Source organism: Pelodiscus sinensis, chromosome 7, assembly GCF_052426305.1.
Source record: "Pelodiscus sinensis isolate ZL-2025 chromosome 7, ASM5242630v1, whole genome shotgun sequence".
NCBI lineage: Eukaryota > Metazoa > Chordata > Testudines > Trionychidae > Pelodiscus > Pelodiscus sinensis.
This window is the reverse complement of record NC_143058.1, coordinates 2959800-3527344: the sequence shown is the minus strand read 5'-3', so window position 1 is coordinate 3527344 and position 567545 is coordinate 2959800. Positions and strand designations below refer to the sequence as shown.

Genomic DNA, 567545 nt, shown 5'->3' with positions numbered 1-567545 from the left:
TGGTGCTAGAATATGGACGTGGCTCACTCATGCGTACAGCCAACTCTCCAACTTCAGCAGTACGGAGCGCGGCTTCCAACGCCTTAGACTTGGACGGCATCCCAACGTGCTTTACAAACTATAGGCAAAACTTCCTACCGCAGCCTAATGGACTTGAAAGCCCCTCCCCTCCCCCCCAGTAAGGAATTTTCAGGATCCAGCTCTGTATCTAGGAATCAGTGCTGAGATGCAACTGTCTCTGGGGTGGAGCACAGCCGCTGTTTACTAATGCACAGCACACAAAATGAAGAGGAATGACCCATGCAAGTGGAATGGGAGAGGAAGCCCAGCAAGGGACTACGTATTTGTTTGTATTGGAATGTGTTCAGAATACAGGGGTTTACAGCTCTGCTTCACTAACAACATTGTGTTAGGGTCTTAGTGTCCATAGGACCCCTTCACGTTTCCATTTCCTCTGGCAGACACCGGATTGGCACCCCAATTCCAACCCCGCCGTGTGACATTGGTTCACTATTCCGACCAGCTCCATCTGCTGCACTTACCTAACTTGCCTCCTTGCAGCACCAATGTTTTCATTGGAGGTAGCCCATCCTGGCACCAGCCACAATGGAAACCAGATGCATTGGCTGGAGCTACACGACCATTTCTGGAGCCAGGCCCTTCGGATCTGCAGCGCAAATGCCATGAAAGCGGGGATGTCAGCTCACGGCCTCGGGCTGCGGGGCATGGTGCATGCGAGAGTTTAAGACGCTTGTGACTAATCTTCAGGGGCTGTGGATGAAGTCACATTCTGTGGAGTAGGCATGGCTGTTGGGCTTCCGAGACGCTCAGCTCAAAAGAACTGGTTGCCAAATGAAATGAATAAGTAGCAGGCTTAAAACAAACAAAAGGAAGTTTTTCTTCATGCAACGCACCGTCAACCTGTGGAACTCCTTGCCAGAGGATGTTGGGAAGACCAGGACTTTAACAGGGTACAGGAAAGAGCTAGATAAATCCATGGAAGTTAGGTCCATCAGTGGCTATTTGCCGGGATGGGTAGGAATGGTGTTCCTGGCCTCTGTTTGTCAGAGGCTAGAAATAGGCGACAGGGGAGGGATCACTTGATGATTCCCTCTTCTGTTCACTCCCTCTGGGGCGCCTGGCGCTGGCCACTGTGGGCAGACAGGGCACTGGTCTAGATGGACCTTTGGTCTGATCCTGTCTGGCCATTCTTATGTTCTTAACCTCCCACCAGTGTCTTCTTACTGGTAAGCGGGTCAGGCCTGTTATATTTAAAGTGTGTCCCCATCCACTTCTGATATAAAATGGACGTGGTTGGTTCTGCTATCACTGATGGTGCATGGGATTTTGGAGATAGGAGGGGTGCATTTTGCATGGTGCATATGAGATCACACTGGCGGGGTATTCATTACCTCCAAGCGGGGGTCCTGTGTTCTGGGGATGAGTCCGTGGCCATCTCATCTGCCAGCAGTGCAGCTAGTCCAAAACTTCCTCTGCAGTCAGTCTTTCTGATTTCAAAGGGGCCTGCCATGATGGTACCAAATGCTGGCCCCACAAAAGTGCCATCTCTGAAAGGCCAGGCCAGCCATGGACAGCGGCACACAATGCTGTTATTTATCGGCATGAGGATCAAGCATCCTGACCCGATCGTGCTAGGCGCTGTACAAACACAGAACAAAAAGTACTGACAACCTCAGGGATGCTATGTTCAAATGGGGCCATAGCAAGACAGCCCCCTACTTTCCAGAGGACCCCAGGGATGACCAGTAATATAGGCAAGAGAAGGCACAGTCTTCCAAAAACCGCCTACACCCCAGATCGCCGAAGGCTGGGGCCACCTCCGGGAAGGGTGGGGCCGTGGCGTGGCAGCCCCAGCCCTCCACGTGGGCAGGAAGAATCAGGCTGCGGTGGGCGGGGCTTGGTTCCAGGGGTGGGGCCTTGGGCAGAAGGGGCGGGGCTGGGGCTTGCCTTTCCCAATTGGGTTTTCACCTGTCACCCAGAGGTGACCCCCTGTATAAAAACTGTTCTGCCAAGTGACGCCACTGTTCATCCATTTGCACAAGAGGGATTACACACACACACGCACACACACACACAAAATTAGTAACACATAACCCTTTGCAATGCTGCAGGAAACTGTGTCTGATGCAGAGGCGTCTTCCCAGCACCACCATAATTTGGCCCTTCCTGGCTGTGTTTGAGTCCCGTTTATTTTGGTAGTTCCTTTGTAACATTGAAGGGGCACAGAGGTTGGTTTCTAACAAGTGGGCCATGTCGCAGGAATATCTCTTTGTGCCTTGGAACAAGTCAACCTGTTGTGGCGAAAAAGAAGAAAGACTCAATCGGTGAAAGAGGGGGAGAGAAGAAAGGACACTTCTCTTTGCCATTGGAAGTTTGTATGCTAAGATTTTTACGGGTTTGCTGACAACGTTACTTTGCAGCCGTCTCCATCAACACCCCACCCACTTCCCGGATCCCACAGCCAAGTTTTGAAGCAAAATTGTAATCTAGGGAAAATGCACAGTGTACACAAGGATGTAAACTGCACCTTGTGAAGTTTAATGCGGATTGATTTTGGAATAAAACTTAACGACATCAAAGAACCAACCTCCCCTTGTCAATTCCCTCTCACTCTCCCCGCCCAACCCCTCCCTCCTCTCCTCCCCCCAGCCCTTCTGATCACAGTGGAGAACAGAGAGGCATTTAAAGAAAAAAAAATGATCCCCATTAATTGATGCAGCTGCAGTTTAAACTGAGCCAGTTGCATAGAATGAGTCGTGTTGCAGCATATGGAAAACTGCTGTTCTACCTCCTTACCCAGCACATAGCGCAAAGACCAGCCACAAACGGCCTGACCGCAGAGGTGGAATTTACATGTTGATATGTTGGTGGCGAGTGTAGCAGAGGCGAAAAATGACACCCAGCTGTGAGGAGCTTATCACAAGCTCTTGCGACGCCGGGTGGGATGTACAGACTCCTTTCTGGATCACCTGCACAGGCTGTTGCCTGTGCACAAAGTGGGTGTTGGCTTGCATCACAGCTGTTCGGCGCCGGAATCCGCTGGCTGGTATTGTCTCTGATGGGCTGGTGGTTTTGATGCACCCGAGCAAGCAGAGCTGAAGATCATGTCAACACAGGGAGCAGGCCTGGAAGATTAACAACAAAAAATGATGAGGGGGCTGGAGCACATGACTTATGAGGAGAGGCCGAGAGATTTGGGCTTGTTTAGTCTGCAGAAGAGAAGAGTGAGGGGGGATTTGATTGTAACCTTCAACTTCCTGATGGGCAGTTCCAAAGAGGATGGAGAGAGGCTGTTCTCAGTAGTGATGGATGGCAGAACAAGGAGCCAATGGTCTCAAGTTGCAGTGGGGGAAGTCTAGGTTGGATATTAGGAAAAACGATTTCCCTAGAAGGGTGGGGAAGTGCTGGGATGGGTTCCCTAGGGACGGCGTGGAATCTCCATCCCTAGAGATGTTTCAGTCCCAGCTTGACAAAGCCCTGGCTGGGCTGATTGAGTTGGGGCTGGTCCTGCTTTGGGCGGGGGGTTGGACTCGATGACTCCCGAGGTCTCTGCCCCCCCTAGGATTCCATGATTAGATCTACAGGAGAATGTACAGTGGATGGGTTTCCTTGTAATAGATCAGGGACCCAATCAAGCAAGGGGCTGAGCATCGCTCCTGGAGTCCACGGGAGCTCAGCACCAAGCAAGAGACTCTGGGGTCCTTCATGAAGGCCCTGGGGTTGTATTACCCACCACCTCTCAGATGTAGGCCTCAAGGAGATAGTACACACCATTCATGTTAGGGTGCAATGCATGTAGTAATCCCCCAAGAGGGTCTTTTCTGGAGAACTTTGGAGACCCACCCACAGAAAGTAGAAGCACGAGAGCAGCTTTCAAGTACCTAAAAGGGCATTACAAGGAGGAGGGAGAAAAATTCTTCTCCTTGGCCTCTGAGGACAGGACAAGAAGCAATGGGCTTAAATTGCAGCAAGGGAGGCTGAGGTTAAACAGTAGAAAAAACTTCCTACCTATCAGTGTTGTTAAACACTGGAATAAATTGCCCAGGGAGGTTGTGGAATCTCCATCACTGGAGATATGGAAGAGCAGGTTGAACAGACACCTGTCAGGGATGATCTAGACGGTGCTTGGTCCTGCCGTGAGGGCAGGGGGCTGGACTTGATGATTCTCGATGTCTTTTCCAGTTCTAGTGCTCTATGATCCTATGAAAGCAGGACCAAACCCTTGGAAATCTCGCCCCTTTTCAGCATCTGCAGGGGCCGGGAGAAGCCTTTTTGGCGCCCTTGACTATTTTGACTGCTAAATGGGAGGGGCCGCGATTAATCCGTGATTATGTGACTCACCATAATTATGCCTTGTTGAAATTGAATTCATTGGAGCATGAATCACCCTGCCCAAAGTGGAGCCTAATTACTGCAGGGCTGGGACAGCTCATTAGAGTTCCAGGAGAGGTCATTCTGCTGCAGGCAGCCCCGCACGTTGGTGCAAGCAAAGAAGAGAGCCGTGCGACTTTCCAGAGGGGGGAAGGTGGTGCTAAAATGAAATTGTTTCCTTATGATCCCAGCTGATGCACCAGGAAATAAGCAGCCAGCCCGATCTCAGTCGGAATCTCTGGGCTGAAAAGTGGTATTCATGTTTGATTTTCCTTGGACAGCACTGTTTGGCTTTCCACAAAGCAGCTCTCAGTCCTTGCATATTTAATCTCTCCACTCAAAGGCAGACCTCCCACGGATGAGCTGTGTTATTTCTAGGGTTACGCTCACCAGAGTTGCAGCCTGCCTGCCACAAACCTGTCATTTAAATCAGTATGGCCACAGGAGGGAAACAAAGCAAACCTTGCGCGAGGCAGCTTTTCAAGCGGGCGCCTCGTGCGGAAGGCTTTGTCGATGGCTTTTGCAGGACACTGGGATACGGTGCAGCCTCGGACCGTACATCAGAGGCAGAAGGAATGCTTTGCAGGTTGCGGGGAATAAAGCGGGCTAGATGGCTCCGAAACAGAGCGGGGTAAATAACAGGCACCAAATAATGTCGCTCCTGATTCAGCCAAATGCTTAGTTTTAAGCATACGCTTAAATGCTTGGCTGAATTAATACTTGAGGGCTTTGGAGAGCAGTGTTCCCTGTAAGCCGTGCACTTATGCGGCCACTCAGGAGAGATCCACGTACCACCCAGCTGATTAGCAGAGTGCCCACAGCTAAGTTTTTGTTTCTCCTGGTGGTGCACATTCACATGTCTTAGTGCATGTGGAAAAATGTATTCCACACATGGCTGGAAAAAATTAGAGGGACCATTGGGGGAGAGGAAAGATGGCTGGGGTTCTGTGGCTCAGTTTCCCTCCGGATAACGGTCTGGCGCCTTGAATCCCAGAGCTGTTGACTGGATTTATTCATAGGTCTTGGAGAGGTTTTCACCAGACAGATGGTGGTTTCCTCAAAGAAGCTTTGGTTTCAATGTGAATTTCACGGCACATGGGAGTGTCGATATTCAGAGGTCAGAGAATCATGTTTTCCCGGTAACGAGGACACTCCAACATACTTAGGGTTTCTACTGTAAATCATTTTACATCTTCAAAGCACTGCTCAAGCCTCACCTAGTTTTTTCAAAAAGTTTTCTTGGAGTTGGAGACTACGGTATATTTACCAGCTGGCGTGAGAAAGCCGAGATCAGCAGTCCATAGCGATGTCCTGTGCTGAATCATTACTTGACATAATATACTACTATGCATGCTAATGATGAGGGGGCAGACCCAAGATCAGTCCAAGAGAGAGAGATTTTTACCCCCTTACTTACCCATTACAGTTACCAAGAGTTTTCAGGCACTCAGCGACAAGTCTGGTTTCTGAAGTTTTTATGGTTTCCAGAGGAGGGCGAAGGTGGTGTGTGTCATGGGAGGATAGTTGGGGCAGAATAAGAAATTTCTCTTGATAGTTTAGATCCTACAGCAGGGAGAGAGCACCAAAGTGAGGGGGGGCTGCTGGTTCTAATTAATCCTGCAGCTCTATTGGATTTACATGGGTACATCAAGCACCCGCAATACATGTGTCTTGTTTAAACTACTTCCCTGAAAACCAGATGCAGTTTCAAGTTAAAGGCCCTTTCCTCCCATCCATGCCTGCCACAGCCCTGTTCTCTTACCCTGCTGCTCAAGAAAAGGAAAGTGACTTAGGGTGTGTCTACACAGCAGCGTTATTTCGGAATAACGGACGTTATTTTGAAATAACCAAATGTGCGTTCACATCGCAAGCCGTTATTTTGAAATAGCAGCGAGCTGGAGGACTTCTTACTCCAACGCCAGTAACCCTCATTTCACAAGGAGTAAGGGAAGTCGAAGGAAGAGTGTCTGTCCTTCGACTTCCTGCAGTGTAGACAGTGCCAAAAGCCCAATTAAGCTATTTCGATTCGATTGACATAGCTAAAGTAATATAGCTTAGTTCGACTTTTGCCCTGCTATGTAGACGTACCCTTACAGGCCGAGAGAATGAGTTTGCTCTGCAGCCTTCACTGCCAAGCAGCTGGCTTTTAGCTCAAGCAATAGAGGGTCATGTGCTAAGTTCCAGAGGTCCCAGGTTCAATTCCACCTGTTGGCGTTACACGAGACAGGAAGAGAACTTTTTGACAGCGAATTAAAGGAAAGCTACAGCCTAGTTTTGCCCAGCAAAGATCCCCATAGACTCCTAACTGGGATTTTGGAACAAAGGAAGTAGACCCTCCTCTGAACCTTCTGTGACAGCAGTTTCTAATCAGCCCTCCAGGCCAGCTGGGTGCATGCAGTAAAGCTGTGGTATTGATCCTAGGTATATCCACGCTAAGCTCTCAGCAGCCTGACACAGGACACCACCGGGATCTTGTCTGTTCTATATTCAGATGGACACCTGGAGGATAGACACATGGCCGGTTATTTCACATGCCTCTTACCAGCTTATAAATCACTCCCACAATGGAAGCAAATATTAAACATACCAGAGCGGTGCTTTGATCCAACTAGAGGAAAGAAACGTCTCACTTTTGGGTGCCACAAAATAGTATCCCCCGGACTGGAGTGCAGCCAGCTACCATACCGAGTACCTCACTCTGAAAGGAAGTTGTTTAGTTGCCATTAATATTAATCTCTCGTGTAAAGACACACACAATTCCACAGACCACTTCATTTGGCCTCTGGGTTATTCCCCGGCGGTATCCCTAAAAAACTCCACCGCATCCAGGGAACGCACCTGCTCCTCCGAAAAAAATGTTGGTAGAGCAGACGCACTCTTTTGGACATCCACCATTGGCCACTGTCGGCAGACAGGATACTGGGCTAGATGGAGCTTTGGTTTAACCCAGTCTGGCCGTTCTTGTGTTCTTAATGACACGTGTGTGGGAAAAAAGTTTGTGTACAGGAAAGAGTAACTTACAGGGAGTGATATATATATAAGGATTGAAAGTCTGCTGCCTCTATCATGTTGTGTGTCTGTGTGTGACCTCTTTAAATTTCTGAAGGTCCTTTCTATTTGCAGATATGGTGGCCATTTTGTTCTCACCCTTGCTGCCACACAGGAGGGCTGTGTCTACACTGAGCCACTTATTCCGGAAAATCAGCCGTTTTTCTGGAATAAGCTGCGAGCTGTCTACACTGGCCCTTGAATTTCCGGAAAAGCAACGATGCTCTACTGTACAAAATCAGCCGCTATTCCGGAAAAACTATTCTGCTCCCGCTCGGGCATAAGTCTTTATTCCGGAACACTGTCCCAGGAAAAGGGCCAGTGTAGACAGCCCCGTAGTCTTTTCCGGAAAAAAGCCCCGATCGCGAAAATGGCAATCAGGGCTCTTTTCCGGAAAAGCGCGTCTACATTGGCCACAGATGCTTTTCCGGAAAAAGGGCTTTTCCAGAAAACAAACTGCCAATGTAGACGCTCCTTTTCCAGAAAAACTGAATACGGAATAGTATTCCGGTTTAAGCAGTTCCGGAAATTCATGCCAGTGTAGACACAGCCGAGATGTACAAACTGTGCTCTCCTACGGAGACTTTTCCTCTCTTCATTCCTGATATTTTCCTTACTATAAAGAGTCTTTTCAGATTATTTTTTTTTTCTTTCTGTGCATGATGTACCCATAGTCTTTGCCCAAAATGCACAGTGAACTTAAACTAAACGGTTCACCTATTATACTTGCTCAAAGCTCGTGCTGGTATCCCAGAGAGATGGTATTGGCTCGTGTTTTTCATTTTCACACACCTCCGCAATGCTTGGCTCCAGCAGGCTCTGTACACGCTGGAACACATCTAGGGATGTAATAGTGTAGTCAGTTAACCGATACGCCGAGTCTATTCCTGGACCATTAATGCTATAAACTACAGGCATTTCCTTCTCCCTCTTTCCCTGCTGGTAAATTTTTTAGCAGTCTGGGCAGCAGCCTGGCTCAGTCCTGGCTTGCAATGGGTCCAAGACCTACCCCTGCTGCAGCTCTGCATATAAAGTGTATTAGGAGATGGGCGGGCAGGCAGCCCGGCTCAGCCCTGGCTCACGCTGGGTCCGAGACCTATCCCCATTTCAGCTCTGCATTTCAAGTGTATTAAGAGCCTGCCAGAGGCAGCCCGGCTCAGTTCTGGGTCACAACGGGTCTGAGATCTCAGACCCTCCTCCCCCAGACAGGGGCTGCTGCCACCCCACGCTGCTGCCTCTGATACAATGGCTGCCGGCCCCGCCCCCAGGGACTATGGAATAGTCGACTAACCGATAACATTTCATGAGGTTGCTCAACAGTTCAATTAACTGATATTTAACATGCCTAGTCTATTCCTGAACCATTCCTACCCCTTTGCGTACCAAAGAGCTTGGATATTCCATCAGAAAACACCATTTTCAGAGGTTTGCCCATCGTACGAGGTGCTTTCTATAAAACGGTGACAACGTGAACTGATGCTGGATATAAAGCAGGAGAGAGCCGCTGAGGATGGGTTGGCAAAGAAATGAGTGATCAGATTATGCAGGTGTGTGCGGTCAATACACAAGGAACCTAACCTGTGGGACTGGACATAGCTGGACTCCCTGCACTGGGCGGTGTGAAGAAAGTGTACCCGGGGGACAGGGAAGATGCAAAATTCGGTGGGCCCTTATGCCTAGACCATTACTGCAATACAATCAACGCAGATGGAACATAGTCACGAGGCTTCAGCCAGGGTTCTACGTCCAATCAGTCATCCTTGATCGGCAGATGATGCCACTCTTTCCAGGCAAAGCCTGCGTTGATCGGCAGAGGATGTTTCAACCGTACGGATCCCACCAGCTGTAAGTCAGTGGCTGTGAATCATCTCGAACACCGCCAGCCACATCCTGCTTCGGTTACTGCCGCCTGATTCATGCTCACAAGAGCAGTCGCTTGCAGATGAAAAATGAGCTCCCTCGGCCAGCCTCCGAACACTTCCGAAGAAGAGGCTGTAGCCCGGGGCGCCTGACGTGGTGTGTGTCGCTGTGTACGCAAGCAGCGGGCAAGGCGGCTGGGGGGCAAGAGACGTGTGACCTTATATTTGTGGTTTCAAAAATATGTTGCAATTGAGTAGAGGAACATAACGCCGTGATTCCCCAGCCTTTGTATTCACGTCATTCCCAGCAGAGGCGTGGACTCGTTTCCACGGAGACTGCCTTCCTGGTTGGCTGTGCTGGAGCCCATGTGGCCTGGGCCAGGACCCTGATTGGTATGCCAGGGTGACCAATCACAGGCCCTGAAGAGCCTACATAGGGTTTGCCCATGGGTGCTGAGTAGGAGACACCAAATGTCCACCAGAGGAGACTGGAGGATGCTCTCCATGGCCGCAGGAGAGGTGGCCATTTTGAACCCCCACCCCGTCAGATCCCAGCGCTCCCGGCTCCACAGCAGAGAGTCAGCGCCCCAAGGCACTGCAGGAACCAGACAAAACTACCAGAGCGCAGGGCTCCTGACACATGGGGAACTCGGGGCTCCCACCGAGGACTCAGCCCGGCTCAGGTTATCAGCAGTGTAGCCCCTTGATGCGGGCAGCCGGGGCTCAATCTTTTTAGTAGGATCGTAGGGCTTGGGGTACATTCAGGCCCACCGGTAGGGGGCAAAGGGGGCAGTTCCCCCCCGTCTGGTGCTCCAAAAGGCTCCGGGCCCTTTCAATTGCTGCCAGACCACCACACAGCGCATTCTGGGCGGCTGTGAGAGCTGCTTGGGGGCGGGGGAGGGGGGTCACAGCAGAGAGTACTCTACTAGCACAGAGAGCTGACTGCCTGAGGTTCCCCCCCCCTTTTGCCCAAGGCCCCGCCCCCTTCCTGGAGTGGGCAGTTGGCCCCTCCCCACGCTTTGCCCACGGGCCAGGTGAGCCTGTCGGTCCCGCTGCGTACCTGCCTCTGTGTTAAAGACGGCCAGGTCAAAGCAAGGTGCCTTGCACTTGGAGAAGAAAGCTGTGGGTTTGAGATGGTCCTTAGCTCCTGAAGGAAGTCGTCCACCATCTGGGACAGGCCACTGGAAAAGTCCTGCCTCCTGCATGGACAGACTTTGCCGTCTGATGGAGTCCCGCTGAACCAAAGGCGCAAAGGTGCCAACCACAGGCTCCCCTGGTACCATTGGACCTCAGAGATCCAATGCACATCGGACTCAGTGTGCTATAGGGGAGGCGCACAGAGAGAGATTGTGAGGGGCTCCAGTTGCGAAGGAGACCTGCGGCAGCATCCCGTACAGCTTGGAATTCCCCACGTTCTGGAGGCTTCCTGCCCGGCTAGGTCGCACTGCCGCAGAGCATCCGAGACCAGACAAAGGCGGGACTAGCTGAGGCCAGGTCATCCTCCCCAGGATGAGACTTCTGCCAGGCTCCTGCGTCAACTGCCCTAGCAGCTAACGTGCTGAATATCTGGGGCCGGGAGTGTCTTTTGGTTCGGGGTTTGAGCGTCTCACAACACAATGGGGTCATGATCCATGACCCAATTACAAATAAATAATAACAGCAAGTAATGATGGGTGGCACCGTCCACCATTTCCCTGGTCCATCAGAGATGACATGGGGGGGGGGGTGCTCAGCATTAGGTACCATCAGGTCCAGCATCTTTCAGCTAGGAGGTTAGTGCCACTTGGGCTGGAGGTGGGGGGTTCTTATCCCAGTCATACAGCAATTCCCCCCACTGCGATAGGGGCAGTCCACACACACGCTGCCTGCCCCAGAGAGATTCCAACTAAGTAATCAGATGACACAGTGGCTGTGAACTCCTGCTGACAGTGATCCAAAAAAAGCCCACAAGTGTATATTTTGCTGGATGTCTGACATCCATAATGAATGCCCCATCTCAGACAGGAACCAGGCCTATATCCTTAGGTGTTGCTGTCTCCGCACAAATTGTATCATTAGGGAAAGAAAAGACAAGCAACTCCACTCCCCAAAATATCTCTCGAACGCGACGGAAGGAGAGGCATCACCTGGGTAGCACATACCCATGCTAAGGGAGAAAAATTGTTCTCCTTGGCCTCTGAGGATCAGACAAGAAGCAATGGGCTTAAACTGCAGCAAGGGAGGTTTAGGTTGGACATTAGGAAAAACTTCCTTCCTGTCAGGGTGGTGAAACACTGGAATAAGTTGCCCAGGGAGGTTGTGGAATCTCCATCTCTGGAGATATTTAAGAGCGGGTTAGACAGACACCTGTCAGGGATGATCTAGACGGTGCTTGGTCCTGCCGTGAGGGCAGGGACTGGACTCGATGACCTCGCGAGGTCCCTTCCAGTTCTAGTGTTCTAGGATTCTAAACCCAGATTACGTGCCATTCAGGTTTGATACTAGCAGCTCAAAGGAGCTTCCCTTTCCAAAGCCACCACCTTTCCAGGAGAGGAGAAAGCCAGGAGGGAGGTGATGGTGGAAAGGGTGTTCTCTTTGCAGATTGGGCTACCAAAGAACTTTCCACCCCAATTGTGGTTTCATGCTCAGCGCCTTGGGATTAAGCAATGCACGAAGGTCTGTCCATCTGTGAGTTGGGATCCATGCTATGAGGTGCACAATACAAGTTTGCTCCTGCATCTGTAGGAATTGGCTGAAGACAGACACTCCTTAGGTGGGGAATGTCATAGTGGATCAGACCAGCGGTCCATATATCCCACTGGCATTGGCTAGTACCAGTTGCTTCAAAGAAAGGTGCCAGAAACCCCATAAACAGCCATGTGGAAAATCCCAGAGACCTCCCCTAGTTTTCCTCCTGACCCACAATAGTTAGCTTTTGCCTCTGGAGAGTTTGTAGCCTTTCCAGAATCCTTGGGCTTTGGTGTCGGTGCCTAATAGTCAGTGCTGTAATGCTGAATGTTCTTCTTATCCATATCCATACCCTCTTGAATGGTGCTCAGCGGTGGGCCTTGACGATATCTTGTGGCAATGAGTTCCACAGGTAAATCGTGAGTGTATTTTTGGAAAAAGTGTCCTAGGGCAGGACTAGATATCCTTTTATGTATAACCTAAGAGAACAACCATAATGATGCTTTGCTTTTCTATAGAACATGTCGAAATGCCACGGGAAAGGAGGGTTCCCAGTAGTGGAATTCCCACAGTGGCTGCTTTGGGGGTAGATGGTTCCCATCTCCCAGCACCAGCGGGGAGGGCATTGCTCTTGATTCTCTCCTTGGTTCAGCTGTTGAGTCTGTTGGTGCAAGCCACACATGTTGCTGCTGGCGAAGTCCAGGGTCACCCTGGCATGTCAGTTTTGCCTCTCCATCCTCAGATGTCCTCAGAGCTAGACAGTATCCCGGAGACAGTGTCTGGAAGGAGCCTCAGCCCCCAATCCAGCGGGATGATAGGGACAGAGGCCACATGCCAGAGGATGCTGTGAAGACCAGGACTTTAACAGGGTGTAAAAAGGACTGGATACATTCATGGAGGTTAGGTCCATCAGTGGCTATTAGCCAGGATGGGTAGAAATGGTGTCCCTAGTCTTGGTCTGTAGATGGATGACAGGAGAAGGGCACCTGGCATTGGCCACTGTTGGAAGACAGGACACTGGGTTAGATGGACCTTTGGTCTGACCCCGTGTGGCTGTTCTGATGTCATGTTCACACAACTCTTGCATTGCATAGTCTACAGTGGAGGAAATGAGCAAAAGTCTCGGAATGCCTCCGCCTACAAAAGACATGGCCCCCATCATTGGTGTGGGATGAGCTTCCATGCAGACTAAGAACCTACTGATTGATGCTGGAGGTCTAGTCTCTTTCTCCTCCCTTCGAACAATACAAGACGTTCTCTCTCCATGCTGGGATGTCTGGCTGGTCCCTTCCAGCGGCTCCCAGGTGCCCGGAACAGGGGTTCCAAAGCAACATGCATTTAATGAGCCGTTCTGCAAGCTACCTAATGCCGTTGCTCTAATTGAGCGCAGCTGCGAGTCTCTAGGGTTGAACACCTGCAGAGCTCAGCACGACGCTGAGCGGCCTGGTGCATTTGGACCAAAGGGCTTTGTCCCCGGAGGGCTGAGTTATTCCGGTTCCTGATCTGTATAAATCCTCTGTATAAATCTATGGTACGCCCACATCTTGTCTACTGCGTGCAGATGTGGTTGCCTCATCTCAAAAAATAGATCTTGGCCTTGGAAAAAGTTCAGAAAAGGGCAACAAAAATGATTAAGCTTGGAAGGGGTCCCATATGAAGAGAGATTAATAAGACTGGGACTTTTCATCTTAGAAAAGAGGAGACTAAGGGGGGATATGATGGAGGATAGGATAGAGGAATATAAAATCATGACAGGTATAGAAAAAGTGAATGAGGAAAAGTTGTTTACTTGTTCCCATAACATAAGAACGAGGGTTTGCCAAATGAAATGCATAGGCAGCAGGCTTAAAACAAACCAAAGGAAGTTTTTCTTCATGCAGCGCACAGTCAACCTGTGGAACTCCTCGCCAGGGGATGTTGTGAAGAGCAGAACTTTAACAGCGTTCAAAAAGAGCTAGATAAATTCATGAGGATTAGGTCCATCAATGGCTGTTAGCCCGGATGGGCAGGGATACTGTCCCCTAGCCTCTCTTTGTCAGAGGCTGGGAATGGATGACAGAGGACAGATCACAGGGTGATTTCCTGTTCTGTTCACTCCCTCCGGGATGCCTAGCACTCATCACTGTCGGCAGACAGGACACTGGGCAAGATGGACCTTTGGTCTGACCCAGTCTGGCTGTTCTTATGTTCTGATCCTCACAAGAAGCTGGAATCCAAAACTGGAAAGATACAGGGGGGAAGTGGAATGACTCCGCTATGCAGAGATATAGACGAACACGCACACACCTATGCACACAAGTACACAGGCTCAGCGTGCAATTGTGCACACACGTGTGGGAACAGATTCACCTCACAACTCCACTGGAGGAGGGGTCTCAGGCAATGGAAAACCCATTAGGGACGGTGCCTGCCACATGCATCCCCCATGTGGCCCCGACCCCCAGGTGAGCAGCACTGGTTGGAAAGGAAGTGTTATGGGGGCAAATAGGACAGTGGCTGGTGTCAGACATTAATTTCCAGAGTTTCTGATCATCTAGTAGACACCCTAGGGCAGAGGTGGGCAAAAGCCGGCCCACGGGCCGAATCTGGCCCACCACACCTGTCTCTTTGGCACACTTCGCTGATTAGCTGCAGACTTACAGCCGGCAATGTGTTCAGCTGCCTCTCCCCCCACCTTGCTCCGTCCTGCAGCCGAGTCGCTCCCAGGATTCTCCTGCGAGCTGTGCAGAGGGGAGGCTGGAGGGGAGCGCTGAACTAAGGGTGTCCCCCTGCCCCTGTGCCCCATCTCTGGAGAGCAGGGGTCGGGGAGAAGGAGACACAGCAGAGCTGCTCCAATCTAAAGCATGAATGGTAAGTGACTCAGAGGAGTGCCTGTCTTAAGAGGCAATTGAGTGTGTGTGAGATCTCAACACACACACACACACACACACACACACACACACACACACACACACTGCCCCCCATGTCCCATCTCTGCAGAGTGGGGGAGGGAGAGACCGGAGCAGGACAGCTCCCTGTCGCTGTCACACACTCCACTCAGTCCCACACACACGGTCGCACACACTCTTCCGGCCTCTGTGCCACACACACACAATGGCTGTGTCTAGACTGGCCACTTATTCCGGAAAAGCAGCCGCTTTTCCGGAAAAACTTGCCAGCTGTCTACACTGGCCGCTTGAATTTCCGCAAAAGCACTGACGATCTCATGTAAGATTGTCAGTGCTTTTGCGGAAATACTATGCTGCTCCCATTCGGGCAAAAGTCTTTTTCCGAAAAACTTTTGCGCAAAAGGGCCAGTGTAGACAGCTGAGATTTGTTTTCCGCAAAAAAGCCCCGATTGAGAAAATGGCGATCGGGGCTTTTTTGTGGAAAAGCGCGTCTAGATTGGCCATGGACGCTTTTCCTCAAAAAGTGCTTTTGCGGAAAAGCGTCCTGCCAATCTAGACGCGCTTTTCCGAAAATCCTTTTAACAGAAAACTTTTCCATTAAAAGCATTTCCAGAAAATCATGCCAGTGTAGACGTAGCCAATCTGTGTCACAGAGTCTGTCTCCCACACACAGAATAGTGATAGAGATGCAGCCGTGTTAGCAGGGCTGGATTATCCAATAAGCAGACTAAACATGTGCTTAGGGCACCAGCAAAGCAGGGGCACCAAAAAAAAGAGATTTTTTTAAAAAAATTTGATATTTCAAAAAAAGCATTGAAACGGTCATCGTGGGAAAAGTCAGAACTCCGCAGAACACACTTTTTCTCAGCTGAAAAGAATATAAAACCCTCAGAGAACAACAATGTGTCAGGACAGACTCGATTCACTTTCCCTATTGTGTATGGAAGCGGATGTGCTTCGTCAAGTCAGCTTCGATGAACGTATCCGGAATTTTGCAATCAGAAAATCTAGAAACAAGCTATTTTAATTTCAGAAGACATGTCAGTTTTGTGTCATTTCGAAAAATACAATTTTATTTTACGGTATAGTATTGTTTTTATTTTGAATTACATTTGGGGGGCACCATCATCTTTTCAGTGCTTAGGGCCTCTAAAAGTCTTAATCCGGCCCTGCATGTTAGTCTGGTATAGCTGAAACAAAATACAGGACAATGCAGCACTGTAAAGACTAACACGATGGTTTATTAGGTGATGAGCTTTCGTGGGCCAGACCCACTTCCTCAGATCAATATGTGAAAGAAAATCAGCTGATCTGAGGAAGTGGGTCTGGCCCACAAAAGCTCATCACCTAATAAACCATCGTGTTAGTCTTTAAAGTGCTACATAGTCCTGTTTTTTGTTTCTTCCACACACAGAGCATCTCTCTTTCACTCTCACACTCTCTTTGGGTACATCTACACCGCGGTGCTATTTCCGGATACTTCTGGTATCCCGAAATAGCCATTCCACATCTTTTAAGCAAGCCCGTTATTTTGAAATATAACGGGCACACTATTCCAACGTCCCTGTGAATCTCGTACCACGAGGAGTAAGGGACATTTTAGAATAGCGGTTTATTTCGACATATGGCAGTTTTCATTTCTAGTCTTGGAGTCTATCATCTTCCCTCCAGGGTGGATTCTATGGACCAAGTTCTTTCAAAGCTCTACCAGTGCTGATAAGAATATAAGAATCACCGTATTGGGATAGACCGTTGGTCTATCTAGGGGTACGTCTAGACTACATGCCTCTGTCAGCAGAGGCATGTAGATTTGTTTGTTCAGCAAAGGCAAATGAAGCCGCGATTTAAATGATCGCGGCTTCATTTACATTTACATGGCTGCCGCGCTGAGCCGACAAACAGCTGATCAGCTGTTTGTCGGCTCACAGGGGGAACGTCCAGACTTGCGTGCGAGCCTGGACGTTCCCCCTGTCGACATCAAAGCCCTTTGTTGGCAGCCCCGGTAAACCTCATTCCACGAGGAATAACGGGGCTGCCGACAAAGGGCTTTGATGTCGACAGGGGGAACGTCAAGACTAGCGCGCGAGCCGACAAACAGCTGATCAGCTGTTTGTCGGCTCAGCGCAGCAGCCATGTAAATGTAAATGAAGCCGCGATCATTTAAATCGCGGCTTCATTTGCCTTTGCCTATCTGTCTAATCTACGTGCCTCTGCCGACAGAGGCATGTAGTCTAGACACAGCCTAGCTCCCTCTCCTATCCCAAACAATATTGGAGCTGTGGGGGGAAACAAGGGGTATAGGATAGGGTAATTATGGAGGTATCCATCCATGTCTTCCACTCCTGGCTTCTGGCAGTCAGAGATTTAGGATCACCTCAAGCATGAATTGGAATCCCTGCCCATCTAGGCTGATAGCCAGCGATGGGTTTCTCCTTCAGGAACTTACCTAACGTTATTTGAAACTTTTGGCCATCACAACATCCCACGGCAATTAGTTCCACTGGTTGACTGCACCTTGAGAAAAAGTAGTTCCTGTTTTCATCACTGAGTAGTATTTTCTAGTAACTTTTCTTTACTACAAAACCATCACAATGTATCTTTAAAGAAGGAAACAGTTGAGACAACTGGGAATTTAACCATGCCACTTTCTTCAGTGGAGGAATCGCCGCCAGGAACCAAAACAAAGGAGATTGAAGGACCAAGAGGAAGCATCAGAAGAGAGAACCAAGGATACACCAACATCTCTATGGATACGATCTTGGAATATGAGGTGCTCCGCCATTTTGAAGGCTGCTGTGGGGTCAGAAAAGGTAGAAAGTCTCTGTTGGCAGAAAGGGAGTGGATATCAATGACTTGGAAGAGCATGGCTTCCAAACATGACCAGGAGATTATTTCACTAGGGAAATTATTTCACTAGGGCCGTGTCCAGACTCAGGGGTTTTTTCGGGAAAAGTAGCCTTTTCCCGAAAAAACTTCCCCTGCGTCCAGACTCAAGCCGCGTTCTTTTGAAATTATTTTGAAAGAACGCGGCTTTTCTTTCGATGGCGGTAAACCTCATTTCACGAGGAAGAACGCCTTCTTTCGAAAGCTCCTCTTTCGAAAGAAGGCGTTCTTCAATGTAAAGAGGCCGTCTTCGAAAGAGAGCATCCAGACTCGCTGGGTGCTCTCTTTCGAAAAAGCGGATTTCTCTTTCGTAAGATCCGCCTGCAGTCTAGACGCGATCTTTCGAAAGAGGCTCTTTCGAAAGATGCTTTCGAAAGAGCCTCTTTCGAAAGAAGCCTGCAGTCTAGACATAGCCTAGGAGAGTGGTGAAGCACTGGAATGGGTTCCCTAGGGAAGTAGTGGAGTCTCCATCCCTAGAGGTGTTTAAGTCTCGGCTTGACAAAGCCCTGGCTGGGTTGATTGAGTTGGGATTGGTCCTGCCTAGAGCAGGGGGCTGGACTTGACGACCTTCTGAGGTCTCTTCCCGCTCTATGGTTCTATGGAAAGGAACTCAGATTGAAAATAGTCTAAGGTGGTCAGAGAGGTGAGAGACGGTGCTTTCTCAAGTATCGTCTTATAAAACAAAGGTTATAGGTGGGCCAGTGATTCTGTGTGTAGATCAGCATAGGCTTGGTCTAGTGGTCTCCCTAGACCTGGTTGGGAATTTTCCAGTGGAAAAACCCAATCTCTTTTTTTTCAGGAAATTTTCTCAGGATCAAGAACTAGAATTCCAAATGAGTAACCCCACTTTCCCAGTAGGTGGTAACTTGATAGTCCAGACGTTTACCTGAGATGGAAGGGATTCGGGTTCAAGCCCATATTCAGCCGGATTTGGATCCATCATCTCATCTCAAAAAATATATCATGATAGTCCAGACATTTACCTGAGATGGACTTGAGCCTGAATTTCCCACTTCTCAGCAGTGTGCCCTCACTGTTCTTCCTTGGGTTCCTCTTTTCTTTCCATAGGTCTGACTTTCAGCCTGATGCAGAACGGATGAAACGCTTTGACATCTCAAAACCTTTCAGTGGTTGAGAAAACCATTTTCCATCCTGCTCTAGCTAACATTGTGAAACCGGGAACCAGAGGTTAGATGCCTAATCTAGGAGCCATTTCTCCATAAACTGCTTATCTGGAAATATAATCCTTTTCTGGCCCAGAGTCAGAGATTTTACAAATAAATATGGTTCCCCAAATACACCTGGTTCTCATGGCACCACATCATCCGGTTTTATAGCAGCTGGGTCTCAACCATTTCCAAATTAGACTCCAAAGTCAATGTTAGTTTAAGAGAGAGAAAAAAACAAAAGTTTATTTTTAGCCTTTGGGAAAAAAAATCTAGCTTTTTCAGAGTATAAATCAAACGCTTATTTTGGAAAACAAGTCTTCTGCTACAGCTTGGTTCAAAAGGACATGCAAAAAATATCCTGGTATGTTTTATCTTTAAATAGCTAACACATTTTAATTGGTCACCTAGCGGGGCTGCATATCCTCTCCACTGGAGTTGAAGTGATGTTGAGGAAGAGTGGATTTCTAAGGCTTGCATATAATTTGCAATTTATTAGCCACAAGGGGGTCAATGCAAAGAATCTTGGTTCATTTGAGATACAGCCCAGCTTTATTGGTAGGAATCCATAAACCATTCAGGTGAATGACTCTGAAAAAGCTGTTTCATAGTAGCTGATTGTTTTGTGGAGCCAGGGACAAAGTGGACCAGGACTGCGGGAAAGGAGGAAGGGGTTTGATGGCCAAGGAAGTACAGCCTAGCTTGTTTCCTTTTCATGTGCAGTTGCTCCCCTAAATGGAGATTCCACCCTGTCATGATTATGAGGGTTAGCCAGCAGCCTGGGGATTAAGGGGTTAACTACACCTAGCCAGGTGGAGTGACCAGTAGGAATGTAGGTGGGACTTTCAAACTGGGACAAAGGAATTTGGGTTTTTTCTTTTCTCCCTTTTGTCTCTCTGGGGGTACGTCTACACTATAACGTTAATTCGAACTAACTTAGTTCGAATTAGTTAATTCGAACTAAGCTAATTCGAACTAACGGATCCAGACAAAAAACTAGTTCGAATTAGCATTTTGCTAATTCGAACTAGCATGTCCACACAGAGTGGACCCTGAAGCGGGCTTAAGGATGGCCGGAAGCAGTGCCGGCAGGGCATCAGAGGAGGACTTAGAGTGTGGAGATGCTGTCTCAGGCTAGCTGAGGGTTGTGCTAAAAGGGTCCTGACCCCCACCCCGGAGAGACAGTTCTCAGGGGTGCCCCGCTTGCAAAGCAGTCCTGGCTTGGAGTGCCCGGAGTACCCACACTGGGCACATCACAGCACTCGGCCATCAGCCCGGCTGCACTTGCCGCAGGCTGCCATCTGGGGAGAGGGGGCAATTGGGGGCCTGCAGGAGAGCTTCCACCCCCAGAAGCCTGCAGAGCCAGCCCAGTCCTCCCCATCGGGAGCTCGTGCCCCATTCCTCCCTCACCTCCTTCCACTTACCCTTTCCTAGCCCCTCTTCTTGATGTACAAAATAAAAATAACGTGTCTTCTAAAATGGAATCTGTCTTTATTGAACAAAACTGGGGGAGACTGGGAAAAGGAGGTGGGAGAGGGGAAGAGAGAGGCTGGGAGAGGGGAGGGCAACTACAATGATCAGGAGTTGGGAACAGTTCCCATATGAAGAGAGGCTAAAGAGACTGGGACTTTTCAGCTTAGAAAAGAGGAGACGGAGGAGGGACAGGATAGAGGTCTCTAAAAGCAGGAGTTGGGTGGAGACGGTGCATACAGAAAAGTTCTTCATTAGTTCCCATAAAGAAGGACTAGAGGACACCAAAGGAAAGGACTGGGTAGCAGGCTTCAAACTAGTAACAGAAAGTTGTTCTTCACAAAGCAAAGAGTCAACCTGTGGAACTCCTTGCTGCAGGAGGCTGTGAAGGCTAGAACTAGAACAGAGTTTAAAGGGAAGTGAGATCAAGTCATGGAGGTTGGGTCCATGGAGTGGTATTAGCCAGGGGGTAGGAGTGGTGTCCCTGCCCAAGGTTTGTGGAAGGCTGGAGAGGGATGGCACGAGACAAATGGCTTGGTCACTGTCTTCGGTCCATCCCCTCCAGGGTCCCTAGGGTTGGCCGCTGTCGGCAGACAGGCTACTGGGCTAGATGGACCTTTGGTCTGACCCAGGACGGCTATTGTAAGCTCAGGGCTCAGGGTCGGGGGTCTCAGTGGATCCCCTTGATTCTCTTGCACACCTGCTCGTGGGTGGCCAGGCTGGCAGCTCTCCTGCCCAAGCCGGCCACTTTCCTGTGCCTAGTGCGGAGATTGTGGACGAGGTCCACGATGTCCGCACTAGCCCAGGTGGGTGCCCGCCTCTTGCGGTCCCGGGCAAGCTCCCGGGAGCCGCCAGCCTGGTCCCGGGAAGAAGCGGAGGGCGGGGGGGGGGCATCGGATGGGTGGCTCGATCCGTGCCAGGTGCAGGGTCTGCTAGCTGGGTGCTGGCAGGCTTGCACCTGGCACGGGCACCGTAGCCAGCCCGTGCCCCTTTAAGAGGTCCGGGGCTGGGAGGGGAGCAGAAGAGTTTCCCTGGTGTTGGCCAGAGTGGCCACCAGGGAAACCTGGGGAGGGCTAGCCTCCCACTAGTTCGAATTAAGGGGCTACACAGCCCTTAATTCGAACTAGCTAGTTCAAACTAGGCTTAATCCTCGTAAAATGAGGTTTACCTAGTTCGAACTAAGCGCTCCGTTAGTTCGAATTAAATTCGAACTAACGGAGCGCTAGTGTAGCGCCTATGAAAGTTAGTTCGAACTAACGTCCATTAGTTTGAACTAACTTTGTAGTGTAGACATACCCTGGGGGAGTTCTCTGCAGCTACAGAGAGGGACAAGCATGTCTCTCTTTCTCTCCAAGACACCATTCCTCATTTTCTGTAAGTAGGGTAAAGTTTAGGTAGTTTCGTTAGGTTTTATTGTTTTATGGATTGGGTATGGGATCTGAGATCTGGCACTGTTTAAAAGATGTTTTGGCTTTTCTTTGTAACTAAGTTCTAGGCCCATGGAGTTTCTCCATGAGTATATTTTGTTAGCTTCCTATCTAGTCATTGGCTACGTCTACACTGGCCCCTTTTCCGGAAGGGGCATGTTAATTTCACCTATCGTAGTAGGGAAATCCGCGGGGGATTTAAATATCCCCCGCGGCATTTAAATAAAAATGTCCGCCGCTTTTTTCCGGCTTTTAAAAAAGCCGGAAAAGAGCGTCTACACTGGCCCCGATCCTCCGGAAAAAGCGCCCTTTTCCGGAGGCTCTTATTCCTACTTCAAAGGGCGCTTTTTCCGGAGGATCGGGGCCAGTGTAGACGCTCTTTTCCGGCTTTTTTAAAAGCCGGAAAAAAGCGGCGGACATTTTTATTTAAATGCCGCGGGGGATATTTAAATCCCCGCGGATTTCCCTACTACGATAGGTGAAATTAACATGCCCCTTCCGGAAAAGGGGCCAGTGTAGACGAGCCCATTATGTTTGCAACAGGAATATTGTGGTAATAATAAAAGTACTTTCTTTTCTTTTTATTAACCTGGCATTGGTTACTTGTGTGCCTTGATTTTTATTTTAGGGGTGAGATTTCCCAAATGATCTTTCCCCTGATTTCTTTAGCAACATTTGGGTGGTGGCAGCGGAAGTTTTATTCCCAAGATCTAGGTTTTTAAGATTTTGGGGGAAGTTTTATACCAAAGCCTGGTAGAGAAGGCTTTGGGGTACACTTGCTGGCCCCCACTTCTGCATTTATCATGCCAGAGTGGGGAAGGAGCCATGACACACCCCTCCCTAGGGAACCCATCCCAGTGCTTCCCCACCCTCCTAAGGAAATAGTTTTTCCTTACCCTTACTCGGCCTGCTTCATGAATTCAGCAAATGACTCCATTTGAGACTCAGACTGTGGCTTGAAGGGCAGATCTTAGAAACCTGGCTTTTGCATCTGCACATTTGTATGTGCAAATTAGTGTGCAAACCACACAAATGACGCTTCTCTAGGCTAACACAGTTTGCATGTGTATGGCCTGTTTTTGTTTGTCTGTGGTGTATCTACAAGGCTTATGGCCTTGGGAATAAGCACCTGCAATTATCTTGGGAACACCCAAGCAATAGTGCTAAAAAAAGTGCGTGCAAATGTTTGTGCGCATGCACGAATAGAGGCCAGTTAGAGACTCCTTTGGCAAGTCTCATTTTGGACAGACAAATGCAACATAAAAAGAAAATTGGACTCCTGGCATTAATTATAATGTATATAAGGTACTTTTTTAAAGATCATTAGCTGTAAGTAGCGGACTGCTACTGTAATGCCCGTATCACACAATTGAAATGCAATAGAATCATAGGAAGCTACAAGTATGACTGTCCAATGATGCTGAATAAGAGTGGGAGGAGAGGGAATGTATGGAGAAGTAGAGGTTTAAAAGCTGCGGGCACCACCTTTCAATTAGCCAAAGAACAGTTAAACCATATTTAGGAGTGAGCGGGGCTGTGTGTGGTTTTGATTGTCAAGAACTTTGTCAGCCAGGTTTGGGTTATGCACTTTCTCCACGGCTGTCATCTTGGCGCCACTTGTGAAAGTTCCTTTGCTTGAGACAACTTTCTGTTCTCAAGGCCACCGAGAAATGTATTTTATTTGTTTCGGTCAAAAATGTTGGTGGAATTTTGTGTTTTGTCAAAAAATTGAGAACCTGAAAACTGGCTTTTTTTTTCTTCCGTTTTTTGCAACCAAATCCTGAAAAGGGTTCAGGTTTTGTTTTTTTGATCAAGATGCAACAAATATTGATGAATGCAGAAAACGTCTCTCAAAACCTACTTTGCCCAAAAAGTTTTTCATAGAATCATAGAACTGGAAGGGACCTCATGAGGTCATCAAGTCCAGTCCCCTGCCCTCACGGCAGGACCAAGCACCATCTAGACCATCCCTGACAGGTGTTTGTCTAACCTGCTCTTCAATATCTCCAGGGATGGAGATTCCACAAACTCCCTGGGCAATTTACAGTAAAACTCCAATAGTCCGGCACTCCTGATAGTCCAGCATCAAAATGGCAAGAGCCTAGTGAGTGAGCTTCGGCAAAAAATGAGTCACAAGGTAACAGCGGCAGCAGCTGAACTGAGCAAAAAGGGTAAAAAAGGCTTAAACAAACTAAAACATTACAGTATACTGTATACAGTATGTACAATAAAAAGGGTTAAGAACACTTTATATATAGTATATAATGTATACAGTGTATATATAACCAGTTTATAGTACCTCCTGATAGTCCGGCATATCTGATAATCTGGCACCACCTAGGTCCCATAGGTTCTGGATTATCAGAAGTCTACTGTATTCCAGTGCTTCACCACCCTGACAGGAAGGAAGTTTTTCCTAATGTCCAACCTAAACCTCCCTTGCTGCAGTTTATGCAATTTGTTGTTGCTATGTTTTAGGAGGTTGGTTTGTGTTGTTTTAGGGGTTTGTTGGGGTGGGGCTTAGAGCTGGTAAAAAAGATGTTCGACAGCAAATTTCCACCTAGTTTCCAATTTCAACATTGACTTAACTTTGCTCCCTCTGCCTTCATCGGGAACAGAGTTAGAGCCACATGGAGCGCTTTTGAAAATGCTTTCCTAAAATCGAAGAAAGCCAAGATGCTGCGGTGAAAGAACCTCTCGTGGGACAAGGAGTGATGTGCAAAATAACTTAGCATAACAGATCTTTAATCTTTCTTTTCTATGACCCATCCATCAGAGCCCTGATCTGCTGCACAGGTGTGCAGACTGTGTTCTGGCATCAGAAGAACCCAAGAAAAATAGGAAGCTACAGCGAAAGGAAAACAGCTCAGAGTAATTCCACGCAGTTGCTATTTCATCCTGCTCTTGAACTGTCTCTGTTTTGTTACGTGGATATAGGAGAACACCAGGACTAGAAAATAAGCGATGGTCCCCACTGCAAACATTGTAAAACAAGCTAGCCGGGATATCCTGGAGAGATTAAGAAGGCTGAGCGGCTAATAAATTAATGTGACGTTCAAAGAAAATGTGCAACCAATGGTATCCTTTCTTCTGTTTTTTTTTTCTTTCAATCTATCTGCTGGGATTTCCAGCTGTGCTTTGTTCAAACAACCATATGCAGCAATGCAGAGAGGGTAGGGGGAAAGTTGAAGACCACCATGGAATCCACCCTACGAGACGTTTTTATTGTGAATTACAGTCCAACTGTCTAGTCTTCAAGGCTGCATGCAAGGAAAGCTGCTTTCAAACACTAGTTTTCCTTAAATACCTGTGGTGCTACTGGGCCCCTCTCCAGTTCGTCGAAACTGAAGATCACACATTGCTTTCAGCATTACAACACGCCAAGGTGTCAGTGGAAAGACCCCAATTTTGCAGGCAGAAACCATTGTGCCTCAGTTTCTCTGCCTTCCCAAACTTCCAGCTGTCAAATCAATGGCTCAGTTGGGATTAGAACTTTCGGCTGCACAATTCACTGCTGCCATCACGGGACCCTAACGGTCTCTCTTCCTCTGTAACGTGCAAAGAGAACACAAAGATTTGAGGCAGCACTAATTCCTGATGGTCACTGAAAGGGGCACCTGAGTTTTAGAGGGTGGCTGGTGAAGCAATAGGCTCCCACCTGCATTAGCAAGTGTGCATCGGCTCCCGAGATCCATTGCTTCAGATGATGGTCATTAGACACAGCTTTCCCAGCCACATGAGGGTGCAGTGTGGCCCACTGGGCAGAGCACAAGATTGGGTGTTTGGAGAGAAGTCTTCTACTCTCAGCTCTCACCTCTCTCGGCCTCATTTATAAGGGAAGCAGAGGGGTTATTACACTGATCTTCTTTGCAAAGTGCTTTGAGTTCTATGGGCGATACAAGAGCTAACTGATACTATTGGGCTTTGTCTACAGTACTATGACTTTTTCTGCAAAAGGCAATGCAAATGAAGCGCGGATTAGCATTTTCCCACGCTTCATTTGCATACTTTCTTTCATTCCATTTTTGCGCAAAAACAGGCCGTGTGGCCGTGGCCGCTTTGCGCAAAAACTCCTTTTTCCGCACAATCCTTATGCCTGTCCCGGCACAAACCTGACCTATGAGGGAAGACTGAAATAACTAGGTTTGGTTAGTTTGGAAAAGAGAAGACTGAGAGGGGACATGATGGCAGCTTTCAAGTATCCCAAAGGGTGTTACAAGGAGGAGGCCTCTGAGGACAGGACAAGAAGCAAAGGGCTTAAATTGCAGCAAGGGAGGTTTAGGTTGGACATTAGGAAAAACTTCCTAACTGACAGAGTGGTTTTAAACACTGGAATCAATTGCCTAGGGAGGTTGTGGAATCTCCATCACTGGAGATATTTAAGAGCAGGTTAGACAGACACCTGTCAGGGATGATATAGACTGTGCTTGGTCCTGCCATGAGGGGAGGGGACTGGACTTGATGGTCTGTCGTGGTCCCTTCCAGTTCTAATGTTCTATGATTCTATGAAACCCTAATGTTCATGGCTGAGACCTAGACTCCATTGTTCTAGCAATGTACAAACTCATTATATGGATGAGGCCCTGCTCCTAAGAGCTCACAATCTAGATAGACAAGAGGGATAAGACAGACAAATGGGCTACGTCTAGACTGGCATGATTTTCCGGAAATGCTTTTAACGGAAAAGTTTTCCGTTAAAAACATTTTCGGAAAAGCGCGCCTAGATTGGCAGGACACTTTTCCGCAAAAGCGGAAAAGCGTCCATGCCAATCTAGACGCGCTTTTCCGCAAAAAAGCCCCGATCATCATTTTCGCAATCAGGGCTTTTTTGTAGAAAACAAATCTCTGCTGTCTACAGCATGTAGTCAACCTGTGGAACTCCTTGCCAGAGGAGGCTGTGAAGGCTAGGACTATAACAGAGTTTAAAGAGAAGCTAGATAATTTCATGGATGTTAGGTCCATAAAAGGCTATTAGCCAGGGGGATAAAATGGTGTCCTTGGCCTCTGTTTGTCAGAGGCTGGAGAGGGATGGCAGGAGACAAATTGCTTGATCATTGTCTTCAGTCCACCCTCTCTGAGGCACCTGGTGTTGGCCACTGTCAGCAGACAGGATACTGGGCTAGATGGACCTTTGGTCTGACCCAGTACGGCCGTTCTTATGTACACTGGCCCTTTTGCACAAAAGTTTTTCAGAAAAAGACTTTTGCCCGAACGGGAGCAGCATAGTATTTCTGCAAAAGCACTGACAATCTTACATGAGATCGTCAGTGTTTTTGCGGAAATTCAAGCGGCCAGTGTAGACAGCTGGCAAGTTTTTCCGGAAAAGCGGCTGCTTTTCTGGAAAAAGTGGCCAGTCTAGACACAGCCATGGTGAAAAAAGAAACAGAGTCACCAAGAGGGGAAATGAATTACCCCATGGACTTACCCCCTGTCCTGCCTCCTGGTTTAACACTCCTCCCACCAGAACTCATGATCACATAGTCTCACACAACTTTTCTCAGATTTATTTTCCAATTACTCGGTTACGTGGGAAGCTATTCAATAACCCACTTGATTGCATTGTTAGTCAGCTAATGCATGTTAGGAGAACCGGTGCCAAACCTCCCGTGAGGTAGTTAGCATTATCCAGCTGACTAGTGTAATTTCTACGAAATTTCATTTAGTCAGAAATGTTCCAACCAGCTTGAAATTACACCGCAGTGTAAATCACAGCACATTTTTGGCTCCCACCGGAATGTGTTACCAAACGTATAAAATGTTGATGAATCAGCCGGGGCTGTAATAAAATGATCTACGGAACCTCAAACTGGTGTTGTCAACGGTCCTGACACAGATGTTCCCAAACTGTGATCCATGGACCACTGGAGTCCTGTAAAGATCTAGCTTCCCCCTGTGATATTAGTTCTTCTCCTTACCACCAGCTGCTCGATTTTATTTGAAGAAGCACACTCTCTGTCGAATGAAACTTCATCCCATAAGCTGACCGGTTCTAAAGGTGACGTCAAAAAAAAAAAGTCACCGCTTGGTTTTTCTTTTGTTTTCTCAACGCTGCGAGAAGGATAACACAGCTGTGTCTTCCTGGCTTCCAGCGGCACTCCGTAAACTTTGGAAAGAAATATGAATGGAGGGAATTGACACTGAGAAGATCCAATGACAGGTTAATGTTGCAGTGTTAAATGATTGCCATAAAATAGCCAACCTCCATAAAAGTTTATTGCAACGTGGCCTTTGCTCCAAAGGAAACTGAAACAAGTGCTTACCCAAAAAGTGGAATTCCTGCTGTAAATACATCAATTGGAGAAGCACGATCTGCACAGAGGTCCGTGGGGTTTTCCATCTTGGCTTGTTCCAGTCCCTTCTTCCTGCTTTTAGAATCTGTTCGTCTCCTTTGGCTCCTCCCCACAGCCGGGCCGAGCCTCCTTTTCATTGCGCAGCTTGCTGTAGCCTGAGCAAGATCTGCCCTCGTGTCTCTGCAGCGTAATTTCAGCCTCCAGTCTAGCTGTTCTTAGACCTTGCCAATGCAACGATCATCGGCACCAATGCGAGTTCCGTTTGAGATCACCTTCACACTTCATCCTGCAGAGGAGGGCCGGGAGTCGCTGCGCTAACTCCAGGCCTGAGAAGGGATGGTTTTACCAGAGGTGTTAACATTAAAGCGGTGCTTTCGGCTGTATGCATTGCCTCCGGGGTGACATCCTCTTAAGCCCAGAAGCTCCTAGTCTGAGGCTTCCATCCATGACTACAAAGTCAGAGTGGCACACGGAGCTACCCTGAAAGGAATCCGCAAGCTGTGAAAAGTCTGGGATGGAACATTTGTGCAAGAGGCATCTCTTCTTACAAAGAGGAGAGTGAAAAAATGTTCTTGGTCTTTGAGGACAGGACAAGAAGCAATGGGCTTAAACTGCAGCAAGGGAGGTTTAGGTTGGATGTTAGGAAAAACTTGCTACCTGTCGGGGGGTTAAACACTGGAATAAATTGCCTAGGGAGGTTGTGGAATCTCTATCATGGGCGATATTTAAGAGCAGGTTAGACAGACAATTGTCAGGGATGCTCTAAATGGTGCTTGGTTCTGCCATGAGGGCAGAGGACTGGACTCAGGCCCGGCCCTAGGGCAAGGCGAGTGAGGCAAATGCCTTAGTCCCCACGCATTCGGGGCCCCGTACTGCTGAGTATTCACCATTCATCGGCCAGGCCCAGGGTCCCACTTCCAGGAGCGTCCTGCCCTGAGCCCCACAAACCCTTTGGCTGGGCCTGACTGGACTAGATGATCTTTTGATTTAGCGGGTCTTTACCAGACCTGCTAAATCAAGCCCTGGAAGATTGATCGCCAGAGCATCGATCCTTCAGTAAGTGGAGACACGGCCTCAGGGTACGTCTGTATTGCAGCTGGACACGTGCAGCCGGCATGTTCATGGGGTTTGGCTGAGAGGCTGTGTAACTGCTGTGTAGCCCAGACTGTTGGACCCCACGAGCGTACCTCTACAGCGCACTGAAAAGCCTAGTGTCAGCTGGTACCAGCCAGCTGCAGGTGTCTCACCGCGTACTCTAGGAAGCTTGTGTGGTGGCTGCCGAAATGGGCATCACCGAAACCAAATGCTAGAAACTGTTGTCTTTCCCAGCGCAAGCCGGCCCTCACCACCGTTGTTAACCCCTGGCTGGCTGGTAAAGTGCTGCTAAGCCTCCAAAGGAGCCCAAGAATACAGCATATTCTGTTATCCTCATTGAAACAGCAGGAGGTGCAGGCATGATCCTAGAACACTAGAACGGGAAGGGACCTCGAGAGGTCACGGCAGGACCAAGCACCATCTAGATCAAGGGTGGGGAACCTTTTTGGTCGGGGGCTGGTGACTCTCAGAAGAATCAGTGGGGGGCTAGGGTGAGGCGGCAGGGAGATGAGGAGTAATGGTAGTTCGAACTAGGAAGCCTAGTTCGAACTACCTAGTTCGTGCCGCGTGTAGCCACACGGCACGGGGTTCGAACGAGCGGGGATTTAAAAATGGCGGCGCCCCGCTTATGCAAATGAAGCCCGGGAAATTCATTTGCAATTGCGGTATGCCTACATTACCCCGCTAGTTCGAACTAGCGGAGTAGTGTAGACATACCCTGATAGATGTCTATCTAACCTGCTCCTAAATATCTCCAGTGATGGAAATTCCACTGCCTCCCTCGGCAATTTATTCCAGTGTTTAATCACCCTGACAGGAATTTTTTCCTAATGTCCCGACTAAACCTGCCTTGCTGCAATTTAAGTCCATAGCTTCTTGTCCTGTCCTTTGAAGTCAAAGAGAACAATTTTTCTCCTTCCTCCTTCTAACACCCTTTTAGATACTTGAAAACTGCTATCACATCCCCTCTCAGTCTTCTCTTTTCCAAGCCAAACAAACCCAATTCTATTAGTCTTCCCTCATAGGTCAAGTCTTCTAGACCTTTAATCATTTGTGTGGCTCTTCTCTGGACTATCTCCCATTTCTCCACATCTTTCTTGAAACGTGATGCTCAGAACTGGACACAATCCTCCAATGGAGGCCTAATTTGCTCAGAGCAGAGCAGACGAATGACTCCTCGTGTTTCGCTCACAACACACCTTTAGTGCAGCCTAGAATCTCGTTTGGTTTTTTTGCAACAGTGTCATACTGTTGACTCCTATTTAGCTTGTGACCCACTCTGGCTCTTTGATCCCTTTCTGCCGTACTCCTTCCTAGACAGTCACTTCCCATTCTGTGTGTGTGAAATGGATTGTTCCTCCCTAAGTGGAGTCCTTTGCATTTGTCCTTATTAAACTTCATCCTGTTTACCTCAGGCCATTTCTCCAGTTTCCTGTGTCCCAGAAAAGCTGCTGGCCCCACAGTGGCTGCGTAGACACAGCTTCCAACTGGCGAAGCACCACTTAAAAACATCCTCTGATTTACTGCCCAGTGCTTATGGAACCTCCGTAAATCCTGGGAAGTGTCCGTCGGAGACTAGTATTATGATACCTTACGAACAACACAGCATTATGAAACACTCTTGACAGGTCTGACCCCATCCGCCTTAAATCACCCTTAATAGCTTTGGCCCCAGCCCCCTCTGAGTCCTCAACTAAAATTAAACCCGCTGTCATGTTTCTTTGCAGACACCCAGGCTGCACCTGAGCTGGTGAACACGGCGGGCTGAGGACGTGAGGAACCAATGAATGTTATCGCAGGGGGACCTTTAATGGCTTTTCCATCCTGGCCGTAAAGTGAAAGAAACAGGAACTTTTATGATTATCTCCCCCTGGCCTCCTGAAGGATGGAAAATAAAACACTTTTTTATGATGCCTCTTGAAAGACATCACCTTTTGTTTTCCACCGAAGAAACCCCACAGACGAGGGACTCGACAAGGGCTTTGCTTTCCAAAAAACAAGGAAACCTTTTGGGTGGTCAAAACCGGACATAAAAATACACGTGCAAAAGGCAGGCCATCTGCCCGGCCTTTCCCATCACTCTCCCAAGGTGTATTTGGGTCTGTAAGGAGCTAAGGAAACACTCCAGGAAATAGAGAATATCCCTTAAGCAGTCGAACTCTCCCTGTGGAAAGAGAACAGAAACATTTCCATCTCTATTGGAGACAAACGCCGTTGTAACCACCACCAGGCCGATTGGATGTGTTGGCAACTCCTTCTACTGTTATTCCATCTCTAGCGAGCTGGTCCATGGGACTTGGAACATGATGGAATGGTTTGGAGATTGGCTGGTGGAGAGTAAAGATTAGGCCCCGCCAAATTCCCTTGGAAATGACTGAAGAGGCGTTTGCAGTCTTGTTTTAGCCACATTGGTCCCAGATATCAGAGAGACATATTAAGAGGACCCAGAAGAAGAGTTCTGTGCAAGCTCGAAAGCTTGTGTCTCTCTCTTTCCAGCAGAAGTTGGTTTAATAAAAGATATTCCCGCTGCCGCCTTATCTCTTGGACTAGAAGTATGGAGGGTGCGAAGCCCCAAATTCAGCAGCCTGCAGCAGAGCACTGGAAATGGTGCCCCCAGAGTCTTCTAATGCTTTTGAGAAAGCCAGTGGCCTACAGAGGGAGGAGGGGAAATCCTTGGTATAGGAGACAAAGGATGGATAGCAACTTTCAAGTAAGTAAAAGGGTGTTAGAAGGAGGAGGGAGAAAAACTGTCCTCCTTGACCTCTGATCAAGACAAGAAGCAATGGGCTTAAATTGCAACATAAGAGGCTTAGGTTGGACATTAGGAAAAACTTCCTACCTGTCAGGGAGGTTACGCATGAGAATACATTGCCTAGGGAGGCTGTGGAATCTCCATCACTGGAGATATTTAAGAACAGGTTGGATAGACATCTCTCTGGCATGGTCTAGAGCAGCAGTTCCCAGCCTTTTCCAGATGGGGACCCATTTTGACAATTCAGGAAGACTTGGTGACCCAAGGCAATTCAAAAACAAGGGGAGTGGGGAGGCAGAGCCACTTGGGTAGACACTTGGCGACCATTTTGAAATGTAATGGTGACCCATATTTGGGAAAACCGGGTCTTGATAGTGCTTGGTCCTGCAGTCAACTACTCAAGGTCCCTTCCAGTTCAAGTGTTCTATGATTCTATGGGAAAGCAAAGTTCTTGATGCAAGAGCACACTGGGTTTTTTTTTTCAATTTTTAGGGTCTTGTCCGTGTAACAACAGAGAAATCTGCACAAATGATAATACCCCTACTCTTAGGGTCAGTCTGCATCAAGCTGATCGCAAAATCTCTCAGCCGAATCCCCAGAGATTTTAAAAACTCAGGATACAGAAAGCAAGAGGAGCACAGTTCTGTAGCTGAATATAAGCAGCCCCAGGGTAGACAGTGATGAATGTGACCAATAAGGTTGTTTAAGAGTCCTATAAGGCGGTTGCCTTAGTTGCATTCACAAAATTACATTGAGGGATAGCACAAAATCAAAGCACACCAGAATTCACAGCACCGATCAGATACTATGAGCAAGGTCTCCCGGGGAGCATCCAAGCAGGATTAACAAGGATGAGACAATTATGTATAATATAGGTGGGTATATTCATTATCCCACCAATGAATTTCAAACCAGTAAAACTGTTAGAGAAGGATGCTGAAGAAGAAGAGAGCTGTACAATGGCTAAGCGGAATTATTATCTGTTACGTCAGAGGGGCTCCCAAGGGGAGATTCTGGGATAGTTTTAGCTCATATCTTGGAGAGAGGGGTTTTTTTTTGGGGGGGGGGGGGAGGAATCTTTCTTTTAGCCATTCTAGAGTCTTTGTATTCCCAGCACATGCCCTGTGTCAGCAGTGTTGGTACATCCTTCAAGGTCATGACCGGCCCTACATGTCTATGGTTCTATTGTTGTACACTGTATACAAAACATTTGGTGGGATCGTTTCTTTCCTAATCCAAATTGCACAGCAAAACATAGTGAAGGATGCACTCAGCACATCCGGTTGTGTTTAGTCCCTTTTGATCATTCTGTCGCCTGTTTTCCATGCCGATCCAGCTCAGCATTTAAGCCTCGACTTCAGAGGGGCTGCTTCACATAAACACTTAAAATTAGACACCTGGTTAAGTGCCTTGTTGAAGCAGGACCAAAATGGGAGGAGGAGCAATAGTTAAGCGAAGTCAGCTCCGGAGCTGGGAGGTTGTGTTTGTTTTTCTAATATCAAAACGCCCCGTTTTCAGCTGCAAGAGGCGTTGCTGGCATCAGAAGCCAAAAAACTGGTTTGACGGGTCTAGGATGCTCCTTCCTGGAGATGTGCGTGCTTTGTATGTTACAAGATGCCCTCGAAGTGCTGTAGCAAAAGGACAGCTCTTGACGTTGGAAGAATGCGTATGTTGTCTTTCATGTCTCATCCTCAAAGAGAATAATATCTGGCCCACAAATGCGGAGGCTCAGTTGAGGAAAAATGGTTCCACAGCGAGGAAACCAAGACTACTTTGTTACATCTCGGGCCAAATTCTACTTCCGCAGAAGCATAAATCTGGTGTCACTTCAGTAGCATTGCCCCAAGTTGACATACTATATAACTCACAGCAAATTTTGGCCTTATAAAGTTGAGTTTATATAGAAATACAAGTGATCCGTGCTCTGCACCAAGCAATTTTGCCAAGAGCTACTGAGTTATTAAAATAGCGTATTTAAAATACTGAGCAAATATAGGGAATAAGTCTTCATCAGCAAGAATCTGCCTTGGGAGCCAGGGTGTGGTGTTTTTAATGTATCAGAAGAATGTACGTCTTTCTCTCGGCCGATCCACCAAAACCAGCCATGATTTTTATGACCTTCACATTCTTCTGTCAGTCTCTTACAGAGGGTTATGAACGAAAGTTCCCAATGATAACAACTGGAAAAGCTGCTGTGCGCATAAGCCTTTGCAAATATTTTAATCATCAAAATCAGTCCTGGGGTGGGGTTGCGGTCTGGATTGCTGGTTAGATTGCTGCCTTGTTTTGCTTGCAGAGACGTTACGTGGTGCACGCTCACCATTCATGGTGATGCAGTGGGATGGGTTCCCTAGGGAGAGGGTGGAATCTCCATCCCTAGAGGTTTCTAAGTCCCAGTTTGACCAAGCCCTGGCTGGGGTGATTGAGTTGGGGTTGGTCCTGCTTTGGGCAGGGAGCTGGACTCGTGATCTCCTGAGCTGTCTGCCAGCCCTGGGATTCTAGGATTCATTGGAAGTGTAGGTGCCAGACCCACCCTCCAGAACAGTTACAGCAGAGAGCGAGCCAGGGCAAACATTCAGTTCCCTGCTACCTCGCTAGTGTGACTTCATCAGATGAATTAGAATGGCAATAACAGTAACCAAGAACTACATCATAGCAGAAGTACCTGTGAATTATAGGACCTGTGTTAATGAGGCTAATTAAGTGGGTTGGATGTGTTCCATACAAAGCTGTTGATGTGGAAATGTGAATGTTAAAGGCAGGAGAAACTGGCTTTGTAATGTGCCAACCAGTTATTGTCTTTGTTCAACCCCAGGGTAACGGTACCAAATTTGTAGATTAATTCCAGTTCTTCAGTCTCTTTCTGTAGTTGATTGGTGAAATTCATTTGTAGAAAAACGGCTACCTTTCCATCCACGATCGAGTGCCCAGGCAGGTTAAAATGTTCCCCTATTGGTTTCTGTGTGTGACCATTTCTGGAGTCTGATCTGTGTCCATTTATCCTTTGGTGTAGAGACTGTCCCGTTTGGCCAATATAGCTCTTGTGGTTATTATAGGCCCCACAATACTCCTGCTCCAAGTCTAGCATAGGCTCCTGATGGTGAAAAGGAGCCTTAAACTGACCTTTCCTTCCTGGGCTGCCCCAGAAACTCACTCTCCACCTCCTCCACACCCTTGGGTGTTTCCACAACATTTGGTTCCACCGTGTCTAAACTCTGTAGCCCAGTGGGGCAGTGAAACTTAACGTTTTTGTATCCCAAAAAACCAAACCCCCAGCTCTGCATTGCTCAGTGAGTTGTCCAGATTGAATTCTACAGAAGAATCAAAACTTTGCCAAGTGTTAAACCAAGAGGGCTGTGTCTGCCTTGGAAAGCAACTCAATATTCAGAGGCTTTTTCTGGAGAGATAAAGCCCCTTTGAAGTAGAGAACTGTTTATAGAATCTGACTGATTTTGTGCAGGGTAACTAACGTGCCTGATTTCCGCGTGTGAAAGGAGCGAGCTCCTTGTCCAGTTTCATTGCTCACTGCCGGCTTCAGAGAGAGGTAATATGGGGGTGTCTCCAAAGACAGCACTTTTGTGATCCGTGAGCAGTGGCGTGAAGGACTCTGTAGGCGGGTTGATCCGGGGAAGAGATGGCGTCACTTGAGAGGAAAACTTCAGAGCCACTGCAGCTGAACCAACAACGCGGGAAGGGGTTACAATAAATCAATGTAGAGCAATGTTAAAAAAAAAGGGGTTCAAAATGACGGACCTGATTCCGCCGTTACCCATTCGGTGGACAGATTACTCCCCGGTGCAATCGAGGAGTAACGGTCGAGTTACACTGGTGTGTCACAGCTGTGAGAATCTTCATTAGTCTGGGAGTTCTTGATTCGAAGGCCAGATTCCACCACCAGGACCACCCTTTCTAACATTCATAGAGTCTACACTGCAGGCTTTTTGCGCAAGAACTGTTTTGTGCAAGAGTTCTTGTGCAAAAGGACTTGTGTAAGAGCACATCCACACAGCCATGTGCTTTTGCGCAAGAGGGCTTATTCCTCGTGGGGAGAGGAATAACTCTTGTGCAAGAAGCCCTCTGTTCCGATGCCTTACTGTAAATTTACTTGTGCAAGAATGCACGTGCAGTGTAGACGCGCCGCAAGTTTTTGCATAAGATTCTTGTGCAAAAAGCCTTCAGTGTAGACGTAGCCCTGCAGGAGTCCTCGAGTCCACCCCTCTGCCCAAGGCAGGACCAACCCCAACTAAATCAACCCAGTCAGGGCTTAGTCAAGCCGGGACTTAAAAACCTCTAGGGATGGAGATTCCACCCCCTCCCTAGGGAACCCAGCCCAGTGCTTCCCCACTCTCCTAGGGAAATAGTTTGACCTAATCTCCAACCTAGACCTCCCCCACTGCAACTTGAGACCATTGCACCTCGTTCTGTCATCTGCCACCACTGAGAACAGTCTCTCTCCAGCCTCTTTGGAACCCCCTTCAGGTAGTTGAAGGCTGCTATCAAATCCCCCCTCACTTTTCTCTTCTGGAGACTAAACTAGACCAAATCCCTCAGCCTCTCCTCGTAAGTCATTGCTTGTTCTTTGAGTAGTTCAAGGGGATTACTCACAGATTAAGGTATCAGTTACCATAAATAAAGAGGCAGAAGCTAGTTCCTGCTGTAATATTCTTTTATTAGGCTCCCTTCTAGCTCACCTTTGCTACGAAAGCAGTTAGCTTTATTTGCCAGTGGAAAACACAACAATATTTTAGCGCTTGAAAGAGGGTTTCTCTGCATTGGCTAATTTTTACGTTTGGGTAACTTATGTTTGCTGTAATCCAGATAACGTCTATGCAGTGTGGCACAAACGATATGTATATTTTCCCTTTCTAGTCTCAAAAATACTCGTTGAATGCTAGACGGGGAAGTAGTGGAGAGGACCTTTACATGACAGCATGACCGACTCCCAAATCCTTCTGCAAAGGTGACCTGTTCTGTTTTTATTCCAAACCAGCTGAGCTACGACGCTTTAATTTCCTCTGCATCCTGGACTGTATTCGTAGACTGCATGACTCACTGGCTTTGTAGAACATTTTCTCTGAGCTGTCGTGTTTATAGCTCTGCCCCTTGGCAAAGTATTTTATGCTTTTATTTCTTTGGAAAGTTTGCATGGACAAGCACAGCAGGTAGATGTCGTTTTTCAAACATCAGTAGCAAGCTAGCTTCGTGTATGTGCATGCACACGTGGAAAAGACCAGGAAATTGGTTCCTTCACTCTCCTGCCTCTGGTCTGAGTTCAGGATCCTGTGATTCCCCTGCAATAAATGTTTGGTGCATTTGCCTGCATTTCAAGGCACTGATTTTAGCAGTAAAAGATCTCAGCAATGGATACCAGGGAATTTTGAACTCAGTATTCGTCTCCAAGGTGAAGGTGGAGTTGATTGAAAGTTAGGACAGTCTTTTGTTAGGACATTAAACCATGACTCTAGAGACATGGGTTTTATTCCTGGATCTGTCATGTACATCATTTACTGGGCATAGTTAAGGTTATGCTATGCAGTTATATGAACAATACACACCCATTGGTATACTAATTGATTAAGACATTTAATTTCCTCTGAGGCCTGGACTTCATTCACACAGTGACTCAGTAGAAAATAGCATTTGAGTTGTCATGTTCCCTGCTGTGCATCTGGCAAAGCATTTTATATTTTGTTTTGCAAAGATAGCCCGGAGAACTAGCATGCATATAATATTACAAACTCTGCAGTCCCTCTTGAATCAATGAGAGCTGGACCCCATGGGCCAGCTCTAGATTTCCCAGGTTGTTAAAAGGCGGCAATTTGGAAAGGAGTCTAAAAAAGCTAAGCAGCCGGGGTAAAGTACAAAAATGCCTCGTTTGTTTAGGAACCTAAATCCTTCTGGCTCTCAGTGGAATGGAAGCGCGGATGGCCAGATTTTTAAATGGATTTAGGCACCCATCTTGCATCTTTAATGAGGACCTTTTGTAAATCTCAACCTACAATTATCAATTATATTTACAGCAAAGCATTAGTGCAGGGGTGGGCAAGATACGGCCCGTGGGCCATATATGGCCTGCCAAGCTGTTGGATCTGGCCCATGGCCTGCCCTGTCATGCCACTGTCCCCAGGCCAATCAAGACCCGGGACTGGAGGGGGTACACAAAGTCTGGTACCCCCCCACACCAAGGACACGCATTGCCAGAGGGAACCCCATGTGGTGCCTCAAGGGAACCGCTCCTTCCAGGGCTAGCCCATGACACCTACCAACATTGGTGACGTGGCCCCCTACAAAAAGTATTGCCCACCCCCGCGTTGGGCCTAGCTCCCTGAGCTCCTCATCGTCATTGGCAGGGCTCAACAAATCAGTTTATCTACTCACCCGTGGTGAATAGACTTCAGCCGGTCGCCCCATTCACCAGCGGTGCGCACATGCGCAGTGTGGGGCTGGCGCATGCGCGGTGCGGGGCTGGCGAGTGGATTTTGCCGCGGTTTGTCGAGCCCTCGTCATTGGGGAATGCGTCCTTATGGCACCCTATGGGAGGGAAAGAGTGTTATCCTCTTCTGAGAAAGTCACTTGTACAAGGTCACACAGGACGTCAGTGGCCCAAATGGGGAACTGATCAATTAACCGTAGCGCTTCTGACTTCTAATGCCACCGCCCTAAGCCAGCCGTTCACAAACTGTTTGGCTTCATGACTCCATTTGGACACTTTATTCATTCCCGTGACACCAAGCAACATAGAGGAATCCATTTTGTGGAGCAAAATGGCAACCTCCACCCATTCAAAATGGCCTCCTCCGCACACTCAAGAATGCTATCCTGTCGGATGGTGGCGTGGTCCCTCCCTTGGGGTCATGACCCATCGTTTGGGAAACGCTTTCTGTCAGTCAGTTCCTTCTTTGTTCACCTGCCAAACTCGGAGTTTCTGAGTTACTAAAGATTCCTAAAATACTTGGGGATGGGCTGTTTGGCCTTCAATGCCTGCTTGCAACTATTTTCCGGGATGGAGGGGGAGATAGAAGAAAAATCCATTGGTGGCTCCAGGCTGAGTGTGAATTTTGTAATAGTTCTAATTTGTTCCGAGTTCTTACCAGACCACTTTATCATGCTCTGCACTTCAAAGAGCTGCCCCAGATAAGCAAAGCAGAAACACAGATTAGCTGAGGCATCAACCGTCATTGGAGGAGGTCAATTAAAAGCCAAATGAAGCACTTGGGGATTTCAGCTGAGCGTCAAACAGGAAGAGGCACTTGACTTGTGCAGGCTGGAGATGAAAAGCATTCCAGAGGGTTGATATAACGCAGGGTGGGAATAAGAGGCTCTGTGTTGTTGTTAGGCAGGACAGAAGTTGCCGGGGGTCCCGCCATCTTTGTTTCAGGAGAAGGATACACAGGCTTAGTGCTCAAACGCCGTTTCTGTCGGATGCTGATTCAGCAGCTGGGGGAGAAGCTTTGGTGGCTCTTGAAAAGAGAGAGATGCTGCGCCCGGGATCGGATGATTGAGTGGCGGGGGGAACGTGTGAAACATGCAGCCGCGAGCCGTGTGGTCCGGCCGTGAGCCAGAGGCCTCTGCCAAGTGGATTCTGGGTTGTGTATCCCTCAGATGGGCTGCTGATTCACTGCATGACCCTGCCCGTCTAGTCATTTATTTTGCCTTCTTATTCCTCCGTCAAACCCAGCTTGGAACGTGGGTAGGAAGAGCAGGCGCTTAGCTGCCGAAGCTAGACTCCGCATCGAGGGCGAACTCCCGGGGGATAAATACCACTGTCCGTGACCTTGGAGGATGCGTGGCAGCTGTGGGTGACAGGGAATGAGCAACAGAGGCGACAATGCACTTTCACGGTAGCTAGCAAGAGAGGCCCAAACCGTTCCGAAGACCCCACTGCACGGAGCTCCGGCTCCTGACTTCGCGACAGAGAAAGGCTGGGACGGTGGGAGGTGGGGAATTGGATATTCAGGGAGTGTTTTACTATTTTAGTGGCCAAGCCTTTCCTTCCATTGCACCCCTGCTTCCTCTCCCCACTGACGTCCCCCTCCCCCTTCCTTGCTTGGTTGTATTGTTGTTTTTGGCCGTGGCATTTCAGTTTTCGCGTTAATGCATTTTGTTGCGAGTGTTCTAGATTCTCCTCCTCCTGACCAGTGAAAGGGTTAGTACTTTTCCCAAGGGACAGACAGATTGTGGCCACTCCATCCGACCTGGAAAGGTAGAAGGATCTTTCCCTTTTGATGCAGCTGTGCAGGGCATGGAGGACGAGGCTAGCAGGTAGATTTAAAGGGGGGCATTTGTATGGCACAGGCCTGGCTCCATGTCTTTTATGGTCTGGGTCTGCTACACCTCAGGTCAGGGTAGGTGATATTGATGCCATTTTAAAGGGGTCGTGCCTCTTCATAGAATCATAGAATAATAGGACTGGAAGGGACCTCGAGAGGTCATCGAGTGCAGCCCCCCACCCTCAAGGCAGGACCAAGCTCCGTCTACACCATCCCTGACAGATGTCTATCTAACCTGTTCTTAAATATCTCCAGAGAGGGAGATTCCACCGCCTCCCTTGGCAATTTATTCCAATATTTGACCACCCTGACAGTTAGGAATTTTTTCCTAATGTCCAATCTAAACCTCCCCTGCTGCACTTTAAGCCCATTACTCCTTGTCTTGTCCTCAGAAACCAAGAGGAACAAATTTTCGCCTTCCTCCTTGTGACACCCTTTTAGATATTTGAAAACCGCTATCATGTCCCCCCTTAATCTTCTTTTTTCCAAACTAAACAAGCCCAGTTCATGAAGCCTGGCTTCATAAGTCATGTTCTCTAGACATTTAATCATTCTTGTCGCTCTTCTCTGTCCCCTTTCCAATTTCTTCTCATAGAGTGATAGGGTTGGAAGAGACCTCAGGAGGGCATGGAGTCCAAGTCCCTTCCCAAAGTCAAACCGGGAATTAAAAACCTCTAGGGATAGAGATTCCACCCCCTCCCTAGGGAACCCAGCCCAGCGCTTCCCCACCTGCCTAGTGAAATAGTTTGTCCTAATATCCAATCTGGACCTCCCCCACTGCAACTTGAGCCCATTGCTCCTTGTTCTGCCATCTGCCCCCACTGAGACCAGCCTCTCTCCAGTCTCTTTGGAACCCCCTTCAGGAAGTTGAAGGCTGCTCTCAAATCCCCTCTCGCTCTTCTGTTCTGCAGACTAAATAAGCCCAAATCCCTCAGCCTCTCCTCGTAGGTCATGTGCCCCCTAATCATTTTGGTTGCGCTTCGCTGGTCTATCGCCAATGCATCCACATTCTTTCTGTAGTGGGGTCCCAGAACGGGACGCAATTCTCCAGACCCTAACCAGTGCCGAATAAAGGGGGATAATCACTTCCCTAGATCTGCTGGCAATGCCCCTCCAAATGTACCCCAATATGCCGTTAGCCTTCTTGGGTACAAGGGTACCCTGCTGACTCTTGTCTTACCCTCACAAACACTTCTGAAGGCTTGAGGTCTGGAAAAGGCACAGTGTGGACCAGCCCTTCCTCCATGGATGTGTCTCCTCCCCTTCCTTAGCACCATTCAACCATATGAGAGGCGAAATTAGCTGGTTGGGTGACACAGTGTTGTCTCCTGGGATGATTCATAGACGTTAAGGCCAGAAGGTACCATTGTGCTCTTCAAGTCTGACCTCCCACTTGACCCCATCCAGAGAACCTCACCCCATTAAGTCTTCCCCAAGCCTATCGCTTCTGTTGGAGCTCTCCCATCTTCTAGATGAGACCTCTAGCCTTGAGTGAAAGGCTGCATGTGATGCAGTGCCCTTGGCCTTGCTAGATAAATTACTCAGGTGGTTAATCACCCCGGCCATTCCACATGGTACCTTATCTCTAGCCTGAATTTGCCAGGTTTCAGCTCCCGGCCACTGGCTCTCCTCATGCTTTTTTCTGCAAGATTAAAGAGCCATCTACTGTCTTCCCTGGGTAGTGACTTGTGGACAGTGATCTTGTTATCTCTTCACCTTCTGTAGACTAAATCAACTAGATTAGACTTCTTTCATAGCTCCCTATGGGTGTGTCTAGACTACAGGGTTTTGTCAACAAAAGTGGACTTTTGTCGACAAAATTATACCTGCGTCTATACTGCTGCTGAGTTCTGTCGACATAACGTCGACAGAAATCAGCAGTTTTGTTGAAAGTGGTAAACCTCATTCTGCGAGGAATAACGCCTTTTGTTGACAGAGTTCTGTCGACAGAAGGCATTATTGCATCTACACTGTCCTTTGCGTCTACACTGTCATGTCGACAAAGCGGCTTGCTTTGTCGACAGAACTGGATGTAGTCTAGACACTCTTTGTCAACAGAAGCTTTGTCGACAGTATGGCTGTGTCTAGACTACATGCCTCTGTCGGCAGAGGCATGTAGATTAGACAGATCAGCAAAGGCAAATGAAGCCGCGATTTAAATGATCGCGGCTTCATTTACATTTACATGGCTGCCGCGCTGAGCCGATAAACAGCTGATCAGCTGTTTGTCGGCTCGCTGCTAGTCTGGACGTTCCCCCTGTCGACATCAAAGCCCTTTGTCGGCAGCCCCGTTATTCCTCGTGGAATGAGGTTTACCGGGGCTGCCGACAAAGGGCTTTGATGTCGACAGGGGGAACGTCCAGACTAGCGGCAAGCCGACAAACAGCTGATCAGCTGTTTGTCGGCTCAGCGCGGCACCCATGTAAATGTAAATGAAGCCGCGATCATTTAAATCGTGGCTTCATTTACCTTTGCTGAACAAACAAATCTACATGCCTCTGCCGACAGAGGCATGTAGTTTAGACGTACCCTATCTGTTGACAAAACTTCTGTCGACAAAAGCCTGTAGTCTAGACGTACCCTATGAGGCATGGTTTCAAGACCAGGTCTTTTGGGGACTCTTTCAGTTTTTCACCATCTTTTCTGAAGCATGGACCTCAGAACTGGACATCAGAATTGATTTAATTGGGGTTGGTCCTTCTATGGGGAGTGGGTTGGACTTGATGACTCCTGAGGTCTCTTCCAACCCTAGGATTCCATGACCCAGAACCACAAAAGTTCTCACTAATTCTGAGAACTTCTGAAAGTTCTCACCAATTCTGTATACAGATGTAACAATGCCTTCCTACTTCTACTTCATACGCCCCCTGCTTGTACATCCACATATCATATTTTTGCTTTTATCAGCAGCATAGTGCTGGGAGTTCATACTCCCTGGTTTTCCACCATGCCCCCTCAATTTTTTCAGACTCAGTTTTCCAGGGAGCAATCCCCAACTTGTGTGTGGGGCCAAATTCCTAGACTTGGTTGCATTACAGCATGTTTGTATGAACACACCTTACCAAGCGATGCTAGTCGGTTCGTCCCAATGACCAGTCTCCGTCATTTCTTACCGCTTCACCGGTATGCACCATCTGTTCATGATTTTAGATTTTTCTTCCAGATCATTTATAAAGATAATGAATTGCATTGGGTCAATGTGCGAAGTCCCCGGGGAACCCCCTTAGAAGCCCTCCTGCTAGACAGCAGCTCTCTCTTTGCAGTGACTTTTTGCAGTTGTGCCTGCAAACACAGATATAGGCTGGCTGCCATGTAATTAGCACAACATTTCATGAGCCGACATGCAGGCTAACATCTTTATCAGCACATTCAAGAGATTGATGCATTGAAATAGCATTTGGAAACAGCTGAAGCAAGTTAATTAGGGATTGCCTAACGCAATAAAGTTATTTTTGGAGGATAATTTATATCTGGTTACCTTTCTTTATGAGGAGCTCATGCAATGGGAGTTAATTCTTAACCAAAGGGAAGGGATCTCTTGGATACTGAAATTATTTCACTTTTAACTCTTTGGGGTTTTCTATACCTCCTGAGATTTTCATAATGAACTTAGGAGTCTTATTTTTTTTTTTTGAGTCCTGAATTTTCATTCCCCCCCCCCCCCAAGCTTTTCTGCCCCACTAAAGAGGCTAGAACTGATTTTTGTGAAAGTTGGGATTCTCAGCTAATCACCTAAATCAGGGACCTGGAGACTTAACAAAGCCTCCAAATATCATGAGATGTCATAGGTTCAGAGAATCAGGGTGGGAAGAGACCTCAGGCGGTCACTGAGTCCAATCCCAGGCTAAAACAGCAGGACCAATCTCAACTAAATCATCCCAGCCAGGGCTTTGTCAAGCTGGAATTACAAAACCTCTAGAGATGGAGATTCCACCCCCTCCCTAGAGAACCCAGCCCAGGGCTTCCCCACCCGCCTAGGGAAATAGTTTTCCTTAATCTCCAACCTAGGCATCCCCCACTGCGACTTGAGCCCATTGCTCCTTGTTCTGCCACCTGCCCCCACTGAGACCAGCCTCTCTCCAGCCTCTTTGGAACCCCCCTTCAGGTAGCTGAAGGCTGCTCTCAAATCCCCCCTCACTCTTCTCTTCTGCAGACTAAATAAGCCCAATAAGACCATCTCCTCGAAGGTCATGTGCTCCTAATCATTTTGGTTGCCCTCCGCTGGTCTTTCTCCAATTCGTCCACGTCTATTCTCTAGTGGGAGGCCCAGAACTGGACACAATACTCCAGATGTGGCCTCACCAGAGCCGAATAAAGGGGAATAATCACTTCCCTAGATCTGCTGGAAACGCTCCTCCTAATGCTCCCTAATATGCCATTAGCCTTCTTGGCTACAAGGGCACCCTGTTGACTCTTATCCAGCTTCTCATCCACTGGAATCCCCGGGTCCCTTTCTGCTAAACTGCTGCTTAGCCAGGCAGTCTCCAGCCTGTAACAATGCTTGGGATTCTTCCGTCCCAAGGGCAGGACTTTGTGCTTGTCTTTGTTGACTATATTGTTATGAGGTAAGTGATACCTTTTTTTATGGGACTGAAAGCGATAAGCATGAACTCACCCTTCTCTTAGCATGGGCTCCTCATAGCCTCCCCTTCCTGGCCTCAGGGCAGCTTTGCAAGTGGACCTTTGCCTCGGTTTCCCCTCTCAATTCCTCAAAGTCAGTACAGCCTTCAGAGTGTATAAATAGTCGTTTTTGTGGGTTAATTTACTACCAAACGTTCCATTACCATAAGCCAGACTTCCCCTTGCATAGTGTAGCCTATACAATTGTCCCAAAATTCCAGTACCATGTACATCTCCAGCGTCTCCCCACATATTTTAGCTCCCAGGTATGGCTCCTGCAACTCTCACTACAGGTCATCCCCGCCTCCTTAGCATGGATGTTTCTCCATCTTGTTTCCTTCCTAGGTGGAGTTCCAGCCTTTACCTGGCCCAGCAGGCTCATCTCTTCATCATTCCCCAGACTTCAGCTCTCTGACCCTCCAGCTTTGCTTCTCCTGCTCAGTTAACCAGCAGGCATCTCCCTCGGTCTTTCCCAGCCCTGGTGCTCTGGCTTGAGGAAGTTTGGTGGGGCTCCCAGATGCCCTTCCTTTTCCCCCACCCTGGTCTGGATGCACTGCTCAACCAGGGTGCTTTCATTGCTTTCAAGGGCATCCCATTCCTGAAGCTCTGAGATGAGCTGTCCTTCTACACACTCTCTCGGGAGTCTGGACTCACCTTCCTCATTACACTAAGCTAGGGAGTCTCTGGCCTGGAACAGGCGTGTGGAGCCCAATTTCACAGAATGGGCCAGCTACCCTGTGACAGGGAAGCCATAGGAGTCATCGGAAAGTAATGTATTGGGTCAGGATGAATTTGCCACTCTTCATCTTCACTGACTAGGCGATGCCCAACTTTAACTCCTGTAGTAAGGTGAGGGCCTGAAATGTAAGTCCAGGTATCCCAGGTCTGGCGTGAGGCCTGAGACCTAGACAGGCTGGGTATGAGACCTGAGGCCTAGGAGCAATAGTCAAGTCTTTGCTCAGATCAGACAAAGTCTAGTTGTGAGCCGGAAGCCAGCTTAGTTAATAAGACTAAGGATAAATAAGGTTGAGGGTATCAAACCATAGAGCAGTTTCACTGCTCCGGATGAGCCTCCCTGCTCCCGCAGCTTCCCCGCCGCGCTCCTGGCAGGTTCTCCCACCGCCGACGCTTCCCCACACCCCATCACAGCGCGAGTTCGGCCCTGCAGCATGTGCAGCCTGTCCTACCGCGGCCATCCTGCATTGTGACTCCAACTAGACGGGTGCACATAAATACCCTGGCGGGCGCCATGGCACCCACGGGCACCACGTTGGGGACCACTGCCATAGAGGGTGTCAGGGACAGGTTGTAAGAACATTTCGTGGCATGCTGACAGAACTCTTTATTGAGAGACACCTTGGTACCCACATCCTGCCCTCCATTCCAACCCATGTTCAGGATCGGGTCTAAACTGACAGCCTAGCAGTTGGTGATCAAACCCCCCTAGCACGAGGTAAGTGGAGGTAACTAAGCAACAGGAGGTGGACACCTGATATGCCAAGAGTGAAGTGTAACTTGTTTGTACCTGTGTGTAAAAGCGAACCCCAAAGAGTCGTCTTTGTCTGACCGAGCGGGTAATAGTGAAATCCACAGTATGGATTAAATCAGTCCATTGTTGACGGGTACATGTGCATAGTGGCCCAGCCGCGAGTTTGTCTGCTGACAACTATTACTGTACTTTGTCAGTAAACCTGGCCTGCTGCTTTCCATCCGTATCTGATTTGCGGTCTCTGGGGCGGTCTCTTGGAGTCTGTCGTGTTGACTCATTGTGCGTGGTCTACGTGGTAGACAGCAGAGCACACACATGCATGCAGCTGAAAGTTTATCATCAGTAATGGAGCAGAAGATGTGTCAGGGTAACACCAGTGAACACTGCTACAACTTCCACGCTCCTGGCCTCAATGTGACAGGAAGGTGCTTAAACACTAAGATGATGGACTTTGTAGAAAACCCTAAAAAAATAGGGGACAACATCTGTATTGCCTCTTGTATCCTTGTCTCCCCGTTGAGCTGAACCTGGTGTCCTATCTGCTTTGTATCCTTTCCTCTTTTTCTCACAGACCTCCCGTTCCCTCTCCAGGTCTGGCTGGGAATGGAAGCAGAAATATCTGAAATTTGGGGTGATGTAGATTGAAGTTGATTGACACTGGATTCGGGCCTTCCAGCCTAGGGTTCTGTGGAGTCAGGAGGTTCAGAGAGTTTGGCATAGGCTTTAGGGAAGCTTCCAAGCTTGACCTGAACCTCCAAGGATGCTCCTCACTCATTTTGTCCATGAGCGCAGTGGTAGAATGTGCCTCTCATCTTGGCTAAAGTCACAGTTGCTGCTCGGTTTCTAGGGTAGATAGAATAAATCCACTCAAAAGGGAAATAAAAACCAGATGGCTCTCTTTCCCCATCCCCCTCGCTTTTTGTTTAAATGCCAGCTAATAGGCCGGCCGAATTCTTCAAAGACTTCTGCAGATGTTCCAGTTGAACTTCTTGGTAGGGAAGCATGGTCGCCTAATTAGATTGTCAGTGCTTGGGAGTAAGACAAGAAAGAAGGAAGCTTTTCAACCACACAAATGACTCCAAACCTAAACTAAGGATTGGACGCTTCCAGCCCACTCAGCCTCATTAGCACCGGCACCACAATTGACCCGTACTTTTCCCCCCTCTCCCTTCTTTTTCTGTTATAACTTGTGAGGTTGCCCCTTTTTTCTCCACGCTGCTCATCTGAGGAAGTGGGTTGTGCCCACCAAAGTCTGTGATACTATATATGTGTTTTTGTTAGTCTCTAAGGGTACGTCTAGACTATAGGGTTTTGTTGACAGATACTGTCGACAAAGCTTCTGTCGACAAAGAGCGTCTAGACTACATCCAGTTCTGTCGACAAAGCGGCTTGCTTTGTCGACATAACAGTGTGGACACAAAGGACAGTGTAGCTGCAGTAATGCCTTCTATCAACAGAACTCTGTCGATAAAAGGCGTTATTCCTCGTAGAATGAGGTTTACATACCTCGACAAAACTGCTGAGTTTTGTCGACGTTATGTCGACATAACTCAAAGGTAGTGTGGACGCAGGTATCGTTTTGTTGACAAAAGTCCACTTTTGTCGACAAAGCCCTGTAGTCTAGACACACCCTAAGGGTATGTTTACACTGCCACCCTAGTTTGAACTAGGGTGGCTAATGTAGGCATTCAAAGTTGCAAATGAAGGTACAGTAACGGTAGTGCGAATTAGAGAGCCTAATTCAAACTACCTACTCTGTGCCGCGTGTAGCCGTGGGCGCGGAGTCCGCACTAAGGGGGATTTAAAAATGGCGGCGCCCGGCAAGATGCAAATGAAGCCCGGGATATTTAAATCCTGGGCTTCATTTGCAACTTTGAATGCCTAGATTAGCCACCCTAGTCCGAACTAGGGTGGCAGTGTAGACATACCCTCAGGTGCTACAGGATGACTCGATTTTTTTTAAAGTTACAGACTAACATGGCTACCCCTCTGAGCCTTTTAACATAAACTAGGTGCTGTTTCAATGGGGGTGAGGAGACCCAGAGGATGATGTGACCACTATAAAAAACACGTCCTTCATTTGCATACATCCAGCCATTGAAGTGATTTTTTTCTACATATAATTTTAGCTTTGTAACTATAGGGTGTTTAAATACAATATTCACTCAGGATTTTTCCTGCAAGAGGGGAGATGTCGGGTGGGGGAAGAGGGGCAACGAGAAGTTAGAGAAATGGCTGCACAAGGTTCTGTTACACCTATATTTTCCACTGGCATGGTCATGCATCCATGGTGTGATTTCAGGCTGCCCTCTGCAGATTTAACATGCACTGGGCTGGGGAGGCGGAAAATCCAGGAAGTATACCCGGCCCATGAAGAGCTTGGACTGAGGGGAGAAGGAAGAAGTCCCCAAAATCCTTAGATCTGATTCTGTTTGCTGGCAGAATCCATGGTACTGATTTGGGTTGCACACCAGTCTACATCACAACTAGTGCCCCTGGAATCATCCACTTGTACACCTGGGTGTGATGGGTGAGAGTAACACAAGAATCGGGACCCACAACTGTAGCAGCTGCCATATTGGAAAATAACGTAACGGAGTCATCGAGTAGCTTGCCCGGACGCATGAAGAATGATGGCCCTTGTAATTTTTATGCTATCTGGTGTAGCTGATGGATAGCGTTCTTATTGCTAGACATTAATCCTCCTTAATCTCTTACTACACCGTTTGCCCCAATTACATCAATAGGCAGCCAATTCCTTGGGTTAATTATATGTTGCCTGAATTTTTTTAAAAGCTCCTTTTTAGAACCAATCCTGGTGAAATGGAATTGAGTCTAGCATGCTGCCTCACCCTGAAGATCTGGATCTCTTTCTTACCTCTCTTGGGCTTAGTCTACACTGCAGGGCTACATCTACACTGGCACCCTTTAAACGGAACAGTTTTCCGTTGTAAGTATTTCCGGAAAAAGCGCGTCTACATTGGCACTTTTTCCGGAAAAGCGTCCGTGGCCAATCTAGACGCGCTGTTCTGTTCGTCATTTTCGCTATCGGGGCTTTTTTGCGGAAAAGAAATCTATGCTGTCTACACTGGCCCTTTTCCGGAACAGTTTTCCGGAAAAGGACTTTTGCCCGAACGGGAGCAGCATAGTTTTTCCAGAAAAGCACTGATGATTTTACAGTAGATCGTCAGTGCTTTTCCGGAAATTCAAGGGGCCAGTGTAGACAGCTGGCAAGTTATTCCGGAAAAGCGGCTGATTTTCCGGAATAAGTGGCCAGTGTAGACACAACCCAGGGTTTTTGTGCGAGAAGCCTTTTGTGGAAGAGTTCTTGCACAAAACCTTCTTGCGCAAAAGCAAATCCAGACCTCAAAGCACATTGCAAAAGCAATATTCTTTTGCTCAAGAAAGCGTCCACACTTCATGAATGCTCTTGCGCAAGAAAGCTCCGATGGCCATCAGAGCACCTGTGCTTTTTCCGATAGGGGTTTCTTGCACAAATACCCCTCCGGAGCATCCACACATGCCTTTGTGCGCAAGAACTGTAGCACAAAAAGGAGTTATTCCTCATGGGGAGAGGAGTAATTCTACCGGCAAAAGCCCTCTGTCCTGTCAATTTTCTTGCACAAAAATGCACTTGAGGTATGGACGTGCCGCCGGTTTTTGCGCAAAAACCTTGTAGTGTAGACATCGCCTTGGTGTCCCTCTCCTCTGTGCGAGGCATCTTCTGCAGATTAACGGTACTCAGGGTGTGATGGAACAAACTGAACAGTGCTTCGCAATAGCATCAAGCCATTCATGATAACGTAATAACCCAGTTGGAGAAATTGAGTCCCATGCTTCGGAACTGATTCTCATCTCTCTTATGATAGTTTCAGACTTAGAATCATGGAACTGTAGGACTGGAAGGGATACCAAGAGGTCATCTGGTCCAGCCCCCTGCTCTCATGGCAGGACTCAGTATCATCCAGACCAGTGGTGGTCAACCTGAGGCCTGCGGGCTACATGCAGCCCATCAGGGTAATCCACTGGTGGGCCGCAAGACATTTTGCTGATGTTGACCATCTGCAGGCGTGGCCCCTCCCCACAGCTCCCATTGACTGTGGTTTGCCATTCCCAGCCAATGGGAGCTGTAGCCACAGGAACATGTTGGCCACCACTTTTTACAGCGCCCTTTGGCTGGTAAGAGAGCTTCAGCCAATGGGAGTTGCAGGGGCTGTCCCTGGGGATGGTCAACATCAGCAAAATGTCTCACGGCCTGCCAGTGGGTTACCCTGATGGCCACCATTGACCAAGACCATCCCTGACAGGTGTCTGTCCAACCTGCTCTTAAATATCTCCAGAGATGGAGACTCCACAACCTCCCAAGGCAACTTATTCCAGTGTTTCACCACCCTGACAGGTAGGAAGTTTTTCCTAATGTCCAACCTCAACCTCCCTTGCTGCCATTCAAGCCCATTGCTTCTTCCCTGTCCTCAGAGGCCAAGGAGAACAATGTTTCTCCCTCCTCCTTGTTACATCCTCTTTGGCACTTGAAAGCTGCTCTCCTGTCCTCTCTTCTCCAAACTAAACAAACCCAATTCTTTCAGTCTTCCCTCAGAGGTCCTGTGTTTTAGACCTTTCATCACTCTTGTTGCTCTTCTCTGAATTTGGTTCAATGTGTCTGTGGACTCCAATAGGAGTTTACCCCTTTTACTCTTGAGTCCCTGCCCTGTACACAGCACAAGATTGTGAAGAAGCGAGATGCGCAGAGTTGGGTCGCAAACCAATTTATCTACTAAATATACCCAATCACAGAAGGCCTAGATGTATACATGCTACTGCTCCCCATGGTTTCTTGCAGCTTCTGAACCATAGAAACCAGTGAGCCCCTGTAGAGTGTTTGCACATTATTTAAAGGGATGCTAACCTGTTCCTAGTCCCTATCACACAGAGGTCAATAAGAGGAGAATATGACCTCACGCATATATTTTTTTCCAGCTTTTTGGATTACAAAACTTTTCAAGATTTTGATTTTTGGCTCCGATTCGGGAAGGGAACGTTCTTCATGATATCAGCATTCGTATTGGGGCAAGAAGAATGGTTCTTGCACTGCTCTAAGTGCCATTGCATGTTACTGCACATCTGCTGACTGAGATCCCCTTAACTCTGCCCAGTGCAAACCAGCTGGGAAGACAGGACAGTATCAATGTTCGGCTTCTCTTACTCTTTCCCCAAAGGTCATGGAAAATGATTATTTTAATAGGAAAAGCACCCCAGCCATGCGCTAGTTCTCAGTAACAGGTGAAGCTGTCTCTTTTCCAGCCCAACTCCTCCTAAAAGCCAAATCTTGGGCAGGAACCAATGTCACAGACACCAGTGGTCCTCCAGTGCTCTGCACACAGGAGGTGCACCCTTTCTAGTCATGGGCAGCATCATCCTCTCTCCCCCAAGTTGGTGCCCCTCTTTTATATATCCTTATGGGGATTTCCCTTCTTGTGCAGAATGAATTTTTCTATGTGCACCGGGGCATGTGCCGATGTGCACCAGCAGTAGAAACAAAAAAAAAACTAGCTGTGGGCGCTCTGCTAATCATCTGGGTGGCATCTGAATCTCTTCTGAGGGGCAGCACAAGTTCACAGATCACAGGGAACCCCAAAGTCTTTGGAATCGCAAGTGAACAAAGACAGTAGGCACGTGCCTTTAAATCCTTTGATCTCGGCCCTCCCTTCCCTGCTCGCCTCATGGCTCTGTTCCATTGGGATCGCTTTGGCTCTTGAGGTTTCAAATCTCCTTCCCAACCCCTGCCTTCATAGTCCCAGGGCTTGGAGAGCCGTGTGGATAAACATTCTCAGAACATCTTGGCACTGCATTCAAAAAACGATTCCTGTTGCCGTCGCTTTCGGGGCCCTGCACTGCCTCTTCCTAATCTGCAGCCCCACCTTTTGAAGAGATGCTATATTCCAGAAGCCCGGGCTTGCATCTGTAACCACCAGGAGCGGCTTTCCCACCCGGAACTAAAGCTAGTTGAAAAATCTTTGCCATACCCATTTCCCATGGGAAAAATGCCGCGATGTTCCACAGCCACATTTTGAAGAGATTCAAAATCAGAAGAGAGGCTTTTGTTTCCACTTTCTCCTCTCCTTTCCGTGTGATTCTGACATTTTATTGGATTCTAAGCTGTTCAGTGTCATATATTTCTTTCCATGCTGAATTTCCTATTTGACAGGTGTATTATAGCGAACAATTTGGCCGGTAACAATGCACCACTCTCAGATCAAAACCTTGTGACATTTGCAACATGGAAACTTTTTGTGGCAGGGAAAACACTGAAAAATGCCATGATTGAAAAAGTCTCGTTTCAACTTTTTTGCCCCAACACAAAAGACTTTGAAATGTCTGGATTCAGATCAGGGCAGAAATTCTGCTTTCTGATGAGTTCTACTCAGGAAGAATGTGAAGTGGGGCTAATCGACCCAGAAGTTCTCCCTCTGTTTTCTCAGTGTTTCCTAACCTAGCAAGAGACAGCCTGGCATGTCTGTAGCTAATAATGGATGTATAGAATATCTGACTCAAGCTTCAAAGCACTTCAGAGGGCACCAAATTAATATACACACAGGGATTGCGTCTCTTCATCTGCTGCTGGAATGCAGCCAATTCTGGGGAGGAACTTGGCAATACTGATAATGTTTTAGCAACTTGATAGGGCTTTTCTATGTACAGGGCAGGATAGTCGTTAACTGGTTAAGAGTCATACTGTCCTTGGGATGTAGGAAATGTACAAATGACTCACAGGGAATCATCTGGGACTATACTACAGAGGGAGTCAGGCTGAGCAGGAGTTAGGATCCGCCTAATCACCTGCCACCACCTACCTGTTTGGCATCACAAGCTCCTCCCCCAATCCTGGAAGTGAAGGATTCAGTGCCCAATTGAAGCCTTCCATAGGGAACATAAGTAGATCGAAAGCATCAATTATTATCTCAGTTGGAATATGGCCAAGACATTGGGGCTAACACCCCTTCACCTGGGCGGAGAGGCATGTTTTCTTCTGTGACCTTGACATGCTCTGGAGTGCCTCATCTAGAAGATGGTACCACAGCATCTGCTTAACTTATGCCCCTATCAACATAATACACAACTTTCCGAAAGTCTGCTAGCCTGGGCCCCCTTAGACATGGGGGCATTGTCATTTTCCTTCTCAGAGGGTACGTCTAGATGCAGAGTTTTACTGGGATACCCGAGGTAGTTTTTTTGGAAGAGCAGACGCGGTTTTTTGGAATCCCTGTTTTACGAGGAAGAAGGGATGTTCCGAAAAAGGGGGGTTCCCAACATTTGGCCAAGTGTAGCTGGGCCAAATGTCGGAAAAGCCTCTTCCGAAAAAAGAAGTGGAAAAAGATACGCAAATTGCAATTTGCAAATCTTTTTCCAGAAGAACTGTGCAGTCTAGACACAGCCTCAGTCGGGGGGGGATTTTGGTTTGGGGTTTTTTTGCTTCTCACTTTTGTGCAGCCCCCGACCCAAAAAAGGCTCCCCACCCCTTATGTAAACTAATACAAGAATTGTAGAAACTGACGGGTTGGTACATGACTGTTAAATGGCATCCTTACCACTTGAATAGCTCTTTCTCAGGTTCCGCTCACAGCTCTGGACAGCTCTCTCACTTTTAAGGAACCTGGACCCTCTCCAGAGGTCGGAGAGCAGGTAGAGGAAGAGACGAGGGTGGACATTAAGACCCAGCGGTGCCCCAAATCTTCGGGAGCCCTGTGTATTTTGCATGTGGGGAAGGCGGGCTGTGGTCAGGAGGAGGGAAGAACGGAACCGTCTCTTGGTTCTGTGTTTGTGCCGCTCCGAGCACAATGGGGCCTGTGTCGAGGGCTCGTCAGCACAACCGCAGTCTGAACAAACAATAATACGTACTGTGACCAGCTCAGGCCAGGGGGCTGCTACAGAGTGGGGAAAGGCAGCCCCCAAAGGGTCAAAAGCCTGCTAAGTCAGGGCCAAGGGCAGTTAGGAGCAGCTGGCAGGGAGCTGGCCCAGGCCAATTGGGGGCAGATGACTCCACTTCAGGCCTGCTGGAGGCCTTTAAAAGCCTCCCCGGTTAGAAGGTGGTGGGAGAGAGGACGGAAGGGGAGGTGGAGGAGAGAGCCGGACAGCAGCCTTTCAAATTCTGCTGCAGATCGGGGTGGAGGAGAGATTTGCCACTCAGCGGGACAGTGGGGGTAAGAGGCAATGCCTTTGCAAACTGGCCCCGCCCACACTCCGCCCCCAGCCCCGCCCCCATTTAGCACAGCTTCCCCAGTCTCCTGGGGCTGCCCTGCACTGCCAGCCCTCCCTATGCTCCAGGGCTGGGAAGGCTGGTGTGAGGAGGCGCCTGCCTGTCTACCTGTCCACTCTCCCCGTGGTCCGGAAGGTTCAGCCATGTCCCCCACTTCTCGCCCCACAGCAGTTTAACAACGATGCCCCAGACCCTCAGCTGGTGTAAAAGGGCCAAGCTATCACTCCAGATTTACACCCGCAGGTGTGAGCCTTGGACTCCTGCTTTGCTCTGAGTATCGATATTTCGGTAGCGCCCAGAGGCCCAGAGCCCAGCTGCGCTAGATGCTGTCTACAGAGGCGTGAGAGAGACACTCGGTGCCCAAAGAGCAGATCACACGAGGCAATTAGCCAGAACCTGCCCATTTCCGTAAGCAGGCGAGACAGACAGACGAAGGGTTATGATCTGCAAAGTAGAGACGGGGAACGGAGGCACGGAAAGATAAACTGACGTGCCCCCAAGGAGCCTGGGAGTTCAATGCAAGTCTTGCAAATCCTGTATTAGTTCCATACCCCCAGGTCAACCTGGCTGATTATCCACCTTCCTACTTACCTTCCCTGGGGGGGTTAATTCCTGGAGGCGCAGAGGGGAAAGGAAGCGGGTGGACCCTGGTGCGCAGCTCTGGCAGGAGCTGGCTGAGTGGCGGCAAAAGCTGGCAGGGAGCCATTGAATGAGCAGGCAGGGACCCGGGTTGCAATAGAACAGCTCCTGTCAGAAACAGTAAGGGTATGTCTACACTACAAAGTTAGTTCGAACTAACGGACGTTAGTTTGAACTAACTTTAATAGGTGCTACACTAGCGCTCCGCTAGTTCGAATTTGAATCGAATTAGCGGAGCGCTTAGTTCGAACTAGGTAAACCTCATTTTACGAGGACTAACGCCTAGTTCGAACTAGCTAGTTTGAACTAAGGGCTGTGTAGCCCTTTAGTTCGAACTAGTGGGAGGCTAGCCCTCCCCAGGTTTCCCTGGTGGCCACTCTGGCCAACACCAGGGAAACTCTATGCCCCCCTCCCGGCCCCGGACCCTTAAAGGGGCACGGGCTGGCTACGGTGCCCATGCCAGGTGCAAGCCTGCCAGCACCCAGCTAGCAGACCCTGCACCTGGCACGGCACAGAGCCACCCACCCGATGCCCCCCAGCCCACCCCCTCTTACCGGGACCAGGCTGGCGGCTCCCGGGAGCTTGCCCTGGACCGCAAGAGGCGGGCACCTTCCTGGGCTAGTGCGGACATCGTGGACCTCGTCCACGATCTCCGCACTAGGCACAGGAAAGTGGCCGTCTAGGGCAGGAGAGCTGCCAGCCTGGCCACCCAGGAGCAGGTGTGCATGAAAATCAAGGGGGTCCACTGAGACCCCCGACACTGAGCCCTGAGCTTACAATGGCCGTCCTGGGTCAGACCAAAGGTCCATCTATCCCAGTAGCCTGTCTGCCGACAGCGGCCAACCCTAGGGACCCTGGAGGGGATGGACCGAAGACAGTGACCAAGCCATTTGTCTCGTGCCGTCCCTCTCTAGCCTTCCACAAACTTTGGGCAGGGACACCACTCCTACCCCCTGGCTAAGACCACTCCATGGACCTGACCTCCATGACTTGATCTCACTTCCCTTTCAACTCTGTTCTAGTTGTAGCCTTCACAGCCTCCTGCAGCAAGGAGTTCCGCAGGTTAACTATTTGCTTTGTCAAGAAGAACAACTTTCTCTTACTAGTTTCAAGCCTGCTACCCATTCCTTTCCTTTGGTCTCCTCTAGTCCTTCTTTATGGGAACTCAGGAAGAACTTTTCTGAATGCACCATCTCCACCCAACCCCTGCTTTTAGAGACCTCTATCCTGTCCCCCCTCCGTCTCCTCTTTTCTAAGCTGAACAGTCCCAGTCTCTGTAGCCTTTCTTCATCTGGGACCTGTTCCCAACCCCTGATCATGTTAGTTGCCCTCCCTTCTCCCAGCCTTTCTCTTCCTCTCTCCCACCTCCTTTTCCCAGTCTCCCCCAGTTTTTTTCAATAAAGACAGAGTCAATGTTGGAAGAAACGTTATCTTTATTTTGTACATCAATAAGAAGGGGGGCTAGGGAAGGGTAAGTGGAAGGAGGTGAGGGAGGAATGGGGTACGAGCCCCCGATGGGGAGGACTGGGCTGGCTCTGCGGGCTTCTGGGGGTGGAAGCTCTCCTGCAGCCCCCCAATTACTCCCTCTCCCCAGATGGCAGCCTGCGGCAAGTGCAGCCGGGCTGATGGCCGAGTGGTGTGATGTGCCCAGTGTGGGTACTCCGGGCACTCCAAGCCAGAACTTCTTTTCAAGTGGGGCACCCCTTAGAACTGTCTGTCCGGGGTGGGGGTCGGGACCCTTTAAGCGCAGTCCTCGGCTAGCCTGAGACAGCATCTCCACGCTCTAAGTCCTCCTCTGATGCCCTGCCGGCACTGCTTCCGGCCATCCTTAAGCCCTGTTCAGAGTCCACTCAATGTGGACTTGCTAGTTCGAATTAGCAAAACGCTAATTCGAACTAGTTTTTAGTTCTAGACGCGTTAGTTCGAATTAGCTTAGTTCGAATTAACTAATTCGAACTAAGTTAGTTCGAACTAGCGCTGTAGTGTAGACGTACCCTAAGTTACTTTCACCCCTGGGCTGTGTCTAGACTACACCTTCTGCCGACAGAGAGATGTAGATTGGGTGCATCGAAAGTGCAAATGAAGCCAGGGTTTAAATATCCCGTGCTTCATTAACATCAAGATGGCTGCCGCTTTTTTTCAAAACAGGGATTTTTCTAAAAACACACGGCAGTCTAGAGGGGATCTTTTGAAAAATAAAGCCTTTTTCGAAAGATCCCTTCTTCCTCAAAAAATGAGGGTTGCAGGATCTTTTGAAAAAGGCTTTATTTTTCGAAAGAGCCCCTCTAGACTGCCATCTTTTTTTCGAAAAAGCCCGGTTTTGAAAAAAAGCGGCGGCCATCTTTATGCGAATGAAGCACGGGATATTTAAATCCCGGCTTCATTTGCACTTTTGAAGTGCTTGATTTGCATCCCTCTGTCGACAGAGGGATACAGTCTAGACAGAGCCCTGCTGAGCCGAGCAGAGTTTCCTCTTTCTCAAAGGATGACCCATTCGAAATAGTGGACCACAAGTTGAATATGAGTCAACAGTGTGACGCTGTTGCAAAAAAAGCAAATATGATTCTAGGTTCTATCAACAGGTGTGTTGTAAGCAAAACTCGTGAAGTCATTCTGCCGCTCTACTCTGCACTCGTTAGGCCTCAGCTGGAGTACTGTGTCCAGTTCTGGGCGCCACATTTCAAGAAAGATGTGGAGAAATTGGAAAGGGTACAGAGAAGAGCGACAAGAATGATTAAAGGTCTAGAGAACATGACCTATGAAGCCAGGCTTCATGAACTGGGCTTGTTTAGTTTGGAAAAAAGAAGATTAAGGGGGGACATGATAGCGGTTTTCAAATATCTAAAAGGGTGTCACAAGGAGGAAGGAGAAAATTTGTTCCTCTTGGTTTCTGAGGACAGGACAAGGAGTAATGGGCTTAAAGTGCAGCAGGGGAGGTTTAGATTGGACATTAGGAAAAAATTCCTAACTGTCAGGGTGGTCAAATATTGGAATAAATTGCCAAGGGAGGTGGTGGAATCTCCCTCTCTGGAGATATTTAAGAACAGGTTAGATAGACATCTGTCAGGGATGGTGTAGACGGAGCTTGGTCCTGCCTTGAGGGCGGGGGGCTGGACTCGATGACCTCTCGAGGTCCCTTCCAGTCCTAGGATTCTATGATTCTATGATTCTATGAACCCAAGCAATTCCACACCTCAGCTCACCTCTGAGCCCCGACTTCATGCACAGTATGACCTCAGTTTCTCCCTTCCTCTCCTCTCCCAGTAACAATAACAGCACTGAGTACACCCCTAGCAAAAGCCTCTGTTGAAATGTCTACCCTGCTCCAGCATACATTTAAGGTCTGTCTGCCAGAGCGAACGGATGAAAACACTTCATCGAAACCGTGATTCATCATCCCTCTTTATATTTTTCCTCTGTACACTTGTGTGGGGGAGTAAAATCAAGAGCCCGTGACAGCACCTTATTTCTTTCCCACTCCAATTAAATCATTAATTAGTTGTTGTGCTTGTTTTTTCAATACCTGGCTCCTTAGCACAAGGAAGTAAGATGGGGAAAACAAGAGAGCTACTCTAATAAATCACAGCAGTGGTTGTTAGTATTCAGCCCTTGGCCTGGGAGACGTTCTAGCAGGCAGAAAAGTCAGAACTAAAGAGACAAAATTTGGTCAGCGGACAGTCAAAGGAGCAGTGGAAACATACAGCGGTACTTGAAAGGTGTCAAACATCCCCAAAGGGAGGAACGGGAACACGGAGACCCGGGACACCACGTAGGAATAATCAAATTAAATACAGGAAAATGTTGGCTGTAAGTGCGCCCCACGTGCCTAATCGCAAGATCTATTAGACCACGGAGTAGCTCTTAAGGGTAATACCATGAAAATGAGCCTGGACAAAGCAATGAAGACTATACCGCTCAGAACAGTCCTGGCAAAGCCCGCTGGGATTGGAAGCTGGGGAGATGATCTAACAAGCCTTTATCCTTTTCCGTCTCTAATGCCTTTGATTTTTGCACCAGCTTTGAAGAACCGTTTTACGGCCCTTTGCATAAACAGCTGCCACATTCCGTAATGTATCCATTAGCAGCCATGCCTCCCACGATGTGTCAGCGGCTCGAAGGTATTGCACCGCAAGGAAAGGAGCGCATCTCGGTATACGTCGCACTCTGGTGGCTGGGGCACCTAAGATTATGAATCGACCCTGCTTGCAGCTCAAGGGCTGTAGTTTGAAAAGGGACTTCGGGTCCCTCTGCTTTTAGCACAGAAAGCCCCGGGTTCAAGCCCCCGCACTTGTCACAAGCCAGGCCGGTTACAGAAGTAGTGTCAACTGCGGTCCACCTCACAGGCTTGAGAGGAACTTCTTGAAGACCTTGTCATGCCTATCTGTGATTCTTTATTCCTGGCTGAGATCTACACATTGCATAATTCGGCACTGGCAAGGCCACATCTGTAGTATCACGTCCAGTTCTGGGCCCTCCATTGCAGAAAGGATGTGAACGCAGTAGAGAGGGTCCAGCGGAGGGCAACCAAAATGATTAAGGGACTGGAGCACGTGACCTACGAGGAGAGGCTGAGGGATTTGGGCTTATTTAGTCTGCAGAAGAGAAGAGTGAGGGGGGATTTGAGAGCAGCTTTCAATTCCCAGAAGGGAGGTTCCAGAGAGGAAAGAGAGAGGCTGTTCTCTGTGGGGGAAGATGGCAGAACAAGGAGCAATGGGCTCAAGTTGCAGTGGGGGAGGTCTAGGTTGGAGATTAGGAAAAACTATTTCACTCAAAGTGTGGGAAAGCACTGGGATGGGTTCCCTAGGGAGGGGGTGGAGTCTCCATCCCTAGAGGTGTTTTAAGTCTCGGCTTGACCAATCCCTGGCTGGGATGGTTTAAGTGGGGTTGGTCCTGCTTTGAGAAGGGGTTGGACTTGATGGCCTCTTGAGGTCTCTGCTCATCCTAGGATTCTACAATGACCCCTGGGCTTTGGGATGCGAGTTTGCTGCTGGTGCCGGTGGGATAGTGGTTATGGATTACGTCAGGTACAAATTTGGCCCTATTTGTGGTCATGAATCATTCTTCCACCCACTCTTCCAGTTTTCATTGTTCAGAAAGTTTCATAGAATCATAGAATACCAGGACTGGGAGGGACTTCGAGAGGTCATCGAGTCCAGTCCCCAAAGAGCTCAGCCAGGGTTTCCCAAAGTGTGCTCCGTGGAGCACACAATGGGTCCAGGGGCTCCGCGAGAAAATATGAATGGCCGTTGTATGATCCTATTATTTTGTTGCTAGTTTTCTGACAGTTTTCTTGGGGAAAAAGAATTTATAAGAAATAAGCAAGAAATAAAAATAGAATTCCAGAGCGTTATCTATTTCTTTGGGTGCCTACTGAATTAAAAATTACAAAATTCTAAGGGCTCCATCAAGTTTGCAGGACCCCAGTAGGGGCTCCGTGGCTTAAAAAGTTTGGGAAACTCTGGCTCAGAGGAATCATTTTCAGATTACAGGTAACCGTCATCCCTCAGTCAGTGCTAGGACTACCACAGGGGTAGCGGGAAGGGGGCATGGCACCTTATTCAGTGATCACTGGGGGGCCAGTTTCATTCCTAGGGCAGGTGAGGATAATTCCCAGGATGGCCATATCTTGTACCCCTGCTTTTACAAGGCTACTGCCAGGAGGTGGTCTCTCCATAGTGTCAAAAAAGCCAAGCCATGCAGCATATCCTGCCCCCAACCTGCCTTCCCCCAATTTGCCCTTCTGTGAGGGCATTCCCCAAGACAAAGGAACTTCCATCTTCCCCATGGCCCCGTTATGCCAGCCCTAGGTAGCCCCAGAATGGTCCATGGGGCACAGGTGAATTTGGTCTCCAAGTCATCCAGACACTGATCACATCAACACTTCACGACTGTTGGCGTGTGGCTGGTCATGTGCTATAGCTTCTTCTCTCTTGTAGGCCAAGTGAGAAAGGTTTGACCAAGAGAAATAATGCATAAGGAATAATGAATAAGAAATAATGAATAAGAAATATGTTTCCTGTCTGGGTGACTCATCAAAGGCACTGCGTGGAGGTTTCATCTACATATTTTGCTCCCAGTGGCCCTACGTTTGCTATTCCGGTCCTTTTTTGCATAATATCATCAAATCTGGCAAATCAGAAAAGACTTTCTGGGTCACCTTATCCGTCTCTCCCTACCCCACCAAGGATCCTTCCCATGCTTTCGCGTTTAGTCCACCTTTCCATGTTACAAATGAAAAATTCCTTACGTTCCATAATTTTTCCCTAAACAAACAAACAAAAACCCACTCACCAGTTTTTTTGTTCCTAAACCTCTGACATGGACAAGATTTAAATACATAAAAAGCCAATTATGAGATGTACCCAAAATATTTCAGCTGGGAAAAGGTTAATTGTAGAAAATCTAACAAACCAAACCGAACCAATAGGGCTATCTTGAGGGTTTTTTCTTGGAGATGGACGATAATGAGTCTCCCCAATAAGATCTGTAGCTGACATCTTTGTCTAATTATTGCATCTTTGCTGTGATTTCTCAATTGGCTGGCATTTGTGCATTTTTCACACACAAGCAATGCATTCCACTTGGGAAGGAACAATCCGTTTCACAAACACAGATGGGAAGCGACTGTCTAGGAAGGAGTCCTGCAGAAAGGGATCTAGGGATCATAGAGGACTACAAGCTAAATATGAGTCAACAGTGTGACACTGTTGCCAAAAAAGCAAACTTGATTCTGGGATGCACGTTCATAACAGGAGTGTTGTGAGCAAGACACGAGAAGTCATTCTTCTGCTCTACTCTGCGCTGATTAGGCCTCAGTTGGAGGATTGGGTCCAGTTCTGGGCACCGCATTTCAAGAGAGATATAGAGAAAATGGAGAGGCTCCAGAGAAGAGCAACAGAAATTATAATTATTAAAGCTCTAGAAAAAACGAGCTATGAAGGAAGACTGAAAGAAGAATTAGGCTTGTTTAGTTTAGAAAAGAAAAAACTGGGAGGACCATGATAGCAGCTTTCAAGTATCTAAAAGGGTGTTACAAGGAGGAGGGAGAAAAATTGTTCTCCTTGGCCTCTGATGATGGGACAAGAAGCAAGGGGCTTAAATTGCAGCAAAGGAGGTTGAGGTTGGACATTAGGAAAAACTTCCTACCTGTCAGGGTGGTGAAACACTGGAATAAATTGCCCAGGGAGGTTGTGGAATCTCCATCACTAGAGATCTTTAAGAGCAGGTTAGACAGACACCTGTCTGGGATGATCTAGGCAGCGTTTGGTCCTGCTGTGAGGGCAGGGGCCTGGACTCAATGACCTCTCAAGGTCCCTTCCAGTTCTAGTATTCTATGACTCTTTGAGTATGTCCAGACCGCATCCCTCTGTTGGCAGAAGGATGCAGATTAGGCAGGTCGACATTGCAAATGAGGCAGGGATTTAAATATGCCGTGCCTAATTTGCATAAAAATGGCCACCGTTTTTGCCAACTCAGCACTTTGTCGGCAAAAAGCGGCGGTCTAGAGGGGGATCTGTCGAGAAAGAAAGCCTTTTTCGACAGATCCCGTAAACATCCTTGCAGGATGCATAAGGGATCTGTCGAAAAAGGCTTTCTTTCTTGACAGATCCCCCTCTAGACTGCCGCTTGTTGCCGACAAAGTGCTGAGTTGGCAAAACGTGGCGGCCATTTTTATGCAAATTAGGCACGGGATATTTAAATCCCTGCCTCATTTGCAATGTTGACCTGCCTGATCTGCATCCCTCTGCCGACAGAGGGCTGCAGTCTAGACATACCCTTTGAGTCTCGGATTAAAACAGGAAGCTCTCCCAGGGTTGCACTCATTCTGTCCTCTGGGATTTTGATCGAGTGCAGCAAATTCCCAGCCTTTGCTGGAAACAGATTCCTCTTCTCTAGAAAACATTACGCCCCAATTTCAGCTGGGGCTGCCGGGACTTCTTCCCCATCATGTCACAGGCACCTGAATGTCCATCCTTCTAAGATGCCAACATGAGATGGGTCTGTGCTTCTCGCAGGTTTGCAATTGGACCTGGCAAATGGGGTCACCCCAGTGCCTTTAACACGAGCCAAACCAAAACTCTGGATCCAGTCCCCATCCCCACACCCGTGGGGCCAGTTTGAACTGTGTCTCATTCAGGCATGAGTTCCACGGAGCCTTTTCTATGTGTGAAAAAGAACTCCAAGGGAATACCCCCTGAAAACCAGCAGAGGACTGAACGGGTTATGTTGGTTGGAGTCATCTCTTTAATATGTATTCTTTGTATTGCAAATGTGTTTTTTTTAAATTTCCAGTCGTTATTGCCAAAAGCCATCAGTGAGCATACCATATTCTATATCCTAAAAAGCTGGAGTGCAATACAAATGCCATTGCATATCATCTACGTATTAAATAAGACACGATGGACCAAATTCAATGGAGTTACACCAAGAAGACTTAACTCGTGACTCTAACAAACCAGCTGCCAAGTATTCTCTTGAAAGCACACCCTCTGCGTTGAATTGGTGTGGCTGAAGTCAAACAATCCCACCACTTAAAATCCTTGTGGAATTTGGTCAAGTTTCCCCGGTTCTTGGATACCTTCCTCTCCCCTCCTTTTTTAGTTTAGTGAGAGATTGTCCCGACTTTCCAAGCAACGGGTAGGTTTTTACCCTCTTGACAATAACGCTGCCTTCCAAATGTTTATCACATCAAGTCACATTTTTCCATTCTCTTCTTGCTGGAGAACCTCCATCTTTCTGCGTGGTCGGTGATACTGATGAACATGGACAAAGTTTTCCATAGCTGCACTTCAGGGGATTGGCATTTGCAGTGTACGTTTAAGACAGTAAACACACATCTCGGTTACTCTCTATCATCAATATTTAGGGCAGCCCAGCTCAAGTCAATGGGTGGAAGAAAGAGCAGAATTTCGCCCTATAGCTATGTGAAATTGCACAGTTTAAGACAGAGGTTTATGACCGCCATGACCCCCCAACAATGCACAAACAAACTTCTCACTTTGCTGTACTAAATGAAAGTGGCACCCTGACTTCAGGCCTGGGTTGATAGGAGGAAGGGTCTTGGTACAATACAATTTTGAAAATCACTGGATGTAATACCTTCTGTGGGACTCCTCTGGAGCTTTGCCACCATTTTATTTCAGGTGGCCTGGTTCACCCCTGAGCTTCAGTGTGCATTTCAAAACAATCAATGCTCAATGCTCAATTCCAATCAATGCTCAAGTCACATGGTGCTAACCAAGTCACCTGGTGCTAATCTCACCCATGTAGCAGGTGGGATTAAATATCATCCCCTACTGAGTCCTGTGTGGTTATTGCTCAGATCCATAGATCAGCCCAGATTTTCCTGAAATGAGCCCCAGGCTTCCTCAGAACACAGCCCCCAAGATAATTGGAGATCATTGCAAAAAAGTAAATAAAATTATGACTGGTGTGGAGGAAGTGAATAAAGAAAAGTTATTTACTTGTTCCCGTAATAGAAGAACTAGGAGTCACCAAATGAAATTAATAGGTAGTGGGTTTAAGACAAACAAAAGGAAGTAATTCTTCACTCAGCGCACAACCAACCTGTGGAACTCCTTGCCAGAGGATGTTGTGAAGGCTAGGACTTTGACAGGGTTCAAAAAAGAACTAGATACATTTATGGAGGATAGGCCCATCAATCGCTTGACGTTGGATGGGGTCAGAGATGAGATAATTATTTTTCACCTTTTCTGCAGACCAGGAAACTCGCCACGTCTACTCCACTGAGTCCCACCCCTGGTATCCATAGCGGGTGCCCTGTGGCCATGTGTGTGGATTAAACAAATCTTTAGTTAGTGGTAGATGTGGCACCTCATGCAATTTGGTCACGTGCTTTGCTTCACTTCCATCTCTCTGAACTCTGGGTGGAGAACTGTTGCAGAGACCTGCCAACCAGGGGAAAAGAGCAGACTGAGGCGTGCCTGCAATCCTATGCCTCGTGGAATTAAGTTGTACTGCGATCGTGCTTGTGTGAGATGCGTGAGCCTGTATTGGCGTGCAGTACGGTGAACCAACCAGAAAGGGACAAGACCTTTCTCAAAGAGAACAGTTAGACAATGGCGTTTACCTTTTATGGTGGGGCCGCTGCCCCACACTGGCTGGAAGGGGTTAAAGCAGGCTGGGGGACTCCTGCACAGAGCCCCAGCCAATTGGGAAAGGGCTTGGAAGGAGCCAATCAGAGGGCCCTTGCTGGGGCTGCCCTGTATATAAGGAGTTGGCCAGCAGAGAGGGTCAGTTAGGTCATGACCAGCAAGAGGGAAGGACTCGCTCCCTGCAGTGAGGCAGAAGCACCTGGAGAGAGCAGGTCTAGGGGAGCAGAGAGAGACTCCAAGGGCCAAGAGGATGCAAAGGGTCACAGGGACAATGGCCCAGGAACTAGAGGCAGTGAAGGGGAGCACAGGAGGCAGGACAAGGCTGCTGCTGCCAGAGGGCTCCTGGGTCAGGACCCAGAGTAGTGGGTGGGCCTGGGTCCCCCCCTTTCCCCTTACACCTCGCCCTGCCCCCTAGGCATGGCCCATACAGACTGTGGCTTGCCCCTGAGGCAAAGAGGCTAGGCTTTAGGACCACAGGGGCAACGCAAGCATGGAGCGCGGAGACGCCAGATAGGAGGAGGCCCCCTGCTGGCGAAAGAGATGATTCCCTGGGGCTACCAGCAGGAGGCGTCACAGCGACTCACTCTTGCTCCAGCTAGGGAGCAGGAGGGACCTGGCTGCCGGGGAAGCTGGAGGCTTCCTGACTTGCTCTGGGGCAAGGAGGCAAAGCTGGGGGGCTCTGGCCTGACAACTCCCAGGTTGCAGGGCCTGAGACCAGGCCTGAGGAGAGTAGGGCAGGTCCACATCTCTTGCCAAGGATGAGCGGCCATTTTAGACAGCAGTTTGCCCCTGAGCTAAGGGGCTAGATGCCGACTGACAGTGAGTCACTGAGGCAAGGTGGGCGTAGAGGTTTGGGGGTTCTCAGAGAGGGGGGATCCCTTAATGCGGGGGCGCTGCCATGGGGCAGTACCTATAGGGAAGGGTGTCATGGCCTGGGAGGGACACAGGCACTAACACTAGGTGGTGGAAAGTAACAGGTGAGACACTATCTGGAAGGGGCCCTCCAGGGCTGACGAGATGATTCCTCGCGTGACCAGCAGGAGGCGCCATGCTGCTGAGGCACACCCTGTTACAAGTACAAAGGCGCATTTCAGAGTCTTACAACCCTTCCTGGCATGGAACTTGGGCTCCCCACGCCGCCTGCGTCCAAACTGGTTTTCCCTGGAAAACGGGGGGTTTGACTAAATTACAATATTTTTGGAAAGTGTCTGTTTCCCATGGAAATATTTGGTTTGGACAACCAAACCGAAAGTGAAAGGTTTCTAGCCAAAACATTTTCGTTGAGTTGAAATTTGCCATTGAAAATGTCAGTGAAAACCAAATTCTTTGTGTTTTCACTTTAATTCTCCATGTGATCTTCTCCCACCCTTCCCCTGTTTTCCCATCAGCCCTAGTATTTACAGAGGAGAGCAAATCATGTCACGCTAGAAGAGCCATGATAAGCTAATGACATTAAGTGCTGCCGACTTGGACTATATTTGAACTGGTAGAAAAGGTGAAAGAATGCATCTAACACAACAGTCCAATGAGCAATACCAATACAGTCGTGTCTGAAAGGAAGAATACAGCTGGTAAGAGCAGTGAAACATAAATAATAACGCAGCACCATAAATGCACACAGCGCCTCTCTACAATGAAGCAAATCAGTACCCCACTTTTGAACGTGCCAATACTTGAAATTTGTTTGACTTGTGGTATATGAAATCAGGACCTGAATTTCAGCTGTGCCTGTCTGTAGAAATTGATACGATACATGAGATACCAGTATAAATACAGGGCGGCTCAGTGTCTCTGGTATCACTGACATATTTACTTCCTTTACTAGCGCAAACAAGCCATCTTGTTGTTGGTTAATTTCGGAGATCAACCAAGCTTGTGAAAATATTCCGCTGTTTTCTTTCCGCTTGGCGTATCGTCAGTTGGAACGGAAGAAAGTTCACGAGTTCCGACGCTCTGAGTTAATTGGGTGAGAGGCTGTTGATGAAGACACCCCCCCACCACCACCAAAATAGGAATTTGATGCGAGATTAACATGCCTGTTACTCAGTGCACAAACAGGTGGAATGTTTCAAAGGTGGCCTATGTTGTGCCGAGATCTTGCAAGGAGAGGTTGTTCAGATTAGTGGGGTTTCCTCTATTGCTAATCCCAAGTGTTCTCAATGTGTGAGACAAATTTGGGGGGTTCTATTTGCTTTTGAGTGTTGTAGCCTCACGGAATGGGTCACATTTCCAAACTTTTCACCGCAAGCATGAAGTTTAGAAACTTAGCCCCACTTTTCTTGTTTAGCACAGATGAAATTTTCTCTTACTCATTGAATTCCAAGGGGCAAAAGAAACCCCCAATATTGTGAAAGTTGGAAGCCCCAGATCGTTAAGAGAAAGGGTTGAGAAATTCCATCTGCCACTGTCAGACAATCCCTACTGCTCCTGGATGGAAAAAGGTTCTGGAAATAAGAATATATCATAAGAACAGCCAGACTGGATCCATCTAGCCCAGTCTCCTGTCATCCAACAGTAGCCAATACCAGGTGTTTCAGAGGGAATGAACAGAAAAGGGAATGATCTACAGGTACCTCCTCTGTTACCCATTCCCAGTCTTGACAAACAGAGGTTAGGGATACCATCCCCGTCCATCCTGGCTAATAGTCATTGATGGACCAAACCTCCATGAATTTATCTAGCTTTTTTTGCAACCCTATTAAAGTCCTAGCTTACACAACATCCTCTGGCAAGGAGTTCCACAGGTTGTGCATTGTGTGAAGACATACTCCCTTTTGTTTACCTATTGATTTCATGTGGTGCTCCCTAGTTCTTGTGTTACGGGAAGAAGTAAACCACACTTCCTCATTTACTTTCTCCACACCAGTCCTAATGTTACTGACCTCCATCATATCCCTCCTTCGTCATCTCTTTGCCAAGGTGAAAAGTCCCAGCAGCAAGATAATGATTCACAACATTCTGTTCAGCGTTTTTGACTGCCACTGCACATTGGGTGGATGTTTTCAGAGAACTGTCCACAAAGACTCCAAGACCTTGAGTGGCAACAGCTCCCGTAGACCCCATCATCTTATCTGACTAGTTGGGATTAAGTTTTCCACTCTGCATGACTTCGCATTGATCAACGCTGAATTTCATCTGTCATTTTGTAGCCTATTCACCCCGTTTTGTAAGAAAGTTTTGAAGAGCTTCACAATCTGCCTTGGACTTAACGATCTTGAGCCATTTTGTATCATCTGCAGATGTTGCCACCTCACTGATCACCACTTTCTCCAGGTGACTTATGAATACGTTGAGTAGGGTCGGTCAGCCACTTTTTGGGTTTGGTTGGCTTCGTTTTTTTCCACTGGGAGGCATTAACGTCGGGAGAGAGCAATTCCCAAGTCACTTTGCAACCCAGATGTTTGTATTTTAGGAACCACTTGCTACCTCCTCTCTTTACGTACCAAAGACCTGCCTGGCAACCTCCTCCCGGTGTGCCGCATGTGAGTCAAACGTATCACGTCTCCTTATCGTAAAGCACCTTCCATGAGTCACAGTCAATTTCTGGTGTTGTGAGGCTGCTTTGCCTCACCCGCTGTCACTCCGCTTTGCCCGTTGGGACAGATCCAAAGAGGTGATTGGAGGAAGGGCGTTTGGCCTGTGAATTCTGCAAGCAGGGGTGAGTTGCATGCAGGTCTCTGAGAACCCCCCTGCAGACCTCACCTTCTTCTGTGAGGGGAGGGGACCGGACATGTTTTCCTGGCAGGGAAAACTCAAGAGCATTATCAGAATTTCCCTCCACATCTGAGGCTGTCACATTACTGGATTTTGAGGGGAGCAGCCAGATCACTACTGCACCCCTGGGGGGGTGTTGGCCCCAAAAATGGTATAAAAGGGGGCCATGTGGGGTGTTGAATAGAAGCTTACAGTCTGCTAATCCTATGTACACTAGTCAGGTGATTGTATAATGTCTGTGTGTGAAATTATAATAATGTACTTTGGATGGATACTGAATATTTCCCTGCATGTGGTTGAACATTGGGCAGAGCCCGGCCTGTGGACATGCTAATTAGCGAGGCCCTGTGGGACAATGGCACTCAATGGGCCAAGGACACACCTAAAGAATGAAGGCTGCCAGCAAGGAACACAGGGATAGGTCGCTGGCCACGTGACCTGCTGCAGCCAAGAAAAGACCAGGAAGGATGTATAAAGAGGCCATGTGGTCAACGCCATCTGGGGACTCAGCTCAGCATTTCATCCCAGAGGCAGCAATGCAGGGATCGAAGGGCCAGAAAGAACTGTGGACCCATCCTGATCTAGGATGTGCAACAAAAACTTTTAAACCAGCAGCTGTAACATCTCTGCTAGAGCCTGCATCGAGAACTGGGAGATTCGATGCATGTAATGTACGATTCTTTAGCAACCTTACTCTCATGCTTTTCTTTCTTGTGGTAATAAACCTTTAGATGTTAGATGCTAAAGGATTGGCTCAGCGTGATTTGTGCGTAAAATCCAGAGGGTAAATTGACCAGGGATCTATGGCTAGTTTCTTGGAACCGGACAAAACTTGTTCGGGTTAGGTGGGATTGGGTTCTAGATCCCTCACCGGTGTATGAGGCCCGGGGCCGTCTGGGGCACGGATATTGCTGGGTTGTCGGAGGGGTTTTGCTCGTGAGGCTTCAGGCAGGCAGCTGAAGCGCTCTGGGACTGGTTTGTGGCCTGTTTGGAGAGGTCACCAGTCTGGGGCTGTAAGGAGCCCTGAAGTTGAGCAATTCGCCCTGAGTGGACGCCCTCAGCGGTGCCCAGACACGGCCTGGTCCATCACAGTCTGGCAGGGAAAACTCAAGAGCATCATCAGAATTTCCCTCCATATCTGAGGCCAGTAACAATTCTATGGATATTATAGTTGCACCTCTAAAAACTGCAGCTCACTGGTCTGGCAACAGGCCCATGGATTTTCCAGGATCAGAGATTCCCAGTACACTGGGAGAGGGGGAGGTGAAAGCTCGGTGCGATGCAGGGAGAGCGTGCACGGCCCAGCTGGCCTACAGCGTGGGAGGAGGGGGCAGGAAGCCCAGTGCACGACCCAGCTAAACTGCCCAGGGGAGCCAGGAAGCCCAGTGTGGGGTGCCTGGTGGAAAGTGGCGCTAGCAGCACAGGTACCAGAAATGACCTCCCCAGGTCCTGCAAAATCCCTCATCCAGGACCAGTCAGGTCCCGAGGGCCCTTGACTAGGGAGGTCCAATCCGTACTATAAACTCCTGCTTTCTCCCATGCTGCCCCGTAGGCAGGAAATGCCCAGCCAATGCCACAAAGCCGTCTCACGTTCCTCGCTCCATGCCCGTCTGCCAGCTGAAATCTCTGCAGCGGTTAGGCAGCTGGTGAGCTAGGCCATGCTGCTGATCACTGACCAGCATCATCTCATTCTTCCCTAGGCTTGTCACTCTTGTGAAGCCACCGGGGATCTATGGAGTCTTCTCCTTGGCTTGTCAAGTGTCTGGCAACCGGGCGCAGCTCTCTGGGCTCTGCTAGGGTACAACAATAAATACATGATAACAATCATAATTGCCATTTAAAAAGCAGGGGAAAATGTATTCTAAATTAGCCTGAAGAAGAACATAAGAACGGCCAGGCTGGGTCAGACCAAAGGTCCATCCAGCCCAATCTCCTATCTGCCCACAGTGGCCAATGCCAGATGCCCAAGAGGGAGTGAACAGAACAGGAAATCATCAAGTGATCCCTCCCTGTCACCCATTCCCAGCCTCTGACAAACAGAGGCTAGGGACACCATTCCTGCTCATTGATGGGCCTCTCCTCTATGAATTTATTCAGTCCTTTTTTGAAACTTTGAAGAGTTTCACAAAAGTTCATGGAGTTTGACACTAGAACCAGGGAAACAATTTGTAGCAAATAATTTTGTCACTGAACTTTGTCTCTTTTCTCTCCTTCCTCTATCTGGGAATCATCTTTGATTGTTACAGAATCCTAGAATCCTAGAACTGGAAGGGACATCAAGTGGTCATCAAGTCCAGTCCCCTGCCCTCACGGCAGGACCAAGCACCATCCAGACCATCCCTGACTGGTGTCTGTTTAACCTGCTTTTAACTATCTCCAGTGATGGAGATTCCACAACCTCTCCAGGCAATTTATTCCTGTGTTTAACCACCCTAAGGCTGTGTCTACACTGGGCCACTTATTCCGGAAAATCAGCCACTTTTCTGGAATAAGCTGCAAGCTGTCTACACTGGCCCTTGAATTTCCGGAAAGCAACGACGCTCTAGTGTACAAAATCAGCCGCTATTCCGGAAAAACTATTCTGCTCCCGCTCGGGCATAAGTCCTTATTCCGAAACACTGTTCCGGAAAAGGGCCAGTGTAGACAGCCCAGTAGTCTTTTCCGGAAAAAAGCCCCGATCGCGAAAATGGCGATCGGGGCTCTTTTCCGGAAAAGCGCGTCTACATTGGCCACAGACGCTTTTTCGGAAAAAGGGATTTTCCGGAAAAGCAGCCTGCCAATGTAGACGCTCCTTTTCCGGAAAAACTGAAAACGGAAAAGTATTCCGTTTTAAGCATTTCCGGAAATTCATGCCAGTGTAGACACAGCCTAACAGGAAGTTTTCTTAATTTCCAACCTAAACCTCCCTTGCTGCAATTTAATCCCATTGCTTCATGTCCTGTCTTCGGAAGTCAAGGAGAACAATTTTTTCCTTCCTCCTTATAATACCATTTTAGATACTTGTGAATTTTCTCAAACGTCTTCCTCTTCAGAAGTTACTGGACAACCAGTCGTTACTACAGTTGGTCTAAAACATTCTGTTGAAGAAAATCCCAATGAAAACCAAAACGCAACCAATAACACCTTAATTCCCCCCGCACCCTGCCCCATTTTTGGCCCGTGCCAACTTCTATGAGTAATTCTGTGCCTGTCGGTTGTTTGCGAGCAGTTTGCTGTAAATATTCCAAATACAAAATCCTGCCTGGTTCAATTGGCCACGCAGACTAAATGCTTTCCCTTTCCAATGTTAAGTACTTAAATTAAAATAGCCTGATTTTCTGAGGTGCTTTCTATTCCAGTTCCTCTTCTGCAGCTGTCACCCTGGTCCACAAGGGCCCAACCTGTGAGCAGAGCACAGCTAATATCGGCTGGCTGTTACCCAGCTGTATTGACAAGCTGAGCCATGGTTCCAAAGTAGAATCATACACCTGTGGGGTAGAAGGGAACACAGGAGTCATCTTATCCAAGTCCTGCGAAGATGTAGAATTTGATGAGTCTAAACTATCTAGGAAGGATGGCTAGCAGGCCTCTTTCTGAGAACTTGCCAGGAAGAAGTTTCCATGACTTCTCTAGCTTTTCTGTTCTATTGTCCTGCTGTTCTTACAGTTGGGCGATTTTTCAACCTAAATCTGCCGTGCTGTTGTTTGAACCGACTGCCGCTGGTCCTGCCGTCTGTGTCAAGGGACAACAACTTTTCACCATCTTTTCTACGACCGCCTTTCAAGCATTTGAAGACTATTATGATGCCTCCCTCCCATGTCCTCTCTTCCAAGCTAAACAGACCGGCTGTGTCTACACTGGCATGAATTTCCGGAACTGCTTAAAACGGAATACTATTCCGTTTTCAGTTTTTCCGGAAAAGGAGCATCTACATTGGCAGGCTGCTTTTCCAGAAAAGCCCTTTTTCCGGAAAAGCGTCTGTGGCCAATGTAGACGCGCTTTTCCGGAAAAGAGCCCCGATCGCCATTTTCGCGATCGGGGCTTTTTTCCGGAAAAGACTACTGGGCTGTCTACACTGGCCCTTTTCCAGAACAGTGTTCCGGAATAAGGACTTATGCCCGAGCGGGAGCAGAATAGTTTTTCTGGAATAGCGGCTGATTTTGTACAGTAGAGCGTCCTTGCTTTTCCAGAAATTCACGGGCCAGTGTAGACAGCTCGCAGCTTATTCCGGAAAAGCGGCTGATTTTCCGGAATAAGTGGCCCAGTGTAGACACAGCCACCCAGTCCCTTCAGCCTTTGCTCATTTGGCTTTGGTCATCTTTGGGGATCCTTTCCAGTTTCTCTACAGCCTTTCTAGACATTGGTGGCCTAAGTAGGGATATGAAAGGGTTAACCAATTAAGTGTTAACCAGTGGGTGCTGGAACAACTGCTAGTTATCCTCACTTTGTATTTGTGCATTTGGATTTTCTTCCCTACAAGTAGCACCTTCTGTTGGTTTGGGTCGAATTGCAATTTGTTGCCTATAGTCCAGTTCTCCAGCTTGTCAAGTTCCCTCTGAATTTTAGCTCCGTCTGCCAAAGTGTTTGCAGCCCTGCCCAACTTTGTGTCATCTGTAGATTTCATCGCTTGGTTCCTGTTTGCACAGGAAACTCTCGCCCTTCGCAGTGGGTGTGTTCCTGCACCCACCACAAATGGCAAAATCCGCAAATATTGGGAGCTGCAGCTCCCGGCCCCCAAGGTGAGCTCCCCGTGGCTCCTAAATTCACCTTGGGGGGCTGGGAGCTGTAGGGAACCCACCACAGTTGACAGGAGACCCCATGAATACCTAGAACCATGAATAGTGATTCCACAAATCAAGAGGTTCTCCTGTACTGGGAACCTACATTTATAAATTTTTGTCCAAGAGTCCTGAGGGATACCTCTGTCAATGGACAGGAGATTATTTAAGATTATGGTTTTCCATACCATTACTCACACTTACCACCCCACAATTTCCTTTCCATAAATGTTTGTTGGTTCTAAATTCCCCATTCCCGGAAGCATTTATTGATCCTTACGCCAGCCAGTGAGTCTGGGAAGTGCTGTTTATCCCCATTTTACAGACCGGGTATGTCTGCACTGCAAAAAAAACCAACAGCCGCCTGTCTCTGCTCCTAGGAAAGTTGACTACAGGCCTTTGCCTCTCATCGGGTTTCAGAATCCAAACCTGAGGGGAATGTCTACTCTGCTATTTTTAGCCCTCACGCTGTGAGACGCACTGCCGGAGGGGGGGTTCAGTGTAGATATATCCTAAATGGCTTAAGGAGTCCACAGTAAAGCAGGGAATAGAAGTCCTTTGAGGCCTTTCCTCTTGGATCACCTACAGCCATTGGCTGGGAGATGCATGACGGTCACACCTGCCTACTACAGCATCCTTGCTGCTCCGGACCGCCGTTGCTTTCCGAATCCCAACCGACGTACCTCGCGCGCTTCATTGTGTGCCCTGCACCAACTAAATCGTCGTGCGTGTCCCCAGCCCACACCTTGGCTTGCATTTCCTCTGGAACTGACGCTCCAAATCCCCGTTGAGCCTTCCAGCCATCGGGAGGGCTGGGCGCACGCCAGCCCTTCAGAGGAAAAGAAGAATTGCCATATTTGGTGGGGGTGACCCATTCTTCCTCCCTTTAAATCTTTCCTATCAACTCCCCACCCCGCTTAGCCCTTGACGTGATGGTTAAACACTCCACGAGCCAGAGGGTTGTTTATTAACCCTTCAGTTCACTCCCGCTTCAGTTTCCCGCAGGAAGATGTGGGGGGGGCTGAGGATTACACAGAGGGAGGGAGTCCATTTATTGAATTCCTCCAGGCAGTGCCTTGGTGCCTGGTTAACCTCCCGACGCAGCTGGATAATACTAGAGCTGTCAGCCGGAACACAACTGTGTCTGTCTGTACTCCGGGCAGAGACAGAGGCTGGAGTCTGAGGAGAAATGTCCGTGCACGCAATCTCTTTACATTCACTGGCCCGCACTTCACTTAACCCCTTTGCGCCTGGTTTGCTCCGTGGAAATGCAAAAGTCATCCGGATCAATGAATCAACACCATAACTAATAACAATGCCTCCCTGGCACAGGATGCATTGATTTCTCAGTGTGCCCCGGGAACATTCATTCATTAGGGTGCTCTTAATGAGGGAATCTGCTTCGTTCGGGAAGTTTCCCTTTGAACCAAACTGAGCCTAAAAATTGGTACCCAGGAGGGCTCCTTGCTTGGGCCATCTGCAGGTGGTTTTCATGCAAGTGGAACTGGGAGATCTGGTTTCTCTGCTGATCACTGGCTGTCGAACCTTTATTTCCGTGGTGGGTAACTTGTGCTCCCGTGGGCCACATGCACCCCAACAGGGTTGCATGTGCGGTCCACACACCCCTTCTCTGCCCCTTTCGCGCACTGGGAGCCCTGCACTTAGCTAGTCCTCCCAAAGCGCCATGAATCAGCTGATCCGTGTCACTCCGAGTTCTGAGAGGGAGGGAGGGGAGAGGGCACAAATCAACCCATTCGTGGTGCTCTGGAAATGCTGGGCAGAGTAGCGGGGACTGGATGCACTTGGGAGAGGAGGTGGGAACGAGGTGGGAGCATGGATTTGAAAGTGTAAAGTGTAAACGCTTCTTTTTATTATGAGTTGAAGTTGACGGCTGATGGAGTTGATGTGCTGATTAGGTCTCAGCTGGAGAATTGTGTCCAGATCTGGGAAAGAGGTGGGGAAAGTGTAAAGCGTCCAGAGAAGAGCAACAAAAAGGATGAAAGGTCCAGAAGACATGACCAATGAGGGAAGACTGAAAGAACTGGGTTTGTTTAGTCTGGAAAAGAGAAGACAGAAAGGAGACATGGTAACAGTTCAAGTGGTATCAGAAGGAGAAGGAAGAAAAATTGTTCTCCTTGGCCTCTGAGGATAGCACAAGAAGCAATGGGCTTCAATTTCAGTAAGGGTACGTCTACACTAGCCCCCTAGATTGATCTAGGGAGGCTAATGAGGGCGACCAGAACTGCAAATCACGCCCGAGATTTAAATACACGCGGCAGTGAAACGGGATTCCAATTTAAAGCCCTAACTCGAATTAGCTGGTATTCCTCCTGCAATGAGGTTTATCAGCTAATTCGAATTAGGGCTTTAAATCGGAATCCCATTTCACTGCCGCATGTAGACGCGGGCAGTTACTTCGGGCTAGTCAGTTTCTAAAAATGGCACCAGACGGGAACATGCAAATCAGGCGTGGGATATTTAAATCCCGGGCTTGATTTGCAATTCCAGTCACCCTCATTAGCCTCCCTAGATCGATCTAGGGGGCTAGTGTAGACATACCCTAAGAGAGGTTTGGTTGGACATTAGGAAAAACTTCCAACCTGTCAGCGTGGTTAAACACTGGAATAAGTTGCCCTGGGAGGTTGTGGAATCTCCATCTCTGGAGATATTTAAGAGCAGGTTGGACAGACACCTGTCAGGGATGATCAATGGTGCTTGGTCCTGCCGTGAGGGTAGGGGGCTGGACTCGATGGCCTCTTGAGGTCCCTTCCAGCTCTAATGTTCTATGATTGTATGTTTTGACATCTCATGGAACTGAAAGTTTTGAACACTTTACATTCGGAAATATCGCAATGAAACATTTGGGTTTTTCTCTGTGTGACATTTAAATCAAAAGGTTTATTTTTTTTAAAAAACAATTTCCCTTTACAAATTTGGAAAATATATTGGGAATCCACATTTTTCTGGAGTATATTTACCTAGTGACAGGAAAAAGGCCCGGGTGAAAAATGTTACCCTGCTCTCATATCCGGGGAAACCTTGGAGTCTAATGGAGAAAGCTAACGTCTAGGTTTTGCAAGGTCCCTTGGATGTGCGGTGCAGTGTGTGGGGGGGCGGTTGGGGAGCAACTGGTCAAGTGCCTCTCTGTGCATGGCGATGGTCCATTTACCAGTGTTAGCCTTGGGTGAGTGAGCCCTATGGCTTCTCACCATTGCAGACCAAGGAGCAATTCATAGTCTCCAGCATGGCCCTTACCCATCATGATTCCAGGGGCTTGAGGTTCATAGCATTTGCGAGATGTCGTTGAAACAGCTGATGAGGAGGAAGAATGAGGCCTGCTTTGTGCTCTATCACCTTTCCTGGCTGCTTCTCAAATCTGGGTTTCTTTGGCGTCATCTGGGCCACGGATGTATTGTCTCTCTGCTGACCGGCCCTTCGCCCATTCTCCGGCCTTGCACTTGCTGTTCACACACAACTGGAGAGGCGTCTTGGGCACCGATTTTCATGCACACTTTGTGGGTCTCGTTTTTTGCTCAGAAGGGGGTGTATTTGTGTCGGAACAGCCCAAGTCCTATCTGCCCCAAGGCAGGGACTAGAGTTTTCCCTTCTCAAGCCTCTATGGTCCTTTGCAGAGAGGGAGAGGAGAAGACACCGATAGGGAGAAAAGGTAGAAATACAAGGGCCTTGTCACAGACAGAGGAAGAAGAGAAGGGACACTCCCACCCCGGACAGGAAGCGAGATGCTAGAGAAGTTCGTTGAATACACTGGTCTCCAGGCAGGCAAAGCCGAGAAACAACAAAGGGAGATGGACATGAAATAACAACTCCAAGAAAAGACAATGAATGGGAGCCTCCACGCGGGAAGACTGGGACAAGCTGATTGGCTGCCAGTGATGTCATTCCTCTCCGGCAACTGATTGGCTGCTGGTGATCTCACGCTCTTCCCCATAAAAATAAATCCATGGGACTCCTTTTTTTTTTTCTTCAAAACAATTCTGGTTTTTTTCCTTTCCCTTTTTTATTGAAAAATTAATTTCCTCATACAAGCAACCGCAGTCCCCTCCCGCCGGCCCATCCCTAGGGGGTGACGGCGGTTCTTGTGTGGCCCACGGCTGCTTCCTACAGAACAGGCAATAATCAGCCAGACATGCACAGCCTGTCGTGTCTTATTGCTTAATTATCCATCTCACCTCCTTTCAGCCCCCTTCTTACTGTACCTCGCACGATACTTTTTATTTCATTTCCCCCAAGCTCCCTCCCAACCCGCCATAAGATTACGGCAGACAAAAACACTGAGATTCCGTTCACCCCCTTGCTCTCACGTTCCCATTGCTCAGCCTCCGGCTTTTCCTACTAGGGATTAGCAACTCAGCGACTTGGGAGTTCTTTTCCGTCTGCACGCCTGGGGTTACCTCCCGCCTCGTGTCACTCGACTGCAGCCATTGGAGTTACACCTGCCGTTCATGTGCCTGGAGAGTCCTATGCCCATAAAATAAGTGTCCGTGGTGACCTAGTTCTCTTTAGCAACTAGATAGGGAATCGTGGTATCAAAGGGTTAGATGGGACCACAAAAGTCATCAACACGAACCCTCCTGCCCCAATGCAGGATTTGTGGTGTCCAACCCCATCTGGGGATGGGTTGCACACTCAGCAAGTTTGCAGATGACACTAAGCTAGGGGGAGAGGTAGATACGCTGGAGGGCAGGGGTAGGGTCCAGAGTGACCTGGACAGATTAAGAGGATTGGGCCAAAAGAAATCTGATGAGGTTCAACAAAGACAAGTGCAGAGTCCTGCCCGTGGGACGGAAGAATCCCAAGCATTGGTACAGGCTGGGGACCGACGGGCTAAGTGGCAGCTCTGCAGAAAAGGACCTGGGGGTGACAGTGGATGAGAAGGTGGATATGAGTCAATAGGATGCCCTTGTAGCCAAGAAGGCGAATGGCATATTGGGGTGCATTAGGAGGGGCATTGCCAGCAGATCCAGAGAAGTGATTATTCCCATTTATTCAGCTCTGGTGAGGCCACATCTGGAGTATTGTGTCCAGTTCTGGGGCCCTCATTACAGAAAGGATGTGGATGCACTGGAAAGGGTCCAGCAGAGGGCAACCAAAATGATTAGGGGAATGGAGCACATTCTCCAACCCCCCGCCCAAAGCAGGACCAACCCCAACTAAATCTTCCCAACCAGGGCTTGGTCAAGCCGGGACTCAAACACTCTAGGGGTGGAGATTCCACCCACTTCTTAGGGAACCGGGCGGTGTTTCTAGAAGATATATTCTAGTTCAACTGTAACCCATCCGCAAGCATGCATTACCAGGCCTCTGAGCATGCTCAGAGCATATGAACTGATGCACCCTCTAGATATATCGCTTTAACCCCAGCTCATGATTTGAGATTTAGGGGTCCCTGGTTCAGTTTGGCTGTACGGGCCCATGGGTTGGCTGTGGCCCAAATTAATGGTCTCCCCACGGGGTGAGGTTTTGTGTGCTGTGTCTGCAGGGGGTGAGATCAGAAACTCACAAAAGTCTCTTCAGACCTTAACACTCTGAAACCGGAGGAAGGACCCAGTGCGACCCTGCCTGTGTGGGCCTCTGGTCTTCACTGGACTACAAATATTAGTGTGGCCATTTTATTTCTGCCTGAAGGTTGGGGAGCTTTTATTCACATGAGTGTGGTTATAGAGGCACAAAGACACAGGGCCTTATCCTCAAAGTATTTCATAGAGTCACAGAACACTAGAACTGGAAGGGACCTCGAGAGGTCATCGAGTCCAGTCCCCTGCCCTCATGGCAGGACCAAGCACCGTCTAGATCATCCCTGACAGGTGTCTGTCCAACCTGCTCTTAAATATCTCCAGTGATGGAGACTCCACAACCTCCCTGGGCAATTTATTCCAATATTTGACCACCCTGACAGTTAGGAAGTTTTTCCTAATGTCCAACCTAAACCTCCCTTGCTGCAGTTTAAGCCCATTGCTTCTTGTTCCGTCCTCAGAGGCCAAGGAGACCTCTGATGTCTTTGGCCAAGATGTATATTTGCCAGATGGAAATGTGGGAATCGGAAACAGAAGGTAAATTCTGCTAGACTGCCACTAATGATGGCTTAACTCTAACTCCCTTTGCTCACCGAGGAAAGAATCGAGATATTGCTGAAAATGGGATCTGCATAGAACTATCACTAGCAGTGTCCTCTAGTGGCTGGAAGGGGGAACTACACCAGCACAAATGGAATTAGTCCGTTAGCTCAAGCCGCTAGCGATCGATTCTTTTAGCACCGAAGGTCTAAGGTTCAAAGCCAGCTGTTGGAGCAATATACGTGATCAGGTACATAGTTGGCTCTTTCTTGTGTGAAATGGGGCAAAGAAGCAAGTTCCAATGAATTTCTCCCGCTACCTCTCTCTCCCTTTGCGAGAGGATCTTAAAGCTTTCCTGGGGGCTGCTCCATTTTATAAAGGTCCCATCCTCCAACCAGGGAACAGAAACCATACCAGCTGATTTAGGTGGCCAATCAAAGAGGGCACACACAGGGCATCCAATACTGGAAGCAGCCATACCTCCAGACACTTTACAAAAACAACTTTACTCTAGGCGTGCAACATTTGCCCCACTTTTAAGATGACAATTGGGAGTTTCCATTGGGAGTTTTGCCACTGACTTCGGCGCGGCCAGGTTTTCACGTAGTCAAATGTTTGGGGGGAAATCATATTGGGTTTGCAGATGATTTGCAAAGGGAGGAGAGGAGGAGAGGCCCAAATCAACCTCTTCCATGTCAATGTTTCTCAACCAGTGGTACGAGTACTCTTAGGGGTACTCAAGAGAAATCTGGGGGGGGGTTCATCAGCACAACTGAAATTTGGAGGAAACTGAATTTTTGTTTTACGTTTTAAGGCATTTTATTATTGGTGAACTTTTTACACCCGAAAAGTTCATCGCCCACCTGGCTCTGATTAAATTGTTTAAACCAATGTGGAGAAAAAATGTTTGTGTGTCTGAAAACTGTGGGTACTTATCATTTTTTGAAAGGGGTATTTTATATAAAAAAAAGGTTGAGAAACACTTTTCCGTGTGAATATTGGGCCTTCTCTGCTTGTCACTTCATAATAAAACTCAGCCCGTGTACAAGGCCAGTGTCTGCTCTTATTGGTAAAACTCCCATGGATTCCAGCAGGGCAGGATTTCTGGAGCCTTCCAGTCCCCACGGAAGAAGTTTTCCATTTAATTTCCTCCTACCCCCTCGTTCTCTTGGCTAGTTCATGTTCCATTTGACTACAATTTAGGCTCATTAAAAAGGGCCTCTTTGATTATAATACAGTCGGAAGCCAGAGTGTGGTTTGTTTTCTGTACAAGGCGATCCGGTTGTCCTTAGAAAACGGATTCCTGCACTTCCTTTCGAGAGATCCCTTCAAGCTGGACAGAGCTTTGTCTGTGAGCCCGTTCAGAGGAAAGGAAGTTATAAAGGGCTCAGGACCCATGACAGTACCGTCAGGACAGAGAGGGGATGAATAGCTGGCTGATTCAAAGAACCAACCCAAGCTCTTTCTCTGGAGCTGATAAAAACCCAGCAATGTGTAAACAAAATGTCCCAGAGCCAAATGCTGATCAGTTTCTTCTCAGACTAAACTCTAACGTGCCCGGATGAAGACGGAGACGTCAAGACTTGCAGTATTGTGGGCTGTAAGTTAGGGGTGTTAATATATCAGTTCATTGAATAGTTGAGTTCTTAGAACATAAGAACGGCCGTACTGGGTCAGACCAAAGGTCCATCTAGCCCAGTATCCTGTCTGCCCACAGTGGCCAGCACCAGGTGCCCCAGAGAGGGTGGACCGAAGACAATGATCAAGCAATTTGTCTCCTGCCATCCCTCTCCTTCCTCTGACAAACAGAGGCCAGGGACACCATTTCTATCCCCTGGCTAATAGCCTTTTATGGACCTAACCTCCATGAAATTATCTAGCTTCTCTTTAAACTCTGTTATAGTCCTAGCCTTCACAGCCTCCTCTGGCAAGGAGTTCCACAGGTTGACTACATGCTGTGTGAAGAACTTTCTTTTATTAGTTTTAAACCTGCTACCTGACAACACAGGTATTGATCCTTGAGGCTTGGTGTCTTCCCATTGGTTGGGGGAAGGATTGTTTGGAAGTTGTTGTTAAATTATCTAGCTTCTTATCGGTTAGTCGACTATTCTATAGTCCCTGGGGCCAGGGCCAGCAGCCAGTGCGCTCCAGCCTTCCTCCCGAGGTGCCTCCTGCCACTCTGCGATGCTTCTTCTGTATCAGAGGCAGCAGTGTGGGGTGCCAGGCAGGAGCTGGTCCATGGGGGGACCTGTTTTAAAAACCAGCTCCCCTTGTGGACCAGCTGCCTGTTGCCCCCGGCTGCTGCTTCTGAGGAAGAGGCAGCAGCACAGAGTGGCAGCAGCCCTTGTCTAGAGGGTGGGTCTGAGCTCCCGGACCCAGTGTGAGCTGGAACTGAGTGGAGCTGCCTGCCTGCCTGGCTCCTAATACACTTTGAATGCAGAGCCGCAGCGGGGGTAAGTCCTGGGCCCAGCGTGAACCAGGCTGCTAAAAAATTTGCTGGTGGCGGGGGCAGGGAGGGGGGAAATGTGTGTACAGTAATTCCTCATTTAACACGTGCCTGCTTAGCACGATTTTTTTTTAGGGAACGTTTTTTGAATTATACGACTGTCCCCAGAATAACACGATTTCCCCAGCCGGCCCATCGCTGGCAGCTGCGCGGGGCTTCCCCCGCCTCCCTGCAAAGCGGTGGAGGGTTCGCCACTCGCCGTGCCGTTCCCCACTGACTCCCCCTTGCCAGATGCAGTGCAGGTCCCAACAGACTGGTCACAGGGGCATACTCCCAACCCAATCCCCTCTCCTCTCCTCCCCTTCCCTTCCCCAGAGCCAGACACCTCCCCTCTCTGCTGTAACCCAGTCCCCTTTCTCCCCCAGCCTTATGTCCTGGTCCCAACAGACACCCCCGCTTGAAATACAACCCCCACTTTTCCATTATTTTCAACAGGAAAATTGACCCCACAGAACATGTTTTCACTTCACACGCTCATTTTCTGAAACATCTCGATAGTGTTAAATGACGAATTACTGTCGTCTATAGCATTAACCTATAAGCTTTTGCTAATCGGTTAATCGACTACACTATTACACCTCTGCTACAAGTAGCTTAACGTTTAGGTGTGAGGATAACTGTAGTTAGTTTACTACTTGCTTAGCACCATGGGTGCGTGTAAGTCCTTCTAGGGCCATATCCCTGTTCTTTCGAGCTGTTTTGGGGTCTAAACAACACAATTAAGATCCTCGACCCAACATTTTCAAACCTAGAGTCCTAACATTTGATCCCGAGTTCCATATTTAAATATTTAAATCAAAGTGACCTCATTTTCTAAGGTGTTTGGCAGCCATCACTCTCAGAGAGCTCCCATGACAAGAGGGTGGAAAGGCCGGGATTGTTTACCTCAACGAAGAGAGGAATAAAAGAAGTACAGAAAATCATGATGGGTCCAGAGAAAGTCGATCTAAACCCATTGTCCATGCCCCTCAGTAACACAAGAATGAGAGGACAGTCAATGAAAATGAAAGGTTCATCACAGGACACATTTTATTTCCACCCATCATGTAATTAGACTGTGGAACTCACCGCCACAGGATGCCATGGAGGCCAAGGGCGTAGCAAAATTCAAAGAGATGTTGAACTTTTTTTATGGATAACACAAGAGTCAAGTTATAATAGCGAGTATTTTTTTTAGAGTTTATTTTTAAAATATGTTTAATTAACCCTCATGCTTCAGGGCTCACATCAGTCTCTGACTATTGAGCTAGGAAACTTACCCGAGGGCATATTTCCTCACATCCGCCTGCTGCAGGATTTACGGCACTTTTCTCTGAAGCACCTGTCACTGGCCACCATCAGAGACAAGATATGGATGTAGACGCACCACACACCTCACTTTTGAACCTGTCTGGCAATGCCTGTGCTCCACAGACTGGAATGGGACCCATGCACTCAAGGTGCGATGGACAAATGAACTGCGACATGCATTAGGCATTTTTATATGGAGGCACAAGAGTATGACAACAGCTGTGAGCAGGGCAAAAATACGTCTCTGTTTTCTAGCCGTCCCGAGACAGACAGTCATGCTCTAGTTAAGCTGCAGTGGAAGAGCTAGAACAAAACATGTAGGTTTTAAAGAGAGATTTAGAAGATAAGAAACACAAATCAGCACCAGAATGAATGGATGTTGACACACTAAATACCTCAACAGGCTTCGAGAAGCTACAATTCCAGCCTTTTTCCGGCTATTCTTTGGCCTCGAAACACTGATGAAAGATTTCCTGCAGATTCAAGGCCAGAAGGGACCCCTGTGATTACCCATGCCAACCTCCTGCGTAGCACGGACCACTGAATTTCACCCCGTTTAAACTGGTGCCGCTTCTTAAACCATCGCACGCCACTTTTATGAAATTAAACTGGTGGAGGGTATTAAGCCTTCTTAAATCTTCAAAGCCCATTGCCATATCCCACCCACTAGGTGACATGAAAATTCTGAAACCACCTTCATGCTTTTGAAGGAGCGAGGACTTGAATTGCCAACGTTCTAGCAACTGATGTGTCTTAAACTCTTGAACCACTTTTCAGATGTTAAGCCAAATTCTGCAGCACGGTTATTGTCCAGAGTCCTAGTTGGTAGTTGGTTAGAGTCCAGAGTTCCAACTTCATGGAATCATCTCTCACCTAGCAGTTTAACAGTCCTGAATGGCCGGGTTAACGAGTTCCCTGCTTCCATGCAACGTTTTAATCTGTGTCTGCTGACCTGAGCTTTGTCTAAACGATATTTAGAAGGGGGCGATGTAAACCCCTTATTTTCACCAGTACCACCCCACATCCTCTTTTATTCTGGGGGACGGGTGGCTTCTTTCGTTTAGTTTGTGACTTCAAAAGAGTTTCAGCACTAAATTTAACCATGTGCCCATGTAACTAGTGGTGAGTGTGCCGGTCCACAGAGGCTAGGAATTGTTCCTGCCCCCATGGACTCAGCCTGGATTTTTAGCTCGGGATGAGCAGCTCATGGTTTTTGATTCTGGATGTACCCAGTTTGGTGCACTGCCCCTCAAAACTGCTAGGACCATGCCACACCCCTGGCCAGAGCGTGGCACAGGGAAACTAAATAAAACAGAAGGTTCTGGCTGTCCTCTCTGGGGCTAAGCCAGGCCACTCAGGAGGTGAGAATCAGGGCATGTCTACACTACCCCTTGGCTACGTCTAGATTGGCATGATTTTCTGGAAATGCTTTTAACGGAAAACTTTTCCGTTAAAAGCATTTTCGGAAAAGAGCATCTAGATTGGCACGGACGCTTTTCTGCCAAAGCACTTTTTGCGGAAAAGCATCCATGGCCAATCTAGACGCGCTTTTGCGCAAAAAAGCCCCGATCGCCATTTTCGTGATCGGGGCTTTTTTGCGCAAAACAAATCTCAGCTGTCGACACTGGCCCTTTTGCGCAAAAGTTTTGCGCAAAAGGGACTTTTGCCCGAACGGGAGCAGCATCGTATTTCCTCAAAAAGCACTGATTTCTTACAGTAGGAAGTCAGTGTTCTTGCGGAAATTCAAGCGGCCAGTGTAGACAGCTGGCAAGTTTTTCCGCAAAAGTGGCTGATTTTCCGGAAAAACTGGCCAGTCTAAACACAGCCCCTTTTGTTAGGAGAACTTCTGTCACTCAGGGGGTATGAAAATACACCTTTGACCAACATAACTTTCACCAACTGAAGTAGGGTGATCATATTTCCCTGTTCTGAATATGGGACCCCTGGGGTACGTCTACACTGCAACGCTATTCCGAAATAACGTAGTCTGCGTCTCTACGGCCGGCAGTTATTTCAAAACACTGTCTAGTTGGAGGACTTCTTCTTCCGACTCCTGTAACCCTTATTGTCCGAGGCGTAAGAGACGTCGGAGGAAGAGTGCTCTATTTCGAAATAAGTGCTGTGCAGATGCTTCCAATTTCGTAATAAGCCACGCAATTGACGCAGCTCAATTTGTGTCGCTTATTTCGAGGTAAGGCCTGCAGGGCAGGCGCACCCCTGGTAAAATTACTCCTATTCGAGCGAGTTCAATGGTAATCAACCAGAACCATGCAGTACAAACTTGGACATTAACATCAAGTAGGCTGAGTCCCTGATAAATACTGCGGTAGCTGGAGCCTTTTTATTTACCTTCTGATCTTTAAGATTTGCATGGGGAGAGGAGACACACACACACATTCCCATACAGCTCTCTCACGTGGGAATGGGGGTGGCCAAGCGAGCTGACCCAACCCTCCTTGCCCGGTGCTGTTCACCCTCCATGCCTGGCTGAGGCGCTGGGACGGACCCGCCTCTCCTGGTACCTAGTGCCACGTTTTCTCCAGGCAATGTGCTGGGTACACAGGGTCACTGGCTACCATCCCCAGCTCTCTGTTGGGGCTCACACCGGAACGTGGAAAGCAGCAGCCTTTCAGCACTGTGCGAGAGGGAAGGGATGGGAGCTACATAAGAATGGCCAAAGGTCCATCTAGCCCAGTGTCCTGTCTTCCGACAGTGGCCAATGCCAGGTGCCCCGGAGGGAGTGAACAGAACAGGGAATCATCAAGTGATCCCTCCCCTGTCATCCATTTCCAGCCTCTGACAGACAGAGGCTGGGGACACCCTCCCTACCCATCCTAGCTAATAGCTACTGATGGACCTAACTTCCATGAATTGATCTAGTTCTTTTTTGAACCCTGTCACAATCCTGGTCTTCACAACATCCTCTGGCGAGGAGTTCCACAGATTGACCGTGCGCTGCGTGAAGTAGTACTTCCTTTGGTTTGTTTTAAACCTGCTAACTATTAAACCTCAGCTACTTCCAGCTGAAGGAGGGTGGGGGTAGGGATGACTAGGTGCATGTTTTTCCAGAAGCCATCTTTCCCATCCTCCTCACACACCCTTCCCGCTCTCCTATGCCTAGAAGCAGCTTGTCCCTGCCTGCCTGCACAGTGTAGAAAGGCTGCTAACACCTCCAGGCTGCTGTTGGCCACCAGTAACCCAGCCGCCTCCTGTCCTCTGGCTACAGTGAGGGCAGGAAGGGGTTAAGTCCTAAGGCTGCTGTGTGTACCAGGGGTGTCAGCCAACCTGGCTCAGCTGGGGAGGTGCCTGGGGGCTAGAGAAGCCCCAGGCTCCCTAGAGGCAGGACCTGGGGTGGGAGGCAGCTTGTGAAGAGGGTGCTAAGAGCCTCTGCCTGGGAACCTGCAGGGAAATAGCTTCCTCCTGTCACTCCAGAGCTTCGCTGAGGGGCGGGGAATCTCCCCGGGGCCAGTGCAGTGCGGGGCTTTGGCACATGCAGGGCGTGGCTCCTTCAGCCAGGGCTCCACTCCAGAGCTGTCCCTGGGGGCCGGCCCAGCCCGAGGCAGTGGGGGGAGGAAGGCGCCTGCCAGCCAGGCTGCAGGTGAGCTGAATGAGCCAACCAGGGGCTGGTCTCCGCCCTGCACCGGGAGCAGGATGCACCCCTCTGCGGGGGGTCTGGAGGAGCAGCAGGGCTGGGGGATGAAGGGGCACAGCAGGGAGAGGACCACGGGAGGGGAAGCATGTAAAGGGCAGCAGGGATGACACGTGACCAGCCGCCGCCTGCCCGCACTCCCCAGCCACCGCAGCAGGCAGCCAGTGCCAGCTGGAAACAGGACAGCGTGTGGGCAGGGGAGCAGCCTGTCCCCCACACTGCGGCTTTGCCCCATCATCAGCCTTGCACACTCACCCCCATCATCAGCCACGGGATCCCCGCACTCCGTGCAGGCAGGCAAGTAGCTGTCGAGCCAGGATCTGGTAACAGGACCTACCTGGCCTGATGGGAGAGGAGAGACAGGAAATATGGGACAATTTGCCCTTTTTTTTAAATAAAAAAGAAGGGACACATGCTGGAGGGCTTTGTTATGGGGCTGCCCCTTTCAAAACGGGACACGCGGTCACCCTGGACAGAGAACGTCTCCTGCCGACATAGCCACTGCGACCATGCAGGCAGGTGGTTTTATTATGTCGGCGGGAGAGCTCCTCCCGTCGGCACAGAGCGTCCAGAACACAAGCGATCTCACCGCAGCCTCCTCATGCAGACATGGCCTCCGTGACTTGCCTCAGCTGAGGCGATTCACATTTTTATTCCAGTGAACTTTTGACAGCCGCTTTTTCGCAGTGGTCGCCTGTTGCGCATGGAAAGTGACCGCGATAACGGTGCACCACGGGTGCCTCTCCGAGTGTATCAACAGAAAGAAACAGCCAAGAGATTTGCAAGCAGAGAGGAGAATGTTTTCATGCAACCAGCCTCATTAACTTGTGGAACTCACTGCTTCAGGATAGCACTGAGGCTAATAGTAAGAGTCAAGAGAAAGAACAGCTCATTTAGCGGGATATGAAAATCACCTGCAATTTATTGAGGTTAAACGTGACAATCTGCACAGAAAACATTCACCGGCTGGGGCCAAGAACAAACGTCACCTGCACAGAGGATAGGGCAGAGTACCAATAGTGGCATTCTGAAAGGGTTTGACACCTTGTGTGGGTGCATCCTACCTCCTGAGACAAGATACAGACTAAATTGGGGGACACAATGACAATCACACAGGGGCGGTTCACCAGGATTAGCTCCTGCCAGGCCACCGCTGCTATATTTACCAGCACAGCCGCAGGTATGGGTGACTGCTACTCTCATTGGCTGCGGAGCGCCATTCCCAGCCAATGAAAGCAGCGTGAAACGTTGTGGACTGGGACACCATTTCCCGCAGCTCCCATTGGCTGGGAATGGCGATCGGCAGCCAATGGGAGTGTATCGCAGCCGATTCATCAGGAGCTAATCCTGGTGAATCGGATCTGGCCCATGGACCAGTATTTGCCCACCCTGGACTAGAGGGATCCTTGTTCAGTCCTATGACCACATTTTATGGTATAAGAGCCAACCCCACAGCTGGAATAAATCATTGTAGCTCCACTGAAATCTATACTACACCCGTTGCTGATCTGGCTTTATATCTCCGCCTGTTCCCTGCTGAATTTTTCCATGTATTTGTTTAGCAAGAGGAGAGTTAAACCCAACCACAGTGAAAAGCAGCTTTGTTCTCTTGCCGTAACAGGTTAGCTATGCGCTCCCGATATCTCTTATCTTTTAGCCCTGGGAAGGCATGTAGCATCAAGAAGATATTGTCTTTCTGCTTGGCTTCTCTTTACATTTCAGCTCCGAGATATGCCGGCAACCTGCCACGGGCTGTAAAACCACAAACCCCAAAGCTCCGCGATCTGCGATGGGGACTGATAACGGCAAAGATATGAACACTTGAGTCCCTGCCAGGAGGCCGGGCCTGCCTTCTGGCATTTGAAAGCAGTCGCTCAGGCATGGGGAGAATTAACTTTTTAGACGTTGGGAAGGTTAAAGAAGAAGGAAAGAGAGAGACCAGGAGAGGCTGAGTAAAATCAGCATGATGAGATTAAGCAACCATGCTGGTATCATACTGGGTTTCTTCCAGTAGGGCAAAATCATTGCATTTTACAGATCCTAATTCATCCCCACCGCAGCTTCAGTGCATCGTTGTCTTCAGAGAATCAGAGAAACCTAGAACTGGCAGGGACCTCGCGAGGTCATCGAGTCCAGCCCCCTGCCCTCATGGCAGGACCAAGCACCGTCTATATCATCCCTGACAGGTGTCTGTCGAACCTGCTCTTAAATATCTCCAGTGATGGAGATTCCACAACCTCCCTAGGCAATTTATTCCAGTGTTTCACCACCCTGACAGGTAGGAAGTTTTTCCTAATGTCCAACCTAAACCTCCCTTGCTGCAGTTTAAGCCCATTGCTTCTTGTCCTGTCCTCAGAGGCCAAGGAGAACAATGTTTCTCCCTCCTCCTTGTGACATCCTTTTAGGTACTTTTAGGTATCTTTTCATGTTAAAGATGAACAGAATATGACACTACAGCTACGTCCAGACTGCATCCCTCTGTCGACAGAGAGATGTAGATTAGGCACATCGAAATTGCTAATAAAGCCGGGATTTAAATATCCCACGCCTCATTAGCATAAACATGGACGCCGCTTTTTAAACCTAAAATGAGGTTTACAGGATCTGTCGGAAAAGGGTTTATTTTCGACAGATCCGCGTCTAGACTGTCGCTTTTTGTCAACAAAGCTCCATGTCAAAAAAAAAAGCGGCAGCCATGTTTATGCTAATGAAGCGTGGGATATTTAAATCCCGGCTTCGTTAGTAATTTTGATGTGCCTAATCTGTATCCCTCTGTCGACAGAGAGATGCTGTCTAGACACACCCTACGAGGGGGCGTGTGTGAATCCACAACAGACCATCAAATGCAAGCCACGCCATCGGACTCCCTTCCTCTTGTGCTTGGGTTGCCAACCCAGCCTCCCTTCCCTTGGATAAGTGACGAGACGCTTTTATGCCCCTAACGTCCACGAGTATCCACATAGGAAATTGTGAGAGCACACAGCTGCCGATCGATTTGCCAGCTCAGCCCATCCGTGTGGTTTCAGGCCTTCTCCTCCTGCTTCCAAGTGGCTCCTCCCGGTCTCGTAATAGATACGTATCACAGGGTCGACTCACCACTGCGGGGCCACCTACTGGCAGCGCTGGGAATTAGCTCTGTCGTCAGCAGGGCGCCTCCCTCTGGCCAGGGTCTCACCCGTCGCTCCGCTCTGTCCATGCTCGGACTCAGGGTGCCCACCACCCTGGTTCCTCGCCCCCTTCCGGGGGTTATCAGCCGTCCTTAGCCTGGCACCTGCCACCGTGGCCAACGGCAGCCTCTGTCTAGCCCCTCACTTCAGGGCCCAGCCACGGTCCTTCCAGGCCACACGTCAATGGTGTTTAGACATGCTGCAAGGAGGGGAACAGGCCCGCCCATTACTCTGGGTCCTGACCCAGGGGCCCTCTGGCAGCAGCAGCCTTGTCCTGCCTCCTGTGCTCCCCTTTATTGGTTTCCTCAGCCACTTCCCTGTGCCCCTTTGCACCCTCCTGGCCCTTGTAGCAAGGCCTGCCGCCTGGCAGGTATCAGGTGGAAGCCTCCCTCCCTAACTCCCCCCCACCCCGAGTCTGCCCAGCACTGCCCTCCCAAAAGTGTTTCCCTGGGAACCATGTCCTGCACCTTCCTTGGTCAGGGCCTAACTGCCTACTCTCTGCTGAGCAGCTCCTTATATACAGGGCTGGCTCAGCAAGCTACGCCCTGATTGGCTCCTTTAAAGCCTTCCCTGATTGGCTGGGGCTCTGCGCAGGCTCCCTCTGGCCTCCTTTTACCGCTCTGTCACAGTGAGACTCAGGGAACGTCCCTTTCAGTAGTTTGCAAGCCCTCTAGTGGCACTCGCCGTGTTCCTCGTTGTAGAAGCCACCCAAAACCAGGCAGGGCAGGGCAGGTTATTTGGGACCCAGGCAGTGCAGAGGAGAGATGGACACTTGAGTCCCTGCCAGGAGGCCGGGCCTGCCTTCTGGCATTTGAAAGCAGTCGCTCAGGCATGGGGAGAATTAACTTTTTAGATGTTGGGAAGGTTAAAGAAGAAGGAAAGAAAGAGACCAGGAGAGGCTGAGTAAAATCAGCATGATGAGATTAAGCAACCATGCTGGTATCATACTGGGTTTCTTCCAGTAGGGCAAACTCATTGCATTTTACAGATCCTAATTCATCCCCACCGCAGCCTCAGTGCATCGTTGTCTTCAGAGAATCAGAGAAACCTAGAACTGGCAGGGACCTCGCGAGGTCATCGAGTCCAGCCCCCTGCCCTCATGGCAGGACCAAGCACCGTCTATATCATCCCTGACAGGTGTCTGTCGAACCTGCTCTTAAATATCTCCAGTGATGGAGATTCCACAACCTCCCTAGGCAATTTATTCCAGTGTTTCACCACCCTGACAGGTAGGAAGTTTTTCCTAATGTCCAACCTAAACCTCCCTTGCTGCAGTTTAAGCCCATTGCTTCTTGTCCTGTCCTCAGAGGCCAAGGAGAACAATGTTTCTCCCTCCTCCTTGTGACATCCTTTTAGGTACTTTTAGGTATCTTTTCATGTTAAAGATGAACAGAATATGACACTACAGCTACGTCCAGACTGCATCCCTCTGTCGACAGAGAGATGTAGATTAGGCACATCGAAATTGCTAATAAAGCCGGGATTTAAATATCCCACGCCTCATTAGCATAAACATGGACGCCGCTTTTTAAACCTAAAATGAGGTTTACAGGATCTGTCGGAAAAGGGTTTATTTTCGACAGATCCGCGTCTAGACTGTCGCTTTTTGTCAACAAAGCTCCATGTCAAAAAAAAAAGCGGCAGCCATGTTTATGCTAATGAAGCGTGGGATATTTAAATCCCGGCTTCGTTAGTAATTTTGATGTGCCTAATCTGTATCCCTCTGTCGACAGAGAGATGCTGTCTAGACACACCTTACGAGGGGGCGTGTGTGAATCCACAACAGACCATCAAATGCAAGCCACGCCATCGGACTCCCTTCCTCTTGTGCTTGGGTTGCCAACCCAGCCTCCCTTCCCTTGGATAAGTGACGAGACTCTTTTATGCCCCTAACGTCCACGAGTATCCACATAGGAAATTGTGAGAGCACACAGCTGCCGATCGATTTGCCAGCTCAGCCCATCCGTGTGGTTTCAGGCCTTCTCCTCCTGCTTCCAAGTGGCTCCTCCCAGTCTCGTAATAGATACGTATCACAGGGTCGACTCACCACTGCGGGGCCACCTACTGGCAGCGCTGGGAATTAGCTCTGTCGTCAGCAGGGCGCCTCCCTCTGGCCAGGGTCTCACCCGTCGCTCCGCTCTGTCCATGCTCGGACTCAGGGTGCCCACCACCCTGGTTCCTCGCCCCCTTCCGGGGGTTATCAGCCGTCCTTAGCCTGGCACCTGCCACCGTGGCCAACGGCAGCCTCTGTCTAGCCCCTCACTTCAGGGCCCAGCCACGGTCCTTCCAGGCCACACGTCAATGGTGTTTAGACATGCTGCAAGGAGGGGAACAGGCCCGCCCATTACTCTGGGTCCTGACCCAGGGGCCCTCTGGCAGCAGCAGCCTTGTCCTGCCTCCTGTGCTCCCCTTTATTGGTTTCCTCAGCCACTTCCCTGTGCCCCTTTGCACCCTCCTGGCCCTTGTAGCAAGGCCTGCCGCCGGGCAGGTATTAGGTGGAACCCTCCCTCCCTAACTCCCCCCCACCCCGAGTCTGCCCAGCACTGCCCTCCCAAAAGTGTTTCCCTGGGAACCATGTCCTGCACCTTCCTTGGTCAGGGCCTAACTGCCTACTCTCTGCTGAGCAGCTCCTTATATACAGGGCTGGCTCAGCAAGCTACGCCCTGATTGGCTCCTTTAAAGCTTTCCCTGATTGGCTGGGGCTCTGCACAGGCTCCCTCTGGCCTCCTTTTACCGCTCTGTCACAGTGAGACTCAGGGAGCGTCCCTTTCAGTAGTTTGCAAGCCCTCTAGTGGCACTCGCCGTGTTCCTTGTTGTAGAAGCCACCCAAAACCAGGCAGGGCAGGGCAGGTTATTTGGGACCCAGGCGGTGCAGAGGAGAGATGGTTGGGGGAGAACCCGGGGCCGCCTGCCACTTGAGCCTACATAACTGTCGGCTGTTCTCAGGGCAGAGCCTGTGAAACGCAGCTCAGCCATCTGGATGCCGGCCAAGAGATGGCAGCGGGCTAGCCCAGCCAGGCCAGGATCTCAGTAATGCCTCACCCGACTCTGCTTCCACCCGGGAGCATCCCCCGCCCTGCCCTGGGACGTCTGCAATTCTCTTTGGTTCGCCTTGTGCAAGGCCAGACCCGAGCTGCAAAGCCATTTAACCAAATGGGAAGCCAACAGGGGCTCTAAATGGCTTAGCAGATTCCAGGCAGAACCCATCTGCAGCCGAGAGATTTCCCCATCTGTGTAGCGGCGCTTGCATTGCGTTCTCAGTCTCAATCTCTTAAGAGTCTCTTAATCCCTCCCTCCTAGACTGTCAAGGGCAGCAAATCTGGCTAACGTGAGATAAGCTCCCCATGGGGGATTCTGAGCTTCCTCCCCCCCCCCCCCATGGGAAATCCTCCAACCCCCAGATACCTGTGTTTGGTTAAAGGGCCGGTATTGGAATTCATAGCCTTGCCTTGGCTGCAGGGTGAGCGATGCTGTTTTCAGACTCTATGCTGGTCACATGGATCAGCTGCTCAGATTTTAGGAAAGAATTTGGAAGATGCCTTGCACCCCCACAGCAGCATCCTTATGTCACCGCAAAGTCTGGCCCTTTGTACTTAGATGGGAAAGGTTGGTTCTGCCCTGGGGACAACTGGGATGGAGGTAGCCACAGGGCATGGGGGATAGGAGTTATGAAGCTTGACAAAGCATTAGGGAAGGGGAATATATGATAAGGCATCGTAGAATCATAGGGCTGGAAGAGACCTCAGGAGGTCACAGAGTTCAACCCCCAGGGTACGTCTAGGCTACAGGGTTTTGTCGACAGAAGTTTAGTCTGTCAACAGAAGCTTTGTCGACTGTATCTGTTCCAAACTGTATCAAAGAGTGTCTAGACTGCAGCCAGTTCTGTTGACAAAGCAAGCCGCTTTGTCGACATAACAGTGTGGACGCAAAGGACAGTGTAGCTGCAATAACGCCTTCTATCGACAGAACTCTGTCAACAAAAGGCGTTATTCCTCGTAGAATGAGGTTTACATACGTCGACAAAACTGCTGAGTTTTGTCGACGTTATGTCGACATAACTCGAAGGCAGTGTGGACGCAGGTATCGTTTTGTATAGTTTTGACAAAACCCTGTAGTCTAGACACACCCCCAATGGGGGATTGGAAATCAGGGTGGAGCGTAGACGCGGAAGGGGTCAGGACTGGAAAAACAGGTGATGTCAGAAGTCTCCTGTAGGCCATACTGCATCCACGCTTCTCCATCCACGCTTTTGTCTCCTGATGTCTCCTGCGATTCTGTATCATCTTCGGTAAGGAGGTGCCCTTCGTCAGCTGGAGAACGTCGGAAGATTTATTGTGCTAGACCAGGCCAGGACACTTCCAAAGGCTGTCATGTCGTGCCTAGCAATGCCTTTGTATTCTCAACAGAGAAAACCATGAAATGCCCAGCATTTCCCCTACCTCCAGAGAGAACGTGGACCGTTTTGCCACGTGCATGCCACTCCAAGAGAAGGGCTCGTCTCTTAAAGAAAGGAAACACCTCCATCTGCATTCGGTGGGCTTTTTCCTGCTGTAAAATAATCATCCCTGGGAAGGTGGTGGAAGATCCATCTAATGAGATGGTTATGAGAATATGCATAGGCAAGTCTGATTTATTTTCCCACCGTCACAAGTAACCAAGGTGGTGGGAGGGAAATTTAAGGTACTGGTGAAAATGAAAAGTTAGAAGAATAGAAACAACCCAGCCCTGAGTTTAAGGGACTGAACTGTGATTTGAGACATCTGGATCTGTTCCAGGGACTCCCTTTGGGACCTCAGATAAATTGTTTAATCTCTCGGGGTATGTCTACACTACCCCGCTAGTTCAAACTAGTGGGGTAGTGTAGACATACCCTCGGTGTCTTCGCTTCACCTCTGTCAATCAGGATAATCCTAAAGGTTGAATCTCTCTAGTCCAGCACCCTGGCAACCTGGCCGGTTCCGAACCAGAGAATTTTCTGGATCACAAGAGATCTAGCAGCATCACCAACACTTCTTTTGCTTGCTGGGCTCTGAGAACCATTTAGGGGTCAATTAGAGCTAAATAACAGCACAGAACACTGAAAGCAGGCCTGGTGACTGGAAACAAACTTTGAGACCTCAGGAAACTTGGTCACACCCATGAAAACTAGACATCTGGCTAATTCACATAATTCCAGATGATGGATATTTTCGGACCAGAGAGTGCCAAACTAGAAAGGTTCACCCTGTACTTCCTTTGTGTCTCTTGTCAAGTTAGACTGGGGCTCTTCCAGGCAGGGACTGGTTCTTACTGGTTGTGTGTTCAGAACCTGTCCCACTGTGATCCTCATCTCTGTGTTCTACAATAATCCTAATTCTATGCTTAATGTGAATGACAACGTTACATTGTCTGCTCCTATAAACCCCTCTCCCAGTAGGCTTCCGACGCACTTTCTATCATAATACATGATTTTCTTACGAACAGGACTTCAAATAAAGGCAAGTTCTGGATTCTCTTCATTCAGAGCAGCTCACAATTGTCCAAAAATGCAGAGCCATCTGTTTCTTTCTTGGCCATATTTTCCTTATTATAATTATTTTCCTGTTTTGGATTAGAGAGGACTTTATTTTTAGATCCCTGGGCAGGTAATTTAATTTGAAATGCATGTGGATTTCCTACTCACCTCCATATTTTTCCCCCTTGGAATTGAAGTCATCAGTTCCAGGGCTGGGTAGAGGTCTAGTTCTGGAAAGGTGATTATCCTATAAATATTCAGCCTGCTACTTGGATAATAATTATTTCTTTCTACCGGCTCCCTTTGAAGTATTGTTCAAAAAGGATAGCGGTCCAACTACATTAGCGTGTTGGTGGGAACGGGAGATCAAGGCTTGAATTGCATCTGAAATCCTTCTTCGCTTGCTCTGTCTGTGGATTGCAGGCTAGAGAAGCTATCTGTGAAGACACCTCTGCAAATGTAAGTCTGCAGCTTGGGAAATAGCACATCTGAGGGTTCATTTTTCTCTTGGCTTCCCTGGAATTGGAGGTGTGTAGTTAATGAATAAACTATGCAGCGTGTATTAAGGACTAATGACAGCCGGGGAACATGCCACCTTGCCACAAGTTCTAATTGATTTGATGAGCATATGAACAGAACCTCCTGTCCCAATAGAAACTGGGCCTTGCGTAAAACCTAATCTACAGTTACATGGCAAAACAGTTCCCTTTTGCTACAGACATGCATTTAACTTAGGACTCGGGAAGGGCCAGGATGTTAAAGCGAGGAAGGCTGATCGTAGGTGTAAGGGAGCCGAGGAGGACTCCAAAGATCTGTATTCAGTTCCCAGCTCTGCCCCGAGTGCCCTTGGTCATGTCACTTGATCTCTCGTTGCCTCAGTTCCCCACCTGTAGCATGAGGATAAGTTTCTCCCCCTGCTGGATCTCTCTTGTCCACTTACATTGCAAACTGCTTCATTCCGGGACTTCCTCTTGTGATGGATTTGTAGCCTAATGTAACATCACGTCTAACCTCTCAACGTTAAGTGAACCCGATTGGTGGGTTGCAGGTGACATGGCTGCTGAACAGCCAGAGATGCACGAAGACGCTAGCCCTTTGGCAACAGGCTGACTTCACACCTGGTGCAACTCCGCTACCCAGGGGTCAACTTGTTCCTTTGGGTCTGAGAGAGTTTGAGCGGCAAGAATTTTAACGAGGCTCTCCAGATGTGGCTAAGGAAACCCTGTTTATTTTAGTCTGAACTCCCTCTGTCCAAGAAACCCTGATTGTATTTCTTCTATGTAAACCATCGAAAGCACAGAGATGGAGTTTTTTTCCCCCAGCAGTCTGGTTCACCTGTTAAAAGCCCATTATGGTGCGGAGCCAGGGTATTCTCCACATAACACTGGGGGATGGGGAAGGCTGGTTCTGTTCAGAGTCTGGGAAAACGGATGTTTCCAAGCCCCCCGCCCCCCCACTTTTCTTTCCAGCGTGTTGAGCTCTTTCCAGGGGCAGCAGATGAGATGTCGTTTCGGCATCTGAAGTCATTTAAACCCTTGCATGCATACGCGCATTTTCCAGCGGCTGTAAACAAACCCCTTTACGTCTGCTGCAGCAGCGACCGCACCGTGCGGGAGAGGGCATCTCCTTTCACGGGCTTGGGACTGCGGAGTTGCAGAAAAGTCCAATCATTCCGAAATAATCCCCACCGTCAAGGAGAGCCCTTGTCATGGCTCCTTGGGGGGGTTTCCCTTTCCTGCCCCAAACAGCTGTGTTGGTATTTAGACACAGGATACCAGCTCAGCCCCGACTCATATCCTGCATGCTTTATAAGTTCCCAGATGGTCCATAACATTTATCCAGTAGTCAGCTGGGCAGCAGTGCTGCTTATCTGGTGTCTAACTCGTCGGAATGCATGTGCAGGGCGGGGAGAGGAGAAAAATGCCAGATCCTCTTCCCAGAACATTTCCTCTCTCTGTCCAGACAGAAACAAACCTTGGGAGAGAAATAGCCACGGTTACACTGCATTTGGCTTCACTGGCATGGCTCTTACGTTCACCGCTCTCCCGCATTTTTGGTGTGTGTTGACACGCCAGCACGGACACCTGCTCTGATTTGGGATGTTCTGCACCCGTTTAAAAGCAACGAGCAGTCCTGTGGCGCTTTTGAGATGAACAAAAATATATATAGTCCAGGTTGCACCTCTCTAGTCCAGCAGCCTTGGACCTGACCGGTTCCAAATGAGAGAATTTGCTGGACCACTGGAGGTCAATATTATTTAGCAGCATGACCAACACTTACACTGCTGCCTGGGCTGTTAGAGGACATGTAGGAGTTAATTAGTGCTAATGAACAGCCTAGAACACCCAGGCTGTGTCTACATTGGCATGATTTTGCACCAAAGCAGCCACTTTTGCGCAAAAACTTGCTGCCTGTCTACGCTGGCGGGAGTTCTTGCGCAAGAACACTGACGTTCTAATGTGTGAAATCAGGGCTTCTTGTGCAAGAACTATGATGCTCCCACTCAGGGATAAGCCCTCTTGTGCAACTGCTCTTCCGCAAGAGGCCAGCGTAGACAGGCAACATGAATTTCTTGCTCAAGAATGATGTCCACCTTCCAGCTCCCCTGTCTGCCCAGAACAGCTTCCTCCGCAGTGTTCTCTGTCTCCTCCACCTGTTCTAGGAAGACTACCACTGCCCTTAGTTCCCCTAGCATCTGCCTTCGGAGTGGACTGAAACATGCAGCTGAGTCACAAAGCAGGGGCTAAGTGCAGTTACAGGAAACCCTCGCCATTCGCGCTGGATGTGTTCCCACATCCCCCGCAAATGACGAAATTCACGAATGCTGGGAGTTGCGGCTTCCGGTCCCCGTGATGAACTCCCTGTGGCTCCCAAACTCAGCGAGAGAGCAGGGAGCCGTGGGGAACTTGCCGCAGCTGTCAGGTACCACGGGAAACTCAACACAGGGACTGGGCTCCAATCGCCCCCCTCCCATGCCGGGTCAGGAAACCCACAAATATGCTGAACGGCAAACAGCGATTCTGAGAATCGTGAGGGTCTCCTATATTTGGCAGCTGCCTACCTGCTCTGCAGCATCGCATATTGTCACGGGGCAACATAAATAATGAAAAGGACCATGAAAAAGGGAGGGGGACTTCTGTTCCGGAGTGAAGTGGAAATAAAGATAAACCTGAAAATCCAAGAACAATTGGTCCAACCTTTTCCTGTTCTCTCAGGGTGTGAATACACAGCACCCGAAACTCAAAATAAGCGAAGCAATTTGCGCTATGCAAAATAGCTAACAGGGCTATTTTGAAATAGGCTATTTTGAAATTTGGCACGGTCTACACAGTGCCAAGTTTCAAAATAAAGCACTATTTCGAGCCATCCCGTACTCCATGGCGAAATAGCGCGTCCACTATATTTTGAAATCGCGGACACGTTCAAAAGACACAGGGTAGCTATTCTGGGATGCCTCTGGTTTCCCAAAATAGCATTGCAGCGTAGTCATACCCTAAAAGAGTGGAGAGTGTGAGAGAGATCTTTATGGCATCTGCTTCCGGAAAGTACACAGCTCCCACACGTGGCTAGATGGACACGCGTGACATCTAAGGGTCTGTCTACACTGCAGTAAACGCCTCTCATTGGACCCTGGTTGCTTACGTGGGCTCAAGGGACACGGACTGGAAGCTACAAAACTGCATTGTAGACATCTGGACTCGGGCTGGAGCCAGGCTGGAGAGACGCTCTGCCCCGAGTCAACCCAGGAAGGCTCAAGCCCGATTACTTTGCAGTGTAGACGCAACCTGAATGGACTCAGGTTCTGGGACTCGAACCAAAAAAACTCACAATCTCACGGGCTGGCTTTCACTGTCACCTAGACGGTCAAGTTGGGTGGACAGTCCAGCTTTCCCCCACCGCATCGTGAACAAGGGCTAGAGAGGGCATCATTTGGGAGGGTGCCAGAAGTCTATGATATGAGTGCTCAGACTCCGGCCTGCAGAACGTAGTGTAGATGCTAGAGCCACAAACTGGCCCCCAGGAATCCACAATTCCTCAGCTAGGATTACAAACAGGGCCGGACGGAGGCATGGGCGAACTGGTCAGCTGCCGGGGGCACTTGATGGCAGCTGTAAGGGGCGTGCGGTGTCTCTTACAGCTGCCGTCAGGCGCCGCGCACCCGGCTCCCGCAGCACCGGCCTGCCCGCATCCCCGCGGCGCCGGCCAGCAACGCCCTTCCCCTCATGGCCCAGCGCGCACACCAGCAGCGACGGCCAGGCCGGATTGGGCTACGCTTGCTCCGTGTGCCCCAGGGGCAGGCCTCGGGCTGCGCGCCAGCGGCCGTAGCCAGGCCGTGCATCCGTGCCTGGGGCACCACAATGCCTCGGGCGAGCCCTGATTACAAAGGAGTGTGGACGCTCAAGCGGGTCTGCTACGTGGAGCTCTACTACCCCTGGACGTGCACTGGAATGTGGACACGCCCTAAGAGTACGTCTACATGACAATCAAACGCCCACAGCCAGCCTGAGCATCTTTCTCTCCCCCCTCCCCCCTTCCCTTCTCCTATTTATTTCGAGTTTTCTTATCCCATAGTCGTAACTCTGGTCATCTGAAGAAGTGGGCTGTGCCCACGAAAGCTCATGATCCCACGGACATGTTTTGTTAATCTATAAAGTGCTCCCAGACCATTTGCTTGCTGTTTTTTTCTGTAACAGACTAACTCGGCTACCCCCTGAAGCCCTTTTAAGGTAAGCTGTGCTGTTATCCTCAGCGTACAGGGGAAATCGAGGCATGCAGAGGCTAAGTAACTTGCCCAAGGCCACACCGGGAGTTGGTGGCAGGACAGGGAATTAAGCCCAGGTCTGCCAAATTCTAGGCTAAATGCTTTAACCACTGAGCCTTCCTTCCTCTCCCGGCAGTGTGCAAAAGGAGCGGGCGACTTGCCAAATCTCCCTGTGTGAAGGAGCAGCCTGGCTGAGGTTCGTCTGCATCCTCCTGCCATTCCTGGACAGCCGTCACTGGGCACATTCCCTCCCCGCTTCCTTGGAAAACATTCCCCATGCTCAACGCCTCCATGGGAAAAAAAAAAGCCAGGCAAAAGCATAACATTCGCGTTCCGAGGCCAAGTTCAGTAGCATGAATAAAAACCGTCTTAACCTCTGCAAGCAGGAGGTCTCCAGCTGGCTGAGGCACATTGCCACCAGCAGATTGCTGTGGGCTGGGGTGATGAATGCTAGTTAGTACCCGTGCATTTCAGAAGCACCTCAGCTGGGAAGAGACGGGGCATCCTGGAGCCGTGCCGACCACTTCGGGGCTGTGTTTTGTCTCGTCCTGTGTCTGTGGCTCTCTCTTTCTGCCCCCACAGATTTCCCAGTCTAGATAGCAACAGAGCAGGCACTTGTGGGAAAGTCCGTTAGCATATACCAGAGGGGAAGCGAACAGCATTGCGGGAGGGATTTAACAGGGCTCTAAGGATCTTGCTCTCACATCCTAGGGATTGTAACAGGGAGCAAAATCATAAGAACATAAGAACGGCCGTACTGGGTCAGACCAAAGGTCCATCTAGCCCAGTAGCCTGTCTGCCCACAGTGGCCAGCACCAGGTGCCCCAGAGGGGGTGGACCGAAGACAATGATCAAACGATTTGTCTCCTGCCATCCCTCTCCAGCCTCTGACAGACAGAGGCCAAGGACACCATTTTATCCCCTGGCTAATAGCCTCTTATGGACCTAACCTCCATGAAATTATCTAGCTTCTCTTTAAACTCTGTTATAGTCCTAGCCGTCACAGCCTCCTCTGGCAAGGAGTTCCACAGGTTGACTACACACTGTGTGAAGAAGAACTTTCTTTTATTAGTTTTAAACCTGCTCCCCATTAATTTCATTTGGTGTCCTCTAGTTCTTCTATTTAGGGAACTAATAAATAAGGGTATGTCTACACTACCCTCCTATTTCGAACTAGGAGGGTAATGTAGGCATACCACAATTGCAAATGAAGCCCGGGATTTGAATTTCCCGGGCTTCATTTGCATAAGCGGGGCTCCGCCATTTTTAAATCCCCGCTCGTTCGAACCCTGTGCCGCGCGGCTACACGCGGCACGAACTAGGTAGTTTGAACTAGGCTTCCTAGTTCGAACTACCGTTACTCCTCATTCCACGAGGAAGCCTAGTTCGAACTACTTAGTTCGTGCCGTGTGTAGCCGCGCGGCACAGGGTTCAAACGAGCGGGGATTTAAAAATGGCGGCTCCCCGCTTATGAAAATGAAACCCGGGAAATTCAAATCCCGGGCTTCATTTGCAAGTGCGGTATGCATACATTACCCCGCTAGTTCGAACTAGGAGGGTAGTGTAGACATACCCTTATAGTCCTAGCCTTCACAGCCTCCTCTGGCAAGGAGTTCCACAGGTTGACTACACACTGTGTGAAGAAGAACTTTCTTTTATTAGTTTTAAACCTGCTCCCCATTAATTTCATTTGGTGTCCTCTAGTTCTTCTATTTAGGGAACTAATAAATAACTTTTCTTTATCGGCCCTCTCCACACCACTCATGATTTTATAGACCTCTATCCTATTCCCCCCTCAGTCTCCTCTTATCCTGTTGATAAATGAAATTTTCAAAGCAGTTTAAGCCACGCAGGGTACAGATCCTGGCCTATTGCAACCCGCTTCCTTTCACCTCTGGCGTAGACACATCCAGAGTAGCGTTAACGTGGTTCCTTCGGGTTCCAGAGCAGTGAAACAGCACAGCGCATATGTCAGAGTGTGCTCCACCCACCCGCCCGGAACAAGAGAAAATTACTTGCAGGGCCAGGCCATGCTGCATAACCCAACGTGGCCACATCATCCCTTTGAGTGGCTTTTCTATCTGCTGGGCCCATCCTACTCACCAATCGCTCTATAGATTCATAGAACACTAGAACTGGAAGGGACCTCGAAGGTCATCGAGTCCAGTCCCCTGCCCGCATGGCACGACTAAGCACCATCTAGACCAGTGGTCCTCAACCATTAGAGGTTGCCGGGCACCAGGGGGCGTGGCCGTTCGCCCGCCAGGCGCCAGAGGGTGGGGACACTTGCACGCCTGGGGGCAGGGCCCGCCCATAGCCGCACGCCTGGGCCGGTGCCCCCCCTCCCCAAGCGCCACGCACCCGGGGCCGGCGCCCCTCCCCCCCAAGCACTGCGTGCCCGGGGCCGGCGCCCCCCGCCCGCCCACAAGCACCGCGTGCCCAGAGTGCAGGCGGCCAATCCACGGCGCTCCCGGGGCCGCCGCTCACCATGTTCCATGCACCCGGGGCCGGCTCCGGCACCAGGCATGCGCCACATGCCTGGGGCCAGGCCGGCCCCGAGCACTTGGCGGGCGCATACAATGGGGCTCGGTCCATCACTAAGCCCTACCACAAGACAAATAAGAAAAATAATAATGTCATCCATTAAAATTAATAGAGAATGTGTCTAAATCCACAAGGCTTCTCTAAAAATCTGGTCCTATAAGGGCTTGAAGGGGGTGGAGTTTGGACCGTATTGTAGAATTGTCTAGCAAGACTCTAATTCTCTACAAAATTTTGTGGGAGGCTTGAAAGATTGAGACCCTGTCATTAAATGGAATGGGATTTTCCCATCGGGGAAGGAGGTCCACTAGCATTTCAGACGGCATTTCCACTCGGCGCCCACGGGACATTCCCGTGTTCTCTGCCCGACGTTGATCTGTGGCATCCTCCAGGCTCACACAAACCGACAGCTGCTTAATGGAGATGCGTTGTAGACCAATGCTCATTGGAATCAGCAAAAAGTGACTCGTTTAGATTGATGTTCCATAGATGTAACCCTTCTTCCAGGTAGCACCCCCAGCAGCCAGGGCCAGGTTCAAAATTTAGGGGTTGCTGTCCATCCAGCCAACACAGAATTGGCTTGAGCCCCCACCCAGTAACCTGGGAAATTCACACACCACCCCTGGGTGCTTCTGGGAGGGCACTGGAGACTGGGGAATCTCAATTACAAGAGATATATAAAAGCAGGTTGGACAGACACCTGTCAGGGATGGTCTAGACGGTGCTTGGTCCTGCCATGAGGGCAGGGGACTGGACTCAATGACCTCTCGAGGTCCCTGCCAGTTCTATGGTTCTGTGAGTCCCCACTCGCAAGCACAGAGTCTGAGTGTGGAAGAGAAACTTTTAATAAAAGGGGAGAGAGGTAACGTGACATTAATTTGGGAAAACACCTCAGACAAAGTAATAGAGATGCAGCCGTGTTAGTCTGGTCTTCCTGAAACAAAAGACAGGACTATGCAGCATTTTAAAGACTAACAAGACGGTTTATTAGGTGATGAGCTTTCATGGGCCAGACCCACTTCCTCAGATCAAATGGTGGAAGAAAAATGGCATGACCCTATATACCAAAGGGATACAATCAAAAAAAAAAAAAGGGAACACATATAAAATTGACAAATCAGATTTTAGAACAGAGGGCGGGTGAGGGGGGGAGGTTAATGTCTATGAGATAATGATATTCGAGGTGATGAGTGGGGAAGCTATCTTTGTAATGGGTAAGATAATTAGCATCTTTGTTAAGGCCCATTCGTCAAGTGTCCAATTTCAGAACCAAACCCACGAGGAAACGTCCCAGCTCAAGTAGGTTGGCCGATGCCCTTTTCCTCTCAAGATCTCACGTCCAGCAATGTAAGGGTACGTCTAAACTACATGCCTCCATCGACGGAGGCATGTAGATTAGACAGACCGGCAGAGGGAAATGAAGCCGCGATTAAAATAATCGCGGCTTCATTTAAATTTAAATGGCTGCCCCGCTCTGCCGATCAGCTGTTTGTCGGCAGATCGGGGCAGTCTGGACGCGACGCGTCGACAAAGAAGCCTTTCTTGATCGGCACAGGTAAACCTGGTTTCACGAGGCATACCTGTGCCGATCAAGAAAGGCTTCTTTGTCGACGCGGCGCGTCCAGACTGCCCCGATCTGCCGACAAACAGCTGATCGGCAGAGCGGGGCAGCCATTTAAATTTAAATGAAGCCACGATTATTTTAATCGCGGCTTCATTTCCCTCTGCCGATCTGGCTAATCTACATGCCTCCGTCGATGGAGGCATGTAGTCTAGACACACCCTAAATGTCCCCTTCGCATGCAGCTGCAGAGTTCGCCTCCCCTCGTGAGTCGGGGGGTGGGAGCGGAGGAGGCGTCTCACGCCATCCACCTGCGCGCTGCTCTCTGGCGCCGCCCTGCTGGACGTTCGTCGCCCCCTCGCTGCTGCCGCTCTGCCCAGCTGCTCCTCGCGCCTCTCCATCGCCGCCCTACTGGCGGCTCGTTGCATCTTCCGCAGGCTTGTGGTGAATTTGGCTCTAGGCCTAACTTAGTGATTTCAGCTCTCAGGGTCTGTCTACACTACCCCCTAGTTCAAACTTGGGGGGTAATGTAGTCATACGGAGTTGCAAATGAAGCCCGGGATTTGAATTTCCCGGGCTTCATTTGCATGATCCCGGCCGGCGCCATTTTTAAATGCCGGCTAGTTCGGACTGCGTGCCGCGCAGCTACACGCGGCACGAACTAGCTAGTTCGGATTAGGCTTCCTAATCCAAACTAGCTGTACGCCTCATGGAACTAGGAAGCCTAGTCCGAACTAGCTAGTTCGGATTAGGCTTCCTAATCCAAACTAGCTGGCATTTAAAAATGGCGCCGGCCGGGATCATGCAAATGAAGCCCGGGAAATTCAGATCCCGGGCTTCATTTGCAACTCCGTATGACTACATTAACCACCCTAGTGCAAACTAGTGTGGCTAGTGTAGACATACCCTCAGTTCCTAGCCCAAACTACAGACCATCCACAAGAGATTCCAGTGTCCACTGGAGTAAATTTGCATACAAAAGAGACTTCTTATGGAGCCTTTCTTTAACTCTTGCCACTGAAACAGTGGGGAGAAACAGGTCGAACCAGTCTTACAGCTCATGCCTGGAGGGCATGCAGCCTTATGGACTCACCATCCTCTCTAGATTCATATCTAGGGCTCTGGAAGAGGTGCCTCTGTCCACCCAAGTGTGTTTACACTGACAGGGTCTCTCTTTTGAACTGAGTTAAACACAGTCTGACTTTTCTGTGTTCCCCCACTAACCGCAAGCATTGGTGATCAGAGCTTACATTCCCTGCATTAACACAGTTTGTGACCCCGCAACAGCCAAATTGGTTACAATGAGCAAAACGCCTTCAAACAGTTGAATATCTAGCAGGCCTAAGCAACGTGAGTGCACTGTATTTACAAAACCACACCCAGGATTTCTTTCCCATTCCAGTTAGCTGTAATGAAAGCACTGAGTCAGACCCTACTTACATATGTGTATCAGGGTTGTAATACGTGCAGGGGCTACTTCCATATCAGCGCATCTACGATCTCTTCTCAGTCCCATGTGCAAGACATGTGGTGTTGGCAAGCAAGCAGGAATGCCAAGGGAGCACTTCTAAAGTCCATTCCAGCTCCAAAGGAATTGCCCATTTTAGGGACAGGGAATAGCTCGGAAACTGGTCATGTCTTAAAGGACTCGAGCCGTTGGCCCACGGAAGCCAATGGAAAGACTCCTTCAGAGGGCACAGGATCAGAATGATCTTCCAGCCACTAGACCTGCCCAACGGGATCTACTTGTCCACCTCACCAGGGGATGTCCTGAGGGCCCTTTCATTCATTAACATTGGAGATCCCAGATGGAGAAGGTTCTGCCTACATTGGAAGCAAGTGTGGGACGCTTCCTCCGTAGTCCTGACGTTCAGCCGAAAGGTTTTCGGTCTATCACTCACACGGCACATTTATTGTTCAGGGGTGGGGGAAGACGGTCTAAGCTCCCCGGGAGCGGGGGGGAGTAGAGGTAATTAAGGCAGACGATTTATGTTTTCCTAAGCCAGCATTCCTAATAAACAGCTGTGTTTACACAACGCTTGAGCAGATACATGGACAGGATAACCGTCCTCAGAATGACATCATCTCAGCCTTCCCAGCTCACCGTGGGTCCCTGGGTTAAAAGAGTCAAGCACATTTCATTTCCACTCCCCGGTTCTAAAATAACGTGTAATATGTTTCACAGAAAAGGCCGTTTTTGTGGGGGCGGAATAATGTTCATCTTGAGGGAGGGATCTGGTATTTTGAAGCTCGTGTTCCTCTTGCAGCTAATCTCTTTAACAAACCCCTTTAACAAATGAAAGCTCTGACAGGAGGCAGAGTCATTAAAATGGATTAAAATGCATCCAGGATAGCTTAGTAATGAAGCCACTCGCCAGACAATGCTCCTTTTCTTCCCTACCTCAGCCACTAGGAAATATCCCAGCTCAGATTAGAGAAAGAAAAAAAAGCTTACAAGTATGAACACTGGCTCATAAAAGTTGTACCACATCCTATGCTCACTCCCCTTCCTGATCCCTCACCCCGCCACACACAAATGTCAGTAGGAGGTTTCATCTCTGATAGCCTTTTTAGTGTGTTTTCAAGTGTGACTTTGGTGGGTAAAGTTCTCATGGGTCTGTGAAGCTGATAGAATGAAAGTCATCAGCAGCTGGGAGCGAACCAGTGACCTGAAGGACTAAAGCCATGTGCTTCTATCACATAAGTGGAAAACCAGCTGGATTCTAGGGTAGACCACACACTCCCTCACCAGTGGTCTCACAGACCATAGCTTTGTCACAGACAATGTGCCTCTTCAACCTGACCCAGCTGCACCATGGGAAAGGGTCATAGGAGCACATGGTAAGGTCCATCGAGTAAGGACAGCAACAAGGAGCCTTGGCCATGGTGCCTGGTTTTCAGCGAATCATAGAACACTAAAACTGGAAGGAACCTTCCGAGGTCATCGAGTCCAGTCCCCTGCCCTCATGGCAGGACCAAGCACTGTCTTGATCCTCCCTGACAGGTGTCTGTCTAACCTGCTCTGAAATATCTCCAGTGATGGAGATTCCACAACCTCCCTGGGCAATTTATTCCAGTGTTTAACCACCCTGACACGTAAGAAGTTTTTCCTAATGTCCAACCTAAACTCCCTTACTGCAATTTAAGCCCCTTGCTCCTTGTCCTATCCTCAGAGGCCAAGATGAACAAGTTTTCTCCCTCCTCCTTGTGATGCCCTTTTAGATACTTGAAAACCACTATCATGTCCCCTCTCAGTCTTCTCTTTTCTAAACTGAACAAGCCCAGTTCTTTCAGTCGTCCCTAGAGGTCAGGTTTTCTCTAGACCTTCTCCAATTTCTCCACATCTTTCCTGAAAAGTGGCGCCAGAACTGGGCACAGGACTCCAGTTGAGAGGAGAAGGAAAGAATGGCTTCTCGTGTCCTGCTCACAACACTCCTATTTACGATGTGGAGACGGGCCCCTTGGCCTTTCCATCCTTTGCCTGAAGAGTTCTCTGGCCAAGCAAGAGGACCAATATGTCTTTCCAGTCCAGTTCAGTAGGGTGTTCGAAAAGCTAATTCCTCTCATTAGAACAACATTAAAAAAGCCATCGATACCGACTGTCTGCGAGCTTTCCGTCAGGTCTGGCACTCACCTTTACCTAGTGTAGATCATGGAGTCTACACCTTGAGGGGGCACCTGCAAAGGCCAGCTCCAGAAAATGCTACCTTACCTACCATGAGGGTTGTGGTAGCAACTAGCACCCCACTCATGAACCAAGACCTCATGGTGCTTGGCGCTGTACAAATACTGAACAAGATGGTATTCCCTCCTGAGACAAGACAACAAGTGGAGGAAATTCTCACTTCTAAATTTTTCCATGCTTTCCCTGTTGACATTTTTTAAGCATTCCATTAAAACTAATAAAAGAAAGTTCTTCACACAGCGTGTAGTCAACCTGTGGAACTCCTTGCCAGAGGAGGCTGTGAAGGCTAGGACTATAATAGAGTTTAAAGAGAAGCTAGATAATTTCATGGAGGTTAGGTCCATAAAAGGCTATTCGCCAGGGGATAAAATGGTGTCCTTGGCCTCTGTTTGTCAGAGGCTGGAGAGAGATGGCAGAAGACAAATCGCTTGATCATTGTCTTTGGTCCACCCTCTCTGGGGCACCTGGTGTTGGCCACTGTTGGCAGACAGGACACTGGGCTAGATGGACCTTTGGTCTGACCCAGTACGGCCGTTCTTATGTTCTTATGTTCCATCCCTTTACACACACTGTCTCTCTCTTTTCACACCCCTTTGACCTCCCTTTACAGTGGGAACAAAATGGGGGGATAACCCCCAATCAAAATGCAATCGTCTCCCTGCCATTTTCAGTCCCTGGAAACCTCAGCAGAATGGCCCAGGATGGCAAAACAAAAATGCCCCTTTCCTTTGGAAACGCACTTACGAAAGAAAACAGAACTCCGAGTGCTGTTTCATTTCAAATCGTAACGTTTCATGGGAGCTGTTCCAGTTTCCCAACCGGCTGACATCTTCAAGTTTTAATGGCAACCACCGTATTCCTGCCCAACGTTGCCGTTCCATGATGCCTGGAATTTAGACCGACTCCATCACAGTCAGTGGAGCCGCTGAGTTGTTCACTGCTTGTGTATCACACGCCACCCACGTGCAACTACCAAACAATTACAACCCTCACAGGATGACTGTTGTGGCAGAAACAGCAGGAGACACTAAGACACAACAACATCCAGCACCCCTGTAAATGACAAGGAACTGATGAAAGGCGATATACCCAACTCATCTGAGGATGTGCCCTATAGATTGTTGCTGATGGGGAAACAAGGCTGTGAACTGTGAGCAGGATAGATTTCACTTTCAATGAGCACAATTATGACAGCAAAACACTACCGGGGTTATGGAACGAATATTTAATGTTCAGTGAAATTCCTGGCTTCCTAAGCAGCAGAGAATCCTCATCTCTGTAATTAATCTCAGGCAAATAATCCAACCATTGTAGGCAAAAGCAGATGAAATGTATTAACGGAAAAATGTGTTTGGTGAGATATTTTTCAGTCTCACAGAATGACAAGTGACACGCAGCAGATGAATTCAGGACTGTGTGTGATTAGTACTTGTATCCCGTAAGGCTCTTTCGATGCGATGTTTTTTACTTTATCCAGGAGGCAAGTGAAGGGTTACAGGTGCATGACACAAGCTGATTGGCCATTGTTTTGCTCAGAGAATAAAACTGTGATTGTTTAATATTTGCCTTTTCTCCCACCCTTCTAGCAATCAGATTTAGTGCTGCATTTTGCATGCATCACAAATGCGGCAGTTTTTAAGGGTACGTCTACACGGCAGTGTTATTTCGGAATAACATAGTGTGTGTCTACACGGCAAGCCATTATTTCGAAACAATGGCAAGCTGGAGGACTTCTTATTCCAACTCCTGTAGCCTTCATTTTACAAGGAGTCAGGCAAGTCCAAGGAAGAGTATTCTCCCTTTGACTTCCTGCGCTATAGACAGCGCCAAAAGCCAAATTAAGCTGTTTCAATTTCAGCTATAAATTGACGTAGCTGAAGTTGCGAATTTTAATTCAACTTTTGCCTTACTGTGTAGACGATCCTAAGAGTCTAGCTCAAAAAACATACAGACACAAAGATGCATCATCAAATGAAACACATGTATCATAGAATCCCAGAGCTGGAAGAGCCCTCCGGAGTCATCGAGTCCAGCCCCCTGCCCAAAGAAGAACCAATCCCAACTCAATCATCCCAGCCAGGGCTTGGTTAAGCCGAGACTTAAAAACCTCTAGGGATGGAGATTCCACCCCCTCCCTAGGGAACTCATCCCAGGGCTTCCCCACCCTCCTAGGGAAATAGTGTTTCCTAATATCCACCCTAGACCTCCCCCACTGCAACTTGAGACCATTGCTTCTTGTTCTGCCATCTGCCACCACTGAGAACAGCCTCTCTCCATCCTCTGTGGAACCTCCCTTCAGGAAGTTGAAGGTTTCTACCAAATCCCCCCTCACTCTTCTCTTCTGCAGACTAAACAAGCCCAAATCCCTCAACCTCTCCTCGTAGGTCATGTGCTCCAGTCCCCGAATCATTTTGGTTGCCCTCCACTGGACCCTCTCCAATGCGCCCACATCCTTTCTGTAGTGGGGGGCCCAGAACTGGACACAATACTCCAGATGTGGCCTCACCAGTGCTAATAAATTCTCTAGACCGGCTCCTCCTAATGCACCCTAATATGCCATTAGCCTTCTTGGCTACAAGGGCGCCCTGTTGACTCATATCCAGCTTCTCTTCCACTATAATTCCCAGGTCCTTTTCTGTTGAACTGCTACTTAGCCAGTCAGTCCCCAGCCTGTAACAATGCTTGGGATTCTTCCATCCCAAGGGCAGGACTCTGCACTTATCCTTGTTGAACCCTGTTGGATTTCTTTTGGCCCAGTCCTCCAATTTGCCAAGGTCACTCTGGACCCTGTCCCTACCCTCCAACATTTCTACCTCTCTCCCTAGCTTAGTGTCATACGCAAACTTGTTGAGGGTGCAATCCATCCCCTCATCCAGGTCATCAATAAGATGTTGAACAAAACCAGCTCTAGAACTGATCCTTGGGGCACTCCACTTGAAACCGACTACCAAGCAGACATCGAGCCATTGATCACTACCCGTTGGGCCCAACAATCTCGCCAGCTTTTTAACCATCTTACTGTCCATTTATCCAATTCATACTTCCTTAACTTGCTGGCAAGAGTATTATGGGAGACCATATCAAAAGCTTTGCTAAAGTCAAGGTATATCACATCCACCACCTTCCCCATGTCCACAGAGCCTGTTACCTCGTCATAGGTAGCTCAGTCGATAACTTCAGCCTAAATTGTTTCCGCTATGTTGCCTGATCTGAGATTGCTTGTGAATTTCCTGGTGCCGCCTTTAGGGCTGACAGGTCCCCAGGATTAGGCCCAATATTTAATTATTCTGTGATTGGGAACCCGGGTATACGCAGTTGCGACATTCACACCACTAGTTACAAAGCTAGTTTATTAATACATTTAGTTCAGTCACAAACACCCCAACTTAACAAGATAGCTGGGGCACATCTAGACTACCCTGGGCTTCTGAAAGAAGATATGCAAATTAGGTGCAAATTAGGACTGGCCACTGTGTTATATCATAATTTGCCTTGTACCATCTCTGCTGTTTGAGGCAGCTAGCCGGGCATTTTTTGCTTTGTGAAAATTTTTAAGGAAAACCATTTTTTCCCCTTTCATCACAATATTCTTGGCTTTCATTGAAAGACATAAACCACGAAGCCACCCCCTAAAAATGTTTCAGGTTTGGCCACTGAAAACGGAAAAGTTGGGATTAACATTTTCAAGTTTTATTTGCCAAAAACGGAAGATTAAAACTCAACTTGGAGTGTGTAGATGAAAATTTCACATTTTGTTACAAAAATGGGGGAGGGGGGAATGTGAACAGATTGCCCAAAATGCTGTTTAATTTTTTATAATCAACAGACGTTATTTAACCAGCTCTGCTATTTGATCATTTTATTTGAATTTCCACTGGAAAAAAATAGATCCAGTGAGTTTTGCTTTCTGTTTATAGTCAGTTTCACTTCCTGGTTCATATAATAATATATAGCTCTTATGTAGCACATTTCATCAGTAGGTCTCAAAGCACTTCAAACTCTTACAATTAGCATTACCGTCTCCATTTTTACAAATGGGAAACTGAGGCAGGCAGCATCTAAAGGTGTCTCAATATAATGGGATTGTGACTCTGGACTTTTCGCTGCCACCCTTGATAGCTGGTGAGCCCTCCACGGTATTTTGGGTTGTTGCAGTGGGTGTAAGTACAGAAGAGATATTTCCAACCACCGTTTTGTCAGCACATGTGCATAACAACATAAGAACGGCCATACTGGATTAGACCAAATGTCCATCTAGCCCAGTGTCCTGTCTGCCGACAGTGGCTAATGTCAGATGCCCCAGAGGGAGGGAACACAACAGGTAATCCTCACGTGGTCCCTCCCCTGTTACCCATTTCCAGACAAACAGTGGCTAGGGACACCATCCTTACCCATCCTGGCTAATAGCCCTTGATGGACCTAACCTCCATGAATCTACCTAGCTCTTTTTTGAACCCTGTTAAAATCCTAGTCTTCACCACATCCTCTGGCAAGGAGTGGACAGAGTGCAGGACAATCACCCCTCCTATTCCCTGATAGACAGTGGGATGTTACTCACTTCCAAAAGATCTCTCTAGCCAAGACAGCCTGATTGGATCATCTGGATGGTTCATCTCAGCCCTTACATTTGACTGTAGATGTCCAGGGCGGAGTCCCTGAACCTCATTTCTCAAGAGCTCATGACATTGCCCATTTCTGTGCTTGCAAACAGAGCTCGCCGACTTTTGGGGGCTGTCGTGTCTTGCAAAGATCGCTCTTGGTTTAGCACTAACAGGACGTGTTGATATGTCTGGCAGATGAAGAACTTGCAGGAATAGGAAAAAGTAGTCCGCGAGGAGGGGGTATGAGCATCTGCCAAAGTCACAGATGTCTTCGGCTATCTTGTGCCATGGTAGATAAGGAATCTCAGGAGACCATAATGCTTTTGGCTCGGTTGGGTTGGCATAGTGCGCTCCTTCTATCAGTTGTTCAACGTGTTGAGTCATACCTGGCCAATACATTAACCACTGAGCTTTTGCTTTTCTTCTCTGAATGCTTTGGCATGATCTCACAAGCAATTCAGCCTTTCCTGCCTTGTGTTGCTAGGAAAAAATATCTTGTCACCAGCTATTAACAACCCCCGTTGCGATGATATACTCACGCACAGGATTGTAGATGGCTTGTATTACAGACTCTTTCTGAGTCTCCGCCTTCCATGTGCTGAGCAAGCCTGTGCTGAGTGTAGAGTGTGAGTCATCTGCACAGACGACCTTTTCATTGGCGATTTCATCATCTGGGTCTGCAGCATGCTTCCCTGCAGCTCTTGATAATGCGTCTGCAACTAGCCTGTCTTGACCAGGAGGATGTGCAACATTAAGTCTCTCAGTAGGCATTTCTCTACAACGCATTTTCACTAACCAATTACAGAGGGCTGGGGGGGAGTCTGCAGAACTAGAATTCATCTGCAAGTTGACATGGTTACCTTGAGTTTAAATAAAGATATTAACTGGTTGGCACGCTACAAAGCCAATTTCTCCTGCCTTTAACATCCACATTTTCGCATCAGAAGCTATGAATGGGATACATCCAGCCCATCTAATTGGCCTCATTAACACGGGTCCTACAATTGGCAGGTACTTCTTCTGCTGTTATATATATCTCTTGATTTCTGATATTTCCTCTCCAACTCATGATTCTTAGTCTCTAGGGGTGCATCTAGGTTACATGGCTCCATCGACGGAGCCATGTAAAGTAGTTTACTCGACATAAACGAGGTTTACAGGAGCGGTCAACAAAGGCTTCTCTTGTTGACCGCGCCGCATCTAGACTGCCGTGCTGTGCCGAATCAGCTGATTGTCGGCACAGCGCGGCGGCCATTTTTATTTTAATGAAGCGGGGATTATTTAAATCCCCGCTTCATTGGCTATGTTGAGTAAACTACTTTACATGGCTCCGTCGATGGAGCCATGTAGTCTAGACACACCCGAAGGTGCCAGAAGACCACTCATTCTCTTTGCAAGATTGATCCTAGACTGAGCATGCAGACTTTGAGTAAGACTGCATTATGTGAAAAATGAGTAGTCCTGTAAAAACTGTAAAAACCCACAAAAATATATGTATAGTATCACACGCTTTCATGGGCAAAGCCCACTTCTTCAGATGGGATGATCTTGAACCATCATGTTTGAGACCCCTTACACAGCGATGGTCCCTGGGGATGACATGCCTAATTCTAAAGAGTAGAAGTTGTGTTGGTCTTAGGAAGTGAGAACGACATGGTAAGCGAGGTCATATGTTTTACTGAACTAGCTTCTGCGGGAGAAAGATATAAGCTTTCGAGAGTGTATCGCAACAGACGATAGCTGGGAGTGAGACTTCTCAATGACATACATGGACATTTTCAAAAGCACCTATGTTCTCATGCATAACTTGCCACGTTCTACACTGGTGGGGAAAGACGCCCTCCTCTGAGACCGCCATGGATAAATTATGTGTTACAGATGTTAAACCAAGAAAGGGGAGTGCAGCAAGTGAGCTGGTCCAAAAACGCAGCGTTCCAAACCTGTTTCTCTTTGACATTTTGGTCAGTTGCTCCACAAATCTTCAGGGAAAATAGTTTCCCCTCATTTAGTATTTTTGGACTAATCCTCGCTTGCTTTTATCTTTAATTATTTGTTCTTTACTTTCACATCTGCACGTCTTTTGGAAGCGACCTCAAGAGCTTTGTTCTGCCTTTGCTTGGAGAAATGTTGTAACTTTAAATAGATTGGCCAGCTGTTTGCTGCAGTGAAGGGAGAGAAAGTGGTGTGTTTTTTCTATACCGTGTGGGGTTTTTTTTTTGAATGAAACGACTATTGTTAAAAAGAGCATGTGCTTTGCTGCTGAAAGCTACCACTGTGCAAGTACAAAGAATAACCAGTACAGGTCAAGACCCATTCGCCAATCAAATCCTTCCTTTGATAATGCTCATTTTGGGAAAGAAAAAAAGTAACAAAACCCAAAGTAACAGTAAACTTTAAGCCATACAGTTAGAGTGTGATCCATAGGCCAACAGGAGTCAACAGGAGTCTGCCCATTGAATAAAAGCACTGTAGATCAGCGTCACTGAAACTCACTCTGTATATGATGGGAAGTGAGATTTGCCCTAACACACAAGAAGAAGAATTCCTCCTACTGCATCTTAGGGAATCCTCTGATAGCTGGTTTTCCTAGGACATCATACTTCTGTCCCCATTTTTGGCACATCAGTTGGACCACTTTACTTCTTATACCCATTTTCTGACCAGTTTACGTATGATGTGTTACACTGTTTCACTTCCCCCGGCGAATCTGGCCAGATTCTAATCTTAGTTGCACCTTGCGAATTCAAACGTATCATCCAAATCATCCGATAGGAAAAATCCATGATTAAAACATGGTGAGATTGGACCATAATCATACTTCCTAATGGTCAAAGTGGTTAAGAACTAGAATAAATTGCCTAGGGAGATTGTGAAAGCTTCATCATTGGAGATATTTAAGAGCAGGTTGGACAGACACCTGTCCGGGATGGTCTAGAGCAGTGGTTCTCAACCATGGGCAATATGGCTCCCCAGGGGCCACGCCCTACCTCTAGGTGACTACATGGAAAAAACGGAACATTCGATAAATTATTTACCTTTTTTTCCAACTAACAGCAGCTATGAGGGGGGCTACAGAGGTAATAAATGAGGCTCAGAAGGGGGCCATGAGCAAAAAATAAGGTTGAGAAACACTGATCTAGAGGTTGCTTAGTCCTGCTATGAGTGCAAGGCACTGGACTTGATGACCTCTCGAGGTCCCTTCCAATTCTAATATTGTATGATTCCATAATTTGGTTAATCCAGGCATATAATGGTGAAATTGACATCAGAATCATGTGTTTCAATGGGGAGAAAGAAATCATATATTTATACTATTTTATTTTTGTGTACTTTATTTCTTTTGCTAACTCATTGTTGCAATGATTTCTCAATTTAATAGACCCTTTTCTAAATATAGGGACACGTTGAACCTCTCTAGTCCGGCATACTCTGGTCCAGCAACATTTGTGGTCTGGCATGATTTGAGTGAGCTGGATGTCCACTTTTCATGGAGGTGGCCAAGTTTCCAACGGTCCCATAAAGTTTGTTTATGGCCCCCAGTCCTGGCTCTCAGTGTTCTGTGCTGAGATTTAGCTCTAATTTACCTCTAAAACGTCTTCTCAGATCTCAGTAAGTAGTAGAAGTGTTGGCAATATTGATCTCCCATGGTCCGGCAAATTCTCTTGTTCGGCACCGGTCAGGTCCCGATGGTGCCAGCCTAGAGAAGTTCATCCTGTACATAAAAGTTGATTGCACACAGTCTTCTAAATCTCTTTGTTAAAACACCGGGGCTGTGTCTAGACTGCATCCCTTTTCCGTAAAAGGGATGCAAATTAGACACATGGCAATTGCAAATGAAGCGGGGATTTAAATCCCCCCGCTTCATTTGCATAAACATGGCTGCCGCTTTTTTCCGGCTCGGAGCTTTGCCAGAAAAGAGCACCAGTCTAGACGCGGATCTTTCAGAAAATAAAGCCCTTTCCGAAAGATCCCTTATTACTCTTAAAATAAGGAATAAGGGATCTTTGGGAAAAGGCTTTATTTTCCGAAAAATCCCTGTCTAGAGTGGCCCTTTTTTCCGGCAAAGCTCCGAGCTGGAAAAAAGCGGCAGCCATGTTTATGCAAATGTAGCAGGGGGGATTTAAATCCCCGCTTCATTTGCAATTGCCATGTGTCTAATTTGCATCCCTTTTACGGAAAAGGGATGCAGTCTAGACACAGCCCAGCTGTATAGACTGAGAGAGACAAGAACTTGATGCCTTACCACTGTATTCAGGGCGGGGGCATCGAAGTCAGTGCTCAGGACAGGTAGCTGTGAAACTGACATTTTTGGCCAGCTCACCAGGTTGTGGGACAGCATTCAGGCCTACGGAATAAGCCCTGTTTTGAAACGGAGCCAAAAAGCCAGACAACAAGACCACCCACCACTGGAAGTCAGTGCCTGGATTTTGCAGGAGGACGATGCTTTGGGGTGGGGTTTTCTTGGGGGTTTTTTTAATACTGAAAGACTTGGGAAAAGATTTGAGTCATTCCAAAAATGTAATTCTAGATCACAGTACATCTGTGCTGAGCCGGGCAGCTGGGGCTGGGGGAATTGGTAGATCAAGCTCTCAGATTAGGATTTAGGGAGCCCTTGGGTCAAATGTAATAAACAAAGACTTGTACCATGGGAATGCATGTATTTGTGACCCCACAGCCTCCTTCGTCGAGCTTTGTATCTGCTCCCCTATGGGAACTGCAGTTCCTATTGAGCATGCAGAGCTGCGTTCCTTGCTTTGGCTGGGGCAAATCAGAGATTTTAAGATGACCGTTATGCTTGTCTCATCTGATAATTTACAGCACGCAGGCCTGGGAATTTCACCCCGTGAAGAAGAGAGAACTTACCTAGGGTTCATATGTATACGGGTTATATCTATTTAAAACGGTGCTATATGGAGGAAGGAGAAAAATTGTTCTCCTTGGCCTCTGAGGACAGGACAAGAAGCAATGGGCGTAAGCTGCAGCAAGGGAGGTTTAGGTTGGACATTAGGAAAAACTTCCTACTGTCATGGTGGTGAAACACTGGAATCAATTGCCCAGGGTGGGTTGTGGAGTCTCCATCACTGGAGTCATTTCAGAGCAGGTTGGACAGACATCTCTCAGGGATGATCTGGATGGTGCCTGGTCCTGCCGTGAGGGCAGGGACTGGACTTTATGACCTCTTGAAGTCCCTTCCAGTTTTGGTGTTTTATGATTTAGCTCTCTCCTTTCCAACACACACAGAAAAGATCCCTTTTATTTACCTGGCCTACCTAACATTTCTTTTTTTTAAAAAAAAAACCTTAAACTTGTGTATTAATAAGATTTTGAAAGTTCCCTTCTCCCAACAATCAGAGCACTGCCGTTAATTGAATACCCATTAATGAATTGTGTAAAATCAATCCCACCCAAAGCCACTTGAAAGCAATGACCCACAAGGCAGATCCATTGTAGCGAGTGAGAAGGAGGCTTGGAGGATTTGGATCAAACAGAAGCTACCGCGGATGCTAAGTAAAGCAAAATCCAGCAAGAAGCTGGAGAGGCAATTAGTTGAAAGCACTGGCAGTGTTAGTAGCATAGAGAAGTGTGCCCATACACTGAAGATAAATCCACTCGTCAAGGTCAGGGTAGCACATGAGAGGAAGAGACGGTAGGGAAACAAAGTGACGTAAAAGGATCTATCAGCCTTGAGGCCAAATAGAAGATTAATAGGAAGGCACAAAGAATAATTAACTTGTTGAGAAGAATTCACAGTCCTGGAGTCTTCAAATTCCACTGGCTCACAGGCTGACGTCCACTAAATCGCACTGAGCTCCTGTCAAAATGTGTTAGTTTGAGAGTCGGGGACTGGACAGTGTTCCTAAGGTCTGTGGTAGGAGCCTACTCCATGCTTTAACCACTCAACCATCCTTCCCCCCAGCCTGCATGTGCACATGGGAATTTCATCCATGGTTCCCTCTTTTCAGTCGGACCATGGCTCAGGCCGCTTGACTGTCCCCCATCAAACTCCTGCCGTCTTCCCATCTTTGGACTGTCCTTCATGACCACTGTAGAAGCCAGGGAGGAAGAAGAACCAACGAGGCCACCTAACGCTTCCGTGTGTCATCAGGGATGGGCTAGAGGGTGCTTGGTCTTGCCGTGAAGGCAGGGGGCTGGACTTGATGACCTCTCGAGGTCCCTTCCAGTTCTAGTGTTTTACGATTGGCCCCTATTTTATACACATTCTTCAGTGCTTTGTCCACATTTCTTTGAAAGGACTTGAGCAACGGGATATGACTAATAGACCGAATTGTACGTGCCGTGTCTTTCGTTGCTCAGTTTATTCCCATTATTCCAAGTTCCACCCAACACCAGCTCCCTCCTTCCTTGACTTATGCCTTCCAAGCCCATCTAGGCAGTTGTCAAGAGCTGCCCCCCTTGGTAGGTCTTCACTATGCGAAGCACAGTGTGTTGCTTGGTGGAGATAAAGCAGAGCCGGGCTCGTGTTGTCTCCAGAAAGGGCAGCCATCCCTCCAGGGATCTTTTTCCATCATGCAAAATGAAACGTCTTCAGCATTTCCAGCCGCAGAAGGAGGAAGGGCTCCCAAATGAAAACACCAAACCTTTCCGCGAAATGCTCGATTGTGTGATACGACCCATTGGTGCACAGCTGCGTCCATTTAGTCATAGTGTGCGAGCAAGCAAAGAGCCCTTTGGATAACACATTTGCGCTGGAACATCCCTTCCAATAAGTGGTGTTAGCGCAGCTGGAGTCACATCAAAACCCAGTGCACCGCGTGGAAAGCAATTACCCGCTGGAAAAGAGAGGAATGAAAAGAACTCTTAGATATCCTCTTTCCTAATGGATCTGACCCAGATTCAACAAGGTTGGAGCCATGGGGTTTTTTTTTTCTTTTTTCTGTTGTTCAAGCTGTATCTAAATGATATAATACCAGAGACCGGTGAGGTCCAGCAGAGACAAACATTAGCAAGTTCCTCCTGGCTGCTCAGCTAAGATCTGTTCTACTCCTTACAGACCAGATGAGTTCTGATTAGAGTTGGGGTCACATTAATGGGGAGTTTATAGGCACCCCTATCAGTCTAGCCATGTGATATAGAGATGATTCTGCTAACCTGATGGCATTCACAGTGGTCCATCTGGTGGCTTGACACAACCCCGCTGCATATGAAGTTCCCGAGATCATGGTGGGATGGAACCAGAATGATTCTTGAAGCGTAACCTATTCAAAAAATGAAGGAATTAAATCTTAGAGGCTACATTTTGCAAATGAGGTAAAAGATATGAAAAAAAAATCCCAAGGAGCTAAGTGGTCAAAATACATTGTCATATCGCAAAGCAGGAATCCACTAATACATTTCCATGTAATGTGCTGGGCTGGCCACATCCCCACCCCACAGAAACCATAGAGAGGTCTTCCAAATAAGCAAGAGTGGCAGCGGAGGAACCAGCCAATCAGGGGCCAGGAAGGCCTACAAAGGGAGCTGCCTAGCAGTAGCTCAAGCAGAGCAGACCGTGAGGCCGGCTGACGGAGGAAGCTGTCTCCAGGAGGGGAAGTCCTGGAGGATCCCCTCTCTCCAAGCGGGAACAGACCAAGGGGAAACAAACCAAGAGACATAAGGAAGACTAGCAGAGGGTACCGGGATGGAAATTTTTTAACGTCGATTCTTTAAAATCTTTTTTGCGTGTGTGTGTGAAGCCTTGTGCTACATTACTGGCTGGTCACTATATATTCAGGATGGATAATCCATTGGTCAGTTTGCTGCTGCATTTGCTTCTTTGACCGTCCACAATATTTTAGTAAGGTAATTTATTAGCACCTTGGAGCCTTAGTCATCGACCGGGACCCCACCGTGGTAGGCCCTGCACAGACACAGAGCAATAACACCGTCCCTGACTCACAGACTACGTCTACACTGGCATGATTTTCCGAAAATGCCTTTAACGGAAAAGTTTTCCATTAAAAGCATTTTCGGAAAAGCGCGTCTAGATTGTCAGGATGCTTTTCTAGAAAAGCACTTTTTCCGGAAAAGCGTCCGTGGCCAATCTAGATGCGCTTTTCCGGAAAAAAGCCCCGATCGCCATTTTCGCGATCGGGGCTTTTTTGCGGAAAACAAATCTGATCTGTCTCCACTGGCCCTTTTCCGAAGCATAGTTTTTCCGGAAAAGCTCTGATGATTTTACATTAGATTGTCAGTGCTTTTCTGGAAATTCAAGCAGCCAGTGTAGACAGCTGGCAAGTTTTTCCAGAAAAGCAGCTGATTTTCCGGAAAAACTAGCCAGTGTAGACACAGCCAAAGAGTTGAGACTCTGTGTATAAGCCAAGAGACTGGCGAGGGAGACAAAGAAATAATACGCTGCGGTGAGAAGTCACAGGGCCAGAAAAGACTTCCTTGAGTCCTCCCGCATTGCTGCCTTTGTGTTCTGCAAGACTCCATCCCAGTGTACCACTTCACACCTACCCGTAGTATTATGTTTAATTGCTTCCGTGTGTTTGGCACAGAGGGAGAGGTGATCCCTGGCCTCCGGGTGTTTGCACGCAGCCATTGCAGGGGGGGACAAGGGATTCCAGCCCTGCACACGTGGCTGTAGTAGGCTTTCCAGATGCAGCTGGTGGGGCATGAAGGGACGTCCTGACCTAGAAAAGAGCGGGCGGGGGGAGGCACAGAAAACTCTGGTGAAGATCTGGGTGCTAAGTACTCTCCCATCCCCCTGACAGGAGTGAGGGCAGAGAGCCACGCCTCACGTCCCAGGGGTGCTCAGCAGCTGACAGGACCCCATCGTTTATGGGCCCTGTGCTCAGCTCCGCCCATGCTCCCCCCCTGAGACCCCGCCCCCTGCTCGCTCTCTTCCCCCCTCCCCTGCGGCCTCACCTGCCACTCGCATGGGGGAGGGAGCAGAAAGGAGCACAGTTGTGGGCGGGGCCTCAGAGGGACTAGGCCGGGAGGAGGCGGGGCCTTGGGGTGGAGCAGGGGGCGGGGCCATGGTCAGGGCACTCGGGCCCCTTCTGAGTGTGGGCCAGCCCCACGGCACCACTGGCTGGCGCTGACAGGACCGGAGCCCGGGGAAAAGAGAAGGAACCGAGAGTTCCAGTCTCCACAGCCAGATGCAGCTGGGCTCGCGCCGGCCCCACGGACATAAGGCAGGGTGGGAGAAAATGCGGGGGCCCGGAGAAAGCACAAGATGCCTTGAGGGGAGCCCAGGAAGCAGGGCGTGAATTAAGAGAGCAGCGAGGAAACTCTGAAATGCAGTGGGACCGAGGGGAAGCCGGAGAGGCCCTGTCAGCCGCCTCCTCAGCCGGACACCCCGCCGGAGGGAGCAGGCACAGGGCAGACCCGCCCATGGTCTGATGCTGGCAAGAAGGGGACGGGCAGGAAGGAAGCTGGATTTTCCCGAGTTCCAAGGAACAGCACGCACGAGAGAGCGAGAGCAGTCCTGGGCTGAGGTGCCATTCAGAGCCTGACGGGCAGGCGAAAGATGAATCGATTCTGCTCGCGCCCACTGCCCTGTGTCGGCGCCTGGGGATTTATCAGCTGTCAGGCCAGTGTGGACTAAGCTACACACAAAGCTTTCACAGCTCCCGTTCCTATTGCCCTGCCTTGCGGCACGCCAGGGCAATGGATGCTTCGCCTGCTTTTGTGTGTGCGTGCGTGTGCGCGCTACCGCTCCGGCATTTGCTTTGCGCTCGCTGGACAGCTGGAGGGCCGCCCAGCTGCTGCTGTTCTTGTGGCTAGTGCCAGAATGTGGGAGGGGAGAGTTGCCAGGTAGTTCACTAGGCCCCGGCCTATCCTAGGGCTTTATTTCGAAAAACCCCCCTTAGGTGGAATTTATAAGCAGCACGTCCACACGACCAAGCCGTTACGTCGAAATACGGGGCCAGTTAATTCGAAAGCTGTACTCATGCTTTTCCTCAGGAGTAAGGCTAATTCTGAAATCGTTATTTCGAAATAGCAGCAGTGTGGCTGCACCAGTGCTGCTATTTCCAAATAACGACTCCCCAGAGTCATTCAAATGAATGACTCCCCCATGTTTCCTGGGGCTCTAAGACAAGCTAGTGAATCCACAATAACAGAGCCTGCCTAGGACTCATTTCGAGGCTCCCCCATTGTGCGGACACGCTGGTTGCATTTTGTTAAATTGGGAGTCGAATGTAGTCATTTCAAAAGAGTTTCCTCGTGGAGACATGGCCTTGGTTTAAAAGAAACCAAAGGAAGTTTTTCTGCACTCAGAGCACAGTCGACTTGTGGAACTCCTTGCCAGAGGATGCAGTGAAAGCTAGGACTATAACAGAGTTTTAAAATGAGCTAGATACATTAATGGAAGGTAGGTCCATCAATGGTTATTAGCCAGGGTGGGTAGGAATGGTGTCCTCAGTCTCTGTTTGTCTGGAGGTGGGTGACAGGGGAGGAAAAACGTGAGGATTATCTGTTGTGTTCTCTCCTTCTGGGACACCTGGCATTGGCCACTGTTGGCAGACAGGATACTGGGCTAGATGGACTATTGGTCTAACTCATTGGCCGTTCTTATGTATGAGAGGGGTGCAGCAAGGGAACGGGTCAGGGGAAGGAACACAAGCAGTGCAGGTCTTTAAAGGCAACCCTACAGGTCCCTGTCTCCAGTTCCCGTCACCTTAGCTCCTCTTTTCCTTCGCTCTTACACGTCGACTCTCTGGGCTCTCTAAAAAATTAGCAGGCACTTAGCAGTCACTGGCCGCCAACCTCCCCTTTGCTTCCATCCACCAGGGCCCTGCCCCCCACCACCAATCAACTCCTCCTCCTCCCTCCCAATGCCTACAGCACGCTGCAGAAGAGAGGGCATGGGAGGAGCAAGGAGGAGGTGGGCTTCTCAATACTTGGGAGGTGGGCGTAGGATGGGAGCAGTAGACCCATGCATGGTCCAATCCTGCTTACACGCATTCTATGGGCTCCTAGGACAACGAGTCTCTTATCAATAGCTGGTCTGTTCCTCTAACACCTTCCTTTAAGGCCAGTCCCTTCCCCTTCGGAACCTGCAGCCTTCCCACTGTGAGCTGGTGCCATATGACCTCTCTCCTGCTCTGCAGGGTTGGATGGAGCAGTACGGGGCATAGGACACATGCTTCTCCCTGCATCAGAACTGCACCAGTCTCACGTTTGGCACACCAGGCTGCACGGTGGGGTGCGAGGGAGCAACGTCAAGGTGCTCTTGCCTCAGAGACTGAGCTGGTTCCCCCGTGGTCCCCAGTGGTGGTATGGGGCTCCTCCCTGCAGGGAGGCACATGGGTCATTCCATCGGTGCCCTAAGATGAGGCTCGCTGAGCTGTCTGTTTGAGGTAGGGATGGAAAGGGTTAACGGGTTACCCGGTAAGCACCACGTTGGAACAGCCTCCTGCCCGCGGGATCCCGGTTAACTTTTTAAATGGGATTTTTCATCCTTCATTACAAGGGGTCTACAAAGCCAAAAGCCTGGCCACGTGCAGTCAATACAACTCCTGAGGCATTTCTCAGTTTTGCCTACCTACCTTTCCCCTGCCCTTTCGCTTGGCCACCAGCATTAGACTACGGCGTCCCGGCCGGAATTGTTTTGTTTCTGTAACCTCCTCAAACAGCTGCTCTGTTCCGCCCCAGAGGTGACTGCATTCCGGGGGCAAGTCACCAAGATTCCTTCCATACGTGGAAACTGTGAAGCCCTTTGGGGGCCAGAGAGCTGAAAGGTGAGGTGTCAGCGGTTAGATAGTTATCACGGCGAATGTTATCTGAGCAAGACAGGAGAGGGTTCCCGGTGGACCTGTGTTTTATTATTTTCACATGCTCAACTTGGCCTTCGCGAACTCTTGGCATTCTATCCCACCCTGTCTGCGCTTCGCTCTTTCCAGACAATTCAGTCTTTGCCGCATCGTGTGGGTAAACTTTCCCCTGAATTGTTGGCTCCTGCCTTCTCCTGGACTGCCTCCCGGCCTCTCTGACTGCCTCCGAGAGGTCTGCCTGGAGAGACACCTGGGCCTGTACGCTGCCACGGCTCATGTTCAGCTTGTAGCCAACTCCTCTGTGTGCTAGCCATGCTCTGTGCTTCCAGGGGATCTCCCTGGATCTCACAGGGCACATCCCTGCCCTTGGGGCCTGTCTCCACTTGACAGTTAATTCAGAGTGAAGTAGCACCATCAGATGATACCAAGCTGGGAGGAGCTATTGGCTCTGTTTGTGACTAGCCAACAGGTGTGTGCCTCCTGCACACAGCCTGAAAGGACGATGCCCCCGTGGGTGTTGCGTGAGGTCCCTCAGCTCTGCCGCATGTTCACATCCAGCCTGCAGTGGGAAGCGTACACAGACGTCTCGGGAGGTGTCAGAAGGGGTCGGGTGCGTAGGACACGCCGTGCAATTAGAGCCAGGGCGGTAGGAGTGGTTGTTACCAGCAGGACACCCATGGGCCTGTCATGGCCGGGACTTAGACGGGTGCCCTACAGCCGCACGGACAGAGCAAGGTTTAACAAAGTTCAACATGCTCGACTTTGCCTGAATTCAGCTTTCCCCTTGGCTATTGGAATGACCCGCGCTGAGCTGCTAGGAAGCCCATCGGTCGCATGCTTCCCCCCGAGGCTTAACCCTACACCCCCATCCCGGCCGCTTAATTGCTCTGGAGAGGACATTGCGTTCCTAAGGCTTCTCCTTTGTTCCTCAGCTGGTCTGGGGGGGAGGGGAACCTGCTGTGCACGCTGGGGGCTGCTAAACAATGGAGCCATTGTTGTTCCCGTGATGGGAGAGAAATTCAGATCAAATTAAAAGGGAAAGATGGCTGGAGCGGCTCTCAGAGGCCGAGGTCAGGTTCTCAGCAAGACACGAGGACGTCCGACGGCTACACCGAGATGTAAACAGCCTCCACCCGTGAGCAGGGAGGAGGGCACAATCAGGCAGGCCAAGCAACCTGGGATCACAGAGCCAGGAATCTGCACGGACTGACAGAGCCGACGTCTGGTGCCTCAGGACAACAGCAGCACCCCACCGACCAGAGACTCTCTTCAAGTCTATTGAAATGGCGCGACCGTGTCTAGCAAGAGCTATTTTCTGAGGGGCGGCGGGGGGGCTTTCGGCTGATGAACAAACTCCTCTATTTACTACATTGCAAAATGCAGTCTTCTCTGAGGTGTTCCCATTGGCCAAAGAGTCTCACTTCACTTCTTTAGCGAAGATAACGCCTGGACAGACTCACCCCATGAGGCCATGTCTACACTAGGAAACTGTTGCGCAAACTAAAATGGATGTAATAACTCCTGTAATAACAAGATCGAACTAGTGTGTCTCCGCTACGGGGAAGCCTCGAAATGAGTCCGAGGCAGGTGCCATCAATATGGATGTGCTACCTCGACTTAAAGCCCCAGGAAACCCTGGGGAGTGATTCGTTCGAAATCAGCATTAATCCCTGAGGAAAGCAGGAGTACAGATTTTGAAATAAGCGGCCGGTTATTTCGAAATAACAGGCTTGGTGTTGTGGACGCTCCGCTTATTATTTCGAAATAAAGCTTGAGTGTAGACCAGGTTTTAGAAGCATCTACATGTCCTACGTGAAGGCTGCGTCTAGACTGGCAAGTTTTTCTGGAAAATCAGCCACTTTTGCGCAAAAACTTGCCAGCTGTCTACATTGGCCACTTGATTTTGCACAAAAGCACTGACTTTCTGCTGTCTGGAATCAGTGCTTCTTGCACAAATGCTTTGACGTTCCCGTTCAGGCAAAAGCCCTTTTCCGGAAATGTTTTTGCGCAAGAGGGCCAGTGTAGACAGCTCAAAACTGTTTTGCGCAAAAAAGCCCCGATGGCGAAAATGGCGATCGGGGTTTTCTTGCGCAAAACCGCGTCTAGATTGGCACGGACGCTTTTCCACAAAAAGTGCTTTTGCGGAAAAGCATCCGTGCCAATCTAGATGCTCTTTTCCACAACTGCTTTTAACGGAAAAACTTTTCCGTTAAAAGCATTTGCAGAAAATCCTGCCAGTCTAGACATAGCCAAAATGTTTCAGCCATATGATACTTATTACTGCCCCTCACAATCTTTAAATGAATTTATCCTCACAACTCCACACACACACACGGGGGAGGGGAACAAAGGATGGAGGGCCAAAATCCACAGAGACAGCTCGATAGCTTTAAAGCCACGATGACTGGCTCTAGAAGGCCTTGGACGTTGGTGGCTAAGCAGGTGACTGAACGCCTGTCTCTCAAGTTGCAGGTATAAGGCCCTAACTGATGGAGCAGTAGTAGGCTATTACCCTGTCAAACTCTACTACACTTGATGGCTATTGAACACCCATGTGAGATGAGCTGGTGGTCTCACCCCATCTTCCCTGGTGAACCCTGCTAGAAGGCCTCCGCAGAGATACTGAATCTCACCCATGAGCTAAGAAGCCTGAGAAGAAAACGTGCCTGGACACACAATCATGTTCAGTGCGAATGTGGTGGGAAATGAGATCAGAATGGATCCGAAATAATTGGAAGCTTTTTAAGGGCTAAAGGCCGGAGGGTTGGACGTGGTAGGCTAGATTAAAAGAATTAAACAACGTCCCGCTTGGCTAAGAGACGAGGTGGGGGAACACTTGGTAACCTTTTACAAGTAGCAGGCGCAAGGGGATGAAATGATTGCAGGTGCCAATTGGACTGGATGTCCATGGAAACTTCCCGACGGAGGAGTCGGTCGGCACAGTGGATTACTGATGGAAGCCGAAGTTCTCGAGCCATTTCAAACTTGACTGGACAAAGCCCTACAGGAATATACTGTCAGGAAACAGCACACCCTTGCCGGTGTGAGTGAAACAGAGGAGGTAACGGTGCTCTCTTTCCTCTCACTCTGCGACGGAGCTAGGCCGCGCTACCCCAGCGGAGGCTCTGGCGCTGTACATGTATGGAGAATGGGGAGGTGCTTCCCCAAAGCACAAAGAGGAGGTGTTGAGGAGAAGGGGAACTGTACGGGAATGTCTACATGACAGTTGGGAGGATTCCTCTCACAGTAGCGCCGCTCGAGCTCCAGGTAGAATCACAGAGCACTAGAACTGGAATTGATCTCCAGAAGCAATCAAGTCCAGTCCGCTGCCCTCACGGCAGGACCAAGCACCATCTAGATCATCCCTGATAGATGTCTGTCTAACCTGCTCTTAAATATCTCCAGGGATGGAGATTCCACAACCTCCCTGGGCAATTTATTCCAGTGTTTCACCACCCCGACAGGAAGTTTTTCCTAATGTCCAACTTAAACCTCCCTTGCTGCAATTTAAGCCCATTGCTGCTTGTCCTGTCCTCAGAGGCCAAGGCGAACAATTTTTCTCCCTCCTCCTTTTAGACACTTGAAGGTGGTCACTGCCGCATGGACTCGCCTCTCAAGTTGGGATGCAGGGGGGTAGGGCGGGTTGGCACTCGGGTGGCTAATCCCTGCACAATGTCCACGTTGCTACTTTTCACAGTTGAGCATGTGTGTGTCTACCGTGCCTGGAGGTCCTTTCCCAGCTGCAGTGTGGACGTACCCTACGGCTGTGTCTACACTGGCCACTTATTCCGGAAAATCAGCCACTTTTCCAGAATAACTTGCCAGCTGTCTACACTGGCCCCTTGAATTTTCGGAAAAGCACTGACAATCCAATGTAAAATCATCAGTGCTTTTCCAGAAAAACTATGCTGTTCCTGTTCGGGCAAAAGTCCTTTTCCGGAAAACTGTTCCGGAAAAGGGCCAGTGTAGACAGCACAGTAGTGTTTTCCACAAAAAAGCTCCGATCGTGAAAATGACGATCGGGGCTTTTTTGCCGAATAGCGCGTCTAGATTGGCCACAGACGCTTTTCCGGAAAAAGTGCTTTTCCGGAAAAGCATCCTGCCAATGTAGACGCGCTTTTTCCAAAAATGCTTATAACAGAAAACTTTTCCGTTATAAGCATTTCCAGAAAATCATGCCAGTGTAGACGTAGCCTGTGTGACTAAACGATGCCCCACGTCATTCTCTTCTTCAAGTAAGGCCAGCCACGACACAGAGAGGAGAAATGGGTGCAGCCCACAGTCCAAGGGCAGCCCTGGGAACTCCCGGTTGTGGGCTACACACTGCAGCGTGTTGGGAGAACTCCCAGCAGGGTCTCAGCACGGAGTGAGCTGGGAGCACGTAGGCTGCACGCAGAGAGGAGGCTGCAGGACTGGAATCCCGTTCTATGTTCTGGACAGAATAAAGCCCCTGCCTGCTGGTTTGCCGGAGCGGGGCTGGTCAGAGGCGCACGCACCCTGACACACCACGCAGAGCACACCAAGGAGCCTCTGGCCCAGTCTCCTAGAGTTGTGTAAAAAGTCACAAGGCTTCCCCTCGGTTGTGTAACCTCAGGCTGGGCTAGTGAACGAGAGAGGCTACCTATGGATACTCCCCGAAATGGTCAACCCTCCTGGCTTACTGTTCCCTTGGCCTGAGGGGAGTGAAACCCTCCTGCCAGTAGCAGCTGGCAAACAGAAGGGCCGGGGTCAGTATCCAGAGGTTCTTTCAATAATGTAACCAAACTGGGAAAATGTCAGTCTGCCCACTGGGCGCGTTCAGGGACAATTCTTCCCCTCTCGCAGCCACTGCTCCCTCCGGCCACTGCCAACGGCTCCTGCTCCCTCCAGCCACTGCCAACGGCTCCTGCTCCCGCCGGCCACTGCCAACGGCTCCTGTTCCCGCCGGCCACTGCCAATGGCTCCTGCTCCCGCCGGCCACTGCCAACGGCTCCTGCTCCCTCTGGCCAATGCCAACGGCTCCTGCTCCCGCCGGCCACTGCCAACGGCTCCTGCTCCCGCCGGCCACTGCCAACGGCTCCTGCTCCCTCTGGCCAATGCCAACGGCTCCTGCTCCTGCCGGCCACTGCCAATGGCTCCTGCTCCCTCCAGCCACTGCCAACGGCTCCTGCTCCTGCCGGCCACTGCCAACGGCTCCTGCACCCTCCGGCCACTGCCAACGGCTCCTGCTCCCGCCGGCCACTGCCAACAGCTCCTGCTCCCTCCGGCCACTGCCAACGGCTCCTGTTCCCGCCGGCCACTGCCAACGGCTCCTGCTCTCTCCGGCCACTGCTTCCTCCGGACACTGCTGCTAGCCACTGCTCCCTCTGGTCACTGCCACCAGCCGCTGCTCCCACCAACCGCTTGCCACTGCTCCCACCGGCTGCTGGCTCACCCAATGCTGCTCCCACTGGCCCCCATCCAACCTCTCGCTGCTTCTGCTGGTTTGAGGTGGATTTGGCTCTGGGCCACACCTAGTGATTTCAGCTCTCGGCCCGGAGCTCTGTCCAGCCATAAAAATACACCAGCATCCGCTGGAGTAAATTTAAAATAATAAAAGAGACTCCTTATGGAACAGCAGGGAGAACAGGTGGATCCAGGCTCACAGCTCAAGCCCGGAGGGTACGTAGCCTGCTGGTTCAGAGTCCTGCCCGCCCATGCTTAGCCTCACAGGGCCCTGGCAGTGCAGCATCTGTCCATCCAAGTGTCTTTACACTGACAGTGTCTCTCTCCTTCGGAACCGGGTTCAACACCGCCTGACTTTTCTGCATTCCCACAATAAGTGCAAGCCTTGGTGAGCAGATCTCATGACTCCTGCCTTTGGTGCGAACACAGTGTGTGACCCCACAACAGCCAAATTGGTTACAACGGGCAGAACACCATTGCAACAGCTGAATTACCTAGCCGATCTGAGCAAACAGAGGCAACCTATTTACACGCTTACACCCAGAATCTCATTCGTTACACCGAGAGGTTCAGCACAGACTTTCTTCTTTTGTGTTCCCACAATAATTACAGACCTTGCAATTAGTATGAACACAATGTGGGACCCAACACCAGCCAAGTCAATCGCAATGAGCACAACACCACTTCATCAGCTGAAAATCTAGCACATCTTAGCAGAGCAGGAGTATGCTGCATTTACATAGACACCCCGAGGGTTTCTATCCCCTTGCAGCTGGCTATAATGGAAGCATTCCTTCAGACCCTGCTTACATCTGGATCATGACTTCTGTCACTCAGGTCTCACTCAGCGCCAGGTGACACCTGCCACCTATAGCCCCTGGGTTTTGCAGTGTGGTTTTTGACTGAAAGGCGTCTAGGACTTTGTAACCCAACGGGAAAGCAATCCGTTATTTTCTACCATGTTCATTATTTCATAGATCTGTGAGTTTTGAGTATTATGTGCTGACCTCTTGTCTAGCACAAACCCGAGAATTTTTAGAGAGGCATTTCCCAATAGAACCTAGGCTTAGGGTGGGATGTTCAATTTCATCTAAGCCATTCTCTATACTACCGCAGGTGGTCAACCAAAGGTATGCAACTTCAGCTACGAGATTAATATAGTTGAAGCCGACGTACTTGGGTCTGCTCACCATGGTATCTTCGCAGCGGTAAGTCAACAGCTGACACTCTCCCGTCAACTTCACCTGCTCTTCTAGTTTGGGTGGATGGGAGTTGATGAGAGAGAGAGCTTGGCGGTCCATTTATCCTGTCTGTACTATACATGATTAATCAACCCCTGCTGGATAGATTGCTGCCTGTCAATACAGCGGGTACTGAAGACATGTCCTGAGTGACTTAGCAACACAAGTCTCATTGGAAGTCAGTACAGCTTGTGCTCCTAAACCCACTCGGTGCTTTTAAAATCCCACCCTAAAGAGGACACGCCATGCCTACCAGTTGTGCTGTATCCTTTCCAGTTGGAAAAGTACTCTGTGTTTTGATTGCCTGTGTGCAGTCAAACAAGGTTTCCCCTCCCTTTGGTTGGGAGGCACGCCATGGGAATTCAAAGGGGGGAAGTCGCTTGCTCTCGTGCTGATGTTTTCCATATTATGCACAGCGCTGCACGACCTTTGCCATCTCCAAGCCGGGTCGGGCTGATTAATGGGCTGTCGTCCCAGCTAAATGAGGTTCAGAGGGGTGTGGGGTGGCTGGAAGGGGTTTCTCCTAACTGCTTCTCCAGGAGGATAACTTCAGGTCGCTCTGCACCATTAAACGCAGAACCCGGGGCTCTTAATTTATCAGGTGGGAACAGAGGATAATTACTTTTCAGGCAGCTGATACACCCTAAGTGCACTCGCAGCGGAAACAAAGGAGGGAAATTTGGGAGCCTCGTTTACATTCCGGTGAAATGGGATCTGGGAATTGCAAGGCACAAGAAGGGGAGTGCGGGTGGGGAGAAGGACAGGCTGTTACGGAGCGACTGACATATTCATTGAGCAGTCTGGACTCTCATGTGCCCCAGGTGTTCAGCCCTGCTGTTGGGCAGGTCACGGCTGCAGAAAGTAAATTCAAAAGCTGCTAGTCAGTTGCATGTGTCCGTAAGGAATGATCTTGCTGGGAGCAATGTCAGATGGATGATGGTATACAGGGCCTCTTGCAAGGACTGCAAAGGTCAAGAGATGCTAATGTTAAGACTCTCTCCCTTCCTATCTCTGGTTTCTGAGTTGTGATTATCATCATGGTATTTAAGCATTGCACCAAATTAAGGTGCACCAGAAGAAAATGCCATTACCTGCTCTCTGTCTTCCTGGATAAAAGAGTGTGATTTATCCGGTGGGGTTTTTATTACTTATTATTAGTTCATTTGTAAGTGGATTGGCCTCAGAGGAGAGCATTGGCTAAAAGGGGTATATTACATCATAATCTGCCAGTTGGGTTCATCCCAAACGCTCCTGACGAAGCATTCTCAAGCCAGGAGCAAGAAGGCTTTATCGGCAGTGCCTGACAGTCGGATGCCGGTTCGCCCCAGCAGTATAATTCCTGTGGCATGCAGTGGGGGGGGGGGGGGGGGGAGAATTTTCAAGAATTTTTTGGGGAAAAAACTCCCGTCCAAAATAAGGACAAAATGTCAGAAATCTTGAAAATTCTCAAAAAGCGATGCACCCACAAAATTTTTGGTTGGGGGCGCCAATCAAAATAAGGAGATCTATGATGGGACAAGGCTAATGGTCCATCTAGCCCAGTTTCCTGTTTTTGACAGTGGCCAACTTCTGGCTGCTGGAGCATGGGATTACATGCCCTGATTACCTTGGCTAATGGCCTTTGATGGTCCTATCCTCCATCCACTTCTCCCATTCTTTCTTGCACTCATTTATGATTTTGACCTTCCCAACATCCTCTGGCAGTGAGTTCCCCAGGTTGACGGTGCATTGTGTGAAGAGTTAATTCCTCATGTTTGTTTTAAAGCTGTTGCCTATTAATTTCATGGGGTGGCCCGAAGTTTTTATATTAGGCGAAGAGATAAATAACACTTCCTGATTTACTTTCTCCACACCATGAAAAATGTTATAGATTTTTATCATAACCCCCTTTAGTTTTTCTTTCGTTCAATTTCAGAATGTTTTGTTTCAACGTCAACTTTTTAAAAAGCCTTTTTTTTTTCACTCTGAATTTACCAACATTTCGAAACAAAAATGGCTTTTGACTCAAAAAGCTGAAACGTTGGGGCTCAAAAATGTCAAACATTTCAAAACTTATTTTCATATAGAGCTTCAGTTTTGGCAAATCAGTGTTTGTGATCACAACAAGAAGTTTCCTGAACCTTCCTGACTGGATTACCTCCGATTTCATGTACAGGTGAAACCTCTCTAGTCCAATTCTCTGGTCTGGCAACATCCATGGTCCAGTATGATTTTAGTTGGCCGAATGTCTGCTTATCATGGATGTGGCCAAGTTTCCTGTGGTTCCATTATGTTTGTTTACAGCTACCAGTCCAGGCTTTCAGTGTTCTGTGCTGTTAGTTAGCTCTAATTTACCTGTTGGCTGTGTCTAGACTGGCCATTTTTTCCGGAAAAGCAGCCGCTGTCTACACTGGCCGTTTGAATTTCCGCAAAAGCACCGACGATCTCATGTAAGATTGTCAGTGTTTTTGCGGAAATACTATGCTGCTCCCGTTCGGGCAAAAGTCTTTTTCCGAAAAACTTTTGCGCAAAAGGGGCAGAGATTTGTTTTCCGCAAAAAAGCCCCGATGGCGAAAATGGCGATTGGGGCTTTTTTGCAGAAAAGCGCGTCTAGATTGGCCACGGATGCTTTTCTGCAAGAAGTGCTTTTGTGGAAAAGCATCCTGCCAATCTAGACGTGCTTTTCCGAAAATGCTTTTAACGGAAAACTTTTCCGTTAAAAGCATTTCTGGAAAATCATGCCAGTCTAGACGTAGCCTGACTGTCTTCTCAGAGCACAGTCAACAGTGGAGTGTTGGTAATGCTGCTAGACAATATTGACCTTCTGTGGTCTGGCAAATTCTGTCGTTCGGCTCCAGTCAGGTCCCGAGGGTGCCGGCCTAGAGAGGTTCAGTCTGTCGTCCCCTTCTTTTAACTTCTCTTCCCATCCTGTGATGATTTGCACATGTGGAGATCTAGGGCCGCCCTGACCCAAAAGCAGTAGATTAGGATCACTGAGGCGCCTCTGTATTTTACCTCTGTATTTGGCACTGATGCAGTTGCTGCTGGAATCCTGTGTCTTGTTCTGGTGCTCACAGTTCAAGCAGGATGGTGATACACTGAAGATAGGCCAGAAAAGAGTCATGGGAAAAATTAAAGGATTGGAGAACCTTTGAGTGGTGGACTCAAAGACCCTCCAAACACTGTGTAGAAGGGACGTGCCTCGGCCCCAGTTTGTAGATGTGGACCTGAGGCACAGAGAAATGAAAGGTCAATTTTTAAAAAGTGTTTTGGCACCTTTCTGTCCATGTAACATACCAATGCGGAGATTAAGAGGTGACTTGAGCAACTGTAAGTATCTACATGGGGGACAAGTGTCGAATGATGAACTCTTCAATCTAGCAGACACTGGTCTCACGTGAGCCAATGCCTGGAAGTTGATGTCAGACAAATTCAGACTGTAAATAAAATGTGAATTTGTAACAGTCAGGCCAATTAATCATCGTAAAAACGTATAGAATCCTAGGGTACGTCTAGACTACAGGCTTTTGTCATTAGAGGCTTTGTCGACAGATACTATCGACAAAGCTTCTGTCGACAAAGAGCGTCTAGACTAGATCCAGTTCTGTCGACAAAGCAAGCTGGTTTGTCGACATGAGAGTGGAGACGCAAAGGACAGTGTAGATGCAATAATGCCTTCTGTCGACAGAACTCTTTTGACAAAAGGCGTTATTCCTCGTAGAATGAGGTTTACCGCAGTCGACAAAACTGCCAAGATGTTATGTCGACAGAACTTGGTGGTAATGTAGACGCAGGTATAGTTTTGTCCACAAAAGTCCACTTTTGTCGACAAAATCCTGTAGTCTAGACACACCCCTAGAATGCTAGGGCTAGCAGAGACCTCAGGAGTCACTGAGTCCAACCCCCTGCCCAAAGTAGGACCAACCCCAACTCAATCATCCCAAAAGCTTCAGAGAAATAATCGAGTTAGGGTACGGCTAGACTGCGAAAATCTTTTTCCGATGCTTTTGTCGGATGAGGCTTTTCCGAAATTTGGCCTGTCTAGACGAGGCCACACTTTTGGAAAAAAAACATCTTTGAAAAGCTCCCTTCTTCCTACCGGAATGAGAAATACAGGGGCTTCTGAAAAACTGTTTGCTCCTCCACCAAAAAAAGCAAAAGAGCAAATGCATTCCCTGGACAGTATCCCGAAACCCGCCCGCAGTCTAGCTGTACCCTCTGTCTGTAACTGGAAAAACTTAAAAAACAACAAATAGTCTTGCAGCACCTTATGGTATGTCTACACTTGCACCCTAGTTCAAACTAGAGATGCAAATGCAGGCATTCAAAATAGTCAATGAAGCGGGGATTTAAATATCCTGCACTTCATTTGCATGAGCTCACCGGCATGTTACTCCACTCAACAGCTGTTTCAAAAGTGAAAGTGTGCGCCGGGACTCGTTAATTCAAACCAAACCCCTTGGTTCAAAAAATGAGGAGTAACATTAGTTCAAACCAAGGGGTTTGGTTCGAACTAACGCATCCCGGCGCGCTCTTCCTGGTTCGAATCAGCTGTGATTCGAACTAGCGCGCCAGCGAGATCATGCTAATGAAGCACGGGATATTCAAATCCCCGCTTCATTGACTATTTCAAATGCCTGCATTTGCATCCCTAGTTCAAACTAGGGTGCAAGTGTAGACATACCCTTAGAGACCAACCAAACATGTAGATGGTATCATGAGCATTCGTGGGCACAACCCACTTCTTCAGATGAATGGAGTATTTATTAAAGGTCCAGTTCCAAAACAAATAGCGGGCTATGGGGGGAAGGGGGAGAGAAGGAAGGGGGAAAGTGGGAAAAAAGGTCAGAGTGTTCCTGTTACATAAAGCTGATAGAGAAGGTGCAAATTGTTCTTAATTACCCATTGTTTCTTTCTTTAAGTCACGAGGCTGTGGAAGGTAGTGTGCTAGCCAGATAGTGTCTTTCTTCATACCTTTGTGGTGGGTCCCAGAACTGTAAATGAAGTTAAGTTCCATGGCTTCCCTATGTATTTGGCTTGTGGAATTGGCCTGAAACAAGTTGGTGACTTTGAGATCCATTAATGAGTGCCCGGGCAGGTTAAAGTGTTCTCCAACAGGCTTCCTGCCTGGCAGGGTGGTGAAACACTGGAATAAATTGTCTAGGGAGGTTATGGAGTCTCTATCACTGGAGATATTGAAGAGCAGGTTAGACAGACACCTGTCAGGGATGATCTAGATGGTGCTTGGCCCTACCGCGCGGGCGGGGGACTGGACTTGATGACCTCTCGAGATCCCTTGCCATTCTAGTGTTCTGTGATTCTATAAAATCACAAGATCAGCCCAACTCCCATTGTTCAGAGCATGGGGACATACTAACTATGGCTATGTCTAGACTGCAAGCCTCTTTCGCAAAAGAGCGTCTAGACTGCAAGCAGTACTTTCGAAAAAGCAAGCCGCTTTTTTGAAAGAAAGCAGCAAGTGAGTCTGGATGCTCTCTTTCTAAAAAGCCCTGTTGGCATTCAAGAACGCCTTTTTTCGAAAGAGCACTTTCGCGCAATGAGGTTCACCGCCGTCGAAAGAAAAGCCGTGTTCTTTCGATTTAATTTTGAAAGAATGCGGCTGCAGTCTAGACGCAGGTGAAGTTTTTTCGAAAAAACCCCTGAGTCTGGACACAGCCTAGGAGGGAAGATATGTGTACAGTTCTTTTTCAGCTGTAGTGGAAGGCAAGTAGAGGAAGAAAGGCAGAAGATCTACACTGAAGAAGAGAGAGTAAAACACTTTCAGGACAACACGTTTTCCTTATTCGACCAGAGACCCTTACTCAGTGTTAGAAGGAAGTGACTTTTTAGTATTTTTTACCATTATCACGTTTCTCCCATTACTTTCAAGCCAGGGCTCCTTGTCCTAACCATCATCTTAGCTCCCCAACAGACCCTCTTAATAAGCCCCATAGTCCAAATTCTCCCCAGGCGCCCTCCACGGGTTTGGGCCAGCCCTCTCCATCTGTCTGACAAATTCCACTTAATGCACACTCAGCATTGACTTTTTCAAACCACTGTGCAAAACGTAACCCATTTCTTTCTAGACTGTAAGATCTCTGGGGCCAGGACTGTCTTTATTCTGTGTTTGTTCAATGCCAAGCCCAATGTGGTTTCTAGTTCACAACTGGAGCGCCTCGGTACCACCGCAATGCAAATAGTCATAACAACCCACCTCATTGCCTCTGTTCTCTGCCTCGTGTCTGTATTATTGTGTGTGGGTGTTTCCATATCATTGCCAGACTTCAGGACTCAGTAGTTCATAATGCCTGGAGAACCACTGTTGCCCAGGGTTCCCTAATTCAACTAGAGTAGTGCTCAGAAATCCCTGGTCGAACCAAAGACAGGACTGGTGATCAGTCTGGACCACAATCCCGACCAATCATCGTCACCAAGTTTAAAGCTTAGATCAACTGGCATTGCTCCATGGACTGCAATGGACTTAGGTCGAGTTGCTCCATTGGCGGTTTTGGCCTAAAGATCGGCTCCAGCTTTCCAATTTATGCCCGGCCTTGTCATGACCATCTGTTCATCATTCAGTGGATTATGTGTCCAGATGTGGTAGCCTCGGTCCATTGCCAAGTGCATCGGTGCCCACATCAGACAACGCTTTCTCCTATCCCATCACCTGATGGGCACCGATTTCAATGGAGACAGTGTTGTCCTGAAAGTGTTTTACTCTCCTCCTCTTACATAGCCATAGCAGAGTAGTAAAACCTGTTTTATTTCTCACGCCATAGGCTGCCATTCGCAATGCATAGAAACATCAATATGTTGTGTCGGTCCTACAAAATCCAGAGACTAGGATGCACGCTTTTGAGCGCCACCTACGAGCACCTTATTTATGACATCTCTTTGAAGGGTTTGTCTCTGCTCTGCGGTGGATTGATGCTGCAGCAATCAATCCACCGGCTGTTGATTTATCACGACTGCTTAGATGCGATCAGTCGATCTCCGAGCACTCTCCCGTCAAACGCCAGTACTCCACCAGGCTGAGCAGAGTAGCCGGCTTCAACGGGAAAGCAGCCCCCACCGACAGCACCGCATACAAGACGCTGCAGTAAGTTAATTGACTTCAGCAACGCTACTTGCATAGCTGATGTAGATTAGATCAAGGGTAGGGATTAACGTGGATAAGGCCGAAAAAGCCTTCCTGTAACACCCCGAAGCTAAACCTCTTGACCCTCTAAAGCAACTAGAACAGCCAAGAGGCTAAAACCAGCAAAGAAAGGGACAGGGGGGTCAGATTCCATTCGATTCCCCCCGGAGAAAGGGTGGGTGAAAGCTAACTCCATCCTGAAGTGATGTCACCAGCTATCGATGCCCCGAGGGCCACAAAACAGCAAATATATATCTCAATATTTAATTTTTAAAATACACCCATATTGCAAATAAAAACATTCTTGCGTAAAGAGGGAGATGGACTGAAATGTGTTCCAACTTAGCTGGCGGTGCAAGGAATTCCAGCGAACGCCCACAATCACATCAGCCGGGACTACTCCAGCGCCAGACCCTTCCGCACGGCTTGATTCGATATTGCCAGCGACAAATCTGTTCTTCATCAATAGACTAATCCTAAAGGAAGCCCATTACATTTTTTTTTCCCTGCCATTGGAGCAAATCGCCTGCTGCCAATATCAGGACTGAACGCCCCCTTTTCTTTGCAAAACTTGCAGTCGGATTCTGGGGCAGTATATAATTGCAGTCACTGCTTTCAAGGCCAAAAGGGACCTCGGTGACGCTCTAGGGTGGCCCCCAGAAGACTGCCCACAATAATTCCTAGAGTAGATCTTTTAGAAAAACGTCTAACCTTGATTTAGAAAATGGTCAGTGAGGGATAATCCATCCGGACCCTGGGTTTCTTTCTCTGATGGTTAATTAATCTCACTCATACAAATCTATGCTTTATTCCTTGTCTGAACTTGTCTGGCTTCCATTCCCAGCTATTGGATCATGTTAGACCATGCTCTGCTAGACTGAAGAACCTGATATTATTTTTCCCTTTGTAGATACTTATAGACTGTGATCAAGTCATCCCTTAAATCTTAAGGCTTTAAATTGCAGCCAGGGAGGTTGAGGTTGGACATTAGGAAAAACTTCCTGCTTGTCAGGGTGGTTAAACACTGGAATAAATTGCCTTGGGAGGTTGTGGAATCTCCATCACTGGAGATATTTAAGAGCAGGTTGGACAGGGATCTATGGTGCTTGGTCCTGAGGGCAGAGAACTGGACTTGATGCCCTCTTGAGACCCTTTCCAGTTCTAGTGTTGTATGAGTCTATGATTCTCTTTGTGAAGCTAAATAGATTGAGTTCCTCAAGTCTATCTCTGCAAGAAGGTCCAGCGGAGAGCAACAAAAACGATGAGGGGGCTGGAGCACATGACTTACAAGGAGAGACTGAGGGATTTGGGTTTATTTAGTCTCCAGAAGGGAAGATTGAGGGGGGATTTGAGAGCAGCCTTCAGCTACCTGAAGGGGGGTCCCAGAGAGGATGGAGAGAGGCTGTTCTCAGTGGGGGCAGATGGCAGAACGAGGAGCAATGGGCTCAGGTTGCAGTGAGGGGAAGCCTAGGTGGGATATTAGCGAAAACTCTTTCCCTAGGCGCGTGGGGAAGCACTGGGATCGGTTCCCTAGGGAGGGGGTGGAATCTCCATCCCTAGAGGTGTTTAAGTCCTGGCTTGACCAAGCCCTGGCTGGGATGATTGAGTCGGGGTTGGTCCTGCTTTGGGCGCGGGGCTGGACTCGATGACTTCCTGAAATCTCTTCCAGCCCTAGGATTCTAGGATTCTATTGCACCGTCTTCGTTCTGGTGGAGAAACTTCACCCTTGAGCAGCAGCGCCAAAAGCCACTGTGGGCCACAGGGCAAGGTGTGGAGGGGCCGGCTCTGTGCTCCCGGAAGGGGTGGGACCTTGGGCAAATGCGTGGGGGCAGCCGTCAGCACCACTCCCCAGCCCTTAGCACTGCCGGATCGTGGCGTGTACCCCTCTGCAGGCCTCAGATCCATTAGCGGGCCTGCCCTGGGGTAGCGCTATTGAAGCAAGTGGATTTGCACCAGGGATGCGCTTGGCCCCTCTATTTCTAGTGGAGTCCGGGGAAACAGACGTATCCAGCTCCCCTTTCCCCTTTTCAAACCTGAGTACAACCCAGGTAAGACCCAGGCCGGGCCCACTGCTCCAACTGCCCTGATTCCACAACTATTTTTAACCCTCTAGCTCAAGCTGGGCTGTCATCTGTCTGCCCACAATAGGACCCAGCCTTGCAGCTGCCGTGTAGACACACCCTTAGAACGATGTCCCGTAGGGATTTCAAGCCTCCAAGTGATGCAGAATCTAATACGGACATTCCCACAGCTAATTCCTCTCTCTGCTAAAAATTGGATTTGGGTGACCCTCCTTCCCACTTCTCGCTGTTGGAGCCTGCTTTATCAAAGTGCCCCCTTCTCGCCTGGAAGTGCATAGTTCCGGAGGAAGGGTCCCCAAGCCAGCTAGCCACGAAGGGTTCCATCGCATACACAGCACTGCGGTGTCCGAGTGCCTTGCACACAGATGTATTGTCCCATTTTCCGACGCGTGCGCACCGGAACAAACGTTTCATTGGAAATCAATAGTGCTTCGGCTCCTAGAAACTGCATCCTGCCAGGGGCACAGAGAACATAAGAACAGCCATACTGAGTCAGACGAAAACTCCATCTAGCCCAGTATGACGTCTTCCAACAGTGGCCAATAACAGGTTCCCCAGAGGGAGTGAACAGAAACAGGTGATCCCTCTCCTGTCTTCCATTTCCAGACAAACAGAGGCTAAGAACACCCTTCCTACCCATTGGCTAATAAGTATGGATGAACCTAACCTCCATGAATTTATCTAGTTCTTTTTTGAAACCTGGTAAAGTCCTGCTCTTCACAACATCCTCTGGCGAGGAGTTCCACAGGTTGACTGTGTGCTGCCTGAAGAAAAACTTCCTTTGGTTTGTGTTAAACCTGCCACCTATTCATTTTTTTTCGTGGCCCCTAGTTCTTATGTTATCGGAACGAGTCAATAACTTTTCCTTCTTCACTTTCTCCACACCTGTCGTGATTTTATTGACCTCTGACAAATCAGAGACGAGTACAACAGCCCTGCACAATACATAGTAACACCAGAGTTGCAAAGTCCGAACTGTGCCTGGCTCTAAGAGCTGCATACACACATAGGGCATGACAATAGACAACCAACCAGGCTGTCTCTAAAAGGGCCTGGCTCATTGGTGGAAGATGCACGTTTTTTTCACGCTACTGGCCATTGACTGCCCTGTCTTTGGAACAGTTTCACATTTCTTTGTGCTCCCAGAGTTGATCCCCCACTGTCTCGGCTGGTTTCTGACCCTGAATTGTTTTCCCATGCATAGCAAAGGACTGGAATAGACTGTCAGGGCAGGAGCGTTATCTTTTATGGGCTCACAAAGCACTCTGCGTGCCCATTGCATCGGACACATAACAATAAACAATCATCAGAAGGGAATTTTCCGTTGATTTACATTCCACCCGCTTAGTGCTTGGCACGTGGTCAGACGCTGTCTCTGAAAAATGCAGTGCTGGGTTACCTAGAGTGTCTGGGATAGCCCAAGCCAAGTGTCTGCCATGCAGGCTGTAAGGCAAGGTAGCACAGGAACAAGACTCAGAGGGGTAGCCGGGTTAGTCTGTAATTTTAGAAACAATGGGTGGCCCTGTGGCACCTTAGTGACTAAGACAAATAGATAGAACCATGAGCTTTCATGGGTAAGGCCCACTTCATCAGATGAATTTGAGTGGAAATAACAAAAACCAAGAGATATATATAACAGCAGAAGAAGTACCTGTCAATTGTAGGACCCGTGTTAATTACATTAATTAAGCAGGGTGGGTGTGTCCCATTCATAGCTTTGGATGTGAAAATGCAGACATTAAAGGCAGAGGAAATTGGCTTTGTAGTGTGTTAACCAGTTAATGTCTTTATTCAAGTTCAGGGTGACAATGTCAAATCTGTAGGTATCAGAGGGGTAGCCGTGTTAGTCTGAATCTGCAAAAGCGGCGAGGAGTCCTATGGCACCTTATAGACTAACAGAAGTGTAGGAGCATAAGCTTTCGTGGGCAAAGACCCACTTCGTAGATGAATTCCAGTTCTGCAGTCTCTCTCTGTAATCGGGTGATAACATTCTTTTGTAGAAGAACGGCTACTTTTAAATCCATTAACGCGTGCCTACGCAGGTTAAAATGTTCCACTGCTGGTTTCTGTGTGTTACCATTTCTGGTGGCTGACTTGTGTCCTTTTATCCTTTGTCTCAGAGACTGTCCAGTTCGGCCTATGTCCATGGCAGAGGGACATGGCTGGCACTTGCTGGCATAGTTCACACTGGTGGATGTGCAGTTGTATGAGCCCCTGACGAGGTGGCTGATGTGGTTAGCTCCTGTGATGGTGTCGCTTGTGTAGATGTATGGACAGAGCTGGCATGACATGAACAAGGAAAAGACTTTGTCAGAAGACCACTGAGTGCAAGGATGCGCTAACAATGCCCAGAGATGTTATAGGAGGGCCTCTGCCATCCTTCAGATGAGATGCGAATGAAGGTTTTGATTCCTTATGGTCATGAAAGGCACCACAGAGCTTTTCAAGTGAGCGTTGGCATTAACCTCGGGCTCCCATTCAATGTCCTGCCAGGATCCTGCTCCTCCAAATTCCTCCTGCCGTTTTAAGTGGAAAAGCTACTCTTCCTATTCCTGTCCCAATCTCTTGGGGAGGGTTCTGGGGAGCTCTTACATAGCCACCGTGCCTCACCCCAGAGGTGGCTGCATTTCAGTGGTGAGTCACACGGGTCCCACAGCCAGCGATATCACTTGTGAAAGCGTTTGCAACATGGCCTGGGATCCTTCATAAAAAGGCACAATGAAAGTCACTCCCTGCCCTGTTAAGTAGACAAGCCAGACAAATGGTAGGAATGGAAACAAGGACCAAGAGATGGAATGACTCAGGCATTTCAGAGGATAATGGTCAAACTAGGATCTCCTGGCTTTCAGACCAGCGTCGTATCCATTAGAGCACGCTGCGATGTCATAGATCCATGGAGCGAAACCCTGACCCATTTCACGTCAATGGGAGTTTTGTCATTGACCTCCATGGATCCAGGATTCCACCTGTAGAGTTTGAGGCAAGAAAGGACCATTATGATCCTAGTCCGATCTCTTGCATAACCAAGCCGATAGAATTTCCGTTTCAAGGCAGTACAAGTGCATGTCAGTCCTGCGTTGAGCAGAGAGTTGGACAAGTTGAGCTCCTGAGGTCTCTTCCAACTCTAGTCTTCTATGAGTCTCTGAAAGCGCATAAGTTATGCGATGAATAATTCAGATGAAGGAAGCTAAGGTCGAAAGCTATGATCCGTTCACTGAATAACCTGGAGTGAATCATTTCAGATGAATGATTTCACCTGAAAAGCCTCTAAAGGTCTCCAATATTTCTGAGCACCTGCCCTGAATTTTAGCTAAGTTTCATGGCATCCTCTTTCTCATCCAACTAGCCCCCTGCCGCCTACAGATGGATTGATCTAATGTAATATTAACAAGTTAGGTTATCATACACAGCATGGTTTTAATCTTGATAGCTTTCCCTTCAAGTGTTGAATTCTGTGCTATGCTCAGGACCTAATTTTTCATTTGATCTTTTAAAAAATCTTTTTTTTTCTTTTACTTTCCTATTTGCAGCAAAACAGAGTAGATTCAACTCTGTGCTCCTGTTGCAGTACCAGTAGAGGATTAATAATAATATCTACCTCTTCCTTTTTGTATCAATAGATCTCAAAAGGAGCTTTAAAAGGAGCCGGTGTCATTACCCTCAAATGATACACTGTGGTTGTATCATACATCGGCCAAACTGGACAGTCCCTACGTAAAAGAATCAATGGACACAAATCAGATATTAGGAATGGCAACATACAAAAACCTGTAGGGGAACACTTCAATCTTCCTGGACACACAATTGCAGATCTAAAAGTAGCCATCCTGCAGCAAAAAAACTTCAGGACCAGACTTCAAAGAGAAACTGCTGAGCTATAGTTCATCTTCAAGTTTGACACAATCAACTCAGGATTAAACAAAGAGGCTATGTCTACACTGGCCACATAACCAGTAATAGCTATGGAAATGAGAGAAGTCAGAATAGGGAAATGCGCGGGGGATTTAAATATCCCCCACGGGATTTAAATAAACATGGCCGCCGCTTTTTCCGACTTGGGGAAAAGCCAGAAAAGAGCGTCCAGACTGGCGCGATCCTCCGGAATAAAGCCCTATTCCGGAGGATCTCTTATTCCTACTCTTATTCCTCCTTGATTGGATCCACCTCGTCATCTCTAGCCTGATTCTGGCCTGCATATTTATACCTGCCTCTGAAAATTTCCACTACATGCATCTGACGAAGTGGGTCTTTGCCCATGAAAGCTTATGCTCTTACACTTCAGTTAGTCTATAACAGTGGTCCCCAACCTTTACGGGCTCCCGGGCGCCCGGGGGCGGGGCCACACTCGCGCCGGGCACCCGGGGGCGGAGCCACACTCGCGCCGGGCGCCCGGGGGCGGAGCCACATTCGCGCCGGGCGCCCGGGGGCGGGGCCGCACGTCCTGGGGCACACCAGGGCCGGGGCCACCCGAGCCCCTTGTGCCGTGGGCCCGGGGCTGGCGCCGCCGCCCGAGCTGTGTGCCTGGGGCCGGCACTGGCGCTGCGCGCCCGCATGTGCCCCGGGGCTGGGGCCGCCTGAGCGCCGCGCACCAGGCGCCGGTGAGTGTCGCGTGCCTGGGGCCAGTGCCTCCAGTGCGCCGGGGGCGGGGCCAGCCCGGGTTGTCGGCAGGCGCCTAAAAATGCCCCGGCGGGCGCCATGGCGCCCGCGGGCACCGCGTTGGGGACCACTGGTCTATAAGGTACCACAGGACTCCTCGCCACTGTGGTTGAGTGTATTCTAGACTGTGAATTAAGGATCTGAATTTATGGCTACTTACAAGTCCAGAGTGGTCAAACTGGTGTAAATGTGGGCCAGATCCGGGCTCCTGAAATCCAGAATTTGCTTTAAATTGATGCTCCAATCCGTGATATCAAACTTCTCTCTGTTCTATTGTCTACCCGATTGCCTTGTCTGATACAACACCTCCTCCAGGGGCTTCCGGGAGGTCCATAGTTCCTAGTAACGTGATGGCCCCAGGTTGTCATCAGAGTCCCCCTGTACTGGGTTCTGCACAGACTCCTAGTAACCGAGTCGGCCATAAAAATGCTTACGAGAAAGGGGAATCATTATACCTCCTGATAGGATTGGGAATCTAACCCTAATCCTTAAAACAAAGGGGAATTATTATGCCCCGCGGTAGGATTGGGAAACTGAGGCACGGTGCGACAAAAGGGATTTCCCATAGATCATACACAGGGAATCAATGCCAGCACCCAGAATTCAACCTACCTCTCCCGAGTACAATCCACCCCTGGGCCACACGACCACCTCACTTACTCGCTGAATGTGGCTGGTTTTGGAGAGGATCAAACAACTTCAGAGTTCAAAATACTGCTTTGGGTGCACAGCGGGAAATCCATTTCTGTGCAGAGGGTCAGCCTCTGGTTGGGCACCACGAAGGGACAACATCAGTTCTTCTTCATACAGCATGTAGTCAACCTGTGGAACTCCTTGCCAGAGGAGGCTGTGAAGGCTAGGACTATAATAGAGTTTAAAGAGAAGCTAGATAATTTCATGGAGGTTAGGTCCATAAAAGGCTATTAGCCAGGGGATAAAATGGTGTCCTTGGCCTCTGTTTGTCAGAGGCTGGAGAGGGATGGCAGGAGACAAATCGCTTAATCATTGTCTTCGGTCCTCCCTTTCTGGGGCACTGTCGGCAGACAGGCTACTGGGCTAGATGGACCTTTGGTCTGACCCAGTACGGCCGTTCTTATGTTCTTATGCTGGCCCTCTTGTACAGGGGTGAATTTTATCATGTTATCCTAAGACTGAGCTTGCTGTGGGCTACCATGCATACGTCCACAGCCTCCTTGCTTGCTCTGCTCCTAGTTCACCAAAAAATCCGCTCAGGAAAGCGTTGTGTCTGCATTTGTGGTTGGAAAGGCTACTCCAGAGCGGCTGAAATAGCCCAATGCTCTGAATAGTAAACAAGCAGCATTTGATCTTCTCTGTGGCAACGTGGAGTTTCAGAAACCATCCTAACCTGCGCCTGAAAGAACACTCTGACCAGGAACTTATTTATTTCAAGCGAGGCTTGCCCCCTGATCTGGCTCCTTCCTTCTTGTGCAAGAACTTGGCTGACAACTGCTTGTGAGATTTATCTTTCTCCCCCCACCTAAGAGGGGAGAGACGGCTATTTGGCTCACAGGGCTATTAGGAAGAGGCTGGATTCAGTGATGCTTGTAAAGCCAGGGGAGAAAATGGGATGGGCGGCCAGCTGGTGTACCTGGCTTAGATTCAGTGAAGTCAGGGGATGGACAAAAGTTTACACCAGTTGAGGATCGCGGCCCAAAAGTGCTTCGGAGAGCAATGCTAAGCTCTTGCCAATCAAGCCAGTTTTCCCCTCTGTCCGTTTTATTCAGCTGAGCAGGTCAGGAAAGGATAAACAGAGCCACAAACAATTTGCCCAGGCTCAAAGTTTGAACCTAGGATGATCCTTAATCTCTTGGCCCATTGTGTTAATCACCCTGGACCACACACTATTCTCATGGGGCTGAAAGTTCCTTTGCTGCCACATTCCAGTTTATTCTTAGAAGCTTTTATGACTGCATTTATCATCCGGAGACAATTTAATCTTGGGTATCATCAAGTTTATGCGCTTGGATTGGCCCAATCCAGCCTTATTTTGCTATCTCTGTGGTTAATATTTTCCCCGCAGCGTTGCTGTTTTGTTGCAAGGCAACGGAACTTGAGGGCAGGTCAAAAAACCCAACTGCTGGCTCTGCAAATCTCATGGTTTAATCGTGCAGTTGGAGGTCAGATCTCGTCTCCTTACATGAGCCAACTAAGAGCTGGGCCAGAGTCATATTTGGACAAGAAACCAATGTACAAAACCCAAGGTATAGGCAACAGCGAGGGGATGGAATCTCCACCCCTAGAGGTTTTGAAGTCCCAGCTTGATAAAGCCCTGGCTGGGATGATTGAGTAGCCATTAATTCATCTTCCAATAATGCTCAAACTCAACAACACCCTTAAACACGGCCCCATTGTTGCATGTAGGGCTCAACATGAGAGATTCGTACCCCCCCCCCCCCAAAGCTGTGGTACGCAGATCTCTGGCAAGTTGTGAGCTTATACCATCGTCCCGAGGTACTTGTAAAGCATCTGTGGTGAAGGTCCAAAGGAGCTGCCCCCAGGAATTCCCAGTCAGATCTGAAGGGGCCTGGCTGAATTTGTGCTAACAAATGGGAGGGAAAAAACAAAAGGCTTGTCTCCGCGTACGGCACGAGAGCAGGGCAGTAAAGGCACCCGACAGGAGAAGTTCTCTAATCAGCATAGTCAACCCACCTCCCCAAGAGGTGGCAGCTATGTCGGACAGAGATGCTGTCACCTAGACATAGTACTGTCACACCCCTGGGAGACGCAGTTCTACCGCTGTAGGTCAGGGCTTGTTTTCACAACATGGAAGATCGCCGCTGTCATGATCAATCTTCCGGAGTTTGATTTAGTGAGTCTAGTTAAGACTTGCTAAATCAAACTCAGAGGGCATCCCTGCCGGCATCCGATACTCCTCCTTTTGTGAGGACTAAGGGAAGACAACGGGAACATGTAAGCCCACCGGCCTCCTAATGTGGGAACACCGCCAACCTCGGCTTAAGGTAAGCCGACTCCAGCTACATATCCTAGATAGCTGGAGTTGTGTACCTTAAGCAGAGCTGTCGGGTCTAGTGTAGACATGGCCTCAGCAGCATAGACGTTGCCCTACTCTGAAGGAGTGAAATATTTTGCTGCCCAATCTGCCCATAGTCCATTTTAACAACTGAGATAACCATTTCCAGTTGAAAACACAATGGAGTAGATGGCTTAAGCTAAATTAAGTGCTGTAACAAGGCTCTACCTCCAAGGCTAGAGTCTTAGCCCAACATGTCTAGGTCTTTGGCTCTAGACCTATCCAATTGGCTAGTTTGTTTTTCTGTGACGATTCTTTTCTGTCGGGGGTGGGGGGCGCATAGAAGGCAGCATAGCACCTCCAAAACTCAGGGCAGTCGCCCTCTCGGCGTGGTCTCTTCCATCGGTCCTCATGTCACACCCAGTTCTCACCTGGGGCTCGAAGCCGGGGTACGTGGAAGAGACCTCAGGAGCTCGTTGAGTCCAACCCCCTGCCCAAAGCAGGTGTAGCCTCAGCGGGTGGGCTAACCCAACTTCCAGGCAGCCATGAGAGGAAATGTCTATCCCCAGCCTGCTTTGGTGGATGGACAGTCAAGTCCTCTCCTTGCGACTGCCTCTTGGAGCAACTAGTCCACGGCAGTGACGCACGATGGGGGGACACGGTGGCACCAGGACACTTTTTGTAGTGGGGATTTTGCACACACACCCCTTGTCCCTGTTCATGACCCCCAACAGCTCTTGGAGCTGGGGCCCAGAGCTGGGCTGTGACTCCTGGAGGGGGGACACAGACAAGGGTAAGGGGGCTGAGGCTGGAGCCAAAGCTGGAGGGCCGGCAACCGGGACCCCAGGCATGGGGACAGCAGCAGAGCCCTGCATAAAACCTGGGGGTGCTGCCACATCCCTACTTACAGCGCCATGGGGCAGAGATGAACACTCGATGGTAGAGTCACGAACCTGCTGGCCGGTGACCTGGGACTCTGGTCATCCAGCCTTCAAGAATGTTCAGCAACACCCGCAGATGACCAAGCAGTCCCTTGTCAGGACAGCTGATCATGCTAGTAAGGGAAGAAGCTAGAAAAGGAGCCCTCAGCGCAGCCAGTCCTACGTCGAGCAGGCCAGCGGGCATACGTCCATGCAGCGGATATTCTGTAAGCAAAACAGGGTGACCTGGAACACACAGTCCCTAATGGAAAAGGGGCAACGCATCGGGGCTGAAAGACGGGCAGCCTCATTTGCAAGGGAACTTGCCAGTCCCAGCATTGCCACAGCTGCCCTTAGCAAAACCAGCCCTACCAAAGCAGACACCACAAGGTAAGTAGGAGGTGACACCAACTTCTCTTGGAAAGGGAAACCAAGAGAGGAAGACGGGATATAGGGCATTGGTTTGGCCAGGGAAAGTCACCTCATGAAATCACTGAGGGTATGTCTACACTACCACCCTAGTTCCAACTAGGGTGGTAGTGTAGACATACCCTGAAAGACTTACCTGTGGGCAAAAATGAATGCCCTTCCTGACTCTACAGCTTCCAATGGGAAAGTCAGGCTTGGCCTCTTTCACCGTGCACTACGCTGGACCAAAGAAGTAGCCGAACAGGTCTATTCTGATGTGGGTGACGTGATGTTCTATCGTTAGACCTGCATCCAGTGAGGAGAAACTCACACCTCTGGCCAGAGCTGGAAAAGACAGTGTGGGGAAGGTGCAGAGAGGCAGTCGGATTGGGGCGGAGCCTGCAGCAGAGGGGTTGCCCTGGGCCCCAATCGTGGGGCACTGGGGAGGGATTGCTCCAGGCTCCATGTCCCCCCTCCCCCAAGAAGGCCCTGAATACTGCCATCCTTAAACAAGCAAAAACACCAGGATTGAGGCAAAGATAATCGCAAACTCGGCGTAGACAGGCAATTTGTGGTATCAGAATGGGCAGTGAAAAGCTCCTGAAAAGAAGTCTTCTCCGGTGAGCTGAAATTTTGACTGCTCAGGAAGGCTGGTCAATGTAAACATTGCAAAGGGAGGCAGAATTGCAACTCGTGCTGTATAAATATGGATAATTTCCCAGGTACAGTCCAGAAGAGACCTGACTGGAGAGCCACTAATCAATAAAGGTTGTAAACGCTGAGAAACACAGACACAACAATCTGGTTGAAACAAAGGTCAAGCATCATGCCCGGACATCAGTGAAAGCCAACCCTTGCTTGTGGGACATTCCTTCATACCCGTGTGCCTCACATAATCGGAAAGTACAGCCACACACATCACCGCCGATTGCTGTCCATTTGCTGTGTCCAAGGGTGATGTCATACCATAGCTGCATGCCATGATGTCATTGTTGGATACAACGGAATTCAACTTTGGACGCGGTGGAAATTCAGGAATTCAAGCCACTGTTAGCTCTCGTTTCCTGTTCATCTCACAAGTAGGAAGTGCTAAGGCAACATCTATTGCAGGTTTCAGAAAGGGAGCCTTGTTAGTCTGTAACTACAAACAATAAGGAGTCCTGTGGCACCTAGGAAACTAACAAAAATACAGAGAGAGTATCATGAGCTTTCGTGGGCAAAACCCACTTCTTCAGATGAGCTGGAGAGCAATAACAGAAACCCAGAATTTATATCACAATAAGAAGGGGGAAAAAGGGAGTTGTTAAAATCTTCCTTTTGATACATAACATACCACAATATAGCTTATCCATTTCCATGCCATAGAACTTAGAAAAAATGCTCAGGAAGAGAACGGTCGTACTACAGCCAACCATACCTGGTTTGTCATGGAATTTCACTAGGTGAGTAGTGCATCGACCAGCAAATAAAGAAGAGAACAAAGAAAGGGAACTTGGATGATGTGCCAGAGTTGAAATGGAACTGGAAGTGTACACTGATGGAAGGGGCATTGCACCTTTAAGGAGACAATCGGAGACACTAATCTGCATAACCACACCCCCTTTCTCTTAGTGGTACTTTGCAACATGTTGCCCGAAAGTTGCACCGAAGAACATCCATCTTCAATGCTTCAAAGTAGAAGCTGAACATGGGCACGTCTATACTGCAGCATTATTTTGAAATAACTCACATTATTTCAAAATGACAGAGTTCACGTCTACCCAGCAAGCCCGTTATTTTGTAATAATTTCAAAATAACGGGTTTCTTATTCCGACTTATGTAACCCTCATTCCACGAGGACTAAGGGAAATCAAAGGAAGAGTGTTCTTCCTTCAACTTCCTGCAGTGTAAACAGTGGAAAATTCCTTCTCCACTGACTCTCACGGGGTACATCCACACTGCAACCTAATTCCGAGTTAAGCTACTTCGATTTCACCAACGCAATTAATAGCTGAAGTTGCGTATCTCATTCGACTTTAGCCTGCAGCATGGATGTACCCCGGGAGAGTCAATGGAGAAGGAATTTTCCCTTCACTCCACACTACTGTCCATTCCAAACCATGGCACATTCGCGAATAGTTTTGCCTTCTGATGGCAATCGTAGATTTGAGGGAATCATATGCGCCAAAAGAATTAGGACAGGGATGGGCAAAAGGGCCTCCGCAGGCCAGATTCGGCCCGCCAAGTGGGTTAATCCGGCCCATAGAGGCCCTGCTGCTCCCCCACTCCCAAGCCAATTAGAGACTGGAGGCAGGGAAGTGCGTGAAGCCTCTTCCTGCCCTGCCGGAGGCATGGGTGCCTAGTGGGAAGCGGGGGCACAGTGGCTCCTCCACCCCCAGGCCAATCACGGTCTGGGAATGAGGAAGCCCGGAAGCATCCTAGCCCCGCCCCTTCGGTTTAGGCCCCGCCCCTACTAGGGCGGCCCCTGGCCAAAAATTATTGGCCACCCCTGAGTTAGGAGATGCAACACTTCTCTGATAGCTTTCTTTGATAAGACAGCAAGTCTTGTGACTAAAGGAGAAGTGGCAGACGTGGGGATACCTAGACTTTAGTAAGGCATTTGATACGGTCTCGCATGATCTTCTTATCAATAAACTAGGGAAATACAACCTAGATGGGGCTACTATAAGGTGGGTGCATAAATGGCTGGAGAACCGTTCTCAGAGAGTAGTTATTAACCGTTCACAATCATGCTGGAAAGGCATAACAAGTGGGGTCCCGCAGGGGTCTGTTTTGGGGCCGGTTCTGTTCAATATCTTCATCGGTTATTTAGATGATGGCATAGAGAGTACGTTTATGAAGTTTGCAAATGATCCCAAGCTGGGAGGAGTTGCAACTGCCTTGGAGGATAGGGTGAAAACTCAAAGCCATCTGGACAAACTAGAGAAATGGTTTGAAGTAAACAGGATGAAGTTTAATAGGGACAAAAGCAAAGTGCTCCACTTAGGATGGAATAATCGCTTTCACACACACAGCATGGGAAGTGACTGTCTAGGAAGGAGTCCTGCAGAAAGGGATATAGGAGTCATAGTGGACCACAGGCTAAATAGGAGTCAACAATATGACACTTGCACAAAAAGCCAACATGATTCTGGGATGCATTAGCAGGAGTGTTGTGAGCAAGACTCGAGAAGTCATTCTTCCGCTCTACTCTGCACTAATTAGGCCTCAGTTGGAGGATTGTGTCCAGTTCTGGGCACCACATTTCAAGATGTGGAGAAATTGGAGAGAGTCCAGAGAAGAGCAGTGAAAATGATGAAAGCTCTAGAAAGTATGAGCTATGAGGGAATCATAGAATCATAGAATAGGACTGGAAGGGACCTCAAGAGGTCAAGTCCAGCCCCCCGCCCTCAAGGCAGGACCAAGCTACACCATCCCTGACAGATGTCTATCTAACCTGTTCTTAAATATCTCCAGAGAGGGAGATTCCACCACCTCCCTTGGCAATTTATTCCAATATTTGACCACTCTGACAGTTAGGAATTTTTTCCTAATGTCCAATCTAAACCTCCCCTGCTGCACTTTAAGCCCATTACTCCTTGTCCTGTCCTCAGAAACCAAGAGGAACAAATTTTCTCCTTCCTCCTTGTGACACCCTTTTAGATATTTGAAAACCGCTATCATGTCCCCCCTTAATCTTCTTTTTTCCAAACTAAACAAGCCCAGTTCATGAAGCCTGGCTTCATAGGTCATGTTCTCTAGACCTTTAATCATTCTTGTCGCTCTTCTCTGTACCCTCTCCAATTTCTCCACATCTTTCTTGAAATGTGGCACCCAGAACTGGACACAGTACTCCAGCTGAGGCCTAACTAGTGCAAAGTAGAGCGGCAGAATGACTTCATGAGTTTTGCTTACAACACACCTGTTGATACAACCTAGAATCATATTTGCTTTTTTTGCAACAGCGTCACACTGTTGACTCATATTCAACTTGTGGTCCACTATGACCCCTAGATCCCTTTCCGCCATGCTCCTTCCTAGACAGTCGCTTCCCATCTTGTATGTATGGAACTGATTGTTCCTTCCTAAGTGGAGCACTTTGCATTTCTCTTTATTAAACCTCATCCTGTTTACCTCTGACCATTTCTCTAACTTGCTAAGGTCATTTTGAATTATGTCCCTATCCTCCAAAGGCTGAAGGAATTGAGTTTGTTTAGATTGAGAGCAGACTGAGGGGACATGAGAGCAGTTTTCAAGTATCTAAAAGGTGTTACAAGGAAGAGGTAGAAAAATTGTTCTCCGTGGCCTCTGAGCATTGGACAAGAAGCAATGGGCTTAAATTGCAGCAGAGGAGGATTAGGTTGGACATCAGGAAAAATGTATTATGTGTCAGGGTGGTTAAACACCAGAATAAATTGCCTACAGGGGTTTTGGAATCTCCATCCCTGGAGATATTTCAGAGCTGGTTGGACAGACACCTGTCTGGGATGGTCTAGACGGTGCTTGGTCCTGCCGTGAGGGCAGGGGACTGGACTCAACGACCTCTCGAGGTCCCATCCAGTTCTAGTGTTCTATGATTCCACGATTCTCTGGATATTATTCCCCTAACTGGATCTGCCTTCTGACTTACACTGTTGAGAGTTACTCCTCACATGCTCATGTCTGTGGTCTGTCAGCCCTGCCCCAGAGACGGATCCTGGGAAAAGGAGCTGCAGAGACAGCTATCTGCCAAGTGTCCCGAGGTGCCGTGGGGACTGCTTGCCATTGAATACCCTGAGAAGAGGTGGTGACCAAGAGACGCCCACAAACACTTAGGGGTATGAGGTAGCCCAGGGAGTTTAAAAGTTATCTCTGATCCATGGAGGTTCTGTTTCTCTATTAGAAGGGTGTTTGGGGGAAAGCGAGATGTTTTGGTAATATCAAGGACTATTCTTGTATTTTTCTTTGTACACTAAAGATCTGATTTCCCAGCTAGATAGACGAGTTCTCCATGTGTAGGTCTATTTAGATGTAAAATAAGCAGTAACAAATTCCAGTTCAACATGCGCAGCTGGCTCCAACTGGGAATTAGGTTTTGAAATAGAAAAATGGATCTACTGGGGTTCTGGTTCCTGGAAGGACCCGTTTTCCAAACGAAACCAGCAGAGAGCAGTAGAAACCAGTAGAGATTCGCTGACGGATACGAATGAGTCCAGCTGGAATTTCTAGGAGAACATGCATAATGTCAAGGTTAGTAGGCCAACAATCCGCTGGGTAGGATTCAGTGTCGTCACGTGTCTGTTAGCGCATTCCTTTGTCCTGCGTTCTGTCTCCATTGTTTTCAGCACGCAGGACGCTGGAATAGAATGTTTGTAAAATGAACGTTTTGGGACCCATCCTCTTTAAGGAGAGAATTAGCCGAAGGATAGCACCGCAGGCAGGCTGGGGAAAGAGCCAAGGGAAACATCCTACCGGTGAGATCTACCAAGCTGTAGAAAAGTCTGCCAAGGGAAGTAATAGAAGCTCCATCCCTTTAAACACTCAGAACTAGACTAAACAAATAAGTAGGGAATATTCTAGCAACCAAATTCAAGTGGAAGGGAAGAGTGAGCTAATTGGTTAATAGGTTTGTTGCATTTCTGACCTCTGTGATTCTGTAAATCTACTCTCCATGGTATGTTGCTGGTCTTTAGGTTAGTGTTATTGCGTTCCAAAACCATGTTGAAAATTGACTCAAAACTACAGGTCTTCAGAGACAACCAAATGCCACAGAAGGCAACCCTCAATTTCAGAGGCTAACGGTGTACAGTAGAAATTAGCACCAGCTGAGTAATTCACAAGAAATAGTTTATTCCATAAATATTTGCGGGGGGATTCTCCCTCTTGCTTTCTGTTAATAAAGTATCCAGGAACTTGTCGGGGAAGCTCTCAAAACTATTCACTATGTGGAATTATTTGTGAATTTCTTTTGCGAATACTTCTTGTTCTGGAAATCGGGATCATCATGAGCTGCAGATTTTAAAATGGAGCCCAGAAGTCGGGGAAATCAGGAGACGCTTTTGACCACTTTGCTAACCCAAAAGCAGCACATGAGGAACAACAGGCAATGCATGTCTGGAAATGAACAGTTACACAAAAGAAAAAAGGATCACATTTCCGTAATCACTCAAAACTGGCCCAACGCTTCTCCCGTTGTGATTAGTAGGAGTTTTGCCATTCAGAACATAAGAACGGCCGTACTGGGTCAGACCAAAGGTCCATCTAGCCCAGTATCCTGTCTGCCGACAGTGGCCAGCACCAGGTGCCCCAGAGAGGGTGGACCGAAGACAATGATCAAGCGATTTGTCTCCTGCCATCCCTCTCCAGCCTCTGACAAACAGAGGCCAAGGACACCATTTTCTCCCCTGGCTAATAGCCTTTTATGGACCTAACCTCCATGAAATTATCTCGCTTCTCTTTAAACTCCCCTGCTAGCTACCAGCCCCCCAACTCCCAACCTTGTCTCCCAGAAGCCAACTTCACGTTTGCTGGCCCGGCTGGACTCCCAGTCCTGGAAGGGCTACCAACTCCTGCTGCCACCAGCCAGAGCCGCCTGGTCCACGAACATCCATCATCTTGCTGGACAATGGATGTTGCTGAGCCAGAGTCCCTGCTCATAGAGATTCAATTCTAGCCAACAGAGCATGTCCATAGTAAAAAACCTGGGGATGCCTTTTCTGGGCATGTCTTTTGAATGCCTATCAAAGTCGATCAGACATTTTCTGTCAATGTTTTTTAGGAAACAAAAATGATTGAGTTGGGGTTGATGCTGCTTTGGGCAGGGTGTTGGACTCCATAACCTCCTGAGATCTCTTTCAACCCTAGGGCTCTATGATTCTGAGATTCTATGAACCTTTCAGTCTTGCCTAAATGTTTCAATTTTCCATTGGGAAAAATCTGAATGAAATAATATTTCATGTCAGGGCAAGTTGACCCTGACTCGAAACATTTCAGATTTGTCAAGTCTTTTGCATCCGTTCGACCTTAGACAAGGGCTGCTGGCAGTTGTCGTTGGGGTGACTCATGCGTTCTCCTCTACGGGCTAGACCAAAATCTTCCCTGACGCCCGGAGGCAGCCAAACCAGATGGAGTTCAAAGTGGGGCCCAAAAATGTCGACATTCCTTTTCTGTGCAGAATGTGGCTATTGCGATGTCTCACCCCCAATATGATGGGGATAAACAGTGGAGTGGACAGTCTGAGTTTTGATCAGCTGTGATAAATAGGGGCAAGAATGGGCGATCTTCCGGTGTGCCTATGTTACCGCTTCCATGACAATATATGGAATATCATCTCATGTTGCTGGCTCCCGACCCTTTAACGTGGCAAGATACAAACCTGGCTTCCTCATGCTGCCCCATTGGTCTGGTACTTTTCATTCTTCTCCCCTGACGTCCCTGGCATTGGACATTGTGGATATGTCTACTCTACATGGCTCCGTCGATGGAGCCATGTAGATGAGCTTTGTACACATAGCAAAATGAAGCAGCGATTTAAATAATCGCCGCTTTATTTACATCAAAATGGCTGCCGCGCAGTGCCGATCAGCTGTTTGTCGGCACAGCGCGGTAGTCTGGATGCTCGGCAGTCGACATCAAAAGCCTTTGTCGACCGCCCCGGTAAACATCATCCCACGAGGCATTAATGGGAGAGTCGACAAAGGCTTTTGATGTCAACTGCCGAGCGTTCAGACTAGCGCGCTGAGCTGACAAACAGCTGATCGGCACAGCGCGGCAGCCATTTTGATGTAAATAAAGCGGCGATTATTTAAATCGCTGCTTCATTTTGCTATGTCTACAAAGCTCATCTACATGGCTCCATCAATGGAGCCATGCAGTGTAGACATACCCTGTTGCATGACAGATGTGGGGGTGAAATGGACCATTGGTTTGGCCTAGTGTGGCTACTCTTGTGTTGTTTCTGATCTTTTGCTTAGAGAAGTATTTCCCAATTCTATTTGGCCACAGTACCCCTTTTTAAAAAAAAAGCTGCTGAGCGAATTGGTCAACAAAAAAAAAAAAAAAAAAAAAGGAGAAAAACTGTCAAGGACAAAAAAATGCTGGCCCACCCCTAAGACTCCGGTAGCCCCTAGAAAATGGCGGCCCCAGGCGACCGCCCAGCTCGCATGCCCCTAAGACCACCTCTACGCCAGGGAGTGATTGGGTTCTCAAGTAATCCTTACTCTCACTTCGCGGAACCCTGGGTTCCACAGAGCACTATTTGGGAAACACTGGCTTAGAGCGCTAGTAACCAATTCTCTGTCCTCTGTTTGTACAGCACCTTGCACAGTGGAGCTCACTGTCCGTGACTGAGGCTCCTGGACTCTTAACGCCATACACGAGGTCAGTATGTGAGATGCTGTGAGACTCCAGTATTTATAGGAACACGGTCCTGGCAGGCACAACCACTTACGCCAGCAGGGGGCGCTGTTCCTCAAATTGATTTGAATAGTCCCACGACCGCTCCTCCTCGGGTGGAAGCCATGGACGTCGCTAGGTCTATGCTGATTTACTCCAGCTAAGAAACTGGATCTCGGCCTACAGGGTTAGCCTCCTGTTCTCTAGCGGCGGTGTATTGCCTTTGGAGCCAAACCTGGATCAAACTCCCCGCTGAAGTCAATGGGACTCCACTGTGAGCAAGGTCCCATAGCATGATGGGTGGCCGTTTAGCGGAGCGTGTGCCCAAGGTTGGTTGTGTGCGGTTTGCAGCGGTGCTTCGAGGGGACTGCAGTTCTTCCGTCCTGGGACTCCTAAAACTCAGGGTTAAGCTGAGAGAATCATAGATCCTAGGGCTGGAAGAGTCCTCAGGAGTCATCGTGTCCAGCCCCCTGCCCTAGGCAGGACCAACCCCAGCTCAGTCATCCCAGCCAGGGCTTGGTCAAGCTGGGCCTTAAAAACCTATGAGAGCTCTGGGTATAAAGTGCTAAGTCTCATTGGCTGTGTCTAGACTGGCCAGTTTTTCCGGAAAATCAGCCACTTTTCTGGAAAAACTTGCCAGCTGTCTACACTGGCTGCTTGAATTTCCGCAAAAGCACTGACTTCCTACTGTAAGAAATCAGTGCTTCTTGCGGAAATACTATGCTGCTCCCGTTCGGGCAAAAGTCCCCCCAGAGTTGTCTGGAGCCGGAGGCTCTGAATTAAAAACATAGCTCTCAGCCCCACCGCTACGGCGTTGCCTGGCAGCTGCCCAGGGTTGCTATGGCTATTTAAAGGGCTTGCGGTTCCAGCCCCTGCTGGGGTAGCACCGTGACCGGGAGCCATTTAAATAGGACCCTGTGTAGGGATAACATATTAATGTATTAAAAATGATTCCTCCAAATGGAAGTGACTCCCCATAATTTGTTCCCCACAATTTAGTGTTTAGATTTATTATTAATTCTTCTTATTATTATTATTATTTGTTAAGATTGTTAAATGTTTAGATTTATTATTATTATTGTCCCTTTAGAATATAATATATTAGGTCATGTAACTTAGAACTGTTAAGAATATAATCCTATGTAACCAGAAACAGCCCCCCCCCCCCCGTGCTCCAGGGCATGCTCAAGCTTGTGCAAGGGGCTGCTTGAAATTGACATTGCAGAGATACATTGTAACAATGCATTGTCAAGCCACTAAATCTGCTATGGGAGCCAAGCCCTGTAATTGTCTAAGGGCATTGTTAACTTTACTTAGCAGTCAGAGAATGTTTTAAGCAATACCACCCAGAAACTTTCTGTAACTACAACTTTTATTATTATACAAAATACTGTATGAATGTATGAGAGAGTGCTTGGATGATGAATGAATGGCTCTGAGAGGTGCCAGCCTGAGAATACAGCAACAAAGGGCTGAAGAAGGCGTCAGGTGCCAGTGCAACCAAAAGGTGTCAAGTGGAGAAACTGGAGGTCCACCCGATGAGATCACTGATGAGCACCTGGCAGCCACCCTGGAGACATCAGCATGATACAGCAATTTCCATAGACTGGCATAGGAAAAAATTCCTATAAGAACTGGACTAAAAAACTATGGAATCAGAGTCCAAGGTTCTGCTGCCAGCCTACCAGGAGCTTCAGATGCGCATCTGATCAGGACTTCGCTCCCCACTACCATCACTTGTGTACAGAGTACCTGGCCAGTATCCTGTCACAAGCAACTTCCAGGCTGGTAACTATACACAGAACTTGAATGAATGGATGTATGAATGAATGGTTTATATATATATATATATATATATATAAGTGTATAAGGGTTAAGTAGTGTTAGGAATAAGTAGTTAAACAACGTTGTTTGCTTCTATCTTTTCTTTATTTTTATTATTATCTTTACAATAAATGTGGCTTTTTGCCTTATCCCCCTCATAAGATCCTGCTTGCTTTTATTTGGTACAACACCTGCTGCCTGAAATTTGGTGCACAGGCAGCAGGATAGAACTAGAATTTTCCCAGATGCAGTCTGTGGGCCGGATCAAAGCCACCAGCTGGAAATTTGGTGGCATGAGCAGCAGGATAGAAATAGAAATTTGCCAGATTAACGTATTGGGGGGGGGGGGGGCTGGATTCAGCCCCCGGGCCGCATCTTGCCCAGCTCTGTTCTAGCTCATCCCTGACAGGTGTCTATCCAACCTGCTCTGAAATATCTCCAGGGATGGAGATTCTACAACCTCCTTGGGCAATGTATTCCAGTGTTTCACCACCCTGACAGGTAGGAAGTTTTTCCCAATGTCCAACCTAAACCTCCCTGGCTGCAGTTTAATCCTATAGCTCAGGGAAGGGCGATATTTTTTGATGGGGGGAAAGTGATCAAGGGCCGCATTTTTCCATGGTATTGATGGAGGTCGTGCAAGATCTGGGATGGAGCTGGGGCGCAGAAAGGAGCTCGGGGCGGAGGATTGGGGTTCAGGAGGTGCTGCGGGGTCAGAGTGGGAGTTTGGGTGAAGGAGGGAGTTGTGACCTGGGGCAGGGGATTGGGGTGCAGGGTCTGGGAGGGGAGGGGATACGGGTGCAAGAGAGGATTCTCATCTGGAGGAAAAGTACTTGAAAGCTGCTCTCATGTCCCCTCTCAATCTTCTCTTTTCTAAACTAAACAAGCCCAATTCTTTCAGTCTTCCCTCCTAGGTCCTGTTCTCCAGACCTTTCATCATTGTGTGGCTCTTCTCTGGCCCCTCTCCAATTTCTCCACATCTTTCCTGAGATGCGGGGCCCAGAACTGGACACAATCCTCCATCTGAGGCCTAATCAGCGCAGAGTAGAGCAGAAGAACGACTCCTCGTGTCTTGCTCACAACACTCCTGTCAATGCCTCCCTGAGTCATGTTGGCTTTTTTTGCCACAGGGTCACACGGCTGACTCCCTTTTAGCTTGTGGTCCACCCTGACCCCGGCATGATGCCTTCTGCAGAGTGAAAGGGAGAAAAAGGCATCAAAGGGTGAAATGAAATTTGAGGCTGCATCTCATCTTGTCAAACGTTACATTTATTGCTCTGTCTTGTGCGGTACATCAAGGGGAGGGTATAAAAGAACACGAAACCCAGGCTAACCATCTAGCCAATTACGTTCTTTCAATGGTGTTACAGAACAAGGTGTAATGCAGCCTGTATGCACTTAAAATACAGCAAGCCTGTTAGATCTTGGAAGGCAGAGGGGCTGAGGGCTGGGTTATTGCTTTGAGGAGATAGCTCAGTATTCGGTGCTGTTTCCCACAATTATATTTGGAAGCACAGCTGAGGCACAGTGCTAGAGTGTGCTGAAACACTCACCGTGCCATCATGTGGATGACACACATGATCCTCATGACTTGTGGCCATTCCGAATTTGTTTCCCTGGGTCTTCTTGGTGGAAACCCTCCTCCAGTAATTCAGTTCTGTCTCCTGATGCTCTCACCGTCGATGGGTCTCTTCCTCAGCCCTTTTGCTTAACTGGGCTGGCATCAGTCTTCCCTCCTAGCTCATGTTCTCTAGACTGTTCATCATTCTTGTTGCTCTTCTCTGGACCTTCTCCAATTTCCCAACATCTTTCTTGAAATGTGACGCCCAGAACTGGACACAATCCTCCAATTGAGACATATGGTACCAATGCCGTACAACTGATCATTTTTAGTGTGCCTTCCCGTAGTATTGAGTGGGAAATCCTCTCCAAATCACTGATAGGCATAAGCCCTGAAACGTGAGGTATGACAGCAGGTTGTCCCAGGTACTGCTGCTGTGACTTCAGTTCCTATAGGTGTATAACATTTCAGGTGCGAACTTCACCAAGGGATTTGCTTTGCTAGTATCCTGCACCAGGGAGTTACACAGGTTAATAATATTACTGCATATAAACGATTTCTTTTCAGCCCTCTTTTTTTTAAACATACTCCCTTTTCATTTTGCTGCCTTTCCGCTGGGGCTTGTGACACAAATATCATTAGAGAGGGAGCATTGAAAACAGCTGCAGTGAAGCGGCGCATGACTCTGTTGATATGAAGCTTCTATAGAATGTTTTGCACTTAAGAGATGCTTGGCGCAGAAGGGACCATACTGAGTATTTAGTCTGATCCCCTCTGTAACACCGGCCAGAAAACATCCCTGAATTAATTTCTAGTCGACTGGGAGCTCTTTAAGCAAAGCATCCCATCTTGATTTTGAAATGGCTGGTGATGGGGGATCCTCGGTGTCGTGGCTCCTTCCCCACTCTGGCGCGATAAATGCAGAAGTGGGGGCCAGCAAGTGTACCCCAAAGCCTTCTCTGCCAGGCTTTGGTATAAAACTTCCCCCAACATCTTAAAAACCTAGATCTTGGGAATTAAACTTCCGCTGCCACCACCCAAATGTTGCTAAAGAAACCAGGGAAGGATCATTTGGGAAATCTCACCCTAAAATAAAAATCAGGGCACACAATTAACCAATGCCAGGTTAATAAAACGAAAAGAAAGAACTTTTATTATTACAACAATATTCCTGTTGCAAGCATAATGACTAGATGGGAAGGTAACAAAATATACTCATGGAGAAACTCCATGGGCCTAGAACTTAGTTACAAAGAAAAGCCAAAACATCTTTTAAACCGTGCCAAATCTCAGATCCCATACCCAACCCTTAAAACAATAAAGCCTAACGAAACTACCTAAACTTTACCCTACTTACAGAAAACGAAGAATGGTGTCTTGGAGAGAGAGAGACATGCTTGTCCCTCTCTGTAGCTGCAGAGAACTCCCCCAGAGAGACAAAAGGGAGAAAGGAAAAAACCCAAATTCCTTTGTCCCAGTTTGAAAGTCCCACCTACATTCCACTAGTCACTCCACCTGGCTAGGTGTAGTTAACCCCTTAATCCCCAGGCTGCTGGCTAACCCTCATAATCATGACACTCGGCCAACGCTGGGAAATTGTTCCATAGATAACGGCCGTCCCTGTTAAAAATGCATGCCTCCTAGCTGTGACCTGTGCTCACAGAGGTGCTCCAAGGGGGTTAATGAGCACGACTTCCTGAGAAGTACTGTATATACTCGATCATAAGCCGAATTTGTTTTTGGGGGGGGGGTCAAAAAATCATGCTGTAAAGAGGGGGGTCGGCTTATGATCAGGTCACTGTGCTTCACATTTTTTCCCACTGCAGGGGGCAGTCGGCAAACTTCAGTTCCCAGCCCAGCAGAGCAAACCACTGGTGCTCCCGGATGTTTTAGGTGCCTGGAGTGACTGCAGGCACGGTGCCCCTCAGCTGCTGGTCGCCATTCTGGGTCTCATTTCCCATTGGCTGGGAATGGTGAACAGCAGCCAATTGGAGCAGAGAGACCCGGTGCCTGCAGCCAGCACCTCCCTTAGCCCGGGCTACTTCCCGCTGCTCCCATTGGCTGCGAACAACGAACAGCGGCCAATGGGAGCAGAGAGACCCGGTGCCTGCAGCCAGCACCTCCCTTAGCCCGGGCTACTTCCCGCTGCTCCCATTGGCTGCAAACAACGAACAGCGGCCAATGGGAGCAGAGAGACCCGGTGCCTGCAGCCAGCACCTCCCTTAGCCCGGGCTACTTCCCGCTGCTCCCATTGGCTGCGAACAACGAACAGCGGCCAATGGGAGCTGCCGGAAGCAGCGTGGGCCGAGCGACATGCTGGCTGCTGCTTCCCACCACGTCTGCTGGCCAGGAACAGTGAATCACAGACTCTGGAAGCCTGCGGATGCTCCAGACAAACAAAACGCCCCAACGCGCCAGCGACGCAGACGAGCTGGGACCGGAAGTTTGTACACCGCCCACATAGAGTCGGTTTATAAACCAACTTTTTCACAACTTTTCTCTGTAACTTGTGGGGGGGAGGGGTCATCTTGCGAACGAGCGGGATTATGTTTGAGTACATAGGGTAGGAAACGTCATTGTCTCCCCTGTGCCACCGTGGGAACTGAGGCACAAAACTGTCATCCCCAGCCTCACGACAGGACGCTGCAGCGGAGCGAGGGGGCGAAACCCCCTTCTGCGTTGATCCGCACCAGCACGCATCATGGGACTGGGAGAGCCAAGCGGCGAGGTTACACCCGTGCCACTGGCGCAAAACGGAGCAGGCTCCGGGCTGCTCTGACTTCCATGGGCCAGCAGCCCAGAACAGGGTGGAGCATAGCACACTGAGACAGGCCACACCCCGTCACATAGTGTCAAAGAACGCTAGAGCTGGAAGGGTCCTCCAGAGGTCATCGAGTCCAGTCCCCTGCCCTCACGGCAGGACCAAGCACCGTCTAGACCATCCCTGACAGGTGTCTGTCCAACCTGCTCTTCAATATCTCCAGAGATGGAGATTCCACAACCACCCTAGGCAATTTATTCCCGTTTTTCACCCCCCTGACAGGTGGAAAGTTTTTCCTAATGTCCAATGTTGCTCGCCTGCCATTCTCTATGCACTGCTCTGGGGAGGGGCGATATGAGAGTCATGCTGCAGCTTTGCTCTGCTTGGGGACTCCGTAAGTAGGGCCTGCTCCCCATGCGTGCTGTACGGGCAGAAAGCTGCCAAGGGACAATGTCTGATCAGCCCGGGGGCTTCTGGCCGCGGACATTAGCCACGGGGAGCCTCTCTGCTCCGCACGGATCTGCCCCCGGAACCCAGCAGCTGTGCGGCGACCGTCTCCCGTGTAGCTGTTGCCGGCCACATTTTTTGCAGCGACTAATAATTGCGATAATCAACCTCCTAGCCTCCCGGAGAGGCTCCGGGGAACCACCAGCCGGTGTGGCTCAGTCGTAAATCTGAGCCCGCTGCAGCACAGTGCGGGGGTGTCTCCCAGCGTCTCTGCACCGTTTATGTCTCCGTTCCAACCCCAAGTTCACAGAGAAACAGACTCACTTGTTTGCTTTTATTTAAAGCTGGCCTGGGGGAAGGGCATTGAGGGGGAAGGGAGGGAAGAGATGAGACAGCAGATATTCAAGCCCTTTCATTTTCAGACAGTGCGACAGCGCCCTCTACAGCTTCTTCGGACCATTGCTCCCGTTTGATCTCGACACACCGGAGAAAGGGTCTGAGGTCAACAGGATGAAGTTTAATAAGGACAAATGCAAAGTGCTCCACTTAGGGAGGAACAATCTGTGTCACACGCACAGAATGGGGAGCGACTGTCTAGGAGGGAAGGGATCCGAGTGGGCCACACGCTAAATAGGAGTCACCAGTGTGACACTGTTGCAAAAAAAAAAAAACAATCGTGATTTTGGGCTGCATGAACAGGAGTGTTGTGAGCAAGACACGAGGAGTTGTTCTTCCGCTCTGCTCTGTGCTGATTAGGCCTCAACTGGAGTATTGTGTCCAGTTCTGGGCAGCACATTTCAAGAAAGATGAGGAAGTAGGGAAGGTCCAGGGAAAAGCAACAAAAATGATGAAAGGCCTAGAAAACATGAGCTATGAGGGAAGACTGAAAGAACTGGGCTTGTTTAGTTTAGAAAAGAGAAGACTGAGAGGGACACGAGAGCAGTTTTCAAGTGGTTAAAAGGGTGTTACTAGGAGGAGGGAGAAAAATTGTTTCTCCCTAAAAGTCGTGGAGATCGGGAGAAATCCCGGATGATTGGAAAAAGGCAAATGTAGTGCCCATCTTCAAAAAAGGGAAGAAGGACGATCCAGGGAACTATAGGCCGGTCAGTCTTACCTCGGTTCCTGGAAAAATCATGGAAGGGATCCTTAAGGAATCCATATTGAGGCACTTGGATGAGAGGAAAGTGATTAGGAATAGTCAGCATGGATTCACAAAGGGCAAGTCGTGCCTGACCAATCCGATTAGCTTCTATGATGAGGTAATTGGCTCGGTGGACGTGGGAAAGTCAGTGGATGTGATGTACCTTGACTTTAACAGGTTAGATAGACATCTGTCAGGGATGGTGTAGACGGAGCTTGGTCCTGCCTTGAGGGCGGGGGGCTGGACTCGATGACCTCTCGAGGTCCCTTCCAGTCCTATTATTCTATGATTCTATGATTCTATGATTTTAGCAAGGCTTTTGATATGGTCTCCCAAAATATTCTTGCCAGCAAATTAAGGGAATGTAGATTGGATAAATGGATGGTAAGATGGATAGAAAGATGGCTAGAAGGCCGGGCCCAGCGGGTAGTGATCAATGGCTCGATATCAGGATGGCGGTCGGTTTCTAGCGGAGTGCCCCAAGGTTCGGTTCTAGGACCGGTTTTGTTCAATATCTTTATTAGTGACTTGGATGAGGTTGCACCCTCAGCAAGTTTGCAGATGACACTAAGCTGGGGGGAGAGGTAGATACGCTTGAGGGCAGAGATAGTGTCCAGAATAACTTAGACAAATTGGAGGATTGGGCCACAAGAAATCTGATGAGGTTCAACAAGGACAAGTGCAGAGTCCTGCCCTTGGGATGGAAGAATCCCAAGCATTGTTACAGGCTGGGGACCAACCGGTTAAGTAGCAGTTCTGCAGAAAAGGACCTGGGGGTTACAGTGGATGAGAAGCTGGATATGAGTCCACAGTGTGCCCTTGTAGCCAAGAAGGCGAATGGCATATTAGGTTGCATTAAGAGGAGCATTGCCAGCAGATCCAGAGATGTCATTATTCCCCTTTATTCAGCTTTGGTGAGGCCACATCTGGAGTATTGTGTCCAGTTCTGGGCCCCTCACTACAAAAATGATGTGGACGCATTGGAGAGGGTCCAGCGGAGGGCAACCAAAATGATTAGGGGGCTGGAGCATATGACTTATGAGGAAAGGCTGAGGGAGTTGGGTCTGTTTAGTCTGCAGAAGAGAAGAGTGAGGGGGGATTTGAGAGCAGCCTTCAACTTCCTGAAGGGAGGTTCCAAAGAGGCTGGAGAGAGGCTGTTCTCAGTAGTGACAGATCGCAGAACAAGGAGCAATGGGCTCAAGTTGTGGTGGGAGAGGTCCAGGTTGGATATTAGGAAAAACTATTTCCCTAGGAGGGTGGTGAAGCACTGGAATGGGTTCCCTAGGGAAGTAGTGGAGTCTCCATCCCTAGAGGTGTTTAAGTCTCGGCTTGACAAAGCCCTGGCCGGGTTGATTGAGTTGGGATTGGTCCTGCCTAGAGCAGGGGGCTGGACTTGACCTTCTGGGGTCTCTTCCAGCTCTATGGTTCTATGGTTCTATGATTCTGAGGACAGGACAAGAAGTAATGGGCTTAAATTGCATCCAGAGAGGTTGAGGTTGGACATTAGGAAAAACTTTCTGCCTGTCAGGGTGGTTAAACACTGCAATAAATTGGTTGTGAAAGCTCCAGCACTGGAGATATTTAAGTGCAAGTTAGACAGACACCTGTCAGGGATGGTCGAGATGGCACGTGGTCCTGCTGTGAGGGCAGGGGACTGGACTCAATGACCTCTTGAGGTCCCTTCCAGTTCTGGTGCTCTATGAGTCTATGGCTACGTCTACACTGTAGCCTTCTTGCAGAAAAGCTTATGCAAATAAAGCTCGGCATGGAATATCGCCGTGCTTCATTTGCATAATTAATTAGCAGCTGTTTTTGCACAAGAGGCTTTTGTGCAAAAAAGAGCAGTTTAAATGGCTCCTTTTTGTCCAAAAAAACCTCTTGCACAAGAGCCGTTCTTCCTCATTTTTTCGGGAAGAGCGGCTCTTGCACCAAGCCACCAGTGCTTTTTCCTCTTTCCTCTTCTTTCAAAAGAACTCCTTCTTCCCCATCCACACATGCCTTTTTCCAAAAGAGCTCTTTTGGATAAAGGCTTCTTCCTCGTAGAAAGAGGTTTACCGATGTCAGAAAAACACTTCTGTGCTTTCGATTTTTTTTTCAAAAGAACGTGATTGCAGTGTGGACATAAGTGAAGTTTTTCCGAAAAAAACTCTGCTGTGTAGACATACCCTTTAAGTTCCTCTTCTAGTGCTCTGTTCCTGACCCCCATAACCCTCTCATCTACACCCTCACCTCCCTCAACACGGCCCCTTTCGTTCTCGGCTCACTGAGCCAGGTTTGGCTGAGATGTGATTCTTCTCCCCAGAGAAAATATATATGTTCACAACTACCCAAGTACCCCGAACAACCAGCCAGCGGCCTCCCCAGCCTGTCCCCATGGCAGCCGTAGGAGGAAGAATGGGAAGGGTTAGCATGACTCCTTTATTTTTAAAAATATCGGGGAGAACTCAGATATATGAGAGAGAGAGACCAACAGATTTATTGGTCCAACAGTCAACCTGTGGAACTCCTTGCCAGAGGACGTTGTGAAGACCAGGACTTTAACAGGGTTCAAAAAAGACCTAGATAGACACATGGAGGTTAAGTCCATCAATGGCTATTCGCCAGGATGGGTAGGGAGGGTGTCCCCAGCCTCTATTTGTCAGAGGCTGCGAATGGGCAACAGGGGCGGGATTGCTTGATGATTCCCTGTTCTGTTCCCTCCCTCTGGGGCACCTGGTATTGGCCGCTGTCAGCAGACAGGACACTGGCCTAGATGGATCTTTTGTGAGACTCAGAATCATAGAACACTAGAACTGGAAGGGACCTCAAGAGGTCAAGTCAAGTCCCCTGCTCTCACGACAGGACCAAGCACCAAGATCATCCCCGACAGATGTCTGTCTAGCCTGCTCTTAAGTTCTTATGTTTTTATTAGGGCATAAGCTTTCGTGAGTAAAACCCACTTCATCAGCTGAATGGGAATGGAAGTTACAGAAGCAGGGGTCTATATAAGGAAAACGTTGCTTGTAGAAATGAAGCTCCTCAAGTCAGAGTGGAAATGGTTCCTCTGCAGCGTGTGGTGGAAATTGCCTTTGCAGTGTGTTCAATCCTACGCTGGTAGTGTTGAATTTGCAGGTGTATGCCAGTTTAACTGTGTTGCCTTGGTAATCGGGTTTTGAAATTCCTTTGATGAAGGACGGCTACATTCTGCGTCATTCCTCGGCTCGCTTCCATAGAATCCTAGGGCTGGAAGAGACCTCAGAGGTCATCAAGTCCAGCCCGCTTCCCAAAGCAGGACCAATCCCAACTAAATCAACAAAAGCCGGGGCTTTGTCAAGCCAGGACTTAAACCCCTCTAGGGATGGAGATTCCACCCCTCCCTAGGGAACCCATCCCAGTGCTTCCCCACCCTTTTAGTGAAATAGTTTTTCCTAATCTCCAACCTAGACCTCCCTGTGACGTAGTGGGGGTACTTGCTGGGCTGTGGTGACCTCTGCTGTCTGGAGCAAGACCCAGCAGGGAAAACCTCATTATGCAAAGGTGACGCCAAACCTGTTGAACCAGACACCCCCCGTAGAGAGGAACAAAGGAAGGTGGATGCTGCCCTGGCTGGGGGACAGGGCTGGAAGAGTGGGAGTTAGTTGCTGTCTGGGAGCATGGAGGAGACAGCCTAGGGAAAGGGGCTGGAGTTTAGGGGCCCAGTCTCCCCCATCTCAAGGGGGCCTGAGGCATCCTAGCCCAGCTCTGGGACCAGATTCCATCTGTGCTGTGCTGTATCCTGGAGAGGCAATAAACTTCCTCTATTTCACCGGCTGGTGCAGTTTGTTTGTGCCATTTCGGGGTGCAGGAGACGGGGGACCCCCAACGCGCCATCACACTCCCCCACTGCAACTAGAACCATTGCCCCTTGTTCTGCCATCTGCCCCCACTGAGAACAGCCTCTCCCCATCCTCTTTCGAACCTCCCTCCCTTCAGGAAGTTAAAGGCTGCTCTCAAATCCCTCCTCACTCTTCTCTTCTGCAGACTGAACACACCCAAATCCCTCAGCCGCTCCTCATAGGTCATGTGCTCCAGCCCCCGAATCATTTTGGTCGCCCTCCACTGGACCCTCTCCAATGCATCCACATCCCTTCTGTCGTGGGGGGGCCCAGAACTGGACACAATACTCCAGATGTGGCCTCACCAGAGCCAAATAGCAGGGAATAATCACGTCTCTAGATCACTTTCTTCCCATCCCCGGCTAAAAGACGAGTCTCTCTGGCAGAGGAACGTGCTAACAACTGACGTTGCACGAGCCAGGTTCTAGCCTGTGACGCCCTTTTATGGATTAGTCCCAACGCCCTGCAGTGAGGACCCGTGAGGTGAACCTCTCAGGGAAGCCCTGTTGTCGCCTTCCTCGGGAGCAGCCCAAATGGGAAGGGTAATCAGCCCGTTACCTTGAAATTCAGATCCCAGGGGCTCAGTGCTGAAATGCTCATGGAAACAGGCCCGGTCTGTCGAATCCAGATTACTGTGGGGATCACCTCTCCTGCAGACGGCAGGCCCCTGACAGGCAGGGGATTTCAGCAATTGATGGACTTGGCGTGCTCAGGGCATAAATCACAAGAGGATCCAGAAGTTTTCGTTTTCTATAAATACGAAAGGAAAGCCAGTGATAGATGGCAGGCAGGTGGCCCTGAACGGGAGACAATTTCAGCCATTCGTTCAGGGAGCTATCCGTGAAGATTGTATGTTGGTGTGCGTGTCGCCATGGTGTTGCTGGCTGGGCTGACGGCTCCTCCTGTTTGTGCATCGGTGTTCCTGCCTCTGGGATGCTTTTGAAGAACTGGTTGGGTTGTAAACCACAGTAGAGTTCCAGGCCTAGTCCCGGCCCGGCTCTTACAACAAAGCCCAGATGTTCAGCCTGTGTAAATTAGCCGTGCTCTGTTGACTTCAGGGGTGCTAGACCGATTGACACAGGCTGATCTGCTATGTTTTGCGGCCGTTAAAAGCCATGAGGAACCTGCCTGTGGCCCAGAACATGTGCGTATCCACCACCAGTGGAATCACTAATCACATTGGGGTGATAAGAACCTGGAGTCCCAGCCAAGGTTGGGGTTTTATTCTGGGTTTTGTAAAAAAAAAGACAAGACATTGTAGCCCCTGCTCTCCCTGGCCTAGTCTACACCGGAGAGGAAGGTTGGCCTAAGATACACTCCGGCTACGTTAGTTGGGTAACTGGAGTCGACTTATCTAAAATCACTGTTCACATACTGGGAGGTCAATGGGATCAAACACTCCTGTGAGCGTCCCTTACTCCTCACGAGGAGCAGGAGTACCGGCGCCAACAGGGGCACTCTCTGAGTTCGATTTAGCGGGTCTTCTCTAGATCTGCTAAATCAAACCCTGGAAGATCGACTGCAGCAGCATGGATCTTCCCCCTAATGTAGACTCTATGCCAGTGGGGGCAGGAGCCCAGCCGGTCCAGTGGGGAGAGCAGGGTAGTGAGGCCGTCAGCCAGGCCAGAGCTTGGAGGGCCAGTAGCAGGGGGACCAGAAATGAGCGTCCCTGGGCTGGCAAAATCCCTCATCTGGGACCAGTCAGGTCGTGCGGGTGCTGGACCAGAGAAGTCCAACTTGTACAGTCATATAATCTTTAATTCTGTGACCTCACTCATAGGTCACTAAACCCCAGAGATATTGGGTGTGATGTAAGCTCACCTCAGTGTTATCCCAGAGCATGGGTTATCATAGAGCTGGAAGAGACCTCAGGAGGTTATCGAGTCCAGCCCCCTGCCCAAGGCAGGACCAATCCCAACTCAATCATCCCAGCCAGGGCTTGGTCAAGCCAAGACTTAAACACCTCTAGGGATGGAGATTCCACTCCCTCCCTAGCTAAGGTAGGGTTCACACCACTCACCTGCCATGTAACCTCAGGGTGTTCAGTTCCCCCCTATTTCCCCTCCCCATCTTTCTCCATCTCACCTAATCAGTCGGTCAGCTCTCTGGGGCAAGAATTGTCTTTTTCTGCATGTACGTACAGCCAGTGGCATGATGGGGCCCTGATCTTGCTTAAGATTGCTATGTAGCATACTGATAATAATAATTTTCTCAGGGGCAAAGCACCGACAACTCCGGCGGATATTCACGAGAGCGACCGCCGCTTAGTGCCATTAAAAATCAATTCCGCGGGAATCGAGAAATCAGCCCGCGGAGCCTGAAGTCAGGCCCTGTGCGACCACTGCCCTGAAAAGCAGTGAGCACTTCTGAAAAGTTTGCATGCCCCAGAGTGGAAGAGTGAGGGTTATATATAGGCTCATTGTACTTTCCCTTACTTCTCCCAGTGTCCCTGTTCTGTGCAGCCCCTCCAGCTCCGATGTTATTATGACGTGGCGCCGGTCCAAAGGCCAGACCAATAATGATAGCCCACAGTTCAGCAGAGCATTTTCTTAATTGCCCCCGATGCTTGTGGTGGAGCGTAAACATTCCGACAAACGTGGAGATTAGTCGTGGAAAATGGCCCGCTTTGTGCTCCGACCTGTACGCCTGCCAAGGCGGGGAGCTCCTTCCGCAAGTTCCGTTCAGCCAGGTTTGTAAAAAAACAAACAAACACGTTTTCTGAAGCTTCCACGACTTTTTGTGCAGCATGACTGAGTAGCCGAGAGAGCACTGTGCCGAGACTTGGACGCCGCCCTCTGCTGGCTGGCCCAGGTGTATTGCTTTGTTTTTTCCCTGCCTTTGCCCACTTTGACCATCACCCCTTGTCCACAGAGCAGCCGGGGGCATGTCTTAGGCTTGTAAGAAGCACATGGGATCTTTCCGGGAGAAAAGGCAAGAAGCCGCGTGGATGGAGAATACAATGACAAAGCCGTTAGCATCTGCTTCCATAGACAGGCGGACACATACACGCTGTCCCACAAGTGGATGTTCTATTTACCAGTCCATGTTCCGTGGCCAACAAGACTGACCATGGATGCTCCAGTCTTGGCAGGACGTCCCCAAAAATTATAGCCATCAGTCCCTTTTTATAGCCGTTTTCCTTCGTTGGGGTCAGAAAGTTTTGCATCATCAGGCTGTTTTTCTGATGGATGTTTGTCATCTCCGATTGTTTCTCTTGCTCCTTCTCTCCTTTGTTCTGCCGTGCTAAGCCGGTTTTGATCACCAGTAGCTTGTCCCCATGGACAGGTGCTTGCCTTCTTTCAGAACCGTCCGTCTGCCCAGTGCTTACATCTTGATGGGGAGATACAGCAAACTCCGGCACCTTTACGTTTCTCCCTGGCTCCTCCATCTGCTCCGGTGGCCTTCACACTTATCTCTTAACACACACGTTCCTCATTCACACAAAACAGGGTTGATTTCTTTGGTACAGAGAAGCGACCTTTATTACGGAGAAACACCACAATCATCACACCCTTTTCCTCATATCACACTGCTAATTTTAACACTTACAACAAAATGATAGCAAAAGGAAAAACTATGTAGCACTTTAAAGACTAACAAGAGGAAGTGGGTATGGTCGACGAAACCTCATCACCTATTAAACCATCTTGTTAGTCTTTAAAGTGCTACATAGTTTTTCCTTTTGTTTTAGCAAGTTCAGAGTAACACGGCTACCTCTCTATTACTATTCAACAAAATTATAGGAATCTATTCCTGCCTTCGGATCAGCTGTAATGATCAAGCAATCTCTCTCCTGCCATCTATCTCCACCCTCTGACAAACAGAGGCTAGGGACACCTTTCCTTCCCCATCCTGGCTAATAGCCATTAATGGACTTAACCTCCATGAATTTATCTAGTTCTCTTTTAAACCCTGTTATAGTCCCAGCCCTCACAGCCTCCTCAGGCAAGGAGTTCCACAGGTTGTCTGTGCGCTGTGTGAAGAAGAACTTCCTTTTATTTGTTTTATACGTGCTCCCCATTAGTTTCATTTGATGGCCCCTAGTTCTTATATTATGGGAACAAGTAAATAAATTTTCCTTATTCACTTTCTCCACACCACTCATGATTTTATAGACTTCTGTCATATCCCCCCTCAGTCTCCTCTTTTCCAAGATGAAAAGTCCTACTCTCTTTGGGACCCGTTCCAAACCCCTAATCATATTAATTGCCCTTCTCTGAACCTTTTCTAATGCCAGTATATCTTTTTCGAGATGAGGAGACCACATCTGTACGCAGTATTCAAGAAGTGGGCGTACCATGGATTTATATAAGGGCAATAAGATATTCTCCGTCTTATTCTCTATCCCTTTTTTAATGATTCCTAACATCCTGTTTGCTTTTTTGACTGCCGCTGCCCACAGCATGGACGTCTTCAGCGAACTAGCCACGATGACTCCAAGATCCGTTTCCTGCTTAGTTGTAGCTAAATTAGCCCCCATCATATTATACGTATAGTTGGGGTTATTTTTTCCAATGTACATTATTTTACATTTATCCACATTAAATTTTATTTGCCATTTTGTTGCCCAATCACTTAGTTTGGGGAGATCTTTTTGAAGTTCTTCACAGTCTGCTTTGGTCTTAACTACCTTGAGCAGCTTAGTATCGACTGCAAACTTTGCCACCTCACTGTTTACCCCTTTCTTCACTTCAGAACGGGCTGCTGGCAGGGTACACTGAGGCACGTTACTTAGCATAACGCTACATTTTAGCCACATGGCTACGCATGCTTCCCAGACTAGTAGACAGACACACACTAGCTCTTTGCAAGCTAAAAATAGCCGGGTGGCCACGGGGGCGTGGTGAGCAGTTTTAGCTGGCCACCGGAGTATAAATCTGCCCGTGTCTGCCAATCTGGGCTGGGAAGCACCAGCTCAACGGCCATGTGGACGTAGCCTTCCAGCAGGCAGAAGACCGGACTCAATAACCTCTCAAGGTCCCTTCCAGTGCGAGTGTTCTGTGATTCTATGATTCTATGGAAACACAACAGCATATGCCGGAGACACACGAGGCACTAAAAACGCCTGAGAAATGCCATGCGTAACTTGACCCCGAAGAGTTCTCACAAAATAAAGATTTTCAGGGCCTGGTAAAGGTCTCTGGGCATTCTCCCTCTCGCTCTGGTTGTATTTAGGAGCCAAATGTAAGGGCTGCCCACTTCCCTCAAGCCTTTCCCATTTAGAAAGGCCCCTGGCAGGTAACCCATCAACCAGACGGCACACGTCCCCTGGCCTTGATTCCGCGAAACGTTCTCACATTCAGAGCATGGGAATCAGTTTAGCCGGCAGATCCCCTGAGTTCCCGGGGACGGAGTCTCTTGTGTTCTTCCACGCCTCTTGGGTTGTTGCCTGGTCGGGTGCCAACATTGTTGGAGAGCAAGCCGGCGCAGGACACGGATGGCTGTGTTTCCATCCCTGGAGATGGACGGAGCTGTAAATCCATGGCGTTGAGTCGGGGTGGGGAACGTGGCTCTCTCCTTTCACAGCAGGCCATGGGGAGAGGGGGGAAAGAGAACAAAACTGCCCTGCATCACACAGCATTGTCTACCAGTGCGGGTGCAAGCCGGCTGACTGACAGAGCCTCTTGCTGTGTGAATGCCTCTCCCGCATTGCCCCGGCCAGTACCCAGATAGTCCCGGATGGAGACTCCTATCAGGGTCTCCACGCTGTGCCACAGACTGCCAGTGTGACACTGGGCAAACCCCCCCCCCCCCCCACACACACACACACGGTACAAGGGAGCTGAGAAAATGTCCTTTCCCCCTGCCCTGAGTTGGCCTTATCGTCTTAGATTTGAATCGCTTTAGCACTGGGACTTTCTCTTACCGCGTGCGTGTCCAGCGCCGAGCGCAATCAGCGTCACATTCCGCTGCAACACAACGGAACGTCTCGCACGAGGAGGCGGAGTACGTGACCTGAAAACCATTCCAGCTTCCTTCTGGCCCTCAGCTTGGCCGTTATCTCAGGGGAGGAGAAGCAACTAAGAAGAGAGGGGACGGCAGTACAATGTAACTGGGTCGCCATCTTCCTTTGAGGCCTTACCGGCCCTGGGAGGAGCACCCCCCTCCCCGGGAGAGCCTGCTAGCTGTGTGTGTGGGGGGGGGTGTTTCAGTCCTTTTCTGCCCCCCTGTTGGCTGTCTGCTGTGTGTGGTAGCTCTTCAGTGGCTCTGCCCTCCCGCCAAGTCATGCAGTCAAAAAATAATGCCCCCCTAGGTATCATCTGTCAGCCCTCATCAAGGTCTTCAGCCTTTTAAATCCAGCTCTCTGATCTGGCTTCTAAACAAGCCTTGTTAGGGTTTGGGACACTTTCCCAGGGGGACTCTTGGCCTGCCCATCATTCCAGATCCCAACCCAGGGACCATATAAACAGCAGCCACGAATTGTGGTCTCCAGTTTGCTGCTGCTACTTTTCAACCAAGCAGCCCTTTTCTCTTTGCCCTAAGCTCGGGGATGAAGATCTCAGATCTTCTGCCTCCTCGCTGAATATCAGTGCCACCGCCTCTGGTCCCAGCCAGCTCACAACCTGCAGCCTTTTTTTTCTGAGCCTGCTGGGCTCTGATTGGCTGCTTCTTTGCATGCCTACAGGGCCTGCCTTCACTGCTTCTTCCCAGGGAGGGGTTATACCATGGGGCCTCCAGCAAGGGGCTTCCAAGGGCCAGGTATACCCCATCACAGCCCCTAGAAAATAAAAATTGAGCATCAAGAGAAGCTATCAGAAGCCATCAAGGGATGAGATCCCCAGGTTAAGGATCTATGCTGAAATGGGGATAACAAAAAGTAGGAAAAAGTCTTGACCCCTCTCTGAGGACTAAGATAACAAGCCCACATTGCCTCTTCTAGGCTACGTCTACACCAGTGGTCACCAACCAGTCGATCGGGATCGACTGGGAGATCTTGGAGCCTCTGGCAGGTGATCCTGACTGGTTTGGCCAGGAGGCCCTCAAGCCCAGCACGGCAGCTGCCCCTCCTCCCGCTGCTGCACATCTCCTGCCCTTTGCCTTGGGGCTGCCTCCCCCTGTCAGGAGCCTCCTGCTTGCTGTGCAGAGCAGAGAAGGGAAAGCAGGGGTGCTGGTGTCAGGGTGCCCCCCTTCCACCCTGTAGTCTATCTCCACGGAACGGAGGGAGGGCATGACAGGATGTGGGATGGAGGGAGTTTGCTGGCTGCGTTTGGGAGCGGTGCAGGGCTAGGGCAGGGATGAGCCTGACTTAGCCCCACTGCACCCACACTCAGGAGCCACCTGTGGTAAGCAGGGCCCAGCTATGTACCCCCTCTGACACCCCAGCCCTTGCCCTAGCCCTGAGCCCCCTGGACCCAAACTCCCTCCCAGATCCTGCACCCTGAACCTCCTCCTGCACCCCCATTCCCTGCCCCAGGCTCAGCTCAGAGCCCCGCAACCTCTCCAGATCCCTTAGCCCAAGACCAGATCCTGCGCCCCAACCCTCTGCCCCTGCCTGGTGGAAAGGAGGGAGGATGGGGGAGGGAGAGAGGATGGAGCGACTGAGGCAGGGCCTCGGAGAAGAGACATGAAGGAGGCGGGACCAGGGTATTTGGGTTGAGGTAGGTCCTGGATTCTCTTACATTAAAAAAGTGATCTCCTGCTTAAAAAGGTCGGAGACCCCTGGTCTACACTCGTCTTACACCTGCACGGCTCCATCAACAGCACCCACTATGGCAGCTGTAGCGTAGCGAGGGTTTGCTCAGGGTTAGATCCTACCATGACTGCTCTTTGGGGGCGCGCCTCCAGTGATGGCTTTTCCAAGTCTAGGCAAGACCCGATGGAGGATATTTGTTCTATCGTGGTAGATGTTGACTCTAATTTCCTCTCCGAGGTTAGATGAGGGTTTTTCCAAGGTCTCCATCAGAGTCTTGTGTATAGGTAGAGCTGTCGGGACATGTCATAGAATAGAATCATAGAACCATAGAGCTGGAAGAGACCTCAGAAGGTCATCGAGTCCAGCCCCCTGCTCTAGGCAGGACCAATCCCAACTAAATCAACCCGGCCAGGGCTTTGTCAAGCCGAGACTTAAACACCTCTAGGGATAGAGACTCCACTACTTCCCTAGGGAACCCATTCCAGTGCTTCACCACCCCCCTCGTGAAATAGTTTTTCCTAATATCCAACCTGGACCTCTCCCACCGCAACTTGAGACCATTGCTCCTTGTTCTGCCATCTGTCACCACTGAGAACAGCCTCTCTTCATCCTCTGTGGAACCCCCATTCAGGAAGTTGAAGGCTGCTATCAAATCCCCCCTCACTCTTCGCTTCTGCAGATTAACAGACCCAACTCCCTCAGCCTCTCCTCATAAGTCATGTGCTCCAGCCCCCTCATCATTGTGTTTCATCCTCCCCCAAGGCCAGACGGTGCCATTGAAAAGAAGGGGTCAATTATTACCTGTGCTTAGGAATTAAAGAATCAAAAATGTTCTCTTGGCCTGATGCGCAATGTAGTAAATTTGACCCTGAGAGATAACCGGGATGGAGAAATTCCATCAACCGAGTCATGTAACGTAGGGATCACAAGGCCCAACAGTGGGAAACTGATGCTGATCAAATTCAGACTGGCCATAAGATAACAAGCCCTAGTTGTTCAGACTGGCCATAAGAGGCGTGCTTTTAACCGTGAGGGTAAATCACCATGGAAATCACTTCCCAGGGGCTGTGGGCTTTTGGTTGAATGAAGAGACCAGCCAGCGGAGAAGGTCAGCTCTACTGGATCACCTTCCTCCCGCCTTCTACTGCAGGACAATGTTCCCGCGAAGGTGCGAGCCTGCACGGCCGCGCGCAAAGAATTCTGCCCCCGACCGCCTCCTCTGGAGAGATACACAGCAGCTCTTACGTGGCAGGCGGCTGCTCCGTCAGGCAGGCCGGCTGAGATCTGGGGCAGGAGGCCAGAACTTCCATGGCTGCATAACGGGGGGAAAAGGCCTGCTTCAGTGGTCAGGGCTGCCACCTGGCAGGGAGGCCTGGGGCCTGTTCTAGCGTCTTGAACTGAGAACGGGACGTGCCACATAAGGGGGGTGTCTGCACCAGCAGCTGGGAATGTGTGTGTGTTAATAAATTGGGTGCCATCCAAACCAGCACACATGACCTCAATATTGGGGCACAAGCCAAAACTCACTCCGCTCATGCTTGGAAGATCTTAGAGGGAACCCTGCTTCACGGGCAGGGAACTATTTTTATTCAAGGCCCAAATGTCTACGTCAAGGCCTAGTCTCCATCCAGACTCCGGAGAAAATCACGACAAATAACGACAATGACAAATAACAACATTAATGCCCATAATAAGTAAATAAAAGGATTTGGGGGTCCGTTCAAAAGTGTCCGTAAGCTGCACCACGGTCCCGCTATTGACGCCTGGTGCCCTTCAGTCTCCTGTGGGGTGGAGCGGCTCATGCAGAGCGTGGCCGTTTTCTCCGCCGTCTCTCTTCAAGGGGGAGTTCGATGTGGTTGCTTGGCTGGCCTGCTCCCACGCAACATTTCTGTGTGGGGTCAGGAACAAGAGGCCGACTTCGCACCGCCGGTAGAGGATGTGTAGGCAGGACTGCCCGTTTTGGCTGGCGGTTTCCTCATGGGACATAATTCCAGGAGATTCCAGAACAATCTTGGAGAATTGGTATCCCTAAATGGAGCCCCAAAGGGTCCGTGAGCCCAACCACCTCTCTGCCCCATAGAGCTGTGGGCACAGGGAGGTAGCCATGGCCTGGCTGTGCCCCGGACAGGGCTGGCCCACAATATTTTGGCACCTGAGGCGGGGAGCTCAAATGACGCCCCCATGCCGCCTCGCTTGGGCCAAAACTCGGAAAGGTCTCAATTCTGCCTCCTTCCTGTTCTACTCTTCTCATGGGACTGCAGAGAGAATACATCGGCACCAGCGCAGCACAATTTTCTACACTCTGGGTCCTAGTGGCACCCTCCACACACACACAGTCTGGCACCGGAGGCGGCCGCCTCAGTTCGCCTCATGGTAAGGCCAGCCCTGGCCCCGGACTCCTTTCCCCAAACACACGTCCTCGTTCCCTGCCCTGAAGGGGTTAAGCAGGGCCGAGCGGGCCTTGTAAACAGACTGAAAGTGTAACCTCTGCTTCTAAACCATGCGTTTGACTCCAGAACACTTTCATCCCGTAATTACACCCCGAGCTGGCTGCGTGCAGTGAAGGAAATACGAGCTGCCTTCCAAATGGCACCGGGGCTGACCCGAAATGATACGTTTGCTTGCCGAAATGGACTCTGCCGCGGAGCCCTCCGGCTTCCAGACCCCTCTCCCGGGGCTTTGGGGCGAGCGCACGCTGGGTTGTGTCCCCGGTGGTTTGGCTGACAGGAGAAAGCAAGGGGAGCGCGTGCAGCCAGAGCGTCCCACCGAGTGATTTATGGCCGTTTTGTTGACTCGTCGGGCTGCCCGTGCCCAAACCGAGGGGGAAGTCAGATCCCGAGAGGATGGCCAGTTGGTGCCAGCTCGGAAACATGCGTAGCCCCACGCTCCAACCCCAGTATTTCCATCAGAGTGAGACCCTCTGCAGGGAGAGACCTTCTGAGCTGAGCGTAGGTTAGTTGGTCCTATGTCCTTAGGTGGGGGGGAAGCACTGGGCTGGGTTCCCTAGGGTGGGGGTGGAATCTCCATCCCTAGAGGTGTTTAAGTCCTGGCTTGACCAAGCCCTGGCTGGGCTGATTGAGTTGGGGTTGGTCCTGCTTTGGGCAGGGGGCTGGAGTCGACTCCTGAGGTCTCTGCCAGCCCTGGGATTCTATGAAACGTTGGACCCCGTTTGACCCAGCAAATCTCTCGCTGGAGGTTGGAAGCCCTTTGAAAAGTCGCGATGCAGCCTTTGCAATTCTCCCCATGGCTCGTCTGTTCCGGAGGGAAGGAGTCCCCCCTCCTCAGGGTCTCCGGCTAAAAAAAGAGGGGGGATGGCTAGCGCTTAAAAGAGGGGGCCAGCAATATGGGCTGCAGGTTTCCATTCCCAGCTCGGCTTCCGATTCATCCCGGAACGCAGGGCAAGCAGCGGGTCATTTCTCCTTCCGGGTGTGTTGTGGGTGCCAGGCGACCCAAGGAACATGTTCTGGGACCTGTGTGTCAGCAATGACAAGACCCTCCTCGCATCCCAGCCGGCAACTGGAGAAACACACGCAAGGCCATGCGCGAGCTACGTCCTCGTGCTGCGCAGTCTGCTCCCCCTTGCGCATGGCTGTGGCGCTCGGTGTCCTTTTCCCAGCAACGCCGAAGCGGTGTGTCCCTCACCTACAGAAGTCGGTCCAATACACGTTATTCGCCCACCCGTCTCGTCTCTCTGATAGCCTGAGACTGACGTGGCGGAAATCTATGGTAATGATGCACTGTCACAGCTGAGCACATTACCACACCCCTAGGAGATAGGACGGCCTAGTCTTGCCACCTTACAGATGGGAAACTGAGGCACTGAGCAATTACTGATGGGAAACTGAGGCACCAAGAAATTAGCCCCAGGGCACATAGGGAGTCTGTAGCAGAGCTGTGCACTGAACCTGGCTCTACCAGGACCTGGAGTAGTGCACTAACTATTGGAGGAGCCTTCCTGTCCTACGCCCAGGGCAGACACTCATCCCAGGGTGCTAATAATGTCTCGCCAATAACCTGGGTCAATCGCCATGAGGCAGCATCTTACAAATGAGCGATTGCGCCTACCCCTTGGTTCCTGGCGTAATTCAGTTGCGGTCCTCAGATTTGCACCAGGGTGAATCTGACCTCCTCCCCTTACCTCTTCCCATGGATGTTTGACTCCTTTCCAAACCGCTCTTCTCTGGGAACGGCGTTTCTCGCTGCAGCACTTCTCCGGTTCAGTCGGAAGCACCCCAAGTCTGAGCCTTCTCGGGCAATTTCAGCGCTTCTGCTGATGAATGTGAGTGAAATCAGGGAATGCAGGGGAGCATGACAAATAACCCCCGTGGGGAATAGAACGACCCCACGTTTGTCCTCATATTAGTGAAGGTTTCCGTTTTGAATGAGAAGTTGGTACATTTTTCTCCTCTCCAAGCCTTGTTTCCTTCCTGGATATTCTGTCTGCCTTCTGCTGCCAGCCTCAGTGCAGGGAGTCCATAGGCCAGCCTTCTTAGAAAGGGAACAGCTGGCAGGATCCTTGAACACGCCGGGAGACCATATACGCTTCCTGCAAATGGGGATGGCTCAACTCTGTGATTCAACCAAGCCCATACTTGAGCATGGCTTCCAGGCACTGGAGATAGGTGGCAGGCAATGTTCCCTCTAGCTTTTTCCCTCCATGTGCGGATTTTTTCCCTCCGTGTGCAGAATAAGTTTTGTTATATGCACCAAGGTATGTGTGAATGTGCACCATCAGGAGAAATACAAACGTAGCAATGGGTGCTAATCAGCTGAGCAGCATTGGAATCTCTCCTGAGTGGCCGCACAAGCGCACAGCTTCCAGGGAACCCTGGTGACAGAGGAGGGATCACATGATGATTCTCTGCCCTGTTCACTCCCTCTGGGGCACCTGGAATTGGCCACCATCAGAAGACAGGCTACAGGGCTGGATGCACCTTTGGCCTGGCCGTGTTTATGTTTTTACTAGATTTACCCGGCATTCCTCAGGTCTTTAACACAATAACTTAAAAAAACATATAATGAAAATGTCCGGGCTTCATTTAAATCATTGCTCTGGGGTGGGGCTGGGGCGGAGGGTTCAGGATGCAGCCTGCTCTGGGGAGGGAGGACAACCCCAGCCCTCTCTCACCACTGCAGTTCATAGCCAGGTGAGAAGTACCTGTCTATGGCCGCTGCAACTCCAGCGGGCACAGCCAGGGGAGGGGTGTGTGTTCCCCGGCTCTTCCCCCTGCTTCTCCCCAGCCAGAGTGAGGAATGCAGCAACGTTTGCACTTTCCCCTGGCTCCCCGATGAAAGGGAACAACTAGCAATGTCCTCATACGAATTGGGGGGGGGGAGACGCTTCAGCCCTCCCCCTGCACTCCTTAAAGAGCCCTAGGAGATGGGTTAGGGTCAGGGCTGGGGCAGACCCAGAAAGGGGGGCGCCCCCAGCCAGCCCCTTTCACCTGCCTGGTAATTCTGTCACTTTTCGGTATGGTTTTCTGAGAACCAGTCCCATTCCAGGCACATCCCGTTGTCCTGGCGCAGCCAAACCCAGACCTTGTTTTAAGTTAGGAAAAGAGGAAGCTGCCTACCGAATTCGGTGGTCCTGGCTCTTACCATTTAGGAGTTCTTGGGCAGACAGACAGATGGACAGACAAACACTCTCAACTCTATGGTAGAAGTTCATGTTGGGGTGCTTGCTAGGTAATTAATAGGGTTATCCTGCCCCAGTGGACTCCTGAGCTCTCCTGGGGATCCTCTTTTCTGTTCCCTTCATGGCCATGACCCAGGAGGACAGGTCATTGTTAGCAATGGCTAGAGTGACCAGGTAGCAGCAGGGTTCATCGTGTCTTTCTACGTGCTCAGTTCTGGTGTCATCCATGCGCAAATACTCGTTGGCTAAGGTCATTGCTGGATGCTGCTTTCCCAGCCGAGTCCCTGCTGAGGGAAAACTCCCCCTCTATCGATTTCCTCTTTGCCAGGTGTGTCGATGTAGCCCTGCCAAGAGCACTATACTCCCAGGCTACGTCTAGACTGGCAAGATTTTCCGCAAATGCTTTTAACGGAATCCGTTAAAAGCATTTGCGGAAAAGAGCGTCTAGATTGGCACGGACGCTTTTCCGCAAAAGCAGGATAAACTTGCCAGTCTAGACACAGCCCCAGTGATACCAGAAACGACCCGTCGGCGCCCAAAATAAAAGAGCTGACTCAGTGGCACTGAAAAAGTTTATTTCTCATTTCCCCCTCCAAGCGCGGCAGTTGTGCATCATGCAAGCTGGTCGATGTAACTCAGTCCCTCCCAAAGAGAGTGCCGAGTGTCTCATTATCTGCTCCCCCTTTCCAAACTCCAACCATATATCCTTGGCGTTGGCTTTCCCAGAACTCTCTTGCTCAGCCTCGCTTTCACTGGAGGGTTTCCAGGCCCGATTCAAGGAACAAATCAGCATCTCCTCTAGCGACTGGTGGCTTTCGGAGAGTTTCTCAGCTCACACGCTCTCAGGTACAGTCTGAGTTGTGAAATCCAGGTTCTAACAGATCGATCACTCACCGTGTCATGGCATTTTCCCAACTCCAAAGGTGTTAACTTTGGCTTCGCAGCCAAAGGCGTTTGGATAGTTCCAATCTGACCTCTTGAATGTTTCCTCTAAAATTTCAGCTGGGGATGGCTGAAGACATGCTCTCTTCCTACCCAGTGGTGGGGTCTTGTGGTGGAGATGAGCAGTCAACCTGTGGAACTCCTTGCCAGAGGATGTGGTGAAGGCCAGAATTTGAACAGGGATCAGAAAAGAGCTAGATAGATTCATGGAGGTTATGTCCATCAGTGGCTATTAGCCAGGATGGGTAGGAATTGTGTCCCTCGCCTCTGTCTAGATGTGGGTGACAGGAGAGAGATCACATGAGGATTACCTGTTGTGTTCCCTCCCTCTGGGGCATCTGGCATTGGCCACTGTCTGACCCAGTCTGGCTGTTCCTATGTTCTTATGGTGTCCCTAGCCTCTAACAGGTGCATTAACAGGAGTGTTGTGAGCAAGACACGAGAAGTCATTCTTCTGCTCTACTCTGCGCTGGTTAGGCCTCAATTGGAGTATTGTGTCCAGTCCTGGGCACCGCATTTCAAGAAAGATGTGGAGAAATTGGAGAGGGGCCAGAGAAGAGCAACAAGAATGATGAAAGGTCTAGAGAACATGACCTATGAGGGAAGGCTGAAAGAATTGGGCTTGTTTAGTTTAGAAAAGAGAAGACTGAGGGGGGACATGAGAGCCGTTTTCAGGTATCTAAAAGGGTGTCATAAGGAGGAGGGAGAAAACTTGTTCATCTTGGCCTCTGGGGATAGAACAAGAAGCAATGGGCTTAAACTGCAGCAAGGGAGGTTTAGGTTGGACTTTAGGAAAAACTTCCTAACTGTCAGGGTGGTGAAACACTGGAATAAATTGCCCAGGGAGGTTGTGGAATCTCCATCTCTGGAGATATTTAAGAGTAGGTTGGATAAATGTCTATCAGGGATGGTCTAGACAGTGCTGGGTCCTGCCATGGGGGCAGGGGACTGGACTCAACGACTTCTCGAGGTCCCTTCCAGTCCTAGTATTCTATGATTCTATGATTGTCTTGTCAGCACCTGCCTTGGGATTTAGCATCAGTGCATCTGTTGTAGGCACGCACTGTAATATCAGAGCACCTCGCGGTCTGTAATGTCCATCCTCACACCTCACTGGGGGGAAGTAAGACAAGGCTATTATCCCCTCTTTGCAGATAGTCTTTCTGTGCCTCAGTTTCCCTCGGGGGCAGTTTTCATAGGTTTTTAGGTGCCTAACAATGCAAGTGGTCACTGAGTCAAATTTGCAAAAGCCCCTAGACAGGGTAGGCACCTGGTTCCTGTTAAAATCAACGGGAGTGTTGCAGAGCAGGCAAAAGCCTGAAGATCTGGGTCATCCTTCCACCCACCCACCCCCTTTACAGGCCCGTAATCAGTGTGGGAAGCTAGTGGAATATTCCATTGCTTCTAAGGGCCGAAAGGGCTATTGTGACCATCGACTGTGGTCTCCTCTGTAACCCAGTGACTAAAAACCCTGGTGCTAAAGGAATAAAAATAAATGCTCCTTGCAATGCTACTGAGCAGCATTTCCTGAAGGCTGGGAGAGTTCTCCTCAGGGGAGAAAATGTCAGATTTGCCTCTCAATTGTGCTCTTCACAATAAAAAACGAAATCCTCTCTAGCTGGCAAAGAAAACCTTGACAAACGTGACCCACACGTAACCGATGCATGTGCCGCCTGAATTGGCAGAGAGCCTGCATCAAGAGCTTGGACAGGTGAACAAGGGCTGCTCACCTGGATGCCACGGACACGACGCTCCACGTCCGCATTCTAAGCTATTTCCTCCCTCACCAAAACACGGAAGAAGCGAGAGGAAAGAGCCAGTAACGGAGGCCTGGAAGATGAAGATGGAAGATGAAGGAAAGATTCCCTTCGGGTCAGGCCCTTGGTTTTCACACAGCCTTGCAGTAGAAGGCGTTTGCTTCACTTTCACCCCCACACGAACCTTTTCCAGCTCACGGTTCGTCAACAACCAAGCATGTCTCGGGACACCGCGCCCACTGCTCGCGGCATTCGGCAGCTTGTCTAAACTTCTGGGCCATGCGCTAACTTTCAGTGCCCTTCTCACCCGCTTTTTGAGCTGCTCGGACACTGAGCAACGAGGCCCTTGGAAGAACCAAGGGAGATGAGCTAATTGGTATTTTCCATCTCTGGTTCCAACTCCTCCGCAACAAAGCGTCCAGTGTCAAGCCCATTCCCATAGTAACAGACAGTGAGATCACCGCACTCCAAGACCTTTCAGTGGGTTGGTGAATGAATCGACCACATTCCATGACGTCGCCCCGTGAGATGTTAGCGACTCTGGTTTACGGGCCCGGGAGCAGAAGCGGCCCGAGGCCGGCTGCAGCAGCTGGTGCCTCAGGCGGAACACACGATTGGCTCCCACGCCTGCAGGGCCGTCAATGGACTGACATCATCAGCGGTGCCCTACGTGGTGGCCGAGTCTGCCTATAGCCACGGGCCACCCCTGTGAACCAGCAGGAAGCAAGCCTGGCAAATCCAACGCACCGGTTGTGGGGAAGAGAGCAAGGAACTGCCCCGGCTTTGTTGCAAAGTCGCCTCCTGTTCTCGTTTGCTCACCTGCAACGAGCGCGGAAAGGGACCGTTTCACTGTCGCCATTTTAAAATGAAGTTACGGCCGGATCCAAATCCCAGCACATTCAATGACCTTCGACGTGCAACGGGTGTTGGTTCAGGACTGGAACCTCTTGTCCCGGCTCCCTGAATCTCTGCCAGCAGGTTCCACTTTCACTCGGTAGGATTGTGTTACACGCTGGCAAAGTGTGCGTCTCATTCCCTTCTAATGCCTACAGTATAAGAGCCCGCGACTGCTGTTAGCTAATGGAGTTCCTCCTTCCACTCCGAAGGCAAAGGTTGTGAACTCAAGCAAAGGGCGGCGGAAAGAACAGGGAGTGCTTTTTCAAGCTTTGGCGGTGTTGCCGGGTTAGTCTGTAGCTTTAAAAACAGCAAGTAGTCCCATGGCATCCAGGCCTTGGTCTACTCTAGGGACTTATTTTGAAAAAAAAAAACCTTATTTCGAAATAATAAGTGCAGTGTTCAGACTGCCTAGCCTGTTATTTTGAAACGAGCCAATGAGCCTGTCGTAAGATGGGATTTTCAGGTCTCTCCTCCACGTCAGTCTTCTCTGCTGCCTGTCTCTCTCTCTCTCCTCCTCCTCCTACTGCCTCCCCCTCTCTCTCTCAGCTCTCCTCCACCTCCTGCCTCTCTCTCTGTCTCTCTTTTTCTCTTCTCCTCCCCCTCCTGCCTCTCACTCAAACGGTCGCTTGTGCCACTTGCTCTCCTGCGGTGGCCCGGCTGAGTGGCACAGAAGTCAGCTGAGTGCCACGGCGGGAGGCAAAGGATGTGATTCAGGCAACAGCGCCGCCCAGAGGGAACAGCCAGGGAGGCAACAGCGCCGCCCAGAGGGAACAGCCAGGGAGGCAACAGCGCCACCCAGAAGGAACAGCCAGGGAGGCAACAGCGCCGCCCAGAGGGAACAGCCAGGGAGGCAACAGCGCCGCCCAGAGGGAACAGCCAGGGAGGCAACAGCGCTGCCCAGAGGGAACAGCCAGGGAGGCAACAGCGCCGCCCAGAGGGAACAGCCAGGGAGGCAACAGCGCCACCCAGAGGGAACAGCCAGGGAGGCAACAGCGCCGCCCAGAGGAAACAGCCAGCATTTCAGCGTTACAGACTCTCAGACATCAGGCTACTATATATATGATAACGGCTGGTTATTTCGCAATCTGTACTCCTGCTTTCCTCGGGGAACAACTCTTATTTCAAAATAGTTATTTCGGGAGTTATTATTTGCCACTGAGTTATTTCGAAATCATTTCCTAGTGTAGACGCCCTCAGAGACTAACAAATATAGAGATAGTCTCGTGAGCTTTCGTGGGCAAACCCCACTTCTTCAGGTGTGCTGGAGATGTACAACAAAGACCCAGAATTTATAAGAGAAAAAGAAGGGGGGGAAAGGTATTGGTCAATTAGAACCAGTGCTAATGAGGCTAATTAAGCAGGTGGGAAGTGTCTCAGACTTAGCTTTTGATGTACAAATGAGGTGTTAAAAGCAGAGAAGGGTGGCTTTATAATGCGACATTTTTCAAGCCTTCAACACTCTTTTTTCCTGCACATCTTTTGGCCACATGCATTGGGGTTTCTTGTTTAATGCTTACTATTGAGTTGGTCCTCAGTGTGGCTCGGATAAATCACATGGTTTTGTTTCAGACTCCTGATTGGCCGAGAGAGGATGTGTCTATGTCCTTGAGGCCAGATGGGCATTTTATCACAACATCCCCAGAGCTCCAGGATCTCGCTTGAATAGGCCCAAATGCCTCCCACGGTTCTTTGGGATTCTGTAGGTCCAAACTCTAGTATCTGCAAACCTGTCAAAAGTCAAGCATGTGGGTGGAACTGCAAACCTCTTTCCCCCAGCACTCCTGCCAGCGAAAATCAATCCAGGCAAAGTCCTCTGTCAAGAGCAGGACCGGAGACGGCTCGTTAAAAGCTTGTTTAAATATTCACCGACTTTTTCTTTGCAGGATTCCCCTTTCTCTAGCTTCACCACATCCATAATGAACAGCCAACTGTACTGCCAATTAAAGCTATGATCGAGAGGCACAGAGGAGCAAAACCAGTGACTCGGAACTGGTAGAGCGTTTGGGCTGAAATAATTCAGCAGGGGAGAGCCGAGGAAGGAAAAATCCCCAAGAACCGTGGGAGGCATTTGGGCCTATTTAAGAGAGATCCTGGAGCTCTGGGGATGTTGTGATAAAATGCCCATCTGGCCTCAAGGACATAGACACATCCTCTCTTGGCCAATCAGGAGTCTGAAACAAAACCATGTGATTTATCCAAGATAGAAACATTCCAGGCAGGGACAGAGCACTTGTACCACTGACAAACCACAGTTGTTGGTGGGCGGAATCGAACCGGGGACCTTCAGAGCTTAGCACATGAGCCTCTACTACCTGTGCAAAAGCCAACTGGCCCTCCTCTAAGGCTGTAGAGCGCACCCATTATTCTCTCTATATGTGGTCTCAATGCTGCTGCATGGGCCGTTGCATCACACCCACCAGTGTATGGGTTATACCCGTGGTCCCCAACACGGCGCCCGCGGGGGCATTTGTCTGCGCCCGCCAAGTGCTCAGGGCTGGCCTGGCCCCGGGCACGTGGCGCATGCACGGTGCCGGAGCCGGCCCCGGGTGCGTGGCGCACGGTGAGCGCCGGGCCCGGGGGCGCAGCGGATTGAACCCCCGTGGCGCATGGGGGAGGGGGGGCAGAGAGCGCCAGCGCCGGGCCCGGGTGCGCGACGCTTGAGAGAGAGCGCCAGCGCCGGCCCCGGGAATGCAGCTATGGGGGGGCCCCACTCGGGGGGGCCCCGCCCCCCCGGGCGCCCGGCGGGCGAACGGCCACGCCCCCTGGCGCTCGGCAACCCCAAATGGTTGGGGACCACTGGGTTATACACTCAGCCATCTGTTGTGGGAAGGGGAGGAATGTTTTAACATAAGAACAGCCAGACTGGATCAGATCAAAGGTCCATCTAGCCCAGTGTCCTGTCTGCCGATGGTGGCCAATGCCCGATGCCCTGGGGGAGTGAACAGAACAGGGAATCATCAAGTGATCTCTTTTCTGTCACCCAAACCCAGCTTCTGACAAACAGAGGTTAGGGACACCATCCCTGCCCATCCTGGCTAATAACCATTGATGGACCAAACCTCCATGAATTCATCTAGCTCTTTTTTGAAGTCCTGGCCTTCACCACATCCTCTGGCAAGGAGTTCCACAGGTTGACTCTGTCCTGGCCTTCCCAATCTATACTAACTGATCAAACAGAGCCCAGGGCTGTTAAAGATACCTCCAAGGAAAGGGAATCCCGTCCTTCTCTAAATCTGGAGGGCGATTTCAGCAGAGCTCACGGCAGGGACATCACGTGCGGGGGGGGGGGGTTGCAGCGCGTGCGAGGGAGTTCCACAGAAAGGGGTCAGCTCAACCTCGATGCACAAACTGGTGGAAAGTTGGCTGAGGAGCAAGACACATGGGATAATTGCAGATGGAATCCCTTTTTAAGCCGGAAGGAAGTTGGTTGTGGAGAACCACAAGGATTAGCATCGGGGCTGCCCAGCTTTTAATTATTCATATTGTATAAATCAGAGCTTGGGAGAGGTTGGAAAACCTCCTTCGTGTGCCAGCATCCCTCCCCTCTGCCTCCATCCTCTCTCTCTTTTGCTCCTTTCTTAGAATCACAGAATCCTAGGGTGGGCAGAGACCTCAGGAGTCATCAACTCCAGCCCCCTGCCCAAAGCAGAACCAACCCAACTCAATCAACCCAGCCAGGGCTTGGTCAAGCCGGGACTTAAACACCTCTAGGGATGGAGATTCCCCTCCCCTTTCTGTGGTCTTGCTTCTCCCTTCTTCACATCTCTCTGGGGTTCATTCTCTTTTGGTTTAATATATAAACTGTTACAAGTCCGGCAGTTAAAGACCAAGCTGCTAGCTGAAAGTGGAACTGGTCGTCTGAGTTTGCAGCCCAAAGGTTTGTTGGGTTTCTGTTGCTAATTATTATTTATATGGGTTGAGGCAGCTAGGGTATGTCTACACTACCACCCTTGTTTGAACTAGGGTGGTAGTGTAGACATACCCCTAGAGATCAGGGCCCCATTGTGCCAGGCATTGCTCGGGCACCTCGTGAGAGACAGTCTCTCCCCCAGAAAGCTGACAGTCTACATAGGCAGGGCAGTGAAAAGGAGAACCATGATCCATCCAGGCGAGGTACGTGTCTAGCCCCTATTATCAGAGGAGCAGAACAAGTCACAGAATGTAGCGTACTTGTCCTCCCGCTCCGCCGTGGAGGTCGGGAGGTGCTTGCTGCGGGGGAAACTGAGGCACAAAGCGATTATGTGACTTTCCCATGGCCACATAGGCAGTGTGTGGCAGAGTCAGGGTTCGCACCTAGCCCCCAATCACTGCACCCGGCTATTATCTGGGACATACTTTAGGTTCTGCTGGTCTGGGCTGGACTCAGACGAGCAGTGAGGATGGGTGATTTCATAGCTCCTGCTGGTGGTTAGAGGTCACAGAAGACTGTTTATGGGATGGTCCCCACAGCCTATACGTAATTCACGGTGACTGTTCTGGAAGGGGGATTAGTGCTTCTGGGCTCAAGTCAGTCTCTAGCTGTTCGAGACCCAAGACCGCTTACTCTACTGTGGGGTTCTCAGACCTTCTCCTGAAACCTCTGGTGCTGGCCACTGTCCAAGACAAATTACTGAGTGTGACGTAGTGGGGGTACCTTGCTGGTTGCTAGGCTGGGCAGTGGGCTGTGGGTGACCCCCACTGGCTGCTGGCTGCAGCACGGCCCAGCAGGACAGGGGATGAGTCACTAGGCAAGGGTCTCTCAACCTGTCTGACCAGCTACCCCCCAGGGAGAGAAACAAAGGAAGGTGGAATGCTACCCTTGGCTGGGGGGCAGGGCTGGAAGAGAGTTTAGTTTCTGTCTGGGAGCATGGAGGAGACAGCCTAGGGAAAGGGGCTGGGATTTAGGGGCCCAGTCTCCCCCGTCTCAAGGGGGGCTGAGCCATCCTAGGCCTGCCCTGGAACCAGATTCCATCTGTGCTGGGCTGTACCCTGGAGAAGCAATAAACTCCCTCTGTTCTACTGGCTGGGGGAGTCTGTCCGTGCTGTTACAGGTGTGCAGGAGACGGGAAAACCCCAACACACCGTCACACTGAGCTAGATGGGCTTTGTGTCCGATCTTGTCTGGTGACTCCAGTATTCCTGTGCTAGTGACGGGCACACTTCTCAGCTCTGCAGTTTGGGCTGGATCTCATGGAAGGACAGTGTGTATTCTCCAGCCACCCACGTCCATCCGCTTAGAAACACCAGAAGGAAAGCTCTCATTACAGTGTTTCCACTGCGAAGACCACCCTCTAGCCCCATGGACTCCATTGGGGCCAGGGTATGGGCTCTTCTTTCTGATGAAACCACAAAGGCACGGTAGCAGTTTCCAAATATTTAAAAGGGCATCCCAAGGAGGAGGGAGAAAAATTGTTCTCCTTGGCCTCTGAGGACCTCTTGAGTGTTCTGTGATTCAGTAGAGACTTTATTACAATAGAGACATTTCCAGCTATCAGGATCTGTGGCCACTGCATGTCATCTTTCATGGACAGACCCTGTGGGTAGCAAAACCAAGGCAAACTGTGGTTCCCGAGTTCGGGGGTAGCAGCAAGGGCTAAGAACACAGATGCTTCTCTGAATCTGATCTTTCCATCGTACAGTCCATGCTCAAGGAAAAGGTTGGCGCCTATAGGGTCCGGACTGCGGGATTTTCTGTATCCGATTGGTCCATCAAGCCTCATATGCTTCCACGTATTGGGGCCCAGTATCTGAGGCCAACAAACCGCTCTTACGCCCATGGCCGGTCTTGCATGGCTGGCTCTGGCGGCAGGCTGTCTCACTCACGCCAGAGAACAGGTGACATCTCTCTGGGCTGACGTGGCGACAGATGTGAGCAGGCAGGATATTTAACTTGCCCTCCCGAAGCCGTGGGTTCAGCAGATTGCATACGGCCACAAGAACGCTCATTTCCTTCCAGTTGTGCTAAACAGGGCTAGATTCTGACCTCGGCTCCCCCGTATGGCTCCAGAGTAATTTCAATGGAGTTCTTGCAGAGTTACACCAGTGGGTGCCAAATCGCAAGTAGATCCTGTCTCTCCAGGAGTCCACAGAGGCTCAGCTAACTTTAGCTACTAACATTCCTTCCCAAGCCTTACGGCAGGCAGGGATAGCTCAGCGCTTTAAGCATTGGGCTACTAAACCTAGGGTTGTAGGCTCAGCCTTCAAGGGGGCCATCAGGGGTACGTCTAGACTACAGGCTTTTGTCGACAGAAGTTTTGTCGACAGATACTGTCGACAAAACTTCTGTCGACAAAGAGCGTCTACACTACATTGAGTTCTGTCGACAAAGCAAGCTGCTCTGTCGACATGGTAGTGTGGACGCAAAGGACAGTTTACATGCAATAACACCTTCTGTCAACAGAAACTCTGTCGACAGAAGGCGTTATGCCTCGTAAAATGAGGTTTACCAGCGTCAACAAAACTGCTGAGTTCTGTCGACGTTATGTCGACAGAACTCAGCGGTAGTGTGGACGCAAATATAGTTTTGTCGACAAAAGTCCACTTTTGTCGACAAAACTCTGTAGTCTAGACACACCCCAGGGCTTGCACTTAATCTTGCTATGAGGACTGGACTCAAAGTCCCTGCCAGTTCTATAATATTGGAGCCTCCATGTTTACATAGGGCCTGATTCTACAGCCCCATACTGCTGTATGGAGTCCCCCTGAAGTCCAAGTAAGAGTCCTTGTGATCAGGCCTATAAAGAAGCTGGTTAGTCAGAGAGAGAGAGCTTCAAGCAGGCTGTTACCAACACTCTGTGAATACTTTCTCAATAGCTGTCAGCTGTATTCTGCCAGGTGCTTGAAACTTCTCTGCCTTATTCCAAGAACCCTCACTGTAACCATCTCATATGGGTACTTGCAGTGGATTTCATCGCTGCAGAGTCCAATCACCTCAGCTTAATGAATTTATCATCTCCTGGACAAATGGGGAAACTGAGGCACCAAACCCCCCTTTTTTTTTTTTTTTTGAATTGTGTGTGGTATTTCAATTATTTGCCTCAGATGGCACAGTGCCTGGGTCGGCACCAGGAACGGAACCCAGCTTTCCTTAGTATTCCCAGGCCAGCTTCGTAACCAACAGACCTTGCTTCTTCCTGTTTATACAAGTGTTGTACCAAAGCTGTCCCGAAAACCTGCCAGCGCTGTCTGCACAAAGTGTAACCATCTCAAAGCATTAAATATGTGCCGGTGGAAGTTTGCAAGCACACTCTGTCCCGGCTGTTCCACAGCGCAAGCCTTCGGTAAAGAAATTGTTACTGGCCGGCTGGGGCCAAAGTTTCTAAACAAAGTTATGCTGAGTAAGTTTGTGCAGAACCCACATACACCCGTGTGAGTCAGATCTTCGGTTCCCTCTTATTTCTGCTCAGTTCCATGCACAATGACAGCAAATTCTACTCGGCCCTCAGAGTACCAACCGTTACGATTACAAAGTCTCAGAATACGATCCCAGTTCTGACCCTGACTTCCTTCACTGCCTTGGGAATGTCACAGGTGTCAAACTTGGGTGCCTAGGCACCTAAACATATGGTCTGATTTTCTGTGGTGACCAGGTACAGGTTCAACCTCTCTAATCTGGCACTCTTTGGTCCAGCAACATCCATGGTCCGGCAAGATGTTAGTGATCAGGATATCCACTTACCATGGGTGTGGCCACGTTTCCTGTGGTCCCATAAAGTTTGTTTACAGCCACCTGTCCTGGCTCTCAGTGTTCTGTGCTGTGATTTAGTTCTAAGTTACCCCTCGATGTCTTCTCAGAGCCCAGGAAGCAGTGGAAGTGTTGGTCATGCTGCTAGACAATATTGGCCTCCCGTGGTCCAGCAAATTCTCTGGTTTGGCACCGGTCAGGTCCCAAAGATGCCAGACTAGAGAGATTCAACCTGGACTATGGGGCTAGATAGCTGCATCGTGGCAGTCGATGCAATTACACGTGATTTTCTGAGTTATTTTTCTTAGGGTGCGAGCAAGTGGTATCTCTTGGAGAGACATACCATGTGCAGGCTGTTTGCCCATCCCATTCCAACGGTGTGTGTGTATAAAGCAAGTGATGCACAATATATACCCAGACTCCCCACTGCTCATCGCCTCAATGCCCCCAGATACCTATGAGTCCCCTGCTGAAGGGTAAATTTAAAAAAAATCAAATTCTGTTTTGTAACAAAACAGCTTCAAAAATTTGAGGGGGGTGTTAATTTTGTAACAAAACTGAAGCCAAATATGAAAGAAAAGGTCAAAAGGAAAAGTCACAATGTTTTCAAAATAGACTTTTAGACTGTTGGGGAATGTTGTTTTTGTTTGGCTGTTCAACTGGAACAATTTCGCTAATTCAGGGCAAATCTGCAAAAGCTTTCTTTGGACCCAAATCTGTATTTTTGGGGCATGAGAAAAAGTTTCGTTTGAAAAACGTTGCCCAGCATTAACTGAAACAAAGCTTGCGGTTGCAGGGATGGGACCACGCTGTCCTTTGGTTTATAAGCAAGAGGTCAGGTAAGGGGTGAAAGATTCTTTGGATAGGTAGAGAAGGAATGAGGCCTTCAGAAAAATCCCCCGCAAAGCAACACAATGCCTCCTGTGAGGGTGTTGAACCTGCCCCTAGCTTTGTGGCATTTGGTCCTAGTGCTGAGTGAGATAAAGGGCCGGATTTGGAATGGCCTTTCTGGATGAGTCCAAATACACTGCAAGAGGCTAGAATTGGAAAACGTCTTTCAGCTGAACGCTAATTGCCCCCGTGAAACAATCCCGCTGCTGAATTCAAGGGGCGGAAATGTTTTCCGGGGGAGCAATACCGGAAAGGAAAAGTTGCTGCTGTCTCGGTATCAGCGGCTGCTCACAGAGGCTGTCATCCCAAGGGTTGCTCTTTGGAAACCGGACCGGGCCGAATTTGGAAGCGTTCTCCGCCCAGCCCTGCCCGCTCTCACGGCTTGCTCCATGTGTGACGGGCATGATTATTCTTGTCCTGGCCATTTCCTCGCTCACACTATCTTTAACTGTGGCGGGAGCAGCTGCCAATATGAAACCTCGGAAAGAAGGCTCAGCAAAGGGAAACCGAGTCGCGGCAGAGCACGGAGCAGAGCACGGAGCGGCTGTGAAATGTAAAGGAGGGCTGTTTAGACCCAGCAGCAGTGGGGAACCCCTATGTAAGTGGATAGGTAGATGGAGATACCAATTGCTGTTAGGGCAGAACCCGAAGATCCCATGCAGGGTCACAGCCCAGTTGCGCTAGGCGCTGTACACACATAATGATCTTAAAGCCACGGTAGTCTTGCCAGAGATTAGACAACTCTGTGACACGGCAGGCTAGCGGCTGAGCCAGGGAGACAGCCCAGGTATCCTGAGCCCTTGCCACTAGGCCACACTGCTTCTCCAATCCAGCCTCCACAGCAGCCTCTCACTGCCACTTCCCACTGCCCCGCTTTGGGATCTCTGTGGCCGTGGGAAAAAGCACTAGCTGGCTGGGAGACCATCTCCGGTAGGGGTCGGGATCCCAAGATTATGCCTCATTACCAGTGAACTCCCAGTTGTTCTCGTTGCTGCTTCGTGCGCTGATGCCTTTCTTTCCCCGTCAGGCCGAAGCTGCCGCATCCGCTCTCGGGCTGGGGTGTCACAAATTACTGGCTCCGTGTGCGTGCAGGAAATAAGATCATAAGAATGGCCGGACCAAAGGTCCACCATTCAGCCCTGGTTTGTGGAAAGGCTCGTCTGGATGCAGGCCCTACGCTGGCCCTGAAGTTGGAGAGACGGGCTGGGCTGGCAGGTGGCCTTGTGCTCTAGCAGGGAAGGTGCTGAGGTGGGTGTTGAAATATGTGGGTCCTAGGCCCGTCCCCGCTTTCAAGCTGCCGAGTGACCACAGCTGCTTGGCTTTCTCTCCTCCCACCCTGTGATAATAGCCATCGATGGACCCAACCTCCATGAATTTATCCAGCTCTTTTTTTGAACTCTGTTAAAGTCCTGACCTTCACCACATCCTCTGGCGAGGAGTTCCACAGGTTGACTGTGTGCTGCATGAAGAAAAACTTCCTTTTGTTTGTTTTAAACCAGCTGCCTATTCATTTCATTTGGTGACCCCTTGTTATTATATTGTGGGAATAAGTAAATCATTTTTCCTTATTCACTTTTTCTACACCAGTCCTGAATTTATAGACCTCTATCCTATCCCCTCTTAGTTTCTTCTTTTCTAAGCTGAAAAGTCCAACTCTTTTTAATTTCTCTTTAATCAGACCTTTGGTCTGACCAGTTCGATGTTCTTAAAGCACCTTCTACCTGATGAAGAATGCACCTCGTCATCTTTTACCCGAGCAGCGTTCAGGAGAGAGTGGTACTCAGCCATCCTCCCCTGGAGGGACGGGTCCCTGCACCGCACCGCCTTTCCAGTCCGAGATGAGCGGAGATGGTAGGGCAGAACTAAGCAGCACAGAAAAATGTCAAGTGGGCTAGGAAAAGCTACTGCACACTCACAGCTTGGCAGAAAGGGGGAAGCGAAGCCCAGTATCCTGCCATTTAAACAAACGCACCAGAGATCAGAACCTGCTGTGGTGCAAGAGCTGCTGAGCATCTGCTGGAAAAGCCATTACTTAAAAACACAGCTCAGATCGGCATGTTGGGAAGACAATTTCAACTCAGCCTCCCCATCTGTTCCCCGTTAGGCCCCTGGCTGTAACACAGCGGTATTATAAAGCCCTTTGCGTGCTCCACGTTTGCTTATCTTCCAGCATGGCCCAGAAGCAGTTGAACCCTGCTAGGAGTTCGAAACTGTACAGAGTTGTCTTTTCCACTACCTTTGTCTAGGGGGTGTGAGGAAACGAAGGAAACATCTCCTACGCTCCAATGAGCGCTCTGTTATTTACACCCGTGTTTCTCAACCTTTTTTTAGAAAGTGCCCCTTTTTCAAAAACAAAATTATAAGTGCCCCCTGTATCTACAGTTTTCAAAGACACACATTTTTTTTCTACTGTGGCAACACATTTGTTTAAACAACTTAATCGTAGTCCGGCAGGCGATACAATTTTGGGGTGTAAAAAGAACAAAAATAATAAAACGCTGTAAAACTTAAAACAAAAAATCAGTTTTCTCCAAATTTCAGTTGTATGGATGAACCCCCCAGACCTCTCTCAAGTACCCCTAACGGTACTCATACCACTGGTTGGGAAACACTGATTTACACGATCGCTTTCACTTGAGACATCTCGCTACGGCCATACATGCCCATCTCTCTGCCCTCTCCGAGATTGAAGTTTGGTACAACAATTCTAACAATAATCTAATATCCCGCCGATGGAAATTTTTTCACCGTTTTTTCTTTAATTTAAATAATAGCTTTATACCTTATGTTGTATTGAAATGCGTTTATTTAAATACTAGCTTTATATGTTAATTTGTATTTAAATGCATTTCTTGAAATAATAGCTTTGTGCATGATGCTTTATTTTAATGCCTTTATTTAAATAATAGCTTTTCACATGACGAAGAACAATAGATATCCTTAAAAAGCGACGAGGAGTCCTGTGGCACCTTATAGACTAACTGACGATGCAACTGACGAAGTGGGTCTTTGCCCACGAAAGCTTATGCTCCTACACTTCAGTTAGTCTATAAGGTGCCACAGGACTCCTCGTCGCTTTTGCAGATTCAGACTAACACGGCGACCCCTCTGATAATAGATATCCTTATCATCATTTTACCAAGGACGTACAGTGACGTTCAAAGTGCAAGTCAGTGAAAGGTCTATGAATTAACCCTAGCACTCTTGTTTTCTCTGTAGCTGTCTACCCACCCCCTCTGACTGCATCATCCCCCAAACCCAAGAAGCCTGCAAATTAATGTTTTTAAAAATTCCCTTCTATTTTACTAATATCACTCAGGTTACAATGACACTGCTGCTTTTTTTTTCTGAAAAAAGCTACTCAAAATGTGGTCAGCATTTTGCATAGCTTTTTTCAATCCTTTTGTCGAAAGAGGCTTTTCTGACATTTGGCCCATCTACACTGGGCCAAATGTCAGAAGAAAACCCCTCTTTTGAAAGCCTCCTTATTCCTCGTAGAACGAGGAATACAGGGGCTTCCGAAAAAGCGTGTTTGCTCTTCTGGAAAAAAACCCAAAAGAGCAAATGAGTCCCTGGACGCAGAAGAGTTTTTCCGGGATACCTCTGGTAACTTGTAGTCTAGCCATATCCTTAGTGTTGTCAAACAACACCGGGAAGGAACTTTTTAAAAATCTACCATAGCACTATGGGTTTTAGGACACTGCTTATTTTAACACTCAGGCTGTGTCTACACTGGGCCACTTATTCCGGAAAATCAGCCGCTTTTCCGGAATAAGCTGCGAGCTGCAAGCTGGCCCTTGAATTTCCGGAAAAGCAACGATGCTCTACTGTACAAAATCAGCCGCTATTCTGGAAAAACTATTCTGCTCCCACTCGGGCATAAGTCCTTATTCCGGAACACTGTTCCGGAAAAGGGCCAGTGTAGACAGCCCAGTAGTCTTTTCCGGAAAAAAGCCCCGATCGCGAAAATGATGACATGGTGCCGGGCTCCTTGTCACCGTGGTAATGTCAGGCGGCCATGAAGGGCTTTCCACCTATGACCCTGCCCCTTCCCGGTCCAGAGCCACCCCCCTTGCAAAGGATGCCTGTGGAGAGGATGACCAGGAAGTCTGAACCAATGTTTCTGCCGCACGTGGCTTCATCTCTGCTTGCACAAGGGCTACACTTGCCCCCCTCGGAGAAAAGTGAAGCGTAGGAGGGCAGGACGCTCCGGGCACGCGACCCGGCTGGCCCGGCAGGGCCTGATCAATGGACAGGTTATAGGGGCTCTCCCAGCCGGTGTCCTTTTGCATTTGCAGCACCAGGCTTGTCGCACCGGGCAGGAGAAATAGTTACCCACCTGGGGGCTTGAAAATGCCCACGTGCCAGTGGCACGCATGGTCCCTCCGGGGTTGCACACACAGCCGCAGTAATCGTGTGCAAACATGCCATCTTTGGCCATCCCTTTTGTCATTTTCACAGCCCCGCTGTCACTGGTGAGGACAGACAGACCTTCAGAGAAACCCAGGGCCCTGCAGGCATGCTCCAAGTACAATCCGAAATAGCGGGTTTGGCAGTGCAACAACAACACAACAATGCTCAGCTCAGTTCAGTTTCAGAGGATCTGTGGCCACGCAGAACACTTCGGGCGGGTTTTCTCTCGCCGCTCCAGGGAATAAGCAGGGATTTGGAGCTAGCTCTGAGTATATAATTTGACATAAGTGTTTATTGCAAAGATCTCCTGTCTGTGAATAGGAATAGGGTCTTTTTTCAGTGTAGGAGGCTTGTAAATGTGCAAACGCTGAGTATGTGGGGGCAGAAGTGTTTGTTTCTAGGTGTTTCTTTTTTCATAACGTTTTCTGCCCTGGAGAGCTCATGGAGGGAAGAATCCACAGAGTGTTTCCACTGGGACGTGACTTGTCTTGAAACGAATGTGATCTACGAATGGAAAGGTGACTCAAAAGGAGGCCATGCCATGTAGGCGTGCGGCTGGGCTTAGATAGTTCATGTCACCATTGCCAAGGGAGAAAAGTTGCTAGAGAAAACGCAAGTCCTCCGCTTCCTTCAAAATTCAGATACAATCTCGGCAAAAAATCGCCAGGAAACATTTCTGCTTTCTTTTGGCAGCCTGCTGGTTCCCCTAAGGTGTGTTTATCCCAGGGCATTTATTCCACGAGGGCCTGATCCCACTGGTGTCAATGGACAGGTTCCCATTGTAGGGCAAAAATGCCGCCAAATCCCCTAACCTCTGGGGAGAGGGGGTAAGGATTATACTAGAGCGGTGGGATCGGTCCAGGGGAAAATGCTTGGCTGTTGCAGAAAGGTACCTATGAGCCATAGACCCCCTTATTTGGAATGGTACCAGGCTTCCTAGGCACGTCAGATTAACCTCAGTGGCCACCTACCAATGCTTCCCACGTGCCCTACCTTCTCACCAGTATTTGTGGGATGCCTCACCATCCCCCAGGTGTCCACTGCCCTCTAGTGCACGTGCAAGGAGCAAACCACAAGAGAGCTCAGAGGATCAGGTACCCAATCTAGGGGAGGCCTGTTCCTGAGCTCTTAGGAAGTTGTCACAAAGGCAGAAGCACGGCGCGGTTCGCCGATTCCTCGCAGGGTTGAGTTTGCAGGCAGTAGACAGCTGAGTTGTCTAGTCCCTGGGTAACAGCTGACTCAGCCTTTCCCCATTCCCGAGTGGAGAATGACAGTGCGCCACGGTGGAAATCCTTTGAGTGAGACCAGACCCGCCGGTATCTTCCAACCTCCTCTCTGCGCGTCTTGTCAGAGGCACGTGAAAGAAGACAGATGTAGCCAGGCAGACGGATGATCCCATGGCTTTTCATAAGGCTCAGGGTTTGAACGAAGGCCAGCGCTTGGAGAGACGGGGACGTTTCGTGCAAAGTCAGACCACTTTCTGCTCTGGATTTGGCGCTGTCAGGGACATATGGAATCCCTCTCGCCCCTCCGCAGCTGCCTGTCCGAGGGCCAAGTTTCTATCCCACAGAGCAACCCAGGTAGTGCACGGGCGTGATAGACCCTGAACTTTGTCACTGTGCAACAATATTTTCGCATGCATAAGCAAGACGTGGACTTCATGCAGGAGGGGCGGGATCTGCTCATTAGCCACTTTGCTGTCAGTGTTTGAACACAGCTTGCAGCCTAGGTAAATGAACTCGTTAATGGCTTCCATGGTACTCCACCCTCCCCCTGCACCAGTGGTTCTAATGGCCCAGTTCTGAGGTTCTGATTCTTAGGTTTCTGCCATGAGAGGTTCAGTCCTAGAGGGTTGGCAGCACCTTGGAGAGCAGAGCTGAAATTCTCCGACTTCTCCACCTGCAAGGCACCATCGGTGGGGTAGCCCGGATCCACCAGCATTTCTGAGCCCCGCTGGATACTGACGCGGTTAGCAGCGAGTTCTAACGCTTCGGGGAATGGTGCCGAGAAGGCCTCCAGCCTCGCAAAGATCTGGCCTGGCTTCTGTCGCGGATGCTGCTCGGAAGCAGCTTTGCCTCCTCGTCAGCCACGTCGCCAGGAGGGACAAAAGCGCCCCAGAACACCGCGCTCTCAAGCTCCCCATGGGCGTGGGGAGGGAAGGAGCGCACAGCCTGACAGGAGGGTAAAACTGACTGAGGCACCCCATGGTTCAACTCCTGCACCCCCGTAGCAGCCAGAACAGACTCCGCCGGGCGTAGAATCGAGAGGGGTTGATTGTTCCTTCAGGATACAGCCCAGCTCATATGTGATGTGGCTACAGGGCCCAGGGCCAGGGGTGAGGGGCCCATCACCCCTAGGCCCCCAGCTTAGCTCTTCTCTCCATGCTTCCCCGACAGCAACTGAACCTCCCAGGCCTGCCCCCCAGCCAAGTGCTGGCTCCACCTTCCTCTCTTTGTCTCTCTCCCTGGGAGGCTGATCCTGGGTGTCTGGGTTAATCCACATTTGGGAGAGTCAGTGGGAATCTCCCATCCCAGCGCAGGGGGACCCCGGGTCACAGAGCAGACAGCCCCCCACTAGGCCACACGCAGGCAGGGCCACCCCAGGGATTTGTAGGATCGAGCCAGATCTGGAAACTTCATGCCACAACTCCTGGTGTAATGCCCTGGTTCACACCGACTGTAGTCCTTCATAGACTACACCTGTTTCATAGAATCCTAGAGCACTAGAACTGGGAGGGACCTCGCGAGGTCATCGAGTCCAGTCCCCGGCCTCACGGCAGGGCCAAGCACCGTCTAGACCACTGGTGTCCAATGCTCCTATAGCGAATAAGCCACAATTCTGAAAATGTAAATAATGCTGTGAGCCAGCTAGCCATGCTCAGCCGGCCAAATAGCCCCATGTGACTAGTGGCTAGCGTATTGGACACCGTGGATCTAGATTGTCTCTGATAGAGGTCTATCTAACCTGCTCTTCAATATCCCCAGGGATGGAGATTCCACAACCCCCCAGGCAATTTATTCCAGTGCTTAACCACCTGAGAGGTAGGAAGTTTTCCCTAATGTCCAATCTAAACCTCCCTTGTTGCAATTTAAGGCCATTGCTTCTTGTCCTACCATCAGAGGCCGAGGAGAACAATGTTTCTCCCTCCTCCTTGTCACACCCTTGTTGACTTAATAGTGATGAGTGTTTGAATAGGTTAATTCCCTTTCCCCACTACAAAGCATCATTCCTGTCTACTGTGGTTCTGTATGCACATAGCGACGGATCACTGTGAGACAAAAGGTGCTATCAAATAGATATGATGACCCAGAGATTGTGAAACCAGGGACTTTTAAGGTCTTGGGAAGGTAGAGCTTATTAAGATCATGCTAGGAAAGAGACCGAGGGAAAAAAATCCAGATGATTCCCAAACCCCAACGGCATGCTGCAGATTTGGACACATTGGTCTCATTTTTGAGTATTTTGTTTGCTTTGCATCCCACAAGCTGTAATATAAAGGAATCCGTTTGCTTAGCAAAACATGTACTTATACATTCAGGGCAATTTCCCTTGGAACAGAAAACAGTCATTAAAAAAAGAAATCTAAACAATGTCAAAAAAGGCTCTCAAAGGCAGGCGGCCGGCGACAGTAACGATGGCGCTTTGTGTCCTCATTATGACCGGACAATCTCACACGCACACACGGGATCCGTGTGAGAGGAAGAACAGAACTTGCTTCCCGGTTGGGCCAAACCAAGACACGGAGTGAGATCGCTCCCAAGCCGGTGGAAGAACTTTGGCGAGCGTTTGAGATTCCCTAAATCCCATAACGGTGCCCAATCCCTTCAATTTCCTTTCCTCTTGGACGTCCCAGGTGCAGGTGGAAAATAAATTAAGGGGACAAAGGAGACGTTTTAAGACCATGTTCAAGACCAGGCGGGTTTAGTGTTCGGATGGCTCATGGTCATTAAAATTCCTTCAGACAGAGGCAAATTTTGTTACAGTTTTCAGCACAGCTGGGGCCCAATCCTAATGGGGCATCTGGCTGTTGCCCCAATAAAATATCATCAGAAAGATTAACAAGGCCCACCAATGCTGCTACATTCTGCCTCCCAATATTCGGCAAAGATCTTTGGGGCTTTCAGACAGCTCTGAGTTAATCCATGGGATTAGAGCAGGACTGTTAACACAGGCCTAAAATCTGCACAAAGTAGCCTGACAGTAATCTACTATAGATTTGAGAGAGTTTGGGTCTGTCTGTCCGTCTATCCCTCTATCCATCTTGAATCTGTTTATTCAAGAACTCCGAAATGGTAAGAGGTAGGCCCACCAAATTTGGTAGGCAGCTCCATAGAATTCTAAGGTTTGGAGAGACCTCAGGAGTCATCCAGTCCAGCCCTCTGCCCAAGGCAGGACCAACCATAACTAAATCATCCCAGCCAGGGCTTTGTCATGCCGGGACTTAAAAACCTCTAGGGATGGAGATTCCACCCCCTCCCTAGGGAACCCAGCCCAGCGCTTCCCCACCCTTCTACGGAAATAGTTTTTCCTAATATCCAACCTACACCTCCCCCACTGAGCTTCCTCTTAAAACTTAAAGCAAGGTTGGTTCTGCTAGGACAATGGGATATGCCTGGAATGTGATTGTTTCTCATAAAACGGAAAGAGAGGGGTCAGCTAGCAGGGACAGTTATGCTGTATAATGACCACAGGGAGGCAGCAAGGGGTCAGAGATGGGCGCTGAGACAGCTTTAACCACACTGAGCCAACAGGGCGTAGGGGTGGAAAAAGGGATAGCTATCTACTGTATACATCAGAGAGTTTTTCTCTTTGTGCGTCTGTGTAATTGTCTGTCCCCCAGCTGAAGGACACGCACCCTTCCTCTGGCTGCACCCGCTGGAGCTGCAGTGGCCATGGAGAGGTGTTTCTCACCTGGCCCCAAGCTGCTGCAGTGAGAGAGGGCTGGGGAAAATGAAAAAAACAAGAACTATTTCCGTTCAACGCCAGGTAAATCTTGTCATTGCCGAAAAGGCAAAGATCAGAGTGGCATCAGCGCTCTACCGATAGCCCCGGTGCTCTAACGCCTGCTGAGGGAGAGAGCATCCCTCACTCCCATTCTGAGAGCTCATCCGAGCCCCCGAGTTCCACTGAGTCTCCACACCCTGCCTCCAACTATGGCCAGGCCCAGCTGCAACCGAGGAACGGCCACTGAGTTGTTCATTCATCTCGTCTGATTCAGGAGAGGTGTTTCCTGCTTGGCCATAGCAGTGTCCAGCTGGAATATGATAGGGAGAAACCTGGCATGAAGTCCTCTGCAATCACTCATCTCTTGCACAGTGTTGCCTCGATTGTCACTCCTTAATGCTCCTCGTTCAGCTTGGAAATTCCTTGTTGCTTTCTTGGCTTTGGTCCCTTTTGTGTCTCTCCCGTTCGGCACATGCGGGAGATGGGCCTGAGCCCTTTGTCAGCAAGGAGAGTGGGGGTGGCAGGGAGACCGGTTCTTATCCCTGGGCTGAACTAAAGCAATCAGCCCGGACCGCCAAACAGCAGCTGGCTTGAACTTCTCTAGCAGGCGGTGATAGATGAAGATCCGTGTTTATTTCATGCTTTCTAAAGGGAGACGGGTAATCGGAAGGGACCCCAGCTGAAAAAGATCTAAGGATCATAGTGGGCCACAAGTTAAACATGAGTCAACAATATGACACTGTGGCAAAAAAGCCAACGTGATTCTGGGCGGCATGAACAGGAGTGTTGTGAGCAAGACACGAGACGTCGTTCTTCCGCTCTACTCTGTGCTGGTTGGGCCTCAGTTGGAGGATTGTGTCCAGTGCTGGGCACCACATTTCATGAAAGACGTGGAGAAATTGAAGAAGGTCCAGAGAAAAACAACAAAAATGATGAAAGCTCTAGAGAACATGAGCTAGGAGGGACGATTGAAAGAACTGGGCTTGTTTAGTTTAGAAAAGAGAAGACTGAGAGGGGATATAACAGCAGTTTTCAGGTGTGACAATGAGGAAGGAGAAAAATTGTTCTCTTGGCCACTGAGGACAGGACAAGACGCAATGGGCTTAAATTGCATCCAGGGAAGCTTAGGTTGGACATTCAGAAAAACTTCCTGTCAGGATGGGTAAACACTGGTGCCTGAGACGGGGGTGGGGGGGATTTGGAATCTCCATCACTGGAGATATTTAAGAGCAGGTTGGACAGACACCTGTCAGGGTGGTTAAACATTGGAATAAATTGCCTAGGGAGGTTGTGGAATCTCCATCACTGGAGATATTTAAGAGCAGGTTGGACAGACACCTGTCAGGGACTCAATGCCCTCTCAAGGTCCCTTCCAGTTGTAGAATTCTAGTGTTCTATGATCCTCTCTCCAACCCCCGGGGCTTACCCTCACCGGGCCACAGAATGGGAAGAGCCTACAGCTGTGAATTGATGATCATTTATGACAAAGAACCTGCAGAGTGTCCCATCCACAGAAGACAAGGCCCCCTGAGAAAGAGTGTAGACCCAACGGGCCATGGTTACCCCCCGTGTATCTCAGCTGAGGTCAGTGGAGTTACCCGCAGCGTGAACACGGCCCCGTTGGCCCCGAGAATGGTCATTGTTGTGTTACAGGACGGAACAGTCAGTCGAAGTTAGCAGGGGGAGGCTTTGTGGAACGAGATGGTCTGGAAGGAACCGGGGCAAATGGCCGCCAGGGGCATGAGGAGTGACATGGAAGCCTACATGAAGAAGATGGGAGTGTGAGAAGAAGGATGGAGAAACGGGAAGACTGAGCCAAGGGGCATGGGCCAACCTATTAGCTGGTCCAAAGAAGCAATGTCATGGACACACCTTTTCCTCAAGGCTCTTGGGTTTTAGACCAGGTAGCCAAGCAGTGTGGGTTTTTCCTTGTTGACCAAAAAGGCCTCGTGGTTCACTTTTCCACACCCTGGGGACAGCGCCTGACAAACCCACAGGCTATCCTGATAGGGTTGCTCCTGCCTCGGAGTTGGTAGCAAAGGACACTGGACCCATACGCTTCATTCAAAGGATGGGGGAACGCTCGGGAACAGTTGGGCAGGGAGCTGTTCCCAACCTGAGAAGGCAACACCACAGTGGAGCGTTTGGGTCCAAGCCGTGTCTCTTGCCTTTGCGTAACCTCCGCAGATTTCTGCCAGGGCGTGTGGACTCTGGTGGAGTCAAAGATACCTCAGATAGCTTCGATTGGGCTTTTCGGCATGCGGGAGGCAAGATGGACCCCATGGTGGGTCTGCAGCCTAGCGGAGAATCCACAATCTACTCACCCTCTCCTCATAGCGCACTTAGTCCTAGAGGTGCCTGTCATGTCTCAGGGACTTGGGACATTCCCTCCACAGCCAAAAAATCATGCTGATTCTCTAGAGCTGCGATGGGCATCCCAGGCGAGTGAGTGGGCCCTCCTTCATCTTATGGGGCCGCAAGAAAATGTCTCATTGCTGTTTTCACCCCATTGTCTCCGTGACGACCGGTGCTTCCAGGAAAGTGGCCATAAAACCAGAGACACTCCTGCCCCAGAATGTCTTGCCTAACTGGGAGCAGGACGGGTCTCTCCTCAGTTGTGTGGGAGTGCCAGGCACCGCCGGGGCCCTGCAGTCCCTCCCCTGCTGTACAAATCTAGCGTCTCCATCAGGTTGGGTTGGAGCTGTCTCTCGAGCGTGTGCATTCGAGCCTTCAGAATCCCGCCTCGTCCCGGGCTAGGCCCAAAGTCAGGAAAATGCTCTTCTGGGCCATGTTGAGGGTTGACCAGCCTGAAACACAAGTGGCACATTCTAGAGATCAAAGGGTTGCGATGGTGTTAGTGACTTTAGCACGGGCCAACCCGGGACCCTGCAGGAAGAGCGGCCTGGTAGCCGTTGACCGAAATCCTCCTGCCAAGCAACACTCCCTGGGTTTGTTATTATGGCTGGCGCTTGCCTCGTCGTGTTCAGAGGCGGTTCCTCCAGAAACGGGCTCGGAGTTATAGAATCATAGAATCATAGGACTGGAAGGGACCTCGAGAGGTCATCGAGTCCAGCCCCCCGCCCTCAAGGCAGGACCAAGCTCCGTCTACACCATCCCTGACAGATGTCTATCTAATCTGTTCTTAAATATCTCCAGAGAGGGAGATTCCACCACCTCCCTTGGCAATTTATTCCAATATTTGACCACCCTGACAGTTAGAAATTTTTTCCTAATGTCCAATCTAAACCTCCCTTGCTGCACTTTAAGTTGCCAAAGCAGGTCTCTGCATCCCCCGCTTCTGCCTCCAATGCTGATGCAAAGGGATACATGCTAAAGTTAGCTGCTGGCTCCATTTAGCACCTGGATCGAGCAACCTAATTTCCCCTTCCCACCTGCTGCTGCTTGTCACCCGGTCAGCCGGCCGGCAGATCCTGTGAACGTCTGGAATGCCAGGCCTGTTCCTTTCACCCCGGCTTCCTTTCTCAGCTGGGTCAACTCTGGGAAACCTTTTCCTTTCTCGAAATCGTTCCAGGCCTCGGTGCAATTATACTGAGGATATTTGGTTTCGGAGGGGAGAGGTTGCATTGGTGAAAGGTTTCTGTGGTTACAGAAATCACAGCTCACCATCAATTTGCACTGCCCTCAGGAAAGTGTGACCGGACCGTGGCAATGCACATGGGAGCATGGATTGCTGTGGCTGACCAGCTAGGAATGGCGCACCTCCTATGTTCTCTGTCACCAGCCCTCCTAACCCAGCCCAGCCTCTTGTTGCCGAATCCACCCTCTGCAGCTTTAGATGGCAAACGTTTTGGGCAGGGGCTGTCGTTTCTCGTCCTGTCCCTGGGCATGCGTAGAGGACAGAAAATTGGACTGGGACTCAGCACAATCTGGATTCTGTCTCCCCAGTTCTGCCACGGGCCTTCTGGCTGACCTGAAGTCACTTCAGCCACATTCCGTGACTCAGTTTCCCAAGCTGTACCAGGGAGGCCATTCTACTGACCCCCCTCGCGAATGTGCTGTGAGATCCAGAGCGAAAAAGTCCTCCAAAAATGCTCGGGGTTATTATTATATGTTTGTACAATATTTAGCATGAAGAGGGCCAAACTAGCCATGACCTCTACAAGCTACCACCACATAAATGTTTAGTCTATTTGCATGATGTTTATTCTTCTGCATCCTCATTTATTATTTTTCTTTCAGTGAGGCTCTGTCAAATGACCCGAAATACTGTTAAAGAAAATTGTAGTCCAGTAAAAACATTTCTGATGCTTTTTTTTTTTTAGTCCAACAAAAACCGTTTTTGGAAAAAAAACAGATGCTCCCCTGCGTTGTTTGCCTCAAAAACCACGGAGCTGATACAGAGGTATTCAAAGGTACATTTCAGACAGCAAATATACCTTTGGGTACCTCTGTAGCAGCTGAGTGTTTTAAGACAGAGAATATCTTATTGCTTCTATATAAATCCTTGGTAAACCCGCATCTTGAATACTGCGTACAGATGTGGTCGCCGCATCTCAAGAAAGATATATTGGCATTGGAAAAGGTTCAGAAAATGGGGAGGTGATTGGGGTTTGGAACAGCTGCCGTATGAGGAGAAATGAATAAGACTGGGACTTTTCACCTTGGAAAGGGGATGACGAAGGGTACGTCTACACTAGCCACCTAGATCAATCTAAGGAAGCTAATGAGGGTGACCAGATATGCAAATCAAGCCTGGGATTTAAATATCCCATGCTTGATTTGCATGTTTTGATTTGCTGGTCGCCATTTTAGAAATTGACTAGCCCGAAGTAACTGCCCGCGTCTACACACGGCAGTGAAATGGGATCCCGGAATAAAGCCCTAAATCGAATTAGGTGGTATTCCTCGTGGAATGAGGTTTACCACTTCATTCGATTTAGGGGCTTTATTCTGGCATCCCGTTTCACTGCTGCGTGTAGACGCGGGCAGTTACTTCGGGCTAGTCAATTTCTAAAATGGCAACCGCCAGGAGCATGCAAATCAAGCGCGGGATATTTAAATCCCAGGCTTGATTTGCAATTCCGGTCCCCCTCGTTAGCCTCCCTAGATTGATCTAGGGGGCTAGTGTAGACGTACCCTAAGGGAGGATATAACAGAGGTCTATAAAATCATGACAGGTATGGAGAGAGTGAACAAGGAAAAGTTATTTACTTGTTCCGATAATGTAAGAATTAGGGGGTCACCAAAGGAGATGAATAGGTAGCAGGTTTAAAACAAACAGAAGGAAGTTTTTCTTCATGCAATGCACAGTTAGCCATTGTTGGACCATGAATTTATCTAGCTCTTTTTTGAAACCTAAAGTCCTGCTCTTCACAACATCCTCTGGCGAGGAGTTCCACAGGTTATTAGCCAGGATGGGCAGGGAGGGTAGCCCTGGCTTCTGTTTGTCAGAGGCTGGGGATGGCTAACAGGGGAGGGATCACTTGATGATTCCCTGTTGTGTTCACTCCCTCTGGGGTACCTGGCATTGGCCATTGTTGGCAGACGGGACAGACTAAAGGTCCATCTAGCCCAGTGTCCTATTATGGCCATTCTCCTGTTCTTATATCCAGGGAAGCCCCTGGCCTGGATTATGCAGAAGTTCACGCTAGACAATCATAGTGGTTCCTTCTGGCCGTGACGTCTCTGAGTTTATGAAAATGCTAACGTTAGTGGGGGTCACGCGGCCAGCGCTGCCAACTTAAAAGAGAGCCTCTTTGTTACAGCCTCGGCGTCTGGAGCCAAGTGACGGGGCTGAGAATTGTTTTCAGCCACAGCGAATAAATTTCTTGCCCTCAATCTTGCAGAGCAAAGCCTGGAAACAGGAGCCAAGCGCAACCCCAAAGCCTCAAAAAAAATCCCAGAAAGCAAAAGAAAACCTGAAATGTTTATTATTGTTGAAAATCTCCTGTTATTTAAGGCAGTTTCATAATTTTGGAGGGCCTGACTCATGGCTTTTGGATGCTGGCAGCTGGCAAGTCTGCTGCCTGCCTAGATAGACTGGCAGAACCTTTGCACGCCTTTCTAAAACATGTGCTCTCCTCTGACCGCAGGTTGCTCTCCTCGTGGCAGGGGTCACGGAAATTCTCCGGCCCTCTGTCATGCAGGAGGTCACATTATCGGCGTATCCTCAGGTGACTCGCCAATATGCCAACCTGTGAACGGGCCACCTTGAAGACACAGCAGCACAAAACCACGGATCCGCCTGAGATACAGCGATGGTATTTTCATCCTCCGGACAGACGCATTCAAGGAACCCACCGATCACCACACCTGCCTTCACAGCTCCAGTAACAACCCAAAGACATTAGAAAAACCTGTAATTTACAGCCAGGCATTCAGCTACCACAGAATAGGCTCCAAGAAGAAGCTCCCGGATACACACCGTAAAGCAAAGGAAACCTGCAACACACTTTTAAAAGACAAACTGGGAGCTTAAGTTCATCAGTTTTATTGAGCACGTAAAATTATGACTAGAGACACTGGATTGATATGTTACTCGCCACATGCTACTCGCTTGTGATGGAACTCCCAGGGTACAACCTGGAAGTGGGGTATCAGGGTGCCCAGCCTGGTCTGTCTCCCATCATGCAATGCTAGCGATACGCAGCCAACCCCTTGTTGGGGGGCAGCTGTCCCACTTTGTCTGGAAGGCATTCAAACAGGCCGAAGGGAGCCTGCACAGAGCTCTAACCAATCAGAGATGAGCTCTTAAAGAGCCAACCAGAGGGTGGCTTGCGGAGGCAGCCTGGTATATAAGGACCTGCTCAGCAGAGAGTCGGCAGTTAAGCCCTGACCAGGGAAGGTGCAGGACGGGTTCCCTCAGAGATGGCACCTTTGGGAGAGCTGGGCAGGCTCTGGGGCAGGGGTGCTCCAGCCTGATACCTGCCAGGCTGTGGCCTTGCTACAAGGCCCAGGAGGGTGCATATGGTCACAGGGGAAGTGGCCGGGGTGTGAGAGGCAGTGGAGGGAGAGTGACAAGGCTGCCAACAGAGGGTCCCTGGGTCGGGACCCAGCATAATGGGCGGATCTGGCTCCCCCCTTCCCCCTTGCACCACACCGTGCCACCAAGGCGTGGCCCATAGACTGTGGCTTGCCCCTGAGGAAAGGGGCTTGACATCCAGCGGTGAAACTGAGAATGGCCGATACCCGCCTGGGAGGAGGGCGTGGCCCATACAAATTGTGGCTTGCGCCTGAGACAGAGGGGCTGGGCTTGGAGGCCACCGCTGGCCACGGTGGCAGTAGAAACAGGACTGCCAATTTGGACGTGAGACCATTGGAGTGGCCACTGCTGTGGGCAGTGTCCTGAAGAGGACACCATGGTCTGGGAGTGATGCAGGCGTGGACAGAGCAAGCGTGGACAGAGCGGGAGACGCCCTGCTGACAACAGAGCTAACTCCCAGTGCTACCAGCAGGAGGCGCCGCAGTCGTGAGTCAACCTCTGACACCCCTCATGGCCCTGCAATCACTCAGCACAACCCTGCCCAAAGCCACTCACAAATCACACCAACCAGTTCCCCTCAGTTTCCCAGGCATGCACCTCAGAGCTGCACTCTCTAGTCCTGATCAGATGCCTGACCAGTGTAAGTTTATAACCCAGTCTGCCACCCCCTCAGTGTGGAAAGGACAATGCACCAACCAGCCTCGGAAAACGGCACACAACTGTTTTAGGTGAAATTTGAAACAGATCTGTTATCATCTCTGAAAATCGGTCTTTCTGTAGCTAAGTGGTAGGGATGAAAGGTCAGAGAGAGGTACCAAAAAATAAAAAGATAGGTGCACAGTCCAAATCTTAAACCTTATTACGCTCGGCAGTTTCTCACCCCACTGGATGTTACAGTTCTTAATACACGGGCTTCACTCTAGTCTGCTCCCAGCTGAAGTTTTGATCTTCTCCGTTTTCTTTTATTCCTTCCAGGGCAAGTGGGGAAAGAGAAAGGCCAAGGCACGATGCCACGGTTCCTTATTCAACACCCTCGCTCCACATGCCTAAGAACAAAAATCAAATGCACAAGTACAAAATGGAGACCTGCTCGCTAGGGGATTGTACTGCTGAGCAGGATCGGGAGATATCGGGGACCACACACTGAATATGAGTCAACAATGTGAGGCAATTGCAAACAAGACCTATAGTCTGTGGCATAGGAACAAAAACATTGCATGGAAGGCAGGGGGAGTAACCGTCTTGCTCTGCTCAGCACTGGGGGAGGTCCCGTTGGCAGCACTGTGCCCAGTTCGGGATTCCGGCTTTAGGAAAAATGTGGACAAACTCAGGAATGTCCAGAGGAGAACAACAAAGGGTTAGAATGAGCAAAGGGTTAGCCAACTTGCCCAAGGAGGAAAGGTCTAAAAAGGAGGCATTTTTAATCTCGAGAGGAGAAGATGGGGGAAGGAGCCATGTTAAGTCTTCACATAAGTTTAGGGCAGGTTCAAAGAGGGTGGCCATCAATTGTTCTCCATAGCCACTGAAAGTAGGATAAGAACAATAGGCTTAATTTAGGGGTAAGGAAAAGCTTTTAAAGATAAGGACCATTAACACTGGAAGAGGAGGCTTTGAGAGGAGGTTGTGGAAACCCTGTCACTGCAGGTGTTTAAGAGCAGGTTAAACAAACCCCAGACAGAATGGTCTAGAGTTACTTGGTCCTTCCTCGGCACAGGGGGATGGACTTGAAGGCTTTTTGAGATCCCTTCTAATTCTACATTTCTATGATCAGAACAGCCTTAATGGGTATGATGGATGGGAGGGGTACCGCCTGTAAAGGATTAAACCAGAGAATCCCTGATCAGGAAATCTTGGCAGGGAGCTAGGAGAGCCAATGGGAAGAAAGTGTTAAAATTTGAATTGAGAAAGAGGTTTTTCCTGTTTCCGTCTTTCGTGTGAGAGAAGCAACAGAGGCTGTGAGAGGGATGGAATGAGCCCAGGAAGCAGAAATGAAATTTACAGCAGTAACCATGTTTAGGAGAACAAAACCTTGAAGCAACAAATGTATGTAGACAGGGAATGTTTAGTTAGGCGTGATCAGGTTAATTTCTTTTATTTCCTGGCATGGAATTTCTCTGCGCTTGGAACATGATAGCCGTTTTCAAGTATCTAAAAGGGTGTCATAAGGAGGAGGGAGAAAACTTGTTCATCTTGGCCTCTGAGGATAGGACAAGAAGCAATGGGCTTAAACTGCAGCAAGGGAGGTTTAGGTTGGACATTAGGAAAAAGTTCCTAACTGTCAGGGTGGTCAAACACTGGAATAAACTGCCCAGGGAGGTTGTGGAATCCCCATCTCTGGAGATATTTAAAGGTAGGTTTCATAAATGTCTATCAGGGATGGTCTAGACAGAATTTGGTCCTGCCGTGAGGGCAGGGGACTAGACTCGATGACTCTCGAGGTCCCTTCCAGTCCTAGTGTTCTATGATTCTATGTGCTCCCCGATATACTGTAGCTGAAGTTGAATCCCAGAGAAGCATTTCTCTGTGCTTTAATGTGCTTATTTCTCAGTTGCTCTATAACACCTAGCGACCAAGTATAGCTTTTTGTTTTGTTAATAAAATGACTTTTGTTAAGAGTATGATTTGATTCTTGTGTCGTGGAAGGAATAGGAGGTGTGTGTAGGCATGCCTAGGCTGAGAGGTCAGCTATCGGAGATTAAGGACATAAGAATGGCCATAGTGGGTCAGCCTAAAGCTCCATCTAGCCCAGCATCCTGTCTTCTGACAGTGGCCAATGCCAGGAGTGAATAGAACAGGGAACCATCCAGTGATCCCTCCCCTGTCGCCCATTCCCAGCCCCTGACAAACAGAGGCCAGGGACACCCTCCCTACCCATCCTGGCTAATAGCCATTGATGGACCTAACCTCTATGAATCTATCTAACTCTTTTTTGAACCCTGTTAAAGTCCTTCTCTTTACAACATCCTCTGGCAAGGAGTTCCACAGGTTGACTGTCTGTTGCATAAAGAAAAACTTCCTTTTGTTTTTAAACCTATTAATTTCATTTGGTGACCCCCTAGTCCTTATGTTATGGGAACAAGTCAATCACTTTTCCTTATTCACTCTTTCCACATCAGTCATGCTTTTATAGACCTCTATCCTATCCCCTCTTTGTCCCTTCTTTTCTAAGCTGAAAAGTCCCAGGCTTTTTCATCTCTCTTCATATGGCAGCTATTCATATGGCAGCTATTCATTTTTGTTACCCTTTTCTGAACCTTTTCCAAGATTACAGTTTTTCTTTTGTCAAGCGCTCTTGTGGTAAAAGAGCTTGAGGTGCCCTGTAGGAAGAAGTTCCTAAGTGGGTTAAAAAAAGCAACGTTTTTTTTTCACTTGGGTGGTGTCAGCTTCCTCCCAAGACAGTCAACCTGGGGAACTCCTTGCCAGAGGATGTTATAAAGAGCAGGACTTTAGCAGGGTTAAAAAAAGAGCTGGATAAATTTATGGAGGTTAAGTCTGTCAATGGCTAGTAGCATCTGTGACCTTGGGGAGCTGTGAAGGAGAAGCCTATAGAGGAAAGATATTTTGAGGTCTGGGTGCAGAAGGTGGAGGCCTGCAAGAAAGTGCCAGAGTGGAGAACAGCCTTAACACTGGGTCCGACCAAAGGTCCAGCTAGCCCAGTATCCTGCCTTCTGGCAGTGGCCAGTGCCAGAGGGAATGGACGGAGCACATGACCCCGCCCCTGTCACCCATTCCCAGCACATGGAAGAGACTAGCCCAAGCGTGCCTGGGGAGCTTTGCAGAGTCACAGTTGAGCAGTTTCCATTGTGTGTTGCTTGCACAGTCGCCGTGGAATTGTAAACCCCTTTGCTGCAACTCCCCTGCTGATGAAGGGTCGTTTAATAGCCTGGGCGTGGTGCATCATCTATTCTCAAACATATGACATACAGCAGTGGTCCCCAACCTTTTGGGGCTGCCGGGTGCCCAGGGGCGGGGCCACTCACACGCCAGGCACCTGGGGGCAGGGCCACACATGCACCTGGGGGCGGGCCCACCCATGCGCCGCACTCCCAGGGCTGGTGCCGCAACTGTGCTGCACGCCCAGCGGTGGGGCCGCCCATATGCCTTGAACCCGGGGATGGAACATCCCATGTCCCGTGCACCCGTGGGCGGGGCCGCCACCTCCCATGCGCTGCGTGCCCAGAGCCGGCACCTGTGCCACGCATCCAGGAGCCGGCAGCGCCCATGCACTGCGTGCCCGGTGGCGGGGCCGCCCATGTGCTGCGTGCCCGGGGCTGGCGATGTCCCTATGCCGCACACCCGGGGCCGGCACAGACCTCGTGCCATGCACCCAGGGGTGGGGCCACCTAACAACCGCACACCCAGGGCCGGCACTGACCATGTGCTGCACACCCGGGGTCAGTGCTGCCCATGCGCCATTGGGCTGGCACCACCCATGCGCTGCGCGCCCGGGGGCGGGGGCAGTCCCGATCACTCGGTGGGCACACAGAAATGGCCCAGCGGGCACCATGGCACCCGCGGGCACCACGTTGGGGACCACTGACGTACAGCAAAATCCCGTAGCTTCATGCTCACTAACGAGATACGTACTTGGACAGAACAAGGGGTTTCCGCGGCGCATCACCTTCCAAATGATGTCTTACGCTTGTGTGAAATTAAGGGACAGGGTGGAGATGGGGGGGGCCAGGGTGCTGCTTTGAGGCTCAAAGCCCCCCTTCTTTTGAACTGTGTGTGCAGCAGTGTTAACAAGTCCCTCCATCTTGAATAGTTTCTGGTGCGCTCACTATTTATGCTAAACCCTCTGTTCCACCCCGCATGTTGCTAGGACACTCAGGCTGTGTCTTTACTTGCTTTTTGGCCTTGAAAAGGGTTCAGAAAAGGGCAGCTAAAATTATCAGAGGTTTGGAACAGGTCCCATATGAAGAGAGGCTAAAGCAACTGGGACTTTTCAACTTAAAAAAAAGGAGACTGAGGTGGGATTTGATAGAGGTCTATAAAATCATGAGTGGTGTGGAGAGGGTGAATAAAGAAAAGTTATTTACTAGTTCCCATAATAGAAGAACTAGAGGACACCAAATGAAATTAATGGGTAGCAGGTTTAAAACTAATAAAAGGAAGTTCTGCTTCACACAGCGCACAGTCAACCTGTGGAACTCCTTGCCAGAGGAGGCTGTGAAGGCTAGGACTATAACAGAGTTTAAAGAGAAACTAGATAATTTCATGGAGGTTAGGTCCATAAAGGCGATTAGAAATGGTGTCCCTGGCCTCTGTGTGTCAGAGGCTGGAGAGGGATAGCATGAGACAAATCGCTTGATCATTGTCTTTGGTCCACCCCCTCTGGGGCATTTGGCGCTGGCCACTGTCGGCAGACAGGATACTGGGTTAGATGGACCTTTGGTCTGACCCATTACGGACGTTCTTATGTTCTTATGTTCTTGCTGCACCGGAGATCGATCTTCTGGCATTTGATTTAGTGGATCTAGTTAAGACCCACTAAATCGAACACTGAGGACAGCTCATAAGGGAAGCCCACTCCATGCTCAGTTTAAGGGAAGTCGACTCCAGCGATGTATTTTACGTACCTGGAGTTGTGTCCCTTAACCCCAGCTTTCCAGGTCTAATGTAGACCTGGCCTCAGACTCTTTCCCTGACCTGAATAAGAGTTTTTTGTGGATCCAAAGCTTGTGTCTGTCACCAACAGAATCTGGGGCAATCAAAGATATTCCCTCCCCCCACCTCATCTCTCTAATATCCAAAGACAAAGATGGCTACAATCTTACCTGCCTATTTAGGTTTGGCAGCATTTTTTTATTCGAATTAATAATGCCAATGGATACTGCTGACTTTTATTTTGTAGCCTCATTTTCAATTTGTATCAAATTTAAATTTCCACAGTTACGTGAAATTCTGGGGTTTATGGGTTTGGGTTTTTTTCCAATTTTATCTATTTCACTGTTCATAGTTGCAGCCAAATGCAGGCAAAGGAGAATCCGACAATAATTTTGTAATGCTGATAAACACTGGGGCTATGTCTACACTGCAGGCTTCTTGCACAGGAACTTTTTGTGCAAGAGTTCTTGCACAAAAGCACGTCCACACTGCCATGTGATTTTGCACAAGAACGTCCATAGCAGTGTGGACACTCTTGCGCAAGAAAGCTCCGATGGCTATTTTAGCAAGATGGATTTCTTGTGCAAGAAACCCCTGTTCCCATCCACACTAGCCTTTTTGCACAAGAGTTCTTGCACAAAAAGACTTATTCCTCGTGGGGAGAGGGATAACTCTTGTGCAAAAAGCCTTCTCTTCTGACGATCTACTGTAAACTTTCTTGTGCAAGAACAGGCTTGTAGAGGAGACGCTCCGCAAGTTTTTGCGCAAGAACAGCCATTCTTGCTCAAGAAGCCTGCAGAGTAGACATAGCCTGGGCGTGTCTAGACAGCGGTGTTCTTTTGGGATGCTTCCGGTATCCCAAAGGGGCGTTTTCTGCCTCTTAAAGGATTAAGGGACTTGTCAGAAGAGCGGTCTGTTTTGGAATTTAGCGCTGTGTAGAGAGCGCCAAATTTCGAAACAAGCTATACTCGAAATAAGTTATGCAATTTGTGTAGCTCAAATAGCGGCGCTTATTTCAGGGTACGGGTGCAGTATAAATGCACCCTTGGAGAGTCAAAAAGACTCAAGAAGCGAAAGCTTCCGAACCAATAAAACACTGGTCAATATCACACGTCACACCCATTCTCGGGACGCCCTGACTGTCCGAAGCTGGGAGTGGACAGCAGGGGATGGCTCATTGACAATGACCTCTTCTGTCCATTCCTTCTAACGCCCATGGCACCAGCCAATGTCGGAAAACAGGATGCTGGGCTAGATGGACCATTGCTTGGACCATGCCTGGCCGTTCTGATGGTATTGAGACTGGTTCCAGAGAGTTCCCAAGGTCACCCAATGAGTCAGCACCAAGCTGCCGCTAGAACTAAGTGTAACATGGGTCACTGTCCCATGTGGAGGCATGTAGACCACTTAATGCAATGGATAAGAACAGGAGACCTCTACAGCCTAAACCAAGAGCCGGTGGCTTAATAGCTCAAGCAGGAGTGGTTCCTATCATAAGCTCCAGAGGTCCCAGGTTCAAACCGGCCTGGTGGTGCTTACAAAAGCAGCCCCTTTTGCAAAAGCAAAACGTGCAACCAGTCCTGCTGCAGGCTGGGACTTGTCTCTTCTTGGCGAGGCATTGCTAGATCGGGACTCGATGGACTCCGGAGCCTGCCCACTGGAGGGTAGGTCCAGGAGGCACCCTGAGGATTTTGCAGGCTGTGTTCTAAGGAGTGGGTTCCTCTCCTGCACGTGGTCCTCTGCAGCGTCCGAGGCTCTCCCAGCGGAGGACAACGCTGCCCCGGTTTCTAAGCTCCACCCAAGGCGGCTGTCCCAATCGGGACGATGGATCGTGCCCTTCCGTTCTCAAGCTCCATCCCCACCTGCCAGCCCCGCGCCCGGGGGCTACTCCTGGTGGCCACACTGAGAGGTTCGCCGGCCTCGTCCAATTCCCAGCAAGGCCGCAGGGCCGCCCTTTCCTTGACGCGGCGTCTCATCCCGCCGCAGGGCCGCCCTTTCCTTGACGCAGCGTCTCATCCCGCCGCAGGGCCGCCGCCTGCCAGCCCGTGACGCACAGGCAGCGGGAAAGGCAATGAAACAATCAATGAAACTCTTGGCATCTCCCCTCCCACATGGTCCCCATCAGTTTCGGATGGAGCCAGCAGCCCGACCAGCCTTGCCAGCCGCTGACGGGGCAGTTTCAACATCTGGAAGAACCCCGCTCCCTCTAGTCCCTCCCCGCCTCTGTTTTCTTAAAGGCGCCTGCTGCTGGAACACACATTCCCTGCCGAGGTACCTCTGTCTTCCCTTTCCTTTCCACAGCCAACAGCTTCTGATGGCCCCCTTGTCTGCAGCAGGGAAGGAAACGCCTCCTGGCCCATTTCCCTCTGGATCATCCATGGCGGACAGGGCTCCCAGGTAAAACACCAGAGACCAGGGGTAGTTCTACACCAGGAGCTTTCAATAAGAACGTAAGAGCGGCTGTACTGGGGCAGACCAAAGATCCATCTACCCAGCGTCCTGTCTGCCGACAGTGGCCAATGCCAGGGTGCCCAGAGGGAGGGAACAGAACAGGAAACCATCACGGGCTACCTCCCCCGGGAACCTGGAGCAGAGCGAGGGTTCAACCATCGGGCTCCCCGGTCAGCCTAATCTCGGCCACGTGGCAACCAGCAGCGTGTACGTCCCTCGCTTACGCAGACCCTGAATAGTTTGCCCCTCCCGTTGTCGCTCTGCTCCTCCCAGTCCTGCTCTGCCCCTGACCGCGTGGGCGTGGTGGTGGCTGGCAATGTCCCCGCTAACCTTTTCCTTCTGCGTGTGGAATAAGTTTTGTGCACCAAGTCATGTGGCGATGGGCACCACCAGTAGAAACGCAAAAGCTCACTGTGGGCACTTTGCGAATCAGCCAGGCAGCACCTGAAACTCTCCTGGGTGGCTGCCCAAGCGCTCAGCTTGCAGGAGATACTGGTGGCCGGGGGGTGCTTCAGAGACCCCGCTGGCCTGGGGAGAAGGGTGGCGAGAACGGGGGCTGGAGTCTGACGGTGCTAGGGCCCTGCTTAGGGGTTGCATTGCCTTCTCCGGGCCTGAATTACCAGCCCTTCTGAGGAAGGTGCAGAAACAGGAGCCTGGGCTGGAACAGGGACAGCATCCAGGCCTGTCGTTTGGTGCGTTGTCTGCGCCGGTTCCTCTCCCGAGTGGGCACAGCTGCTCCGCGGACCGGGGGAAACCGCGGAGCCTCCAACCGCAGGCTCGCTCAACCAAGCACCGGCCCCCCAGCCGATGGCCACGCGTCGGGCCCGGCTTTCCTACCTACAAAGCCAAGCCGGGGTGCGGGAGCTCCCAGCCTGCCCCCTCCCCTAGAGAGCTGGCTTTGCTTCCCCCAACCCCACCAGTAACCGGACACCCCAGCCACCTCGTCCCGGCCCGGGGACGGCTGCCAGGGCTCATTCCTGGCATCGCAGTCGACGGAAAGCGCCCGGCGATGAAAGTTCTTATGGGCCCAGCCAGCAGAACCCAAAGGACAAGGCCGCTGGGGCTGAACCGACAGCCCCCAGGTTTGTCGGGGATTCGCCCTCCTGCCTTTCATCACCAGCTTCTGTTCCCCTCCTTGCACCCTGGCCGACCTGCGGAAGGAGCATAAGAACAGCCAGGCTGGGTCAGACCAAAGGCCCATCTAGCCCAGTGTCCTGCCTGCCCACAGTGGCCAGTGCCAGGTGCCCCAGAAGGAGGAAACAGAACAGGGAATCCTCACGTGATCCCTCCCCTGTCACCCATTCCCACACAAACAGAGGCTAGGGACACCATTCCTACCCACCCTGGCTAATCGCCATTGATAGACCTACACTCCATGAATCTACCTAGCTCTTTTATGAACCCTGTTAAAAGTCCTGGTCTTCACCACATCCTCTGGCAAGGAGTTCCACAGGTTGACTGTGTGCCAAGTGAAAAAAAAACTGCCTTTGGTTTGTTTTAAAACTGCTGCCTCTTCATTTCATTGGGTGACCCCTCATTCTTGTGTTCTGGGAGCAAGTCAACAACTTTTCCTTATTCACTTTTTCCACACTTGTCATGATTTTATAGACCCTTCTCCTATCCCCCCCTAGTTTTCCTGTGTCAGGGTGATTGGTGGGGTCAGGACACGGAGCTGCGCATGAGCTACTGGCTGGTGGGCGCCAGAGCCTCAGAGCCACGGTGCTTTCAGAGGCCAGGATGGGAGCAGACCCGCCGTGAAGGAGTAGGCAGTAAATGCTTCCTACCATGCGCTGGTGACGCGCCCGCCACAGATGGCTCTGCCCTGCCCCCGAGAAACGCCCCTTCCTCCTGCAATCACAAGGTGGGATGCAGGGAGGTGACTCGCTCCCCGCCCATTCGGTTCATCCCACCCCCCCGCCCCCCGAGCACCCGGCGTTGACCACATCGGAGGATGGGATCCTGGGCTGGATGGACCATGGGGGTGCCCTAGGGTGGGCGTGCGTAAGTGAGTCTGCTGGCACTGCTGCTGCGCCTGCCTCAGATCAGGCCTTCGTGTGCCTCTACTGGAGGCTAAGCAGAGAGCCAACCCCCTGGTGTTACCCGCACAAATTTCTCTCTCCCTTCCACACTGTAGGGACACTCACCTTTCCCCAGTGCCTAGGGCTCACGGTGCAACCCTGTGAATTTACCCAATTCCTAGGGCTCAGAGCGCAGCTTCCTGAGGGTTTTGCAGGATCTTTAGCCGCTGAAAGAGCCTCACACAGTAATATCCTTCTCCTCTACTGATTGACAATTCCCAAACAAGCCGAATACACATGCTAAGCACATGGTGTCATGCTCACCAATCCTGATACAGGCAGGCAGACTTCCCGTGTTGGCCAGGCAAGGTCAGTCTCTCCGGCTCTTAGCTGCTGCCCATCTCGGTTGTGCAGGAAAGTCCTGGCAGCTCTTATCTGAGGCTGGATCGTGGAAGCGAGTCCTTCTTGGGGTTCCTTGTCTCCCTTTGCTCTTCTTCCAGCCTTTTGATTCCTTCTTCCACCTTCTTCACCTTCTTGGACCCCAGTTTATCTAATGAAACCTGAGTCTTGCTTAGCTAGACCGTAACCAATTATTTTAGTGTAATTTTACTACCCAATCATAACAAAATGACCTAACCAATTACCCCACCACCTTCCTTGATTTGCACCTAGCAAAATGAATTATCCAGCAGACAAAAGCATTTCCGGAAAATCATGCCAGTCTAGACGTAGCCTTTCTAATGGAAAAGTTTTCCGTTAAAAGCATTTTCGGAACAGAGCGTCTAGATTGGCACGGACGCTTCTCCGCAAAAGCGGGAGCAGCATAGTATTTCCGCAAGAACGCTGACAATCTTACGTGAGATCGTCAGTGCTTTTGCGGAACTTCAAGCGGCCAGTGTAGACAGCTGGCAAGTTTTTCCGGAAAAGCGGCTGATTTTCTGGAAAAACTGGCCAGTCTAGACACAGTCAAACAGTTACAAACCAGACAGAGATCACACAAAGAATAGGAAAGTGTAATGACAATGATCCACACCATCCTCCATGGGTAAGCAGTTTCTTGCCAGACAGAATGGTGTGACTTCAATTTTCTTTACCCATCTTGGGATCTGTGTCTTTATCTGGTGACAGTGGGGGAGCGATCCGGGCAAAGTCCCCTCCTCACAACCTGGGGTGACACTTTTTAATACAATTTAGATGGAACTGTGAGTATGTGACTCCAGGCCTTACAGTAACGGCTGCAGCTCTTCAGTCTGGTTGCAGAAGGCGGCTTTGGTTCAGCCTAGCACAGGCCTTCCAGCATGGCGACAGAAAAGCCATAGGCTACGTCTAGACTGGCATGATTTTCCAGAAATGCTTTTAACAGAAAAGTTTTCTGTTAAAAGCATTTTCGGAAAAGAGCATCTAGATTGGCATGGACGCTTTTCCGCAAAAGCTCTTTTTGCGGAAAATCGTCCGTGCCAATCTAGACGCGCTTTTCCGCAAAAAAGCCCCAATCGCCATTTTCGCGATCGGGGCTTTTTTGCGGAAAACAAATCTGAGCTGTCTACACTGGCCCTTTTGCGCAAAAGTTTTGCGCAGAAGGACTTTTGCCCGAACGGGAGCAGCATCGTATTTCCACAAGAAGCACTGACAATCTTACATGAGATCGTCAGTGCTTTTGTGGAAATTCAAGCGGCCAGTGTAGACAGCTGGCAAGTTTTTCCGGAAAAGCGGCTGATTTTCCGGAAAAACTGGCCAGTTTAGACACAGCCATACCGTTACACCAGGGCTCCACGCCTCATGGGAAATTCTTCATCCAGGTTAAGTGTCAAGGGAAACTTTGTAACAAGGCCAGCTAGACAATGGAGCGATCGTGCTTCTCGGTCATCTCCTGGAGACCTCATCTCATGGAAACTCGTCTCCAGGGCCCTGGCAAGAAGCTCAGAGCCACCCAGAAAAGGAAAGCGACTCCGGAGAACCCAGCCTGGTCATAACTCTGGTCATCTGAAGAAGTGGGCTGTGCCCACGAAAGCTCATGATCCCATCAACATGTTTGGTTACTCTATAAAGTGCTCCCAGACCATTTGCTTGCTGTTTTTTTCTGTAACAGACTAACTCGGCTACCCCCTGAAGCTCATAAAGCTCCTCGTTTGGCATTGAGTTCTGGTCCCTCCGTCTAACGTTGTCCTGTGCCCACGGTCACGGCCCTGAGATTCCTGAGCCAGGCCACTTGTGGGCATAGGCAGGGCCCTATGGGACTCTTTCAACCCAAAGCTCTCGGTAACTTTACTCTCTGCGAGGCGATGTCAGGAAATAACTCCAGGGAAACCCGGCCGGCCGGCCGATGGATGGATGATACCAACAGGACAACACAGGAGCCTTTTCACTTAAAGCGAGATTTTGCTTAGTCTCGAGCACTTCCACACGTCCACAACAGGTTAGGAAAACACCCCCGCCCGTGGTAATTACCCGAGTTGAGAGTGACACAGAGACAGGCTTCCGAGGGCCAATCTTCCGGCTGCTGGTGCCGATCGAAGATGTGTGCCGATGGAGAGTCCCTAGAAGGGTCTCCTAAGACCCAAACTTTCCTTCCCTATTTAGCCATTAGCCTGACAATAACATGGCACCAAAAAAAAAAAAAAGTTTGAAGCAAGCACTTTGTAAGGTTAGGCAAGAGGTTTTCTTCTGAGCCTCAATTAGCCAGATGTGGTTTTTCAGTCTGCATGCCCCTGACGGACACATGGGCACATGGATAGCTCTGCAATTTCAACCCAGAGCTGGCCCTGAGGAAGGACACGGGGTCAGGTTGCCCTCTCAACGGCACCTAAACCCCCTTCTCTGCTGCTCCCTGACTCGGTCATGCTAAAGCTACAGTCTAGGCCAGTGGTCTCCAACCTTTTGTGGCTGCCGGGCGTTCGGGGGCAGGGCTGCTCATGCACCATGCTTCCGGGGGTGGGGCCACGCATGCGCCGCGCAACCACGGCAGGGGCCACCGACACGCCCTGCACCCGGGGCTGGCATCGTGCATGTGCTGCGTGACCAGGGCAGGGGCCGCCCATGAACCACTTAGAATCATAGAATCATAGGACTGGAAGGGACCTCGCGAGGTCATCGAGTCCAGCCCCCCGCCCTCAAGGCAGGACCAAGCTCCGTCTACACCATCCCTGACAGATGTCTATCTAACCTGTTCTTAAATATCTCCAGAGAGGGAGATTCCACCACCTCCCTTGGCAATTTATTCCAATATTTGACCACCCTGACAGTTAGGAATTTTTTCCTAATGTCCAATCTAAACCTCCCCTGCTGCACTTTAAGCCCATTACTCCTTGTCCTGTCCTCAGAAACCAAGAGGAACAAATTTTCTCCTTCCTCCTTGTGACACCCTTTTAGATATTTGAAAACCGCTATCATGTCCCCGCTTAATCTTCTTTTTTCCAAACTAAACAAGCCCAGTTCATGAAGCCTGGCTTCATAGGTCATGTTCTCTAAGCCTTTAATCATTCTTGTCGCTCTTCTCTGTACCCTTTCCAATTTCTCCACATCTTTCTTGCCCAGGGCCGGCACCGTGCATGTACTGCGTGTCCAGGGCAGGGGCCGCCCACGCGCCCGGCACTGTGCACGTGCCGCGAGCTGGGGGCGGGGCCAGCCCAGATGTTTCGGCGGGCGCACATAAATTCCCCAGTGGGAGCCATGGCGCCTGCAGGCACCGCGTTGGGGACCACTGGTCTAGGCTTATTTGGGGCCCGCCAGCTTGGTTGCTATTAGCAGTAAGCAATAACAATTCAGGTGCTTTACTGGATGGACCGAAATCTCCCGAATCAACGGCAAGAGGCAGAGCAGACGAGCCCGGAGGAATCGCAGTTGTCTTTCTTAGAAGCAAACGTCACCTCCCTGACCCTCCGGCCAGCCCTAGCTGTGACCCCGGTGGGCAGGACTCGGTTACACTGACCAGAGAGGGTGGCGGGGGCTGAAGGAGGCTACTTTTGCCAGGTGTCGGGCAGCCATCAGAGCCCTGATGGATGAGGAAAGAAGAAGCCAGCTTCCCCTGGCTCCGGCACAGCCCGGCTTGCATCACGCAGCACAGCCTCTGCCGGGGTCGGTCGGAGCCCGCGCGCCGTCACGCCGCCGGTTATTTTTACAGCTGGAGGCGGGGAGCTCAGGGAGAAGGCATGAGGGCTGTCCAAGAAACCTCATGAAAGCGCCAACACCGGAGCTGGGGTCCGGGCTGCCACGTTTCCAAGATCAGCCGCTGCCAGGTGTGCTTTTGAAATCCCACATGGCATATTTGCCCAAGCGGTGCAGATGATCGGGACTAGAAAATGTCCCTGGGGTGAGGCAGGTCTCTGATTCCCCAAGCTGCCCGGCTGCCTCCCAGGATGGGTAAAATGCTGACGCAAACACGCAAGACCCACACATCTGTGACATGCTGGCGGATGGAGCTGCAGAAAACCCCAAAAGCAAGCCAGCATGGAGTGGGCACAAGCCAGCCCAGATCCCATGACCTGCTGAGCCTCAGACCTCGGCTGGCATTAAGTGCAGACGTCAGCACTTTGTTGATATTCATCCCCTGAGGATCTGCCCCCGAGCAAGGCATCGGGGCTGGGAATCAAACCTAGATTTCGGCTGTGACTAGACTGCAAGCCTCTTTCGAAAAAGAGCGTCGAGACAACAGGAAGATTTTTTCGAAAAAGCGACTCGATTTTTCGAAAGAGAGTCTAGACCAGTCGTCCCCAACCTTTACGGGCTCCCGGGCACCCGGGGGCGGGGCCACACTCACGCCAGGCGCCCGGGGGCGGGGCCACACTCGCGCCGGGCGCCCGGGGGCGGGGCCACACTCACGCCGGGCGCCCGGGGGCGGGGCCGCGCGTCCTGGGGCACACCAGGGCCGGGGCCACCCGAGCCCCTTGTGCCGTGGGCCCGGGGCTGGCACCGCCGCCCGAGCTGCGTGCCTGGGGCCGGCACTGGCGCTGCGCGCCCGCATGTGCCCCGGGGCTGGGGCCGCCCGAGCGCTGCGCACCAGGCGCCGGTGAGTGTCGTGCACCTGGGGCCGGCGCCTCCAGTGCGCCGGGGGCGGGGCCAGCCCGGGTTGTCGGCGGGCGCCTACAAATGCCCCGGCGGGCGCCATGGCGCCCACGGGCACCGCGTTGGGGACCACTGGTCTAGACGCTCTCTTTCTAAAAAGCCCTGTTTTCATGCAATAGCGCCTTTTTTTGAAAGATGGCTTTTGACAAAAGGCGTTATTCCTCGTAAAATGAGGTGTACCGCCGTCGACAAAGCCGCCGTGTTCTTTCAATTTCCTGTCGCCAGAACGCAGCGGCAGTCTAGACACAGGTACAGTTTTTTCGAAAAACCCCTGTAGTCTAGACACATTCTTAGGGCGTGGCGCAGTGACGGAGGCCGCTCCTCCATTGCTGTCCAGCTTCTTTGATAGCGGAACCTGTGCCGAGAACCGCTGACCCCCCCGTGTTGCAGATGGGTTTAATGCAAGCAAAGTGACACCGCTCCTGGATGGTACAGAAATCATACCAGCTGTAGGCAGAGGTTAGAAACCCGAATTGTTCTGCTCGTTGACACTGGAAAGGTCCATCCCTTTCCTTCCAAATTCCCTGGCTCCGTTTGCTGGATTCTTGCACGGATCCCCTCGTCCAATACTGCTTGTCAACAAAATCACCTTTTTCTGTAAAAAAAAAAAAAAAAGCCGTTTTGTTCTATAAACGTATTTAGCTTTTAAATGCCCCAAACTGAGTAGGGGGTGTTTGCACCCAGGCTGCGTCTACACTGGCGTGATCTTGCACAAAATCTCTTTAGCACAAGAATTCTTGTGCAAAAACTCTTCCAGAAGAGAGCGTCTACACTGGCATGTGTGTTTGCACAACAGATGTGCTTTTGCGCAAGAGCATCCATGCCAGTGTAGATGCTCTCTTGCACAAGAAATCTCTGATGGCCATTTTAACCATTGGGTTTTCTTGTGCAAGAAATTCATGTTGCCTGTCTACACTGGCCTCTTGCACAAGAACAGTTGTGCAAAAGAGCTTATTCTGGCGCAAGAAGCCCTGATGTCATACATTAGAACGTCAGTGTACTTGCGCAAGAACACGCGGCCAGAGTAGACAGGCGGCAAGTTTTTGCACAAGAGCGGCCGCTTTTGCACAAGATCATGCCAGTGTAGACACAATGTTTCCCAAACTCCAAACAAATTCTGATTTTTCTGCTGCCCTTTTCTGGGATGGAAAAGCAGAACTTTTGGACTAACCTGAAAACTTTGTGGTGTTTTCAAAGCCTATGGCTACCCGGGGGAAAAGAATGTTTTGGCAAAGACATTTTGACCAGCTGATTTTGAGGCCTCGGGCTGGGCTCCGTAACTTCAGAAGAAAGCAACTTGTTAAAATCACTCACATCCAATCCGTGGGGCATTGCCCACGTTTGGGGCACAGGACCGTAACGAGCGAACACTTCCACGAGCTGGTGCACACGTCCGGCCCTGCACCCCAGATTCCGTGAACCAACTGATTGCCCCCCAAGACCCACGTTAGAGGGAGGAGCTGCTGGAAATGTTTGTATTTATTTATTTTAGCTGGGTTGCAAAGGTTGCCAATAGCCATTTCCAAAAAACCTCTGACTTACTGCCCAGAAAACCAATGCAGTGTGCCTCCTCCCAACCTCTGTTTACAAAATTATAAGCTTTCTTTATCCCTGCCGTTCTCCTGTTACAATAATATTCTTCATCTAACATTTTTTTCCGGTGCATGGAAAATATGATTTCACTGCGAAAAGATTTCTTACGAATCAATATATCTAGGCAGCCTGTGCAAGAGAACATCAGGACATTTGCAGTAAATCACCCTTGAAGCAGAGACATCCAGAAAATGAATTACAAGAACAAGCAGATAATCCCATGTCATTTCCAGATGGAAAGAGGATATATTTTCCATCCCCTGGATCTGGTTTATGTGTCACAGAACGCACCGGTATTTATTTAAAGCCACCCTCCCCCCACTCCGCCTTGTACTGTAGGGTTAAGATTACATGAACCTAGTTTCAAAAACTGCAAAAACTGGCTGGCTTTAGGTAACAAATGGAAGAATTCAGACACTCAGGTTCCTAAAAGTTACCCCTGACCTGAGTTGAAATAAAGGTGAGCAAAGCATGTGCCGGCTGCTTTCCAACTGTGGCTCAGCTGTTGATTGCTTCTGTACTGAACCACTCTCTTGCATTTTGCGGTGTGGATTAAGAACATAAGAATGGCCAGATTGGGTCAGATCAAAAGTCTATCCAACCCAGTATCCTGTCCTCCAATAGTATCCAAGACCAGATGCCCCAAAGGGAAGGAACATGATCCCTCCCCTATCACCCATTCCCAGACACACACCGGCTAGGGACACCATTCCTACCCATCTTGGCTAATCACCATTGATGGACCTAACCTCCAGGAATCTATCTAGCTCTTTTTGAACCGTGTTAAAGTCCTGGGCTTCACCACATCCTCTGGCGAGGAGTTCCACAGGTTGACTGTGTGCTGAGTGAAGAAAAACTGCCTTTTGTTAGTTTTCAACCTTCTGCCTATTCATTTCATTGGGTGACCCCTAGTTCTTATATTGTGGGAATAAGTCAATAGCTTTTCCTTATTCCCTTTTCCCACACCAGTCATGATTTTAAAGACCTAGCCTATCCCCCCTTAGTCTCCTCTTTTCCAAACTGAAAAGATTCACCCAGTAGAGTTGCAAAACACGTCCATTTCTGAATGACGGAACCTCTTCACCCAGGAGCTTGGCTCCCCCCACTGGTAAGAAGCAAGATGACACAGTGGCCAGAGCCCTGAACTGGGGTCTAAGGGATCTGAGTTCTGGTGGGTGGATTGGGGGGAAGTTGCTTCCTGGATTTCTGCCTCAGTTTCCCCAGCTGGGACAGTTATATTTCTCTCCATTGTAAAGCGCTGTGGACGAGTGCTAGGTGGTAGTACTGGTCTGGATTCTGTCTCTGGAAAGAGCCCCAGGGCCCATCGTTTTCAGCGGGCGCTGCAGCACGCCGAAGGCATGCTGGCCTGGGCACACAATATAGGTGGCTACATGGGAGATGAGCTTGCCGGGAATGGCCTAGACTAAGGTCACAGGCCGAGCAGCGTCAGACAGCTGGGAGAGCCGGGCGGATTGCAGCACCGGAGGGGAAACGGTTCTCTTCCTGGTGTCTGTTCTGTCTCGACTGCTGAGCCATCCCCACGTGAGCAGGGGGGGGGCTCGGTCATATGGGAGACCCTCCCCCCCCCCCGAAAAATCTAGCAGGACCCCAGGGTGGGCTGTCCACAGAGGTAGGTCAAGATCACTAGACCGTTCCCCCATCATTCCCCCTCCCAGGTAACAAGGCGTTCTCCCCAAGAGCGCCCGCCGGTCAGCGGCCGCCAGTGAATGTCAAACCCCGTTTCTCTCTTTGACTCTAGCGCCCTCTCCTGGGCACGCCGAGGCCTCCCCTTGGCCTTTGCCCAAGGGGACATAAGAGCGGCCAGCCCGGATCAGACCAAAGGTCCATGCAGCCCAGTGTCCTGTCTGCCAATAGTGGCCAACACCAGGTGCCCGAGAGGGAGGGAACAGAACAGGGAATCATCACGTGATTCCTTCTCCTGTCACCCATTCCCAGCCCCTGACAGGCAGAGGCTAGGACATCCTTCCTACCCACCCTGGCGAATAGCCACTGATGGGCCTAACCTCCATGTGTCTATCTAGCTCTTTTTTGAACCCTGTTAAAGTCCTGGTCTTCACAACATCCTCTGGCGAGGAGTTCCACAGGTTGACTGTGCGCTAAGTGAAGAAAAACTTCCTTTGGTTTGTTTTGAACCTGCTGCCTGTTCATAGCATGTGGCACCCCCTAGGGAAGATGCCTAAGCTCTTCCGGACGGGCATGGTCTGTGCAATACGGCCCTGCAGGCTGCTGGGACCTCCAGGGTCCTGTCTGCACTGCCATGTAAGCCCATGTGAGAGTCCGGAATCAAGCCCTAACTTCCCTTGCGTCTGCAACTGCCCCCAGGGTCCCCAGACTCTGCAGAGCTGGGGGGCTGAGATCGAGTGAAGCCAGGACCCAGGTCTGAGCCCTGTTGCTTTGCAGGGTAGACGCAGCCGTGCTCGATGCAAGTCTGAAGCGGCCTCCCGTTTCCAGGGGAGAGTTTCCATCTGCAGTCTGCTCCAGTGAAAACGGAGCCGCTCCTCCTCTTTGGGACCGGCATTCCTGCATTCTCAGTGTGGACACTCAAACCCAGGTTCCCTAACCCGGCTCAGCCGGCTCGAGTCCCACTAAGCTTCCTCTGCCCCAGGTCACACAAGTGCCGAAAAGCCGGAGAGGGTGGGCAGCGATGGGGAAAGTGGGTACTGGCGCCCGAACTGGGCAGTGTAGGTCCAGGCGGCTCTCCATTAACCGCGCAGCCTGCCAGCTCCTGCAAGACGGAGGATTTCAACCTTCCAGATAAGATGGATCATCCAGGTCCGTGGGACCCCCTGCCCCTCTGCTCGGGCCGGAGCCAGCCACCCAGAGCTGTCCTTACCCAGATGCCGAATCCGCCTCTACTTAGGGCACCCAAAAATTTGGGGCACTGCTGGGTCTTAATGCCCACCGTCCCACTTCCTTCCTACCCTGGTTCTGCAGCTCCGTGTCCTCCAGGCTGGACCTGGCTAACTTAACCGTCACACAGCCTGCCAGAGCTATGAGCAAAACCCTGACCCTGCGAAAGAGCCGTTCCAGTGAACCCCAGGCGGATCCTGTCCCTTTCCGAACTGACGGTGTGAATCGACAGGACCGGAGTTTAAAATTGGCTTTCCGATGTTTCGGGAGCGTGAGTTGCTGAAGATCATCAAATCGCACCTGTAAAAAACCACCGTCCCGTCGTCTCTGCCGGGGCACCCGTCTCATCGGACAGCGAAGGGCCCCTAAGGACGGCCCCTGCAGACGTCCCGCAAACAAGAGGAACGGGATTGTTCACCCGGTGCCACCTCTGTGTCGGCTCTGTCTCCCGCTTGCCCCCTGGCTCCGCTGCGGAAGGGACACTCGCCCGGCTGCGTTTTCTTGCAGGAGTAGCTGGTACCCCGGCTATTTCGACTGCTCCTGCCCTTCCAGGCCCTGGCATCCTTCTGCCGTGCTCAGCGAGCTGATCTGTAATGGGGAACAGCGCCCCGGCTGGAAAGCTGGCCTGAGGCCAGTGGAATTGTCAGACTTAGAGGAAGTCTCTGTCACACACACACACACACACACACACACACACACACACACACACACACTGGTCCCTGGGCCAAGCTATGTCCAGGCAGGCCTGGCCTAGGGAACCCTTCCTCCCCATCTGTAGGGCGTGACTGACCCCTAGTGGCCAAACCCCAGAACCAACCAACCCCTTCCCAGGTGGCCAGGCGTGGGGTGCATAACAACCTGCCACTGGCCCGTGTCCGCTGACTTGGGCTGAGGGGGCGGAGCCGCTTAACCGGGGTGTCAGTGTTTGAGCTCAGGCTGGTACCCGGGTTCGGGGACCCGGCGAGGCGGGGCAGAAGCTGCCGTGGGTTGGCCGTACGTGCTAATTGCCCCGTAGACACACCCAGGGATAGTGCCAAGAAGCCGGGACATGGATCCCACCCCAGAGGTGGAGGGGATCGCTCCTGGGTCACCCTTCCCACTCCAGGCCCGCCAAGAGATGGCAGTGACAAGGCAAGACAAGGCCCACAAACTGCAGAGATTATGCAGGGTCTTGATGGACGACATCGGTAGGGCAGGTAAGAGAGACAGAGGGGCCTACTGCCGACTCCTGTGGACTGGGAGACAGCTGGGTGCTTTCCCCTGCTCCGCCACTGAGCTGCTGAGTGACCAGGGGGAGCCTTTTCCACAGCTATGCCTCAGTTTCCCCTCCTGGCCTTTGCCTCGTCTGTTACGCCTGGAAGCTCCTTGGGGCAGGGACGGTCCCACATACAGTACCAAGCACCCTGGGGCCGCACGCCGGCACTGTCCAACATCGGCAAGGCAGCCAGGTGGCGACATTAAAAGAGCTTGTTCCTATATAACACAGGCCAGCACTTGAAGATGAGCGGGGAGCAGATAGAGAGGAAAGAGAGGAACCGCTGAAGACGGGGTGATGTTAGGCAAGTCCCTGTAAGCTGCATCGGGCTTCAGCTGTCAAATGGAGGGGCCAGGCGTTGCCCGGCTTCCCGTGGTGGGAGCCGGCTGACGCGGCGGGTCGCCGGGGCCACGGAGATGCTTGGAAACGCAGGGCGTTGGCTGTCGGGGTCGGCGTCCCCGAGACGAGAGGCGGGGAGAGCCGCGGCCGGTCTGAGACAGGCCGGCGTGTCTCCGAAGGGCGGCTAGCAGGCGTGTAGTCCAGTCCCCGGGAGGGAGGTGGCCGGCAGGACCCACGGCGAAGGATGGCAGAGAGATCCTGGCGAGCAGAGCGCTGGCAGAGCGCCTTGCTGGGACAGGTGCCGCTTTCTGCACCTTCAGGCCGACGTCTTGGCCTGGGCTACTGCACAGGCCTGTCCAGCTGGTCTTTCTGCTCTTTCCAGCCTCCCCGGAGTCCTCCCCCCCAGGTCCAGGCCTTCAGATCCCCCCCACCGACAGCACCCCCTTCCCAGAGGGGACTTTCCAGTCCAAGCAGTGTCTTCAATGAGCCAGAAGCAGGTGCTGACAAGCGGCATGAAGGAATCTAAGACGTCCGGCGACCGGAGGAACGTGCTAGGCCCACCCCGGGGCAGAAATCCACCCCCAGACCTGGGGGATGGGGCATTAGCATTGCTAGCTGCATGCCCCCCTCCCACACCCCCAGCACGGCAGGTCAAGTACAGCTTGAATCCTGTCTGTGGAGCACCGCAGGGGTGGAACCAGGGAACGCCGCGGATTTCATGCCGGGTTCCCTTGCGCGTAGCCGTTCCAGCTGGATCCCGCAGGGATCAGCCGACGGGGCCCGTTTTATTTCACGTCTGAGCCCCGAGCTGCCTTCCTGCTTCTGCACCAGCCGGCGCAGCCTGTCACGTTACTGGATTTTGAGGGGAGCAGCCAGGTCACTGCTGCACCCATGGGGGGGTGTTGGCCCCAGAAGTGGCACAAAGGGGGGGCCATGTGAGGGGTCAAACAAAAGCTGACTTTCTTCTGATTCTGTATCTGCTCTTCATAGATCTGTACAATGTCTGTGTGTGGAGTTAGGAATCTGTAATCTGTGTGGAGACTGGAAGTCTCTCTGAATGTGGCTGAGCATTGGGCAGAGCCCAGCCTATGGACATGCTAATTAACGAGGCCCTGTGGGACAATAGCACTAAAGGGGCCAAGGACACACCTCGGGAATGGTGACCGACACCTAAGGGCTACCAGCAGGGGATACAGGGATAGGCCGCTGGCCAGGTGACCTGCTGCAGCCAAGAAGAGACCAGGAAGGAGGGATAAATAGGCCATGTGGCTGACTCCATCTTGGTACTCAGCTCAGCACTTCATCCCAGAGGCAGCAGTGCAGGGATCGAAGAGCCAGAAAGAACTGTGGACCCATCCTGATCTAGGATGCTCAACAAGGACTTATAGGCCAGCAGCTGTAACATCTCTGCTAGAGCCTGCATCGAGAACTGGGAGATTCGGTGCATGTAATGTAGGATACTTTAGCAACCTTACTCTCATGCTTTTCTTTCTTGTGGTAATAAACCTTAAGATGGTAGATGCTAAAGGATTGGCCCAGTGTGATTTGTGGGTAAGGTCCAGAGGGTAAATTGACCAGGGATCTGTGGCTGGTTTCTTGGAACCGGACAGAACTTGTTCAGGGTAGGTGGGATTGGGTGCTAAGACCCCCCACCTGTGTATGAGGCCCGGGGCCGTCTGGGGCACGGATATTGCTGGGATGTCGGAGGGGTTTTGCTCGGGAGGCTTCAGGCAGGCAGCTGAAGCGCTCTGTGGGACTGGTTTGTGGCCTGTTTGGAGAGGTCACCAGTCTGGGGGCTGCAAGGAGCCCCGAAGTTGAGCAATTCGCCCTGAGCGGACGCCCTCAGCTGTGCCCAGACACGGCCCGGTCCGTCACACAGCCCCGTTCATTTTAGCCGCCCCGGAGGCGTCCACAGGAGCCGGCCGGCACGCACGCTCTGTTCCTCTGGTCACGTGTGGCGGTGGTGTGGGTCCGAGTGAGGCGCCAGCGAGGGGTGTGAGACACAGGCCACCCCTGCCCAGAGGAGCTTGGGGGGCAAAGACGGACACAGAGATGGGAAACGCCAACCCTGAGGCGGGTGGTGATTCCAGGTACAAAACCAGCCCCAGACCCCAAACTTCAGCTGGTTTCCTGCCCCCACGTCACAGCTCCACCGGCCCCACGCTTGGGGCAGCCCCAGGAGGACCCTTCCAGCATGCCAGGCCCTCCGTGGGGCCTCGCTCCACCACTAGGGTTAGCCGCTCGGCTTCACCGCCTCCTTAGGTCGCACCTTGGCGCCTTCAGGCCTTGAGCTCCCTTCAGCGTGTCCAGCAGACGCCTGAGAGACACGGGCAGCGGGTGGAGACGCCCTCCCGGCCCCACACCTTCCCTCTGAGCCTCCACCGTGGCCCTAGGCCCCTCCCCAATGGCCAGAGCCCCACACCGCACAGCCAGGGGAGCCTGAGGCTGGCCAGAGCCCTCTCCCCCAAGCATGCCGGGCATGGCGCGTCCCTTCCGGAGACCGCAAGCCACCCCGTGGGAAAAGCGCGTCTCTTCCTGAAGAACCAGAGCGTTTCATGGGCCGGGCAGGCTGCGGGGCGGCTGAGGAGATGGCAAGTTCCTCCCTCGTCCCAGTGCAACCTCAAAGAGCCACTGAGGCCTGGTAGCACGTGGGATGAGCTCTGCCTGGCGGTCCTGGGGTGTCTGCACCGGTCCGTCTTCCTTTGGAGCAGAGGTGAGGCACCTCAGGCCCGGGGGCCGGATGCAGCCCCTGGCTCATCTCAATCTACTGCCACCATCCCAGCTCAGGGCCTCAATCCAGGGCCACGTCCGGAAGGGTTTGGGGGGGTTCGTCTTCTCGCTTGTGTACAGGCTCCCAGCTGACTCCCTCTGACCCAAAAAAGGTTCCCCAGCCCAGCTTCAGAGCCAAGTTGCGTTTGCCGGGCAGAGAGAGGGACCCTGGGGATAAAACCTAAGCAGCCAGGTGCCCCAAAGGGAGGGATCACAACAGCTAATCCTCACGTGATCCCTCTCCTATCACCAACCTCCATAGAAACAGAGGCTAGGGACACCATTCCTCCCCAACCTGGCTAATAGCCATTGATGGACCTAACCTCCATGCATCTATCTAGCTCTTTTTTGAACCCTGTTAAAGTTCTAGCCTTCACCGCATCCTCTGGCGAGGAGTTCCACAGATTGACTGTGCGCTGAGTGAAGAAAAACGTCCCTTTCTTTGTTTTGAACCTGCTGCCTCTTCATTTCATTCGGTGACCCCTAATTCTTATATTCTGGGGATAAGTAAATAACTCTTCCTTATTCATTTTTTCAATACCACTCATGATTTTATAGACTTCTATCCTGTCCCCCCTTAATCTCCTCCTTTCTATGCTGAAAAATCCCAGTCTTTTTAATCTCTCGTCACATGGGAACCTCTCCTCATTTTTGTTGCCCTTCTCTGAACCTTTTCCAATGGGTGGAGAGAGTCTGGTCTCAGTGGGGGCAGGTGGCAGAACAAGGAGCAATGGGCTCAAGTTGCAGTGGGGGAGGTCTAGGTTGGAGATTAGGAAAAACAGTTTCCCTAGGCGGGTGGGGAAGCGCTGGGCTGAGTTCCCTAGGGAGGGGGTGGAATCTCCGTCCCTAGAGGTGTTTAAGTCCTGGCTTGACCAAGCCCTGGCTGGGATAACATAAGAACATAAGAACGGCCGTATGGGTCAGACCAAAGGTCCTTCTAGCCCAGTATCCTGTCTGCCGACAGTGGCCAGTGCCAGGTGCCCCAGAGAGGGTGGACCGAAGACAATGATCAAGCGATTTGTCTCCTGCCATCCCTCTCCAGCTTCTGACAAACAGAGGCCAAGGACACCATTTTATCCCCTGGCTAATAGCCTTTTATGGACCCAACCTCCATGAAATTATCTAGCTTCTCATTAAACTCTATTATAGTCCTAGCCTTCACAGCCTCCTCTGGCAAGGAGTTCCACAGGTTGACTACACGCTGTGTGAAGAACTTTCTTTTATTAGTTTTAAACCTGCTCCCCATTAATTTCAGTTGGTGTCCTCTAGTTCTTCTATTTAGGGAACTAATAAATAACTTTTCTTTATCCGTCCTCTCCACATCACTCATGATTTTGTTGGGGCTGGTCCTGCTTTGGGCAGGGGACTGGATTCGATGACTTGAGGTCTTTGCTGGCCCCAGGATTCTGTGATTCTAAGAGTGGCCAGCCTGGGTCAGAGCAAAGGTTCCTCCAGCCCAGTGTCCTGTCTGCCGACAGCGGCCAAAACCAAGTGCCCCAGAGGGAGTGAACGCAACAGGCAGCCATCGTGCACTACAAGGGCCTCCGTGGGGAACAGCTGTTAAACAAAGGGCTCTTCTGGGCAGCAGAGACAGACCTAACACAACCCCACGGCAGGAAGGCGAAGCTAAACCAGTCCAGACCGGAAACTGGGTGTCATTAACCCCGGCACAATTTCTCCGAGGCACCGTGGATTCTCCATCGCGGACCGTTTCGAAATCAAGACTGGCTGCTTTCCCCAGAGGGACAGTTCTCCGGACGCTGTGTTGCAGGACATCAGAGTATAGGATCACCCTGGTTCCTTCCGGGCTTGGAATCGCTGAACACGCCGGTGGCTCCCTGCCCCATGCCGAGCATTTCCTGGCAGTCAGGCCTCGGCCCATCTCAACCCCTTCTGTTCTGGACAAAGTCGGGTAGGTCAGCCCTTCGATAAAAAAGGAGCCGACGCAGAGCATGAGAAACAGCTTGGCTACGTCTACACTGGCAGCTTCTTGCACAAGAACTCTTCCAGAAGAGAGTGTCTACACTGGCATGAGCTTTTGCACAAGAGCATCCGTGCCAGTGTAGATGCTCTCTTGCGCAAGAAAGCTCCGATGGCCATTTTAACCATCGGGCTTTCTTGTGCAAGAAATTTGTGTTGCCTGTCTACACTGGCCTCTTGCGCAAGAACAGTTGTGCAAAAAGGGCTTCTTCCTTAACAAGAGCATCATAGTTCTTGTGCAAGAAGCCCTGATTTTATACAGTAGAACGTCCGCTTACTTGTGCAAGAACACGGGGCCAGTGTAGACAGGCAGTACGTTTTTGCACAAGAGTGGCCGTTTTGGCGCGAGATCGCGCCAGTGTAGACACAGCCCTTGTGATTGTAGCTTCGCTTGAAGCTGCTGCACAATCTTCTTTTATTCCGTATCAAGGGCAGGCCCTATGATTCTACCCTGGGGCAGAGGGTTGATTCAGTATCTGCAATCACACGTCGTACACGCTGCCCGCGGCAGATTGTTTGGCTTTGGGAGCAAACAGTCCCCACATTTACAAAGTCTGCAGAAAGGCTCCCAGAGGGTCAACTTGCCCCATCACATTGACAGAAACCAGGAACCAGCTAGCAATTTCCTTAATCGGCTTTAATTTCCACTAATTAAATAAGCCCCCAACCTAATAAGCATTTGAGCTGTTCTTCAGTCAGCAGGTGCAACTGTAAGCCTTGGCGAGGCAGTAAAGCTGATGGTAAGTTTGTAAGAACCTCCCCTAAGGATAAATATTGCTGCGGCTAGATGCAGGTCCCTGCGTGTGTTTAGAGGGTTATCCCTCTATGTCCCAAAGCAGGCCGAGCCATCGGTACAGCCCCTAGATGAAACCGGAGCGCAATGCAAGCTAGGCGCTTTCCGAGAGAGAACAAGCAAAGCCCAGCACGTGAAAAGCGAGTGACGGGTGAGGGAAAACACACCCCAGAAACAGAGACTTGTCGTGAGACAACGGGGTGGCTGGGTGGTTTGAGGCGGCAGGGCAGGCCGGCTCCCCAGGGTGCAGGAAGGAATTTCAGGAAAGGCACGCCTGCCGGCGAGAAAAGCTCACCCCCATTTGGGCGCATGAGCTGGGAGGAGAGGGGCGTTTGCTTTCTTCGTCGTGTTCTCCTACAGCCTTCTGGAGAGGGGTATTGGGCGGGGGAGAGGAAAGAACTGCTCAGCCAGACACCGGCTTGTCGGGCGCCTCTGGCAGAGACAAGCCAGACCCCGCTGTAATGAATATAAATGGGCGTTCAGTCATGCGGTCAATGGATCCAAGACAGACGGTCCTTTTCTCTTTCACTAGCTGGCCAGCCTGTTCTTCCTGGTGTCACCCCGAGGTGGCGTGGAACAATGAAGGGACCACGCTGGATTTAAGGATGCATCTAAACCCCTGCATCCCCAGCTTGCCTACCCTGCTGCTAGGCCCTTCCATCTCACGTGCCCTCCCAAAACCGGAACCTGTTTTTTAAGCAACCCTGGCACCTTTGCAAAGAAAACCCAGGAGGTTCTCTTAGAAGCTCATTCCTGACTCGGCTGCTGATCATGACACACAGCATGAGAAAGCCATACGGACATAAGCGCCACAAGGGACAGCGCTCTCTGCTGCCCTCTAGTGACCGGCTAAGGAAATGCATGAATGGAGGCAGGCCTCATTTGCATTTCAGTTATGTGAAAGTTTGGGGCCTTTTAGTTCAAATACAGTGAAGTTTTGAGCTTGGACGCAGTCAAATGCTATTATCCATGTTCAGAAATGAAAGGGAAGGAGAGCTGCACCACCTGCACCTGAGGTGAGAAGTCACCCTGACCCGGACCATGGTTTCGTAGAGTTGGGACAGAGTGCAGCAGTTCCTAGGAAAGAATTGGAGGTAAGTTTGATTTTTGGAAGTTGTGTGTTTAGTAGTAAGGAATCTTTTGAAAGAGTTTGAGTTCATAGATATTTCTCTATTTTTCTACTGAAGGTACATCTAGACTATGAGCTGTCTACACTGGCCCTTTTGAGCAAAAGTTTTGTGCAAAAGGACTTTTGCCTGAACGGGAGCAGCATAGTATTTCCACAAGAACACTGACAATCTTACGTGAGATCGTCAGTGTTCTTGCGGAAATTCAAGCGGCCAGTGTAGACAGGTGGCAAGTTTTTCTGGAAAAGCGGCTGAACGCGAAAATGGCAATCGGGGTTTTTTTGCGCAAAAGCGTCCGTGCCAATCTAGACGCTCTGTTCCGAAAATGCTTTTAACGGAAAACTTTTCCGTTAAAAGCATTTCCGGAAAATCATGCCAGTTTAGACATAGCCACAGTGCGCGGGAGGGGTCCTGTACCTGCTCTCACCTGTTCCCATCTTCCTGCCCCCTCACGTACCCCCAGACACTGTGAACCGCCCCCCAACACCCGCTCGCGTTTCCTGCATCCCGGCGCATTGCCCACGGCAGGGCTCAGCCCCATCCCTGCCTGCCTGTCCGCCCCCCTACACACACACGATCACTGTCCCTAACCCCCAGGCTGACACCCCGCTCCCTTACAAACACCTCCCCCCCGGCAGGTCATCACGCACTCCGCTTCAGTGTGTACCCACCACCCTGCATCCCAGGCACCACTCAGCCGTTGCGTCCACTGAGCCGCTGCGTCCACCCTAACCCTAACCCTAACCCCAAGCTGTGAGGGGGGGCGGGGAGAGCGCAGCCACCTCCCCACCCACTAGGCATCACTGTCACCCCTCTCCGTGGGGATGAGCCCACGCCAGCCCTAGGCCCATCTCTGGCTTTCGCCAGCATGTAAGGCCGAAGGGTTTCCCCTCAGTTCTGCCCATCGCTTCAGCCCAGTTTCCCCCATTCCCCAGCCCCCACAGACCCTCCTCCCCCACCATGCTCCTGGCTCCCAGCTGCACCCCCTCCCCCCGTCCCAGCAAGCTGTGGTCTTTGCCAACGAGTCCATGTCCGGGGAGGGGTGACCCCCCCCAGGAAAGGCCGCCAGCGCCCCCGCAAGACACAGCTCCCCCATGTGTTTTTACAGCCACCTGTGTGCCTCTGACCCCCCCCTTTCCACCCCACACAGGTGTCTGCCCCCCCCCAGGGCCCATCCCATTCCCCACTCTGCCGCCTGACCCACGGCTCAGCCCCCACGCCCCTCTGCTCAGAGGCTGACCCTGAGGGCCTGGTCGCCCCTCCAGGCTGGGGGGGGGGGCTGACACCCATCTCCCCAAGCACAGCAAGCAAGCGTGCCCTGACCCCCCCCAGCCCCTTGTGGCGTGGAAGCGCCCCCTTGTGGTGACAGGGTGGGTCACAGCATCATAAGCTCCCGCTTTGTTGCCCTCCGCCCCAGGGGATTCCTGCCAAGCAGCTGGTGACGCCTGGAGCTGCCTCAGTTTCCCCGCCTCCCTCCAGCTGCCTGTGGCTCACGTGAAACGTCCTCAGGGCGTTGAGACAGCCCCAGGCGCTTTCCTCGCGGCCGCAGCGTCCCAGCCAGAGCCCAGCCCAGCCCTGCTGGCCCCTGGGGAGCCTGCAGCGCTGCCTGCACCGGGGCTGCCACCTGCTAATCACACAAAACCCAGCGGCCCTGCCCTGCCCCACCTTCCTGAGCCCCTGCCCCCTTGGCCAAGGCCCTGCCCCCTGTTCACGCCAGTCCCCCCTCCCGCCAGCACTCACTTTCACCAGCCTGTGGCAAGGAGTGTGGGGCTGAGAGGGGGTGAGCCCTTCAGCCAGGGGGGCTGGCTCCAGGGGTGAGGAACTTCGGTGCGGGGGGGGCTCAAGGCTGGGGGGTCTGGTGCAGATGGGGGCTTAGGGCTGGGGGAGGGGGAGGGGTTGGTGTGCAGAAGAGGGTCCAGGGGGGTTGGGTGCAGAAGGGGGCTTAAGGATGGGCAGGTGTTGGGGTGCAGGAGGGCTCAGGGCTGGGCGGGGGGTTGGGGTGCAGGAGGGCTCAGGGCTGGGCGGGGGTTGGGGTGCTGAGGGCTCAGGGATGGGCGGGGGTTTGGGGTGCAGGAGGGCTCAGGGCTGGGCGGAGGTTGGGGTGCAGGAGGGGCTCAGGGCTGGGCGGGGGGTTGGGGTGCAGGAGGGCTCAGGGCTGGGCGGGGGTTGGGGTGCTGAGGGCTCAGGGATGGGCGGGGGTTTGGGGTGCAGGAGGGCTCAGGCCTGGGCAGGGGGTTGTGGTGCTGAGGGCTCAGGGCTGGGTGGGGAGTTGGGGTGCAGGAGGGCTCAGGGCTGGGCGGGGATTGGGGTGCAGGAGGGCTCAGGGCTGGGCGGGGGCTGGGGTGAAGGAGGGCTCAGGGCTGGGCAGGGGTTGGGGTGCAGGGGTTGGGGTGCAGGAGGGCTCAGGGCTGGGCGGGGATTGGGGTGCAGGAGGGCTCAGGGCTGGGCAGGGGTTGGGGTGCAGGAGGGCTCAGGGCTGGGCGGGGGTGCAGGAGGGGTCAGGGCTCCGTGTCTGCCCTTGCTCCATGTGGCTGCCGGAAGTGGCGTGCACGTCTCTCTGCCTCCTAGCCAGGAGCTCTGCCCACTGCCCATGCCCAGAGGTGCCACCCCACAGCTCCCATTGGCTGCTGTTCCCAGCCAATGGGAGCTACGTGCTGGTGCTCAGGACAGGGGCAGCTCACATCACGACTGGGGCCGTCCCTGTGCTTAGGAGCCGTGTGTGTGGGGCGGGGGGGGGTGCAGTGGAGGGGTCTGGCAGCTCTGAGCAGGCCCTGCCCCAGTAGTGTCTCAAGTGGCTCCGTGTTCCTGGGAGCAGCCGGGTCCCTCAGACTTGCCAAGCAGCAGCCGCCCAGCGCGATGCGGGGCCCTTAGATGCTGCCATTACACGCCTGTGGCCGTGCCGTGCCGGCTGCTTCTGGCTCAGGGGCTGTTTCATTGCTGAGGACACTGCGCGGCCTCCCCTGCCTTGGCTAGTCCTACGGCCCTGGCCTGCCAGAGACGGTCTGGATGTGGCGGCTGCGTTCAGGCCCATCAGAAAGGCCTGGCCGTTGGGGCGCAAGTGGGAAAAGGCATTGCCCAACCTTGCTTAGTCTTGGTGCGCCCACGCCTTCCCTCAGGACACTGCCTTGCCGTGGCAGGGCCTCGCTGAGACCAAATAGCGCCACTACCCAGTGCCTAATTCTATCCTAAATTAGCAGGTTTAAAACAAACAAAAGGAAGTTTTTCTGCACTCAGTGGACACTCAACCTGTGGAACTCCTTGCTGGAGGATGTTGTGAAGACCAGGACTTTAACAGAGTTCAAAAAAGCACAAGATAAATTCCTGGAGGATAGGTCCCTCAGTGGCTATTAGCCAGGATGGGTAGGGATGGTGTTTGTCAGAAGGTGAGACTGGATGACAGGGGATGGTTCCCTGTTGTGTTCCCTCCCTCTGTGGCATCTGGCATTGGCCACCATTGGAAGACAGGACCCTGGGCTAGATGGACCTTTGGTCTGACCCACTATGGCCATTCGTGTGTGCTTATTTCCGTATGTAAGTCATTTGGCTCTCACCTGCCATGTTTCCATCCCTTCTGTGGCATGGAGGGGGTCCCCAAAACACCTCCCCCCACCCCATCCCGACCTCTGTCACTCCTGCCCGCCTCCTCAGACCCTGCCTCATGCAGCCTTCCTGCAAGCTGCACCATCGCGAGCCGGCCTTCTGGTGGGGTGAGCCAACCTTGACTCAGCCCAGGGCCTGCCCCAGCACGTGGCGACGCCGGGGAACTGTGTGTATTTACCCACCAGCAGACCCTGCGTATCCTCTTCTCTCCCGTGATAGTGTCGTGCTGGCCGGAGGTATTTTTAGCGCTCCCGGGGACGCTAAGTGCCTGGGCGCAGGAGCGCCGGCGCCAGGGGAGCAGACGGTGCGTTGGCTGACATTTATCTTATAATTAGCCTCGATCCACCATCTCCCTCAGCCATGCAGCACGCGGGCGGAAGCAGGGCCAGACGGCCCGGGGAGGAGGCAGCCGGCTGGCTGGGGGACCGCAGCTCTGTCGCCGTGGGGAGTGGAGCCGTGCGGAATGGCATTCGCCACGCAGGGAAGGGATCCGTGCAGGACGCTGCTAGCTACGGGCGACCCAATGCTCCGGCTGCGCTGTCCCCGGAACCGGGGAGCAATGCAACAGGGCCAACTCCTCAGAACCGGGGCTACTTACAGCCCAAGGGGGGGTCCCCCTCTATAAGGCTCCGAACCAGTCCCACCGAGCACGTCTGCTCAGCACGCTGGCAAGAAGTTACAGAAGCGAAACTCCTCAGACACCCCAGCGCTCCCTGTGCCCCCCCATCCCCTCCTCGCACAGGGGAGAGGTTAAAACCCATCCCCCACCTCCCCTCAGACACCCCAGTGCTCCCTGTGTCCCCCCCATCCCCTCCTCGCACAGGGGAGAGGTTAAAACCCATCCCCCACCTCCCCTCAGACACCCCAGTGCTCCCTGTGCCCCCCATCCCCTCCTCGCACAGGGGAGAGGTTAAAACCCATCCCCCACCTCCCCTCAGACACCCCAGTGCTCCCTGTGTCCCCCCATCCCCTCCTCACACAGGGGAGAGGTTATAACCCATCCCCCACCTCCCCTCAGGCACCCCAGTGCTCCCTGTGCCCCCCATCCCCTCCTCGCACAGGGGAGAGGTTATAACCCATCCCCCACCTCCCCTCAGGCACCCCAGTGCTCCCTGTGCCCCCCCATCCCCTCCTCACACAGGGGAGAGGTTAAAACCCATCCCCCACCTCCCCTCAGACACCCCAGTGCTCCCTGTGCCCCCCCATCCCCTCCTCGCACAGGGGAGAGGTTAAAACCCATCCCCCACCTTCCCTCAGGCACCCCAGCGCTCCCTGTGCCCCCCCCAGCCCCTCCCCGCACAGGGGAGAGGTTAAAACCCATCCCCCACCTCCCCTCAGGCACCCCAGCGCTCCCTGTGCCCCCCCATCCCCTCCTCACACAGGGGAGAGGTTAAAACCCATCCCCCACCTCCCCTCAGACACCCCAGTGCTCCCTGTGCCCCCCCATCCCCTCCTCACACAGGGGAGAGGTTAAAACCCATCCCCCACCTCCCCTCAGACACCCCAGTGCTCCCTGTGCCCCCCCATCCCCACCTCGCACAAGGGAGAGGTTATAACCCATCCCCCACCTCCCCTCAGGCACCCCAGCACTCCCTGTGCCCCCCCAGCCCCTCCCCGCACAGGGGAGAGGTTAAAACCCATCCCCCACCTCCCCTCAGGCACCCCAGTGCTCCCTGTGCCCCCCCATCCCCTCCTCACACAGGGGAGAGGTTAAAACCCATCCCCCACCTCCCCTCGGACATCCCAGTGCTCCCTGTGCCCCCCCAGCCCCTCCTCGCACAGGGGAGAGGTTAAAACCCATCCCCCACCTCCCCTCAGGCACCCCAGTGCTCCCTGTGCCCCCCCATCCCCACCTCGCACAAGGGAGAGGTTATAACCCATCCCCCACCTCCCCTCAGGCACCCCAGCGCTCCCTGTGCCCCCCCATCCCCTCCTCACACAGGGGAGAGGTTATGACCCATCCCCCACCTCCCCTCGGACACCCCAGTGCTCCCTGTGCCCCCCCATCCCCTCCTCACACAGGGGAGAGGTTATAACCCATCCCCCCACCTCCCCTCAGACACCCCAGTGCTCCCTGTGCCCCCCCATCCCCTCCTCACACAGGGGAGAGGTTATAACCCATCCCCCACCTCCCCTCAGACACCCCAGTGCTCCCTGTGCCCCCCCATCCCCTCCTCACACAGGGGAGAGGTGATAACCCATCCCCCACCTCCCCTCAGGCACCCCAGTGCTCCCTGTGCCCCCCAGCCCCCCCTTACACAGGGGAGAGGTTATAACCCATCCCCCACCTCCCCTCAGACACCCCAGTGCTCCCTGTGCCCCCCCAGCCCCTCCTCACACAGGGGAGAGGTGATAACCCATCCCCCACCTCCCCTCAGACACCCCAGTGCTCCCTGTGCCCCCCCATCCCCTCCTCACACAGGGGAGAGGTGATAACCCATCCCCCACCTCCCCTCAGGCACCCCAGTGCTCCCTGTGCCCCCCAGCCCCCCCTTACACAGGGGAGAGGTTATAACCCATCCCCCACCTCCCCTCAGATACCCCAGTGCTCCCTGTGCCCCCCAGCCCCTCTTAAACAGGGGAGAGGTTATAACCCATCCCCCACCTCCCCTCAGATACCCCAGTGCTCCCTGTGCCCCCCAGCTCCCCTCACACAGGGGAGAGGTTATAACCCATCTCACCAACTCTGTTCAGATTCTCCCAGTCCTGAAGGACCAGCCAGCATCCCAGGGCAATTTCTACCCCATATCTTACCCCAACGAGCACGCCCGGCCCGGCCGTTAGCATCGGCACTCTAAGGCTACGTCTAGACTGGCATGATTTTCCGGAAATGCTTTTAATGGAAAAGTTTTCCGTTAAAAGCATTTTCGGAACAGAGCGTCTAGAGTGGCACAGATATTTTTCCGCAAAAGCACTTTTGCTCCGTCGCACGGGGGGGGGTGAGCTTCCCACGGACAGAGGCTGCTCCGTTGCACGGGGGGGGGTGAGCTTCCCACGGACAGAGGCTGCTCCTTCGCACGGGGGGGTGAGCTTCCCACGGACAGAGGCTGCTCCGTCGCACGGGGGGGTGAGCTTCCCACGGACAGAGGCTGCTCCTTCGCACGGGGGGGTGAGCTTCCCACGGACAGAGGCTGCTCCGTCGCACGGGGGGGGGGTGAGCTTCCCACGGACAGAGGCTGCTCCTTCGCACGGGGGGGTGAGCTTCCCACGGACAGAGGCTGCTCCGTCGCACGGGGGGGGTGAGCGTCCCACGGACAGAGGCTGCTCCTTCGCACGGGGGGGTGAGCTTCCCACGGACAGAGGCTGCTCCGTCGCACGGGGGGGTGAGCGTCCCACGGACAGAGGCTGCTCCGTCGCACGGGGGGGGTGAGCGTCCCATGGACAGAGGCTGCTCCGTCGCACGGGGGGGGTGAGCGTCCCACGGACAGAGGCTGCTCCTTCACACGGGGGGGTGAGCGTCCCACGGACAAAGGCTGCTCCATCACACGGCGGGGGGGTGAGCTTCCCATGGACAGAGGCTGCTCCGTTGCACGGGAGGGGGGGTGAGCGTCCCACGGACAGAGGCTGCTCCGTCGCACGGGGGGGTGAGCGTCCCACGGACAGAGGCTGCTCCATCACACGGCGGGGGGGTGAGCGTCCCACGGACAGAGGCTGCTCCGTCGCACGGGGGGGTGAGCTTCCCACGGACAGAGGCTGCTCCGTCGCACGGGGGGGTGAGCGTCCCACGGACAGAGGCTGCTCCTTCGCACGGGGGGGGGTGAGCGTCCCACGGACAGAGGCTGCTCCGTCACACAGGGGGGGTGAGCGTCCCACGGACAGAGGCTGCTCCGTCGCACGGGGGGGGTGAGCATCCCACGGACAGAGGCTGCTCCGTCGCACGGGGGGGGGTGAGCGTCCCACGGACAGAGGCTGCTCCATCACACGGCGGGGGGGTGAGCTTCCCACAGACAGAGGCTGCTCCGTCGCACGGGGGGGTGAGCGTCCCACGGACAGAGGCTGCTCCTTCGCACGGGGGGGGTGAGCGTCCCACGGACAGAGGCTGCTCCGTCGCACGGGGGGGTGAGCGTCCCACGGACAGAGGCTGCTCCGTCGCACGGGGGGGTGAGCGTCCCACGGACAGAGGCTGCTCCGTCGCACGGGGGGGTGAGCGTCCCACGGACAGAGGCTGCTCCGTCGCACGGGGGGGTGAGCGTCCCACGGACAGAGGCTGCTCCTTCGCACGGGGGGGGGTGAGCGTCCCACGGACAGAGGCTGCTCCGTCGCACGGGGGGGGGTGAGCGTCCCACGGACAGAGGCTGCTCCATCACACGGCGGGGGGGTGAGCTTCCCACAGACAGAGGCTGCTCCGGCATCCCACGGAACAGCCTCTCTCCGTGGCAAACCTCAGCCCACCATAGACAGAGGCTGCTCTGTGGCAGCAGCCCCTGTCCGCAGGGGGGCCGGCCTGCCGTGTAACATCCCAGGAAGCTCTTCTCCGTGTTCTCAAGCGGGACTTTGGAGCACTGCCCCACCCTGCACCGTTTGCCTTGAGATCTAGCAGCTCTTAGGCAGGGGCTCACGGGGCTGCGACAGACCTTGTGCCAAGCGGGTTATCGTTATCGGAAGCGGCTAGTCCTTTCCCTTCACGTGTCCGTTCCAGTATAAGTTGTAGTTATTGTTAATGTGCTGGAAGAGTTTGAGTTGGGCTATAGGTTGCCTAATCTTCTAGAACTGGAAGGGACCTTGAAAGGTCATCGCGTCCAGCCCCCTGCCTTCACAGCAAGACCAAGTACCATCCCTGACAAGCGGGCTCTGTCTACACTGGCCACTTATTCCGGAAAATCAGCCGCTTTTCCGGAATAACTTGCCAGCTGTCTACACTGGCCCCTTGAATTTCCGGAAAAGCACTGACGATCTCATGTAAAATCGTCAGTGTTTTTCCGGAAAAACTATGCTGCTCCCGTTCGGGCAAAAGTCCTTTTCCGGAAAACTGTTCTGGAAAAGGGCCAGTGTAGACAGCAGAGATTTCTTTTCCGCCAAAAAGCCCCGATCAGAAAAATGACGATCGGGGCTTTTTTGCGGAAAAGCGCGTCTAGATTGGCCACGGATGCTTTTCCGGAAAAAGTGCTTTTCCGGAAAAGCATCCTGCCAATGTAGACGCGCTTTTTCCGAAAATGCTTATAACGGAAAAGTTTTCCGTTATAAGCATTTCTGAAAAAGGGTGCCAGTGTAGACGTAGACGTGGTGTCCTATTGTTGATTTTCTTGGGCCTATCTAGAAGTAGCTGGTTCTGGGTATTCATCTGGCCCTTTCAATCTGTTTTTTTACTTCTCCCAGTGGGTAATTGAATTTTACGAATGCTTGGAAGACATCTTGACGTTTTGGTCTCTGGAGCAGATGCGGTTGTATCTAAGGGCTTGTCTATAATGGTCATTCCATTTCACTTTCAGAATATGATCTGAAGAAGTGGGTCTGCCCCACAGAAGCTCATCACCTAATAAGCCATCTTGTTAGTTTTTAAAGTGCCACATGACTGCTTTTTTTGTTTTAGTAGTATTATGTTTACTTGCAATATATTATTTAGCCACTAGATGCCGCTGTGAGCTGCAGCGTTCCAGGCAGGGTGATGGCCCTGGTAAACAAAGCGAGACCATGCTGGAAGTCAAGCTATGGTTGACTGTTTGTTTCCATCTGCAGTTGTAGCCATTTTCTTTAAAAGACTTTGCCTGTGTAAGAGGGACGCTAGATCATGAATCACTGACCTTCCCGTACATCCACCCACGTGCAATCATCAAGCCCACGACACCAAGTTTCCACCAAGGAAGGGAGCAAACACAGTCACCATATAGATTTGCCTGTGCAAAAAGAACAGAGCATTTATTCCTGTACTCCTTTCGATTGCAAGATACAATTCCAGAGATCCAGCTATCAAGCTGGCATTCCAAGCAACAGTCTATTATACATCATCGAATCTCTTATCGCTTATAAAGCCATACAATGAACTGCAAAGAACTTTCTGTACATAGGCGGGGGGGGGGGGGAGGCAGTTGTAGTGCACATTCACACAAAGACAATGAAGAACACAGGTTGCCTTTCTGCAAGTGACAAAGTTATGGGCACAAAGATGAACAAGATGAAGCGTGTTTCCATCCACATAAATACACCGTAATGGGAAATTCTATTGTTCCTCTTTTGTGTGGCTGACATTTTTTTTTAAAAGGATGTGATGCCAACTGACACGATTTTAAACTGTCGGCTAACACTGATGAGCAACGACAATTGTAACGTTCCCCAAATCCACGACAATGGTAGCAACAGCAAATGAGACACAGAAACAACCCAAGTATCAGAGGGGGAGCCGTGTTAGTCTGGATCTGCAAAAGCGAGAAGGAGTCCTGTAGCACCTTATAGACTAACAGATGTATCGGAGCAGAAGCTTTCGTGGGCAAAGATCTACTTCGTCAGATGCATGCATCCGAGGAAGGGGTCTTTGCCCATGAAAGCTTATGCTCCAATACATCTGTTAGTCTATAAGGGTACGTCTAAACTACATGCCTCTGTCGGCAGAGGCATGTAGATTTGTTTGTTCAGCAAAGGTAAATGAAGCCACAATTTAAATGATAAATGATTTAAACGGTAAACCTCATTCCACGAGGAATAACGGGGCTGCCGACAAAGGGCTTTGATGTCGACAGGGGGAACGTCCAGACTAGCACGCGAGCCGACAAACAGCTGATCAGCTGTTTGTCGGCTCAGCGCGGCAGCCATGTAAATGTAAATGAAGCCGCGATCATTTAAATCGCAGCTTCATTTGTCTTTGCTGATCTGTCTTATCTACATGCCTCTGCCGACAGAGGCATGTAGTCTAGACACAGCCTAAGGTGCTACAGGACTCCTTCTCACTTTTGCAGAAACAACCCAACAAATTTGCAAAACAAAAATCATACCAGCCCGCTTTGCTGCATGATTTTCCTGTGGGTTTGATGGGCAGTTTTTTTGGTATCTCAATTCTTTATGAGATGGAGTGTTAAAAGAAAAAAACTCGGCACACCTGCCGTGCTGTTTAAAGAAAGCACTCAATGTGCTTTGCAAAACCTTAACCTCAAGGATTTTGGATCTGAACCAACAGATCCGGGGAGAGGGGAGAATTGCCTTTGATTTCAGAGAGAGCAAGATGAGCTGGTATCGGAGATGTTATGTCTGTACTGTAGATGGGAAAAATAAGGCAAGTCAAGTAAGTCACTCTAGTTCCCAGGATCCACATTTCTGAATTGGCTGTTCTCACTTGTAGTTTGGGGCAGCTCATTTCTACAGGGGGGTGTCATATATGGTCCCTCTATGTGGATTGGGGCGGGGCTTGCGTTATATTGATTTCTCTTGCTGTATGTGTGTCGTTCCTGTTTGCACTGCCAGATTCAGATGCAGGAAAGGAACCGAGTGGAAAGGCATTACCCAGGGAAGGGAAAATCTCTAACCTGGCTCCCAAAAGTTCTGTTACTTTGCTCAAGCCTCATTAAAACAGGCCCCGGGCCCCTCATAAGAAAGGGCTGTGCCAATGGGTTCTGGGCAACCCCACTAAAGTGCAGGGAGAAGAGCTTTTCTGTGGGCAGCGCCAATTCCAGGAAAGAGGCATGCATGCAAAGGCAGGAGGAGGACTCCTACATGGGAGAGACGGTTCTGTGTTTTCTAAAACTACTCAGACCCGGTTTGGTTCCAGGAAAGGATGCTGGCTCGACTAGATTCTGTTTTGATGTCAACTTCACCAGAGCGCCAGGTGAGATCCCAAGCCTAGATCTCCGGTTACTCGCGTCCGGTGTATTGATCAATGTAACAAAGGCCAATAACACCCCCCTGGACATAGGGCTAAAGTTGTCAGATGCTTGGGGAGGGGGGATTGGTTGGCTATCCCATTGATAAATACAGATCTAGGCAGTTTGGCTCCAATCCCACAAAGCTGCTTTCAGACCGAAGGATGACAATGCATTGTATTTGGAAGTCAAAGCTCGGAAGTCAACGGGCAGACGCCCATTCTATGTACCGGGTTTTAGAGCAAAACCCCAAATTCATTTCAATTTCCCTTTCTGGGGGCTGTGAGGAGGGAATGTAGCGAGCGGTAAGATACGGAGGGGACATGAACAGCAGTTTGTTTGGCACGCCACGGACACCAGCAATTACAACATGTTGCTTTGGCTCCGTGGTGATTTCACAAAAACGGGGCTTGAGAAGGGAAGGCAGCTCGACTGACCTGTTGTTGTCTTTCACTCAGTCTGCGGCTAAAGAAACCAGGATATCTTGTGTCAACTATTTTAAGAATCCCCGTCTCTACCGGGATATAGAGTTACATGAAATTAACATCAGCCGGCCGCTCCGGGAATCAGCATTTACTAATACACACAACAAAATCGACAGCAAAGAGCTTCTGGGGGAGGAGGGAGTAGAGGACATACAACAAAACTGGCAAAACAAAACCAGCTGGGAAAAGTGCATTTCCAAGGAAATCTTTGGCAAGAATATATGCAGTTCCCTGTGCGCGGCGTAGGTGTGCAGGTGTGTTGCGTGAGATATAACATCCGCTGCTGAAAAACAGCAGTGTGATCCCTAAGGCTGTGTCCAGACTCAGGGGTTTTTCCGAAAAAACTTCCCCTGCGTCCAGACTCAAGCCGCGTTCTTTCGAAATTAATTCGAAAGAACGCGGCTTTTCTTTCGATGGCGGTAAACCTCAATTTACGAGGAAGAACGCCTTCTTTCGAAAGTTCCTCTTTCGAAAGAAGGCGTTCTTCAATGTAAATAGGGCTTCTTCGAAAGAGAGCATCCAGACTCACTGGATGCTTTCTTTCGAAAAAGCAAGCCGCTTTTTCGAAATTTCTCCGTGCAGTCTAGACGCTCTCTTTCGAAAGAGGCTTGCAGTCTAGACATAGCCTATGAGACAGACGCATCAGCGTAGCTCTCAAATATGGCGACTGCCTTTTTAAACCACCAAGAATCTTCTTAGTCCCTTTAGGAAAGGAAAACATAAACATTGGCCAGTGAAGCCAGGTTTGCCTGCAGTAGCTTCACAGATACCAGCGAAACTATTCTCGTTTATGCAAACTGATGGTTTGGTTCGGGAAATCAGGGACAAGAGAAAAAGAGGTTAGTCATAAATTGCAACTTTTTAAAAAAAATAAAGGTCTTCTAAGCTGGAAAACGCCTGCCTATTTCACTTGCAGGATGCTTAGCTTTGTGTTAAAAATATCATCACTGGTGATTTTAGCGTTAGAGAGTCTGACAAGGTCTAAATGTTCTATCTTCAGTGAGTGTGTTAGCGACCGAGCCGCTGCTGGCCACAGCTGAAAAGCAAGTGCTCTGTGGTTATCAGCTATCTGCTGTGATTGTTTTCTATACGAGATTGCTGGATGCCTTAACAGGGGTTAGATGTTTGGGGAGAAATATGAATTTCCGACTCAAGCACCAATTCCCCGGGGCAGGACAGCAGATCAAAACAAAAATAATAAAATTCGTTTTAGCTGTGAGAAAAAGGAAGTCTGGAAAATAGAGACTTTCAAAAAAATATACCTTTATATATTTAAATATCTATAAACACAGTGTTTGTCTAATTGGTTATTGACAGGGTGAGGAGGTTACACTGAGGGGTTCCTCTTGCTTGAATTTTGTAGAAGGAGGGAATTTCTTTTAAACAACTTCAACTAAAAAGATCTCAGCGTCCTAGACGACGGGGTGGGTTGGAACAAGTGACCGTTCCCACCCCATCCCTGTACCAGTCTCCCAACACCTCCCTGACACACATCGGATCCTCACACGGTAAAGAACCTTTCGCACGTCCATACCGCTGCGGTCCCCACGCACACACACGCACACACACACGTCCGCGCCCGCCGCCAACCCCCGTGTCACTCGGCAACCGTCTGCAACTCACACGCCTCACATGCTCATTTGCTCCGGGCGCTAGCAAATTTCCACGTCCGACCAGGGAAGGGGGTGGGGTTGAGGGTGGGGGGCACTGGGGGGGGATCAGACACGTTGCACGAAGGGCAATCGTACGCTGCCCTCTCTTGGATTCACTAGGATAACCGAAATACACCGCGGTTGTCTGTTACACGCGACTGTTATATGCACAAGAGCTAATATGGCAGAGGGAGCTGTATATAATGGAGGAGATACGATATACATCAAGCAATATGGCAAAAAATAAATATTTTGTGTAAATTTAACCCTTTTTAAAAATTTGATTAGCTTACAGTATTTTTCAGTATATTTCATATATATATTATATATATCAGGACACGGCCTCTGAATGAGAGCGCAGAGCACTCTGGGGGAATCCGGGCCGGTGCCGTCTTTGAGCTGGATTTTAGTTCTGGGGTGGTTTTTGGTTTTCGGAACAGACAGCCGGTGTCACATAACCGTGCACTGAAATGTTGCCCCCGGAAAGGCCTTTCTCTCCTGGCGCCTGCTTGACCTAGTATGGCCGTTCTTATGTTCTTGATGCAGTAACCTGCTTGGATATGGGTGGAGATGTTAGGGGATGGGTGAGACCAAAGGTCCGTCTAGCCCAGGGTCCTGTCTGCCCACAGCGATCAATGCCAGGTGCCCCAGAGGGAGGGAACAGAACAGGGAATCATCAAGCAATCCCGCCCCTGTCGCCCATTCCCAGAGGCCAGGGACACCGTCCCCACCCATCCTGGCTAACAGCCATTGATGGACCTAACCTCCATCAATTTATCTAGCTCTTTTTTGAACCCTGGCATTCACAATGTCCTCTGGCGAGGAGATCCACAGGTCGACCGTGCGCTGCGTGAAGAAAAACTTCCATTGGTTTGTTTTAAACCTGCTGCCTGTTCATTTCATTGGGTGACCCCTAGTTCTTGTGCTATGGGAACAAGTAAATAACTTTTCCTTTTTCACTTTCCCCACACTAGTCATGATTGTATAGACCTCTAACCTAACCCCCCCTTAGACTCCTCTTTTCTAAGCTGAAAAGTCCCAGTCTCTTTAATCTCTCTTCATATGGCAGCCGTTCCAAACCCCTAATAATTTATCTTGCCCTTTTCTAAACTTTTTCCAATGCCAAGGGATCTTTTTTGAGATGAGGCTACCGCATCTGTATGCAGCATTCCAGATGTGGGCAGCCCATGGTTTTATACAGAGGCAATAAGATCGTCTCAGTCTTATTCTCTATCCCTTTTTAATAATTCCTAACATCCTGTTTTCTGTTTAGACTGCCACTGGCCACGGAGTGGCTGTTTCCAGAGAACTGTCCACAAGGACTCCAAGTTCTCTCTCTCAAGTGGCAAGAGCTAATTTAGTCCCCATCCTTTTGTACATTTTCCAAAAGCCCAGCAGGATCGGTTGGCCATGCAAGCGTTAGGGTAATCTATGGAGATCTGGATTTGGAACTCCAGTGGGTTGGGGGGCTGTTCTCAGGTCTAGCTTTAACTGAGCATTAGAGAAGGAAAAATTACACCCGTAAGCTTTACCACGCAGGAAGAGCGTGGCAGCCCATCCAAGCCTCTGCCCCCAGGACTGGCCAATATCCGAGGAAGGCCGAAAACCCACATCATTTTACCTGGCCAGCTACACAACCATTCCCCAGCAGGGAGGAAACATTTCAAGCTCCTAGATGTGTCCTCGGGCAGCTCCCAACTAGCTCACCTGAGCCACACAGAGCCCGATATTAACCACAGATCTCCCGACGGGGCTATTGTGGAGTCAGGGAGAGGAGCAGGAATGGTGTCCCTGGCCTCCGACTGTAGGGCCGGGAGTGAGCAACTGGGGAGGGGTCACTTTCTGATTCCCTGTTCTGTTCATTCACCCTGGGGCACCCGGCATTGGCCGCTGTCGGAGGAGAGGACCCTGGGCGGCCCTTCCTAGGCCTAGACCCTGGATCTGCGGGCGATGCGCTTCTCTTGACGCACCATCTTGCCTGCTACGGAAAGGCCCAAGCGGACAGATGGTGGACGGCTTGAGAACTGGGCCTAATCTAGCCACTGCACATTTGCATCGGCAGCCGGTCCGTCCTGCGACGGGTTAGCATTTCAGTGCAAGGTCTGGGGCCTGCCCCCGCGAGGCTGTTCCCAAGCGATGCTGCATTCACAGCGCCAAGGGCAGCGCGCCCGAGACGGCGGCTGTGACACCGCTCGGCGTTTGGAGCAGCGGAGAGGATCCGGCGGAGCCAAAGCCGGCCACGGACACAGGGTCTTTTCTCCACGGGGGCCTCAGAAGCGCCTGAGTTTTCTTTGTACTTATTCGCCCTTTTGCGCAAGCCAATGTCCCCGCCGCGAGCAAACCGCTTGGACGGCTTCCGAAGGAGCAGGGACCTGGCTCGACCCGCCCTGCTGCAGCTTCCAATGTGCTGGTTTTCCAGGGAACCGGTGGCAACCAGGGCAAAGTACTGGTCTTGCAGACCCCACTGGGGACGGCCCAGAGGCACGTCCTGGTGCGGACCACCCGGCTGTGGAAAGCAGGCTCCTGAGCGCAGCTAGGGAAGGGCAAGCTTCAATGCAACACTGTGTGTGTCTAAGAACTGCCGATGCCTCACCGTCACCCTGGACTAGGTGGAATCAGCACGGCTCACCTATGTGTCATAGGCCCTGTACTGCTAAGCACGCTTCCCCCATTAGCTCAAGTGGCCCAGGCCCTGCGCTTTTGGGGGCAGGATTGATTCCCCTGTGAACTAGCGCCTCTCTTAGCAAAGCATCTCCTCTTGATTTAAAAATGGCTCAGGATGGAGAGACTCCACCACAGCCCCTAGGGTCGGCTGTTCCAACGGGGAACTCCCGGGGAAGTCCTGCAGGCCTCTCTTTCGTTGGCGCCTTTCGCCACAGGGGTTCATTCCTACCGGTTATTTACACCACATTTACAAACAGAGTTGTCGGTTTTCAAACAGCAGGGCCACGAACGTTCCCGCTTGGACCTGGGGTGAATTCGCCACTGGAAACCGCCCCGCGGGGATGCTGATGCAAAAGCCCACTCCTCCGGCGCCTGGCCTTAGCGCGAGTCGCGGGCGGCCATCGCCTCCCGGAGGTTGGCTTTGTTACGCTGGGGTGGGGTGGGGTTTTTCTTCCACAATTCAGACCTTTTCCCCCCGAATTCACTTCCCTCTCCCACAAATGCACTTCCTTGCGCGCCTTCTCGGGTCAGCTCCAAGTCCTCCTCCAAAATCCAAGGGCCAGCAGCACCCATGTCCGGTGGCTCATCTCTTCTGGCCGGAGCCGAGCATGACCCTGGACACGAAATTGACGATGGCGGTGGCCGGCTGGTCCGGATCCAGCTCGGCGAAAAGGTGGCAAACGTTGTCTGTCGTGCTCCCCTGCTTCCTGGCCACAAAGCCAAATAGCCTGGGGGGGATCACAAAGAAAGAGCTGATGGGTACATGCGCCCTCAGGCCCCTCCCCCTTCCAGGGAGGCGTGCCCATCGACTCGAGGGGGCGGGGCTTCTGTAGCAACGTTTCCTCGCCATGCCCTTTCCGGCTGAGACATCCCCAGCCACCTACGGGAGAGAGGGCTCCACGCCCATTGGATCGAAGGGCCAACAGGCCCAGGACTAAAACCGTGTCCAGAAGGTCACCGACCTCGCCCCCCCCGGCACAATTCAGACTCAATTCTGTTCCAGAGGGGCCGGCCACATTGTCTGGGAAGTGGCTCACGCCATGGGAGGCGGGTGAAGGTAAGGCTGGGCAAAGCCCCGCCCCCAACCCCGCCCCTCCTGCCCAGGCCCCGCCCCCAGCACCACAGGGAGGGAGGAGAGTGTGGTCCCAGATCTGAATCTCCCACAAGCCCTGGATTCAGGCTTTAGGTCCGTGCCCTCGAGCTGCCCCCAGCGGGGCTGCATTGGCCGCCGGCCTGCCAGTGCCACTGCCTTCTCCATCCTCCCCTGCCCACTCCTCTCTCCCCAGCCCTTCTCCGTGGCAGCCAGGTGGTGACCAGGCCAGGCCAGATATCCAGGAGTGCCGAGTCGCTAGCGACCCCCCTTCCAGCCAAGGGTTCCTTCCCCTCCCCGGACGTCATTCCTACATGGCACTCAGCATCCCGTTAACACCTGGCCTGTGCCCACTGCCTGCCAGAGAGGCGGCGCTGGGAGCCGAGAAGGCAATGCCACACCGGATCCTAGCACGCACGGCTCGGCACGGCCCCTGGGCTTTTTCCCCTGTGAAACAGACCGCAAACTAATCCCGGCCAGATGCGCCAAAGGACAAGGGTATTTATTCCCCAGGGGACGCCTTGTTCCCCGGCGGCAGGGGTGGGCAGTAAGGCCGGGCCTGGTTCCCTCGGGTTTGTTGGCCACCGACGGGCGGGAGGGGCAGGGGGACTGTCCGGCCCCATTAAAATCTCCCTCCCCGCCGTCCAAACAAAGCGCCCTTTTTAATTAGCACGGAAGGGCCAGGTTATAAATACAGGCTAGGAGGGGAACAGCACGTCAGCCAGCTCCACGCCGGGCCATTTCTAATTAGAGAGCGAAGAATCCCGACAGCTGGGGATACTAATTAAAAGCCCTTCGCTAACACAACGACCAAAGTGAGCGGGGCCTGGGCTCACTGGAACGGGCACATCGGCGGAGAGGGGGAGAAGACAAGCTGGGTCTGCCCCGGTTGGCGTGGGGCCGGGAGGAGGCGAGGGGTCTACGTACAGCGGTGACCACGAGCCGCACTGCCTGGCCTGTTGGGGGGGGAGGCTGGCTAAGCCTGGGTGGGGTTCAGGGAAGGCACGTTTCCTACAATCACCAAACAGAGCCCTTCTCCTCCCCCCCGTGCATCTCCCCCAAAGGACACGTGCAGCCGGCCCCCGCGCCGGCCCCGTCCACAGGAATGGGCTCTCCCGGCAGCCTTTGGGTCGGTGGGGGGTTATTTCGGCCGCACGCTGCCGTGGGAAACGTTTCCCGGCCCCGACGGGCAGCCAGCGCTGCCACCACCCGACCCGGGGGCGCCCCGCGTGCCACTAACGGCACGGACCCTGCCCGCAGTACCGGCCCGCTCCAGAGGGGGCGCTGCTGCGTCAGCGCATCGGGGACAAGTTGGGCCGCCCGACAGCTGTTTCTCCCGGGGGTGCTTTTCGCAGGAGGCGGACACCTCCGAGCCGCAGAGAGCAAACCGTGACGTGGGCCCATAACACGCCCCGCGGGGACGCCTCATTTGTTTGGCGAAAGAGGCTCGGGGAAGCCTCGAAGCTGGTAGGGCTCAGCTGGTCCAGTTAGGGCTCAGCCGGTCCAGTTAGGGCTCAGCGGGTCCAGTTAGGGCTCAGCGGGTCCAGTTAGGGCTCAGCGGGTCCAGTTAGGGCTCAGCCGGTCCAGTTAGGGCTCAGCCGGTCCAGTTAGGGCTCAGCTGGTCCAGTTAGGGCTCAGCCGGTCCAGTTAGGGCTCAGCGGGTCCAGTTAGGGCTCAGCCGGTCCAGTTAGGGCTCAGCGGGTCCAGTTAGGGCTCAGCCGGTCCAGTTAGGGCTCAGCTGGTCCAGTTAGGGCTCAGCCGGTCCAGTTAGGGCTCAGCCAGTCCAGTTAGGGCTCAGCCGGTCCAGTTAGGGCTCAGCCAGTCCAGTTAGGGCTCAGCCGGTCCAGTTAGGGCTCAGCGGGTCCAGTTAGGGCTCAGCCGGTCCAGTTTGCCCCCCGGGAGCACTCGCTCCACGGGCGGCTTGCAGAGCCAGCTGGAAAGGCGAGCGCACCCGGACTGCGAACCGCAGCAAGGAGGCACTTACTTGGCAGGGCCTCCACCGTCTGATTTCGTCCATCTGCAGGGAGAAAAATAGCCCCATGGGATTACTGAGCCTCAGACCCTGCCCTTGTTTGCTGGCAGCATCTTTCTGGCCTAGCGCTAGCTGCAAAGTCCCTCTCAGGGCCTGACTCCACTCGGAAGGAGACCATGGGGGCGAGGGGACCTCTGAAAATAAGGTGAAAAGCCCAGACCCTAGTTAGGTGCCTAACTCCCCTAGCTGCAGTTAAAGTCGCTCTCCTCCATCGACGTTGTCGTGGAACTCGGCAGGAGCCTGTTTCTCCCAGCACCCGAACGCCTGCACCCAAGGGAGCCGCTCGGCAGCGTGGTGTTGTGCAGAGCCGGCCCTTTGGAGCAGCCGGCGCAGAGAGCGAAACGGGCGCCGTCTGACTCCGTTCCCCGGTGAAAACGGATCCCTGGCCCGGGAGTGACGGCCGGGTCGTGCTCGGCCGAGAGCATGCTGCCCGGGTTAGGCGCGTCTTCCTGGTTCTGGCAGTTGGGCCGTCCGTCGCCCGCCCGGGGTGGGAACGGGACGGAGGCCTGGCTCTGGGGTTTCCCACTGGCCAGCACAGATTCCCGGTGGGGAAGGAGGCGTCCTCGGTTTTAGAACCAGAAGGGACCTTCCTCCAGGGCTCCCGCCTGCAGCCCAGACCTAGGCCGGCCGTTCAGACAGACGTCCAGGCTTGACTTGAAAGCGGAGAATCCACCGCGCCACCAGGGAGAGGTCGGCAGGGCCTGGGCCGTGGCCGTCCTCGGCGGCACAGGGCAGGAAGGACCCATTGCGGGAGCTGGTGTGGACGGGGGGCGCCTGTTCTCCGGGGGGGGCCTCCCTTTGGATTTCAGCGCCATGGGGCCTTTGTCCGCCCCGGAAGCAAGCAGAGCGCGGCTAGCGAAGGTGCTGAGCCGGGCCCCCCCTTTCCACCAGGGAGGGCGATTCCCGCCCGGCCGGGGCCGGCACTTACTTTCGCTCCTGGGGGTCCAGGTCGCAGAAGGTGACGGTGCTGAGGGGGTAGTGTCTCCGGAAGAACAGCCTGAAGCAGAAGCAGAGGCCACGGGGAGCGCGTTGGATCGGGCTCCACGTCCCGCCCAGAGTCCCGCCCCGCCCGGCGTTTCCCGCCCCCTGCCACGAGGCCACGTCCCCGAGGGGAGACGCTGCAGCCTCATGCCGCCTGGCCAGGCTACCCAGAAGGCCCTGGGGCAACATGGCCGTGGGTCGGCGCGACGTGGCCTCTGCCTGGCCCCTCCCCAGCAGCCTGCTCCCAGTCCCGGCGGTTCCAGCAGGCGTGAGCCTCGGGGCCGGTGTGTATCGAGCCCTGGCAAGCCAGGCACCCCCTCCCCATGGCACGCAGGGCCAAATCCTCCCCCGCCAAGACCCCGCCTCCCACGGAAACGGCCCACGGCGCCGCGCTCTCTCCCAGGCGACGTCTACGCAAACGAAGTGCGGATTAGCATACTGCCACGCTTCATTTGCATCGTTAATTAGGAGCCATTTTTGCGCAAGAGGCTTTTGCGCAAAAAGAAGCCGTGTACACAGCTCCTTTTCGCACCAAATCGCTCTCTGGCGCGAGAGCCCTTCTTCCTCGTTTTTTCAGGAAGAGCGGCTCTTGCGCAAAACCGGCGCCTAATTAATTATGCAAATGACATGCGGCAATATGCTAATTGGTGCTTCATTTGCATAGGCTCTGGCGGCTGAGGGAAGCTGTGTAGACGTCGCCTCAAACAGACCGATGCCCTGTCTGCTCCCCCGCCCCGGCCCGAGGCAGGGCCGTCCGGGGCCCGTGCGGCGCGGGGGCTCTTACTTCCGCTGGTTGTCAGTCAGGGTGATGCCCTGGGCGGAGACCTTGAAGTGCACGATGGTGGCGACGGGCGAGGGCTCCAGGGCCAGCGTCTGGCTGGTGGCCTTGGCGATGGCCTGCGGGCCGGTCAGCGACTCCATCTCCACCGAGTGGATGAAGAGCACGTTGCAGGCTGGAAGGGAAGCGCGGCCGGCGTGAGGGGTGGGCGCCCGCCCCGGGGCCGCCTCCTGGCCCCTCAGGCGTGGCGGCTCCGTGGCCTCCTCCTGGGAGCGCAGGGTGTTTGTCTCCGGCGCGGGGCGGGCAGGGCCGTGTCCGTGGCTTTGGTTCCGAACCTCGCACACGGGCTCTCGGCACCGCCCCGGCTGGGCGAGGGGGGTCAGGATGGAGGGGCGTCGGTGGGGAATGTAGCCACAGGCTGTGGGGCACAGCAGGGCTGGGGGGACGCCTAGGGAGGCTGAGGCCGAGCTCTGAGTTTCTTTTCTTAGCCGGCTAAAAGCCCGTGAGCTGTCTGAGGGGGGCTGTGGCAGGGCCCCGCCGGGCTATGCCGTCCCGCTGGAATCCAGGGCTTCCCGGGGTGCAGAGCGACCCCGCCCTGCTTCGGGCGTGTCCACGCTCCGCCTTCGCCTCGGCCGGCGAGCCAAGCGCCCCGGGGCTGCAGGGAGGATGGAGCGGAAGAGGCAGCGGCGGAGAACGCCGGCCCGACACTGCCCAAGCGCCCGGCGGGGGCCGCACCAGGAACGCTCCCCGTCGCCCCCCCCGCCACTCACCCGCACCCTGCTTGAGCAGGTCTGTCGCCGAGCTGGCAGCCGCCTCCTTCGTTTCATCCGTGGGGTCTGAAAGGGAAGGTCAAAAGGATAACGTGCCGGGGCCTGGAGACCGGCACACGCCGCCTCGCCGGAGCCACGCTGGAGGGACCCGCCAGGGCCTGGAGACCGGCACACGCCGCCTCGCCGGAGCCGCGCTGGAGGGGACCCGCCAGGGACCGGAGACCGGCACACGCCGCCTTGCCGGAGCCGCGCTGGAGGGGACCCGCCAGGGACCGGAGACCGGCACACGCCGCCTCGCCGGAGCCACGCTGGAGGGGACCCGCCAGGGACCGGAGACCTGCGCGCGCCGCCTCTCCGGAGCCGCGCTGGAGGGGACACACCGGGGCCTGGAGACCTGCGCGCGCCGCCTCTCCGGAGCCGCGCTGGAGGGACCCGCTGGGGACCGGAGACCGGCACACGCCGCCTCTCCGGAGCCGCGCTGGAGGGACCCGCCGGGGCCTGGAGACCGGCACACGCCACCTCGCCGGAGCCACGCTGGAGGGACCCGCCGGGGCCTGGAGACCGGCACACGCCGCCTCGCCGGAGCCACGCTGGAGGGACCCGCCGGGGCCTGGAGACCGGCACACGCCGCCTCGCCAGAGCCACGCTGGAGGGACCCGCCGGGGCCTGGAGACCGGCACACGCCGCCTCGCTGGAGCCGCGCTGGAGGGGACCTGCCAGGGTTCCCGCCACACATGCCTGGGACCCGCCGAGGCGCCGGAGAAACAATGGCACCGAGGGGCCGCGGGCACTGGGAACCGCCCGCGTGGTTAGTAAGTACGCCGCGAGCAGCAGGTGGGCCGGACTTTCCCCAGGGGCTTGGTCCCAAAGAGGGACAGGGCGTCCTTTTTGTACAGCGCCTAGCGCGGGGAGGTCCTGGTCGGAGAATCAGAGGTGGGAGTGTGTCGGGTCCGGGCCATCCCTCCGTCACCATGGGGCCTAGGAGCTGCTGTTGGGCTCCACGACCCCTCGCAGGCCCTGGGGTCGGACAAATCATACTCAAGGCAGGGACGGCCCAGAGCCCCGCGCTGCTGCCAGGGCCCACCGAGCTGAGGGACACGGGGCTGACAGGCAAAGAAGGAAGCGAATTCCAGGCCGCGCCGGGGCCACGCACGGTGATAGGGCGGGGCGCTGAGGGTGTTCCCTTCCCGCGCTTTCCAGCCCCGCCCGTCGGCGCCGAGCGAGGGGAAACACCCACCCACCCCTGGCTGCCCTGGTGCCCCGGCACGGGCTGGTCCCCTACCTTGGTCGGGGATGAGCAGCTTGCAGGGCAGGGCCAGCGGCATGATGGAGTGCTGGTACACCAGCGCCGACAGGCACCCTGGGGAGAGAGCCGGATGGGCACACGGTCACGGGCAGGTGCTCCAGCAGGGACCTTCCTTCTCTGCCCACCCCCCCAAGCCAGCTGCCGGGCTGCTCCGCCATCGCTCGGGTCCCCGGGGTCACCTTGGTGACGTCCCCGGCCCCACTGGTGTAGGCGGGATACTCAAGGGGGCCAGGCCGGCTCTGGCTTTCCTAGGGTCTCCCGCCTCCCCCCGGCCTGCAGCTCAGGCCGGTTTCAGGCTGGTTTCGGCACAGGCCAGCGGATGGCACGTCCAGCCCCGGCTCTGACCTGACGTCCCTCCCCTTCCCAACCGCCGGGCCAGTGCCTTGGGCGAGCGTAACCCCCAACACCCGCCAATGCTAGGCCGTCGGCTGCCTCTGGCGCTCTCCTGCCTGCCCAGCCGACGCCGCTCAGCGCCGATGAAGGTCGTCACCCTCCCGGGCTAGGGACACGGGACCCTGGACTTCGCCCCGCTCAGCGCTGTTTGCAGAGGAGTCAGTTTCGCGCCGGGCCTGCGGACATCCTGCCCTAACAGCCCCTCTCCCGACCCGGCGGCCGCAGAGACCGTGGGGACTGGCGGAGCAAGGCCAGTGCCTGGACCCCGTAGGCAGCCGGGAGAGGCCGGGATTCCAACCCAGCTCCGAATAGGGATGTAAGAGTGGAGTCGATGAACCGACTCACTCGGTTAATGCTCCAGACGACACGCATGCCCCACCCCCGCCGGTACGTCTGTTAGCAGGCTGGCCAGCAGCCCGGCTCGGTCCTGGCTCGTGCCGGGTCCAGCGCCTGCCCCGCTGCGGCTCTGAGTTCAAAGTGTATTAGGAGCTGGACGGCCAGATCAGACCCCTCCAGACAGAGGCAGCAGTGTGGAGCGACAGGCAGCTGGTCCGTGAGGGGAGCTGGTTTTTAAACGGCTCTCTCCCCAGGGTACCTGGCACCCCACACGGCTGCCTCGGATCCAGCAGCGTGGCGTGGCTGGGGGCTCTTCGGGAGGGGCTGGATTGCACTGATTGCCAGCCCTGCCTCCGGGGACTACAGAATAGTTGAGAAACCGATAAGAATTCACGACGTTCAATTCATCGACATTTCGCATCCCTAGCTCTGCGCAGGGTGCAGAGTTCCATGGAGCGTGGGGGGGAATCTTGCCTCTTCCCCATCTTCTCTCCACCCCAGAGAGATGGAGAATTTCCCGGAGCACAGGGGGTTGTGACTGCCTCTGGCTTTGCCAGGCCCCAGACCCCTCCCCTCACACACAGGACGAGCGTGTCTCCCATTCCTGACCCTTCGGGCCCTCCAAGTGCCGCCCGGAGAATGGTGAATGCATCCTCTCTCCACACCGGCGGAATGCTTGCCGACAGGAAAACTGAGGCACTTAAGTGACGCAGCCAGGGTGATGCAAGGCATCAGTGGCAGAGCTGCAGTTGTGGACGGTCTGCACCCTCGCAGGTTTGGCTGCTGGCGCGAATACCAGCCTCCCACAGCTGCTCTCCAGCCCTCCCGGGCCAGGGCAGGCCAGCAGGAGCGGGGGATGGTGCAGCAGGCCGTACGTGCTCACATTGATCCTTCCGCCCTCAGGCTTTCTGCAGACACGGCCAGTGTAACGGGACCCCCAGGTGCCCGTGGGAAGTTCCTCGTACCGCCCACAAGGGGGCGCTGCTGACCTGCCCCAGGTGTGCCGCGGGGCGGGGCGGCTGATGGCCACTTACCGAAGTTGGGCTCGTTGGGGCAACCCTTTAGCTTCACCCCCCGCGGGCTGGTCTCGATCAGGAAGTGTCTCACCAGCTCGTTGGTCAGATCGCCTGGCGGGAGAGAGGTCGTTACCCGCTTCCAGCCCCTCCTGATGCGACCCCCCAGGCGCCCCAGGGCTGCGGGCTCTGCAGCAGGCCAGCCCTCGGCGTCCCCCTCCCTCCGGCCCGCCAGGCAGGATGGCCGATCCGGGCCCGTGCTCCGGGGAGACGGCCAGTGCTCGGCTCCGGTTTGCTGTCCCCTAAGGGGCGCGAGCCGGGGGCTGCCTTCCAGATTCAGGCTGGAGGCAAGAGGCAAACTTCCGGGCGACAAGCACTGACGACACTGCTTCGCCGGGGGGAGGCGGGAGGGAAGCCGGGACGCAGCGGGCAGGCCGAGGGGGGCCGGAACATCCCCAGCCGCGGGCTCAGCCGGCAGAACAGTGCGGGGCGGGGAGCCGACAATACCTTTCTTGTTCTGCTGCAGGATGGTGGGCGGCGGAGAGGCCACTTTCATGGCCAGCCCGTAGGCTCCCCGGAAGGAGTGGCTGTCTCGGATAATGAAGGCTCCGGGCTCCCTGTCCTTCAGGAGCGTGATGGCTGGGAAGGAAGGAGCAGCGCCGTCAGGACGCGCGAGGAGACAGCCCTCGCGTCGCCCCGTCCCCGCCGGAGGCAGGCGGCCCTAGCGGTGCAGTGTCGGTCTCAGATTAGAGAGAGAAGGTGGGGGAGGGAATATCTTGTATTGCACCAAACACAACCCACATCCAAGGGGGACCCCACGTCTGGCCTGCAAACAGCCGCCAGGCCTCAGAAGCAGACACCTCCCAGACCAGGACACACCCGTCAAACAGCACCGGACCCCTCCAGAAGAGCAGATCCGACACCTGCAGGCGTATCTCTGCTGATCCACACCCCTCGCCTCACCTGGATCCAGCCCATATCACAACATGGGGTACCCCCCATCCAGCACTCTCCATGCCCCAAATGAGGCGGTAACTATGCTCCTGACGGAAGTCACACAAGAACTTCTAGTTTGTGTCCAGTTCTGGGCCCCCCACTACAGGAAGGATGTGGGCGCATTGGAGAGGGTCCAGCGGAGGGCAACCAAAATGATGAGGGGGCTGGAGCACATGAGCTACGAGGAGAGGCTGAGGGACTTGGGTCTGTTTAGTCTGCAGAAGAGAAGAGTGAGGGGGGATTTGAGAGCCGCCTTCAACTTCCTGAAGGGAGGTTCCAGAGAGGCTGGAGAGAGGCTGTTCTCAGTGGTGGCAGATGGCAGAACAAGGAGCAACGGTCTCAAGTTGCAGTGGGGGAGGTCTAGGTTGAATATTAGGAAAAACTCTTTCCCTAGGAGGGTGGGGAAGCGCTGGGCTGGGTTCCCTAGGGAAGTAGTGGAGTCTCCATCCCTAGAGGTGTTTAAGTCTCGGCTTGACCAGGCCCTGGCTGGGTTGATTTAGTTGGGATTGGTCCTGCCTAGAGCAGGGGGCTGGACTTGACCTTCTAAGGTCTCTTCCAGCTCCATGGTTCTATGATTCTATGAAAATGGTAAAAGACCAAAACACCCCATCATCTGCGGGGGAGAGCGTCTCACAGAGCGATTGTTACAGATCCAAAACGAGGCGGGTAATTACCCGGAAATTAAAAGGCACAGTGCCAAAAGTGAAACCCCTACACGCTGCATGGAAACTTTTCAAAGACACTGTCCTCGAGGCTCAACGTAAAGGCGTCTCTTTAAAAAGAAATCCCCCAAAAGTGCCACCCCGGCTAAACCACCAAGCAAAAGAAGCAGGGAGAGAGAAAAAGGCATCCTTTCAAAAGTGGAAGTTAAACCCTAGTGAGGGAAAACTGAAAGGAGCACAAACTCTGGCAAATGAAGAGTAAACACAGAATTAGGAAGGCCTCAAAAGAATGTGAAGAACAGCTGGCCAAAGACTCAAAAAGTAATAGCCATGTTTTTAAGCCAGCAGAAGCAGGAATCCTGCACACAACCCATGGGGTCACTGGACGATCGAGATGCTAAAGGAGCCCTCAAGGACAATAAGGTCACTGCAAAGAGACTAAACGAATTCTTTGCATCCGTCTTCATGGCTGGGGATTGGCGGGAAGATTCCCAAACCTGAGCCTTTGTAGGTGGCAGATCTGAGGAACGGTCCAGATTATGGTGTCATTAGAGGAGGTTTTGAGACAAACTGAGAAACTCAACAGTAACAAGACAGCAGAAATAAGTCACTTGGAAGAGCCACAAAAGGATCTTTCCAAACTGGGTGGGGAGGCAACTAAGGGGTAGATGGAATTTAATATTGATAAATGCAAAGTAAAGCACATTGGAAAACATAATCCCAGCTACACACATGAAATGATGGGGTCTAAATTAGCTGTTACCACTCACAAAAAAGATCTGGGAGTCAAACACCCACCCCGTGTGCTATGGCAGTCAAAAAAGCAAACAGCATGCTGGGAATGAAAGGGACAAATGATAAGACAGAAAATATCTTATTGCCTTTCTATAAATTCATGGGACACCCAGAGTTGGAATGCTGAATGCAGATGTGATCACCCCATCTCCAAAAAGATATCTTGGAAAGTGTCCCGAGGGGTATGGAATGGGTTCCATATGGGAAGTTAATAAGACTGGGACTTTTGAGTCTTAATAGATGAAAGATGTTATTAAATGAGATGTGTGAGGGGGATAGGACAGAGGCCTATAAAATGACGGGTGTGGAGAAAGTGAAGAAGGAAAAGTGATTGACTTGTTCCCATAACATAAGAACTAGGGGTCACCAAATTAAATGAATAGGCAGCAGGTTTAAAGCAAACCCAAGGAAGTTTTTCTTCACTCCGTGCACAGTCAACCTGTGGAACTCCTCGCCAGAGGATGTTGTGAAGACCAGGACTTTAACAAGGTTCAAAAAGAGCTAGATAGATTCATGGAGGTTAGGTCCATCAGTGGCTATTAGCCAGGATGGGTAGGGAGGGTGTCCCTAGCCTCTGTTTATCAGAGGCTGGGAATGGGAAACAGGGGAGGGATCACGTGAGGATTCCCTGTTCCGTTCACTCCCTCTGGGGCACCTGGCATTGGCCACTGTGGGCAGACAGGACACTGGGCGAGATGGACCTTTGCACAACACCTTCAAGAGGCAAGCCAGGGACCTTCCATTCAGAACTTTGTTAGACACACGGACTGAAGAGGCTGCTGGATTTGCGGCTCATCGCAGCAACCTGTACCCCAGTAACCCCCCCTTTCTGACCCTGTGATTGCAGGTTCTTAGCAGGCCCTTCCACCTCGAACAGTCTCTACGCATGTGTACTGCCTTCTGACGCAAAACGATCTCTTCCCCCTGGCATGTAGCCGGGACGCTCTGCGAGCCGGTCCCAGCCCTGCGGACGAGCTCTGTGCTCGCCTCTCTCACCCGCAGCCGCTGGCCCGATCCGAGCGAGGACCTTCCCCGCCTGCTGTCTACACTGGGTGAGGCCCAGATGTGGGCCCTGGGTCCTGCTGGGTTCGAGCCCGGCCTCGCCTTGGGACACGTCACTTGATTTCTCAAACACGCCTGCCCGGCCTGCCGGGTGGTATTGCAGACATGGGTTCCTAGCATTCCCAGCCCCCAACTCTGACAGAGCAGCCTCAGGCCTCTTTGTGCCTCAGTTTCTCCTTGTAAAAAGGAGCTCCGAAGAATTTCCTACCCGCCTCCTGGGGCCAGGAGAGCCCGTTAAGTCCTGCCCCCCACCCAAGCTCTCTGGAGACGACCGAAGTAGTTAATGAAGCGGGGATTTAAATATCCCTCAATTCATTAACATGATCTCGCCGGCGCACGAGTTCGAATCACAGCTGATTGGAACCAGGAAGTACGCGCTGGGATGCGTTAGTTCGGACTAAAGCCCTTAGTCCGAACTGATGTTACTTCTCATTTTTTGAGATGACGTTAATGAAGCGCGGGATATTGAAATCCCCGCTTCATTAACGACTTCGGTCGTCTCCATTTGCATCCCTAGTCCACCAGCCTCAGGTCGCACGGAGCAAGCCCAGGAAAGACCCCAGGCGTCCTGCCTGGGGATCAGGCCCCGTTTCCCTCTATGGGGCTATTGACACGTGTGCGATTAACCGAGGGGGGGAAGAAAGAGACAGAAGGAGGCGGCAGACGTGGGGCCCAGAGGTCAATAGAACAGGCCTTCGGGGCAGCGGGTTTGTCGTGGCAGCCACAATGCGGAGACGGGGGAGGGAATGCTCGAGGATGGGGATAAGCCCCCCAGGGTTTCCGTCCCCACCCACCTGGGCGCGCCGATTTCCACGTCCCCTCCCCTGGGTCTGGCTCAGCCACTCACCCTGCTCCCGGGAGATCTCCGGCTTGTACCAGTACTTGGAGGTGTCCTGGACAAACTTCAGGTTGGCCCGCGTCTCGGGGCTGCTGTCTGCGAGAGGGGGAGGGAGAGACAATCAAGGGAAGCATTTGAGCCCATCCACATTTGCCATCCAGAGGGGTCCCGTGGGGCAGCCCTCCCAGCGACCAGGACAGGGCAGAGGCTCCTACGGGTCGCGCTGAACCGCAGCTCTCTGAACGCATCCGTAGCTTCCCCTTCCTTGAACCCTGGTGAATGGCCTGACCCCCCCAACTCAGCCCATCTAGAGATCTCTAGGGCGCCCTCATTCCTGAGCCGGCAAACACCGAGGCAGGGGCTGTCGCTTTCCAACCCCCTGACCTAAACGAGCGACGCAACAGGCGTAAATGATGCAGGGGCTGGAGCACATGAGCTACGAGGAGAGGCTGGGGGGTTGGGTCTGTTTAGTCTGCAGAAGCGAAGAGTGAGGGGGGATTTGAGAGCAGCCTTCAGCTTCCTGCAGGGGGGTTCCAAAGAGGATGGAGAGAGGCTGTTCTCAGTGGGGGCAGAACAAGGAGCAATGGTCTCAAGTTACAGGGGGGAGGTCTAGGTTGGAGATTAGGAAAAACTATTTTCCCTAGGAGGGTGGGGAAGCGCTGGGCTGGGTTCCCTAGGGAGGGGGTGGAGTCTCCATCCCTAGAGGTGTTTAAGTCCCGGCTTGACCAAGCCCTGGCTGGGTTGATGGAGTTGGGGTTGGCCCTGCCTTGGGCAGGGGGCTGGACTAGACTCCTGGGGTCTCTGCCGGCCCTGGGACTCTGATTCTGGGAATTAAGCGTGTGCTGAAGAGTTTGCAGGGCCAGGGTGGCACGTGCTCCGCTCCGCTGTGCTGTGACTGGCCGGCTCCTGGCCCAGGGGGCTAAGCGGGAAGGGAAGCCGGCCATGTAAAATACAGATAAACACACAGGACCAGCAGCTCCGGGAGCTGCCCTGACTTCAGAGGACCTGCACTGGCCAGCACCAGTGGAGGGGTACTGGAAGAGGCGCCGTTCAATGCCTGTCAGACAGAGCATGCTTACGCAGAGGGGCCCGTCACAAAGGACTTATCCGGGCAGCGGTGAGTTCGCCTGCGTATGGCAGGCGGCCAGGGTCAGGAATGTCCCCAGCTGAGCTGCTTGGACCTCGCCGTGCGCAGGCTGGGGGACCGCACGGTGCTTTTCCCTTGGCTGCTAGCTCTGGTGTGAGTGTGACCGTGTGAGCCCAAGGGAAAGCAAAGGAGGGCAGGGGGGCGAACCCGGCCCCTCGGTGAGGCTGAGAGGTATCTATCTCCCGATGTCGGGGGTAAATCCACCCAACCCGGCCGTTCCCAGCTCCCCAGCGGCTCTGGGAACTGTGGGCCAAACGCAGACCGGAGGCGGTACTGACAGGCCCGAGCGGCCCAACCCTAAGGCAGTTCCTCCGCTAACGGGAGCTCTGCCTGCGTGAGACCTGAGCCGGGGCCTCCGGGTGCATCCTCAGGCCAGAGCCGAAGGGAGACATTGCTCTCAAGGAAAGGCTCAGATCCATTCGGTCGCTCAGGGGAGGACAGCGCGGCCTAGCCAGAGAGCAGGTGGCCTCTGGAGAAAACGTGGCCTCCGGCACCGTGGGCCACGGCCTGGCCTGCTCCGGCCCCGGCCCCGACGCTGCGCCCGCCAAGCCGTACCTGGCAAGGAGAACTTGGAGAAGTCGGGCAGGGTGTGTGAGAAGGCCACGGTGCTCCCGCTGCTGGGGCTGGAGAGGCCGCTGGCGACGGGCGAGGACACCTTGCCGTTCACCGTGGCGTAGTTGGGCAGGCTGTTGGACCGCTCGCCGGCCGACATCCTCCGCTTCTCCGGCAGCAGCGGCAGAGGTGTGGGGCTCCCCTGCCGGTAGGTGGCGGAGTCCGGGGAGGAGGAGAGCGGGCTGCTCATGCCGGGGTAGTAGGCAGGGGAGATGGGGAAGGACGGGGTGGAGGGGGCCTGGTACCCCGAGGCACTGCTCTGCCGGGACAGCGAGGGGCGCTGCTCCTCCGGGGCGGAATAGCCATACATGAGGTGCCGGTCCATGCTGGGGCTGCCGGGCGTGCCGGGCGCACTGCCTGCCTTCGCAGCCTGGTGCCGGGCCAGGCTCGGGCTGCCCGGGGCCGCCGCCAGAGGGTGCCTGCCCAGGCCGGGGCTGCCGGGGGCGGTCGCCATGCTGGGATTGAGCGCTCTTCGCCCGAAGCCAGGGCTGGGCGGCGTGTTGGTCGCCACCGTCCTTTGCAGGGTGTGAGGGCTCCCCGGCAGGACGTGCACCCCCACCACGCTGACCTGGGCCGGCGGCCACGGGCGGGCGTCCTGCGGCGCGGGGGCATCCTCGGGGCCCGTGTAGACGGAGCCCAGGAAGGACGGGGGCGAGGCGTTTTGGTAGCTGCTCTGCGCCGACAGGAAGCTGGAATCGGCCGAGGGCCGCGGGGGCGTGACGGCGCTGGGGCCGCTGCTCTCGGACGGGTAGCTGCGGAGCGACACCCTGGGAGAGGCAAGAGAGCAGCTCAGCTCAGATCTGAGGCGCCGGGCCAGTCAGACGGAGACCTCCAAGGCCCCTCTGTTTCGGGGGGTAGTCCGTGCCTCGAAATCGGTGAGGCGCTGAGTGTAAGTGACCTGCCCGAGGTCACCCAGGAAACCGGTGGCAGAGCCTGGCTTCAAAACCAGACCTTCCGCGTCCCACTTGGGGGTGTCAGCCCCAAGATCACCCTCCCTGTGCTGCCCCCTTCTCAGGACGGGGAATTGTGGGCGCCGAGGCCTCCCTGGGGACCTGCCCACCCCCTTGGAGACGAAGGGAAGGGGCGAGCGAGGGCCAGGTGTGGGGTGGCCCCCGCAGCGCCCATTCCCACAGCTCCTGGGGAGCCAAGAGACAATCCCAGCTCCCCATGCTGCACCCGGGCACACCATCTCCCGCTCGCCCCCTGCACACAGAAGGGTGCACAGAGCCTCACACGCACAACCATATATGTGCGCGCGCGCACGCACACACACACACACACAGACACACAGACACACACAACCCTACACGTGCATGCACACACACATACACACACACAACCCTACATGTGTGCGCGCGCACACACAACCCTACACGTGCATGCACACACATACACACACACAATTCTACATGTGCACACACACACACACATACACACACAGAACCCTACATGTGTACACGCGCACGCACACACACACAACCCTACATGTGCATGCACACACACGTACACACACACAACCCTACATGTGTGTACACGCACGCACACACACAACCCTACATGTGTGCGCGCGCACACATACACACACACAACCCTGCATGTGCATGCCCACACACATACACACACACAACCCTACATGTGTGCGCGCGTACACAACTCTACATGGGTGCACATGCATACATTACATGTGTACACACACACTCTCAAGTACACGCAACCCTTCCTGCATGCGCACACGCCCCCTCCCCCCACAACCCTACACACATGCACACCTCACGCACTCACAACCCTCTCCCGCGTCCACCCACTCCTTCCCTCACCTCCCCACAAACCCCCACGCCGCCCTGGGCACAACCCCACCCCCGGCCGTCCTACATCCCAGCCCTCGCGCCCCACGTCGGGCGGGACTGCCAAAGGACCCACTGGAATTGGATGGGGGCCGGGCGCCGAGTGCCTTTAAATCCCTTTGGAAAAGCCAGGCCCAGCGGACACCAGAAGGCTTTGAGAATCGCCACCCGCGGTTCTTCCCCTGGGGTCAGGGTGTGTCTTATCCCACCGCTGGCACCAGACCCGTCTAGTCCAACCACGGCCAATGTCCGTCTCTGCACCTGACTTGGCTCACATGGTAGCTGTGAGCCAGGTGCAGAGACCATGCTGGAGCTGGAGCTGGGTGTGGAGGAACCTTCCTGACCCCTGGAGGGCAGCTGATGCCCTGACGCATGAGGGTGCACAGCTGCGAACTGACCGCCGGGCGCTTAGCCACTCAGGACGCGCGTGCTCGGGTAAGGAAGGGCTGCAGGCCGAAGCACACCCAGCGCCACGGTGCCTGCTCCCGGCTGCCCCCAGCACCCGGCTCTCCTTACCCGTCCATGCTGTGAATGGGGCTGCTGGTGGAGATGGGGCTGGGGGCGGTGAAGGCATTGCTGAAGACCCCGTTCTTCACCGGCGTCTCAGGGCTGTAGATCGACGGAGAGGGGGGGCTCGGGGACACCCCCCCGGCTCCCGTCACGGCCTTGCGGGCCACCGACTCTACATAGCTCCTCGGCTCTGGGGGCGAAAGGAGAGGAAGGGGGGAGATCGACATGCTCATGCCCTCTGACTGCAGCTCAGGATCAGGGCCGTTCACAGCCAGGGCCTGCTCATCAGCCTCCCCGTTTCAAATCACTAACCTCGGTACGGCCCCGACAGCCGGCCTGAGAAACCCTCTGCTTCCCCGTCCCACCAATTAATTAAATCCCCCCTCCCCGCTTGGGTGGCCACCCAGGAGAGATTCAAATGCCACCTGACTGATGGGCAGAGCGCCCCCAGCATGTTTCTAGGGTGGTGCACATCCACACGTGCATCGGTGCACAGAACAAAATTCATTCCACACATGGATGGGAAAAAATTGTAGGGAACGTTGTCCCTCACCCAATCGGGATGTTGTCACATGGGCAGTGCCAAAGCTGTGACAAAGCCAGCAGGCATGGCAGGAGCTCAGAACCGGGTCCCGCGAGAGGCTGCGGATGTCTCATCGGCCGGGTCAGATTCGCCTTACGACTATGAGACCCCTCCGGATTGTCTCCCCCGTCATTCCTCGCCACGAGAGCCCCGTGCACCCCACAGCTGCCTGCCCGTCACACCCAGGAGACCCCGTCGCGGCCATGAGCAGTCAGCCGCCACCCCCACTGCAAACCAGCTCCTTCCAGGCTCCCTGCCTGCCTGGCCCTAAGCTCCTCGCAGGTCGGATCGCTTCTCAAACGAGGCGGCGACTCAGCCGGGCAGGGCCCGGGCCCGTTTCCGCTGCACGCCCAGCACAGCGGGGATGTGCACCCCCCGAGGGCAGACAAAGGGGTGTCTCCTAAGGTGCCAAGCCCAGCTGCAGCCTGAACCGGGCAGCGGGCGGCGGGTTCCCCGAACAAGCCCTCTTGGGCCTGCAGCCTCCGGCTCTGTCTCCACAGAGCTGCAGATGAGACAAGCCAAGAGGAGTCCCTCTGGGAGGGGGCAATTAAAGCCCCCCCCATGTGCAAAGGGTTAGCTCCAGCTGCCACGCCCAGGGAGGGTGCCTCGGGACAGCCCCTAGGCCTCGGGCGCTCTACCCTCGCCGCTGCGGCTTGTCCGGAGCGCCGGCAGGGAGCCACGTGACGCCGACCGCAGTGGAGTAACACGTTTGCATGCCAGCTGCCTGTCTGGCCCCCCGAACAGAAGCCAGGCGCGTTCTGCGCGACACGACCGGCCCGGTGGGATGCTCGCCCCCCGGACAACAGCAGAGCTTAGAGCTCTCTCTGGTCCCTCCAACTTCAGCGCCAGCTCTAGCTACGGGGACAGAAGGCCTCCGTCGCCTGCCCCCTGCCACGCGCCTCCTGCCCCTCCTTCCCGGCTCCCCCTTTGGCCACAGTCCCCCCAGACGCCGCGTCAGCCTGTCTCCCCCCAGCACTGCAGCTCCCCTTCCAAGGGCGAGACAAACAAGCGGTGGGATTGTTCGTACTCCCCGTGCCCCATTCCCATGCCCCCTGGCTGTCCTACTTTCTGTCTCTGCGAGGGGCCCTTCCCTGACCCTGCCTTCAGCCGGGCGGCCCGGCTGCACCGTGGCCTCGTCTGAATGCGGGAGGGATTCCAAGGGGCTCGGGGAAAGACACCCCCGGCCTCCCGCCCGTCCCGGTCAGGCCGAGGTCTCCGCACGGCTCCCGTGAATGCTGGCGACACCGCCTCAGGGCCAAGGGCCGCGGGGGGCTGGTGCCGAGCCAGGCATGCCATGGCCATGCTGTCGCCCACCTGCCTTCCCGCGGCACACGGCCAGCCCTAGGCATGGGTTTCAGACTCTTCCCGAGGGAGGAGAGAGGGAGGGTGGCATGCCAGCCCGGTGACGCGGGCACTACACTGTTATACACACAGCCCGGGCTGCAAATCAAATCCACCAGCACCACACAAGACCTGAGTTTCACCCAGCCCGTCTCTGCCGCCTTGACTCACTAGCCTCCTGTCCACAGACCGGGCTTCTCCTGCCTTTTCGGTCTGTGGGACGCGCACACTTAGAATCCTGCACGCAGAGGCGGTCGCCTGTCTCAAAGCAGAGATCTTGGCATTGGAGAAAGTTCAGAAAAAGCAACAACAGTGGTTAGGGGGTTGGCCTGGGTGCCATAGGAAGAGAGATGAATAAGACGGGGACTTTTCAGCCTAGAAAAGAGGAGACGAAGGGGAGATAGGAGAGAGGTCTATAAAATCCTGACCAGTGTGGAGAAAGTGAATAAGGAAAAGTTACTGACTTGTTCCCATAACACGAGAACTAGGGGTCACCCATTGGAACTAAGAGGCAGCAGGTTTAAAACAACCCAAAGGAAGTATTTCTTCGCTCAGCGCACAGTCAACCTGTGGAACTCCTCGCCAGAGGACATTGTACGTGTCAGGACTTTAACAGGGTTCGAAAAAGAGCTAGATAGGTTCATGGAGGTTAGGTCCATCAATACTTATTAGCCGGGGAGAGTAAGGAGGGTGTCCCTAGCCTGTTTGTGTGCGAATGGATGACAGAGGAGGGATCACTGGATAATTCCCTGTTTTGTTCACTCCCTCCGGGGCACCTGGCAGCCAGGATGCTGGATTGGATGGACCTTTGGTCCTACCCCGTCTGGCCATTCTTATGTTCACAGTATCGGTGATATCCCCCCTACCCAGACCTTTCTTCCCTCCTGGAACTCACTGGAGGCGCCCGTCCCGTGTGAGCGAGGCCGGGAGCCAGGTAACCTCAGAGATCTTTGGCGTCTCTACCGCAGTGGGCTGCACGCGCGATCCACGGCTGGGCAGAAAACAAACCGCTATGGAAATGAACGGGATTCCTGATCGTCTTCGCTGCTCCCGATTGGCTAAAAAGAGAGCATCCCTCCTGTTCCGTTACCCAGTCTCCTCCCACCCCGGCTCTGGTTGATGCCCCGCGAGCTGTCTGGGGCCGAGGGCTGCCTTTGCTAGTACAGCCCCTAGCCTGCGCTTCCCCTAAGCACTCCGGCAGCACAAAGGTTACACGAGGATCCCGCTGGCAAGGCAGCCTCCTTCCTTCCAGGGCCGACATCCCCGCCTCAGGAACCAAGGCGAGGGCCAGGTTTTTCAGAGAAGGGAGTGGTGAAGGGATGAGTCGATCCCTCGGGTACAGAACCTCTCGCTCCAGCCTTGCCTACATAGCTGGGCAGGGCAGGAACTGACCTTGGCAGCCAGCAGGGCCGATCCTTTCAGACTGAACATTCTGGGTGGGGTTCGGTATTTTGGCCGAACCCGGCCCATGGGTCATGGAATCACAGGACACTAGAACGAGAACGGACCTCGCGAGAGCATCGAGTCCAGTCTCCGGCAGGACCAAGCGCCGTCTAGATCACTGTTTCTCAACCAGGGGTACGAGTACCCTTAGGGGTACCCGAGAGACGTCTGGAGGTACCTTACCACAACTACAATTTGGAGAAAACTGAATGGTTGTGTTCAATTTTCCAGCGTTTTATTATTTTTGTACTTTTTACACCCAAACATTGCATTGCCCGCCCGGCTACGATTCAGTGTTGCAATGATAGAAAAAATATTGTGTCTGAAAACTGTAGGGACTGGGGGTACTTATAATCTTTTTTAAAGGGGTACTTTATATAAAAAGGTTGAGAAACACTGTCTAGATCATCCCGGACAGGTGTCTATCCAACCTGCTCTTAAATATCTCCAGTGATGGAGACTCCATATCCGCCCTAGGCAATTTATTCCAGTGTTTCACCACCGCGATAGGCAGGAAGTTTTTCCTAATGTCCAACCTAAACCTCCCTTGCTGCAGTTTAGGCCCATTGCTTCTTGTCCTGTCCTCAGAGGTCAAGGAGAACAATATTTCTCCCTCCTCTTTGTGACACCCTTTTAGATACTTGAACACTGTTATCATGTCCCCTCTCAGTCTTCTCTTTTCCACACTAAACAAGCCCAGTTCTTTCAGTCTTCCCTCCTAGCTCATGGCTACATCTACACTGGCACCCTTTTCCGGAAATGCTTAAAACGGAACAGTTTTCCGTTATAAGTATTTCCGGAAAAAGCGCATCTACATTGGCAGGATGCTTTTCCGGAAAAGCACTTTTTCTGGAAAAGCGTCTGTTGCCAATGTAGACACGCTTTTCCGCCAAAAAGCCCCGATCATCATTTTTGCGATCGGGGCTTTTTTGCGGAAAAGAAATCTCTGCTGTCTACACTGGCCCTTTTCCGGAACAATTTTCCGGAAAAGGACTTTTGCCCGAACGGGAGCAGCATAGTTTTTCCGGAAAAGCACTGACAATTTTACAGTAGATCATCAGTGCTTTTCCGGAAATTCAAGGGGCCAGTGTAGACAGCTGGCAAGTTATTCCGGAAAAGCGGCTGATTTTCCGGAATAAGTGGCCAGTGTAGACACAGCCCATGTGTTTATCCATTTTTGTTGCTCTTCGTGGGACTTTTTCCAATTTCTCCGCATCTTTCCTGAAATGTGGCGCCCAGAACTGGACACAACACTCCAGCTGAGGCCTGATCTGTGCAGCGTAGAGCGGAAAAATTCCTTCCCGTATCTTGCTCGCCACACTCCTGCTAATGCATCCCAGGAGCATGTCTGCTTTTTGTGCAACTGTGTTACACTGTTGACTCATGTTTAGCTTGTGGTCCACTACGACCCCAGATCCCTTTCTGCAGGACTCCTCCCCAGACAGTCGCTTTCCATTCTGTATGTGTGACACGGATTGTTCCTCCCTCAGTGGAGAACTTTGCATTTGCCCTTGTTGAATTTCATTGGCTCAGCCTCGGGCCAAAGTGCTGCTCCAGGGACGGAACGGGAGTAATAAACCTTCCCCGAGATCAGTAATTAAATCTGCTCTGTTTCCCAGTCCTTGCCCCTGCATGAGTCAGCCTGCAAGAGGCCAAGGAATGCCAGCAGCATCGCGGTCTAGTGAGACCAGGAAAATCCAGATCTTGGTCACAGGAGAGAGGAGGCGGGCGTGGGAAGTTTGGGGGCAGAAAGAGAGCTGAGCCTGGCTTTTAGGATAAAAATATGGCTCTCGTCGACTGTATCTAGAAGGCTTTAGGGCTAAAGGGAACTGCTGGGATGCCATCGTAACAGCAAAGGAAGACGTGTTAGTAGCTGAGGATGGGTAGGAAGTTACCCCGAGCAGAGCGGCACCTCGATACATACAGGGTGTTCTCTTCAAAGGCCCCTCACCCGGCGGAAATGCTCATATTCAGAATTCAGATAGCCAGGCCCCGGCTGCGAAGGAACATCCGGTAAATTAGCAACTGAAAATCCGCCCCTGCCGTTTTGTGCCCATAATTAACTGTTCCTTGCAAATGAGCGGTCGCCCAATGAAATGAATAGGCAGCAGGTTTAAAACAAGCCAAAGGATGTTTTTCTTCCCACAGCGCACCGTCAACCTGTGGAACTCCTCGCCAGGGGATGTTATGAAGGCCAAGGCTTTAACAGGGTTCAAAAAAGAGCTAGATAAATTCATGGAGGTTAGGTCCATCAATGGCTATTGGCCAGGATGGGTCGGAATGGTGTCCCTAGCTTCTGTTAGTCTGGAAATGAATGACAGGAGAGGGATCACGTGAGGATTCCCTGTTGTGTTCCCTCCCTCTGGGGCACCTGGTGTTGGCCACTGTGGGCAGACAGGACACTGGGCTAGATGGACCTTTGGTGTGACCCAGCCTGGCCATTCTTATGTTAAAACCGGAAGCAGACTTGAAACATTTGCTCTGGGGGTGTTTGCAAAACGGTGCTGTTTACACATAAATCACATTCGGCTTAGACAGTCTGCCTAGAGGAGTATTGCGGAAATAACTGCAGCTCCTTTCCTATGCCTGGCCCAATTCTCTAGCCCATTATCTAACAGGAACATATCAGGAAAGACCCCTTTGTAACGTCCGTGCAGAAAGGAACACAGGTGCGCTTTCCATAGCGTCAGGCTACACTCGGCTTCGCTCTGCGCCGCCAACAAAAATAATCACACGCCTAGGAATTCAGCGACCCTTCCAGTTGTGCAGCTGCACCTTTCTGTGCATGCCAGGCTGTATCTATCCCAGGGCACGCTTGCTAGACCATCCCTGGGCTTGGCACGCCGCACGGAACAAGCTGAACAGTTAGGGAGAATTGCAAGGCCAAAGGAGAATAGAGAGCAGGTGTTCGTGCCAATTACGCATACAATGCTTACTGAGGGCTGCTGACCAAGTCCAGTCCCACTCCCCCCGCCCCGCTGCATTGGCAAGGATGCACAACCCAGCGATCGCTCGCTGCTGAATAGGCGCTCTGTCTACTACACCACACAGCCTTCCCGAAGCGGCGTGATTGGCAGTTCTCCAATAGCTAGAACGTTCATTCTAAACTTAGTTGGGAGGGAAAATGTGAAACATTTCAAAACTTCCCCCTTATTTGTGCACCCAAAGGTTCAAAAACCAGAGATATTTTTTCCGCATTTCCTAAATTTGGGGGTACATTGTCCCCTTCCTTTTTATCCAAGGTCGGAGTGGAGAGGCCGCCAGTGGGTTTCATATGCTGAAAACTGGTTTTAGGGAAGCAGAATTTTTTTACAAAAGTGTTAGGAAAAAATGAAGGGGGAAAAAAAGCACAAACTCCATAACACATGAGAAGATCAAAAATGTTCCTGTAGGGCGAAGGCATGTTTCTATCAAAAAACATTTCTTTTTTCTAAACTAGTCAACTTGCTCAGTTAATTTCTTCCTTGTGGCAAAAGTGTTGGTCCATGTTCAGAATTCAGAAGAGCTCGGTTTTAAAAGACAACGCTTTTTCAAGTCGTCTGAATCATGAAGAAAACAGGTAAAAGAATTTTGTAGTGGCCAAGCGGTCATGCCAATCCCAAAGTGTTCAAAACACACGAGTCAGACAGACCCTAAACAGCATGAAACTGACTTAAAAAGAGCTTAAATGTAATATTTACAAATAATGTTTTACATCTTTTTGTAGTTCCCCTCTGGTTTTGAGCTGTAGGGGCTGCAAGTGAACCTGGTTTGCAAAACACTTTTGAGAAAAAGCAAAAGGGTTTCATGTTCATCCACATTTTTCATCAAAAGATTTGGGGGGTTATCAAAAAGCCAAAAACCTGAAAAATCAAACATTTGTCCATTTCTGGCAACCAAAAAAAATCAGCCAAACTCCCAAACTATTCTATTTTCGGCTGAATTGTTTCCTTTGTCTTAATGAAAACTTGGGAGGGGTGAGGGGAATTGGTTGACAATGGTACTAATCACATAAAAAGCCAATTTGATCAAAAAGCCAATTGTTTGTTAAAAAACATTTGAAACGACAACAAACTAAATTGCAACTATCTCTTGCCCTGTGTTTAGGCCTTGCTCTGAAACCATGAGGCCTGGAAACTTTGGTTTTTAACTAAAGCTGAAACTGCCCTGTAATTGGTTAACACCAAGCGACAGGGCTGAAAGGCAAACACCATGCTGAAGACGTGAGAAAAGAAGGCGCGTTGGCGAGAATGCTTTGGGTACCACAAAAATGGACAGACTCTGATGAAACCCCCCCCAAGAGACCCAGACAGGACTGAAATACGTGCGAGAAACTCGGCCCACACTGTGACTGACAACAGAAGCTCTGACGGAAACGTCCCCCTTCGAACTCAGTGTCTTTGTCTGGTTGCAACACACAAACTAGCCAAGCATGGAGACAGATTGTGTAGGCGTGCAAATTCCAAGCTCTTCTCTTCGGTAGCTATAAGGCTCGTCCCGCACTAATGTCCCGCTCCTATAAACACTTGGACGTTCTTGTTTAGCAGGGTTTAGCATTCCGCCTGGACCGTAAGTCTCATTTGAAACCCAAAGCACAAACCGAACCTCAGGTGAGCCTGGCCTAAGACACGTATTGCCGCCTGAAACTCAGGAACGTTAGCTCTGTGGCCCTGCTTAATTTCATTCCCCTCAGGCCAGCAAAAAGGGAGTCTTGGGATGTTAACGTATCACTCACAATAACATCTTAATGACTTGGTGGTCCCAGCGACCAGCTGCATGGCAGCAGGAAAGAGGTGCTGGCGTAGGGTTGCCAGATACTTTCACAAAAAATCCCGAACATGGCAGGAAAAAAAAAATTGGTTGAGAAAAAAAAATGGGGAGCCAAAGTTGGTGAGAAAAAAAAAAGTCAGGTGTTTTCTGGTTTTTTTTTACCGGACAGGGGCCAGAAATGATGGACTGTCCGGGCAAAAACTGGACACCTGGTAACCCTGAACTGGGGGGGCAGGAACTCACGGCATGCTGATTCACTGCGGCGGGAATGGCATTCCAGGAAGTACCGCCTGCCAGCAGGAAGTGCGACAGGAAATGATGCACAAGCATATGGGAGAGGCTGAAAGGACACTCCTATAGTGGATCATTTTCCTGCACACTTCACGTTCAGGCAACTCTCCCTGGATTTATTTGCTTCAAGATTGGCGCCCTCCTATAACTCGCTAGCAGGCCGTGCTGCAGTAGAATCCTGCAGGCACTTTGTTACCCTTCTGCGCACCAGGCAAAAAAATCAAGCCGACCACGGGTGTTAGCGTTCATGAGCTCAGCAGGTCGCCTTCTCTTTCTGCCCAAAAGAGTTAGCACGAATACAGAAAAAAACAGTCCCTTCTTACCTTCATCAGATTCAACTACTGCCTCCCCTGCTAGCGCCAAGGGGGAAAGACAGGAGATGGAGGCGCGAGGGAGAGGACGGACAGACCGGGGCAGAGAAAGGAAAAGCAGCGATGCGAGGAGAAGGAAGAGAGAGAGAGAAAAATCTTTGTTAATGCTCTTTGCTTTCTCATCACCTGAATTGGCACAGAAACGGGAAGGAGGCCGAGAGTTTTAAAGTTACTGTATTTAGGTGCCTAAACCCCATTGATTTCACACACCCCTGGCCCATCGCGCTCAGCCGACGGACTCATTCCTATGGCTCCCCCGTTAGTCTTGCCCTGCCAACCAGGTCCTAGGCAGGCACTGCTTTATGTCCAAAAGGGAGGGTGTTATTAATTAGCAGGCTAATTCCCTTCCATTTGCTTTCCCTGGTCAGCACGCAGGTCTGGGGCGAAGCCGCACGAGCCTACACCAGGTGGCTCGCTGTGGGCTGAGGCAATTCCCTTGGAAACATTCCCACGGCGGCAGTTCTTCATTCCTGAGGCTGTGCGTCAGCCTTTCTGCTCTGACGCCCTCTGCTTCCCCACAGCGAGAGCCGGCCGCTGAAATGCTGCTGCCCACAGCCCCAGGCTTCCCCGAGGGGGGCCGCCCGCCCGGTAAACGCCGTGAGGAGCAGGCGACACGCAAGACTCCCAGCTTGGCGGGGGGAGGCTGGCAAGCTGGGCTCTGTCCCTGAGCCCGCAGCCACAGGCCGGGAGAGCCCAGGTGAGAGTGACACAGACAGGCCGAGAGAGAAGAAGGGAGAAGGGGGTGGGGGGTGGAGAGAGCGAACCATGGACACAGTCTTCCACGCTCCTCCAGGACAGCCCACTGGCTTCCGCCAGCAAGGACCTCAGGTGCCGGCCCAGAGAGGAGAACACGGCCCCACAGGGCAGCGGGCGATGGGCCACCATGCTCCGGCACAGCTCCTTGCCAGCGGCCTCTCAGTGGCCACACCGCCCTGGTGGTATGTGGCTACGGGACCACTTGGCCGCAGGGCCGAGCATCCCCTTGTTCTAGGGCTCGAAGCAAGCTCAAGGGGTGGTCTCGCCCCGCCCTGGATCTTGGCGGGGGTTGGCCTAGAGACCTTTGCAGAGCCCCGTGGTCCTAGGATGCCCCCGAGCCACGGCGGAATTGGTACACCAATACGTAGGGATCACTCGATGATGCTCTGCTCTGGTGGCTCCCTCAGGGCCACCTGGCCCTGTTGGAGGGCAGGACACGGGGCTGGATGGGCTGAGCAAATGCAGCCGTTCTTCTGCTCCACCGGCGAATTTCTCAAGCCCCCTGGTGGCTCCAAGAACCTGCCTTTCCTGGCCACGGGCTCTGAAGCCCAGGACGGACGTCGAGCAACATCCGACTCTGGTGCACCTGCGGGGGTCCACACCCAGCCAGCCCTCATGACAACCACGGGCCGCACCCCAGATCGGGAGCAGCACCTGGAGAAACAGTGCGCTCTCCGCCTCTCTCTGCGGACCGACACGGTGGACTTGGGCCAGTATCTTGAGGTTGAACGTTTATGGCTCAGCTTTACCGGATCCCTCCGTTCTCCCAAATGGACGGCCCCGGTCCAGCAGAGTGGTCGCCATGCAGACCCGCCACCAGCCCTCGGACCCCTCCCGTTCACTCACCTCCTGTGGGTTGCAGCATGATGTCCGCTGGGTTATGGGGCTTCAGTCCCAAAGCAGACAGCGGGGTCTTGGCCAGGCCGGGCGGGGAGCGCACTGTAGTCAAGGCACACAGACACACACACAAAATCCAGTGGTCAGAGAAGAGGAATTCAATGTACAGCGCGAGAAACGTGAGCGGCGTCTCGGCTGCTACTGACGGGGAGTTTGCAGCCCTGGCTCTCCGAGTTCCACCCACCGGCTGTCGTTACGTCCTGGCAAGGGGCATGAGCAACTGGACAAGATGAAGCCGGCTGGCTGGCAGACCCCTTCTTAGACGTGAACCTTGGGCTTCCCTTGCTGGAGGCAGTGATGCAGCCAGGCTGGGTGTAAGGACGTTAAATAACGGTTCGCTGACTAGTCGAGGAGTCGATGGAATTTCCATCGACACCTCGACTCGTCGATAGGCGCTTCCATGTTCCCCCTTGGAAATCTACAAGGGCCCCCGCTGGGCCCCCGCTGGGGCTCTTGTGCATTTCCAAGGAGGAATGCGGAACTCCGCCTGCAGCCCGGGGCCGGCGGGAAGTCCCCCTGACTCCGGGCTGCACGCAGGTGCCAGCTTTGAAATCTACAAGAGTCCCCAGCGGGTACAATGGTACACGAGTGCCACGCGGAGCCGGGGTCAGCCGGGGACTCCTCAGCTGATGTCAGGTTCCGTGGAAATGCCGGCTGGAGCCTGGGATCAGCTAGGGAGTCCCCAGCTGATCCCAGGCTCAGCTGTGCGGTGCTGCCGCTTTGAAGTACTCCCTCTTCCTCCCCCCCCCCTTTGCTGCCTCTATCTGACAGAGGCAGCAAGGGGGAGTTGGGAATCGACTAGTCCTTAACATCCCTAGCCCGGTGCTGGCCGCGTGGGGAGGGAACCTAGACCCAGGGAGAAAAGCAGCCCCCGCTGCGGATTGGGGGGCAGCCGCAGGATGACGGGCCGTGGGGCCTGGAAGGCAGGGCAGGGTGACATGTTTCTTTGATGCTTGAGTGTGCTGGGGGCCTGAACCCCTTGCCTCCTAGAGAAGAGAGCCCTTGGGCAGCCCCAGCGTTAGGGGTGGGCCACCAGGAAGACCGACTCCCCGGAGCTTGCAGGAAACCAGCTGGCGGGGTGAGGTGGCAAAGGAACAGCCCTCTGGCCAAACAGCAGCGCCCGCTATTGTCCTACCTCCTCTCACCCAGGGATCTCAAAGCGCCTTCATTATTGCTCACTAATTATGACCCCTGCCTGATGAGGGTGTTTAACCACCCTCCCTCGCGCATTGGATTGGCTGGTAAACTGAGGCACGCAACGGTAACACGCCCTGCAGTGACCCAGGAAGTTGGCCTTTCACCTGCACTCAGAGGGTGCGTCTACACAGCCCCTGAAACTCAAAACAGGCTTTTCCAAAATCAGGCACGTCTACACGGCGCCAAATTTCAAAATATCGCGCTCTTCGAGCCATCCCTTATCCCTTGTGCGACGAGGCTTACCAGGATGGCGAAACAGCGCGTCCGTTATTTCCAACAATATTTCGAAATAACGGGCGAATTCCTTGGACGCGGGGCAGCTATTTCGGGACTCCTCCGGTATCCCGGAACAGCTGCGCAGTGTAGACGTACTCCCACTGATGTTAACACAAAGACAGGAGGCCATTTTCCGGCGTCTGTGTCCCCGATCTACACCCAGAGGGACTCCATCGATTTAATCCGAGAGACTCCAGGAATAAGGGATATTCCAGAAAAGGCTTTATTTTCCGAAAGATCCCCGTCTAGACTGGCGCTTTTTTCCAGCAAAGCCCCGAGACGGAAAAAAGCGGCAGCCATATTCATGCAAATGCAGCGGGGAAAATTTAAATCCCCGCTGCATTTGCAATTCCGACTTGGCTAATCTGCATCCCTTTTCCGGAAAAGGGTGCCAGTGTAGACACAGCCCAGGTGCAAACGAGAACAGAATACACCCTGGATGCTCTCACCCCACCATGCCCACAAACCAGTCCCCTTACCTCATCTCCCACCTGAAAAACTAGTTTTAGCCTAACGGGGGACCCACACTTTATGTCAAAGCATTTGCTCAACCCACTGGATTGGTTCTGGTACAGAAACCTAAATGGAGCCCAGAATGTGAGCTTTCACACATACAGCATAGATACCCCTCTGTAAAACCAGCTAGCCACGTGTGTATCACACACGCAGCAGCCTGTGTACCAACGCACCCACGATCGGGCACGTATGTGTTATCAAGGGAGAGGCTGGTCTGGCGTATGCATGCTCACAGGAGGGTGGGTAGTATATATAGCACACCTGCTACAGAGACAGAGTACCCATGTGAAGCAGGGGCAAACAGAGGCAGCTGTGTGTCTTACAGGTCTCACAAATACAGCTTTGTACAGCGCCTGTGTGCGGTGGGGGAGGACCGTCTCGCTGTTGATTTCTATCTCCCTGACGCGGCATTTTACCAGCGCCAAACAATTCCGGCTTTCTCGCTGGAAGGAAGAGGTGTGGGAATGTTGCAAAAAGCAAAAACGAAGGCGACACACGAGGCTCCGAGCTGCCGAAAGGAAATTTGCCACATTCCTTTCGCTTGCATTTCAGCCTTCGGACTTACAGATGCAGACCCGCACCCACGCCGGCCGCGGGAGGAGGCGGGGGGCGGGCGTGGAAACAAAAGCCAGGCCTCATGAGTCGTCACGGCTGCTGCGTTGGTTAGAACCGTTTGCTCAATGCGGATAAGTGAGTGGCCGACCGAGCAATTCCACTGACGGGCCAAGACTTCCAGACAAGTGTCCTGCTAACGCATTAGGGCTGCTTCGGACAGGTGGGAGGTTGTTGCCCGGGAGAAAAAGCCAGCAGCGAGCAGCAACGCCACGGTCACCCGCTCTCGGCAGAATCGAAATCCACTTGCATCGCTGCAGCCTAACGACCCCAGCTACGCTGTTCCGGGCAGGGTACTGATTTTAGTTCTCCCCTCCCCCGGATGTGAGCAGCTGGATGTGGGATTCCAGATCGGATGTGGGTGGATCTGCAGCTCGTTATGGGCAAATCTCAAAAGGTTCAACTCCCGGGCTGCTCAGATGTTCACCGGAGCCTGCCAGAGCAGGGCCGAGATGCAAACCAGCCCCTGCGTCGCACAGGGCGAGAAGTGTCTCAACCCTCCACGACGAACCTGTCGCTCTGAATTTCATCCCCAGGATGAACGGCTGGCAAGAGGCCTGGGGGTCAGATCCAGCACGTCAGTAGCTAGGCACCTGTGTGCCCCACGGCACGTCACTAGCTAGGCACACGTGTGCCCCACGGCACGTCTATAGCTAGGCACCCGTGTGCCCCACAGCGCATCTACAGCTAGGCACCCGTGTGCCCCACGGCAGGTCTATAGCTAGGCACCCGTGTACCCCATGGCACGTCTATAGCTAGGCACACGTGTGCCCCACGGCACATCTATAGCTAGGCACACGTGTGCCCCACGGCACGTCTATAGCTAGGCACAAATGTGCCCCATGGCACATCTATAACTAGGCACACGTGTGCCCCACGGCACGTCTGTAGCTAGTCACCTGTGTGCCCCACGGCACGTCTATAGCTAGGCACCCGTGTGCCCCACGGCACGTCTATAGCTAGGCACACGTGTGCCCCACGGCACGTCTATAGCTAGGCACATGTGTGCCCCACGGCACGTCTATAGCTAGGCACACGTGTGCCCCACGGCACGTCTATAGCTAGGCACAAATGTGCCCCATGGCACATCTATAACTAGGCACACGTGTGCCCCACGGCACGTCTGTAGCTAGTCACCTGTGTGCCCCACGGCACGTCTATAGCTAGGCACCCGTGTGCCCCACGGCACATCAATAGCTAGGCACACGTGTGCCCCCACGGCACGTCTATAACTAGGCACATGGGGGATACAGGCTGGTCCTCCATTTAGGCTCTTTCGAGCAAGGCGGTGCAGCCCCTACCGCATGGGGGTCCTGCTTGGTTCTAGGTGCTCCTGCCGGATACCTAGGACTAACCAGTGGTGTCCAACCAACGACTTCGGGGCTTGTGTTTGAGCTGGAGTCCAAGCAGGCTGGCCTCAACAAGTGCCCCGGCCAACTTGCTCCCACGCCTGGCCGGCCTGCCGCCTATCTCGGGGCTACAGCCACGCTCTCCGGGGAAGGCTTCCGGTAATTTGCAAACAATCCCATGGGGCCTATTTTTCAGAACCTTCCACCTTCGAAACGAGCCACCTTCCCTGCCACCCGTCCGACTGTCCAGAACTCGGAGGAAGCCATGAAAACGGACCTCACATGGCCTTTCTGTTCCTCTGCCACGCCACTGCTTCACATCAGCCCTCCCTCGCAGAGCCGGCAGCAGAGGCTGGGACCGAAAGGGAGAAAGTTCCTTCTGCCAGCTCGGTCCGACCGGGAGGTGCCACGCTTGGACATGGCGCTGTCTCGGAAAGCCGTGGCCGAGATGCCCCCACTGCTCCATCACCAAGCCACGTGTCTGGGTTCTCCTCTGTCCCCCTCCCACTGAAAATACTTGGTTTTTTTTAAACTCGGGTGGAGTTGAAATGGGAGCTCTCCTCGGAATATGGGCGCTCTCCTCAAACAAACGGGAGTTCTCCTCGGAATATGGGCGCGCCCCTCAAACAAACGGGAGCTCTCCTCGGAATATGGGCGCTCGCCTCAAACAAACGGGAGTTCTCCTCGGAATATGGGCGCTCGCCTCAAACAAACGGGAGTTCTCCTCGGAATATGGGCGCTCGCCTCAAACAAACGGGAGTTCTCCTCGGAATATGGGCGCTCGCCTCAAACAAACGGGAGTTCTCCTCGGGATATGGGCGCTCGCCTCAAACAAACGGGAGTTCTCCTCGGAATATGGGCGCTCGCCTCAAACAAACGGGAGTTCTCCACGGAATATGGGCGCTCGCCTCAAACAAACGGGAGTTCTCCTCGGAATATGGGCGCTCGCCTCAAACAAACGGGAGCTCTCCTCGGAATATGGGCGCTCGCCTCAAACAAACGGGAGTTCTCCTCGGAATATGGGCGCTCGCCTCAAACAAACGGGAGCTCTCCTCGGAATATGGGCGCTCGCCTCAAACAAACGGGAGCTCTCCTCGGAATATGGGCGCTCGCCTCAAACAAACGGGAGCTCTCCTCGGAATATGGGCGCTCGCCTCAAACAAACGGGAGCTCTCCTCGGAATATGGGCGCTCGCCTCAAACAAACGGGAGCTCTCCTCGGAATATGGGCGCTCGCCTCAAACAAACGGGAGTTCTCCTCGGAATATGGGCGCTCGCCTCAAACAAATGGGAGTTCTCCTCGGAATATGGGCGCTCGCCTCAAACACACGGGAGTTCTCCTCGGAATATGGGCGCTCGCCTCAAACACACGGGAGTTCTCCTCGGAATATGGGCGCTCGCCTCAAACACACGGGAGCTCTCCTCGGGATATGGGCGCTCGCCTCAAACAAACGGGAGCTCTCCTCGGGATATGGGCGCTCGCCTCAAACAAACGGGAGTTCTCCTCGGAATATGGGCGCTCGCCTCAAACAAACGGGAGCTCTCCTCGGAATATGGACGCTCGCCTCAAACAAACGGGAGCTCTCCTCGGAATATGGGCGCTCGCCTCAAACAAACGGGAGTTCTCCTCGGAATATGGGCGCTCGCCTCAAACAAACGGGAGTTCTCCTCGGAATATGGGCGCTCGCCTCAAACAAACGGGAGTTCTCCTCGGAATATGGGCGCTCGCCTCAAACACACGGGAGCTCTCCTCGGGATATGGGCGCTCGCCTCAAACAAACGGGAGCTCTCCTCGGGATATGGGCGCTCGCCTCAAACAAACGGGAGCTCTCCTCGGAATATGGGCGCTCGCCTCAAACAAACGGGAACTCTCCTCGGAATATGGACGCTCGCCTCAAACAAACGGGAGCTCTCCTCGGAATATGGACGCTCGCCTCAAACAAACGGGAGCTCTCCTCGGAATATGGGCGCGCCCCTCAAACAAACGGGAGCTCTCCTCGGAATATGGGCGCTCGCCTCAAACAAACGGGAGCTCTCCTCGGAATATGGGCGCTCGCCTCAAACAAACGGGAGCTCTCCTCGGAATATGGGCGCTCGCCTCAAACAAACGGGAGCTCTCCTCGGAATATGGGCGCTCGCCTCAAACAAACGGGAGCTCTCCTCGGAATATGGGCGCTCGCCTCAAACAAACGGGAGTTCTCCTCGGAATATGGGCGCTCGCCTCAAACAAACGGGAGCTCTCCTCGGAATATGGGCGCTCGCCTCAAACAAACGGGAGTTCTCCTCGGAATATGGGCGCTCGCCTCAAACAAACGGGAGTTCTCCTCGGAATATGGGCGCTCGCCTCAAACAAACGGGAGCTCTCCTCGGAATATGGGCGCTCCCCTCAAACAAACGGGAGCTCTCCTCGGAATATGGGCGCTCGCCTCAAACAAACGGGAGTTCTCCTCGGAATATGGGCGCTCGCCTCAAACAAACGGGAGTTCTCCTCGGAATATGGGCGCTCGCCTCAAACACACGGGAGTTCTCCTCGGAATATGGGCGCTCGCCTCAAACAAACGGGAGCTCTCCTCGGAATATGGGCGCTCGCCTCAAACAAACGGGAGTTCTCCTCGGAATATGGGCGCTCGCCTCAAACAAACGGGAGTTCTCCTCGGAATATGGGCGCTCGCCTCAAACAAACGGGAGCTCTCCTCGGAATATGGGCGCTCGCCTCAAACAAACGGGAGTTCTCCTCGGGATATGGGCGCTCGCCTCAAACAAACGGGAGTTCTCCTCGGCACGTGGACGCCCAGTGTCATTTTCAGGGTGCTGTCTTGGCAGAGGGGGGTGCTCCCCCCAAAACAGGGTTCAATGATTCCCCTCACGTGCCTTCGGGGGGGACACACACGCAGGCGGCTGGCGATAGTGTTAAGACTTGGCGAGAGGAACAAAATGGCCACCAACGCAAAGCCGTCTGCCGCGCATGGCCTGGTGGAGGGGGGAGCGAAGCGGAGAAGCGGGCCGACAGGGAGAGGGCGGGAGGGATGAGAGAACCGAAAAGGGGGATTAAATGGGAGGGGACTGGAACGCGCCGTGCCATGACCTCTCCCTGGCGTTGCGAGGGCCGCCCACCGGTTCCCCCCACCCCTCGGCCCTTTACGCGGGCGAAGGCAAGGGGCCTGTGGCGCGGTGGGGGAGGCTCTCACCTCCGCTGGAGGGCGGGCTGCTTGGCGGCGTCCCCTCCTGCTCCTCAAAGGCCTCCTTGTAGCTGTGGAGATGAGGCTGCGGAGGAAAGCGAGAGGCCGCGTCAGCGAGAGCAGAGCCCGGAGCTGAGCGGGGTGCGGGAAACTTTCCTGCCCTTCCCGCAAACCCGGCTCCAGGTCCCCCGCTGCCGGGGGCTTTGCTACCCAAAGGACGGGGTCTCTCTTCAGCATCCTTGTGGGCCTCTGGCCAGCCGCGGCCCCTCCTCCCAGCGGGGTCCCCCCCCACGCAAAGGCACCTCTCTGGGCCTCCCTCCTGGGTTGGCGGCGATGCTGCTGACCACCTCCGGCGCGAAGCTGTGGACCGGCGACCGGACAGTGGGGCTCCGGGGCGTGCCAGGCTCCTGGGGGCCGTTCTCGTACTGGCCGTCGCTGGTCGTGCGTCTTCGGACGGGCCCGCCGGGCTCCTCCGGGGACTTTTCCCGGGCCTGCACCCCTGGAATTCAAGCGCACATCGGGAGGCACGTGTGAGCCAGACTCACGCAGGCCCCGTTAACGAGCGGCGTGGGGCACGCTGGGGGGAGCGGGCTGTGGCCACGCTCCACGGTGCCTGGGGCTAGGAAGGGAGGAGAGGTGGGGGCACCAGCTCTGTGGGGAAGCTGGCAACTCCTCCACTTCCCTCTTCCCAGCATGGGCAGAGTCAGGCGAAGAGGCTGGTGGCTCTAATTCACCCTTGGGGAGCGACCTGACAGCTTAGCCTGGCACAGGACTGATTTATTCCAGGCACGAGCCACCCCCCCCCCCCCCCGCATCGGACAACCCCAGCTCCTTGGCATCTTGGGGCTCCCCCAGGGAACTCTGTACCCCCGACACCATTCGAGGGCCGGCTGCCCGGCCGCAAGGGGCCGGCACGGAGGCAAAGGGAGCTGGAGATTAAATGACTTGACCAAGGCCATGCAAGCCATCAGTGGCAGTGTTGAGACTGAATGCGAGGTTGTGGCTAGCACCTCAGGCCCTGGCTCACCCCTTTGCTCTTGATCCATCGTCCCAGCTGGCTTTAGGGGCTGCCGGCACAGGCCCCAAGGCTGGAAGGCCAAGGCAGTCTGTGGGTGTTCGACATGGCCGGGCATCAGAGCCAGCGGTGGACGTGGCTGAGGACAGGGAACCGGAGGGAGCTTGTACAATCCCTGGGAGTGAAACGCAGGCACCAGCCACACACGCTGCACAGCCAGGCAGCAGGCGACGGAGCCAGAGCCCAAGACAGACCCAGGACCGGGACACACGTGAGGAAGGGCAGGTAGCCTGAAGCCACCTCTCTGAGCAGAGAAATGCTGGGACGCACTGGGGCTGCCGGCCATCTTCTCAGCTGGACGACCCATCCGTCCATCAGCCTCCGTCCAGCTTGTCCCACACAGCCAGCTGGCTGACCCCACCAGGCCCGGACAACACAACGCCCCACACCGCACACACCCACGCCCTCTCTCTCCTCTAGGCAGCCACCCACGCGGAATGTAGCATCACGGTGGGGGCTGGAAAACGGACTGAGCCCCCCCAGTTTCTTCCCCAGAGGTCCCTGAAAAGCCATTAGCTGCCCCCCGGCTGGGCTTGACATCCTGAGAAGCATCTCCGAGCCTTTGAGCCAAGCGGCGCTCCCTCCTCCCGTCTGCAGAGCTCCAGACGCCTGCTAGCCAAGCGGGGAGGGAGTTGGCCGCACGCGGCTTCGCTACACGACGGAAGGGCGAAGGCGTCTGTGGCGTAGTGGGGGGGGCTGTCTGCTCGGTGACCCGGGTCCCCCTGCGCTGTGATGTGGGATCCCCACGGACTCCCCCACATGTGCGTTGGCCCAGACACCTAGCCCCAACCTGAGCGGATAACAAGGCTCTTCCCAGGGGGAGACACAAAGGGAGGGAGGGGGAGACGGCTCCTGGCTGGGGGGCAGGGCTGGGAGCTGGGCAGTCACAGTGTGGGGAAGCATGGAGGAAGGAGACTAAAAACCAGTCTGGGGGTTCAGGGGTCTGTGAGCCCCTCCCCCCCAAGGGAAGTGGGGCTGTCGGCCAGTCCTCTGTCTACATCAAACCTACGCTGGGCAGTATCTCGGAGAAGCAGTAAACCCATGTTTACTGGCTGGCGGAGAGTCACATCTGACTGCGGACGGGGGGGCAGGGTTGGGGGCTCCCCAACGTGCCATCACAGCGTCCCAACGGGGCTCCTAACTAAGCCCCACAGAGCGCCGGCGAGAGCAACCCATCCCCGGGGGCGATGGCAGAGAGCGGAAAGCTGGCGCCCAGCCCATGGGGAGTTCGCCGGGGGCACAGCCGTGCATCGGAAAATTCCGTTGGCAGCGACTCAGGAGCGGAATGGGCCCGGCCGTTCTGCCGGAGCCGGCTGCCTGGCGGTGCCAGTCCGGAGCTGGGAAGGCCGAAGACGCTCCGTGCAGGCGGGGTGGGGGAAGGCGCAGGCGGAGGCGTGCCAGCCAGACGTCCCAGGGGACCGAGGCCTGAGAAGCCGCCTGGCGAGGCCCCCACAGCCACTCGCCCCCAGGGTAATTTCCTGCCCCCTTTTCCTGTGTCCCTCAAAAATGACCCGCCTGGCAAGAAAACACCTTTGCTTGCTGCAGTGAGCAGCGTTCGGTGGCCAGTGACTTAGGCCGAGGCCCAGAAGCTGAAGGAACTTCAGTGCCCCGTCCTCGCTGACAACGCTAGGCTGAAGCCTATGGGAGTTAGGCACCTTCGCACGGCCACGCCTTGTTCCGTAGCACAAGCTGTCAACGGGCCTGCTTTGGGGGCGGCAGGTCCCTGGTTCAACTCCAGCCGTGCCCCTGCCGGCGATGCTCACGCACGACCCCTCCGTGCGCCTCGCTGTTAACGACCCCTCCGTGTGGCGCACGTGCCCAGGGCTTGGTCGCTCCCCATTCTGCTTGTGCCTGGTGCTTGTTCAAGGGCTCACGGCCCCTTTCATTCAACGGTCCCTCCCCACCCCGCTGTGGCATTGGCTTGGCGCCCACGGCAGCCCTCCCACACGTAAGGTGAGACGGGGGGGTGCGTGGCTGCACGTGGCCAGCCCAGGGCCGTGGGCAATTGTGCAATCCTCGTGCAAGGCCCCCTGCACGTGCCCGCACGCACATACAGGGGTCCCTAAATCTCAGGGCTACACGCCCAGTTCAAAGCTGGGGCCAGCGCCCTTGAATGTGAGGGGGCTCACAGGGGTTCCACAAACCCAGCTGCTACCCGCGTGCACCCCCCAATGGCCGTGCGAGCTTGGCAGCCGGCGGGGGCAGGGCTGGAATTGAACCAGCCTGCGGCCCCCAAAGCAGGCCCGTTGACAGCGTGAGATACGGAACCACGGTGTGGAAGGCGCCTAACTCCCATAGGCGTCAGCCTAGCGGGGACTGGGCACCGAAGTTCCCCTGCCCCGTGGGAGGCTCTAGAGGGGGAGGGAGGAGCTGATGGGGGGGAAAGCGCGGCACCAAGGATGCCAGAGACGCAGGAAAGGCGGCGACTGCCCTCGCTGCACGTTCCACTCCCGCCCCAGGAGCGTGGCAGCAGCCAAAGCTGAGCAAGGCCGGGCCGGGCCCATTTCAAACGCCTCACCGCCCCCCCCCCGTCCCCCCGCCCACAGCAGGGCCGGCCCGCGGGGGGGCACCCAGCAACGCCCCGGCCTGTCTTTTCTCTTTCCCTCCCCGGGGGACACGGGAAGCAGAAGGGACTCGTTGTTTGGGAGCCAGCAGTGGGAGCGCGGGCGAGGACTGGGGGCTGTCAGCCAACTTTATGGGACTGTGGGAAACTTGTCCGCCCCCGTGGTAAGCAGACATCTGGCTCACTCGAATCATGCCGGACCACGGAGGTTGCCGGACCAGAGAGTGCCGGATTAGAGAGGTCCAACCTGTAGCGCAATTCAGAGCAGATGTATAGCTCGTCTGTCTTCACTCCGGGCAAGCTGGCTTTGCCTGTGAGTCCACTCCCTGGCCAGCCGCCTGGGAGAAGCCTTTGCCGCTTCCAAGAGACATGACTCTCCCCCTTCCAGACCAAGCAGCCACGGAGCGATCCCCCGCTACCGCCCCTTCCCAGCTTCCGCCAGTGAGCGGGTCGAGCCGCGCGCCCCCCCCCCCCCCATGCTCCTCTACTATGACTGCCCCCGACCCCAGGAGCAGCCACACCACAGCCCCAGCTCCTGCGCCGGGGGCAGCCGCGCAGTTGGCACTATGGCACCAGCCTTCCAGCTGTCTCTTACCCGCCGGCCGTCTGTGCGGCGTGACCTCAGCAAGCGCAGGGAAGCAGGGGGAGCCCTGGCCCAGCGCACCGGAGGGCTGCATGGAGCCACGCGAAGGCTGGCTAGAGCGCGTTGAGATCCTGCGGCACGCAGCAAGCGCTCGGGATACAAGCCCTCCCCCCCAACGCCGCCTCCGAGACGCCACAGCCTCCCGCCCCTCCGCGTTCCCCGCTGTCCTCCGGGGACTCCCAGCAGCCCCTAAGCAGAGCGACCTCCCCGGGAATTGCAGCATGGGGAGGGGCTCTTCCCGACGGCGACTCCCCACCACCCACGTCACTAGCTGCACAGGGACTGGTCCTCCTCCTTCCAGCGTGGGTGTGCGTCAGGCAAGCGCCCTGCCGCAGGGGTCTGCCGGGAGCAGCTCTCTCTTCCTTCCTCTGTGGCGTCGCCATCCCGCCCAGGTGGCTATTAGCGGGCACGGAGCCGCTTCCTCGTGGCAGGCACTGAGCCGGCAGGGCCTGCGCTGTTCAGCAGCACATGAACGGTGTTTCTGAGACCCTGCGGGGTCGCGGGAAAATAGCAGTGGCCAGAAACGGTCGCCCAGTCAGATGGGTTGCAGGGGGGTCTGGTGATTAGACGAGGGGACTGGGAAGCAAGAGACCTGGTCTCTATGCCCAGCTTGGTCACTGGCCCGCTGGACGGCCTCACGCCTCAGTTTCCCCAGCTGCGAAATGAGGCTGACCTCACTTTTCATCCTTCGCTCTCGAAGCTCGCTTAAAAGCACGGTATACTAGGGTGTCAAGGGTTAACCAGTTCCCTGGCTAGCAGGACCCTACCTGGTGATACTTACTCCTTAACCCAGGCCCAGCAGTGGGGAATGCTCCAGGCCAGCTGGAACCATGGCCAGCTAACCCACCCCCCTCCCCGCCCACGGAGGGCATGGCTGAAGGAGCCCTCCAGCCCCTGCAGGCTCTCCAGACTCTGGTTAACTGTATAAAATGGTATCATTTAATTGGTTAACATTTTAAGGGGTATTTACATCCCTGCTATATAAGAGCTAGGTGTGCTGCTTCTCCCAGTCTCTCTGTTTTTCCAGCTGTGAAATGGGTATAAAGATATTTAGTGATCCAAGTGTTTCTAGCTAGCTAGCTGTCTATCCAACCATCCATCCATCTATCTATCCCCATAACCCCCCATCTATCTATCTATCTATCTATCTCCATACACCCCTCTATCTATCTATCTATCTATCTATCTATCTATCCGTATACACCCCCACCCCCCGTCAGTGAAACACTTTGCAAACATGAATAAATCTATGCACACAACTCTTTCTCGCACATGATGTATGAAAGGATCATTAGCCCCATTTTACAGGGGGGGAACTGAGGCATCTGCCCTCCCCCCGTGCACGGTGACCTGAACAGTGACCCCGGAACGACACTCTGCCCCCCCCCCCGTGCACGGTGATGTGAACGGTGACCCACGGAACGACGCTCTGCCCCCCCCGTGCACGGTGACCTGAACGGTGACCCCGAAAAGATGCTCTGCCCCCCCCGTGCACGGTGACCTGAACGGTGACCACGGAAAGACGCTCTGCCCCCCCCCCGTGCACGGTGACCTGAACGGTGACCCCGGAACAACGCTCTGCTCCCCCCATGCACGGTGACCTGAACGGTGACCCCGGAACGACGCTCTGCTCCCCCCGTGCACGGTGACTTGAACGGTGACTTGAACGGTGACCCCGGAATGACGCTCTGCCCCCCCCCCATGCACGGTGACCTGAACGGTGACCCCGGAAAGACGCTCTGCCCCCCCCCCGTGCACGGTGACCTGAACGGTGACCCCGGAACGACGCTCTGCTCCCCCCGTGCCCGGTGATGTGAACAGTGACCACGGAACGACGCTCTGCCCCATTCCAACGCCCACCAGGAGAGGGTTAAATTCCAGCCAAGAGGCCCAGGAAGCCAGATTCTCGGCCCAGGCAAATGGGTGCAACGCCAGGGAGTCCATCCTGCAGACACTCACGACGTCGTTTGCCTCTCCCCCGGCTTCCCCCTCTGAGTTACTGCCTGCGCCAGGGAGGGCTGAGGCCAGGAACATAGGGTATGTCTACACTACCCTCCTATTTCGAACGAGGAGGGTAATGTAGGCATACCGCACTTGCAAATGAAGCCCGGGATTTGAATTTCCCGGGCTTCATTTGCATAAACTGGGCGCCGCCATTTTTAAATCCCCGCTGGTTCGAACCCCGTGCCACGCGGCTACACGCTGCACGAACTAGGTAGTTTGAACTAGGCTTCCTAGTCCGAACTACCGTTACTCCTCATTCCACGAGGAAGCCTAGTTAGAACTACCTAGTTCGTGCCGCGTGTAGCCGCGCTGCACGGGGTTCGAACGAGCGGGGATTTAAAAATGGCGGCGCCCAGTTTATGCAAATGAAGCCCGGGAAATTCAAATCCCGGGCTTCATTTGCAAGTGCGGTATGCCTACATTACCCTCCTCGTTCGAAATAGGAGGGTAGTGTAGACATACCCATAGGGACGGCCACACTGGGTCCATCCAGCCCAGCGTCCTGTCTGCCGACAGTGGCCAGTGCCAGGTGCCCTAGAGGGAGGGAACCGAACAGGTACTGATCAGGCGATCTCTCTCCTGCCATCCATCTCCACCCTCTGACAAACAGAGGCTAGGGATCCCATTCCTTACCCAGCCTGGCTAATAGCCACTAATGGACCTAACCTCCATGAATTTACCTAGCTCTTTTTTTAACCCTGTTAAAGTCCTGGTCTTCACCGCGTCCTCTGGCGAGGAGTTCCGCAGGTTGACTGTGCGCTGCGTGAAGAAAAACTTCCCTGGGTTTGTTTTAAACCTGCTGCCTGCTTATTTCGCTGGGTGGCCTCTAGTTCTTGTGTGATGGGAAGAAGTCAATCACTTTTCCTGATTCGCTTTCTCCACCCCAGGCATGATTTGACACACGTTATACAAATCCTAGATGATTAGCAGCCAGCCAGCTCCCTCAGCTGCTTCCACTCCTGGGCTGCTCCTTCCAGAGTGGGCTGCGTTTATCGCAGGGAACCAGATGCGATGGCAGCCGAGCGTGCGATCCAATCACCGTGGGCCGCCCCCTCGGAAGATTCGAGCCCCTTCGGCCCCCCACAGCAAAAGCCTGGCCGCCATTCCACCACATGCATGCCTAGAGCATCCTCCACGCGACGCCCACCCCTGACTCCATCCCATCCCCCTCACCTGCCCCCTCCCACCCTTCTCCTCTTCGCGCTGCCCCGCTTACACCAGAGCAGGGCTGGGCAAGATGTGGCCCAGGGGCCGGATCCGGCCTCCTAATACTTTGATCGGCCCAGGGACTGGCTGCTCTCTATTTCTGTCCTGCTGCCACCGAATTTCCAGGCGGCGGCTCAGACAACAGGATCCTATTTGGATGGCTCCAGGCTCCCAGTCCTGGCGTTACTCCCGCCGGGGCTGGAGCCGCAAGCCCTATAAATTGCCACAGCCACCTGGGCGGCTGCCTGTCCATGCGGTAGCAGCAGGGCCGCGAGCCGTTTGCTGTGTTTTCACTTCAAAGACAACGGTGGGAGGGGCTAGTCCCAGGCCCCGCCTCTTCCTCGTAGGCCCCGCCTCTCCTGGGGGTGGAGCCAGCCCACGACCACGCCCCACAATTCACAACGTGGCGCCCAGGCGAAATTGATTGCCCACCCGTGGCCCAGAGCCAGACAGAGGGGGAAGAAGACGTCTGCTCGGAATCTGACATCCGGCTGGCTACTGCCCCAGGCCTCTTTTAAGAGCAGACCCAGTGCCGTGGCGCCCTGAGCGTGCGCGCTCCGGCCCGGATGGAGGCTTAGCGCCAATCCGGAGGAAGACCTGCCGAGAGAGGAAGCAAACGTGCATGCATGCACACACACACACGCAGCCGCAGTGAGATGGCGGGGGCTCGGCGCTGCATGTCAGCCACTGTTTCCAGATCCAGCCTCGGAGATCCCCGCTGGACGCAGGGGGGTGCTTCGCCGTACACTGCCGTCCCCGGTCGGGGTCGTTAACCCTTTGTGGACCTCCCCTCCCCTCGCCCTCCTCTGGGCGGCCCCAGTGTGGCAGCAGCCCCGGCGTATCCGGTGAGCCTTGCATCACGCACGGCGAGGCACAGGCAGGGAGAGGGAGCCGGAAAGCTACACCAAAGCAGAGCGCTGTGGGTGGGAGGGGAGAGGTTCCCAGGATCCAGGCTGTGTCAGCGAACAGCATCTGTGGCGGGATTGGCCCGGGACGGGGGACCGGCCCGTCTCAGTGCCGGATTCCAGGGCGGAGCAGCTCCTCCACCCGTCACGGGGCGTGTGAACCAGCCCTGCCCGTGCTGCGGTGAGCAGCCATCCAGCATGCAGGAGAGCTGGGGATGCGAAAGGAGGGAAGGAACGAACCAGCGAAGGAGAAGGATCTCTGCCGGCGCAGAGGAGGGTGGGGGGCGTCCGCGCTCGGCTGGGGGCCCCGCAGTTTGGCGTTGTACTCTGCGGGCGGGCGCAGGGGGAAGGGGCGCAGGCGTGGGAGGAGACACAGTCCGCCACGGAGAGAGACAGACGGGACAAACACCAGAACGGAGACAGGGGGGAAAAAACAGGAGAAGAAGATTAGTCGGGACCCTGCGTGGGGCGGCGGCCGAGTCCAGAGACGCAGGGAGCAGAGGGGGCAGCCTGGGCGGCCGGCGATGCAGGCAAGGGAAGGCGCAGCCTTCTCAAAATTACCTGCAGACCCTGGCAGCCCCAGCCCTCTAGGTGGGCAAGAAGGAGCGCGCGAGGGTGGGCGGGGCTTGGCTCTGGGGCGGGGCCTCAGGTGGAGGGGGTGGGGCCTCAGGTGGAGGGGGCGGGGCTGGATCTTGCTTTGCCCTGCTGCCCCAGAACAGGGGCATGTCTCTCCCACCCCACAAGGGAAGGGGTCTAGAGCGGCCACATAGTGGAATTTGTTCTCCGGGATGCCAGGGCAGAATAACCAGAGCAGATGCCTCCCTTCGAACGGGGCCGTGCACCCCTGTGCCTGGGCAGCCGACACCTGGCACAGCCCACCCCGAGTGGCTGCGGGCGTAAGGCGGGGAGCAGGGCGCATCCGGCCCGCTTTGGGCGCCCACAGAGGTCAGTGATGAACAAGCCCTTCCCGGGGGCGTCGGGGGCAGGGTCTGCGGTAACCCATGCAGAACCGGTGCTGTGGTTGTTCTTCCGGCGCCCGCCAGGGAGGAAACTGGAGTTGTCCTGGTTGCAAGACCCAGGCAGGAGGGGGGGGTGTGAAATTCCCCACATACTCACCGGGGGACAAACCGGCCACTTCCAGCAGCGCGGGCCATAAATAATCCGCCCTCTGAGTCACCCCCGCGCTGCCAGCGCTGTTCCGGGACACCCTGTGCTCCCGGGATGTAAACATGCCGGCTGGCCTACGTGCTAAGCTGCTCTTCCCGGGGCTGGTGACATATGGCCCTGCTCCAGGGGCCGCTCCCATCGAGAGCCCACGTCCCGCCTCACCCCGGTCCCTCGCCTCGCAGGACAGGCGGAGGGGACCCGCGCCCGGCGGCACGGGGATCAGAGGCGCATGGGGGCCGATGCCGGCTGGAAACCCCGCGCCGCAGGCCGGCGGCAGGTAACTAGCAAGTCCTGAGCCCGGGCGGCCGTGATAGCCCTGGAGATGCCTTGCTGAAGCCAGGGACTTGGCCCTGCAGGGCCTGGCCAACGCGCCCCATACATCACCCTGCCGTTTGGACGCCGAGCGGCCTCCTGTGCTGTCCTAACCCGAGACACAGGGTGGCTGGGGGCCGGTAAGCAGCCACCGCGCTCCCCTTCAGAGGTGGCTGCATTTCCGCCCGGGGCGAAGCGGTTTTAAGACACGCCGTTCAGTAGCTAGCCACAGGCCTGGGGTGGCACACACACCTGATCACACAGGCCACGCTCTGACGGGGTCTCTTCAAGAAAAGGCTCACTCCTTTCCCTGCAGCCCAGGGTGGGCGGAAGGGCCGAGACCTCAGCCGGGCCAGGCTCCCCCCTCTCCCTCCCTGGGCAGAGCAGTGACTCAGCCTGGGCGTATGGGGGGGTGCGTGGGGGGGTGCAGCTGAGTTGTTTTCCCGCCCTCTAATGCCTTTCGTGTTTCGAGGCTGAGACGCTGGCTGGAATAAACTGCTCGGCCACGGCCTGGCCCTGCCAGCTGGAGCGCAGCCCCGGTACTCCCGGGAAGGGCAGAAGGCAGGGCTGTTTGGGGGGCCCAAGCCACATTCCCTGTGCTCCGGGGCCGTGGAGGCTGGGGGCGGGGCCTGAGCAGAAGGGGCGGGGCCTGAGCAGAAGGGGCGGGGCTGGGGCGGGACTTGGATCCTGCTTCCCTCAACCCTACCATAACCCACCGCCCATGGGAAGGCAAGTTCCCTATCCAGGTAACCTGTCCATGGTAAAAATGCCGCACCGCTGGAAGAACAGCTCCACTGCTGGCGAAGGTGTAAGTTCCCCGCCCCACACCTAACTGGGCCACCCTCTCCCATGGGGACGTTACCTCCTGACCCCGACTCGGGGGTGCCCTGGAGCATACGGATCAATGGCCTTTGCGATTGTTTAGACCCGAGCCTGACCTGGTTCTAAATTCGCTCCCCCAGCCCCGATCCCGGCGCCGGGGCGGCGTGCTCAGAACATCACAGCTCCCATGGGGCTGAGATCAGAAAGCCACGGCTCCGGAGTGTGGGGCAGGGCCTGTAGCGGACTAGAACAGACCTGGCCCCGCAGCCCTCATGGGTGGGCGTGGATCCGGGCGAGGCTGCTGGCCCTGTGATGGAGGAGACCAGCATTCAACCCCCTGCTCCGCTACAGACTCCACAGGTGACCTTGGGCAAGTCCCCGAGCGGCTCTGGGTCTCCGCTGCCCATCCGTGCAATGGGTGTAATAGCCCTGCCCTGCCCTGCGGGGGTAAATACTCGCTGTGCGCTGCTTTTACAAGCCACTGCCTCTGCTTTCTCCTGCTCCCAGGCTCATGTCTCCCCGCCCCAGAAGCAGGCGCAATTTCCCTTTGGCTGCAGAAGGAGGAGCTGCAGGAGGGCAGGGGGAAGAGATCTACTGCAGCCACCGCACACCTCCACAGGCGGAAAGGTCCTGGTGCCAGCCCGAGCCTTCGCCCCGCGACAGTCGCCAGCCAATGCTAGGGCTCTCGGGGTGGCGAATCCCGACTGGCGACCCCGTCAGAGCAGGCCCGATGCAGCTGGGTGCACAAAGTAACTCAGGCAGCCCCGGGGAAGTCTGTGACCTAGCCCTGCACGGCTCACACGGCCACCACCTCGCCAGCTGGACATCAGGAGAGCCCAGCGGCCGGGCGGCGACCCTGCCTGGAGAGCAAGGCCATGTGGGACACCCTCACACCAGCCAGGGCCAATGTTCCCTCTAATAGTTCCCATCCATGTGCGGAATAAATTTTGTTATATGCACCAAGGCATGTGCAGATGTGCACCACCAATACAAGCACCTGCTGCTGGCTCTGGGTGCTCTGCTAAGCAGCTGGGTAGCGTCTGAATCTCTCCTGGGCGGCCGCTCAGCTCACAGGGGACACTGGGCCGCACCCCGTTTTCAGAGAGGGGACTCTGGGAGTGTGCGGGGGGATGTTTAACTCGCCTTTGTCCTCGGTCCTGCCGAGCTGCGTTTCATCTCACCCTTCTCGCAACTTCCAGCCCTTTCTCCCTCTGCCCCCCCCCCCGCCCGTGCCTCCTTCCCGGGTTCCCCCGTTCCTCCGGAAATGCCCCGAGTCGCCTCCGCTGGGCACGGCTTCCCCAGGTGTTTTCGGGGCCCAGAGGGTCTAGTTTCCACGTGGCCTGGAGTCAGGCTGGGACATGGGGCAACAGGGCGTCTCCAAGCCAGAGGGATTCCCACACAGCCGGTGCCTTGCTGCGTCCGTGGCTCCTCTCGCCGTGAGAACTGGGCATGCAACCCTCAGCACAGTCGCTGGAGAAGGGGCTCTCGGCCATCCCTTGCCCCTCCCAACGGCCCGGGACAGACGCCCCCGTCCCTGGGCTGACAGCCAGCCAGAGACGGCTGCGGGGAGAGACGGCACCGCGACACAAAGCCTCTTACCTGCTATGCGGTGGGCCACCAGCCCTTCCAGGTGCATGGGCTCTTCCGACGGCTCAGCAGGCTCCCGGTGCTGCTCGGCTCCCTTCGAGGGCATCTGGGCCGCCGTGGGGGAGGGCGGTGCCGGGCCGTGGGGCTGCCAGGGCCCGCCGGGGCTGTAAGGTGCTGCCAGAGGGAGGGGAGAGCTTCCCGGGGCGTGGCCGAAGTGCCTCGTCTGCTGGCTATAGGGCCCCTCGAAATCCTGCCCCGGGGACTCGGGCTCCCCAGCGCCCCAGCCCATGCGGGCCAGCGGTTCGGAAGCCGGCGGGGGCTGGGAGACGGCGGCGGAGGGCACGCTCGCCGGCAGGGCGCCGAGGGTGTAGCTGGGCCTCGGCTGGGTCACCTGAGGGGCTGCCTGGCTGGGAAAGTCCGGCACCAGCTGGGCAGACAGGGAGAAGCCAATCGGGCTGGGCCTGTCCTCCCTGGCGGCCGCGGCAACGCTCGGGGACTTGTGCCTCAGGGAGACAGCGGGCTCCATGTCCAGCATAAGCATGTTCAGCGCCTCGATGGACTGCTCGATCTCCTTCGGGGAGGCCACCCGGGGAAACTCGGGGATGCCGTGGCTCGCCGGCGGCAGGGGGCTGACCTGCGGGCTGGAACCGGACCCACTCGGGCTCTGGCTTTCCAGGCTGCCGTCTTGCTGGCGGGAGGGCGGCCTGCTCCCGGCTCCGCTGCTGCCTTGCTGCTGCCAGGAGTGGAGGCCCCTCTGCACGGCCTCCCGGCTGCTGGTGCTCCGAGCCGGCGCCTGAGGGAGCGGAGGGCCCGGCTCCACAGCTGGGTAGGACTGGGAGCGGTACATGCCGAGGGCGTCCAAGCCGTACGGGTAGGGCTGCGTGGCGGCCGCCGGCTGGAGCCAGACGGGCTCGGGGAAGCCGGGTTCCTGCTGCCGGTAGTCGGACAGGTTCTCCTGGGCGGACACCGTGGGCCGGAGGTGGCTCAGCAGGGGCTGGGGGTGCCGCCCCATCACGCCCCGCAGCGTGTGCTGGCTGCCGTGGGGGTACCCCCCGTTGATCAGCGGCTCCGCGCCGTACAGCCCCTCTCTGTGCAGCTTTGCCGCGCCGTCGAAGCTGGACGGGCCATTGGGCAGGGCGGAGAGACTTGCCATCCGGGGCACCTCCTGGGAGCCGACCTCGTTGGCATTGGGGTTGCCGTCGAAGGAGGAGAGGGTGCCCACGCTGCCCACGCTGTGCCCGTCCTGGTTGGGCAGCTCGTCATCCAGGATGTCCGTCTCCCGCTCGGCCACCAGCCCGCCGGCGCTCCCATTGACGTGCACCTGGGCCGGCACCATGTGGCGCCCGGCACGGGCCGAGCCGCCGGCCGACACCGCCGCGGGGTGCTGGTTGTGCATGGAGGCGCCGCTCTCCAAGCCGAAGCCGCTCAAGAGACGCTCGAGCTCTTGCTTCTCCTCGGGGCTCAGCGCCGGCTGGCCGCTGCCGGGCGCTGCCGGCTCATCGGTCTTGTCGGTCTTGGTGGAGGCGGTGGAGTTCCCGGAGTCGCTGCTGACGGAGAGCGTGTGCGCCAGGTGGTTGGGGGTCGCCGCGAGGGGGCCGCTGGCGCCGCCGCGGAGGGAGTCTTTCTTCTTCACCTTGGCGTAGAGGCTCCCGTCGAGCGGCCCCTGCGTGTGCCCCAGCTCTGCACGGGAGAAGGGAAGAAAGGCGCGGTCAGAGGTGCGCTCAGCTCTCGACTTTGCTACCTTCGGAGCTGCTCAGACACTGACCAAAGAGCCTCGCGGCTCTGCCGGCCGGCCGCCAAGCACTTAGACGCCCCAGGAAACACACACCACCTCCCCGCCGCGCTCCTGCGGGCGCCGGCTCCCTGTCCTCTGCGGCTAACCCCCCCGTTCCCGGAGGAGACGGCGTCTCCTGAGCCCCGGCTGCAGACTTTCCTGGAAGCCTGCTTGCTCGGGGCTGAGAGCACAGGATGTTCTGCAGTGACTGAGCTAAAAAAGCAGGCCGGATCGATACAGCGTGAGAGTGAGCACTCCCGCAAGCTGGGCCGCGGGGGGCATCTGGATCCGGCCCCCGACGCTCAGCGCCCCCCCCAGCATTGGGGAGCTCGCGCTGACCCTCCAGCCCCCCACCCCGCCCCACCATGGGGCTGGAGCACACAGAAGCTGCTAGGCTGGGCGCCCTGGGGCGGGGGGGGGGAATGTGGGGAGCGTCTTTCTCCCCAGTCGGGGGCCGCGTCAGTCGTGCGGCCCCCGACGGATGCTTCTGTGGGTCAGTGGCCCCCGACCCGGAAACGGTTCCCCCCTGGTTTAAGAGGTGGGGATCCTTTCTGGCCCAGAGGCCACTGACCCACAGAAACATCCGGCGGGGGCCGCACACGAGTGAGAAGCAAAAATCCAAAAACCAGGCCTCAGTGACGCGGCCCCCGACTGGGGAGAAAGACGCTCCCCACACTCCCCTCCTGCCCCAGGGCGCCCAGCCTAGCAGCTTCTGTGAGCTCCAGCCCCACAGTGCGGGGGGGGGGGGGGTTGGAGGGTCAGTGCGAGCTCCCCAATGCTGGGGGGGGGTCCTGAGCCTCAGGGGCAGGATCCAGGCAAGCCCCCCGGCCTGAGACCCCCATGGCTGTGCTGCAGTGAGGGAGGAGAGTGGTCCGTGGCCGGCTCGTGGCCTGGGATTCACCGGCCCACAGACTTTAAGGGTCATTTTGTCTGAGTTCCTGCACCACTGGTGGTAGGGAGGGGCTTCAGCCCTATGAGACCGGGGTCTGTTGCCCCACGGGGTACCGGGGCTCCCAGCTTCTGCACCCTGGGAACGTAACGGCCAGACGGGGTCAAACCAAAGGCCCATGCAGCCCAGGGTCCTGTCTGCCCACAGTGGCCAGCGCCAGGTGCCCCAGAGGGAGGGAACACAACAGGGAATCCTCACGTGACCCCTCTCCTGTCATCCATTTCCAGACACACAGAGGCCAGGGACACCGTTCCCGCCCAGCCTGGCTAATCGCCATCGATGCAGCTAACCTCCAGGAATGTATCTAGCTCTTTTCTGAACCCTGTTAAAGTCCTGGCCTTCACAACATCCTCTGGCGAGGAGTTCCACAGGTTGACAGTGCGCTGAGTCAACCTGTGGAGGGCCACCGGGACTCCCCGCTTCAGCCCCACGAGGCACTGGGGCTCCCAGCTTCGGCCCCACGTAGCACTGGGGCTCCCAGCTTCAGCCCCACGAGGCACTGGGGCTCCCAGCTTCAGCCCCACGTAGCACTGGGGCTCCCAGCTTCAGCCCCACGTAGCACTGGGGCTCCCAGCTTCAGCCCCACGAGGCACTGGGGCTCCCAGCTTCAGCCCCATGTAGCACTGGGGCTCCCAGCTTCAGCCCCACGAGGCACTGGGGCTCCCAGCTTCAGCCCCATGTAGCACTGGGGCTCCCAGCTTCAGCCCCACGAGGCACTGGGGCTCCCAGCTTCGGCCCCACGTAGCACTGGGGCTCCCAGCTTCAGCCCCACGAGGCACTGGGGCTCCCAGCTTCGGCCCCACGTAGCACTGGGGCTCCCAGCTTCGGCCCCACGTAGCACTGGGGATCGGGGCTCACTAGACACACGCCAGCCTGGCCCCGATTCCCCTTTAGTGGCGACCTTTGGAGACCTGCCAGCCAGCCAGTTTTACATCCAGGAGATCCACTCACGATCCCAGACGTGGCTCATGTGGCGACATGGCCACGTTTCCGCCACGTGTGCACCGGCTGCCACCCAAGCCCTGGGCGGCCTGCGGGCAGGAACCAGCCGGCTCCGGCCTGACCCTCGCCGTCAACAGCAGGCCCTGAAGCAGCGATGGGTCAGCCCCGGAAGGCAGACGCCAGTGCCTGGCTGTGGGGTTGCTGGGCGGGACCCTCTGTTTGGGAGACTCCCCCGTGCTCCCCTCAGGCCCAAGCAAAGCAACCAGCCCCCTTGGACGCCCCACTCCCGCTTGTGGGCCCCACAACCCAGACTAGCCCTGCCGACCCCACCCTCACAGCCTGGTCCCTCATGCCGGCAGCTCCGGCCCCTGCAAACTTCCCCTCCGCCCGCCGGCCTGCAGGCCCCTCTCTCTGCTGGACTCCAGGCGTCTTCTTCGGCCAGATGGGGCGGGGGGGCTCGTGGAAGGCCAAGGAGGCAGCACAAAGCGCTTTCTTTCCAGAGGAAAAAGTGACGCTCCCCTGGGCGCGAGCCAGGGCCCTGACTCAGAACCGGGCGCGAGCGCCGAGCGACAGCGGGAGGCCGGCCCGCTCCGGTCTGCAGGCAAAGCCTCCGACACGGAGCCCGGAGCCCGGAGCCCGGAGCGCAGGGGGCTCAGCAGCCCCGGCTTCTGTTTAAACACTGCAGCAGCCACACAACACGCACTCACACAGCGCAACACATCCACACAACACGCACACGGCGCAACACATCCACACAACACGCACACATACTCACACAGCGCAACACATCCACACAACACACACACACACTCACACAGCGCAACACATCCACACAACACACACACACACTCACACAGCGCAACACATCCACACAACACACACACAGCGCAACACATCCACACAACACACACACATACTCACACAGCGCAACACATCCACACAACACGCACACGGCGCAACACATCCACACAACACACACACATACTCACACAGCACAACACATCCACACAACACACACACAGCGCAACACATCCACACAACACACACACATACTCACACAGCGCAACACATCCACACAACACACACACAGCGCAACACATCCACACAACACGCACACAGCGCAACACATCCACACAACACACACACATACTCACACAGCACAACACATCCACACAACACACACACATACTCACACAGCGCAACACATCCACACAACACACACACATACTCACACAGCACAACACATCCACACAACACACACACATACTCACACAGCGCAACACATCCACACAACACGCACACAGCGCAACACATCCACACAACACACACACATACTCACACAGCGCAACACATCCACACAACACGCACACAGCGCAACACATCCACACAACACACACACATACTCACACAGCGCAACACATCCACACAACACACACACAGCGCAACACATCCACACAACACACACACATACTCACACAGCACAACACATCCACACAACACACACACAGCGCAACACATCCACACAACACACACACATACTCACACAGCACAACACATCCACACAACACACACACAGCGCAACACATCCACACAACACACACACATACTCACACAGCACAACACATCCACACAACACACACACAGCGCAACACATCCACACAACACACACACATACTCACACAGCGCAACACATCCACACAACACACACACAGCGCAACACATCCACACAACACACACACACACTCACACAGCGCAACACATCCACACAACACGCACACAGCGCAACACATCCACACAACACACACACATACTCACACAGCGCAACACATCCACACAACACGCACACAGCGCAACACATCCACACAACACACACACATACTCACACAGCGCAACACATCCACACAACACACACACAGCGCAACACATCCACACAACACACACTCACACAGCGCAACACATCCACACAACACACACACAGCACAACACATCCATACAACACACACACACTCACAAAGCGCAACACATCCACACAACACAAACACATACACAGCACAACACATCTTCACAACACGCACACACACACAGTACAACACATCCACACAACACACACACACACAGCACAACACATCCACACAACACACACACACACAGCACAACACATCCACACAACATACACATTCACACAACACAACACATCCACACAAAACGCACACACCCACACAGAGCACCATTCATCCACACAACACACACACACATCCACACAACATTCACACACAGCACAACACATCCACCCAACATGCACACATACACACAGAGCACAACACATCCACCCAACACGCACACGCACACGCAGGCTGACGCCCCGGGGCGACACACACACAACGCATAGAACAGGTCAGGTGGAGCCGCTCCCCACCAAGGGGCACAGACACACACAGCCCCTGCCCCCAGCCCGGCGAGCGCCCCGCGGCACGCAGGCACGTCGTGCACCCAGCCAGCGCCCTGCGGCCGCGCCCGCCACCTGCCCACACTGCAACCGCGCGGGCAACGGGCTTCTGCGTGCGGGGCCGCCAGGGGCAGCTCCTAGGCAAGCTGTGGGGGCCCCTTACGGAGGGGCAGATGTATCGGGCCCACACGAAAGCGGATGCCCTAAGGCACCCGACAGTCTCCTCGTTGCTTTGCCATTCCTGCCTCGGCCGGGCAGTCCCCCCGGCGCTCCGCGAGGATCCCAGGGCTGTCTCTTCCCGCAGGGGAAACCCGGAGCAACACCCCTTCCAGACCCCCCAATTGCCCCCCAGCCAGCTATGTTCTGCCCTTCGGGGTCAGCCGCTCTCCTGGCTGCAGCAGGCCCTGGGAGGCCGGGAACGGGCCGCGGAGAGGCAGGAATAACACGCCCGCGGGGTTCTGGCCGTATCAAATAAATAAAGCCCAGGACGCAGGGGGAAATAGAGGACAGAGGCTTGAATTAGCCCGTGGCTCAGAGCCCGCCCTGCTGCAGCCGGGAGACGCCAGACTGGTCCTCTGGCCGGGCCAGGGGTATTTTTACCCCGCGTGGTCGCTGGGCTGGATTCTCTGTGAGGGGCGGAGGCAGGAGGAAGGCCGAGCCCTGGCGGCCAACGGCCCAGCGAGCTCCAAGAGGGACACAAACGGGCCGACGTGCCCGGATGGGGCCCTGTGGCCCTGGAGGCCTAAAGCCCCAGCTCATCGTGGCCGCAGGCCTGGGGCAAGATGGGGGGGCAGGCCCCAGGTGGAAGGGGCAGGGCTGAGGGCAGTTCTTAGTGCCGCCCAGACCACGGTGTGCCCTCCCCGGCACCAAGCCTTCAGAGCCACATGGATCGGCACTCCGGTGCCAACTCCAAGAGGTCCAGAGCTCTGGGCCCCTTTGAATCTCTGGGCCCTGGGGTATTCGCCCCCTTTCCCTCCCTGACGGCGGGCCTGCCCCAGCTCTTTGCCTCGGGGAAGGGGAGTAGCGCGACCCCTTCCACGGCAAAGGCTGCGAACTCCAATGCATTCGCATCCGCCCCAGCGCCCACCCAGACCCCCAGTCCCCTCGGCTGCGCTCGGTTCCACTGCTGGCAACACTGGTCCAGTTCTGAGTGATTGGGGCCAAAATATTTCCTGCTCCGATGTAGCCCTTCTCAGCCCCGTCTGGAAACACTGCCTGCCCCGGTCCCAGCCAGGCAGGTCTGCAGAACCAGCTACAGGCAGGTTAAGTGACTCACCCCGGCCTGCACGAGGAATCGGTGTCAGAACTGGGCCACGCCCTCACACACACTTGACTCCCACCCCCATGCTTTCACCACGCACTCACAGAGATAGAGCCGAGAGACAGAAACACCCTTGGGAATCCGTGGACACCCCAGGCGGCAGACACGGCTCCGAGTCCTGGCTCACAGGTCCCCTCGCACTGTGCCTGGGTCTGCGAGCGGTCTATGTCTCGGCACCCGCCAGGGCCGGGCGCAGGCTCACAATGACGAAACAGTGCGACTGCCGTGAAATGAACCCATGAGTCTCTCGGCGGGGGCGGGAGGGGCAGGTGGCGGATTCGCCACATGCGGAGCAAGGCTGGCAGAATCCCAGGTCTTGCTCCACGCCAGTGGGCACCTGCCTCCCTGGTCAGTTGTCAGCCACAAGTGCAAAGCCAAAGCAGGGACGGTCAGTCCCAGTCTCTGTCCCGTGAGAACGCCCCGCGGCATCTGCCTCTTCCGTTCCCGAGGCCAGCGGGGCGGCCGGGCAGCCTCACTCCGGTGGCTTAGCCACTTGGCGGCGTTTGCTTTTCAGAGGGAATCACAGAATCCCAGGGCCGGCAGAGACCTCGGGAGTCACCGAGTCCAGCCCCTGCCCAAGGCAGGACCAATCCCAACTCAATCAGCCCAGCCAGGCTTGGTCAAGCCGGGACTTAAACACCTCTAGGGATGCAGATTCCACCACCTCCCTAGGGACCCAGCCCAGCGCTTCCCCACCCTCCTAGGGAAAGTTTTCCCTAATCTCCAACCTAGACCTCCCCCACTGCAACTTGAGCCCATTGCTTCTCGTTCTGCCATCTGCCCCCACAGAGACCAGCCTCTCCCCACCCTTTTTGGCACCCCCTTCAGGGGGCAATGACACACGCAGAGGGGCCTGTGTGGCCCAGTTCGGTCAAAGAGGACAAAGAAGGAGCCAGACAAAACGGTGCTGCTTTGCTCGAGGAACTCCCGGGTTCTCACCCCCGCACCCATCCCCGGGCGGTCTGGCCACCGGGCCCAGGCTCGCTGCTATCAACCCGCTAGCACAACAGCAGGGCAGGGCAGCTCTCCGAGCGCCGAGGGAACCCCACTCGGGGCAGAGCACTGCTGAATTAGCTCCCCACACGCTGCTTCCAGCACGGGCGGCCACATTCAAGGGGAACGGCGAGTCGGGCACTGGGCCAGCAGATCGCAGGAGCCGGGGAAAAGCAGCCCAGAGGCGAAGCAGCGGCAGCAGGCGTGGGGGATCTCTGCACCTCCCATGGTGTCACCAGCCCAGCCTGCTGGGCTCCGATTCCCAGGGGGAACCGACACAGAACGACTCCGGGGCTGAACGACACCCTCTGGGAAACCAGCCTGGGGCATCTCCAAACATGCCCTGTGGCGACAGCAAGGCTGGCTGGCAGGTGGGGACCACGCCAGGGGATGAAGCCCGGCTAGGATCCCAGCTGGAGCTCCCGGTGCTTAGCCCCTGGCCGATGGGGCTTCCGTGTCATAGCCTGCCCAGCTATGCGGCGCGGCTGTGCCAAGGCGCCGTCCCTGCTCCGGCGGGGAAGTGCCGAGGGCTGCCTGGCTCTAGGGGGTCCTGAGCCAGCAAATCGCAGGCTCCCCATCTCGCAAACCCGATGGGTCAGATGCACGGCCCAGCCCGGAGTCAGAACTTACCAGGCAAACACGCCGCCGGAGAGGAGGAACGGGGTGAACTTCCTTCCCCGGCCGTTCACTCCTTTTCCTCCGGTCCCGGAGCTTTCTAAGCGCTCCTGAGGGCAGCCCCGGCTGTCCGTCTGCTGCTCCGCCTCGCCGTCCGTCTGTCAGGGACGGGCGCGGGGTGTTTCCTGGCGCGCGGGCTACAACGCCGTCTGTAATTTCAGCCCCTTGGCTCCCGGGGACTGATCACCCTGCAGCTATGTGAGTGGAGCATGACATCAGAGAGGCTGCGAGGCCAGCAGCCAAGCAGAGCTAGACAGGCCCTCGCCCAGCGCCGGGCGGAGAGGGGAGGAGGTGGAGAAAGGGAGGAGAGGCCAATGGGCAGGCGTGGAGGGACGGGGCGAAGGGAGGGAGATGGAAAGGCAGAGGCGAGAGGAGGAGGCCAGAGACAGACCGAGAGAGGAGGTGATTTTCCACCCCCCTGGCCACGGCTCTCTGCGAAGGGGACCACACAGGGACGGGCAGCTCAGACACAGCCGGGGACTCGGGGGAGCCTGTGGTTATGTTACGGACACAGGAACAAACTCACCTTAAGGAGCCCCTGCTGAAGTCAATGGAGGGAGACGAACGTAGCCCATCAAGAAGGAAGAAGAGAGAGTGAGGGAGTGAATCAGGACAGACAGACAGACAGACAGACGGGTTGTGTGGGGACTGATAGCTGGACAGAGGGCTGGATAGACAGACAGACAGACAGACAGACAGATCAGGTGTATGAGAACAGACAGATAGGAGGGGTACATGGGGACTGATGGCTGGACAGAGGGCTGGATAGATAGATAGATAGATAGATAGATAGATAGATAGATAGATAGATAGATAGATAGATAATGGACAGACAGACGGGGGGGGGCGGATGGCTGGACAGAGGGCTAGACAGACAGAGAGACAGATGAGGGGGGACGGATGGCTGGACAGAGGGCTAGACAGACAGAGAGACAGACGGTGGGGGACGGATGGCTGGACAGAGGGCTAGACAGACAGGAGGGGACATATGGCTGGACAGAGGGCTGGATAGATAGACAGACAGACAGACAGACAGACAGACAGACAGATAGACAGATAGATAGATAGATAGATAGAGAATGGACAGACAGACGGGGGGGCGGATGGCTGGACAGAGGGCTAGACAGACAGACAGAGAGACAGACGAGGGGGGACGGAAGGCTGGACAGAGGGCTAGACAGACAGAGAGACAGACGGTGGGGGACGGATGGCTGGACAGAGGGCTAGACAGACAGACAGACAGGAGGGGACATATGGCTGGACAGAGGGCTGGCTAGACAAGAGCTCTGCATATTAACCCTTTCCCAAGCTGTGCTCCGCTATTTCCTCCCCCGGCGCCCCTCCGACTGCTCTCTCTGCCACTTGGCGCTGGCTGGCCAGGAGGGCTGTGGGTGGCGGATCGGTAGAGAGGCGCCTGGTGCCTGGCGTACGCTCTCCTGGCATGTGCCCAGGCTGTGCCCGGGGGCCCGAGGACGCGGCTAACCAGGGTAGCAGGTATGCCCTGGGGCAGCTAGCTCCCAGCCCTGCAGTGTCTACAGCCTGCGAGCCCGACGGAGCTAGCGCGGGGGTGTCTCTGCGGCTCCGCGCTGAACTCCCCTCTCCACACTCCCTCCCCGGCCAACCCGAACCCCTGGAAAACCGTCCTCAGCACAGCCCGCAAAGCCTCTGCCCCAGCCTCCGTGAGAGGCCCACCCGCCCGCCCGCCACGCCCCCGCCGTCCGACCCGCTAGCCAGGGCTGTGACGCCCGCTCGCTCGGGTCCCCCGTCCCGAAAGGCTTCCTTTGCCACTTGACCAAGCCTGGGGGTCGCTGGCAGGGCCTGTCTGGTTCTGTGCCCCATTCAGCCCTCTGCCCCGTGGGGCCGACGGAGCACGCCCAGAATTCAAACTCCAGCAGGAATCAGCTGCAACTCCGGCCCTTCCCAGGGCACGACGGCGGACTGTCATCAGTGTGAGCAGAGCTGAGCCCGACTCACAGCCTCACACGCTGATCAGCCTCATGCCGACGTCCCCCAGCCTGGGTCTCTGGGCCAGCTGGGGGGGGCAGGAACAGCTGGCTCCTCTGGTCCGGAAGCCAGGCGGCAACCCCTGAGCAAAGGCGATTTTGGGCGGCGTTCCCGGAGAGGGCAGGACACATGGCGGAGAGATACCCGGCAGCTCCCGCAGCGCGGCCCTTGCGGGGACTGGCATTTCGCTGGCCACGCCGGGATGGGCCCGCTTCTCGTCTTACGCCCGCCACTAAACCTGCCAGAAGAGGCTCCTGCAGAAGCCGGCTGTATTCCCTGGGCCCAAGGGAGCAAGCGTGGGTGTCATTCTGCCGAAGGAGGCCCGCCCGCGGCACTGGGGGGTGTTAGTAGTCACGCCAGGCCAGGAAGAGGGCTTGGAAATCCTCCGCCCGCCATCGGGGGCGCTGGCCGTACCCACGCGCGCTCCCAGGCAGCGCAAGCGCTCCGACGCTGGCAGGGCTTTTGGCGCACGCTTCCAAACGCGGGTCTCGCCAGCTGGGCTCCCTTGCTGGCTCGCGCGCTCGCCGATTCCGGCAGGTTTAAGTCTCAAGGAAACTGACAATAACTCTCCCTGGGCATCAGCCCTTTTCTGTCTCCTCTCCTGCCCCGCAGGAGGCTGCCCACGGAGAGAGCCAGCGGGGGCCCTGTGTGGGGCTGGCGGAGCGCATGGGGGGCCTGCCCCAGAGACGTGTCTGGCACTCAGGGCTCTACGCCCGGCCACTCCTCATCAGGGCCAAAGTTCAGCATTTCTGTTACGAAAAACACCCGGACGTGGGGATGATTCTAACCCTTGCTCTTCCCACGGCACTCAGAGTGCTCGGCAAACATTCCTGCAGCGAGTCCCAGCGCCAGCCCGGGCACAGGTCAGAAGGGCGGCCCCAGTTAACACGTGGGGAAACTGAGGCACCGGCCGGGAAAGCGTCTCGCTCCTAGTCACGCGCGTTTGTTCTTCTGCCTCCCGGTCCCGCACTGCAGCCACTAGACAACGCTGCCCCCCCAGTGCCCTGATCTAGCTGAACCTCGTGGGAGGCTCAGGAAAATGGACTGTGTCCCAGTTCTTTAGCATTTCCCTGGCTAGACCCAGGAACACACAGGCAGGGAGCGGCCGGGGTCGGAGTTTCTGTAGGAGGCTCAGCCCAGCTCTCCTGGCGGGTGAGTGGTGGGGAGGGGGATTTCAGTGGGGCTCTCTATGCTGCAATCAGATTGGTGCCTGTTGCACGCACCGGGCCCGGAGCTGGCTTGGATGGCACGAGGTCGAGGGGCTAGTGGGGGAAGACACGGCGGCACAGGCCGGCAGCACGAGGACATACAACAGGGTCTTGGGTGCCTGCTACGGACTGTTCCCTGCTCTTGCTGAGCACAATAAATAGCCACGCAAGCAAGTGTCCCCGCACTGCAAGGCCCCGGCGGTGCCAACAGAACCGCTGCGTCTGCTGTTCCTCCCAACAGTGCCGGGGAGACTAACCCCCACCCCCCGAAGTACCGGCCAACCCTGCACTCTGCTGTCTTCACACCGCCAGGCCTAGCCCCACGTACACGCTCCCCAAAGGTACCTAACCTCTCCCCTCCAGCGTCGCGACCCAGGGAACGGGCTAGTCACTCAGCACATAGTCAACCTGTGGAACTCCTCGCCGGAGGAGGCTGTGAAGGCTAGGACTATAACAAAGTTTAAAGAGAAGCTAGATAAATTCATGGAGGTTAGGTCCATAAAAGGCTATTAGAAATGGTGTCCCTGGCCTCTGTTTGTCAGAGGAAGGAGAGGGATGGCAGGAGACAAATCGCTTGATCATTGTCTTCAGTCCACCCCCTCTGGGGCACCTGGTGCTGGCCACAGTCGGCAGACAGGATACTGGGCTAGATGGACCTTTGGTCTGACCCAGTCCGGCCGTTCTTAGGTTCTTAGTCCTCCAGATTTCCCCCCTTGAGCCCGCTCGGTGCCCCCCAAACCTCCCCGAGCCAGTGCCGCCTCCCCTCAAACACAAGCTGCCCTCCGCGCCCCTCCCCAGATCACCTCTCCCACCCCGGCTTTCCTCTCCGCTCCATAACCCCTGATCTCCGCCCGTCCCACAGCACAACAAACCCACGCCAGGCCGGCAGCCGCCCCGTGAGGGCTTTCTGCCCCATCGCCCTGGCACGTCGGCCGCGCCGTCGGGGGCAGCCTGGGCTGGTGGACTCTGCATCGCAGCCTCCACCCCCGTCCCCACCCCGCTGCTCCCATCGCCCGGCCTTGGCCCCGGGATCGCGGCCAGGCGAGAGGTTTCGGCTCCCTCTGCGCCCAAGCGGAAGGGATGGGTCTCGCCACGGGGCAGGGCGATCGCCCACACTGCCAAGGCCCCACGCGCGGGGCCCGGCTCTGGCCGGCCCAGCCCCACCGCGCCGAGGAAGGTGCCGAGATCCGGCCGGGGGAGCAGGCCCGAGCGCGGCGGGTGTGCCGGGGCCAGGCGCCCAAACAGCTGGCCGGGGAGGGGTGGGAGGGGCCGCGGCATGTGCAGAATGTTTGAAAGGCCGCGGCTGACCCACCCACCGCCGCTCCCAGCTGCTGGAAACAGCCCGGGGGGGCCAGTCCCCTTGCCAAAGCCATGATTCAGGTGGGGAATTAGCCAGTCTCCTGCAGATGTCGGAGCTGGACGCTGGCCAGAGGCCCTCGCTCCGCCATCGCCAGCCCCGGGCGCCCGTCACCAGAGGCAGCCACAGCCCCCCAGCAAGGGCGGCCGGAGGGGGAAAGGAAGACGGGGAGATCGGGGCAGCGTAGGGCAGGAAGGGACAGAACCATCACCGGGGGGAGGCTGCCCTGACCTGACAGGGACCCATCCCACGCTGGGGGAGCGATTTCATCTCCCCCGACCATGCCCAACCGGCCTTGCACACGCACACTCCCTCTGGCTCCCCCGCGAGACCCGGGGCCCCCGGGGTGCTGCAGGCCTGGGACGGACACGGCGGGGAAAGGGGCTTCGGGAGGCCGCAGGGGCCAGGAAGCCAGGGCCTCCAGGCTTCTCCCGGAGCGGAGCCGCGGCACAGACGCCGACTTCTAGTTTCACCCGGTGGGGCGGGGCTCCATCTCCAGGCCCCGCCCCCTCTTCCCCAAAGCCCCGCCCTCGCTATGCCTCTTCCCACCCCTGCCCAACCCCTTTCCCAAGGCCCCCACCCGCCCCTTACCCTCCAGCCCCCGCCCCGAGCTCCCAAACAGCTGAGGCTGGTGGGTGCCTGGCCCCCGCTGGTTTTTTCCCCATGGGTGCCCCAAGTCGGCGTCTATGAGCAGCGTAAACTAGGGAGTGGCAACTGGGGGTGGGGGGGGCTGGAAGTCAGGACTCCTGGGTTCCCTCCCTACCCCCCCAGAGGTGCACAGGGAGCTGAAAACTGTTCGTCTCTGGGCACCTCGGGTTTGGCCCACGCAGCCCTACCGAGGCCAGGGCAGAAACGGGCCAATGACCCCAGCGGAGGAGCCCTCCATCCCTCCCCGGAGTCCGGAGCAGCGGTGCAGACGCAGCACCCCTGCTCAGCTGCTCCCCACACACACACACACCCCCGGTGTCTCACTGCCTGCCCCGCACTGGCCAACACGGGCCCTGTGGTGGCTAACGGCAGCCCCCCTGCCCTTGCTGAGCAGCCGTGAACAGAGGCGGCTTGTGGTGTCCACGGTCAGGCCAGGAGGCCGGAGGGATTGTTTCTGCTCTCGGAGGCTCCAGGAGGAAGGTCCCAGGCGTTGCATGAGTGGGCCCCTAGCCCCTAGCCCAGGCTGGCCGGCAGAAAGGCCACGGGTAGGGGGAGAACACTGACGGGGGAAGGTGAGGATCTGTCTCCCTTATCTCCCAACGCACTAACCCGTTCTCACCCATCCGCCCACCGTGGGTGACCATCTCCTTCTGGAGACCCTGCTCCCCCGCCTTCCGCCGGCCTCGGCTCCGTCTCCTTCCGGAGACCCCGCTCCCCCGCCTTCCACCGGCCTCGGCTCCGTCTCCTTCCGGAGACCCTGCTCCCCCGCCTTCCGCCGGCCTCGGCTCCGTCTCCTTCCGGAGACCCTGCTCCCCCGCCTTCCACCGGCCTCGGCTCCGTCTCCTTCCGGAGACCCCGCTCCCCCGCCTTCCGCCGGCCTCGGCTCCGTCTCCTTCCGGAGACCCCGCTCCCCCGCCTTCCACCGGCCTCGGCTCCGTCTCCTTCCGGAGACCCCGCTCCCCCGCCTTCCTCCGGCCTCGGCTCCGTCTCCTTCCGGAGACCCTGCTCCCCCGCCTTCTGCCGGCCTCGGCTCCGTCTCCTTCCGGAGACCCTGCTCCCCCGCCTTCCACCGGCCTCGGCTCCGTCTCCTTCCGGAGACCCTGCTCCCCCGCCTTCCACCGGCCTCGGCTCCATCTCCTTCCGGAGACCCTGCTCCCCTGCCTTCCAGCAGCCTCGGCTCCGTCTCCTTCCGGAGACCATGCTCCCCCAACTTCCACCGGCCTCGGCTCCGTCTCCTTCCGGAGACCCTGCTCCCCCGCCTTCCACCGGCCTCGGCTCTGTCTCCTTCCGGAGACCCTGTTCCCCCGCCTTCCACCGGCCTCGGCTCACCCTGGAGCTACAGAGACAGCACAGGCAAGCAGGAGCTGTCCCGCCTGGCCTGACTTAGATCCCAGCCCCACGGGGGGAGGCGCTGCACTGACCCATAGCCACAGACAGCGCCTGCCCCAGAGAGATAAGTCAGAAAAAGGGTCAGAGGAAGGAAAGAGAATGTCCTCCAATTTGATAGAGGGGGAAACTGAGACACAGCAAGACAAAGTGACTGGCCCAGGGTTACAAAGAGAGTCTGTGGCGAAGCCAGGAAGTGATTATAGATACACACACAACACACGTATCCATCCAGCACCTTCACCACAGTGTATACCCGGCACTACATTACACACACACACACCCCAACCACAGTGTATACCCGGCACTACATTACACACACACACACACACCCCAACCACAGTGTATACCCGGCACTACATTACACACACACACACACCCCAACCACAGGGTATACCTGACACTACATTACACACACACACACACCCCAACCACAGTGTATACCTGGCACTACATTACACACACACACACCTCCGAACCACAGTGTATACCCGGCACTACATTACACACACACACACACCCCAACCACAGTGTATACCCGGCACTACATTACACACACACCCCCCCAACCACAGTGTATACCCGGCACTACATTACACCCCCCCCCAACCACAGTGTATACCCGGCACTACATTACACCCCCCCCCAACCACAGTGTATACCCGGCACTACATTACACCCCCCCCCAACCACAGTGTATACCCGGCACTACATTACACCCCCCCCCCCAACCACAGTGTATTACACAGTGTATACCCGGCACTACATTACACCCCCCCCCCCAACCACAGTGTATACCCGGCACTACATTACACCCCCCCCCCCAACCACAGTGTATACCCGGCACTACATTACACACACACCCCCCCAACCACAGTGTATACCCGGCACTACATTACACACACACACACACCCCCCCAACCACAGTGTATACCCGGCACTACATTACACACACACACACCCCAACCACAGTGTATACCCGGCACTACATTACACACACACACACACCCCAACCACAGTGTATACCCGGCACTACATTACACACACACACACCCCCAACCACAGTGTATACCCGGCACTACATTACACACACACACACACCCCAACCACAGTGTATACCCGGCACTACATTACACACACCCCCCCCCCAACCACAGTGTATACCCGGCACTACATTACACACACCCCCCCCCCCAACCACAGTGTATACCCGGCACTACATTACACACACACACCCCCCCAACCACAGTGTATACCCGGCACTACATTACACACACACACACCCCCCAACCACAGTGTATACCCGGCACTACATTACACACACCCCCCCCAACCAGTGTATACCCGGCACTACATTACACACACACACACCCCCCCAACCACAGTGTATACCCGGCACTACATTACACACACACACACCCCCCCAACCACAGTGTATACCCGGCACTACATTACACACACACACACCCCCCCCAACCACAGTGTATACCCGGCACTACATTACACACACCCCCCCCCCCCAACCAGTGTATACCCGGCACTACATTACACACCCCCCCCCCCACCACAGTGTATACCCGGCACTACATTACACACACACACACCCCCAACCACAGTGTATAAAGTATAGATGTGTCCGGAGATGTTTAAGAGCAGGTTAGACAGACACCTGCCAGGGATGGTCTAGATCAAGGCTACTCAACTTTGGAAGCCCCGGAGGTCACAATGATACTCACAGCACTTGCAGAGGGCTGCAACGTAAGTGTGATTGCATATACATGCAAATATATATGCAAATATATGCAAATAGCTTCTTTCACACTGACAGGCATGAATACAAAGATTACATCTTACGATGCGCCGGACCCAAACGTGGCCAGTGTGAGCCAATCAGGCTCTGCCCACAAGGCTAAGCAGCCGGCACTTCCCACAATGCCCCAACGCTCCCAGCACCTCCTCCCTGGGGGCTAGAAACGCCTGTTCAAGCCAGCCAGTCCGCTTGTGTCTGTCAATGCTCACCCCGACCGGGAGACACCTCGCCGTTGTGGAGCGAGTTCCCAATGGAGGCCACGTTCAAAGGATCCCACTCGCGGGCCACGTGCTGAGTAGCCCTGCTCTAGATGGTGCCTGGCCCTGCCGCGAGGGCAGGGGACTGGACGTGGTGACCTCGCGAGGTCCCTCCCGTTCTACGAGTCTACGATCTGGGGCAGGCTCCCTGCTCTGGGCTGGAACCAGACAGGCTCAGCCGGAGAAACACGGACACTTCTCCATGCAAACCGACTTGGTGTAACCAACGCGGACCCCGCAACGGGGACTCTCACCAGCCTCTGTCACGCACCCGGAGCGCTAGAGCCACAGGGCCCCGACAAAAGAGGTCGCATCCGCAAAAGGACATTTCTAGAGCCCTGGTTCTGAGGTGTCTCCTCTCTCCAGACCCAGGGAGACGCCGGGGCCAGGGATGCAGCCGGCGTGAAGCAGAGGAGCTCACGAAGTCAGACACACTCCCACACTTATGCACACAGCACTGTCCCGTTAACTTTCAAGGGAGCGACGCCGATTCACTCCAGGATCCGGCCAGTCCCTGCGTCCCCCCTCTTGGCACATACTTAGTGCCGGTTAGTCCGTGGCGCTAACGTCCCTGCTCGTCACCGCCACGTGCCACGTGTATTGTGCCCCTCGGCCCAGTCAGCTCGTCTTCCCCCTAATCATCTCCCCCAGCACGCATGGCCCTGGGCTTCCTTCTCCCCCCGCCCGCCTGTCTCCCCAAACCACCCAGCGATGGATTTCAGGCTGCAGTATCCCAGGGTTGAAGCCAGGAGCTGCACCCCACAAGCAAAAGGAGAGACCCGCTCCGGAGTAGGGCAAAGCAGGCAGCATAGTCAGAGCCAGTGACATGGTGCGCTAACGCCTTTGGGCCTTGCTCTCTGGCTGGCCCACATGGGCCCGAGCCCTGCCCGGCGCCAGCGAGAGGCCGTGGACAACGGCAACGCCCTTTGTGCCCAGGGACTCGGCCTGCCCCCAACTCTCTGGTGCTTCAGGGGGCGAGGCGCCAGCCTGCAGCTGCAGGGCGTACTGAGAAGCGAATGCACCTGACGGCCCATGGCGGGACTGGGGAGAACCGCTCTCTGCTACTTGGCTCATCCAGCCTTGCAGAGCGAAGATGGGCAGCGCAGACCGGGCGGGAGCAGCCCTGCCCCACGGCCCGCCGCATGGCAGGGTTCAAAATGCGCAGGCGGGAGCCGCTGTTGTGATCTGTCCCTGGCAGCCCCAGGAAGCCATTGGCTCTCCCTAGCTGGGGTTCCCAGCTGTCAGGTTATTGGATTTTGAGGGGAGCAGCTGGGTCACTGCTGCACCCATGGGGGGGTGTTCGCCCCAAAAGTCGGTACAAAGGGGGGGCCATGTGAGGTGTCAAACAAAAGCTGACTTTCTTCTGGTTCTGTATATGCCCTTCATAGATCTGAATAATGTCTGTGTGTGGAGTTATGAATATGGACTCTGTATGGAGACTGGAATTTTCTCTGTATGTGGTTGAGTAATGGGCCAGGAATGTTTGCCTATGGACATGCTAATGAGCAAGTCTCCAGGGAACAATGGGCCTCTGGAGGCCAAAGACACACCTGGGCTCTGGCCATGTGACTCCAGCCAGCTTGGAAGAAAAGATGAGGAGGGATAAATAGGCAATGTGGCCAACTCCATGTGGTCCCCAGATCTGTTCCTGACCCCAGATGCGGCCTCGCAGGGATTCATGAGCCGGGAAGAACTGTGGCCCCATCCTGCCATAGGATGTGCACCAAGGACTGTTAAGCCAGCAGCTATAACATCTCTGCTAGAGCCTGCATTGAGAACTGGGAGATTCGCTGCATGTAACAACCTCACTCTCATGCTTTTCTTTCTTGTAGTAATAAACCTTTAGAAGTTAGATGCTAAAGGATTGGCTCAGCGTGGTTTGTGGGTAAGATCCGGAGTGTAAATGCCCGGGGATCTGTGGCTGGTTTCTTGGAACCGGACAGAACTTGTTCGGGGTAGATGGGATTGGGTTTTAAGACCCTTCACCGGTGTATGAGGCCCGGGGCCGTCTGGGGCACGGGTATTGCTGGGGTGTCGAGGGGTTTTGCTCATGAGGCTTCAGGCAGGCAGCTGAAGCACTCGGGGACTGGTTTGTGGCTTGTTTGGGAAGGTCTCCAGTCTGAGGGCTATAGAGAGCCCCGAAGTTGAGCAATTCGCCCTGAGCGGACGCCCTCAGCTGTGCCCAGACCCGGCCCGGTCCGTCACACCAGCGACTCCCAGCTATCTCATCGTCCAGGTCTGGGGCAGCAAGGGGGCAGCCAGAGAGCTCCTGGAGCCCAGGGGGGTAACAGGCAGCGTCCGCACTGCGCTTGGCGAGAGGCAGGAGAGCCCGGAACCGATTTCGGAACCGAGGAGATCTCCGTATTCGACCCTGTGTGACCGCTGCTGGACTGGCTCTGCCCCGCTCCAGAGCCCACACTTCAAGAAGGATGGCGAGAAACTGGGGAGGAGTCAGAGAGGAGCCCCCAGAACGATGGAAGGGTTAGACGCCCTGCCTGACACGAGTCCTGGAGCTTAGCCAAGAAACGGTGAAGGGGCGGCTTGGTCACAGCCCGTAAGCGCCGACATGGGAAATCAATGTTCCATACGGGGCTCTGGGCTCTCGCAGAAAACGCTCGGGCAGGACGCTGGAGCTAGACAAGCGCAAGCAGGGAACACGGCGCCCACGTGAAAGTCGGGGTCATTAACCCTGGGAACAACTTTTCACGGGCTGCCTGTGGATTCTCCATCCCCGAGAGGTTTGCAGTCGGGACTGGATGGTTCCCCTACAGCTCTGCCCTAGGAATTACACAGGGGACAAGGAGGAGTCCTGGGGCACCTTAGGGTGTGTCTAGACTACAGGGGTTTTTCGAAAAAAGTGGCTTTTTTCGAAAAAAACTTCCCCTGCGTCTAGACGGCTGCCGCGTTCTTTCAAAAGGAAATGGAAAGAACGCGGCAGTTTTTTCGACTGCAGAAAACCTCGTTTTACGAGGAAGAACGCCTTGTTTCGAAAGTGCTTTCGAAAAAAGGCGCGATGGAATGCAAACTGTGCTTTTTCAAAAGAGAGCATCCAGACTGCCTGAGAGCTGTCTTGAAAAAGAGGCTTGCTCTTTCGAAAGTACTGGCTGTCGACTAGACGCTCTTTTTCGAAAGAGGCTTGCAGTCTAGACGTAGCCTTAACGGACTGATTAGAGCATAAGCTTTCGTACACACACACACACACACACACACACACACACACACACTCTGCCCCTCTAAGCTCCAGTCCAACTCACCTGACGAAGTGAGTAACATATATACTATGTTAATGAGGCTAATCAAGTCGGGGGGGGAGGGGGAGTGGCTCGGCCACAGCATTTGGTGTGGAGATGTGAATAATCAGAGAGGGGAAATTGCCTTTGTAGTGCGTTAACCAGTTGTGATCCTTATTCTGTCCCAAGCTGACAGTGTTGAGTCTGCAAATGAATTCCTGTCTCCTTTGTCACCGGGTTTTGAAATCCGGTTCAGGGGTTAGGGGCCGAGCAGGCGGGGCCCTACCCCAAGGGGCTCACAATTCCCCCGAGAGGCAGCGCGCAGATTTCAGACGCAGAACCGGCCCCAGCTGGGCCGCGGCACCCGAGAAGGGGCGTGAGTGACAGCTCTGGAGAGGTGAGGTCTCCTCCCTGCACGGGGCTTGCTTGGCCCATTGCTCTTCAGTGTGCCCGGCGCTCCCTCTGCCCCAGCTCCCGGGCCTCGCCAGCCTGAACTCTCTGTACCAGCCGAGCCTCCGCAGGCCAAGGGGGCCCGGGCGAGGGCTCTCCCATCCCGCGGGACGTGCTCCGGCTGTGCTTTCGCTACACGAGGGCTCCTTTGTTTGTGCGGCCTCCCCGCAGGAATGTGGAAGCGAGGGAGTCGGGATCCCAGCCAGCACGACGGAGTCTCTGGGGACAACTGCTGCAGCTCGCAGCCTGGTTCCCCGGCCGCGGGGCTCGACTCAGCCGGCCGGCCGGGGGCGTGCAAGGAGCTGCGTGCAGCAGCAGTCGGAGCTCCGCCTCGGGACGGGAAAAGCACGTGGCACCGTGCGCCCCCTGCCTGCCCCCTTGCTGGCAAGCAGCAGCGAGGTGCTCTCCCCGAGTTGTTGAGAGGGTGACTAGATTGGGAAGGGTGGGGCCGGGAGGGGAGCAGTACCTCCACGCCGAAATCCCTAGTTGCTAGAACAGCTCTGGCCTGCCTCCCCGGGGGCAGTGCTGTGACCATCCAATAGGTGAAAGATCGTGAGCGGCCGCCGCGCCGAAGAATGCAAACATCCGCGAAGACACGTGCTGCTCGGGGGAAGGAACCCGCAAGCTCTCGGCGACACAACGGCCGGCTTGGCAGGGGCTTGTTGCAAGAAGGGCTCCTCTCGTCGTGGGGCGCTCCAGCAGGAGTGGGGCGTGCCGAGCACGGGAGCAGGGCCGTGTCCCCCTCCGGGCGCGGGGCTCTAGGGCAGATGGGGACAAACGGGAGACAGCCCAGAGCGGAGCACCCAAAATGATGCCAGTTTCAAAACCCTGAGCCAGGAGGAGAGGTCCAAAACCCGTGTTGAGGCTTGGGAAAAACGAGACGGAGAGGGGGCACGGTGGCCGTCTCCTCGTCTGCCGAGGGCTGGCACAGAGAACGGCGATCGGCGGCGCTCCTCGTCCACCAAAGCCAGAATGGGTGTCACGTCCCAAGGGAGAGTGAGGTGAGATACTAGGGAATGCTTTCTCGCTCTGCGGGGCCTGCAGCGCTGAGTCGGCTTCCCAGGGAGGCTGTGGAATCGCCAGCCCTGCAGTTGGATACGACCAGGCCACGCAAACCCCGTCTGGTTTGGGTTTAAAACAAACCAAAGGAAGTTTCTCTTCACTCAGCGCACAGTCAACCTGTGGAACTCCTCGCCAGAGGATGCGGTGAAGGCCAGGACTTGAACAGGTTTTTAAAAGAGCTAGATAGATGCATGGAGGATAGGTCCATCAATAGCTATTAGCCAGGTTGGAGAGGAACGGTGTCCCTAGCCTCTGTTTCTCCGGAGGTGGGTGACAGGGGAGGGATCACGTGACGATTCCCTGTTGTGTTCCCTCCCTCTGGGGCACCTGGCACTGGCCACTGTGGGCAGACAGGACACTGAGCTGGATGGACCTTTGGGCTGACCCGGTCTGGCCATTCCTGTGTTCCTCGGCTCTGTCTCAGACCAGCGGCTGGACTGGGTGAGCTGAGATCCCTCCCAGGCCTACCGCTCTCTGCTTCTACAGCTGTAGCTAAGACAGGCGCCCAGGCAGATGCCTGTCCTGTCCAGGAGCGGCCGTTCTTGTCTGTCCACCGTGCCTTCGGTGACACTCACAACCACTCCCCCCCGGCCACGCGCTGGAATGTTTCAGTGTTCGGGGCAGGGGCGTGCGCTCTCCAACATTTTGCCGGGGCGGGGTGCTCGCAGAAGGCAGATTTCAAAGCCACCGACGCAGCGCAGTTGCCCCGAAGGACTTGCAAAGGCCTGCGTGCGAGGGCTGTAAGGGTGAAGGCGGCCAGCAAGCAGAGCCACCCGCCGCTCAATCACAGCTAAGCCGCACAACTCCCAAAGCCAAGATTCACAAAGAACGCAGCAAGCCTGGCCCAACGAAACTGGCAACTCTCTGAAAACCACACACGCGCTGGAGGCCTTCGGGGTCTGCTAATGGACCGTCGGGCACAGAAAGAAGCTAAATTGATCCAGTTAATAAATTACGGGTTGCAGATGATCTGCCCACGTCTAACCCAGAGGACCCAGAATGACTTGACGACTTGGAATTTTCCAGCTCTTTCCAGCCTTGTAAGGAGCACGCCAGGTTCGATCCCAGAGTGCAGCGCACCGTGGCAGAAGAGCCCTGCTCCCCTCGTGCACACAGCTCTGGGCCTGAACTACAGGATGGCCCCTGCAGCCGTCCCCATGCACAAGATACAGTGGGGCCTGGTCTCCCATGGGGCACGTTTCCCGGAGAAACACCTCTGGCCAGACGCCACTCAGGAGAGAGTCCAATCCCACCCAGTGGATTAGCAGAGCATGTACAGCTAGGATTTTTTTCTCCTGGTGGTGCACATCCGCACGTGCCTCGGTGCACATAAAATTATTCCGCACACAACTGGGAAACATTCCGTGTGTGGCTGGAAATGATTAGCAGGCACATGGCCAGACACTCCTTCTTTGGAGAAAACCTTCTCCAGCAAAACGTGGGCTCCCTGAGGCCCCCCGAACTCCTCCCCCCAGGATCTCCACAGCGCAACTAGCCCCCCTGTTCGCCCAGCACTAAAGAGCCCCCGGCACAGCGAACCGCAGATCAACAGGCCTGGGGACACCAGCCTCACCGCCGAGTCCCGGCCCGCCTCCTCCTTCGCCAGCCACTGCCCAACGTCGCCACCAGCTCCCTGGGAGCACTGGGTGCTCAGCAGGCACCCTGCACCCCTGCGGATGGCACCCTCACGAAGAACGGCCTGATAATCTGCGTGCTCCTCCGCTCGCCGCCACGGAGCTAGCTGCCGGCCCACACGGCCGCTGCCTAGGGCAGGGGGGCAACGAGGAGCCGACCCACCCGCTCACGTGTCGACCTGGCTCTCCCCCGGCCCGCTGCACCGAGGGCTCTCTCACGCTGGGGAAGCTACCAGCTGCCTGACCCCTCCCTCCCTGCCTGGTCCCCGACCAATGCACACTCATCCTTGCGGTGCCAAAAATGCTGCATGCAGCTCTCGGACCAAATAAGGCCAGAAGGAGGGTAAACAAGGTCCCTTCCCCCCACGCTCGCCCTAGGACGCCCGCCGCCCCCTCCCGATCGCCCTGGCTTGCCCTCTCCGGACTGGGCACATCAGCACATCAGGGGCGTGATTGGTCTCTCCTCTTTTGCCACTGGAAGTCACATGGGAATGGGGGATCCTGCCCTCAGCCACGGCACCTCTCCTCTCCCGGCCGGCCAGCCGGGGTCCCTCCAAGCCACAAACATGCTGCAAAAGGAGCCACCGCGACCCACCCTCCACCTGCCCCCGCAGCCTCTCCCTGCGTTAGCGGAGAGCAATGCTACAAAGCTCGGGGCACCGGAGCGTGGAAAAGACAGACAGGTGAGACAGGGTGGGTGGACCCTGGCTGGGCCAGGACGGCTTCATGCCCTGTGGAGGGAGGAAGTCCCGCCCCCCAGCCGCACTGGGCATGCTCCGAGGGCTGGAGCTGTATAAAAGGGAGCAGCTCAGTTCACTCTGGGCTGGATGCTGGAGAGGAAGGACCTTCCAGAGGAGCTCCAGAGGTGGAGGAGAGCCAGGAGTCGGCATCGAGGCTCCGGACCTGGCGGAGAGGCTGAAGACTGGTGCTGCAGAGCCTGAAGACTCGAAAACTACGGGGATCACCCCAAGGCCAGTAGGAAGTGACGCGAGGGGTATCCCCGACCTGAGTGAGCTCAGAGTGTTGCTGTGGGGTTTCCCCGCTGAGCGAGCGGTGGATCGCTGCCCCACTGAGAGAGCCCTTGGTTAGGGTCCAGTGGAATAGGGTGGGCCTGGACTCACCTCCTCCTCCCCCCCCACCAGGGCTGCTGCCCCAAATCCCTATCCCTACCCATTGGGCAATCCTGCCCTGAACCCCCAGGGCTGTGTTACTGACTCTAGCCATTAGGCAGTCCTGCCCTGAACCCTTGGGCTGTGGTAGGGTATGTCTACACTACAAAGTTAGTTCGAACTAACTTAGTTCGAATTAGTTAATTCGAACTAAGCTAGTTCGAACTAACGCGTCTAGAACTAAAAACTAGTTCGAACTAGCGTTTTGCTAGTTCGAACTAGCAAGTCCACATTGAGTGGACTCTGAACAGGGCTTAAGGATGGCCGGAAGCAGTGCCGGCAGGGCATAAAAGGAGGACTTAGAGCATGGAGATGCTGTCTCAGGCTAGCCGAGGGCTGCGCTTAAAGGGTCCCGACCCCCACCCCGGACACACAGTTCTAAGGGGTGCCCCGCTTGCAAAGAAGTTCTGGCTTGGAGTGCCCTGAGTGCCCACACTGGGCACATCACACCACTCGGCCATCAGCCCAGCTGCACTTGCCGCAGGCTGCCATCTGGGGAGAGGGAGTAATTGGGGGGCTGCAGGAGAGCTTCCACCCCCAGAAGCCCGCAGAGCCAGCCCAGTCCTCCCCATCGGGGGCTCATACCCCATTCCTCCCTCACCTCCTTCCACTTACCCTTCCTTAGCCCCCCTTCTTATTGATGTACAAAATAAAGATAACGTTTCTTCCAACATTGACTCTGTCTTTATTGAAAAAAAACTGGGGGAGACTGGGAAAAGGAGGTGGGAGAGGGGAAGAGAAAGGCTGGGAGAGGGGAGGGCAACTAACATGATCAGGGGTTGGGAACAGGTCCCAGATGAAGAGAGGCTACAGAGACTGGGACTGTTCAGCTTAGAAAAGAGGAGACGGAGGGGGGACAGGATAGAGGTCTCTAAAAGCAGGGGTTGGGTGGAGAGGGTGCATTCAGAAAAGTTCTTCCTGAGTTCCCATAAAGAAGGACTAGAGGAGACCAAAGGAAAGGAATGGGTAGCAGGCTTGAAACTAGTAAGAGAAAGTTGTTCTTCTTGACAAAGCAAATAGTTAACCTGTGGAACTCCTTGCTGCAGGAGGCTGTGAAGGCTACAACTAGAACAGAGTTTAAAGGGAAGTGAGATCAAGTCATGGAGGTTGGGTCCATGGAGTCCTATTAGCCAGAGGGTAGGAGTGGTGTCCCTGCCCAAAGTTTGTGGAAGGCTGGAGAGGGATGGCACGAGACAAATGGCTTGGTCATTGTCTTCGGTCCATCCCCTCCAGGGTCCCTAGGGTTGGCCTCTGTCGGCAGACAGGCTACTGGGCTAGATGGACCTTTGGTCTGATCCAGTACGGCCATTGTAAGCTCAGGGCTCAGTGTCGGGGGTCTCAGTGGACCCCCTTGATTTTCATGCACACCTGGTCCTGGGTGGCCAGGCTGGCAGCTCTCCTGCCCTAGACGGCCACTTTCCTGTGCCTAGTGCGGAGATCGTGGACGAGGTCCACGATGTCCGCACTAGCCCAGGAAGGTGCCCGCCTCTTGCGGTCCAGGGCAAGCTCCCGGGAGCCGCCAGCCTGGTCCCGGCAAGAGGGGGTGGGCTGGGGGGCATCGGGTGGGTGGCTCTGTGCTGTGCCAGGTGCAGGGTCTGCTAGCTGGGTGCTGGCAGGCTTGCACCTGGCACGGGCACCGTAGCCAGCCCGTGCCCCTTTAAGGGGTCCGGGGCCGGGAGGGGGGCATAGAGTTTCCCTGGTGTTGGCCAGAGTGGCCACCAGGGAAACCTGGGGAGGGCTAGCCTCCCACTAGTTCGAACTAAAGGGCTACACAGCCCTTAGTTCGAACTAGCTAGTTCGAACTAGGCGTTAGTCCTCGTAAAATGAGGTTTTCCTAGTTCGAACTAAGCGCTCCGCTAGTTCGATTCAAATTCGAACTAGCGGAGCGCTAGTGTAGCACCTATTAAAGTTAGTTCGAACTAACGGACGTAGTGTAGACATACCCGTATAGACTGTGGCCATTGGGCCGCACTGCCTCGGGACGAGGTGTGCTCGCGACGTGACAACAGGTAACTCGACCCAGACCTGCTCGGCAAGCAAGAAAGAGCAGAGCAATCTGAACACAGAGCTACGTGACTCCTTGGGGAAGGCAAGTCCTGCGCACGCATTTCTGCGGCACAACCTAGCCGGCCGCCGGTGGAGAACGGAGCCAGGAGGGAGCAGGCTGGCCCGCGCCTTGAGCCGTCAATCCCTCTTGGAAGGCCCGGGGGCGTGAGATGGCCTGATGTCAGTAGGAGGGGGGGGTTCAGGCAGTGCCCTGGCAGGAATGTCTCTCTAGCTACCTCGGGGGCCGGAGACGCTGGGTTCTTCGGCAGTGAAGGCAGAGGAGAGCCAGGAGGGCTCCGGGGGAAAGCAGGGTCCTCGGTGCCAGCGGGTAGCGTGGAAACAGACCCAGGCAAGCCAGCGGGGGCAAACCACAACGTGCCCGGCACGGAGAGGTGTCCAGGGCCCAAAGAGAACACCCGGCTCTTGCCAAACATGCCCCGGGCTTCCGTCCCTCGGGCGCTTGACGTGGGGGCGCCCACGCCGATGTTGCGGCGAGGCCGGGGGATTTTAAACCCCTCTTCCCCTCTGCCGTTCGGGCGTGTGACTCGGACTTCGCGTCAGGCCAAGCGAAGATGTCGCTTCCGCTCGTGCTGCCCCGCTCAGGCCGCCCTCGGGCAGGAGTTTCCTGCCCCGTACACACTGTTTAAACTAAGTAAATACAGAGCGAAATCTTTTGCCGAGATATCAACAGCCGACCTTCAAAACAGGAAGCAGCTGGCCCCAGGCTCTTTCTGAGCCGTTGCCGTTTTTTAACCCTGGAGGGAGGATATTAATCTAGCCGTGTGAGACAATGTGGGCCTCGTGGGGGCTACTCCCAGTCATCGCGCCGCCCCGTGCCTCAGTTTCCCCGCCACTGCATGCTGGGTAATGGCGATTCCGCAACCTCCCAGGCAGCGAGAGAGCAGGCATTAGTTGGCGCCGAGCGCTATGAACAGGCCAGCGCGGTGGAACGCCACCACGCTGCCCACAACTCTCCCTCCTCGTTGCTGATGGGTCGAGCTCTTCCATCCGTCCGGGTCCGCGTTCCACGCGCTCCCCCGCCACCGTTCTTTGATCCCCGCGGCTGCGCTGCCTGTCCTGCCCAGAGCGTCCGGCTAAGACCTTCCACTGGCGCCAACCCGCCCGGCAGTCGAGCGCCGAGCTCAGCTCGGCCGGGGCGAGAGCAGCGCGCTACCTGCCCTTGCAGCACGCACCACGCCGGGCGGAGCGAGGCCGGCGCTAGCAGCCGATCGCCCGGCGGAATTCATTCAGATGGGGAGGCCCTCTCGCTACTGCGACACTGACCGCCCCAGGGTAGGGGGGAGCAGACAGAGGCCTGCCTGCCGGGAGAGGTGGAGGGTCGGACTGGGGCCAGGAGTCTGCCGGCTCAGAGGGGCCCGTGCCGAAGCCGAGGCAGCTCAGTGCGGTTCACCAGGGTCCTTCCCCGAGACTCCGCCTGCTGCTGCCCGGCCGGGCAAATCAATCTCCTACCGGGCTCCCCGGTCCCTCCTGCCCTCTGCCTGCGGCGCACAACAGCTGGGTTTCCCGCGGGTCTGGGGACTCGAGGCCGAGCGGCCGAGAAGGGGCTAATGCTCCGTGATGCTCAGGATATCACAGCAGCTGAGCACGGGGGCTGGAATCCATCGCTCCATGGCTGTGTCCCCTGTTGCTACCCACCACGGTTATTTTTCCCAGCCACCGTCCCGGTGCCCCAGCTTGCTCTTCTAAGGAGGCCGGTGCCAGGGCCTGGCCTCAAGGGGAAGGCGGCTAAGAAGAGAGGAATCCTTTGCCCGCCGGGCGCTGTGAACGGTGCTGCTTTCCCCGAGCCTAACCGGGGATCTTGCACTGCACACCTCAGAGAGGCTCCGGGATGCCGGAGGCCTGGAACATCTGCCCGGCCCAAGCAGGAAGAGAAGACGAGCCGAGGGACAGGGCGCGGCAGCGTTCGGCTCTCCCGGGCTGCGAAAAGGAGAACGCCGGCGAGGAGAAATAACTCGCCAGCCCCTCGTGGTGCGACGCCCAGCTCGACGACTCCACGTCGGCTCGACGACTCCGGCTCGACGCCCGGCCGCACGCTCCCTCGGGACTGGCCCCTGGCCGGCCCCGCCGAGAACTTCCCAAGCCAGCCGTGCTCGTGAGCACTCCCTGCAATGGGTGCCAGGCTCCCGAGGGCCGGTCTCCAGGAACGGGAGCCGCTGCTGGCCTTACAAGGGACCGGGAGGAGCGCCGCGTGCAGGGAGGAAAGCGGAGCTAAGGGGCACGGCGCTCTGCTTCGCAGCCGCGGGCAGGCTCCCCGGGAGCTCGGCTCCTCTCGGGTGGGATCCTGTAATCGCAGGGGCCGCCCGCGTGTCAGGCCCTGATCTCGCGCCGCCCTGCGCCTCCCGTAGCCACCGCTTCCCCGCACACCGTCAGGGACCCCTTGGCCGTCGCCGGCCCGTCGGCAGCTCTCCACTCCCAGGCGAAGCGGCGGCCGGACAGAAGCAGGGAGGAGCCAGCAAGCAGTGAAACATCTCTAGGGACCCAGTTCCTGGCAGGCTGAAGAGGAGAGGCCATCAAGTCCAGTCCCCTGCCCTCATGGCAGGACCAAGCACCGTCTGCCCATCCCTGGCAGGTGTCTGTCCAACCTGCTCTTAAATCTCTCCAGCGATGGGGATTCCACAACCTCCCTGGGCAATTTATTCCAGTGTTTAACCACCCTGACAGGCAGGAAGTTTTTCCTAATGTCCAACCTAAACCTCCCTTGCTGCAGTTTAAGCCCATTGCTCCTTGTCCTGGCCTCAGAGGCCAAGGGGAACAATTTTCCTCCCTCCTCCTTGTAACACCCTTTTAGGTATTTGAAAGCTGCTCTCCTGTCCCCTCTCAGCCTGCTCTTTTCCAAACGAAACAAGCCCAATTCCTTCCGCTTTCCTAGACCTTTAACCTTTTTGTTGCCGGGGCAGGTCTCGGGCCCATTACAATGCCGAGATCGCTCTTTTCCATTGGGAAAAGCAGTCGGGACCCCCAGCTCCTTGCGGCGGTGATGAGCTCACTCTAGGGAGCTGATCTGGCACCTGCTCTGCGTCTCCCACCAGGCAGGCTGGCAGCAAGCGACCTTCAGGGCAGCCCGAGATGCTCCCTGGTCCCACACCCCCCTGCTCACAGGGCTGGGTTTGCCCCATCCGCCTCCAAAATCAAACTCTGGTGGCCCAGGAGGATCTAGAGAGACCAGGGCAGAAGCAGTCAGCCAATCCTCTGCCTCTATCTACAACGCTGCACGGCTGCCAAGGCCAACGCCTCTGCCCGCTCCCCGTCCCTCGCATCAGGCAGGTGGAGATAATAACCCCTGTTCTACAGATGGGGAAACCGAGGCACCGATTAGCCCCCGCAACTCACCGAAGTCTGCAGTCGCGCAAGCAACAGAAAAATGAGACTCACGACTAACCCCAAGCCAACCCTCCTGCAAAATGTGCATATCACTCCGGGATCACAGGTGGGTAGGAGGGGGGAGTCTTTGGACCAGGTACTTCCCTCCCCCCCCCGTGCCTCAGTTTCCCCTTCTGTCAAATGGGGTCAACGAGACCAACGTTAAAAGGTGCGTATGTGGGTGTGGTGATGCAAATACAAGATACCGCAGGCATTAGAAGATGGGGGTGAGGTACAAAGCACGCTGAGACCGCCAGAAAGGAGGTGCCAGGGTAGGACGGAAGGTTAATAATAAATAACTTTTCCCTCTCAGCTTTCGCTGCCTCCCCTGCCAGGGCTGCCCGCCGGCCACGGAAGCGGGTGCCAATCCCGGGAGGGGATGCCGGCAGGCACGTGGGAGGGAAGTGGGTGACGGTCCTCGGCCAGGCCGCACTGCTTGCTGCCCGCCTGTCTCCTGGCCCGCTCGCGCCTTGTAACGTCGCCTCCCAGCGCGGGATGGGCCCTGACCCCCTAAGTGCCCGGCAGACAAAACCCGATCCAGCCCGCAGCACCAGCCGGGCTGCCGGGGATCGGCAGGGAGAGACCAGGGCTGTGTTTCCCTCCACCCCTCGTGAGCCGGAGCTGCCGGAGATGGGCGTCTGAGCCCACGGCACCTGGAGCCCTGCCGGCCTGCGCCCTCTGCCAGGGAACGCAACAGGCTTGGCCAGGCCAGGCTGCCCTCTCCAAACGCCCGCCTGCGTGGAGCCACGGCCCTGGAGTCAGGAAGCTCCCATCCCAGCGCCCGCTTCCCACAGCGCTGCCCCGCCCGGGCGCCTGCCCCGAGCCAGGAGCCATGGGTTTTACAGCCTCATCGCCACGGCGACCGGGCCTCCATCCGTAGCCCAGACACATTCCTGGTGACTCCGTTTGTGTGTTCGCCTGAGGTCTGGACCTCCCTGCAAGACCCCCTCCCACCTCAGCTGCGCCCTGCAGGGGGCGCTCACGCGCGACCACCGCTGGATAACGGGGGGCAGCACGTTCCCGAGACGGGAGGGACCCTTCCCCCTGGACCGTGCTCCCCACCAACCCTGCCCCCGCGCCCCCCGCCCGGGAGATGCCAGGGCTGACGGCCCAGCAGGTGGCTGGGTCCCACCCCTGGGTTTTGAGCAGCCACAGTCTCCAGGCAGGCGTCTCTGGAGAGCGCTGAGCACGCCCAGGGAGCTGGGAGACCAGCAGGCCTATCACTCCCCCCAGCCCCGTTTGTCTGTCTCGTCCACCCGTCTGACCCCCCAAGAGCGTGAGCTCTCCGGGGCAGGACCGGCCTTCCTGGCTGGGCTGCCGGGCGCCTGGCACCCCCCGGCGGGGTAACAACAATACATCCGAGCAGTGACCTGCGTCCGGAGGCTTGTGGGGCTGGTGGGGCCCAGCCCACGTGCCCTCCACGCTGTCCTCACGGCGGAGGTTGAAGTTGTCGTAGGAGTCCCAGCGGATGAGGGGGTCCGAGGTGTTGTAATCCACCGAGACGCTGGGGCCGTTCTCCAGATGCTCCATCCCTGGGGGCAGAGGGAGGCGGAGGAGTGAAGGAGGCGGAGGCGGCACCGGAGCAGCCAGGGGCGGGAAGGGAGTGGGCTGGGGGCGTGGGGAGAGACGAGAGAAGTGGGGCTGTTAGAAAGAGACAGGAAGGGGAAGGGGCACAGGGAGGCAGGGCGAAAGGAAGAGGAGAGGAATCACTGCGGGATCTAGTCCATCCCGCTGCTAATGCCAGGCAGGTCCAGCCGTTCATTCGCCGGGGGCTGGCGCGTAGGAGGGCGGACAGAGGGGCGTGTAGAGGGCGGACGGAAAGGCACAAATGGGGCAGACACGGGGGCACATGTGGGGACCAACGTGCTTGCATAAAGAGGTCCAGACCAGAGGTCGAGGGTTCGACACCTACCCCCCACACACTCCGGGGACATCCACCCCCAGCTGGGTGATGGACACACCTGGTTCCCTGGGGACGAAGGAAGGATAGGGGGGTCCAAAATGTAGGGAGGTTGGGGGGCTCCTCCGGTGGCACTGAGTCGCCTGCTTTCAGGTGAGCGAGCCCGGGGCTAACCAACCCTGATTGCAAGAGGGGCTCCACCTCCCCAAGGTGAGGATAGCACATTTCCATTCCATTAGTATCTCTGGAAGAGGTTAACCAGGTGCCACCTCAGCCGGCCTTTTCAGATCAGCAGATCCGGAGACCGGGCAACCAAGAGTTTGAAAAGAGCTGGCTCAGGAGCTCCCGGAACCACTAATGTTGCTTTTCAGCAACTCTCGGAACACCGGGGAAGTCCCAGGAGGCTGGCAGAAAGCTAACAGCAGGCCAGTTTTTTAAACGGGTAAATGGGATGAGCTGGTAATTATAGGCTGCCAGCCTGGCGTCAATCCCTGGCAAGGTAATGGGGTGACGGATGTGGGACTCAGTTAATGAGCTAGAGGACAGCCGTGTCACCGATGCACATCAGCATGGGTGTAGGGGAAATAGATCCTGCCAAGCTAACTTGAGGACTTTACTTGATGAGATTACAAACGTGGACAATAAAAATATACGCTGTAATAAATCCAGACGGCTGTAGGGCATCTGATTTGGGACCCCGGGACATTCCGATTAAAAATCTGGAACGATATAAAATTCTCTGGGATACGTACCAGGGACTGAAAACTGGCTAAGTGGCAGGACTCCTCGCGTGACTGGCAGCAGGGCCTCTCGGCCCGCATGTACAGCCAAGGAGGAGTTGCCCAGTGCCGTAGGGAGGGTCAGTGAGAGAAGGGCAGAGTGGGTCGGGGAGCAAGGGGCCCACGGTGCTGTGGCTTTGGGCTGCAGAGGGGCCGCCGGCCGTACCTTGGATCTTCTCGGGGCCGTACGAGAACACAAACTCCACCTTCCCGTACTCCGGAAACCGGTCGTCTGGGATGGAAAGAGAACAGAGGGAACTCAGCGCGTGGCCAACCCGCCACAGCAGGCGCCCCGGCGCCTCCCCGCAGCCGCCACCATGGCAACCGACCCCCACGCGGCCACAGTGGGGAGCTCGGTCTGTCGCGGGAGGATCTCCTGCCTGGCGTGCGAGCCTGGGCACTGCTCCCAACACAGCCCCAGCCACCATGAGATCTGAGCTGGGCACAATGTCAGACCCCAGCCATGGAGACGGAGTCTCGTGTTCATCACACAGAACATCAGAACGGCCAGACTGGACCAGCCCAAAAGCCCATCTAGTCCAGTGTCCTGTCTGCCCACAGTGCTCAAGGCCAGGTGCCCCCAATGTGAGATCTCATCTGTCCCATCTAGATGTGGAATACATTTTCTTCCATGCACCAAGGAATGGGCAGGTGTGCACCACACGTAGAAACACATGCTGACGGCTTTGGGTGTCCCGCTAATCCACTGGGTGGCATTTGACTCTCTCCTGGGTGGCCACCCAAGCACTCAACTTCCAGGGAACCCTGGTGCCCTAGAGGTAACAAACAGGTCTTCAAGGGGTCTGCTGCCCAGAGCCTTCAGTCCAGAAAGAAGGGAGCGCACAGTCCTGTCGGTAGCACCAACCCCTGCCTGCGTGCATTCAGCCGCCACCGCACCGCAACAACCAGCGTGCATTCCCCCGCCACGGCAACCACTGGCGTGCATTCAGCCGCCACCGCACCGCAACCACCGGCGTGCATTCAGCCGCCACTGCACCGCAACAACCGGCGTGCATTCAGCCGCCACCGCACCGCAACAACCGGCGTGCATTCAGCCGCCACCGCACCGCAACAACCGGCGTGCATTCCCCCGCCACGGCAACCACCGGCGTGCATTCAGCCGCCACCGCACCGCAACAACCGGCGTGCATTCCCCCGCCACGGCAACCACCGGCATGCATTCAGCTGCCACCGCACGGCAACCACCGGCATGCATTCCGCCGCCACGGCAACCACTGGCATGCATTCCGCCGCCACGGCAACCACCGGCATGCATTCCGCCGCCACCACACCGCAACAACCGGCGTGCATTCAGCCGCCACCACACCGCAACAACCGGCATGCATTCAGCCACAACAGCAACCACCAGCATGCATTCCGCCACCACGGCAACCACCAGCGTGCATTCCGCCGCCACGGCAACCACCGGCGTGCATTCCACCACCACCGCACCACAACAACCGGCGTGCATTCAGCCGCCACGATAACCACCAGCGTGCATTCCTCCACCCCCGCACCGCACCAACCGGCGTGTATTCTGCCGTCACGGCAACCACCAGTGCATTCCGCCGCCACTGCACCGCAACCACCAGCGTGCATTCCGCTGCCACGGCAACCGCCGGCGTGCATTCACCCGCCACCGCACCGCAACCGCCGGCGTGCATTCACCCGCCACCGCACCGCAACCACCGGCGTGCATTCAGCAGCCACCGCAACCACCGGCGTGCATTCAGCCGTCACCGCACCACAACCACCGGCGTGCATTCAGCCACCACTGCATCGTAACCGCCGGATGCAGTCAGCCGCCACCACACTGCAACCACCGGCGTGCATTCAGCCACCACTGCATCGTAACCGCCGGGTGCAGTCAGCCGCCACCACACTGCAACTGCCAGCATGCATTCAGTAGCCACAGCCGCCCCACCACCCCTGCTGTGTGTTCTACCTGCATGGCCTTCCAGCTCTTAGCCTCCCTGCGGGGGTCAACCACAAACGGCCAATGGGTGCCGGTCTGGCCGCATCTCAGCCAGGAACCGGACTACGACCCACCTCAGTTTCACAGACACCGGCCTTTGGGTGGCAGCTCCCTCCGGTCATTGACTGGGGGACTGATTTAGAGAGGGAGGAACCGCAAGCCATCTCCCCATCCCCACGGTGCCCACCCTCGCCAAGCGGGGGTCTCCCACCTGCCTGTCCCACCGGGCTCAGCACCAGCGCCTCTAAGCTCTGTCTCCCACCAGCCGCGGCTGTGCCGGGGATCTTCCCCCATTCCCACCCCCTTCTGCACCCGTGTTGCCCTCACAGGTGGCTGGTGGTGCGCGGGAAGGTCCGCGTTGAGTGGGGTGGGCCGTGAGCCCGTTAGAGACCCGCTGCGCTAGCGGGACCTAGTACTTGGGGCAGAGTAGACCCCCAGATTCGGAAGCTGCGGTGCTGGGGACGCCCTTTGCCCTGGCTCGGGGGCGCTCCAGACACCGGGAAGTGCTGTGACAGCGTCTTAGACGAGAGGCAACACCGTAGCCCTGTGGTCATAACGATCCACTGCACGGGGCCGGGATTCAAACCGGCGTAACAGCGAGATAGGCTAAACATGGGTTCCCAAAGTGGGGGGGGCGTGCTCCCCTGGGGGGGACACGAGGCAACCCAGCCCCCCCCCCCCCCCCCCGCATCAAGTTTTGCTGCCCTGGTCAGTTCCTTTTGGTTTGCTGCTATTTTTGGGGTGCGTGAGGGTTTTTCAAAAATCAAAGCGGGGGCGTGATGCCGAAAAGTGTGGGAACCAGAGAGACGCGGATGCCGATCGGGACGCCGAGCGCTCTGAACGTTACCAGAGCCACCTCCCGGTGGAGCCGCTATACCGGGCGACGTGCCCCCAGACTCCACGGTGAGGGGCGCTGCCTCGGCACCCCGCCGGAGCCGTGTGAAAACCCCGCCGGCCCGCCGAGAAACCCCCGCCAGGCACGCTTGGCGCACTCACCTCGGAAGGCCTCGTCCAGGTCCTCCTTCCCGAAGACGATGTCGAGGTCGTGGATGGCGCAGGTGTGGAACTGCACCCGGAAAATGACATCCCGGGTGGGGCTGCGGAACTTCTTATGGTAGCACTTCAGCTGCCGGGGGGGAGAGAAGAGGCGTCAGCCCCTCCAGATCTCAGCCGCGAAACGCTGAATGGGGGCAGCCCCCTTAGGCGCCGATAGCCCATCCCCCCCCCCCCCCCCCCGCCCATGGCTGTTCTGTCTCCCCGGGCTGCCTCTCCCCAGCGCCTGCGAGGCTCAGGCCCGGCTGCCGTGAAAGCTCGAAAGGCCGTGGGGCCTCTTACCAAGATGTCTCCCTTCAGGAGCAGCCCCGGCTCGATGGTGATGCAGATGCTGGTCTGGCTGTCCCCTTGCACGTTGCTGCGGAGAGAGGACAGGAACTCAGGCCGTGCGAGGGCCCAAGCGCTCCGGTGCCCAAAGGGAGCAGCCCCGGGGATGGGCGAGGAGACAGCCTACCCACGCGGGGGGCTCCCCGGCTCGCCCGAGCCCTGGCTGGAAAAGCCAGGAGGAAAGGCTCCGTCGAGCGCCGTCTGCTGTCTCCAGCTGCCCTCCAGGCAGGGAAGTATCACTGCGTATATGAGAGGCCCCGTCCCCCCCGGGATCGGGGCCCTCGTGCGCTCGGCGCTCCCCAAAGAGCTGGGGGAGACACAGACCGAAGGCCGGGGGAGAAACGATTTGCCCGAGTTCCCGCGGCAGGTTAAGGGCAGAGACCGGACCCAGGGTCCCTGCTGGCGTCTCCACTATCTGAGAGCGTCCCAGGGGCGTCAAAACCCCGACCCCGTCTCTCCCCGTGCGCCCGACGCGAGGGCCAGGCTGTGTACAGGAGCAGTGCCTCCTGGGAGAACAGGGGACACCGCAGCCTAGTGGTTAGAGCAGGGCAGGACCCAGGACACATGGCGCCCCACAGCCAGGCCCCGAGCTATTGACGGGCTCCGGGCCAGGCACTTCCACCTCCTTGCCTCGCCGTTTCCTCGCTCATCCCACGCCCCACCCGGCCTGTTGGACGTCGGGGAGCAGCTGTCCCCAGAATTGGGGCTTTTTTTAGACAGGCTCCTCTCATCCCCACCCCCGTCCTGACCGGTCGCCCGCCGGCCTGCTCCCCAAACTTTTTTTTCTCATGGCCCAGCTGAAGGAAATGGTCGGTACCGCGACCCAACAGAACGTGACGGGCGTGCGAGCTCCGGGGTGGGGCTGGGAGCTTTGGGGTGCAGGAGGGGGCTCTGGCTTTGGGGGGCCAGGGCTGGGGCAGGAGGGGGGCTCCTGGTCAGCGGTGCAGCGGGGGGCTAAAGCAGCTTCCTGCCTCTCCTGGCCCCGCAAACCAGGCTGCTCCCAGAAGCAGCCAGCAGCAGCTCCCAGCCAACGTAAGAACATAAGAACATAAGAATGGCCGTACTGGGTCAGACCAAAGGTCCATCTAGCCCAGTATCCTGTCTGCCGACAGTGGCCAGCACCAGGTGTCCCAGAGAGGGTGGACCGAAGACAATGATCAAGTGATTTGTCTCCTGCCATCCCTCTCCAGCCTCTGGCAAACAGAGGCCAAGGACACCATTTTATCCCCTGGCTAATAGCCTTTTATGGACCTAACCTCCATGAAATTATCTAGCTTCTCTTTAAACTCTGTTGTAGTCCTAGCCTTCACAGCCTCCTCTGGCAAGGAGTTCCACAGGTTGACTACACGCTGTGTGAAGGGTTTGGAGCTAGTGCTGGGGGCTGGAGCTGGGCGCGGAGCCCTGGGCACTTCTCCCCTCCCCCCAGGAGCCGGGCCTGCTGCGGCTGCTTCTGGGGTGCAGTCTGCAGTGCCAGGCCAGGCAGGGAGCTGCCTCCACCCTCCCCACCCCCCACTGGTCCCCTAGTCCCCCTGCTGCACCGAGCCCCAGCACAAACTCCACTACAGGAGAGCGAGGACAGATGGCTGGTCCCCCCACACGGGACCCAGCCCTGCGTCAGCCCCCAGCAGAGCCAGGCCCGTGCGGAGAGCCTCTCTCGGACGGAGACGGGCGGGGGCGGGGGGCAGAGAGAACAGCCCGAGGGGATAGTTACTAGATCCCGGAGGTGTAGACGGGCTGCATGGCCTGGTAGATCTTCAGGAAGGGCCGACAACCTGCACGACACGGGTCAGAAATGGAGAGAAGGACGGTGAGCCCCGGGGACGAGCCATGGGGAAGGAAAAGGACCAGCGGCGGAGAGGCCTCGGGGACCCCTTTACGTGATCTCCCCCGCCCCTGCGCCGCCCCCCCGGAGGACAGCCCGCGCAGTTTACGAGACAGCGACCGGGGGGACGTGGCCCCTGCGTGAAGGTGCCGGCAAGCCCCGGGGTTAGGCCCCCCCGCCTTCCCACCAGAAGCCCAGGTGTGGAACCCACAGGAAACGGCCACGTCGCAGAGCAGCCAGCCCCACCCAAGGTGCTGTCTACACCTGGGCTCCCCCCCCCCCCCCCCACCCCGCGACGGCCGGCAACAGCCTGTCCCCAGTTGGGCAGGACGCCCCCCCCCCCGAAGCAGAGTTTGAGGACCAGGCTGAATGCATCTGGACACCACCTCGCCCAGCCCCCGCGACACAGCCAATGTAGCAAACCCCTGACCCACCACCTGCCCTGGGGGTGCACCCAGGGGGCAGGGATGCTGGCCAGGGCTGCTCTTGGGGGCTCCAGCCCCCCACTTGGAGGGTCCTGGGCTCCCCACGGCAGGCTGGGCTCTCTGGGCCGCTCTTACCCATGGCCCGGCTCCCAGCCCAGCTAAGAGGCAAAGTACTGGGGGCAAAGAGAGCAGGAAGGGGGGCTTGGAGGGGATCCCAGGCCAGGCCGGCACTTACCGCCTTTGGACTCGAAGTTGGGGATACCATGCATGATGACATGGTGCAGGAACAAGGGCTTGTTGTTCATTTTGATGGCGCCAGACAGCAGGCCGCTGAAGTAATGGACATACCTGGGGCAGAGACCAAGGGGGTTGCTAAGTTACGTGCATGGTCAGCCACACTGCGGTGGTCTCCTCGCTGCAGGAGCAGGGGCAGGTATCTGCCTCTTTTCCCCGTCCACCCACGTGCTCCGTCCATAAACTGGCCTTCTCCCACCGGGGAGCCGTGAACTCAGGCCCTCGACGCTGTCAAGCAGCAGCCAGCACCATGCTCCTACCCAGGAGAAGCTCCACCCACCCATCGTTCCACAGCCCACTTTGAACACAGACCCCAGGAAGTCCCGCCTCAACAGGTCTGACAGGCAGCCACCTCGTGGCTCCTGATTGGCTCCCTGCTGTATATAAGCCCAAGGAGCAGTCCAGGAAGCGTCCAGACAACCATGGGCCTCTCTGAGAGCTGCCACCATCATGCCTGCTCTGGAACGCCTGCCTTGGACCTCGCCTCCTGACCCAGACCCTAAAACCTGATTCAGACTCGGATCCTTTGCTTAGGCCTCGGCCTGGAACCTGACTACAAACTCCTCTGCTTCTCCCATCCTCAGGCCTGACCCCGTCGGTCCCGTCTGCCCTAGCCAGGCGTCTGATGCTGGTCTGCCGAGAGACTCGGAGGGCCCAGAATTCTCCTGAGATCCACACACGTGGCAGCCTTCTAGCTCAGCGTCTGTGACTACATCTAAGGCCGCAGCCTGGTTCACTCAGGCCCATCCTCGGTAGCTCTGTTCCCATCTTGAAAGGGACTCAACCCTCTGTTGAAGAGTCCTAAAAACATCCAAATGGCCAGACTGGGTCAGACCAATGGTCCACGGGCCCAGAGTCCTGCTTTCTGACAGTGGCCCATGCCGGGTGTTTCAGAGGGAATGAACAAAAGAGGATCCATCCCTCACTATTCACGCCCAGGATCTGACAAGCAGAGGTGTAGGGACACCCAAAGCATGGGGTTGTGTCCATGATCAGCCTATCCCCCAGGAACTCATCTCACACTCTTTTGAATCCAGTTATGCTTTTGGCTTTCACAATATCCCCTAGCAAGGAGTTCCACAGGTTAACTGTGCATTGTGTGATGTAGTACTTCCTCATGTTTGTTTTAACCCTGCTGCCCATTCATGTGATTGGAAGACCCCAAGTTTGTGTGTTACATGAAAGGATAAATAACATTTCCGTATTCACTTCGTCCATACTGCCTCGTGATGCTACAGATCTCTGTCATGGCCCTCCCTTAGTCCAGGCGTGGGTGTACCATGGATTTATATCGTGGCATTACGATATTTTCTCCCTTATTATCCCGCCCTCTCCTGCTGGTGCCTGAAATTCTCTTGGCGTTTTTTGACCGTGGCTGCGCGCAGAGCGGATGTTTTCCGAGAACAAGTGGTAACAGATCCTAGGTTGCCTTTTTAAGAGGCACCAGCTACGTCGGGCTGCCGCGCCATTCTTCAAGCGCTGAGCCTCGCCGTTTGCCGTTCAGCCCCCAGCCCCGAATCCTAGGGCTGGCCCAGACCTCGCCGCGTCCAGCCCCCGGCCCGACCCCAACCCAACCACGCTGGGAGAGGGCGCGGGCGTGCTGGCGTTCGCGATGGAGCCAGGCAAGCTCGCGGAGCACAGCTCCTTGGCTCACCCGGCGCACGGTTTGCCTCGGAGATGTGCTCACCCTAAGGAGGCCCGGTGCCCCCAGCGGTTCCGGTACCGGCGCCAGGGAAAGACGGGCTCGCTGACCCAAACCGGGCAAGGCCTGGGCTTCGTTAGACCCTCGGCGGGGAGACACCAGGGTGAAATCCCCCGGGCGGCGGGTAGCACAGGCAGGGGGAGGCGTTGCCGCCTCGCCTGGCCCCGCCCACCGGAGTCTCCCAGGCCCCTCCCCCAGCCTGCTGGCATGGTGCCCGAGGCTGGGGGCCGCGCCGCCGGTCCTCCTGGCTCTGGTGGCTCAACTACGGGGAAAGGGAGGGACTTCCTGGGGAGGGGTCCAGCCGGCAGGGGGCTGCACCCTCCCACTCTCCCTCCAGCTCCCGGGAGCTCCGGGGCCGGCTGAGGCCAGGCTGCGTGCTGGGTCCCAGACCTCCACGGCTGGCTGGGGCCGTGCTATCCCGGGCTGGGGCGTTATCCTGGGTCAGGGGGCAGAGGCCAGTTTGGAGGGGGGGAGCTGGTCACGGGCCATCAGTGGCCGCAGTGGAGGGCGGTGCTGGGATCTGGTGTACAAAAAGGGGGTGGGGCCTGGAGTGGAAGGGGCGGGGCTAGGGGCTTACCCCCCTCCCCCCCCCGCCCATGCTTCAAACTACAACCTAAGCTCCCTCCACAGGACAGCTCAGCCTGGTCCCCCCAAGATTTGTAAGCCCCAAGCTCCCGTTGCTTTCACCTCTGGGCCCTCCTTCCCAACCCTCCTGCAATCACCCCCCCGGTCCCAGGCAGCCCGGGGGTTCTGGGTGCCCGGGCACCGGCCTTTGCTCCTGCACCCTCGCTGAGGCCCCCACCGCGCTGGGCTGGGGTTCTCCCCGCAGCCAGACCGATCCGGAGTCCAGTCGCGTTCACACCCGCCCGGGGCTGCTCTGGTCTCAGGCCGGGGTGCGGCGCGCGGGAGCAAGGCGGGACAAGGGGAGCCCGGGGGGCCCCGCTGGCGCAGAGGCAGGGCGGGCGAGGAGATGGGTTCGAAACCACCCTGGTTCTACGGGTCTCCGGCCACTCTCCCTCGGGCTGCGAGTGGGAACAGCCCCCGCATGGCGAGCGGGAGGCCGCTCCTGCCCCCTAGTGGCGTCGAGGGGAATGCATATCGCACGGTGGGCGGGGCCGGAAAAGGACCCTTCCCCCAGCCTCGGAGGGGGCTGCCCCATTCATCTGACCTGCAGCCCCCCCCCACCAAGAGGGGGCAGCCTGCCCAGAACGGTTTTGCCACTTCGGTACCCGCCAGCTGCCCCAGGCGCCCTGCACGGGAGCAGGCCCCTCCCTGCCCGCGGTCACGCCGCTCTTCCCTCCACGGCTTGGCCGTGCCTAATCCCACCCCGGCAGGACCCGCACCCACGGCAAGGGAGGGGGCGATCCGCCCGGCCCAGGGCTCTGAGCCAGCCCGGTGCGGGGGTATCACAGGGTACAATGGGAGGGGCAGCTCCCCCCGCGGTGGTTCCGTGATGGTCCACTAGGGGGAGTCTTGCACCGTGCCCCTGTCCAAGGCAACCCGTGTCCAGTTCGGGGGACATGACCATGTCCTTGGGGCTGGTGGCCCAGTGGCGTTCCCTGGCTGCTCGCCCGTGGATCCGGATGGGCACCGGCCCCTCAGCCACGCCTGGAAAGTGGACCAAGTCCCGGCTCGCCCAGCAAGATGCTGGCAGGAACAATGCGCCATGAGCCAGCCCGACGGGGCACCGCCCAGCCCAGCCCCAATGGAGCCCCACGCCGTTAGACAGGGCCCGATCCTGAGTCGGTGCCACGGGGCCAGCAAGAGGAAGGTCTCAGGATCGGTACTGACCCCGTGTGCCTTGCTGCGGATGCTGCCACGCAGACAGCTCGATGCACACGCACACCCCCCCCCCACACAACTCCTACGCGCCTCACACTCGTTTGGGGTCTTGACACGGGCAGAGCCGACCCAGACCGACAACCCGCCCCTGAGTCCAAGCCCCTGCCTGTGATCTGGGCCTGGGGGCTGGTGACGGGGCGCTCCCCGAACCCCGCAGCGGAGAGCAGAGGCGTGCTGGGCTCGCAGAGCAGCTCCTGTGCGGTGGTGCCGGGGCTGCTCCGTGGCCGGCGCATGCGTGGGAGCGCTCAGGGCCGGCTCACCAGTCAGCAGGACGGTGCCTACGCCCCAGAAGGAAGGCACCGGCTTTGGAAACCCGGTGGCCCCGGCGAGAAGGGGCAGCGGATCGTCGGCCACGGCAGAGCGTGGACTGCGCAGACCGGAGGGACGGACAGCGGACCGGCGGCCCTGCTTGACGGAAGAGGGCCGTCTGGCCCCAGGACGGGCTCCGAGGGAGGAGAGTGGGTGACGCCGGACGGGAGCACTTGGCGAGATGTGGTGGATGGCATGGCCCTGGAACAACGGGTACCAAGGGGTAGGAAGTAACCCAGGACGGGTGGGCACGGACGTCGGACCAGCAGTAGGGCCCCAAACCTCCCCCGCGGGTTGGTGCGTTGCAGGACGAGTCCCCACCAACCATCCCTGCTCTTAGGGTCCTGGGCTGGGGACTGGAGGGGGGTGGAACCAGCCCCCCTACCCTCCACGAGTGTGCCAGGCTGACACCTAAGCCAGCTGAACTGAGCCAAGAGACTGGAGAGTGACTTGCACGGGTACGGGACTTGTGGGGAGCACGGAGGGATATTGGTGACGGGAAAAGAAAAGGGGACATGCAGCCACTCACAACGATGAAGCCAATATAGCCTGAGTGAGTGTGGACTGGGGGGGGGGGACCCCAACCCCCAGCACGAGGACAGGGCCCAATTTCAATGCACCTGCTTCCCAGACCCCTCGCCTGCTGCGGGGAACCAGGGCTGCCTAGCTACCTCTGCTCCCACCACCCTCCACGCCCCGCCCTCCCACACAGTGCACACCACCTCTTGCCACCAGGGGTCGCTCTTCCACAGACGTGGTCCATCTCGGCATTAATAAGGCTTTTGCTACCGTCTGGCATGGACGTCTCATTAATAAACCAGGGAAATACGACCTAGGTGGGGCTACTATAAGGTGGGCGCAAAAATCCTAGACTCATAGACTTTAAGGTCAGAAGGGACCATTATGATCATCTGGTCTGACCCCCTGCACAGTGCAGGCCACAGAATCTCACCCACCCCTCCCAGAATAATCCTCTCCCCTATATCTCGGATATTGAAGCCTTCAAATACTTTGAAGACCCCAAGATGCAGAGAATCCTCCAGCTGTGATCTGTGCCCTATGCTACAGAGGAAGGCGAAAAACTGGATGGAAAATCATTCTCCGAGAGTAATCCTCAATGGATCCCAGTCATGCTGGAAGACCACAGCGAGCTGGGTCCGGCAGGGATCAGTTCTGGGGGCGGTTCTGTTCAATATCTTTGCCGATGATTTCAATAACGGCATTTATAAGCAGGCTCGTGAAGTCTGCAGATGATCCCAAGCTGGGAGAGGTGGCGAGTGCTTTGGAGGGGAGGATTAGAAATCAAACTGATCTGGACAAACTGGAGAAAGGGTCTGAGGTCAATAGGATGAAGTTTAACAAGGACAAATGCAAAGTGCTCGACTTAGGATGGAACAGTCACACGCAGAAAGGGAAGTGACTGTCTAGGGAGGAGTCCTGCAGAAAGGGATCTAGGAGTCACAGAGGATCACAAGCTAAATATGAGTCAACGGTGTGACGCTGTTGCAAAAAAGGAAACAGGATTCTGGGCTGCATGAACAGGAGTGTTGTGAGCAAGACACGAGGAGTCGTTCTTCCGCTCTACTCTGCGCTGGTTAGGCCTCAGCTGGAGTCTTGTGTCCAGTTCTGGGCAGCACATTTCAGGAAAGATGTGGAGAAATTGGAGAAGGTCCAGAGAAGAGCAACAAGAATGATTAAAGGTCTAGAGAACATGAGCTAGGAGGGAAGGTGGAAGGAATTGGGCTTGTGGGGTTTAGACAAGAGCAGGCTGAGAGGGGACAGGAGAGCAGCTTTCAAGTACCCAAAAGGGTGTTACAAGGAGGAGGGAGGAAAATTGTTCTCCTTGGCCTCTGAGGATAGAACGGGAAGCAATGGGCTGAAACTGCAGCAAGGGAGGTTGAGGTTGGACATTAGGAAAAACTTCCTATCTGTCAGGGGGTGAAACACTGGAATAAGTTACCCAGGGAGGCTGTGGAATCTCCATCCCTGGAGATATTGACGAGCAGGTTGGACAGACATTGAGTGCCATGACCTCGAGGTTCCTTCCAGTCCCATGATCCACGGGGTGCCCCTTCCCCCACCTCATTCCGTGCCCCTGCACCCCACGTCCTGCCACCAGGGGGTCCCCTCCCCCACCTGATTCCATGCCCCTGCACCCCACGTCCTGCCACCAGGGGGTCCCCTCCCCCACCTGATTCCGTGCCCCTGCACCCCACGTCTTGCCACCAGGGGCCCCCCCCACCTCATTCCGTGCCCCTGCACCCCATGTCCTGCCACCAGGGGGCCCCTTCCCCCACCTCATTCCGTGCCCCTGCACCCCACGTCTTGCCACCAGGGGGCCCCCTCCCCCACCTCATTCCGTGCCCCTGCACCCCACGTCCTGCCACCAGGGGGCCCCTCCCCCACCTCATTCCGTGCCCCTGCACCCCACGTCCTGCCACCAGGGGGCCCCCTCCCCCACCTGATTCCATGCCCCTGCACCCCACGTCCTGCCACCAGGGGGCCCCTCCCCCACCTCATTCCGTGCCCCTGCACCCCACGTCCTGCCACCAGGGGGCCCCCTCCCCCACCTGATTCCATGCCCCTGCACCCCACGTCTTGCCACCAGGGGGCCCCTTCCCCCTCATTCCATGCCCCTGCACCCCACATCCTGCCGCCAGGGGCCCCCCCCACCTCATTCCGTGCCCCTGCACCCCACGTCCTGCCACCAGGGGCCCCCCCCACCTCATTCCGTGCCCCTGCACCCCACGTCCTGCCACCAGGGGGCCCCTCCCCCACCTCATTCCGTGCCCCTGCACCCCACGTCCTGCCACCAGGGGGCCCCCTCCCCCTCATTCCATGCCCCTGCACCCCACGTCCTGCCACCAGGGGGCCCCTCCCCCACCTCATTCCATGCCCCTGCACCCCACGTCTTGCCACCAGGGGGCCCCTCCCCCACTTCATTCCGTGCCCCTGCACCCCACGTCCTGCCACCAGGGGGCCCCTCCCCCACCTCATTCCATGCCCCTGCACCCCACGTCTTGCCACCAGGGGGCCCCTCCCCCACTTCATTCCGTGCCCCTGCACCCCACGTCCTGCCACCAGGGGGCCCCTCCCCCACCTCATTCCATGCCCCTGCACCCCACGTCCTGCCACCAGGGGCCCCCCCCACCTCATTCCGTGCCCCTGCACCCCACGTCCTGCCACCAGGGGGCCTGGCATGTCTGAGCCCACACTACCCCAATCCCCCCCTTTCTCTCCATCAGGGAAGGCCGGGGGGGCCGGGCCAGCGCTCACAGCTCGCGGGACTGACCTCTTCTGCGACGGCTGCCCGACCGGCGTCACCTTGTCCTCGTAGAACCTCTTCATGGCAAACCTGTCGAGGGCTTGGTCCGCGCTGGGGGGAGGTGCACAGGGTCAGCGGGGCGGGCAGGGCTCCGGGTCCAGTGGGGGGAGGGCGTGGTGGACGGGGGGGTCTCAAACAGGAAGTACCGGGGCGCCCCTGGGCTGTTCCATGGTTATCTGACCTGGGAAAAGGTCCCCTGGGGCTTGTCTGGGGGCCGGGGGGCTGTGCCCCGCAGGGCCCATGTGGGGCAGAGGCGGCTTTGGGTGCGGCTGGGGGGCCTGGGCAGGGCTGGGTTGGCAGGGGCTGCGGGTGGGGAGTGAGGGGCACTGGCAGGGCTATGGGGGCAGGGCTGGGCTGGCGGGGGCTGTGGGTGGGGCGTGAGGGGCACTGGCAGGGCTATGGGGGGCAGGGCTGGGCTGGCAGGGGCTGTGGGTGGGGCGTGAGGGGCACTGGCAGGGCTATGGGGGCAGGGCTGGGCTGGCGGGGGCTGCGGGTGGGGCATGAGGGCACTGGCAGGGCCATGGGGGGCAGGGCTGGGCTGGCAGGGGCTGTGGGTCAGGAGGGAGGGGCACTGGCAGGGCCATGGGGGGCAGGGCTGGGCTGGCAGGGGCTGCGGGTCAGGAGGGAGGGGCCCCAGCAGCACCTGTGGAGACCCCGGAGAGGGTCTGGCCGAGGGGCACCCCGGGGCCCGGCTGAGCAGGGGGTGCTGTGGCTCGAGGCGCCCAGCAGCGCCATGGGGCAGGAGGAGGGTGTTTGCCCAGAGTGCCCCTCCTCCTCCCAATCAGCCCCCCATTTGCCCACCCTCGGCACGGGCTGCCCAGGCCTCCCCCCTTGCTGCGGTAGCCACCTGACCCCCCCGGGACCCCAACTGGGGGAGGCGGCTCTAACCCCCCCCCCCCGATTTACGAACACAAACGGGGGCTGGTCGGCTCAACAGGCTGCTGCCTGAGTGGGGCTGGCAAGGGGGGGCCCTCCAGACCTGGGGCCACCCCCAATAGCCCCCCACCCCTCCGGCAGGGACTGCACAGGCGCCCCCTTTGCTGCCCACATTCTCCCCCAACTGAGGGGCCGCCCGGCAGCCAGCAGCAGTGGATGAGGCTGGCGGGAAGCGGCGGGGGGAAGGCGAAGGCCTGGCTCCCCTCACCTGGCTGAAATGTTGCTGTAGTGCATGTAGGCGGCCACCACGACCCCCATCCGGCCTCGGTTTCCCTGCGAGAGACCAGAACACACAGGCCGGTTGGCACCCAGAGACACCCCAGCCGGTGGCAGGCTCCTTCGGACAGGGCCTGATGCGACTTCACACACTCCCGCGGACGTCCACCGGCTAGCCCTGGCAACCGGCCGCCGTGCGCCACCCCAGAGGTGGCTGCATTTCAGCGGCCTGAACCGCCGCGAGGGATCTGCTAGGGAAGGGAGGTGCAAGCAAAGCCAGAGGCATCGGTGCTGGGTTTCTGTACTGATGAAGGACCCCTCGTGGGAGACTTTTTTCCGGGGAGGGGGTTTTTGTGGCTGGACGGGGGGGCTATCGTGTTTCTAAGCATGCACACGCGGAGCGTGTCGTCACGCCTGTGTCCTCACCGCCCTATCTGCTAGACCAGAAGGGGGGGCATGCAGGGTCATAACCCCCCCTCCCCCCGACCGCTGGGTCCCATGGTGCAGCCGGCCCCCTCCCTGCAGGACAGCTGAGCTGGCGAGTGGGGCAGGGAGAGGCAGAGCGAGGGTCTGGAAGGGGGGGTCTGGACACAAGGAAACAGTGAACCCTTTGGGGGCTGCAGAGATGTAGAGCAAAGGAGGAGCTGGTTTGGGCAAACTCCCGTCGGGCGTGGGTGTGAATTTGTCACCCGCAAGGGCCCGATCCCGGCGGGGCACAGGACTGCGTGGCTGCCTGATCGGAGGGGTGTGCGCAATGTCCCCCAGCGCCCCCAGGGAGCCACACCCACACACGATCCCTCTCCACGGACCGGTCCCGTCTGCTGTTCCTGGGTGCGGTTTAACAGCTGCCACGTGCCACCCCAGAGGTGGCTGCCTTTCAGTGGCGGGGGGAAGGTGGTGGGTTGCGTTTCTCTTTCTGGGCCCTAGATGTGCCACCGCCCTGAACAGCAGCCACCTCCGAGGGGGGGTCACAGGCAACCGGCACGCTCCAGGCTGCACAAGAGGGTCGGGTAGGAGACCCCAAGGACCCAGCCAACCCCGGACCCTGCTGAACTGGGGGGTCGTTGGCCGGTGTCCCTGTGCCCTGCCCCGCCCGTGCAGCGCCCCCGGCTTCTCCCCCACCCCCCGGAGCGGGGCTGTGTGGCCCAGGGCCCTGCCCCCAGGGGGCCGGCGCTCACCTTGCTGTGCAGGACGACCACGTTGTGGGGCGCGGCGCTCAGCCACGTGTCCATGGCCTTGCAGATGCTGCAGATCTTCTCCAGGGCGGGGGTGTGCAGGTCCGGCCACCCGAAATCCAGCACCTGGGCGGGGCGGAGACGGGGGAAGAGGAGGCTGGCGGGGAGGAAGCTCCCTCCGGTAGATACCCGGGGCCCCTCGCGCCAGCTGGCCTGGGGGGTGCTGCTGCCGGCCGGGGAACCTGCCCGGGGGGACCCCGTGTGCACAGAGCTGCTGGGTGCGGGAGGCAGGAGATGCCCCTCCAGGGGCAGAACAGGCCTCCATCCCCACCAGCAGGGAGGGACCGTGCCAGCTGCCGGGGTCCACGCATACGTGTGAGGGGAGGGGTTCACAGCAACCTGGCACCTGGCCCCCCACCTGCCCTGCTCCCCCCCAGAGCGGAAAGGGGCTGGCACCTCGCCAGGGGATGGGTGGCAGGAGCCCCTACCCAGAGCCCCGACGTGCCCACCCGTCGCCTGGGACCCAGATTAGGCCGCTCGGCTGCGGTGACAGGAAGCCCCGCGGCAACCCCGCCCCCCCCGGCTGCGCTGGCCGGCCTACCCGCCCCCCAGCCCCGGGGGAAGGGCATGCATTGCACAGCGGGGGGGGGCACGCAGCAAAGGGATGGGCCGAACCAGGTCCTGGAGGGGGGCGGGGGGTACGCGGGGGGCGTTGTGCCCTGTGCCCCCCTGGCCTGCACCCCGCTTTGCATCCGTGCGCCGGCAGCCCCTGTGCAAGCCGCGGGCCTGGCGCCCTGGGGGTCCCTGTGCCACCGCAGAGCCCGGACCCACCCCCAAGCCCGGGGGGGAGGGGGGGGAGACTCAGCCTCCTGCCCAGCCCAGCTAAGGCAGCAGGGTCTCCACCGACTCAAGCGCCCGGGCCGGCCCAGCCGGCAGCAGCCTCCGGGGCTGCCCCATGCAGGCTGGTGGTGAACGGGGCCAAAGCCACCCCCGGCCCCGGCCCAGCCGGCTTCCCCTTCGCCTGGCTGCTGCCCAACTGCAGAGACCACAGAGACCTTGGCTGGCTTCTCTGCTCCCCGGAGACCACCCCGCGCCCACCGCCCCGGCGCTATCGGCCTGTCCCTGCTCCCGCCGGCCCCTGGCACGCTGCCGGGGCTTGCTGAGCGTGAGCCGTCTCTCCGGGCACAGGGTGGGGCAGGGCGGCATTTGGGGGTCCCAGACTCCCCCCCCCCCTCCCGCCCAGCCTCCGGCTCCTCCCCGCCCTCTGGCCTGCACCAGAGACCCCCTCCCCCCGCCTTCGCTGGCACCCCCGGCGCCGGCCCGCGTACCTTGGCGTGCAGCTTGCTGATGTCGCGCCGGCGCTCGGACAGATTGAACAGCTGGGCGGAGACGGAGAGAGACGGGTGAGGAGACGAGCTGCACAGACACCCAGCCCACGGGCCAAGCCACGGATGGGGGGGCTGTGCCCACGGATGGGGGGCAGCGCCCTCAGGCCATGCCACAGGGCAACGCCCAGCCCTCATGCTGCAGGTACCAGGGCCCGGCCCCAGGGACGGGGTGCAGGGCCTCTCGACCACGCCTCAGGGATGGCGTGTAGCGCCCCCAGGCCGCGCCGCACAGCCCTAGGGCCCGATCGTTGGCACGCCCTGGGCTAGCCGGCCCACCGGCCTGACGTGGAAGGGCGGGTCTTACAGTCCTCGTGGACCCCGGGCACTCCCTGACTGCCCCGGCCCCGACTCTGGGGGCCCCTTTCGCCCGCCCGAGGCCCTGTCGGACGCGCTGCGGGGCTGGATGTCTCGGCAAGCCCAGGAATTCCGGGGCCCAGGCTCTGTGGCTCCCCCTGCCCCGGGAACCCAGCTCCGCGTGTCCCCCCCCGGTCCCTCCCCGGGGCGCTCACCAGGTAGTTATCCCCATGCTTGCACTTGAGCATGTGGGCCACGTCCTGGAGGTTGCTGCGGAAGCGCTGCTCGTCGGCCGCGCTGGGGTAGGAGACGGCGATGATGCGCTCGGTGATGTACACCAGGTCCAGCTCGCAGCTCTCCTCCATGGCCTGGGCCAGGCTCGCGCTCCTGGGCCAACGAGACGCCGCCCCCTTAGGTCCTGGCCGTGCGCAGCGGGACACTCTGGCCAGCCTCTCCCCAGCCGTGCGCTCACCGAGCCCTCCCCCCCAGCGCCCCCCAGGCCGCGCCGGGACACCGGGGCGTTGCTATCACTGCAGCCGACGGGGCAGGGCACAGCGGCTCCGGGATCAGCCGGCAAAACGGCTGCGGACCACAGCAGGGAGAGCCCGGCTCCGGGAACCGGGTGCAGAGCAAACCGGGGAGATCCGCATCCCTGGGAGCTCGCCGGGGTCCCCCAGAGGAATAAAGACGCTTGTGTGAAGCTGGCCGCAGACCCAGCATGGACGCGGGGGTCTCGCCGGGGCTCTCTCGCCCTTCCCCGCAGGGCTGCCGGGTTTCCGAGCAGGGCGAGGGAGGGAGACCGCAGGCGTCCGGCGGAGAGAGAGGAGGGCAAGAAAGGGGCACCCGCGATACGGGGGAGACCACGTGGACCCCAGAAACGGGCCCCATCCTGCTAAGAGCTGAGCATCCCTCCTTCCCGCTGCCTTCGCTGCAGGCGAGAGGCGCCCAGGGCCCCCCAGGACGGGCTGGGAACGCAGCGGGCGGAAGCGGAGCGTTCGCGGGAAGGGGCGAGGGCTGATCTTAGTCTGGCTGGGAAAAGGGGGAAATTTGGGTCCCCATCCTGCCGCTTATTCCCCCGGGGTCCCTTCACGGGGAGAGAGCCCCAGGCCTGCAGCACCGTGCCCCCGAGCACCCCGCGACAGCGCTGGTCAGGTACCAACCAGGGTGGCAGCAATCGGCCAATGCGCCACCAGCCCCGGGGGGAGAAACTCGCCATGTGTTGAAACAGCGTCGCCCGAGGCCGGCACTTGGCTACAGGCCCACACTGCGGTCTGCAGCCTGCCCGGCCTCAGGCCTGCCGCTGGCTCCCGGCGTTCACCTTCTGCAGTGAAACACCAGCGTGAGCCCTGGCCCCCGGCTGCTGGACGCCCCCGCTGGGGAGGGAAGGAGGCCCAGGGAGTCTCTGCCCCGGGCATGGTGCCAGGGGAGGTGGTGGGGGGGATGTACCTGGCCTCTGCCCCGGGCATGGTGCCGGGGTCATGGGGGAGGGGGTGTACCTGGAAGGTCTGCGTCGGGGCTGGGCACTTTTGGGAGATTTGGTGGATTCCTAAAGACGAGAGAAAAAAAGCCAAAGTTACCCTCGTGGGGAGTCATGGGAGAGGGAAGCAAGCGGGACGGATCGCAGGATGGGGAAGGGGGGCGCCAGCGCACAGGTCTCAGGGCTAACAGGTCCATCCAGCCCAGCGTCCTGTCTGCTGACAGTGGCCAGTGCCAGGTGCCCCAGAGGGAGGGAACAGAGCAGGGAATGATCACGTAATCCCTCCTCTGTCACCCATTCCCAGACAAACAGAGGCTGGGGACACCGTTCCCACCCATCCTGGCTAATAGCCATTGATGGACCTAACCTCCAGGGATCTATCCAGCTCTTTTTGGAGCCCCATTAAAGTCCTGGCCTTCACACCATCCCCTGGCGAGGAGTTCCACAGGTTGGCCGTGTGCTGCATGAAGAAAAACTGCCTTTGGTTTGTTTTAAAGCTGCTGCCTTGGTGATTCACTAGCAGTCGTGCCACAGCTCAAGGCGACTAATTCATTCCCCCGTCCCCTCGCCCCTTGACAGCACAGCCAGATTGGTGCCACCTCTGGAGCAGCTGGTGTTTATAGACACAGGCGCAGGTTCAGAACTTCCACCTGGAGCGGCCACTGGTGGGAGACCAAAGCCCACACTGGCCACGTGAGATCCAGCCACAAATCGAGCGACCCAGGGCAGCGCTGGCAGACGTGGCCTCTGACCGTGGGTGCTGGAGTCACCATGGGCCTCGTTCTTGCAGGAGCTGGCTGCCTGCAATTGGTGCTGTCGGCGGGTTCTGGAAAACCCGCTCCCAGGTGTGCCAAGCTGGGCACCCAAACCCCCTCGGCTCCTTGTCCAGCGCTGGCCCCTTTCCCTCCTACAAACTCCCCCGAGCAAACCCAGGGGCTACACCAGGCCCATCCCGCAGAAACGAGTTGCAAACGATTCCATGCCTGCCGCTTGTCCAGCCGCAATATTCCAAATCTGGCCAGTTTTGATTGGCCGGGGAGGTCACCTGGGTGGCTACTGCTACCCCATTGGCTCACCGGAGAAGGGTAAGCAGAGGAAGGATCCATTGCAATAAGCGAACAGTCACGAGTCCCGATTTTGCAGGGGGTTGTCGGCAAGAGAGACAATCCCAGGCCAATGGTACCCGGACACCCTAGACTGGAGCGTTCGTCGTGCGGATGTTCAGGTTTCTACGCTCAAGGAGAACTCCCCTGGGCCCGGACCTGGCGGAGGAACCTACACAGCATGGGGGCTCTGTTGGCAGAATCAAGGACAAAGCACAAGTCGAGGCTGCCGGGACCTCCCGGCCCCTCGAAAGCGACCCCCACGAGAGCGTGCCCTGAGCGAGGAGAGCAGGATCTGGCCCTTTCGTGGCGACACGGGTGGGAGAATACGCAGCCGGCGAGGCCGCAGGGAAACACTCAGCAAACCCCTCTGTTTGAGTCACTTTTATAACAGGCTGAAATTTCCCCCGGCCGGCTGAAATGGACCCTCCTTTTTTATAGCCTATAGGTTTGCAAAGTCCGCTCAGCCGGTTATGAACGATCTGAGGGGAGGGAGGAAAAATATGGGGTCAAATTCGCTGCGGCTGTCAGCAGCCAAAACATCTCGAGAATCATTTGCCCCAGCGGAGAAACGAGGCCTGCTGGAAAGCCAAGCGTGCACGCGGCACATGTTACGAGAAAACCCAGCAAGGCCTTCGGTGAACATCTGCTCAGCCCAAGGGGACAGCTCAGCCCCTCCTGGCAAGTCCCGGGCGCCGCCCTGCCCCCTCGGCATTGGGGGTGTCCTCGTAGGGCCAGCGCTGGGCCTTCCGTCCTTAAATCCTGCCTGTGCTGGAGGCAGCATGCGCCCCGGCCACGCTCCTCAGCAGCTCCGCATGGCTAATTAGGCCATTAGCAGCACCAGCCCACAGGCGAGCCGGGAACGGAAGTTCCCTGGAGGATCGTTATCTGCGGCCACCGGCCACGGCCGGCGGAACACGCTGCAGCAGGGGAGACCGGGAGCCGGACTGGAGCAGGCAGCGATGTGCAGCTCTCGTCCCGCAGGCCAATCTCAAGACAGCTTTGAGACACGCCCACCGATGAGCCGCTCGGAGCCCCGCTCGGTTCACAAGGCACCTCGGAGGCGCGGCGCAGCCGGCTCCCCCGGCACCGCACGCAGGGACTGGCCAAGCTGGCAAGAGAGCCCCTGGAAAACACTGCTTTGCCCACCCGGACTCTCCCGTGGGAAAAGGCCCATTCCCCGTCTCCTCCAAAAAGGGGGAAGCGGAAAGTCGAGTCCCCAATCAGCCATTGTGGTTGGAGAGTTCCCGGGTAGGGTTACTAGATGGCTTCAAAAAAATACCAGACACACTTGATCTCAGGTGTGGGGGGGGACCGGCCGGGAGAGGAGTGGGGCTGGTGGGGAGGAGATCGGGAGGACTGGGGCTGGCCGGGAGGAGATCAGGGGTGAGGGGAGAATCGGCCGGCAGAAAGCAAAGCTGGCAGGGAGGAGGTCGGGGGAAGTGGGGCTGGCTGGGAGAGATGGGGGTGGACCTGGCCAGCAGGAAGCAGGGTTGGCCAGGAGGAGGTCGGGGGGAGCGAGGCTGGACGGGGGGAACCGGCCAGTGGGAAGCAGGGCTGGATGGGAGGGGAACCAGCCAGCAGGGAGGGGGGCTGGACAGGAGGGGAACCGGCCGGCAGGGAGGAGGGCGGGACGGGAGGGGGAACTGGTCGGCAGGGAGGGGGGCTGGACGGGAGGGGAACCAGCCAACAGGGAGGGGGCGGGACGGGAGGGGAAACCGGTCGGCAGGGAGGGGGGCTGGACAGGAGGGGGAACCGGCCGGCAGGGAGGGGGCTGGACGGGGGGGAACCGGCCGGCAGGGAGGGGGGCTGGATGGGAAGGGAACCAGCCGGCAGGGAGGGGGGCTGGACGGGAGGGGAACCGGCCAGCAGGGAGGGGGCTGGAGGGGGGAACCGGCCGGCAGGGAGGGGGGCTGGACGGGAGGGGAACCGACCGGCAGGGAGGGGGGCTGGACGGGAGGGGGAACCGGCTGGCAGGGAGGGGGGCTGGATGGGAGGGGAACCGGCCGGCAGGGAGGGGGGCTGGACGAGAGGGGAACCGGCCGGCAGGGAGGGGGGCTGGACGGGGGGAACCGGCCGGCAGGGAGGGGGGCTGAACGGGAGGGGAACTGGCCGGCAGGGAGGGGGGCTGGATGAGAGGGGAACCGACCGGCAGGGAGGGGGGCTGGACGGGGGGAACCGGCCGGCAGGGAGGGGGGCTGAACGGGAGGGGAACTGGCCGGCAGGGAGGGGGGCTGGATGAGAGGGGAACCGACCGGCAGGGAGGGGGGCTGGACGGGAGGGGAACCGGCCGGCAGGGAGGGGGGCTGGACGGGAGGGGAACTGGCCGGCAGGGAGGGGGGCTGGACGAGAGGGGAACCGGCCGGCAGGGAGGGGGCTGGACGGGAGGGGAACCGACCGGCAGGGAGGGGGGCTGGACGGGAGGGGGAACCGGCTGGCAGGGAGGGGGGCTGGATGGGAGGGGAACCGGCCGGCAGGGAGGGGGGCTGGACGAGAGGGGAACCGGCCGGCAGGGAGGGGGGCTGGACGGGGGGGAACCGGCCGGCAGGGAGGGGGGCTGAACGGGAGGGGAACTGGCCGGCAGGGAGGGGGGCTGGATGAGAGGGGAACCGACCGGCAGGGAGGGGGGCTGGACGGGGGGAACCGGCCGGCAGGGAGGGGGGCTGAACGGGAGGGGAACTGGCCGGCAGGGAGGGGGGCTGGATGAGAGGGGAACCGACCGGCAGGGAGGGGGGCTGGACGGGAGGGGAACCGGCCGGCAGGGAGGGGGGCTGGACGAGAGGGGAACCGGCCGGCAGGGAGGGGGGCTGGACGGGGGGAACCGGCCGGCAGGGAGGGGGGCTGAACGGGAGGGGAACTGGCCGGCAGGGAGGGGGGCTGGATGAGAGGGGAACCGACCGGCAGGGAGGGGGGCTGGACGGGGGGAACCGGCCGGCAGGGAGGGGGGCTGAACGGGAGGGGAACTGGCCGGCAGGGAGGGGGGCTGGATGAGAGGGGAACCGACCGGCAGGGAGGGGGGCTGGACGGGAGGGGAACCGGCCGGCAGGGAGGGGGCTGGACGGGAGGGGAACTGGCCGGCAGGGAGGGGGGCTGGACGAGAGGGGAACCGGCCGGCAGGGAGGGGGGCTGGACGGGAGGGGAACTGGCCGGCAGGGAGGGGGGCTGGACGAGAGGGGAACCGGCCGGCAGGGAGGGGGGCTGGACGAGAGGGGAACCGGCCGGCAGGGAGGGGGGCTGGACGGGAGAGGAACTGGCCGGCAGGGAGGGGGGCTGGACGGGAGGGGAACTGGCCGGCAGGGAGGGGGGCTGGACGGGAGAGGAACTGGCCGGCAGGGAGGGGGCTGGACGGGAGGGGAACCGACCGGCAGGGAGGGGGGCTGGACGGGAGGGGAACCGGCCGGCAGGGAGGGGGGCTGGACGGGAGAGGAACTGGCCGGCAGGGAGGGGGGCTGGACGGGAGAGGAACTGGCCGGCAGGGAGGGGGGCTGGACGGGAGGGGAACCGGCCGGCAGGGAGCAGAGCTGGCCGGGGTGCACACAGATCCCGGGTTGCTGCCCATCCCGCGCACGGTCCCGGCAGAGCGCACAAGCGAGTCCGTCCCCGGAGATTCCAGCCCCCCCCCCGCCCCTGCCCCCCTCCTCTGCACTGCGCAGCTGCGTACCGCCTGGCGGGGAGACATGCCGGCCGTACCCTACGTACTGACACTCCTGACAACAATGAAATGGACTGAAATAGAAAATACCCGACATTTCTCTGTCCGGGGTTTTCTCCATTTCTTTCCCGGACAGAAAGCCGAAATCCCGGACTGTCTGGTTCCAAACTGGGCACCTGGCCACCCTATTCCCGGGAGTTTTCTTTGCTGGCTCCACATGGTTTTGCATCTTGCAACTTTGCAGGGGGGGGAGATTTTATTTGTTTACTATAAATGAAACGTTAGGAGTGAACTCGGGAGGAAACGTGCCCTCCAGTGTCGCCCGACGCAGACTGACGGGGGTGAGGCCGTCGGTCCTTGGAACCGTTCGCGTTGGCCTTTTGGGCGCGGTGAGGGCGGGAAACAATTCCTAAGTCTCCAAAAGTTACCCGGTCAGGAAATCCTGCCCGGCGGCCCTTCCCTGCGCTCTGTACACGTCACCCTCTTCCTCGGCCTTCCCTCCTGCCCCGCACAGCCCCTCCCCAGACACCTCATCCTTCCCCAGCCGCTCCGCGGTGCAGCCCCAGCCAGCCCGGGCGTCCCTGGCTCCATCGCCAGCTCGCTGCACTTCTGCTTCCACCTGTCTTTCGGGCAGCGCTGCCTGGCGCCCCGTGGCAAGCGGAAGCCACGATCGCTGAGCCCTTCCAGCCACGGGAATTTGTTCTAACCCCTGCCATCTGCGGGCCCTCCCTGCAGGGGACCCACCCCCGCTAGCAAGGCCAACAGGGCCCCCCCAAAACCCAGCCATCAGCAGGTGCCTTGTGGAGGAGACTCAGCCAGCGCCCACAGGGTTAACTCCCTCTCTCCCCGCCCTCCAGGGACTGTGTCTGGCCCGGAGCAGCGGAAGGGGGATGAAAACATCCGTCTTTCCAAAGTCACATGGATCCACTTATGTCACGAGCCTCCCCAGCCTCAGCCAGGCCCGTTGCACAGAAGGGTCCATGCGAGGGCCCGGGGGTGGTCTCGGCCGAGCAGGCCAGTAGCACCCGCAGGACACCTTGGTGCCTCCCCAGCAGGTCTGCGTGAGCGGCCACAGGCAGGCGGCGTCTGCCCGGGCTTGGCGCGTCAGAGGAAGCGCGGGAACGCTCCAGGCAGGAAGCGCCTGTGTATGCACAATCTCCCGGCGCGGGAATCTCATCCGCAGCCTGTGGGCTGGGTGACTTCCTGCCCTCGGCCGACAAGCAGAGCCGTTCCCAGCCCTTGCTGCGCCAGCACACCCCACTGGTGTATCTCCAGCCCTTAAACGCTCATCTCCCTCCGCGAGCCACATCTGGCCGCGTGGAGAGCCCCCCACACAGCGGCTGCTTGCGCGGATCCCGGTCGGCGCTCTGCCGACAGGCACTGGCTGCTCTGGCCCCTGAGAGCCCGGAGGCGCCGTCCCACCAGCGGCAATGCGGCTGGCTCTGGGGCGCAGCGCGGCAGCTAAATAGAACGCCCAGCGCACGCTGGTTGGGGACACCGAGTGAGGACGGGTCCTGCCCCAGAGTGAAACAGATGGAGGAATTAGGACCCACGTGGAAGAAGAGCGCCCCCTGCTCGGAAGAGCGCCCCCTACTGCAGCGGGAAGCCCTAGGCAGGCCCAGGCAAGGAGCCACGCTTGCCCCACAGGCTGGAGGGGTGGGAACTCCAGCGACGTAGGGCACCGTGAGGAAGCCATGCCTGACTGGCTGCCCACCCGCACTGAACAGCCAGCTGGAACATTTTGAGGAAGACCCGCTCCCTTAAAGGCACTTCACAGACACACCCCACCCCCACCCCCACCCCCACCCCGCCCCAGGGCTGCCCCAGGGAAATCCCAAACGAGGGCGGCAGCCTGAATATCTCCTTCCTCCGCCCCGTTGGCGGGAATGTGCCAGCGAAGAGCCCCACCAGTCTCCGCAAGCCACGCCTTTTTCGCCCTCGCTCTCCCTCACCCCCAGCCCCGCACGCCAAAGTGCCCTCTACCTTTGTCCATTATGTGTGGAATAAATTTTGTTATGTGCACCAAGGCCTATACCGATGTGCACCACCAGTACCAACACGCGCTGTGGGCACACTGCTAATCTCTCCAGGGCAGCCGCACAGGCACTCAGCATCAGGCAACACGGCCTCACACCACGGTGTTTGCACCCGTTCCCGGCGGGCACGTCCGTGGCCGCCGGCATCAGAGTTTCTGAGAGGAGATGTCAGAAATCAGCAATGCAGCCAAGCTGTGAGCTAGCCCGAGGCTCTGCTGGAGCCGCTACCTCACTGCTAGTTCTGGGCTTGTCCGCCCAAGCTGGGTGGGACGCTGCCGGCGGCAGCAGGGACCCCTGTTCCCTGTAAGTGGGAGCTTGGGCAGCCACCCAGGAGAGATTCAAATGCCCACCCAGCTGATTAGCAGAATGCCCCCACACAGCAGCATGTGTTTCTCCAGGTGGTGCACATCCACACATGCCTCGGTGCAGAGAACAAAATTTATTCTGCACACGAATGGGGAAAAAATTGAAGGAAGTCTGGTGGGGACCCACCCTCCGAGGGATCGGATTCCGCCAGTCAACAGCCTGTCTGAATCCAGAAGGGGGGCGGGCATGGACCTGCACAGCGAGCAGAAGGCCAGCAGCCCTGGGGCACCGAACATCCTGCCCCCCACCCCGAGAAATACCTACACGGCACAGAAAAACCCACGGCACAGAGCCCTGCAATCCGCCGGCCTCACGGCTGTGGGCGTCCCTTTCCAGGCTGCAGGTGGTGACCGGCTGGGGTCCAGCCCGACAGGCAGAGCAACAACGACCTTCCAGAGGCATGGGGCTGCCCCCCACCCCGACAGGCTTCCTGGGTGCCTGACGCAGCCACTGGCCTGTGCCCTCCTGCCCCCGGTGTCTCAGGCCAGCAGGGGCAGGATCTCCGGCAGGATCCCACGCCCAAAGGCCCCGTGCCAGGAACCACATGCCTAGCAGCCTCCGGCGTGGGGTGCGCCCCAGGCCAGCTCCTCTCCAGCGTGGGCATGCCGCTGCCCTGCCCGCCCCACCCCATCTGGCAGGAGGGCCCCCGCGGAGCCTGGGCAGGAAGCAGCGAGGGGGAGAAAAGGCCCCAGGAGTCGCTGTGCTGAGCGCCGGACTGGGGTGCCTGGGGCTAGAACCGGCGGCCCCGTGCGAGGTGGAAACCACAAGGCCTCCAAGCAGCCAGGACCATCCCCGGGAACCCCCCCGCTCCTGCACAGACCTGCCCCCGCCAGGGTCTGTCAGAGCATCTCCTGCCCCGTCGCCATGGCGACCCCCCCCACTCCAGCCGTCCCCACCCCCCTCGGTGCCCCCCACGTACCTTGGCCGAGGAGAAGCTCTTGCTAATCCACCACCAGGGCATGGTGGCACCGCGCCCCCCGGGGAGGGTCCTGGACCTGCACACCCCTCCGACCGCCACCAGCCAGCCCCGCGATCTGAGCTCCCGCGGCCGCTGCCCAGGCTCACCACAGGCGCGCTCCCCGGAGCCGCCCCCGCACACCCACCCGCCCGCCCCTCCCGCCCCGGGGGAGTCAGCCCGCGATCAGCTGAGCGCAGCCAGGCCAGGCCCGGCTAATGTGGTTAAGGGCTCCTGACGCAGCCGCCCGCATCCACGCTGCGGGCAGGGAGGCCACAAAAGGGCCTTTCATGGCGCGGGCGGGGGCCAGCCCGGCCTCGCACGTGGGCACCACCTGGGTCAGGCCGGCCCGGTTCCCCAGCGCCCCCCTGCCTCAGCGGCACAGGCCCGGGGTCGTCTGGCTCAGGGCCCGGCTCTGGCAGGGCAGGATCGGCCCCCTCCGTAGGTCCCATTCTGAGGGTGGGCTGCCCCCCAGAGCAGGACGTTTAATAGCCTGCCCCATTCGTAGGGAGGATTCGGAGGTTGCTGCCAGCTGCGACTCACCGACGCATAAACGCGCCGACCCGCAATGGCTCCACCAGCCAGCCCTTAGCCAGGAAGACTGGCCTTGTGGCAGGGACTCAGAAACCCGCCTCTGCCACCGATGTCCTATTTGGCCTTGACCATGTCACTTTGCTTCAACAGCCAAGCTGTGAAATGGGGCCAGCAAACTTCCTCTGGTCTCGTTCGCCTGGCAGATCTTTGGGGCAGAGGCTTTGACTCTTGTCTGGGCAGCACCTGGCACCATAGAGATACCACTCCCCTACCTCCTTGGCAGCTTCTGCCGCTAACAAAGCCCCCTACAGAACGCCAGTGTGGGTCAGCCGGAGATTTCATCTGCACAGCCCCAGGCATTGCTGCTGCCTCGTGGCTAGAAACAGCCCTGAATCCTCCTGTCAGATGCCCCACGGATATTTACAGCTGCACACGGCACAGAACCGTCCCCCGCCCCGATGCCAACAAAGGGCTGTTTTGCCACTGCAGACAGAAGCCTTCTTCAGCTTCATGCCACATGATCTAGCTCGCTCGTTAATTCCTTTGGGCTGGGTCGTTAGGACCACAGCAGCGGAGCCAGGTTCCAACGCTCCCTCGTCTGCAGAGACGGGGAGACGGGTTCCGTACTGGGGGAACCACAAAAGACTGGGTGGGCCCAATTACAGAGGGGTCATATAAACACAGAATCCGGGGGCTGGCGGAGACCTCAGGAGTCACCGAGTCCAGCCCCCTGCCTCAAGCAGAACCAACCCCCAACTCAATCAGCCCAGCCAGGGCTTGCTCAAGTTGGGACTTAAAAACCTCTAGCATCTGAAAAGCCTCTAGGATCCAGTAGCAGCTAGCAGCATATGCAAGGTGGAAATCTCTCTAATTTTGTCCATCAGCGTGCGGAATACATTTTGTTCTGTGCACCAATGTGCACCACCAATAGAAACACCTGCTGCCAGCTGTAGGAGCTTTGCCAGTCGGCTGGGAGGCACCTGAATCTCTGCCGGGCGACCGCCCATGCGCTCGGCTTACAGGGAACACCACCCCCTTGCATCCCAGCTCCGGGCGAAAGCTGAAATCTGCTCTCTGCTTCCCAAAGCCGGCTGGCCGCGCCCCGGCGCTGGCAGCACAACGTCCAGCCCGGTTTGCAGCTGGGGCCCCCCGCCGCTGCGGATTCTCCCCGGGCACCGACTGATTTCAGCTTAGGAAGACCTGAGACCCAGCCGCAACGTGTGTGCATCGTGTACCGTCGCCCTCCTTCCCCGGACCAGGGCACGGCCGGATGCACGACGCCTGCGCAGCCTTCGCGGGGTCCAGCCGTGCCTGCCTGGGCAGAGGGGAACCAAATCGCGCTCAGAACCAGCACGGAAGCGCCGGCTTCCATCTCCCCAGGCTAGCCCACTCGATCCCGCCGGGCGCCACGGCCCCCATGCGGGGAAACGAGAGGGAATCCCCGCAGGAGAGCATCCGCGACTCGCTTGCCGCGCACGGCCCGGTCCCCGCCGCGACCCACGTCACTTACGGTGGCATCTACATGCTTGGCGGTGTGCTCCCCGTTGGCCGGCTGTGGAGAGAGGGAGAGGAGAGGGTTACGGCCCGGCACGCGGAATCGGTCCCCCTGGCTGCTTGGCGCCCTTCCCCCACGAGGCTCAAGGACAGCGCCAGAGACCTGGCCACGGGACTGCCCGGCCCAGAGTCCATTCTCCCAGCTGCGGGCGTCAACGCCAGCGCCCAGAGACACTTGTGCGCCAGCTCGGATCACGCTGTGTGCAAACACGAGCCGAGGGGCCGTGGTGGGAGGACTCGCCGCTGGGTCCGTGTCTGCATCTCGCACGGGATCGTGCTCGGCACAGGCGCTGGCGCCAGGGGCGCTCTGGGGCTCAAGCACCCCAGAAAAAAACAGGCCCTGTTCAGCACCCTCCAGCCACAGCTGTTTGGGCGCACGGATCAGCTGATCACCTGGGGGCAGGAGGTGCTGGAGGGGCCAGCACTTGGGCAGGGAGACTTGGGGGAGGGGTGGAGTGGGGTGGGAAGAGGCAGATTGGGCGGGGCAGATTGGGGGCGGGGCCTATGAGAAGGAGCAGCGTGGGGCGGGGCCTCTGGGAACGGGTTGGGGCGGGGCCTGTGCTCTGTCCCAAGGCTCCGCCTTCACTCTGCCCCTTCCCCCTAGGCCCCGCCCTCACTCCACCTCTTACTGCCCCACCCCATCCCCCAGGCTCCGCCCCTGCTCAGCCTCTTCCCACCCCCACTCCACCCCCCTACAACCTATCCCGCCATTCCACCTCTCCCCCTTCCCGGAGCACCTCCCAGCAGCAGGGAAACAGCTGATCGGCAGCCGCGCTCATCAGCTGCACCCCGTGGGCGCTGAGCACCCCTTATTTCTCCCCTGGGTGCCTAACACCCGCCCCGGAGCACCCGTGAGTCAGCGCCTGCGGCTGCCCTGTTTTACAACACAGGGGTGGCTCACCCAGCGGAGGCCACGCCAGGAGGCCACGGAGTGACCTCGACTTCAGTCCTAGTGACCACATTTCCTTTGGCTGCGGGGCAACTTTACGGGGTCCGACCGCTCCCAGCCGAGTGTGAAAACACCCGGGGCGGGGAACAGACAATTCCCAGCCCGAGCCTGGCCTGAGAGGTGGGTGTGGGCATGTCCTGGCAGGGCCAGGCTGGCAAAGCAAACCCCACGCAGCCAGCGGGACAGGGACCGGCTGTTTTCGAGCTAAATCCTCGTGAGCAAGGGCTCAGCTGCCTGCCTGCCGGGCCTCATGTCATCGAGAGACCCAGGGAAGTGAGAAACCAGGGGACCCAGTCTGCTCCCAGCCCCCCAGGCACCCGCCGGCCCCTAAGAAGAACTGCGGTACATCACAAACGCCAGTGGGGGGAGAGCGCCCCGGCTAGCTTACCCCCCTGGGAACCTGCCCACGCCTCCTGCTGCCAACCGGCCCCCAGCCGCCCGCCCGGGTGGGCTCTGCTGCGGCCAGGGGTCTCAGGAAGATGCTCTGCTCGGAACGCAGGGAAAAGCAACACCCATTGGTGCCCACAGCCTGGGGGCAGCCCTGAACCTTCCCGACTCTCCCCCCGCACGTCCGACCCCACAAACCCTCCCACGTTCTTTCCCAGGCCAGAGCTGGCGAAATGCATCGCCTGGGACGGCCATGGGGCAGGAGAGCAGCGTCTGCTACAGCTCCAAGAGACACACGAGTCAGGCTGAGCACAGCCCCGGGAAAAGCCTGGCGGGGCTGGGGTCGGAGCGGGGCAGAGACAGGCAGGGCGGCGATTGGAGTGGGGCAGAGACGGGCGGGGTTGGGATCGGAGCGGGGCAGAGACGAGCGGCGCTGGGATCGAAGCAGGGCAGAGACGAGCGGGGCTGAGATCGGAGTGGGGCAGAGACGGGCGGGGCTGAGATCGGAGTGGGGCAGAGACGGGCGGGGCTGAGATCGGAGTGGGGCAGAGACGGGCGGGGCTGGGATCGAAGCAGGGCAGAGACGGGCAGGGCTGAGATCGGAGTGGGGCAGAGACGGGCAGGGCTGAGATCGGAGTGGGGCAGAGACGGGCGGGGCTGAGATCGGAGCGGGGCAGAGACGGGCGGGGCTGAGATCGGAGCGGGGCAGAGACGGGCGGGGCTGAGATCGGAGCGGGGCAGAGACGGGCGGGGCTGGGATCGGAGCGGGGCAGAGGCAGGCAGGACGGCGATTGGAGTGGGGCAGAGACGGGAGGGGCTGGGATCAGAGGGGGATGGAGAAGGGCAGGGCTGGGATTGGAGCAGGCCGGAGACGGGCAGCGCTGGGATCAGAGCGGGCCAGAGACGGACAGCGCTGGGATCGGAGCAGGCCAGAGACGGGCAGCGCTGGGATCGGAGTGGGCCAGAGACGGGCAGCGCTGGGATCGGAGTGGGCCAGAGACGGACAGCGCTGGGATCGGAGCAGGCCAGAGACGGGCAGCGCTGGGATTGGAGTGGGGCGGAGACGGGCGGGGCTGGAATCGGAGCGGGGCAGAGACGGGCAGCGCTGGGATTGGAGTGGGGCGGAGACGGGCAGCGCTGGGATTGGAGTGGGCCAGAGACGGGCAGCGCTGGGATTGGAGTGGGGCGGAGACGGGCGGGGCTGGAATCGGAGCGGGGCAGAGACGGGCGGGGCTGAGATCAGAGCAGGACGGAGACAGGCAGGGCTGAGATCAGAGCGGGATGGAGACGGGCAAGGCTGGGATCGGAGCGGGGCAGAGACAGGTAGGGCGGCGATCCGAGAGAGGTGGAGATGGGTGGGGCTGAGATCAGAGCGGCGCGGTGAGGGACAGGGCTGAGATCAGACGGGGGTGGTGCCAGGGCCAATCGGAGAGGGGGACGCGGTGCTGAGGGCCAGTGTGGCCAGGCCCATCCAAGCAGAAGCCCGCACCGGGGAAGCCTCTTTCGGCAGGGAGTCGGGGCTGCAGACCCTGGTCGATTTCACTGCTGCCGGCGATGGAGGACGCCTTGGGATCCGCCCGGGCTGTGGCAGGTGTTTCGAGAAGGGCTGTGCCCCAACTCTCCCCTCCCCACACAGCCCCCAGCTCCAGCCTCCGATCCTCTACGCTGCCCCGGTTCCAGCCTGGAACGGCTCCTCCAAACACAGGGCTCGCCCTCTCATCTCCGGCACGCGCCTGGGCCGTAATCTCCAGACTGGGCTGGGCTGCTCACCCCCCGCCACCGCTGGCTGCTTCCTCTCCAAGCCGCACTAACGGCCCCAAACGGCCCCGCCGGGTGTTCTTCCCCAGATAAGTCTCCTGGAGGGGCTGGCGAGCTTCCCTGGGGACCAGCGCTGCTCGTGGTGCTCACGGCAGGGCTGTGCCGACAGGAGATTAACCCCCCGCCCGCCCCGCAGCCGCTGGATCGACCGGCCACACGAGGGAACCGCTTGGAAAGATCTGGCGGGCGGCGGGCGCTGCCTCTCCACACGCTTCCCCGTGGGCGGGGTCCTTCCGAACGCCCCGACGCTCCGGCCGGCCTCGTCGCTGCAGCCACAGCAGGGAGAGCGAGGTGACTGGGCCGGGCAGGGAGAGCCAAAGGGAAGGACGGCCCAGTGGTTACGCTGGGGCCAGGTCAAGTCCGTGCTGCATAACGGACTCCTTGTGACTCCATGCTACAGGCAGGGCTGGGATCGGAGTGAGACGGAGACGGGCGGGGCTGGGATCGGAGTGAGACGGAGAGGGGAGGGGCTGGGATTGGAGCGAGATGGAGATGGAGACGGGCGGAGCTGGGATCGGAGCGAGATGGAGATGGACATGGGCGGAGCTGGGATTGGAGCGAGACGGAGACGGGCGGGGCTGGGATCGGAGCGAGATGGAGATGGAGACGGGCGGAGCTGGGATCGGAGCGAGACGGAGATGGGAGGGGCTGGGATTGGAACGAGACAGGGACGGGCGGGGCTGGGATCGGAGCAAGACGGAGACGGGTGGAGCTGGGATCGGAGCGAGATGGAGACGGGTGGAGCTGGGATCGGACTGAGATGGAGACGGGCGGGGCTGGGATCAGAGTGAGACGGAGACGGGTGGAGCTGGGATCGGAGCGAGACGAAGACGGGCGGGGCTGGGATCGGAGCGAGACGGAGACGGGCGGGGCTGGGATCGGAGTGAGATGGAGATGGAGATGGAGATGGGCGGAGCTGGGATCGGAGCGAGACGGAGACGGGCGGGGCTGGGATTGGAGTGAGATGGAGATGGAGACGGAGACGGGCAGAGCTGGGATCGGAGCGAGACGGAGATGGGCGGGGCTGGGATCGGAGCGAGATGGAGACGGGTGGAGCTGGGATCGGAGCGAGACGGGCGGGGCTGGGATCGAAGCGAGACGGAGACGGGCGGGGCTGGGATCGGAGCGGGATGGAGACGGGCGGGGCTGGGATCGGAGCGGGACGGAGACGGGCGGGGCTGGGATCGGAGCGAGACGGAGACGGGCGGGGCTGGGATCGGAGCGGGACGGAGACGGGCGGGGCTGGGATCGGAGCGGGACGGAGACGGGCGGGGCTGGGATCGGAGCGAGACGGAGACGGGCGGGGCTGGGATCGGAGCGAGATGGAGACAGGCAGGGAGGCGATCGAGGTGGAGACGGGTAGGACGGAGATAGGAGCAGGGTGGAGATGGGTAGTGCTGAGATCGAAGCGGGGCGGAGACGGGCGGGGCGGAGATAGGAGCAGGGTGGAGATGGGTAGTGCTGAGATCGAAGCGGGGCGGAGACGGGCGGGGCGGAGATAGGAGCAGGGTGGAGATGGGCGGACTTAGATAGGAGTGGGGCGGAGACGGTGGGGGGAAGCCAGGCCGCGTTCGGAGAGCAGGACTCCTGCAAGGAGAGGAACTGGCCAGGGAGAAGCCAGGCCGAAATGGAGACTCCTGGGAGCAGAGGAACTGGGCAAACCTGAGCGGCCACATTCCTGCGGGGAGACCAGGCAGCTAAGCCTGGCGCAGAGCATCACCTGTTATCACCTCGTCTCGGAGCAACCAGGCTCCTGCCTGAGGAAGGATCCTGCCTTGGGATCCGCCCGGGCTGTGGCAGGTGTTTCGGGAAGGGCTGTGCCCCAAATCCCCCCTCCCCACACAGCCCCCAGCTCCAGCCTCCGATCCTCTACGCTGCCCCGGTTCCAGCCTGGAACGGCTCCTCCAAACACAGGGCTCGCCCTCTCGTCTCCGGCACGCGCCTGGGCCGTAATCTCCAGACTGGGCTGGGCTGCTCACCCCCCGCCACCGCTGGCTGCTTCCTCTCCAAGCCGCACTAACGGCCCCAAACGGCCCCGCCGGGTGTTCTTCCCCAGATAAGTCTCCTGGAGGGGCTGGCGAGCTTCCCTGGGGACCGGCGCTGCTCGTGGTGCTCACGGCAGGGCTGTGCCGACGGGAGATTAACCCCCCGCCCGCCCCGCAGCCGCTGGATCGGCCGGCCACACGAGGGAACCGCTTGGAAAGATCTGGCGGGCGGCGGGCGCTGCCTCTCCGCGCGCTTTCCCGTGGGCGGGGTCCTTCCGAACGCCCCGACGCTCCGGCCGGCCTCGTCGCTGCAGCCACAGCAGGGAGAGCGAGGTGACTGGGCCGGGCAGGGAGAGCCAAAGGGAAGGACGGCCTAGTGGTTACGCTGGGGCCAGGTCAGATTCCTGCTCCGTAACGGACTCCTTGTGACCCCGGAGAAGTCCCTTCGGTTCCGAGCCGCAAAGGTCTGAGGCTCCCAGCTGCTCCTGAACGCCCCCCACCAGCTCCTCAGTCCGAACGCCCCCACCAGCTCCGTGCCTCAGTTTCCCATCTGTCCACGGGGGAGAATGGCCCTGGCCTTCAGCAGGGCCATGGGGGCTGGGGGAGCAGACAGCCACCACAGCCTGAGAGGCGCTCATAGCTGGGGGCCCAGACGAATCTTGGAGAGATCCGGCCCTGGGCGAGCGGATCTGTGCCAGGGCTGGGCGAGACGTCCGGCCAGGGTCTGTAAAAGGGACGAGCGAGCCGCAGGCCACACTGGGGTCCTGTACAGCGGGGCGGGGGGAGGGGTGTTACAGCCCTTTCCAACGCCAGACCAAAGTCCCTCCGCGCTCGTCAATCTCCAGACCTTGGCCTGCAGGGCTCCTGCCCCGACACCTCTCGGCAGGCAGCAAGATGCCAGCGCTGGCTGGCACAGAACCCCCCGCCTGGGACAAAGCAGGCGCTCCGATGCCATAGTGCACAAGCAAACTCACCAGTCCATGCACGTGCGCACGCAAACCCGCCAATCCACGCACGTGCGCATGCAAAACAACTAATCCATGCACATGCACATGCAAAGCCACTGATCCACGCACGTGCGCATGCAAACCCGCTGATCCATGCATGTGCACACGCAAAATGACTAATCCATGCATGTGCACACGCAAACCCACTGATCCACACACGTGTGCATGCAAGATGACTAATCCACGCACGTGTGCATGCAAACCCGCTGATCCATGCATGTGCACACGCAAAATGACTAATCCACGCATGTGTTCACGCAAAACCACTGATCCACACACGTGTGCATGCAAACCCGCTGATCCATGCATATGCACACGCAAAACGACTAATCCATGCATGTGCACACGCAAACCCACTGATCCACACACGTGTGCATGCAAGATGACTAATCCACGCACGTGCGCATGCAAACCCACTAATCCACGCACGTGCGCATGCAAACCCACTAATCCACGCACGTGCGCACGCAAACCCACTAATCCACGCACGTGTACATGCAAGATGACTGATCCACGCACATGCGCATGCAAACCCACTAATCCACGCACGTGCGTACGCAAACCCACTAATCCACGCACGTGCGTACGCAAACCCACTGATCCACGCACCACACCAGCCTTTCCGCCGGCTCCCCTCTGCCGTGGCCTTGGCCGGGGGCTCTCTCTGCCGTCCCCCCAGCACCCTCCTTCCCAGCCCTAGCTTTTCACACGGGGCTTCCCAGTTCCCTCCGGATGGATGAGCTGGCCCGTTTCCCGGGGAAGCACCTCCCCTGGCCTGTACCCGAGCGCAGAGGCTGGGGCGGAGAGTCAGGGAAATACCCCAGGGGAGAAGCAGGGAGCGGGCTGGCTCCAGCTGGTCCGTCTTGGGCGTAAATCCCAACAAGCAGCAGCTGAGGCAACCTTCAGCCATGCCCTCCTGCCTCCACTAGGGGGCAGCACAAAGCACCAGCACAGCGCAGCACTCCTGTGCAACCCTACAATAACAAAGCACCGGCACCTCCCGCCACTCCCATGCAATCCTACAATAACAAAGCACCAGCACAGCCCGCCACTCCCGTGCAACCCTACAATAACAAAGCACCAACACAGCCCGCCACTCCCATGCAATCCTACAATAACAAAGCACCAGCACCTCCCGCTCCCATGCAACCCTACAATAACAAAGCACCAACACAGCCCGCCACTCCCGTGCAACCCTACAATAACAAAGCACCAACACAGCCCGCCACTCCCGTGCAACCCTACAATAACAAAGCACCAGCACCTCCCGCCACTCCCGTGCAACCCTACAATAACAAAGCACTGGCACAGCCCGCCATTCCCGTGCAACCCTACAATAACAAAGCACCAGCACAGCCCAGCACTCCAGTGCAACCCTACAATAACAAAGCACCAGCACAGCCTGCCACTCCTGAGCAACCCTATAATAACAAAGCACCGGCACAGCCCGCCACTCCCGTGCAACCCTACAATAACAAAGCACCAGCACAGCCCGCCACTCCCGTGCAACCCTACAATAACAAAGCACCGGCACAGCCCAGCACTCCTGTGCAACCCTACAATAACAAAGCACCAACACAGCCCAGCACTCCCATGCAACCCTACAATAACAAAGCACCGGCACAGCCCGCCACTCCCATGCAACCCTACAATAACAAAGCACCAGCACAGCCTGCCACTCCCATGCAACCCTACAATAACAAAGCACCAGCACAGCCTGCCACTCCCGTGCAACCCTACAATAACAAAGCACCAACACAGCCCGCCACTCCCGTGCAACCCTACAATAACAAAGCACCAGCACAGCACAGCACTCCCGTGCAATCCTACAATAACAAAGCACCAACACAGCCCGCCACTCCCGTGCAACCCTACAATAACAAAGCACCGGCACAGCCCGCCACTCCCGTGCAACCCTACAATAACAAAGCACCAACACAGCCCGCCACTCCCGTGCAACCCTACAATAACAAAGCACCAGCACAGCCTGCCACTCCCGTGCAACCCTACAATAACAAAGCACCAGCACAGCCTGCCACTCCCGTGCAACCCTACAATAACAAAGCACCAGCACAGCACAGCACTCCCGTGCAATCCTACAATAACAAAGCACCAGCACAGCCCGCCACTCCAATGCAACCCTACAATAACAAAGCACCGGCACAGCCCGCCACTCCCGTGCAACCCTACAATAACAAAGCACCAGCACCTCCCGCCACTCCAATGCAACCCTACAATAACAAAGCACCAGCACAGCCCGCCACTCCAATGCAACCCTACAATAACAAAGCACCGGCACAGCCCAGCACTCCCATGCAACCCTACAATAACAAAGCACCGGCACAACCCGCCACTCCCGTGCAACCCTACAATAACAAAGCACCAGCACAGCCCACCACTCCCGTGCAACCCTACAATAACAAAGCACCAGCACCTCCCGCTCCCGTGCAACCCTACAATAACAAAGAGTGTGACATTTCAGCAGATGCATGCTGCCTCTTTCGGAGCAGAGCCCCAAGGGGACCTCGTGACAAGAGAGGCCAACGCCTCGTCCCTGGGGCGCGCCCAGCGCAGATGGGCCAACATGGGCTGTTTTGCGAGGCAGCTGTGTGAGCAATTCCCCGCGCCTCTCCGGCCAGCAGAGCCCTGTTGGGAAGTGTTCCTGTTTGTTGTTCTGGCGAAGAAATCCCTGCGGCTTGTCAGCATAATTGTTCCTGACTTACGTCGGGCTTTCCAGGGAAAGCAAGGGGTGAAAACAATTATCTCCCTCAATCTAAACATCGTCAGAGAAAGGGCAGCGCGCCGGAGGCACATCTGCCAGAGCCATGTCCCCGGGCGAGAGGAAACCGCCCCAGGCGGGGAAGGAAAACAGCGCGCAGCCTTTGCACCGGGCCCCACCTAGCACAGAGAGGGAAACTGAGGCACTGCAAGCTCCATGGCAGAGCCAAGAATGCGGCTCTCACCCCAGTGCTCCGACCACTGGACAGCGCTCCCTCCCCAGCTGCCAGTGCAGTTTCCCAATGTTCTTTTCTGCAGCAGCACAGAGGCCGTGAACCGCGGCCGGGAGACAAGGGCCTGGCTCACTTACCAGCTCAGCGGTGGCGGGGGGCGCACACGGGGTGGTCGCCTGCGAAGCAAACACACAAAGAGGCAGCGTTAAGAGTGTCCCAAGTCCCTGGCTGGGTCCCCCTCCGCCCCCTGCGCCCCGGGGTCTGTGGGAGCGAAAGCGGCCACGTTCACTCGGCACGGATCTGGCTCCCGCTTTGCACAGGCTCCCGAAATCAGAGCACGCGGCTGGAGGGACGCTGCAGTCAGCCCCCTCCGTCTCAGGTCCCTAATCCCGGCAGAGGCCCCCGGGGGACTCGCACGCCCCTCTGCGGACCCCCGACCCGGCCTTTGGTTAGCAGACCCATGCGCCGGATCCGTGGAGCTGTGACATGCAGGGGAATTCCTCCTGACCCCAGCCACTGGTGGGCCCTGAAGCATGGGGCTGGCTCCCTTCGCAACCCCACTGCAGCTCCCCCAGCATCCCAGTGACAGAGTCCAGAGCAGCCCCAGCTGTTCCTGTTCTCTGCCCGGGCCACGCAGCGCTCTGGGCTCAACCCACGCGCCCGGACCACGGCCTGGGCCTGGCAGGGAGTGGGCTGGCCCAAGGGGGCGAGTGGCGGTGCCCTGTCCAGCCGGGAGAGGAATCGATTTGCCCCCGGCGGAGGGGAGCAATAAGATTTCGACCCCCGCTCTGGGAGTACGGCGGGTCTTGTCGCTTTTAGCCAGTGGCTCCCAAACTTTTGTACTGGGGGGGGGGGGGGGCCTTTCCCACAGCCAGGCTCTGAGTCCAACCCCCCCCGAATTAAATGCACTTTTGTATGCATTTAACACCAGGGGGCAACTGCCGCCGTGAGCCCGGGGACAAGGCGGGGGGCGGCTTCCAGCCCTGAGCACGGCCCGGAGCACAGGGCTGCCCCCCCAGACCCCAAAGCTGCACGGAGCGCCTGACGCAGCACTCCGGCGGCAATGTAAAGGGCCCCGGGGCTGCAAGTCCCCCCTTTACCCCCCCTCCTTCTGTCTAATGCCATTATAAATGTCGGGTGGGGGGGGGAGGCTGCCAGCTGGCAACTCCTCCCCTCCCCCCGGAATAACCTCCCAATCCCCTGCCCCCAAGCAGCAGGCACTGGCTCAGGGCTCCGCTACCCCCGCGACAGGCATGGACAGACGGACGGACAGGCGGAAGGGCAGGCCACCGGCCGCAGGTCGTTCTGGTGGCTGACGCCGGAGAGGCTGAGGGTCCCGGTCCGAGCCCATGAATGGGACCCCGGATTTTTATTGCTGGCTCTGACGCTGACCTCTCTGGGCTCAGACGTGTCCCTTTCTCCGCCCCTGACTCGGTTTCCCCAGCTGCAGGTTGGGTGCAACGCTAGGGGGCGTTCGGTCTGTGCGCCAGGGGAGCGGTTAGGGGTAATCCTACCGAGAGCTCGTTTGCTGCGTTACGTAACGAGTCCGTTACTGCGGGAGGCTGCCCCTTGGCCCGAGGGGCGGGGTGTGCGGAAAGCGGGCCCTCCATTCTACCCCTCGAGCCGCTGGCACACAACGGGAAGGACCCTGTGTGAAGAGAGGCCTCGACCGTCAGCAACAGCCCTACTGCTGCACTGTCCTCTAAGGGCTGCTCTGTCACGTTGCTGAATTGGAGGAAAGCAGCCAGATCGCTGCTGCACCCCTAGGTGGGGGTGTTGGCCCCAGAAATTGGTGTGGGGGAGCCATGTGGGGTATTGAATGGGAGCTTGTTGTTTTCTGAGCCTGTGTACACTGTTTATGTGAGTATATAATGTCTGTGTGTGTAGATCTGTAATCTGTGTGGAAACTGAAGATTTCCCTGCATGTGGTTAAGCATTGGGCAGGGCTGAGCCTGTGGACATGCTAATTACCTGTGGGACAATGGTTCTCAATGGGCCAAAGACACACCCAAAGAATGGGGGCTGTCCTGAGAGCAGCCAGCAGGGAAGACAGAGAGGCTGAGGACCAGGTGACCTGCTACATACTGGAAGAGGCCAGGAAGGAGTATAAAGAGGCCATGTGGTCGATGCCATTTTGTTCTCAGCTCAGCACTTCATCCCAGAGGCAGCAGTGCAGGGATTGAAGAGCCCGGAAGACCTGTGAACCCATCCTGATCGTAGGATGTGCAATAAGGACTTTTAAACCAGCAGCTGCAACATCTCTGCTAGAGCCTGCATCGAGAACTGGGAGATTCGGTGCATGTAACGTACTGTACTTTAATAACCTTACTCTCAGGCTTTTCTTTCTTGTGATAATAAACCTTTAGATATAGATGCTAAAGGATTGGCCCAGCGTGATTTGTGGGTAAGGTCCAGAGGGTAAATTGACCAGGGATCTGTGGCTGGTTTCTTGGAACCGGACAGAACTTGTTCGGGGTAGGTGGGATTGGGTGCTAGGACCCCCCACCTGTGTATGAGGCCCGGGGCCATCTGGGGCACGGATATTGCTGGGGTGTCAGAGGGGTTTTGCTCGGGAGGCTTCAGGCAGGCAGCTGAAGCGCTCTGTGAGACTGGTGTGTGGCCTGTTTGGAGAGGTCGCCAGTCAGGGGGACTGTAAAGAGCCCCGGATTTGAGCAATTCGCCCTGAGCGGACGCCCTAAGCTGTGCCCAGACACGGCCCGGACCGTCACAGTGGCGTAGTCGGCAGGATCCACAGATCTTGGTCAATTGAGCTTTGGGATCAGGACCCTACGCTGTCTAAATTTGATTTTTGGTGTTGAGAGTTTGGTTGATTAAAGAGCCGCTGCGATGAACCCGGAATTATATGAGAGTCTGAGCAAAAGTGCTCTGAAGGATTTGTGCTTGGGGAGAGGCATTGCCTTTAGGAAAAGGGCCTCTAAACTAGATCTGGTAGTGCTGTTATTAACCAGAGATGTGGATGAAAAGGAGCAGAAGCAAGCCAAGGAGGCTGCTGAAAGAAGGCGGAAGGCAGATGAAGAAATTGCTAAGAGAAAGCAGGAGATGGATCGGGAACTTGAGATGAGAAAAGCAGAACATGCAGAGAGAATGGCAGAGTATGCAGAGAGAAGGGCAGAGCATGCAAAGAAGATGGCCCTAGCCAGGGAGGAAAATGCTAGACTTGACCTCCAGCTTAAGAGACTAAAAGAACAAGAGAGACTGTATCCTCCTGAGGGTTCGATGTGTAACTCTGTGGGTATGCGGTGTGCTTATGATATGGCAGACGTATTTTACCCAGCTGATGTGAGAACCCAACCCCAAAGCATGTGTAAATGCAAACCTTTTGTGTTACCTGTAGCTAGCAGGGAGGTTTGGGAAGGGGGTGCATGTGGGTATGAAAAGTTTCCTGGAGCTGGTCAGTCTCCCTGTAACCAAGGGGAAAGTGTCTCTACATGTGTGCCTGTGGCAGATGCCTGTGTGTCTGTGCAGGGGGGCAGTGAGCCTGTGGGTGAGGGCCCGTCTGATGCCTCAGAGGTGAGGCTGGAATCAGAACCAGGGCAGGAAGAGCCCAGAAGTCAGGGAAATGTTTCTCTGGGGCAGCCTGGAGTGGCTGGCCAGAGTGAAGTTTTAGTTGAGGAGTTGGTGGCTGGTGAGGTTTGTGGAATTGAACCTGCACAAGCTGAAAGTGATTTGTGTGAAGAAGCACAGTGTGTGCAAGCTGGCAATTTGGCTGGTGGAAGTAGCAGTGGGGCAGTAAAGGAAGCTGTCCCAGTGGCTAGCTATATGCCTGAGATTAGCCAGGGGTGTTGGGACAAGGGAGAAGCTGTCTCTGGTTGTCTGGCTGTGTGTGGGGAAGAGTTTCTTCCTATGTCCGCGGAAGGTGCCCCACAGCCTGTGAAGGCTGAGAGCAGTTTGGTTGTCCCAGAGTTGGGTCTGGATATGGCTAAGGCCCAGGAAGGGGGTGACCCAAGGTTTGTGTCTGCTGGGGAGAGGGATGAGGTGACTCAGGTAGAGTCAGTCAGTGTTTTACCAGAACCCCAGAGACCAGACAGTGGTGACCCTGATATTGTGCCTGATGCTGCTGTGTTGCTGGCAGAGGGGGGAGCTACTCGGTGGGAGCAGGGAGACCCCTTAGCCCGGGCACAAGGAGAGAATGAGGGTGTGTTAACTCTGGTGCCTAATGATGGTGTGGACGTTTACAGCCATCTAGAGAGCTGCACAGGGAGTGAAGATGCCTCTGACCCTGTCTCTTGTGGGTCTGTCTATGTGCCTGAGAGGGGATTGTCTGTGAATCCACCTGAGGGGCCAGAGATAACTCAGGGAGTAAGGGAAGTGGAGGAGGAATTGGTTGGGGCTCAGCAGGGCAATGCTACTGCAGAGCCAGGGAAGGGTGAACTGCCGCTTAAGGAAGCTCATAGGGAGGAGAGTCCTGGCAGTGCTTGTAGCAAGCAGTTTGCAGTAACTGAGAGAGGTGACGATGCCTGGCTTGGAGAAGGCATTCAGGAGAAAGCTCTGCCTGTAAAAGGCAGCAGCTTCTTGTGTGAGGCACTTGTTTTGGTGCCTGACAGACAGAATTTGTCTGTTAGCAGTGACTCCAATGACTTGGGTTTAGGGAAACCCAGTGTGGATGGTGGTGGAGAGGTCTCAGAGGGACTGAGGGTTGTTCCAGATGAAGCAGGAACAGCCGGAGAATTGGAGCAGGTGGTTAACCCAGTGACTGTGTGTGACCAGCTTGCTGGGAAGTCAGTGTGTGTGGGACAGGAGTGTTCCCAGGTGGATGAGGAGAGTGGGAACTTAGTGTCTCAGATTCAGGAGAAGGGCTGGGTAGCTAAGTATGCAGAGCAGAACAGCTGTGTGGTCACTCTCCCTAGGATGCAGGAGATGGCAGTTACGCTCCCATCTCTGGACACGGTGGACACTCATACTCAATCAGGGAAGCTGATATCTGGTTCCATGTGGAAACAGAGGTTGGAGGTGGACAGAGGAGAGACTTGGGAGTCTACAGCTTACTGCTGTTACCCCACTGAGTGGGGGAAGGGGGAGAATTCCAGGGCCATTGTGAGCCAGGGAGTCACACCCAGCCAGCCCTTTGTCTTGGTCAGGCCAGAGGTTTCAGGCCTGGAGCCCACAGGACAGGGAGGAAGGGTAGAACTTGCTTTGACAAAGAAGATTTGCAGTTTAAACCTGAAGGGCCAAAACTGCAATGGTGTGGGGCCAGAGAAGGAGCCTGACGGAGAATTTCAGTATACACCTGAGATAGGATTGTTCTTGTTACTGATGTTAATTCTTGTAACCAATGTGTTATTGTTGCAGAGAATTGTAACGGTATACAGTGTGCATGAGCTTATGAAAATACCATGTAATCTGTCTGGAGATGTACCAAACGACAGACGGTATGTAAGGGGACATTGTGATGTTGCTATTTCGTGGTTAACACTTGTAACTGGTCTTGGAACTTCTTACAGTACAAAAAGGGTTCCAGCCAGAAGGTCCTGTATAAGAAGGGAAACTGAGGCACACCACCATTTTGACGGGGGAGGCCTGTGATGCCCTCAGTGATGTTACTGGCATCACTTCCTGCATCAATTTTGCGTTGGGGGTGTCACGTTGCTGAATTGGAGGAAAGCAGCCAGATCGCTGCTGCACCCCTAGGTGGGGGTGTTGGCCCCAGAAATTGGTGTGAGGGGAGCCATGTGGGGTATTGAATGGGAGCTTGTTGTTTTCTGAGCCTGTGTACACTGTTTATGTGAGTATATAATGTCTGTGTGTGTAGATCTGTAATCTGTGTGGAAACTGAAGATTTCCCTGCATGTGGTTAAGCATTGGGCAGGGCTGAGCCTGTGGACATGCTAATTACCTGTGGAACAATGGTTCTCAATGGGCCAAAGACACACCCAAAGAATGGGGGCTGTCCTGAGAGCAGCCAGCAGGGAAGACAGAGAGGCTGAGGACCAGGTGACCTGCTACATACTGGAAGAGGCCAGGAAGGAGTATAAAGAGGCCATGTGGTCGATGCCATTTTGTTCTCAGCTCAGCACTTCATCCCAGAGGCAGCATTGCAGGGATTGAAGAGCCCGGAAGACCTGTGAACCCATCCTGATCGTAGGATGTGCAATAAGGACTTTTAAACCAGCAGCTGCAACATCTCTGCTAGAGCCTGCACCAAGAACTGGGAGATTCGGTGCATGTAACGTACTGTACTTTAATAACCTTACTCTCAGGCTTTTCTTTCTTGTGATAATAAACCTTTAGATATAGATGCTAAAGGATTGGCCCAGCGTGATTTGTGGGTAAGGTCCAGAGGGTAAATTGACCAGGGATCTGTGGCTGGTTTCTTGGAACCGGACAGAACTTGTTCGGGGTAGGTGGGATTGGGTGCTAGGACCCCCCACCTGTGTATGAGGCCCGGGGCCATCTGGGGCACGGATATTGCTGGGGTGTCAGAGGGGTTTTGCTCGGGAGGCTTCAGGCAGGCAGCTGAAGCGCTCTGTGAGACTGGTGTGTGGCCTGTTTGGAGAGGTCGCCAGTCAGGGGGACTGTAAAGAGCCCCGGATTTGAGCAATTCGCCCTGAGCGGACGCCCTAAGCTGTGCCCAGACACGGCCCGGACCGTCACATGCTCCCCAGAAGGTAACAGCCTACTACTGCTACTGGCCAGGGGAGTCGCTCCTTTCGCTCAATGACAGCGGCGCCGGCCCGTGGCCCCAGGTCGTTGTGCGAACTTGCGTTAAGCAGCGTGGAGGGAGCATTTCTGCAGGTACCAGCCCCAACAGCCAAGCGATTGGTCCAGGAATTATCGGAGCAAATTCCTGCCGATTTACCTGGGTCTCTGCTCCTATCCCTCCCTGTCCCAGCCCCGGTTTGCCAAAGGATGGGAGATGCCCGACCTCCGGCTGCCTGCCCTGCCGGCTCTGAGCTATCCAGCTCGCTCGACCCCTGGACCCCCGTATGTCTGGGGCCCGTCTCAACTTGGGCAGAGGAAAGCGATTTAGCAGCATCCAGCCCTGCCAGGCCTCTCGCATGGGCTCCCAAACCTCGGCCCAGCTGGACAGCAACGCTCCCGGTTCCCCGGGCGGTTTCCTTCCGTTCTGCTCCCGCCCCCGGCCTCCGTCTTCCCGGGCAGCTCAGAGACATCGTCCCGAAACTGCGCAGGGAACCATCCAGGCCCGTCCCCATCGCAGGGCCAGGGGCTCCCATGGACGCACCCACCCGAACCGTCCCTTGCCTGGGAACAAGGAGGGTGGCGGGAAAGCTTAGGGCTGGTTCTTGGTCACACGGGTGAGAATCCAACGTCCTCCCTCACTCTGCAGCCAGACGGGGTCTCTCTGGCCCTCAAGTCTGACTCCCGCCCGTGGCGTGAACGTAAGAACAGCCAGACGGGGCCAGGCCAAAGGTCCATCCAGCCCAGCGTCCTGTCTGCCCACAGTGGCCAGCGCCAGGTGCCCCAGAGGGAGGGAACCGAACAGGTAATGATCAAGCCATCTCTCTCCTGTATCCATCTCCCCCCTCTGACAAACAGAGGCCGGGGACCCCATTCCTTACCCAGCCTGGCTAATAGCCATTGATGGACTTAACCTCCACGAATTTACCTAGTTCTCTTTTAAACGCTGTTATAGTCCTAGCCTTCACAACCTCCTCCAGCAAGGAGTTCCACAGGTTGACTACACGCTGTGTGAAGAAGAACTTCCTTTTCTTTGTTTTAAACCTGCTGCCCATTACTTTCCTGTGGTGGCCCCTAGCTCTTCTATGATGGGAACAAGTCCATCACGTTTCCTTAGTCACTTTCTCCACCCCACTCATGATTTTATAGACCTCTCTCACATCCTTCTTTCTCAAGCCGTCACGCCGGGTCCACCAGGGCGGGTCCTCCACACCGAGCGCCAGCCCCCATTCAAAAAGGTTTCCACGGAAGGAGACTCTACCGCTCGCCTTTGGAGTTCCTGTCTGGGCCCGCTCCGAGACGGCGTTCTGAAGTGCAGGCCCCAGACGTAGACCAGACTCCGGTGAAGAGCGTCAGCCCTGCGGCCGACAAGAGGGGGAACTGTCCTCCTGCAGCTGGCTCTCCCCCTGCTGTGAACCCGGGCATGCCCCACTTGGAAACATGCCAAAGCAGCTGTTCCCAAACAATCGCTCCAAGGTGGACTCCGCTGGACCACAGGCCCATGATCTGGGGGAAGAGTCCATGCCGGGCTTATCCCTAGGGAATTACTCCAGAGTAGCTACTGCGGTAAATGTCGGAGCATAGACAAGGCCGTCAGACGTGGGCTGCCCAGCATGCCTGGCTGGTCCGACCGTTGCAACCAGAGAATCAGAGAGCACTAGAACGGGAGGACCCAGCACCATCTAGACCACCCCTGCCAGTGTCTGTCCAACCTGCTCTGAAATATCCCCAGGGATGGAGACTCCACAACCTCCCTGGGCAATTTATTCCAGTGTTTAACCACCTGACAGGAACTTTTTCCTAATGTCCAACCTAAACCTCCCTTGCTGCAGTTTAAGCCCCTTGCTCGTTCTATCCTCAGAGGCCAAGGGGAACAAGTTTTCTCCCTCCTCCTTGTAACACCCTTTTAGATACTTGAAAACCGCTCTCGTGTCCTGCTCTTTTCCAAACTAAACAAGCCCAATTCTTTCAGCCTCCCTCACCGCTCCTGTTCTCTAGACCTTGAATTGTTGTTGAAGCTCGTCTCTGGCCCCTCTCCAATTTCTCCACCTCCTTCCGGAGATGCGGTGCCCGGGACTGGACACAACCCTCCAGCCGAGGCCTGACCAGCGCAGGGCACGACGGAAGGACGACGTCTCGTGCCTTGCTCACCACACTGGCCTCGTGTTCTCACTCGCTTCTCCACAGAACCACTCTCCGCCCCCTGCCCCCTTCCCGGGACCCCCGTGTAACAGGCATATGGCCCCCATCACACTGCCAGGGGCCCTCCTCTCGCCGGGCAGGGCCGGGCTGCGTTGGCGGAAGATTCATCCGCAGGGACAAACCTTGGCGAGGGTGTTTGCCCCCTGGAGATGCTCCCTCCCGTAGGCTGAAAGGGCCGTGGGGGGCGGGGGAGGGAATCTCGCCCTGTACCCCACCCCCACGGCTCTGCCTGCCCGCTCATCCGTTGCCAGCGATCCGCCCCAAGCACGGAACAGGGAACGTTACGTCTCCTCGCCAAGCGCCCACCCCCAACTGGGTTATTTGCTCGTCCTCCCGGACCGCCCCGCCCATCGCTCACACGCAGGCCTGCCCTCGCGCCACGCTGGGAGGCCGCTAACCCCACGCCCTTCTGACGGGCACGCCCGGCTCCCCTCTCCGTGCGTGCGTGCCTGGCTCCGGCCTGGGGCTCCCACTCGAGCGGAGGAACGCTACCATAAAAGGGCCCGTTCTGCTGCCCTCCGGGGCTGGCGCCGATCCACCGAGCGCCTGGAATGTTCTGCTTGGACCGGCGCGGGCGGCGCGTTTTGGCTCCCGGGCGAGGGCTGTTTACACAGCGTCTCGAGGCGTCTGCATGGGGGGAACCGGCGTGGAGGGAGCTCCCTGCGGGAGACCCGGAGAGCGCCTGGCCGCTGGTTGGTCCAGGAGGACGGGGCAGCAGACCCGGCTCCTCTCCGGTGTATCGCAGGCCGGTCAGTTTCGCGCCCGCCGCATGCCTGCCAGCTGAGGGGGAGACCAAACCATTCTGGACTGAGCTGCGTCCCGGCGAAAGAGGAGCCACCTGGGTGCAGCTGACGCCCCATATCCCGCATGGCAGGGGGCACCCCCAAATGTAGCCACCCAGCGCGGGAGTCTGGGAACGGGGAGTCTCCTGCCCGCCCCAGCGCACGGTACCTGCCCAGCCCGAGGAAGGCAGGAAACCCCCCACACAGGGGACAGGCTCGGGTTCTCCCACCCTGGCCCCTCCGCAACCCTCGCGGCACCCTGGCCCACGCGCCCACCGGTGCCCCCGCAAGAGCCACAGCCCGGCCCTGGCGCAGCGCCACGGCAGTCGCTCCGGCTCCCCCCCCGCCCCCGGAGGCAGAGCCGAGCTGACGGAGAGCCGGCCCCACGGGGCAACGTGCCACGGAGCAGCACCCGGGGGCCGCGCTCAGCCTTGCTCCTTCCTCCTCCCCGCTCTTGTTTTTCACACGCTGCCTTTCCCTTCTATAGACTTTTCCCCTGGTCTTGGGGCAAAGGGACGAGGGGGAGGAGAAAACAGCATCACCAGCACGGCAAAGCCATCTCTCCCGCCCAGCGTCCAGCACCTGACGGCTGGCTGGAGACGCGGGGGAAGGAACCGAGCTCAGGGCCTGCCGCTCGCAGAGGGGCAACGTTCACGGAGCGGCTGTGGGGGTGGGAGACGCCCTCCCCCGCCGGCTGGGACGAGTGGGGAAGCCTCGTTAGCCTCGAGAGAGCAGCTCACCCATGCTAGAACATCTGTCCCTTATCAGGGGCGGGGCTGAGAACCTAGGCCCCGCCCACCCTCCACCCAAGGCCCCGCCCTCCTCTTCCTGCCTCACCCCCAAAGCTGGCTGGGGTGGGGGTTGGAAAGCCAGGGTTTGGGGTAGCTGGAGCGGGCAGGGCAGTCAGCTGGGTAGGACTCGGGGCTCTTCCAGCTGGGGGGGGGCAGGTGAAAATGGGTATCAAACTGTCGGGGTGGCCTTGCATCCCCCAGAAATGTGAGTGAGTCTTGCCCACATGCTCAGGGTTTAGCTGATCGCCATATTTGGGGTCGGGAAGGAATTTTCCTCCAGGGTAGATTGGCAGAGGCCCTGGAGGTTTTTCGCCTTCCTCTGTAGCATGGGGCACAGATCACAGCTGGAGGATTCTCTGCATCTTGGGGTCCTCAAACTATTTGAAGGCTTCAATATCTGAGATCTAGGGGAGAGGATTATTCTAAGAGGGGTGGGTGAGATTCTGTGGCCTGTACGGTGCAGGGGGTCAGACTAGATGATCAGAATGGTCCCTTCTGACCTTAAAGTCTCTGAGTCTATAAATGTGAGCAGCCCCCTGCCCAGGACATGGCGGGAGACCCAGCCCTGGCCCCAAACCGAGAGCTGGGTTTCCTGGCGGGCCAGGCTTCCAAAACACCTTCACGCGCCCTGCGTGCTTGAGATGCTTGCCGGACGGTTCCTTCGACTTCGCGCCTGCCTTTTCGCCGCGCGTTGATTTACATTTCAAGAGGAAAGTCTTTCCCAAGCCCCAAAAGACACCCCCTCCCCCCCCCCGCCCCGGCCCTTTGCTTTCCAAAATAGCAAAACATTTCAACAACTTCAAAACCTCTTTTCCAAAGCGGGGCAGTCAGCAAAACTCCCCCCTCCCCCGACCCCCCGCCCAAAAGTTCTGTTCTGACAAATCGGCATTTTCCAACGAAAGCCAGTTGCTCGCTACATTCCTCCCCCCCGCTCCCCGCCCTCCCCACGGCACTTGCAGACCACACTGGACGGCCACCAGCCAGGAGCGGGCCGAGAACTAGACGGCGCTTGAAGGGTGTGGCTAAAGGATGCTCTCCTTCCGCCGAAGCCAAAGATTGCGGATTTCGCGGGGGAGTTTGCAGGAGAGCTTGGGACCCAGCCGTGGGAAACTAGCTGATGAACGAGGAGGAGGAGGCTGCTTCTGGAATCTTCATTAAGGCGGCAACGCTAATTGGGACAGGCGTCTGCCACGCCAGAAGTGCAGCTGCTTCTGGGGGGGAGCGCACAACTGCGGTGGCAGGTAGTTGTTGCGTGTGAACTCTCCGCACTGGGTGCCAGAGACGTGGGGCTCGTGCACCTGCCTTGCACCGGGGCGGGGAGGTGGCTCGGACATCCACAGCCCCTCCCGCGCCCCGCAGGTTCCAGAGTGAATGGAAAGTGACATTTGCCCCCCGGTCCTGCGGAGAGCTGTTCCCCCCGCAGCCAGCCGGCCCACCTTCGCGGCAGCCTACTGGAGAACACAGAAGTCGTTCTCCCTCCCCGCTCCCCGTGTTTACATTCCTCGAAATCTCCGAATCTCAGCCCAGCCCCTCGTGTTGTGCCCCGTGCAGGAATGCGGAGCGCTACTCAGCCGCGACCCGGGGCAGCGCCTGCTTCTCTGGAAATCTCTCAACGCGGCGAATACGAGACGCTCCGTCCGGAGGCGCGGCGACGTTTGGGTTTCCCAAACAGGGATACTGCCGTAAATGTGATCGGAAGCTCGAAAAAGATATAGACGCGGGGAGTTTTCCTTCCCACTTCTTTCTCCAGGGCCTTTCCCTGCACGACAGCAGATACGCCGGTAAGGGAAACCCCGCCACACGATGGGTCGCGTGGCCGTGAGCGCCGTGCCGGTTAATTACACCATTCAGCCAATCAGGGCACAGGAGCACTGGCCCGTCACTTCCGGCGCTCGCCAACCTCCAGCGAATTGCAGCCCCGGGCCAGGATCGGTGGCGCCCGATGGGCTGAGCCAGGACAAGGCGCGGGGGAAATCGCGACTCGTTGCAAAGGGATCGGAGAAGCTGGTGGCGATCGCAGGACGAGCTTTCCCCCCGAGTGAAACGGGGCGTCCTAGGCCGGGGCGCCCTGCGCGGCTCTGCAAGGAGGTTTAAGCTCCGGGTTGTCAGCGGCGAGCGTGCAGAGAGCCAGCCCTGCCCTCGCTGTGCCTTACTCAGCAGCCTGCTTTGGCGCGCTCTGCCTTCGGGGCTGGGACGGGACGGTTCTGGGCGCCCGGAGACGAGTCTGGGTTACATGGCAGCCCTGCGGCAGGACGTGTTGTGGTTTTATAGCCTTCCTCTGAGCATCACGGTGACATGGCGCAGACCCAATGGGCCGGGCGCTGCACAGACACAGCCAGGGACAGGCCCTGCCCGGCTGGGATCAGGCCCCGTTGTGCCGGGCGCTGCACAGACACAGCGAGGGACAGGCCCTGCCCAGCTGGGATCAGGCCCCGTTGTGCCGGGCGCTGCACAGACACAGCCAGGGACAGGCCCTGCCCGGCTGGGATCAGGCCCCGTTGTGCTGGGCGCTGCACAGACCCAGCCAGGGACAGGCCCTGCCCGGCTGGGATCAGGCCCCGTTGTGCCGGGCGCTGCACAGACACAGCGAGGGACAGGCCCTGCCCAGCTGGGATCAGGCCCCGTTGTGCCGGGCGCTGCACAGACACAGCCAGGGACAGGCCTTGCCCGGCTGGGGTCAGGCCCCGTTGTGCCGGGCGCTGCACAGACCCAGCCAGGGACAGGCCCTGCCCGGCTGGGATCAGGCCCCGTTGTGCCGGGCGCTGCACAGACCCAGCCAGGGACAGGCCCTGCCCAGCTGGGATCAGGCCCCGTTGTGCCGGGCGCTGCACAGACACAGCCAGGGACAGGCCTTGCCCGGCTGGGATCAGGCCCCGTTGTGCCGGGCGCTGCACAGACACAGCGAGGGACAGGCCCTGCCCGGCTGGGATCAGGCCCCGTTGTGCCGGGCGCTGCACAGACCCAGCCAGGGACAGGCCCTGCCCGGCTGGGATCAGGCCCTGTTGTGCTGGGCGCTGCACAGACCCAGCAAGAGACAGGCCCTGCCCGGCTGGGATCAGGCCCTGTTGTGCTGGGCGCTGCACAGACCCAGCAAGAGACAGGCCTTGCCCGGCTGGGATCAGGCCCCGTTGTGCTGGGCGCTGCACAGACCCAGCCAGGGACAGGCCCTGCCCGGCTGGGATTAGGCCCCGTTGTGCCAGGTGTTGCACAGACACAGCCAGGGACAGGCCCTGCCCGGCTGGGATCAGGCCCCGTTGTGCCGGGCGCTGCACAGACACAGCCAGGGACAGGCCCTGCCCGGCTGGGATCAGGCCCCGTTGTGCCGGGCGCTGCACAGACACAGCGAGGGACAGGCCCTGCCCGGCTGGGATCAGGCCCCGTTGTGCTGGGCGCTGCACAGACACAGCCAGGGACAGGCCCTGCCCGGCTGGGATCAGGCCCCGTTGTGCCGGGCGCTGCACAGACCCAGTGAGGGACAAGCCCTGCCCGGCTGGGATCAGGCCCCGTTGTGCCGGGCGCTGCACAGACCCAGCGAGGGACAGGCCCTGCCCGGCTGGGATTAGGCCCCGTTGTGCCGGGCGCTGCACAGACCCAGCGAGGGACAGGCCCTGCCCGGCTGGGATCAGGCCCCGTTGTGCCGGGCGCTGCACAGACCCAGCCAGGGACAGGCCCTGCCCGGCTGGGATCAGGCCCCGTTGTGCCAGGTGTTGCACAGACACAGCCAGGGACAGGCCCTGCCCGGCTGGGATCAGGCCCCGTTGTGCCGGGCGCTGCACAGACACAGCCAGGGACAGGCCCTGCCCGGCTGGGATCAGGCCCCGTTGTGCCGGGCGCTGCACAGACACAGCCAGGGACAGGCCCTGCCCGGCTGGGGTCAGGCCCCGTTGTGCCGGGCGCTGCAGGGACCCAGTGAGGGACAAGCCCTGCCCGGCTGGGGTCAGGGTCCCGTCGTACCGGGCGCTGCCCCGACACAGACAAGCCCTGCCTTGAAGAGCTCATAGCCCAAATTGACCCAACAATGATGAGAGGAGAAACTGAGGCACACAAGGGGGGAGGGATCTTGCTGTGCTGCGACCATAGATAGTCAGCTGTAGAGCCAGGAATCACACCCCGCTCTCTTGCCTCTCGGTTTAGTGCTCCGCCCACTGGACCACACTGTGCCAGGTGCTGCCCTGGAGGGCGGCTCTCTCTGTTCGCTGGAATTTTTTCCCCTCTCTGCTTCATTTCCCCCATTTTTTCCTCTGGGTTTTTCCACCCCCGGCCCTCTCCTATTTCCACAGACCCTCTCCCGCGGAGCCCCGTGTGCTGACGTCGCAGCCAAATGCGCTAAGTGCGGCACCTAAGGGTTTGCCGGCGTGGTGGCCCTTCAGGGCTGCACCTGCCCGTTTGAGCATCTCTCGAGAGGGCCGCCTCCCGCCGGCCCCAGCGTGCAGCCCTCGGGGCCGGGGTTAGCCTTCCCCCGCTGGTGCAGCGCCTGGCACCTCTGCGCGGCCTGAAAGCAGCCGGCGGGGGGTCGCGTCACCCGGGGGCCACCCAGAAACAGCCCCCGTTGGCCTCGGGCGCTTCCTCGATCCGCGGAGTCAGCCCCAAACGGGGCCACTCGTCTCTCCCGCCAGCCGCGCTCGAGGAAGCCCCAACGCGAAGTCCCGTCGATTCCGCTCCGCTGAGGACTAGGGGCTCGGTGCTTCCCGGCGGGGATGTGAACCGGCACACGCCAGCAGGAACGTTCCTGGGACCTGAACTCGGCAGGGACGCCCCCCCGCTACCTGGGCGGACAAGCCCGCGGAGGCGAGGGGAGCCGGGGGAGGCGCTAGCCCCCTGGCTCTCGGGAGGGATCGCACGCCGCACAGCCGGCACCGGCTCGGGGTGCCCGTCCCAGCTCCCGGGCACGGCAGGGGATGCAGGGAAACAGCAAAGATTTATCCCCGCACCCCCCCTCCCTCCTTCCCCCAGCTGCGCTGCAGGAAGGCAGCGGGGCCTTTTCCAGCCGGGCCGGGACGCTGGCCCGCAGCCCAGCCCGAGGCGGCCTGGCCGGGAGGGGATTGTTTAGGCCCATCTCTGACGCACGTTCCTTCCTTTTCCACCGGCTCCCACCAACACCCCTGGCTGCCGGAGCCCAGGCCGGGGGCAGGGCCGCGCCCGGAGGGAGGGAAGGGGGCTGACGCGGAGTGCCCCCCGAGATCGCTGCTCCCGAAGCCCCGAGGGGAGCCGGCGCCCACCTTTCGGCACAGCGGGCTGAGCAGCGCGGCCGCGACGCTTATTTCCAAGTCCCGCCGCAGGGCAGAGCCGGGCTTCGGGAGCCGCGGCGAGGCAGGGCCGCTCGGAGGCCAGTCCCTCCCGCCGCTCGGCTACCGTGGGGGCGCAGAGTTTGGGATGCCCCCCGGACGGGTGCGGCAGGCTAATCCGTGCCCACAACCGGCCAGCTGGCACAGCGAGGGGCGGTCTCGGTTCTCCCCTTTTTTCGGGTGGGGCAGGTCAGCTGTCTGCCGCCCACGCCTCCCCGGAGCATCCAGGGCCCTATGCCCCTCCTCAGCCACATGGCAGAGGCCGAGGCCAGCTGGTGCATGGGGGTTTCTCCTCTGCTCCTGACAGCCCTCCCCTCCTCCCCGGCACCTGGTGGAGACAATGCCAGCCCCTGCCCAGCGCGCCGGAGCCTTCCTGGTGTAGGGTAACAGCCTCGCTCCAGGGGTTCCCAGCAGAACCCCATGTGATGGCACACCCTCGACGGTGCCACGTACCAGCACGTGCCGGCGATGCCCCTCTGCACGGGTACTGCCCCGACGGGACAGTCTCTGCGAGGACGGTTACGTGGGGACAAGCCGGACATCGGACATGGGAAGACGCCGAAACCGGGCAGGGGACATTGGAAGCTGCCTGGGCACCCAGTGATGGATTGAAAAGTAGCCGTCCTTCTACCAAGGCAATCGCAGAGAGAGGGAGACTGTGGAACGGGCCTTCATCTGCAAATGGGACCCAGCGTCCCTGGGCCTGAGCTAAGCCATGGACCAGCCGGCCCATTACACATCCAGCCTTCCTTACATTCAACCCCTCATTGACATGGAGAGCCAGGGCTGGCAACTTCCCACCCACTCAAGTAGCCTCGTGAGCACCGCCCCGGCGATTGACGGGTACTTCGCTTTCGCTCTCCCTTCTTTTTCAGGTCTATCTTCTGGGCCCCCCTTTTCTCCCCACTCGGCTCATCTGAGGACGTGGGTTTTGCCCAGGAACGCTCACGACGCTATCGATTTGTTAGTCGCCAAGGCTACGTCGACCCCGCAGCCTCTGTCGGCGGAGACAATGCGAACGAAGCGCTCGGTGGCCTCCCTCCCGCGCGCGTGTGCGTCGTCTCTTCCGAGCGGGGTGGCGCAGTGGAGACGGGGCCGTTTTGCGCCAAAAAAAAAACTTTTGCGCAAGATCCCTTATCCCTCCAAAAAGCAGGTGGCCCGGATCTTGCGCCAAAGGGGATTTTGCCCCATTTACACTGCAGTGCAGACGTAGCCTAAAGTGCCACTGGGCTCCTGGTGGCATTTTAAGCGACAGACTAATCCGGCCGCCCCGCAGAGTCTCCCGTGACTATGGGCGACGCTGTCCCAGCTCCCCAGGTGGGAGCCGACACTCCCCTTTGCTCAGCATTACTCCGGTTCATTTCGCTTTCGGGCGGGGGCTGCGCATGGGAGATCAGCCCCTCCCAGCTGGACCGCGAGCTCAGACAGACGGACGAGCAGCCATCGGCCGCCTGCCCTCCTCCGTCAAGCCCGCGCCCCTTGGCGTCCGTCGCGCGTCTCCCGTTCGTCCGCGCCCTGCTCGGAGGGAGATCCGGGCCTGTCGAGGGCTCTCCCGTCCAGCCGTGAAAGGCACAGCAAGAGCCGGACGCGGCAGCCCCACAAACCCCAGCTTCCGAGCAGGGAGAGCGACCGACGCCGGGAATAGACTCGCCGGGCCGTGGCGGGTTCTCCGTCGCTCAACGGCTCCGGCATGCACAAGGCAGGGGTGCGGCTAATGCAGCAGAGACCCCAGTCTCCTGCCTCCTCCAGGCTGTGCCCGACACGGGTGCGTGAAAGCAGGACGCCTGGACGGCGCATGCCCGCTGGCCGGTAGATGCGGCACGGCGGTAGCCACCGCAGTGGGGAGACGGGATGGGAAGGGGCAAGGACGGCCGGAGGGGCAGCCTGGGCGCTTGCAGCCGGCGCTCCATGCAGAGTCCGGCCGTGCCCGTCGCCAGGGGGTCTGCCCACGCTGCGCCATGGGGCTGGCTGGGGGGCTGGCGTACGGCAGCACGTGCACCGGAGGCGGCTGGCTCTAGCAACCCCGGGTGCAAAGGGGCGGAGGTGACTGGCCAGCCCGCCTGGCACGCCAAGGAACCGCGGCCACCAGCCCACGCTGCTTCCCCGGCGTCACACCCACAGCCCCGAAAGTGGAGCAGGCGGAGCCCGGCCCCTGGGGAGCAGCGGGCGAGAGCAGACAGGCGGGGAGACTCCGGGGTGGCGCAAGGCCACGGGGGCAGCAGGAAAGGCAGACGGGCACCCAGGTCCGGCAGGAGGCAGGAGAGCGGCCCTGGCAGGGGCGGACAGGAGCTGGCACAGGAGGGGGAGGGGCAACGGGGATGCCAAGGGGCCGAGTGATGACGGGGCAAAGTAGGAAGCAGCTGTGAAGGGAAGGTCGGGGGGACTCCTGGCCGATGCCCCCTCCCTGTAAATGAAGGGGGCACGTCTCTGCTGGCGCACCTGGGCGGATACCCCCCCCCCCACCCTGACCACGCAGAAAGCCCCTTTCCCTTCCCCCTTCCAGGAACCCCCCTCACACACCTCTGTGCATGCCGGCCCCTCGCACTTTCCGTGCATGCCGGCCCCTCGCACTCTTCTGTGCATGCCGGCCCCTCGCACTTTCCGTGCATGCCGGCCCCTCGCACTCTTCTGTGCATGCCGGCCCCTCGCACTTTCTGTGCATGCCGGCCCCTCGCACTTTCCGTGCATGCCGGCCCCTCGCACTTTCTGTGCATGCTGGACCCTCGCACTCTTCTGTGCATGCTGGACCCTCGCACTTTCTGTGCATGCCGGCCCCTCGCACTTTCCGTGCATGCTGGACCCTCACACTCTTCTGTGCATGCCGGCCCCTCGCACTTTCTGTGCATGCTGGACCCTTGCACTCTTCTGTGCATGCCGGCCCCTCGCACTTTCCGTGCATGCTGGACCCTCGCACTCTTCTGTGCATGCCAGCCCCTCGCACTTTCCGTGCATGCTGGACCCTCGCACTTTCTATGCATGCCGGCCCCTCGCACTTTCTGTGCATGCTGGCCCCTTGCACTCTTCTGTACATGCCGGCCCCTCGCACTTTCAGTGCATGTTGGCCCCTTGCACTCTTCTGTGCATGGCGACCCCTCACACTGCTCCGTGCATGCTGGCCGCTTGCACTGCTCTGCGCATGCCGGCCCCTCGTACATCTCCGTGCACGCCAGCCCCTCGCACTCCTCTATGCATGCTGGCACCTCGCACACTTCCGGCATGCCAGCCACTCGCACTCCTCCATGCATGCCGGCCCCTCGCACACCTCCGTGCATGCTGGCACCTCGCACACCTCCGTGCATGCCGGCCCCTCACACACTTCCGTACACGCCAGCCACTTGCACTCCTCCGTGCATGCTGGCCCCTCGCACACTTCCGGCATGCCAGCCACTCGCACTGCTCCGTGCATGCTAGTCCCTTGCACTCCTCCGTGCATGCCGGCCCCTCGCACACCTCCGTGCATGCTGGCACCTCGCACACTCCGTGCATGCCGGCCCCTCACACACTTCCGTGCACGCCAGCCACTTGCACTCCTCCGTGCATGCTGGCACCTTGCACACCTCTGTGTCCCCCCCAGTCCCCCCCCCCAAAAAAATTCCTAACTGTCAGGGTGGTCAAATATTGGAATAAATTGCCAAGGGAGGTGGTGGAATCTCCCTCTCTGGAGATATTTAAGAACAGGTTAGATAGACATCTGTCAGGGATGGTGTAGACGGAGCTTGGTCCTGCCTTGAGGGCGGGGGGCTGGACTCGATGACCTCTCGAGGTCCCTTCCAGTCCTAGGATTCTATGATTCTATGCCGGCCCCTCACACTGCTCCGTGCATGCCGGCCCCTCACACCACTCCATACCCCACATGCTCTGCACCAGCCACGGCCACTGGACTGGGCAGAGACCCCGTCTTCTGCTAACCAAGAACCCTCCCCCAGGTTTCTCCGCACGGCTGGTCTCATCCTGCAAACGGGAACCTGCTTGTGATGGAGCAACTGGGCAGGGGTAGGCCCGACACCCCCTGCCGGCCCCCCGCTGCACCGGGATGGGCAGCTGCCCTGGCCCACCACGCGGTGGCCTTCGGGCATCAGAAGAGACGGAGGGGACGGCGGTTGGGGCTCCTAAACAGAGCGGCGGGGGCTGGAGCAGGCCATGGCTCAGGGAGAGGCCACCGTCACCGCGCCCAGCGCCCAGACGAGCAGCACCCCCGCCACCCTCCGGGGGCCTCCCAACGCAGGCAGCTCTTGTCATGGGCTGTCGGGCCAGGCGCCCAGCTGGCCCCTGCGCTGCGCCGGCCAGCGAGCGCCTGCTGCAGCCTCCATCCTGCACGCAGGGGCGGTCGCCGCGGCTTGGCATTGGCAAAGGCGCAGAAAAGGGCAACACGAACGAGGAGGGCGCTGGACCGGCTGCCGCAGGAAGAGAGACGGCAAAGACAGGGACGTTTCAGCGGCGCAAAGAGGGGAGGAGAAGACGGGGGAGGAGAAAGGGAATCAGGAAAAGTGAGGGACTTGTTCCCAGAGCATAAGAACTCGGGGTCACCCAATGAAATGAACAGGCAGCAGGTTTAAAACAAACCCAAGGAAGTATTTCTTCACGTAGCGCACAGTTAACCTGTGGAACTCCTCGCCAGGGGATGTGGTGAAGGCCAGGACTTTAAAAAGAGCTAGATAGATTCCTGGAGGTTAGGTCCATCAATGGCGATTAGTCAGGATTGGGGGGGCCGTGTCCCTGGCCTCTGTTTGTCAGAAGCCGGGAATGGACGACAGAGGAGAGGTCAATTGACGGTTCCCTGTTGTGTTCCCTCCCTCTGGGGCACCTGCCACGTTCCCCCTGGGGCGACATGGCATGCCGGCTGGGAGGCCCAGAGACACCGCCCCAGGGCGCAGAGGTGGGCTACAGCTGCAGAGGGGCGCCGGGGACGGAGAAGTGAGGGGCTGGCCCGGCCAGCGGGAGGGATCTCGCACGCACAAACCCAGCGCTGCAAGCCGGCCTTGTGCTATTTTTAAACTCAAACCTCCGGGGCTTGCCCCAGGGAGCAGTAACTAGGAACAGACTCTGCCTCCACCTCCCCCTCCCCCATCTCTCCGGAGCCAGCCCCGGCCAAGAAAGTTAATGACCACACCGGCAGCCAGGCGCTTAATGCCTGTTCTCAAGGAGGCCTGGGAGAGCGGTTCGAGTGGGATAATCCCAGCGGCTGGGAACAACGGGGGTCAGGCCGGGAGGGGGCACGGGGGAGGGGCTTGCTTTGCAGCTGAACACACAAAGCCGGCCCGGGTAAAATTCACACCGGCTCCGTGCATGGCCGAGGCCCCCCCCCCCCACTGCTGAGTGCCCCTGGGGACTACCAATGTCCCCTCTAATCTTTGCCATCCACGTGCGGAATAATTTTTCAACGTGCACCGAGACGCGGGCCCATGTGCACCACCAACAGAAACACCAACTTAGCGGGGGGCGTGCTGCTCACCGGCCGGGCAGCATGTGAATCTCCCCACACACACGGCTCACAGGGAACTCCCCCGGGGGCCCGGGAGAGGAGAGAGACCGGCACGGCGAGGGTTACACTGAGATGGGTGGCGAGTCCGGCTGATGCTACGGATGGGGGAGCAGTGCCAGGTCTCTGGGCACCGGCTGCATGGGAGAGGCCGCGTCTGGGCACCCGCGCCAGGCTGCGCTTTGCAAGGGAAGGGGATTAGGGTCTGGCTTCCTTTGGCAGCGTGAAATCAACAAAGCCCTGCCGGGTTCCCACTGTCCAAGAGGCTGACAGCATCCCCAGATGTTGTGCTCCCCCCGCCCTGCCTGCTTCCCCCCCCCCCCCCCCGGGAAGGTCAAGCGGCCAGGGAGACAAAGCCACCCAGAGGAAGCGGGTCCTCCCAGCTGCTAACCCTGGGACCCGGAAGGACGGAGGCTGAGAAACCCCAGAGGAGCCAAACCGCAGAGAGAAGAACGTACGGGTGGGGGGAAAAGCCGCCCGCCGGCCTCCCGTGTGCTCCCGGCCTGGAGATCAGGGTGGGATATCCCTGTCCCCTCCCCGCCACTGCGATGTGAACCTTTTCCCCGGCCCGACTCCCCGCATGGGGAACGTATTTCCCTGCATGGCCCAGGCGCCTCTGTCAAATCCGGATCGGGCGTCATCTGCCCCAGGGACCTTCCCCCGAGGAGCAGCCGGCCCAGCCCCCCAGAGCCCTCCCCTGTTCCTCTCCGCGCTGGAACACAGCCACCCCCCCAGAGACCGTGTACCCCCCCCCCCATCACCACGACGCAGACCCGGCGCCAAACCACTGCCACCGAACTCCCTTGCCCCCGCGGGCTGGAGCGAGCCACGGCGCGGGGAGTCATGGGAGGCTCTTACAGAGAGAGGCAGCATTGCCCAATGGGTAGAGCACAGGAGACTCATGTTCTGTTCCCACCTGCTGGGGACGTCGGGGTCCCGTGCCTCAGTTTCCCTCCCACCCTTTCTCCCTCTTGTAAGCTCTTCGGGGCAGGCGGCTCAGGCGCCTAACTCCCATCAACTGTCAATGGACGGTTGGCTCCGAAGTGCCTAAATCCCATCGGAAACGGATAGCTAGGCTCCCAACCCAGTGGGGCATTCCCACGCCGCATGCCGCGGCCCCTCCATACCGTTACCAATCTGGCTGTTCCGCCACGGTCGGCGCCCTGCCCTGTAGCGGCAGGAGAGCCTAGGACGAGACCGGGGCGTGGGGCTTTGCCAAAGGGAATCAGGATCCTTGGATCCAGTGTGAGCCTCCTGTGACTTCCATGGGACGTCGGTGCCTAAATTCCTTGGAGACCCCGGCTCCTGGGCAATCGCTCGGCACCGGGAGCGGAAGGGCCCCGAATGGGCAGGGAGCCGGCGGAGGGTTGCACAATCCGCCCGCAGGCCAAGCGGCAGGGGACCCGCATGTTCCAAATGCCCGGGGACGGCGCTGTACTCTTCCAGGGAAACTGAGGCACTGCTGTGACGGCGGGCGCTCGGTGGGGCTGTTTCCTTGCTCCCAGCGCCGGGAACGCACTGTGGTTTGGAGGGGTGGGGCTGGCGGCAGAGCTCACAGGCCAGGACGGCCCCCACTTCCGGCTGGAAGTGCCGTGCTCAGAGGCTCCATCCTGGAGACAGAGGGACCTGTCTGGGGCTCCCCGGAGCCCACCACGCAGTCCCCCCACACCCAGCGAGCCAGGCGACCCTGCCGACACCCCATCCCAGGCTGAGTCTATACAGGGAAGGGTTGGCAACAAAAGGGCTAACGACTTGCACAAGGGAAAACCGGTCACATCGGTTTTTCTGCCTCCCATTGTCCACGTTTCCTGGCCACCTGGCTCGCGCCCCTGTTGACGGATAGAGCAAAGCAGTGTGGGGGCTGATCCCTGCGTTCCTCGGGATTCCCTCTGCGTTCTCCCACCACCTCCTCAGCTGCTGGGAGCAGCATCATGAGTCGCTCTGGGAGCTCTCCGTGCTGAGGGACGTCAAAGCAGCATGGCCGTCTCCCTGGCCCTCCCCCTGCCACAGCCGCCTGCCTGCCGCTGTGCTCCTAGCCGGGCAGAACAGGAGCATCCCAATGATTTGCTTAGTGTGTTCACTCAGCAGCCGGATACTTCCCAGAGCTGTGAGGGGGGGAGGGGCGCAGGCCTGCAGGGCAGCAGAGATCACAGAACACTGAGCCGAGCCATCAGGGCAGGCCTGGTGGGACACTGGCCGAAGCCAGTTCTCTGGACAAACCAACAGCAGAGCCTACCCTGGCTCTGGGAGGGGAAAAGGTTAGGACCTCAGTTTTTTGTCGCCCACACGGGGTGTTTTTTGGGCCGGAAGTCGCTCGGCAGTGTGAACGCTCTCCCCGGCCTGTGGACCCAAGGCAGCTTTCGGCGCCACGATGGGGACAAGGCTAAGAGCGAGCCAGGCTGGAGGCGCGTGCAACAGCAGGGAAACAATTCGCCGAGACACACCCAGTTCACACGGGCCTGGGGCCCACACCCATGAGCTGCTGGAGAAGGTGAAAAGTCAATACCTGGCGCAATCCCATGCCCTCCCGAAAACTCTCCATTGGCTTTGCCCTCCTCCATCAACCCCCTCCAGCGCCCGCCCCTCCCCGCCAGGCTGATGACGACAACCCAAAGCAGAACCGAAAGGAAGAGGTTTCTTCTCGAGCAAGTCACCCTTTCTCCAGAACTGCTCTTTCCACGCACCCCTGGGGCACCCGGCTCGGGGAATCAGCAGCCTGGTTCGACCCAAAGCACCTCCAGGGGCGAGCGACCGCGATCCCGATTCTCCCCTGCCACCATTCTGGCTGCTAGTGCTTTGCACGGGGGGAATCGTGCCGTGCCGTGCAAGGCAGAGGACTAAACCGACAGGCCTTCTCCCAGGCGGCTGCCCGGGACTCCGCACAGCGCTCGTTAACTCTGCAGTCTCTGTCCTCTCTCAACCGCTTCCCCGGCCGGAGCAGAGCGCGAGCTCGGCGGCACACAACGGGGGAACGACACAGCAGAAAGGAAGAAACCGTCAGATCGTACCCTGCGTAAGCCACACTAGTGACCAAGGGCCTACGGAAAAACCTCTCACAGGCAGGAAGACGGAAGAGAGGCCAGCAGGTGGGGCGAGTCTCCCTGTCCCAGAGCACGAGAGCCAGGGCGAGGCACCGGATGGAGAGATCCAAAAGGAAATGCTTTTTCACACCATGTGGGATTAGCCGGTGGAACTCACTGCTGCAGGAAGTCAGCAAGGCCAAGAACGTAACACGATTCAAGGAGGGACTGCACGGCCACACGGAGCACCGACCTCGTCCGACCCGCTGTGGAAGGGCTATTAAACTGGCCGTTCCCGGGCTTGACACCACCTCCCCCTTTCAGAGAGCAGGATCAGCCCTGATAGAGGGATAGGTTATCTCCTCTCCGCTCCTGGGTAGGGATGCAGTAGTGTAGCCGATTAACGATTAGCCGATAAGCAAAAGCGTATCGGTTAACGCTCTAGACGACACGCGTTTCCCCCCAGTGCCCCACCAGTATATTTTTCAGCAGGCTGGCCAGCAGCCTGGCTCAGTCCTGGCTCGCGCCGGGTCTGGGACCTACCCCCGCTGCGGCTCTGCATTTCAAGCGTATTAGGAGCCAGGCAGCCCGGCTCGGTGTTGGCTTGAACTGGTCCAGGGGCTCAGCCCCCACCCTCCCCACCCCCCCAGACAGGGGCTGCTGCCACCCTGCACTGCTGCTTCTGCAGCTAGTTTTTAAACCAGCTCCCCTCACAGACCAGCTCCCGCCTGGCACCCGGCGCTGCTGCCTCGGATCCAGAGGCAACGGTGCGGAGTGGCCGGGGGCTCCCCAGGGTGGGGCTGGAGCGCACCGGCTGCCAGCCCCACCCCCGGGGCTATAGAAGCGTCAAGTAACTGATAACCATTCAGGAGATTACTCGACTATTCGATTCACCCCTTCCTCTAGCGCTGGTCACTGTCAGAGCAAGAGGGATGGCGAGGAAAGAGGCAGCGTGGCCCAATGGGTAGAGCAAGGCAGGGCGAATGTGAGTTCTCTTCATGCCTCTGCTGGCTCGCTCTCTGGTTCCCCGCCCACCCTTTGTCAGCGTAAGCTGCCAGCCCAGGTCCCTCGCCGGGTTTCCGGACAGCACGGTGGGGAGCTGCTCTCGGCCGGGTTTGCCAGGGCTGCCAATTCTCACAAGGGAATGAGCCCAAAGGAAACTGAGGCACGGGGAACGGTGGGTGACTGCCAGGAAAAACAGCCCCAGCGGGACAGGCAGTTCAGCAGTGAAACGTTGCCATTTGACGTTTAACCGGCCAACGATTGAAACGCGTTTTCCTCGCCCGAGTCCTGGGTTCCACACGGCCCGCGCTGGCCGCCCTGCCCCGCCCCTCGGCAAAGTCGCGATTGGCTCGCTGCTAAAACTGCGCACGCTTTGTCTACGTCCGACAGGTCCGGACCGACGCGCCCCTCCCACCCGATTTCAGGTGAGAACACGGAGACGGCGACCCATCGCCCCTGCCCCTGCCCCGCTCGCTGGGGAGAACAGACCCACCGAGCCCCACCTACTCTGTGGGGAACCCCTTCCTGGGGCCAGCCGGAGCACCTAGACCGACGGCCACCCGCTGGTCCCACAGGCGAGGGGCTGGATGGACAGACCGTCCCTGTCCCGAGGGGCTGGATGGACAGACCGTCCCTGTCCCGAGGGGCTGGATGGACAGACCGCCCCTGTCCCGAGGGGCTGGATGGACAGACCGTCCCTGTCCCCAGGGGCTGAGGTGCTCCCAGTTCTGGCACACAGACCTCCCCCGTCCCACTGCCTCGCCCATCGGCTCTCCCCGTCTCCTTCCCACACCGGAATGCTGCCCCCTTTATTAAGGGCTCCTCCCCGGAGCCCCTCCGCCTCCCGTCCCTCCCGCTCGCTCTCTGGGGTCCTGACCGGAGGCTGCGGGATCTGACCCCAGCGCTCTCCGCGGGCCCTGCGGTGACAGCTCCCCACGGCACATGCTCGGGCGGCGTGTTTCAAAGCTGCTTGGCTTCTCTGCCAGCCCAGCCAAGGGCCCCGGAGGGCAGAACCGGGCCCCGCTGGCCCCGCGAGGGTCGCCAGGGCGGAGATCCTGCCGGAGGGACCCCGCGTGGGACAAGCCAGCCCCCCCTTCCAAGGCTGCGGCCGCTGGGCGGGACGGTTCTCTGGGCCTCATCCCGTGGGAACGTTCACGGCCCGCAGGGCAGACGAGTTGCACCAGCTCCACGACACCGCGACGGAGCGGGCCCCTGCCTGGACATTCACGGCCGCCTGAGCCCGTTCCTGACCGACTCCAGCGAACCCGACAGGAGCCAGGGCCGCTCCACGACCAGCATGCCCGCGGCTTTCGCGGCCATGTGGGTTTGCCGTGGCGCCGCGTCTCGCGTCGGCGCCGCGCTGCGGGTGGACCCGGCCCCGGGGGCTACTGGGGGTAAGCAGGTGGCTCGGACGCTGCTTCGTCTCCCGACCGCGCGGACCCGGAGCGAGCAGGAGGCAGCGGTCCGAGAAGGCCGCACGCTGCCCGTTTCGGACTCCAGCCGCCGCTCCCTCCTCGGGGCTGTTGGCAGGGCTCCGAGCACAGCTGGGACCGGAGCGTTGCTGCTCAACGTCTCCGCTCCAAGGCCTAAAAAGGCAACGTTCCCGAGGCGCCGGGGCAGGCCTGAGCCCACTGTGCCGAGGGTTGGCTCCGGCCCACGGGCTCCCGCCAGCAGCAGCCCTCCCGGCCTGGCCCTGCCGTCCGCCTCGGCGCTTCCTCCCGCCCAGAACTAGCCCGTGCCCAGGAATGCGCCCGGCTCCAAGCAGTGTTCCTGCGCTCCCGCCGCGTGGCAGGGCCACCGCCCCTCTCCCCACAGGGCCACCGCCCCTCCGCCCCCAGGGGAGTTTAGACCGCAAAGCACAGCACTTCCCCTGCAGGTTTGCCCTCATATAATCCTAGGGCCCATCCTGCCAGGCGGGCAGGGGAGAGTGCCCTGTTAGGAAGTCCGTCTACACCACTCCACTTCTGAGCCTGGCCATACTCCTCCTCCTCCAGCATTCCAGGAAGTACCGCCTCCGGAAGGCGGGACTTCCTGAAACAACTCCATGAACAGCTTCTCTAGGAATGTGAAAACGTAACTGTGTACGCAGTAAACCAACGACCTTGGGCCCATGGGAGACCCTTCCTGGTTCCCCCAGGCTCCCCGTACGGGCGGGGAGCCCGCTCCCAGGGAGCCGCCTGCCCCCGCATGTAACCGTGTAACCCCCGAAACTCCCCGCGGCTCCACGGTCACTGACTGAAACGCATGTCCACATCCCAGGCGTCTCCCCTGCGCTTGAAGGAATAAGAGGAGGCGGCGGAGCTGATTTCCAAGGCTCGCCAGCCCAGAACGGTTCTGCACCACACAACGCCGATCCCCCGCACGGCGGAACCACAACAGCATTCTGCTGCTGCAGCCGCCGGCACCCTACAGACGCCAGCACCCCTCCCGGGGCAGCCTGCCCGCACCCCCGCTTGCCCCTTCGCGCCGGCACAAGAGGCCTGCCAGCCGGCTCTTCCCTGGGGCTGCCCGGGCTCCGCCGGGGCCAGGAGAGGCGGGAAAAGTCCCTGGGGCGCAGGGAGCGGGGAGCAAAGCTGCCAGTGGGGAACAGGAGATGCAGGGGGCAGCGGAGGCCTGGGCAGCTGCGGAGACGGAGCAGCGGGGAGGAGGCACGGAGAGGGAAGGCGTTTACCCATCTCCACTGGGCGCCCACGTCAGAGCAGGGAACGCCCAGGGCGGGCCGTCGGGGCGGGCTCCCAGGAAGATGCCACCTGTCGGGGAGGGCCGGGAGGCGCTGGCGACGCTGGGCCGGGCATGTGCTCTGCTGAGAGAGGCTGGGGGCCCAGGGGACAGGCGGGGTGGGAATTCACAGCCCCAGCCTGCAGAGCGAGCGTCTCCGGCCAAGGATTTGACAGCAGAGCTGCGGAACAGCTCAGCCGCTGGGACCCGCCCGCCCGGGAGGGGCTCTGGCACCAGCGCTGGAGACCCACCCGGTGCTCTCCACGACCCCGGCTCCACCCGGGGCACAGCTGCCATGGCTGCTGTGACTCAGCACGGCCTCGGCAGGACAGACACCAAGAGGGCCCCGCTCGCCTCTCTCCACCCGTCAATGTCCGGCACCGGCACCCTGCCCCGTCCGGCACCATCACCCTGCCCTGCCCGGTGCTGGCACCCTGCCCCAACCGGCACCCTGCCCCGCCCAGCACCATCACCCTGCCCTGCCCGGTGCTGGCACCCTGCCCCAACCGGCACCGGCACCCTGCCCCGCCCAGCACCATCACCCTGCCCTGCCCGGTGCTGGCACCCTGCCCCAACCAGCGCTGGCACCTTGCCCCAACCGGCACCGGCACCCTGCCCCAACCAGCGCTGGCACCTTGCCCCAACCGGCACCGGCACCCTGCCCCAACCAGCGCTGGCACCTTGCCCCAACCGGCACCGGCACCCTGCCCTGCCCAGTGCTGGCACCTTGCCCCAACCAGCACCGGCACCCTGCCCTGCCCGGTGCTGGCACCTTGCCCCAACCAGCACCGGCACCCTGCCCCAACTGTCACCGGCACCCTGCCCTGCCCGGCACCATCACCCTGCCCTGCCTGGCGCTGGCACCTTGCCCCAACCAGCACTGGCACCCTGCCCTGCCCGGCACCATCACCCTGCCCCGCCCAGCGCCGTTAACCTGCCCCAACCGGCGCCGGCATCCTGTGTAGCAGCGATCCTGCACCCCTATCTACCAGCCAGTAGAACAGGGGGGTTTATTGCTTCTGTGAGGTCCAGCCCGGCCCAGATTCGCGTGGGCATCGAAGTGAGGGGCCAGGCAGCCTCAGACCCTTGGGGGGGTCCACCGGCCCTGAACCCCCAGTGCTCAGCTTAGTCTCTTCTCTCCCTGTTTTCCCAGCCAAGACTGCCCTTCTGCAAACCGCCCCCTTCCTTTGTTCAGACCCCTTCCCTCCCAGGTGAGAACCAGCTGGGCCATGGTCTATGTGACATGAGGGCCCTCAGGGCGACCCCCCCGAGCAGTGCTACAGACGCAGGCCAGTAGGGGTCACCCACAGCAACCCGTGAACGCCCAACCAGAATTGGCCTACGGTGACTAGAGTAAACAGCCCCCGACTATTTGACACCTGCCCTGCCCGACACCGTCACCCTGCCCCAACCAACACCGTCACCCTGCCCTGCCCGGCACCATCACCCTGCCCCGCCCAGCACCGTCACCCTGCCCTGCCCGACACCGTCACCCTGCCCCAACCAACACCGTCACCCTGCCCTGCCCGACACCGTCACCCTGCCCCAACCAACACCGTCACCCTGCCCTGCCCGGCACCGTCACCCTGCCCCAACCAACACCGTCACCCTGCCCTGCCCGGCACCGTCACCCTGCCCCAACCAACACCGTCACCCTGCCCTGCCCGACACCATCACCCTGCCCCAACCAACACCGTCACCCTGCCCTGCCCGGCACTGTCACCCTGCCCCAACCAACACCGTCACCCTGCCCTGCCCGACACCATCACCCTGCCCCAACCAACACCGTCACCCTGCCCTGCCCGGCACCGTCACCCTGCCCCAACCAACACCGTCACCCTGCCCTGCCCGACACCGTCACCCTGCCCCAACCAACACCGTCACCCTGCCCTGCCCGACACCGTCACCCTGCTCCAACCAACACCATCACCCTGCCCTGCCCGACACCGTCACCCTGCCCCAACCAACACCGTCACCCTGCCCTGCCCGGCACCGTCACCCTGCCCCGCCCAGCACCGTCACCCTGCCCTGCCCGACACCGTCACCCTGCCCCAACCAACACCGTCACCCTGCCCTGCCCGGCACCGTCACCCTGCCCCAACCAACACCGTCACCCTGCCCTGCCCGACACCGTCACCCTGCCCTGCCCGGCACCGTCACCCTGCCCCACCCAGCACCGTCACCCTGCCCCAACCAACACCATCACCCTGCCCCAACCAACACCGTCAGCCTGCCCTGCCCGACACTGTCACCCTGCCCCAACCAACACCGTCACCCTGCCCTGCCCGACACCGTCACCCTGCCCTGCCCGGCACCGTCACCCTGCCCCACCCAGCACCGTCACCCTGCCCCAACCAACACCATCACCCTTCCCCAACCAACACCGTCACCCTTCCAACACCGTCACCCTGCCCCGCCCGACACTGTCACCCTGCCCCACCCAGCACCGTCACCTTGCCCTGTCCGACACTGTCACCCTGCCCCACCCAGCACCGTCACCTTGCCCTGTCCGACACTGTCACCCTGCCCCACCCAGCACCGTCACCCTGCCCCATCCGGCGCCATCACCCTGCCCCGCCCAGCACTGTCACCCTGGCCCACCCGACACTGTCACCCTGCCCCGCCCGACACTGTCACGCTGTTGCACCCAGCACCATCACCCTGCCCCATCCGGCGCCATCACTCTGCCCCGCCCGACACCGTCACCCTGCCCTGCCCGACACCGTCACCCTGCCCTGCCCGACACCGTCACCCTGCCCCACCCAGCACCATCACCCTGCCCCATCCGGCGCCATCACCCTGCCCCACCCAACACTGTCACCCAGGCTCACCCGACACTGTTACGCTGCTGCTGCACCCAGCACCGGCATCCTCCCCACCTGACACCAGCACCCTGCACCTCCCGACACCGGCACCCTTCCTTGCCCAGCCGCGCCACAAAACAACAGCCAGGCACCCGGAGCACAGCTCCTCCAGCACATGCCTGCACCCCCGCAAGGCTCAGCCCAGCATCATCCTACTCCGGCCCCTGTGCGCCGGCAGCCGACCTCAGAGCCCTTCCATGGGCACGGCCCCCTGGAAAGCTGCGGGACCCGGCCCTGCCCCTGCCGCAGGAGCTGGGAGCCCCGGGTCTGTTGTGCCCCTCTCGCCCCAGTGTGCTCGGGAGGCGACCCTGGGCGAGGGTGTCGTGTTCGCCGGCCCGGAAGCCGGGCAGGGGCCACACCCAAGGGAGAGGCAACTAAACCCCCCCCCTGAGGTGGCCCCCGACTGGGAAGCCGAAAGACGCTCGCCACGTTCCCCTCGCGCCCAGAGCTGGGGGGCCCGGGCTAGCAGACTGTGTGGGCTCCAGCCCCCCAAGGGGACGGCGGGGGGGGGGGCTGCAGCACCAGCGCCGGCTCCCCCGAGCCTCGGGAGCCAGATCCAGGCAAGCCGGGGGCCGCACCCGGCCCCGGGGCCTGAGGCCACCGGTGAGTCTGGGAAGAGCAGGGATCTCTTAGGGGCCCAGCACCCGACTCAGACCAGGCCAGCTGGGGAGAGGCAGCAGAGCCGAGCGCGTCACCCCAGAGATCCCCCTGCCTGGCCTGGCCCTTCTCCCCCACCCCCTGGCCTGGCCCCTCCCCATCCCCGTGTCCCTCCCCCGCCCTCCCGGCAGAGCGCCTGGGTTCCTGCAGCGGGTCATTAGGAGCTTCCAGGCCAGGCCTGTGTGGCTCCCCCGCCCCCGCGCCGACGCCTGGGGCCGCTCCAGGCTGCGAGGGCCGTTTCCTTTTCTAGGAGCCCAGCAGTGACCAAGCCTAAGAGCAGCTGCCCGGGAGCCGGAGCCGGCTGCGTAACTCTCCCTGCACCCCGCTGCCCGGCGCACCCGGCCCCTAGGCCCACGGGGACCTCCCGCCGCCAGCCCCTGGAGCCTGCTGGAGCCCAGATCGTCAACCGCCAGGCCACTGACGGGCTGGGCACTCATTAACCCGCCCGATTAGCCATTACTCGCTTCCCAGCCCCCGCCGCCTGGGCGCCGGACGCCCTGGGGTGCCCCCAGCCTCCTCTGCCTGTCCACACCCTGGGTGCCCCCAGCCTCCTGTGCCCGTCTGCACCCTGGGGTCCCCCAGCCTCCTCTGCCCGTCCACACCCTGGGGTGCCCCTGCCTCCTGTGCCCGTCTGCACCCTGGGGTCCCCCAGCCTCCTCTGCCCGTCTGCACCCTGGGGTGCCCCCAGCCTCCTCTGCCTGTCCGCACCCTGGGTGCCCCCAGCCTCCTGTGCCCGTCTGCACCCTGGGGTCCCCCAGCCTCCTCTGCCCGTCTGCACCCTGGGGTGCCCCCAGCCTCCTCTGCCTGTCCACACCCTGGGTGCCCCCAGCCTCCTGTGCCCGTCTGCACCCTGGGGTCCCCCAGCCTCCTCTGCCCGTCCACACCCTGGGGTGCCCCTGCCTCCTGTGCCCGTCTGCACCCTGGGGTCCCCCAGCCTCCTCTGCCCGTCTGCACCCTGGGTGCCCCCGCCTCCTGTGCCCGTCTGCACCCTGGGGTCCCCCAGCCTCCTCTGCCCGTCCACACCCTGGGGTGCCCCTGCCTCCTGTGCCCGTCTGCACCCTGGGGTCCCCCAGCCTCCTCTGCCCGTCTGCACCCTGGGTGCCCCCGCCTCCTCTGCCCGTCTGCACCCTGGGGTGCCCCCGCCTCCTGTGCCCGTCCGCACCCTGGGCTCTCCAGGTCCCCATGTGCCGCGGTGGGCGAGAGGAACGGCTGGCTGCCCACACGCCCAGTGGCCCTGCCCTCTGCACCCTCCTCTCCTCATCACCCCTGCGAGCACCCGGCATCCGCAGGAGCACCTGGCGCACACTCGCCTGCCCCCCTGGAGTCCAGCCGGCACCCACATGCTGCTCACCCCAGCCTGCCGCTCCGCCTGCCCCCGCCAGACCCAGCGCCTTCGCTGGGCCCCATCTCCCCCCACCACCTGGGAGAACAGATACCCCAGGGGTGGGCAACGCGGCGAGAGACCCCGAGAATTCCCGCTGCATGTCCCCTGGCAGAGGGGGGCACAGGCGGGGGGGGCCACAGGCAGAGGGGGGCACAGGCGGGGGGCCGCAGGTAGAGGGGGGCACAGGCAGGGGGCACAGGCAGAGAGGGGCACAGGCAGAGAGGGCCACAGGAGGGGAGGCACAGGCGGGGGGGCACAGGCGGGGGGGCACAGGCGGGGGGGCACTGGCAGAGGGGGCCACAGGAGGGGAGGCACAGGCGGGGGGCACAGGCGGGGGGGCACTGGCAGAGGGGGCCACAGGAGGGGAGGCACAGGCGGTGGGGCACAGGCAGAGAGGGCCACAGGCAGAGGGGGCCACAGGCGGGGAGGCACACAGGCGAAACGCAGCCATGCCGGCTTGACAGCTGCCCGGGGCTGGTTTGTGGGGGACACACCGGGGCAGGATTGGGCCGCTGGGATTCCAGGGAGCCGCTGAGCACCGGCAGGCGTCCCACCCCCGCACTCTGCTCCGGCAATCGCTGCCCCGCGTCCCAGCCTGCCGCTCCCATCCCCTTCCCGCCTGCCCGGAGGCGCTTCCCCTTTGGGCAGCTCGTACCTGTCTCATGACACTCCCGAAATCCATCCGGCTCCGCTCGGCCGCCGCGCCGGCTACATCCACGGGGGCTGGGGCGCGGGAGGGTCCCGGGGCAGCTGGGGCACAGGCTGGCGGGCGCGCTTCCCCCCCAGCAGAGAGGGAGAGCCGGACCCGGGGGGCTGGGAGTCCCGCCGGCGGAGGGAGAAACCGAGGCAGCGCCGCAGGTCGGGGGAGGGGGGGCGTCCGAGTGCAGAGCCGAGGCGGCCGGGACTGCTCCGAGGGCTTTCTCCTTCCCACCCGCCCAAGTTCCAACCCATTCGCGCAGCTTTTCTTCCCCCCGCTTCCCTCCTCGTGCGCGCGGCCGTCCAAGGATAACACACACGCACACCGCCCCGCCGCGGGCTGGGCCTCCCCCTCCGCGGCCCGAGAGGGCAGGGCAGCCAGAACCCGGCCCAGCTGAGCCAAGGCGGGAGGCCGAGGGGGCTGGGAACGCACAGGATGGGGGGGAGGCAGATACAACAACAAACTAGGTCACCCGTCCCGGTTCCAAAGGCTCCTGTGCAAACAGACGGAGGGGCGGCCCGTCTGGGCCTTATCACCCGCCGCCTGGCTGGAGGGCTTGGCATCGGGGCGCGCCAGGGCCGGGGGGGAAGCCGCCTGAAAGAGCCGGGGCGGCAGCTCCCCCGCTGGGCTTCGGGATCAGCATGGGGAGCGTCGTGGGGGTGGGGGAACGGGGTGGCAGCCTGTATCCGAGCCCAGGGGAGTTAGGACCCCATGGCTGGCGGTGGGCGGTGCCAGCTCTACCCAGAGTTGGATGGAATAATGGACCCAAAGGGCACCTCCCTCTGCCAGCCTCAGGCAGCCCCGGTACACCCCTGCCACGAAGCTCCGTGGGTCACGCTCTAGTGGGTGCTCCGACCCACTAGGGAGCCGCTCAGGCCCACGCCCTACGGGCTCCCGACGCCTCATGACAGGACTTGACTTCCTGTCCCTTCGATATCCGTCCCTGCACCCCACGGCGACACCCCACGGCCAGGCAGAGGTCGGTGCCGCCGCGTTCTCCCCGTCCCGCCTTCCCCTCGTCCTTATGGACTCTGCCGTCCTGTGCTCGGCGCTGTACACAGGCAGCCCAACGCCCCTGCCCCAAAGAGAACACCCCACCCCACGCCCCCTGCCTTCCGTACGCCGCGCACACCGGGGGACAACCGACGCCCGCAGGCACCATGGGGACATCAGCCCCCGACTCCCGCCCTGGCTGGAGCTGGGGCCGTGAGGGGCAGGAGGCCCGGGGGGGTCTGCCAGCAACTGGCCGGAGGGCGGGTGTCCGAGTGACCCGGAGGAGGGGACGCGTGCGGCCCTAGCGTGTGGCCCCCGTAGGGGCAGGCCCGGACAGCGGCTGAGCAGAGCGCGAGGGAGGCAGCGCAGTGCACCCCCGTGGGCACTAGGGGGCGGTGGGAGGAAGGTGGGAAAAGGGGCGGGGCCAAGGCGCCGCCTGTTGGCTCCGACGTGCAGTCGGGTCTCGCACGGCCCAGCCCTCAGGGAGACACGTCGGAGCTGCCGGGAGTCCGGCTGCCTTCCCAAGCCGGCGCAAAGCCTCGTGTCACCGTCCTGGGGGGGCGTGGCTGGCCCCCACAGTCCCTGGGCCCCCCTCACCGTATTCAGGGCCGCCCAGCCCCGGGCGGCGGAGACAAGAGGTGACCCACCCACGGCCGCTTCTGCCAGAGCAAGGACTGGAACCCAGGTCTCTGGCGGCCCACTAGTGCTCTGACCACTAGGCAATCCTGTCTCTAAAAGTTAGCCCCCCCCGGCCACACAGCGTGTTCGCAGAGACCTGGCCCCCCACCCGCACCGCTCCTCGCTGTCCCATAATGCACTGTGCCCCGAGCAAGCTCCTGACTGAGCACCCCTGTGCCCCCCCCCGCCCCAAGCCCCCCAACGGCTGCAGGTCGTCATGGCGATGACAGCGCGCTGGCAGAGGGTGAGCCCGGGGCTTGGTGTGGCAGCAACACCTGCTCCAGCCCCGCGCCCCGCCCCGCGCGCCCCCGTAATGGTGGCCCTGACCCCGCAGCCCCACGCGAACCCCAACCGGGGAGGCCCCATCAGGAGGGTGGGCTCCAATTCCCTGCACCGCCTGACTGGGAGGAGGTCAGGCAGCCGCTCTGTGCCTCGGTTTCCCCAGATGAGGCGCTAGTCTCCGTGGGACAGCCTGAGGGTAGATACGCTGAGCGGGGGGGGCGTCCAGGCCCCGAAGGCCCGACGGGGACCCTGAAGAGAACCATTCTCCCGACCCAAGGCAGAGGCTACAAGTCCGGAGGGGGCTCTCCCCCCCCGCCACACACCGGAGGCTGCTGCCCAAACACTGCCCCTCCCCACACTGCCCCTCCCCACTCCCAGCTCAGCGCCCCGGCCGCTCACCTGCCGCGGCAGCCGACGCCGGTACGGCCACGTCCCTCGCCACCACGCTCCCCGGCTGCCGGCGTCCATCCGCTCCCAGAGGCCGCGTGGTCCGGCGCGGGCACCAGCCAGCCACCCCCAGGGAGAACTCCACGGCGCAGCCCTCCGAACGCCCCCGGGTTCGCCGGGCTGCAGGGTCACTTTGTGTTCCGCTGCCTTGCGGGTCCACGAGGAGAGCGGGGCCCCCCGCCCGCCCGGGGGCTGGCCCCAAAGCCAGCCCCACCTCACGCATGACTCAAGCTTTCCCGGCCTCCCCGCGCTGGGCTGGCGCGCACATCTGGTTCCAGTTGTGGTTTGCGAGCCAGGGGCGGCTCTGACGCTTCCTCCGAGCCGGGTTCAAAGGAGAGGGAAGGGGAAGGAGGAAGGGGCGGCGGGGAGGGAGGCTCCGTCAGCGGGAACGACTTTGCCTCCATCCCTCCTCCGGGCCGGCGTGGGGGGCGGCAGAGGGGTCGTTCCCAGGCGCACTGGCCCACGCTGGCCCCGGGGGGCGGGTGTCCCTGGAGGAGCAGCAGCGCGAGGGAACCTACCCCCCGCAACCTCGCCGGAGGAGAAACCCTCCGCTGAGAGCCTCCCAGACTGGCCAGCCCCTGGCCAGAATCCGCTCTCCGGGGGGGGTTCCCTCCCTCCTGGGCATTCCCCCCCTCGGCTACGGTCAGACCTGGGGGGGCTGCGGAGGGGGGAGCCAAGGACCCAGCTCTGGGGGGGGGCTGTGGAGGGGAGAGCCAGGGACCCAGTTCTGGGGGGGAGGGCTGCGTAGGGGGGAGCCAGGGACTCAGTTCTGGGGGGGCTGCAGAGGAGGGAGCCAGGGACCCAGTTCTGGAGGGGGCTGTGGAGGGGAGAGCCAGGGACCCAGCTCTGGGGGGGGCTGCAGAGGGGGGAGCCAGGGACCCAGTTCTGGGGGGGGCTGCAGAGGGGAGATCCAGGGACCCAGCTGGGGGGGGCTGCAGAGGGGAGAGCCAGGGACCCAGCTCTGGGAGGGGCTGCAGAGGGGAGATCCAGGGACCCAGCTGGGGGGGGCTGCAGAGGGGAGAGCCAGGGACCCAGCTCTGGGGGGGGCTGCAGAGGGGAGATCCAGGGACCCAGCTGGGGGGGGCTGCAGAGGGGAGAGCCAGGGACCCAGCTCTGGGGGGGGCTGCAGAGGGGAGAGCCAGGGACCCAGCTGGGGGGGGCTGCAGAGGGGAGAGCCAGGGACCCAGCTGGGGGGGGCTGCAGAGGGGAGAGCCAGGGACCCAGCTCTGGGGGGGGCTGCAGAGGGGGGAGCCAGGGACAGTGCCTGGGTCAGCTCTGCTAGTCACAGATGGATTTTTCTGAAATGCACAGGGACCCCCCCCCCCCCGGCCTTTCGGCGCCGGGCACGTCCCCACTGAGCGAAATGCACGTCAGGGCCAATTTGGCCAAGAGGCCCCCTCGAGTTCAGCCACGGGGCTCGGCACGCCCACACGTGAGCTCTTTACTAAGCGCATCGCTCTGGGCTGTGAGTCAGGCTGGGCAGCCCCGGCCCGTCTCCCCGCATCCGCACTCCACTAGCTGGAGAAACTCCTCCAGGCCTCGGAGACGCCCCCGCCGCCTGCCTGAAACCCAACGGCTTCCCTGCAGACTGCTGGGTCCCTCCCGAGAACAGGACTCCCGTCTTCACGGGCGGGGCACAAGGAGAGACCCCAACCCTGCTCCACCGCCAGGCAGCAGAATCTCTTAGGCCCAGCAAAGACGTCACCTGCTTCCCCCTGCACCCGCTACACCCCTACAGCCAGGGCTGAGTCAGCAGATCCCCCGACACCCACACGCCCATCCTCACCAGGCTGGCAAGACGCTGCCTCGGCCTGGCTGCTGCTCTAATCTAGTCTCAGTTTCCATTTGAGAGGAAGTGCCTTAAAGGCTTGGGCAGCCGGTCCCAAGCTTATTAGATGCTGCTGGCCGGGCCCCAGCTCCAAGTGCAGAGTGGAGAGCAGCGGCTGCTGGCCGGGCCCCAGCTCCAAGTGCGGAGTGGAGAGCAGCGGCTGCTGGCCGGGCCTGGCTCCAAGTGCAGAGTGGAGAGCAGCGGCTGCTGGCCGGGCCCGGCTCCAAGTGCAGAGTGGAGAGCAGCGGCTACTGGCCGGGCCCCAGCTCCAAGTGCAGGGTGGAGAGCAGCGGCTGCTGGCCGGGCCCGGCTCCAAGTGCAGAGTGGAGAGCAGCGGCTACTGGCCGGGCCCCGGCTCCAAGTGCAGGGTGGAGAGCAGCGGCTGCTGGCCGGGCCCGGCTCCAAGTGCAGAGTGGAGAGCAGCGGCTGCTGGCCGGGCCCCAGCTCCAAGTGCAGAGTGGAGAGCAGCGGCTGCTGGCCGGGCCCCAGCTCCAAGTGCGGAGTGGAGAGCAGCGGCTGCTGGCCGGGCCTGGCTCCAAGTGCAGAGTGGAGAGCAGCGGCTGCTGGCCGGGCCCGGCTCCAAGTGCAGAGTGGAGAGCAGCGGCTACTGGCCGGGCCCCAGCTCCAAGTGCAGGGTGGAGAGCAGCGGCTGCTGGCCGGGCCCGGCTCCAAGTGCAGAGTGGAGAGCAGCGGCTACTGGCCGGGCCCCGGCTCCAAGTGCAGGGTGGAGAGCAGCGGCTGCTGGCCGGGCCCGGCTCCAAGTGCAGAGTGGAGAGCAGCGGCTGCTGGCCGGGCCCGGCTCCAAGTGCGGAGTGGAGAGCAGCGGCTGCTGGCCGGGCCCCGGCTCCAAGTGCAGAGTGGAGAGCAGCGGCTGCTGGCCGGGCCCGGCTCCAAGTGCGGAGTGGAGAGCAGCGGCTGCTGGCCGGGCCCCGGCTCCAAGTGCAGAGTGGAGAGCAGCGGCTGCTGGCCGGGCCCCAGCTCCAAGTGCGGAGTGGAGAGCAGCGGCTGCTGGCCAGGCCCCGGCTCCAAGTGCAGAGTGGAGAGCAGCGGCTGCTGGCCAGGCCCCGGCTCCAAGTGCAGGGTGGAGAGCAGCGGCTGCTGGCCGGGCCCCAGCTCCAAGTGCAGAGTGGAGAGCAGCGGCTGCTGGCCGGGCCCGGCTCCAAGTGCAGAGTGGAGAGCAGCGGCTGCTGGCCGGGCCCGGGTCCAAGTGCAGAGTGGAGAGCAGCGGCTGCTGGCCGGGCCCGGCTCCAAGTGCAGAGTGGAGAGCAGCGGCTGCTGGCCGGGCCCGGCTCCAAGTGCAGGGTGGAGAGCAGCGGCTGCTGGCCGGGCCCGGCTCCAAGTGCAGAGTGGAGAGCAGCGGCTGCTGGCCGGGCCCGGCTCCAAGTGCAGAGTGGAGAGCAGCGGCTGCTGGCCGGGCCCCGGCTCCAAGTGCAGAGTGGAGAGCAGCGGCTGCTGGCCGGGCCCGGCTCCAAGTGCGGAGTGGAGAGCAGCGGCTGCTGGCCGGGCCCCGGCTCCAAGTGCAGAGTGGAGAGCAGCGGCTGCTGGCCGGGCCCGGCTCCAAGTGCAGAGTGGAGAGCAGCGGCTGCTGGCCGGGCCCTGGCTCCAAGTGCAGAGTGGAGAGCAGCGGCTGCTGGCCGGGCCCCAGCTCCAAGTGCAGAGTGGAGAGCAGCGGCTGCTGGCCGGGCCCGGCTCCAAGTGCAGAGTGGAGAGCAGCGGCTGCTGGCCGGGCCCCGGCTCCAAGTGCAGAGTGGAGAGCAGCGGCTGCTGGCCGGGCCCCAGCTCCAAGTGCAGAGTGGAGAGCAGCGGCTGCTGGCCGGGCCCCGGCTCCAAGTGCAGAGTGGAGAGCAGCGGCTGCTGGCCGGGCCCCAGCTCCAAGTGCAGAGTGGAGAGCAGCGGCTGCTGGCCGGGCCCCGGCTCTTAGTGCAGAGTGGAGAGCAGCGGCTGCTGGCCGGGCCCGGCTCCAAGTGCAGAGTGGAGAGCAGCGGCTGCTGGCCGGGCCCCAGCTCCAAGTGCAGAGTGGAGAGCAGCGGCTGCTGGCCGGGCCCCGGCTCCAAGTGCAGAGTGGAGAGCAGCGGCTGCTGGCCGGGCCCCAGCTCCAAGTGCAGAGTGGAGAGCAGCGGCTGCTGGCCGGGCCCCGGCTCTTAGTGCAGAGTGGAGAGCAGCGGCTGCTGGCCGGGCCCGGCTCCAAGTGCGGAGTGGAGAGCAGCGGCTGCTGGCCGGGCCCCGGCTCCAAGTGCAGAGTGGAGAGCAGCGGCTGCTGGCCGGGCCCCGGCTCCAAGTGCAGAGTGGAGAGCAGCGGCTGCTGGCCGGGCCCCAGCTCCAAGTGCAGAGTGGAGAGCAGCGGCTGCTGGCCGGGCCCCAGCTCCAAGTGCAGAGTGGAGAGCAGCGGCTGCTGGCCGGGCCCGGCTCCAAGTGCAGAGTGGAGAGCAGCGGCTGCTGGCCGGGCCCCAGCTCCAAGTGCAGAGTGGAGAGCAGCGGCTGCTGGCCGGGCCCCAGCTCCAAGTGCAGAGTGGAGAGCAGCGGCTGCTGGCCGGGCCCCGGCTCCAAGTGCGGAGTGGAGAGCAGCGGCTGCTGGCCGGGCCCCGGCTCTTAGTGCAGAGTGGAGAGCAGCGGCTGCTGGCCGGGCCCGGCTCCAAGTGCGGAGTGGAGAGCAGCGGCTGCTGGCCGGGCCCCAGCTCCAAGTGCAGAGTGGAGAGCAGCGGCTGCTGGCCGGGCCCCGGCTCTTAGTGCAGAGTGGAGAGCAGCGGCTGCTGGCCGGGCCCGGCTCCAAGTGCAGGGTGGAGAGCAGCGGCTGCTGGCCGGGCCCGGCTCCAAGTGCAGAGTGGAGAGCAGCGGCTGCTGGCCGGGCCCGGCTCCAAGTGCAGGGTGGAGAGCAGCGGCTACTGGCCGGGCCCCAGCTCCAAGTGCGGAGTGGAGAGCAGCGGCTACTGGCCGGGCCCGGCTCCAAGTGCAGAGTGGAGAGCAGCGGCTACTGGCCGGGCCCGGCTCCAAGTGCAGAGTGGAGAGCAGCGGCTACTGGCCGGGCCCGGCTCCAAGTGCAGGGTGGAGAGCAGCGGCTACTGGCCGGCCCCGGCTCCAAGTGCAGAGTGGAGAGCAGCGGCTGCTGGCCGGGCCCCGGCTCCAAGTGCAGAGTGGAGAGCAGCGGCTGCTGGCCGGGCCCGGCTCCAAGTGCAGAGTGGAGAGCAGCGGCTGCTGGCCGGGCCCCGGCTCCAAGTGCAGAGTGGAGAGCAGCGGCTGCTGGCCGGGCCCGGCTCCAAGTGCAGAGTGGAGAGCAGCGGCTGCTGGCCGGGCCCGGCTCCAAGTGCAGAGTGGAGAGCAGCGGCTGCTGGCCGGGCCCGGCTCCAAGTGCAGGGTGGAGAGCAGCGGCTGCTGGCCGGGCCCGGCTCCAAGTGCAGAGTGGAGAGCAGCGGCTGCTGGCCGGGCCCGGCTCCAAGTGCAGGGTGGAGAGCAGCGGCTACTGGCCGGGCCCCAGCTCCAAGTGCGGAGTGGAGAGCAGCGGCTACTGGCCGGGCCCGGCTCCAAGTGCAGAGTGGAGAGCAGCGGCTACTGGTCGGGCCCGGCTCCAAGTGCAGAGTGGAGAGCAGCGGCTGCTGGCCGGGCCCGGCTCCAAGTGCAGAGTGGAGAGCAGCGGCTACTGGCCGGCCCCGGCTCCAAGTGCAGAGTGGAGAGCAGCGGCTGCTGGCCGGGCCCGGCTCCAAGTGCAGAGTGGAGAGCAGCGGCTGCTGGCCGGGCCCCGGCTCCAAGTGCAGAGTGGAGAGCAGCGGCTACTGGCCGGGCCCGGCTCCAAGTGCAGAGTGGAGAGCAGCGGCTGCTGGCCGGGCCCGGCTCCAAGTGCAGAGTGGAGAGCAGCGGCTGCTGGCCGGGCCCGGCTCCAAGTGCAGAGTGGAGAGCAGCGGCTGCTGGCCGGGCCCCAGCTCCAAGTGCAGAGTGGAGAGCAGCGGCTGCTGGCCGGGCCCCGGCTCCAAGTGCAGAGTGGAGAGCAGCGGCTGCTGGCCGGGCCCCGGCTCCAAGTGCAGAGTGGAGAGCAGCGGCTGCTGGCCGGGCCCGGCTCCAAGTGCAGAGTGGAGAGCAGCGGCTGCTGGCCGGGCCCGGCTCCAAGTGCAGAGTGGAGAGCAGCGGCTGCTGGCCGGGCCCCGGCTCCAAGTGCAGAGTGGAGAGCAGCGGCTGCTGGCCGGGCCCGGCTCCAAGTGCAGAGTGGAGAGCAGCGGCTGCTGGCCGGGCCCGGCTCCAAGTGCAGAGTGGAGAGCAGCGGCTGCTGGCCGGGCCCCAGCTCCAAGTGCGGAGTGGAGAGCAGCGGCTGCTGGCCGGGCCCGGCTCCAAGTGCGGAGTGGAGAGCAGCGGCTGCTGGCCGGGCCCCAGCTCCAAGTGCAGAGTGGAGAGCAGCGGCTACTGGCCGGGCCCCAGCTCCAAGTGCGGAGTGGAGAGCAGCGGCTGCTGGTAAGTGGGGGCTGCCTACAGCTGCCCTCCCTGCCGGAGGGGGCTCGGCGTCTGCTCAGCCTGGGAATCCCACGACAGCAGCGGTTTCACCCGGCAGGTCCCTGGTGAGGCTGCCGGTCCTGCCTGCGCGCTGGGCCAGGCGGCCCCCCTGCATCGGCTGTCCCGCCCATTCGAACCCACCCTTTCCCCACGCTCTCCTGCCCCCCGATCTCCCGGGATAGCCCGGCTCTGACCCTCGCCAGCCAGCACTGGACGGGCACCGTCCCCTGCCCCTGCCCTCCTGCCTCCTCGAAGCAGCTTGAGCAGCACAGCCCTGGGCCACCAACTCCCCGCCCCCTGCCAGCTGCTTCCCTTTGCCTGGCAGCGGGGGGAACCAGGCCATGGAGCCAGGCCTGGAACGCTGCCGCCCCCTGCTCCTCCCCACCCTGGGCCAGGCACTCAGAGGTGCCCAATGCGGATGGTCCTCTGAGGACATAGGCCCCGAGCAGCTTTAGGTTCCTAAGACCCGGCTTCCGAGCCTCTGTGTTTGCAGGGATGCTCCCCACCCAGCCCAAGGGCCGGCAGCGGCAGCGGCAGCGGAGCACGACCGCCGCTCAAACCCAGGCCCCGCACGAGCCGCCGAACAAGCCAGCCGACGAGAAGCCGATGGGCTCTCGCAGCGGGAAGAGCCGCCAACTTGACCGTGGCCCACAGGGCTGTTCCGAGCTAGCTCACGGCGTGGCTGAGAGGGGCCGGGGGACCTGCTGCCCGGGTGATCAGCGAAGGGCACGAGCACCAGCGAGATCATAGAGCTAGAAATCCACGCCCAGGCTAGGGCCAGGGCGGCAAGGGAGCAGGGAGCCAGCTGCCGGAGGGAGGAGAGGTCCCCTCGAGTAATGCGCAAGCTGGGGTCTTTTGGCTGGGGCGCCGGATCGCACTCCTGCCGCCTCCAAAGCACCACCACCTTCCCGCAATTCACCGCAGCTTCGGCCGGAGGTGGGACCCACGCCCCTAGAGCCAGTAACTCAGAATCCTAGAGCTGGAAAAGACCTCAGAAGGTCACCAGGTCCAGCCCCCCGCCCAAGGCAGTACCAATCCCAATGTGCTCCAAGTCAAGAGCCTGTAACTGATGTGCTAGAGCTGGTAACTCATGCGCTAGAGCCTGTAACTGACGCGCTAGAGCTGGTAACTGATGCACTAGAAACGGTAACTGACATGCTAGAGCCTGTAATTGATGCACTAGAGCCGGTAACTGACGTGCTAGAGCCAGTAACTGACGTGCTAGAGCAGGTAACTGACACACTAGAGCAGGTAACTGATGCGCTAGAGCCAGTAACTGACGCGCTAGAGCAGATAACTGACGCGCTAGAGCAGGTAACTGATGCGCTATAGCCGGTAACTGACACATCAGAGCTGGTAACTGATGCGCTAGAGCCGGTAACTGACGCGCTAGAGCCGGTAACTGACACATCAGAGCTGGTAACTGACGCACTAGAACCGGTAACTGACGCGCTAGAGCCGGTAACTGACACATCAGAGCTGGTAACTGACGCACTAGAACCGGTAACTGACGCGCTAGAGCTGGTAACTGACGCGCTAGAGCCGGTAACTGACACATCAGAGCTGGTAACTGACGCACTAGAACCGGTAACTGACGCGCTAGAGCCGGTAACTGACACATCAGAGCTGGTAACTGACGCACTAGAACCGGTAACTGACGCGCTAGAGCTGGTAACTGACGCGCTAGAGCCGGTAACTGACACATCAGAGCTGGTAACTGATGCGCTAGAGCCGGTAACTGACACATCAGAGCCGGTAACTGACGCGCTAGAGCCGGTAACTGACACATCAGAGCTGGTAACTGATGCGCTAGAGCTGGTAACTGATGCGCTAGAGCCAGTAACTGACGTGCTCTGTGTCAGTGATGATTTGGTGGAGAGCGCTGCCCCCCCTCAGGGCACAGCATGGCCTTCCGGAGGCAGGGTGCCCCTCCCTTTGGAGCACCCGGCATCAGCAGTGCCCAGCCTGGATTCGTCCCCCCTGAGGGGGCGATGGGCGGGGGCAGGTCGCAGTGGGTCCGGGCCGGGCAGGGCGGGCGGGCTGGCAATCACACCCAGATCTCCTGGCTCTTCACGCCCGTCCAGGGCCGCCTGCTGCCCTGCAGGGCCGGCGCAAGGGGGCAGCTGTGCACAGCCACAACCCGCCGCAGAGGGCCGTGGGCAGTAGCTGCCACGCTGCCGGGGGGCTCACAGATGCACCCCCCATCCCAGCGGTGGGGTATCCGAGGAGGCCGTGGAGCCAGGGCAGAGCTCTCCCCGCCGGTGACACATCGCCAAGCAATCCCCGCCGAACGCCCCAGACAGTGTAGGAGGACGCTGACCCGCCCCAGACGGTGAGACACGAGCCGGTAGCCTGTCCCCAGCCGCGCGGGCAAAGCTGCCCCCCAGCAGGGAGAGCCCAGGCTGGTGAGGGGGGAGGCAGCAGAGAGCAACCTGGGGGGATAGAAGGGGAGGTCCTGCTAGGACCCCCCGGGGTGGCCTGTGGGGCTGCCTAGGGGCCGTGCCACGACAGCTCTGGGCACAAGATGGGCTCGGGGGGGGGCTTGTGCCAACGCCAGGCCCCCGCAGACAGGGCCGGGCTGCCCGCTGGGGCCGAGTGACCCCCTGGAGCTCAGACAGAGGCCGAATAGTTTTGCACTGACACAAAAAGCCCCGCCCGGCCCTGAGTCAACACGACCTGCCCACACAGGGAGGGAGCCCCTGCCCGGCGGCTGCCCAGCACCGCGGCACCGGCTGGGCCCGCTCGGCGGCACAAGGCCACATTCCTGCAGCCCTCGCGCAGGCGCCCGGCCCGCCGCCGGCCCTGTTGTGGAGACACCGGGGGGTTGCTACCCTCGCCCGGGGAGGAGGGGCCCCCACAGAGCCACCTGCCGCAACGTCTGCAGCGTGGGCCGGGGGGCTCTAACGCAGGGTTGGGGGGGTCCTGCGCTCGCCTGGGGGGTCGGGGGGGGGCACAGACCTGGCCCAGAGCTTCACAGGCCACCGTTTGGGAGTTGCACCCTGGGGACCGCGGCCTCGCGGGGCAGCCGCCTGTAGTACAGACGAGGCCGCGGAAGGGCTGTGGGCACGCCCCCAAGCCTGGATCAGCTTCCCCCTCACGGGGCAGCGATCGGGGTCCAGTCTCCTCCTAGGGAGTGGGTCAGTGCTAGCCCCCAAACAAGCGAGTGGACCCAGAGGCCGGCATGGAGCGGGGTGGGGACTTGCCCCGTTTTCCTCTCCTCCCCGTAGGAACTCAGGGCCCAGCCAGGGCACGTGCCAAGAAGCTGAGCACTTGGGCGGCCACCCAGGAGACAGTCCAGTGTCACCGAGCTGAGGAGCAGAGCGCCTACCACCAGCAGGTGGTGCACATCTGCGCATGGCTCGGTGCAGTGAACAAAATGTATTCCGCACACTGGTGGCAAAAAGCAGAGGGAACACCAAGGGCCTACTGAACCTGAGCTCTGGAAGCCCCACGCTGCTCCACCGGCCCCACGAGAGGCTGGGCGTGGGGCAGGTGTATGGGCCCAGAGGGAGGGTGCGTGGCAGGAGCAGCTGCAGGAGGTTCCCAGGTGCCAGGGCGGGAGACACGCTGCCCCTGGCTTCATGCCCTTGTGCTACTACCCGGCCCCGGCACCTCTCTGCCATCTCTGCCCACTGCCCAGGGAGCTGGGTGCCACCCAAGTCAGCTGGCACCGCTCCCGTAAGGCCGGCTTGCTTGGCTGCTCCCTCCCTCTCCAGAACCGACACCCCCCCCCATGCACTGCTGGCAGACCACACGGGTGTGCCACCCCCCCACACACACACAATGCTCCAACCACACAGGGCTCTCCCCCACCCCCGTGGTGCCCATGGGTAGCCCAGCCCCAACATTCCAGCGCGGCCCAGAAGCAACTCCGGAAACAGGCCCGGAGATCGGAGGCCGGGAGGGGCCGGAGGAGGAGGAGGGCGGCTCCGGTAGTGGCACACGGACTTGTCCTGCTCCCACGACCTGCCTGCCCCACCCGCCCCAAACTCCTCCCAGTCCTGGGGGCTGACCCACGACCCTGGCCCTGGGCTCCCTTCCCGAATTGATCTGCCCGCCAGCACTCCCCCGTCCCCCACAGACGCTGGGCAGCGGGGATCCCAGCTGGGCCCCAGCAGGCAGCCCTGGGAGCAACCCCACGACCCTGCCCCGTGCGAGCTGGGAGATGCACAGCAGGCAAGCATGGCGCATGTGTGAGCTTGGCTCTGTCCTCAGACACAGGAGCCTTGCTGGGTAAGACACGGGCCTGGCACCCTGGTGACCAGGAGTCAGTCCCCTCTGCCACAGCCTCCCTGTGTGGCCTTGGGCAGATCCCTTAGCCTCCATGCCTCAGTTTCCCCAGAAGGGAAAAGAGCCCTCTCAGGCCTTATGGGGAGGTTATGAGGCACTTGGTCACTCGCTTGGCCCCCTGGTGACCAGGAGTCAGTCCCCTCTGCCACAGCCTCTCTGTGTGGCCTTGGGCAGATCCCTTAGCCTCCATGCCTCAGTTTCCCCAGAAGGGAAAATAGCCCTGTCAGGCCTTATGGGGAAGTTATGAGGCATGTAGTCACTGCAGCTATAACCCTCCCACCCCCACTACAACCCCCCAGCCACAGCCCGGCTCTCACCCCACCCGCGCCACGTTCAGAGAGCACCCAGCAATCCCCAGAGAACCTGCGTGTTACCAAGTCCCTCCGGGAGGCAGCGCCCATGCGGATCCCGGGCGCTACAGCGGAGAGCAGCTCACCGGCCCACCCAGGCACCTCCCCAGAGCTGGGCGCAGCGGAGATGGGGGACAGTCCCTGCACCCCGGCTGCACCCCGGGCGAAGGACTCGGGGCCGGCGAACGAGCGCGGGAGCCCCGGCGCCGGGCCTCAGGCGGGGCCAGCTGGGGCGCGGCACAGCCGTGACCAGGACGACGCTCCACTCCCGGGCCCCCCGTACCTGCGGCGAGGTCCTGCCCGCTGTCCGGCGCGCCTGCAGCAATTGTTTGTCTGCGCACACAGTGTTCAGGCGGGGCTGGCCGCCCGCCAGCGCCCGGCTTAATCATGTACAAATGGCCATTAGCTCCGGGGGGAGGGAGGCTATTTTGCAACAACAAGCGGCTTCTGGCCACAGGCCAGCAAGGAGCCGTGTCCTCTGCACAGCTGCATGGAGGCCGCGCAAGGCTGGGGTGTGGGGGGCAGCCCCCCCACTGGCACCCTTGTGGGCGCCGCCGACTGGCCCAGCCCAGAGCTCCCTGGTTGTCTCCACCCCGGGCCTGGCTAGGAAGGGGCGAGACGGAGGAGCCCCCCCAGGAATCTGAGGAATTTCACTCCGGTGGGAATCCCGCGCCAGGTCACAGCAGGTGTGTGCGGGCCGCCCCGTGGCACGGAACCAGGGCCAGCGAGGACAAGGGGAGGCGGCAGCAGCCAACACCAACAGGGCCGGGAGTCCGGGCGCCCGGGACCTGCCGCTGGCAGGGTGACGCTCTTTGCGGTGGCTCCCGGCTGCGCCAGCCTCCCCCTTTGCGTCCGGCCGCTTCCCGGCAATCAGGGCCCAGTGGTGTGTGAGTGGCAGACACGCCGCGTGGACACGGACAGCCTCACCCCTCTCTCGCAGGACCGGGCCAGTGGAGGGTAACAGCCCCCTACTGCTGCCGTCTGAGGGAGCTACCCCGCTAGTTCCGGCCGTGGGACAGGCTCAGCTGCTGCTGCCCAGGCTTGTGAAGGTGCAGTGCGCAGCCACGGCAGGAGACTGCGTTTAGGAGCCCGCAGCGGCAGCAGGAGGGTCGGGGGAAGCTGGCTTGGCTGAACCGGCCCTCGGGGAGGAGTTTTCCCCGCCCGGCAGCCCCGCAGAGAGCCCCATTCCCGCGGCAGCACAAGGCCGCTCGCCTCTCTGGGCCGGCACCGGGATGGGAGCCCCAGGGCCCGGCTCAGCGGCTGGAGCTGGGAATCTCGGCTCCTGCCCGGATCGGGCCCAGAAGGACACCCCCCCATCCGTGGCCCCAGGCCTGCCGCCTCCGCCTAAACTCCCATGAGCCTCTCTGCTGGTGCCAGCCGCAGCAAGGGCCTCTGGGAACCAACGCTCCCGCCTTGCAGCCAGCCCTCCCGGGACGCCGGCAGGCCCAGCGCATGCCGCCGCTGCCCCTAGAGAGCTGGGCAGCTGGCTAACGAGGGGGTGCCAACCAGGAGCACTCCCCGGGGGCACCAGGCATGCGTGGGAGTCTCCCTGGCTCGCCTGGTCAGGGCGGGCACCAGGCTCCTGGCTGCGAAAGCAGATGGGCTTTGCCAAACCCGCCTCCCGCCGCAGAGGCTCGGCTGCCACCCCTCCTCCGCCCCGTCCGAACCGCGCTCCCCCGCCCCGCCCGGGCCTTGGCTGCTGGAATGGAAAAGCTTTGTACCTTCTGTGCACCCGGCCCCCCACACCCGTGCATTGAGCCTGCAAGACAGGGCTCTTTATCCTCATTACACAGATGGGAAACTGAGGCACCACGCGGCTAAGTGACTTGCCCAGGGTTATGCGGGACATCCGTGGCAGAGCAGAGATTGCAACCCAGGTCTCGCCAGTCTCGGGTCCGTGCCCTACCCAGCCCTCTTCTCCCCAGCGCACCAGTGGGCAGAGAGCCCGGCAGGAGGGGACGCAGGGGTGGCGTGGGTATACGGCAGGGTGGCTGGACTGCCCAGACAGACAGCAGCGATGACCCCGGGTCTCTGGGCACCTCATGGGGCAAGGGGAACAGGGCTGAGAAACCTCCCCCCCTGCTGCCACAAACCAGCCATTACAAAGCCACAGCGTCCGGCCAGGCTCAGCGGCTGACCCTCACTACACAGATGGGAAACTGAGGCAGCTGGCAGGCTGGCTCAGGGAGGCAAGGAGAATTCCTAGCTCCCGCCACTCCAGGATCACATCCCGATGTGCCAGCCCCGTCCTGCACCGCCCTGTGCCCCTTTGCTCCTGTCTCCAAAGGCAGGGTGGGTACCAACCTGCCTGGTAAAGAGACGGCCAGGCTGTCCCCCCGCACCCCTTTGGGCCCATCTCTCTGCTGGGGCACTGAGGGCAGCACGGCGTCCCCCCACCCCGGGCCCCTCCCTCGCCGCGTTTCGGAAACCCATCGCATTTCAGGCACCTCCCGTTGTCCAGCCCGTGGTTCGACTGAGGGTAGCAGAGCACAAGACATGACCTGCCCACGGTGGGCCAGCTCACGCACCCAGCCCTCCTGGGCACGAGCCCGGCCACTTCGGCCGGCCCACGAGCCCTTGGGCTCCCAGGAGGTGGGACGGCGAATTTCAGACGGGCATATCAGCCCCTGGAGAGTACACTGGGTTGGTTCCCCTCTGCCGCCGGGAGAAATCCAGCCGGTTCCCCAGAGGGCCAGGGCCTGATCCGCTGGACCACGAAGGGACGCAGGCGAGGGGGTGTCTCCAAGAGCGTGGCATTGGTCTCCGTGCCCTGGGCTCAGTCTGGGGGCAGGGGGCGTGGCCCACACACACCGCCCTGGCCTAAGGAGTCTCCCATGGCCACGCGGATCGGAGGCCGGCGGGAAAGGGTGGGCAGGCGCCACGCCGCGGGCCGGGTTCGCTTCCCGGAACAAGCGAATGCAAAATGGCAACCGCACTCCCCCCGGGAAGCCACGCCGGCCGTTCCCACGCCGGCCTGCAGGCCATGCAATATTCATGCCTTTCCCGGCCGCGCTGCGCTGCGGGCAGAGACGCCCTCGGCCGCCTGGCACGCCGGGCCAATCCTCAGCCACAGAGCGCAGGCGCCTTGCCACGCTCATGCACCACTGCGGAGCCGTGGGGGGGAACCTGGCGCACCAGAGAACGCCCCAGCGCTGGGCAGAGTCTAGCAGAGAGCGGGTCTGAATCGGCCCCCCGCCGGGCGCTGGCTAATCTGATCGCAGGGGGCCTGGCGGGGTTGGACCGCCGGCCGGGCACCTCCCAGCCTCGTTGGGACAGTGCGTGGGGCCGGACCGGGCCCTGCAGCCACGGGAGCTGGGGAAGGGCTTCTGGGGAAACTGAGGCATGCAGGCGCGAACCACATCACCCAAAAGAGGGAGGCAGGAGCAGACCCGGGCATCCTGGAGCAGTGCCCAGTGACCCAAAAGGGACAAACTGAGCATTTCACCCGCCTGCCCCAGCCTGGGTGGGGTCCTAGGAAATGCAGCCAGCCACACCCTGCTCCCCCTGGGACGTGGCCAATGGAGACACGCAGCTGACGTGCCACCAGGAACTGCTCTCCGTGCGCCAAGCCGCAAAACCGACTTTTCCCAGCAAAATCGTCTGAAGAAATAAGGCCCAGATGCTAAAACCCTGTGGTGACCCAAGCCCCCCTGGCTGCATGCCAGCATGCACCCTCCCGTTTCCCCTTCCATGCCAACAGGAGGCAGTGTTTGAGTAGCCTGGGTCGTCCTTTTATATGTGGCTGTCTTGTGCCTCCCCAGAGTCAGCTGCATCCAACCAGCTGAAACCGAGTGCTCCGTACGTTTGGAGTGGGGGCGGGGGAAGGGTTCCATTTGTGCAGGACCAACAACCAGCAGCAGTAGGGGGGTCTGCCAGGGTGCCAGGGCAGGACACAATCTGGGGCTGCACCCCTCTGTGCCGGGGGGAGGCAGCTAGTACTTGAGAGCCCCTCTTGGTCATCTGGGGAGACAAAGGCCTTCCCTTGAACCAACCCCAGCAAGAAACAGCTGTGCACGGCGTGGGTGCTGACCTCACACTCAGAGACCGTGATCTGCCCCCCTGTGACCCTCAACGTGACCCCTGCCCCATGACCTGACCCTGGAAAAAGAGCTCCGTCCATGCAAATCAGCTCAGAAGGATCAGCCGCGCCGTGGCTTCGGAGTGGCCGGCAGCATCCGTACGGACCCGGAGACCGTCCCTTCCCTGGAGATGGGGGGAGGGGCATCCCGCGTCCCCAAAATCCTCCCCCCTCCTGTAGCACTGTCAGCGTCCCATGACGCCGGCCAGGGGGCTGGCGACCCCAAAGGGGCGGGCCTCACACGCCCGCTGGACAGGCCAGCTGCTCCGGCTTTGCCGACGGGGGGAAGCGGCCTTGCCCATTGAGTGGCCAAGAGGGATTTGGCCAGGATGCCAAGGGAGCCGGAGCCGGCAGGTGTGCGGCGGCGCAGCAGCCTGCCAGGCATGAGAGGAACCCCCTCCGGCGACCCTCACGGCGCTCCGGCCACGCAGAGCTCAAGGCGACGGACGCGAGTCCCCAAAACCCAAGGGCCAGTCCCCCGGCCGGGCGCTGGGCTCCGCTCTCTTGCTCCGTATTATTACGTGCACCCCCCTTTTTTCCTGCAGCCTCTGGGGTGTTGGGGCAAGCCCGCAGGAACCCTTCCGCAGTCCTCTGCTATGACAACTGTCTTCCCCAGGGCCAAACCGACCCCGGATCCAGCCTGCGGCCGTCTGGCTCGGCCTGCCACTTCGTCCAGGGAGCGCCCAGCGAGCACGCTCCTCCTGCAACCCGGCTGCGGAGAAACGGACCAGCCCCTGCGCGCGGGCAGCAAACCGGTACGGCTCCGAGCCAGACACACGCCCCGACTGCAGGGTGCCCGGCGGCCGGGAGGCCCCGCCAGGCCCCCGAGAGCATGAAGACGCCAACGGCTGTCTGATGTTTTCGGAGCTCTTGGCGCAGGGAGAGACGTCCTCTGCTTAGCGGTTCTGTCCGCGCCACGGCCCGCCGCCCTGCGCCCCCAGACGAGCCTTTGCTGGGGCGTCGTGTGTGTTGCAGGCGTCTGTAAGAGCCGCCCCCGACCCGGTGCTAGGCGCTGGACAAACACAGAGCCGATGGTCTGCCTCCCAAAGGGCCTCTCAGCCACACTTCGTGGGTGTTCCCAGCTGGCGCGAGGCTGGAAAATGCGGCTGGGTCGGAGTCGGGACCAGGGGTTGGATTTCACCGAGCACAGGTCCCAAAAGACACGGGGGGATTGCAGAAAGAGCCGTCTGGGGAGGTATTTTGGGGCGGCTCTCTGGCCCGTTCCCCAGGAGGTCAAACGAAACGTGCACAGGAGTCCTGGGAACCTATGGAGCGATGACAGCGTGGGGTCTATGCCACTAGTCCCCGGGTGCCTCAGTTTGCCTGGCTGTCAAATGGACGCCTGCCCCCAAGAGGACCCAATACAGCCGACAAACACGGCGAAGGACCGGGGCTCTTCTTGCCGGGCAGGCGGATGTGGGGGGGGCAGCTCATCCATTCCTGTGCCCCCCTTTGTTCCGTGGGGCGCAGCGGGGAGCCCGGCTCCGGCAGGGTCCGCAGCAGGGTCACGGGCTCAGCCACGGCAGGGGGCCGTGGAGACAGGGAGCGGGTGGGGCCTCGGCGGGGAATGAAGGAATCACTGTGACTGGACGCGGGAAGCTTTGCTTGCCAGTGTCGGGGGGGCAGCCTGGAACTGGGGAGAGCCCCCACACACACACAGAGCCCCCCCCCACACACACAGAGCCCCCCACACACACAGAGCCCCCCCCCACACTCACAGAGCCCCCCCACACACACACACAGAGCCCCCCACACACACAGAGCCCCCCCACACACACAGAGCCCCCCACACACACAGAGCCCCCCCCCACACTCACAGAGCCCCCCCCACACACACACAGAGCCCCCCCACACACACAGAGCCCCCCCCCACACACACAGAGCCCCCCACACACACAGAGCCCCCCCCACACTCACAGAGCCCCCCCACACACACACACAGAGCCCCCCCCCACACACACACAGAGCCCCAGCCAGAAGGGAGCAGGGATCTGCAAGCACGTAGCAGTTCCCAGAGCGGCGCTGACCCTGGCCTGGCTGCGGGCGGCGGGGACGGCCTTACATGGGCATCTGCAGCTGCTCCCCGCCTCCCAGCCGAGCGCCGGGCCCACCGAGCATCCGGGCGGCTCCCCGGGCCCCGTGCTCCCGCGCCGCCCTGGCCGGAGCCCCCCGGCCCTGGGGGGGGCTCGCAGCCTCCCCTCCCTGCCCATGCCCCCGCCCCGCCCGCCTCTCCCCGAGTCGCGCCCCCAACTCCCCTTCCTCATCCTCCCAAGTTACACCCCCTTCCCCTCCTTATCCCCGCAAATTACACCCCCCTTCCCCTCCTTATCCCCCCAAATTACACCCCCCTTTCCCTCCTTATCCCCGCAAATTACACCCCCCTTCCCCTCCTTATCCCCCAAATTACACCCCCTTTCCCTCCTTATCCCCGCAAATTACACCCCCCTTCCCCTCCTTATCCCCCCAAATTACACCCCCTTCCCCTCCTTATCCCCGCAAATTACACCCCCCTTTCCCTCCTTATCCCCCCAAGTTACACCCCCTCCCTCTTCCCTCTTCATCCCCCCAAGTTACACCCCCTTTCCCCTCCTTATCCCCCCAAGTTACACCCCCTCCCCTCGTCATCCCCCCAAGTTTCATCCCCCTTCCCCTCCCCTCCTCATCCGCCAAAGTTCACCCCCCTCCCTTCCTCTCCTCATCCCCCCAAGTTCACCCCCTCCCTTCCCCTCCTCATCCCCCCAAATTACAGCCCCCTCCCCTCCTCATCCCCCCAAGTTACACCCCCCACTGCCCTGCCCATCTACATCCCCCCAAGTCACAACTCTACCCCACTCCCCTCCTCACCTCCCAAGTCACACCCCCCTCCCGTCCCCCCATCACACACCCCCTACTCCCTCCTCCTCCACCCCCAAGTCCCACCTCCCGCTCCCTCCCCCTCCTCACCCCAGTCACACTTCTCCCGCTCCTTTTCCCTCCCCCATCCTTGTCCCCCCCAAGTCACACTTCCCCATCACCCCCCCCACTCCCCTCCTCCATCATCACCTTCAGTCACTCTGCCCCCCCTTCCCCTTCCCCCCCTTTCTTCTGCCTCTCCCCCCCACTCTCAACACCCCCCAGACGGGCTCCCACGCGATGCCCCCCGTGTCCCTGGAGGGCCCGTTCCGAGGAGCCGGGGCTGCTATTTCCGGCTGGTGCAGACGGGCCCGCGCTAACTCGGATGCTATGATAGCGTCGCCGCGGCGACGGAATGGCTCCCCCCCCCCCCGGTCCATCCCGCCTTCCCACCTCTCGCTGCCCGGCTCCTTTCAGCGCTGCGGCTGTCAGAGCGAGCGCGGGGGCGTCTCCTCCACCTGGGGAGGCGCAGGGACATGCCCACGGGGGAACGCACACCGGCTCCGTGGCACGCACGGCCCCCCCGCTAACACGGGGAAAGCGCCTGCCCTCCTGCATGGCTCGCCATGCCGCTCCGGGGGCCGCAGCTCCCGAGTCCCAGGGGCTGGGCTTCGAGCCAGGCGGGGGCTGAAGGGAGGCAGGGGAGCTGCCGGGTAAAACACGTCCTTAGTCCCCACTTCTCCAGAACGTGTGTCCTCTTGTGCTCTCCCTGTCAGCTGCGGGCATCTCCCGCCCGCGACGCCAGGGCTGGCCACCGGAGCTCCAACCTCCTGCTAGCTCTCAGCTCTCCGGTACTCAAGACCCTTCCCAGAAGCGCCGAGCACCGCAGCTCAGACCCGGAGAAATGGCAGGGCACGGAGAGGAAGGCAACGGCTCGAGGAAGGGCTTGAAATAGAACTCAGGGGATGGGGTTGCCATTCGTCTCTGCCACCGCGTCGCTGCGTGACCTTGGTCACATCACTTGATCTCACCGGGCCGCCGTTTCCTCGTCGGTAAAACAGGGATACAGGGATTTCCTGTCTCCCACCTCAGCTGGGGCCAGGATCGAAGCGGCAGCCCTGAAGAACCATCGTGATGCGGGTAGCGCCCCCTCTCCTCTCCCCCTGCCGAAGGCGAACATGGCCGGCTAACGGGTGCATGCCAGGACAGGGATCCGGACGTGCGGAGCCAGAGGGCGGAATTCTGCTGAGGACAGCTGCCAGCGCACACGCAGCGGGACATGCTACAGAGGACAGGGATCATCTCTGCTTATGAGCAGCCCAGGGCAGAACAAGAGGTCACGGGCGTTGCACAGTGCGGGGGGAGGCAGGGGGAGTTTAGATAAAATATTTCGGGGAACAGCGGGAAGATGCTAAGAATAGCCCGGGCCGAGGGCCGGGCTGCCAGGGAGGGCGTGGAACGGCCGCCACGCTGGCAGCGGCCCAGGCCAGAAGAAACCCCAGGCAATCCGGGACAGTTAAAATGACTCCTCTGCAGGTCGGGTCCGCAGCTCCCCCCGGCAAAGCATCAGGGCCCAGGAGGGCGCGTCTGCCGCCCACAGGCCATTTCCCGTCGGCCCTGCCTCCGGGAGCAGCCCGGTTCCCAGACAGCCCCGGACAGGCAGGCCCAGGCGCAAACAGGGCCCCCTAGCCACCTCCCTGCTTCCCGGGTCCAGGGTGGGGCCAGACATCGGCCAGGCTGACAGCCCTGCCAGGGAAACGCAGCCAAAGGGGGACGGAGCCAGGGGTGGAGCAGGAGTCCAGATGGACCCTGGCCAGGGCTCCATACACATGGTTGGCACTCAAAATATTCCCTCTGCCTTACCCCCTGCCCCTCTGTTCATGCAGCCACGTTGCACAGGGGCGCACGGGGCCTCCGACCTCTGCTCCCCGGGGCTCCTGCCAAAACTGTGCTCTACCCCAACTCCCTGCCAGTTCTTAAAGTCTTCTACCCCCTCCCCGTCCCGCCCGTGCATGCAGCCTTTCGCTCGCCACGTGTGTCAGGGGCATCCCTCGCCTTGGCACCACGGCGCAGGTGCGGGGCGCCCTTCGGCCGCTGCCAGGCTCCACCCCAGAGGTGGCTGCATTTCCCGAGCCATGGAGAGCCGCGCTGCATCGTATGTGCCTGGAATGGAGACTTTACCCCAGGCCTAAAAGATGCTCCGCCGTCAGCACGCTCTGTCCCCGCTCGCCGTTCAGACCGAGCAAACCGGTTCAGGCGAAACCGATCTGCGGCACCAAATGCCCCCTGCCCGGCGCTTTGCAGCCGCCCAGAGCCAACCCGCTTCTGACCCCAGAACCCCCCAACCCTGCTTGGTCCGGATGCAAAATCCCTGGGCGGGCGGGGGGGGGGGGAGAGGCAGAGTTTGTTTTCCAGTCGGGAGCACATGTGAAAATGCCTGTCCATCCCAAGTCCCACGTTTCGTTTGGTCCCTGGGCATCCTAACAGCCGACTGCCCTCCGCCTACCCCTGCTCCCACTGCCCAGGAGGCAGGGACAGATCGCTTCGCCCTTGACGTCCTGCACAGAAGAACACTGGCAGGGGCAGCAAAGGGCTTGGGAGATGAAATTCTCCCAGCCTCCTGGCACAGCCCCACCGGATCCCCACTTCTGCCAACTTTCTATGGCACAAACCCACGCAGGATGTTGCTGCTCACTCTCTGGATCTCTTTCAGGGCCAGGAGCCAGGCTGACAGCCGTATTGACTGCACAAGCGCTGGAACCTCCTCCAGGGCAGGGCTGCTGCTGGATGGTTCCACAGCCGTGCGATGGAACGGGTCTTGTCCGCCACGATCTAGGGATTCTGTTCTCAAGAGTTCCTCTACCACACTCATCACGGCAGTTACAAGATGGTGTTCAACCACACAGAGGCACTTCCACACAGCTTGAACCCCAGCTTGGTCTCCCTGTGTTTACCAGGGGGCCACACCCTGATTGGGATTCTGTACAGCACAGAGACATCTAGTGGTCTAATGACGCATTGCAAGTAAATATTTTTCTCCGCAAGTGCCGACTTGCAGTACTCAAGGGGGAGCGTTCCTGGCCCGCGTCAAGAGGTCAGGACGATAAAGGTGATTCTGTGGTGAGGCTGCTGGATAGTCAGACAAACAGATCCTGGAGTTCTCGCTGGCTCTGCCCGGCCTCCCCACTGGGGCACCCCTACAGCCTGAGCACACCACACCGCGCTCTGTCCCGGAGCATGCTTCAAGGCGGCATGTCAGGACGGGGATTTGAGACACGACTTGGGAAGGGAAGGAGCGAAGGGAAGGATTTTACAGGGCAGCGTAAAGTACCGGATGTGGCTCCAAGGCAGAGCTGCCGCCACCGCGAGGTTCAGTGTGCCGCCCAACCCGCAGGAGACCCTACAATAACAAAGCCAGCGTGTGGTGCCACCCTGCGATCCCACGCCTGCGTGTGCAGTGCAGCCACAGACAAGCCCCACCCTCCCCACCACCCTTCCCAGGACAAACCGGGAGGCAGCCGGATCTCCTCTGATAGCCATTCGGGAGAGGGTGGGCCCAGGATATTAGGGAACTGGAGAACTCAAGGCAATGGGAAGGGGAGACTTTTGGCCCCTCCCCCGGGCCTGATTCCGGTCTCAGTTGCGCCGAGATCCATCCCACCGCTGGCACCAACGGGGCTCTTTGTGACTCAGCAGAGACACAGAGGCCCGAGCAAGCTCGAGAGGCTGCTAGCCCCTCCCCCCACTGAAAGGGGTCCCTCCAGGTCAGGGCAGCGTGGGAAGAAGAGAGGATCTATAATGACCTTCCTCAGGGCTCTGGAAAAGGACCCGGATTCCTCCCCTCCCCCCCAGGCAGTTTCCGTCCCCGGGACGCTCCAGCCCTTCGAACCAGCGTCTCTGCAAGCAGCAGCCCGGGTGCCCCAAGACCCGCGCCTGGCGCTTTCCAGCCAGCCCCGGGAAGTTTCGCCATCGCATTAACCAGATGGCAGCAATTTGAGCAATCAAGGCCTGACTGCATTTGGAGCAGGCGTCAAGGAAACGGCTCTGCGGCAGGGGCCCGGGCCGAGAGGGGGGCTTTGCAGCTCCATCCCCAGGAATGCAGGGAGGGAAGGATGCCTGATGCCTGAGGTAAGCCTTATTCAGAGCACAGGCCAAGCTGACGGTGCCTGGAAGCCGGGAACGAGCCCCTCCCCCACCCTCCGCGGGAGCCAGCGTCTATCACACGCAGGCGGGTGTCATGCAAACCCGCCCGGCTCCGTCCTGTGGGTGCAGTACTCCCCTCGGATCCCCGGGGGGCGCCATCCCCCTCTAGAGCAGCACCCGTACTCCCCCGGCAGGCCGCATGCCCCCAGCCCCTGGCCTGGCCTGGGCTACCGACCTGCCCGCTCGCACGACTGCATCACGAGCCTCGTGAAACGTGCGGCTTTTCCTGCCCCGGGCTTTGCCGGAAAATCACCACTTTTGGGGGAGGTTTTAAGAGAAAAGCCGTTTTTCAGCCCCGGTGGCGCTGGGGGGCAAGAGAGGCCATGAGCCACCAGGACGACTGCCCCAGAAAATGAGTAGGAATCGAAAAGCCAAACCCTTTCTTTACGCTCATGGTAGAGCCCTGGGCCCGGGCGGCGTTTGGATCGGCGTCCGCAAACACGAGCCGCAGATCTTCGCCCCCGCTCCCGGCTAGGAAGTGGCTGCCCGCAGGCCTGCAGGACGTACAACTGGTGTCCACGGGCGTAGCCAGGAAACCCAGCCGCGGAGATCCGCGCCCCCCGCGTGCCCTGGGCCGGGGGTAGGGTTTCTCCCGCGGCTCAGGCTAACGCGCCCGCCTGGGCAAGCGAGAGCGGTTCCCTCGGGGCGCGGGCAGCCGCCGGCGGGGAGCTTGGCACGTCCAGGCCACTCGCCTGGTTTGGAAGGGTGACAGCCCGAGGGCTCGGCTGGGGTTTAAAGCCGTAGCCACAGAGACCCGAAATGATGGGCTAGCCCAGCCAGCAACATCCCCAGCTTGATTTATTCCAACAGAGCCAGGCCAAACCAGAAGGCTGGTATCTTCCCCGCCGCCCCCTTCCTCCTTGCACACGCACGCCACCGGTGCCCTCCCCACGCACGAGGGCACAGCCCTGGGCACCGGGGACGGGGGCACTGCCCCTGCTTCGGAGAGCCCCAGCTCAGCAGGGTGCAACGGAGGGGCCCAGGTCTCTGCACACAGGCTGGCATCGGGGCAGCAGCCAGGCCATGCTGCCGGCTCTCAGTGCCCACGGCCGCAGGGGCAGCCCCGAGCAGGGCCTGACACCTCCTTGGAGAAGCGCCAGGGACCGATGCACCCAGGGGGGCATCTGAGCCAGCTCAGAGCAGGTCTAGCTACCTCGGAGGGGAGCTCCATCTGCCCTGGCCAGGAGGCGGGAGCACAAGGCCGGCCTGCAGGCTCGCCCACCCCCACCGTGCACCTGCAGACACAGGTGTGTGCTCACGCAGGGCACGCGCCCCCCCAGGCGTGCTCACGGCCGCCAGATCCGTGCACAGGCCCGGGAAGGGCGCCAGCAGGGTCTCTGCGTCGCTCGCTGCTTTTCACCGCCCGGCCTGTCGTGTTGCAACAGGACACCCGGCTCGCTGGCGCCCGCCCCCTGCCGGGGGGTATTGACACACGCCGGCCTCGCCCGCGCAACACGGCTCTCAGCCAGAGCAGACGCTGCTCCGAGGCACGGCCTCCCCGCCAGGCGCACGCAGCTCAAATGGCTGCCGGCCCCCACCGCCTCCGCCAGCACCTTCCGAAACCGGCTTCGCTCCCCCAGGCTCAGGGCCCCGTTCCCCTCCGGATCCCAGCTGGGTCATGGGACCCGGAGCCCTGGCTTGTCTGCGAGTCCGTCTGCCCGTCTCTGGGTGCACAGGAGCTGCGTAATCAGTCTGCCCAGGCATCTTCTGGGCCATCTCCCGGCACTGAACGCTGGCCGGCTCAGGGGCACTAGTGTAGACGGAACCCCGGTGCATTTATCACCTGCTCTGAGCCAGGGCACGCCACGGTGGCAGGGGCTGCCTTCAGCTTTAGCCTCCGGACTAGGGGGGCACCGGGAGCCAGGTGCTGGCCAGTCACAGGGCACGAGGCACCGTCCAAATTGGCCGGACAAAGGCAGGACCGGCATAGCTGGACACAGGGGAAACTGAGGCAGAGCGTGACAAAAGTGACCCGCCCTAGATCTCGTGTGCCAGCCCAAGGAAGTGATCCTGGGTCTCTTGAATTTTAATCCCAGGCTGTGCGGGAGACTGGATCCCTCCAGCTCGAACCCGGCCCTCAGAGAGAACCCTGAACCCCAGCACCATCCTTCCCACATGCAGGCCAGTGACGCTGGCTCTGCCACAGACATCCTGGGGACCTTGGGTGAGTCCCTTAGCATGGCCAGGATAGGGTTACATTCGCCCCACGCTGGTGGGCAAAAGGGGTTCTTCCCTTTCCTTGCCCCAGGCAGGATGGTACCAAGGGCGCTAAGCTCGGGGGGGCAGGGCTCCCTGCACAGAGTGAAGTGGCTGGCGCCCCAATGCTGGTAGAAAGGCACCTGCCTCCAGCCCTGGGAAGTCCCAGCAAGACACAGACCCAATGGAGGACAGAGAGGCTGGCAGGGGCACAGAGGAGAAGCCCCCTCGCTGCATCCCCACCATCACAGGCCCTGGAGTCGGCAAACCGAGCCCATGGCGCTGAGCGTTGACTCTGAAACCTAATGAGGGCCACGCTCCCTGCAGCCCCTCCTCTGACATTGTGGGCAGAATTTAAAGGTGTGGGTGGAGCTTCAGCAGAACTCCACCCACCACCGGATGCTAGGGACCCTGCCTTCTGGGGAGACCAGCATGGAGGAGGGGTCGGCAGTGACCACGGTTGTAGGGGACCCCAGATCCGGTGGGTGACCCCAGCTCCGCTTGGTTCCAGAGCTCCCACCCACCACCTGTCCGTGCAGAGGGGGAACCCCAGGAGGAGGTTGGGGTTCTGCAGTACTGGGGGGGTCTCCCCAGGGGGCTGGAGAAGAGACGTGGGGAGACTGCTGCGTAGGACACCACCGGGCTCCTGTCTCCACCCCACGGCCAGGTCCTCGGCAGAGCTTGCTGACAGCATGACCTGCCCGATTCCTCCGCCAGCGCCCGCCCTCCCCAGGCGGCATCCCCAGCCGGAGACCCAGTTTCACACCCAGCCCCTCTGCACAAGACCCCCCGTTCCGGAGGAGGCCGTCAGCCCCCCAGACGTCTCCACCAACGCCCTGACGGGGACTGGGAACCGTGCCCTCTGCCATCGGACCGGGCCGCAGATAGGAAGCAACGCTGCCCGTGAGGCCCGGTGCACCCGGGACGCTGGGGAAAGGGGGGGAGGAGGAGGCACAAGCGGCACATGAGGAACCCGGAGCCAGCGGAGGGGGCGGCAGAGGCAGGTGGAGGAGCGGAGGAGGGCGGGGGGGAGACCAGAGGCCGTGTCCCTTCCCGCACGTCACCCCAACGCACCCGCTGCAGCACGAGGGGTTCCCAGCACACGCAGCTGCCCCTGCCCGCGGCCGCATCCTGCCCGGAGGCCCCCGTGCCGTGGGGCACGTGCCCCCCGGGAAGCCGGCACGCCAGCCCCTGCGGCGCTCGCCCGGGGCGGCCACGCGATCCCGAACCAGCGGCTGATCCCAAGGCCGGGGGCCGAGTGCCAGCTCCAACCCACGCCCGGCTGGGCCACGCCAGGGCAAGAACTCAGCCCCAGCTGTGCCCGGGGGCACGGCGCTCAGCCCCCAGGGAGCTCAGGGGCAGCCGTTCGAAATGAGCCTCAAACGGCCCGGGTGACACCGGGGGCAAGAATGGCACCGACCCCCGCCGGGCTGGGATTGGGGGGCCGACGGAAAGGTCCTTCCCTGCAAGGCAGGTGCCACCCGGACCCCAGGCAGAAACGCTAGGGAGGGGGCGCCCCGCCCCGCGCAAGCCCCCCGGCACAAGGGAACTCGGCGGCGCCCGGCGCGGCTCCTTACCTTGGCTTCGCATTTCCTGTGGCAGGCCAGCTTGCACCCTGCGAAAGAGAGAGAGAGACAGGGCTCAGCTCCGCGCGCCGGGCAGGGGCACCCCCGGGACGGAGCCACCGAGCACCCCACGCGGAGAGCAGGCGCCTCGGCCGCACGGGTACGCCGGCCCCCTCGGGAAAATACCGAGCGCGCTGTGCCGCGCCGGCAGCGCCCGCCCCCCCGACGTCCCCCACCTGACGGCTCACCTGGCCTCCCTCCCGCTCCGGGAGCCCTGTTCCGGAGCAGGAATGTGCACAATGCGCCCGATCCACTCCTGCCTCCCCACCTGGGCCGCTCAGATGCTTGTGCTGGGGAACCGCCCCCCTCCCCCAAGGTGAGGAGCCCAGAGAGGAGTTTTCGCGGCCTCCCCGTTCCGGAGCCCGGGCGCACAGCCCGCCGGGCGGGGCAGAACGAGGGGCACGCAGACGGGGGCACCCCTCCCCGAGCTCCGGGAGAGGTGGGCTGTGGAAAGCAGGGGGCACGCGTGCTCCCTCGGCCGGGCAGCCGCCGGCACCCCGGTGCTCTGGACGAAGAGGGCTGGGGTCAGAGCCGGCCTCGGCCCCGGGCTGCCCAGTTTCCCATTCCGGGGGGCTCAGGGCTGGGCTAGCAGGGGGCACTGGCGGGAGGGCGGGGTCCAGAGCGGAGGGAGGGAAAGGGATGGAACTAGGAGCCCCGGGATGCATCTCTCCTCGGCTGCCAGGAGCCCCGACCCCCTGCCAACGCTCCAGCCGGGCGGCGCTCCCGGAGAGACGGTGCCCGCTCGCCGTGCGGCCGGGCGATGCCCCGGCTGGAGAACCTAGAGGGCACCGGCCCCTGTTCACTGCCCTCCCCATGGGCAGGGGGGAAAGTAGGGCGGGGAGGGGGGGGGGGGCAAGCCCCTGGCCCCGCCCCTTCTACCTAGGCCCCGCCCCCTGGGAGCCAAGCTGCCCCCCCCAGCGCCATGGGGAGGTGGAGTGGCATGTGGCCCCAGCCGGCCTGGCCCTGGAGCACAGGAAGGGCGGCCGCTGGGGGGCAGCAACGCTCCGGTCTGGGGGCAGAGCCAGGCTGGCGGGTTGGGAAGGCAACGCCCCCCCCCCGCCTAGGAAACCCGCCGCCCATAGCCCTCCCCCGCACCTGCTCCTGCCAGCCTTCAGCTCACCCCTCATTCCCCCCTGGATCTCCCCCGAGGCCGACACGGTGCAGCCCCTCCGCCACCCACTGGCTGCCAGGGCCCAGCGCTATTTCAGAGACGTCCCAGACACTTATACGGCCCCCAACTGCCCATCCCCTTAGTATCTGGGCTGGGATCCTCCACCCGGACACGCAGCCAAGCGTGGCTGGAGCCTTCAAGTCCCAGCTCTGGGTGGCCTAAAGCAAGTCCCCCCCCCCCCCCCACACACACACCTACACACCGTGCCTCAGTTTCCCCGTCTCCCCGCTGTAAATGGCACTGACCTCGTTTGAGCGCTACGGCTGACGGGCGCCAGGCCCGTCCCGTCTTGTTCGAGTTGCCCAAACGACGGCGGGTTTTCCTAAACCAGCAGCTCCCGCCCTGCGGGGCTGCCCCGTGGATTTCACAGACCACAAAGGAGGCAATGCTCCGTGTTCGCGAGCCGGGGCAATTTCGAGAGTCGGCAGCGGAAGCAAGCGTCGCCTTCCCGGCTCTGAAATCCAGCTCTTTTTTTTTCCAGCCCGGAGGCTGTGTAATTTACCTTCCTCCTGTACGAGAGGCAAAAAAAAAAAAAAGCCAGCCACTCACTGGAGAGTGTGAAACCAGACGGGTGAGCTTCTGGCTGACGCAGCCGCAGCGCCGGCACTGGAGAGCCCCCGAGAAAGTCTTTCAGGGCAGCTCTGTCATGCAAGGAGGGGGGCTGCGAACGGGCCCTGCAAACTCCGGACTCCTGCCCCACAGCGGACCTGCGTGGGGGCAGCCCCACTGAAACCAAGCACGTCCTTCCAGGGTCGGGGCCTGTTACTTTCCAGTGGTGACATCTCAGCCCGACAGACGGCACCAGCCGGCCTCTGCGCCAGCCACGGGCCCTGCAGGAGAGCCTGGTGTCCCACCCGGGCACGTCGGTTCTGCCCACAGAGTCCTGGACGGCTGGGTTCTCTTCCCAGCTCTTACTGATTCCCTCTGCAGCCTTGGGCAAGTCACTTAACCGTTCGGTGCCTCGGTTTCCCCAGATGTAAAAGGGCGGCCGGGGCTGCCTCAGAGGCAGCTACAGCTCCGCCCACGAGCCCGTTCGGACACACCCGTGGACAGACCTGACCGGTGATGGGCCGCTCTGCGTGGGCGTGAGCCAAGACCGCCCAGCGGCCAGGCACGCGGAGTTCAACACGCCATTCCCACACTTGTGTGGGCCTGCCCAGGCACCCAGAACGCCCCCCTCCCACGTGTGCGTGGGCACACCCCTCCCGTGCACAACAGGCACATGCTTTGCCCCCACGGCTGGGCCCCCGGCGTGTCGCTGCATGCAAACTCCCGAAGCCTTCCCCTCTGCTACCTGCCTGCTTGTCCCGGGGGAGCAGAGATCTGCCAACTAACACGTCCTGCCTTCACTTCTCCACAGGCACCCCCCCGGCGCCCGCCCGGCCTCCCACGGGACTCAGCCGAGGGGTCTCCGGAGCGCCACGCCCGGGTGCAGAGAGAAACACTCCGCACACCGGCCCTCAGGGACCAGGCGGAGCGGGCACCAGAGACGCTGCGGGGTGAGAGCCCACACAGGTGGCCGGAGGCTGGCACGGTGCAGGGCGGCGAGGTTCGGGGGCAGGATCAGGGCCCGGAGAGACCCCAGAGGCTGACAGCGAGGGCGTGTTTCCCCGGGGGGCTGTCTCCGTCCCCAGCTCCCTGAGCTGAGTCAGCCTGAAGATCAGCTGGTGTCTGGGGCACTCCCGGGAGACCCCCCAGCTGGGTAAAATGCCCACCCACCGGGCCCAGTGCCAGCAGCCCCGGCCTCGATTTACCAGCCGTGCGCTGACCCATGGCGCTGCACCCGCTGGGGACCCGCCATGTCCCCGGATCTCCACCCGCCCTACGCAGCCTGGCGCTCACTTTCTGGAGCCCTGCTGCCGTGCCAGCTCCATGTAGGCACTGCCTGCCAGCCCTTGGCACATTCCAGCACAGCCCCCGGCCAGGTAAACCCCCCCGCCCCCCCGGCAGTGGTTTACTCCAGTTTGCTGCCCTGCCAAAAACAGCATCAGCTCCTTTGGTACAACATAACCATTGTTCCCGGCAGGGGGCCGGCCTGGCCAGCCTCGCTCAGTACCTTTGCTTTGCAGGCCCAGGTGGATTAGCCGGCCTGCCCTCGGCACTCAGCCCCGCTGGGCACAACACAGCCCACTGCTGCCTCAGTTTCCCCCGCCGGGGCGGAGAACGTTTCCAACCGGCCCCAGCAAGGCTCGGCCCCAGCTGAGGAGGGTGTCACGTTATTGAATTTTAAGGGGATCAGACAGATCACTGTTGCACCCATGGGATGGGGTATTTGCCCCTAAGGCTGTGTCTAGACTGGCCAGTTTTTCCAGAAAATCAGCCGCTTTTCCGGAAAAACTTGCCAGCTGTCTACACTGGCCGCTTGAATTTCCGCAAAAGCACTGACGATCTCATGTAAGATTGTCAGTGTTCTTGAAGAAATACTATGGTGCTTTTCCGTTAAAAGCATTTCTGGAAAATCATGCCAGTGTCGACGTAGCCAAAGTGTATACACAGGGGGCCATGGGAGGTCTCACATGAAAGCTTGTGTTCTACTGATTCTGTATGTGCTATTCATGTACTTGTATGATATCTGTATGTGGAGTTAGAAACACGCACTCTGTGTGGACGCTGGAAAATTCTGTCTGTGGATGAGCAGTGGGCAAGGAAGGCTCGGCCAATGGGGGTGCTAATTAGCAAGGAGACAACGAGGCTCTAGTGCCAATACACGCCTCAGGAATGTGACTGGTACCTGCAAGCCTGCCAGGGCTGAAGGGCTGCCATCCTGGGACGCAGGGATAGGCCGTTGGGTCACGTGACCTGCTCTGCCCAGAAAGATGCCAGGAGAGGCCCCTAAGTGCCGTGTGGCACCCTCCATCCGGTCTTGAGTTCCGATCCTGATCCCAGATGCAGCCTTGCAGGGAACCACAAGCCGGGAAGAACCGCGGACCCGTCCTGACATAGGATGTAACCAGAGACTTTTAAGATAGCTAAGAGCCTGCATTGAGAACTGGGAGATTCGCTGCATGCAATGGAATATCCTTTAACAGCCTCACACTCAGGCTTTTCTTTCTTGTATGAATAAACCTTTAGACGGTAGATGCTAAAGGATTGGCCCAGCGTGATCTTGTGGGTAAGATCCAGAGTGTAAATCGACTGGGATCTGCGGCTGGTTTCTTGGGGCTGGAAGAAGCCATTCGGGGGAGGTGAGATTGGGTTCTATAACCCCTCACCCGTGCGTTAGGCCTGGGGCCGTTTGGGGCACAGGAAGAGCTGGGGTGTCCGAGGGGTTTTGCTCGTGAGGCTTCTGGCAGGCCAGGCTGGCAGCTGACGTGCTCGGTGCGACTGGTGTGTGGCCTGTTTGGGAAGGTCCTGAGTTCGAGCGATGCGCCCGGAGCGGACGCCCTCAGCTGTGCTCAGACCCGGCCCGGCCCGGCCCGGCACAAAGGTCAACAGGCAGCTCAGCAAGGGAGGGGTCCTCTCGGGACGCCCCGAAGAGCCTTTGGGGTGGGGGGGCTCCGTGCACAAGGGACATCCTGCCTCCAACCCACCTCCCCACTGCAGGGAGTCCCGCCCCAAAGCCCCGGCCCCACCCCTGCTGAAGAAGACTCACCTGGCGAGCAGGGAGCCCTGGCTTTGGGGGTGACCTCTTAACCCCCTGCTTGCCAGAGCCCACGGGAAGCCGGGCTACTAAAGGCCAGGAGAAAAGGCCCTTGCTCAGTGTCGCTGGGAGTCTGGAGTCCAACCTCCCCCCCAGACCGGGGCGTCCCCGAGTCAGCTCTGGAACTCCCGCCAGCCCTGCCGGCTGGGCTCCCCTCCGCACCCAGGTGATGGTGGGGGGGAGGGGAGCCCAGCTGGACTCTCGCATCCCAAGGAAAGGTACTGCTAACACGACTCAGCCGACTGTTCCCCAAGCGTCCCACCGGCCCGGCCCCAAAAGAGCGGCCAAGCCGCCAGGCCCTTTCACGGAAAGGGATCTAGGGGTCATAGTGGACCACAAGTTGAATATGAGTCAACAGTGTGATGCTGTTGCAAAAAAAGCAAATATGATTCTAGGTTGTATCAACAGGTGTGTTGTAAGCAAAACTCGTGAAGTCATTCTGCCGCTCTACTCTGCACTAGTTAGGCCTCAGCTGGAGTACTGTGTCCAGTTCTGGGCGCCACATTTCAAGAAAGATGTGGAGAAATTGGAAAGGGTACAGAGAAGAGCGACAAGAATGATTAAAGGTCTAGAGAACATGACCTATGAAGCCAGGCTTCATGAACTGGGCTTGTTTAGTTTGGAAAAAAGAAGATTAAGGGGGGACATGATAGCGGCTTTCAAATATCTAAAAGGGTGTCACAAGGAGGAAGGCGAAAATTTGTTCCTCTTGGTTTCTGAGGACAGGACAAGGAGTAATGGGCTTAAAGTGCAGCAGGGGAGGTTTAGATTGGACATTAGGAAAAAATTCCTAACTGTCAGGGTGGTCAAATATTGGAATAAATTGCCAAGGGAGGTGGTGGAATCTCCCTCTCTGGAGATATTTAAGAACAGGTTAGATAGACATCTGTCAGGGATGGTGTAGACGGAGCTTGGTCCTGCCTTGAGGGCGGGGGGCTGGACTCGATGACCTCTCGAGGTCCCTTCCAGTCCTATTATTCTATGATTCTATGATTCTACGGGTGGGGAAACTGAGGCACAGAACCTGGTTAAGGGACTTGCCCAAGGTCAGGGCCCGAACCGGGAACAGACCTCCCCCAGCGCTTCAGAGGGGCAAGCCGGCATCCGCGGGACCACGCCACACAGCCCGAGGCAGAGACCCCCCCTCCCGCCGTAGTTGGTCTGTCCGACGGGCATGAACGACCACTGGGCTCAGGAACCCGAACGGCACCGTGCTCCTCCGAGCCTGCCCCCGGTGCACGGAGCCGCCGGGCCGGCAATCTGCGGGAGGCGCTTTCTGCTGATATTTCTCGGAGGCTCATCGGAGCCCTGGGCCGGCCACCTCGCCCCTGCGGGAACACACCAGCGCTTGCAAGCCTCGCCCTCCCCCCCCACAAGCCTCCGCCGTGCGCTCCGGCGCAGCCCTGCTCCTCCCGCCTGACCCACACCGGACCCACACGGACATCCTGCGGAAGGAAGCGCGGTCCCTTTTGAACTCCCCAGAAGTGGGGGAGGACCGAGGCTTTTCTGACCCCGCACGGCCACCTTCCCAGCTGGCAGAGGGGCCCAAAGCCGATGGCAGAGCCCCGGTGGGAAAGGGATTGGAAAGGACCTCCCCAGCCCTCAGCCCTGGCCTGCCGGCTGCCCAGCGCCCCCGTCCGCCCCGCCGGGGTTATTTCCTGGTGCAGCCGCGCGGCAGGGAACACAGGAAGCCGGCATTGTCGCGGCTGAACTCAGCTTTTCCTTCTCGGCAGAGCCATCGGAAAAGGAGCCCTGAGTGGCGGTGCACCTGCCCGCCCTGATAAGAGGGACTTGGCCGGGCCCCGGAGCTCGCGGCACGCTGCCCGGTGACCTCACCTCTCCCCAGATGCGTATCGGCAAGGCCTGAATTGCACCCGGGTCTGTCCTCCCACCCAGCCACGTGTCCCTCCGTCGTGATGCACGTGCCTCGGGCGGCCTGCGAGCACGGGCCTCCCCGGTGGAATGCGGCCACCTCTCAGGTGGGGCGGAGCAGCACGTCCACAGCCACACAGAACAGACCCGTTTATGGCAGGATGCGGCGCGCGCCTGCTCCGGCTAGAGGATCAGGAGGAATTTACGCCGTGAACCTCCCCGCCCCGGCACACAACGCACCCTGAGAGCCTTGCTGATCACACGGCCTGCGGCGAGGCGGGGACCTCTGGCACGCCCCCTGCACGGGGTTCGTCAGGGTTAGCCGCTGGCGGGCCGCCAGACACTTGGGTTACCTGAGCGCCTGCAGGCACGGAGCCCTGCCGCTCCCCGGAGCCCGACAGCAGCGAGCGGCCCGCAGGCCAGACGTTCCCCACCCCCGGTCTAAGGTCGGGGTCTGATCCAAGGGGGACACCCCGCCCGTTGGCATCGTACGCAGCCCTCCACTCACCCCCTGCCGAATGGATCGCGTTACGCCCTGCGGTCCCTCCCCTATTCCAGCCGCACGTTTCGAGGGCTCCAGCGAGGGCCCTGGGCCACCGCGCCAGGCGCTGTACGTGCACAGACGCAGAGAAAGCGCCTGCCCTGCCAGCAAACTATCGCGGACACGGCCAAGACAGGCAGGACGGGAGCCCCGTTCCCCAGACGCACGAGGCCCAGGGAGATGACGGGACCCGCCCAAGAGCCCATGGCGGGACCACCCGTTGGACCCCGTTGTCCTGGGTCCCACGCCCGCCTCACCCACCGGGCCAGGCCCTGGTGCAGTCACGCCCGGGCTGAGCCGCATGACACGTGCCCAGCCGCTGAGACACGCCAGGAGCGGCCGTGGGCCCCATGCCCCACAGCGGTACGTCCGGGCGCAATGCGAGCGCCAGCGGGACCTTGCGCTTGCTGGGTGCAGATTCCACTGTCCTTCCCCCGGCCCATGGGCCAGGAAAGCGGCAGCCACGAGCTGCCCGCCAATCAGAGTGTGCCGCCGGCGTGGGGGGCGGCGTGAGACAGCTGTGGGGCAGGAGCACCGGGCGTGGGGGGCAGCGTGAGACAGCTGTGGGGCAGGAGCACTGGGCGTGGGGGGCAGCGTGAGACAGCTGTGGGGCAGGAGCACCGGGCGTGGGGGGCGGCGTGAGACAGCTGTGGGGCAGGAGCACCGGGCGTTGGGGGCGGCGTGAGACAGCTGTGGGGCAGGAGCACCGGGCGTGGGGGGCGGCATGAGACAGCTGTGGGGCAGGAGCACCGGGCATGGGGAGCGGCGTGAGACAGCTGTGGGGCAGGAGCACCGAGCGTGGGGGGCGGCGTGAGACAGCTGTGGGGCAGGAGCACCGGGCGTGGGGAGCGGCGTGAGACAGCTGTGGGGCAGGAGCACCGGGCGTGGGGGGCGGCGTGAGACAGCTGTGGGGCAGGAGCACCGGGCGTGGGGGGCAGCGTGAGACAGCTGTGGGGCAGGAGCACCGGGCGTTGGGGGCGGCGTGAGACAGCTGTGGGGCAGGAGCACCGGGCGTGGGGGGCGGCATGAGACAGCTGTGGGGCAGGAGCACCGGGCATGGGGGGCGGCGTGAGACAGCTGTGGGGCAGGAGCACCGAGCGTGGGGGGCGGCGTGAGACAGCTGTGGGGCAGGAGCACCGGGCGTGGGGGGCGGCGTGAGACAGCTGTGGGGCAGGAGCACCGGGCGTGGGGGGCGGCGTGAGACAGCTGTGGGGCAGGAGCACCGGGCGTGGGGGGCGGCGTGAGACAGCTGTGGGGCAGGAGCACCGGGCGTGGGGGGCGGCGTGAGACAGCTGTGGGGCAGGAGCACCGGGCGTGGGGGGCGGCGTGAGACAGCTGTGGGGCAGGAGCACCGGGCGTGGGGGGCGGCGTGAGACAGCTGTGGGGCAGGAGCACCGGGCGTGGGGGGCGGCGTGAGACAGCTGTGGGGCAGGAGCACCGGGCGTGGGGGGCGGCGTGAGACAGCTGTGGGGCAGGAGCACCGGGCGTGGAGCATCCAGCTTCGCTCCGGCCCCTCTCCCTTAGCAAAGGCAGCTCACAGCGCCATCTACTGGGCAGGAGCGGTACCGGCGTCTCACTTATTTGCATAGGCTTACCCCAGGGCACTCTGGGAGAAGAGGACAAACCGTTCTGATTGTTTGTGCCAATTATGTCAAGTTGTGATGTAAGCGCACAGGCACGGAGCCTAGATTTTTTTTTTTTAGGCGGCCTTTGTTGGGGAGAAGTGGGTGAGTTCAAACGTAGTCACCACAACCTGCAAAGTGCTAGGAAGCGGTTCCAGTTTTGCTGGCGCTAAGCCACGGGAACACCCGTGTGACCGTGGGGAAGAGGGAGGAGCCGAGGGCAGGAAGGAAGCCTTGTTGCTTTAGAAATTTGCTCCGCAGTGTGTAAAGCCCCCTTCTACTGGACCTCTTTGTGGTAACACCTGCCTAGTTGTAAACCAGCCCTCGACACACCCTTCAGGTCAGAACTGTAGTCCCGCCACACAAGTGGGGAAACTGAGGTACACACAAGCCGGCAGGGCCAGCCCCCACCCCGGGACTTCTCTTCCTGCCTTCCCACGCTGGGCGTGCTAACCCCACCTGCTTCTCAAGGTGCTGGGGGACACCCGCCGCTCGGCTGGGACAGCAAAACACACCTCTAAGCTGGCTAGGGGGCACCATCAAACCCCGGGGGGAGCTCCCCCTGCTGGCTCCGAGGCACCACTGAACATGCCACGCCCACGGCTCTGCCATGCCACGCCCACGGCTCTGCCACGGGGGCTCTGTGGAGTCCAGCCGGGCAGGGGGCTCAGAGAGGGGAGGGCTGTGGTCTGAAAGGGCCCTGCAGTATCCCAGCTGACACTGACCGTGGGGCCAGCTCCCGCCCAAGGAGTAAGCCACGTAGAGCCTGGGGCCGGGCCGGGCTGGGCCAGTGGGTGGGGCAGAGTCAGGGAAGGCATCAGCTGTAACGGGGGGGGGGGCAAGAGCGGTGTCTCGGGCCCCCATTCTCCAAGACAGAGCTGGCTCCGCGTTCGGTCAAACCCGTCTGCCAGGCTCTCCACACCAGGCCTCCGGTGCGAGCCGCCCGCCCCCCGCCCGTCCATTCCGGGAGGCAGGCAGGGCCCGGAGCCTACGAGCTCCCCCGACTGTCCTGGACCACGAGCCCTTTGGGGAACGTCTCCTTGGCTCCAGGTTCTGCCAGGCCAGGCCCGGCTGAGGTTCCCCATCGATGAGACAAGGTCACCCCGGGCTGGGAACCCGCTGAAAGGAAAGCGCTGTGTACGGGCCGGGGGCGCCAGCCCCACCGCCTGGCCACGGCAGCTCCAGGCTCCCCGATACCCCCTGATGCTTCTCTGCCCTGCCTCATTCATCCCCGCCCCGCCCTTGAGCGCCTCCTCCTGCTCTTTGCCTCCCCCAGAGAGACAGAGGCCTGGGGCAAAGGGATGCCCCCCCGCCACCCGTCCCCGGCTCAGCCCGGGGGCTCTGACTCCCCGCTGGCTGCACACGGATGGAACTCGCCCCAGGCCCCCCCAGCCGGCTCATTGAGGTCCCAGCTCAGAGCCCCACACCCGGCCCCCTGTGTAGCACCCAGCCCTGGCCAGCACCGCCCCCCAGCTCTCCGTGAGGTAGGGCCTCAGGGCGCCCCCCGTGGCCCGCCCAAGAACTGCAACGGGCACCCCACAGCATCCGCCTGTGCCTCGGGGGACCAGGATGCCGGTTTTTACAACGGTTCCGGCAGCTCCACGCCGCGAGCCTCCCCTCGGGGCCCGGCAAAGCGGCTGAAGCAGGGAATTATCAGTAAGGTCACGAACACCCCCTGCCGGAAGAGGAGTCCGCGGCCAGAGATCTCCCGCCTGCCCGCTCCCCTAGCCGTCGCTGAGGGGGCCGACGGGTGCGTGGCCGCGGGGGGCGTTCAGTGGGGCGAGCTCCCTCGCCCACAGCTCTCACGCGAAGGAAGCGGGCGTGGGAGGAGAGGGAAGGGCCCGCTCTCAGACCGGGAACTGGTGACACGCAGGAAGAAAAGGTCCGTTTGCACGGAGGAAAGAGGGAAATCGCCCCCGAGCAGGGTACGGGGGCCAGGACTCTGAGTACGCAGCAAAGTGGCAACGTTTGCCGACCATGCGACATTAAACCCGAAGATGTCCGTGAAGAGCTACCAAGCGACCTCACCAGTGCGAGTGACTTGGCAAGAAAATAGCTCATGAAATCCAAGCCTGACCCGGAACAAGTAGCGCCTGTTGGAAAACACGATCCCAGCTACACGTGGACAAGAATGGGGGGGTCTTGACTGGCCGTGGCCACCCACGAAAGGGGTTTGGAGTCACCATGGCTCGTGCTCAGAAAAACGTGAGCTCCAGGTGCCACAGCAGTTCCAAAGGCTTGCTGGGTGCTAGGAACGGGACATAACCTGTGGAACTCCTTGCCAGGGGATGTCGGGAAGCCAGCGACGACACTGGGTTCAGAAAGGAACAGAAGACGTTCCCAGAGCTGAGGACCTGTTTGCCCAGCTAGGCGGGACTGTGACGTAGTGGGGGGCTGTCAGCTTTGTAACCCGGTGTCCCCACCTGGCTGCGCTGTGATGTGAGATTTCCACTGACTCACCCACGTGTGGATTGGCCCAGACACCCAGTCCCAGCCTGAGCTGGGAGAGACAAAGGGAGGGAGGTGGAGACGGACACCTGGCTGGGGGGCAGGGTCTGGGAGCTGGGCAGTCTTGGCTGGGCAAACATGAGGCTGCCTGCCCCTTACTCCTATGTCTACATGGAACCCGGGCTGGGCCAGGCCTCACAGAAGCAATAAACCTCCCTATTCTACTGGCCGGCGGAGTCACATCTTGCTGCAGCCGGGGGCGCAGGGTCGGGGTCCCCAACCCGCTGTCCCAGGGACCCCGCCCCGCTGTCCCAGGGACCCCGCCCCATTGCCTGGCAGAATCAGAAGTGGGAAATGGGGTTGATTCACTCCTTACCCCTGTGACGGGGCGCCGAGCTCCGGCCGCGCGGAGACCACAGCCCCCTGCACCTCCCGGCCACCAGTGGACGCGCCGGGGGACGGTGGGCCACCAGGGGCCTGCCGGAGAAGGCAGTAGGTGCGGGGAAGGCTGAATCCCCAGATGGCCTGCTCGGGGAGCGCCTGGGGCCGGGTGGGGAGAGACGTCCGCTGACGTCATCGGCCCGCAGGCGGCGGGGGGGTTAAATGCCACCAGGCCCCGATGGAAAGGGGAGGAAACTGAGGCAAACTCCCAGAGGTGGAGGAAAAGCCCGGGGAGCAAGCAGCCGGCGGGCGGAACCCCAGACTAGCCACGACCAGCTAGACGCCAAGCCGGCCGACGCGGGCAGGAGGAAGTGGCCCAGGACGGGGACCAGAGGCGAAGGTGCCCCCCCTCCCCGAGGGCGGGTGAGTTACGGGGAATCCCCACCCACCAGGCAGCGCAACCACACCACCGCCTTAGGGGCCTGAGTCGGGGCCCGGAGAGGGGGCGGGCCCGAGTCCCCCTCCTGCCTCGCGGCATGTTGAGGCCCACAGGCCCCTCTGGCCGGAAGCGGGCGCCTCCGGACTCGCAGGCCGCAAGACGGCAGAGCTGGGAGCAGGGAAAACACGGGTGCCGGGTGGTGGGAGCGGGGTGGGCCACTCCCATGGTGACAGGGCTGTAAGGCTGAGGGGGACCCGGCCCGGTGGCACCCCCCTGTTCTGTGCCCTGCCCCTCAAGAGCCAGCTCCAGCCACGCAGCCGGAGGCGAGACGGCCCTCGGGCTGCCCTCACGCAGCCACGCCCCGGGAACCTCGCTCGGCAGCACCTAGCTGCCCCGGGGCCAGACTTCGAAGGGGGCCAGGCTGGTGCGCAGGGTTAGACGCTCCCAGACACGTGGCCCTGTGGGAGTCTGGCACCGGTGGAAGGAGCCTGGCTGCTCTGGCCGTGGCTACCCCCGCAGCCGAGGCTCCGCACGCCCCGCCCCGCCCGAAGCCAGGCTGAGACCTCCCAGCTCAGCTCACGCCAGGCCCCCGGCAGCCGCTGGGCGCCCTGGCCCGGGAACTCACCTCGGCAGGCGCTGCCCTCCCGCGCGATCGCCTGCCCGCAGATCCCACATGGCTTCGCCTTCCGGAAGCTCTTCACCTTGAACGTGTGGGCGGAGGGGACCTCCAGGTCCTCGGGCTGTGGGGGCGGGAAGGAGAGCCGTCAATCCCCCGCGTCCGGCAGCCCTCCGCCCCGCAACACCACTACCAGCGACACACCGAGCGTGGGACCGGGTGCCACAGCCATCGGCGCCCCGCCCGGGAAACCCCTGCCTCAGTTTCCCCTCTGGTGGCACAATGGATTGGCTCCCATCCCTGCAGAGCAAACACGGGCAGCTCGTACTGGGGTCCATGGAGGATACTGATTTGGACCAGCTGTGAGCCCGTACCTTCCTCCCCTCCCCATGCTCAGGGGAGCACTGAGTCGGGGGATTCGATTGTCCCCAGGACCAAGACAAAGGCAGCAGCACTGAACAGCAGGGTGTGATGGCATCGCTTGTTTGCAGGATACCGTTAATCTGTGGAACTCACTGCTACATGAGGGAAAGTGTCTGAGCCAAATCCACAGCAGGTGTAAATGGGCATAGTCCTGTTCTGGGAACTGCTCTGCCTCCCAGCCGCACTCCTCCCCCGGCTCCTCCAAATGTGCTGGGGCTGGCAGCGAACTGGGGTATCCCCGGGCCCCCGCGGCTGCTCCCGGTTTGTTCTGTGCTGAGCCGAGCCCCACGGCAGCAGGGAGGGGAGGCCTGGAGCCAGGCTCACACAGAGCGACGCTCGGGGCTCACAAGCCGCTTCAAGGGGCCCTGCCCAGCACACCCACCGGTTCTGCCCCATCAGCCACCCGCGCACAGCCGAGCCCGGGCCCCGGCCCCCAACCCCAGCGAGCAACACAGGCGCCTCTCAGCCTCTGAGGGCCCTTCCTCCGGCAGCCCCCTAGACCCCACCCTCCAGCGACCGCCCTGCAGCCGCCTCAGCCCCCCAGCCCCCGCCCTCCAGCAACTCGCCCTGCAGCCACCTCAGACCCCCAATCCCTGCCCCCCAGTGACCCGCCCTGCAGCCACCTCAGACCCCCAATCCCCGCCCCCAGTGACCTGCCCTGCAGCCACCTCAGACCCCCAATCCCTGCCCCCCAGTGACCCGCCCTGCAGCCACCTCAGACCCCCAATCCCCGCCCCCAGTGACCTGCCCTGCAGCCACCTCAGACCCCCAATCCTCGCCCCCAGCGATTCACCCTGCAGCTACCTCAGACCCCCAATCCCTGCCCCCCAGCGACTCGCCCTGCAGCCGCCTCAGCCCCCCAGCCCCCGCCCTCCAGCGACTCGCCCTGCAGCCACCTCAGACCCCCAATCCCTGCCCCCCCAGCGACCCGCCCTGCAGCCACCTCAGACCCCCAATCCCTGCCCCCCAGTGACCCGCCCTGCAGCCACCTCAGACCCCCAATCCCTGCCCCCAGTGACCTGCCCTGCACCCACCTCAGACCCCCAATCCTCGCCCCCCAGCGACTCACCCTGCAGCTACCTCAGACCCCCAATCCCTGCCCCCCAGTGACCCGCCCTGCAGCCACCCCCAATCCCCGCCCCCCAGTGACCCGCCCTGCAGCCACCTCAGACCCCCAATCCCCGCCCCCAGTGACCTGCCCTGCACCCACCTCAGACCCCCAATCCTCGCCCCCAGCGACTCACCCTGCAGCTACCTCAGACCCCCAATCCCTGCCCCCCAGCGACCCGCCCTGCAGCCGCCTCAGCCCCCCAGCCCCCGCCCTCCAGCGACTCACCCTGCAGCTACCTCAGACCCCCAATCCCTGCCCCCCAGCGACCCGCCCTGCAGCCGCCTCAGCCCCCCAGCCCCCGCCCTCCAGCGACTCGCCCTGCAGCCACCTCAGACCCCCAATCCCTGCCCCCCCAGCGACCCGCCCTGCAGCCACCTCAGACCCCCAATCCCTGCCCCCCAGTGACCCGCCCTGCAGCCACCCCCAATCCCCGCCCCCAGTGACCCGCCCTGCAGCCACCTCAGACCCCCCAATCCCCGCCACCCAGTGACTTGCCCTGCACCCACCTCAGACCCCCAATCCCCGCTCCCCAGTGACCCGCCCTGCAGCCACCTCAGACCCCCAATCCCCGCCCCCAGTGACCTGCCCTGCAGCCACCTCAGACCCCCAATCCCCGCCCCCAGTGACCCGCCCTGCAGCCACCTCAGACCCCCAATCCCCGCCCCCAGTGACCTGCCCTGCACCCACCTCAGACCCCCAATCCCCGCCCCCCAGTGACCCGCCCTGCACCCACCTCAGACCCCCAATCCCCGCTCCCCAGTGACCTGCCCTGCACCCACCTCAGACCCCCCAATCCCCGCCCCCCAGTGACCTGCCCTGCACCCACCTCAGACCCCCAATCCCCGCCCCCCAGTGACCCGCCCTGCAGCCACCTCAGACCCCCAATCCTCGCCCCCCAGCGACTCACCCTGCAGCTACCTCAGACCCACGATTCCTGCCCCCTGCCACTCACCCTGCAGCCACCTCAGCCCCCCAGCCCCCGCCCTCCAGAGACCTGCCCTGCAGCCACCTCAGCCCCCCAGCCCCCACCCTCCAGCAACCTGCCCTGCAGCACCTCAGCCCCCCAACCCCACTTATCCACCCTGCAGGGCCCTGCATCCCCCTGTGCCCTGCCCCTACTGCAGCGTGAAGTCGAGTACACGGTTCACCCGACTCGCATTTCCCTCTGCCCCGCCTCTGTATCGGGGCAGCAACGGGGGGGCGGGAGTATCGGAGCCACGGAGCCGCCTGCCCCCTGACCCCACCAGCCCACGACGCCGCGACGCCCCATTTGCAGGACACCCCCCGTCCCTTCCAGCCCTCCGCTGCTCCGACTCTACGGACGCCGCGGGCACGCGCCTCCTGGCACGCCAGCCGGGGGCAGGGGCCCTGGTGACGCCGGGACGGGGTAGCTGGGTGCTCAGGGGGCCCCTCCGGACCTCACGCCCACTGGGCGACCCGGGAGCAGCGCCGGGCCCGGGACTCCGGCGCCAGAGAACTCCCACGCTCATGGCAGGCATGGGGGGGGGGGGCGAACTGCTAGGAGCCATCCCTGCCCCCGGCCGGCCGCTGAGCAGGCAGCCAAGTACCCAGGCGGTGCCCCCAGCACAGCACCGAGCCAGGCCAGGCCTTGCCCACAGACCCTCGCCCAGCCGGGGACCCGGCAGGAGTAGCTGGCGGTTTCTCTCGCCACGCGGCCGGCTGGCACTCTCTGCCTCGGCCACGCCGCCGGCTAATCAAGGCTTTATGGAAGGGGACTGGCCCCAGTTAAGCTCCCCAGCCGGCTCAGCGCCCGCTGGCTGCCCCCCGCGCATCACACGCCCCTGGCACCTTCCAGCCGCAGAGCCGGGCACCCGGCCCACGGCCGCTCCCTGCTCCAGAGGGGTTTGCCACGCGGGCCGGGTGTGTGGGCATCGCCTGGCGTGCAGGCAGCCAGAGCCCGTTGGCAGCTCTGCCAGTGCCCCTCACTCCGCACCCGCAGCCCTGCCAGCCCTAGGCGGGGCGGGCGCAGCGGAAGCTGCAGGGCTGGAGGCTGCAAGAGACACCTCCTGCATGTGCCAGTCACGGGGGGCAGGGCTGAGAGCCGCTGTCAGCTGGCGGGGCCCATCCGGCCCCCTCGCCGGCCAGCAGAGCGGAGACGCCAGGGGCTAAGCGGCCCCTCGGAGAGTGAGCTCTGGCTGGGTATGGAGCCGGGCACTGGGGTCCCGTCCTCACCAGCGTGACCTGAGACACGGAGCCGGGCGCCGGGCCCCCGTCCTCACCAGCGTGTCCTGGGACACGGAGCCGGGCACTGGGGTCCCGTCCTCACCAGCGTGTCCTGGGACACGGAGCCGGGCGCCGGGCCCCCGTCCTCACCAGCGTGTCCTGGGACACGGAGCCAGGCACCGGGCCCCCGTCCTCACCAGCGTGTCCCGGGACACGGAGCCGGGCGCCGGGCCCCCGTCCTCACCAGCGTGTCCTGGGACACGGAGCCAGGCACCGGGCCCCCGTCCTCACCAGCGTGTCCCGGGACACGGAGCCGGGCGCCGGGCCCCCGTCCTCACCAGCGTGTCCTGGGAAACGGGGCCGGGCGCCGGGCCCCCGTCCTCACCAGCGTGTCCTGGGACATGGAGCTGGGCACCGGGCCCCCGTCCGCTCCAGCGTGTCCTGGGACACGGAGCCGGGCGCCGGGCCCCCGTCTGGTCCAGCGTGTCCTGGGACACGGAGCCAGGCGCCGGGCCCCCGTCTGCTCCAGCGTGTCCTGGGACACGGAGCCGGGCACCGGGCCCCCGTCCGCTCCAGCGTGTCCTGGGACACGGAGCCGGGCACCGGGCCCCCGTCTGCTCCAGCGTGTCCTGGGACACGGAGCCGGGCACCGGGCCCCCGTCTGCTCCAGCGTGTCCTGGGACACGGAGCCGGGCACCGGGCCCCCGTCCGCTCCAGCGTGTCCTGGGACACGGAGCCGGGCACCGGGCCCCCGTCTGCTCCAGCGTGTCCTGGGACACGGAGCCGGGCACCGGGCCCCCGTCCTTACCAGCGTCCCCCGGGACACGGAGCCGGGCGCTAGGCCCCCGTCCATGCTCGGGCCCCATAAGGCAGTTTAGACTCTGGCAGTGGCTAGGGGAGCAGGTGCTGGAGGTAACGTGGCAGGAGGAAGCTGGGGGGTTACAAACCAGCCCCCCCTTTTCCACGGTGCCCCATAGCACGAGCCAGCTCCGAGGGGCTGAGCTGGGGACATCAGCCCTGCACACAGAGCCAGGACAGGGACCGGCCCCTCGGCTCCTGTCCCCATTCCCTCTGCCAGAATCCTCCCCCCACCCCAGATTTCCCCCCAGGTCCACGGCCAAGGAACCTCACACACTTCCACCTCCGACCCCCACCCCAGCCTTCCCCAGGGACCCAACAGGGCTCAGCCACAGAGGCTGGGGGGGGGAGCTCTGCACCCGCCCCAGCTGGGTCACGGGTGCCATGGGGTCGGCTGAAGCCACTGGACACAGACGGAGCTGGCGGATGGTGCTGTCGGTGGGGGAGGCTCATCTGCCGAGCAGCGTGGCCACCAGGAACCCCCACCTGTCTCCCAGCTGGGAAAGAGGAAGTCGTTAGAAAGCCTTTCCTGGTAACGAGCACCCCAATGAGACTAGGAACACCGGCCGGGCCCTTGTGGGAGGGAAGGGCACTGGGGCTGCCGTCTGTCTAGTGGCAGTGAGTTCCGCAGGTTGGGCCTGTCTCCTGCACTCACCCGCTCCCCTGACCCGCTGACAATGGCGCGGCCCTGGGGGAGGCTGGGAAAGGAGGCATCTCTCAGGTCTGATCCCATGGGGTGGGACGGCAGAGGGAGGGGCTGCCCGACCGGCTCAGGAGTCTGGCCAGGTGCAGACAGGGGGGTGCATTGTGGGCCCCTCTTAGCCGGGGCGGGGCTGGCTGGGGGGCACTGGGAGCAGGGCAGACCTTAACCAACTCCAGCCTCCCGAGCGCCGGTTTGATCCCCCTGCTCTGCCCCCAGACGCCCTGCGTGACCACAGGCACGTCCTTGCCATGTTCGGTGCCTCAGTTTACCCACAGCCCTGCCACCAAGGGGGGATGGGGAGGCTCTGAAGAGCAGCACAGCGATGCTGCAGCTGGGGAAGTGCCGGCGAAAGACTGTCACAGCCTCCTCCATGCGGCCCAGTCGGCTGCTTCCCAGCTCGCAGGGGAGGGGGCCGCGTCTCCTATTCAGAGCGCGGCGGCGCCCTGCGCATACGGGAGCAGCCTGGTCCCGCCACGCCGAGTGTGAGCTGCTTCCTAATCAGTGGGGGGGCGGCTCGGCTCCTGCCCCTCCTCCCCTGGGACCCAGACACAAAACGAGCCCCCGCAGGGCCGGGCGAGGAGGGGATTAGCGCGTCTGTTTCCCTCCGCAGCTCGGCGGGCGGGCGGGCACTGCCCAGCCCCACCATCAGCTCCAGACCGTCGCGCCTCGTTCTGCCAGCCGCCCCCACTGAGACCAGCCTCTTTGGGACCCCCGTGGGGAGCTGAGGGCTCCTCTCACGTCCCCCCTCACTCTTCTCTTCTGCAGACTCAACAAACCCAACTCCCTCAGCCTCTCCTCGCAGGCCACGTGCTCCAGCCCCTCAATTATTTTCACTGCCCTCCGCTGGCCCCTCTCCAACGCGCCCACATCCCTCCTGTCCTGGGGGGCCCAGAACTGGACGCAGGACTCCAGATGTGGCCTCACCCGAGCCGAATAAAGGGGAATGATGACACCTCTGGATCTGCTGGCCATGCTCCTCGTAATGCTCCCCAATATGCCATTCGCCTTCTTGGCTACCAGGGCGCCCTGTTGACTCATCTCCAGCTTCTCATCCCCCGTAACCCCCAGGTCCTCTTCGACCGAACTGCTTTTAGCCCGTCAGTCCCCAGCCTGTACCAATCCTTGGGATTCTCCATCCCAAGGGCAGGACTCTGCTCTTGTCCTTTTTGAACCTCATCCGATTTCTTGTGGCCCAATCCTCCAATTTGTCTAAGTCACTCCGGACCCTCCCCCTGCCCTCCAGCGTATCTACCTCTCCCCCCAGCTTAGTGTCAGCTGCAAACCTGCTGAGGGTGCAATCCAGCCCCTCATCCAGGTCATTAATAAAGATATTGAACAAAACCGGCCCTAGAACTGAACCCTGGGGCACTCCGCTAGAAACCGACCGCCATCCTGACATCGAGCCATTGATCCCTGCCCGTTGGACCCGGCAGTCTAGCCGGCTTCCGATCCATCTTACCGGCCATTCCCCCTTCCTGGCCTCCTGCCAGAGCCGCTCTCAGCCCCAGTCTTCATGCCCCGGCCCCCCACCACCCCGCTCCGCTGAGGCCGCTGCTGGCATTAAGGTGCTGGGAGCCGTGCTGGGCACATAGCCCATCTGGGGGGCTTGCGCCCACTTCTCACAGCTACCGATGGGGCAATTTCCACGCTCAAACCATTTGCATATCCTCCATCACCTCGCTGGGCCGTATTTCCCGCTGGAAGTGCACCAGGAACCAGAGCCAGCACTCCCAGCGTGGGCCCCGGACCGAACCAGACTGGTCACGTGGCACGGACCGCCTCCCTCAGGGTGGGGTGCAGCTCGGAGCCCCCCACTCCCAGGCAGCCAGACCTGGGGTGCACTGCAGCCAGGTCTGCCTCTGGTTACTTGTCTGCTCCGTGACGGCACAAGGGGACCCCGCATATCAGGGTCCCCGAAGCACCAGGCCCCCCGATCTCAAACAGGGTCCACATCGTGCCAGGCACAATGCCCCCCCGACCTCACAATGCCCCCCCAGAGCCTCAGCCAAGCAGCTTGGATAAACAAGGATCCCCACCCCCAGCGTGGTCCCAGCGTCTCTGCTCAGCGCCAGGAGCCTGGTGTCTCTTGGACCCCGGCCTCTAGGCCCGTCTGCCTCGCCATCGCGTCAATTACCTCGTGATCCCGGGCCCCTTGGGAACCTGCAGAGCTATGGGGGGAGGTCTAGGGGGTGCTCCCTCATCCGGGGGAGGAGGCAGGATCCTCCAGCAGCCAGAGGTGAGCTCCCTGCCCCATCCCACTGAGCAGCACCCCCCGCCCCCCGCCCCCCACCTCCTCCGGGCAGAGAGGCCCCAAGCTGGGAACTCGTCTCAATCTCTCCCCGCTCTGCGCTGGTGAGGGACCCCGCCACTGAGGGCAGCAGAGTCAATGGGAAGGTCTCCTCAGACCCCAGAGTTCCTATGTTATCCCCTAAACCCTGGGCCAGTCACTTAGCCACTCTGTGCCTCAGTTTCCCCCAGGTAACACGGGAATACTGGCCCTGCCCTGCCTGTCAGGGTCACGGGATAAACACACGGGATTTGGGAAGGCCTCCTCAGACCCCAGAGTTCCTATGTTATCCCCTAAACCCTGGGCCAGTCACTTAGCCACTCTGTGCCTCAGTTTCCCCCAGGTAACAGGGGAATGCTGACTGTGCCCTGCCTGTCAGGGTCACAGGATAAACACACGGGATTTGGGAAGGCCTCCTCAGACCCCAGAGTTCCTATGTTAACTCCCAAACCTTGGGCATGTCACTTAGCCACTCTGTGCCTCAGTTTCCCCCAGGTAACAGGGGAATACTGGTCCTGCCCTGCCTGTCAGGGTCACAGGATAAATACACAGGACTGTGGGTAGCTCTGGGACTGGTTTTGTGGCCTGGGCAGGGGGATCTAAGTACCTAAGAGAGATAGAAACACACCCCCAGCAACGGCAGGGCAAGCAGGCGGCTAAAACGGACTCTCCTGCTTTGTGTCTGAATTAGCCCCCGACTCCCCCAGCATCTGTGAGGGGACCCCCCCCCATGCCAGGACCAGGGCCAGTCTGCGTAAGCACCCTGTGCGCACACACCAGGGGAACCCGCCACCCCAGCGCCGGATGCCCGAGCAGCAGCCGTGCCCGTTTCCTTGCTAATTAAGACGCAATTCCCCCCGTTCCGCTCCCGGCAGCATCCAGCGGTAAAGGCCTCTGCAAACCACAGAACAAGCCTCAACACCAGGAGATGAAAGGCGGGTTTCCCGCACCCCACGCCTCACATGACCCCCTCCCCCGCCCTGCGCCCGCCCCTCGGGGCATCGCCAGCAGCCCCATGCGTGGAGGCAGGGAGGCAGGGACCACCCAAGTCCACCCCCCATGGAAGATACTGCCCTGAACGCCAGAGCCGCCTGCTGCAGCGGGTGCTAACTGGGAGGAGACAATGGGTCCGAAGTAGATCCGGGCTCGCTTGACCCAGCATCCCAGCCTCTGTTACCGTGCGAGGGTCAGTTGGCTGCTCCGTGCCTCAGTTTCCCACTTGTGAGATGGGGCCGAAAGCTTCCTGCTCACCGCCCCCCCACGCCTGCCCCTCCCACATCATCCTGCGGTGGGACATCCAAAAGAGGGGCCCGCTCTGCCCCGCCCCCTCGCCCCATGGGGGATCCTGCACTACATTCCCCGCCTGGCTGTATGCCCCCCCCCCCGCAATGCCCCCACCTCTGGGACATTGTACCCAGTTCCCAGCCTGGCTGTTCCCCCAAACGGGGGTGACTGCGCACTGCCCTGGGGCACTGTCATGAGAACGGCCAGACTGGGTCAGACCAAAGGCCCATCCAGCCCAGCGTCCTGTCTGCCCACAGTGGCCAGTGCCAGGTGCCCCAGAGGGAGGGAACAGAACAGGGAATAATGAAGCGTCTCTCTCCTGCCACCCATCTCCACCCTCAGACAAACAGAGGCCAGGGACCCCATTCCTTTCCCAGCCTGGCTAATAGCCATCGATGGACTTAACCGCCACGAATGTATCTAGTTCTGTTTTAAACCCTGCTATAGTCCTAGCCTTCACAGCCTCCTCAGGCGAGGAGTTCCACAGATTGACTATGCGCTATGTGAAGAAGAACTTCCTTTTGTTTTAAACCTGCTCCCCATTAATTTCATTTGGTGGCCCGTAATTCTTATATGATGGGAACAAGTCAATAACGTTTCCTTATTCACTTTCTCCACCCCACTCATGATTTTATAGACTTCTATCACATCCCCCCTTAGACTCCTCCTTTCTAAGCTGAAAAGTCCAAATCTTCTTCATCTTTCTTCACATGGGAGCCGTTCCAAACCCCTCATTGTTGCCCTTCTCTGAACCTTTTCCAATGCCCAGAGATCTTGTTTGAGATGAGACCATCGTATCTGCACACGGGATTCAAGAAGAGGGCTTCCCATGGATTTATAGAAGGGCAAGAAGATATTCTCCGTCTTGTTCTCGCTCCCTTTTTAAATGATTCCTCGCGTCCCGTTTGCTTTTGTGCCCGCCGGCACCCACTGCGCGGACAGTTTCAGAGAACTAGCCACGATGCCTCCAAGATCTCCTTCCTGATTAGTGGTAGCTAAATTAGCCCCCATCATAGTGTCACACTGAGCAGGCCCTCTCCAGCAAGTGCCAACCACCACTCACTGACCCAGGGTGCCCGGTACCCTCTGTCCCTTCCTGGCTCTCGGGGGCATCAGCCCTCCTCCCTCCTCCTGAGCGAAGTCACCACCCAAGCCAAGCAAAGCAGAGCCTTTCCCACGATGCACTTACTGGGCAGAGCCACCCCTGCACGGAGCTAGGAGGGAGGAGCACAAGGTGCAGGAGGGACGTGTTCGGCGGGGGGACACCGGACCGTCAGCCTGAGTACACATGGCTGGAAGGCTGGCTCTCGGACCCGGAGGCAGGGTGCTGCAGGTGCCCAGCATGCAGAGCAGGGGGAACGGTGTCAGTCCAACTAATCCTTAGGCCGAGGGCTCTTCCCGCATCTCCACTGCCCCACCCGCACCCTCTCCTGGCCCACAGCCTCGCTCTCTGCTTCTTGGCCCTTGCCCGGCCCCGGGAGCTGGCGCACGGGGGTTTAGTTCTACTTGCTTAAGATAAGGCAGCGAAAAGCTGACACCAGGCTTTGGCGGCAGGTGACTCACTACGAGATAAGCAGACTTCGGGAGCTGGCACAAGGACCGCGTGGCAGTTCCTGCATCAAGAGACAAGAGGGGACCTTGCTAAACCGCCTAGTGCCTCAAAAGAGGTAAACACGACGGGACAAGTAAGAGCCAAACACAGAACCTGGAAGATTTCCACTCTTCCATTCTGACCATTCAAAAGCACTCCATGCCAAATCTAGGAGTGCATGGGATACAGGGGCATTGGCAGCAATGCCACAGAAGGCCCATTTATGACAAGCAGGCAATTGATAAGGGAAGCTAAAGGTACTGGCCCCTTGGGCTAAGGATACTAACGAGAACTTGTGGCTTCAATCTATCAGGGACAAGATAACTTAGCCGCCGCCTAGGCTGGGTGCTACAGCAGGGTGGTGGAATCGTCCGTACTGATGTAGGCAAGGCCGACGCGTTACGTTATTGGTGTGTTGCATTTGGAACAAAGCCGCTCCCCTCTGCGTTTCACCGTGCTCCCGCCCCTTTGAATCCGGGCTTGGGTTTCCAAAGGTGCAGAGAACAGCCTGTCCTGGCCAAAGAGACCGGGACTCTCCCAGCCCCCAGCTAGCGGTTCGGGCAGCCAGGACACCTGGGTTCTAGGCTTAGCTCTGCAGCTAGCCCCGCTGGGTGACCGTGGGCAGGTCACTTTACCCGTGGCCACTCTGCCCTCAGGTCTGTGCAAGCTGGGGGGGGGCAGGGATCGTCTCGCGCTCGGCACCAAGGAGGTTCGACTGGCGGGCGTTTGGGAAACACGGGGCGCTGTTTCCCAGGCTCAGCCAGCTGTCCAACGGCTCTCAGAGTTTGTCTTCCCCCGCGCGAGGGGCAGGTACGGCTCCCAAAGTGCTCAGAGGGCCCCCCTGGTGCACTGCAGGGCCGCCCGCGCGTGTCTCCACTAGCAACGCAAGGACCCGGCGAAACCCCGGCGTGTCCGGAGGCAGACCGGCCCCGCCGGTCCCAGCAACGTGGGAACAGCGCCAGGGGCCACGCAGAGCTCCGGGAGACGGGGCCCCAGGTACCCGCCCTGCCCGGGGCCAGCCGGGCATCTTCTGCACCCCAGCTCGACCCCCAAGGCACAGGCCCAGAGCAGCGCGAAGAGCTCCCCTCCCCGGCAGCCCTGACGTCAGCAGCGAGTTACTCATTAGCTCGTTCCAGGCCGGCGGGGAAGAAAACCCCAACCCCCCTCCCGGCGGCCGATCCCTGCTGCCGTGTCCCCCAGGCGCCCCGTTACTCTCCAACTGCATCCGTCGCCACAGCCCACCTGCCCTGGCGGCCGGTTCCTCCCGGAGGGTAGAACCGGGCCCGGGGCTCGGCCCACGGACAAGGGGGTAGGTGTCCCAGCTCCCCCCCGAAGCATTTCCACGGCAACTGGGCCGTGTGTCTACTAAGGGGGGTCACGGGGGCTGGGCCGAGGGGCTCGGGTGGGATTTCGCTGGAGGAAGGGAGCCACTGGGGCAGCGGGGGGCTGAAGGGCAGGGTTATGGGGCAGAGCCTTTCCTGTGGGCCTGGGTTTGTTCAGCCCCTAGCACAGGGGGGTCCCGGGCTGACCCTGGCCCCTCACGGCTCTTCCTAAGGCTGGGCCGCCCCAGAGCCTCCCACGCCGGCTGAGCCCCCCGGGACCCGACCCATCCCCCAGCGACCCGGCCATGCCTCTGGAGGGGGGCGGGGGGAGGCCGTACCTCCCACAGGGCCTCCCTGCCAGCACTCGGAGACACGCCCTCCCCCCACCCTGCCCCGGATCCAGAGAGGCGCTCAGCACCCACCAGATTTTGGGGGACCCCATGGCAGGGGGACAACTCCCCCCCCCACACAAACCCAGGCACCCAGAAAAGTGCTTCCAGGGCAGCGTGCCAAGGAGCCCCTCCTCCGAGCCCCCTCCGGCCCCGAGCCCCACGGCCGCCGGGATGGCCTGGCAAAGCAGCCGCAGCCGGATCCCCGTCTGAGGTCACAGCGCAGCCGCCCCCCTTCGCCGCCCACACTTGTAGCCGGCTCTTGGCAACCCCCCCTTTACTGCAGGGAGGGAGGGATCCCCCCCCCCTTCCACCCCCCACCCCTTTACTGCAGGGAGGGAGGGATCCCCCCCCCCCCCCCACCCCTTTACTGCAGGGAGGGAGGGATACCCCCCCGCCCCCCACCCCTTTACTGCAGGGAGGGAGGGATACCCCCCCGCCCCCCACCCCTTTACTGCAGGGAGGGAGGGATCCCCCCCACCCCCCACCCGTTTACTGCAGGGAGGGAGGGATACCCCCCCACCCCCCACCCCTTTACTGCAGGGAGGGAGGGATACCCCCCCACCCCCCACCCCTTTACTGCAGGGAGGGAGGGATACCCACCCCGGAGGGATACCCCCCACCCCCCACCCCCCACCCCTTTACTGCAGGGAGGGAGGGATACCCCCCCCCCCCCCGGAGGGATACCCCCCACCCCCCCACCCCTTTACTGCAGGGAAGGAGGGATACCCCCCCACCTCCCACCCCTTTACTGCAGGGAGGGAGGGATACCCCCCCCCCCCCCCCCTGGAGGGATACCCCCCACCCCCACCCCTTTACTGCAGGGAAGGAGGGATACCCCCACCCCTTTACTGCAGGGAAGGAGGGATACCCCCACCCCTTTACTGCAGGGAAGGAGGGATACCCGCCCTCCCCGCCCCGCCGGCAGAGTCAGTCCGAGGCCGTAAATCCAAGCGGGGCCCGTCTCCCCAGCTGGGGACAGGACGGCGCAGCCCAAGGCAGGGGACCAGGGACTCCCCTTCCCCCCGAGACCCTCCCATGCCCCCCTCATGCTCAGGGGAGTCGCTCACCAGCCCCCCTGTAAATCCAACCCCGCCCCTCGGATTTCCAGCCCCAGGGAGCGGCCTGGCCCCACGGCGTCCACCTACCCAGAGCATGCAGGACAAGCAAACCCAGGTCATCCTGAGCGCGGAGCGGGCCCCGGCGGGCTCAGGGAGACGGAGGGCACGGCCGGGGGGCCGCGGCGGGGCGGCAGGGCCGGGGGGGGTGCCAGCCCATCTCTCTGGCCGGCGGGCTCCGTGTGTGTGTCTGCGCCGCTCCCCGAGTCCCTGCCTCCTTCCCCTGTCACTCCGGCTTTTCTCTTCTTCTTGGGTCAGTTCCTTCGCGGGGAGGCGGTGCCTGGAGGGAACCCTGCCAGGCGCCTGCAAAGTCCTCCCCCCGCCGCTGCGCCGGGCCCTGCTTTAAAGAACTTTAAAGGACTTTCCCAGGCGCTGCCGGCTCCCTCGCCCCGTCCGGCCTGCTCCCCCACACGACTGCGGGGAGGGCGCGGGTTTGGGTCCCCAGCGGGTCCCCCCGGCCCGGCTCCGGCCCAGCGCGGCGCGGCCAGAGACGGGCTTCCCGGCTCCACGGGGGCTCTGCCAGGTCCAACGGGAACGTTCCCGGCGCCCTTGGAAAAGGGAGGGCGAAGGGGCCAGCCCGGAGACCCCGGCCGCCCGTGGGGCCCTGGCACAAGGGCAGCCTCTGAGCTGCGCAGCCCTGCCGGGGCGGGGGGTCTCTGGCTATTCAGCCCCTGCTCTGGCCAACGGGGTCGTGCCAGCTGTGGTGGAGACCGGGGGCGGGGGGGCAGTGGGCCTCAGTTGCCATCGGATGGGAGCCAGCCTGGGAACGGGCCACCGGGCAACTAGACGTGGGTGGGTCCCTCGTGCCAGCTGGGCCCGGACAAACTGGGGAGACTTGCCCTGCGCCTTGCGCCTCCCCTCGCTCTGCACCCACTGCCAGGGGCCACGCACTGCCAGGAGCCACGCACTGCCACGGGCCACGCACTGCCAGGGCCACGCACTGCCAGGGGCCACGCACTGCCAGGGGCCACGCACTGCCAGGGCCACGCACTGCCACGGGCCACGCACTGCCAGGGCCACGCACTGCCAGGGGCCACGCACTGCCAGGGGCCACGCACTGCCAGGGCCACGCACTGCCAGGGCCACGCACTGCCACGGGCCACGCACTGCCAGGGGCCACGCACTGCCAGGGCCACGCACTGCCACGGGCCACGCACTGCCAGGGGCCACGCACTGCCAGGAGCCACGCACTGCCAGGGCCACGCACTGCCACGGGCCACGCACTGCCAGGGCCACGCACTGCCAGGGGCCACGCACTGCCAGGGGCCCGGGGGCCCCCCTGCCACAGGGGGAGGCAGCGGCAGGCCAGGAAATCCGGGGGCCCCCCACTCCAGCCAAGCTGCCCGGCTGCACGGGGCTGCAGCCAACGGGGGGGGGCTCTCCCACGCAGCCGGGGGGCTGCCCCCGCCCCTGCCCCCGCGCCGGTCCCTCATCGCAAACAGCTTTGCCTAGGACCAGCCGCCTTCCCAGCCAACATTTGGTTCCCATTTCCTGCCCCCCACCGGCCCGCCTTCGCTCCCGGCCCACTGCCACATGCGCGGGGGGCCTGGCCGAGGGGGCCGGGTGCGCTCAAGGAAGGACGCAAAGCGGCGGGGAGGGGGGAGGCCGGGAAGCTCAGCTCTCCCCTGCAGTCGGGGGCGGAGGGGGCGCCGAGGGGGCACCAGACACCCAGAGACGGGGCCGGGTCCTCTCTGAACCGGGGGGCCTGCAGGGAGGGGGGGCGGGGGCTCAGCCCCCCCCCCCCAGGAGCTCTCAGAGGCCTGTGGCACACGCCCCTCCCTGCACCGTGAACTCTTGCCAACTCGCCTTCCCCCCGGCTCCCGCCAGCGCCACCCGCGCAGCGGCTCCTTGGCTGCAGTGCCAGGATGCCCCGGGCAAGGGAGGAATGCCAGCCTGTGGGGCCCACTGTGCCCGCCTCTGCCCCACGCACCTGGGCTGCCCGGCCCCTCAGGGCTCTCCTCCAGCGCCCGGCTGTGGGGAGAGCGGGCGGCTCGGGGAGCCAGCAATGGGGCAGGGAGACACCCCCCTTCGGGGCACTGGTTCAAAGCCGGCCTAGGCCAGCTGTGCCCCTCGCCTGGCTGCCGGCTTTGCCAACGGCCGTGCCATGGAGGGGAGCTCCCCTGCGCCCACCCAGCCCACCCGCGCCTCCTCCACCCTCCCGGCACAGCGCCCCTGCGGTCAGGGGAGGGGGCCGCGCCCTGGGCACCGAGCTGGAGTCTGGCAGGCGCCCGGGCATCACCTGGGCTGGGCACGAAGGATCCTGCCCGCTCCCTGCAGCCCCTCGCCAAACACGCACACACAGACCCCCCCCCCGGGGTCAGTGGGGGGCTGCAGTGGGGGGCTGGCCAGCTACAGGGAACCAGCCCCCCGGAGCCAGGGAATCGGCGCCGCTGACTTTCCACGCGCCCCCCTCCGCCGGCTCTCCCCAGCCGCTTCTCCATCCCCCCTCTGCCCACAGCCAGGCTGCCCCCCCAGCCCAGCCTCCCCCCGCCCCGCGCCATCGGATCCCGCCACAAAGGCTGCGAGCGGGGCAGGGCCGCCGAGCCCCCCTGTTTGTGTTGCCCAGACAATGCCGCCTTTTGTGTGGGCCCGCGGCCGCCCAACGCCGGACCACCCTGCCTCCCGGCGGCCTGGGAACACGCCGCCCCTCCTGCCCCGCCAGCCCCCCAAGCTCTCGGCCCCGCTCCATCAGCCCGTGCCCCTCCAGAGAGGAGCCGCAGGGGCGGGGGGCAGAGGGCTTGGGGGACCCAGAGAGAGGCTTGGGAGCGGGGGGATGGGGACACTGGGGGGAGGGTGTGTGGGGCGGGGAGGCAACACCACGCCCTCCGGCTCTAGGGAGACGGGGCCCTGGAGGCTCCGGGGGGGGGGGAGCCTGTCATGCTGCAGCCCAGGGACCCAGCCGAGGGGCCCCGGCCGTGGGGGGCTGCCTGCTCGGTGCTGCTGGAACAGGGTGGGGAGGGCGGGAATACACAGGCCAGGAGTGAAGGGCAGATCTGGGGGGCAGGGCAGGGGCAGTGCGGGGGGGGGGGGATGGAAAGAGGGGCCGCCCTGGACTGATGGCGCCCAAGGGCAGAGCTGGGGGGGATTGCAGTGCGGGGGGGGATACGCAGGCCAGGAGTGAAGGGCAGAGCTGGGGGGGATTGCAGTGCGGGGGGGGGGATACACAGGCCAGGAGTGAAGGGCAGAGCTGGGGGGGGATTGCAGTGCGGGGGGGGATACGCAGGCCAGGAGTGAAGGGCAGAGCTGGGGGGGATTGCAGTGCAGGGGGGATACACAGACCAGCAGTGAAGGGCAGAGCTGGGGGGGATTGCAGTGCGGGGGGGGATACACAGGCCAGGAGTGAAGGGCAGAGCTGGGGGGGATTGCAGTGCGGGGGGGGATACACAGACCAGGAGTGAAGGGCAGAGCTGGGGGGGATTGCAGTGCGGGGGGGGATACGCAGGCCAGCAGTGAAGGGCAGAGCTGGGGGGGATTGCAGTGCGGGGGGGGATACGCAGGCCAGGAGTGAAGGGCAGAGCTGGGGGGGGATTGCAGTGCGGGGGGGTGATACACAGACCAGAAGGGAAGGGCAGAGTTGGGGGGGATTGCAGTGCGGGGGGGATACGCAGGCCAGCAGTGAAGGGCAGAGCTGGGGGGGATTGCAGTGCGGGGGGGATACGCAGGCCAGGAGTGAAGGGCAGAGCTGGGGGGGGATTGCAGTGCGGGGGGGTGATACACAGACCAGGAGTGAAGGGCAGAGTTGGGGGGGGATTGCAGTGCGGGGGGGGATACGCAGGCCAGCAGTGAAGGGCAGAGCTGGGGGGGGGGGATTGCAGTGGGGGGGGTACGCAGGCCAGCAATGAAGGGCAGAGCTGGGGGGGATTGGAGGGGGGAATATGCAGGCCAGCAGTGAAGGGCAGAGCTGGAGGGGATTGCAGTGGGGGGGGGATACGCAGGCCAGCAGTGAAGGGCAGAGCTGGGGGGATTGCAGTGCGGGGGGGGATACACAGGCCAGCAGTAAAGGGCAGAGCTGGGGGGGATTGCAGTGCGGGGGGGATACGCAGGCCAGGAGTGAAGGGCAGAGCTGGGGGGGGATTGCAGTGCGGGGGGGTGATACACAGACCAGGAGGGAAGGGCAGAGTTGGGGGGGGATTGCAGTGCGGGGGGGATACACAGGCCAGCAGTGAAGGGCAGAGCTGGGGGGGATTGCAGTGCGGGGGGGGGATACGCAGGCCAGCAGTGAAGGGCAGAGCTGGGGGGGATTGCAGTGGGGGCGGGGATACGCAGGCCAGCAGTGAAGGGCAGAGCTGGCGGGGGGATACGCAGGCCAGCAATGAAGGGCAGAGCTGGGGGGGGATTGCAGTGGGGGGGGGGGATACGCAGGCCAGCAGTGAAGGGCAGAGCTGGGGGGGATTGCAGTGGGGGGGGGGATACGCAGGCCAGCAGTGAAGGGCAGAGCTGGAGGGGATTGCAGTGGGGGGGGGGATACGCAGGCCAGCAGTGAAGGGCAGAGCTGGAGGGGATTGCAGTGCGGGGGGGGATACACAGACCAGGAGTGAAGGGCAGAGTTGGGGGGGATTGCAGTGCGGGGGGGGATACGCAGGCCAGCAGTGAAGGGCAGAGCTGGGGGGGATTGCAGTGCGGGGGGGGATACGCAGGCCAGGAGTGAAGGGCAGAGCTGGGGGGGATTGCAGTGCGGGGGGGGATACACAGGCCAGGAGTGAAGGGCAGAGCTGGAGGGGATTGCAGTGCGGGGAGGGATACACAGGCCAGCAGTAAAGGGCAGAGCTGGGGGGGATTGCAGTGCGGGGAGGGATACACAGGCCAGCAGTGAAGGGCAGAGCTGGAGGGGGTTGCAGTGCGGGGAGGGATACACAGGCCAGCAGTGAAGGGCAGAGCTGGGGGGGATTGCAGTGCGGGGAGGGATACACAGGCCAGCAGTGAAGGGCAGAGCTGGGGGGGATTGCAGTGCGGGGGGGGGGATACACAGACCAGGAGTGAAGGGCAGAGCTGGAGGGGATTGCAGTGCGGGGAGGGATACACAGGCCAGCAGTGAAGGGCAGAGCTGGGGGGGATTGCAGTGCGGGGAGGGATACACAGGCCAGCAGTGAAGGGCAGAGCTGGGGGGGATTGCAGTGCAGGGGGGTGATACACAGACCAGGAGGGAAGGGCAGAGCTGGAGGGGATTGCAGTGCGGGGGGGGATACGCAGGCCAGCAGTGAAGGGCAGAGCTGGAGGGGATTGCAGTGCGGGGAGGGATACACAGGCCAGCAGTGAAGGGCAGAGCTGGAGGGGATTGCAGTGCGGGGGGGGATACACAGGCCAGCAGTGAAGGGCAGAGCTGGGGGGGATTGCAGTGCGGGGAGGGATACACAGGCCAGCAGTGAAGGGCAGAGCTGGAGGGGATTGCAGTGCGGGGAGGGATACACAGGCCAGCAGTGAAGGGCAGAGCTGGAGGGGATTGCAGTGCGGGGAGGGATACACAGGCCAGCAGTGAAGGGCAGAGCTGGGGGGGGTTGCAGTGCGGGGGGGGGGGGGGGGGGGGGGGGATACGCAGGCCAGCAGTGAAGGGCAGAGCTGGAGGGGATTGCAGTGCGGGGAGGGATACGCAGGCCAGCAGTGAAGGGCAGAGCTGGAGGGGATTGCAGTGCGGGGAGGGATACACAGGCCAGCAGTGAAGGGCAGAGCTGGGGGGGATTGCAGTGCGGGGGGGGGATACGCAGGCCAGGAGTGAAGGGCAGAGCTGGGGGGGATTGCAGTGCGGGGGGGGATACACAGGCCGGCAGTGAAGGGCAGAGCTGGGGGGGATTGCAGTGGGGGGGGATACGCAGGCCAGCAGTGAAGGGCAGAGCTGGAGGGGATTGCAGTGCGGGGAGGGATACACAGGCCAGCAGTGAAGGGCAGAGCTGGAGGGGATTGCAGTGCGGGGAGGGATACACAGGCCAGCAGTGAAGGGCAGAGCTGGGGGGGATTGCAGTGCGGGGGGGGATACGCAGGCCAGGAATGAAGGGCAGAGCTGGGGGGATTGCAGTGCGGGGGGGATACACAGGCCAGCAGTGAAGGGCAGAGCTGGGGGGGATTGCAGTGCGGGGGGGATACACAGGCCAGCAGTGAAGGGCAGAGCTGGGGGGGATTGCAGTGCGGGGGGGGATACACAGGCCAGGAGTGAAGGGCAGAGCTGGGTGGGGATTGCAGTGCGGGGGGGTGATACACAGACCAGGAGGGAAGGGCAGAGTTGGGGGGGATTGCAGTGCGGGGGGGGGATACGCAGGCCAACAGTGAAGGGCAGAGCTGGGGGGGATTGCAGTGCGGGGGGGGATACACAGGCCAGCAGTGAAGGGCAGAGCTGGGGGGGATTGCAGTGCGGGGGGAGATACACAGGCCAGGAGTGAAGGGCAGAGCTGGGTGGGGATTGCAGTGCGGGGGGGTGATACACAGACCAGGAGTGAAGGGCAGAGCTGGGGGGGGATTGCAGTGCGGGGGGGATACGCAGGACAGGAGTGAAGGGCAGATCTGGGGGGGATTGCAGTGGGGGGGGATACGCAGGCCAGCAGTGAAGGGCAGAGCTGGGGGGGATTGCAGTGCGGGGGGGGATACGCAGGCCAGCAGTGAAGGGCAGAGCTGGGGGGGATTGCAGTGGGGGGGGGATACGCAGGCCAGCAGTGAAGGGCAGAGCTGGAGGGGATTGCAGTGTGGGGGGGATACGCAGGCCAGCAGTGAAGGGCAGAGCTGGGGGGGATTGCAGTGCGGGGGGGATACGCAGGCCAGCAATGAAGGGCAGAGCTGGGGGGGATTGCAGTGGGGGGGGATACGCAGGCCAGCAGTGAAGGGCAGAGCTCGGGGGGATTGCAGTGGGGGGGGATACGCAGGCCAGCAGTGAAGGGCAGAGCTGGAGGGGATTGCAGTGGGGGGGGGGGATACGCAGGCCAGCAGTGAAGGGCAGAGCTGGAGGGGATTGCAGTGCGGGGGGGGATACACAGGCCAGGAGTGAAGGGCAGAGTTGGGGGGAATTGCAGTGCGGGGGGGGATACGCAGGCCAGCAGTGAAGGGCAGAGCTGGGGGGATTGCAGTGCGGGGGGGGATACACAGGCCAGCAGTGAAGGGCAGAGCTGGGGGGGGTTGCAGTGCGGGGGGGATACGCAGGCCAGGAGTGAAGGGCAGAGCTGGGGGGGGATTGCAGTGCGGAGGGGTGATACACAGACCAGGAGGGAAGGGCAGAGTTGGGGGGGATTGCAGTGCGGGGGGGGATACGCAGGCCAGCAGTGAAGGGCAGAGCTGGGGGGGGGATTGCAGTGGGGGGGGATACGCAGGCCAGCAGTGAAGGGCAGAGCCGGGGGGGATTGCAGTGCGGGGGGGGGATACGCAGGCCAGCAATGAAGGGCAGAGCTGGGGGGGGATTACATTGGGGGGGGGATACGCAGGCCAGCAGTGAAGGGCAGAGCTGGGGGGGATTGCAGTGGGGGGGGGGGGGGAATACGCAGGCCAGCAGTGAAGGGCAGAGCTGGAGGGGATTGCAGTGGGGGGGGGATACGCAGGCCAGCAGTGAAGGGCAGAGCTGGAGGGGATTGCAGTGCGGGGGGGGATACACAGACCAGGAGTGAAGGGCAGAGTTGGGGGGGATTGCAGTGCGGGGGGGGATACGCAGGCCAGCAGTGAAGGGCAGAGCTGGGGGGGATTGCAGTGCGGGGGGGGGGATACACAGGCCAGGAGTGAAGGGCAGAGCTGGGTGGGGATTGCAGTGCGGGGGGGGGATACACAGGCCAGGAGTGAAGGGCAGAGCTGGAGGGGATTGCAGTGCGGGGAGGGATACACAGGCCAGCAGTGAAGGGCAGAGCTGGGGGGGATTGCAGTGCGGGGAGGGATACACAGGCCAGCAGTGAAGGGCAGAGCTGGAGGGGATTGCAGTGCGGGGAGGGATACACAGGCCAGCAGTGAAGGGCAGAGCTGGGGGGGATTGCAGTGCGGGGAGGGATACACAGGCCAGCAGTGAAGGGCAGAGCTGGGGGGGATTGCAGTGCGGGGGGGGGGGATACACAGACCAGGAGTGAAGGGCAGAGCTGGAGGGGATTGCAGTGCGGGGAGGGATACACAGGCCAGCAGTGAAGGGCAGAGCTGGGGGGGATTGCAGTGCGGGGGGGGATACGCAGGCCAGGAGTGAAGGGCAGAGCTGGGGGGGATTGCAGTGCGGGGGGGTGATACACAGACCAGCAGTGAAGGGCAGAGCTGGAGGGGATTGCAGTGCGGGGAGGGATACACAGGCCAGCAGTGAAGGGCAGAGCTGGAGGGGATTGCAGTGCGGGGGGGGATACACAGGCCAGCAGTGAAGGGCAGAGCTGGGGGGGATTGCAGTGCGGGGAGGGATACACAGGCCAGCAGTGAAGGGCAGAGCTGGAGGGGATTGCAGTGCGGGGAGGGATACACAGGCCAGCAGTGAAGGGCAGAGCTGGAGGGGATTGCAGTGCGGGGGGGGGATACGCAGGCCAGCAGTGAAGGGCAGAGCTGGAGGGGATTGCAGTGCGGGGAGGGATACACAGGCCAGCAGTGAAGGGCAGAGCTGGAGGGGATTGCAGTGCGGGGAGGGATACACAGGCCAGCAGTGAAGGGCAGAGCTGGGGGGGATTGCAGTGCGGGGGGGGATACGCAGGCCAGGAGTGAAGGGCAGAGCTGGGGGGGATTGCAGTGCGGGGGGGGATACACAGGCCAGCAGTGAAGGGCAGAGCTGGGGGGGATTGCAGTGCGGGGGGGATACGCAGGCCAGCAGTGAAGGGCAGAGCTGGAGGGGATTGCAGTGCGGGGGGGGATACACAGGCCAGCAGTGAAGGGCAGAGCTGGGGGGGATTGCAGTGCGGGGGGGGATACGCAGGCCAGCAGTGAAGGGCAGAGCTGGGGGGGATTGCAGTGCGGGGGGGGATACACAGGCCAGGAGTGAAGGGCAGAGCTGGGGGGGATTGCAGTGCGGGGGGGGATACACAGACCAGGAGTGAAGGGCAGAGTTGGGGGGGATTGCAGTGCGGGGGGGGATACGCAGGCCAGCAGTGAAGGGCAGAGCTGGGGGGGATTGCAGTGCGGGGGGGGATACACAGGCCAGCAGTGAAGGGCAGAGCTGGGGGGGATTGCAGTGCGGGGGGGGATACACAGGCCAGCAGTGAAGGGCAGAGCTGGGGGGGATTGCAGTGCGGGGGGGGATACGCAGGCCAGGAGTGAAGGGCAGAGCTGGGGGGGATTGCAGTGCGGGGGGGGGATACACAGACCAGGAGTGAAGGGCAGAGCTGGAGGGGATTGCAGTGCGGGGGGGGATACACAGGCCAGGAGTGAAGGGCAGAGCTGGAGGGGATTGCAGTGCGGGGGGGGGATACATAGGCCAGGAGTGAAGGGCAGAGCTGGGGGGGGATTGCAGTGCGGGGGGGGATACGCAGGCCAGCAGTGAAGGGCAGAGCTGGGGGGGATTGCAGTGCGGGGGGGGGGATACACAGGCCAGCAGTGAAGGGCAGAGCTGGGGGGGATTGCAGTGCGGGGGGGGATACACAGGCCAGGAGTGAAGGGCAGAGCTGGGGGGGATTGCAGTGCGGGGGGGGATACGCAGGCCAGGAGTGAAGGGCAGAGCTGGGGGGGATTGCAGTGCGGGGGGGGATACACAGGCCAGGAGTGAAGGGCAGAGCTGGAGGGGATTGCAGTGCGGGGGGGGATACACAGGCCAGGAGTGAAGGGCAGAGCTGGGGGGGATTGCAGTGCAGGGGGGGATACGCAGGCCAGCAGTGAAGGGCAGAGCTGGGGGGGATTGCAGTGCGGGGGGGGATACGCAGGCCAGCAGTGAAGGGCAGAGCTGGGGGGGATTGCAGTGCGGGGGGGGATACACAGGCCAGGAGTGAAGGGCAGAGCTGGGGGGGATTGCAGTGCGGGGGGGGATACGCAGGCCAGGAGTGAAGGGCAGAGCTGGGGGGGATTGCAGTGCGGGGGGGGATACGCAGGCCAGGAGTGAAGGGCAGAGCTGGGGGGGATTGCAGTGCGGGGGGGGATACACAGGCCAGGAGTGAAGGGCAGAGCTGGGGGGGATTGCAGTGCGGGGGGGGATACACAGGCCAGGAGTGAAGGGCAGAGCTGGGGGGGATTGCAGTGCGGGGGGGATACGCAGGCCAGCAGTGAAGGGCAGTGGCAGAGCTGGGGGGGCCCAGGGCCGCAGTGCGGGGGAAGGGAGGGACCGTAGAGCAGGGCTGGGGGGGGCGCTGGGTACCACTGGGGCAGACACAGAATCCGGCCCACGCGGGCCGGGAGGCAGACGTGACCGGAGCTGGCTTGGGCCCCTTCGACAGCAGCTGTGGGATTCAGGTTGGGCAGAATCGGCCCCACCTGCTGGTAACTGCCTCGAGCCAGGCCCGAGCTCTGCCCAGCTGAGACCCCAATGCCAGGGAGGCAGAGCCCCAGAAACACCGGGAACACCCCGAGGAGAGGCCTGCCCCTGGGACGCCCCCAGGACCTCCCCTCCTTCCCTAGGAGAAAGCAGCCCCCCACCAAAACCTTTACAGAGACGCAAGCTACCTGCCCCGGCACCTCTGGGCTCCCCCCGGCTCCGGCCCAGCGCCCGGCCAGCTACCACGGCACCGCCCCACGCCTGGGAGGCTGGGTTCCCCCTCCTCCCCCTACGCCTGTGGCTCTGTGGGGTGAGGATACGACAGGCTACCGCTGTGGGTAGGGGGGGGGGGCCGAGCGTGGGGGGGGCCAGGCGTGTGGAGCACCCGGCCCTAGGGCGTTCGAGAGACCGATGGCGGCCCGAAGCCCCGCACTGCCGGAGACGCCCCGAGCACCCTGAGGGTATGTCTACACTACCCCGCTAGTTCGAACTAGGAGGGTAATGTATGCATACCGCACTTGCTAATGAAGCCCGGGATTTGAATTTCCCGGGCTTCATTAGCAGAAGCGGGGAGCCGCCATTTTTAAATCCCCGCTGCTTCGAACCCCGTGTAGCGCGGCTACACGGGGCTCGAACTAGGTAGTTCGGACTAGGGTGCCTATTCCGAACTACCGGTACACCTCGTTTCACGAGGAGTAACGGTAGTTCGGAATAAGACCCTAGTCCGAACTACCTAGTTCGAGCCCCGTGTAGCCGCGCTACACGGGGTTCGAAGCAGCGGGGATTTAAAAATGGCGGCTCCCCGCTTATGCTAATGAAGCCCGGGAAATTCAAATCCCGGGCTTCATTAGCAAGTGCGGTATGCATACATTACCCTCCTAGTTCGAACTAGGAGGGTAGTGTAGACATACCCAGAGGGTTGAAAAGCCAAGAAATCCCTTTTGCTCCTCCGGCCGTTCCCAGCCGGGCTGCTGCGGTGCTCTGGCGTGGCCCCAGCTTCCCTCTGCACCCCGGCTGGCCCCTCGGCTCCCGGCTCGCAGGGCCAGGGGCTCGCGAAAGCTCTTAATCGCCCCGTAAATGCTTTTACTGCTGGACCCCCCCCACGGTGCCCTCCCATAAGAAGGGCCCACTCCGCCCTCAGAGGTCCCGGCCCGGCAGAGCGCCCCTGCCCTGCCCCGCGTGGCTGGCTCTGGAGCCGCCAGGAATTGAAGAGAGCTCGGTAATGAAAGATGACGTGCGAGGAAGAGCTCCAGGAACACGGCCAACCTCCGGGGCGACGCCGGCTCCCACTTTCCCTGCCCAGACTTGCGCCGAGGCCCTGGCTTGGATCCGCAGGCCCCGCGGCCACAAAATGCCGTCGAGCGCTCAGGAGCGGGCGTGCGGCTCCTCGCTGGGCCAGGCACGGCCTCCCCAGGAAGCTCTGGCGGCGTGGGCCTCGCGGGGCATTGCTGGGGACCAGGCACCGGCTCGACGTGGCCCCTGGGACACCAACTAAGTTGCCCCAAGGCAAAGCAGGGATGAGCCCGGAGAGCTCTGCGAAAGGCCACTGGGCTGGAAACGACAGCCAGGGACTCCTCCCCGCCGCCACCCGGTACTGCTGTCACCTGCCTCATTTTTCCACCCATATGCAGAATAAATTTTGTGGCCTGCACCAAGGCAGGTGCAGATGTGCACCACCCCTAGAAACACACACTGCCGGGAGTAGGCGCTCTGCTGATCAGCTGGGCAGCACCCGAATCTCTCCTGAGCCCAAATGCTCTGCTTACAGGGAACGCTGGCCCCCACGCCTCCTTCGCCCCCCGCCGCCCGCACCGAGCAGCCACGAGGCAGCCAGGAAAGCGACAAGCCAGGCAACGGCTGGCCAGACTTTTCAGAGCCTCCGCTGGGCTGGTCTAGAAGCCGGCAAAGATCCAAGGAGGGGGCGTCACGTTCAACGGCTTCGTGGCCCGGTGGTGGACCGGACCCGACGCGGCGCACCCCAGCAGCCACGGGCAAGTGTTAAATGACCCATGAGAGACGGGCCCGCGCCAGAGCCCTAGGTGGGACCTGCTGGGGGAGCCTGAGTCACATTCCTGGCCCCGGCTCTGCTCCCCCAGAGTTGCCGAAAGACCTGAGTCCCCGCCCACGTGGCCCATTCACGAGCAGTGCTGGAGCGTGGCTCACCCTGGAGAGCCCCAGCCTGGCCCCCGTGGGTGTGGTTGCGCTGGGGGAGAACTCCCCTGCGGAGCCTCAGCCACACCAGTGCAAAGCCCTCGTGCAAGCGTGCCATACCCGTGCGAGCCTCGCGTGAACCCCCTCGCCCGTCCTCCCAGTGCAGCCATCCTGGGCCCAGCCCTCCGGCAGTGGAGATGGGACTGAAAGGTCACGGGGCTGGGGAGAAGGGCGAGGGGGGGGGTCTCCGGGTGCTGTCCGGCTCACACCCTGAGGCCCAGCCCAAGAACAAGGCCCTGCCTTGTAAAGTGGGGAAACTGAGGCAGGGAGCGACTGCGTGTCTGGCCTAGGGGATGAGGGGGGGCAGGGTGAGAAGGGCCCTTGCGGGGAGGCAGTGGGGTGCAGAAAGGAAAGGAAACAGGCCGAGCTGGGCTGGGCACACACCCCCTTCCCCCCTCCCCCCCGGACCACAGGAGTTCTTCTCCCCTCCCCCCCCCCGTCCCTTGTCTCTTCCCTGGCCCCTCCAGGCCGCCGTGCTCCAGGCCGGGGCCCCCCAAAGCTGGGGCAGCCCCCCACAAAGGCAGATCGGACTCTCCCAGCACCTCTGGCCAAGTGTCTCCAAGGGGACGCCCTAGTCCTAGTCCCCGGTGTGGGGAGGGGCCGTGTCGTCCCCCAGGGGCTCCGCTGGGGCCGGGGGCAATCCCAGGCCCCCGCCGCCAAGGCTGGCCCCAGTGGCCCGTTGGGAGAGGGAGTGGCAGGCGCCATCCCAAAAGCCCAGCCGCCCCATAAATCTCCCCCTCCCCCCGGCCCATTCAGCCGCACAGCCAGGCCCGGCCCCTCCCGAGGGGCAGAGGGGTCGAGCCCCGGCGGGCGCAGGCCATTAGCTTGATTTAGGGCTCGTTAAGGGGGGAGGGGCTGGGCGCCCGTTGCCGGCCAGTCTCGGTTTGCAGCGGGCCCAGGGTCCCCTGCCGGCCGGGCCAGGCCAGCGACCGGCCACTCAGCAACCGAACCCAGCCAGGCCCCACCCCCGTTGGCGGGCCGGAGGGGCCGGGCGCTCCCCCCCCCCATTCCCCTGCCAGCCTGGTTCCGAGGTTCACCCCCCCCAACGCTGAACCCCCCCCGCCCCTCCCCCAGCCACGGTCCAGTTCCCAAGAGCCTCTGCAGCAGGGCTAGGGCTGGCACGAGAGACGGCCACAGACCACTGCGAGCAGGATCCAGGGGGCAGAACGTGCCAACGGTCCCCCCAACTTCCCGCAGTGCTTCCCCCACCTCAAAAGCTAACACGTTTCCCCTCAGAGCCTCCCTAGCTCGCAGCAGGATCGCATTGGACAGATGGGGAAACTGAGGCACGGGTCAGCCAGGGAGGCCGTGTCAGAGCAAGGAACCGAGCAAGGCACTGGGCTGGGACTCAGGAGACCTGGGTGCAATTCCCAGCTTTGCCCCAGCCTCCCCCCAGGGCACCCTGGGCCAGTCCAAGCGCCGTGCCTCAGTTTCCCCCATCTGGTCCAGGCAAAGAACCGAGGGGGTCATGACGATGAATCCATTAGCGGGGGAGGGAAGGGAACCCAACACACAAACGTGGGCCACGCTGTCCCCGGAAAGTCGGGCAAAGCAGAAACGGCTCATGACCCCGCCGGCCATCCGAGCCCCTGGCAGAAGCGGGATCGCCTCCCCTTGGGCACAGCGCCCGTCAGATGCCATTTCTGGGCTGGGCTCCTTCATTGGCCTCTTACTTTGGAAAGGGGGCGGGACCGGGGGAGGCGCTAGGAGATCAGACGGCAGCCCCGCGCCTGGCCCCCCGGCCTGAGGCAGGCCCTCCTCTTACGGAAGGCAGGAAAAGCGCGGGGAGCGGCCGATAGCATCTCGGCCAGCCATTAAGCTGCCAACAGCCGCAAGATTGATTCCCAGCGCAAACCGCTCCGGACGCACTGACTGCGCAGACAATAATGCAGCAGCCCAAGAGGGCCCTGCTTTAATTAAAGAGCCGGGGGCGTCGGTAGGGCGAGGGCGAGGGCGAGGTCCCTGCCAGCTAGCCACAGGACTAGCGGCAGGGGAGGGACCAGACTGTAAACAAGCTGCCATTCCAGCCCAGCGAAAGCACCACTCAGGACCACGTCTCTGGCCCCCGAGTCACCGCAACAGACAAGGGCCAAATTCTGCTCTGGAGCTCCTGTTCCAAAAGCCCAGAAGGCCTCGGGCCCTTGAGCGACAGGAGAATCCCCATTTAGGGTTAGCAGTATGGGGCTTAGGACACACACACTTTCTCAATGTCTTTCATGTTCCAGGGATGTATTCCTGTATCATTTGGCATGGGGTGGGCTGGCCCTGTCCTGTGCCGGGCCATCCAGCCCTGCCCTGGAATTGGGGGAGAATCTCAGCTGGGAGAAGGACAGGAAGATGGGGAGGCTAAGGATTAGACCAGGCAGAGGACCAGTGTGGGCCTGGCAGCGCTTCCTGGCAAGTAGCTGGGTGCAGCTTGAGAAGCATAAACTGGGGAAACCGAGGCAGGGGCAGGGTGATGCACGGTCAGGCAAGTCTCTGGAACACCCTCCCTACAGCCCCTGGGCCTCGTGACCTCTCCTTCTCCCGGCCCCAGTGCAAACAGATCGCGTCTTCATTTCTCCTCCTTTCCCCGCTGACGGGGCTACTTCTGCGCCCCACTGCTCCCCCTGTGCCGCCGGACACTCGCCCCACAGAGCCTCCACTGCCTTGTGCCTAAATGGCACGAGCGTTTCACAGGGCTGGGAACGCCGCGGGTCCCTGGGGACACCTGAAGAGCTTGCTCCAGGGTCTGATTTTTTTCAGCTGAATCTCAGAGGCATCAGTGAGTGGGAACCAGGAAAGGGAATTGCACTTCTATTGCCCTGTGCAAACACACACGCCCGGCTGCAAAGGACAGCGAAACGCACCCACACGCACACCCCGGCTACAAAGGACAGCGAAACGCACCCACACGCACACCCCGGCTACAAAGGACAGCGAAACGCACCCGCACGCACACCCCGGCTGCAAAGGACAGCGAAACGCACCCACACGCACACCCCGGCTACAAAGGACAGCGAAACGCACCCGCACGCACACCCCGGCTGCAAAGGACAGCGAAACGCACCCGCACGCACACCCCGGCTGCAAAGGACAGCGAAACGCACCCACACGCCCACCCCGGCTGCAAAGGACAGCGAAACGCACCCACACACACAGCCCGGCTGCAAAGGACAGCGAAACGCACCCACACGCCCACCCCGGCTGCAAAGGACAGCAAAACGCACCCACACGCCCACCCCGGCTGCAAAGGACAGCGAAACGCACCCACACGCACAGCCCGGCTGCAAAGGACAGCGAAACGCACCCACACGCACACCCCGGCTGCAAAGGACAGCGAAACGCACCCACACGCACACCCCGGCTGCAAAGGACAGCGAAACGCACCCACACGCACACCCCGGCTGCAAAGGACAGCGAAACGCACCCACACGCACAGCCCGGCTGCAAAGGACAGCGAAACGCACCCACACGCACACCCCGGCTGCAAAGGACAGCGAAACGCACCCACACGCACAGCCCGGCTGCAAAGGACAGCGAAACGCACCCACACGCACACCCCGGCTGCAAAGGACAGCGAAACGCACCAACACGCACACCCCGGCTGCAAAGGACAGCGAAAGGCACCCACACGCACACCCCGGCTGCAAAGGACAGCGAAACGCACCCACACGCACACCCCGGCTGCAAAGGACAGCGAAACGCACCCACACGCACACCCCGGCTGCAAAGGACAGCGAAAGGCACCCACACGCACACCCCGGCTGCAAAGGACAGCGAAAGGCACCCACACGCCCACCCCGGCTGCAAAGGACAGCGAAACGCACCCACACGCACACCCCGGCTGCAAAGGACAGCGAAACGCACCCGCACGCACACCCCGGCTGCAAAGGACAGCGAAACGCACCCACACGCACAGCCCGGCTGCAAAGGACAGCGAAACGCACCCGCACGCACACCCCGGCTGCAAAGGACAGCGAAACGCACCCACACGCACACCCCGGCTGCAAAGGACAGCGAAACGCACCCACACGCACACCCCGGCTGCAAAGGACAGCGAAACGCACCCACACGCACACCCCGGCTGCAAAGGACAGCGAAACGCACCCACACGCACACCCCGGCTGCAAAGGACAGCGAAACGCACCCGCACGCACACCCCGGCTGCAAAGGACAGCGAAACGCACCCGCACGCACAGCCCGGCTGCAAAGGACAGCGAAACGCACCCGCACGCACACCCCGGCTGCAAAGGACAGCGAAACGCACCCACACGCACACCCCGGCTGCAAAGGACAGCGAAACGCACCCACACGCACACCCCGGCTGCAAAGGACAGCGAAACGCACCCACACGCACACCCCGGCTGCAAAGGACAGCGAAACGCACCCACACGCACACCCCGGCTGCAAAGGACAGAGAAACGCACCCACACGCATACCCCGGCTGCAAAGGACAGCGAAACGCACCCGCACGCACACCCCGGCTGCAAAGGACAGCGAAACGCACCCACACGCACACCCCGGCTGCAAAGGACAGCGAAACGCACCCGCACGCACACCCCGGCTGCAAAGGACAGCGAAACGCACCCGCACGCACACCCCGGCTGCAAAGGACAGCGAAACGCACCCGCACGCACACCCCGGCTGCAAAGGACAGCGAAACGCACCCGCACGCACACCCCGGCTGCAAAGGACAGCGAAACGCACCCGCACGCACAGCCCGGCTGCAAAGGACAGCGAAACGCACCCGCACGCCCAACCCGGCTGCAAAGGACAGTGAAACGCACCCACACGCACAGCCCGGCTGCAAAGGACAGCGAAACGCACCCGCACGCACAGCCTGGCTGCAAAGGACAGTGAAACGCACCCGCACGCACAGCCTGGCTGCAAAGGACAGTGAAACGCACCCACACGCACACCCCGGCTGCAAAGGACAGTGAAACGCACCCACACGCACAGCCCGGCTGCAAAGGACAGCGAAACGCACCCGCACGCACAGCCCGGCTGCAAAGGACAGTGAAACGCACCCGCACGCACACCCCGGCTGCAAAGGACAGCGAAACGCACCCGCACGCCCACCCCGGCTGCAAAGGACAGCGAAACGCACCCGCACGCCCACCCCGGCTGCAAAGGACAGCGAAACGCACCCGCACGCACAGCCTGGCTGCAAAGGACAGTGAAACGCACCCACACGCACACCCCGGCTGCAAAGGACAGCGAAACGCACCCGCACGCACAGCCCGGCTGCAAAGGACAGCGAAACGCACCCACACGCACAGCCCGGCTGCAAAGGACAGCGAAACGCACCCGCACGCACACCCCGGCTGCAAAGGACAGCGAAACGCACCCGCACGCACACCCCGGCTGCAAAGGACAGCGAAACGCACCCGCACGCACAGCCCGGCTGCAAAGGACAGCGAAACGCACCCGCACGCACAGCCCGGCTGCAAAGGACAGCGAAACGCACCCGCACGCACACCCCGGCTGCAAAGGACAGCGAAACGCACCCACACGCACACCCCGGCTGCAAAGGACAGCGAAACGCACCCACACGCACACCCCGGCTGCAAAGGACAGCGAAACGCACCCACACGCACACCCCGGCTGCAAAGGACAGCGAAACGCACCCGCACGCACACCCCGGCTGCAAAGGACAGCGAAACGCACCCGCACGCACAGCCCGGCTGCAAAGGACAGCGAAACGCACCCGCACGCACACCCCGGCTGCAAAGGACAGCGAAACGCACCCACACGCACACCCCGGCTGCAAAGGACAGCGAAACGCACCCACACGCACACCCCGGCTGCAAAGGACAGCGAAACGCACCCACACGCACACCCCGGCTGCAAAGGACAGCGAAACGCACCCACACGCACACCCCGGCTGCAAAGGACAGAGAAACGCACCCACACGCATACCCCGGCTGCAAAGGACAGCGAAACGCACCCGCACGCACACCCCGGCTGCAAAGGACAGCGAAACGCACCCACACGCACACCCCGGCTGCAAAGGACAGCGAAACGCACCCGCACGCACACCCCGGCTGCAAAGGACAGCGAAACGCACCCACACGCACACCCCGGCTGCAAAGGACAGCGAAACGCACCCACACGCACACCCCGGCTGCAAAGGACAGCGAAACGCACCCGCACGCACACCCCGGCTGCAAAGGACAGCGAAACGCACCCGCACGCACACCCCGGCTGCAAAGGACAGCGAAACGCACCCGCACGCACACCCCGGCTGCAAAGGACAGCGAAACGCACCCACACGCACACCCCGGCTGCAAAGGACAGCGAAACGCACCCGCACGCACAGCCCGGCTGCAAAGGACAGCGAAACGCACCCACACGCACAGCCCGGCTGCAAAGGACAGCGAAACGCACCCGCACGCACACCCCGGCTGCAAAGGACAGCGAAACGCACCCGCACGCACACCCCGGCTGCAAAGGACAGCGAAACGCACCCGCACTCACAGCCCGGCTGCAAAGGACAGCGAAACGCACCCACACGCACAGCCCGGCTGCAAAGGACAGCGAAACGCACCCACACGCACACCCCGGCTGCAAAGGACAGCGAAACGCACCCGCACGCACACCCCGGCTGCAAAGGACAGCGAAACGCACCCGCACGCACAGCCCGGCTGCAAAGGACAGCGAAACGCACCCACACGCACACCCTGGCTGCAAAGGACAGCGAAACGCACCCACACGCACACCCCGGCTGCAAAGGACAGAGAAACGCACCCGCACGCACACCCCGGCTGCAAAGGACAGCGAAACGCACCCGCACGCACAGCCCGGCTGCAAAGGACAGAGAAACGCACCCACACGCACACCCCGGCTGCAAAGGACAGCGAAACGCACCCACACGCACACCCCGGCTGCAAAGGACAGCGAAACGCACCCACACGCACACCCCGGCTGCAAAGGACAGCGAAACGCACCCACACGCACAGCCCGGCTGCAAAGGACAGCGAAACGCACCCACACGCACACCCCGGCTGCAAAGGACAGTGAAACGCACCCACACGCACAGCCCGGCTGCAAAGGACAGCGAAACGCACCCACACGCACACCCCGGCTGCAAAGGACAGCGAAACGCACCAACACGCACACCCCGGCTGCAAAGGACAGCGAAAGGCACCCACACGCACACCCCGGCTGCAAAGGACAGCGAAACGCACCCACACGCACACCCCGGCTGCAAAGGACAGCGAAACGCACCCACACGCACACCCCGGCTGCAAAGGACAGCGAAACGCACCCACACGCACACCCCGGCTGCAAAGGACAGCGAAACGCACCCACACGCCCACCCCGGCTGCAAAGGACAGCGAAACGCACCCACACGCCCACCCCGGCTGCAAAGGACAGCGAAACGCACCCACACGCACACCCCGGCTGCAAAGGACAGCGAAACGCACCCGCACGCACACCCCGGCTGCAAAGGACAGCGAAACGCACCCGCACGCACAGCCCGGCTGCAAAGGACAGCGAAACGCACCCGCACGCACACCCCGGCTGCAAAGGACAGCGAAACGCACCCACACGCACACCCCGGCTGCAAAGGACAGCGAAACGCACCCACACGCACACCCCGGCTGCAAAGGACAGCGAAACGCACCCACACGCACACCCCGGCTGCAAAGGACAGCGAAACGCACCCACACGCACACCCCGGCTGCAAAGGACAGCGAAACGCACCCGCACGCACACCCCGGCTGCAAAGGACAGCGAAACGCACCCACACGCACACCCCGGCTGCAAAGGACAGCGAAACGCACCCGCACGCACACCCCGGCTGCAAAGGACAGCGAAACGCACCCGCACGCACACCCCGGCTGCAAAGGACAGCGAAACGCACCCGCACGCACACCCCGGCTGCAAAGGACAGCGAAACGCACCCACACGCACACCCCGGCTGCAAAGGACAGCGAAACGCACCCGCACGCACAGCCCGGCTGCAAAGGACAGCGAAACGCACCCACACGCACACCCCGGCTGCAAAGGACAGCGAAACGCACCCGCACGCACACCCCGGCTGCAAAGGACAGCGAAACGCACCCGCACGCACACCCCGGCTGCAAAGGACAGCGAAACGCACCCGCACTCACACCCCGGCTGCAAAGGACAGCGAAACGCACCCACACGCACACCCCGGCTGCAAAGGACAGCGAAACGCACCCACACGCACACCCCGGCTGCAAAGGACAGCGAAACGCACCCGCACGCACACCCCGGCTGCAAAGGACAGCGAAACGCACCCACACGCACACCCCGGCTGCAAAGGACAGCGAAACGCACCCACACGCACACCCCGGCTGCAAAGGACAGCGAAACGCACCCACACGCACACCCCGGCTGCAAAGGACAGCGAAACGCACCCGCACGCACACCCCGGCTATAAAGGACAGCGAAACGCACCCGCACACACAGCCCGGCTGCAAAGGACAGCGAAACGCACCCGCACGCACACCCCGGCTGCAAAGGACAGCGAAACGCACCCGCACGCACACCCCGGCTGCAAAGGACAGAGAAACGCACCCACACGCACACCCCGGCTGCAAAGGACAGAGAAACGCACCCGCACGCACACCCCGGCTGCAAAGGACAGCGAAACGCACCCGCACGCACACCCCGGCTGCAAAGGACAGCGAAACGCACCCGCACGCACACCCCGGCTGCAAAGGACAGCGAAACGCACCCACACGCACACCCCGGCTGCAAAGGACAGCGAAACGCACCCACACGCACACCCCGGCTGCAAAGGACAGCGAAACGCACCCACACGCACACCCCGGCTGCAAAGGACAGCGAAACGCACCCACACGCACACCCCGGCTGCAAAGGACAGCGAAACGCACCCGCACGCACACCCCGGCTGCAAAGGACAGCGAAACGCACCCGCACGCACACCCCGGCTGCAAAGGACAGCGAAACGCACCCACACGCACACCCCGGCTGCAAAGGACAGCGAAACGCACCCACACGCACACCCCGGCTGCAAAGGACAGCGAAACGCACCCGCACGCACACCCCGGCTGCAAAGGACAGCGAAACGCACCCGCACGCACACCCCGGCTGCAAAGGACAGCGAAACGCACCCACACGCACACCCCGGCTGCAAAGGACAGCGAAACGCACCCACACGCACACCCCGGCTGCAAAGGACAGCGAAACGCACCCGCACGCACACCCCGGCTGCAAAGGACAGCGAAACGCACCCGCACGCACAGCCCGGCTGCAAAGGACAGCGAAACGCACCCGCACGCACAGCCCGGCTGCAAAGGACAGCGAAACGCACCCGCACGCACAGCCCGGCTGCAAAGGACAGCGAAACGCACCCGCACGCACAGCCCGGCTGCAAAGGACAGCGAAACGCACCCACACGCACACCCCGGCTGCAAAGGACAGCGAAACGCACCCACACGCACACCCCGGCTGCAAAGGACAGCGAAACGCACCCGCACGCACACCCCGGCTGCAAAGGACAGTGAAACGCACCCACACGCACACCCCGGCTGCAAAGGACAGCGAAACGCACCCACACGCACAGCCCGGCTGCAAAGGACAGCGAAACGCACCCACACGCACAGCCCGGCTGCAAAGGACAGCGAAACGCACCCACACGCACAGCCCGGCTGCAAAGGACAGCGAAACGCACCCACACGCACACCCCGGCTGCAAAGGACAGCGAAACGCACCCACACGCACAGCCCGGCTGCAAAGGACAGCGAAACGCACCCGCACGCACACCCCGGCTGCAAAGGACAGCGAAACGCACCCACACGCACACCCCGGCTGCAAAGGACAGCGAAACGCACCCGCACGCACACCCCGGCTGCAAAGGACAGCGAAACGCACCCGCACGCACACCCCGGCTGCAAAGGACAGCGAAACGCACCCACACGCACACCCCGGCTGCAAAGGACAGCGAAACGCACCCACACGCACACCCCGGCTGCAAAGGACAGCGAAACGCACCCGCACGCACACCCCGGCTGCAAAGGACAGCGAAACGCACCCGCACGCACACCCCGGCTGCAAAGGACAGAGAAACGCACCCACACGCACACCCCGGCTGCAAAGGACAGCGAAACGCACCCGCACGCACAGCCCGGCTGCAAAGGACAGCGAAACGCACCCACACGCGCACCCCGGCTGCAAAGGACAGAGAAACGCACCCACACGCGCACCCCGGCTGCAAAGGACAGCGAAACGCACCCGCACGCACACCCCGGCTGCAAAGGACAGAGAAACGCACCCACACGCACACCCCGGCTGCAAAGGACAGAGAAACGCACCCACACGCACACCCCGGCTGCAAAGGACAGTGAAACGCACCCACACGCACACCCCGGCTGCAAAGGACAGAGAAACGCACCCGCACGCACAGCCCGGCTGCAAAGGACAGTGAAACGCACCCACACGCACAGCCCGGCTGCAAAGGACAGCGAAACGCACCCACACGCACAGCCCGGCTGCAAAGGACAGCGAAACGCACCCGCACGCACACCCCGGCTGCAAAGGACAGCGAAACGCACCCACACGCACAGCCCGGCTGCAAAGGACAGCGAAACGCACCCGCACGCACAGCCCGGCTGCAAAGGACAGCGAAACGCACCCGCACGCACAGCCCGGCTGCAAAGGACAGCGAAACGCACCCGCACGCACACCCCGGCTGCAAAGGACAGCGAAACGCACCCGCACGCACACCCCGGCTGCAAAGGACAGAGAAACGCACCCACACGCACACCCCGGCTGCAAAGGACAGCGAAACGCACCCACACGCACACCCCGGCTGCAAAGGACAGCGAAACGCACCCGCACGCACACCCCGGCTGCAAAGGACAGCGAAACGCACCCACACGCACACCCCGGCTGCAAAGGACAGCGAAACGCACCCACACGCACACCCCGGCTGCAAAGGACAGCGAAACGCACCCACACGCACACCCCGGCTGCAAAGGACAGCGAAACGCACCCACACGCACACCCCGGCTGCAAAGGACAGCGAAACGCACCCACACGCACACCCCGGCTGCAAAGGACAGCGAAACGCACCCACACGCACACCCCGGCTGCAAAGGACAGCGAAACGCACCCGCACGCACAGCCCGGCTGCAAAGGACAGCGAAACGCACCCACACGCACACCCCGGCTACAAAGGACAGCGAAACGCACCCACACGCACAGCCCGGCTGCAAAGGACAGCGAAACGCACCCACACGCACACCCCGGCTGCAAAGGACAGCGAAACGCACCCACACGCACACCCCGGCTACAAAGGACAGCGAAACGCACCCGCTCGCCCACCCCGGCTGCAAAGGACAGCGAAACGCACCCACACGCACAGCCCGGCTGCAAAGGACAGCGAAACGCACCCACACGCACAGCCCGGCTGCAAAGGACAGCGAAACGCACCCGCACGCACAGCCCGGCTGCAAAGGACAGCGAAACGCACCCGCACGCACACCCCGGCTGCAAAGGACAGCGAAACGCACCCACACGCACACCCCGGCTGCAAAGGACAGCGAAACGCACCCGCACACACACCCCGACTGCAAAGGACAGCGAAACGCACCCGCACGCACACCCCGGCTGCAAAGGACAGCGAAACGCACCCGCACAGCTACAGGCGACACAATCGACTGCGAAATGCTCCACAATGGCAAGATCCTTGGGAGCCAATTCTCCACTGTATGTCACTGAGCGGGGTTTGAACTGGGGTCCCGCTGCCCCAAATCCCAGCTCTGGGTCCCCCGAGGCACCCAAGACAGGCGCCCCAGCTCAGCAGCCCAGCCAAAGCAAGGGACACACCCCAGTTCACGCAGCAGGAGCCCCAGAGAAAGGAGGCAAACCCAGGCCCCCCACTAGGTCTCTGCTGCTCTAACCGCTGGGCCACACAGCCACACGGAGATGGCCTCAGGGAGCGAGCGTGCGCAGAGCAGTGACCCGGCCGCTGCAGTCAGCTGCCCCCTGCCCACCTGACTGGGAACCGTGCCAGGCTGCCGAGAGCGCAAAGCTAATCACCTCGTTAGACGCCCAGGGAGGCCGCGCGAGGGGGGCCGGGAAGAGGAGCTGTTGTCTGTGCAAGGGCTGGGCATAAGCCCCGGGTCTTCTACCCCAAGGCAGCCCCTGGCCCTGCCTGGAGAGAGGCAGGTGTGGGACCGGCCCTGCCCTGCCCCACGGGAGGCGCCCCCGCAGCCGTGGGGGGTCCGACCGTCTCGCCGATGGGCTGTGGGCTCGGCCCCCGGGAGCCCGCGCCGGCGTCCAGCCCCGCCCCTTCCCGCAAGCTTGGAGCCAGCGCCGGCTTCCCACGGCCGGGGCAGGGGGGCTCCCAGACTGGATCCGGCTGGCGGGGGGAGGAGGAGGCTCCATGCGCCCCTGACCCCCACAGCTGGGGGAGCAGCAGTGTAGGGACCACTCACCTGGGGCCTTCCCCCGCTGCTCCCATTGGCCGGATACTGACCAATGGGAGCAGTGGGGGGAGGTGCCTGGGAATGGCTGCACCCTCCCGCCCAGACCCCCCACCCCCGCCCTGCTCCTGCACCCTCCCGCCACACCCCCCACCCCACCCTGCTCCTGCACCCTCCCGCCACACCCCCCACCCCACCCTGCTCTTGCACCCTCCCAGCCAGACCCCCCCACCCCACCCTGCTCCTGCACCCTCCCGCCCAGACCCCCCACCCCACCCTGCTCCTGCACCCCTCCTGCCCAGACCCTGCTCCTGCACCCTCTCCTGCCCAGACCCCCCACCCCACCCTGCTCCTGCACCCTCCTGCCCAGACCCCCTCCCCCACCCCCCCCCCACCCTGCTCCTGCACCCTCCCGCCCAGACCCCCCATTTTCCCTCCCACACTCTACTCCCGCCGAGACCCCCAGCCTCCCCCAGCACCCTCCCACCCCCCCACACCCACCCTGCTCCTGCACCCTCCCGCCCAGACCCCCCATTTTCCCTCCCACACTCTACTCCCGCCGAGACCCCCAGCCTCCCCCAGCACCCTGCCACCCAGGACAGGCCTCCCCACCGGCCCGCACCCAAAATCTGACGCCGGTTTGGACACTGGCACAAATTCGCTGCCTCAGTTTCCCCAGCTGGAACGCAGCCTCAATCGTTCCCGAGCGACAGGGCCGCTGGAGGATGGATTGCGAGGTAGGCGATAAACGTTTCGCCGGGACCTTTCATCTTGCCTGTCTGCCCAGCTGCCACCCACCCTGGCGGCTCCAATGCGTGTGGGGGGGCTCCGCCCAGTGCCCACCAGTTGGCCCCCCTTGTTGGCCAGGCCAAGGACCCCCCGAGGGGGCTGCCAGGCCAGCGGGAGGCACACGGGGGTGCTAGCTGCAGATCTCACTCTTCTGGGGCCCCCAGCCGGCAGGGCGGCGGGTCCGGGTCAGGAGGTGGCCCCTGGCACCCACCTCGGGGGGGCTCGCCGCTCCCAGCCCAGCGTCCCCCAGCACTGCCGCCCCCCCAGCTGCAATGGGCAGGTCCCCCTGGGGCATTGCCCCGAAGCTTGGGAAGCAGGGAGGGTCTCGGGCCGAGGCGGTTGGGGCACAGACCCCAGATCCGGGCTGGCCTGCCCCGGCCACCCACGCCAGCTTGGCCTCATAGGGGCTCTTCCACCGACACGCCCCCTCCGCAGGCAGCCCCTTGCCCTTCCACCGCCTGCCCACCCCCCCGGCAGCTCCCTCCACCCCGCCCCTCTTACCTTCCGGGACCGGCAGAGGCGCCGGGGCAGGGCGCAGAACAGGTACTTGCTCCCGCGGAGCAGCGAGCCGAAGCACCAGCCGCGACGGCTCATCGCTCGCTTCGGCCTGGCCCCCGGCCCCCTCGATCGGCAGCCCCCACGGCAAGGCGGCTCCCAGCGCCAACGGCCGGTAGGGGCTGTTCCCCAGCCCTGCAGAAACCGGAGGCTCCGGGCGCAGGGCTGGGCTGATCCCGACTGACTCACCGCAGCACCTGCTCCGCAGAACCGGGGGGCTCCAAGCAGCACCCAGCCCCTCCTGAGCCTCACTGCGACCCAGCCAGGTGCCGGAGCCACCCCCCTGCGCCCCGGCGGGCAAGGCGGCCGGATCCCGACTGTGCGACAGGCAGCGGCAGCCGGCGGGGCCCTGGGGCGGGCAGCCAGGCTGGAAAGCCTCCCACACCGGCGCTCCCCAGGGTGCGGGGCAATTAGACAAAGTGCCCCGGCTGCGGAGAGCGGGACGCAGCCTCCGGAGCCGCCCCAGGCCCTGCTCCCGAGCCAGCCCAGCGCTGCTCTGCCTCCGGAGCCGCCCGGCGACTCCCACCTCCCATTAGCTAATGAGATCCTCGCACGGGCTTTGTCTTGCAGCTGCCGGCGGCTCCAGCGCCTCGGCTCGTGTCCTTGGCGCGGGGCTCAGCCCTGGAGCCGAGCGAGGCTGCCCCGCAGGCGCATGGGGCTGAGCCCGGGGCAGCCAGGGCAGGGGCCAGCAAGCAAAGGGGAGGGCAAGCCAGGGCCTGGTTGCAGGGAGCCCCCTTCAGGGGGCTCGGCCGCTGCCCCCCACCATGGGATTTCTCCTGTGCCGCTGCAGGCACATCGCCAGCGGATCTTTCCTCCCTCACCCCAGGACAGAGGGGAAACTGAGGCACGGAGCACCCAGCTGACTTGCTCCAGGTCACAGAGGGAGTCAGGACTGGACACCTGGGGACTGGCAAGTGCTCTAACCACTGAACCGTCCTTCCTATCTTCCTGCTTCAGCAGGGCGCAGAGCGGGGTGTGGGGCGCTGGCAGGGGGGCCTGTGCTACATTTCCTACAGGCCCCCGGGGGGTAAGGGATTAAGGGGTGCAGCTAAACAGCAGGACCCCTGGGTCCTAGTCCCAGCCCTGGCAGTGGGAATGCAGGCAAGGCTCTTCCCTAATGCCTGCCTCGGTTTCCCCCAGGCAATGGTCTGTGGGTCTGCTCGCTCAGCTGGGAGAGAGGCGCCCCAGCTCCGCTGCTGGTAGGGAGCCCAGAACTCGAAATGTCCATGTTGCCACCCCCGGCCCACTGGGCATTTCAAGCACCGCACCCTTCCCAACGCGGCACTGCAGCCACCAACCGCAGGGCCGGGCCGGACCACTGAGGCAGGGCCAGGGAGACCCACCCCCGTTCCGGGCCGGAGAATCGCCCACCCACCTGTCCCGGAGCTCCCCACCCACACAGTCAGCAAGTTCTTTGGAAAATCCAAACCCCAATGCCGTCTCTCGACGCCAGCCTGGGACACGTGCCAGACCCAGCGGCTCCCCCCAGCCCGCCTTGGACTCAGCGGGCCCCGGTTTCTAGCCTTTCCCCCCGGAGCAGGTTTGCCTTTCTGTTGCTCTCGCTGGGACCCTCGCCCGTGGATCGCCATCCTTGCAACGCCCCGAACTGGACCTCCGGCTCACTGCTCCCCAGAGCCTCGCAGCACAGCACCTGCCGAATCCTCCGCACCCCGCACCGGTTAACACGCGCCAGCCACATTCGCCGCTCTCACAACAGCTCCCCCTCGGTCGCTCGGCCAGCGTGGGATCCAGCAGAACCGCCCGCTCCATCCCAGCCGCCCGGCCAGTTCTCCCCCGCTTGTTTCCTACGTACGGAACCTCGCGCGTGACCGGAACGGCAGGTCACCGTCCGGATATCGGGCCAAGTCTGCAACTTGGGAAACTCCTCCTGAATCCGGATCCCAGCCTCCAAAGTACTTGCAAGCCCTCCCCGCCAAGCACGCTCGTCAGGGCGCCGGGTCGGCCGTGTCTGCCTGGACCACAGGGCAGAGCTCTCACGAGCAACACCCAGGCCTGTCTCAAGCCTGGTGCATGTAAACCCACAGGCAATGCTGAGGGGGAAGCTTTGGGAGGCAGGAATGTTTTGCACAATCACGCAGATTAAACCTGGTCCAGCGAGCCCACGTCAAAAACCCACAACAAGCAACCTTGTCTGGGCACTTCTGTTTCTGATCGGCAAAAACACAAGATACAGCCATAAAGCTGTTAACCACCCATGCAGATTTTGCAACATCCTGAGTAGCACGGTGTGCTCCCAAAACGGGCATAACAGGCGCCTTACACGAGACGTAATCGATTGGTAGAGATGATTAGACCGACCAAGTCGAGGATAATAGAAGAACTGGAGGACACCAAGCTGTGTCTACACTGGGCCAGTTATTCCGGAAAAGCAGCTGTTTTTCCGGAATAACTTGCCAGCTGTCTACACTGGCCGCTTGCTTTTCCGGAAAAGCACTGACGATCTACTGTACAATTGTCAGTGCTTTTCCGGAAAAACTATGCTGCTCCCGTTTGGGCAAAAGTCCTTTTTCCAGAAAAACTATTCCAGAAAAGGGCCAGTGTAGACAGCACAGATTTCTTTTCCGCAAAAAAAGCCCCGATCGTGAAAATGGCGATCGGGGTTTTTTTCCGGAAAAGCGTGTCTACATTGGCCACGGACGCTTTTCCGGAAAAAGGGCTTTTCCGGAAAAGCATCCTGCCAATGCAGTTGCTCTTTTTCCGGAAATACTTATAACAGAAAACTGTTCCGTTTTAAGCGTTTCCGGAAAAGGGTGCCAATGTAGACACAGCCCAAGGGTACGTCTAAGGCTACGTCTAGACTACATGCCTCTGGCGACAGAGGCATGTAGATTAGGCTACCAGACATAGGAAAATGAAGTGGCGATTTTAATAATCGCCGCTTCATTTACATTTACATGGCTGCCGCGCTGAGCCGACAAACAGCTGATCAGCTGTTTGTCAGCTCAGCGCGATAGTCTGGACGTGCGGGTGCCGACATCAAAGGTATTTGTCAACCACCCAGGTAAGCCTCCTGGGATGAGGTTTAACTGGGTGGTCGACAAATACCTTTGATGTCACCAGGGAGACTGGCCTCCCGATCGTTGCACAGCAGGACACAGCCCGCGTGAGACGCAGCGTCTGCCGGGGACAGACCGGAGAACGCTCCCCCTCCAACAGCCGCCCTGGACCCGCTGACATCCAGGGGGAACAGATGAAGCCGCGGGGACGCCCTGCGGGGGGCTATTCCCGGACTCGGACTGGCTCCCACAGGGCAATTGCTCCCTTCACTCCCAGGCGCTGGCTGCAGGATGAGGGGGCGAGAGACCCTGCCTGGCGGCGTTGCTGTAACACTCGGTACCCAGCAACAAGGGGGCCACAGGCCAGTGACCAGCACCGGGATGCAGAAGGCACGTCAGAGACCTCCACGGGAATTCTCACGCCTCGTGCGACGCACGCCACCCAGCCGCCGCTTGGCGGTCCCACGGGGAGCGAAGGGAGTCACCATCGCGGAGGGGGTGTCGATGCTCGGCCACAAGGCCCTCGGGGCCGGGGCAGGCTAAGAACCCAGCTAGAGCAGTGGGGCAGCTCCTGGGGCCCCTCTGCTCCGTGCTACAGCCCCCCCAGCGGGGGAGGAGTCGTCGTCCCTCCCAGCCCCTGACTCTGGCAAGGATCCTCACCCTGCTTCCCCCTCTACCTGCCAGGTCACGCTCAGAACGTGGCCCCCGGCTGGGTGTGCCCAGAGATGGCGCAGGGCACAGAGCTCCTGGCCCTGGTCCTCCCCCGAGCCCGTTGCCCCCAGCCCAGCACCCGGTGGGGGCACAAGGCAGTGCGAGGGGGCAGTGCCACACGCAGAGCTCGGCGGCCGGGGCGGGCCAGGGAGGGGACACGGTTAGACCTGGCACCGGGGACGGGGGGAACGGTGCTGGGGTGAGGATAAAACCAGCCCCCCATTCCGGCTGCCCTCTGAGCGGGACACGCTCGCCCTCCGCAGCCACACGCACCAGCCAAAGCACGACGGGTGTTAGCGGGGCTGGCAGCAGAGATCTGGGCCCCGCTGGGCCGGGCGCTGCACAGACACAGCCAGGGACAGGCCCTGCCCGGCTGACCGGTGCGGGGGGGGAGGATTCATCCTCCATTTTATAGATGACAAAGTGCTGCGCAGGGAGACCCCGTGGCCAGCCCTGGGTCACACGACAGGCCTGGAACTGCCACTAGACCAGCCTCCTCCTCCTTCCCCGCCCGGACTCCCCTGTCCCTGGCAAGGGATCCACCCTCCCCCCTCTCCGTGGGGCACAGCTGGGCCTGGGGGAGGAGGCAGGGAGGGGCTTTGGGGGACGCTCCACGGGGGGGTGGCTCTGCTGACAGATGCGGGTGACGAACGGGGAGCGGCGCCTCACGCCAGGGTCCATCAGTGATTTGCTAATGGAATTAACGCCCCCCTCCAGCCCCCTGGGAAATCACAGGATGCTCCCCATGAGCCAGGGCAGCAGGCAGCCCCAGGGAGGGGCTGGCCCCAATGCCGCGGAACGGCACTAGGGGGCGCTGTGCTGCCGGGGGGACTCAGTACTGGGCTGGCAGCCGGCAGCGTCCCCACCCAAAGACCCCCACCTAGCTCCACGCGTAGCCCGTCCCCAGGCTCCCTGGCAGGGTCTCTCCTGCCTCAGCTCCCCCTTCCCCGCAGCGGGGAGGAGCCCTGGGGTGAACAGCGCCCTTGGGGCAGTGGCGGGTGCAGCGTTCCCAGGGGACGGACGCTCTCCGGCGGATGACTCTGCGGGACCCGGCAAATCTCGCCCGGTGCAGCGGAGGCAGCGATCTGGGCGTTGCCAGGCAGTTCTGCTGGGTCTCGTGCAGCCGGGAGCCCACCGGGCAGCGGGTGCCACAGCCGTCGGGCAGGAGCGGGTGAGACGCTGGGGGGCCCCGAAAGCAGGAGCTGCTGCGGTGGGGGGGGGGGCTTTCTCGCCTCCAGCGGCCGCTGCTGGGGGAAGCAGATGGTTGGGGCTGAGGCCTGACCCCAAGTCCAACTTGAACCCCCTTCGGGGGGCGGTACCCGTGATGCCGGCCCTCGGCTGCTGCGGCCAGTCCTGGCACCCGCACTTTAAGAAAGATGCTGAACACCTGGAGAGGGTGCAGGGAAGCGTCCCTGCGGCTGTCAGAGAGCTGGTGACAGCGCCGGCCGGGAGGGCCCGGCTCGGTCTGCTGGGCGTCTCAGGAAGGTGCCGTGAGCCCAGGGCGCCCTTATCCAGCGCCAGCCCTGAGAGCCAGCGGGGGAGGCACAGGGAGAGCCAGCGGCTGGGAGCGACACCAGCCCTGTTCCGACGGGAACCAAGGCCCAGCTATCTGCCCAGCCGGGTACCCGCCCGGACCCGACGCCCCACGGAGGGGCCTGCCTGGGAACCAAGCACACCTTTGGGCATGACCCAGAGGAACGGGGTGACACTGGAGGATACAGGGGGTGGGACCGGCGGCTCTCACGGTGCCTTCTGGCCAGAGGCTCGGGGCACCCGGCGTCCTAAGAGCGCTCCGGGGTTAATTGCAGGTAGGCCTGCCCACCGCACCGGTCCGTGTCGTGTGCAGCGCTCCGGCGGCCCCATTACAAGTGCTTGCTTCGAAGAGACGAGCAAGGAACCGAAAGGGGACTGCCGTGGCTGCAGGCCGTGGCTGGCGGGCTCTGTGGACACACGGTCCCCCTGCCGTCACGTGGCAAAAGCTGGCATCTCTTGGCAGCGCTGCCCGACACGCACTGAGCCGACGCTGGCCCGCGTGGCTGCGGCGCTAGAACGGGGGAGCCACGCCGGCTGGGGTCCCCGGGGCAGCGCCCGAGGTGGCGGGACAGCTCTGCCGGCGTGCACCCAGCTCCCGTGGACTCCCCTTTAGGGGCCGGAGGGCGTGAACCTCTAAGGCGGGGCTGTCTCTCAGCAAGAGCCCAGAACCCCGCGGGACGCTCTCGCACTCGGATCGGACGTGTCCGCGCTCCCGACCTGCCCCTTTGGGTCCCCGGCCCGGAGAGCGGGGCCCAGGGATCCCTGGCGGCCGCGCGAGCCCAGAGCCAAATCACCAACCCTGCCCCCCTGGGATGTGAAGTCAAAGTGTGCTGGGGGGGTCTCACAACGGGAGGGGCAGGACACTCCCCCGTGCGGTGGCCACGCTCAGGACAACGCAGCTTGAAGGGGGAAACGTTTGAAAACTTCGGGCCCGTGGAAAGCGGCCTCCGAAAGGCACGGCCGCCAGAGGGGCGAGGCGATCCGGGACGGCCCCAGCCTCCCCCAGCCTACGCCCCGTGGTCTGCGCAAGGCCGGCGAGGACTCTGGCTGGCTGACGTCCATCTGTCTGCCCTGTGTTTTGAGGCTTCCCTGCTCCCTGGTGGAGCGCCGCCCCCAGACCGCCCTGGGCAGAGCATCTGCCTTCCCTCCCGCTGCCCCCGCCCCTTTTAACAAAACCAGAACGGCCCCTCCGGCTGCTAACAACGGTGGGCACGTTAGCCCGAGCCTCTCCCACAGGGTCCCGACAGGCTTAACCGCTCGGCCTGTCCCCGACTTGCAGCCACCTCTGGGGCGAGGCACAGCCGTTGTTAACGTTAACAGCGCGCGGGGCCACGAGGCCGCAGCTTCGGCTGAGAAGGACCCAGATGGGATTAGCAGCCTAGGAATCTAGCCCGGAGCCCGAGGTTCACGCCCGCCCCTGGAGACGAGTGTCATGAGACCCCCAAGGACCGCAAGGGGTCAGGACCTTGGGTTCTGGAGGGAAGATCCCCCTACTTGCCCCACACTGTAGCGCCCCCTGGAGCCACGCTGGGGCCCTGGCTCCGGGCCGCCCCACGTCTCCCGCTTCCCAGCACCCCGACACGCCCGTCCCTCCCACTGCAAGCCAGCCCCACGATTTCTATAGCAACCCGCCGAGAGGTCACAGGCAAAGGCTTCTCTGCAGGTAGGGATTGGAGCCAGCCACCGAAGTTAATCCCCTCCTGAGCCAGGAACACCTGCTGGGAAGGCCTGGGGGGCGCGGCATGGCCGGGCGGATTTGCCCTGCCCCGGACTTTCCCTTCCCTTGCTTGGGGTGGTGGAGACGCCAGGCAGGGGCGGGGAGGGGGTCTCAGCCGCCCCCAAGCCTGGGGCATCGCCGACCCGGAGGAGGAGAATTCCAGCGCCCGCCTGCATGCACGTCCCTGGCCCCTACGGACCAGGGGAGGGGACAGCGGAGCGGGGGACCCAAGGGCGGAGGCTGGCAGAGGTTCAGCAGCCGGGGCAGCGGCACTGCGAAGCCGAGCGCTGGGGTCCCCTGGCCAGAGCTCCCCTGTATCACGCTGTGCCAGACTCACGTGGGGGCGACTGTCACCCCCAGGGGCTGCCAGCCGCCACCCACGACAACGCCGATGCCCCTGCGGCTGGCACGGAGCCCTTCGCTCGCGCCACCCTGCTAGCGCCAGCCCCTTCCAAAGCCGGGCTCTGCCCCCCCCACCCCGCTTTGCACCCACCCTGTGAAATCCTGACCTGGCTCTGCGGGGGGGCTGGAAAATGGGGCAAATTGTCCACGGTCCCCTCCCCCGACATTTGTCCCCTTGCAAACTCCCAGTTCACCCCTGAGAAACTGCCCCCGCTCCTGTTTGCTGGGGAAGGGGTTCGCCTTGGCCCCGCTGGCTTTATAGAGCCGTTCAGGGGCCCCCGCCCTGCTTTCCCAGCAGACGCGCCGGTCACGGAGGGCCTCAGGGTGGCCAGCTCTCGGTGCCGCCCCCTCCAGGCCGCCCCGGGGTGAAGGCAAGTCTGCCACCTTCGCCACGCTTCCAGACACGCAGGGCCCCAAAAGGAGCCCGGGGGGCGTCTGCTCAGCCCATCTGGCCACAGGCCGCCACTCAGCCGGGTCTCTCGCCCCCAGCCCCACGTGGGTTTGCAGGGCGCTGGCGTAGGCGTCCCACCCTGCTCTGTCTAGGAAGGAGCATGGCGGAAAGGGATCTAGGGGTCAGAGTGGACCACAAGTTGAATAGGAGCCAACAGTGTGATGCTGTTGCAAAAAAAGCAAATATGATTCTAGGTTGTATCAACAGGTGTGTTGTAAGCAAAACTCGTGAAGTCATTCTGCCGCTCTGCTCTGCACTAGTTAGGCCTCAGCTGGAGTACTGTGTCCAGTTCTGGGCACCACATTTCAAGAAAGATGTGGAGAAATTGGAATGGGTGCAGAGAAGAGCGACAAGAATGATTAAAGGTCTAGAGAACATGACCTATGAAGCCAGGCTTCATGAACTGGGCTTGTTTAGTTTGGAAAAAAGAAGATTAAGGGGGGACATGATAGCGGTTTTCAAATATCTAAAAGGGTGTCATAAGGAGGAAGGAGAAAATTTGTTCCTCTTGGTTTCTGAGGACAGGACAAGGAGTAATGGGCTTAAAGTGCAGCAGGGGAGGTTTAGATTGGACATTAGGAAAAAATTCCTAACTGTCAGGGTGGTCAAATATTGGAATAAATTGCCAAGGGAGGTGGTGGAATCTCCCTCTCTGGAGATATTTAAGAACAGGTTAGATAGACATCTGTCAGGGATGGTGTAGACGGAGCTTGGTCCTGCCTTGAGGGCGGGGGGCTGGACTCGATGACCTCGCGAGGTCCCTTCCAGTCCTATGATTCTATGATAGTCTACCCCTCCCAGCCCTCCGGCAACAGATCACCTGAGTTCCTGGACCGCGGGGCAGGGACCCAGGCGAAGACACTGGGGTCCCTTCCCGGCTCTTCAGAGACATTCGCCCCCCAGGCCGACTCCTCGCCCTGCCCTGGAAGCAGCTGACCGGCGCCAGGGAATTTCACGGCTGTGTCGTGGGAGCGGGAGCCTCGCCCAAGGGCCCTGAGGTGGGGAAGCTGCCCCATTGCAGGGGGTGGGACGTTGAGTGTGATCGCGTGGTGTTGCACTGGCCTTCAGAGCCACAGACTGGCCAAGGCGTGGCCGGGTGACGTGGCTGCAGAGGGGCCGGACGCGTCCCCTCGAGGGGGCCCAGGGTGGCTGCTCTCATGCACCAGAAGGAAGGTTGGGGGCTGGTGGGGGCCCTGAGGTCGGAGACCCAGGTCCAGCCCTGAGCTGGGGCAAAGATCTCAGTGGGGCAGCCATAGGGGTCCCCAACCGCCGATCTGTGGACCGGTGCTGGGCCGTGGCACGCTGCCAGGCCACGTCCATGCCTCAACAGGGCCATACATGGGGGGGGGGTGCAAACGCACCTCCCCGTGGTCCCTGTGTGTGTCTGTCACATGGCCTGATGGGGGTGCAAGGCCACTGGCCACCTTCCCCCCTTTGCCCAGCTCAGCAGGGGGCAGGGGCTGCCGGAGGAGGAGCAGGAGGCCGGCTTGCAGCACATCACCTGCCCCATAGAGCACTAGCTGCCACGGCACAGCCAGGGCGGGATGGACCCAACTGTTGCGGAGGGAGCTGCGGACGGGCCTGCCCTGGCTTCTGACAGACGCCCCCAGCGGAGATGGGAGGCCTTCCCGCCTGCCCCATGTGCGTCCCCCGGTCCTGAAGGCAGGTGAGAGCATCCTGGCTTCTCATGCTGCAGCTGCTCCTGCCTTCCCCAGGGGCGCCGGGTAGGCTGGAGCCGTTCTGCCCGGTTCATATGTGGGGCGTGCAGGCTGGGGGGCGGAGCTGTGAGCATCTCCCTCTCTCTGGGGTGGGGACTAGTGCAGGGAGGGGGGCTAGCGGGGAGGCCGGGGTGTCTAGCTCATTCCCCTCTGGGCTGCAGGCAGCACGAAAGGCCTGGCTCCGGACATGAGCGTGATCCCATTGCAAAGCAAGTGTACAGAGCTTCAGAGCGAGCCCGTCCGTCCGGAACCACTTTTTACGTTTACACGGGTGCGAATGGCTCGAGATGAGGCCGGATTCTTCGAACGGCATTTTGTAGAGTTGTAGACGTCTGCAAACAGTGACCCCTCGGGCACGCATTGTGTGCGCACAGCTGTGCCGTACAATAACGCCTGACTTCTTCCAATGAATTACCATACGGAATATGCAACTAACACGTCACTAGTCCACCAAAAGACGGGGAATGGGTTTGCGGGTCTGCGGATGAAAAAGGCCGGGAACCGCTCACCACCTGCACACACCTCTGCCCGCCGACTCCTCGGAGGCACAAAGATCCCATTGTAGGCCGGGATTGGCCCCAACCTACCGGCTTCCTCCAGGACTTTCCCTAACAGAGGCCCCGGAGCCCCCAGCAACGGCCCCTGCCTTTTCTCCTCGTCTGCTGGTTCCTGTGACCCTCCTTTGGGGGGAGCATGGGGTCCTCTGCATCTCCCCTTCCTGGGAGGGCACCCCATGCCTGCCTCCTCTGCTCTGGGCACGGGTGCAAGTCAGAACTTTGCCCAGCACAGCCCACGCCGCACGGACAGGGCCTGAATTCCCCTGACCCCCCATCTTCAGCGGAGACACCAGAACTGGAACTCAGGTCGGCATCAAAACGCTCCCTTGCCGCTAGACCCACCCCCCGCCTCCGCGCTAGAGAGCATTAAGCGCCCCGAGGAGACCCGCTGCAGCCTGGCACCAAGAAGGATGCAGGGGGGGGGGGGAAGGCAAGCTGCCAGTGGGGGGTGCAAACCCCTTGCCAGCCGGACGAGCCGGGATCCACTGGACCGTCATGTGAGCCGGCAGCAGGCGGGTTGGAAGCAGAGCCGGAGGCCTGCCAGGCTGTGAGGGACTCCGGCTAGTTCCCCTTCGCCTGGCTGCAACCCTGCAGAACGATACCCTCGCCCGGGCGCTGCCTGGCTTGCTGCCACCCTGCCATGCCCTGTCCCTTGAGCGTGCCAGCTGCCCCCACCCCCCGCCAGAGACCAGGAACAGCATCTGAAATGCTGCCCCTGTCCTCAGGGAGCCAGGCCGAATCGGGCACCCACAGGAAGAGGAGCAATTTAGGGGCGGTTTCCCAAAGGCGCTGGCCGGCGCAGACGGGTTGGCTGGCTGTACGCCATGGAAGTGCCACGTAATGAAACCCGTTAGCACCTATCTGCATCTCTAGGCGCCTAAATACCTTTGACCCTCTGGCCCCGGCGAGTGGCCACACGATGGAAAAGCGCTGCGGGGTCAGCGGAAAGGCCTTCGGAACCTGTCGCGCCAGGCGCTGTACATCGCCCAGCGACCCCTGCTGGCCCGGCGCTCTTAATGCACGGCTCCCCCGCACTGGGAGTTGCTCCCATGAGAGGGCAGTCGGCAGCCCCCTAGGAACCACCCAATGTGCCAGAGGTTCTTTGACACCCGCGACGCATGGACCAGGCTGGCCGAGGACCCAGAACCTGAGTCACAACCAGCCCCCCTGCCTGCTTGCTGCACCGGGACAGCGGCAAGAACAAACTGGCCACGGCAGGCCACGGGCTCTCAGACGCCGGCTGCATGCAGTGCTCCCCCTACGCCACCCAGGAGAGTCCGATGCCGCCCAGCTGATTAGCAGCGCGCCCAGGGTGCTGTTTCTATGGGTGGTGCACAACCACACGTGCCTTGGTGCACGGAACAAAATGCATTCCACGCGTGGAGGGAAACAAGGAGAGGACCCCTGGCTGCAGAGTTAGGCCACATCCCTTTCTGCTCCTGCGCCGGGTGCCAGAGGGGCCGGATCGGGCCCCACACTCACCCCACCGGGTTCATGGATTGCTCGGCCCGGTGCGGCCCACAGGGGTCCGGGCGGAGAGATGCTCCCCCCTCCCCTCCCCCGCCCGCCTGGGACCTTCGCAAAGTTTAGCGCAAGACTCGCGCCCGCCAGGCGAAGGGCCGCATCCCCGCCCCGCACGAACCCCCCCCCCCCGGGCCCCGGCCGCCCCCCCGGGCCCGGCTGCCTGGCCCCTTCCCCGGGCCGGCCGTACCTGGGCCCGCCCCGGCTGCTCACCTGGCTCCGCGGCGCCTCTTCCCGGCTCCGCGCCGACGCGCCCCGCGGCCCCCGCTCGCAGCAGCCCGGGCGCCCGGCGCGTCCCATGGGCTCGGGCGGGGAGCGCACGGGCCCGCCCCGAACCAGGAGCCGGAGCCGGGGCGGGCCAGGCGCGGCGCTCCCCCTCCGACCGGGCGGGGTCGCGGGCACCAGCGTCTGGGGGTCGGTCCCGCGCGGCGCCCGCCCCCTCCGGGGACCAGCCCAGGCAGCCGGTCCGGCCGAGTCCCGGGACAGCGCGCCCGGCGGGTGCGGAGCCTCCCCCGGCCCTGCGGCCCTGCTCCTCCTCCTCCTGCCACCCCCCCCGGCCTCGAGCTGCCCTCCCCCGGCCCTGCTCCTCCAACCACCCTCCCCCGGCCTCGAACTGCCCCCGGCCCTGCTCCTCCAGCCACACCCCCCCCCCCCCCGGCCTCGAACTGCCCTCCCCAGGCCCTGCTCCTCCAGCCACCTCCCCCCCGGCCTCGAACTGCCCCCCCCGGCCCTGCTCCTCCAGCCACCCCCCCCCGGCCTCGAACTGCCCCCCCCGGCCCTGCTCCTCCAGCCACCCCCCCCCGGCCTCGAACTGCCCCCCCCCCCCCCCCGGCCCTGCTCCTCCAGCCACCTCCCCCCCGGCCTCGAACTGCCCCCCCCCCCGGCCCTGCTCCTCCAGCCACCCCCCCCCGGCCTCGAACTGCCCCCCCCGGCCCTGCTCCTCCAGCCACCCCCCCCCGGCCTCGAACTGCCCCCCCCCCCCGGCCCTGCTCCTCCAGCCACCCCCCCCCGCCTCGAACTGCCCCCCCCCCCGGCCCTGCTCCTCCAGCCACCCCCCCCCCGGCCTCGAACTGCCCCCCCCGGCCCTGCTCCTCCAGCCACCCCCCCCCCGGCCTCGAACTGCCCTCCCCCGGCCCTGCTCCTCCAGCCACCCGCCCCCCCGGCCTCGAACTGCCCCCCCCGGCCCTGCTCCTCCAGCCACCCCCCCCCCCGGCCTCGAACTGCCCTCCCCCGGCCCTGCTCCTCCAGCCACCCCCCCCCCCCGGCCTCGAACTGCCCCCCCCCCGGCCCTGCTCCTCCAGCCACCCCCCCCGGCCTCGAACTGCCCCCCCCGGCCCTGCTCCTCCAGCCACCCCCCCCCCCGGCCTCGAACTGCCCTCCCCCGGCCCTGCTCCTCCAGCCACCCCCCCCCCCCCGGCCTCGAACTGCCCCCCCCGGCCCTGCTCCTCCAGCCACCCCCCCCGGCCTCGAACTGCCCCCCCCCCCCGGGACTGCTCCTCCAGCCACCTCCCCCCGGCCTCGAACTGCCCTCCCCCGGCCCTGCTCCTCCTCCTCCAGCCACCCCCCCCCGGCCTCGAACTGCCCCCGGCCCTGCTCCTCCAGCCACCCCCCCGGCCTCGAACTGCCCCCCCCCCCCCCCCGGGACTGCTCCTCCAGCCACCTCCCCCCGGCCTCGAACTGCCCTCCCCCGGCCCTGCTCCTCCTCCTCCTGCCACCCCCCCCCCGGCCTCGAGCTGCCCTCCCCCGGCCCTGCTCCTCCAACCACCCTCCCCCGGCCTCGAACTGCCCCCCCCGGCCCTGCTCCTCCAACCACCCTCCCCCGGCCTCGAACTGCCCCCCCCGGCCCTGCTCCTCCAACCACCCTCCCCCGGCCTCGAACTGCCCCCCCCGGCCCTGCTCCTCCAACCACCCTCCCCCGGCCTCGAACTGCCCTCCCCCGGCCCTGCTCCTCCAGCCACCCGCCCCCCCGGCCTCGAACTGCCCCCCCCGGCCCTGCTCCTCCAGCCACCCCCCCCCCCCCGGCCTCGAACTGCCCTCCCCCGGCCCTGCTCCTCCAGCCACCCCCCCCCCCGGCCTCGAACTGCCCCCCCCGGCCCTGCTCCTCCAGCCACCCCCCCCGGCCTCGAACTGCCCCCCCCCCGGCCCTGCTCCTCCAGCCACCCCCCCCCCCGGCCTCGAACTGCCCCCCCCGGCCCTGCTCCTCCAGCCACCCCCCCCCCCCCCCGGCCTCGAACTGCCCTCCCCCGGCCCTGCTCCTCCAGCCACCCCCCCCCCCGGCCTCGAACTGCCCCCCCCCGGCCCTGCTCCTCCAGCCACCCCCCCCGGCCTCGAACTGCCCCCCCCGGCCCTGCTCCTCCAGCCACCCCCCCCCCCCGGCCTCGAACTGCCCTCCCCCGGCCCTGCTCCTCCAGCCACCCCCCCCCCCCCGGCCTCGAACTGCCCCCCCCGGCCCTGCTCCTCCAGCCACCCCCCCCGGCCTCGAACTGCCCCCCCCCCCCGGGACTGCTCCTCCAGCCACCTCCCCCCGGCCTCGAACTGCGCTCCCCCGGCCCTGCTCCTCCTCCTCCAGCCACCCCCCCCCGGCCTCGAACTGCCTCCCCCCCCCGGGGCCCTGCCCCTCCTCTGTGCCCAGGGCAGGGCCTCACTCGGCACCCGACCCCCCCCCCCCCGACCTGACCTGACCCGACCCGACCCGACCCGACCCGACCCGACCACTCCCCCAGAGCCCTGCTCCTCCAGCCACTCTCCAGGCCACACTGCCCAGGGCAGGACTTTGCTCTGCACCTCCTGCCCTGCTCCCCCCCCCTCCCCCGCCAGCTGACAGACAATAATTGACCCCTCCCTGGCCGAACGTGGCTGGTGGGGAAGCAGCCAGGCCAAGCCGGGGTTCTCCCCGCTGTCTGGCGCTTGCTGCACCGCTGCAGTTCCCCGGGGGCTGGGCCCGGCAGCGACTCCCTGGGGAGGCAGGAGGTCTCCAGGGGCCCCGAGCCAGGACCCTTGAGCTGCCCCTGTGGGTGGGTGCAGCAGGGCACGGACGTTCTTGGCTGGGCTCCCGGTTTAGGGAATCCCCTCTCCCCTCCCCCCCGGGCCTTGGCCCTGCGAGCCGCTGGGTGCTCCAGTTGCCAGCTGTGTCAAGCACCCCATGGCTTGGCTGTGACTGAGGGCGGCGGGCTGCTCGCAGAGGCCTGATTGGGGATCCGGCTCCCCTTGCGCACGGCGCTGTACGCACGGCTAACCAAAAGCCAGCCCCGGCCCCGCGGGGAGTACAGTCTCACTCATCCAGGGGCGCGGGTACCCATGAACCCGCAAGGACCCTCGAGCGTCACTGCTTCCCCGTCATGCGCGAGCAAGTTTGGAGTGTGGGGAAGACAGCGGGGTGGGGGTGGGGCGCCGGGAGCTTTTGGGGGGCGGTGCCGTGCAAACAGCAGAGTCAGCGTGCGGCCGAGATTCCTGGGGACGGGCTCTTTGTCTCGCTTCTTCCAGGCCTGGGGCAGGTGTGTCAATAAAGCACACTAGCCCCAGTCAGACGCGACAGCTCCGCCCCCCAGCCGAGAGGTGACACCGGCGTCTGAAGAAGGGGAAACGGCCTTGTTCGCTCCCCCAGGTCTCTCCGTTCCTCTTCCGGGCTGTCCATGCTGCCCTAGGGCTGTGCCAGCATTTCCCACCGGTGGGGACGGCTGGCCGAGCCGCCGCCGCCCCCCAGCAAATCTGACTCCTTCCGGCAACTTTCTCAGTCACCGGACGCCCTGACTCAGTTTCCCCTGACTCCTGCTGCAGGGGCAGGAAGTGACGGTTGAGCTGCCAGGGGCTCTGGCATTCTGCCTCCAGCGTTTCCCTGCCCCCTGGTTCTGTGCGTGGTGGCTGATCCATCGTCCCCTGAGAGTGGCAGCTCACCAGCTAGGCTGCATTCAGTCCTGCTGGCGCTCCGGGGACTTCCGTGGGGCCAGCAACCGTGGCAGGTGCCTGTGGCCTGGGCCAGGCCCAGGTGGAATCCGGCCACCAATTCGTTTCGCTGGTCAGACAACTTCCTGGGCCGTCTTCAGGCTTCAGACGCATCCCCCCTGTGGGGGCTTTGTGGGCAGTGCCTAGTGTGAGCTAGGAACCCCCAGCCCTCTCCTCCTGGTGGTACAGGGGGCTGTGCTTGGAGGGATGCCTGGGGCTGTGGGTTTGAGACCTGTGAGCCCACCCTGCTAGGGATGCACTGGGGGGGTCCTGTGCTGCTCCATTCTCCCGTCAGTGCCCTAGCAGGGCCAGCATGGGGAGTGAACTCACAGCACAGAGAGCCAGGGCTGGCGTACCAGGCTCTGCAGCCCGCAGGGCACCAGCCACATGGGCGTGGCCGCTGTTGGGTTCCCATGAGCAGGGACCAGCCCGACCCCCTGCAAAGCCGCAGGAGCCAAACCCGCGCGGGAGTAGCCCAGGGCCTGGCCTAGCCGGGTCTCGGCTGCCCAGAAGGAAGGTTCCTTCCCACTGCGCTGCCCCGCCCCTTGACCTCGCAAAGGCCCGAACTCTTGCCTGCACCCAGTGGACCAGCCCTGCTGCCAGTTTGCCCCCAGGCCGGGCACTTGGGAATCTGGCCGCTCCCTGGAGGTGCCTGTCACGTTACTGAATTTGAGGGGAGCAGCCAGATCTCTGCTGCACCCATAGGTGGGGGTGTTGGCCCCAAAAATGGTACAAAAGGGGGCCATGTGGGGTGTTGAATAGAAGCTCCCTGTCTGCTAATCCTATGTACGCTAGTCAGGTGATTGTATAATGTCTGTGTGTGGAGTTAGGAATCTGTAATCTGTGTGGAGACTGAATATTTCTCTGCATGTGGTTGAGCATTGGGCAGAGCCCGGCCTATGGACATGCTAATTAGCGAGGCCCTGTGGGACAATGGCACTCAATGGGCCAAGGACACACCTAAAGAATGGAGGCTGACACCTAAAGGCTGCCAGCAGGGAACACAGGGATAGGCCACTGGCCAGCCAAGAAGAGGCCAGGAAGGAGGGATAAAGAGGCCATGTGGCTGACTCCATCTTGGTACTCAGCTCAGCACTTCATCCCAGAGGCAGCAGTGCAGGGATCGAAGAGCCGGAAAGACCTGTGGACCCATCCTGATCCTAGGATGCGCAACAAGGACTTTTAAACCAGCAGCTGTAACATCTCTGCTAGAGCCTGCATCGAGGACTGGGAGATTCGATGCATGTAACGAACTATCCTTTAACAACCTCACTCTCATGCTTTTCTTTACTGTAATAATAAACCTTTAGTTGTTAGATGCTAGAGGATTGGCCCAGCATGATTTGTGGGTAAGGTCCAGAGGGTAAATTGACCAGGGATCTGTGGCTGGTTTCTTGGAACTGGACAGAACTTGTTCGGGGTAGGTGGGATTGGGTGCTAGGACCCCCCACCGGTGTATGAGGCCCGGGGCCATCTGGGGCACGGATATGGCTGGGATGTCGGAGGGGTTTTGCTCGTGAGGTTTCAGGCAGGCGGCTGAAGCGCTCTGTGGGACTGGTTTGTGGCCTGTTTGGAGAGGTCACCAGTCTGGGGGCTGTAAGGAGCCCTGAAGTTGAGCAATTCGCCCTGAGCGGACGCCCTCAGCTGTGCCCAGACACGGCCTGGTCCGTCACAGTGCCCAAGTGGGACAGGACTTATTCCAAAGCCCAGCCCCCGGCTGCTGGAGCAATCTCCAGCCACCCGCGAGACACGGACACCGGCACAAATGGCCTGCAAACCTCCCGAGCATCCGTTGGGGCATCGCAGAGCCAGGTGGCTTTTTCCCTCCGCCAGGGACCCGCACGGCGGTATATAGACCCGCTGGCCGACCTCCGCGGGGGAGAGGTGCCGAGAGCTTGTGTTTCTGGGCTGAGTTTTAAGCCTGGGATCCGCCTCTGGGAAAGCAGGTCGGCAGCGTTACCCTTGGTGACAGGTGGGGAAACTGAGGCACAAAGCGAGGCCAGGAAACGTGCTCGGTCACAAAGGGAGCCCGGGGGCAGCAGGGCTTTCCGAAAGCCACCTGGTCTGACTTAAAGCCACCAGGTCCCTCGCTGACTTGAAGGGCCGTCGTCTCTCGCCGGCCCTCCACCTCGCTGGCTCCCCTGTGTTGTCAGACTGGTAGGCACCCTGGGGAAAGATCTGTCCCGCTTAGGCATTCTCCACCTCTCTCGGGTCACCTCCTCTGTCCGGCTCCGCAGTCCAGCCCAGTTTGGGGCCCAGAGATCGGTGGGAGTTAGCAGCCTAAACACGTTTTTGGATCCGGCCTTTCTCCCACCGTATCATCTCCTGGCCCCCCGGTAAGGCACACGCACTGTCCGTTCTATGTCCCCCAGGCCGGGTCAAACACCTACAGGCATGCCCAGACCCCAGATCCCCATCCTGGCTCCTTGCTACACCTGGGACAAGAACCAAGATGACGCAATTCCCACCTGTTCTAGCCACTAGGCAACACTCCCCTGCCCCACTGGAGCTGGGAAGAGAACCCAGGAGTCCTGTCTTCCAGGCTTAACTGTGGTCATTTGCCTCCCCGTACGGAGGGACATTTTACAGCGAGGCTGTCGCACGTAGTTGTCAAGCCAACGCCATGGCAACGGCAAAACTAGGTGATTGGGCACCAAAATGGCACATGAATTTTAATGTTGATCAATGTAAAGTGATGCACAGTGGAAAACATCATCCCAGCTCTCCGGCCCAAACGCCGGGGACTAAATTAGCTCGAACCACTCAAGCGAGATCTTGGAGTCACGGTGGAGAGTTCTCTGAAAACACCCGCTCCGTGTGCGGCGGCAGGCACAAAAGCAAACAGCATGTTGGGAATCGTGGAAAGAGGGATGGAGGATAAGACAGAGAATATCTTAGTGCCTCTATAGAAAACCATGGGACGCCCACATCTGGAATACTGCGTCCAGATGTGGTTGCCTCATCTCAAAAAAGATATACTGGCCTTGGAAAAGGTTCAGAAAAAAGGGCAACAAAAATGATGAAGGGGATGGAACGGCCATACGAGGAGAGATTAAAAAGACAGAGACTTTTCAGCTTAGGAAAGAGGAGACGAAGGGGGGATAGGAGAGAGGTCTATAAAATCATGACAGGTCTGGAGAAAGTGACTAAGGAAAAGCGATTGACTTGTTCTCATAACGTAAGAAATGAGGATCACCCAATGAAATGAATAGGGAGCAGGTTTAAAACAAACCGAAGGCAGTTTTTTTTCATGTAGTGCACAGCCAACCTGTGGAACTCCTCGCCAGAGGATGTTGCAAGGCCAGGACTTTAACAGGGTTCAGAAAAGAACTAGATAGGTTCCTGGAGGTTAGGTCCATCAGTGGCTATTAGCCAGGATGGGTTGGGATGGAGTGCCTGGCCTCTGTTTGTCTGGGAATGGGCGACAGGGGAGGGATCAGGTGACGATTCCCTGCTCTGTTCCCTCCCTCTGGGGTACCTGGCACTGGCCACTGTGGGCAGCCAGGACAGTTGGTCTGACGTTCTGATGTTCTGGCTGTTCTGATGTTCTAACGGCTGCAGGATCTGCTGGGAGGCTGTAGCCTGGGATGTAGCGGTGGGAACACGTCTCCGTTGCTCACCCCCCAGCTCAGAGGCGGCCGGAAGGACAATCCTTTTCCCAGCCCAAGTCTTGGCTCCACTTTTGTTGCTGATGTTTGATGTGGTGGGTGCAAGCTGAGCCCAGGAGCAGAAAGCCCTGCGCGTCCTTGGCACAGACTCCCCAGCAGGTGAGCAGGGCCTAGTCCCAGGGCTGGCAGCTGCCGATTTGGATTCCTCTCTGCAGTCACTGACCGGCAATCCTATCGCACAGCCTGTGATGTAGTTGGGGATGCTGGCTGTGGGTGACCCCTACTGGCCTGTGTCTGTAAGCACTGCCCAGCCAGGGGTCGCCCCGAGGACCTTCATGTCAGCTAGTCCATGGCCCAACCGGTTCTCTCCTGTCCAGGGAAGTGTCTGAACAAAGGAAGGGTATGCCTAGACTACACGCCTCCACCGACAGAGGCATGCAAATTAGACATACCGACATAGTCGATGAAGCGGGGATTTAAATATCCCCCGCTTCATTCGAATAAAAATGGCCGCCGCCTTGTGCCGGCTCAGGCACGAACCGGCCGTCAAGCCGGGGATCGGTTGACAAGGAAAGCCTTTGCCGACCGATCCCTTATGCCTTGTGCAACGAGGCTTACAGGATCGGTCGGCAAAGGCTTCCCTTGTTCACCGATCCCCGTCTTGACTGCCAGTTCGTGCCGGCAAACAGCTGAGCCGGCACAAGGCGGCGGCCGTTTTTATTCTAATGAAGCGGGGGATATTTAAATCCCCGCTTCATCGACTATTTCGGTATGTCTAATTTACATGCCTCTGTCGGCAGAGGCGTGTAGTCTAGACATACCCGAAGGGTGTGGCTTGGAGAAGGGCAGTTTTGGCTGGGAAAACATGAAGAGAAGAGACTAAGCTGAGTACTGGGGGTTGAGGGGCCGGGGGTCCCTACCCCAAGGGCCTGGCCCTAACTCCTGTAACCACATCACGTCTAGGCTGTGCTGTATCCTGGAGAACCCCCTCTGTTCTACTGGCTGGCAGAGTCTTATCTTGCTGAGGACAGGGGTGCAGGATCAGGGGTCCCCAACATGCCGCCTCACGGCCGGAGATCCAAAGAGAGCTCAGGCGTTTTCCAGGCTCCTGAGAACGCCTGGCCAGCTGGTAGGATCCACTCCTTGGAGCCGGGATGGCTTACCCTTGGAGCAGCACAGATTAAAAAGAAAACTGATTTTTTGTATTTAAAGTAAACCCGGGTCTCTTTAAAAAAACCAACAACCCCAACCCTCTTTAAAAGTTCCCTTGAAATGGACAGTTTGTTGAGGCCCACCAGTGTCTAATCTATTAAAAGCATTTCAGGGAATTAAAAAAAGATCACGCCGTGCATGTTTGCGGCCAACTTGGAAAGGGAGTCACCACTGAGCTAGCGCAAGTCGCTGGCTCAGCTCTGGAGCCCGAGTTTGGCAGCCGTAGCCTCCGCTGTAGGCGCAGAGAGATGAACGTCTTCACTTCGGTTTGTTCAAACAGTTCTGTTCAGCCACAAGTTTGTTCCATGCTAAATTAACTGGGGGCTGAAAAGGCAGCACAGCTTGGTTTCCTCTTCCAAGCTATGAGTTCTAACCAGGCGGGAAAGGATACCATCTACTAGTTCTAAACGCCTCAAGGATGCAATGACCTTGATGTGACGCACCGGGCCGTGTCTGGGCACAGCTGAGGGCGTCCGCTCAGGGCGAATTGCTCAACTTCGGGGCTCCTTACAGCCCCCAGACTGGTGACCTCTCCAAACAGGCCACAAACCAGTCCCACAGAGCGCTTCAGCAGCCTGCCTGAAGCCTCCCGAGCAAAACCCCTCCGACACCCCAGCAATATCCGTGCCCCAGATGGCCCCGGGCCTCATACACCAGTGGGGGGTCCTAGCACCCAATCCCACCTACCCCGAACAAGTTCTGTCCGGTTCCAAGAAACCAGCCACAGATCCCTGGTCAATTTACCCTCTGGACCTTACCCACAAATCACGCTGGGCCAATCCTTTAGAATCTATATCTAAAGGTTTATTGTTACAAGAAAGAAAAGCCTGAGAGTAAGGTTATTAAAGTACAGTACGTTACATGCACCGAATCTCCCAGTCCTCGATGCAGGCTCTAGCAGAGATGTTGCAGCTGCTGGTTTAAAAGATCTTATTGCACATCCTACGATCAGGATGGGTTCACAGGTCTTCCGGGCTCTTCGATCCCTGCAGTGCTGCCTCTGGGATGAAGTGCTGAGCTGAGAACAAAATGGCATCGACCGCATGGCCTCTTTATACCCCCTTCCTGGCCTCTTCTGGTATGCAGCAAGTCACCTGGCCCTCAGCCTCTCTCTGCTGGCAGCTCTTAGGTCTCCGCCCTCCTGCTTTAGGTGTGTCTTTGGCCCATCAAGGGCCATTGTTCCACAGGGCTTCACTACTCAGCCTGTCAATAGCAATGCTCAACCACATTCACAGAAATATTCAGCTTCCACACAGATTACAGATTCCTACCTACACACACAGACATTATACACTCACATAAACAGTGTACACAGGATCAGAAAACAACAAGCTCCCATTCAATACCCCACATGGCTCCCTTTTATACCAATTTCTGGGGCCAACACCCCCACCTAGGGGTGCAGCAGCGATCTGGCTGCTTCCCTCCAATTCGGTAATGTGACACTTGACACCAACAGACAATGCTGCCTTTGTTTCATGAATCAGCTGGCTCTGAAGGCCCTGTGTGGATAGACTTCGGGGTGAGCTTTTTTTTCTTCGGCATCCAGCGCCTTGAAGGTTGATGTGTTTAATTTTCCAAACACCAAAGCAGTGTTTGGTGTGTGCCTTCATGTTGGATTCACTCCCTGCCCCGCAGACCTGAATGCTGTAACGCATCTCTCCCCTTTCCTCACACCCGTGTTCCCCACATGGTGTTCTGCAGACCCCCGGAGTAAAATGAGGGTTCCGCGAGAATATTCCATTACAATCACATTTTGGCTACGTCTAGTCTGCACGCCTTTTTCGACACAGGCTTTTTCGACACCATCTTTTGAAAAAGCCTGTCGAAAAAGAGCGTTTAGAAAACAAGAAGAGTTTTCGAAAAAGCGTCTCGCCCTGTGTGACGTAGTGGGGGTACTTGCTGGGCTGTGGTGACCCCTGCTGTCTGGAGCAAGACCCAGCAGGGAAAACCTCACTAGGCAGAGGTAAGGCCAAACTTGTTGAACCAGTGGCCAGACACCCCCCATGGAGAGGAACAAAGGAAGGTGGAATGCTGCCCTGACTGGGGGGCAGGGCTGGAAGTTGGTTAGTGGGTTGGTGGCTGTCGGTGAGGATGGATGAGACAGCCTAGGGAGAGGAGCTGGAGTTTAGGGGCCCAGTCTCCCCCCAACTCAAGGGGGCCTGAGGCATCCTAGCCCAGCTCTGTGACCAGATTCCATCTGTGCTGTGCTGTATCCTGGAGAGGCAATAAACTTCCTCAATTCCACCGGCTGGTGAAGTCTGTTTGTGCCATTTCGGGGTGCAGGAGACGGGGAACCCCAACGCGCCGTCACACCCTGTTTTCATGCCATAGCGCCTTTTTTCCAAAGATGACTTTCGACAAAAGGCGTTATTCCTTGTAGAATGAGGTGTACCGCCATCGACAAAACCGCCGCGTTCTGTCGATTGACTGTCGACAGAACGTGGCGGCAGTCTAGACGCAGGTATAGCTTTTTGGAAAAAAGGCCACTTTTTTCGAAAAAACCCTATAGTCTAGACACACCCTTTATGATTTAAAAAAATATTAATATTTAAGCATCTTTGACTTTTATTGAACACAATTTTCATTTGTGTCGATCTCATGACCTTGCTTAGCATTTGTTTATTTGTGGTCTACTTTTTCAGCTCCATAGATAGACTGTCTTTAGGGGTTCCGCAAAATTCTTTCGAGTTTGAAAGGATTCCGTGGCCAAATAAAATTGGGAAACACCATTCATAGAATCACAGAGCTGGAAGAGACCCCAGAAGATCAAGTCCAGCCCCCTGCTCTAGGCAGGACCAATCCCAACTCAATCAACCCGGCCAGGGCTTTGTCATTCAGAGAGGCCCAGATCCCAAGGCCAGAAGAGTCCCTGCTGCTCGTCCAGGCTGCCCTCCTCCCTCACCCTAGTTCCTAGAGCAGAACGTCTACGACAGCCTGTGACGGACCGGACCGTGGCTGGGCACAGCTGAGGGCGTCCGCTCAGGGCGAATTGCTCAACTTCAGGGCTCCTTACAGCCCCCAGACTGGTGACCTCTCCAAACAGGCCACAAACCAGTCCCACAGAGCGCTTCAGCAACCTGCCTGAAGCCTCCCGAGCAAAACCCCTCCGACACCCCAGCAATATCCGCGCCGCAGACGGCCCCGGGCCTCATACACCGGTGGAGGGGTCTTAGCACCCAATCCCACCTACCCCGAACAAGTTCTGTCCGGTTCCAAGAAACCAGCCACAGATCCCTGGTCAATTTACCCTCTGGACCTTACCCACAAATCACGCAGGGCCAATCCTTTAGAATCTATATCTAAAGGTTTATTATTACAATAAAGAAAAGCAGGAGAGTGAGGTTGTTGAAGTATCGTACATTACATGCAGCGAATCTCCCAGTTCTCGATGCAGGCTCACAGCCCCAGGTCTGTGGGAGGGGGCAGGGGCGCAGCGGAACCGTTCCACCTTTGACATGGACAAGAGCCCCCGCTCTCCCCTGCCCCCGGAGCCCAGCCCCCGCCAGCCCTGGGCAAGGCTCACCCGCCCCTCCCCCCGCAGCTGGGGAGGGGGTCTGGGCCCGGTGCAGGGCAGGGGGGGCTGTGGCGGGGGCTGAGCCCCAGAGCATGCCCGTGGGAGCCCCCAGAGCCAGCGCAGGGCCCCTGCAGGGGATGCCCTGGATACCCTGGAGCGGGACTGGGGCAGATGGAGCTTTGCCCAAAGCTCGGCCAGTCCCCCCACCCCCCACCCTGCAGACCCTGCCCCCCCCAGCCCTGCCAGTGCCCCCCACTCCCGCCCCACAGCCCCTGCCAGCCCAGCCCTGCCCCCCCAGCCCTGCCAGTGCCCCCCACTCCCACCCCACAGCCCCTGCCTGCCCGGCCCTGCCCCCCCAGCCCTGCCAGTGCCCCCCACTCCCGCCCCACAGCCCCTGCCAGCCCAGCCCTGCCCCCCCAGCCCTGCCAGTGCCCCCCACTCCCACCCCACAGCCCCTGCCTGCCCGGCCCTGCCCCCCCAGCCCTGCCAGTGCCCCCCACTCCCACCCCACAGCCCCTGCCAGTCCCGCCCTGCCCCCCACAGCCCTGCCAGTGCCCCCCACTCCCACCCCACAGCCCCTGCCTGCCCGGCCCTGCCCCCCCAGCCCTGCCAGTGCCCCCCACTCCCACCCCACAGCCCCTGCCAGTCCCGCCCTGCCCCCCACAGCCCTGCCAGTGCCCCCCACTCCCACCCCACAGCCCCTGCCTGCCCGGCCCTGCCCCCCCAGCCCTGCCAGTGCCCCCCACTCCCGCCCCACAGCCCCTGCCAGCCCGGCCCTGGTCCCTTCCCTCTGCACCTGCTGCTCCTTCTTGCTCTGACTCGGCGGGGAGGGAGCCAGGCGGGTCCCCGCGCCACTTCCTGCTTTCGCTTTGCAGGTGGCGAGTGGCAGCCTGGGGAGTAGCTCCGGGGACCCCTCCAGCCCTGCTCCCAGCTCCCTCCCCCTCCCCCGCCCCCCACCCCACCTCACCTACCGGCTGACACAGGTAGGAGACGTTTGGCTGCCCCAGGGCAGGGCCAGACTCGGGAACCGGCTGTGGGGCTCCTGCTGCAGGGGGCAGGGCAGAGGGGCCCGGGGAAGCAGCTGGGGAGGGGAGAGGCTCCCTGCCCCCTGCCCCCTGCCATTAGGTGCCCAGATCCCCCAGATGCTCAACTGGGACTGCGGCATGGGCTGGGCCAGCCGCTGCCAGGAGATCGGGGAGCCCTGGCCCAGCACCCCCACCCCCAGGGCTGGATGCAGGCTGAGCGTTGCCCGGGGAGCAGGGCAGAGCTAAGGGGGTGCTTGCCCCTGTTCTAGGAACCCCCCCGCCCAGCCCTGAGCTCCTGCTGGCAGCTGTGTCTGCAATGCCCGGCGTGGGGCACCCGCCCGGCAGCACCCGCTCCCCTCTGCCAGCAGCTCCGAGCTGGGGGCCCTGCCAGGCTGGGCACCCGGGGTTTCTACGGGGGCTGCCCCCGTGGGCAGTGCCATTGGCGCCCGCTGCCGCGGTGGGTTTGAACCCGCCCTGCCCCGAGCATGGCAGCCCCAGTGCCCCGCTGGGCGTCCCCATGGGCCAGCACTGAGCTCAGAGGCACCAGCCCCCCAGCCGCTGCCCCTGTCCCCCGAGCCTGGAGTAGGGCCGGGCTGTGCACCCACGCCTGCCTTGCGGGAGGAGGCCGGTGGCAGGCCACAGCCCGGCCGGGGCACTGCTCGGCTGCAGGGAGAAGGCTCATCCACCCACAGGCGTCAGGGCAGGAGCTGAGCACCAGCTGGGGTCAGCCTCTGGGCCGAAGGCTGAGTGTGGGCTGGCTGGCCTGGTGCCCAGCGCTGGCCTCTCTCGGTGACCCGACGCCGGAGCAGAGGGGCTGGTGGGGTCGCAGAACGCCTGGGGGTCCTGCGGGTGCAGCCCCAAGGGGCTCTCCGAGGGCACCCCTGGGTGAGGCCTCCCGTCCTGCAGTGGCATCTGGCCGGAGCTGCCCCGGGCAGGGCAGGACACACACCACGGTGGAGAGGGGCCCCTACGGACGGACCCGGCTCACCCCGGGTGTGGTGCCGCCTGGATGGGGGGCGAGCGGGGTTCAGGCTCTGCCTCCGTGTGGCTGGGACCGACCGTGCCCCATCCAGCATCCGTGTCCCATGAGCCCCCCTTCCCGCCCCCCCAGCTGGCCAGGCAGAGCCGGCTCCTTCCCACGTCCGCCCGCTCTGTTTCATTTCCCCCCTGCAGATATTTTGGGCCGGGCCGCTGGGCTCCTGCTGGGATGGGGCCGCGGGGGTTCCTCTTTGCGCACAGCTCACGCCCCGCACTTCCTCCTTGGGAAGCGCCGACTCCCACATGAAAGGAGAAGCAGCCCACACGTGGCACGGAGCCCCGGGAACCATTAGCCGGCCCAGCGGCACCGCGCCGGCCTCCCCGCACAGATCCCCGGCAGGTGAGCCTCGGAGCCAGGGACGCAGACAGGACGGGTCTGGGACGCGGAGTTAACCACTAGCCCAGGCTGCCCCCCATGAACCCCGAGGGCCCGACCCCTCCATGGGAACAGAGCCAGCGGTGCTGTCCGGAGGGGGCCAGCTCAGCTCAGGCTGGAGTTCCTGGCCGGGGAGTCTCACTGCGGGACAGCCTGGAAGCCCCCCGGGATACAGACAGCTCCCCCCCTGCACAGACAGCTCCCCTCCTGCACAGACAGCTCCCCCCTAGCACAGACAGCTCCCCCCCTGCACAGACAGCTCCCCCCTAGCACAGACAGCTCCCCCCTGCACAGACAGCTCCCCCCTAGCACAGACAGCTCCCCCCCCCAGCTCCCCCCCCAGCTCCCCCCCTGCACAGACAGCTCCCCCCCTGCACAGACAGCTCCCCCCTAGCACAGACAGCTCCCCCCCTGCACAGACAGCTCCCCCCCTGCACAGACAGCTCCCCCCTAGCACAGACAGCTCCCCCCTGCACAGACAGCTCCCCCCTAGCACAGACAGCTCCCCCCTGCACAGACAGCTCCCCCCTAGCACAGACAGCTCCCCCCCTGCACAGACAGCTCCCCCCTAGCACAGACAGCTCCCCCCCCCCCACAGCTCCCCCCCTGCACAGACAGCTCCCCCCCCTGCACACACAGCTCCCCCCTAGCACAGACAGCTCCCCCCAGCACACACAGCTCCCCCCCTGCACAGACAGCTCCCCCCTAGCACAGACAGCTCCCCCCAGCACAGACAGCTCCCCCCCTGCACAGACAGCTCCCCCCTAGCACAGACAGCTCCCCCCCTGCACAGACAGCTCCCCCCCAGCACACACAGCTCCCCCCTAGCACAGACAGCTTCCCCCTGCACAGCCAGCTCCCCCCAGCACACACAGCTCCCCCCCTGCACAGACAGCTCCCCCCTAGCACAGACAGCTCCCCCCCTGCACAGACAGCTCCCCCCAGCACAGACAGCTCCCCCCCTGCACAGACAGCTCCCCCCTAGCACAGACAGCTCCCCCCACAGCTCCCCCCCTGCACAGACAGCTCCCCCCCAGCACAGACAGCTCCCCCCTGCACAGACAGCTCCCCCCTAGCACAGACAGCTCCCCCCCAGCACAGACAGCTCCCCCCTAGCACAGACAGCTCCCCCCAGCACACACAGCTCCCCCCGCACAGACAGCTCCCCCCCTGCACAGACAGCTCCCCCCTAGCACAGACAGCTCCCCCCAGCACACACAGCTCCCCCCTGCACAGCCAGCTCCCCCCAGCACAGACAGCTCCCCCCTAGCACACACAGCTCCCCCCCTGCACAGACAGCTCCCCCCAGCACAGACAGCTCCCCCCCTGCACAGACAGCTCCCCCCAGCACAGACAGCTCCCCCCTAGCACAGCCAGCTCCCCCAAGCACAGACAGCTCCCCCCAGCACACACAGCTCCCCCTGCACAGCCAGCTCCCCCCAGCACAGACAGCTCCCCCCTAGCACACACAGCTCCCCCCCTGCACAGACAGCTTCCCCCCTGCACAGTCAGCTCCCCCCAGCAGACACCTCCCCCCTGCACAGCCAGCTCCTACCCTGCACAGACAACTCCCCCATCACAGACAGCTCCCCCCATCACAGACAGCTCCCCCCTAGCACAGCCAGCTCCTCCCCTGCACAGACAGCTCCCCCCATCACAGACAGCTCCCCCCAGCACAGCCAGCTCCTCCCCTGCAGACAGCTCCCCCCATCACAGACAGCTCCCCCCTAGCACAGCCAGCTCCTCCCCTGCACAGACAGCTCCCCCCATCACAGACAGCTCCCCCCTAGCACAGCCAGCTCCCCCCAGCACAGACAGCTCCCCCCTAGCACAGCCAGCTCCTCCCCTGCACAGACAGCTCCCCCCATCACAGACAGCTCCCCCCTAGCACAGACAGCTCCTCCCCTGCACAGACAGCTCCCCCCCCATCACAGACAGCTCCCCCCTAGCACAGCCAGCTCCTCCCCTGCACAGACAGCTCCCCCCCCCCAGCTCCTCCCCTGCACAGACAGCTCCCCCCTAGCACAGACAGCTCCCCCCTAGCACAGCCAACTCCCCCACTGCACAAACAGCTCCCCCCCAGAACAAACAGCTCCCCCCAGCTCATACAGCTCCCCCCCCCCCCCGGGTGAGGATGCTGACAGAGCAGGTAGGAGCACAACCTTGGGGTGGTACCAGCCCCCAGCCCCGCCCATGGGGTCACCAGGGCCTGCTAAGTCTGCGGGGGAGAAATCAGCCAGGACACGTCTCTCGCCACCCCCGAGGCGCCCCCCCAAAGGGCCCGGCGGCCTTCGTGCTGCTCTCCTGGGTCCCCCGGCTTTCCCCAGGGTGCTGGCTGCCCGGCTCCGTCTGGGCCTCCCAGGCCAGCTGCTGAGGAGAGCCGGGAGCCCCACGCAGCCCTGGGGTGCCAGCAGCCACGTCGGGGTGTCCCACCGGGCTGGCTCAACCCCCCCACCAGGGCCCTGCAGCCCTTCCCCCTCCCCGCGGCTGGCTGCACTTCAAAGCATTTCCCCGCCCTGGGTCATATTAGTCACCTTTGCTCAGGAGGCCTGGGGGCTTTCCAGCAGGTGGGAGGGGCAGAGCCAGGCTTCGGGGTGACGTGAGATGGGGGGCAGGACTCTCTGGGGGGCAGGGTCCGCTGGTGGGAGGCAGCTCAGGGCTGGGCTGGCAGGGAGGGGTTGGTCACCACAGGATAAGGGCCCACTACTGCTGCCAGCTAACGGAGCTGATCCCTCAGCCGACGGGGGGCTGCCAGAGAAAGGGGTGTTTGGGTGGCTGCCATGTCCCCTGCCACTCAGCTCAGCTCCCCGGGTTGTTGGCCGGCGGGCGCAGCTCGCCGAGGGGCTGGGTGGGGTGGGGTCATGCCAGCTCAGCCTGCCACACGGCTGGGAGGGGCCGCGTCCGGGCGCCCTCTGGGCCGGGCGTGGGAAGGGCTCTCCTGCACCCAGCCTCTGCCCGGGGCCTCGGAGGGCTGGGTGGTCGCTCGGAGCCCACCTGGTTGGAGCAGTGGGTGGCTGAGGGGGACCAAGGGGGGAGGGAGCGACTGGGGGTCCCCTTTTGTCTGTAGCCCCTCCCCCGCCGATGCCCAGTGATGTGACACCATCACGGCCCTGCACGGGGCCATCGCAGCTGGGCAGGGCATCGCAGACTGGGGTGCTCCCCTGACGTCATCCCCTCGGCCCCCCATCACGCTGCCAGTGTACCCCCACCCCGCGGCCACTCCCCGGCACTGCCGGAATATCCCCCACCCCGCGGCACACCCCGCCAGCCCCTCGGTAGCCTCCCAGCACCATTGCAATATCCCCCACCCCGCGGCACATCCCGCCAGCCCCTCGGTGGCCCCCCAGCAGCGGTGGAATATCCTCCACCCCCCAGCACCATTGCAATATCCCCCACCCCACGGCACACACCGCCAGCCCCTCGCGGCCCCCTGGCACCGGCAGAATAGCCCCCACACCGTGACACACCCCGCCAGCCCCTCGGTAGCCCCCCAGCACTGCTGGAATATCCCCCACCCCGCGGCACATCCCGCCAGCCCCTCACGGCCCCCTGGCACTGGCAGAATAGCCCCCACACCGTGACACACCCCGCCAGCCCCTCGGTGGCCCCCCAGAAGTGGCGGAATATCCCCCACCCCATGGCACACCCCGCCGGCCACCCCCCGGCATTGCTGGAATATCCCCCACCCCACGGCACACCCCGCCAGCCACCCCCCGGCATTGCTGGAATATCCCCCACCCCGCGGCACACACCGCCAGCCCCTTGCCAACCCCTGGCACCGGTGAAATATCCCCCACCTCACGGCACACCCCGCCAGCCCCTGGCGACCCCCTGGGCCTTGCCGCACCACCACACAGCTCTCCTGGGGGAGCGCAGGGCCCCGGCCAAGGGCCGAGACAGACCGGGGCTCGCCGCCCCTCGCCGCCCCCGTAACCCGGTTTGTCCCGTTGCAGGCCAGCGGGGCGGGCGCCATGGCGGGCGCGGGGGAACTGCTCCGCGTGATTCAGGACTTAAGGAGTAAGTGTGACCGCGACCCCCCCACACAGGAGGGGCTGGGCCACACCCGGCGGGTGCCACGCTGGCACCAGGGCAGCGGCTGCCAGGCTGGCTCAGCCCAGAGAGCTGCTCTGCCCGGCAGACACTGGGGCAGGGGGACGCGCCTGGCCTCCGCGTACCCCTGCCAGGAGCCAGCGGGAATGGGGGGGGCTCTGGGATCTGGCAGCTGTGGGGATGGGGGGTACAGATGGGAACTAGCAGGGGTGGCTGGCCAGGGCTGGGTGGCTGGGCGGGTAGGGAGCCGGGGCAGCTGGGGGGTGACTCAGGGACTGGCCAGGAGTGAGTCAGGGGCTGGCCAGGAGTGAGTCAGAGGGACGCCGTGGGGTTCAGGCAGAGCTGCTCCGCAGGGGACACAGCCAGGCCTGGGCTCCGAATTCCCACCGCGCCCTGTGACTCTCCCCCGGCTCACGACTCTCCCGGGGCCGTCGCTTTCCTGCCCCCCGGACAGGCCCCACTGCAGCGCCCAGCCCTGGCCCTGGGCAGGCCTGTCCCTGCTGGACAGAGGAGCCGTCCCCGTCCCCCGGACCCTTCTCTGGGAGGCTCCATCACTGAGCCCGGGGCCCCCTCTCAGGCGGGTTTGCCGGCCTGTCCCAGCGTCAGGCTCCTGCCAGCCCTGCGGGCGCTGGGAGGTGGGTCAGGCCAGCATGCGGAGGGTGTGGGGTACAGATGGAACTACAGGGGGTGGCTGCCCGGGGCCGGATCACAGGGCGGGTAGGGAGCCGGGCTGGCTGGGGGACTGCCGGACTGCTCCCCACTTCCTTCCCCCACCTTTTTCTGAGAGCTTCTCCCTTGTCTGCTCCCCTGCCCCTCTCCCTGCCGCTGCGCCGCGGCTGCTCCCCCGGGCCAGGCGGCTGGGCTCGCCCCTTTCTCTCCTCTGGGCTCTGGGGGCACAGACTGTCCGATGTGCCCACGCGGCCGCCGGGCGCCGTGCCCAGCAGCAAGGGCGGGATCGGGCCCCCACAGGCTGCCTGGCTGCCCTGGGCGTCGCCCGCTCACGGCTCCCCTCTCCCTTCCAGGCACCGTGCGGGAGCTTAGGCAGAGCTACAAGGAGCGGAGCTTGCCGGTCACCGACGGCAGCCGGGAGCTGCACCGGCTCTGTGCCCAGCTGGAGTTCCTGCTGCAGGTACTCAGGCCACCCCCCCTCCACCCCGGCGCCCCAGGCTCTGTCCATGGGCCCGGCCCCTCCCCACCCTGCAGCCTCGGCTCTCTCAGGAGCAGGCTTTGGAAACCCTTGTGCCAAGACCCCCAGCATGTGGGTGTGGCGCCATTCCACTCCAGAGTGGCCAGGCTGGCCGAGAACTGCCCGATAGATCTTACGGGATCTAAAAATCCCAAAGGAGTCGTATACAAAGTGGAAACTAGCGCAAATGACAAAGGAGGAATAGAAGCAAACAACAGAGGTGCGCAGGGGCGAGCTTAGAAAGGCAAAGGCGCAAAAGGAGCTCAGGCTAGCTACAGACCTACAGGGGAACAAGGAGACATTCTACAAGTATATTGGAAGCAAGAGGCAGACCAAGGACGGGGTCAGCCCATTGCTCAGTGAGGAGGCAGAAACAATACCAGGAAACATGGAAATGGCAGAGGTGCTTCATGACTTCTTTGGAGTTTTCACCAAGAAGTCGGATGATGAAGGGAGGCCGAACATAGTGAATGTTAGTGGGAACAGGGTAGCTTCAGAAGTTAAAATAGGAAAACAAGAAGTTAAAAAGTTGCTTAGACAAGTTAGATGTCTGCAAGTTACTAGGGCCTAATGAAATGCGTACGACAATACTCAAGGAGCTGCTAGAGGAGGTATCTGAGCCGTTAGCTATCACCTTTGAACGGTTATGGAAGACGGGAGAGATTCCAGAGGACTGGAAAAGGGCAAATCTAATGCCCAGCTATAAAAAGGGAAATAAGAACAACCCAGGGAAATACAGACCAGTCAGTGTAACGTCTGTGCCAGGGCAGATAATGGAGCAGGGAATTAAGGAATTAATCTACAAACATCTGGGAGCTAATAAGGTGCTAGGGAATAGCCAGCATGGGTTTGTAAAGAACAAATCACGTCAAACCACTCGGATAGATTTCTTTGCTAGGATAACGAGTCTTGTGGCTAAGGGAGAAGCGGCGGACGTGGGATACCAAGACTTGAGTAAAGCATTCGACGCGGTCTCACATGATCTTATCAGTAAACTAGGCAAATACAACTTAGATGGGGCTACTATAAGGTGGGTGCATAAGTGGCCGGATAATAACCATTCTCCGAGAGTAGTTATTAACGGTTCACACTCCTGCTGGGAGGGCACCACACGTGGGGTTCTGCAGGGGTCTGTTTCGGGACCGGTTCTGTTCAACATCTTCATCAACGATTTAGCTATTGGCATAGAGAGGACGCTTAGGAAGTTTGCAGCTGATCCCGAGCTGGGAGGGGTGGCGAGTGCTCTGGAGGATGGGTCAGAATTCAGACTGATCTGGACACACTGGAAAAATGGGCTGAGGTCAACAGGATGAAGTTTAATGAGGTCAATGCAAAGTGCTGCACTTAGGAAGGAACAGTCATAGAATCCGAGGGCTGGCAGAGACCTCAGGAGGCATCGAGTCCAGCCCCTGCCCAAGGCAGGACCAATCCCAACTCAATCATCCCGGCCAGGGCTTGGTCAAGCAGGGACTTAAACCCCTCTAGGGATGGAGACTCCACCCCCTCCCTAGGGAACCCATCCCAGCGCTTCCCCACCTGCCTAGGGAAACTGTTTTTCCTAATCTCCAACCTAGACCTCCCCCACTGCAACTTGAGCCCATTGCTCCTTGTTCTGCATCTGTCACTACTGAGAACAGCCTCTCTCCAGCCTCTTTGGAAACCCCCTTCAGGAAGTTGAAGGCTGCTCTCAAATCCCCCCTCACTCTTCTCTTCTGCAGACTAAACAGACCCAAATCCCTCAGCCTCTCCTCGTAGCTCATGTGCTCCAGCCCCCGAATCATTTCTGTTGCCCCCCACTGGACCCTCTCTAATGTGTCCACAACCTTCCTATAGTGGGGGCCCAGAACTGGACACAAGACTCCAGATGTGGCCTCACCAGAGCTGAATAAAGGGGAATAATGACATCTCTGGATCTGCTGGCAATGCTCCTCTTAATGCACCTAATATGCCATTAGCCTTCATGGCTACAAGGGCGCCCTGTTGACTCATCTCCAGCGTCTCGTCCACTGGAATCCCCCGGTTCACGTGCACAGAAGGGAAGTGACTTCTAGGCAGGAGTCCTGCAGAAAGGGACCTAGGGGTCAGAGTGGCCCACAAGCTCAATATGAGTCACCAGTGTGACCCTGGTGCAAAAAAAGCAAACGTGATATTTAAGAGCAGGTTGGACAGACACTTGTCAGGGATGCCTAGACCATAGGATCCTAAACTGGGGGGGGGGGGGGCGCGTAAAGAAAATCCAGGGGGGTGCGAGGTGTCCCAGGCAGACTTCAAAATGACCACCTTAAAAGGGCAATGCCTGCTCTGCTCTTAAAAAGGCAACTTTTTTTTTTTTTTGCTCAATGAGTAATACTGCTATTTGGGAGGGCAGGCGTGAGGGTTTCTCAAAAATCAAAAAGGGGGTGTGATGCCAAAAAGTTTGGAAATCACTGGTCTAGACGGTGCTTGGTCCTGCCATGAGGGCAGGGGGCTGCACTCAATGACCTTGTGAGGTCCCTGCTAGTTCTAGGGTTCTCTGAATCTATGACCGACATCCCTGGAATGTGCCCCCCATGCCCTCACCCTGCTAGGGCAGCGAGGGCTGGGATCTTCTGGGGGGGAGGCAGGCTACCGGCTAGGCTTCAGGCTGGCCCCTAGCCGCAGCTGGGTATATGGGGGGACATCGTCCCATGTAATGACACGGGGGGCTTTGATCACCAGAGGCAGGCCAGTTTCAGGACCCCCATGCCGCAGACAGGGAAACCGAGGCACAGAGCAGGCAAGGGGCTCCCCAAGGATCACTGGGCGAACGCCTGGTCTCTTCAGCGGCCGCAGACAGGATATTGGGTTGGACAGGCCTTTGCTCTGACCCACTCTGGCCATTCGGAGGCTCCGATGATGGCCTCCCGGGAACAGGGGCACAGCCAGCGAGGCGTGTGGGCAGCACCAGTCCCGGGCGCGCAGGGGAAGCCCCGGGCGAACCCCAGGCCTCCTGTCCACAGGCCTAAGCAACTGCCACAGAGAAACGCCCCTGCCTGCCGACTCCGCGCCCTGCCCGGGCTGGCCCAAGGCCTGGCGCTCACGGCTGCCTCTGCTCGCCCCGCTTAGTTTGACCTGAAGGAGAAGAGGAGTTTCTTCGGGCAGCGCCGGGACTACTGGGACTTCCTGTGCCAGGGCCTGGCGAGCCAGCGCCAGGGCCACGAGGGCGTGCGGTTCGTCAGCTCCCTGGAGAAGGTGAGGCGGGCACAGGGCCAGGAGCAGCCGGGTCTCCTTGGGGGGTCTCGGTACATGGGCCAGTGCGTGGCCTCGTGCCGGGTGCTGGAGACGTCGCGCTTCCTTCCTGGCCTGCTGGGGCTAGCCCAGCCAGCACTGGGCTCCCCATAACAACTCGGCCAGTGCCCCTCACTCCCGCCCCACAGCCCCCGCCGGCCCACCCTGCCGGTGCCCCTCACTCCCGCCCCACAGCCCCCGCCGGCCCACCCTGCCGGTGCCCCTCACTCCCGCCCCACAGCCCCCACTGGCCCAGCCCTGCCGGTGCCCCTCACTCCCGCCCCACAGCCCCCACTGGCCCAGCCCTGCCGGTGCCCCTCACTCCCGCCCCACAGCCCCCGCCGGCCCACCCTGCCGGTGCCCCTCACTCCCGCCCCACAGCCCCCGCCGGCCCACCCTGCCGGTGCCCCTCACTCCAGCCCCACAGCCCCCGCCGGCCCACCCTGCCGGTGCCCCTCACTCCCGCCCCACAGCCCCCGCCGGCCCACCCTGCCGGTGCCCCTCACTCCCGCCCCACAGCCCCCACCGGCCCACCCTGCCGGTGCCCCTCACTCCCGCCCCACAGCCCCCGCCGGCCCACCCTGCCGGTGCCCCTCACTCCCGCCCCACAGCCCCCGCCGGCCCACCCTGCCGGTGCCCCTCACTCCCGCCCCACAGCCCCCGCCGGCCCACCCTGCCGGTGCCCCTCACTCCCGCCCCACAGCCCCCGCCGGCCCACCCTGCCGGTGCCCCTCACTCCCGCCCCACAGCCCCCGCCGGCCCACCCTGCCGGTGCCCCTCACTCCCGCCCCACAGCCCCCGCCGGCCCACCCTGCCGGTGCCCCTCACTCCCGCCCCACAGCCCCCGCCGGCCCACCCTGCCGGTGCCCCTCACTCCCGCCCCACAGCCCCCGCCGGCCCACCCTGCCGGTGCCCCTCACTCCCCATCTGCAGCCCCCACTGGCCCAGCCCTGCCGGTGCCCCTCACTCCCACCCCACAGCCCCCACTGGCCCAGCCCTGCCGGTGCCCCTCACTCCCGCCCCACAGCCCCCGCCGGCCCACCCTGCCGGTGCCCCTCACTCCCGCCCCACAGCCCCCACCGGCCCACCCTGCCGGTGCCCCTCACTCCCGCCCCACAGCCCCCGCCGGCCCACCCTGCCGGTGCCCCTCACTCCCGCCCCACAGCCCCCGCCGGCCCACCCTGCCGGTGCCCCTCACTCCCGCCCCACAGCCCCCGCCGGCCCACCCTGCCGGTGCCCCTCACTCCCCATCTGCAGCCCCCACTGGCCCAGCCCTGCCGGTGCCCCTCACTCCCACCCCACAGCCCCCACTGGCCCAGCCCTGCCGGTGCCCCTCACTCCCGCCCCACAGCCCCCGCCGGCCCACCCTGCCGGTGCCCCTCACTCCCGCCCCACAGCCCCCACCGGCCCACCCTGCCGGTGCCCCTCACTCCCGCCCCACAGCCCCCGCCGGCCCACCCTGCCGGTGCCCCTCACTCCCGCCCCACAGCCCCCACCGGCCCACCCTGCCGGTGCCCCTCACTCCCGCCCCACAGCCCCCGCCGGCCCACCCTGCCAGTGCCCCTCACTCCCGCCCCACAGCCCCCACTGGCCCAGCCCTGCCGGTGCCCCTCACTCCTGCCCCACAGCCCCCGCCGGCCCACCCTGCCGGTGCCCCTCACTCCCCATCTGCAGCCCCCACCAGCCCAGCCCTGCCGGTGCCCCTCACTCCCCAGCTGCAGCCCCCACCAGCCCAGCCCTGCTGATGTCCCTCACTCCTGACCCACAGCCCCTGCCGGCCCAGCACTGCCCCCAGCCCTGCTGATGCCCCTCACTCCTGACCCATAGCCCCCGCTGGCCCAGCACTGCCCCCAGCCCTGCAGGTGCCCCTCACTCCCTATCTGCAGCCCCCACCAGCCCAGCCCTGCCGATGCCCCTCACTCCTGACCCACAGCCCCTGCCGGCCCAGCACTGCCCCCAGCCCTGCCGGTGCCCCTCACTCCCCATCTGCAGCCCCCACCAGCCCAGCCCTGCTGATGCCCCTCACTGCTGACCCACAGCCCCCGCTGGCCCAGCACTGCCCCCAGCCCTGCCGGTGCCCCTCACTCCCCATCTGCCGCCCCCACCAGCCCAGCCCTGCCGATGCCCCTCACTGCTGACCCACAGCCCCCGCTGGCCCAGCACTGCCCCCAGCCCTGCCGGTGCCCCTCACTCCCCATCTGCAGCCCCCACCAGCCCAGCCCTGCTGATGCCCCTCACTGCTGACCCACAGCCCCTGGGCTTCTCATACTGCTGCACTCCCAGCTCTGCTGCCCCCCCAGCCAACCTAGGAGAACACTGAACCGTGCTGCCGGCCTATATCTCAGCCCCACCCGCCCTTCCAGGAACCTTCTCTCCCCATCCCTGTGGGCCGGGGCCCTCGCGTGCCAGCTGGGGAACGTGGCGGCTGGACGGACGGGCGGGAGTGGGGCACAGAGCAGGGGCTGAGGGACCCTCCCGTGGCTAATGCCTCTGACCCTCCCGTGTGCCCACAGCTCCGGACCCCCGTGGGGAAAGGCCGCTCCTTCCTGCGCTACTGCCTGGTGCACCGGCAGCTGGCCGAGTCCCTGCAGCTCTGTTTCCTGGACCCCCAGACAACCAGGTGAGGGGCCCGGTGGGGAGGGGGCCAGGATGCGTCTACACTGTGCCAGGAGCGACCCTCCCCGCCCGGCCCCCAGCCTGCAGTGCCAGGGCCAGCCATCGGCCGGCGCGGGGGCTGGGTTGAGCGCGGCTCCGCAGCTCAGTGTGGCTCCGGGTGGCGGGTTCACGGCCGGGCCTGCAAGCCGGCAGCCCCTCTGCCTAGGAGGGAGAAGTGCAAATGCCAGGCAAGGAGGCAGGAGCCATGGGTTCCTAGCTCTGCCGCTGACACCCCGTGAGCATTGTCCCCCGGACTCCGGGCCTCAGTTTCCCTGTCGGAAGCGACTAGGGAGGAGGAAGGTCGAAGGCAGCGTGCAAAGGGGGGTGTCAGCAGAGCAGCTCAGCTCCCCCCCGTGTGAGTTTCCTGCAAGAGGACAGATTCTGAGCCCCCCGCTCCCCGGAAGAGGGGGTGCCGCGAAGCGCAGCAGGCGCCGCATTGGGTCCGCCCAGGCCCCCCCGGACCAGCGGCTTGCTAGCTAGCGGGGCGCCCCGGCCGGGCAGGGGCTGGCTGGTATTCCTGGCCCCCTGGTGTGTTGCTGCAGCGAGTGGTACTACGCCCGGAGCCCCTTCCTGCACCCGCACCTGCGGGCCGACGTCATGGGCTGCCTGTACGAGCTGGACGGCATCGCCTTCCACCTGGCCCTGCGCAGAGCCGACCTGGACGCCGCCTGGCCCATGGCCTCTGAGTGAGTGGGGGCGGGGCGCTTTGGGGCTGGGGCGGGGCGCAAACGGACACCCACTAGAGAAACCCCCAGATCTACTGTGCCCTTCGCCCGCCCCACAGCCCTGGGCTCCCCCCGGCCTGCCAGTGCCCCCCACTCCCACCCCACAGCCCCTGCCCACCCAGCCCTGGGCTCCCCCCGGCCTGCCAGGGCCCCCCACTCCCGCCCCACAGCCCCTGCCCACCCAGCCCTGGGCTCCCCCCGGCCTGCCAGTGCCCCCCACTCCCGCCCCACAGCCCCTGCCCACCCAGCCCTGGGCTCCCCCCGGCCTGCCAGTGCCCCCCACTCCCGCCCCACAGCCCCTGCCCACCCAGCCCTGGGCTCCCCCTGGCCCTGCCAGTGTCCCCCACTCCCGCCCCACAGCCCCTGCCCACCCAGCCCTGGGCTCCCCCCGGCCCTGCCAGTGCCCCCCACTCCCGCCCCACAGCCCCTGCCCACCCAGCCCTGGGCTCCCCCTGGCCCTGCCAGTGTCCCCCACTCCCGCCCCACAGCCCCTGCCCATCCAGCCCTGGGCTCCCCCCGGCCTGCCAGTGCCCCCCACTCCCGCCCCACAGCCCCTGCCCACCCAGCCCTGGGCTCCCCCCGGCCTGCCAGTGCCCCCCACTCCCGCCCCACAGCCTCTGCCCACCCAGCCCTGGGCTCCCCCCGGCCCTGCCAGTGCCCCCCACTCCCGCCCCACAGCCCCTGCCCACCCAGCCCTGGGCTCCCCCTGGCCCTGCCAGTGCCCCCCACTCCTGACCCCCAGTCCCTGCCAGCCCAGCCCTATCCCCCAGCTCCCCTCACTCCTGACCCACAGCCCCTGCCAGCCCAATCCTGTCCCTCCCCACTCCCCCGAGTGGCCGCACGTCAGGGTAGGCCCCAGTCAGGCCGGCTACCAGGCTACGTCTGCCCCATCTAGCTGTTCTCGTGGTCTCACCGCGCCTGCCCCTCTGCACCCAGATCCAGACCAGGCTGGAACCAGTTCGGTCTTTTACCTGCTCATCCAAGGAGGCTGGAGAGAGGCTGTTCCCAGTGGGGGCAGGTGGCAGAACAAGGAGCAATGGGCTCAAGTTGCAGTGGGGGAGGTCTAGGGTGGAGATTAGGAAAACTTTTTCCCTAGGCGGGTGGGGAAGCGCTGGGCTGGGTTCCCTGGGGAGGGGGTGGAATCTCCATCCCTAGAGGTGTTTAAGTCCCGGCTGGACCAAGCCTGGCTGGGCTGATTGAGTTGGGTTGGTCCTGCCTTGGGCAGGGGGCTGGACTCGATGACTCCTGGGGTCTCCTCCAGCCCTGGGGTTCTAGGATTCTCTCCCCGGCAGCTGTGGCTTGACTCCAGCCCACTGAAAGAGGCAGAGGGGAGGAAAGGGTTAATCCCTCGCAGCCTAGGCACCCTGGGGAGAATTGCACCTCTGGGTGTCTCTGCCGCAGGGAGAGGGGGGCTCCCAGGGAGTCACCTCGCTCTGCCCCCCCCTTCAGACAGAGGGTTTAATGGATGTTTGAACCCCACCAAGGCTCTTCTCAGGCCCCTCCGGCCTGGCAGCCCTTTGTCTGCTGTCCAGGTCAGCAGAGGCCGCTCGCCCTCCCATCCGTCCGTCCATCCTTCCCCTGCTCAGTGGCCGGGTCACAGAGTCCCCTCTCTCTCCTTCGTCCTCCCCTGGCCAGAACCCATAGTCCCCAGGTCACCGCTCGCTAGGGCCCCCCATCGCCAGGCAGGCCCTGGTTGCCAGGCAGGGCCACACCAGGCCCTTGGCAACAGCAAAGTCCTCTCCCGATTACCTGGGCAGCACACAGGGAAACTGAGGCACGGCCCATGCAACACGCTGAGACAAAACCCCGCTTCATTATGCGCCCCATCGCAGATGACAGGGAAAGGGGGGGGGGCTCGGGCAGGAATTTCACCCCGATAAGATGGGGGGGACCAGGGCAGCTTTATCCGGCGTCCAGCTGCAGCGTCACCTCTGCGGGGCTCTCCCGCTGTCAGCGCCCCCTGCAGCGCAGGCCGGGCGTCGGCCGCTCCCCGGGGCAGGACTCGGGTTTAGCTGGCTCTTTCAGGCTGCGGTGTCGGGGGAGGTCGGAGCCGCGGGGGCAGCTGGGAGGTGCGGGGAGCCCCTGCCAGGCTGTTACCCGGCACGTTTGTTTCCTGCAGGACGCTCTTGAGACCCGCCAGCCACAGCCCCGTGGGCAGCCAGGAGGGGACGGGCTGGCCGGTAGGTGGTTCGCCTAGCGAACACGCCGTGTCGTTCATTGCTGGCGCTGCATTTCCATAGCACCCCCGGTGCAGGCGGTGCCTTGCCTGCCAGCCGGGCCCCCAAGCTCTCTGGCAACTCAGACCGAGTCTGCTGGCCCCCCCAGCTCCCCGCTCCGAGCGGTGCTGCCTCCCAGCATGCCTTGCTGCTGCCGCTCTGCGGGCGCGGCGTACCCGAGCTGCCTGGCGGGGGCGGGAACCCATGAAATGCAAATGCAATCCAAGGAGGCAGGACCCGTGGGTTCCCAGCTCTGCCGCTGACACCCCGTGCGAATTGTCTCCCGGGCCTCAGTTTCCCCATCAGAAGCGATTAGGGAGGAGGAAGGGTCGGGCAAGAGCTCAGGCGTCCTTACGGCGCAAACGGTGCCTCAGCTCAGGGCAGCTGCACCTCCCTTGAGTCTGATGAGGTGGGGTCATCCGAGTGCTCCGGTGCTGGGTTGCCAGGGAGACCGAACCCGGGCCCTCCAGCTCCAGCGCCCCGGGCCCTGCCACCGGAGCGAAGAGACCCCACCCGTTTTCCTCCTAGCCACAAATGGGGCCCAGACCCGCGTCTCCTCATGCGTCTTGGCTCCGGGCTGGGCCTGGCTCTCTCTCCGCTCTCTTCTCCCTCTGCTGCAGGTGGGCAGCCCAGCCGGAGACTGTGGGACGCACGCCGGAGCCAGCAAAGGACCCCAGGAGGGGCTGGGCGGCCGATCCCCGGAGCTTCATGCGGACGGGCAGCTCCAGCCCACACTGGAAGAGCCACCGGTGGCCTCTTTGGACGATGGGAAGCCACGGAGCTGGGTGGTGGCTGGAGAAGGGATGCCGGAAGCTGAGCTCTGGAGGGCTAATGCCCAGCTGCAGCTGCAGGTGGAGGCGCTGGGCAGGGAGCTACAATGCAGCCTGGCAGCTGCCCGGGACCTGGAGTCCCGCTTGGCTCAGCAGGAGCAGCGCCACGGCGAGGAGCGAGAGAGACTGCTGCAGGAGGCCGCCCAGCGCTGCAGCCAGGCGCCGGAGCCAGCCAGGCAGCTCCGGGAGCAGCAGGACTCCTGGGGAGACCGCCTGGAGGAGGTGGAGCCGCTGCGGAGCGCCCCGAGGCAGCAACTGGCCCGGAGGGAGGAAGAGACAGCGTCCCTGGAGGCAGGCCGGGCGCAGGAGCCGGCGGAGCTGGAGGCCAGGCTGGCGGAGGGGGAGAGGTGCCAACAGGAGCGGCTTTCCCAGGCACCGCGTGACGCCGAGCGAGAGGCGGCCGCCGCAGCCTCCCAGCACCAGGCGGCTCAGGCCTCTGCCCAGGCCCTGGAGGAAGCCGAGCGGCGGCTCAGGGCGCTGGAGGCAGAGAGGAGGAGGCACCTGGCGGAAGCAGAGGCCCAGGAGCTGAGGCAGGAGCAGCTGCTGTTGCAGAGCCAGCGGCTCCAGGAGAAGCTGCGGGTGAGCGAGGAGCGGCTGCAGGAGAAGGAGGCCCAGCTGGCGGCTTTGCAGAGCCAGCTCAGCCAGACGCAGCAGGGAGAGCCCGGCGGTCGCCCCCCACTCAGCCCAGAGGACGAGACGTCCCAGAGGGTGGAGAGCAGGCTCCGGCAGGCCGAGCTGCAGGCCGTGGGGCTGAGGGAGAAGCTAGAGCGGGACCTGTTGGAGAGAAGGGAGCTGGAGAAGGAGCGAGAGGCCCTGCTGGAGTCTGCCGTGTCTCAGGGGCAGAGCCTGGCAGCTGCCCGGCTGGAAACCGAGGAGCTCCGGAAAGAGCTGGCCGGGCAGCAGGAGCAAATCAGCCACCTCCAGGCGGCTCTGGAGCGCGCGGAGGGGGCCCTGGCGCACAAGGAGGCAGAGGTGCGGGGTCTGCAGCGGGAGCTGGAGGGGCAGTCGGCCAAGCTGCGGGACGCCCTGTCGGGAAGCGCCGCGTTGGCCAGCCAGCTGGCGGAGGCGGCTGCGGGCCGAGCGAGCGAGAAGGCCCAGCAGGAGGCGCGAGGCACGGAGCACGCTGGGCGCGAGAGGGCGGGAGCCGAACTGCGAGGGCGGCTGGCGGAGGGCGAGGAGCAAATGCGCATGGAGAGAGAGGCCCTGGTCGGGCAAGCGCAAGCCACAGCGGCGGCCGGGGAGAGCCGGGAGGTGGCGCAGCTCCGGGCCGAGCTGCAGGAGCTGAGGGCCCGGAGCCAGCGGGAGGAAACCCGGCTGCAGGAAGCGCTGGCCACGGCCCAGGGGGAACGGGACAGGTTGGCACGGCAGGAGGAGGAGAGCGACGGGCTGATGCTGGCGCTCCGGCGCCAGGTGCAGGAGCTGGGCCTGGAGAAGGGCAGAGCCGCGGCGGAGCTGGAGCAGGTGGGGGGCGGACGACAGCCGCACGCCGGGGAGGAGGAGCCCGGGTGGCTGGCCAGAGGAAGCGGGGCAGTGGAGGAGAAGGCGGCTGGAGCAGCGGGGCCGCCGACGGAGGACCTGAGAGCCGTGGCCCCGCGGGAAAAGGCCAGCCCAGAGCGGACACCAAGGAAGGGTGATGAGAAGACGGTGAAGGTAGGGACTGGCCGTTCGAAGGGACGTCCATGGGGCTGGAGCACAGTGGGGCAGGGAAAATGTGTGTGTGGGGCCGGGACTCCATGGGAAATACTGAGTTTTCAGCAAAAAAAATCAAACCACAAAATACTCCTATTCAGACAAGTGGCTGCAGTGCATCATGGGTATTGTAGTGTGGCGGCCTTATTCAGCCACTCACCTCTATAGCCTAGACTCCCTGGTCAAACTACATCTCCCATGGTGCACCATTGCCCCAAGGGGACACTGCATTATGGGCATGAGAGGGCTGTACTGCAGTGCATGATGGGCATTGTAGTTCAAGTGACTCATTTGGCCTTTCATGTGTATGGCTGCCCTGGGCTCTCTCGTCTGACTACATCTCCCATAATGCACCAGGATCTCCCTTCTGGGGGGCGGCACTGTCAGATGGTTGTGGTGAATAAGAACGGCCAGACCTGGTCAGACCAAAGGTCCATCCAGCCCAGGGTCCTGTCTGCCCACAGTGGCCAGCACCAGATGCCCCAGAGGGAGGGAACAGAACAGCTAATCCTCACGTGATCCCTCCCCTGACACTCACCTCCAGACAAACAGAGGCTGGGACGCCATTCCTACCCATCCTGGCTAATAGCCATTGATGGACCTAACCTCCAGGAATCTATCTAGCTCTTTTTGGAACCCTGTTAAAGTCCTGGTCTGCACAACATCCTCTGGCAAGGAGTTCCACAGGTTGACTGTGCGCTGCGGTGCATCATGGGAGATGTAGTCCTGCTGGGGAGCCCCGGCCTGGCCTCACATTAGTGCTTTCCCATGCTAGCATCTGACCGCCAGTCTGGAGAAGGCGTTGGGGGAAGCCCAGCAGAAAGCGCAGCTGCTAAAGGCCAAGGAAGAGGCAGTGAAGCACCTGGAGGAGCAGCTGGGCAGGTAGGAGAGTCACTGAGCCCGGCCGTGCCCTGTGCACCCTGTGTCACATGGTGTGGGGGCCCCCAGACCGTGGCATCCCCCACAGCACCCAGCTGATTCTGACCTCGCTTACCCAGCAGGGAAAGAGGCAAGGTACCACTGAGCCCAGTGGCATGGGGGAGGCAGGGGGGCAGAATGGGGTCCAGCGAGAAGCTGGCAAAGAGCCAGGATAGTAAATCAGGTGGGGTCTCTGCAGGCCAGATACTGTGGTGATGGGCACCTTAGAAATGCTGACAGCCAGGGGTCACATGTCCCCCTTGCTACAAGCCAATCAGACGAGAGCCCGAGAGCCGACTCCCCCACACAGCGGCCAATGGGAGGATGCACAGCCTCCGACAGTGGGGCTGCACAGGGCGGGTGGGCCAGGAGGACCGGACACGGGGCTCCCCGGAGAACTGCAGGGCGGGACGGAGGCGCCTGGTGCCCCCCGGGGATCTGGCGTCCCCTTGTCCTTCCTTAGCAGCGAGCCCGGGCGCGGTGGCACCTCCCCTTTGTGCGAGGCAGGGCGTCTGGGGAGAGCCAGAGACGCTGGGGGGTGGATGGCAAGCAACAGCCTTCCCGTAGCTTCCCGCCCGCTGTGGGGCTGGCCCTGGGGGCTGGAGCCTGGTCCGGGGGGGGTGAGTCCAGCGTTGCCCCCCGGCGGCCTCTGTGACCCGAAACTCAGACTGGTCCTAATGCTCTCGCCCGCTGCTGCTCGGGGCGCCCAGGCCTGGCCGGGGGGCGTTATCCTGCCAGATCCCCAGGGAGTCTCCGGGCCTGGCCGAGACCCAGAGGGAAAACCGAGCCCCATGTCAGCCCCTCAGGCCTCGAGGAGCCGCAGAGAGCACCAACCCCACGGCTCCCAGCCCCCAGGGCTCCTGCCCTCCATGCCGGGGTATCGCCTGCCCCAGCCGGCCCCGTGCAGCCCCCCGCCCTCACGCCTTCTCTCCCCCAGGGCCCGGCAGGACGGGGAGCGGCTCGGGCTGGCGCTGCAGCAGGCGCAGCGGGAAGTGGAGGAGCGGGACAGGAGCCACCGAGGGCAGCTGGCCGAGCAGCAGGAGCTCGTCCGGGACATGAAGGGCCGGCTGCTGGAGCTGCTCCGGTGAGCGAACGCGGGTGGGGGGCAGTGGGACGGGGGGGGGGGACAGCTCCGTCAGGCCACCAGGGCTGCTTGTGGCCGGGGGGAATTCCCCAAACTGCCTTCGCCGTGGGAGCTGGGGCCGGGGCGGAGGGGATACAGCCTCCCTGCTCCCTCGTTTGGAAACGTCCGTCTGCAGCCCCCGCGATCCCAGCCCCCCGACACCCAGCCCTGCCGGTGACCCCCACTTCCCTCCCGCAGCCCCCGCGATCCCAGCCCCCCGACACCCAGCCCTGCCGGTGACCCCCACTTGCCTCCCGCAGCCCCTGCGATCCCAGCCCCCCGACACCCAGCCCTGCCGGTGCCCCCCACTTCCCTCCCGCAGCCCCTGCGATCCCAGCCCCCCGACACCCAGCCCTGCTGGTGCCCCCCACTTCCCTCCCACAGCCCCTGCGATCCCAGCCCCCCGACACCCAGCCCTGCCGGTGCCCCCCACTCCCCTCCCGCAGCCCCCGCGATCCCAGCCCCCCGACACCCAGCCCTGCCGGTGTCCCCCACTCCCCTCCCAGCCCTGCGATCCCAGCCCCCTGACACCCAGCCCTGCCGGTGCCCCCCACGCCCCTCCCGCAGCCCCTGCGATCCCAGCCCCGAGCCCCCCGACACCCAGCCCTGCGATCCCAGCCCCCTGACACCCAGCCCTGCCGGTGCCCCCCACTCCCCTCCTGCAGCCCCCGCGATCCCAGCCCCGAGCCCCCCGACACCCAGCCCTGCCAGAGCCCCCCACGCCCCTCCTGCAGCCCCTGCCAGCCCGGCCCTGGGCTCCCCTGGAGCCGCGCTCCGAGCTGCCTACGCTGGGGTGGTTCTGTGAGGAGCACAAGGGGGAACTGGGCTAGGAGCGCCGAGCTGGCTCTCGCTGGCCAGCAGGGGGCGCTGGCACCCCACGGGGCCAGACCTGGGGCCCAGCCCCCTCCGGACTCACCTTCCAGCCCGGGCTCCGGCTCTGCCTTTCCCCACAGCGTGGCCCCTCCGGCTGCCGCTCACGGTGCTGCCTGGGGCTCTGCAGACGCAAGGGCCCAGCTCCGTCGGCTGGCCACGGGGTCGGAGGCGCGCTGCCCCCGCCGTGTCCTGGCGCTGACGGGGCCGAGCCGGGGGAGTGCCGTCTGCGGCGCCCCAGAGCAGCACAGAGCTCGCCGGGGACCCCGGGGCTGAGCCGGAGCCGGGCACTGGGTCGGCTGAGCCCCCAGCTGCCGGCAGAGGGGCCGAGCCGTAGCGTAGGGACCCGTGTCGCTGTCACCGGTTTCAAACGACTTTGCGCATCCCCAGAGAGCCGCTGCCCCGGCCTTTCCTCTCTCGACGCCAGCCCTGACTTCCTAGCCCTGGCGTCTCCCGCTGGCTGCAGCCCCGGGGTGTTAGCCTCCCTCGTGTTCCTCGCCCTTCTCTGCCCCTTTTCCAGTGGCACACGTCGGGTCTGGCCACGGGGCCCCCAGGACGGCAGCCGTACTCCCGGGGCGGGCGACCCCGGACTTGCACAGCCTGTTCCCTCGGCTCCTCGGGCCCTTTGCTAACGGTGCCTACCAGTCTGTTCGCTTTCCGGCTCCTGCTGCCCACCGAGGGGGTGTCTTCCGAGAACTGTCCGCGGTGCCCCCGAGCGGTGGGACCAGCTGCGGCAGACCCCGCTGTCTCACACGGGTGGCTGGGACTGCCCTTGCCAGCGTGCGTTGCGGGGCAGCGTTGTCGGGGGCAGAGTGTCTGACGGGGTGCGTGTGCGACAACGCAGGGGGGCATTGCGCGTGCACAGCAGCCGCTGGCCGGCACCACGGCCGTTTGGGTGCGGTCAGTGTGGCTGGGCCTGCAGCCGTGGGCATTGTGTAACTCACCTCCAAAGCGTGTGTCTCTAACGGCCGCCCCACGGAGAGGGTAACCGCCAGCCACCGCAGCCCCCAAACGCCTGGATTCATGCAGCCCGGGGGCCTGTCTACTGCTTGGGGACAGCAAGGGGGCTAGCGCTGAACTGTGGGGAGGAGACTGCCTAGGAAGGAGTCCTGCCAAAAGGGATCTAGGGGCCAGAGGGGGTCACAAGCTAACTGAGCCAGCAGTGGGACACTGGCAAAAAAAAGCAAATACAATTCTGGGCTGTATTAACAAGAGTGTGGTGAGCAAGACCCGAGGAGTCGTTCTTCCGCTCTGCTCTGGGCTGGTCAGGCCTCCGCTGGAGTCTCGTGGCCAGTTCTGGGCCTCGCATCTCAGGAAAAATGTGGAGAAATCGGTCCAGAGAAGAGCAACAAGACTGATGAAAGGTCTGGAGAACATGAGCGAGGAGGGAAGGCTGAAAGAACTGGGCTTGTTGAGTTTAGAAAAGAGCAGGCTGAGCGGGGACAGGAGAGCAGCTTTCTAGTATCTAAAAGGGTGTCACAGAGAGGAGGGAGAAACATTGTTCTCCTTGGCCTCTGAGGATGGGACAAGACGCAAGGGGCTTAGACTGCAGCCAGGGAGGTTTAGGTTGGACATTAGGAAAAACTTCCCACCGGTCAGGTGGTTAAACACTGCGGCTACATCTAGACTGGCATGATTTTCCGAAAATGCTTTGAACGGAAAAGTTTTCTGTTAAAAGCATTTTCGGAAAAGCCCGTCTAGATTGGCAGGATGCTTTTCCGGAAAAGCACTTTTTGTGGAAAAGCATCCGTGGCCAATCTAGACGCGCTTTTCCGCAAAAAAGCCCCGATCGCCATTTTCGCCATCGGGTTTTTTTTGCGGAAAACAGTCCTGTGCTGTCTACACTGGCCCTTTGGTGCAAAAGTCTTTCGGAAAAAGACTTTTGCCCGAACGGGAGCAGCATAGTTTTTCCAGAAAATCACTGACGATCTTACATGAGATCGTCAATGCTTTTCCGGAAATTCAAGCGGCCAGTGTAGACAGCTGGCAAGTTTTTCTGGAAAAGCGGCTGATTTTCCGGAAAAACTTGCCTGTCTAGACACAGCCTGGAATAAATTGCCTGGGGGCATTGTGGAATCTCCATCCCTGGAGATATTTGGGAGCAGGTTGGACACACACCTGTCAGGGATGGTCCGGGTGGTGCTGGGTCCTGCCGTGAGGGCCGAGGGCCGGAGTGGATCACCTCCTGCGGCCCCTTCCAGTTCTAGCAGTTCGACAGCAGCCCTGTGGCTCCAGATGGCACTGCGTAGCTTTGGCAAGGGACGGGCAGGCGACATGCCCACTGCTGTGATGGGGGGGCTGCCAGCCCCTGGCCGCAGGGGGTGGGGGAGCGTCGCGGGGAGGCCTGGGAGGTGGCCCTGGGGCTCGGCGGGGCTGGCAGGGGAGGAGCTGGGGCACCCCAGGAGAGGAATGACGGACCCTCCCCCCCAGGGAGAAGGACGCCCTGTGGCAGAAGACAGAGGGCATCCACCCCCAGGCGCCCGCCATCATGCCCCGGGGACTCGGCCTGTGTGCCCGCTGCAGCCAGGCCTTCGGGTGCCTGTCCCGCAAGTTCCAGTGCAGGTGAGGGGCCCAGGCCGCGGGGAACGGAGCCTGTGCCAAGGCATCAGGCCGTGGGAGTGTGTCAGGGTTATCCTGCCCCCTGCCCCACAGCGCTATGCCCCCCCGCCCAGCCCTGCCCCACAGCGCTATGCCCCCCTGCCCAGCCCTGCCCCACAGCGCTATGCCCCCCCTGCCCCACAGCGCTATGCCCCCCCGCCCAGCCCTGCCCCACAGCGCTATGCCCCCCCTGCCCCACAGCGCTATGCCCCCCCGCCCAGCCCTGCCCCACAGCGCTATGCCCCCCTGCCCAGCCCTGCCCCACAGCGCTATGCCCCCCCGCCCAGCCCTGCCCCACAGCGCTATGCCCCCCTGCCCAGCCCTGCCCCACAGCGCTATGCCCCCCCTGCCCCACAGCGCTATGCCCCCCCGCCCAGCCCTGCCCCACAGCGCTCTGCCCCCCCTGCCCCACAGCGCTATGCCCCCCCGCCCAGCCCTGCCCCACAGCGCTATGCCCCCCCTGCCCAGCCCTGCCCCACAGCGCTATGCCCCCCCGCCCAGCCCTGCCCCACAGCACTATGCCCCCCTGCCCAGCCCTGCCCCACAGCGCTATGCCCCCCCTGCCCCACAGCGCTATGCCCCCCCGCCCAGCCCTGCCCCACAGCGCTATGCCCCCCCTGCCCCACAGCGCTATGCCCCCCCGCCCAGCCCTGCCCCACAGCGCTATGCCCCCCTGCCCAGCCCTGCCCCACAGCGCTATGCCCCCCCGCCCAGCCCTGCCCCACAGCGCTATGCCCCCCCTGCCCCACAGCGCTATGCCCCCCCGCCCAGCCCTGCCCCACAGCGCTATGCCCCCCCGCCCAGCCCTGCCCCACAGCGCTATGCCCCCCTGCCCCACAGCGCTATGCCCCCCGCCCAGCCCTGCCCCACAGCGCTATGCCCCCCTGCCCAGCCCTGCCCCACAGCGCTATGCCCCCCCGCCCAGCCCTGCCCCACAGTGCTATGCCCCCCCTGCCCCACAGCGCTATGCCCCCCCGCCCAGCCCTGCCCCACAGCGCTATGCCCCCCCTGCCCCACAGCGCTATGCCCCCCCGCCCAGCCCTGCCCCACAGCGCTATTCCCCCCTGCCCAGCCCTGCCCCACAGCGCTATGCCCCCCTGCCCAGCCCTGCCCCACAGCGCTATGCCCCCCCGCCCAGCCCTGCCCCACAGCGCTATGCCCCCCTGCCCAGCCCTGCCCCACAGCGCTATGCCCCCCCGCCCAGCCCTGCCCCACAGCGCTATGCCCCCCGCCCAGCCCTGCCCCACAGCGCTATGCCCCCCTGCCCAGCCCTGCCCCACAGCGCTATGCCCCCCCGCCCAGCCCTGCCCCACAGCGCTATGGGGTCTCCCCCGCTTAGCAGCGTTATGGGGGTTCCGTCCGCCCCAGTGAAAGCCGCAGGGTGGATCCGTTCTCTGGCTGCGGGGCGAGGGCGGGCCGGGCGGGCAGCTGGTGGTGGGGGCCGCGTGCGTGGCGTGACCGCCCGGCTCTCTCCGCAGGCTGTGCCAAGGCACCGTCTGCCAGGCCTGCTCGGTGCGGAGCGGCCGGTGGCAGCGTTGCTGTCTGCTCTGCTGGCAGAAGAGGAATTTCAAGGGCACGTGAGCAGGCCCTCCGCCCGCCCTCCGCCGTGGCCCGTGCGCCCTGCACCGACCTGCCTCCCCGGGTGGGAACGGGGCACCTGGGACCCGCCTGCGCCCCGCTGGAATCTCCCGGGCTGGGCCTGCGGCCTGTCCCCGGAGCATGGTCCCGTGCAGAGACCCGACCGCGTCCGGCGTCCCAGCCAGCCGGGCCATCCTGCCTCCAGCGGCTGAGCTGTCCCGGCCCTTCCACCCCGCAGACGCCGTAGAGTGACTGGCAGTCGGGCATGTTCTAGCCCCCTCTAGTGGCTGGGCCACCTCGAGGATAACAACCTACTACTGCTGACAGGGCGGGTCAAGCGGGAAAGGGCCGGGTGGCCCACACTTGTGGCGGGAGCCGGGCTGTTAGCGAAGGGCTCCCATCGGTGAAAGGAGACCCGGCCCCGCAGGGCTTCCGATGGCCAATTACACTCAGCAAAGCCGCTCTGTGTGTTGTCTCACGGCGGGGTTTGCAGGCCGACGGGCACAGGGAGAGGTGCGTGGTGCCGCCGGGGGAGGCGGCAGGGCTGGCGCTCACGCCCCAGGAGTGCGGCAGTTTAGCAGCAAGTCGCGGCTGCCCGTGTCTGGAGACTGGTCTGCTGGGGGCCTGCCCCCTCCCCTTCCAAAGCTCTCGACCTCTCGGGCTTTGGTGCACATGGCCACAGGGGGGTAACAGCCTGCTACTTCCTCGCAGCGGAGGGAGCGAGCCCTTAGCTCCAGGGGCAGGGGCTTGTGCTGTGGATGCAGAAAGACCTGGGGGCGGCTCCCTGGGGGTGTCCCTGGGGGTTGGGGACAGCGAGGGGAAGAGGGACCTCACAGCTGAGAGGCTGGCCATGGTGGCTTCCCCGGCACCCTGCCAGGGGCCTGTCAGCTGAGGGGGGTGGGCGCCCAGTTACACGCTCCCACGGGTAAACCGAGGGCAGCTGGTCTGACGGCACCAGGTCCTGCCCCTAGCGAGGTGCCCCGTCACCCTGCCTGGCAGCCCCTCGGCGCGACGCGTGGGATGGGGCGCGGGAGACGCCTCTTGGCCAACACCCCAGCGACGTTTCCTGGCCCGATTGCAGCAAACCGTGACGGGCTCGGTTGGGCAACGGGGTTCCCAGCCACCGGTACAGACCAGCCCCCCCGCCACCAGTGGGAGCTGGTCCCTAAGAGGGTGGGAAGGCCTGGCCGGTCCCCAGGGGGTGGGAAAGCCCGGCCAGTCCGTAAGGTGGGTGGGAAGGTGTGACGTAGTGGGGGTACTTGCTGGGCTGTGGTGACCCCTGCTGTCTGGAGCAAGACCCAGCAGGGAAAACCTCTCTAGGCAGAGGTAAGGCCAAACTTGTTGAACCAGTGGCCAGACACCCCCCGTGGAGAGGAACAAAGGAAGGTGGAATGCTGCCCTGGCTGGGGGGCAGGGCTGGAAGTGAGGGAGTTGGTTGCTGGCTGTCGGAGGGCATGGAGGAGAGCCTAGGGGAAGGGGCTGGAGTTTAGGGGCCCAGTCTCCCCCATCTCAAGGGGGCCTGAGGCATCCTAGCCCAGTTCCTGTGACCAGATTACATCTGTGCTGCGCTGTGCTGGAGGAGCAATAAACCACCCTCAATTCCACTGGCTGGTGCAGTCTGTTTGTGCCATTTCGGGGTGCAGGAGACGGGGAACCCCCAACGTGCCGTCACAGCAGGCCCGGCCGGTCCGTAAGGGGGAGTGGGAAGGCCCGGCCGGTCCGTAAGGGGGGTGGGAAGGCCCGGCCGGTCCGTAAGGGGGTGGGAAGGCCCGGCCGGTCCGTAAGGGGGGGTGGGAAGGCCCGGCCGGTCCGTAAGGGGGTTGGGAAGGCCCGGCCGGTCCGTAAGGGGGTGGGAAGGCCCGGCCGGTCCGTAAGAGGGTGGGAAGGCCCGGCCGGTCCGTAAGGGGGTGGGAAGGCCCGGCCGGTCCGTAAGGGGGGGTGGGAAGGCCCGGCCGGTCCGTAAGGGGGGGTGGGAAGGCCCGGCCGGTCCGTAAGGGGGAGTGGGAAGGCCCGGCCGGTCCGTAAGGGGGGGTGGGAAGGCCCGGCCGGTCCGTAAGGGGGAGTGGGAAGGCCCGGCCGGTCCGTAAGGGGGGGTGGGAAGGCCCGGCCGGTCCGTAAGGGGGGGTGGGAAGGCCCGGCCGGTCCGTAAGGGGGGTGGGAAGGCCCGGCCGGTCCGTAAGGGGGTGGGAAGGCCGGCCGGTCCGTAAGGGGGGGTGGGAAGGCCCGGCCGGTCCGTAAGGGGGGTGGGAAGGCCCGGCCGGTCCGTAAGGGGGTGGGAAGGCCCGGCCGGTCCGTAAGGGGGTGGGAAGGCCCGGCCGGTCCGTAAGGGGGGGTGGGAAGGCCCGGCCGGTCCGTAAGGGGGGTGGGAAGGCCCGGCCGGTCCGTAAGGGGGTTGGGAAGGCCCGGCCGGTCCGTAAGGGGGAGTGGGAAGGCCCGGCCGGTCCGTAAGGGGGTGGGAAGGCCCGGCCGGTCCGTAAGAGGGTGGGAAGGCCCGGCCGGTCCGTAAGGGGGTGGGAAGGCCCGGCCGGTCCGTAAGGGGGGGTGGGAAGGCCCGGCCGGTCCGTAAGGGGGGGTGGGAAGGCCCGGCCGGTCCGTAAGGGGGAGTGGGAAGGCCCGGCCGGTCCGTAAGGGGGGGTGGGAAGGCCCGGCCGGTCCGTAAGGGGGAGTGGGAAGGCCCGGCCGGTCCGTAAGGGGGGGTGGGAAGGCCCGGCCGGTCCGTAAGGGGGGGTGGGAAGGCCCGGCCGGTCCGTAAGGGGGAGTGGGAAGGCCCGGCCGGTCCGTAAGGGGGTGGGAAGGCCCGGCCGGTCCGTAAGGGGGGGTGGGAAGGCCCGGCCGGTCCGTAAGGGGGGGTGGGAAGGCCCGGCCGGTCCGTAAGGGGGGGTGGGAAGGCCCGGCCGGTCCGTAAGGGGGAGTGGGAAGGCCCGGCCGGTCCGTAAGGGGGTGGGAAGGCCCGGCCGGTCGTAAGAGGGTGGGAAGGCCCGGCCGGTCCGTAAGGGGGGGTGGGAAGGCCCGGCCGGTCCGTAAGGGGGGGTGGGAAGGCCCGGCCGGTCCGTAAGGGGGGTGGGAAGGCCCGGCGGGCCGTAAGGGGGGTGGGAAGGCCCGGCCGGTCCGTAAGGGGGGTGGGAAGGCCCGGCCGGTCCGTAAGGGGGGTGGGAAGGCCCGGCCGGTCCGTAAGGGGGGGTGGGAAGGCCCGGCCGGTCCGTAAGAGGGTGGGAAGGCCCGGCCGGTCCGTAAGGGGGGGTGGGAAGGCCCGGCCGGTCCGTAAGGGGGGTGGGAAGGCCCGGCCGGTCCGTAAGGGGGGGTGGGAAGGCCCGGCCGGTCCGTAAGGGGGGTGGGAAGGCCCGGCCGGTCCGTAAGGGGGGTGGGAAGGCCCGGCCGGTCCGTAAGGGGGTGGGAAGGCCCGGCCGGTCCGTAAGGGGGGTGGGAAGGCCCGGCCGGTCCGTAAGGGGGTGGGAAGGCCCGGCCAGTCCGTAAGGGGGGTGGGAAGGCCCGGCCGGTCCGTAAGGGGGTGGGAAGGCCCGGCCGGCCCCATAAGCTCCATGAAGAAGTAGGCCCCAGCGTCCCATCCCAGAAAGCCCAGCGGCAGGGCTGTGCCTCTGTGTGGACCCTGCACCCCAACCCCCCATGGCGCCCGCGGCCCTCCAGGGCTGGGCTTGCTGGCTGGGGGCACCGCGTACCAGGCTCCTGCCGGGGCAGCGTGAGCCGCGGGCGCCCTTCCGCCAGCAGGCCCTGCCCAGAGATCGGTGCCAGGCCGGGACCCTCCCCTCTCCCTGCCAGGGCGCCCCAGGGGTACTGGGCGTTGGGTGCCCCTAGAATCCCAGGGGGGTCGGGCTCCTGAGAGGAAGCCCGGCCGGTTGGAGGTGGCTGTGGCGTCCGTGGGCCGGAGCACCACACAAAGTGGCCGTCCACGAAGCCGGGTGGGGGGAGGGGTCTCGGGGGGGCAGCTCCAAGCCCGTGGCCTGAGGGGCCTCGGTCCTGCCAGGAACGGGGCAGCGTGGCGCCCGCTGCACGAGGGGCAGGGGACGAGCCCTGTGGGAGCTATAACCTGAGCCCCAGGGGCACCCCGCTGCAGCCACGGGCCTGCTGCCCCACACCCATCCAGTGCCCAGCCATTTCCCCTCGCTGGGTGCCAGCCCTGCGGCTCTCCCGCCCCAGCGAGGGGGCAGGGCGACGGAGAAGGCCCCTTAGCTCCAGGGGTGCAGTGTGGGGCTGGCCCCTAGCCGAGCCCTGAATGGGAGCGTTCCCAGCCCGTGGACACGTGGGGCGGGGGCCTGGCAGAGCTCGTGGGGCCTGTGACCCCCCCCATGGCCGGACCCCCGCCGGCCTTTGCACACGCCCGTCCCGCACGCTCTGCCCCGTCTCCTCCTTCCCCTGCTGCCCCCCAAGGGCTCCGGCTCAGCTCCCCGGGCCCTGAATCGGAAACCCCGGATCCTGCCCCCCCGGCCCTTCTCACAGAACCGGGGGGTTGCTCAAGAGTCACACAGGAAGCGCCGGGCTCTACTTCCCGCTTTGTGGCGTTGTGTAAGGGCCCCTTCTCCTGGCCCGTTGCGCCAGGCCCCTGTGGGCAGGACGGACACCTGGCCCCTTGCCAGCAGCCCCGCCAGGTGGCTGCCCTTGGCCGGGGAGGGGGCAGACAGCCCAGGGCCCCCACCTGGCTCAGCGCTGAAAGGGGGCTGGGGGCCTGTTTGCAGGGAGCTGGGACGGGGGGAGGGGAGCCGGATCCCATTGCTCGGGCCCAGCCAGGCACGGCCGCTCCAGGGGGGCTTTTTGTCTTTCCTCAGCCCCTCTGGGCGCCCCCCCCAGTGCACGCGCAGCCTGGGGGCTGGGAGTCTAGCGTGGGAGCCAGGGACGGCAGGTATCCTAGGCAGGGGGGGGCGTTGCCTTCCCAACCCGCCAGCCTGGCCCCACCCCCAGACCGCCTGCCGGGGGCTTACTGGGGGCGGAGCATCGCTGCCCCTAGTGCCCGCCCCCCCCATGCTCTGGGGCTGGGGCCACACGCCCTCCTCCTTCCACGGGGGGCTGGGAGGCAGGGACTGTGCACGGTCCCACCTCCTCGTGGGGGCGGGGCCTGGGCAGAAGGGGCGGGGCCTGGGCAGAAGGGGCGGGGCTGAGGCTTTCCTCCCCCAGCCCTACCTTCACCCACCGCCCATGGCGGAGGCAGCAGGAAAGGGCAGAGGGTCTCTGGGAGGCTGCCCGGAGCTTGCCTGTCTCAGCCATGTGAGTCAGCCAGGGCAGGGCATCGCTTGGAGAGAGGCTGGTGCAGACAGCCAGGGTGGGGGGCAGTGCCCTTCCCCAGCAGCGCAGGCGGGCAGCAGCCCTGGCCCGTCCCTGCCCACCGGAAGCGGGAGGAGAATCAAGCCCTTGGTTTCCTCCGGCCCCTCTGCTGCCTGGTGCCGCCCCTGGGCTGTTCCACGCGTCCCCCATGAATCCACAGCCCCGGGGGTCCCCAGGCTGCTGCCGTGCGCGCCCCAGAGGCCTCCCAGTTAGCCAGGCTGGGCGCCGGGGCGGGATCACTGGATGGTTCCCTGTTTTGTCCACCCCCCCGGGGCACCCGGCACTGGCTGCTGTCGGCAGACAGGGCACGGGGCTGTATGGACCTTTGGTCTGGCCGCTCTCATGTTCATATGCCACTAAGGGGTTGAAAAGGCGCCTCCCAGTGCTGGGGGTCTCCCCGGAGCCGCACGGCCCGGGCCGTCCTGTGCTGTGGAGAACGGAACTGGCTTGTTCTTAGTCACCCCGGTCCTTACGGACAGGCCGAGCACCGGCCAGCTGTTCCCAGCCCTTGCCCCTTGCACGGAGAGCTTGTCGCCAGGCCAGCGCGCCGTTCCCTACCCGAGCTAGCGGCGGCGTTCCCCGGAGGGGTGGCATCCGGGGGGGGGGGGTTATTACGGAAATCAAAGCTGGGTGCTGGGGGGGCTGGGTCTTTCTCCGCTCTGGGGAGCGTGGCCACGCTGCCAATAGCCGTCGGCTCGGCTGCCTTGCGAGAATGAGGCCCGCAGCTCCCTGTCCGTGAGGACTGGCGTCTCAGGAGCACCAGACGTGCCACCTCTGCTGGAAACGAGGCGCTGCTGTCACACACACCGGCATCGGCTCGTGTGCTTTCCACAGCCACCCTGAAATGCAGCCACCTCTGGGGTGGCGGTCGGCAGCCGCGTAGAACACAGGGGTGAGGAGGGGAACGCCGAGCCAGGGGACCTGGAGAGCGTGACATCTGGTAAGTGCCCTGGGAACGTCTGTGTCCACATGGAGCCAGAGCATCGACGCAGGTCCACGAGCCACCTGATCCCGTGGCTGGTGCCCCTCAGGGTGGGACCAGAGCCCATGGCTCCTGGGAGGCCAACTCGTGTCAAGCTGAGACCCAGAGAATCCGTCAGGAGTCCAGTCCCCACCAGGCACAGCACATAGCTGGGGAAAGGAGGACGTCCCACTCCCGACTGTCTGGGCCGCTCCCAAGCCCCCCTCCCCATAGTGCTCCCATAGTGCTGTGGAGGATGGCTACGGGGTGAGGGGCAAACACCGCCTTGTGCCGGTACTTGCCAGGGCTGCGTTGGTGTCTAGCTCTGCACACGCATGGCTGGACATTGCAGGCAGTGCGCAAAATGGCTCCGTTCTGGCGGGGGCTTTCCGCCCTGCCACTGACCCAGGAGGGGTTCCCGGAAACCTGGGCTCCCCCTGGCTCCTGGCTGGCTCTAGCTCCTGGCTTCCGGGGCTCTTTGGTCCAGCAACATCCATGGTCCTGCTGGACCAGAGAGTCCTGGATTTGGGAGGTTCCCCCTGCACTTCAAAACGGTTCTCGAGTCCCCACACGGTCATCACTTCGGACGAACGTTCCCGGCGAGTCGATTCTCTCGCGTTTCGGACGCCCCAAGCGTTGGCCTCTAACGCTGTGAAACTTCGGCGGTGACATCTTTGCCATCTGCAGCGGAAAGGGTCGGGGATCTGAAACTGTCGAGGTCAAGGGTTTATCGTTTTATTTTTAGACGTGAAAAGTGCTGATGCTGCCACCAGCATGTTTTCACCACTAAAACTGAAAGTGAGTCTTAGCCGGCGGGCAACTTGGTCACAACTGCATGTGAAAAAAAAAAAAAACCCTTGCCTGGCTTATTTACCCAAAGGTCATACTGGTGCACACTGTGACGTAGTGGGGGGCTGTCTGCTTTGTAACCCGGTGTGCTGGCTGTGCTGTGTGGTGGCCCACAGACCTGAGTACCAGCCTGGGTAGCTGGGGCGCAGTGGGGGGCTGTCTGCTTTGTAACCCGGTGTGCTGGCTGTGCTGTGTGGTGGCCCAGACACCTGAGTACCAGCCTGGGTAGCTGGGGCGCAGTGGGGGGCTGTCTGCTTTGTAACCCAGTGTGCTGGCTGTGCTGTGTGGTGGCCCACAGACCTGAGTACCAGCCTGGGTAGCTGGGGCGCAGTGGGGGGCTGTCTGCTCTGTGACCGGGGTCCCCCTGCGCTGCGATGGGAGATTCTCACTGACTCTCCCAAATGTGGATTAACCCCGACACCCCGGCTCAGCCTCCCAGGGAGAGACAAAGGGAGGCGGGCGGAGACCAGCACCTGGCTGGGGGGCAGGGCTGGAGGAGAGTTTGAGTTTCTGGCTGGTATCATGGAGGAGGCAGCCTAAGCAAGGGGCTGGAATTTAGGGGCCCAGGCTCCCCCATCTCAAGGGGGGCTGAGGCATCCTAGGCCCTGGAACCAGATTGCATCTGTGCTGTGCTGTATCCTGGAGAAGCCATAAACTCCCTCTGTTCTACTGGCTGGTGGAGTCTGTCCGTGCCACTCCGGGGGTGCAGGAGACGGGGGAACCCTGACGCGCCGTCACAGTAGTTAGCAAAGCTCTTCCCAGGGGAAGAGACAAAGGAAGGGAGGCAGAGACAGCCAGCTGGCTGGGGGTCAGGGCCTCGGAGCTGAGCACTTTTGGCTGGAGGCAAGCATGAGGAGGGCAGACTAAGTCCAGGACAGGAATTCAGGGGCTTGTGAATCCCTTTCCCGCAAGAGGACTAGGCTGTCGGCCCTGGCTTCTATGTCAACATTGAGCCTGTGTGTGCTATATCTCTGAGAAGCAATAAAACGGGCTGGCGATCTGGCTGCGGACAGGGGTGCAGGGTGGGGGGGTCTCCCCGACGCGCCGTGACACACACATGTAAAGACACTTCAACAATTCAGCTATCACACATTCATCAAAAGAGCGTCTGGGTTCTCTACAGCGCCTGACCCGGGGATATAGAAGCATGTCTAGCTAAGGCCATTCCAATCACAATCTTTGTCGACTCAGCGAAATGATTCCGCGTCCGGGGTGCAATCGACAGATGCAAAGTTAATGTTTAAACACCTCCCCCCAAAAAACACTTCCTAGGACATGAGGTCATAAAGCGATCGCCTCCACATTAAAGCAGCATCTATTAGTGTCTTAACGAATGAGCACAAATCAAATGTTGACGTGACCACAGCTATGCATGCTTTGATAAATTACATTTTTCAACGCTATGCCTAAAAAAAATAAAATAGATCAAACCCTACTCAGTCCCCCTTGCGAAATATGCAAAATGCACGTGAAAGGCTAATGGAGCGGCAGGGCAGAGTTAAGGAGAATATTCCCACTAATACACTAGGTCTCCAGCCACTAGTGTTGATGGCTGCATCCACCACACGTTCTGACTCTCTTCCACACTCTGTTTGGGGGAAGGGGCGGTTTTCCGACGTGGCTCCTACACCCCGCTGTGCGAGGGGATTGGGAATTCAGGGGTTCTGGAGTTATTTGTTACGGGCGTGGCCTGGATGCTCCAGGCGGCTGAACAATCGGATTGTCCTGCAGGATGGGGCTGAAGGGTCTTCATTAGCATGACCCCCAGGCGAGGGGGCTGCGTTTTGCGGCTGTGTTCTGCATAATGGCAACCTGCATAACGGTCTTGGCTGGACCAAAGAGCCGGCAGGGTGGGGGTGGCACGGTAAAGTGAGGCTATAGTGCTAGAAGAATCCATATGGTCCCCGTCGTCCTGAGGCAATGAAGCCACCCACTGGGGCTGGCAGCGGTGGGACGTTTCCCCCGGTGAGCGGAGGAGCGGCGTGGCCGTCACAGGGTGGTGGAGGTGTTGCCGGAGGTGGAGGCGAAGGAGGACCCCCGTCCGTAGCGGGAGACGAACTCTTTGCTGAGGAGGCCGTGGTAGGCCAGGATCTTGAGGAAGCTGTTGCGGAACTTCTGCCCGATGAAGGCGTAGATGAGCGGGTTGATGCAGCTGTGCGTGAAGCCCAGGATCTGGGTGACTGACAGGGCCGCGTCGATGTGGTTCCGCCGGCTGCAGGTCTCCGCGATGGCCCGGGTCCTCATCATGGAGTCCACCAGCAGCGAAAGGTTGTAGGGCAGCCAGCAGACTAGAAAGACCAGCACCACGGCCAAGATGACCTTCATGGCCTTCTGCTTCTGGCTGTTCTTGGTCTGGAAGAGGGTCTTCATCGTGACGCCGTAGCAGAAGAGCATCACCAGCAAGGGGAGGATGAAGCCGAAAGTCTGGGGCAGGATCCTCAGCACCACCCGCCACTTGGCCGTGTGCTCCTCCCCAATGCGCTCGTAGCAGACCACGCCGCCGTGCGGCGCCCGGAAGGCCTCGCGGAAGAGGAGGATGGGCAGCGAGAGCAGGATGGAGAGGACCCAGATGCCCACGCAGACAAATTTAACCCAGTGCCTCTTCTCGGTGGCGGCCCGGGTGGCGTAGACGATGGCGAGGAACCGGTCGATGCTGATGCAGGCCAGCAAGAGGATCCCGCTGTAGAAGTTGGCCTCCTGCAGGACCGAGATGGCTTTGCAAAGGAAGTTGCCGAAGATCCACTCGTGGGCCCGGTAGATGGCCCAGAAGGGCAAGGTGAGGGCGAAGAGCAGGTCGGCAATGGCCAGGTGCAGCAGGTAGACGTCGGTCACCGAGCGGTGCTGCCGGTTGTAGCTGATCACCAGCACCACCAGGGAGTTGCCCACTAGGCTGAGCAGGCACACCAGGCAGAAGACCACCGCCACCGCGTACTTGTTCACGTTCAGGCTGTCGGTCTTGCACGGGGCGGCGGCGGCGCTGGGGTTGACGGTGTTGTAGTCCGTGTAGTTGTAGCCTTCGAAGAGGTCGGACAGATCGCCATCGAACGTCATGTCGCCCATCCTGGAGGGATCGCGCTGCACCTGTCGGGGTGGTAAGAAAGGGGTCCCCTCAGTGAGTGATGACAAGCAGGGTGTTCACCCCGCAGGGCGGGCTGCAAGGAGGAGGCGCAGCCGGGCCGGCACTGCTTGTGGGGAAGCTGCCTACAGCTTCCGGATCTGCCCAGCCCCTTGTGCAAACTGTCCCGCTGGTAACTGGAGGCGGTGGGTCAGGAGTGACGGACAATCCCTAAAAGTGGGGGTGGCCCAAACTGTGGCCCTGCCCCCCGAAACCCCATGCCCGCCCCTTGTGAGTGTCTGCTCTCATGCCACTCCTGCCCTCGCACGCCCCGTCCACCGAAGCCCCGCCCTCGCACGCCTCTTCCCTCAAGATCCCGCACGCTTCACCCCCGGCCCTCCCTCCCCTGCCGCCTCGAGGCGTTTGTGAAGGTGGCCCCATACGCGCCTGGAAGGCCCCCAAAGGGAGTCCCACGCCTCAGTATCCTCGAGGAGTCGGCCCTCAGCACCTACAGCCACGGAAGCGAAGTAGCCTGCAGGCGTATGCGGCGTTCAAGGTGTATGAACCCTGCCTACGTCACCCCCCAAACGCTGTACTACACCTTGGATACGGTGTGCTGCTCTGGACACCCCGGCTCAGAAAGCCTCCGTTGGAATGGGGGAACGTACCGAGACGAGCAACAGAAACGCTCCGGGGAAGGAATAACTTCCGCACGAGGAGAGGGGGAACCGGCTGGGGCTTTCCCGCCTGGAGAAGAGATGGCGGAAAGGCACGCAGGGCGAGTTCTATGAAGCCATGGCTGGTGTGGCAGGAGATACTAGGGCAGTGTCATTTGTGGCTTCACAGAACACGAGGCAGGGCTCTCCTAACGAATCAAGCCGGCAGCAGATTTAAAATAAACAAAGGGAACCGTTTCTTCACACAACGTGCAGTCAGCCTGGGGAACGCCTGGCCTGGGATTTGGAGAAGGCCAAGTGGCGGTGGTTAAGTACATGTTTGGAACACCACGAGGCAATTTTTAACAAAGAATTTCTTTCTCCCCTGGGTGCATTGGACATTGGAGTTAAAGGAACCTTAACAAAAAGAGAATTGTAAACGGTCTGAGTAGACGTGCCTGCCCCTCAAGGTGGCTGCAGATTCAGTCTCTTCTACTCTGGTGTTTTTGTGGCACAAGCAGGCCCAGCATGGATAAAGACTCCCCTGGTAAAAAAAACTCTGAGGCAGGCAGCTAGTGAAGCCACGCTGAGGAGCTGTCCTGGAAATCCTCGATGCATGGCGGGTAGGGCGTCCCTGTTCGTCACCGGGCTCTGCTTTTCCTTGCGGATGCTGCAGCTCTTCCCTAGTGACCATGGCTAGTGACCACGTCATCCAGCGAGCAGGGCGGCCGACAGCATGGCCGGGCCCCTGGCAAGAGGGGGGGAGTGCTGTGCTCCTGGAAGGGGCGGGGCCTTGAGCAGAAGAGGTGGGGCCTTGAGCAGAAGGGGCGGGGCCTTGAGCAGAAGGGGCGGGGCTGGAACTAGCCTTGCCCCGCCAGCCCTTCAGTGCTACCTGTCCAAGGAAACCTGCACCGGGACGAGCCGCCCGCACAAGCTCTGCACCCGGAGGCCAGACTCAGCCGAATGCACTGGCATCTGACCTGAGCGGCATGTTCCCAGCGTCCCCGGCCATGAGTCATGCTCCTCCTTGTGGGGCCACTCCGGTAAATATCTTCCGTGGCCACGTTGCGGCAATAGGGGGAAATCAGTGACAGCAACTCAGGCCCGTTACCTCCGCGGAGCAGCGTTGTGCAACAGGAAACAGGAGCCTTTCTCAACCTGCCCTCCGGCACAGGCCCCCTTCGCTCACGCTGGCCCCAGCACGGAGCTCGGCGTCCTCCGTGCACGACGCAGGAGGGGGAGAAACTAAAATACCAGGCCAGCGGGGCTGTGCCCTCCGGATCCTCCCTCAGGGCTGCTCAGCCCACCCCCTAGGGTCTCGCGCCTCCTTTCCCTGACGCAGCAGAACCCAAGGAGCCTTCTTGCCCCGGCAGGCAGGAGCAAGCGCAATTCGTTCGCCTGATATTTGGGTCAAGTGAAACGGTGCCGGCTCAGCTTTAGCCCCACGGAGGCCAAGTCAGCACACCTAGGGAGCCAGCCCTACTTTTTAACTGTGTGGGGCCCTGCCCTATAAAGCACGTGCGAGCCCGAAAGCCAGAGGTGGGCTGAGCTGCTTGGGGTGTTTGGATCCGGGCGGGGGTTAGTTTGGTCACCTGCATGCTCAGTCTGTGTCCGAGAGAAACTCACTGAGACCCAGCCACGCCGGGAAATGGGTCACGCCAGGGGCTGCACGGACCCCCACTGAAATGCGCCCTTCCCCCCGGCCACGCCCCGCACAGACTCTCAGCAAGGGAAGCTACTCACCATCTTCCCCTTTAGCCAGATCTCTGGGGAAAACGGCCTCGTCATGAAAATTGTGGGGGTACATTTTTCATTCCCCTTCCTCAAACCTGGACCTCCACTTTCTTTGTCCTTTTTGCCCCTTACTAAAGGGAAGAAGGCAGAGAAAGGGGGGCATAAACCAAGGCCCCCGCTTTGTGCCTGTGGCCTGCCCTGGGAACAGCCAGGGCCCTGCGTGAATGGCAATGAGGAATGGAAAGCACCCCAGCACGTTCCCATGCGACAGCCACCCCCAGCCACCGAAGTGGGGGCCCCCAGAGCTCCCCGCTGTGCCCGGGAGGCTGTGCCAGACGCAGTCCATCCGCAGACCGGGCCAGCAGGGCTACACAACACACGCCCGCCAGCCTGTCACGTGTCACACCCGCTGGCTCGTCCCCCGCCCGCCGACTGTCCCCGGACCCCCGGCTTCCGGGGGCTGCACCGGTGGCTTGGCTGTGCTCCGGGACCTGCGCTCCCTTTCCCAACAACGACCTTCCTACCCATCCCGGGGGCCTGCATCCCCCTGTGCTTCCCGCAGGTGCTTTCAAACCCTTCTCATGCAAGGGCCAAATCTGCACAAGATGGATGCCCGAGACATCCCCCTCGCGGGCCAGGCGAGCGTGGAAGCGGCTGGACAGCCATCCCCAGAGAGGCGTGGGCCGTGGTTCAGAGCCCAGCGCATCGAGGGGGGCCGCAGGGATCTGCCCGGCCTGATTCTGTTCAACGCCTTCGCCAGCAATTAGCAAACGGCGCCGGGAGGGGCTGCGGATGAGGCCCGTCGCCTCCGTTTGCCAGAGGCTGGGAATGGACCGGGGGCTGAGTCAGGGCTCCCCGTTTTACGTCCTCCATTTTGTTTGCCTCTCTCTGAGGCGTCGGTCGGCCTCCCTGTCACCACCCCCCGCCTGAAAAGGGCGGGAAAAGGAAAAAGGCGGGAAAAGAGGAAAAAGGCGGGAAAAGGAAAATGGCGGGAAAAAGGCGGGAAAAGAGGAAAATGGCGGGAAAAGAGGAAAAAGGCGGGAAAAGGAAAATGGCGGGAAAAAGGCGGGAAAAGGGGGGCCGCCTGCCCCTCCTCTGCCCAGCAGCAAGCAGGCTCGTAAGGGGCGTTCGCCGGCCCCTCGGCTCTTTGCACGACTCTGCAGTGTGGGAGCGACGGCTTTTCTGTCAGCCCCTCAGGCTGCTGCGGCTTGGCCGGTTCCCTCCCTCGGGGCACCTGGCATGGGCCCCTAGTGGCAGGCAGGCCACGGGGCTAGAAGGACCGGTGGTCCAGCCCAGCCTGGCTGCCCTCATGATACTGAGCCGGGCTTGCAAGTGCTTTGGGGGGGCAGGATTAAAATTCACACTGATCTGGGCACGCTGGAGAAAAGGGCCGAGGTCAACAGGACCATGCTGGCTCAGGCCAAAGTGAGGGACACTCAGCCGCACACAAATGGGGGGGGATGGGTGTGGGCATACCAACGGCACCAGGAGTGACTCCGAATGGCGCTGGGACTGGCACTCTGAATGGATGGTCTAGACGGGGCTTGGGCCTGCCGCAAGGGCAGGGGGCTGGACTCGATGCCTCTCGGGGGGCAGGTGACTTTCTTAAGAACATAAGAACGGCCGGACAGGGGCAGACCAAAGGTCCATCTAGCCCAGTCTCCTGTCTGCCGACAGTGGCCAGCACCAGGTGCCCCAGAGAGGGTGGACCGAAGACAATGATCAAGCAAATTGTCTCCTGCCATCCCTCTCCAGCCTCTGACAAACAGAGGCCAAGGACACCATTTTATCCCCTGGCTAATAGCCTTTATGGACCTAACCTCCATGAAATTATCTAGCTTCTCTTTAAACTCTGTTACAGTTCTAGCCTTCACAGCCTCCTCTGGCAAGGAGTTCCACAGGTTGACTACACGCTGTGTGAAGAAGAACTTTCTTTTATTCGTTTTAAATCTGCTCCCCATTAATTTCATTTGGTGTCCTCTAGTTCTTCTATTTAGGGAACTAATAAATAACTTTTCTTTATCCGCCCTCTCCACATCACTCATGATTTTATAGACCTCTATCATATCCCCCCTCAGTCTCCTCTTTTCTAAACTGAAAAGTCCGAGTTGCTTTAACCTCTCCTCATATGGGACCCGTTCCAAACCCCTCATCATTTTAGTTGCCCTTTTCTGAACCCTTTCCAAGGCCAAAATATCTTCTTTGAGGTGAGGAGACCACATCTGTACACAGTACTCAAGATGTGGGCGTACCATAGTTTTATCCAGGGGCAGTAAGATATTCTGGGTCTTATTTTCTATCCCTTTCTTAATAATTCCTAGCATCCTATTTGCCTTTTTGACCGCTGCTGCACACTGTGTGGAAGTTTTCAGAGAACTGTCCACGATAACTCCAAGATCTCTTTGCTGATTTGTCGTAGCCAAATTAGCCCCCATCATACTGTACGTATAGTTGGGGTTATTTTTCCCAATGTGCATTACTTTACACTTATCCACATTACATTTCATTTGCCATTTTGTTGCCCAATCACTCAGTTTGGTGAGATCTTCTTGGAGTCCCTCACAGTCTGCTTCTGTCTTGACTATCCTGAACAGTTTGGTATCATCTGCAAACTTTACTACCTCACTACATACCCCTTTCTCCAGATCATTTATGAATAAGTTGAAAAGGATTGGTCCCAGGACTGACACCACTAGTTACCCCTCTCCATTCTGAAAATTTACCATTTATTCCTACCCTTTGTTTCCTGTCTTTTAACCAGTTCTCAATCCAAGAAAGGACCTTCCCTCTTATCCCATGGCCATGTAATTACACAAGAGCCTTTGGGGAGGGACCTTGTCAAAGGCTTTCTGAAAATCTAAGTATACTATATCTACTGGATCCCCCTTATCCGCATGCTTGTTAACCCCTTCAAAGAACTCTAAGGGTATGTCTACACTACCCTCCTAATTCGAACTAGGAGGGTAATGTAGGCATACCGCACTTGCAAATGAAGCCCGGGATTTGAATTTCCTGGGCTTCATTTGCATGAAGCCGGCTGGCGCCATTTTTAAATGCCGGCAGTTCGAACCCCGTGCCGCGCGGCTACACGCGGCACGGAGTAGCTAGTTCGGATTAGGCTTCCTAATCCGAACTAGCTGTACTCCTCATTCCCCGAGGAGTACAGCTAGTTCGGATTAGGAAGCCTAATCCGAACTAGCTTCTCCGTGCCGCGTGTAGGCGCGCGGCACGGGGTTCGAACTGCCGGCATTTAAAAATGGCGCCGGCCGGCTTCATGCAAATGAAGCCTGGGAAATTCAAATCCCGGGCTTCATTTACAAGTGCGGTATGCCTACATTAGCCTCCTAGTTCGAATTAGGAGGGTAGTGTAGACATACCCTAATAGATTAGTAAGACAGGATTTCTCTTTGCAGAAACCATGTTGACTTTTGTCCAACAAATTATGTTCTTCTACATACTTCACTATTTTATTCTTTACTATTGTTTCGACTAATTTGCCCGGTACTGAAGTTAGACTCACCGGTCTGTAATTGCCAGGATCGCCTCTAAAGGCCTTTTTAAATATTGGTGTCACGTTGGCTACCTTCCAGTCATTAGGTACGGAAGCTGACTTAAAGGATAGGTTACAAACCACAAATAATAGCTCAGCAATTTCCCATTTGAGTTCTTTTAGAACCTTTGGATGAATGCCATCCGGTCCCGGAGATTTGTTAACACTGAGTTTTTCTATTTGTTCCAAAACTTCCTCTAATGACACTTCAATCCGGAACAGTTCCTCAGATTCATCACCCACAAAGGACGGTGCAGATTCGGGAATCTCCCTAAAGTCCTCAGCCATGAAAACTGAAGCAAAGAAATCATTTAGTTTCTCTGCAATGACTTTATCGTCCTTGATTGCTCCTTTTATAGCTCGATCATCTAGGGGACCCACAGGTTTTTTAGCAGGCTTCCTGCTTCTAATGTACTTAAAAAACATTTTGTTATTTCTTTTTGAGTTTTTGGCTAGCTGTTCCTCAAAATCTTTTTTTGCTTTTCTTATTTCATTTTTACACTTGATTTGACAGTGTTTGTGTTCCTTTCTATTTATCTCACTAGGATTGGACTTCCACTTCTTAAAAGATACCTTTTTGTCCCTCACTGCTTCTTTTACATGGTGGTTAAGCCACGGTGACTCTTTTTTAGGTCTCTTGCTACGTTTTTTAATTTGGGGTATACATTTAAGTTGGGCCTCTATTATGGTGTCTTTAAAAAGTTTCCATGCAGCTTTCAGGGATTTGGCTCTAGTCACTGTGCCTTTTAATTTCTGTTTAACTAACCTCCTCATTTTTGCATAATTCCCCTTTTTGAAATTAAATGCCAGGGTGCTGGACTGCTGAGGTGTTCTTCCAACCACAGGAATGTTGAATGTTATTATATTATGGTCACTATTCCCAAGCGGTCCTGTAACGGTTATATCCTGGACCTGATCCTGCACTCCACTCAGGACTAAATCGAGAATTGCCTCTCCCCTTGTGGGTTCCTGCAACAGCTGCTCCAAGAAGCAGTCATTTAAGCCATTGAGAAATTTTATCTCCGCTTCTCTTCCTGAGGTGACATGTATCCAGTCAATATGGGGGTAATTAAAATCCCCCATTATTATAGCGTTCTTTATTTTGGTAGCCTCTCTAATCTCCCTCAGCATTTCTATGTCAGTATCGCTGTCCTAGTCAGGTGGTCGGTAATATATCCCTACTGCTAATTTCTTATTATTGGAGCATGGAATTTCTATCCATAGCGACTCGATGGAACATGTTGATTCACTTAGTATTTTTACTTCGTTTGATTCTACATTATCTTTCACATACAGTGCCACTCCGCCACCCACCCGGCCTGCTCTATCCTTTCGATATATTTTATATCCCAGTATGATTGTGTCCCACAGATTTTCCGCATTCCACCAGGTCAGTGATGCCTATTATGTCTATCTCCTCATTTAATACGAGGTACTCTAGTTCACCCATCTTATTAGTCAGACTCCTAGCATTTGTGTACGAGCACTTTAAAAATTTGCCACTGCTTATTTGTCTGCCCTTCCCTGATGCATTGGATTCCTTTGTATGTGGTTGTTTGTCTGCTCTGGCCCATGGTTCGCCCTCTCCCCTCCTCTCTTTCTGACTACAGTTTAGAGAATCTCTATCAATGGATTCTCCTCTAAGAGAAGTCTCCCTCCGATTTACGTGCATCTCCGCACCAATCGGCTTTCCCCCATCTCTTAGTTTAAAAACTGCTCTACGGCCTTTTTAATGTTTAGTGCCAGCAGTCTGGTTCCACCCTGGTTTAGGTGGAGCCCATCCTTCCTGTATAGGCTCCCCCTCTCCCAAAAGTGTCCCCAGTTCCTAATAAATCCAAACCCCTCTTCCCTACACCATCGTCTCATCCACGCATTGAGACTCTGAAGCTCTGCCTGCCTACCTGGCCCTGCGCGTGGAACTGGAAGCATTTCCGAGAATGCCACCATAGAGGTCCTGGATTTCAGTCTTTCCTAGCAGCCTAAATTTGGCCTCCAGGACATATCTCCTACCCTTCCCTACGTCATTGGTACCGACATGTACCACGACCACCGGCTCCTCCCCAGCACTACACATAAGTCTATCTAGATGCCTCGAGAGATCCGCAACCTTCGCACCAGGCAGGCAAGTGACCATACGGTTCTCCCGGTCATCACAAACCCAACTATCTATGTTTCTAATGATCGAATCACCCACTGCTAACACCTGCCTCTTCCTAACTGGCATTCCCTCCCCCTCAGAGGTATCCTCAGTGCGAGAGGATACCGCAGCATCCTCTGGGAGGAGGGTCCCAACTACGGGATGGTTTCCCTCTGCTCCCATTGAATGCTCTGTTCCCTTGAGACTTTCATCCTCCTTAAGAACACTGGGGCTCTCAGACTGGAGGTGGGACAGTACTACAGTGTCCCGGAAAGTCTCAGCAACATAGCTCTCTACCTCCCTTAGCTCCTCCAGTTCAGCCACCCTGGCCTCCAAAGCACGAACTCGGTCTCTGAGGGTCAGGAGCTCCTTGCAAAGGGTGCACACATACGCCACCCGCCCACAGGGCAGGTAATCATACACATTACACTCGACGCAATAAACAGGATCGCCCCCACTCTGCTGCTGGGCTTCTGTCTCCATTTTTCTAATGAATAAGTTTAAGTATAAACTGGGATTCTTTTTAAACCTCTGGAATAGAGATTATTCTAAGAGTTAGGTTTTAAAGAAGGTCAGAAGTCACTAGTGCCCTCTAACCTCCCCCTCTAAACTCCCTCTCCAAACTCTCCTGTTAGCGACCAGGGAGCTTGCGAACAGGAACAGCTAACAGGAGAGTTTGGAGAGGGAGTTCTCCAGGTAAAAGAGGAGTAAAACCAGGACCCTTGTGGGAAGTGGCTGTCTGGAGTGTTTGGGGGTGGGGGGGAGTTGTTTGTTGTTTAATAGGTGATGAGCTTTTGTGGGCTAGACCCACTTCATTAAACCATCTTGTTAATCTTTCAAGTGCTACACAGTCCTGTTTTTTGTTTCAGCTGCACCAGTCTAACAGGCTACATTTCTACCACTAGTAATGGAGATGCAGCCTGTTGGGTTAATGGAGATTGCCTAGCTCCTAAAACTGGAAGGGACCTTGAATAGTCACAGAGTCCAGTCCCCTGCCTGCACAGCAGGACCAAGTACCATCCCTGACACATTTTTTGCCGCAAATGGACTCCACAAGGATTGAACTCAGACCCCTGGGTTTAGCAAGCCAATGCTCAAACCACTGAGCTAGCCCTTTTGTTAGGCTAGTCTTGCTGAAACACAAGACAGGATCATGCAGCACTTTATAGACTAATTAACCATCTCGTTAGTCTTTAAAGAGCTGCATAGTCCTGTTGTTTGTTTCTTGGAAGGAGTGCTGCAAAAAGGGGTCTGGGGGCCAGAGTGGGCCACACGCTAATAGGAGTCCACAGTATCGCAGAGGATTCGGCTTTTCCAGCCTGGTGTGGCACGGCCCTGCCCTGGGGTCCCGCTGGGGTGGGAGTTGTAAGCCCAGAAGGGACCACGACGTCCAGCCAGTCGTACCTCCTGCCTAGCCCAGGCCAGTCCTTCTGCCGGGTCACCTACCTCCAGCCCAGCCCTTCACTCCGAGCTGGAACGGGCTCTGTTCTCAAGACACCCAGTCGTGCTGCAAAGACCCCGAGGACTGGGGAGTCCAGCCCATCCTAGGCAGTTGGTCCTGTGGTTAGTTACTGGGCTGGAGGGAGTTAGAGGTAGTATTTGTCTGGCGTGCCTCAGTTTACCTGGTTACCAGGTTTTTTGCAGTGTGGACACAGCTCAAGCCTCGGTTCTCCGACTCGGTCTGGAGAAGCCACCAATGCTATCCCATAATGCCCTGGGCATGTTTCCCGGCCCTTCCACGCCTACATTTCCCCCTCAGTTTCCAGGCACCTATTCACAGAGCCGCCGGGAGTTTCCTTCTCGCCCGCTCGAGACCCAGAGCCAGCCGCCCCACGCCAGGCGCACTGCCTGGGGCCTGGCGGGCAGGCAGGCAGCTCTTCCGGGGTCGCTAACACAATGAAAAGCCCCCTCTGCCCCATCACACAGAGAACACAAGGCCCCGCGTGGGCCAGGCTACGGGTGGTGCAGCGCAGGGACGCCCCCGGCCACATCCCAATGCCCGGGGAAGGCAAGAGGCACCGCGCCCTAAAATAAAAACAGGAACCTCTTTCTGCTGACGCTCGCAATTGCAGAGACTTGGGCTTTTTTTTGGCCCTTCCTGTGTCTTCCTGCTGCCTCGTGTGACAGCAACAGGCATTGCCAGGCAGCGGACAGGCAGGCATGGGGGGCAGCCCTTCACGTGCCGGGGCAGGCACAAGAGTCGCCCTTGCCCAGACCGGCAGGCCTGGCTGGGTAGGTCTGTGCCCCGGTCTGGCAGAGGCGCTGCAGACGGGGAACCGCAGGGGGCTAGTCCCTGCAATGGGGCGAGGCCTCTATTTCCAGGGGCAGAGAGACACGCGCTGGTCCCCGTGGCAGCGCCGTGTTTGCGATCAGCCTCCCTGCCAGGCCGGCTGCACTGGGCAGCGGCATCACGGCGCTTGTGCCCAGGCCGGAGGGCGGCTGCGACCGCATCCCCTGCCCTCCCGCCTGGCCCGGGGCCGGGTTCCAAAGAGCCAGGCCGGGCTGACTGCTGCCCAGACAGAGGCGCACACGCCCCAGGGGTGCAGTCACTGCCAGGGGATCCTTTCGGGTGGAGCAGGGACCTCGCTCGGGACAGCGCAATGTGCCCCTTCCCGAGTCCTGTGACCCCGTGTCAGCGCTGCCCCACCCCTGAGCACCCACTCCTGTATCTCCTGCGGTGCCCCCAAACTGTGGGGTGCAGCCCCTCAAATACAGGGGTGCGCCATGCCCCCCCACTCTCAGCCACTGGTCCCTGCCCGGCTAGCTAGGGCCAGCCACAGCCTGGGGGTGAGTCTCACCTGGGCACAGGGGCACCTGTGTGAAGGCACCTCCACGTTGCTCCGCCAGGTATGGGGCTGCCTCGCTCCCCCTCAATCAGCGGCAGGTCTGAGCCTCAGTTTCTCTCTGGCCTGGTCCTGCAGCATTTGTGTGGAATGGGCTGGAGGGGGGCCCCCCAGGATCACTGCTCTGCCTCCCACACGGGGGAGGGGAGGAAGAGAAACGCCCCCGAGCAGGTGCTGCAGTGACCAGACCGTGCCCTGTGGCCGCAGAAATCGCAGGCTGATGCCAGATCACAAATCAGGGTGCAGGTGTCCCTGGGCAGCGCTGGGAAATAGCCCCTTTGCTAAGCCGCCGCCTGCTTCCCGAGCCAGGCTGGGGGCCTGGGGCTTGCTGGGATCCCCAGCGTGGCCCGAGCCAGCAGCAGCGAGAAGCCCTGCCCGTCTGGGGAAGGGGAGGCAGCAGAGGGAGGCCCTGTCCTGGGAGGGGTCGGCACGGTGGGGCCTGGGGACCGGAGAGGCTGGGGGGAGTCCTTGGTGAGACCTGGGGGCTAGGAGTCGGGCTGGGGGGCCCACCAGAGGCAGGGGGCTGCTCGGGAGGGTGTATGGGCTGGGGGGGATACTTGGTGGGGGAGAGGGAGGGAGTGAAAGGAGCAGGAGGGGAGGGAAAACACCGCCTGCCTGTAACAACCCCTGGGGGTGCTCCAAGGCCCCGAACTGGACCGTGCCCACGGGGGCCCAGCTATGCACTGGGGGCTGGGTGGGGAAGCCTCGCCCCAGGCGGCGGAGCTAAGGCCTGGCTCCTTCGCAGTCCTGATACGCTAGCACGCGTCGGGACCCGCACACTGGAGACATGGGGCTTTCCCTTGGGTGCTCCCAGCCCCGAGCATGCTCTGCCCCGCTTCCCTGAGCCCGGCACCCCAGGGGACCCCAGCGAGGGGGCCAGCAGGAGCAGGTCTCCCTGGGTCCGGACGGAGGAGGGCGCCGAGCCCCAGTTCCCACGTAGCACGAAATTGACGTGCAACTGAAGGCTGGTGGTAACGGGGTGGCACTTCCCCATCCCGCCCTGCCTGCACAGGGCCCCCAGGTCCCCAGCGAGGGGTCTCCGTGCAGCACGGGGGGCTTGGCCCCGTCTGAGCCCATGGAAGCACCTCATTGGGCGCTACGCCCTCCCCCCCCAAGCCAGGCAGGGAGGGAGTTTCCTTCCACGGCGCCGCTCCCCACAGGAATAACCACAGCCGCTCGCAAGGAAGTCCCCACGGGGGAAGAACGGCAGCGCACGGGGAAGCTGGGGGCTGGGATATTCCACCCTGGCAGCGGCATGGGCCTGCCCCAGCCCGGCGGCTCGGCTGTCCTGATCTTCGCCGGGCCCCGCGCGTGGCCGGCCTGTGGGGCGCGTGTAGGACAATCAGGGCTCTCTCGCACGCGCCGGGGCACAATCCCGCAGCCCCAAGGGGTGGCTCGTCGTGCCCCGCCCCCACATCAAAGCCCTGAGCGTGACGCTTTGGGGGGCAGCGCCCCGTGCAACGGGGTCTCTGCTGGAATTGTTATAATAGCCCCCCCCCCACCCCCCAGGTCTGGAAGGAAAGACAAGAGCGTTCGCCTACCTTCTGCAGCTGCCCGCTCACCACGTCCTGCCTGGCCGGCCTTCCCTCCCACAGCTTTATACCCCGCGCGGAGGAACAGGCATTGCAAAATCCCAGCTGCGAGGGACAGCAGGAGGCTCCGACGACGTCTACCTCGCAACGGCCCGGCTAGGCAGCACTCACCACAAACGCAGAAGTTGTGAGAGCTGCAGCAACGCCTCCACACCTAGGCTATTCCTCCGGGCTCCGCTCACGCCAGCCCCGGGGGAGCCGGCGGGGTGTGGCCGAGGGAGCGTCCGGCCTCACTCTCTCCTCCCAGGGAGTGCAGGTCTACCCCTGTGGCACTGGGGAGCAGGCCAGGGGGCAAACAGGGACGGGCCAACGCCCCCAGCTCTGCCCTCTGTGAGATCCCAGGGCTGGAGGATGGAGCCTGGCAAATCCAGATGGGGAAGGAGCTGCACACTGCGAACCCCGAGGGGACCAGCTCCCTGGGAGCGTGGGGCATCTCCATCACTTTGCATCCTGCCTGGCTGCATTAGAGCCACTCCCTTGACAAAGTCTCTGCCCTCGGGGGAGGCCTCTTCTCAGCAGGTCTTTTCATGATCGCTGGCCCCATGCTACAGCTGGGGAAACTGAGGCACGGGATGGCAAAGTGACTTAGCCAAGGTCGCCCAGCCAATCTGTGTCAGAGAACCCAGGTCGCTCAGATCCCCATACTGGGCTCTTTCCACCGGGCCACAGCGCCCCCTAGTGAGGGGATAGGGCGGAAAAAGAAAGGGGCAAAGGGATGCAGTGGCCAGCAGCCAGCCAGCACAGCCTCTGGCCAGGGCTTGGAGGGATGGTGTGAGGGACAGAGTTAGGCTACAGCTGGTCTCCAAGTCCAGAAGGGGGGGCTCTAATTTCCACTGGGGCTCAGCAGGACTTGGGGCTGGGGAACCCAGGACTTGGGGCTGGGGAACCCAGGGCACCCCAGTACGGCTGCAAGCCCAGCGCAGGGCTGGCGGGTGGAGGGGGAGAGCCACGGAGGAATTGCGAGGTGGCCGGTGACATGCCACGAGGAAAGAGGCCCCGTGGCGGCCGTCCCAGCGGTGTAGCAATCAGGCCGGAGGAAGGGAGGCTGATGCAACGGGATAAATCCATCAGCGCCCAGCCCGGGCACTTCCAGGAAATGGTGAACTCAGCAAGCTCATCCCGGGGACACCCCGTCCCATCCGGCCCTGCGATTGCCCAACACGCCCCCTGCCAGCCCCGCGGTGTGTGTGAGTGCGCAGGTGACTGGGCGTGGCACGGCGCGTGGCCATCGCAGCAGGATCTGCAGCACTGACCCACGGCGGCTCTGCCCCCAGGCCCTTCCACGGTGGAATGAGCCACCGGGCTGACCCCCCTGGGGCTCCTCCGAGAGGGACGTGAACCCCCATGAGGGTGCGTGGCGGCTCCTGCTTTCCACGGGGCGTGGCGTGGGCCCCCTTCCCTAAGGCCCGGCAGTCCCGGCTCTTCTCCGGTCCCCTGAGCTCCCTCGCTGGGGGGCCCGGCAGGCCGCACGGAACCCACCGAGCCCCCCCGGCGCCGCATCGCAAAGGGAGTGGCCCGATGCACATCTGTGGCTGGTGGGCATGGGGCCCGTGGCCTGGAGGCTGCTGCGATCCTCTCCGTCAGCAGTGCCCCGCCGGCCCCACCTTCTTCCCAGCCGGACTTTGTCTCCCGTCCACTTCCGGCCAGTGGCTCTTGCTGGGCCTGGCCTGCGAGAGCCCCCGTTCCCCCGTGTTCCTCCTGCAGGCAGCGGCGGGTCTTCGTCAGCAAACCAGAGGGCGTCAGTCACTACCAGGCCTCCGAGCCCTCTGGCCGCTGCCCGGCTCTTCTCTGCCCCCGCCGCACTTTGTGCACTTCCTCCCGGAGCGGCGGGCACCCGGACTGGACGCCGGACCCAGCGGGAATAGAACTCCCCCCCCAGCTGGCGGCCTGGCGCTCAGGGCTGAGGCCAGAGGTTGCCAGGAGCCATGGGGGCACACAGGTGGCTGGGGCAGCTGCAGGGGCAGGTCGGGCCAGCTGGTGCGGCTGGGGCTGGCCAGCCCGAGCTCCTTGGGCCACGGAGGCTTGGGGGACATGCCTGAGTCCCGGGGGCAAACCAGACAGGGTGGGGGCACCCGGGGCAGGCACAGACCCGCCGCGAGCGAATGGGGTTGGGCAGGACGCACTCAGACCCAGGGGAGTTGGGATCCTGCCTGGACAGGGATCCAGGAACCAGCACTGTCCCCCCGACACGACTTCCTCTGAACGGACCGAGGGGGGATTGAACTTCTCCCGGCCCTGGGAACGAGCAGCCTAGTTATTACGCTGCCCCACCTGCGGGCAGGGGGCTGGACTAGACCAGCGGTGATGAAGGACCCGCCGGGGGGCGGCCCCAGGCCTGGAGGTCTCCCTGGGACAGTCTCGGGTGGCCGCAAGCTGGGCCGTGCTAGCCAACATCCTGGCTGGGCTGCCGCGGGAGGTCCCTCCCAGTCCTACCTGTCTTCCATCTAGACGGCAGAGGGAGCCGTTGTCTGGCTCTCAGGGAAACTGCTGCTGAAATGTGGCCATCCCCAGGCTCCCCCACCCACGCCAGCCCCCCCGGACGCTGCCTCTCCCTTCCCCGGCCCTTCCCGGCGGCTGAGCCTCGTCTCTGCCCCGGGGTTCTCTCTCCCACGCCTCCGGGGGCTCCAGGAAGCGACGCTAACTCCAGATCAAGCCAGGAGGGCTCCCGCGTCGGGCGGAAAGGCCCCGCTGGGGTCTGCAGAGCCGCTGGCGACCCCTTTGGCGCACGAGCGCTGGCCTCCCCCACTGCAACTTGAGCCCGCTGCTCCTCGTTCTGCCACCGGCCCCCACTGAGAACAGCCTCTCGCCAGCCTCTTTGGAACCCCCCTGCAGGAAGTTGAGGGCTGCTCTCAAATTCCCCTTAGATTTGCCAGGTGTCCAGTTCTGGCCTGGTATTTGCGGCTTCTGTCCGGTAAAAAACCCCAGAAACTATTGGAGATGTAAAATGTCTGTTTTTCTCGGACGCAAGGCCACTTGGGACATGGTTCCCCTGCTGTGTCTGGTGGGGGCAGGTGGAGCGTGGGGGTTTCAAGGCAGTGTGATTCTTTTTTTACATAAGAACATAAGAATGTCCGTACTGGGTCAGACCAAAGGTCCATCTAGCCCAGTAGCCTGTCTGCCGACAGTGGCCAACACCAGGTGCCCCAGAGAGGGTGGACCAAAGACAATGATCAAGCGATTTGTCTCCTGCCATCCCTCTCCAGCCTCTGACAAACAGAGGCCAAGGACACCATTTTATCCCCTGGCTAATAGCCTTTTATGGACCTAACCTCCATGAAATTATCTCGCTTCTCTTAAACTCTATTATAGTCCTAGCCTTCACAGCCTCCTCTGGCAAGGAGTTCCACAGGTTGACTACACGCTGTGTGAAGAAGAACTTTCTTTTATTAGTTTTAAACCGGCTACCCATTCATTTCATTTGGTGTCCTCTAGTTCTTCTATTTAGGGAACTAATAAATAACTTTTCTTTATGCACCCTCTCCACACCACTCATGATTTTATAGACCTCTATCCTATCCCCCCTCAGTCTCCTCTTTTCTAAACTGAAAAGTCCCAGTCACTTTCACCTCTCTTCAATGGGACCCGTTCCAAACCCCTCATCATTTTAGTTGCCCTTTTCTGAACCCTTTCTAAGGCCAAAATATCTTTTTTTGTGTGTTGTTGGTTGTTGGGTATTTTGTTCAACCAATTTTTTTCCTGCCATGTTTGGTATTTTGTGTGAAACTCTCTGGCAACCCTACTCACGCTTCTCTTCTGCAGACTAAACAAGCCCAAGTCGCTCAGCCTCTCCTCGCAGGTCATGTGCTCCCGCCCCCGAATCATTTTGGTCGCCCTCCGCTGGACCCTCTCCAAGGCGCCACGTCCTTTCTGTAGTGGGGGGCCCAGAACTGGACACAACACTCCAGCTGTGGCCTCACCAGAGCCGAATACGAAGTCGACAGGGGTAAGGTGCCAGCTCTCTGACCGCATGCTGTGGTCCCCTTGCTCTCAGAGCCGAGAGAGGCTGTGACAAGAGCTAGGCAGCAGTGCCAATCCCTGAAACCCAAGCTGGCTGGGTGGAGGTCGGGGGGTCAGGCCCATGTCCTGCTTCAAAAACCTGTTGAGAAAAGCAGTTTGGAAAACAAAACCCGGCCCCGTCTCACCACGTGGGCAGCAACCACGTTGCGTTTTTCAGGCTGGCACAACGTTTCCTGTGGGAATTGGTTTGAAAACATCGTAAGCGGGCGAAACTCAAAAGGGAACTCAATGGAGAGGGTCCAGCCCAGGGCAACGAAAGTGATGCAGGGGCTGGAGCACATGACCTACGAGGAGAGGCTGAGGGATTTGGGTTTGTTCAGTCTGCAGAAGAGAAGAGGGAGGGGGGATCTGAGAGCAGCCTTCAACTTCCTGAATGGGGGTTCCAAAGAGGCTGGAGAGAGGCTGTTCTCAGCGGGGGCAGATGGCAGAACAAGGAGCAATGGGCTCAAGTTGCAGTGGGGTAGGTCTAGGTTGGAGATTAGGAAAAACTATTTCCCTAGGAGGGTGGGAAGCTCTGGGCTGGGTTCCCTAGGGAGGGGGTGGAGTCTCCATCCTTAGAGGTGTGTAAGTCCTGGCTTGACAAAGCCCTGGCTGGGTTGATTGAGTTGGGATTGGTCCTGCCTTGGGCAGGGGCTGAACTGGGTGACTCCTGAGGTCTCCTCCAGCTCTGGGATCCACGAAAGGGAACATTTCAAAATTAACCGAGTGGAACCTTTCCAGCGGCCCAGCACGCAGATCTGGGGTGGGGGAGGGGGGGAGATGAACCTTTTTTGAGCTTTGGATTTTTCACCCTGATTTGAAACAAATGTCAAAATCTCAGAAATTCACACAGGCCGGGAACCTGCTTCCTGGCCAGCTCTCTGCAGGGTGCAAAGCCCGGTGTGTCTCGATGCATTGTGTGCTTCCCCCTTCGCCAGGGCACATGGGCACAAGAGCCAGTGCGGAGAGACGACCGAGTCCATGGCCTTCCAACAGGCGCTTGCATGAGGCAGCCCAGTCCTGTATCCATTGAAGTCAGTGGTGAAATGCTCACTAATTTCCACAGGAGCAGGTCCTACGGGAACAGGCCAGATCCGGTGCCCATGGTGGCAACTTGTGGGTATTACACAGGCGTCCAGCCTGGCTGATCACAGTGGTCTCTTCTGCCAAAGGGAAGGCTGAGCACTAGCAGAGTGTGCCACGTTCCTGGTGGCCACGAGTTTTCAGTCTGCCTCCGCCGTTGACTTGGCATCGGTTGCTAAGTCTGCCACATTCAAACCTGGTAGATGTCAGCTCTGGGTTCAATTTTCAAGAGCCAAAGTTCCCATTTTCCAGGGGCGTGGAGCTAGCGAAGTAGAAGCGCCGAGGAGGTCACTTTTCAGTGCGATCACGGTGCCGCAGCTGAGCACCAGGGCCCCCACGTCCAGCCCCCGTGGGTTTTGGGAGGCCTGGGACCACATGTGCTCAGATCACAGCAAAGAATTGGTGCGTACGCTTATGAAGTTTGCAGATGCTACCAAGCCGGGAGGGGTGGCGAGTGCTTTGGAGGGGAGGTCCATAATTCAAAATGATCTGGACGTACTGGAGAAATGGGCTGAGGAAAACAGGATGAAGTTTAATAAGGACAAATGCAAAGTGCTCCACTGAGGAAGGAACCATCCGTGTCACACACACAGAACGGGAAGTGACTGTCTAGGAAGGAGCCCTGCAGAAAGGGATCTGGGGGTCAGAGTGAAAGTTAAACATGGGTCAACAGTGCAACACTTGCAAAAAAAGCCAACATGACTCTGGGCTGCATTCACAGGAGTGTTGTGAGCAAGACACGAGGAGTCGTTCTTCCGCTCTGCTCTGCGCTGGTTAGGCCTCAGTTGGAGTGTTGTGTCCAGTTCTGGGCACCACATTTCAGGACACATGTGGAGAAATGGGAGAGGGGCCAGAGAAGAGCCACACAAATGAGGAGAGGGCTGGAGAACACGAGCTAGGAGGGAAGACTGAAAGAATTGGGCTTGTTTAGTTTGGAAAAGAGAAGACAGAGGGGACATGAGAGCGGCTTTCAGGAATCTAAAAGGATGCCATAAGAAGGAGGGGGTGTGAGCATACGGATCCCTTTTCAATCTATTAAAATGTCACAAACCCCCTCTCCCTGGGGGAGAAAAGAAAAGAAAGGGGTGGGCCCGATCCTTATTTTTAAACTTTCCCTGGACCCCCTGCAGTACCGTCGCAGTCCACCAGGGGCTGCGTCCACAGGTCGGGCCCCCGGATCTAGAGCAGGGGTCTCCAAACTTTTTAATCACAAGATCACGTTTTCACCGGACGTGCAATGTAAGATCGACCTCCAACCCAAATCCCCTGTCCCACTTCCTCCCCGCCCCTCCTCCGAGGCCTCCCCCTGCTCACTGCGTCCCCCTTCCTCCTCCATCCACACTCCCTTTCACCAGGCTGGGGAGGGGGTTGGGTGCAGGTTCTGGTCTCGGGCCAAGGGGTTTGCAGTGTGGGAAGGGCTCTGGGCTTAGCCCAGGGTGGGGGATTGGAGTCCAGGAGCGGGTTCGGGGTGCAAGCTCTGGGAAGGAGATCGAGTCCCCTGCACTCACGTCTGGGGCAGGCTGGGTGCAGGAGGAGGTTCTGGGCTGGGACAGGGGTTCAGGAAGCAGGCTCTGGCTGGGCACTATTTAACTGAGCCAGCTTCTGGGTGGGGCAGCAGCAGGGTTAAGGCCGGCTTGCTCCTGCCCTGGCCTTGCCCCACGCCTGAAGGCAGCTACATGTACAGCAATAGCTCCATGGCGCCATGTGCTGCCCCTCATCCACAGGCCCTGAGCCCACAGCGTCTACTGGCCACGGTTCCCGTTACTGATCTGCGGTGTCTGCAGGCCAGGCCAGCCTGTGGAGACCCCTGCTCTGCCTCTCTCAGGGGCTGCAGGGACACGCCAGCCACCTCCAGGAGCAGCAATTCCCACGGGGAGAACGACTCCAGCCACGCCAGGTTCAGCATCTGAGAACTCACTGCTCACGAACGATATTGAAGTGCGAGAGAGAAATGAACGTGATGAGCTGCCCGGACCCGCCCAACACCAAAACGAACCCACTTT

General features: G+C 58.0%; 3 protein-coding genes across 14 annotated transcripts; 1 reads left to right on the top strand and 2 right to left on the bottom strand.

The window, feature by feature from the left end:
• Positions 1 to 248632: 248632 nt before the first annotated feature.
• On the bottom strand, positions 248633 to 499805 carry TNS1 (tensin 1). Of its 12 annotated transcripts, none has more exons than XM_075932996.2 (34): positions 499624 to 499805; positions 448237 to 448351; positions 435450 to 435487; positions 373819 to 373857; positions 364541 to 364582; positions 354404 to 354453; positions 353123 to 353294; positions 352554 to 352604; positions 351229 to 351351; positions 350043 to 350107; positions 348866 to 348949; positions 341662 to 341774; positions 340891 to 340951; positions 339135 to 339210; positions 338796 to 338925; positions 335991 to 336056; positions 334516 to 334677; positions 302416 to 304083; positions 298756 to 298842; positions 290422 to 290618; positions 290129 to 290204; positions 282941 to 283033; positions 281291 to 281317; positions 272567 to 272750; positions 270150 to 270973; positions 268457 to 268543; positions 264602 to 264733; positions 264116 to 264208; positions 262329 to 262406; positions 261047 to 261112; positions 260283 to 260451; positions 259446 to 259514; positions 258470 to 258502; positions 248633 to 256123 (listed from the first exon to the last, which is right to left on the bottom strand). In XM_075932996.2, the coding sequence occupies exons 1-34, from the start codon at positions 499708 to 499710 to the stop codon at positions 255979 to 255981; spliced, it is 5502 nt and encodes a 1833-aa protein (XP_075789111.2). In that variant the 5' UTR covers positions 499711 to 499805; the 3' UTR covers positions 248633 to 255978. The 12 variants fall into 12 exon arrangements, with proteins under 12 accessions (XP_075789111.2, XP_075789113.2, XP_089635755.1 ...); XM_075932998.2 differs by lacking the exon at positions 499624 to 499805 and adding an exon at positions 461528 to 461719; XM_089779629.1 differs by lacking the exon at positions 281291 to 281317 and having other exon boundaries at positions 499624 to 499804.
• Positions 499806 to 512550: 12745 nt separating this feature from the next.
• Positions 512551 to 539454, top strand: RUFY4 (RUN and FYVE domain containing 4). Its single transcript, XM_075932994.2, has 13 exons — positions 512551 to 512672; positions 513888 to 514092; positions 518082 to 518145; positions 519201 to 519307; positions 522449 to 522574; positions 525124 to 525230; positions 525808 to 525951; positions 528110 to 528170; positions 528827 to 530686; positions 531501 to 531607; positions 532581 to 532727; positions 536067 to 536198; positions 537713 to 539454. Exons 3-13 carry the CDS (start codon positions 518100 to 518102, stop codon positions 537813 to 537815), a joined length of 2940 nt encoding a protein of 979 aa, XP_075789109.2. The 5' UTR covers positions 512551 to 512672; positions 513888 to 514092; positions 518082 to 518099; the 3' UTR covers positions 537816 to 539454.
• Positions 539455 to 542931: 3477 nt separating this feature from the next.
• Positions 542932 to 560588, bottom strand: LOC102452532 (C-X-C chemokine receptor type 2-like). Its single transcript, XM_006137003.5, has 2 exons — positions 560413 to 560588; positions 542932 to 547977 (listed from the first exon to the last, which is right to left on the bottom strand). Exon 2 carries the CDS (start codon positions 547954 to 547956, stop codon positions 546886 to 546888), a length of 1071 nt encoding a protein of 356 aa, XP_006137065.3. The 5' UTR covers positions 547957 to 547977; positions 560413 to 560588; the 3' UTR covers positions 542932 to 546885.
• Between the last annotated feature and the right edge of the window lie 6957 nt (positions 560589 to 567545).

Excerpts from the sequence above, each read along its gene's own strand:
- TNS1 (XM_075932996.2), bottom strand. The coding sequence starts at position 499,710 with ATGGGACGCGCCGGGCGCCCGGGCTGCTGCGAGCGGGGGCCGCGGGGC. Across the intron at positions 448,352-499,623 it reads AAGAGGCGCCGCGGAGCCAG|CCCGAGGACCTGGAGGTCCC; the intron begins GTGAGCAGCCGG and ends CCGCCCCCACAG. Across the intron at positions 364,583-373,818 it reads CCCCCGCCACCGCTGAGCTG|CCGGCCAACGGGGAGCACAC; the intron begins GTAAGTGAGCCA and ends CTCTCTCCACAG.
- LOC102452532 (XM_006137003.5), bottom strand. The coding sequence starts at position 547,956 with ATGGGCGACATGACGTTCGATGGCGATCTGTCCGACCTCTTCGAAGGC.
- RUFY4 (XM_075932994.2), top strand. The coding sequence starts at position 518,100 with ATGGCGGGCGCGGGGGAACTGCTCCGCGTGATTCAGGACTTAAGGA. Across the intron at positions 522,575-525,123 it reads TCGTCAGCTCCCTGGAGAAG|CTCCGGACCCCCGTGGGGAA; the intron begins GTGAGGCGGGCA and ends GTGTGCCCACAG. Across the intron at positions 536,199-537,712 it reads TCCCGCAAGTTCCAGTGCAG|GCTGTGCCAAGGCACCGTCT; the intron begins GTGAGGGGCCCA and ends CTCTCTCCGCAG.